Source organism: Pongo abelii, chromosome 5 (genome assembly GCF_028885655.2).
Source record: "Pongo abelii isolate AG06213 chromosome 5, NHGRI_mPonAbe1-v2.0_pri, whole genome shotgun sequence".
Classification (NCBI taxonomy): Eukaryota; Metazoa; Chordata; class Mammalia; order Primates; family Hominidae; genus Pongo; species Pongo abelii.
This window is the reverse complement of record NC_071990.2, coordinates 156,217,947-156,794,662: the sequence shown is the minus strand read 5'-3', so window position 1 is coordinate 156,794,662 and position 576,716 is coordinate 156,217,947. Positions and strand designations below refer to the sequence as shown.

The 576,716-nt window shown below is 41.8% G+C and overlaps 1 protein-coding gene, 1 long non-coding RNA gene, 1 other non-coding gene and 5 pseudogenes across 20 annotated transcripts; 3 read left to right on the top strand and 5 right to left on the bottom strand.

The window, feature by feature from the left end:
- Nucleotides 1–86,936: 86,936 nt before the first annotated feature.
- On the bottom strand, nucleotides 86,937–94,074 carry LOC103891027 (ribosomal RNA small subunit methyltransferase NEP1-like; annotated as a pseudogene).
- A 39,230-nt stretch (nucleotides 94,075–133,304) lies between these two features.
- On the bottom strand, nucleotides 133,305–363,227 carry SCAF8 (SR-related CTD associated factor 8). 18 transcript variants are annotated; one of them, XR_010140383.1, is made up of 24 exons: nucleotides 362,649–363,161; nucleotides 354,575–354,637; nucleotides 322,641–322,724; nucleotides 318,691–318,735; nucleotides 308,730–308,891; nucleotides 303,775–303,928; nucleotides 301,736–301,866; nucleotides 294,662–294,838; nucleotides 293,186–293,265; nucleotides 291,314–291,431; nucleotides 288,590–288,721; nucleotides 287,978–288,090; nucleotides 286,558–286,751; nucleotides 280,947–281,047; nucleotides 278,183–278,296; nucleotides 276,390–276,546; nucleotides 274,341–274,474; nucleotides 272,371–272,515; nucleotides 269,527–269,595; nucleotides 265,645–265,863; nucleotides 263,379–264,849; nucleotides 235,680–235,940; nucleotides 151,810–151,900; nucleotides 133,305–134,890 (listed from the first exon to the last, which is right to left on the bottom strand). XR_010140383.1 is itself a non-coding variant. In XM_024248030.3 (22 exons), the coding sequence occupies exons 1-21, from the start codon at nucleotides 362,676–362,678 to the stop codon at nucleotides 263,393–263,395; spliced, it is 3,879 nt and encodes a 1,292-aa protein (XP_024103798.1). In that variant the 5' UTR covers nucleotides 362,679–363,194; the 3' UTR covers nucleotides 187,575–188,225; nucleotides 263,379–263,392. The 18 variants fall into 18 exon arrangements, 11 of the variants coding, with proteins under 11 accessions (XP_024103798.1, XP_063581136.1, XP_063581139.1 ...); XR_010140385.1 differs by lacking the exons at nucleotides 133,305–134,890; nucleotides 151,810–151,900 and adding exons at nucleotides 187,575–188,225; nucleotides 242,776–243,085; XR_010140384.1 differs by lacking the exon at nucleotides 235,680–235,940.
- On the top strand, nucleotides 190,907–191,049 carry LOC129060243 (U8 small nucleolar RNA; annotated as a pseudogene).
- LOC129060241 (U6 spliceosomal RNA) lies at nucleotides 271,482–271,585 on the top strand. Its single transcript, XR_008526785.1, has one exon. It is a non-coding gene; the product is annotated as a U6 spliceosomal RNA (small nuclear RNA).
- Nucleotides 347,009–362,047, top strand: LOC129060112 (uncharacterized). Its single transcript, XR_008526538.1, has 2 exons — nucleotides 347,009–347,214; nucleotides 361,883–362,047. It is a non-coding gene; the product is annotated as an uncharacterized LOC129060112 (long non-coding RNA).
- Nucleotides 363,228–386,398: 23,171 nt separating the features above from the next.
- Nucleotides 386,399–434,578, bottom strand: LOC100450108 (stathmin-2-like; annotated as a pseudogene).
- A 79,585-nt stretch (nucleotides 434,579–514,163) lies between these two features.
- LOC100449749 (small ribosomal subunit protein eS4, X isoform-like) lies at nucleotides 514,164–514,937 on the bottom strand (annotated as a pseudogene).
- Nucleotides 514,938–542,226: 27,289 nt separating this feature from the next.
- Nucleotides 542,227–542,958, bottom strand: LOC100449401 (mitochondrial transcription rescue factor 1-like; annotated as a pseudogene).
- Between the last annotated feature and the right edge of the window lie 33,758 nt (nucleotides 542,959–576,716).

Below are 576,716 nucleotides of genomic sequence, written 5' to 3'. Positions count from 1 at the left end.
GAGGGCCACTGACATACAAGCATTGAAAAGGGCCGCAGAGGCCATGTCATCTGCCTTCCTGGTGCGTGGAGGAATCCTCTCTACAGAGCTCTTGATCTGCAGCCAACCAGTCTTCAGACACTACATCCAGCCCTGAGACGCTCATTATTGCAAAGAGGCACCATTTCATCTTTCCACAGCTCTATAGGAAAGTCTTCCTCACGTGAAACCCAAAGTGGCCTTTCACTACTGATACCTGCAGGTCCTAGTGCTTCCTGCAGAGGCAGATCAGACACAGCATCCCTGCTTCCCCTTACACATGACATCTGCTCAGACACTTCAAGGTCGGAATTGGGTTCCCTGCTAAGCTTACCACTTGCTAAGCTAAGCCCACTCCCTTCATCGTTACATACGGGACCATTTCCACACTTTCCCCAATGGCAGTCACCTTCCTCTGGCTATCAACGTGCATCTTACATCTACGGTCTGGAGAAAGGGAAAGAAGGACACTCAGGATTACTAAGCACCTACACTGTGAGGTAGGCACCATGCCAGGAGTGTGACATACATTTTCATATTTAATTCTCACAACAATCCTCTTTGAACTGTATTATTATCATTATTCTACAGATGAGGAAACTGAGGCCAAGCAAAGTTTAGTAATTTACTGAAGGCCACAAAACAAGCACAACTGGAAAACTCAAACCAGGTCTGCCTGATACCAAAAAGACAATTATATTGTTATACACACAGAAAATGGCATGTTTGCAAACAGTTTTATTGTTACTGTTACTTATTAAAAGTATAACTTATTATAGGCAAGTCTATTCTTTCTGGTGATCTCATGAATGGACTGTTGTTTTCAATGCAAAACAAATTCTCCATGCAAACAAAACAAATTTCAAACTTCTGTTACCATTTAATGAGCAGTACCCAAATATACATATATATAATTTTTTTTTTGAGACAGAGTTTCGTTCTTGTTGCCCAGGCTGGAGTGCAATGGCGCGATCTCGGCTCACCACAACCTCTGCCTCCCAGGTTCAAGTGATTCTCCTGCCTCAGCCTCCCAAGTAGCTGGGATTACAGACATGCACCAACACACCCGGCTAATTTTGTATTTTTAGTAGAGACGGAGTTTCTCCATGTTGGTCAGACTGGTCTTGAACTCCCGACCTCAGGTGATCCGCCCACCTCGACCTCCCAAAGTGCTGGGATTATAGGCATGAGCAAATATATTACTTTTAAACCTAATTTGTATATTGAATATAAAAAAATCTGAGTATATACTAAATAAAACAGCAGAAATTTATATAACCCCTATACTCACATACTTAATCATAATCATTCTGCAAGGAAAATTTTATTACCCCCATTTTATATAAGAAGAAAGTGAAGCATCAAGAGGTTAAATAACCTACCCAGCTTGCATGGTGGCTCACGCCTGTCTGTAATCCCAGCACTTTGGGAGGCTGAGGTGGGCGGATCACTTGAGCCCAGGAGATTGAGACCAGCCTGAGCAACATAGCAAGACCTCGTCTCTACAAATTATTAAAAAATTAGCCGGGCCCAGTGGCGCGGGCCCGTGGTCCCAGCTACTCAGGAGGCTGAGGTGGGAGGATTGCTTGATCCCGGGTGGTCGAGGTTGCAGTGAGCCAAGGTCACGTCACTGCACTCCAGCCTGGGCAACAGAGCGAGACCCTGTCTCAAAAAAAAAAAAAATAGCATTAATAACCTACTCCAGGTCACTAGCGAGAAAATGTCAGAGACGGGATTCAAAGAACTCAGGCAGTCTGACTCCAAATAACTGTAGACCTTAGACTTTCCAAATAGTGTATTTCAGCTGCAGTTTTGAACATCGTTAAAGCATAAACACCTCTCCAAGGCTAATTAGATACTACTTTTGGATATTTCAATGTAGATGATAAAAAAAAAAAAGGTCAACACAAACAAAGCTTACCAATTAGGATCAAAATTTCTAGCTTTAATATGTATTTATAAATAAACCCAGAGATATTAGACAACTTCCTGTTTGCATGTAATCTAATGTTAAATTTGATCATAAAGTGAGGGAGGAATTCACATTTCAAAAAAATGTTTAAACAAACCTTTTAAATATCCTCCAGTGTGAATAAATATCTCACCATGTGACACTGAACAATTTATACAATGAGCCTCATTTAACTGTTCAACTCATACATTCAGACGAAACATATCTGCTGTGCAACAGACCCTGTTGTGGGCTCTGGAGACAGGTGAGGAACCGGGCAGAGAAGGTTCCTGCCCTTGTGGAGCTTCTGCTCTAAGGAAGGCAGAGACAGACAACAAGCTGATAGATAAATATGCAAAGGAGAAAACGATCAGTGAGGGACAAGGACTTTGCAGGGAACTAAGAGCGTGGCGTGGTAGCAGTGGCTGGGTGTCCTTTAGATTGGGTGGTTAGAGGTCCTTCAGAGGGAGTACTTTGAGCTGAAACCCAAAAAGCATGAAGCAATAAGCCAAGGAAAGCTGGGGCAATCTAAATCAAACAGCAGAAGGTTATGCCTGGGAAGGTTATGTTTATCTGAGTGTGCTTCAGCTAAGCACGCATGAACTCCAGACACAGCAAACAGTCCGGGGAACTACCTGCCACCATTTCAAACGTCCCTGGGGAACTGTTCAGCTTTCCTGCTTTAGTACTTAACCTGCGACGCCAACACATCCAATTAGTAAAACACCTCAGTCGGAATGAAACAGCCTTAAGGTCACAGTTGGAATCTGACCTTTCCTCAGTGGCTTCCTAAAATCCACATCCCCTGAGCTTACCTGATCTTACAACTGCAATTAGAAATTATATGCTCTCTGTGTTCTCAAGCAGGAGGTCCTATTTGGTCTGGAGTTTAAGTGTGTGCTCTATCAGTATGTGGCACATAAAAGGACGGAAACTAAAGCTTCCCAGGCTGCATCCTCTCCACCTAAGGTCCCAGAGAGGCCTGGCATACCCGTTTTCCACATTGAGTGGATCATCCAGCATATCCAATTCAAGTGCTTTTGTAATAATCTACTGAGCTCTGGAGCCCTGTCGCTTGCAGGAACCTCAATTATCAGCATTCAGCAAACCTGTGTTGGCTTTCCCCACTCAACTCATACAAAGTGCAATTAACAGAGCTATGTGAGAATGTGGTGATTAAGCAAAGAAATACAGACTGACATATGCTTTTAAAGCCTCTGAGATATATAAGTGCCTCAAACTTACCCACAGAGGAATGTGGAGGACGCTTAGTGTAATCATTCATTCATCCAGAATGAGCTGGCTGAAGGTATCCTTGTCATTCATACATATAGCCCTGGCAAAATAAAACAAAAACACAGAGGCAGTGAGAAATAATTTTTCAAAATCAGATTTTTATCATTGAAGCTCAGTTTCTCAGCGTTCTGTTGTATCTTGGGCTTGATACAAGAAGGAAGAATCTGAAAGAGAAATCAAGAGTTAAGTGATTAACTGTAAAGGAAAAAAGGTCTTCCCACATCCTAACTGGAGAAGCAGATTTACTGTAGATTTACTGTAGATTTACTGCTTCATTCCATAGTGTCATGACTGAACCATCTTAAGATAGAAGGGATGGAGGGAGGGGAGAAAGAAAGAAATACAGATGATAAGTAGACAGATAGGAAATGGATAGATGGATGGATGGACAGAGGGACTGATGGACGGACAGATGGATGGATGGATGATTGATTGATAGACAGAGCAAGCCTACTATGACCAAGCCGCTACTCCAGATGCTAGAAATAAAGCAGTGAATAAGAGAGAAAATCTCGCTCTCACTGAGCTCCATTCAAATAGAAATACACAGTTCAATAAATAAATAAGAAAAATATCCTAGAGTGATACAGGCAATGCAGAGTCAATAGGGCAATGAGATAGTGAGTGACAAGTGGCTAAATTAAATTGGAAGATCAGGAATTGGCTCTCTGAAATGACAACTAGCCTGAAATCTGAATGGTATTTGAACTTAGGGAAATGATCCCCCAGGCAGAGGGATCAGCTAAGAAACACCATGTCTTGAGCCATTATTATGGATTCTGGAGCAGAACTCAAGTGGGTAGTGCCAAAGGATCAGCATTTCATAACTTATTAAACAGATGAGGCCAGGCACGGTGGCTCACGTCTATAATCCCAGCACTTTGGGAGGCCAAGGTGGGTGGATCACTTGAGGTCAGGAGTTTGAGACCACTCTGGCCAATACGGTGAAACCCCGTCTCTACTAAAAACACAAAAATTAGCTGGGTGTGGTGGCTCACACCTGTAGTCCCCACTACTTGGGAGGCTGAGGCAGGAGAATTGCTTGAACCCAGGAGGCGGAGGTTGCAATGAGCTGAGATGGCGCCACTGCACTCCAGCCTGGGTGACAGAGAGACTCCATCCCCCAATAAACACCACCAAAAAAAACAAAAAAACAAAAACAAAAACAGGTGGTTTCTGGATCCTCTCCTATTATGGAGAATAATACTTTCTTCCTGTATTTGATATGCTACCTGGTTATATATTAAAATTCATGGTCCATTAGTCAACACATCAGAAAGTACCTTTTTGGTTTTTTTTTTACATTGTTTAAAATGTGAAAGAGACTGCTTTCAGAGTGAGACTTACCTTTTTAGAAGGCATGATATTAACTCTGTGATACACAATATACTGTATTATGGCAATAACCATGTGTCCTTAACTCAGAACGCAGTCCTTGATAAAGAATGCAGACTTTAGGGCAGGGATGTCCAATCTTTTGGCTTCCCTGAGTCACACTGGAAGAGAAACTGTCCTGGGTACTACCTAAAATATATCAACACTAATGATAGCTGATGAGCTTTTAAAAAAAATCGCAAAAAATGTCTAATAATGTTTAAAGAAATTTTACGAATTTGTGTTGGGCTGCATTCAAAGCCATCCTGGGCCACAGGTGGCCTACAGGCCATGGGTTGGACAAGCTTGCCTTACAGCAAGGGGATTGAGATTGGAGTTCAAACCCCAGCCACTCCATTACCACCTCAGTGAGCTCAGCCCAGTTATTTAGATTGTCTGAGCCTCTGGTTTCTTCAACTATGAAATGGAAATATGATCTACACTACAGGGTTATTCTAACTAAGTGTTTAATGAAATAATGCACATAAAATACTTAAATTGCTTGAAACATGTGACATACTCAAAGTAGCAAAAAACCACAACTAGACTTTCACTGTAAATGGTCACTATTGAGAAAGGTTTGACTATCACAATGACTCATGCTATAGAAATACACCTACACGGGGGCCGGGTGCGGTGGCTCACGCCTGTAATCCCAGCACGTTGGGAGGCTGAGGTGGGCGGATCACCTGAGGTCGTGAGTTCGAGACCAGCTTTATCAACATGGAGAAACCCCGTCTCTACTAAAAATACAAAACATTAGCCGGGCGTGGTGGCACATGCCTGTAATCCCAGCTGCTCAGGAGGCTGAGGCAGGAGAATCACTTGAACCTGGGAGGCAGAGGTTGCAGTGAACGAGATCATGCCATTGCACTCCAGCCTGGGCAACAAGAGCAAAACTACATCTCAAAAAAAAAAAGAAAAGAAAAGAAAAGAAAAAGAAATACACCTATATAACCTGGCATACTAAAAAGAACAGTTTTCATTTATAGGATATCAGGATTAGGATATCAGGATTGGGATGGACCCATTTCCCTCATTCTACAGGTGAGAATTTAAAACTCAAAGAGGTAGTGTGATTTGCCCAAGGTGACATAATTAGTTCAGAGAACATTTTCAGAAATTTGTTATATCTGGTCAAGAATGCCTACATTATAGAATACATTCCATATTTATTTAAAACTTTTTAATTCACTTTGTCATTAACCCAGTATGGACAAATTTTTTATTTATTTTATTTTATTTTTTGAGATGGAGTCTCACTCTGTCACCCAGGCTGGAGTGTAATGGCATGATCTCGTCTCACTGCAACCTCCGCCTCCCGAGTTCAAGCAATTCTCCTGCCTCAGCCTCCCAAGAAGCTGGGATTACAGGCACCCACCACCATGCCTGACCAATTTTTGTATTTGTAGTAGAGACAGGGTTTCACCATGTTGGCCCAGGCTGGTCTCGAACTCCTGAGCTCAAGTGATCCACCTGCCTCAGCCTCCCAAAGTGCTGGAATTACAGGCGTGAGCCACTGCACCCAGCTGAAAAAAATATTTTCAAATGATAAGAATAGAAAACTGAATGAAGCTTCACTGGACTCTGTCTAAATACATCATACTAACAATCTTTAAAAACTAAGAATTGTAATATTTTACTGATGGCCTCATAAATGATTATTTACTCACTGAAAACTATAAAATATAAGATCTGCCATATTTTAGTGTTTCCAATGATAATAATGTTGGATCTCAAGCATCTGTTACATGACAGAACTTTCCACATATTCATTCCAAATACCATGTTATTTCATGTTTTTTGGTTTCTATGCCTTTGCATATACTGTTCTCTACAGGGAACACCTCCCTGGAGAACTCCTAATTACCCCTCAAGACCCAGCTTAAGTGTCTCTTCCTCTGATCACCTACCTTCATACCCCAAAACTCACAGGGTTATCGCTCCCTCCTTCACCTCACCACTCTTTCTGATAGAGGCAATTGCCTCGCAATTATTTCTTTTTCACTCATCTGTCTCCTTTACTAGAATTCACTTATCTTTCCCCTTTACTAGAACTGCTTTGAAAGTTAAGTACTTTGTTTCCCTGGTGTCTGACACAATTCCTTACTCATGGGTGCTTAATAAATGTGTTCATGAAGTAACTGATTCATCAAATTGCTAATACAACGTGATTAAGATGTGGCTTGGCTTGCTTTTCCATCATATCGCCATAATTTGAGTTAAAGAGGAAGCTGCAGCTTAACTACAGGTCATTTTGGTGGTTTTTGTTGGTTTTTTTTTTTTTTTCAAGATGGAGCCTCACTCTGTTGCCCAGGCTGGAGTGCAGCAGCACGATCTCAGCTCACTGCAACCTCTGCCTCTCGGGTTCAAGCAATTCTCCTGCCTCAGCCTCCCGAGTAGCTGGGATTACAGGTGCCCACCACCACACTTGTCTAATTTTCGTATTTTTAGTAGAGACGGGGTTTCACCATGTTGGTCAGGCTGGTCTCGAACTCCTGACCTCAGGTGATCCACCCGCCTCAGCCTTCCAAAGTGCTGGGATTACAGGCGTGAGTCGCCGCACCTGGCCAACTACAGGTCATTTTGGATGGAAATGATTTTAAGCAGGATTATAGAATATTTAAGCTTAGAGCACATTGACTTCATCCCTGTTCACTTTGCAGATGAAGAAAGTGAAGTCCAGTAGAGATCAAGTAGACCTCTCACGTAGACAGCGGGAAAGAGCTAAGACTAGAACTCAGATCTCCAAACAGCTACAACAGCTCTGTTTCCAGCATGACAAGTTACTGGTTCCAAGAATGCTCTTCCTTGGATCTCAGCACCTTCCTCAGGACCCTCTCTACTTTCCTCATATGTTCCACTGCCACGTGAACAATGAACCTTCATTGAGCCGGACTGCAATCCAGCAAGTGGCTATTCTTTCAACAGTGGAGACTGGGCTTCGCTGCCAGGGAAGGTCCCATTTTAAGGGAGAATTCGCAGTGGGCCAGGACTGCAATATCTTGTGACCACAGAAAGATCAAACAGGGCACCTTGAGTATGTGAGTCTATGAGATCCAAGGTGGTGCTAGGTAAACTATATCTATAATAAAACTCAAGCAATGCTATGCTTTTGCTTATACAAAGAGTGCTTGTATCTCTCACAGCACATAGGTACCATGTGTGGACAGAGTCATCAATCAACAGATTGATGGCTCATGCTTTTATCAGCATGAAAACCAGCCAGTCCCGCAGCCTTGGAGCTGCCTGCTTGCACCATGACATCAGTGTAATTTTAATTTAACATGAACACACCTTACATTCTTTTCCCTTGAGCTTTGTGATGAAAAGTGGTTATATTTTTACAGTGCTAGGGATTCTGCCCCATGTCCTACTCGAAAGCTGAATATAATCCAGACCTTCAACTACATCACAAAGTTTTTTTTTTTTTAATGGCCACATCTAAGAAATACTACATGATTAGTCAATCTAGAAGCCTACTGCCAGGGACTGGGTGAAGTTCAGAGTACCCAGAATTTATAAAACTTTCATTGTCACGTGAACCAGTGTGCAAGCCCACAGTACTCAGCACAACTGTCAATGCAGGTCAGTGAGAAATGGTGGAAAAGGAGAGAGAAAGTTACTACTTAACCTGTGCCCTTCAAACATGTCTCCCACCTCTACGTAAGTAGAATGCATTTGTTACTAAAAACTTTCTCTCAAATTCATGCCTTCTTCAAATTATATCTTCTTTGTAGCCACCATCTCCCTGAATTTAAAACATGTTTTAAAGTTGCTGGGTTTACTTTAGCCTCGTTATCAGCTAGGCAGCTTATCAATTCAGAGATTCAACTCAATGTTTGTAAGAAAACAATACAGAAAGTGGGATGTTTTCCAGGACTGGGAGTGAGAAATGTAACTCCCATCTCCCTTAACCCCTCTTGTGACCCAGGTTTGTAGGATCTAACTGGGCCCTCCAGAGTCTCCATTTACAGGTGGATTACTTATTATCTCATCACTCAGGGCCCGTAGAGATTTCAGACATAATGAACAAACCAGTCTGTGACTCTTATTCCAAGGCATTAGGTAAGACTACATCATAATGTGGTATGCCTTAAATAACAATTTTCACCAGCCTCCCACATCCACACTAATGCACTGTTCCTGCACAAAGAACTAATGGAATCAGATGCTGCACTCAACAAAGGAAAATTGTAGAGTTACCCAGCAGACTATAGAATGGGAGAGAAGCTGCCATTCATGACAAAGGGATGACTAATTACAATGAAAACGGCAAGTTTCAGTCTATCCTCCCCAAAGGACAGACTTCTATACACATGGAGCACAGTATTTACTGTGTACTGTAAGCCAAGTTACAAAAAGACCGTTGTTATTTATAAAACAGCCCATGTGAAACACCAAAAAAAAAAAAAAAAAAAATCAATGACCAGCTAGAAGGAAAACAAGGTATATCCATTTTGTTCACTGCTCTCCCAAGGCTGGTGGTCATATCAGCCAGTCTGGCTTCTGTTTAGAGTAAGTCTTTCCTGGGAGTCCCACAAGGGTTCACATATCCAGTGACAAAACTCAAGGAAACAAAAGTTAGCACTACTTTTTAGTTAATGACATTCAATTCAAGAAGTATTTGTTGAATATCTATTCTGTTCAAGTCACTATGCTAAGTGCTGGAAATACGATGGTGACACAGCTTGCTTTTATCTTGCCTGTACACAAGCAAGCCATTAGTCCCAACACGTGTGTTGGGGAACATGGTTGGGGGTGGGGGTAAGAGGCTGTGAAGTGGCCCCTACCCCACCGGAGTGGCCCCTATCCCTGTCTTCGAGTAAGACTCAAATACAAGAATAGTAACACTCACACCACAAAAATTACCTACATGCAGTGCCCCAAGTAGATCAGAATGGATCTTTCTCCACTAGGATCCTATTCATGTTTTAAAACAGGTCAGTAAGTTCTCTGACACTCCTCTTAGGAAGGGGAGGTGGGCAGCCCTATGCCCCCTTCACCTTGATTCTGCTTCAACCTATATAGTACAGCTGATGTGACACTAGGATTTCCACGGCTGGGCCAGAAAATGCCAGGAGGTTTATGCCTGGTTCTCTTGGTGCATTTGCCCTGAAGCCCTAAGGCTACATATATCTGGTTTCGTATGTCATCTGTTGCCACACTGTCCAGCATCTAAGACTTTACTTCTGGAAATACTATGCCATCCCTTGCCAAGACAAAAGAAATTGACTTAGCATTGGTATCTAAAAGCTGCCACTGAATTCTGGCTTCCAGACAGAGGGATGATCCTCATCCAGTTGACAGACAAAACTCACTGGGCAAAGTGACTTTCTTCATTAGGGAACAGCAATATAACAATTCCTCATCACTTCCAAATGAACCACACCATCCATGCCCCAAGAATTACGCATATTTAGTATCTGGGGAGGCTTGTGCAATATTTACAACATGCACCATGTTTATGGCAGCAGGCTAGTCCTGTGGACAACAGGGGCAGACAATCACGTTGCACATTAGAAATAAAGCTGCACGGGGCCAGGAGACCAGCTGTGCGGCCGCAGCAGTAAATGCCTGCTTCCCTCTTCCTCCTTCCTATGATCCTATGAAATAAGTGTCTTGCCCATCTCTCTCTCTCTCTTTTTTTTTTTTGAGACAGTCTCACTCTGTTGCCCAGACTGGAGTTCACTGGCACAATCTTGGCTCACTGCAACCTCTGCCTCCAGGGTTCAAGTGATTCTCCTGCCTCGGCCTCCTGAGTAGCTGGCATTACAGGTGCCCGCCACCATCCCCGGCTAATTTTTGTACTTTTAGTAGAGACAGGGGTTTCGCCATGTTTACCGAGCTGGTCTTGAACTCCTGACCTCAGGTGATCCACCTGACTCAGCCTCCCAAAGTGCTGGGATTACAGGCGTGAGCCACCCTGCCCGGCCTCATCTCTACTTCTTTTCCAGCCCTGTCAATCAATACTCAGAACCATCTCATCATCACTCCTGGCAAAGAGAGATGAGGCGAGAGAAGAAGGAAGGAATAAGATTCATAAACAAATAGAAGAGAATGATTTTGGGGAGAGAGTGTTAAAAAGTAGCAGGGACTCTGGATTATCACTTCCATATCCCTCACCATCTGTGAGAACCTCCCACCTAGTTAGCTTCACCAATACAAGCTCCAAGTATAGTAAGGCTCTCTCTCTACAATAGACAAAATACCCTACTTTATAACAGCTAAAGGAACTACCAAAAGACATGATATCTATCCATTCACTAAAGGAACAGCTTGCACTTCTACGATATTTTATTTATTTATTTATTTATTTATTTATTTATTTATTTATTTATTGGGGTTTTTTGGGGTTTTTTTGAGATGGAGTTTTACTCTTGCTGCCCAGGCTGGAGTGCAATGGTGCAATCTTGGCTCACTGCAACCTCCGCCTTCTGGGTTCAAGTGATTCTCCCGCCTTAGCCTCCCGAGTAGCTGAGATTACAGGCATGCGCCACCACGCCCAGCTAATTTTGTATTTTTAGTAGAGACAGGATTTCTCCATGTTGGTCAAGCTGGTCTCAAACTCCCGACCTCAGGTAATCCGCCCACCTCAGCCTCCCAAAGTATTGGGATTACAGGCGTGAGCCACCGTGCCTGGCCTATTTTATTTAGTTAGTTAGTTTTTAGAGACAGGGTCTTGCTCTGCTGCCCAGGCTGGAGTGCAGTGGCATGATCATGGCTCGCTGCAGCCTCTCCCTCCCAGACTTAAGCAATCCTCCCACTTCAGCCTCCTGAGTAGCTGAGACTATAGGTATGCACCACCATGCCTGGGTATTTTTTGATTTTGTGTAGGGACAAGGTCTCAGTATGTCACCCAGGCTGGTCTTGAATTCTTGGTCTCAAGTGATCCTCCCACCTCAGCCTCCCAAAGTGCTGGGATTACAGGTGTGAGGAACTGCGCCTGGCCTATTAGTACAATAGTATCCTTTTCTTTACCCCATCCTTAGATTGAGCAAAGTGTTTCTTTTCAGTACTGAGGCAGCATAGGGATGAAAGAGGTGAATAAATAAAACCAAATGGAGGACCACTGAATAACTACTGAGGCAGAAGATTGGCACAACAGTTGATGAAAAAGGTGGCTTGAGCGAGAACAAAAATGCAAGCAGCAGCTACCCTACAAGAGGGATTCAAGTGCTCCTTAAGGGAAAGTCAGGGGGAAAAAAACGAGAGATTTACTGACCTGACAACAAGAAAGAAACATTCACATATCACTTGAAAGGGCAAGCACCAAACAAATTCCTCAGTCACTTTTGTATCAAGCAATGTGTTCAAACCTTTCACGGAGGCTGAGCCATCTCTATGGAACTGTGGGTTAAATAGCCCTCAACAAGTACCTGTGGAATAAGTGGCTTTCAGGGAGCCTCTGCCTGCCTGGGCTCTGTGTGAATGGTTCTCAGAAGTTAACCATGGCTGGACAGGGACTCCTAGCTTTATCTCAGGGCTCAGTTGACTGAGCCAGGTGCATTTTCCAAAGGGTAACTTTACCTCATTCCAAGACTAGACATAATTTCTGAAAAGTGGCATGTTATGGGAAAAATACATTGCGGCTTTTTTTTTTTCAGAAGACTCATTTATAATAAAGACAGTGTGACCAATGATCCCTTTCCCAATGCCTTGAAAGTAGATAATTGTTGAATGACTGTAAGTACATGGGCGGGGGGAATAAGTGAATCAATGAAGGAAGAAACAAACAAATGCATGAGCAGATGGAGATGCCAGTCATTTCTGTGATCACAGAATCCCTGGACTTAAGCAGAATCTGGAAAGATCTGTTCTCAAAGGCTCTAATGCTACAGGCTGCCACAAATGACACCAAGGGTGGTTAAAATATTTTACCCTCCTGATTTTTCAAAGCTGTCACACTTTTCCTTCCTGTAGACAAAGCAAAAGCTAACGATTCACTAAACAAAGAAATGTTTCCTGACTGGCCCCCTCACTGTGGACCTCCAGGAAACAATGATTTCAGAGGAATGAGCTTAGCTGAGAAAGTGAGTGCTACAGACCTCGCCAGAGAAGAATCGAGCTCATCCCAGGCAAGGTACATTTCAAGATCTACTTCAACTGTCACCCTGCCCTCTGGGGACATCTCAGAGGTTCATCCCAAGACTGGGGATATTGGTCAGGATGGGAAGCATTATTTCCAAAGCTACTTTATAGCAACATACTAACTGTACTTTCTGGGTAACTTAAAAGGTGCCATCCTTGACCTGGCACTTGAAGATGCCATGTTGCGGCTGGGCACAGTGGCTCACGTCTATAATCCCAGCACTCTGGAAGGCTGAGGTGGGCGGATCACGAGGTCAGGAGTTCCAGACCAGCCAACATGGTGAAACCCCATCTCCACTATAAATACAAAAATTAGCTGGGCATGGTGGCGCACACCTGTAATCCTAGCTACTACTCAGGAGGCTGAGGCAGGGGAATCGCTTGAACCCGGGAGGCAGAGGTTGCAGTGAGCAGAGATTGTGCCACTGTACTCCAGCCTGGGGGACAGAGCAAGACTCTGTCTCTCAGAAGGAAAAAAAAAAAGGATGCCATGTTGCTTTACCTAAACTTCTGTCCAAAGCCAAATATCTCAGAAAAAGAAAACCTGTGGTTACACACCTTGCCCACAAAACGTAGTTTTGTAATAAATTCTCTCTTAAGCACTCTCCATAAGTGTTTTCATTTCCTCCCACTGACAACCAGTTCAAGGGACATAAAGAGGCACCAGCCCACCGAGAAGGCCCTTGTGATACCTGTGTCATTGGTATGGACATCAGAGATAAGGTTTTGAACAATGCTAACGAGGATAAAGCTGACAGCCACAAAGCGGATAACGTGCCTCTCTGGCAAGTGAGAAAAACACTTGACAGAGGGCTACTTTGGGTTTCGATTCATCAATGAATTTTACTGAAAGGAACACATGAGAGTTTCCAGGGGTCAGAGAGCTGTTCCTGTTTCATTCTACCATCATCAGAACGATCCAAGCAGCAAATCCACATCAGAAACTTTTGGGGTTTTTTAAAGATTTTTGTTTTTTGTTTCTGAGACAAGGTCTCACTCTATTAACCAGGCTGGAGTGCAGTGGCGCAATCTCAGCTCACTGCAACCTCTGCCTCCCAGTTTCAAGCCATTCTCCTGCCTTAGCCTCCTGAGAAGCTGGGATTACAGACGTGCGCCATCACGCCCAGCTGATTTTTTGTATTTTTAATAGAAATGGGATTTCACCATGTTAGCTAGGCTAGTCTCGAACTCCTGACCTCAAGTGATCCACCCGCCTAGGCCTCCCAAAGTGCTGGGATTACAGGCGTGAGCCACTGCGCCTGGCCTCTATCAGAAATTTTTTGAACAAAGCAAATGCTAGGACCCATAAAGAGTCAGCTCCAAGTTTCACAAGATGAACATCTGAACCCCCAGCTGTACTGACTATAGCTGACAAGTCACTCATTTCACATGCAGTAACATTTGTCCCAATTTCTAGCAAGGTTGGTGTGCTAGGCACTGTGCATTAATTACACAAGGAGGAATCAGGCACAGCACCAGTTATCAAAGGACCTAGAGCCAAAGGGGGAAAAAAAGACAGCAAAGACATCTGACAAATTCCAGAAAGAGGCAAGATAAACTGGCCATCTGGGTCCAGGCGAGGTGGCTCACGCCTGTAATCCCAGCACTTTGGGAGGCCAAGGCAGGAGGATCACCTGAGGTCAGGAGTTTGAGATCAGCCTGGCCAACATGGTGAAACCCAGTCTCTACTAAAAATACAAAAATTAGCTGGGCATGGTAGCGGGTGTCTGTAATCCCTGCTACTCGGGAGGCTGAGGCAGGAGAATCACTTGAACCCAGGAGGCAGAGGTTGTAGTGAGCCGAGATCGCACCACTGCACTCCAGCCTGGGCAACAGAGCAAGACTCTGTCTCAAAAAAACAAAAACAAAGAAACAAAGATAAACTGGTCATCCGGAATGAGGGAAAGAAACTATCCTTGGTTTACAAAAAAAAGAAAAACACCAAAAAACACAAGAAAATCCATTAAATGTATCTGAAACAGGATTTCAGGCAGCAATAACCACTAAGATCATCAACTCTAACTAGAGGAAGATATATTTGGGATCCAGCTTAAAGGGAGAAGCAAACAAAACACACCTAATGGAAAACATCAACTTCTGTAATGAAACAAACTTCAGAACTTTAAAAAGGATTTGGAGAGTGTGTGAAATCTACTTCCAGAGAGATAAAGGCAGATGCTGCACCCATTAAATGAGAGCAGGCTGGGAGCAGGAAAGATTGCCTGCCAGAGGCTGTTAGGATCACCGAGCATGAGAGCACCTCTCCTGGGTAGGGGTTCAGACAGAGGCGGGATGATGTCAGGGCAGAGCTGGAAAGCCTTGCTGGCTGGCCTGGCCTTGAAGAATGTGTCCGAGTTGGACATGAGGAACCAGGGAGGCCCAGCATCCCCATAAGGAGGACAGCATGGGTAAAATGACAGAGAAACCAGGAAGCCTGAAACCACAAAAGACACAGAGAAGCACCAAGTCTGATGGTCCCATGCGTGACGTGAGTACAAGCAGAAAAGCCGATCAGGATGCCTAATGCTGGCAGCTACTAAAGTCCAAGCTGTCACTTGTGCTTTTTTCATTAAAGTGAACTCAAGGCTAGGCACAGTGGCTCACATCTGTAATCCCAGCACTTTCGGAGGCCTAGGCGGACAGATCGCTTGAGTCCAAGAGTTCATGACCAGCCTGAGCAACATGACAAAAGCCCATTTCCACAAAAAAATTAAAAAAATTAGCCAAACATGGTGGCATATGCCTGTAGTCCTAGCTACTTGGGAGGCTGAAGTAGGAAGATCACTTGAGCCCAGGAAGAGCCGTGACTGCACCACTGCACTCCAGCCTGAGTGACACAGTGAGACCCTGTCTCAAAAAAAAAAAAAAAAAAAAAAAAGTCAAGGTGGAAAGCAAAGCAGAAGTCAGAGGTCAGCAATCAGTGAGCCCCTCCCACAGGACTAGACTGTCACCATTAATCAATATTGAGCAAGGATTAATTGCAAAGCAGTTACATGTTACACCATTACTTGTTAAATCCTAAAGTGTGTTTTCAAAGTAGAAACAGCTCATTCATAAGAATGCCAGCCCCATGAATCAACAGGCCAGTGAGGCGCTACAGGCAAACCCCAGGTCTGCCACTTGGTAGGGTTTGGGTCACTTACCTGTCTCTCTACAACTAATTTCCCCCCTGCAAAATGAAAACAATTACGACCACCCTCCAGGACTTCTGTGAAAACAAAATGAGAAAATATCTTTCAACTACCTGAGACAGTGCCCTATGACAAGTTAAGAAAGTTAAATAATAAATGTTAGTTCTCTCCTCCCGTCCTGGTTTCTCTAATCGTTGCCATGAAATGCAGGCTTTCTTCCATGGTAAGCAGCACTAATAAAACCTTCAAAATATTTTTAACAAGCACAAGGCTAACAAGATGACTCAGTAATACCAAGGCCAGGCCTAAATGTCCGTTACTAAGAAATACTGAGACCCTTTTTAAAAAATATTTCTCTAGGAACTGAGTAAGTGAGTAAATTGTACGTCAAAGGGAAAATTGAGAAGGCAGCACAATCAGACTTGGAGATTGCTGTGCTTCAATATCTATAGTAATATTCTAAAAATATTTTTGCAATATTCTAAAATCAATAGCAATTACCTTATTTAGGGCATTGAGGCTTCCTCCAACCCCAGGCTAGCATGGAAGCCTTCTGAATGGTAAGTTTTTATAGATCCTTTTCTGAGCTGAGCCTAAGGCTAAGCCTATAGGGTTCCTGTTCTTTAAAAAAAAAAAAATTACCTATCACTAAAAAAAGTAGTGAACATGCTTTAGGAGTTTATAGAAAAACAGCTTCCTGTTTTTCAAGCCCAATGTACAATAAACGATGGGAATTATTGATAAATTAGCATGAGTTATGACAAATATATTCATAAACTTTACATATGTGAAATAAAAGGAATTTGTAGAAAAGGATACGAATTTCGACCAGGCGCTATGGCTCATGCCTGTAATCCCAGCACTTTGGGAGGCCGAGGCGGGTGGATCACCTGAGGTCAGGAGTTCGAGACCAGCCTAGACAACATGGTAGAACTCCGTCTCTACTAAAAATACAAAAATAAGCCAGGCATGGTGGTGCACGCATGTAATCCCAGCTACTCAGGAGGCTAAGGCAGGAGAATCGCTTGAACCTGGGAGGTGGAGGTTGCAGTGAGCCACAATCACATGCCACTGCACTGGTCAGCCTAGGCGACACAGCAAGACTCTGTCTAAAAAAAAAAAAAAAAGAAAGAAAAGAAAAGGATGTGAATTTCAAACACTGAGTAGCAGGGATGTGACTAAGGGTTTGACCTACGTTATATTTTCCGGATTTTGCTCTTCTTGTAGTTGTCCACCCAGCAACCAATCCCCACCTCTCTCAGTAAACAAATTAGAAAGTCCATACCAATTAGCATCAAATTACAATTACTAAGCCTAAATTCTTTGTACTTCCCCCTAAGCCATAATTGCAGAATTTCCTTCTACTGAAAGCATTTCAGACCTTTAATTTTAATTACTTCGGCATGGAATTAGCAACATATTTCCCATAGGCATTTTATTACCTATTATTTCATGAGGATGAATAACTAAAACCTCACTGAGAAAATGACTATAGATGGTGCAGGGTGGGAAGAGGATGACACCCACATTTATTGATTTTTGGAATGCCACAGAGGAATATAATTTGAGCCGAGACGTCAGGTCCCTGAGCGAATGCTCCACCCACTCCCACCTCTCAAGCCACCCCAGGAAGCTCCATCCCCCATGCTTCATGCCCCAACCCAATTATTATGAAGGATCTGAAACTATCTGAGCACCGACATGATGCCACAAGTGGAATATTCTGCACCTGACCTCGTGAGACAGGTCACAGTCAAAACGCAGACGCTTCTAGTCAAAACACAGCGTCGCAGGTGGAGACTGAAAACCTGCCCTGTCTGCTGTTGGCGCAGTTTAACAGCTGATGTGGGTATTCGGGGGATGCTACGCTGTTGCTTCGCTACACGTTATTTTTTCAGTGTATTGATAGTATGTCATATGAAAATGATCACTTATCGGTAATGATACAAATTAAGGAATAATGGTGATAGTAAACAACCACAGATTGTTCACATGGGTGGCTGAAACAGTGACACCTTTGCTTATTGGCAGCAGTTCAATGTACATTAACTTTGTTTCATGCACAAAATTCTTTCAAATATAAAATTACCCTCAGGCTATGCACATAAGGTATCTATGAAACAGAAACAAATTTCATGTCTAGATTTGGGTAACATCCCCAAGCTATCTAATTATGTATATGCAAATATTCAAAAATCTGAATAATTCAAAATCCAAAACACTTCTGGTCCCAAGCATTTCAGATAAGGAATCTTCAACCTTTATTCTCTCCTTCTGTGTTATTACACACTAATTCTTCTGTCAAATTTTGTTCTCACCTCATTCAAAATCCTAGGGACTCCCCAGCGGGATCAGGGGAGGAGAGCTACGGTAGAGTCACTGTGGCCCAATCCTTAAGAAAAGTAAAATAAAAACACAAGGATGACAGCTGTCTTGAAGAATTGGTTGTTGGTTTTTCTTTTTTTTTTTCATTCCCAAGTAACAGCACAAAAGGCCAATATTCCATTTAGCTTATCGTCATCTAGCTATAACAGACCATAGCTACATTAAAAATGTTCGTATGATCATTAGCATGGTTTTGAAAACATTCTGTACTATTAATAATTATGCAGAGAATTTTTCTTTTTACTTTGTCCAACTTGAACATTTAATCCAACCGAGCCTCCCCGAGCCTCCTACATTTAGTCCCTTCCCACTGTGAGAGAGTAACCTGGAGTCGCCAGGATTGCATTCCCAGCCCACTGCCCTCTGGCCCTGTACCACACCCTGCCACCCTGGTCCAGAGCCGCGGGTGCACCCACTGTCCTTATCCAGAATTGCATCAAGACCCATTCACCACTCACCACTTGACCAGCTGCCCCTCCACCCTCTGACTCCCCAACGCTGTGGTCGTGAAGGCCTCATCTCCACCCTCTGCTGACAATCCTCAGAGGTTCTTTTTTTTTTTTTTTTTTTTGAGACGGAGTCTCCACCCAGGCTGAATCCTCAGAGGTTCTAACGCTATTTCAAAGACCACTGGGATCAGCTCTGAAGACTAAAGTGCATCAATGACTTTGGGAACTAACAGCCTCTTAGTCCCTTAGAAAGAACATAATAAACATACAAGAAAAAGCCTTCTTGATAATAATTTGGAAGAACATTTTAAATAAGCTTATCATTACAGGCTAAGTGTGGTGGCTCACGCCTGTAATCCCAGCACTTTGGGAGGCCAAGACGGGCAGATCACCTGAGGTCAGGAGGTTTGAGACCCACCTGGCCAACATGGCGAAACCCCAACTCTACTAAAAATACAAAAATTAGCCAGGTGCGGTGATGGGTATCTGTAGTCCCAGTCACTCGGGAGGCTGAGGCAGGAGAATTGCTTAAACCTGGGAGGCAGAGGTTGCAGTGAGCCAAGATCACGCCATTGCACTCCAGCCTGGGCGACAGAGCAAGACTCCATCTCAAAAAAAAAAGCTTATCATTACTTAAAATTAATATTCTTAAACCTTATACAGATATTTTAAAGTCATGGTGCACTATTTTACAAAGGACAACTTTAGAACTTAACTCTGATATGGAGAGGAAGTCGAAATTAAGCTTGTCATTAGGAATTTTCTTTTCATTAGATCCCTTGTATCCATATCAACAAATCAATAATAATATCAGGAATTGCTGAGGCATGACAGTGCATGATTGAAGTAGGACCTGGTATCATAATGGTGTCATCAATACCGGATAGCAACTGTGGTGCATCTGGGTTGAGATCACAAATCAGTATCTTGGCTCAAGTGTTGAGCTCCCAACAACTTGCTCTGGGGCAGGCACCCTTACATCTCTCTCCCCATCCAGAACATTGCATTTTCCACCTACCAACCTCAAAGGGATTTTGTGGGGATTACCAATGGCTGAAAGATCTTTCATCTTTGAGATGAAAGGTCCTAATGAGTATTTTGTTGAGAAGCACTCCCACTCTGCCCTATGGGAAGGTTCCAAACTCCTCTTCTAAGGGTATCTACTGCAGGTAGGAAAATGTTACATTTGAAGTAGAAATCATAATAGACTTTTAATTATAAGCAAGTGGGGTAGCTCACCGTTGAGCAGAGACCAGAGACTCTTCGATTCTTTTTTTTTTTTTCTCAGCTGCTCTGGTGGGTGTGGCCTGGAGCCTTACTTTCTTGCTCCGTAAGTCCAGCTTAGGCACCCAAAGCCACTATGAGAAGCAGGGTTTATAATGACAGGAAATGGAACCGAAGTGGAAACATCTGTATAATATCACAATTATATAAAGTACGACTTGGCTATGGACGCAGGCTCTTCTATAAAAGTACTCAGTGAATCTGGCCGGGCATGGTGGCTCACGCCTGTAATCCCAGCACTTTGGGAGGCTGAGGCGGGTGGATCACTTGAGGTCAGGAGTTAGAGACCAGCCTGGCCAACATGGTGAAACCCCATCTCTACTAAAAATACAAAAATTAGCCAGGTGTGGTGGCACACGCCTGTAATCCCAGCTACTTGGGAGGCTGAGGCACAAGAATCGCTTGAACCCGGGAGGCAGAGGTTGCAGTGAGCCAAGATCGTGCCACTGCACTCCAGCCTGGGCAGCAGAGAGAGACTTAGTCTCAAAAAAAAAAAAAAAAAAAAAAAAAGTACTTAATCTGAATCAAGAAAAGCACCAGGCACAGCAAATAATGGATAATTCTTTATAAAGTCCTTTAACCTCTAACCTTTAATAACAAATCCTAGGCATGAAAAACACCAATTTATAAATGGTCTCTAAAAGTAAACTAACTTCGTTCTTAATAGCAAATGTGGATTTTAATTGTGCTAACTACAGACTACAGTTCTTCTTTAGTAACACTTTTCATTCATCACACAATCCAAAACAAAGACAAACCCTCGATGCAACTTCTTGAGGCTCCGTCCTCTGTTGGCTTCCGTGGCTCCCTGACGACGGGTGATTCCCTGCCCCACAACTGACCCAGCCTCCCTCCTGAACTCCTCCCTCTGCGCCCACCTCCTGGGATGGCCAGCATTTCTCAGTGCTCCAGGCTTGGTCCTCATCTCTGTGTCTTCAATATTCTCTTCCAGGGTGAGTTCACGGCTTTCACTATCATTGACAACAACCAAGACCCTATTTCTTCTGAGTTCCAGACCCACTTACCCACCTACCAGATGTGCCACCTCAAAAAATCAACATGATCCAAACTCGTTATTCTTTTTCAACCCTACCCTAACCTCTTATCACCTGGCCCCTCTTTCTGTGCACCCAAACCAGGATAATGGTGCCTCTGTCCAGCCGCTCTGGAAAGACAGGAACCCATCAATTACCCTAGGCTTGCTTCTCCTTTCCCTCATCATGCACACCAAAATGGCCATCAAATCCTCTGGCAGGTACTTCCTAAGTAACTCTTTAATGTATGCCTCCCTCTCCTTTGCTGCACTGAGTTCATTCAGCCCTCATAGGCTGATCCTAGCCTGATGCCTCGGTCGTTTCCTACTGGAGGATTTCCAGTCCTTTCTCTCTCCACAAATCTCTCTTCCACACAGCAGCCAGAGGAAAATTCTAAAACACCAATTTGATCCTGTTATGCTCGAGTTTGAAACCTTTCAATGTCATCCATCCCTCACAATTAATACTTCTTCGCATGACATACAAATCTCTACTGACCTTTCAGCTCCTGTCCTCCCAGCCACCAATGTAAATTCCTTGTAGCCCACATCATACCATGTGTTCTAAATGCCTCCATGCCTTTGATCCTGGCTGACACGCTCTCCTCTGCTTTAGAAGCTTGACAAATTTCTCCTCATTCTTAAGAGCCACTTCAGCGGTTCATTCTAAAACGTCTTCCCTAATAACACATAACAGAGATAATAATACTTTTATTTTATTACTTTTTTTTTTGTTTTTGACACAGAGTTTCCCTCTGTTGCCCAGCATGGAGTGCAGTGACGCGATCTCAGTTCACTGTAACCTCCGCCTCCCAGGTTCAAGTGATTCTCCTGCCTCAGCCTCCCAAGTAGCTGGGATTACAGGCATCCACCACCACACCCAGCTAATTTTTGTAGTTTTTAGTAGAGACGGGGTTTCATCATGTTGGCCAGGCTAGTCTTGAACTCCTGACCTCAGGTGATCAGCCTCCGAAAGTGCTGGGATTACAGGCGTGAGCCACCGCGCCCAGCCAATAATTCTTTACTCTCAGGTGTATCACTGCACCTTGCACAAATCTCTGTTCAAGCACTTACCATGCTATGCAAGAAGTATTCACTTGCACGCCCATCCGTTTCACTAGGGCCTGAGCTCTGTTCAATGAGTCTTTGCTCAGCCCTGCCTGATGCAGGGCACAGTAAACAATATATGAGCACTGAGTGTTGAATAACAACTTAATAAACAAATACAAGTCCTGGCATATGGTCGTCTTAACGTTTAATAAATCCAGTCTAAAATGCTGCTTCCACTTTCTTCCCATTATCCAGAAATCCCAAGCTATGTCAAGTTCAGGTGTTCTCTGGATCTTGATGAAGATCCATGGAGACATGCTCCAAAGCTGTCTGGAAAGCCAACACATAACCATTCATTTCTATAACACATAAACATACCTGTCTATAAATATGTGTCATTTTTTTCTTTTTTTGACACTAAGTCTCATTTCTGTTGCCTAAGCTGGAGTGCAGTGGTGTGATCATGGCTCACTGCAACCTCTGCCTCTCGGGCACGAGCCATCCTCCCCCCTCAGCCTCCCAAGCTGCTGGGACTACAGGCATGCACAACCATGCCCCACGAATTTTTTTCATTAGTAGTAGAGACAGGGTTTTGCCATGTTGCCCAGGCTGGTCTCAACCTCTTGGGCTCAAGTGAACAACCCACCTTGATTTCCCAAAGAGCTGGGATTACAGGTGTGAGCTACCATGCCTGCCCTAAAAAAATATTTCTTACAGTACATTCAAAACCCAAGCTGAGCCACTGGGCTCAGTTATGGAGACACACACAAATAAAGGAGCTTTTTGGGAACTAAGTCTCTACCACCACCTCAGGGTATCATACCCTACCATAAATTTCCACTTAAAGAACTAAGATGATCAGTTTACAGCAATGTTTTTAAGGCCTTTTGCCCTGAGTTATTAATCATTACTATGTTTAATTCATCATAAGGAAAATTCCTGAGGAACTGCCTTAAATTCAGGAAAGATGCTTACTAGAAAAATTTTTAAATGAATTCTGACTACATGGTATAGGATTAAAAGCAAACAGCCAAAGTAAATCAAATTTCAGCTCCAAAAAGAAATGTCTGGGCCAGGCACGGTGGCTCATGCCTGTAATCCCAGCCCTTTGGGAGGCCAAGGTGGATGGATCACCTGAGGTGAGAAGTTTGAGACCAGCCTGGCCAACACGGTGAAACCCCATCTCTACTAAAAATACAAAAATTAGCCAGTAATCCAGCTACTGTAATCCCAGCTACTCAGGAGGCTGAGGCAGGAGAATCGTTTGAACCCAGGAGGCAGAGGCTGCAGTGAGCCGAGATCGCCCCACTGCACTCCAGCCTGGGTGATAGAGTGAGACTCCATCTCAAAAAAAAAAAAAAAAAAAAAAAAAAAAGTCTGGCCAGGCGCAATGGCTCACACCTGTAATCTCAGCACTTTGGGAGGTGGGGCAGGCCAATCACCTGAGATCAGGAGTTCAAGACCAGCCTGGCCAACATAGTGAAACCATGTCTCTACTAGAAATACAAAAATTAGCTGGGCGTGGTGGTAGACGCCTATAATCCCAGCTACTTGGGAGGCTGAGGCACAGGAATTGCTTGACTGCCAGACATTGCAGTGAGCCGAGATCGGGCCACTGTATTCCAGCTTGGGTCACACAAAAAGACCCTGTCTCAGAAAATAAATAAAAAGAAATGTCTGTCCAGATAGCACATTCCAAAGCTACACAACACCCAGGGAGGCAGAACTCGTGGCACAGTTAGAGAACAGCATGACAATTTATTTCTTCAATATCTCCACTGTTTCCATTTTCTTTACTTAAAGAGTAGGAAGCTACATACTGACTCAAATCTGATGACAAAGCAAATCATCTGAATTTGTTGTCATTTTTCTAACATATTTTAGCTGCTATGCAAAATATTAGTGTAATGTTAGATACTATACTAAAATTACTATATACAAGGATCAACCTTTTCCTATTATTTTACAATATAATTCCTTATGTCTACTTCTTATTTTGGTGCCCACCTTCAAACAGATACAGATGATTATATTTCATCAAGATGACATGCAAATGTATGCTGCTTTATAGAATCTTTACAGAAAAACAGTTTCTCCAAAGGCATGCCATGAATGAAACCCTGGTCGTTCTTTCATTCAGCTTGAATCAAACAATGGAAAATCAACTATAAAGTTTACTAACAGGCTGGGCGTAGTGGCTTACCCCTGCCATCTCAGCACTTTGGGAAGCTGAGGTGGGAGGATCGCTCGAGCCCTGGAGTTCAAGACCAGCCCGGGAAACATGGCAAAACCTCATCTCTACTAAAATACAAAAATTAGCCAGGTGTGGTGGCACATACCTGTAATCCCAGCTACTTGGGTGGCTGAAGCAGAAGAATCACTAGAACCTGGGAGGCGGAGGTTGTAGTGAGTCGAGACTGCGTCACTGCACTCCAGCCTGGGTGACAGAGCAAGACTTTGTCTTAAATAAATAAATAAAATAAAAAATAAAAAAGCCAGGTGTGGTGGTGCATACCTGTGGTCCTAGCTATTTGAGAGGCTGAGGTGGGAGAATCACTTGAGCCCAGGAGGTCAAGGCTGTAGTGAGCTGTGATTTACATCACTGTACTCCAGCCTGGGCAATGAAGCAAGACCCTGTCTCAACAACAACAAAATTTACTAACAGCTACCAGGGGCTATAAAGGGTTATAAGATACTAAGCAGCTTCTCCTCACTCAGAATTTCCTGAAGAAGGAAATGGATCTAAAATAGAATACCTAGCCTGGGCAACATGGTGAGATCCCATCTCAAAAAAATAAAAAATAAACAATGGCAGAATGAAAGGTAAAATGTTATTTAAAACCAAAACTACCAGCATTTTGGGAGGCCGAGGCGGGCAGATCACCTGAGGTCAGGAGTTCCAGACCAGCCTGGCCAACACGGTGAAACCCCATCTCTACAAACATACAAAAATTAGCCAGGCATGATGTGGGCGGTGGGGGGAGGGCGGTGCTGTAATTCCAGCTACTCGGGAGGCTGAGATGGAAGAATTGCGTGAACCCAGGAGGCAGAGGTTGCAGTGAGTCGGAGGTTGCAGTGGTGCAGTGGAACGAGATCGTGCCATCGCACTCTAGCCTGGGCAACAGAGGAGACTCTATCTCAAAAAAAAAAAAAAAAAAAAAAATTAACTGTAACCACTTCTGTCTCCTGAAGAGGAAGCACAATTTACAGTGTGGAGAGAGAATCTGTATATTTCTCCTTTTCATCTATAGAGATTGATAAAAGACGGAGAAAGGAAAAGGCAGAAATTTCAAAACCACTCCCAGATATTCCAGGCACATAAAGGGTGGGTAGAGAGTTTTTTGTCTTTAGCATTCATTGATGTAGAGGGGCTCCAGAAAGGCAGAAAGCCAGGAGACACACACGCCAAATGTGAAGGGAGAGGGGCCCAGCAATAGGGCAAGAGGCTGGAAACTCCGGTGCCTGTGGCAGGGACATTCCCAGCACTGCAACAGCCACAGGTCTTTAACAACTGACGGGTGTAACTGTCTATACTAAGATGTTATAACTAACTGTTATACTAAGATGCATATCACCCCTTCTCCCAGTTCTTAGCCTGAAACTTGACTGAGTGTAATAAAAATAGCAACACTTGTATGTGTGGTTGGGTGGAAAAGAAAAATGTAAATTAAAAAAACAAGGAAAAGGCCGCGCTTGGTCACCCATGCATGTAGCCCCAGCACTTTGGGAGACCGAGACGGGTGGATCACTTGACCCCAAGAGTTTGAGACCAGCCTGGGCAACATGGGAAAAGCCTGTCACTACAAAAAATACAAAAATCAGCCAGGCATGGTGGTGCATGCCTGTAGGCCCCATACTTGGGAGGCTAAGAGGTGGGAGGACCACCTCAGCCAGGGAGGTAGAGGCTGCAGTGAGCCATGATGATGCCACTGCATTCCAGCATGGGCGACAAAGTGAGACCCTGTCTCAAAATCATCATCATCATCATCATCATCATCATCCCTAACCCTCATCTAACTAGGTTAGCACACAGCAGACAACAGGGGCAACAGAAGCTTAGGAGGGAGTGGAAATGAGAGTCAGGAGGGGCAAGAACTCAGAGCCAGAGCCGAATATAAGAACATGCATCTCCCTGTGGGAACTTTCCAGATTTCTTGGAGACATGGACCTCTTCCAGAGACAGGGACAGAGAGCTCAAGTCAATTTTATTTAAATATCAAAGGAGAAGAAGCCCTCAGCAGACATGTGAGTTCTGACTCTAATAAAAGGCTGAATGTGGTAACTTAAGTATAACCAACATATTATGGGAGTTGGGTGGAGAGAGAGGCCGCTTGGGGTGAGAAAGGTTCTAGGTAGGAGGGACAGTCACAAAAGCTTCCCCTCCAGAGCCCACCAATGAATAGAAAACTAATACGCTCTGTGCCATCCCAGAATGAGCTCCCCCACAGCCAGGCTGGGTCTTCAGGATCCTGCTGTGTCTGGGGTCCTATGATCCTGCAGCTGTACCATAAAGACCCTCTTCAAGGTCTTTACTGTAACCCTGCAAATCCAGCAGGCTGGGAAGACTGCAAATAGAAACATTTGTAAAGAACTTGTCATCGTCTCAGCTCTCTGGAAGATCGAAGCAGGCAGATCACTAGAGGTCAGGAGTTTGAGACCAGTCTGGCTAATATGGCAAAACCCTGTCTCTACTAAAAATACAAAAAATTAGCCAGGCGTGATGGTAGATGCCTGTAATCCCAGCTACTCAAGAGGCTGAGGCAGGAGAATCACTTGAACCTGGGAGGCAGAGGTTGCAGTGAGCCAAGATCACACCACTGCATTCCAGCCTGGGCGACAGAGCGAGACTCAGTCTCCAAAAAAAAAAAAAAAAAAAAAAAAAACTTGTAATCAACAAATCTTTCCTTCAACATAGCAGTTAGATATCAGGAAGGTATGCCAAAAAAATTACATATATACACACGCCAAAAGAATTTTAAGTTTGTTGTTAAAATCTGGGCTTGCTTCCCAGTTCTAAGGATGAAAACTAAAGGAAAGTCAGAGCCAAACAGGAAAGACACACCAGAAATACGATGCAGAAAGACCATAAAATTGTTGAAGTCCATCCACCAAAAGCGGCTTCCAGCTGGTCCCTCTGAAAGTCTGCACGAACACACATAACCTCCACATGCTAGAAGCAACTCCTCCCAGCGGTGACACGGTACAGGCAGAACCACACAGATGTGTGTCTGTCCACGCTCCAGGACTTCACAGACTCACATGTAATGTGATGTAAACAATGAACAAGGAAACAAAATGTAAATACACAAGAGCCTGACAGAGATGAGCAAAATTAGAAATGGTGAAGAGTCTTCATTGTGAGGCTAAAAATGGAGATGGAAGTGGAGGCTTCCACAGGGAACAGGAAAATTGAGAAGGGGACAAGAGTGGCCATCTCAGTGGAGAAGGCCCGGGACCATTTTAGCTGGCGGAGAAACAGCCCATTTTTCCAGGAAGACTTCAGAGTGGAGTTAGAGTTTCAAAAGTTAAATGCTACTCATTCTAACAAACAAAAGCAGGCCCTTCAGGTATGCATCAGATACGTTTATACCTCCAAATACCTCCAAATACTCATACTGGATCAGCGTACAACTCGGGAGTTATTAACAGAAATCAGCAGCACAACCGGCTGCCCAGCAGGCTTGAACAGTGCTCCTGCCCAGATTTCCAACCAGGGACACCATGCCGAAAAGGAGCGCTTTCTCCTGTGCACTGTCATTATTTTTATTCACACGGAAAATCACTTTTTTGGTGGGGAGAGACAGTCTTATTCTGTTGCCCAAGCTGGAGTGCAGTGGCGCGCTCTGGGCTCACTGCAACCGCCACTTCCCAGGTTCAGGCTCATGCCTCAGCCTCCCACGGAGCTGGCAATACAGTCACCACCACACCTGGCTAATTTTCGTATTTTTAGTAGAGATAGGGTTTTGCCATGTTGGCCAGGCTGGTCTCAAACTCCTGAGCTCAGGCAATCCACCCACCTCGGCCTCCCAAAGTGCTAGGATTACAGGCATCAGCCACTGCGCTGGGCCTAAAATCATATTTTTTAAAACTTGAAATCCCTGTATCTAAAAAAATCACACTTGAAATTACAAAAAGGAAGTTATCCTTTTGTATTAAGAAAAAGTTATTTTTCATTTAGAAATAAACTGATCACATGGGACAAGAAGAAAGGAAATGCACAATGACTTCCATAGACTTATCTTTAGTCGAATTTGCATTACTTAAATATAAGCACAACTAGAAATCAATGGTTTCACACTGTATATATGTCCAGGTGCGGTGGCTCACGCCTGTAATCCCAGCACTCTAGGAGGCTGAGGTGGGCGGATCACCCGAGGTTAGCAATTTGAGACCAGCCTGGCCAACATGGTGAAACCCCATCTCTACTAAGAGTACAAAAATTAGCCAGGCGTGGTGTCGGGTGCCTGTAGTCCCAGCTACTCAGGGAACTGAGGCAGAAGAACCTTGAACCCAGGAGGTGGAGGTTGCAGTGAGCCGAGATCGCACCACTGCACTCCAGCCTGGGCGACAAAAGCCAGACTCTATCTCAACAATGATGACAAAAATACTGTATATATAGGAACAAACTTAATTTTGCCAATATCCTCCTCTGGGGAAGAGAGGAGGGGAGAGGAGAGAGGAGGGGAGAACAGGGGAGGAGAAAGGAAGGGAAAAGGGTGGAAAAAAGGAGTGGGGAGAAAACCACAGGGGATGAGGAGGGAAGGGAAAGGGAGGGAGATGAGATGTTTGTCCTCAATGCAGCAGTAACTAGAGCTGGGAATAAATATGAGGCCTGAAAGAAGGATGCCTTGTTCTTTTCAATATGCATGCACACAAGTTATTAGTCAAACAAGCCATGGAGCATAATTATGTAACCCAGCTTTAAAGTTCCAGCCTTGTCAACCCTCCACCTGGAATTACTCAAAAGCATTTTGTCCTCATTGAGAAACCAAGTCTATGCCACAGCCATAAAATCCCAGAGCAAGACACCTCCTGTGGTGCCGGGTGGCTCTCACACTTCACATGCTTTTGGGCCAAACCAAAAAGTTCCGGGAAGGCTAAATTCCAGCTCAAACTATATTCACAATTCACAATTAAGGCATAGGCAAGCTGGATACATAAACCCAGATACATCAGCGTTTTGATTTTTTAGCCACATTTATGAGATTGCGTGCTTTTGAGTGATGTCATTTTTCATGTTCTAGAGCTGTAAAAGCTAGGCTCCAAGTTTCACGTTTAGTTCTTAAATATAAGATACTGTATTATTTTATTCTAATGCTCACCAACAACATCCAAATTCCTAAACTGGCATAGGAAATCTGGTAGGTTATCAACAAATCAGCAAAGGGTAAAAAGAAGCCAAATAGGAATTTACAGGGACATGTGTGTAGACTGTCAATAAAACTCTATAATCAACTTAATCATTCAAAATTATCGAGAGAAAACGATCAGCTTTCAAAGCTATAAGACATCTAGCCTTTACATGTGATGCATATGCTGGTCTATCCTCTGTCCTAAGCTTCCCCATGGTCTTCCATGGGATAGTCATACGGGATTCCATATAAATATTTGGCTACATTTATCCATCCTTTCATGCTACATAATTTCTGCTATCTTCTATTTTTTTAATCCAAGGCTATTATTGAGCTTCACTATCCTACATCCACATGCACATTGTTTATTTTTTAATTCAGTTATAATATACATGGGATAAAGTGCACAAGTATTAACAGTCCCATAACTTTTTTTTTTTTTTTTTTGAGACAGAGTCTCACTCTGTTGCCCAGACTAGAGTACAGCGACGCAATCTCGGCTCACTTAAACCTCCACCTCCTGGGTTCAAGAGATTCTCCTGCCTCAGCCTCCCGAATTGCTGGGACAGCAGGCGTGTACCACCACGCCCAGCTAATTTTTGTATTTTTAGTAGAGATGGGGTTTCACCATGTTGGCCAGGATGGTCTTGATCTCTTGACCTTGTGATCCGCCCACCTCGGCCTTCCAAAGTGCTGGGATTACAGACATGAGCCACCATGCCCAGCCAACTTTTTACAAATGTGTATATACTCATGTAAGTATCACCCAGATAAAGCTATATTGCAGGAAATATACACACATAATTGTACGTGTTCATATTTACATGGACACACATACCCACACACGCACAACATGTACTCTCCATCCCTGGGATTGCATTAAAGCTGTGGTGTACAAACACACAGGGAAGAGGTCTACCACAATATGATCAACTGCTAAAACATTGCTTTTTAGTTGATTGTGGAAAAAAATAAAGTATTTAAAGTATCATTTAAAATTTGTTGCAGAGATCTTGTTACTGCATTTCTAAGTCTTGAATCACTACCCTGTTTGTGAAATCATGTTGCCTTGCCACTAAATCTGAACCAGTTATTTTCTTAAAAAAAAATTACAAGTCACATACTAGGAGAAAATATCTGCAAATCGCATATCCAATAAACAACTTATTCCCAAAACATATGTAAAGAATAGTTGTTAAACCTCAATAAGAAAACCAACGACCTAGTTTTTTAATTGGCAAAAGATCTGAACAGACACTTCACCAAAGAAGACATACTGTTGGCAAATAAGCACATGAAAAGGTGCTCAACATCATTAGTCATTAAGGAAATACAAATTAAAACCACAAGGAGAGGCCAGGCATGGTGGCTCACGCCTGTAATCGCAGCACTTTGGGAGGCTGAGGTGGGTGGATCACATGAAGTCAGGAGTTCAAGACCAGCCTGACCAACATGGTGAAACCCCGTCTCAACTAAAAACACAAAATTAGCCAGGAATGGTGGGCGCCTGTAATCCCAGCTACTGGGGAGGCTGAGCAGGAGAATCACATGAACTCAGGTGGAGGAGGTTGCAGTGGGCCAAGATCACGCCATTGCACTCTAGCCTGGGCAACAAGAGCAAGACTCCGTCTCAAAAAAAAAAAAAAAAAAAAAAGAAAAAAAAGAAACCACAAAAAAGGAGATTTTACTATACACTTACTAGAATGATAAAACAAAAATAACAAAATAAAATAAACTGGTAACTCCAAAAGCTGGTGAGGATATGGAGCAACAGATGGGAATACAAAATAACACCGTCACTTTGGAAAACAGTTTAGCAGTGTCTTATTAAGCTAAAACATACTCCTACCATACAACCTAACAATTCTACTCCTAGGTATTTACCCAAGTTAATTAAAAACAGATTATACTTGTGCAAAAACCTGCACACAATTGTTTATAGCAGCTTTATTCATAGTTGCCAAAAATTGGAAGCAACCGAAATGATCTTCAGCAATCAAATGGTTAACAAAGAGTGACTGCATACATACAATGGAATACTATTCAGCAATGAAAAAGAGCAATCTACTGATTCACCCAATAACCCAGATAAATCTTCAATCCCTTTTCCTAAGGCAGGGGCAGTGCACGGGGGCAGTGGGGGAGGGGGGGGGGGCGCAGGGGCAGGGAGGGGGTGGTAAGCCAGACCAGAAAAAGGCTACACAATTTATAACTCCATTTAAGAGACATTCCAGAAAAGACACAATTCTAGGGACAAAAATCAGTGAGGGAACTACACAAAGGAATTTTTTGAAGGATAGAACTGTTCAGTACAGCACTGTGGTGGTGGCTATATGACTCCATGCATTTGTGAAAAACCCATAAAACTGTACACCACAAAAAGTGAATTAAACTGTCATGCAAATTTTTTTTAAAAATCAATCATAGACTCTCTGGGATGTCAGGGACCCTCAGGATAGAACGCAAACTGTCAGCACGGCAAGTAACTTCACTGGAAATATATGACACAACTTCACTACAGTAGGTAGGGAAAAGGAGCTGATCTAAATAACTCTGGAATCCACTATTCAGACTGGACACTGTAAGCCAAAAATGAAAAAACACAAACTACACAAACACTGCCCTGTAGATGGTAAATTTATTGCATCAGAGGTACAAGCTGGAAATTCCAAAGTTGCTTTACATGTATAGTAGGGATGAACACATTTATAATAAATCGTAGACAATGCAATTCAAGATTTTCACTGTCAGAAAAAGAAGTTATAAATATGAAAAGGGGGAAGGCTAAACTAACTCTGGTGCTGGATTCAAGTTGCAGACATAAGTAGAAGCTCATGTTGGTTTTAATATATATATAGGTAAACGAATACAAAAAATACAAATACATGTGTGGATTTAGAGATAGCAGTATGAACTCATGTTTAACATATTTATATGTACAGATAGATACAGAAATATAAAGTCTAGTCAGGGATATCATTATGAACATGTTTGATTGAGAGACAGACACACAGATACAAATGTGTGTACACATGGATTAGTAGGCATATAAATACTTCCTAGCTCTATTCATTGAGAGGGCCTAGAAGAAGTAGTAACACTCCAATAACAATGAGCACACCTAGCACCCAGAACTTGGTTTCTAAATATCATTCTCCAGTGAAAGGAACCAAGGCTCCTTGGAGAAATGGCTGATTCTGGAACTGGAATAGAGAAAACTGAAGAATGAACCAGGTACCTGTAGTACCAGGACACTAAAAGAACATAAGAGCTAGCCCAAAAGGGCTTTTGTGGGATTCTGTTTTGTTTTGGTTTGGTTTTTGAGACAGAGTTTTGCTCGTCGCCCATGCTGGAGTGCAATGGCACGATCTCAGCTCACTGCAACCTCCTCCTCCTAGGCTCAAGTGATTCTCCTGCCTCAGCCTCCCAAGTAGCTGGGGTTACATGCGCCACCACGCCCAGCTAATTTTGTACTTTTAGTAGAGACAGGGTTTCACCATGTTGGTCAGGCTGGTCTCGAACTCCTGACCTCATGTGATCCACCTGCCTTGACCTCCCATAGTACTGGGATTACAGGCATGAGCCACTGCACCTAGCTCCCCAAAAGGGCTTTCAATCACCAAAGCTAGAGTAAATGGAGCACCATAATAATGATAGTATTGAGTTCTAACTCAAAGAATAAAATAATGGCTATGACTCCATACTTACATAAGTAAATAGCTGAATAAAAAAGTAATTGAGGGAGAAGAAACAATCTTCGTGGCAAAAGAATTCCAATTATTAAATGGTTTTTTGTTTGTTTGTTTTTTTGAGATGGAGTTTCGCTCTTGTTGCCCAGACTGGAGTGCAATGGCGTGATCTTGGCTCACCGCAACCTCCGCCTCCCAGATTCAGGCGATTCTCCTGCCTCAGCCTCCTGAGTAGCTGGAATTACAGGCATGTGCCACCACGCCGGCTAATTTTGTATTTTTAGTAGAGACGGGGTTTCTCCACATTGGTCAGGCTGGTCTCAAACTCCCAACCTCAGGTGATTTGCCCGCTTCAGCCTCCCAAAGTGCTGGGATTACAGGCGTAAGCACCGCACCCAGCCTATTAAATGTATTAATAGAAGGAATGGAAGAAAGAGAAAGTCATCATTAAAACAACACAGCCATAATTGCCGCATCCTAATGAATAATAAAGGTAGTAGGCAGCAGGTGAAACTTTAAGGAGAAACAAGATATTTACAATGCAGTATATCTGTATATCTCCCAAAATCTGCTAGACACTATGTTAGTTTTCAGATATGACCACAAATTATTTCACACTGCTCCCTCCAGAATTTGGAGCTAAATATTCTCCACTTGAGTGTGAGCTGGACTTGGCAACTTGATTCTAATGAATAGAGAAAAAAAATAGTGACTTGACTATGGCTGACACCAAGCAGGCTGCCACCACACTAACCAACTGATCAAGGTTAATGTCACCAGTAGTAAGTCGTGTTAATATCATGTGCCCCTACCATGTGCAAGGAGAGGGGCTTATCACCTTTATGATATGCTGTCCAAAATCCATAACCTTAATTTAATCTGATAAAACATCAAACACAAATAGAGGCTGGGTGTGGTGGCTCTCGTCTGTAGTCCCAACACTTTGGGAGGCTGGGCTGGGTGGATCACCTGAGGTCAGGAGTTCAAGACTACCCTGGCCAACATGGCGAAACCTGATCTCGGCTAAAAATAAAAAATTTGCTGGCTGTGGTGGCACCTGTAATCCCAGCAACTTGGGAGGCTGAGGCAGGAGAATCACTTGAACCTGGGAGGCGGAGGTCCCAGTGAGCTGAGATCGTGCCACTGCACTCCAGCCTGGGCGACAGAGTGAGACTGTCTCAAAAACATACACACACACACTCACACACAGAAAGGGACATTCCACTAAATTCCCAATCATTACTCATCAAAAGTGTCAAGGTCATGAAAGACAAAGAAGAAACAAGAAATGGTCACAGGAGGATACTAAGGAAACACAACTAACTGCAATGTAGAATCAGACTGAATCTTAGAACAGAAAACCTACATTAGTGGAAAAACTGGGGAAAGTCCAAATAGTGTGCGGCTTAGTTAATATTATCGTATCAATGTTAATTTCCTAGTGTTGATGCCTGAAACATCTTCTCCCTTTCCATGTTGCACAGTTAATTCCTAATAATCTTTCAAATTAGAGGGCAGATGCCTTCTCCTAAGGGAAGCCGTCCATGATCACCCTCTCCTCTCCAGTTTACGTTAGATACCATTCCTCTGTGCTTCTATCATAGCATTTATCACTCAGTAGCATATTGTATATTCCTAACTATCAGCCTACAGGTGCCTCTAGAACAAAATGTATTTCATCCTAACATAATTATCTATTGAGACCCCTGAGAAACACAGTATAGTGGGTAGTGATCATCATGAGCTTTGGAGACTCAGATGTGAGTTCAAATCCCAGCTCCAAGACTTAGTGATCACAGGTAAGTTACTTAAGTCTTTCAGAGTCTCAATTTTGCTCACTGGCGAAACAGACTTAAGGTAAAGAGTTGTTTGAGGATTTAATGGAATACTGTTACATAAAGTAATTAGCTCAGTGCTTACATACAGTATGTTGTCAAAAACGATAATGACTGTTACTCTTCATTTTTATTAAGGTCAAGGGCTCTTTTATTTCAGTGCTTTGTGTAGCACCTGGCAAGTGACAGGGACTCAAAAAATGTTTGCCAAATTAATTAATTATTAAGATGAACACTGACAAACATTTATCCAATATTTGCTTCCCTTTACCCTCAAGAGTTTTACAGGCTGGAATTGCTTCTCTGGATGCATGTTAAAATCATCTGGGGAACTAACCATATACTAATGCCCAACCCCATTCTCTGAAATTCTGATTTAATTGGCCTGAGATGGAGCCACTTGACACTCACACATCTAATTAGAAGAACAGGAATTACACATTAAAATACATGTATACAGAAATACCAACATCCCATTAGCAATGATTACACCCAGATCTTGGTTTCTAATAGCATTGGGTGTAGCATTGGGGGTAGCAATGATTACACCCAGATCTTGGTTTCTAATAGCATTGGGTGTACCCAGATATTGGTTTCTAATAGCATTCTAACACCAAGGAACCAGGGCTCCTTGGAGAAATGGCTTATTTTGGCACTGGGACAGGAAAAATCACAATGATAGGGGTATGTCAAAGAGATTCAAGAGCCACCTGAAAGAGCTCCAATGGTCAAAACAGGAACAATCGGAGCAAAAGTAGTATTAGATTATAACCTAAAGTATAAAATAAATAGCCATGAATCCATCTTGATATTAAAGATTGAACAGATAAGTAAATGGAGAACAGACACTCTCCATGTAGAATTATAGTTAACCTATGTGGACTGTGCGGAGTGACTTTCTTCCGAAGAGTACATTATGGGGCCGGGCGCGGTGGCTCATGCCTGTAATCCCAGCATTTTGGGAGTCCGAGGTGGGTGGATCTCTTGAGGCCAGGGGTTCCAGACCAGCCTGGTGAACACAGTGGAACCCCATCTCTACTAAAAATACAAGTTAGCCAGGCATGGTGGCATGCATCTGTAATCCCAGCTACTCAGGAGGCTGAGGCAGAAGAATCACTTGAACCTGGGAAGCAGAGGTTGCAGTGAGCAAGATCACGTCACTGCACTCCAGCCTGGGCAACAGCGCGAGCTTCTGTCTCAAAAAAAAAAAAAAAAAAAAAAAAAAAAGTATGTTATGGAAAGAAAAACAGTAACTTTACAGTAGAAAAAAAGGTGACAAATACTACCTTAAATCAAATGATCAAGATTAACATCAACAGTGACAAATCATATGAATAGTATGCACCTCTGATATCATGTGATAACAATGGCACTTTGCCACTGTGGTCTTCTCAAAAACATATTAGCCCAGTTTAATCAGAAAATTGAGGTGGCCAGCTGCAGTGGCTCATGCCTGTAATCCCAGCACTTTGGGAGGCCGAGGCAGGCAGATCACTTGAGACCAGGAGTTCATGACCATCCTGGCCAACATGGTGAAACCCCGTCTCTACTAAAATACAAAAATTAGCCGGGCATGGTGGTGATAGTCCCAGCTACTTGGGAGGCTGAGGCAGGAGAATCGCTTGAACCCAGCACACAGAGGTTGCAGTGAGCCAAGATCATGCCACTGCACTCCAGCCTGGATGACAGAACGAGACTCTATCTCAAAAAAAAAAAAAAAAGAAGAACAATACAGAGATCCATTAGAACCAATTAGACAGCATCATAGAGCATACAGGAAAAAATTTAAAAATTAAAAAAATTAGAAGGTAGTTTTAATAAACTATTTGTAAAGTAGAAACACTCTGGAAGAACATGGTTAATTCTGAATAGATTTTTCTGGCCATAGAGGCTCAACTCTTTTGTTGTTGTTGTTTTTTGAGTCAGGGTTTCTCTTTCTGTCACCCAGGCTGGAATGCAGTGGCGTGATCACATCTCAATATAGCCTCAAACTCCTGGGCTCAAGGGATCCTCGCACTTCAGACTCCCAAGTAGCTAGGATACAGGCATGCACCACTATGCCTGAAAATGTGTTTTATTTTTAGGAGAGACCAAGCTCTTGCTATGTTGTCCAGGCTGGTCTTAAACTCCTGACCTCAAGCAATCCTCCCGCCTTGGCCTCCCAAAGCACTGGGATTATAGACGTGACCCACCACACCTGGCCTGATGCTCAACTTGTTATCAAACACTTCTTTCTCTCTCTCTAATACCTTCATTCATTAACACTCACCAATTTTTGTCCCCTTATAGAAAAGATCTTTACAGTTTAAATATGTGCATTAAGGGAGCACAGGCACAAAAATCTCATGTATGAAACCAAAAGTCATTTCCTATTTCCAAAGACAAACCCTCAAACTTATACCAAGAAGTCAATATTTTAATGATTTTGCTTTAGTGACTGAAGACATAACATGAAATAAAATATATTTATTCAATCTTCTATAACCTTGCTTTCTAAAACGGATTCCTCAGGAACTTCACAAGTAATCGGTATGTCCTTATTCGTTTTCTTTGGAGAACTTTTGTACAGCAACACGATAATATTTGTGAGATGTGAGAGGATGCTGGAATGTTTAAACTGCTGTTATAGTGTGGTACTTTGATTTCAGCAAGTGCCACAAAACGAGTAAGACAAAAGCTTAGAAAATATACATGGCCCAGAAAGACACCCACGCTTCTTGTTTTAATGAATTACGTTCTGCAATGAACAGTGATCCAGACAAATCTCTTATAACACAAAACACACCCAAACAGTGACTCCCCAACTGAAGGAAATGGCTCCAGATCACAGTTCCACAGTCAAAAATCATGTCCCAGGGCTTCCTGCAGCCACAGCATGTTCCCATCCATCACACACACAAACTAGAAAAAATAACATTCCAGATCATTTCCTCAATATGTACGTCAACCACAGAAAGTAACCCAGTATCCATAATTCAATCACAGACCTTAAGCTGTGCATCCCTGCCTTCTCTTTCACCAATGTCATAAAAACTCAAACAAATATTCTGTCCTCTCCTGGAACATTCCAAAATGACACTTTACAACAAACCAACACAACCTTAAGTACTTTATTGACCAATATCACAGCAGATCCTTGAGGTCACGAGTCTATTATTGTAGTTTTTAAAACTCTGTACTTCCAGGAGGCTGAGGCAGGAGAATCACTTGAACCCAGGGGGCGGAGGTTGCAGTGAGCCAAGATCGCGCCACTGCACTCCAGCCTGGCGACAGTGAGACTCCATCTCAAAAAAAAAAAAAAAAAAAAAAAAAAACTCTGTAGTTCTACAGAATAGAAATCCCCTTTCATTGTAAATATTCATGGCATGCCTCTACCAAATAATTTCCCAATTCCCTTTCTTCTTTCTCACATACTAATTTCCTTCTTCCCCCTCACCTAACTTCTATGTCTGAGATTGTCACTGAGTATTACTTAGTGCCAAGAGACAGTAATTGCTTTAAAAAGCAGCTTTCACCAAAGAGGCTTCATTGGACGCCATCATCCTAGTGAATTCCCCACCAACCAGAGCATGGCTGTCACCTGTAAGGTGAGAAGGATTAGAGGACAAATGACATCAGTGCACAGAGTACGAGTGCCTCTCAGGGGGGATGCACATAACCAAGCTCACAGAGACCAACAGTGGTTTTTGTTTTGTTTCGTTTGTGAGATGCAGTCTTGCTCTGTCACCCAAGGCTGTAGTGCAGTGGTGCTATCTCAGCTTACTGCCACTTCCGCCTCCCAGGTTCAAACGAGTCTCCAGCCTCAGCCTCCCAAGCAGCTGGGACTACAGGTGCCTGCCACCATGCCTGGCTAGATTTTGTATTTTTAGTAGAGACGGGGATTCACCATGTTGGCTGGTCTCAAACTCCTGATCTCATGTGATCCGCCTGCCTCGGCCTCCCAAAGTGCTGGGATTACAGGCAAGAGTCACCACACCTGACCCCCACAGTGTTTTAATGCTGACTATAAAAAGTGTAACCCTCCAGCAGGCAAGGTTATTTGCCCCAGTGTGAGTTGCACAGCAGATAAACATGGATGACAAATCATAATCAAGAGGGTGTTTGCTAGGCCGGGCGTAGTGGCTCATTCCTGTAATCCCAGCACTTTGGGAGGCTGAGGCAGGCAGATCAGTTGAGGTCAGGAGTTCAAGACCAGCCTGGCCAACATGGCAAAACTCTGTCTCTAGTAAAAATACAAAAATTAGCTGGGCGTGGTGGCACATGCCTGTAATCCCAGCTACTCGGGAGGCTGAGGCAGGAGAATCTCTTGAACCCGGAAGAGGGAGGTTGAGTGAGCTGAGATTGTGCCACTGCACTCCAGCCTGGACGACAGGGCAAGACTCCATCTAAATTTAAAAAAAAAAAAAAAAAAAAGTCTGCAAGAATAGGCCGGGAGCGTATATCGCGCCTATAATCCCAAGTCTTTGGGAGGCCAAAGCAGGAGGATCGCATGAGATCAAGAGTTCAAGAGCAGCCTAGGCAACCTGATGAGACAAAAACAGAAAACAGGTGGCAAGAACAGTTTAAAGAGCTCCCACACACCCCCTTATCCAGAAATCCAATTCCTCCAAATGCCACCATCTTACCTATCTGTTGCCTTCCTCCTTTGCTCTTTCTGCAAATATATACTTTACTGTAATGTCTTGAGAAATACTTGTATTCTTATCATCTAAACTTTCTAAATATTAGTATTTCCTTGATGTTTCAGTACTTTGGATGCTCAAAGTCATAATAATCCATTTTTATCCTATTATATCATAAAAAGTACAAAATATTGGAATGAACCCGCAATAACACTAGGATATACCCTGCACGTTGCTTTAAGAAACAAATTTGATTTATTCATACACTTTCATTCAACAAATACTCATTAATAATGCAGTTCTCCTAGATTCTAAATTAATAGCAGTCAACAAAACAAACATGGTCCTAGCATTTATGGAACTTATGGAATATTTTCCTAAGATTTACTTCTACCATAAAACATATGGCTAATCACATCGCAGAGAAGAGATATTTTCCTATGTTGCATATCAGGCTATCAATTGCTTTTTTTTTTTTTTTTTTTTTGAGATGGAGTTTTTCTCTTGTCTCCCAGGCTAGAGTGCACTGGTGCAATCTTGGCTCACTGCAACCTCTACCTCCTGCGTTCAAGTGATTCTCCTGCCTCAGCCTCCCGAGTCGCTAGGATTATAGGCACACACCACCACGCCCAACTAATTTTTGTACTTTTAGTAGAGACAGGGTTTCATCATGTTGGCCAGGCTGGTCTTGAGCTCCTGACCGCAAATGATCAGCCTGCCTTGGCCTCCCGAAGTGCTAGGATTACAAGCGTGAGCCACTATGACAGCCCAGGCTATCAATTTCTTAATCCTTTGGTTATTCAGAGTTTATTAAGCATAATCAGGAGATAATCAGGATATCAAAGAGTTCTGCCTATAACTAATATATCAAGTAACTTGTATATAATTTCAAATTGTGTGTTAATATGAAATATTATTTTGCCACCTAAAATATAAATAAATCATTGATATTATGCTAATGGTACAAGTAAAAGTAAAATCACAATAGATAACTCCTTGGTGGTTTTATTAGATTCTGCATTTTTATTTTGCATCTTCACGAAGTATGTATAGCAGTACTAAATAGTTAACACATTCTTCTCCAACTGCCCCTCTCTTCTCTTCCCACCTACCTCTTCTTCCTTCTCACAGAGACCACAGGTAACAAGTGCTAAAGGAGATCAACTTTCCATAGTGGTAACTGCTAAGTGAGTTTTGGGAGCTACCTCTAATTGAACAGGCTTGGGGAAACTGCTACCTCATTTTAAACGTTTGCTAAGGTCTTTAAAAGAGGGGAGATTTCAGAAATCATTTGTTAGAAAAAAGCCACAGCCGACCAGGCGCGGTGGCTCACGCCTGTAATCCCAGCACTTTGGGAGGCCTAGACGGGCAGATAACCTGAAGTCAGGAGTTCTAGACCATCCTGGCCAACATGGTGAAACCCTGTCTAATAAAAAAAATCAGCTGGGCGTGGTGGCGTGCACCTGTAATCCCAACTACTTAGGAGGGTGAGGCAGGAGAATTGCTTGAACCTGGGAGGCGGAAGTTGCAGTGAGCCGAGGTTGCGCCATTGCACTCCAGCCTGGGTGACAAGAGCGAAACTCCATCTCAAAAAAAACAATAAGAGCCACAGCCAAACAACAGGGCATTTTAGGCCAAAAATATCTTGCAAGTAGACTTACATGAAACACAATGGCTTAGAAGAAAGAATAAAGGTTTTGGAACCAGGTGGATTTGGGTCTCCGTCCTGGCCTACTCATTATTCAGTGCATTTTTACCCTTGGGCAACTTACTAAGATTCTTTCCTTCTCTAAGGAAAATAAATGTGGAGAATAAAACCTACCTTGAAATGTTGAAAAGATTCAAAGTAACAAATGTATTGGTCCTGCTACTGCACCCAGCACGTGTGACGCGCTCAAATCACAGGCACCCACGGATGGGAGTAAGTGGGCTCTGCTCCCAGGGCACAAGCTCTGCACAAAACTCTCCCTTTCCGTTACACTCTGTGCCTTCCGGACTTGGCCTCTGAGACCCACCATCTCCGTTCTTCTTATTCTCCACTGGAGACCAAGTGCTTCCGTTTCCATGTTTGCTTTCCACCTACTCTCTTAGACTTGCCATGTCAAACCTTCCCCTACTTCCCAGCTTGTCCTCAATCGGAACCAAATAACCAGCTTTTCTTTGCTCCAGGCCCACTAGGTACAAGTCAGGGCCACCTTCTTTCCAATCCCTTTGCTCTGTGTCAAACACTTTAATTATTTAACTCAGGATGCAGAAAAAGAAATGAAGAGAACAGAAGTTGATAAAATTCTGTTACATCTTGAGAACAACTATGGTGATTAGATAGGCCAATGAATAAAACAATGCCCAAAAGAGATGGGGGACTCTAAGGAATAGGTCCAGGCAGCAAGACTGACTAGAATGGGACGTCTGGGTAAGGAACAAAACAGACACCTACACTAATTCAAATAACAACCAAGTTGTACATTTAGAAAAAGACACCACTGTAAAAGCAGAAAGGCTTACCACGGACACTCACTCACTGAAGACCTAATCACAGACTGGGTGGAACAGTGTTTGAGGATCTCTGGCCAATGGGGCTGACCACGAAGCTTCTTAAGTCACTGCAAGGAAATCAGACACTAGGAAAGCACACAGCCTCCCAGCCTCTCGCTCAGCTGCAGGTGTGCCCCTTCCAGTAAGCAGACAGGAACTCAGGCTCCTGATGGCGTGTTTATTTCTTTTCAAAAGGATTATCTCAGTCTATATCCAGACCAGGACTAATTTTTTGAGATGGTGACATGATCCATAAATGAAAGAAGTCAGCAGCAGGACGTGGTTTGACACCTACAGCTTAGAATACTGTTCTTCACAAGACCTTCCCTCAAAAAGTTAGGCCAGCACCAGCTCCAAAGTCATTGTTTTGATTTGAAATATATTGAGGCCAGGTGCGGTGGCTCACACCTGTAATCCCAGCACTTTGGGAGGCTGAGGCAGGTGGATCACTTGAGGTTACGAGACCAGCCTGGCCAACATGGTGAAACCCAGTCTCTACTAAAAACACAAAAATTAGTCAGGCATGGTGGCGGGCACCAGTAATCCCAGCTACTCAGGAGGTTAAGGCACGAGAATCACTTGAACCTGCAAGGCAGAGGGTTCAGTGAGATGAGATTGTGTCACTGCACTCCAGCCTGGGTAACACAGTGAGACTCTGTCTCAAAAATAAATACAACAAAATAAATATCTTGAAACCTCAAATATTAAAATCAGCAAAGGTCATCTTTCCAACACTCTCTAAATTCTAATGTCAAAATCAATTATTGAAAAAACAAAAATAGATATTGTTAAGATAAATTATTACCAGGAGGATCCATTTTATGTGATGAGAAAAAAATGAAATTTCTTACCTTCTGAGAATTTTAGTTTCAGCCTCACTTACTCTGAACCTAAAGCAATAATATTTGTACTCTCTTAACTTTCAGAGAGAAGGTAAGCGGTGAGCTGCAAAAGTCCTATTTCTAAGACTATCAATAACTACTCAGCTTTTATCCAACTCAAACTTTCATCATGGTGCTATTTCTCTTATCATGACATGTATTTCAGACACATTTTTGCCTATAACTACCACATTCTTTTTCTGGAAAAAAAAAAAGATATTTTTGTAATTTAAAAGGAAAGTTTTAAATGAAAGTATCTTGCTTGCCCTGAAGTCAACTACCCTATTTTCCTTTCTAACTAACCATTTACACCAGGTTTTTCTTAATTAAGGACTGCTATTATTTCAAATTAGAACCATTTTAACAATTATGAAACATGGGGTTAGAACAGACTGGTAAAATGTACCCTCAGAATAAGACTAGCCGCTGTTAATGCAACAGGCATGCCAGGACTTAGCTGCAAGTAAAGTCAGACAAACTTTCCAGAACCAGCCAAGTCACACAGTTACTACAGCACTAATGACCCATTGCTAATGAGCAAGCTTGGCAACTCAGTGGGCAAAAATTAGGAAAACAGAAACTAAACAGAGCCAATTTCCATTATCTAATTTTATTTTAAGACTGCAATAAAGTCCAGGTATGAATGACCTGCAGAACCAGCCTTCTGTGAAAACACACTCCCTCCTGATCACCACGGAAGCCATCGACCATCGAATCCTCTCACCCAGGAAGGTGACAAGCAGCAATGGCTCTCACTGTGCTCCGCATCCGTGGCAAGAGTTCCTGGAGGTCATATGATAAAACGCCCCAGCCCACTTCCGCATGTGCATTTGGTAGCTAGGTTCGAATCAAAGCACAGCCTCTGCTTTTGTGTTTAAACAGGGGCTGTGCTCCCTTTCAAAGAGTGGATTAAGGCTGGGCATGGTGGCTCACGTCTGTAATCTCAGCACTTTGGGAGTCCAAGATGGGCGGATCACTTGAGGTCAGGAGTTCGAGACCAGCCTGACCAATATGGTGAAACCCCGTCTCTACTAAAAATACAAAAATTATCCGGGCACGGTGGCGTGCACCTGTAGTCCCAGCTACTCAGGAGGCTGAGGCAGGAGAATTGCTTGAACCCGGGAGGCAAAGGTTGCAGTGAGCCGAGATTGCACCACTGCACTCCAGCCAGGGAAACAGAGTGAGACTCCATCTCAAAACAAAAAAAAAAAAACAAAGAGTGAATTGAGGATTTCAAGATCTCCTTCTGTTCAAACATGCACTGAGTTTCTTTGTTGCACCATTGACCACACTATGAAAATATTATTCTGGAATATTTCAAACCAAGTTCTTCCACAGTCCTAATGCTGCCTCCCGAGTCTCCTTCACTCCACCTTCCTCATCCTTGAGCCACCAGGCCTGCCACTCTGGGCCGAATCCTGACTTCTTTATCCCAGGACACCCCGACCCCCATTCTCCCTGCTCTTGCTTTCTCCTCTTCCTTGCATGGCCACACTTGTCCTTGCAGCCTTGTTTATTCATTTGCTGTTTTCTTCTCTGTGTATTTTCTGCTCCAAATAATATCTTCTTACAAAGGACAGTGGTAAAACATACAATCCAAATTTTAAAATGACCCTTGGCCAGGCGTGGTGGCTCACGCCTGTAATTTCAACATTTTGGGAGGCCAAGGTGGGAAGATTGCTGAAGACCAGCCTGGGCAACATAGTGAGATCTCATTCCTACAAAATAAAAATAAATTTTTAAAATTAAAAAAAATAGGGCAGGAACAGTGGCTCACACCTGTAATCCCACCACTTCAGGAGTCCAAGTCAGGAGGATCACTTGAGGTCAGGCGTTCGAAACCAGCCTGGCCGATACAGTGAAACCCTGTGTCTACAAAAAATATAAATATTAGGCGGCTATGGTGGCACATGCCTGTAGTCCCAGCTACTTGGGAGGCTGAGGCAGGAGAATCACTTGAACCCAGGAAGTAGAGGTTGCAGTGAGTGGAGATCGCACCTCTACACTCCAGCCTGGGCGACAGCAAGACTCTGTCTCAAAAAAACAAATAAATAAAATAAAATAACCCTTGCTGAGGCCCACTGACATCAGTGCTTGCCATTCAGCCCTACAGGACCCAGTGGTCAGCACTGGTGAGAGGTGACAGCGTGCTGGCAGTCCTCACAGCCCTCGCTCGCTCTTGGCGCCTCCTCTGCCTGGGCTTCCATTTTGGCGGCACTTGAGGAGGTCTTCAGCCCACCGCTGCACTGTGGGAGCCCCTTTCTGGGCTGGCCAAGGCCGGAGCCCACTCCCTCAGCTTGCAGGGAGGTGTGGAGGGAGAGGCGCGAGCAGGAACTGGGGTTGTGTGCGGCGCTTGCGGGCCAGCTGGAGTTCCGGCTGGGCGTGAGCTTGGCGGGCCCCACACTTGGAGCAGCCGGCCGACCCTGCAGGCCCCGGGGAATGAGGGACTTAGCACCCGGGCCAGCGGCTGTGGAGGGTATACTGGGTCCCCCAGCAGTGCCAGCCCACCGGCGCTGTGCTCGATTTCTCGCCTTAGCTGCCTTCCCGCGGGGCAGGCCTCGGGGCTGCAGCCTGCCATGCCTGAGCCTTCCCCCGCCTCCGTGGGTTCCTGTGCAGCCCGAGCCTCCCCGAGGAGCGCCGCCCCCTGCTCCATGGCGCCCAGTCCCATCGACCACCCAAGGGCTGAGGAGTGCCAGCACATGGCGCGGGACTGGCAGGCAGCTCCACCTGCAGCCCCGGTGCGGGATCCACTAGGTGAAGCCAGCTGGGCTCCTGAGTCTGGTGAGGAAGTGGAGAGTCTTTATATCTAGCGCAGGGATTGTAAACACACCAATCGGCACTCTGTATTTAGCTCAACGTCTGTGAGTGCACCAATCGACGCTCTGTAGCTAGCTGCCCTGGTGGGGCCTTGGAGAACCTTTATGTCTAGCTCAGGGATTGTAAACACACCAATCGGCACTCTGTATTTAGCTCAAGGTCTGTGAGTGCACCAATCGACACTCTGTATCTAGCTGCTCTGGTGGGGCCTTGGAGAACCTTTATGTCTAGCTCAGGGATTGTAAACACACCAATCGGCACTCTGTATTTAGCTCAAGGTCTGTGAGTGCACCAATCGACACTCTGTAGCTAGCTGCCCTGGTGGGGCCTTGGAGAACCTTTATGTCTAGCTCAGGGATTGTAAACACACCAATCGGCACTCTGTATTTAGCTCAAGGTTTGTAAACACACCAATCAGCACCCTGTGTTTAGCTCAGGGTTTGTGAGCGCACCAATCAATACTCTGTATCTGGCTGCTCTGGTGGGGACTTGGAGAACCTGTGTGTGGAAACTCTGTATCTAGCTAATCTGATGGGGACGTGGAGAACCTTTGTATCTAGCTCAGGGATTGTAAACGTACCAATCAGCACCCTGTCAAATCAGGCCACTCAGCTCTACCAATCAGCAAGATGTGGGTGGGGCCAAATAAGAGAATAAAAGCAGGCTGCCCGAGCCAGCATTGGCAACCCACTCGGGTCCCCTTCCGCACTGCGGAAGCTTTGTTCTTTCACTCTTCGTGATAAATCTTGCTACTGCTCACTCTTTGGGTCCACGCTGCTTTTATGAGCTGTAACACTCACCGCAAAAATCTGTAGCTTCACTCCTGAAGCCAGCGAGACCAGGAGCCCACCAGGAGGAACGAACAACTCCAGACGCGCTGACTTAAGAGCTGTAACACTCACCGCGAAGGTCTGCAGCTTCATTCCTGAACCAGCGAGACCACGAACCCACCAGAAGGAAGAAACTCTGAACATCAGAAGGAACAAACTGCAGATGCACCACCTTAAGAGCTGTAACACTCACTCCCCGCAAGGGTCCACGGCTTCATTCTTGAAGTCAGTGAGACCAAGAACCCACCAATTCTGGACACACTGGCAGAGCCTATATGCTTTTGCATTCACTTGCAAGGTCCTCCTCTTTGTTCCTTTTGTTTCCCTCCCCAAAGTGAAGGGAGAAAAAGTAGTGGGAGCACCTGGGGGTCCTCACTCAAGTCTTCTCTGTGCGTGCTCTCTCTCTCTCTCTCCTCTCTGCCTTAGAAGGGAAAGTGCTTTCTGTCCTCTTTAAACAGGGTGTTTCAAGACATCAATGGGCTTTTCTAAAGGTATGTGAGAAGAAAGAAGAGGTGGTGTGGCGATAGGATTTCTCCTCCTAAGTCATGTTTAAGGCTTAAAGAACTTCAGGTGATGGCCAAGCACAGTGGCTGACACACGTAATCCCAGCTCTTTGGGAGGCCAAGGCGGGTGGATCACTTGAGGTCAGGAGTTCGAGACCAGCCTGGCCAACATGGTAAAACCCCATCTCTACTAAAAACATAAAAATTAGCCGGGTGTGGTGGCGCGCAGCCTGTAATCCCAGCTACTTGGGAGGTTGAGGCAGGAGAAGCACTTGAGCCAGGGGGGTGGAGGTTGCTGTGAGCTAAGATCGTGCCACTGCACTACATACAGCCTGGGGAACAGAGTGAGACCCCATCTCAAAAAAATAAAAAAAAGGAACTTCAGGTGCTGGACAATCAGGGACTGCTGCCTTCTGGATGAATATGGGACAAGGAAATGCTGAGGGGAACAAACACTGCATAGAGGGGATTTAAAAAGCACAAGTGAAGACGTTTTCTGTCTTGGCCCCAGACCAAACCTGAAACTTGGGAATCCTCAACTCTTTCCCTCTCGCTTCCTTACCCCAAACATATATCTTCACAAATCTGAATAAAAGGCATCTCCATAGATGTATCTGCAAACTTCTCCAATTCCGACCTGCATCTCTCATCTCACACTGAGCTTCCAACAAGAATAAACAATAGCAGCAAATCAAAACCCAAGAGGCAGTGGCAAGTCCGGGAGGGGTGGCTGCCACACAGACAGGTGGCCTCTCCTGCAGGTAGTAAGGTCTCTCTGTCTCCCTGAGAGAGGCACAGAGGGATCAGAAGGGAGTTCCCAGAGAAGTACAGAAGCTCCTGGAAGTCAAACCCCATAACAGTATGTGAGCAGGTTCCTTGCGCTCCAATTCTCCCTGTCTGTTAAGATAGAGCAAAAAGCCAGGCGCAGTAGCTCACGCCTGTAATCCCAGCACTTTGGGAGGCCGAGGTGGATGGATCACCTGAGGTCAGGAGTTCGAGACCAGCCTGGCCAACATGGCAAAACCCGTCTCTACTAAAAGTACAAAAATCAGCCCAGCGTGGTGGCACACGCCTATAGTCCCAGCTACTCGGGAGGCTGAGACAGGAGAATCATTTGAACCTGGGAGGCGGAGGCTGCAGTGAGCCGACATCACACCACTGCACTCCACCTGAGTGGTACAGTGCAACTCCATCTCAAAAAAAAAGAGAGAGCCAACAGTGCCCTTCCTCTAAGGCTAGCCATAAAATTACAAGGAAAAATGATTACCTTAAAGAAAGGAAATAAAACAAACAGCAATGCTGGAAACAGGAAGAGAAGCCAGCAGTGAACCAGAAAGTTTGAGGAAATCCTAGAAAAGAGGGGGAGATAAAATCATACCATCAGCAAAGACACATGGAAAACCACAGCCCAAACCTCGGGAGGTGGGAAGCCTCCTTCCACGGGAGTGTGGGTGTCAAACTCGGAGTCTAAGGCAAGGGTGTGGGAGCAGGCAGTGGGGCAGTCACAGGGTGATAGACAATAACTACAAGCAGGAGGACTGAGCCCTGCCCTGCAATGCTCTCCCCGCTACCTCCCGCCCGCCCCTCCTCTTCGTCTTTAAAACAGAACCCTTAAAGCTGGGCACCACAGCAGTAGGATGTACCCACTGGCTATGGCTAAAACAAACAAACACAAACAAAAACCAAAAAAAAAAAAAAAAAAAAGAGGGCACTGTGTCCAAGAAAAAAATATAAGCGAGAAAGTCGGAGAAGAGTTAAGGGTAGTTCTGAACCTCCACGCAAAGGGCAGCTCCCCACAGGGGTAAAAGCACTGTGGCACCACCCACTGTCTTCAACCACTGCAGAGGCAAGGAGGGCCTGCCTGCTACTCACACAGCCCTATTTTGGAAACTCTACAACTACAGAGACGATCAAATGGAACCCTCCCAATTTATCTATGGAGTTCTTAATTCACTAAAACAAACCAACCACCTAAAATCACAACTTATTTGAGGAAAACTCATTTCTTTCATATTCGAAAGAAAATGGCCATAATGAACAAACAGAACAAAGGAAACAATTTATGGGACAGAAGACAACTTAAAAAAAATTCTAATAAGTATTTTAAGAAAGACTCGAGAAAAATATGCCCATAAAGTAAGACCAAGCTGTTTTGAAGAAAATAGCATAGAAAAAGGGCTTTCTGCCGGGCGCAGTGGCTCACACCTGTAATCCCAGCACTTTGGGAGGCCAAGACGGGTGCCTCACAAGGTCAGGAGTTTGAGACCAATCTGGCCAACATAATTAAACCCCATCTCTACTAAAACTACAAAAAGTTAGCCAGGTGTGGTGGTGTGAGCCTGCAATCCCAGCTACTACGGAGGCTGAGGCAGGAGAATAGTGTGAACGCGGAAGGCAGAGGTTGCAGTGGGCAGAGGTTGCAGTGAGCCGAGATTGCGCCACTACACTCCAGCCCAGGCAACAGTGCAAGACTTCGTCTCAAAAAAAAAAGAAAGAAAAAAGAAAAAGGGCTTTCAATAAGAGAAAAAGAAAAAAAGAAATTTAAAACAATTGCTGAAAAGAAACACCAATGGATTGGAGAAATAAAAGGCACCGTGCTAAATACCAAAGCTGTGATCTGAAAGATAACACTGAAAAACAGAGGCAAAACACAAAGTTAATAGAGAGGGATAATATATTCGGAGATACAAGATGAGCTTCTTTTTTTTTCCCCCCCAGACAGAGTCTTGCTCTGTCGCCCAGGCTGGAGTGCACCATGGCTGGAGTGCGGTGGTGCAATCTTGGCTCACAGCAGCCTCTGCCTCCCGGGTTCAAACAATTCTGCCTTAGCCTCCCAAGTAGCTGGAATTACAGGCACCTGCCACCACGCTCAGCTAATTTTTGTATTTTTAGTAGAGACAGGGTTTCACCATGTTGGCCAGGCTGGTCTCGAACTCCTGACCTTGTGATCCACCCACCTCTGCCTCCCAAAGTGCTGAGATTACAGGCGTAAGCCACTGCACCTGGCCACAAGATGAGTTTCAAAAGCAGCTAACTAAGACAATAATAGGAAGAGAAGAAAAGTTATACATGAAGAAAGTTTCCCCAGCTGACCAAAGATGTTCAGACGGGGTTCAGCTAAACGAATAAAAAACAGTCCAGTTGTATGAATGCAGCATCCTCAATGGTTGTCTCTACACCCAAAAGGACTCTGCAGTATGGTCCTATCACGTGCCTTAGAAATCAAAGATAGCTGTGTGGTCCCATGGCAAGAGAACCAAATCATGAATAAGAACACCTGGCTTCTAGTCTGCTCCAGGAACAACCTGTGTGACTGGGTAGGACGAGTAACCTCTTGTATTTATCTTCTGTGAAAAACACTGAAACTTTCCCCAGCTATGTTGATGATGACAGATATGTGAACAAACTAGCAGGCAGGAAGAGTCATACAAACTACTATTATATTTGTAAACATATATAGGGATATAATCTAAGGCATGCTTCACATTTACTGTAACATATTCATGTTTTGGCCAATATCCACAAGATCGTATTACAACCATCTGATTTTCTGCAATCCTTCAAAACTATGCCAGGGCCCTCAGGTACCCAGTGGCATGTGTACACTATGGGGTAAGAAGCCTCTCGGATGAAGTTTCCTGTATCTAGACTTGATTGTCAGGAATAAGAAGAGACCAAGGGAGCTGCCAGAAGATTTAGGGTAAAGTCCCTGCTTGTAATTAAGTAGCTGATTAACCTGGAAGAAATTAATAGACTTCAGATTTTTCTGAAAACTGAAAGATTGGGACCAGACCACACTGGGTGCATGGCAGAATCACTGGGGGTGGGGGTGCAGCGGGGCTCCTAAAACATTGCAGGGCCTGGATCCTTACCTTAGAGATTCTTTTTTTTTTTTGAGACAGGGTCTCACTCTGTTACCCAGGCTGGAGTGCAGTAGCACAATAGCTGCTTACTGCAGCCTCAAACTCCCAGGCTCAAGCAATCCTCCTGCCTCAGCCTCTTGAGTAGACAGCCCTACAGGTACGCACCACCATGCCTGACTAAGTTTGTTTTGTTTCTGGTAGAGACATGGACTCACTAGGTTGCCCAGGCTAGTCTCGAACTCCTGGACTCAAGTGATCCCTCCCACCTTGGCCTCCTAAAAATGCTGGCATTACAGACATAAGCCACCGCGCCTGGCCCCTCTAGAGATTGATTAACTGGCCTGGAATTGGCCTCCCAAAAGTGCTGGCATTACAGACATGAGCCACCGCGCCTGGCCCCTCTAGAGACTGATTAACTGGCCTGGAAGGAGACCAAAGGCATCTTTGTTTTAAACTCCACAGATGATTCTCATGTGTAGCCAGTGCTGAGAGCCACTGGGTGAGATGATCTCTAAAAGCCCCCCGGCTCTGTGGAAGGCACAGAGGGCAGCAGGTGAGTGCACAGTCAGCAGAACCTGATTTAAATCCACTTCCAGCCTCTTCCCATCTATGTAACTCTGAGTAAGTTTCTTATCCTTTTGGAATCTCATCCTCTTCACCTGCATCAGGGAGGTCACAATGCATCCCCCCAGTGTCATAACACAATTATGCAAACGAAGAACTTGAAAACAGTAACCGGCACTCAGCAGGTGCTCACACAAAGTAATTATCATGACGATTACTACTACTATTCTATAAGTAAAGTAACTGAGGGAGGCTGGAGGGAGGGAAGATTGAGGAGATGTTGCTCAAAGAATAGAAAAGTCCAATTAGATGGGAGGAGTAAGTTCAAGAGCTCTATTGTACAACATGGAAACTATAGTTACTAACAACGTGTTGTATACTTGAAAAACACTGAGAGTAGATTTTAAGCGTTCTCACCGCAAAAAATAAGTATTTGAGGTAATGCATATATTATTTAGCCACTCCACAATGTGTGTGTATATATGTATATATATAAACAGTACGTTGTACACCATAAAATATATACAATTTTCATCTCCTTAAGTTCCTTGACAGAATGGATTGACCAATGGATCCTGCTTGCTATTATTTATTTGAGACAGAGTCTCGCTCTGTCACCCAGGCTGGACTGCAGCGGCGCGATCGCAGCTCACTGCAACCTCCGCCTCCGGGGTTCAAGTGATTCTCTGGCCTCAGCCTCCTGAGTAAGCTGGGACTACAGGTCCCACCATGCCTGGCTAATTTTTGTATTTTTAGTAGAGATGGGGTTTCGCCATGTTGCCCAGGCTGGTCTCAAACTCCGGACCTCAGGTGATCTGCCTGCCTCAGCCTTACAGGCAAGAGCCACCGTGCCCAGCCCCTGCTTGCAATTTAAATTAAGGGATGGGCTTTGGAAGTTGCATAGGCCAAACGCACCAAGCCCTGGAAGACAGGTTTCTAGTCTTGGCTCCAAGAACAACCTGTGTTGTTCCTGGGGGCGGGGGCGGGTCTGCGGTGGTGTAACGGAATGAGGATTATGACACCTGAGGCAGCCGCCTGAAAGGGACCGGGTGCAACAGTCCACAACCCCTACAACAGGACCAGAGCACACCAGCCAGGAGGCCACAGGAAAAGGCTTTCCTCTCCCATAAAGAACAAACACTCAAAGATTAAAAAAAAAGAAAAAAAGTCTGGTTGGAGGATGGGAAGTAGAGTAAAACTGTAACGCTTTGAGCCAGCCTGCCAGAGTGAGGGAACAGATTCCAATACAAAACTGTTTCAACTAAGGCTATTTGTTAATTTATCTGAAAGCAAGTAGGTGCCAGCAGACCACTTATTTTCCTCTCATGCTAAAAATAAAAATTTCCAAACTGACCTAATTGGGTCTACATTGCACTAGAACGTGAACACCTCAGATGAAGAGGGAAAACCTACGGAGAAGCTCATTGTAAAACAAATCTTATTTTTCATATTTTAACTAAAGTGTTTTAAGAACTTAGGGCTAAAGAGTGTTTACCAAGTATTCACGGGTAATAAAGTTCATGAATTTTAGGCATCTGTCTATAAACAACTGTGATCAAATCAAAGCTGTGACATGAACGTGACAACTATTTTTTGTAAGGCTTTCTTCTTTTAATTCCTTTTTCTTTTGCTGATCACACTCAGAAATTCAGAACAATACAGAATTCTTCCTTGTTTTACTCGTTCTCAATATTGCTTTTTCCACCACACCCTTTTTCTTTGGAGTGAGTATGAAGCCAGCCAAAAATAATTTGGCAAAACTCAAACCCATGGAAATGACTGTCACACTTAGAAAAACACAGTTTGAACCCCCATTTAATCTCATTTCTCCAAGGACTAAAATAAGTAGAGGAACTTTCAATTCACCACAAACATGAACAAGTTTTATGAAGTTCTCCCCCAGCCCTGGGGGAAAAAAACAAAAATCTTTCAATCATTTTCTATAACTCAAGTGGTCAGGAACTGTATAAAAGCCCTACTTGAATGGTAACAGAGCTTAATGAGTTTAGAGACTTGTTTTTCACCTTTAATTTAGGACCCAAATTCTGGCTTTGTCCAAGAAGCCAATGAGTTTGGCAAGCATATCCAAGAGCCCCTGGCACTTAGAACAATGGACAGTGTGGACACTGAAATCTACATCCAAAAAAAAATAGGGAACTTGCCTGAGCTGAAAACCTGAATGGTGGCTGCCCTCCTCCATCAGGCGTTACAAGTACCCGGCTCCCTCATTATAATAAATTCTGCTATGACAAAGAATGACACTCATTCTTTGACTTTTGCCATCATTTTCATGATATGAAGACCTGTTATTTTACTTCTAAAAGCTCTACCTACCAAATTTTTTTGTTTCCTACCAAAACAAATTCTTTGTTTCCTACCAAAACAAAGAACTGTGCTCTTGGCCAGGCAGCGTGGCTCACACCTGTAATCCCAGCACTTTTGAGAGGCCAAGGCGGGTGGATCACCTGAGGCCAGGAGTTTGAGACCAGCCTGGCCAACACGGTGAAACCCCATCTCTACTAAAAATACAAAAATTAGCCGGGTGTGGTGGCGCATACCTGTAGTCCCAGCTACCCGGGAGGCTGAGGCACGAGAATCACATGAACCTGGGAGGCAGAGGTTGCAGTGAGCCGAGATGGTGCCACTGCACTCCAGCCTAGGAGACAGAGCAAGACTCCGTCTCAACAAAAAAAAAAAAAAAAAAAAAAAAAAGAATTGTGCTCTTGCTGAAGATAAAACAAAGCACCACCATCACCAAAACCAGGATTCCACTCTTGCCTACTCAGCTTGTGTTAGGCTGTTAGGCTTCATTAAATGTCTTCTTCCCTGACATTTGGCAAGTTGCTTCCAATGGGGCCATCTGGTCACTAAGTGGTGCTTTCAATGATAATAGCTCCCCTAACAGCTCCATTACAGCCCTGAGCCACACAGAAGAATTCCCATAAGTAATGAGATTATTCTAAACCCTGATTGATGAAGTATTTATCTGAATAGGGAAACAGCTACGAAGACTAATCAGAAAGGGGGAAAGATGAGAAAGTAATTGCCAAGGAAGAGAAGATTATGCATCTTCTTTGACACAAGGATACCTCAAGGTCCTAATTAACATGGAAATTTAATATAATTTCTCAGAAAATGCCTCTAAAACTTTATAATGTAACAGTCTAGGCAAGAAATTCAAAGTTAATTATTTTTGGTCAAGGGTCACTTTGTAATAACAAATTACAGTACAAATTATTGCCACATTGAAGTTTGGAAAAAATGGTTACATTAAACAGGAACTACAGTTGAGTTTCAACTGCATAAACCATTTTCTATGCCTAGGCCCTTCCTAGCTATTTGTCAAGTCTTCTGAATGTAACACACGTTTCCAACTCTTTTTCCTTCTGAGCATAAAGCTTAGAGGAAGTAAGCAGTCTGCCACAGGCACACCCTGCTTTATTCTGCCTCTTATTTAGGAAGAGACAAGCTACATTAAACTCATGAAGCTTAAGCTTCAGGGCCCCTCCTATGGTTCTGGGAAGAGCCCCAACAATGCAGTCAGAAGAAAGATCTTTTTGTATTCTTTTAAGAGCCCCCCCACCAACCACCCCCCAGCCCCCAACGCCCATTCCCATTCAAATTGTATGAGCATGAGGTCCAACAAAACCTAATCCCCCCAGACCTATACCCCACTTCTGGCAACTTTTACCTAGCTATCCAAACTTCTGGGAAATTTCAGTGCAGACAAAGAACCTTCTCGTACTCCTCAGGAGGCCACCTCCTCCCCACCATGGTCATCAGCATTTTGTCTTCCAGACAAGACCCATGCAAGATCTCAGGAAATTTCTTACATCTTAGACTCAGGGGAAGACAGAGAAAGGGGTGGAGTGGGCTTGATTACTGCTAAAGGGGGATGAAAGCACAATTCTGGTTATCAAAACTTTCTCACGGGACCAAAACATATTTTTTCTTTTTAAGAGACAGGTTCAGGCATAGTGGCTCACGTCTGTAATCCCAGCATTTTGAGAGGCCAAGTGGGGAGGATCACTTGACCCCAGGAGTTCAAGACCAGCCTTGACAACATGGCAAACCCCATCTTCAAACAAAAAAATGAAAGTTAGCCAGGTGTGGTGGCACACACCTGTAGTCCCAGCTACTCAGGAGACTGAGGTAGGAGGATCACCTGAGTCTGGTAGGTTGAGGCTGCAGTGAGCCAAAAATCACGCCACTACACTCCAGCCTGGGTGACAGAGTAAGACCCTATCGCCAAAAAAAAAAAAAGCTCACAGGCTCTTGCTCTGTCACCCAGGCTGGAGTGCAGTGGTGTGGAGTGTGGTGGCACAATCACAGCTCACTGCAGCCTCAAACTCCTGGGCTCAAGGGACCCTCTCACCTCAGCCTCCTGAGTTGCTGGGACTATAGGTGTGCACCACAATACCTGGCTAATATTTTTATTTTGGTAGAGATGGGGTCTCACTATGTTGCCCAGGCTGGTCTCGAATTTCTGGCCTCAAGCAATTCTCCTGCCTTGGCCTCCCAAAATACTGCAATTACAGGCATGAGCCACTGCACCTGGCCAGGCCTACTCTTCATTTTTAAACGTCAAACTCTAGTATTTTCATCTTAATCAAAAACACAGTGCTTTTTCATACCAGCTTCTGATATCAGCATTGTCTTAGTAGTTTCAATACTTTGTTGAACAGAGACCGAAAGCAAAGGGAGCATGCACATAGTGTTTTGCGCAGCACCTTCTCTGCATCATGTATCCCACCTCCAACTAGCCCCAAGGGAAGACCGTTGAAGGGAGAGTGGAAATACAGCATCCCGTGTCTCTCTTCTTACCATCTACTGAAATGCAGGCGGCACTGGGAACAAAGAGCCAGTCTCTCTAACCCCAGGCATCCCATCTGGGGGAAGGGGTGGGAGGGCAGGGCAGGCCGACCTAGACCCTACAGAACTAGCTGGCAGATGGTGGGTCAGAAGGCACTAGGGGCTGAATGCTTCTCACAACAGGTGGGTCATCTGAAGGATGACAGGGGTGAGAAGGCTTAGGAAAGCTCAGGCCATCAGAGACTTTTCTTAAACTTATTACCACCCTCATTACATGGTGTGTTCACTTTGGGAAAATTCATCAAGTTCCACACCATGATTTGTGCCCTTCAATAAAAGGTTTGTTTTAATGCTCCTTATTTAACAACTCAGCAAGAAGGAAAATCTTAAACTCTGTTTTCTCCCACAACTGGAGAAAGAAACTGCCTCTTTTGATCCTAAAAGTGAAAACAGAGAAACAAAAGAATTCTTTAGGGTCGACCAGGTACTCCAAAAACAGAATGAAGAGCAAAGGCCCGGCCAACAGCAACTTCAGATAAAGATGCAGAACAGCAATGGACACAGAAGAAGGATGGACTCAGAAACAAGCTCCGAGGGCTGGACACGGTGGCTCACACCTGCAATCCCAGCACTTTGGGAGGTGGAGGCGGGCAGATCACTTGAGGTCAGGAGTTCAAGACCAGACTGGCCTACATGTCAAAACCCCATCTCTACTAAAAATACAAAAATTAGGCAGGCGTGGTGGTGCGTGCCTGTAATCCCAGCTACTCAGGAGGCTGAGGCAGGAGAACTGCCTGAACCCGGGAGGCAGAGGTTGCAGTGAGCAGAGATTGCGCCACTGCACTCCAGCTTGGGCGACAGAGCGAGTCTCTATTTCAAAAAAATAAAAAAAGAAAAGAAACAAGCCCGGAGGAGCACATTGAAAACTATTCATGCTGACCTGCAACTTTAAGGGAAAAGTGCATTTAGTTCCAGGTGATGAGAGGGAGTGAGGATTTTTTTTCAGAACAGAAATACAGAAAAACTTTAAAGCCTTAATCATTCAAAACAGAAAACTGCAGAGCTATTGAACTCAAGGGAAAGGAAAGATGATCACCTTCAGAGTTTATTTAGGACCTTCTATACACTAGTTATGCTGCCAACTTCTTTATGTCATTGAAGCCTCACAACTCTATTCGAGGTCGGTATTTTACTGCCCCCATTTTACAGATGAGAAAATTGAAGCTCAGAAAATTTACCTACACTGAACATTTACAAGCAATAGTTCAAGAAGAAAAGAATGGAATCAGAGCTAACGCCAAAGATGTTCCTCCTGGGACACTGCAAGTTGCCAAGGCAGCTTGGAAGAATGTTCTTGAACTACAGGACAGGAAACCATGAAGTAACAATTAGGTGAAGGGAAACTGAAAAAGTTATAGAGAGCCATGCGTAAGGACAAAGGCAAATTCCCTGGGCCCTGACTCTAACAATAATTTTAAATGTCTGAACTTTAAGAATCTCTCCAGGCCAGGCGCGGTGGCTTATGCCTGTAATCCCAGCACTTTGGGAGGCCAAGGCAGGCGGATCACCTGAGATCAGGAGTTCGAGACCAGCCTAACCAACATGGAGAAACCCCATCTCTACTAAAAATAAAAAAATTAGCCAGGCGTGGTGGTGTATGCCTGGAATCCCAGCTGCTCAGGAGGCTGAGGCAGGAGAATCGCTTGAACCTGGGAGGCGGAGGTTGCAGTGAGCCAAGATCATGCCATTGCACTTCAGCCTGGGCAACAAGAGTAAAACTCCATCTCAAAAAAATAAAAAATAAATAAATAAATAAATAAATAATAATTTCTCCAAACTTTAGAGCCAACAAGTACCTTTGAGGTCAACACACTCTTTTTTTTTTTTTTTCTTTTTTGAGACTGGAGTGCAGTGGTACAATCTTGGCTCACTGCAACCTCCACCTCCTGGGTTCAAGTGATTCTCCTGCCTCAGCCTCCCAAGTAGCTGGGACTACAGGCGTGTGCCTCTACGCCTGGCTAATTTTTTTGTATTTTTGGTAGAAACAGGGTTTTACCATATTGCCCAGGCTGGTCTCAAATTCCTGACATCCAGTGATCTTCCCGCCTTGGCCTCCCAAAGTGCTGGAATTACAGGCATGAGCCACCACACCTGGCCTCAACACACTTTTTAAAGAAAGAAACCAGGAACAAATGACACATTTCAGCACAGGACATTACTGCCCTCCTCCCTTCCTTTATTCATGCGACGTTCTTTTAACACACAATTGCTGGATGGCCACTCTGTTTGGGGTATCTTTTAGAGTCTAATTAATATCTCCCTTAACTTTCCACCTCAAAAGCCTAAATGATACATACTCTGTACACAGGGTTTTTCTTTCTTTGCTTAATCCGTCCAGAAAGATTTACCCAAAAAAGGGATCAACAATTGTTAATGAAGCATTAAACACAAGCTCCAAGTCCAGGGAAAATTAAAAATTATACGTATAGAGACGTTCATGTTTCAAAAAATAAAGAGATACAAGTTACAGTCTTTGTACCATCGCAGCCTTCCAAGGGCCATTTACATCAACCCAGCAAGGGCTGTGTGCATGACCCTGTCCCAGAATTAATTACCATCTACCGAGTAATCGTTTGTATTAATGAGAATCAAATGTTTTCATTAACACACAAGTCTGAAAAGTACGAGAACTTACAGCCTTTTCCAGAAGCCTCTACTGGATCTCAATCAGGTTTAATTTTCCTAATTATGGAAAAAAAGAGGCTAAGTTACATTCCAAATTGCTTAGACCTTACAGTTTCAATGATGATGATCAGTACACATACACACAGGAATAAGATGGTGTTTGCAAAACTCCAACATTAGTCTGAGTCTCCTGAACTAACAGGAAAAGGCTGGGTACAGTCTCACACCTGTTAATCCCAACTTTGGGAGGCTAAAATGGGTGAATCCTCTGAGGTCAAGAGTTTGAGACCAGCCTGATCAACATAGCAAAACCCCATTTCTACTAAAAATACAAAAATTAGCCGGGTATGGTGGCACACACCTGTAGTTCCAGCTACTCGGGAAGCTGAGGCAGGAGGATCGCTTGAACCCGGGAGGTGGAAATGCAGTGAGCCGAGATCATGCCACTGCACTCCAGCCTGGGTGACAGAGCAAGACTCTGCCTCAAAAAAAAAATAGGAAGATACATTTAAGGTGAAGAATAAAAAAACAGCAAAACAAAACTTACATCACTTGCACATCCATTCAGCAAATAAAGAATCAGTGCATACATGGATCAAACGAACTATAATAATCAATTCATTCCCTCCAAACCATATTTCTACCTTTTCCTCCTTAACTGTGAAAGCTTCGTGGACCCATATAGGTATTACTGAAATACAATTTTAAATTTCCTTAGATTTATTATGGTGGGTTTTGGTTTCTGTTTTTTAATAGGGATCCTGTAAACATTAAAAAATATTAATTCATAATCAGCTAATGAAAAATATTTTTCAACTCTATTTTTAAAAACTTCCTAATAAACAGGATCTTTGAAAACATCTGCGGCTAGTATCATACTTAATGGTGAAAATTGAATGCATTCTATTAAGACCAGGAATAAGCCAATATATATTGTGTTGGAGGTCCCAGCCAATGTGATAAGGCAGGAAAAAGAGGTTAACTAGCCTAGCCAGGAACCAAACATGGGCTCTCAGACTCCAAAGCACATGCTCTGAGGCAGGAGCTCCACAGAGAGATGCAACTCTGAGGTGAAAAGGCTTCATTCACTTCTGAAGCACTCAGTTGCAGGAGGGCAGCAAACATCTAGATGAAGACATCCAGTTGAAGGTTAAAACACTGGACCTAGCCAGGCGCGTTGGCTCATGCCTGTAATCCTAGCACTTTGGGAGGCCAAGGTGGGCAGATCACCTAAGGTCAGAACTTCAAGACCAGCCTGGCCAACATGGTGAAACTCCATCCCTACTCAAAATACAAAAATTAGCCGGGCATGGTGGTGGGTGCCTATAATCAAACCGAGCTACTTGGGAGGCTGAGGCAGGAGAATTGCTTGAACCTGGTAGGCAGAGGTTGCAGTGAGCCGAGACCGTGCCATTGCACTCCAGCCTGGGCAATGGAGCAAGACTATCTCAAACAAAACAAAACAAACAAACAAACAAACAAAATGGCCCCCAGAAGAAAGGTCTCAACTAGTTATACTGACTGGGCAGAAACTGGCATGTATAATGGTAGGTGAAGGCAGGGGCAAAGCAAAAAATTATCCACTGAAGAGAACCCAGGTTGGCACCCTAGGGAGAACCTCACTGTTTGACAGTGGGACAAGGAAGGAGACTCCAAAAGGAGGCAGGAAAAAAAAAAAAGGTAAGCAACAGAGAAGAAAGCCAAGAGAGGCCAAGTGCAGTGGCTCACGCCTGTAATCCCAACACTTTGGGAGGCTGAGGTAGGCAGATAACCTGAGGTCAGGAGTTCAAGACCAGCCTAGCTAACATAGTGAAACCCCGTCTCTACTAAAAATGCAAAAATTAGCCGGGTGTGGTGGCACGCACCTGTAATCCTGGCTACTCAGAAGGCTGAGGCAGGAGAATCGCTTGAACCCGGGAGCGGGAGGTTGCAGTGAGCCGAGATGGCATCACTGCACTCCAGCCTGGGCAACAGAGCAAGACTCTGTCTCAAAAAAAAAAAAAAAAAAAAGAAAGAAAAGAAAGCCAAGAGAAAGGACCTGGCCCAGGACCAGAAGTTACTTCAAGGAGGAGACAAGCGTCTTCTAGGAAACAGACAGGGCGGCTCTGAAGAAGACACTGCGTGTGAAATATTTCTGGGGCGAACTTTTTTTTCTGAGCATAACTCATACTTGGCACGGTTTCCTTTCTGAGCTAAGAAACTAAACCTTTCTATTCTTGAGTTTTATCTTTAAACCTGAGAAACCTGCTGTGCTTCTACTCTAAATTTCAGAGCCAAAGTGCTATATCCACTACAAGATTAGGGAATTTCATAAAATAAAACAAATATTGGAGACCACAGATAAAGTTGCTCAAAAGCAAAAAAGGACTATGTCTTATTTTTTTAACAGTTGTTTTGGGGAGACAAGCCAGCTCCCTTAGGGAATTAATGTAACCTAAAACGTAACCATGCTCCTGAGAGACCACAGAAGTAGCCCAGTGGTCACATCACCAAAGTAGTATCTTTGGGCCTCATTTAAGTAGCGCACAGGCAGGGCTGCAGAGGGCCTGGGGCCATCATGGCTGCAGTGAATACATATGTACTCAAAATGAGATCCAGGTGTACTAGCCTTCTCCAAATGTTCAGGAAGGCAACGAGAAGACCCGGGAACAAGGAAAACCTAGACCAGTTTGACCACATGTGTTTAAATACAATCTAACAGGCACATAGGCAAGAGCACCAACGTGGACAATAGAAAGGAAACTTCAATGAGCTGTGGTCGTAGAATTAACACACAGCTGTTTTCAACTAAAGACAGAAAATATCAGGGGGAAATGATTCTTTTATATACCCCAAATTCCTTGGAGTATTCTTTCGCTCTATATACAACACAAATGTACAAAAGAAGAAAAAAACAGGCCAGGCGTGGTGGCCCAGGCCTGTAATCCCAGCACTTTGGGAGGCCGAGGTGGGTGGATCACCTGAGGTCAGGAGTTCGAGACCAGCCTGGCCAACATGGCGAAACCCGTCTCTACTAAAAATACAAAAAATTAGCTGCACGTGGTGGCGGGCGCCCGTAATCTCAGCTACTTGGGAGACTGAAGCAGGAGAATTGCTTGAACCCGGGAGGTAGAGGTTGCAGTGAGCTGAGATCGCGCCACTGCACTCCAGCCTGGGCGACAGAGCAAGACTGTCTCAAAAAAGAAAAAACAAAAATTCCTATAACCTAAAGAGGGTTCGAGTGTAGCGGAGATGAAGAACACAAACCCTGCTCATCCTCAAACTATTCCTACTGCATTCTTTTGACAGATGCCTCAATTCCCCGTTTGATGATGCTTGTGTGGACAGGGATTTATAGTGATTAATGCCACGCATGACATAGATTGCTATCAGCATCTTCACGTTCCAAATGTAGGTCCACCGAGCGTTGTGTTCCGTGAACTACACTGTGAGTGACAAGTGGGGAAAGGATCACAATGGAAGCTTTCCAAACTTTAATTCCTGTTCACAGACAAGCAGGCAGGTTCGCACAGGCTTAAGACATGAGTATGCACCAGGAGAAAACACACAGGAACATTGAGGAGAACATTTTGGCAAGTGGCTTAGCTTGTTCAACGTAAACATAATTTCCTTTCTCACAGTAGCATAACCTCTCCCACTGAGTCAAAACCTTTTTTCCCTCACAGATCTTCCAATGTATAAAGTACACGCTATACTTTGAGAGGTTCTGCCATGCCAAAGCAGTACTTACAGGAACTGTAAATTTCTTACCTTTTGAAGCCCCTAGCCTCACTTGATATACATCTTCAAAATATGAATTAAAATAGCTTTCATAGATACCTTGAATTAAATAGACAATGAGCTTTTTGTTCCCAAGAATTTTCCCTACTTTTGATTCTACCCAAAAGTAAGAAAAGCAAGTAAGATAATTCAAATTAATATGTTATGTTTTCATCTTTAAGCCCACCATATGGAAGTATCCCCTAATACATTTAGTTCTTTTTATTTAAATATAAGTTCTGCAATTTGTTTAGTCTTAAAAGGCCAGAGACACACACTCTGTGCCCAGGCTGGAGTGCAATGGTGCCATCTCAGCTCACTGCAGCACCCTCCTCCCGGACTCAGGTGATCCTCCCACCTCAGCCTCCCGAGTAGCTGGGACTATAGGTGTGTGCCACCACACCCAGCTAATTTTTTGTGTTTTTTGTAGAGATGGGGTTTAGCCATGTTACCCAGGCTGCTCTCAGACTCCTGGGTTCAAGTAATCTGCCCATCTTGGCCTCCCACAGCGCCGGGATTACAGGCGTGAGCCACCACTCCCAGCCTCATCTCTTCATTTTAAAACAAAAACTCTTTTGCAATTTGAGACAGTTACTAAAAAATATTACAGATAAATTATAAAATAATAGCAAAAATTATTTGAAGTATCAGCAACAGTGTCTGAGTCATTTAGAAAGACTCACCTGGATTTATATTGACTCACTCTAAAATATGCATAACATATACAGAGAGGCACATATGTATTTAGTGCTTTAAAAACAAAGAAATTGACAAGAAGTGAATAGGTGTTAACGCCTTTAAGGAGCTAATTTAACACTGAGAAGTATTTATGACCATGCATGTTCACACTGGAATCTTCAGAATACTGTCAGAGGGTTAAATAAGTCACAAACTGTCTTGTGAATACCAATTCCATAGAATTTCATAAAAACTCTTAGCCACACACAACAAAGAGAACAGCAGTCAGGGAGGGCAAAGAGCCTCACAGGAACTTATTTCACCAAAACTATGAACGCATTCTCAAATTATTAAATCTTTTGGCACCATTACTATGCCAGAGGAATCCTTACCTTTTATTTCCCCAAGTCTTCTAACGAGAGACAGTTGAGACCCTGATTTAAACACAGGAGGATCACTAAAATGAAAGATTTAATCTCATTGTCTGGAAGGCTATGGAACCTCCCTGGTTGAGCTCAGGGCCACACTTACCAAAAAATTTCTATAGTGAAAAGCAGAATCCAAAATATAATTTCCATCATGATAGAACAACAGCTTTCCTCCAAAATTTACCAGTTAGTATTATTCCACAGGAGCAAGATGGAGAAAGTAGCTAACATTCTTCCACAATCACATGAGGAAACCAATCAAATCATGGATTGGCAAGCATTCCCCACAGAATGGAATTTCTGAACAGACACCCCTTGAGCAGTGGGGTGAACAATACCAGGAGGCTTGCGGTTTGGATGCAGGTTAAAAGCAGAGATCAACAGCTTGTTCCTCCTAACAACCAGACAAGGTCAAATCCCTGGCTATTGCTCCTTCTCGACCTTAATGTCTTCAGGAGATCATAGTAACAAAATGTGAGCAGCTATCACAGGACTGTTAAAATCAACTTCTCACCAACAGAAGGCAGTTCAATTTTAACAACCTACGTCATTTCCTTGTTTTCTAGGAAAAAGGCACTAAGATTGATCACAATTTGGTTGTGAAGTTCTTTCCAAGATGTTCAACTCTCCATCTGCATCTGGCCTGCCTCATTCCATGCTCTCTCTTGCCTCCCTCTCCTCCCTCCCCAAACTCCATAATTTCAGAAACTTATCATAAGGTAATATAAAAATCATTTCAAGCCCATTTGCTTTACAAGTGATAACTATGAAACTTTCAAAGAACAACAAAGGCACAGTGGCTCACACCTGTAATCCCAGCACTCTGGGAGGCCAAGGCAGGAGGATGGCTTGAGCCCAGGGTTCAAGACCAGCCTGGGCAACATGGTGAGACCCCCCCCGCCATCTCTACAAAACATACAAAAATTAGCCAGGTATAGTAGCGCATGCCTGTGGTCCCAGCTACTTGGGAGGCTGAGACGGGAGGATGGCTTGTGTCTGGGAGGCGGAGGTTGCAGTAAGCCACGATCACACCACTGCACTCTGCCTGGGCAACAGACTGAGACCATGTCTCAGAAAAAAAAAAAAACAAAAACACAAAAAGTCTTTAGGATATATATATACATAGTTCCTGAGTATAATAAAAGATGGAAAGTTTACCAATTCATTTTATGAACCCTCATGCAGTAAGACAAGAAATGAGGAACAAATATTGTTCTACTTTTACGGATGATATGACATCTGCTTACAAAGTCAAAGATAGCTGAAAATTCACTAGAATTATTAACTTCAGTAAGGAAACTGATAATGAATATACAAAATCAGTAAGCTTCTTTACATTAGTAATAACCAATTAAAAATTAATTGAGGGAAAAAATCCTGGGCTGGGCGCAGTGGCTCACATTCGTAATCCCAAAACTTTGGGAGGCCAAGATGGAAGGACTCCTTGAGCTTAGGATTTTGAGACCAGCCTGAGCAACAAAGTGAGATCCCATCTTTACAAAAAAAAAAAAAAAAATCAAAAATTAGCCAGGTGTGCTGGCACACACCTGTAGTTCCAGCTCCTGATGAGGCAGGAGAATCAGTTGAGCCCAGGAAGTTGAGGCTACAGTGAGCCATGTTTGCACCACTGCATACCAGATTGGGTGACAGAGCAAGACCTTGTCTGAAAAAAGAAAAATGAATCCTCTATCACCAGCAAATATTACTAAGTAAGAAGAAATTAATAATAATGTGTAATATCAATGTTTTTAGAGGTATAAAAAATTTACTGAAGGGCGCAAGGACCTAGGAAATTCTGAGACAGTCTACGTTGCTTGACAGGAAGATTCAAATCAATGAGAACAATTTTCCTTAAATTACTATACATTTGGTGCAATCCCAGACAGATTTTTTTTTTTTTTTTTTTTTTGAGACAGGCTGTCACTCTGTTTCCCAGGCTGGAGTGCAGTGGTGCGATCTCAGCTCACTGCAGCCTCCGTTTCCCGGGTTCAAGTGATTCTCATGCCTCACACTCCCGAGTAGCTGGGATTACAGGCACACACCACCACGCCTGGCTAATTTCTGTATTTTTAGCAGAGATGGGATTTCACCATGTTGGCCAAGCTGGTCTCAAACTCCTCACCTCAGGTGATCCACCTGCCTCGGCCTCCCAAAGTGCTGGGATTACGGGCATGAGCCACTGCACCCTGCCCCAAATAGATGTTAAACATGAGGTCAGGAGATCGAGACCATCCTGGCTAACATGGTGAAACCCTGTCGCTACTAAAAATACAAAAAAATTAGCCGGGCGTGGTGGCGGGTGCCTGTAGTCCCAGCTACTCAGGAGGCTGAGGCAGGAGAATGGCGTGAACCTGGGAGGCGGAGCTTGCAGTGAGCCCAGATCACGCCACAGAGCGAGACTCTGTCTCAAAAAAAAACAAAAAACAAAAAAAAACATGACAGGCAAATTCTAAAGTTCATCTGGAAGAATGACCTTGTGGACAATAGTCAAGAAAGAATATATTGAGGAAAAAGAGAAGAAGAAGGAGGTATTTGCCTTATCAGATAGCAAAATCGTTTATACGATCAGTCGTTTTAATATTTAATAGTTTGGGTCAGGCGCGATGGCCCACGCCTGTAATCCCAACACTTTGGGGGGCCCAGGCAAGTGGATCACCTGAGGTCAGGAGTAAGAGACCATCCTGGCCAACATGGTGAAACCCCGTCTCTATTAAAACAGAAAAATTAGCTGGGCATGGTGGCATGTCCCAGCTACTCAGGAGGTTGAGGCAGGAGAATCATTTGAACCCAGGAGGCAGAGGTTGTAGTGAGCCAAGATCGCTCCACTGCACTCCAGCCTGGGCGACAGAGCAAGACTCCATCTCAAAAAAAAAAAAAAAAAAGTAAAACAAAAATATTTAATAGTTTGCTAATGAACAGAAATATTCAAAGTCCAGAAATAGACACAAATTATATGGACATGCAGAATTTCATAAAGGTGGCATTTCAAGTAGGTAAAGATGTGCACTATAACAAATGAACAGTTTTTCTCCTCCCAACCAGTTGCTCCGTTACACGATCTCACCATGTGTAAAACCAGCAATAGCCCAGTTTCCCCTAACTACATACAAAAGCCAAAAGGTATGTGCATTTATTCTAGCTTCTCCCCAAGTCCCTAACCAAAGGTGAGCCCCACTCCAATAAAACCAGAAGCCTCACCGTATATTTTAACTCTTTAAGTTCTCGTGGGAGAGGTGAGCACCAGCTCCAAACTTCCAGAGGCTTGCACCAGGGCCAAGGGGCCACCCAGGCTGCCATGTGAGTCATGGATGAGTCAGACCCTCAACGCCTGCCAGCCCCCACTGGGATGCATCTACCTCCAGCATGCAGCCTCTTTGTTACAAAAACATTTCCAGCCCTCCCCCAGTGTTCTGTAGTTGTCTATGCCCTTCGAAACATGATGATAAACCACAGTGAGTTTTGCAAAGAAAATTAACTGCTTAGCATTGAAACAGTCTACCCCCACCAGGAGGGAAAAAAAAAAAGTGAGAAACTCAATTCTCATCGCAAAAAGATGATTCTTAATGGAAACCTTGGGAAGAACCTGGGGGAAGCATTCAGAAAGAACGCCAAGATCATCTGTATTTGCTGAGGAATCAACAGAGATTTTGAACATTTGAAATTCTGAACAGATCCCTAAGGGGAATACTGTTTAGCATTTTATGGTGTGACAGCTTACCCAGGTCTTAAATATTCCTCTCATTAGAAGTCGTTTTTTTATCTAGTACCTAGCCAGAACTAGGCGGCAATTTAAGAAAACAAAGCTGAATGCCTGGATTTGAGCTGTTTTATGTTTCCATATAGAAATCCAGCCTATCATTATCAGAGCTCTGGCTGGGCTGCAAAGTACCTCTGAGCAAGAAACAACCATTAAAGAAGCCCATTCTATTTGTGAGATGTATAGACTAGTGGACGTTCCATGTTCTGAGACCCCACAACTGCTCAAGGAGGCTTTTGTCCCACTGCTCAACAGTACCCTTCCAAAGCATCCAAATGTTTCCTTCCCTTCTTTCTTTTCTTTGTGTGTGTGTGTGTGTGTGTGTGTGTGTGTGTGTGTTTGGGGGTGCTCACATGTGTTTTTATGTATGGGTATTAAAAAATCTATTTTTTTAATGTGATTGGTAAAATTGGCAGCTACTACCCAAACCTCAGCAGTCAAAGACACATGAATTTTCAAGGAAATTAATTTCAACTTTGATGAAAAAATATTACAATGTATATGAGCACACACTAAATAAAAATAACCTCCTCTTTGCTGGGGTGCAGTGCCTCACACCTGTAATCCCAGCACTTTAGGAGGCTGAGGTGGGCGGATCACTTGAGGTCAGGGGTTCAAGACCAGGCTGGCCAACATGGTGAAACCCCAACTCTACTAAAAAAATACAAAAATTAGGCCGGGCGCAGTGGCTCATGCCTGTAATCTCAGTACTTTGGGAGGCCGAGGAGGGCAAATCACAAGGTCAGGAGATCAAGACCACGGTGAAACCCCGTCTCTACTAAAAATACAAAAAATTAGCCGGGCGCGGTGGCAGGCGCCTGTAGTCCCAGCTACTCAGGAGGCTGAGGCAGGAGAATGGCGTGAACCCGGGAGGCGGAGCATGCAGCGAGCTGAGATCATGCCACTGCACTCCAGCCTGGGTAACACAGCGAGACTCCATCTCAAGAAAAAAAAAATACAAAAGTTAGCCAGACGTGGTGCCTATAATCCCAGCTACTCAGGAGACTGAAGCAGAAGAATCGCTTGAAACCGGGAGGCAGAGGTTGCAGTGAGCCGAGATCATGCCACTGTACGCCAGCCTGGGTGACAGAGCCAGACTCCATCTCTAAAAGTAAAATAAAAATAAAAAATAACCTCCTCTTTAAATAAAATCAAATAAAACCAGGTTCTATGGAATGCTAAATAACTAAAATGACATTTAACAAATTACAAGCTGAGTGTCTGTTTTCTGGATTTCTCCCTTCTGGATCTGTCACTTCATCTATAGCAGGAGTGCTGACAGGGACAAATGCCAACACTCAACCACCTGTAAATAAAAGCTGTGATCCTAATTTCGAAACATTTGCATTCCCCACTCTGTCACTGCAGGACACAAAAGGGAAAAGAAAGTCAGGGACATTTGCTCACTAAAATGAAATCCTTTCTTGGCTCTCCTATGATTTCATTTACTTTTTATAGCTTGGCTTTCAAACATAGTAATTGCTTTCTTTTTTTTTTTTTTAAAGACATGGATTTATACCACATTTGAGTATCCCTATATATAGATTTCAGTCTACAATAATAGCAAATTCACAAGATCCCACCCCTAAAGACCTAAATATAACAGCGATTTAGGAATAGGATCTTCTTCTCCTACAAAGAAAAACTAATAAAGAAGGCAAAGATAACTTACCCCATCTGCCACCAAATGGCAATTCCTAAACCCAGCTTTTATGACACTCTCAGGGAAAAAAAAATGCACAATTTCTTCCAGGAAATTTGTTGTCTGAAAATCTTCTGAATTTTTAAAAATTGTGTTGTTTTATTTCTGTTAATACTTATAATCTCTGGTTCATCCATTAATAATTAAATCTTACAGTAAGAAAGGCAGTTATTCCAGCCTCTTTCAGTTCTCCTAAAGCAGACAGAGAATTCATTTTTGTTCTTCAATTACCTGTTTCTTACCAAAGAAACGTGGCCGTAAGTACTTTTCCCAGGATCATAAAGCTGTAGAGGCCAGCAAGACGCAGTCTGAAGAACAAGTGCTTTGGAGTCAGACAAGGTCAAAACCCAGCTCAGCTGCTTAATTCCTCACCCACCCTCTCTAAGCCTGTGTCCTCTGCAGATTGGGAGGGAATCTGTCCTGGAGAGCCGCATGCAGAGTATTAACTGAGATGTTGATAAAGTGTCTGGTACAGCCCCTGATCAACAGGTTCCTATGATGTCAAGGAGATGATGATGTTGCTGATGATAAAACAGACTCTTGGAAATACTCTCTCCAATCCCTTCGTCTTGCAGGCAAAGATGAGTAAGGACCCAAGAAATTATGTACAAACCAACCATCTGCGGCTCAACAAGTGGTTTACAGAGCGCACAATTTCAGGTTTCAATTAGGACTTCTATATATGATGAACAAAAGCACAAAAATACTCAAGTTCAGTATTTCCTTGGAGGCTCCGCCTGCAAGGAAAGCTGGCTAAATCTCATTATTGCTGACCTTTCCCTGCAAGAGAAGACCTACAGAGGATAATGGGTAAAATCTGCCTTTATCCAACTGCAAATAACTCATCATTGCTTGGTTACTTGCAGCTGGTTCCAGGCCAGGATGCTACCCAATCTGTCAGGGCTGCAAAATCAAGAGCAAACACACAGACATGGTACAATTCGGTCGGGCACCAGATCCCGTTCCCATTCACAGAAGACACAAATTTAGACGCAGCCGAAAAGGACCAGGGTTCAATATGCAAAGACAAACTCTGTTATTAAACTGCAAAGTTTAATAAGAACCCTTTTTGCCCCAATCACAAAGGTCTCTCACATTGACCCAACAACAACCGCCCTCATGGCAGAGTTTTGTCTGTCTAGACTTAACTTCATCCTGAGACTAGGCCTAAAGGGAGCCAGGTGCCAGGTACCTGCAGCTTCTAGAGCAGAGATTCCCATCTGGCTCAGATTTCCCTTCAAAGTCAATTTCCTGAAGTGGCTGTAAGTAAATCCAAGTCAAACGCAGATATCTTGAACAAAGAGGAAAGGATTGCAGATTTCAAAATGAAATAAATTCATTTGCCAAGAAAAAAGATGAAATAAATTCATTTGCCAAGAAAAAAAAAAAAAAAAAAACAGAAAAATGAGTCCCTCCTTCTCTCTCAGTGCCCTAGTTTAAAAAACCTCTCTATAAAAACAGAAGCCGGAAAGGAGAAACCTAAGATGGTTACAAAAAGGATTTCACTTTATCCACATCCATGGCTGCCAAGCCCAGCGCTGTGACACAAGCAAGCCCTCAAAATGCTTTACTAAGAAACCATCGTTAGCCCTCTTCCCTACTAACTCGAACCTATATTTAAGTAGCAACCATATCGTAACTTCAGTAAGCTTTAACTTCTCATAACTCAAGGGACTTGTCAACAATAAGCATTGCATTGCTTCTGAAAGGTGGCCACAGACAATGTTCCCTACAAGGTGACAGTTGAACACAACTCAGGCCCCCTGTTGCTTGTGAGTTTCTCCTTAGCATTAAATACCCGTATCAGAGATGAGCTCTTCAAGAATCAGACAGGCAGGCCACGCGCCGTGGCTCACGCCTGTAATCCCAGTACCTTATGAGGCCGAGGCAGGTGGATTACCTGGGGTCAGGAGTTCGAGACCAGCTGGCCAACATGGTGAAACCCTGTCTCTACTAAAAATACAAAAAATTAGCCAGGCATGGTGGTGCACGCCTGTAGTCCCAGCTACTCGGAAGGCTGAGGCAGGAGAATCACTTGAACCCAGGAGGAGGAGGTTGCAGTGGGCCAAGACTATGCCATTGCACTCCAGCCTGGGCAACAGAGTGAGAGAAAAAAAGAAAAAAGAATCAGGCACACATGGACACAAGCAGGCCCTGCAGTGGTTAATCACTTTTAAATATGGCTCCACTTTCTACAGCTGTTGGTACAAAGCTCGGTGTCTCTGTACCCTTCCCCTCTTATCTCATTTTTATTAATATTTTCTTCTCAAATGATTTTATAGAAAATTATCAAGTTGTGAGAGCTATATCAGGACGAGTGAGTTCATTTTCCTAAGCTCCTTTGGACTGAAAACAGAGGAGGGAAGTAAAAAGCAAATTACTTAATACCAAGTACGATGCTGCAGATGCTACTAGTTGGCAATTAAACTGAGAGGTAAACTGCAAGGTAAACAGCACAAAGCAGCTTTGGGAAAGCCGCAGAAAGAGGTAGGAGGTCAGGACAGGGGCTTTATCTGAACCATCTTTGTAAACTCCTGCACCTCAAACAGCATTGATGTGTGCACTGTGTGTTGAGTAAAGAAATAAATGCTTGACCAGACTGCATCTCACATGCAACAGGGAAAGCAGGGAGACTTGAGTTTTAGTCCTACCTTTGACAGTAACAAGCTAGGCTGTCAAGTCACTTAACCTATCTGGAATGAAGTTTCCTTATCTGTTTAAATGAGGTAACTGAGGGGATGGTCTCAAAAAACCCTAGCACTTTGCAGAGGTAAAGAAACCAGAACCCTTGTACACTGTTGATTGGAATGTAAAATGGTGCAGGGGCTGTGAAAAACAACATAGTGGTTTTTCAAAGAATTAAAAATAGAATTCTGGCCGGGCGCAGTGGCTCGTGCCTGTAATCCCAGCACTTTAGGAGGCCACAGCGGGTGGATCACATGAGGTTAGGAGTTTGAGACCAGCCTGACCAACATGGCGAAACCCCGTCTCTACTAAAGATATAAAAACTAGCTGGGCACGGTGGCAGGTGTCTGAAATCCCAGCTACTTGGGAGGCTGAGGCAGCAGAATCAATTTAACCCGGGAGGCAGAGGTTGTGGTGAGCCGAGATCGTACCATTGCACTCCAACCTGGGGGACAAGAGCGAAACTCCGTCTCAAAAAAAGAAAAAAGACATAGAATTCCACTTCTCAGTTTATATCCCCAAAGACTTGAAAGCAGGGTCTTGAAGAGATATTCGTACAGCCATGTTCATAGCTACCATATTGACAGTAGCCAAAAAGCAGAAAAACCCAAATGTCTGTGGACCAATGGGCAGACAAACAAAAGATGACATACAGAGACAAGGGAATATTATTTCGCTTTAAAAAGGAAAGACATTCTGATACATGCTACAACATAGATAAACCTTGAGGACATCACGCTAAGCAAAATAAGCCAGTCACAAAAGAACAAATACTGTATGATTCCACTTATATGAGGTGCCTAGAACAGTCAAATTCATAGAGACAGGAAGTAGAAAGGTGGTTGCAGGGGTGGAAGAAGAAATGGGGAGGTATTGTTTAATGGGGTACAGAATTTCAGTTTTGCAAGATGAAACAAGTTCTGGAGATGGATAGTGGTGAGGGTTGCACAACAATGTGAATGTACTAAACTATATACTTAAAATTGGCTAATATGGCCAGGCACAGTGGCTCATGCCTGTAATCCCAGCACTTTGGGAGGCTGAGGTGGGCATATCACTTGAGGTCAGGAGTTCAAGACCAACCTGGCCAACATGACGAAACCCCGTCTCTACTACAAATACAAAAAATTAGCCTGGTGTGGTGATGCACCCCTGTAATCCCAGTTACTCAAGAGACTGAGGCAGGAGAATCATGTGAACCCAGGGGGCGGAGGTTTCAGTGAGCTGAGATTGCGCCACTGCACTCCAGCCTGGGAGACAGAGCAAGACTCCATCACAACAACAACAACAACAAAAGGCTAATACAGTAATTTTACCACAATAATTTTACCATATTTTTTAAAGTAGGTGAAAAAAGGGGGACAATGTTTATAGCATATAAATTATACCTCAACGTGTCTAGTTTTGGGGAAAAAAAATCTTTCAGAAGTTCCTCCTGACAGTTATCCTTTCATTCTTCAAGTCAACAGATATTTATCAATCACTCTGTGACGTGGATCTAATTTCCACGGGTTTCTTTAGAGGGTCCTCTGGCAGGAACAGGAAACTCCTTTTTCACTCCCACTCTGGAAAGTGTGGGAGAACTTCAGGACTTAGGCAAGGCTGCACAGCCGGGAAGTGATGATAGCCGGGTGGAGAACCTGAAGAACCCAGTCTGACTCCCAGGGACATGTCTACCACCTACCTCGCTGCCTTTTTTTTTTTCAGACGGAGTCTCACTCTGTTGCCAGGCTGGAACGCAGTGGTGCAATCTCAGCTCACTGCAACCTCTGCCTTCCAGGTTCATGTGATTCTCCTGCCTCAGCCTCCCAAGTAGCTGGGACTACAGGCACCCAGCACCAAGCCTGGCTAATTTTTGTATTTTTAGTAGAGATGGGGTTTCACCATGTTGGCCAGGATGGTCTCAATCTCTTGACCTCATGATCCGCCCGCCTCGGCCTCCCAAAGTGCTGGGATTACAGGCATGAGCCACCATGCCCGGCCCCTAGCTGCCTTTTCTAATCTGCTCCACTAATTCTGCAAACGAGGAAGCAAAAGCTCAGAAAGGTTAAGAAAATTCTCCAAGATTAGCCAGCTGACTGGTAGGCCCATGAGCAAGAAGTCAGGCCAACCAACTATCAGTCCAGTGTTCCTTCCATTCCACAACAAAAAGCCATATTTGGGGAGAAAAGGAATCACAGGGGTCCCACTGGAATTTCCAAAGCAGCCCACCCCCACCATTTGCAACCTTCTCCCCAAAACTAAGAGTTTCATTTAATCATTCGTTTAACAAATCATTTACAATAGCTTAATTTTTCTTTTTAAAATAATCCTCTGGACACAAGTCTCCCCTTACAGTTACCCATTCACTATTCGATCAACTGATATCTACTAATCACCTACTAATTTGGATCCTTTTTTATTTTTTTTCTTTTCTTTTTTTTAGATGGACTCTAGCTCTGTTGCCCAGGCTGGAGTGCAGTGGCCCAATCTCGGCTCACTGCAGCCTCCACCTCCTGGGTTCAAATGATTCTCCTGTCTCAGCCTCCCGAGTAGCTGGGATTACAGGCATCCACCACCACGCCTAATTTTTTTGTATTTTTAGTAGAGATGGGGTTTCACCGCATTGGCCAGGCTGGTCTTGAATTCCTGACCTCAAGTGATCTGCCTGCCTCAGCCTCCCAAAGTGCTGGGATTATAGGCATGAGCCACTGTGCCCAGCCTTTTTTTTTTTTTTTTAGACAGAGTCTCACTCTGTCACCAGGCTGCAGTGCACTAGCACGATCTCAGCTCACTGTAACCTCTGCCTCCCAGGTTCAAGCGATTTTCCTGCCTCAGCCTCCCAAGTAGCTGGGATTACAGGTGCCTGCACCAGACCCAGCTAATTTTTTGTATTTTTAGTAGAGACGGGGTTTCACCATGCTGGCCAGGCTGATGTCGAACTCGTGACCTCAGGTGATCTGCCTGCCTTGGCCTCCCCCTCAAAAAAAAAAAAAAAAGTGATGGGAAGGGAAGGGGAGGGTAGGGAAGGGGAGGGAAGGGAAGGGAGAAATGTGAGTCATGTATGTAATTTTTTTTTTTTCTTGAGACAGTCTCCCTTTGCCACCCAGGCTGCAGTGCAGTGGCAGAACCTTGGCTCACTAAAAGTTCCACCTCCCTGGTTCAAGCGATTCTCATGCCTCAGCCTCCTGAGTAGCTGGGATTACAGGAGCTCGCCACCATGCCTGGCTAATTTTTGAATTATTAGTAACACGGGGTTTCACTGTGTTGGCCGGGCTGGTCTCAAACTCCTGACCTCAAGTGATGCACCTGGCCACTGTAATCTACAGTAAGCCACTGCACCTGGCCTGTAATTTTCTAGTGACCATATTGAAAAAAATAAGAAGCAAGTGAAATTAATTTATATATACATACATATATATCTATATACACACACATATATACACTTTTTTTTTTTTCGAGACAGTCTCACTCTGTTGCCCAGGCTGGAGTGCAGTGGCAGGAACACAGCTCACTATAGCCTTGAACTCATGGGCTCAAGTGATCCTCCTGCCTCAGCCCTCCAAAGGGCTAGGATTACAGGCGTGAGCCACTGTGCCCAGCCCATAATGTATTTTAATCCAACACATCCAAAATATCATTGTTTTAACATGTAAACAATATAAAAATCGTATTGGGATATTTTACATCTGGTTTTTCATATTAAGTCTGCAAAGCCTCCTGTGTATGTTACACTCACAGCACACCTCAGTGGTGGTGACCACATTTCAAAGTGCTCCACAACCCCGCGGGGCTGGTGGCTACAGATCTGGAGACATGGGTCTTTCAGAGGGGTAAAGACTTAAAACGTCAGCCTAAGTTTGGACTTCATCTACAAAAAGACAAAAGGGTGAGTCAGGCGTGGTGGCTCACACCTGTAATCCCAGCACTTTGGGAGGCCGAGGCGGGTGGATCACGAGGGCAGGAGATCGAGACCGTCCTGGCTAACACGGTGAAACCCCGTTTCTACGAAAAATACAAAAAATTAGCCGGACGTGGTGGCAGGTGCCTGTAGTCCCAGCTACTCGGGAGGCTGAGGCAGGAGAATAGCTTGAACCCAGGAGGCGGAGGTTGCAATGAGCCAAGATCGCACTACTGCACTCCAGCCTGGCGACAGAGTGAGACTCCATCTCAAAAAAAAAAAAAAAAAGACAAAAGGGAGTAGGTGATCTTCTAGAAGCAGTAGTGACAGGAAGCAAGGTCTTATATCAACCACTGAAGCTGCTGCCCCACCCAAGCTCTCAGCTCTCAGGGACCACAGCCTCTCAGGGACCCTAGACCCCATGTCATCTGCCCTGGTCTCTCCAGCCCCTTTCACAGGGGCCCTTCTGAGACAATGTGTCTCCCTCTACCAGCTGCAACCCATTTATCCCCACTCATTTCCACAATCACGTCATTACCAACCTGAAGCCCCTTGCCCCTCAGTTTTCCTGGATAAGCCTTATTAGCCTATAGAAAGTAAACTGCCAAAGTCCCATCATTCCATCCCTGCTCCTGGACCAGCCAGACCCCCAGGGGGAATGCCTTTCAATATCACCGAATGGGGTGGGCAAGGAGGGAAAACTAGGAGTTCTAGTTCTCGAACTTTCCCACAGCCCTGCCTGTGAGTTCCTGCTCTGTTTACTGACATATTAATTCTCTGTCATCTACATCAGATCAACTTTTTGCATGTACTCAAGTATCCGAAGCCACTCCAAGGCCCCTTCATGCTCAGGTGATATCCCTGCCTCCCAAATTATTTCATTTTATTTATTTATTTTTATTTATTTATTTTTATTTTGAGACAGAGTCTCGCTCTATCGCCCAGGCTGGAGTGCAGTGGCATGATCTTGGCTCACAGCAACTTCCGCTTCCCAGGTTCAAGCGATTCTCCTGCCTCAGCTTCTCGAGTAGCTGGGATTACAGGCACGCATCACCACACCTGGCTAATTGTTTTGTATTTTTAGTAGAGACAGGTTTCACCGTGTTGGCCAGGCTGGTCTTGAACTCCTGACCTCAAGTGATCCACCCGCCTCGGCCTCCTAAAGTTCTGGGATTACAGGCGTGAGCCACTGAGCCCAGCCGAGCAGCCTGATTTTTTAAATTTACCATTTAAATGTAAATACCATTTACATTCGAATGTAAATACCATTTACTTTTAAATTTACCATTTAAATGTAAATACCATTTACATTTAAATTTAAATATAGTATTCCCATACTACCAATCTCTCTCCTCCCAAGCACCATTAACATCTACACAATAATTTTTTTATCCTTTTATGTTCTACAAAAATGGGATTATAGTATACAAGGTTCTTGCCTCTTCTTTTCTCATGGGAATCCTTGCAGGTCAAGTGCAGAAATCCAAGGCATGGACGTGTGACATCTTATCCAACCATTCCTCTGTCGAAAGCATCCACTTAGTTTCTAATTCTTTGCCACTACAAACAATGCTGCAATAAATATTCTTGTGCAAACAAATTACATACAGCTGCTTTTATTTCTATGGGAGAGAGTCCCAGGGGAGGAACTGCTGGGTCAAAGGCTATGTGTGTTTGAAATTTTAATAGACTCTGTCAGAACTCTTTCCAGAATGGTTATTCCCACCAGCAATGCTTGAAGATCCCCTGCCAGCAAGTATTATTGCCTTTTAAAATTTTTGCCAGTCTTCACGGTCTGATGTACATTACATAAAGATTTGTTTGGAGGTTTTTTTTTTTTTTTTTTTTGGTTTTTTGAAACAGGGTCTTGCTCTGTGGCCCAGGCAAGAGTGTAGTGGTGCCACCTTGGCTAACTGCAACCCCCGCCTCCTGGGTTCAAGAGATTCTCCTGCCTCAGCCTCCCAAGTATCTGCAACTACAGGTGCCCACCACCATGCCCAGCTAATTCTTGTATTTTTAGTAGAGACAGGATTTCACCATGTTGGCCAGGCTGGTCTCAAACTCCTGACCTCAAGTGATCCATCTGCCTAGGCCTCCCAAAGTGCTGGGATTACAGGCATGAGCCACTGCGCCCAGCCTAAAGTTTAAAAACTCTCCCTCACCTCCCATCCTGCTCAAAAACTTATTTAATAATTCTCTTTTTTGACAATTCTTTCTGAGTCTCCTTCTCTGCCTCCTATTCTTCTTCCACCTCCAAAATTTAAGCAGAAAACAAGGCTCTTGCCTGTCTTTTTTGCCTCTCTTTGCACATCCTTCTTTGACAATTTCATTATTTCTCATGGTTTCAGTCATCCCCTCTAAGAGATGAATCTGAATCTACATACCCAGCCCAGATCTGTCTCTCTCGAGCTCCAGATTTCTAACTGCTCACGAGACACTTCCCATAGAGCCTGCTGACACCTCAGAAATCAGAAGAATCAAACCCAAACTCTCCTTGACTTGACCCAAATTTAATCTTCCCCTAACTCCATTAGTAGAGTAGTATCATCCTTATCACAGGTACGCAGGCTTGAATGCCCAGTGTCATTTTTTACCCCTCCCTATGCTTTGTCCCCATATCCAGCCAGTTGCCTCATCTGGACAGTTCTCTCTCCTCTCTCTTATCCACCCTGTGCGGACTCTCTGCACAGATGACCGGGACTCCTGCAGTATCCCAGCTGGAACCCCCAGCTCCAGGATGGACACCCTACTCTGCCAGTCCAACCCTCCAACACCTCCCCACTTGCAGACCAAGTTAAACCCAGACATCCTAACTACACTTTCAAGCCCTTACCAGCTCTTGCTCCAGTCTGCCTCTCCAGCCTCCTGACGGACGACTCATACTCCAAACTCAACATGAGCCTGCCCCATTGCTTGTAGCCTAAAGGAGATTCTTTTCTCATAGGAGAAGAATTTGCAAAGAAGGAATAAGAAAGGTAAACAGATGCTTACTGCAATTCCCTCTGCTGCTCTGGCCCTATCTCTGCCAAGGAAATGTCTTTCTCTCTCATACTTTTAAAAAGGAAAAATATTTGGCAGGAAAAATTAAATAAGTAAATGAACCACATAATATAAAATGACAAGAACTCACAATTGAGTATATGTAGACACTCACGAAAAGACCAAAAACTAAAGACAAAAGAACAGGAAAACCATCTACCAGAGTCAAAAGCATCCTATATTGATACAAATAGCAAAGAATCATTTTACAATCACATCTGTCTTGTGATTGAGTTTCATGTATCAGATATTCATAAATGACTAGCATTAAAACTCAGCAAGATTTACAGTATAATAGAAAAAAAGCACTACAGTGAACTAAACAAAACTTAAAGAGACAAAACACAAAAACTACTTAACATAATACTGTAGTAATTTGAGAAAGAAACAATAAAAATAACTACTTTATATACATTTATTTGATGCCTATGAATTAAACCCTATCCTGCATAATGAGGGAAGATAAAGACATAATAAGGTCAATGACCTCAAAGAGTATAAACACTAGCTAAACAGATGAAACAGTTCCACCAAATAAGAATAGACAAAGAAAAATATATTTTCAAGGACAAAGAGTTAATTAAAAATGGAATACAAATGAGTAGCATGAGATTAGACAAAATAGATTTACCGGAGTAAGGTACACAGAAAAGGTCCACGTATTTTTTGTGTCGAAGCAAAGAGAATAACAAAATGACTTTAAATTATGGAAGATCTCTACTAAAAATACACATCACCTTAGTTTTTCCTTCCTTTTCTTGCTGATAGACACACAAATACAATGATCTACCCCATCTCAGGGGTGTGTGTGTGTGTGTGTGTGTGTGTGTGTGTGTGTATAGACAGATACATAGAGATATATCTGCCTAACAGTATGTTCAGTGCTTTCTAACCCAGCAATAATAATTAGAATCCAAGTTTCAATTATACTTACTCAGCACTTAGGAAAGACCTTGTGAGTGCTCCTCCACAGACTGGGACTCCAGCCTCTTCTGATGGAGACTGTCAACAATCCATCATCCCTGCTAATGGTGGGATGCAGTGTCACAGATAATTTAAACAGCTGTCAGAGCTGAGCAGCTCTTCAGACTTCCATATGGCTCATAAAACGCACATGTGCTCTGTGCCCTTCCCCCTCCCAAGAAAGAGTTGGGAGGAAGGATATGAAGTCAGACAAACTGGGATTCAATCCCAGCTCTATGCTTCAATATCCTCGTGTACAATATGGCTTTCCAATATCCCTTTTGTGTAGCAGAGGGGAGCAAGCACTTGGAAGTACCTAGCACAGCGCCAGATGCAGAAAAGGTATGTAGTAAATGTTGGTAACCATGCCTTTCTTCTCTTCCCTTGAGTTCCTCCACCTCTCCCAGCAAGCCATCTCCCAAATATCGAGTTCTCCAAAGCAAAAGAGACAAAACTCCACATCAAACTCAGAATACAGAGAATTTACAGATTATCAAACACAGAAATAAACAGACAGGGATTTTTTGACCTGCTTTCTGGATCGTCTATGGCACACACACCTGCAGGAGCACAGACTAAGCCAGCTGTAGACCCCAAACCTCAGCTGTATTACCGGAGCCGCAGGGACTGGTAAGCATCTATGTGCAAAGAAAGCCTGAGTCCTCCAGCCCCAGTTAGGAGCAGCAACAACGTGCCACAGATAGGGGACAGGTGAGGAGCAGGAGAAGTGAGGGGACACTCAGAAGCCCGAGCATAATGGCCAGACTTACAAGATGGGAGAAACTGGGCAGGTTACTTAAACTCTCTCACCTCCATCTTCTGAAGTGAGTCCGAACTCACTCTAAGGTCTCTCCCAGTATTTTATGATTTTAATATGATTCTAATGCTACATTGTAAGATTTTAAGATATGTGTTTTTAGTATTTCTAAAATAGCATCAGAGGATGGGGCATAGTGGCTCACGCCTGTAATCCCAGCACTTTGGGAGCCCAAGCGGGGCAGATCACTTGAGGTCAGGAGTTCGAGACCAGCCTGGCCAATATGGTGAAACCCCATCTCTACTAAAACTACAAAAATTAGCCAGGCATGGTGGCGGGAGCCTGTAGTCCCAGCTACTCGGGAGGCTGAAGCCGGAGAATCACTTGAACCCGGAAGGTAGAGGTTGCAGTGAGCCAAGATCACGCCACTGCCCTCCAGCCTGGGCTACAGAGTGAGACTCCGTCTCAAAAAAATAAAATAAAATAAATTTTAAAAAATAAAATAGCATCAGAAATTGCCCTGTGATTAATTCTGTAAGATATCTTATATCTTACCAACTTACCAAACCCCATTAATTCCTAATTCTGTAAGATATCTTACATCTTATATCTTACAGAATTAGGAATTAATGGGGTTTGGTAAGTTGGTTGGTTGATTTTTGTTTTTAAACCTCACTCCACCCAACACAAAAGTAGCAAATGTGCTTTCTGTAAGACTACATTGAGTCAAAAGCTCAAAAGTGAGAAAAATCAAAATACTGTTAAGGATTATCATTCCCTTCCTGCTCTATGGACTTACTTTTGCTCAGTGAACTCTCATAGTAAAGAACAGGATAAGAAATGTGGGCTGTACAGTACAAAGTGAAATATGACAATGCAAGGGGCGGAGAAAACAGGGCTTGAACATAAAATGTTTGTAATAAACTGGCCATAAGGAAAGATGAACTCTTTGAAATTGTGGGCTCTATTCAAACACTGTATGTTATTTATTAACCACTCCTTTTTTTCATTCTATAAAGAAATTCAGTACAGTATCAGCTTTGATATATTTACAATACTTCTCTTGGAGGAAATCCAGAGTCTACATTTGGTCTTAAAAGAAAGTTCTTCCTACATGGAAGCTATCTCAAAAAGCCAAAACACACACTCAGAAAAGCTGAGCCTCTCGTTAACATTTTCCAAGCATACAGTAGCTACGCACCATTTGGCACTCACCAAAACCCCTCCAAAAGTATCAAAAGGCTGCCAACGTCTCTTTGCATTTACAAGAATAATTCCTGAAAAAGTGTCTGTTTGCAGAAGAATTTCACTTCTAGTGATATGCTGATCAAAAGTTTACTGTCTCCCCATAGAGAGTTGACTGGTTTTAGTGACTTGGCCAAATATCAAAATAGCTGTAATTAAATGGAATTGTGAGAGCCAGATGAGGTATAAAAACTGAGGGCGATCTCAAAGGAACTAAAATTATGCTTAGCACATGTTTAAATTATATACCAGTCACAGGGCAAACCACTGTCAGACACTCCTCTCAGGAGAAAAATAGATCAATATGACCAAAGGAAGTGTGCATTGAGACAAGCTGTTTCATTGTTCAGAACTAAGACTGACTGAAGTGATTCTCTAAGTTTTTCAAAATAAATATCTCACACTCAGTTATTTTGCTATGATATGAAAAATTGAGAAGCCACAGGATCTCAATGCTGTTCATTAGGATTATAAATGGAAACAAACTCATGGAAGGCAGCAGCTATGTAGGTCAGGTCCAAAGGAGAAATTTTCTAATTCAAAAGATAAGCACAGATTAAATGATCGCCTGTCCAAAAGGTCTCCTAACCAGTGTCAATTCCATAACTACCCCTCCACTCCTGAAAGTGAGGAGTTGTAAAGACCCCTAGAGTCTTATAAATTGCATAACCACCTGAAATATCCTAAGAATCCTTTTGGTTTGGTTTGGTTTTGGTTTTGGCCATTCCATGTTAAAGAGGACTCACTCAACATTACCAAGGACTGAAAAGAACAGCTCCTAAATTTAATTTTTTTTTTTTTTTTTTTTTTTTTTGAGACAGAGTTTCACTCTTGTCACCAAGGCTGGAGTGCAATGGCTCGATCTCAGCTCACTGCAACCTCCGCCTCCCAGGTTCAAGCGATTCTCCTGCCTCAGCCTCCCGAGTAGCTAGGATTACAGGGGCATGACACCACATTTGGCTAATTTTTGTATTTTTAGTAGAGACAGATTTCACCATGTTGGCTAGGCCCAGCACTTTGGGAGGCCGAGGCAGGCAGATCACTTGAGGTCAGGAGTTCGAGACTGGCCTGGCCAACATGAGCCACCGCGCCTGGCCTAAATTTAATTTTTGTAAGCTGGGCGTGGTGGCTCATGCCTGTAATCCCAGCACTTTGGGAGGCTGAGGCGGGCGGATCACCTGAGGTCGGGAGGTACCAGCCTGACCAACATGGAGAAACCCCGTCTCTACTAAAAATACAAAATTAGCCGGGCGTGGTGGCACATGCCTGTAATCCCAGCTACTGGGGAGGCTGAGGCAGGAGAATGGCTTGAACCCAGGAGGCACAGGTTGCAGTGAGCCGAGATCGTGCCATTGCACTCCAGCCTGGGCAACAAGAGCGAAACTCCACCTCAAAAAAATAAATAAATGAAAATTAAAATGGGTTAAATTATTTCAATTCAATTACACATACCAGCTGCACACGAAGATCGCAGGCACATCAGTGTTACCGAAATCCTTTACCCCATTTCTTTTCTTACTGCAATTTCCCCAGTTCTACTAGAAATGAGCTGTGGATCTTTTATGAGCTGTTGCTACCATGAAAATCTCAAGCTAATTTATTGCGTACCTATTTATATATCCCAAACATAGCTTCTTATATCAAAAGGCACAACCTCAAAGTCATAAGTCTTCCACTTAGATTCTTTCCACTCTCTAACAGTTTACAGTTTCAAGAGTACACAGAATCTGGCTGGCCCCGGTGGCTCACGCCTGTAGTCCTAGGACTTCGGGAGGCTGAGGCACGCAAATCAATTGAGGCCAGGAGTTCAAGACCAAAACCCCATCTCTACTAAAAATACAAAAATTAGCCGGGTGTGGTGGCAGGCGCCTATAGTCCCAGCTACTCAGGAGGCTGAGACACGAGAATCACTTGAACTCAAGAGGTGGAGGTTGCAGTGAGCCGAGATCACACCACTGCATTCCAGCCTGGGTGACGGAGTGAGACTCAGCCTGGAAAAAAAAAAAAAAAAGAGCATACAGAATCAGAGAAAGCTACGGGTGCGAGGGACCTTAGAAATCCTCTCTTCCACTGGATTCACAATTGTATTAGGTCCTTCAGAGGGGCCCAAGGGGCCTTCTGTCCCTTACAACTGTGTAATTAATATAATTTCCATTTCATCCCTTTTGTATATTATATATTTGGGTCTTGATTTCACATAAGTTGTAGTTTGGAACAAAGGATTCCTCTGATTTTCAAGAAAATCACTAATACTGCCTGGACCAAGAGGTATATACAAACCCAGACCCTGAGAAGCTGAATGACGTCCACGGATCCACATCTCCACTCAGTACAGACCAACACTGAGCCCCCAGGACACAGTCTCTCCAAATGCGGCCCCAGATCAGCCACAGTGGCAGCATCACCTAGAAACATCACAGAGATGCAAATTATCAGGCCGAACTCAGATCTTCTGAGTCAGGGCCGGGCATGGTGGCTCACACCTGTAATCCTAGAACTTTGGGAGGCCAAGCCAGGCAGACCACCTGAGTTCAGGAGTCAAGACCAGACTGGGCAACATGGTGAAACTCTATCTCTACTAAAAATACAAATCCTAGCCGGGCATGGTGGCTCACGCCTGTAGTCTCAGCTACTCAGAAGGCTGAGGTACAAGAATCGCCCGAACCCTGGAGGTGGAGGCTGCAGTGAGCCGAGATTGTACCACTACACTCCAGCCTCGGCGACAGAGTGAGACCCTGCCTCAAAAAAAAAAAAAAAAAAAAAAGATCTTCTGAGTCAGAAACAGAGGACAGGACCCAGCGATTTATGCATTAGCAAGCCCTCCAGGTGATTCTGACGCCCTGAAGTTTGAGAACCTCTGTTCTGGAACAATACCCAATGTGCTTTCCATTATTCTCTTCCTCTTCCTATTTCACTCCTACAACTCCAAGGCAGTACACACTAAGCAACTGCCCCCAAAACACTGAACCTAACTACAGATTCACCCACTGGAAACATAAAAACATCACAATAAGGTTTCCAAACACTGCTACAGTACAGTCAGTGCATTTTTCTTTTCTCACAATACAAACATCCACATCCAAAAGGGTCAAATAAAAGTCTGAGTTTCAAGGAATAATTCAAGAGAGTGGAATTTATGTACATTTCAGACACTGAGCCTCAGAAGAACTGAGTGATGCTAAGAAATTTACTTCCAGCTTCTCTGGGCACACTGCCTGTGGTGTAGCCCTGCTCTGCAAGGGGCAGGTTAAAAAAAATAATAATAAAAAAATATTATTTCCAGAAAAGGAAGGTACCTTAGACTGTCAGTGACCAACAGTGAGTACCAAAGAGACAAAACTTGGGAATATTACTAAATGGAGACAGCTCCTTCCAGGAAAACCTGGTTCAGAGACCTGGAAATAAGTAGGAAAGTGACTGTGTTTCACCCCTAGCCTGAGGCAATTGATTTCTCTGTGCCTTATATTTCGTGAGGTTTGAGGTATATGTTCGTCATCTGCACAGGTGATTTTGCTGACTTTCTGCGTAATATACACATAAGAGGCACTATCCAGACTAACCACTAATTGTAAGCCACATCTCAGTGTCATGCTATTTTAACAAATTTTAAGGATGCCAAATGAGAAATTACAACAAACATAGTTTTCAAAAGTTTGTTATATTATCATCCACCACACACAGAAATATAAATGTACTTTTATATCTTGAAATTATTCAAGAATTTTCAATGCACTCTATAAATGTTTAGAGATTTTCCTTTAGACAATGGAAAAAGCCATATGATGTATTATTTAAGGTTGACAATTACATATGTATGTGTCCATGTATTTCGGAACAACCCATTTGTTGGTTTGCTGAAAATTCCAACTGCTGGCTGCCAACTCTGTACACTCCATGCCTTAGTGAATTTTCTAATGTGATTTATCAAGCTATCAAAATTTAGCTTCAGTGACAGACAGCTTTTCAGAAAATGCCACGCTGCAGTGACATTCTCTTCTCAACACACACCAAGACTCCTGCAATGGCAACCATCCGACGGGCTCAATTTCCTCACACATTTAGACTAATGGCCGGGGTGAAACTTATGACAGTCTGACTTTGTGACATCCCTAGATTTTTAAAGACAGGTCATTTTAAAATTCCAATTACATGGTAAACTGAAATAGAACTAAGCAAAGTTCTGCCTGTTGGTATCCCTCAGGAAATGGCCTTTATTGAAGAGACAGAAGTGCTTTCTTACTAATATTCATTACAAAATGATGTTTTTAAGTAACCTGACATTTTACCTAATCGTTTTCACTGTCAATATGCTTATAACTAATATATTCAACAAACCTTTTCTTTAGAAACCAGACATTTTCCTTAAAAATGGTTCCTGTCGAGAATGGCGTGAACCCGGGAGGCGGAGCTTGCCGTGAGCCGAGATTGTGCCACTGTACTCCAGCCTGGGCGACAGAGTGAGACTCCCTCTCAAAAAAAAGAAAAAAGAAAGAAAGAAAAAGAAAAATGGTTCCTGTCAAACCATACACCATGGATCACCCTGAAATAAGAAAACCTGGCTGCATTTATATGCAAATGGCCTACAAATCTCTTGCCCATCTCTGGCAAAATAACTAACATGGTTAGATCCTCACAATCCTACGCAAGCCTGTGCAAAGGGGCATCGTGCAGGGAAAAGAGATGGGAAGAGAGACGTTGATTCCACTCCCCCACACCCTCCACACACTGAATGCCCTACAAGCGCAAGTCTTACTTTATTTAGGGCAGTTTCTCCAAGTACGATCAAAAAGCCAGTAGCAGACCAGGCGCAGTGGCTTACACCTGTAATCCTAGTAGACCAGCCTGAGCAACACGGCAAGACCCTTTCTCCACAAAAAACACAAAAATTGGCCGGGCACAGTGGCTCACGCCTGTAATCCCAACACTTTGAGAGGCCAAGGCAGGTGGATCACTTGAGGTCAAGAATTTGAGGCCAGCCTGGCCAACATGGTGAAACCTCATCTCTACTAAAAATATAAAAAAATTAGCTGGGTGTGGTGGTGGGCACCTGTAATCCCAGCTACTCAGGAGGCTGAGGCAGGAGAATCATTTGAACCCGGGAGGTGGAGGTTGTGGTGAGCCAAGATCACGCCACTGCACTCCAGCCTGGGTAACAGAGTAAGATTCTGTCTTTTTTTTTGTCTTTTTTTTTTTTTTTTTGGTGGGGGGAGGTGGGGGGAGGTGGGGAGGACAGTCTCTAAAAATGTCGCCCAGGCTGATGTGCAATGGCACGATCTCAGCTCACTGCAACCGCCGCCTCCGGGGTTCAAGTGATTCTCCCACCTCAGCCTCCTGTGTAGTTGGGATTACAGGCACGCACCACCACACCCGGTAATTTCTGTATTTTTAGTAGAGACAGGGTTTCACCATGTTGGCTAGGCTGGTCTCGAACTCCTGACCTTGTGATCCACCCACCTCGGCCTCCCAAAGTGCTAGGATTACAGGCATGAGCCACTGTGCCCGGTCAAGACTCCGATTTGAAAAAAAAGTGCCTTGAGCCCTGAGTGTTACTGCAGCTCTGCCACTGGACTTATGTCCTCTGCTGCCCTGATTATAAACATCTTCGTTTACTTGTTTGTCCTTACCACTAGAGTGTGGGCAGCATTAGAGTGTGTCTGGTTCCCCACTGACCTCAACATCAGGCACTTGGTAGGCACTCGGTCACTGATCACCAGCTCTGCCCTGGGTCAGCCTCCCATCTGTAAAACTAATCAGGCAGCACTGCCTCCAGGACCCCCAGGGGCTACACGTGGGAGCCTCCCTGCACTCCACTCCTCGAGGCTCGAGGACCCAGAGGCAGGTGGCGCGATCCAAGAACTAGTCAGTTGGTGGCTCCTCCTCACCCACCCTTTTCTCCAGTGACTTTTTCAAAGGATTCAAATTCCTTGAAAGTAAAGAATTTGGCCAGGTGCAGTGGCTCATGCCTGTGACGCCAGCACTTTGGGATGCCGAGGCAGGCAGATCACCTGAGGTCGGGAGTTCGAGACCAGCCTGACCAACATGGTGAAACCCCATTTCTACTAAAAATAGAAAAATTAGCCGGGCGTAGTGGCAGGCGCCTGCAATCCCTCAGGAGGCTGAGGCAAGAGAATCACTTGAACTCAGGAGGCAGAGGTTGCGGTGAGCCGAGATCACACCACTGCACTCCAGCCTAGGCAACAAGAGCAAAACTCCATCTCAAATAAAAAAAAAAAAAAGTAAAGAATTCTCACAGTGCCAGGTGGGGTGGCTTATGCCTGTAATCCCAGCACTTTGAGAGGCCAAGGTGGGCGGATCGCTTGAGGTCAGAAGTTCAAGACCAGCCTGGCCAACATGGTGAAACCCTGTCTCTAGTAAAAATACAAAAATTAGCCAGGCATGGTGGTGCACACCTGTAGTCCTAGCTACTCAGGAGGCTGAGGCAAGAGGATTGCTTTAACCTGGGAGGCGGAGGTTGCAGTGAGCCGAGATCGCGCCACTGTACTCCAGCCTGGGCAATAGAGCTAGACTCCGTCTTAAAAATAAAAAACAAAAACAAAAACAAAAAACTCTCTCAGGGTCTCTCCAAGATTCCTGGCCCTCTGGCATAGCCTGTACTCAGGATGCCTGGCCTGCTTCCAGATGGAATTCCTCATTTTTATTGTGGAAAGACAGGCAGGCCTCCAGGTTGTAGGTGAAAGGGAAAATAAGGGACAAGCTGCTGATGAGCTACTCCTCCCTCCTCAGGCTGCCAGGCTAATTGGAGAGAGCCTTGCCCTGGGCAACCTGACCTCCGTTACCATCCTCCAAGCCTTCTACTCTGGTGCAACAGACCATCCACTGGCTCATCATGGGTTACTCCACGACTGCCTTCTGCCTCTTCACGTGGGGCAAATGGCTTAAGGTAAGTGAAGGCCTGCTTGGGAAGCTGAGAGGGACTCACTGCAACCTCTGGCAGTGAGGGATGCTCCAGGCTGTGGGCCCACCTCAGCAACCTCTCCCCACTCTATAAATCCATCTATTTTCTCAGCCACATCTTCTTTTGGAGCCTACTATATTCACAAAGCAATGGTACCAAAGAAAGAGGAGTTAAAGGTGATGCAATAATCTATTTCCCTGGTAAGTAAATGTCCTACAGCTAAGCTCAAAATACGAGGTTACATAATAGAGTAACAGACTTGGAAAAAAAGATGGTATTGGAGGCCGGGCGCAGTGGCTCATGCCTATAATCCCAGCACTTTGGGAGACCGAGGCGGGCAGATCACAAGGTCAGGAGGATTGAGGCCATCCTCGCTAACATGGTGAAACCCCATCTCTACTAAAAATACAAAAAATTAGCTGGGCGTGGTGGCAGGCGCCTGTAACAAGTTCCAGCTACTCAGGAGGCTGAGGCAGGAGAATCGCGTGAACCCAGGAGGTGGGGGTTGCAGTGAGCCAAGATCGTGCCACTGCACTCCAGCCTGGGTGACAGAGCAAGACTCCGTCCAAAAAAAAACAAAAACAGAAAGATGGTATTGGAAATTTGGGGTGAACTCCAAGGATTAGCCTGGTTATTACACACAGAATATGGGCCCTGACTACTCTGACTTACTGAGGCACACTAGGAAGACTCTGGAAGGACTACAGACCAGCAGCTAGAAGTGACTCTGACCAGCCTTCCAATCAAACATCTAGTCTTGCAGGTAGCCTACAGCAGGACTGGTGCAGAAATTACTTATCACAGCCAGGCACGGTGGCTCACGCCTGTAATCCCAGTACTTTCGGAGGCCGAGGCAGGCAGATCACCTGAGGTCAGGAGTTCAAGATAGCCTGGCCAACAGGGCGAAACCCCATCTCTACTAAAAATACAAAAATTAGCCAGGTGTAGTGGTGCGCACCTGTAATCCAAGCTACTCAAGAGGCTGAGGCACAAGAATTACTTGAACCCGGGAGGCAGAGGTTGCAGTGAGCCGAGATCGCACCACTGCACTTCAGCCTAGGCAACAGAGTGAGACTCTGTCTCAAAAAAAAAAAAAAGAAAAAGAAATTACTTGTCCCCGTTTTCACAGCCTCCCTGGTCCCAGAGAACAGAAAAGTCAGAGAAGTGGAAGACTCGACACGCCCAGCTGTGCCTCTGCTGCAGGCCAAGTCTCCACTGGGGCCAAAGGGGAAACTCTTGTGGGAGGAGCAGAGGGGCCCACATCTCCCCTCTCGGCTCCCCCATGCACACTGCCTTGTCTCTCCCCCTCTAGCCAGGAATCGGTTGTGTATTTCCTCTGCCAATTTACTATGATTGTGTATGTGCTGCTACCACCGCAGCTGCCACGGTGGGGCAGGGAGGAGGGCAAGGCCCTGCCTGCTCCACTTTTTCTACCCTGGAACTGTAGCAGATAAAATCACTTGTTTGTTCAGTTTTTCACCACTAGCATTCATGACTGCTTTCTTTCCCAGTTCTTCTCCAGACTTTCCGTGGCTGAAATAATCAAGTTTCTCTCCTTCAGAGCACAGGAAGCTGGAAATACGACGCTAAAGCCTGCCTTAAAGCCTGGAACCAAACTGCTAACTCTGTAACCTCACATCTGACCCTGAGTTCCAAGTGGAAAAAACAGTTTACACCAGTACATACTGCTAAGTTTAGGGAACCACAAAACAACCAGATATAAAAGAAGAGTATTCATAGAATAAACAAAGAGCAAATGTGTAGCCCTGGCTTCCCCAGACTCCACAGTCTCAGGGCAGGAAGGTCATCTTCCGGCAGTCAGCTCAGAACCATCGAGGGATGCGTTCCTGTTTCAGAACAGGTTCTACTACTGTCAAATGACTCCCCCATACTTCTTCAAAGGCTGTGGTAAGTTCTGCACAGCAGAGGGCAGCAGAAAGGGGATACCAGCTGATGGACACCATCTTCTCTGTATATTCTACACTGGCATTGTTGTGGGCAAAGGCCCCTACCTCAAAAATAATAGTATCACTACTGGGCACCTCTCACATATCGCTGGCGACTGGGATAGATAAAAAAGTGTCAATTTTCGGCCAGGCACAGTGGCTCATGCCTATAATCCCAGAACTTTGGGAGGCTGAGGCTAGCGGATCATCTGAGGTCAGGAGTTCAAGACCAGCCTAACCAACGTGGTGAAACCCTGTCTCTACTAAAAATACAAAAATTAGTCAGGCATGGTGGCGGGCACCTGTAGTCCCAGCTACTCGGGAGGCTGAGGCTGGAGAATGCTTGAGCCCGGGAGGCAGAGGTTGCAGTGAGCCAAGACTGTGCCACTGTACTCCAGCCTAGGCAACAGAGCAAGACTCCATCTCAAAAAAAGAAAAAAAAAAGTACCAATTTTCATATATCCAACTGGATATATGAAAGAGAAGGTAAATAAGAATCCAGGCCAGGCGCAGTGGCTCATATCTGTAATCCCAGCACTTTGGGAGGCCAAGGCAGGTGGATCACCTGAGGTCAGGAGTTCAAGACCAGCCTGGCCAACATGGTGAAACCCTGTCTCTACTAAAAATACAAAAATTAGGCATGGTGGTGTGTGCCTGTAATCCCAGCTACTCAGGAGGCTGAGGCGGGAGAATGGCTTGAACCTGGGAAGGGGAGGTTGCAATGAGCCGAGATTGTGCCACTGCACTCCAGCCTGGGCAACAGAACAAGACTCCATCAAAACAATAAAATGAGATAAAATAGTAAAAATAAAAATAAAATATTTTATTTCTAACAATAATAATTCACTTTCCAACTAAAGTGATCTGACACTGATTCTTATTTACCTTCAAGAGCTTCTGGGGGCCATCAGCTGCTCCAACACTGAGCTTGTGTAAAAGCTGAACCATGAGGCCACAAAAGTGGTCAAAGGTTCTGGGAATTCAGGTCTGCGGGCTCACTTCAATCAGAACCTTCTTCTGCGTGTGGGTAGAAACCTGCAGCACGCCAGCTTGGCTCAGGAGACTCTCCAGCAGTGTCAGGGCACTCTGCTGGGCTGTGTCTGAGCGCTCCTCCCCAGGGTCACGTCCATTCTTCAACAACATAGACTTGCGCTTGTCACAGCTGAGCAGCTCTTATGTATTCCCTACCTGGACTGTCTCCAGACTGGCCTCCTCCAGCACCACAAGGAGCCTATGGCCTCCAAACCTGTTTCCTGCCCCAGGTCAGGGCCTCTTGGGTGCCATAGCATCCAAGTTCTGTTCCTGCTCCCCATCATTCCGGTCACAAGGTTGGACTCCAACACTGAGTGTGGCCATCTTGCAACCCTACTTTTTTTTTTTAAGATGGAGTCTCGCTCTGTCGCCCAGGCTGGGGTGCAGTGGCGCAATTTCTGCTCACTGCAAGCTCCGCCTCCCAGGTTCACACCATTCTCCTGCGTCAGCCTCCCAAGTAGCTGGGACTACAGGTATGTGCCACCACGCCTGGCTAATTTTTTTTTTTTTTTTTTTTTGTATTTTTAGTGGAGACAGGTTTCACCATGTTGGCTAGGATGGTCTTGATCTCCTGACCTCGTGATCTGCCCGCCTTGGCCTCCCAAAGTGCTGGGATTACAAACGTGAGCCACCATGCCTGGCCCTTGCAACCCTACTTTTAAATTTTTATAAAATGTTTTCTTTTCCTTTCTCATACTGTGTAGCTACATAGAAACATTGAGTTTTACAGTTGAAAGGACCCCAAAAATTCATTTAGTCCAATGCAACTCCCAAAGTTACAAATAAAGAAATGGTAACCCAGAGAGAATATACTATTTTGTTCAAGATCATGCAGCTATTTTTGGCAAAACTACCCAAAACCCAGGGATCCAGTCTTCTTTTCAGTAATATATGCTGACTGCCTGGATTACCTCTGACTGGACAAACACCAAGAACAATTCAATGAAACACATACAAGTTCTTTCAAATAGCTCATCTTCTGTCACCCATCAAAATGGAGAAAAGCAAAGGCACTGATAAAAGTAACATAAGTCCCAAAACATCTCACACAACAGACTCAACAGAATGCACTTTTTTGGGGGGAGTGGGGAGAGATGGAGTCTCGCTCCGTCACCCAGGCTGGAGTGCAGTGGTGCAATCTTGGCTCACTGCAACCTCCACCTCCCAGGTTCAGGTGATTCTCCTGCCTCAGCCTCCTGAGTAGCTGGGATTACAGGTGGCTGCCACTACACCCAGCTAATTTTTGTATTTTTAGTATAGACAGAGTTTCACCATGTTGGCCAGGCTGGTCTCAAACTCCTGATCTCAAGTGATCTGCCCATCTCGGCCTCCCAAAATGCTGAGATTACAGGTGTGAGCCACCGCACCCAGCCAGAATGATCACTTGTATATTATTAATAAGGAACCCAACAGCGAGAGAAAGTAGGACACAGAGACACATACAACCATCGTACACACAAGGTTATAACCACCATACGGGGAAGTTGGCCATGTGGAGGATGGACCCTGAGGGTGGTGAGGACGGAGTGATTACTTCTCAAGAGGAATGAAGGGTCAGAAAATGAGAAAAGCTTTAGAAGCAATGCTTGAGATGAGCCTGGAAGGCTGGGGAAGCCAGTGCTCTCGAGTTATTAAGTTGATGCAAAAGTGATTGTGGTTTTTGCCATTACTTTCAATGGCAAAAACCACAGTCACTTTTGCACCAACCTAATACAACAACAAAATTCCAATACAGAAGAAGATGCAAGCAAGTGGGACCTGCTAGGAGGGGGTGAGTGTATCCACAACAAATGGATCCAATCAGTGAGGTTTCTGATTTTCTTTTAAATCTTGTGTAACCTCAAGGTATTTGCCCATATGACACAGTGGCTTCCCATCAAGCAGTTCAGTAGATGGTTGTCAAGGGAGGGTTACTACGGCTAACTCCAGTTTCACAGAATAACTAAGATTTTCCAGAGGGGAAGTTCAAAATGGACACGTGAAATCGGAAAATATGTTGGTTTCTGATTCGGCAAACGTTCATCGAGGCTTCATGTATTCATGCAGTAGGTATTGATCCCAGAAGTTTCAAATGCCACCAACACAAAAGATAACTTAATTCGTTTTGATGGATTCCAGATGTGTTCTTCCTTCATTTCTGCTCATATGCACCAATGCGCTTTTGAGAGCCCTCATTTTTATCCAGCTTCATGGTTATACAGAGTGATAAGAAGTATGACTATTATTCTGCCAATCATAACCTTAGTACAAGGCCTGAAGAAGAAGGTTAATGAGAAGGATTTAGGGCTCCATTGCCAGGAGACACTGGGAATCATTAGAAAACAATTTTATGGCGCACAGTGGCTCACACCTGTAATCCCAGCACTTTGGGAGGGCGAGGCGGGTGGATTACCTGGGGTCAGGAGTTTGTGACCAGCCTGGCCAACATGGTGAAACTCCGTCTCTACTAAAAATACAAAAATTAGCTGGGCATGGTGGTGCGTGCCTGTAATTCCAGCTACTCAGGAGGCTGAAACAGTAGAACTGCTTGAACCTGGGATGCGGAGGTTGCAGTGAGCCGAGATCACACCACTGCACTCCAGCTTAGGCAGCAGAGCGAGACTCCATCTCAAAAAATATATATATATATTTTTTATTCTCTCCCTGAGGAAGCTAAGTCCCTCAAATGTTTAGGTGACTTGCCAAATGGGTAAAAGGTGTATTCCACACCAGAATCTAGAGCTGTTAATATCCAATACAATAACCTTGCCACAATTCCACACTTGGGAAAAAAAACGGATCAACTTTATGTATTTTAACTTTCAGCACTTTATTATTGATAAAGTCCATTTAGAGAGTCAAATATTTGGCAAAGGGTCTCTCAATCTCATAATCATATTATAATACTTTTAAAAACAATTTCAATGAACACTTCACACATTCTGTCAACCACCATTTAAGAGTGTTCACTAAAGCACCAGGCTGGATCTAAAAGCGGTACAAAAATAACACAAGCATGGCTGGGCTCAGTGGCTCACACCTACAATCCCAACACTTTGGGAGGCCAAGGAGGGCAGATCACCTGAGGTCAAGAGTTCGAGACCAGCCTAGTCAACATGGTGAAACCCTGTCTCTACTAAAAAAAAAACACACACAAAACTTAGCTGGGTGTGGTGGCGGGTGCCTGTAATCCCAACTACTTGGGAGACTAAGCCAGGAGAATTGCTCGAACCCAGGAGGCAGAGTTTGCAGTGAGCTGAGATCACACCACTGCACTCCAGCCTGGGCAACAGAACGAAACTCCGTCTCAAAAATAAATAAATAAATAAATAAAACAAGCAAAGCACCCCCTGTGTGATGGAGAAGTCATCAAGAATTAAATATTATATGATGAATGCAACGACTGATATAGACCACACAAGTGCCTAAGAAGCAACTCAGAGGGAAGGCTTCTCTGGGTCTCCATGGATGACTGGGGGTTAACCAGACAGGGAAAAATGCAAGGAAAAAAATGACAGAAAGAAATACAAAACACTTAGTGAACTTTCTCATTGCGTCAGGCCAGGTTCTAAGCATATTATGCTAATTTTATTTTATTTTGAGATGAGGTCTTGCTCTGTCACCCAGGCTGGCGTGCAGTGGCGTGATCATGGTTCACTGTTGCCTCGACCTCCTGGGTTCAAACAATCCTCCCATCTCAGCCTCCTTAGTAGCTGGGACTACAGGCATATGCCACCATGCCCAGCTAATTTTTGTATTTTTTTGCAGAGACAGGGTCTTACTATGTTGCCTAGGCTGGTCTCAAATACCTGGCCTCAAGTGATCATCCCGCCTCAGCCTACCAAAGTGCTGGGATTATGGGCGTGAGCCACTACACCCAGCTATATTATGTTAATTCATTAATTTCTCAATTCTCAAAACAATATTCTAAGAAGGCACTGCTGTCATCCTTCTTTTAGAGATGAAAATCTTAAGTTACAGAATGCTCTTTACTAGACAACAACAATATAATTTTTTGAATTTTAAAATAACGCAAAATATTGCACTAAAATTCATCACTATATTTTAAAAGCAATGAGAATCCTTCACTTTCACCAGCATAAGGAAAGATTTGCAAGCTTATTTATTAAGCCATTTCCCAAACTACTGACAAAAGAAGCTTCAAAATTCGAGTTTTACATACTGTTCCCAATGCAAAGAAATCACTTAGTAATGGGAACACATGAAGAACTATGTCCAAAATGCACATTCAGAAACCTAACCATTAATTTAAAAGAAAGCTTGTAATCCGACACCATGAAAACACAATGAACACTGCAGTCCAGATTCTGTTACTCAATCTACAAACCTCATAAATGAAAATAAAGCAGACCAATTTCAGCTAGATGGAATGCCTGGAGAGGAGTGGGCCAGAGCCCAGGCCATATAACATCCAGGAGAGGAAATACAGTACACACTTCTGGCAGGGAACCTTCTCAGGGCACCAGCCTATGTCTGCTGGCAGTAACCATCTGTGGGCATTTTTTTTTCCTTAATGTTATGAAAAAACATTTCATAAAAATAAAAGCTTTCAAATGCTAGATGATTTTTATTAAGATCCTTTATTTGTTTACAATTAAGGGCATGCTAACCATTGGGTCAGGATAGAAGAGTGGAGGGATCATGTGGTCAGACAGACCTGGATTCAAATCTCAGCTGTGCAATTTCAAACTACGTGAACTTGGGTAAAGGATCCCACAGGTCTCCAACCTTCTCCTTCTGGGTTGTCATATGGGTGAGCAGCCTGGGTGTCATCCTTTACTGGATGTGATTCTCCCTGCCCTCCATTTTCTCAGTCACCGAGTCCATCGAACTTCCTTTATATTTCTGGAATCTTCCTCCATGTCTGTCCCCACTATACTACTGCCACCGCCTTTGACGATCTACACTGTTAACACTGACTTTCTTCCTTCCAGGCTTGCTTCCCTAAATCTACTCACAACAATCTAAAAAGAAACTGCTTTCTTTTTTTGTTTGTTTGTTTGAGACGGGGTCTCGCTCTGTCGCCCAGGCTGGAGTGCAGTGGCACAATCCTGGTTTACTGCAACCTCCACCTCTCGGATTCAACCAATTCTCATGCCCCGCCTCCCGAGTAGCTGGGACTACAAATGTGCACCACCACACCCAGGTAATTTTTGTATTTTTAGTAGAGACAGGGTTTCACCATGTTGGCCAGGCTGGTCTTGAACTCCCAACCTCAAGTGATCCCCAGCCTCGGCCTCCCAGAGTACTGGGATTACAGGCATAAGCCAAGGTGCCTGAACGGAACTGGTTTCAAATGCAAATCTGACCTATCACTCTTCCACCTAAAACTTAAGGAATTTGCTTTTGTGTCACTTAATGTCACTTACTGTTCTCTAAAGTAAGTTCTCTTACTGACCATCATGTTCAGATCATAACAGTTTTTTGGATGCTTTTCTTTTTTTTTTTTTTTGCTACAGAGTTTCCCTCTTGTTGCCCAGGCTGGAGTGCAATGGCGCAATCTCAGCTCACCACAACCTCTGCCTCCCGGGTTCAAGTGATTCTCCTGCCTCAGTTTCCCAAGTAGCTGGGATTACAGGCATGTGCCACCATGCCCGCTAATTTTTGTATTTTTAGTAGAGACGGGGTTTCTCCATGTTGGTCAGCTGGTCCTGAACTCCTGACCTCAGGTGATCCGCCCCTTGGCCTTCCAAAGTGCTGGGATTATAGGCATGAGCCACCGCACCCAGCCCAGTTTAACAGTTCTTAACACATCATAGGGGGCTCACTCAATACATGTTTAACATTGAGGGAGTTGTTAAAGCATGAATTTCTTCCTTATTCCACAAAAGTCTACTTTTTTTAAATTCAGAGGAATAAATGAGATGGTGTATGCACAGGCCAAGTAGTTACTGCCACAGCTTCTAACTCCTCTTACTATTCATTGTTCCAAAGTTTGCAAAGTGCTTTCATGCACTTCAGCTCATTTGATCTTTGTAACAACTCTAAGATTTAAGGAGTTACAAGAAGTTGGGTGCAGTGGCTCACACCTGTAATCCCAGCACTTTGGGAGGCCGAGGCGGGCGGATCACAAGGTCAGGAGTTCAAGACCAACCTGGCCAACATGGAGAAACCCCGTCTGTACTAAAAATGCAAAAATTAGCTGGGCATGGTGGTGCACACCTGTAATCCCAGCTACTCGGGAGGCTGAGGCAGGAGAATTGCTTGAACCAGGACCCGGGAGGCAGAGGTTGCAGTGAGCCGAGATGGCACCACAGCACTCCAGCCTGGGCTACAGAGTGAGACTGTCTCAAAAAAAATAAAAAAAGAAGTTACAAGAAACTGAGGCCGGTGACATTTATGGTCTGCAGAAGCAAAGCTAGTTTTCAGACAAACTTAGTAATTCCAAATCCTGAACTTTTTCATTATGCTTTTCTGTCAGGAGTTCTAACTTCTCCTATAGAAAATAATAAAGAAATAAAAATTATTTTTCCTGGCCAGGCACCGTGGCTCATGCCTGTAATCCCAGCACTTTGGGAGTCCGAGGCAGGTGGATCACCTGAGGTCAGGAGTTCGAGACCAGCCTGGCCAACATGGCAAAACCCCATCTCTACTAAAAATACAAAAATTAGCCAGGTGTGGTGGTGGGTGCAATCCCAGCTACTCGGGAGGCTGAGGCAGGAGAATCGCTTGAACCCAGGAGATGGAGGTTGCAGTGAGCTGAGATCGCCACTGCACTGCAGCCTGGGTGACAGGGTGAGACTGTCTCGAAAATAAATAAATAAATAAATAAATAAAAATTTAAAAAATTTATTTTTTCCTATAGCATATCAAATGTCTTTGAATATATAATAGAGATGCCCATCTTTTCCATAAAGTTTAACCAATACTTTTTATGGCATTTAAGAAATACAAACACATGGGCCAAATTCTACTCCAAATGGACTTTGCATCACTTCTTATCAATTACTTTAAATAAGAAAGCTGTCATCTGGTTTGTTCATTCATTCCTCCATTCAGCAAATATTTATCACATGCCTACTTTACCCAGGGCATTGTGTTTGGCAATGAAAATCTTTTCTTTCCCTGAGATCTTAAAATTAAGCCTATACCTTCAAGATTTCCCAAGTGAGGCCAATGATGGAACATACAGAAGGCTGTTCTTATAGGTACTTAAATACGAAGTCGAAGCCAGGAAATCTGAAAGCTCGTCCTGGCTATGCCTCTACACAAGCTCAGTGACCCTGGATAAGTTCCTGGGACTCAGTTTCCTTACTCATAAAATGGGAAAATTGATCGATATTATCCTTAAAGTTATTCCAATGCTATGAATTCTAGAGATTCCAAGATTCCACATAACTAGCAAACACTTTTGATATCTACAAGTATATAATTTTATATCACAATCTTATAAATGCTTGCATGATAATTCACATATTTATTGTAGCTTGAAAAATACCACCAGGTCACCCCACAAATTGTTAATTTTTAACTACATACAAAATTTGGAGGATTTTTACAACTCTTGCAGCCAATTCAGCTTGCAAATGGCCCCTTCCCAATGAAAACTGCATTTTTCATGCGTACAACTGTGATATTAAATACTGATCTCATTGGAGATCCTAAATAAATCAGACTCAAACCCTTCTTACTTTCTTAGTTTAATTCTGTGACATCTCACTTTAGGGTGACTTAAATTCTTATATACAAAACGGCACTTTAATGCAATTTATTAGCACATGTTTACGTGAGCCAAGCTCTTTAGGGCCTTACTTGCAAGTTTCTTGCCCCCTTATCTCTCTTAGCAAATCACAATTAGACACGTAAACCTGAGTGGCTTGAAAAGTCATCAGCTGACAAAGCACCACATGTTGACACAAATCCCTGATGCCCACCCATGAATTCACACTCGCAGATTCCTCCCTGTAATCAAGGAGAAGACATCTGTCTAAGCATCATTTGAACAGCCCAGACATAAGATAGAGCAAACTGAAGCATATTTCTGTATACTGACTTATACAAAAAAATCTGCCCCCAAACTCTTACTTCTTTCTAGAGTTCATGAGAAGTAATCTTTTCTGGCCGGACACGGTGGCTCATGCCTACAATCCCAGCGCTTTGGGAGGCCGAGGAGGGTGGATTACTTGAGCTCAGGTATTCGAGACCAGCCTGGGCAACATGGCGAAACCCCGTTTCTACAAAATTTTTTTAATTAGCCAGGTGTGGTGGCACGCATCTGTAGTCCAGCTACTTGGAAGGCTGAGAAAGGAAGATCAATTGAGCTGGGAAGGCTGAGGCTGCGGTGAGCTGAGATCGAATCACTGCACTCCAGCCTGGGCGACAAAGGGAGATCCTGTCTCAAAAAAAAAAAAAAATCCCTTCTTCCTTCATTCATTCACAGAAGCTAGGAACCTTAACTGAGCTCCTATTACGTCAGTTGAAGTGATGGATGCTAAGTACAGTAGTGGGGATAGGCTTAGGGTCACTACTAACCCATACTGTATTTTTGGTTAAATTGCCAAATGTATCCTCTCCAATGGAGAGGAGTGCACTAGAGGCTTGGCAAGTGGAGTGTGAATCGGATTTCAGCCTCCAATTGCCTGTTGGACAAGATGACCTTGTGTAGTGAACAGCCTGAACAACTGTGCAAGGTGGCACTGCCAGAGGTATATACAAAAATGTGTTCTAGTAGAAGCACTGACTACTGGAGGAGGAGGAGCTTAACTCCGCCTAGGATAAGGAAGAAAAGCTTCCTAGAGAAGGTATTTGACTGACACGTTAAGAATGTGTGGGTAATTGACAGATGGGCAAGAGGAGTAAGAACAGTGTAAGCAGAATTTCATTCATTCCAAACAATGGTCTGGAAATAACAACTTCTGAGTAGCTTGATGTGTCTAGAGCAGGCAGTGTGCAAGCGGGGGAGAGCCAGGAGGCCTGGGGAAAGTCAGTAGATGGAACTGGAAAGGCAGGCAGGTGCCACATTATGAAGCATCTTAGTATGGTATGTGAAGGTGTTGAAAGCTGATTCTGAGGTCATTAGGGGCGTGTTTTGACACTGTAAATAATAAACTCTTCTTCAGTTATATCTTGCCATGTTCTTTTACATTTACCCAATACAAAAACCTCTGACACCCTAAAGCAACAAGTTTTATTTTCCTATAAAGTGAGCAGGTAAAATCCGGTGGAACAAAAGTTTGCTTACAAAACTGCACCAATCATGATACTACATTTTTAAAACATAACAATCTTAAGAACATCAGGAAATACTTCTACAAGTGTATACACACAAGTTCTACTGGTTAAGCCCAAATTATAAAACCATGGACACTTTTTTCTCCAGAGCCTGGGACTGAAACATTTATAGCATATGATCTGCACCTGTGCGAAACTTGGTGCGATTTTAGAGACACTCTGGCTTAAATCTATTGGAAAGAGAACTGGAGATAGCCGGTGTTGTCTGTTAAAATAAGGTCGTCAGTATCATTTGGGGAGCAAAAGGCAGAATTTGTGAATAACCATGAGAAGAGAATCCCAGGCCCTTCATCGCATAGTCAATAAAGGTCTCACCATTACCCAAGGAGGCTGAGGAGTGTCACCAAGTGGCCTCTTGCCTGAATTCTGCAGAGAAAAGCAGGAAAACCTCCCCCTGAATGAAATTATCTTTGGAATCAAGCAGCCTTCTCCCTCTTTAAATAAAGTTAACCTATTTGTCTATTTAAAAAAAAGGCATGCAAGCTCATCAATATTAAATTTCACCGCTCCTTAAAGATAGAAATACCTCGTGCAATGTTATTCCCGGACCTTTCCAGCGGCTGTCAGCAACGAATGGCTGGAAGAATGGACTCTTTTCTTTCTGAACTGTTTTTGGTAAATAGGATCCATTAGGGGCACAACGTGTCGGCTTTCACAGAAACTTGGCACCTCAGCCCCCACTAGGAGCCGCGCCCGTCCGGGATGGCTCCCGCGCTCGGAAAGGCCAGAGGGGCTGAGCAGGGACCGCACGGTCTACACTCGCCGAGCCGACCGCCTGGGGTCCTGCTTCGCCGCAGCGCCTTTCCGAGGCTCCGAGGTCGCCGGGCGGGCGTGGGCGCAGCGGGCGCTCCCCTCCGGGCACCCACGGCTCGGCTTTGGGCGAGAACCTCGGTATCTGGAGGCCGGGGCGCCGCCTCCTCCCATCCGGGATGGGACCGGGGCTGAAAGTGGGTCCTGGCGTGTCGCGCAGCGCCAGGGGACCAGCGGACCTGGTTTCAGAGCCTTCTGGAAAGTGCTTCGTCCCCCGTGCCAGGCTGTGCCCGGACGCTGCCGCCCTCCGGGAGAGGGTGCCAGGCCGCGCCCCGCAGCCGCGACCTTCCGCGGGACTCCCAGGAAAGCGGGGGCAGAATGGGGCGGCCAACAAAGGGGAAGGGAGGGGACCGCCGGCCGCGCGCCGCCCCGCCCGCAGGGGACCCGGAGCCGCCGCCGACCAGCGCCCTCCTCGCCCTCCTGCGCCCTCACCCGGGCGCCCCTTACCTCGGGTCGCGCGCCGGGCTCCGTGGGGCCGGTCGCGCGCCGCCCTCCGCTACCCTCGGCGCGTGGCCCTCGCGGGAACGCCGGGAGGAGTTGGAGAAGTTTTGGGGGTCACTTTGTTCTCCACTTGGACGCGCGCTGTGCGCCTGCGGCGGCCGCGGCCACGGTTACGGTTACTGCAGCCCCAGCCCCGCGCGCAGCGCCTGCGAGGACCGAGCCGCGACCGCACCTCCCGCCCCGCCCCGGACACGCCCCAGCCCCGCCCAGCGTCAGGCCCAGGACCCCCGCCCCAGCTCCCGACTGGTCCCGGACCGTGTCCCTCGCGCCTTCTTTGGAACAACACAAATAATGAAAACAACAATTCAAGAAACATCGAGCACGCGCTCACTGTGAGCTGGGGGCTCTGCCCGCTACCGGGGATGCGATGCGCCAATGTGACCCCGTCCCTTCCCCAAAGAGACCCCAAAGACGGCTCTTCCCGGGTCCCACCGAGGAAGGGCAGGCAAAGCTGAGGTCAGCGGCCGCAGAGACTTCCCATCTCCTTCCCCTTCTCAGAGGAGATGGCTTCGCAGCGGAGATGGCAATCGAGTCGGCACTCCAAGACCCAGTAGAATTGGGACTTTCCAGGTGGAGAAGCTGCGATTTTTTTTATTATTATTATTTTTTCAGACTGAGTTTCGCTCTTGTTGCCCAGGCTGGAGTGCAATGGCATGATCTCGGCTCACCGCAACCTCCGCCTCCCGGGTTGAAGCGATTCTCCTGCCTCAGCCTCCCGAGTAGCTGGGACTACAGGCACGCGCCACCACGCCCGGCTAATTTTGTATTTTTAGTAGAGATGGGGGTTTCATCATGTTGGTCAGGCTGGTCTCGAACTCCCGACCTCAGGTGATCCACCCGCCTCGGCCTCCCAAAGTCCTGGGATTACAGGCTTGAGCCACGGCACCGGGCCAAAGCTGCGATTTTTATTAGAAAAGCCTGAGTGGCCCAGTGGGCCCGGATGCTGGGAAGGGCGAGGGAGCTAAGGAGACCCAGGAATGAAAGCTGCCTGGAATCTCTCTCCTCGCCTTGAAAAAGGCTCCACCCTGGAGAGGAGAGGGAAGGGAAGGTAGATGCAGGCCATGTGTTGGGGGGGGTCCTCCGAGAAGCAGCGCCCACTCAGGACTAGATGCGGAGGGTTTTCTTGGGGGAAATGGCCGTGGAACTAAATGAGGAGGGAGCTGTGAGAGCTGGAGAGGGCCGGGCATTCTGCAAATCAGAGCCCAAGTGAAGGAGGGAGGGAAGCACCCATCCCGGCCTCCCTGCAGTCTAAGAAAAGCTCAGCAAGATCATCCGTGAGGCCTTCTGCCAAAATTACGCATCATGGGGATCCCGATTCTCCCCGGAACCTGCCTGCCTTCGTGTCCATGCCGCCACCAGTGGTTGGCTGGGAGCCGCCAGATGGGAAGGGTGGCGTTGGGCACAATCCCAGTGCTGGAGTTCAGGGCACAGCAGCCAGGGCCCTGGTCAGTTAGGTGCAGTGCGTGAATACGACCCAGTCTCCATAACGGGAGATTAGTGGAGAACTGTGAGTCAAAAAGACAAATGGAATCAGCTTTCCCACAACACACTCACAGTTTTAAAATGAAGCCTCCAGGCTTTGCGGGGATTGGACAGACCTGCTCTCCACCCTCAACCACCACAGGCTCTGTACACACTGAACTAGTCATGACTGGCCCCTCCCACTCCGTAGGCTCTCCCCTGGTCTTGTCTGCATCTTTGCGCACTTGGCTCTGCCTAGGAAAATATCTTCCCACTCCACTCACCCTTCCATGCTCAATTCAAGCATCATCTCCAAAGACCTTTTCTTCCTTGACACTTATTTACTGTTTTGTGGGCGGCGGGGGAGGGGGGCGCGGTGCTTGTTTTGTTTTGAGATGGAGTCTGTCTCTGTCGCCCAGGCTGGAGTGCAGCGGCACGATCTCAGCTCACTCAACCTCCACCTCCCAGGTTCAAGTGATTCTCCTGCCTCAGCCTCCCAAGTAGCTGGGACTACAGGCATGCATCACCACACCCAGATAATTTCTGTACTGTTAGCAGACATGGAGTTTCACCTTGTTGGCCAGGCTAGTCTCGAACCCCTGACCTCTAGTGATCTGCCCACCTTAGCCTCCCAGAGTGTTGGGATTACGGGTGTGAGCCATGGCGCCCAGCCAACACTTATTTACTTCTTACTTCTGACTCACACCTACCACACTGAGACGGGGGGTGAGGGGGGTGCTGGTATGCATTTATTTATTTTTCTTGCTTCTTTTATTGCATTTTTCACACTATTTTAAAATATTTTTCTGATTATAAAAGTAACATGTTTGTTGTACAAACTTGAAAAAATATATAGAACCCAGATGGCTGTAATTCCTCTCCTCTTGTAAGACACCATCTCTTGACAGCCAAGTAACCAGAGTCTGAGCTCCCATCCCACCCACGTGTGTACATATGGGTCCAACCAAGAGAGAGGCCACACAATGATTTCAACAGCGAAAGTTTAATACAAAGAATTATTAACTATAACGGGACTTGGAGTAGTGGGGGATTGACTAGGTTAGTAAGAAAGACAAAAGAAAATGGGAAGAGCAGGCCAGGCGCGGTGGCTCATGCCTGTAATCCCAGCATTCTGGGAGGCCGAGGCGGGCAGATCACCTGAGGTCAGGAGTTAGACACCAGCCTAACCAACATGGAGAAACTCTGTCTCTGCCAAAAATACAAAATTAGCTGGGGATAGTGGCATATGCCTGTAATCCCAGCTACTTGGGAGGCTGAGGCAGGAGAATCGCTTGAACCTGGGAGGTGGAGGTTGCGGTGAGCCAAGGTCATGCCATTGCACTCCAACAGCGAAACTCCATCGCAAAAAAAAAAAAAAAAAAAAAAAAAAAAAAAAGAAAAGAAAACAGAAACAGCAGATGGAAGGACTGAAGGAGCAGTCATTGCCCCAGGACTGAGAGAGTGCACCCAAGGGAAGCTTCTCCTTCCCCTGGGGTTGAGACCCAGACCCTGTTGGGGAGGGCACAGCTATGGTCCACTAAATGGCAGAGAGGTCACTGAGGTGTCATCCAGTGGAACTTGCTGGTAATCCAACCTTTAGAACTTGCTGGATATCTAACCTTTAGAGTATGAAGAAAGCTGTTCACAGGGAGGCGTCTCATGAAGGCTTTTCACTACAAACGCGCCTACAAAAGCAGGGTTCTGGAAGAAACACGTGGCTGCTGGATGCTCCCAGAGAAGCCTCCTGAGCTGCAGGAGCCTGCAGAGCAGAAGCTTGGCAACCCGGAGGCAAAGCTCTGTCCTCCTGCAGTGTCCCTCCCATGTCCCATGTCCACTATGCTTAACAACAAGCCAGCTGGCAAAGGCAGTTGTTTAAAAGGCCTAGATCTGGCTGGGTGCAGTGGCTCACGCCTGTAATCCCAGCAGTTCAGGAGGCCGAGGCGGGTGGATCACCTGAGGTCAGGAGTTCGAGACCAGCCTGGCCAACATGGCAAAACCCCATCTGTACTAAAAAAACAAAAATTAGCCAGGCATGGTGGTGCGTGTCTGTAATCCCAGCTACTCAGGATGCTGAGGCAGGAGAATCCCTTGAACCTGGGGGTAGACGTTGCAGTGAGCTGGGATCATACCACTGCACTCCAGCCTGGGCGACAGAGTGAGACTCTGTCACAAAAAATAATAATAATAATACCAGCCTGGCCAACATGGTGAGACCTCATCTCTACTAAAAATACAAAAATTAGCCAGGTGTGCTGACGTGCACCTGTAATCCCAGCTACTCGGGGGGCTGAGGCAAGAGAATTGCTTGAACCCAGGAGACAGAGGCTGCACTGAGCCGACATCATGCCACTGCACTCCACTCTGGGCAACAGAATGAGACTCTATCTCGAATAATAATAATAATAATAAATAAAGCCGAGATTCATTTTTACAGAGAAGGTAAAAAGGATGAACCTGGGGCTAAGAGGCCATGATCCACTAACCAGCATATTCTACAGGCTCAGAAAGTCCAGGCATTGTCCAGTTTCCCCTCCCAAACTCTTCCAGCACATTCCAGATGAATACTAACATTGCTACACGTCTCTCCCTGCTGGCACGTGTCCCTCAGCCGGCAGTTTTGTTCCTGTCCATGACTCCCTTGGCTGCTTGTCTCTGCATTCCTCCCCCAAGGGCTTCGCCTCACCTGGAGGCACAGGGTGCCTCCTCTCCTAGTTTTCACAGATACGACCAAGAGGTGAGAGTCAACAAAACTTGACAGAAGGCTAAGGAACCAGAAGGGAATTACAGAAGAATCTACCCCCAAAGACAAATTCAAATTTCTTCCCCTTGCAAAGACAAAAAGAGCAGCATGTTTAAAAAGGCAGCCCCACTTTCCTCAACATCCACTCACTTGATAACCACCAAGCCTTCAAAACTACTCAGCTACAGTATCCTATTATGTCCTAAAAATTTAATAATAATAGGCCGGGTGCGGTGGCTCATGCCTGTAATCCCAGCACTTTGGGAGGCCAAGGCGGGTGGGATCACGAAGTCAGGAGTTGGAGACCAGCCTGGCCAAGATGGTGAAACCCTGTTTCTACTAAAAATACCAAAAATTAGCCAGGTGTGGTGGCGCGTGCCTGTAATCCCAGCTACTTTGGAGGCTGAGGCAGGAGAATCACTTGAACCCAGGAGATGGAGGTTGCAGTGAGCCGAGATCATGCCACTGCACTTCAGCCTGGGCAACAGAGTAAGACTCTGTCTTAAAAAAAAATTTTTATTAATAATAATATTAGCTGTAATCTCACTATCAAGAGTTAAACATTTTGTCATATTCTCTTGCAGAGTCTTCAGACTCGGATTACCCAGATCTAAACTCTGTAAGCGAAGGGATCATGCCCAACTCATCTTTCTATCCCTGGTCACTTAGTATATTTCCTGACATATATGGAAGGTGCCTATCAGTGTTTGGGGCACTGAATTGGTTTCCAAAAGCTTCCCAGGACCAGGAGGTATTCAAGTACTTGTCTCTTAGTTTCAACAGACAAGTTATCCTTCCTCTGAGTTCTGCCTCAAAGAGAGGTTCCTTAACACACCACTGTCACTTTTGGACAATTCTTTGAAGCAATATTAACTCTTGTTCACAACACCTGAAGGAAGAGTCTTGCTGCCATGTAAACTCTCTGCCTCAGCCTGGGCACCACCGGCTACAGAAAGGACCTTCACCACATCCACACAATGGCAATACCAGCAAAAAATTATGGCATTCAATGCCTGTCTCTAAGGAGCTCAAATACTGTCTTGTTTCTGTTTTTTTGAGACGGAGTTTCACTCTTGTTGCTCAGGCTGGAGTGCAACAGTGCGATCTCCACTCACTGTGAACTTCGTCTCACGAGTTCAAGCGATTCTCCTGCTTCAGCCTCCCCAGTAGCTGGGATTACAGGTGTGCACCGCCACAACCGGCTAATTTTTTTGTATTTTTAGTAGAGACGGGGTTTCACCATGTTGACCAAGCTGGTCTCAAACTCCTGACCTCAGGTGATCTACCTGACTCGGCCTCCCAAAGTGCTGGGATTACGTGTGTGAGCCACCGTGCCTGGCCCCTGTCAAATACAGTCTTACGGCCTGTTTATAGAAGAGAACTAGGATCCAGCAATGGTTACTTCTACTAACTGCATTTCTACTGCTTAATACCCCATCATGGTAACAGGCTAATACACAGTCTGCCTCTCCCACGCCTCGAGATCTAGCCAAGGGGCGAAGACTGCACAGGCTCAAGTCCAGCTGTCTCTCCAGCAGAGGCAGGCAGTTCTGCCAGTGGGTCAGGCTACTTTTGTAGTTGAAATTCCTAGAGGACAGCCTCTTCGAGGAAGGCTGCAGTTCTCCCTCCTGAAGATCACTTGGCCCGATACAAATGAGCCTCTCAGCTGGCACTCAGGAGCCCCCTTGATTCACTTCACCGCATTTTTCAAATCCCTGAAAGAAAGAGGTAGGTGTGACTGGAATTCCAAAAAGCTGCTTTTAGCCCAAAATTCAATCCACCCTCCATTGCCTTCAAACCATTTGCATGTGCATATGGTGTGTAGTTGAAGGAACAGGCATGTGGATGCACACAAGTGTTTTCTTTCTTTCTCTTGGATTTATTTTACCAGCTGTCCTTCCCACTAACAAATTACTAGAGTCTAATGTATGTATCTTTGAAGGAAGACTAAAAAATGCAAGGCTACCTGGTAGGATTACTATACCATGATAAAAGATCTATATTTTGTTTAGACGATTGCTCAAGATTCCTGATCTAAAAACCTTGGATGGGACTACAGAGACTCCTGGCCAGGACCAGTATTGTCACTATCCCATTCCTGAGCTGGAAAGCAACTCCAGGCATCTCTGAAGAAGAGACAGTGGTCCTCAGTGCTTCCTAGGAAGCGTGCCATTCTTAAACTTGCGAGGGAGTTTTGGGTGCAGCAGCCCAAGCTGCTCATGCACTAGCCTGGCTCTTGTGTACCCCATATGCAGATATCCTACAGGACATAGCAAAAGACTTTTCACCTTGGCCTTTACCCTCAAAACATAAATCCTTTTAAAAAGTTACCTGTGATAGAAAGGGAACATCACACACCAGGGCCTGTCGTGGGGTGGGGGGAGTTGGGAGGGATAGCATTAGGAGATATACGTAATGTAAATGACGAGTTAATGGGTGCAGCGCACCAACATGGCACATATATACATATGTAACAAACCTGAATGTTGTGCACATGTACCCTAGAACTTAAAGTATAATAAAAAATATATAAATAAATAAATAATCTCCCTCCAAAAAAAAAAAAAGTTACCTGTGATATTGGTTGTTTTAAGTTGATAAAAACTGATGTTAAGTTTGCTTTGTTTTTCATAATTTATAAAGTTAGTAATATAGTTAGGATCTGTGTCCCCACCCAAATCTCATGTTAAATTGTGATCCCCAATGTTGGAGGTAGAGCCTGGTGAGAGATGATTGGATCATGGGGCAGAGTTCTCATGAATGGTTTAGTACCATCCCCCATTAGTACCGTATAGTGAGTGAGTTCTCACAAGATCTGGTTGTTTAAAAGCATGTGGCACCTTTCCCCCGTATCCCTCTTTCTCCTGCTCCGACCACTTAAGACTTGCCTGCTTCCCGTTCGCCTTCTGCCATGATTGTAAGTTCCCTGAGGCCTCCCCAGAAGCCAAGCAGAAGCCGCCAGAACCACGTACAGCCTGCAGAACCATGAGCCAATTAAACCTCTTTTCTTTATAAAGTACCCAGTCTCAGGTATTTCTGTATAGCAGTGTGAGGACTAAGCCAGTTAACTTGATAAACATATCTGAAAACACAAAAGTCAATACTTTCTAAATCAAAATGAAGTACCTATTATGCTATATACCTTAAAGATATTACCTCTAGGCCAGGTGCGGTGGCTCACTCCTATAATCCGAGCACTTTGGGAGGCCGAGGAGGGCGGATCACCTGAGGTCGGGAGTTTGAGACCAGCCTGACCAACATGGAGGAACTCCGTCTCTACTAAAAATACAAAATTAGCCGGGCATGGTGGCAGGCACCTGTAATCCCACCTACTCGGGAGGCTGAGGCAGGAGAATCGCTTGAACCTGAGAGGCAGAGGTTGCAGTGAGCCTAGATCGCGCCATTGCACTCCAGCCTGGGTGACAGGAGAAAAACTCTGTCTCAAAAAAAAAAAAAAAAAGATATTACCTCTGTTCACCAAGTTATATCGTTGGTATTTATTTTCACGGGAGCCCTCTGTATAGGAAATGTGTTTGCTGAACCCATAAACTTACTGTGAAATGCAAAACTTACACCATATGAGCACACCTTTTCTCTCAAATTTCCCTTTATGATGCTAAGTTCTGGTTTTCCAATTCCTTCACCCATTAAACTTGTTCTTGGACTTCGTGGAAGCTTTCTCCCATTGGACTTGTCCTGAATTCCTTTGACTTCCTTCCAAGCCTCCACACTTCTACTCAGTTATTTCTTTTTCTTTTTTCTTTTTTTTCTGACATGGAGTCTCGCTCTGTTGCCCAGGCTGGAGTTCAGTGGCATGATCTCGGCTCACTGCAACCTCTGCCTCCTGGGTTCAAGCAATTCTCCTGCCTCAGTCTCCTGAGTAGCTGGGATTACAGGCATGCGCCACCACACCCAGCTAATTTTTCGTATTTTTAGTAGAGAAGGGGTTTCACCATGTTGGGCAGGCTGGTCTCAAACTTGACCTCATGATCCACCAACCTCGGCCTCCCAAAGTGCTGGGATTACAGGCATGAGCCACCGCGCCCAGCCAACTCAGTCATTTCCACTCTGCCCTCAGCAGCACAGTCTTCCTAACTTTCTGTTCTATAAATGCTTCTTATTATCATGGAAAGTATTGGAGTCTGGAGTTTGGACCCCAATACTTTCGGTGGTCACATTTCTAAGTGTGTAGGAAGGGAAGAAAAACAGTCAATACTTCTGCTTGCAGACAAAGATAACTTTGGCCACATTTGAAGTTAAGGGTTGGCAAACAGCCACCTGGATTACAGACAGGATCTTTTGAAGGGAAGTAATTTTTGAAATTAAACTACCTAGACAATGGACTTCAGCCAGCTTTTACCTACTTGTAAAAGAGCTATGAGGTCTGTTTAGGTGTAGTGTTGTGTGGTTGAATTGGGACACACGAACCACCATGTACTTCCTCAAAAAGTGTTATGATTTGGCAATGATATAGAATTTGGGGGTTTTCATTTCAAAGCTGGGGTATTAAATGAGCTAAACCTGAACTTGAGCTCGTATTTATATAAAGTCCAATTTCTTCTGGGTTTAATATATCTTGGAAGAAAAATAAAGTCTCAGGATATCATGTAGCAATTATAGTAAATATTCATCAAATGTATCATATATAGCTATTATGTGAAATCATATTTGCATGTCAATACATATAGACTTACGTGGTTCTCTTAATAGCCTTATACTATTTCTTTTTTTTTTTTTTTCTTTGAGACTGAATCACATTCTATTGCCCAGGCTGGAGTGCAGTGGCATGATCTCGACTCACTGCAACCTCTGACTCCCGGGTTCAAGTGATTCTTGTGCCTCAGCCTCCCAAATAGATGGGACTACAGGCAAGAGCCACCACACGTGGCTAACTTTTGTATTTTCAGTAGAGACGGGGTTTCACCATGTTGGCCAGGATGGTCTTGAACTCTTGACCTCAGGTGATCCACCCACCTCAGCCTCCCAAAGTGCTGGGATTACAGGTGTGAGCCACCACGCCCGGCCTCATTTTTTTCTTAAAGTAATTTTACAAACTTTAGTGAAAAAATGGAAAAATGGCATCATGCAGAAAACAAAAATCTGCTTTTTAAATTTTGTCTTGCCAGATAGTATAAATACTTTTGAATTAATGGATATATGAATTAATGAATCGTTATTGTCTTCAGTTTGAGTAGCAATACCTTAAACTTGCAGCTGTTGTTTGCTTTTTACCAAACTTTCTAATTATAAGCTTTAAAGAGGTCACACATTCTAAAATCCAAATTCAAGCTTTTAAATTAGATATAGTTTTCTATAGGACTGGCTCAAAGGTTAGATTTGTATCATAACACTGTAAAGCACAGTGTTCCATAATAAATAATTTAAAATCGCTCGACATTAAAACGTACTCCTCAGTGGGGCATGGTGGCTCACTCTTGTAATCCCAGCACTTTCGGAGGCCGAGGCGGGCGGATCACCTGAGGTAGGGAGTTCAAAGCCAACCTGACCAACATGGAGAAACCCTGTCTCTACTAAAAATACAAAATTAGCTGAGTGTGGTGGTGCAAGCTTGTAATCCCAGCTACTCGGGAGGCTGAGGCAGGAGAATGGCTTGAACCCGGGAGGCGGAGGTTGCGGTGAGCCGAGATCACACCATTGCACTCCAGCCTGGGCAACAAAAGTGAAACTCTGTCTCAAACAAAAATAAAAAACAAAATAAATAAAATGTACTCCTCTAGATTATTATAAAACTCCCATTAACACCTGCAGTGGCTTCCCTACTCTTTCCATATTTTGTAAGTCTTTCATGTCATTTAGGATGAGACTCTCAGCAAACACCTTTCATTTATGGAATTCCCCAGCAAAAACAGACAGCCTGTTTTAAAGCAGCAGCCCTGAGAAGGAGAGGCTAAACAGACACTCAGTGCAGAGAGCTCCTTTCCTCCCTTCCTCTCACCTCAGGCTGTCTTTTTCCATCATCTGCAAATGCACACTCCTAGCAATGCCATAATAGGATGCAAAAAGCAATTTAGGATTTGGTTAAAGAGCTTAACCCAGTCTATTGTACATTTTAGAAAATTTATTTGTTAAACTACAATTTTCTTTTTTCTTTTCTTCTTTTTTTTTTTTTTTTTTGAGATGGAGTCTCGCTCTGTCACCCAGGCTGAGTGCAGTGGCACGATCTCAGCTCACTCCCACCTCCGCCTCTCGGGTTCAAGTGGATTCTCCTGCCTCAGCCTCCTGAGCAGCTGGGACTACAGGTGCCTGCCACCATGCCTGGCTAATTTCTGTATTTTTTAGTAGAGATGGGGTTTCACCATATTGGCCAGGCTAGTCTTGAACTCCTGACCTCATGATCCATCCGCCTCGGCCTCCCAAAGTGATGGGATTACAGGCATGAGCCACCACACCTGGCCTAAACTACAATTTTCTATGACAAGAAAGGATATTATTGGCCGGGCGCGGTGGCTCACATCTGTAATCCCAGCACTTTGGGAGGCCGAGGCAGGTGGATCACTTGAAGTCAGGAGTTCGAGACCAGCCTGACCAACATAGTGAAATCCTGTCTCTACTAAAAATACAAAAATTAGCCAGGCGTGGTGGCACACGCCTGTGATCCCAGCTACTCCAGAGGCTGAGGCACGAGAATCCGCTTGAACCCTGGAGGTGGAGGTTGTGGTGAGCCGAAATCACACCACTGCACTCCAGCCTGGGTGACAGACGGAGACCCTGTCTCAATAAATAAATAAATAAAAATAAATCCATCCCGGCTGGGCATGATGACTCACACCTGTAATCCCAACACTGTGAGAAGCCAAGGCAGGAGGATCCCTTGAGCCCAGGAGGTTGCGGCTGCAGTGAGCTATGATGGCACCGCTGCACTTCAGCCTGTGTGACAGAGCAAGACCCCATCTCAATAAAAACAAAAAATTAATCCCCTTTTTTGCTGGCCAGATGGCTATCATCCCATATGTGATCACACTAAGAAATGTTTACAAAGCTCTGACCACCACACATTTGCAAGAACAGTGAAAGTCAGCATAATGAAAGGCGAAGCCTCCATGTGCACACATGAGCACACAGAGCACAGCACAGTTAGCCCCAACTGGAGTCACAAGGTCTGGTTTAAATGTTGCTTTTACTTTTTTCCTTAATTTTTAAAACTTGATATGTAATAGATGCACATGTGATAATTTAATACATTCATATAATTTGTAAAGATCAAATCAGTGTACTTGGGAATATCCATCACCCTTTTTTTTTTTTTTTTTTTGAGACGGTGTCTTGCTCTGTCACCCAGGCTGGAGTGCAGTGGTGCAATCTCGGCTCACTGCAAGCTCCGCCTCCTGAGTTCACGCCATTCTCCTGCCTCAGCCTCCCGAGTAGCTGGGACTACGGGCACCTGCCACCACGCCTGGCTAATTTTTTGTATTTTTAGTAGAGATGGGGTTTCACCGTGTTAGCCAGGATGGTCTCGATATCCTGACCTCGTGATCCGCCCGCCTCGGCCTCCTAAAGTGCTGGGATTGCAGGCGTGAACCACCGGGCCTGGCCCCCGACATCTTTTCTTTATGCTAGAAACAGTCAAATTATTTTCTTCCAGTAATTCTGAAATATGCAGTAGATTATTGTAAACTATAGCCACCCGAATGATCTATCAAATACTAGGTCTCATTTCGTCCATCAAACTGTGTATTTACTCCCGTTCATCATCTTCTCTTCTCTGGCTTCACTTCTTATACTAGCTTCGTGACCTCAGGAAATGGCTTAACTCTCAGTGCCTCAGTTTCCCCATGTGTGAAATGGGGATAAAACATATGGGAATGAAATGAGCTAATATTTGTAAAGCACACAATAAGTACGATCTGTTATGTAAGATAAAAACAATTTGCTAGGCATGGTGGCTCCAGTCAGGTGCGGTGGCTCATGCCTGTAATCCCAGCACTTTGGGAGGCCAAGGCAGGTGAATCACCTGAGGTCAGGAGTTCAAGACCATCTTGGCCAACATGGTGAAACCCCGTCTCTACTAAAATTACAAAAATTAGCAAGACATTGTGGCAGGTGCCTGTAATCCCGGCTACTCGGGAGGCTGAGACAAGAGAATGGCTTTAACCCTGGAGGTGGAGGTCGCAGTGAGCCAAAATCCCACCACTGCACTCCAGCCTGGATGACGAGAGCGAAACTCCATCTCAATAAAAATAAAAATAAAAACAGTTAAAGAGTTTCTGTCATCCTGATTCTTTATTTCACTTTGGCATTTTTTTTATAGAGATGGGGTCATGCTATATCACTTCTGGTCTCAAGTGATCCTTCCACCTCAGCCTCCCAACATGCTGGGATTCTAGGTGTGAACCACTGCACCCAGCCTACTTTAGCATAGTTTCTTTTTTTCTTTTCTTTTCTTTTTTTTTTTTTAAAGACAGAGTCTCACTCTGTCACCAGGCTGGAGTGCAGTGGTGTGATCTCAGCTCACTGCAACCGCCGCTTCCCAGGTTCAAGCAATTCTCCTGCCTCAGCCTCCTGAGTAGCTGGGACTACAGGCATGCACCACCACGCCCCACTAATTTTTTTTTTGTAATTTTAGTAGAGATGGGTTTCACCATGTTGGCCAGGATGGTCTCAATCTCTTGACCTCGTGATCCACCCGCCTCGGCCTCCCAAAGTGCTGGGATTACAGGTGTGAGCCACCGTGCCCGGCCTTTATTTTACTTTATTTTATTTTTGAGAAGGAGTCTTGCTCTGTTGTCCAGGCTGGAGTGCAGTGGCGCGATCTCCGCTCACTGCAAGCTCTGCCTCCCGGGTTCACGCCATTCTCCTGCCTCAGCCTCCCGAGTAGCTGGGACTATAGTTTCAAATGTGAAGAACATACACTATGTGGGAACTTGAATGCTTTTTTTTTTTTTTTTTTTTTTTTCCAGAGACAGGGTCTCACTCTGTCACCCAGGCCGGAGGGTGACACATTGGCACAATCACAGCTGACTGCAACCTCGAACTCCTGGGCTCAAGCCATCCTCTCCTTTTGGCATCCCAAAGTGTTGGGATTACAGGTGTGAGCCATCATGCCTGAACTGAATGCGTTTTGATGAACTGATCCCTTACTTCATACTAACAACACAGCTCTGAATACTGTGGAAAAACACAATCAGCATGAAACTGCCACTACACGGAGAAGCTCACTACGTATTAACAAAAGGAGAGAACATTCACTAACATTTATTAAGTGTTTGTTCCATGCCAAGCACTGGGCTCAATTCTTAGATAATTTATCTCGTTTGCATCTCATAACCTCCTAATGAGATAGGTAATATTATTATCCCATTTCACAGTGAGAAGTACTCCGAGGCTTGAAAAAGAGAAGCACATATACAGAGACCGCAGCTCATCACAGAGTAGATGGGCCTGACCTCCAGTCCTATGGGAAAGACAAGACCCTCATTGTATTAATGAACTCCTTTCTATTTTGAAATTAAAGCTGAAGATTTCCAAGTTAATTATCACTGTTGCTACATGGATGTTTATTAAATCTTGGCTGTCGATGATTACGATGGCCTAGTCCTGGGCCACGTTGGGAAGTTGGTGCGGTCTCCCTTTACATCTTCAGCATCTCTGCCAGGTCCCAGGATAGAATCCCCACAGTAAACAACAGTTGGCTGTTGCTAAGAACTTAAGCTGTGAACTTTCTCGGGGGATATTTGTGCTTTAATTGAAAAACTGACAATGCCTTTGAGAACCAAAGGAATGATGATGCATGCTGTAATCTCAGACACTCTTAGAAGCAGAGAAGGCAAGTTAATCGAGGAGGAGGTCCCAGAGCCCTTCCATCACGCAGAAGATGAGCACTGATGATACACATTTATAGGAGAAAATATTGTAATTGCATAAAGTACTTTCAGCAACTCCCTTCCTGGTGAGACCTTGGCCTGAGTTATTTTTCACTGCAAAGTACACATGGCTGTGAGCTGTATCTAATTCCTTGGTCCCTGTAAATTCTGACTCCAGCCAGCTTCAGCTTGCTTAATGAAATAGAACCAGAAGAGCAAACGCCTCCTACCACTTCCTGTATTAATGTACACAAGGCAGCTGATACCTGTGCATATTGAAACTTGGGGAATTCCCAGGTGGAGAGAGGCAAGTCAGCACACTTCGGACAAGGTCATATGAATCCAAAGGTGATACGAAAAGAAAATATAGGTTCAAAGCCAGAGTTTAATAGGTGGGGACAGGCCCAGAAGTGTGATTGTCTTGCTTTTTCCATAACTGAAAATTGAGTTCACCAGCCTCCATTTCCTGTTAGGAGTTGTATGAGTTTGCTAGGGGTGCTGCAATACATTAGAGCAAACTGGGTGGCACAGAACAACAGCAATGTACTGTCGCACAGTTCTGCAGGCCAGAAGTCTGAAATCAAAGTGTCGGTAGGGCCATGCGTTCTCCAAAGGCTCTTGAGGAGAACCTGTTCCAGACCTTTCTCCTGGCTTCCAGTGGTTGCTAACTGTCAGTGTTCCTTGGTTTGTGATGCGCCACTGTAACCCCTGTCTCTGTAGTCACATGGCATTCTGTTCTCCATGTGTCTGTAATTCTGTGTCTTTTTGTTTGTTTGTTTGTTTGTTTGAGACAGGGTCTTGCTCTGTCATCCAGGCTGGAGTGCAATGGTATAGTCATAGCTCACTGCAGATTCCAAAGCCTGGGCTCAAGTGATCCTCCTGCCTCAGCCTCCTGAGTAGCTGGAACTGCAGGTGGGCACCACTGCACCCAGCTAGTTTCTGTATTTGTTGTAGAGAGGGGGTCTCGCTATGTTGCCCAGGCTGGTCTCAAATTCTTGGCCTCCAGTGATCCTCCTACCTCAGCCTCCCAAAGTTCTGAGATTACAGGCATTACAAGGAGATTGCGATTACAGAGAAGGTCACATGAATCCAAAGGTGATATGAAAAGAAAATATAGGTTCAAAGCCAGAGTTTAATATGTGGGGACAGGCACAGAAGTGTGATTGTCTTGCTTTTTCCATAACTGAACTCAATTGAGTTCACCAGCCTCCATTTTCTGTTAGGAGTTGTATGAGTTTGCTAGGGGTGCTGCAATAAATTATAGCAAACTGGGTGGCATAGAACAACAGCAATGTACTGTCGCACAGTTCTGCAGGCCAGAAGTCTGAAATCAAAGTGTTGGTAGGGCCTCTTCTCTTCTTATAAGGACACTGGTTATTTTGGATCGGGGCTCACCCTAATGACCTCATCCTAACTTGATTACATCTTCAGAGACCCTATTTCCACATAAGGACATATTCACAGGGGGTTAGGGCTTCTGTTTATGTTTTGGGGTGACACAGTTCAACCTATCACCAGTGGTAGAATACTAAATCTCACTCCCAAAGAAATGCAGTCCCTTTCCCTTGAAAACTCTAGTGTTTTTTTTTTTTTTTTTTTTGAGATGTAGTCTCACTCTGTGGCCCAGGCTGAAGTGCAGTGGGGTGCTCTTGACTCACTGCAACCTCTGCCTCCCAGGTTCAAGCAACCCTCCTGCCTCGGCCTCCCAAGTAGCTGGGATTACAAGCATGTGCCACCACACCTGGCTAATTTTTATATTTTTAGTAGAGACAGGGTTTCACCATGTTGGCCAGGCTTCTGGTCTCTTTTAGATACTCATCCTGTCAATTCGGGATTCTCCCCAGTTCCTTGATCGTTCTCCTCTTCTCTCTAGGAGGAGGTTGTGTATGGAGTGGGTGAAAGTGTTCTTAAGAACCAGGGTGGCTGGGCACGGTGGCTCAAGCCTGTAATACCAGCACTTTGGGAGGCTGAGGTGGGTGGATCACCTAAGGTCAGGAGTTCAAGACCAGCCTGACCAATATAATGAAACACTCTCTCTACTAAAAAATACAAAAATTAGCTGCGCATGGTGGTGTGCACCTGTAGTCCCAGCTACTTGGGAGGCTGAGACAAGAGAATCGCTTGAACACGGGAGGCAGAGGTTGCAGTGAGCTGAGATTGCACCACCACTGCACTCCAGCCTGGGGCGACAGAGCAAGACTCTGTCTCAAAAAAAAAAAAAAAAAAAAAAAAAAAAAAAAAAAGGCCAGACGCAGTGGCTTAAGCCTGTAATCCCAGCACTTTGGGAGGCTGAGGCAGGTGGATCACGAGGTCAGGAGATCGAGACCATCCTGGCTAACATGGTGAAACCCAGTCTCTACTAAAAATACAAAAAATTAGCTGGGCGTGGTGGCGGGTGCCTGTAGTCCCAGCTACTTGGGAGGCTGAGGCAGGAGAATGGCATGAACCCGGGAGGCAGAGCTTGCAGCGAGCCGAGATTGCGCCACTGCACTCCAGCCTGGGCGACAGAGTGAGACTCCGTCTCAAAAAAAAAAAAAAAAAAAAAAAAACAACCAGGGCAAAGCTGGGCGCAGTGGCTCACACCTGTAATCCCAGCAGTTTGGGAGGCCAAGGCAGGCAGATCACTTGAGGTCAGGAGTTCAAGACCAGCCTGGGCAACATGGCAAAACCCTGTCTCTACTAAAAATACAAAAAATAGCCAGGCATGGTGGCACACGCCTGTGGTTCCAGCTACTCAGGAGGCTGAGGCAAAAGAATTGCTTGAACCTGGGAGGCGGAGGTTGCAGTGAGCCGAGATCACGCCACCACACTCATACCTGGGTAACAGAGTAAGACTCCATGTTTAAAAAAAAAAAAAAGCTAGCTGGGCGTGGTGTCACATGCCTATAATCCCAGCTACTCAGGAGGCTGAGACATGAGAATTGCTTGAACCCAGGAGGTGGAGGTTGCAGTGAACGGAGATTGTGCCACTGCACTCCAGCCTGGGTGACAGAGCGAGACTCCGTCTCAAAAACAAACAAAGAACCAGGGCAAGGCCAGCCTGATGTGAGGGATATCTGATTGGCATACTTGCCTCACTCCTCCCTGTGGTCCGGACTGCCTGGACTTGGCATCTACTACCGCCCACCATGGGCTCCCATCAATAGTCCCCTAAAGGCTCAGTCCTCCTATCTCAACCTGGAGGCTTCTACCAGGCTCCCAGGCCATTTTCAGCCTAGCTCTGTGGCTTGCTTTAGGGGGCAGACTGGTTCTGGAAGCTCCCCTTCCACAGGAACAAGACTTGACAGGTAGCCTCTGGCTCTTAGTCTAGCACTGGCTTTTTTTGTTTTCTTTTTTTACTTCACCATTCTACTAGATGGGGCTTCCCAAAGAGGCCCACAGTCTCACAGGACTAACCTTGCGATATTGCTTTGGGATCTTCAAACTTTTCTCTAGTTATATTATCTCCATCCCCTTGGACAAGGCCCAAGGTCATAGGACAGAACCCCACATAGCGATTGTCTAAACTCTTCTTGTCCTCTCCTATTCCAGCTCTCATCCTTCAGACCAGCCCAGAAAAAGAGTTTACCTCTGTGTGTGCCCAGCATACCCTTAGGATATCACACATGCTTCTCTATTCTATGACTTTCCTTTGAAATGTCCCATCCATGAAATTATGCTTCATGAATTATGCTATTATGGAGATGGAGGAAACGCTTATATTAGACCAACCCTTATGATGCAGAAAACAAAGAGGAAATCTCGATAAAATATTAAGCATACACAATTCGGGCCGAGCACGGTGACTCATGCCTGTAATCTCAGCACTTTAGGGGGCCAAGGTGGATGGATTACTTGAGGTCAGGAGCTTGGGACTAGCCTGGCCAACATGGTGAAACTCCATCTCTACTAAAAATACAAAAATTAGCCGGGCGTGGTGATGGGCATCTGTAGTCCTAGCTACTCGGGAGGCTGAGGCAGGAGAATCACTTGAATCTGGGTGGTGGAGGTTGCAGTGAGCCGATATCACACCACTGCACTCCAGCCTGGGTGACAGCGCAAGACCCTGTCTCAAAAAAAAAAAAAAAATACACAATTCATACGTTTGGGAGTCATTAAAGAGCTTACTCAGACACTGTGATCTTGGACTAAAATCCCTGGGAAAAGGGGAGTCTGGCGAGGGGACCCCAATGCTCAGCTTCTGTTTCCTCTGGAGGCTTTTCCCAGCCACTAAGCTGCCAAGACAGCCAGAGAGAAGATATCTCAATAATTATACCCAGTAAAGGTCTGGCATCTAGAATATGTATAGAACTGAGACAAATCAATTAATTTAAAAATCCGTCATTGCAATTTTAAAAGATTGGAACAGTTACTATTGAAAAGAAGATGCCACGAAACATGTGAAAAGATGCTCAACCACAATAGCCACCAAGGAAATCAAAACTAAGACCACAGGCCAGACACAGTAGCTCACACCAGTAATCCCAGCAGTTTGGGAGCCAAGGTAAGAGGACTGCTTGGAGCTAGGAGTTTAAGTCAGGCTGAGCGATATCGTGAGACCCTGTCTCTACAACAAATATTAAAAAATTAAAAAACTAAGGCCACAAAGAGACCCCACAGCATGCCCTCCAAATGGCTAAAACTAAAAAAGGACAACATAAAGTGTTGACAAGGGGCCAGGCATGGTGGCTCATGCCTGTAATCCAAATACTTTGGGAGGCCAAGGTGGGCAGATCACCTGAGGTCAGGAGTTCAAAACCAGCCTGGTCAACATGGTGAAACCCCGTCTCTACTAAAAATACAAAAATTAGGATGCACCTAGTACATCCTATTTTATCTCTAGCTTCATTCTCTCACCATATGTTTGTAAGATTCATACAGGAGTTTGTCCATTTTCTATGCTGTATACTGATCCACGATATGAATATACCACAGTTTATACATTTATTCTACTGTCGAGGGCCATTTGGGTTGTTCCTTGTTTGGGCTATTGCAAATAATGATGTTGTCCAACATCCTTCTACATTCTCAGTGTGCATTTACCTCTGCTTCTGCTGGGCATGTAACTGGAGTAGAATTGCTGGGTGATGGAGAGTGCATTTGTTCAATTTTAGTAGTTACTGTTTTTCCAAATTGCTTGTACAAATTTATACTCTCACCAGCAATTTATGAGTCTTACACACATCCTTGACAACACTTTATTTATGTATCTATTTATTGAAACGGAGCCTCGCTTTGTTACCCAGGCTGGAGTGCAGTGGCACGATCTCGGCTCACTGCAAGCTCCACCTCCCGGGTTGGAACAATTCTCCTGCCTCAGCCTCCCGAGTAGCTGGGATTACAGGTGTGCGCCACCACACCCAGCTAATTTTTTGTATTTTCAGTAGAGACGGGGTTTCACCATGTTAGCCAGGATGGTCTCGATCTCTTGACCTCGTGATCCACCTGCCTCGGCTTCCCAAAGTGCTGGGATTACAGGATTGAGCCACCGTGCCCAGCCATGCTCTTTTTCTTGAACTAGAAAGTGGTCATGTAGGTGTATCCATCTGTGTCAATCCACAGAGCTGTATCTGACCAGGGCACTTTTCTGTATTTGTAAGTGTAATAAAAATATTAAAACAAACATCTATCATACAGATTTTTTTTCTTGGGACAGTGTCTTGCTCTGTTGCCCAGGCTGGAGTGCAGTGATGCTACCGTGGCTCACTGGAGTCTCAACCTCCTGGGCTCAAGCAATCCTCCTGCCTTAGCCTCCTAAGTAGCTGGGACTACAGGTGCACACCAACATGCCTGGCTAATTTTTGTATGTTTTTATTTTTGCAGAGACAGGGTCTCACTGTGTTGACCAGGCTGGTCTTGAACTCCTGGGCTCAAGTGATCCTCCCACCTCAGCCTCTCAAAGTGCTGGGATTACAGGTGTGAGCCACTCTGCTCAGCTTAACACAGACTCTTGACACGGAAAGCTACAACTATGCTTTTACTGCATCTATTCTTTGTATAAAACAGGATATAAAAATCAGAAGAAGGAAATTGCTTTTTAGGTCTAATAATGAGATCAGATAATAGTTGCCTCCGGATCACCTTTAGATTGAAGGTCTGTGAGATACAATTTGTAAATCATTGCACCTTCCTGAGTCAACCTCCCTCCAGGTGTTTCTCCTTTTACTTAGATATGAATCTTCTATAATTCCTACTGTAGTCAATCAACAAAGGAATTAACACACACACACACACACACACACACACATTAGAATTCAGTGTCCATACAAAACACAAAGCGGGCCAATTTGTCTTCAGGGTCGTGCTCAAGGCCAAGGGTCATCACTCCCAGACCCTGACCCTTCCAGCCACCTTCATCTCTCCCTTCTCTTAATACCGTTTTCCTCTGTACCACTCAGCTGCACTTAGAAACCTCCTGGTGCTGTCAGCTCCCTTTTATTCACCACGACCCATCTTAACAACCATGCAGAGTCCTTACAGGCAGGGATCATGCTTGGCTTTTTTTTTTTTAAACACTTCTTTTTATTTTATTTTTATTTTATTATTTATTTATTTATTATTATTGTCACCCAGGCTGGAGTGCAGTGGCGTGATCTTGGCTCACTGCAACCTTCACCTCCAGGGTTCAAGCGATTCTTGTTCCTCAGCCTCCCAAGTAGCCAGGGCTACAAGCACACCACTATGCCCGGCTAATTTTTGTATTTTCAGTAGAGACGGGTTTCACTATGTTGGCCAGGATGGTCTCGAACTCCTGACCGCAGGTGATCTGCCCGCCTCAGCCCCCTCAATTATCAAGTGCTGGGATTACAGGCGTGAGCCACCGTGCCCAGCCAACACTTCTCTTTAAATGCTGCATCGTTGGCATAGTATCTTGAGCAAAGTAATAGCTCATAAATATTTGCTGTTGGATGGTTGACAGATTTTTCCTTCCTGGCTTCCTGAGGGGGTGAGGGTGGGGAAGGAATGAAAGGAGCAGCCTGAAGTTATGGTTTAATCTTTTTAATGTAAGAATTTGTCATATTCAAATTACTCAATGGTTCTTTACACAAACCTATCAGCAAGTCACACTGGCTCCACAACATGGAAAAGCGACAAGGCAGCATTGCAGAATTTCTCCCTAAGAGGAAAAACGTAGGATCAAATCTCCGTCCCGCTCAAGAGCATCATTCCTGATAATGTTAGACTTTATTTATCCGCTGTCACGGTGGGCCAGGCCTCATACTCAGGATTTGACACGCGCTATCTCACTTGATCCTCAAACCAACCCAAGGAGGTAGAAACTGTTATTCTTATTTTGCAACTAATGCTAAGGGACATAAAATAACTTGTCAAAGTTTTCATGGCTACCAGAAGTAGTAAGGCCAAGATTCAGATCCAAGTCTCCTGACCTCTAAAGCAAGGGCTCCAAGAAACACACACATAAAGAATGAGCAAATATCAAACACGGTCTTAGATGATGAGTTGTGTACGCGAATGATTATTTTACCAGAGAGTCTGTGCTAAGCTCCATGGAAGAGAACAGGCAGAGTGGCGTGATCCCCACTGGCAGCAGGAGATTCTGCCAACAGTAATCAGGTAAAAAGTTCATCTCTACATTATAATGTTATGAAAGTCACTCAGAAATTTCAAATTGGAGACCTCCTCTATAACGACACGTTAGAGCTGGGCTGAGAGCAAACACTTTCAGAATTCCTCCTTCAAGAGGAAAGATCTTGGATGTGGATGTCAATGGAACATAGACCAAAAGTTGGAGCCGGCCCTAGGAAGTCCCCTCCTGACTCTGCCCTCATGGCGTGATCATTAAGTGCCTCATGGACCATGATGGGTTCTTTTTCTTGTCTCTTCTCTTCTCTTCTCTTCTCTTTTTTAGATGGAGTCTGACTCTGTTGCCCAGGCTGGAGTGCAGTGGCATGATCTTGGCTCACTGCAACCTCTGCCTCCTGAGTTCAAGCAATTCTCCTGCCTCAGCCTCCTGAGTAGCTGGGATTACAGGCACGCGCCACCATGCCTGGCTAATTTTTGTAGTTTTAGTAGAGACAGGGTTTCACCATGTTGGCCAGGATGGTCTTGAACTCCTGACCTCAGGTGATCCACCTCCCTCGGCCTCCCAAAGTTCTGGGATTACAATGATGATTTCTTTCATTTTAAAGATGAGGTTTTGCTGTGGTTTTGCTGTGGTGCCCAGGCTGGTCTCAAACTCCTTGGCTCAAGCGATCCACCTGCCTCAACCTCCTGAGTAGCTGGGACTGTAAGTGTGTGCCACTGCACCCTGCCTTTATAAATTTTCATTGCCAAAAAAAAAAACCCACAAATAAATTTTCATTGCAGCATAGACAATATCCATCATGCAAAGATCCATCACACCACTTACCCACTTGCCATGTTTGAAGGAAAAGCAAAATGACAAGGACCACTTTGACAAATGATTATGACATATGTTATTACTCACAGTAAAACAGTAATTTTCTTCTTCAACAAAAAAATGGCTTCAACGTTATTACCAACTGTCATACACCATTTGTTGAAGTTGCTACACCTTGTCCCAGTATATTTTGATATTGATTTCAGACATATTTATGTACAGCTACTATGGTTTACTTAATTTGGCCCACACCTCCGCGTGGCTCTTGGGGTTGGAAATTCTACAGACTAGAGTCCACTTAAAGTACCAGGAATTTGGTACTTGGGGGAACACAAGAAAGACTACTGTTCAAGCAATGTTTTCAATTTATTTGTGCAGAGAAATCTTTCTTGGAAACCTCCTTAAGTTTCACATTCTTTTATTGAGGCTCTGTTTCAAAGTTTGGCTCATGAGTTCCAAACCTATGAGCTGAAACATTCTTCTACTGCAACATTTTCACGAAAATAGTGTGAGATTGAGAATTATGGCATCTGCCACGTGCTTCGACAGCACACATCCCTTAATTCCTTCATGCACTGACTCCTAAGTGTGTACTCTGTGCTGGGCACAGTGCATGTCCCTGAATGTACAAAGACACAGTTCCTGCCTTAGAGAAAGTTCCAATCTAAAGCATGATCCCTATGAGGCTGATCCCACCCCAGACATTTCGGGGGCCAGGCTGAGGAGTGGCTAAACCTGATACTTAGCATCCTATCATCCAAGAGGAAAGCAAACAAGCCCAGCCTAGGGGTTTGGAGTCATCCAGTCCCTTTTCCGTCAGCCTGGTGGCTCTCAGACAGCTACAGCCATTAGGAAGGACTTGCGGATACTTTGTAAAATATCACCTTGCATCAGGGCCTCCATCAAAAGGAAAATAGAAAATTATGTTGAATTTGAAAGCTTAACTCTGCAATGCAATTTCCATCATAATACCTTCTTTAGCCGGGCAAGGTGCCTCATGCCTGTAATCCCAGCCTTTGGGAGGCTGAGGCGGGCAGATCACCTGAGGTCAGGAGTTCAAGACCAGCCTGACCAACGTGGTGAAACTCTATCTCTGCTAAAAATACAAAAATTAGCCAGGCATGGTGGTGCATGCCTGTAATCCCAGCTACTCAGGAGGCTGAGGCAGGAGAATCGCATGAACCTGGGAGGCAGAGGTTGCAGTGAGCCAAGATTGTACCATTGCACTCCAGCTTAGGTAACAAGAGTGAAACTCTGTCTCAAAATAATAATAATAATAATACCTTCTTTATGTTCTCTTACTTCATGCAGCTTTGTTTTCTGATTACTCCAAAAATGTATAGCCATTATTTAAATGAAAGGGATAAATACGGCTGTTGATTCAATGATGGTGGAAAGGCAGTCACAAGGAAGTTAGATGCTAGGGACCAACATGAGGAGCAGAGAATTCCAGGGAATAACAGGACTAGCAAACAGCCTTCCTTTAGCTTCTCTGCACATGTCCTGCTAAGGAAACTCCACAGTGTTTGGATAAGGTTCCATATAAGCGCTAATCAAAATAAATACATGGACCCTATTATATGAAACCTGTCCTCAGGTGCATAGTCCATCATTAATTAAGGTAGCTGTTTTTATAATTTATGGTGAGGCCACACAGCACAAGCTCAGTGAGATTATGAGCTCTGGAATCACAATGAAAGGGTGGGAATCCTGCTTCCATTACTCTCTAGCTATTTGATTTTGGCCAACTATTAGCATTCTGGTGGCCACAGCTTCCTCATGTGTAAAGTGGGTAGTACCTACCTCATGGGGTTGTTGTAAAGAGGTATTGGTCTGACACAGAGGCTCATGCTGTAATCCCAGCACTTGAGAGGCCAAGGTGGGTGGATTGCTTTAGCCCAGGAGTTCAAGACCAGCCTGGGCAACATAGTGGGACCCAGTCTGTATACAAAAATTTATTTATTTATTTATTTTATTTTATTTATTTTCATTTATTTTGAGATGGAGTCTCACTCTGTCGCCCAGGCTGGAGTGCAGTGGCATGATCTCAGCTCAGTGCAACCTCCGCCTACCAGGTTCAAGTGCTTCTCCTGCCTTAGCCTCCCAAGTAGCTGGGATTACAGGTGTGTGCCACCACACCCGGCTAATTTTTTATACTTTTAGTAGAGATGGGGTTTTACCATGTTGGCCAGGCTGGTCTCGAACTCCTGACCTCAAGTGATTTGCCCGCCTCGGCCTCCCAAAGTGCTGGGATTACAGGTGTGAGCTGCCATGCCTGGATGTATAAAAATTAAAAAAATAATTATCCAGGCATGGTGGCACATGCCTGTAGTCACAGCTACTCGGGAGGCTGAGGTGGGAGGATCACCAGAGCCCAGGGAGGTTAAGGCTGCAGTAAGCTGTGATCACACCACTGCACTCCCTGCTGGGTGACAGATGGGTGACAGAGCGAGACCTGTCTCAAAAAAAAAAACAAAAAAAAACAAAAACAGAGTTACTAAGATAACACACGTGAGGCATTTACTAGATTCCCCAGGCCTATAGCAAGCACACCTTTAAAAAGCGTTAACGTCATTAATGTTTAAGTATCAAATTTTTCAAATTTTCCAAAATTATAAGTAGGCTTTATATGTAATTTACTATATATATAAAACTGAGAATTCACGAGGGTTTTGAAGGAGGTGATTTTTCAATTTTAAAATAAACTGGCCTGTATGGGCTTTCAAAAATTGCACTGCATATTAAAAATAAATAAAGTCCTTAAAATGGCCTATTAAAAAATTGCACTGTATTATGCTGTGTCCTGGAATTCCCGAATTTCTCTGTGGAAATTGGAACCATTTATAAAAATTAAATGCAACTGTGCCCTAAATACCAATATATCTCCCACACATAGGTTTTTATACTTTCTCAGCCATCTAGTTAGTCTCTTTGTGAAAAGCTTTCTTAATTACATGAAACTAGCCATTTACCACGTGAAGAATGCACCAGAAAAAAAGCAGTCAGGATTTCCATTTCACAGGAAATTTTCTGAAAGGCCTGAGATCAGAACCAGGAAATAAGTGCAATAAAGAAAGCCAAGACATACCATAAGGAGGCTCTTGTGTTGCTCGTACAGTCTCTCCACAGCCAGAGAGGCTGCACGCTGCAGCGCGTTCTAGCACTGGTATTTCCTCCTCACAGACACAACAGTTTGTCTTATGAAGTAATTATTAGTTCACATTTCTGCCAACCGTCTGAGAAAAATGTTTCAAGCTGCCCTTTTGGACAGGAGACATTCCCTCCTTCTCCTAGCGTCACACGTGTGGTTTAGCTCACTGTTAAACTTGCCCTCCAAATTCTTTGGGTGGTACTCTATGCAAATAATGAAATAAAAAACAGTTTTGTTGTGTGTTGTTCTAACTTAGTGATGACCACATGGAAGGTTCTAGTGATGGAGAAATGCATGTAGAAGACCAGACGGATCCTTTTAGACATAAGGAAGAGAAACAGCCGGGTGTGGTGGCTCACGCCTGTAATCCCTGCTACTGGGGAGGCTGAGGCAGGAGAATTGCTTGAACCTGGGAGGTGGAGGTTGCAGTGAGCTGAGATTGCGCCACTGCACTCCAGCCTGGGTGACAAGAGTGAGACTTTGCTTAAAAAAACAAAAAACAAGCATTCCCCACTGTCATTATTGTACAAAATAAAGTTTAAGAACATTATTTTCAGAGCGTTCTTGTCAAAATCAGCGCAAAGACAATCCATCAGTTGGTCAAACCAACCAAACCCGATCCAATGTTTGGGGCTGGGAAGCTGATATCAGGCAGGTCTATGATTAATTTTACTTAGCAACGCATAGTCTCTACCCCTAAAAGGCAATAAACAATGATATGATATACCTGTTCAATGTTCAGCTGGCTGTGCCAAGGACCTTCCTCAGGTCATTGGACTGTTCTAATTTCTGCTTTCCTCACCTGCAAAATGAAGGGTTGGACTCAATGATCTGTAAGCAGCTTCTCAGCTTAAAAAAAATCATGCAACTTGGCTGGGCGCAGTGGCTCACACCTGTAATCCCAGCACTTTGGGAGGCCGAGGTGGGTGGATCACCTGAGGTCAGGAGTTCGAGACCAGCCTGGCCAACATGGTGAAAACCTGTCTATACTAAAAATACAAAAATTAGCTGGGCATGGTGGCGGGCGCCTGTAATCCCAGCTACTCAGGAGGCTGAGGCAGGGGAATCACTTGAACCCAGGAGGTGGAGGTTGCAGTGAGCCGAGATCACACCATTGCACTCCAGCCTGGGCGATGAGAGTGAAACTCTGTCTCGAAAAAAAAAATCATGCAACTCGTACCACCTAATTTTGTTGACGTAGACATGTTAAGCAGGTACCTGCAATGCTGGCCAGTACTTTTATTCTTTCTTGTCTGTGCCACCCTCCCAAACATTACACAAACATTGTCCACCAGTTTAGAGGCAGAAGGAAAGAAGAAATAAGAGTAGTAAAACAGAAACACGTCTTAGGTAAATTATGTCTTTAAACTCTAGTTTTAATTATTTTTTTCTTGTCTTTTTCCTTCTGTTGAATAAAGTTCTGCTTTCTTCTGCTACATAGTGATTGAGTCCATCATCTTTAAGGCATTTGTTTATTTATTTATTTTTATGTATTTATTTATTTTGAGACAGACTTCTCACTCTGTCACCCAGGGGGAGTGCACTGGCGTGATCTCGGCTCACTGCAACCTCCGTCTCCTGGGTTCAAGTGATTCTCTTGCCTCAGCCTCCCAAGTACTGGGACTACAGGTGCACACCACCATGCCCGTCTAATTTTTGTATTTTTGGTAGAGACGGGGTTTCACCGTGTTGGCCAGGCTGGTCTCGAACTACTGACCTCAGGTGATCTGCCTGCCTCAGCCTCCCAAAGTGCTGGGATTATAGGCATGAGCCACCACACTCCGCCATTTGTTTATTTATTAATTCATTTATTCAACACTTAGGAGTGTGCAGTATATTTTGGGAAAGGGCTGAGTGTTGAGACTGTGGAAATGTGCAAACACCCTGACCTCATGTGGTTTTCCCTCTACTAAAGTCTACATTTTATCTGAAATAGTTCATTCACAGCGTCTTCTAGGCTCCTCCTCCTGAAAGGATAATGTAGAAAACATTTTAAAAACATAAAAGCCAAAAGAAAGCCATATCTGATTGCTAAATCTCAAACCTAAATTTTTGAAAGGCAAATTTTACCCAAAGAATATTTCAGGCTGTGCTCAGTGGCTCACGCTTGTAATGCCAACACTTTGGGAAGACTAGGCAGAAGGACCACTTGAGCCCAAGAGTTTGAGACCAGCCTAGGCAACACAGCAAGACCTTGTTTCTACAATTTTTTTTTTCGAGATGGAGTCTCACCCTGTCGTCCAGGCTGGAGTACAGTAGTGTGATCTCAGCTCACTGCAACCTCTGCCTCCTGGACTCAAGCGGTTCTCCTGCCTCAGCCTCCCCTGTAGCTAGACTTACAGGCACGCATCACCACGCCCAGCTAATTTTTGTACTCTTTTTAGTAGAGACGGGGTTTCACCATGTTGTCCAGGCTGGTTTTGAACTCCTGACCTCAAGAGATCAGGCTGCCTTGGCCTCCCAAAGTGCTGGGATTACAGGCATGAACCACTGCACCCAGCCTTCGTTTCTACAAAATATTTTTTTAAATAAAAAATAAAATTTTTAAAAAGAACATTTCAAACTAATTTTTCCCCTAATCATACTGGAGGGTTTTTAATAACAAAATTAATGAAAGGGTTATTATATTTTCAAAAATTCTTCTTGTTCCATTGATATGGCTTAAATATTTTAAAGCGATTACCTGGATGTGTCAGCTTCTACCTATATCTTGGATTTTAGCATTTGGATTTATCTTCGGGATCAAATTTGTATTCAGGAAAGAGCTCTAACATAAGGTTGCTTTGCCAAACAATTGTTCATCTCACATGATTTGAGTGGATTTTTAGTTAAGAGTTGAAGATGAATCTCCATAAAAATGATGCAGACATTTTTTCCCCAAAGTAGAGCTCATCAGACTCTGCGCTTGTTTTATATGGCGAGAACTTTAGTTAGTATTGGAAGGCCTCCCTTCGCTACACTTAGGTGTGAGACAGGCTTTCTATGCTGTTTCTCTTCCTTATGTCTTTTTTTTTTTTTTTTTTTTTTTGACAGAGTCTTACTCTGTCGGCCAGGCTGGAGTACAGTGGCATGATCTCGGCTCACTGCAACCTCTGCCTCTTGGGTTCAAGCGATTCTCCTGATTCTCCTGCCTCACCCTTCCAAGTAGCTGGGATTACAGGCATCCGCCACCATGCCCAGCTAATTTTTGTATTTTTAGTAGAGACAGGGTTTCACCATATTAGCCAGGCTGGTCTCGAACTCCTGACCTCAAGTGATCCGCCTGCCTTGGCCTCCCAAAGTGCTGGGATTACAGGTGTGAGCCACCGTGCCCAGCCAGAATGCTTATTAAAAATGCATAATTCTGGCTGGGTGTGGTGGCGGGCGTGTGTAATCCCAGCTACTCAGGATGCTGAGGCATAAAAATCGCTTAAACCCGGGAGGCAGAGGTTGCAGTGAGCCCAGATTGCGCCACCGCACTCTAGCCTGGGCGACAGAGCGAGACTTTGTCTCAAACAAACAGAAAATGCATATTTCTGGCCCCACCTCCTGAGATTCTAATTCTGTGGATCTGAAGCAAGGGTAAAGAATCTGAATTTTGACAAACACATCCAGGTGATTTGGATGTGAAACCGAACATTGAGAAACAGGGTCTTAAAGCGTCTCTCCTCCACCCAGACCCACCTCCCAGGAACAGGATGGAGAGCACCACCGACAGATAGGCGGAGCTGCTGAAATGAAGTCTGACACATGTCAGTATCATGTGTGTATCATGCTTTGAAGAGTACTTCTGCATCGTCGCTATTAGAATAACATATACATGATTATAAATAATGGCATGCAGGTGACGAGTGCTGTATTCAAATCATTTATTTTTCTTAACTATTTCATGCTTTGTTAAAGTCAAGTTCATTTCTCAAGACCAAGCTAAATGCCATACTCTAAACATGACACTAGAGGCCGGGTGCGGTGGCTCACGCCTGTAATCCCAGCACTTTGGGAGGCTGAGGCAGGTGGATCACTTGAGGTCAGGAGTTGGAGAACAACATGTCAAAACCCCATTTCCACTAAAAATCAAAAGTTAGTGGGGTGTAGTAGTGCGCGCCTGTAATCCCAGCTATTCAGAAGGCTGAGGCAGGTGAATCGCTTGAATTCGGGCAGCGGAGGTTGCAGTGAGTGGAGATTGGGCCACTGCACTCCAGCCTGGGTGACAGAGTGAAACTTGTCTCAATAAATAAATAAATAAATAAATAAATAAATAAATAAAATAAGGGCCGGGCGCGGTGGCTCACACCTGTAATCCCAGCACTTTGGGAGGCTGAGGCGGGCAGATCACGAGGTCAGGAGATCGAGACCATACTGGTTAACACGGTGAAACTCTCTCTCTACTAAAAATACAAAAAATTATCTGGGCATGGTGGCATGTGCCTGTAGTCCCAGCTACTTGGGAGGCTGAGGCAGGGGAATCACTTGAACCCAGGAGGCAAAGGTTGCAGTTGGTCTAGTTTTGCCACAACTGTATCTCTGGCACCCACATTTGCTTTGTGCATAATCAGTCTAGGATAAATGTGTTTATAAATGAATTCAATACAAAGAAATATGAAATAGTGTGAACATTTGGATAATGCTTCTGTGGAGGTAAATGTCAAATTCTTGCCATTATAACATTGATCAATCCTTTATTGGAAAAGTGATCATTTGTATGTTTAAGAATGAGTCAACTACAAGTCTACACAGAAATGGAAGGCATGAAGTCCAATGCTTTAGAGGAAATTTCTGCCTAGGATCAGTCTATACTTCTGAATTTCCAATTTTCCATTACTCGAAACCACAAGTTTCTGCAAGGCTTAGTGTATTTTAATTAAACTCCAATGACAAGCACAGGCTTTCCAAACTTCTTACTGGTTTACACCATTATGCTTCAAAGCAGGGTTTAAAGAAAACAGGGAGGAGGGAATAATATTAACCAACTCATCAGAAGTTCACATTACACTTCTGCAAAACAGAACCACAGAAGAGCGAGGTTGAGAGTTATCCTGAGTTCATTCAATGGCACTTAGCAATGATCATGTCATTGCCCTTCAGGATTGGTGTTTTGTTCCTTTATTTCCCTGTTTTGTATTCACAAAGTAAAGCTCTGTCTATGTGACTCAGCCTATGAAAATGCTTAGCTTGGCAACCAACACGGGTATTCCCCACACAGGCCTTATCAAAAGTCCAGGAGAAACAAGAAGGCCAGCACTTGCACCCCCTTCCCCATGTGCCCTCTGTAGTGATCCCAACAGCCCCTGCCAATGGCCACAGTGGGAGGTGGGGCTGGAAGGGAAGGTTGTGCTGGGCTAAGCCTTGCTTAGAGAAGCTGCTAGAAAACCAGATGGGATTTTCTGGGAGACTGACTTTTCTTCCCTTCCTTTCTTCCTTTCCTTCCTTCCTTCTTTTGTTTTGTGTGGTTTTTTGTTTGTTTGTTTTGTTTTGTTTTGTTTGGGTCACAGTCTTGCTCTGTCGCCCAGGCTGGAGTGCAATGGCTTCATCTTGGCTCACTGCAACCTCCGCCTCCCGGGTTCAAGCGATTCTCCTGCCTCGGCCTTTCAAGTAACTGGAATTACAGGCGTGAGCCACCACGCCTGGCTAAGTTTTGTATTTTTAGTAGAGACGGGGTTTCACCATGTTGGCCAGGCTGGTCTCGAACTCCTGACCTTGTGATCCACCCGCCTCGGCCTCCCAAACTGCTGGGATTACAGGCGTGAGCTACCGCGCCCGGCCTTCTTTCTTTCTTCCTCCCTCTCTCCTTCTACCCTGCCCTCCCTCCTTTCTTTCTTTATTTTCTTTCCTTCTTTCTTCCTTTTTCTGTGGGCCTCTTGTAAGAATAACAGGATCGACAATCTCAAAGAAATATTTAGCTAGCAAAGCTTTCTGTGGATAGCTTTGGTCTTCTCTCAAGTCTGTCACTATCTCAAACTTGGCCCTTTGCAATCAATGTAAGAGATGCAGATAAGTTATTTTAAAAAGCATAAAGAAACAAAGAGAAACTTCAATAATGAACCCTTGCTGAGATAGCTGCACTTAACCGTTAATCTGAAAAGCATCACCCGACCCGATGGGAACCTGCACAGAGAGTGACCTGCCACCCACAGTATCAGGTATTAGCCTCAGCCACCAAGATAATCTTGGTTCAGGACATTGAGCCATCATTATACTTGAAATATATGCTATGGAATGACTTTTGGACTCTGAACACAATTATAACATTCACCAAGTCTGCCAAGTTTACCACAAGAAAAACATGTAGTTTAAATCTTAAACAACTCAGGCCAGGCACAGTGGCTCATGCCTATAATCCCAGCACTTTGGGAGGCCAAGGCAGGTGGATCACCTGAGGTCAGGAGTTCAAGACCAGCCTGACAAACATGGTGAAGCCCCGTCTCTACTAAAAATACAAAACTTGGCCAGGAGTGGTGGCTAACACCTGTAATCCCAGCTACTCAGGAGGCTGAGGCAGGAGAATCACTTCAACCTGGGAGGCAGAGGTTGCAGTGAGCCGAGGTGGTGCCATTGCACTCCAGCCTGGGTGAAAAGAGTGAAAGTCTGTCTCAAAAAAAAAAAGAAAAAAAAAATTAAACAACTCAATTTCTTGGACAATCCCCTCCTAAAGTATACCAAGAAATTCACTTGCAATCTGCAACCATTCATTTCACAAACAAGAGTGTGTTTCTGTTAAGGGGTCTCAAAGGTTATTCACCCCAGTAACAATATGGTCCCGTGGAAGCACCTTGAAGAACTGGATGGCTGCACTCCAGCCACAGAGCCACAAAGTTTAAAGTTCAGGAAGTGAGTTGATATCTCCATTTTAGTGTGCTGTTTTCAAATTCCCAGGTCAGCATTTGCTGGTGAGTTTCAAAGGAGAATTCAAGAAGATTTGGAAGAAGCTCCAGGCTTGCTGCCTCTTGACTGTTTCAGAGTCATTCTGCTCCTGAGTGTCCAACATCTCCAATCATCCTCAGTGTCCCCATGCTGCCATCTGTGAATAAGCGCATTGATTTGTGGTAGGTAAATGCCAAGCACTCAATCCAGGAAATTGTCATCTGAATGATTTACACACATGCCCTGAGCCCCATCGGGCACTAAAGAGATGGATGCTTTGCGAGTAAATCTTGCATGCATTAACATTAATTTAAAATAATCCGAGTTGGCAGTCAAAAGCATACTTTTCAATAAGCAGCCAACTTTTCTTCTATTAAATCTTCAGGAGAATATATTACCAACTTCTGGGAAATAGTATTTGCAAGAAGCTGAGCTTGAGTAGGTTTAAGAATTTAGCAGTGTTAAGCTGCCTGCCACAAACGTGTGAAGTCCACGTGTATGTGTGATCAGCACATCAGACTGTGTCAGAGCTTCTGTGGCCCCCACAGCTGTCTCTGTCCAAACACAACCACCAAGAGGGCTCAGGCCGCTCTGATGATGGTGCCGTCCTGAGAGGGGGACTGAGGAGCACTGCAGGGACAGAAGACAGGTTCAAAGTCTATGCAGAAGAAACCTGGACTGTGTGCTCTTGGAGATCAGAATCCAGTAAGGTGATTAGATGGCATGAGTGAGAGTGTAACAGCGGGTGGCCAGGTGCCAAAAGATTGGACAGAGCTGTGAGGAAGGAGAGAGCAACGTGCTGGCGTGAACAGGAAAGGTGGGACGGAGGTGACCTAGGCTCACCCTGAGCCAGGCAGAGGCCCAGGGCCTGGAGAGGACAGGCGGGGCATTGAAGGGAGCAAAGGCTGGAACAGAAGTTGTGATGGAATGTGGAGCTCCCTGAAGGTCAGCTTGGACTGCCTGTTCTCTACTGGAAAGCCCGGAGACCAGAGGTCTCAGAAGAAGGGAGGAGAAGAAGCCGATGTTATTATAGGGATGAGCACAGAGGCTGGGCTCTGTAGGAAGGAGGAGCGCCAGCCTGGCAGTGGACAAAGCCTTCGGGATGCTGCAGACCTCTGGGTCCCTGGGCTCGCTGATGGGTGGGTCCTCCCAGCTCTGCTCAAGGTCACCCACTGGGATATGAGAAGAAGATATCAGAATTTTGATTTGGGCCAGGTGTGATGGCTCATGCCTCTAATCCCAGCACTTTGGGAGGCCGAGGTGGGCAGATCACTTGAGGTCAGGAGTTTGAGACCAGCCTGGCCAACATGGTAAAACCCTGTCTCTACTAAAAATACAAAAATTAGCCAGGTGTGGTGGCATGAGCCTGTAGCCCCAGCTACTCGGGAGGCTGAGGCAGGAGAATCACTTGAGCCTCGGAGGTGGAGGTTGCAGTGAGCTGAGATTGCACCACTGTACTCTAGCCTGGGTGACAGAGAGAGGCTCCATCTCAAAAAAAAAAAAAAAAAAAAAAAAAAAAAAGAATTTTGATTTGTTTTTACTTTTAAAAATCTCAACTTTTTGAGTTTCTATTTTACATATTTATTAGGTGGATGTAAAAGTGATTGCCATTTTTGCCATTACTTTCAATGGTAAAAACTGCAATTACTCTTGGAGCAACCTAATAAATGAACACATTAGTTTAACAGAAAGAGTATGTGAGGCTGGGTATGGTGGCTCATGCCTGTAATCCCAGCACTTTTGGGGGCCGAGGTGGGCAGATCACTTGAGGTCAGGAGTTCGAGACCAGCCTGGCCAACATGGTGAAACCCTGTCTCTACTAAAAATACAAACAAACAAACAAACAAATTAGCTGGGCGTGGTAGTGTGTGCTTGTAGTCCCAGCTACTCAGGAGGCTGAGGCCAGAGAATTGCTTGAACCCAGGAGGCGGAGGTTGCAGTGAGCTGAGATCATGCCACTGCACTCCAGCCTGGGCAATAGAACTAGACTCTGTCTCAGAAAAAAAAAAAATAGAGAGTATATAATATATAAACAATCAAAAATTGGGAGAGTGGAATATCTCTCAAATAAACAAACTTTAAAAACTGGGGGAGCACATGCAAACATATTTAGTTAATGTGCATGAACAGAAGACTCTGGGGGAAAATACTCTGCACGTACGGGCCTGAACTAACAATGCTGGCTGGTGAAGGGGTGAGAGCTACGAGAGGAAAAAGAACCTCCATGGGCCTGGGGGTGCAGGAAATGGAAGGAAGCGTGGTATGAACCCCATCTCTCGGGCGTTTCATCTGGGAAATCAGGAGGGATATCTCTACCCCTGTCAGAGATGAGGATGGTGGGAGTTGACCCCACAAGACGGGTCAGAGACCCCAGGACCAATGACCCCTGTGGAGGGCCCTCCAAACCAGAAGGGAAAATGTCAGGGAGGTGAAAGAAAAAATGGGAAATGCAGCGTCCCAGAGGTCGAGAGAAGAGAGACCTTCAAGGCGACAGGGTGGGCAGCAGGATGAAGGAGCTCAGAGGGAATGATCCTGAGAAAGGCCTCTTGGAATTCCACGAGAAAGTCACTGAAGACTTTTCATAAACGGCTTCAGCAGAGGGAAGAGTGTGGAGGCCGGACTGCAGGGGTTAAGAAGGGAACGAGTGGAGAGGAAATGAAGGTACAAGGTCCTGTTTAGTTTTCAACTATTAAAATGTCAGTGTCAAAGTCAGAACTGTAGGGGTGGGAGGGTGTAATGTAGAGCTTTTTCTTTCATCTGGGACCCCGGAGGAATTCCCCGTTACTATTTTAACAGTGGTAAGTGGTAGCTGTGGCTAGGGCAGTGGGACACAGTGTGGGAAATGGTGAGGCCATAAAGTGCCCCGTCCTGTCCCAGAACCCTCCAGACGGCTCAGGTTTGGTCTATGAGTTTGTGTAGTAGAGAATATACGAGAGCTCGGGCCAGGCGCGGTGGCTCATACCCATAATCCCAGAATTTTGGGAAGCTGAGGCAGGTGGATCATGAGGTCAGGAGTTAAAGACCAGCCTGGCCAACATGATGAAACCCTGTCTCTACCAAAAATATAAAAAATTAGCCGGGTGTGGTAGCATGCACCTGTAATCCTACTCACTCAGGAGGCTGAGGCAGAAGAATTGCTTGAACTCAGGAGGCAGAGGTTGCAGTGAGCCAAGATCGCGCCACTGCCCTCCAGCCTGGACGACAGAGTGAGACTTAATCTAATAATAATAATAATAATAATAATACTATAAGAAGAGCTCTAATTTTATAAAGGCAGAAGGGATACTTAATTCTCAAATCCATATGTGATTAGAAGTCTGAAAACTTTTCCCAAATATCACATCCTATTTGATACTTTAATGTCAGAAGATCTGAATAGAAATAAGTGGAAGGAAGAAGTGTTAATTATTTGACATCAGTATCAGACTCTCAATCCACAAGCAGTTGGACATCTGGTCCCTCTCAGGTGAGATGTCTGCAGAAGTGACCAAGGTTTTTGACTCTTCTGATGGTTCTCTGGAAACCTGGGAGACACCACTCCAGTATTTTGGCTTTACCCAGGTACAAAATTGTTTACTATCCATTTGACAAGTGTGAAAATAGGTTCAAAGCCACATGTAAGAACTAATTAATGCTTATAAAATTATTTGAGAGCTACAGATGAAAGGAGTGATTTAAGTGCAGAATATTATTGTCTGCTAACGATGGAGTGCATTGAACTAACCAGATTCTCCCAGAGAATAACCTATATCCTAGGAATAAAATCAGGAATTTGTTTGTTTGGTTGGGTGTTTTTTTTTGTTGTTTCTTTTTTTTTTTTTTCAGATAGGGTCTCTGTCACCTAGGCTGGAATGCAGTGGCACGATCATGGCTCACTGTAGTCTCTGCCTCTTGGGTTTACAAGATCCTCCTGCCTCAGCTTTCCAAGCAGCTGGGACTACAGGTATATGCCACCATGCTTGGCTAATTTTTGTATTTTTTGTAGAGACAAGTTCCCACTACGATGCTCAGGCTGGTCTCAAACTCCTAAGCTCAAGTGACCTGCCCATCTCAGCCTCCTAAAGTGCTGGGATTACACATTCGAGCCACTGTGCTCAGCCAAAAGTCAGTAATTTTGGAAGCTGCATTACACATTTTAGGTGAAAAGCAATAATTACTGATAATTATTCCGTAGCTGTTCTTTTCATTTCTAGAACTATCTTAATAGTTCACATCCTTAGACACCCATGGGCCTCATAGACTCACAGACTCTCAGGGCTGGAAGGGTTCTGGTGCTTTGCTCCTTAAACTCCCTTCATGAGTCTTCCTCTGCGGCTGCCCAAGCATGTGTGATACCTCCAGCAGGGGTCTCATTACCACCCATTCCCCTTTTCCTCTGTCTAAATCAGCTTTAAAAGTCTCATTTACCCTCTTCTGCATCTCTGCAAGCAGAGGCACATTTTAAGCTACTGCTGTCCTAAATCTCCTCTCATATCCATCCCTGGTCATTCACACCTCTTTTCCTAGATTTTTTGCACATCCTTTAGAAATCTTATTCCACTGGCAAGGCTCCAGATTTTCTGCAACAATAACTTAAACATTTTTTTTGCCACTGAGTGCTAGACTGACGAGGTCCTTTTTTGATCAATGGAATCTGATGTTATAATATCATTATTGACTCAGGCAAATCATGAACTGCTAGTACCAGTGAGTGCAGCTGGTAAGAATAAAGTAATGATGGGGCCCTCAGGCCTGTAATCCCAGTACTTTGGGAGGCCAAGGCCGGTGGATCACCTGAGGTCAGGAGTTCGAGACCAGACTGGCCAACATGGCGAAACCCCATCTCTACTAAAAATACAAAAATTAGCCAGGCATGGTAGCAAGAGCTTATAGTCCCAGCTACTCGGGAGGCTGAGGCAGGAGAATCACTTGTACCCGGGAGGGAGAGGTTGCAGTGAGCCAAGATTGTGACACTGCCTGGGCGACAGAGTGAGACTGTATCAAAAAAAAAAAAAAAAAAAAAAAAAAGGAATGATGGGGCCCACGGTTGGCTGCTTGTCCAGGCCTTGGCTCTCTCCTGCCAGATGGTCCTACAGACTTGCCTGTGCCTTGGGTTATGACGAGAGGGGCACAGTGTGGTTGGCTCAGCATAATCACAACATGTACCCCTGGAAAAACAGGAGCATCCACAAGAGGGATACCTGAGGCTGGAGCTCTGCCAGGGAGAAAAGGTGATGACAAAGAAAGATGGGAGAGCTGGGCATGGTGGCCCATGCCTATAATCCCAATACTTTGGGAGGCCGAGGCAGGAGGATCGCTTCAGCCCAAGAGTTCAAGACCAGCCTGGGCAACATAGCAAGACCCCATCTCTAAAAAAAAAAATAAAAAATTATCCAGGCATGGTGGCTCATGCCTGTAGTCTCAGCCACTTGGGAAGCTGAGGCTGCAGTGAGCCAAGATCTCACGACTGCACTCCAGCTTGGGTGACAGAGCGAGACCCTGTCTCAACAACAACAAAAGAAGAAAGGAGCCATAAGAAATAGGGCTTCATGGAAATATGTCTTGCCAAAGGGATAAGAGAGAGAGTAAAGTGCAAAGATGAAGGAGAGAGGCCAGGCACGGCGGCTCACGCGTGTAATCCCAGCACTTTGGGAGGCCAATGTGGGCAGATCACCTGAGGTCGGGAGTTTGAAACCAGCCTGACCAACATGGAGAAACCCCTTCTCCACTAAAAATACAAAATTAGCTGGGCATGGTGGTGCGTGCCTGTAATCCCAGCTACCCGGGAGGCTCAGGCAGGAGAATCACTTGAACCTGGGAGGCGGAGGTTGCAGTGAGCCAAGATCACACCATTGCACACCAGCCTGGGCGACAAGAGCGAAACTCCATATGAAACCAAACAAAACGAAACATAAAAAAAAGAAGGAGAGAATGTCGTTTGGGAATTACTCAAGGCAGCTCTTTCCACCCCACCCCCTTTTTTTTTTTGAGACCAGTTCTTGCTCTGTCACCCACCCAGGCTGGAGTGCAGTGGTGTAACCATGGCTCACTGCTGCCTCAACCTCCCCAGGCTCAAGTGATCCTTCCATCTCAACCTCACAAGTAGCTAGGACTACAGGCATGCACTGCCACACCCGACTAATTTTTGTATTTTTTGTATAGACGGGTTTTGTCATGCTGCCCAGGCTGGTCTTTAATTCCTGGACTCAAGTGATCCTCCCACCTCGACCTCCCAAAGTGCTGGGATAACAGGCGTGAACGACTGCTCCCAGCACTCTTCCCATTCTTGATCTTTCCATGCGGATGCTCAATGCGCTTTGAGGGGGAGCCTCAATGTGCTCTGCAAACCCTTAAGTCTGTGAGTGCATGTGTGGCTATGGAGTAGGGGTTGCAGGCGAGTGTGCACGCCTCAGGGCAGGAAGGGGCTGGCTCTTACCTGCTTATTCTCCCTGGGCTCAGATGCTCAGGTGAGGGAGAAAACCCAGACGGGCTGCTGTGGGGTTTGTGCCTAATACTAAGGGGTCTACCCCAGGTGCACACTGACAAAATCTCATTCAGAGTTCAAAGAGGTAACAAAAGGAATGTGTGTGTGTACTGCATACGTGCCCACAGTATGAGTTTGGCACACATGAAGACATATGCCCATATGTTTACCCTCTCGAATTTTACAGTGCGAATTAGGAGGCTGGTTCTAATAACATGGCAATAAAACATCAAGCGTTTGTACTACAGTCTCTCACCAGGCATGGGAAAATGGTTTATCTTGGATCCTGGGGCAGCCACTCATATAATGAGAAAGTAATAGATAGAGGAACCATCCAGAAAGAGTTTCAAGGCCACAGAATTTTTCTTCTTATCCACAACAAAGTCTCAAGAATGCAAGACCACGAGCACAGGCTGGAAAACTGCACAGAAGTGGAGTTCTCCTGATGGGAGAGATTCACACGGCAGCCTCGGTTCACAGAGGTTTCATCTGGAATTTCTCTGTGGAGGGTTGTACAGGAAGCAGCTGAGTGGAGCTCTTGAAATGAGAGCACATCCCAGAAAGACTCTAAAACTATGACTCTCATCTCACCTGAAGACAACCGCTCCTTTTTCATGCATTTGACAAGACCATTTTCATATTAGTCAGGCATTTAACTTTTATGTTCATATAAAAATTCAGTACTTTCACCAATAACAAGAAGTTTTGGTCTTGGGGTTGTTTTTTGTTTTTGGTATAGTTGGGGGTTTTGCTGTGTTGTCAAGACTGGTCTCAAACTCTTGACTTCACACGATCCTCTAACCTTGGCCTCCCAAAGTGCTGTGATTATAGGCAGGAGCCACCACATCTATCCTAACAAGAAGTGCTTTTGTGGGGTTTTTTGGTTTGTTTTTTAAGACAGAATCTTGCTCTGTTGCCCACTGCAGAGAGGGCTCACTCCAACCTCGATCTCCTGGGCTCAAGCGATCCTCCCACCCTCAGCCTCCAAGTAGCTGGGACCACAGGCATGCACCGTCACGCCCAGCTAATTTTTCTTATTTTTAGCAGAGACAAGGTTTTGCTTTGTTGCCCAGGCTGATCTTGAACTCCTGAGCTCAAGCAGCCCTCCTGCGTTGGCCTCCCAAAATGTTGCGATTACAAGCATGAGTCATGGTGCCCCGTCTAACAAGATGTTTTAAAAGAGCTTTTTCAAAAATATAGAAATTCAGGCAAATTGTTACCCCCCCCCCCCTTGCAAATTAATGAAAAGGAGGCACCCTTTTCAACTTACCTCAAAAATCAAACTGTTTTGAGGCCAGGTGCGGTGGCTCATGCCTGTAATCCCAGCACTTTGGTGGATCACCTGAGGCCAGGAGTTTGAGACCAGCCTGGCCAGCATGGTGGAACCCCATCTGTATTAAAAATACAAAAATTAGCCAGGCATGGTGGTGTGTGCCTGTAATCCTAGCTACTCGGGTGGCTGAGGCAAGAGAATCGCTTGAACCTGGGACGCAGAGATTGCAGTGAGCTGAGATCACACCACTGCACTCCAGCCTGGGCGACAAGGCCAGACTCCATCTCAAAAAAAAAAAAACAAAAAAAAAAAAACAAAAAAAACTCAAACTGTTTTGAGAAAAGTAATTTTATTTTTTTACTAAAAAATTGTTTTGAATAATTTGGTACATTGTCACAAGAATTCATTGGCAACAAAATGGCTTACGAAACACAGTTACGTTTCATGTTGATAGGATGTCACAAGCCACACGTATGATATGTCTGAACTAATGCTACTCTTCTCTGTGCTCCCGTGTCACGTGACCTGGTGTGACAATGCCACTTACATCGTCATTAGAGTTCCTGTGCCCAGCTACATGCCCCACCTCCAGCCTCCACCTCACTGAAAAGGTCTTGAAAGAGAAGACCAGGCTTCCTCCTCCTTGATTCCCCTAGAACCTGGGCCAGTGCCTTGAAGAGCTGTTCCATGAACGTCTGGGGAGGGTGTGGGAAATATGGTTGGACATGGGTAGGTTGGTGCCAGGTTACATGGGGATTTAGAACCTGGACTTGACCCATCCTGGGCCAGAAGGAGCCACTTAAGGTTTTTGAGCAGAGGGTGATATGAAAACAAATTGTGGGGTGGGTGTGGTGGCTCATGCCTGTAATCCCAGCACTTTGGGAGGCTGAGGTGGGTGGATCACGAGGTCAGGAGTTCGAGACCAGCCTGGCCAATATGGTGAAACCCCATCTCTACTAAAAATACAAAAATTAGCCGGGTGTGGTGGCACAAGCCTGTAGTCCCAGACTGAGGCAGGAGAATCGCTTAAACCTAGGAGGTGGAGGTTGCAGTGAGCCGAGATCGCACCACTGCACTCCAGCCTGGGTGACAGAGTGAGACTTGGTCTCAAAAAAAAAAAGGAAAAGAAAAGAAAACAAATTGTGTTGAAGTGCAGAAATGGGGCACTGGAGTGGGAGCCCAGAGCAGAAGCTACTGCCAGAGGTCACAAGGACAGAAACTAGAGGCAAACCTAAAGGATTTTCAAACAAAAGCAGATCTTGGTGTCCCTTTCCAAAAGAAGGATATGGAAGGGTCAAAGTTGGCTCTAGAGGTTGGAGGGCTGAAAGAGGTGCCCTCCTAACAGATACTAGGGCGAGGATTTGGGGTAGGACAGAAGGTGGGGGAGATAAGTTCACTGTTGGTCATGTTTAGTTTGAATAGATCCCCCAGGGTGCAATGTCCAGGCAGTAATTATAACTCAGAAGAGGAGTGAGGGCTGAAGATTCAAATCAGCAAGTCACCCTTGCTTGCAGTGACTTCTCTGAAAAGAGAAAATGCTTCACCAGAAGAACAGGGGAGAGCTCTTAGGTATGTCCCTAAAATCTGCTTGCTAGGGTGGGATAAGTCACCTGGAAGGACCTGCCCAGGTGCTAAGGAAACTGGAAAGGGCTAGGTCAGGTGAGCCTAAGGGAACAGTTTCCTGAAGGGGGGTGGAAGAGGAGGCAGTAGGATGTCCACAGTGACAACTTTGGAAGGAAGGAAAAGTAGAAGGACCAAGGAAAGACAAGGCGGTGTTTTTAAAGGAAGTCATTCATACATGGATGGCAGACAAGACTGCAGCAGAGCAGCTGGGGCAGATGCCAAACCACAGAGCACAGACGGAGAAGAAAGAAAATATGAAAGAGCAGGAAGAGTGGCTGGAGGTGACACTTCTGAGGAGGCCGTTTGGAAGCTACAGGAAGCAGTGGCTGGAGGTGACACTTCTGAGGAGGCTGTTTGGAAGCTACAGGAAGCAGTGGCTGGAGATGACACTTCTGAGGAGGCTATTTGGAAGCTACAGGAGGCGGTGGCTAGAAGTGATACTTCTGAGGAGGCGGTTTGGAAGCTACAGGAAGCAGTGGGATAAAGGAGGGAGTGATCTTCATCCTGAGCATGCTCGCCAAACACACTCATGCCCATTGCACATGCTGAGATGTGCACCCAGCTCTCTTCTCCAGAGAGGTCCACATGGCACACATCTGAATGGCCCAGACTTCTGGACATGTGGTCCTCTGTGCCCAAAGCCTCCGGGGTACCTGGGGAAACATACTGGCTGCCTTATGAGCATGTGAAAGAAGCCCGGGTGCCAGACCTGAGCACTGAGCATTTCTTGGCACTCGTGCTGCTCATGGGGATTGTGTACAGAGAGCAGATTGGGCTGGAGGACCAGCAGGGGCACACAGAGGCTACCTCAAAGGGACATGGCAGCAGTACTGTGAGTCCCTCGCTCTCCCTATGAGTGAATGCAGTTTTGGGCAGCATGACTGAGTCCACCCAAATCTAAGCACATCTGTTGAGATTGCTGGGGAGCCAGTCATGGAACACAGACTCTGACCTCTCCTGAGTTGGAAGAGATTCGGGCTCAGAAGCTCCATCCTCAGCACCTCCTTCACACTCTGGAGGAAGCTGGAGGAATCTTCTCCCACTGCTATCTTTATGTGGCATGGATACTGTAGAAGAGTAGGAATGGGGGTCCCTGAAGGAAACTATTCTATAGCCAGAGCTTTGGAAGCCTTCAAATGGCCTACAAGCTTAGAGGCATCTGGAATCAAAGCAGTAGTGACACCTTCCTGCCCTGGTAATTCTATTTAATGAAGAATAACTATAAAGAGAGCAAGATGGCCAAATAGAACCCTCCAGCTATCATCCCACCCTGTCCCCTCCAACCTCACCCCTCAAGAACACCAAATTGAACAATTATCCACACAAGACAGCACCTTCGAAAGAACCAGAAAATAAGGTGAGCAATCACAGTACCTGGTTTTAACATCATATCAAGGAAGAGGCACTGAAGAGGGTGGGAAAGGCAGCCTTGAATTGCTTACACTACCCTTCCCCCTTCCCCTAGGAGCACAGCATGATGCAGAGAATCTGTGTCCTTGGAAGAGGGAGAGGGAAGTCATTATGGAGCTTTGCATTGCAACTCAGTGCTGCCCTGATACAGTGGAAAGCAACACAGGGCAGAATTAGGCTGGTGCCCATGGAGGGAGCATTTAGACCAGTCCTAGCTGGAGGAGAAGTGTTCGTCTCGGTAGTCAGAAGCGGAGTTCCAGCAAGCCCTGCCACTGCAGGCTCAAGTGCTCTAGGGTACTAAATAAACTTGAAAGACAGTTTAGGCCACAAGGACCGCAATTCCTGGGCAAGTCCTGGTACTGGGCCGACCTTGGAGCCAGTAGGCTTGGTGTGCATGCAACCCAGTGAAACACTAGCTGACGTAGCCAAGGCCTGTCCCCCAACCCCAGGCAGCACAGCTCACAATTCCAAGAGGAGAGGAAAGAGTAAAGAGGACTTAAGGAGGACTTTATCTTGCAACTTGAATACCAGCTTAGCCATAGTAAAATAAAGCACTAAAGTCCTGAAGCCCCCATTCGAGGCCATAGCTCCTGGGTGACATTTCTAGACCCACCCTGGGCCAGAAGGGAACCCACTGTCCTGAAGCAAAAGACAGTCCAAGAATAATTCACCACCAGCCAACTAAAAAGCTCTTGGGCCTTGAATAAATATCAGGTCACCACAGGCCTTGGGTGAGACCCAATATTATGCTGGCTTCAGGTGTGACCCAACACACTCTCAGCAGTGATGGCCATGTAAGTGCTTGCGTCACCCATCCCCCAAATCTAGACAGCTCAGCATGGAGAGAGTGATTCCATTTGTTTGGTGGAAAGTAAGAGAAGGGTATGAGAGACTCTGCCTGGTAATCCAGGGAATTCTCTTGGATCTTATCCAAGATCACCAAGGCAGTACCTCTACAGGTCTGCACAAGTTACACTGTTACTGGGCTTGGGTTGCCTTGTAATGCACATATGACTGCAATGATCAAAGACTTAGATCACAACACTCAATTCCCTTTGAATATTTGGAAAGCCTTCTCAAGAAGGACGGGTACAAGGAAGTCCAAATTGTGAAGATTAGAATAAATACCTAAATCTTTAATATCTAGACATCAACAAACAACCACAAGTATCAGGACCATCCAGAAAAACATGACCTCACCAAATAACTAAATAAGACACCAGTGACCAATTCCAGAATGATAGAGATGTATGGCCTTTCAGACAGAGGATTCAAAATAGCTGTTTTGAGGAAACAGCAAAATCCAAGATAACACAGAGAAGGAATTCAGAATCCTATCAGATAAATTTAACAAAGAGATTGAAATAATTACAAAGAATCAGGCAGGAATTCTGGAGCTAAAATAAAAATTCAATGGACAAACTGAAGAATGCATCAGTCTCTCAACAGCAGAACTGATCAACCAGAAGAAAGAATTAGTGAGCTTGAAAACAGACTATTTGAAAATACACAGAGGAGTCAAAAGAAAAAAGAATAAAAAATAATGAAGCACACCTACAGGATCTAGAAAATAGCCTCAAATGGGCAAATCAAAGACTTATTGGCCTTAAAGAGGAGGTAGAAGAGATAGAGAGATTGGGGTAGAAAGTTTACTTAGCAGGGTGTGGTGGCTCATGCCTGTAATCCCAGCACTTTGAGAGGACGAGGTGGGTAGATCACCTGAGGTTAGGAGTCCAAGACCAGTCTGATCAACATGGTGAAACCTCATCTCTACAAAAATACAAAAATTAGCCAGGCAAGATGGCATGTGCCTGTAATCCCAGCTACTCAGGAGGCTGAGATGGGAGAATGACTTGAACCCAGGAGGTGGAGGTTGCAGTGAGCCAAGATGGCGCCATTGCACTCCAGCCTGGGTGACAGAGTGAGACTCAGTCTCAAAAAAAAAAAAGAAAGTGGGGCTAGGTGCGGTGGCTCATGCCTGTAATCCCAGCACTTTGGGAGGCTGAGGCGGGAGGATCGCCTGAGGTCAGAAGTTGGAGCCAGCTTGACCAACATGGAGAAACCCCGTCTCTACTAAAAACACAAAATTAGCCAGGCGTGGTGGCATATGCCTGTAATCTCAGCTACTCGGGAGGCTGAGGCAGGAGAATCACTTGAACCCAGAAGGCAGAGGTCACAGTGAGCCGAGATTGCACCATTGCCCTCCAGCCTGGGCAACAAGAGCAAAACTCTGTCTCGATTAAAAAAAAAAAAGAAAGAAAGAAAGTTTATTCAAAGAGATAATAACAGAGAACTTTCCAAACATGGAGAAAGATATCAATATTCAAGTACCAGATTACAGAACACCAAGCAGATTTAACCCAAAAAAGACGACCTCAAGACACTTAATAATCAAACTCTTAAAGGTCAAAGATAAAACAAAGTTCCTAAAAACAGCAAAAACAAACAAACAAAAAAACAAAACAAAAAAGAACTCTAAGGGAGCTCCAACATGTCTGGCAGCAGTTTTCTTGGTGGAAACCTTACAAGCCAGGAGAGAGTGGCACGACACATTTAAAGTATTGAAGGAGAAAACTTTTATCCTAGCATATTATATCCAGTGAAAATATCTTTCTTTTCTTTTGTTTGTTTTGAGAAAGGTTCTCACTCTATTGCCCAGACTGGAGTGCAGTGGCACGATCTCAGCTCACTGCAACTTCCACCTCCCAGGCTCAAGTGATTCTCCTGTCTCAGCCTCCCGAGTAGCTGTGATTACAGGTGCGCGCCACTACCACCCGGCTAATTTTTGTATTTTTAGTAGCGACAGGGTTTCACCATGTTGGCCAGGCTGGTCTTGAACCCCTGACCTCAAATGATCCACCTGCCTTGGCCTCCCAAAGTGCTGGGATTACAGGTGTGAGCCACAGTGCCCTGCCAAAACTATCTTTCAAACATGAAGGAGAAATAAAGACTTTGCCAAGCAAAAGCAGAGAGATTTCGTCAATGCCAGATCTGTCCTGCAAAACATGCTAAGGTGAGTTCTCCAATCTAAAGGGGGTGTTAATAAGCAGTAAGAAATCATCTGAAGGAATAAAACTCACTGGTAACAGTGAGTACACAGACAAATACAGAATATTATAACATAATTATAATGTAATTGTGGTATGTAAACTACTCATATCTTGAAAAGGAAGACTAAAAGATGAACCTATCAAAAATAACAACTACAACAACTTTTTAAGACATAGAAAGTATAATAAGATATAAACAGAAACAACAAAAAGTTGACTGGGCATGGTGGTTCACGCCTGTAATCCTAGCACTTTGGGAGGCCAAGGCAGGTGGATCACTTGAGGTTAGGAGTTTGAGACCAGCCTGGCCAACATGATGAAACCCCATCTCTACTAAAAAAATACAAAAATTAGTGGGGTGTGGTGGCATGAGCCTGTAATCCCAGCTACTCGGGAGGTGCAGGCACAAGAATCGCTTGAACCCAGGAGGCGAAAGTTGCAGCCAGCCCAGATCACGCCACTGCACTCCAGCCTGGGTGACAGAGCAAGACTCAGTCTCTAAATAAATAAATAAGAAACAACAAAAAATTTAAAAGTTGGGGAAGTAAAGTGTAGAGTTTTTATTACTTTTCTCTTTGCTTGCCTGTTTTTGCGATCAGAGTTAAGTTGTCATCAGTCTAAAATAATGGGTTAAAAGATGTTATTTGCAATCCTCATGGTAACCTCAAATCAAAAAAACCTACAATAGGTAGGCAAAACAAGAAATTAACATATGCTTCCAGAGAAAAACACTTTCAAAAAAAGAAAAAAAAAAAGAGACAGGTTTGGGTGGCCGAGGTAGGCAGATCAACTTAAGGTCAGGAGTTCAAGACCAGCCTAGCTAACATGGTGAAATCCTGTCTCTACTAAAAATACAAAAAATTAGCCAAGTGTGGTGGCACACGCCTGCAATCCCAGCTACTCGGGAGGCTGACACTCAAGAATTGCTTGAGCCTGAGCAGTGGAGGTTGCAGTGAGCCGAGATTGCACCACTGCACTCCAGCCTGGGCGACAGAGCAAGATGGTCTCAAGAAAAAAAAAAGAAGAAGAAGAAGACAGGAAGGAAGGAAGAAAGAGAAGATCCCAACACAACCAGAAAACAAATGACAAAATGACAAAATGGTAGTAGTAAGTCCGTATTTATCAGCAATATTCAGTGTAAATGGATGGAACTCTCCAATCAAAAAAAAAAAGAAAAGAAAAGAAAAAAGAAAAACAAAAGAAAGAACAAGAAATCAAAAGAAAAATAAAAACAAAAAAGAGAGTAGAATGTTGCTTACCAGAGGCTGGGAGTGGGGAAGGGGAGAGTGGAAGGATTTGGGGATGGTTAATGGGTACAAAAATAGAGTTAGATACAATGAATAAGATCTAGTATTTGATAGCACAATAGGGTGACTACAGTCAGCAACAACTTGTACATTTTAGAATAACTGAGGAGTACAATTGGAATATTCATAACACAAAGAAATGATGAATGCTTGAGGTGATACTCCATTTACCCTGATGTAATCATTATTGTATGCCTCTACCAAAATATCTCATGTGCCTTGTAAACATATACACCTACTATGTACCCATTTAAATTTAAAATATTTTAAATTAAAACAATAAGCATAGAAACCCTTAAGATGTCACAAAATAATACAGTTGCATTCAACTTCCTTCAGCAAAACTGTCTAAAAGTTCGAGATGTCCATGAGAACAATCATTGTTGCAATTTGCATGGCTCTGATCTTCAAGGAAAAAATGCAGTTTCATTCAACTTAATCTTCGGTATGATGAGCACTAATGAGGCAATAGTTATATAGCCTTTTCCTAGCACTGGCCCTAGGGCTCCATACACATCACTCAACAGGCATGGAACCCAACATGAGAGGTATTTTCCTTACCTCCATTTTATAGATGAGGAAAGCAAGCTAGGAAGAGATAGAGTCCAAGAGCTGACAGTCAGTAAGTTGTAGAGCCAGGGTTTGAAACCTGCCCCAAGGATGAGGAAGTCCCTGACCTAGAAGGGTGCCCAGTGCAGCGAAAGGGAGGAGAAAGCAAAAATGTCATGTCGCCATGGTGAGTGTGGGGAGCAGGTGTGTTCAGGCACTCTGGGTACAGGGAGGCATGCAGCCCGGGGCAATGAGTCCCAGAAAGGCTGCCTGGAGGGGATGACACATGAGCTGGGTCCTGCGTGGTAGACCAGGGCTGGAGGGGCTGGTGGTTGTGCCAGACAGAAAGGACAGCAAGAGCGAAGACATAGAGGGACCCAATAGAGGATGAGTTCAAGGATGACGAAGGGGCATCAAGCAATGGGCTGAGGGGACTGTGGGGTTGGAGCCCGGGCTAGGACACCAAATTTTTTCCCCGAGGGAGATAGAGACCCATTCAGAGTATTCCCAGGGGAGTGACATGGTTGGACATGAGTTTTATTTTAGGTGGAAGATGGTGAAACTGGAGAAGGGAAAGGAAACCTAAAACAAGGTTAACGCAATGGGCAAAGATGAGCAATGGAGAGTAAGTGAGTTAGAAGGCAGTTTCTTTGTTTTTTTATTTTTTATTTTGAGACGGAGTCTCACTTTGTCACCCACGCTGGAGTGCAGTGGCGCTATCTCGGTTCACTGCAACCTCCACCTCCCGGGGTCAAGCAATTCTCCTACCCTAGCCTCCCGAGTAGCTGGAATTACAGGTGCCCACCACCACACCCAGCTAATTTTTGTATTTTTAGTAAAGATGGGATTTCACCATGTTGACCAGACTGGTCTTGAAAACCCTGACCTCAGGTGATCCGCCCGCCTCGGCCTCCCAAAGTGCTGGGATTACAAGCATGAGCCACCACACCCAGCCTAGAAGGCAGTTTCTTATAGCGAAGTTATTTTCTCTATATACAAGCAATGATGTGAGAGCTCCTGCATTGTTCAGAAGCTGTGAACATTTTGAAAGCAACAGAGGGAAGGAAGTCGCTTTTGAAATCTTTTCGAGGGAGCTTAGCCTTTCAAGTTAAACCACTTATTATCTAATTTTCTTTTTCACAGAATCTCTGAGGGGGCAATGCCGAGAAGGAGCAGATGAGCAGCTTCCACATCGTGAAGCTGGTGGTGGAGAGCTGCACTGTGAACCTCACCACACCAAGCATCTCACTTCTCACATCTGAGAAAACCTTGGCTTTAAGGCCAAGGTAGCTAGAGGAGTCCAATGCAGGTGAGATGTTCCCGATCTCCCTGCTAACCTCAGGACAGCCTGCTCATTAGGAACTTCCAAAGACATGGGTACAAATGGAATTCACCACTGACCTGCTTAAACTTAACCCAGGTAGCTGAAGATGAAAGACTTCATATTCTGCTAGAAGCTTCGAAGCTCCATTATCTTCCAAGTCATTCTGTCCTAGAAGAAAACAACAAATAGGCTCGTTAAATTACCCACAGGTAAGCGATCAATCGACACAACATTAAATGAAATATTAAATGAAAAGCTCCCATTACATGGACAAGACGAGGTGCAATTCAGAGCGAACTACTATGATACTTCACGCAAAACGTTGGTTTTTGAGATTTTATTTACACAAGTAACAGCTAACTTGACTCTTCACTGGCTCTAAGGCCGGCTGAAGCATCATTTAATCTTTCTATGTGATAGGAGCAAGAAATGATTATAGAGAAAATGTTGTAGGCATTGCATTTGATTAGACTCTGCAATTGAGATGTGTTCATTGAAATATTATCTCCTCATTGGTTAATACCTTACAGTGAATGTAAAACAAAGGACTCTAAGGTTCATATTTGGGGTCACAGAACTTTGGAGATGAATGGGATACACCTCCTCAAAGATGAAGAAATGAGATCCAGGGAGGCTGTCCCACCCACAATCTAGCAGCCAGTTAATGACCAAGTCAGAAGTTCATCAGCCAGGGCTCTGTCTGCTACATCAGACTTAACTTAGGGTCACAATTTTGAAATAACGGCTCTTATGAAGGCTTTTTTTTCAGAAAACATTCCAAATTTCACGCTGACTTTAAACTTTTTTTTATATTTTATTTTTATTTTTTTGAGACGGAGTCTCACCTTATTGCCCAGGCTACAGTGCAATGGCGCAATCTCGGCTCACTGCAACCTCTGCCTCCCGGGTTCAAGCGATTCTCCTGCCTCAGCCTCCCGAGTAGCTGGGATTACAGGTGCCCTCCACCATGCCCAGCTAATTCTTTTTGTATTTTTAGTAGAGATGGGGTTTCACCATGTTGGCTAGGCTGGTCTCAAACTCCTGACTTCAAGTGATCTGCCCGCCTTGGCCTCCCAAAGTGCTCAGATTACAGGCATGAGCCACTGCGCCTGGCCTAAACTTATTTTATAATCCTTCTAGATGTGGAAGTAATTTACATTTTTGCAATAAAATGCTAATAATCAGCTCAAGTCACACTTTTTCATGGACAAATGAAAGGACTCTGCCCCATGACCTCTCACATTTTTGTCCAGAGCCTGACCTGTGTGTGCTGAGTTTCAAGAAGAAATTGCCGTCCCTGAAGGGCAATTTGCCTCCAGGCTCCATAGCATCCTGGAAAACCTTAGCGCGCCTAAGCGGGTTGGGATCTGAGGCTAATAGAGTTCAAACCTCTCATTACACTTAAAAAAAACTGCAGTGGAGTCAAGCAGTCAATCCAAGAAAGAGCTAGGTGTAGAAATCCAGAAAGAAATGTAGGTTCATCAAGCAGCTATTAGCGCTGGGCTCTGTGCCTGCTGCTGTAGGTGCATGATCTCATTCTTCTCACAACTGCCCCCCGAGTGCACATGGCCACTTCCTTTTACAAATGGGGGCACGAAGACCCAGAGAGGCTGAGTTCTTTGGTTCAGTTAATATTTATCTGTGCATCTCCTACGTGCCAGGCACCAAGGTAGGTGCTGAGTGTATAAAGGAGAAATAGACACACTGTCTGCCCTCAGTGAGCTTACAATCTAGCAGGGAGGAGAGAAGGAGATTCAGGCATTTTAATCCAAACTCAGTTTTCTTTTTTTTTTTTTTTTTGGGCAAATTCTTCTAGATCCTGAATCAGAGCTAGAACTATAGATCCTGAATCAGAGCTAGAACTATGTTGTTCAAAGTGCAGCTTTCAACGTATTAAAAGGTCTTGAGATTCATTTAGTGGGTCTTGATTACCATTAAAAATACATGTATATATATATATATATATACACACACACATATATATACACACACATATATATATAAATATATATATATACACACACATATATATACAAATATATATATATATATTTTTTTTTTTTGAGACAGAGTCTTGCTCTGTTGGCCAGGCCACACCATGCCTGGCTAATTTTTGTGTGTTTAGTAGAAACAGGGTTTCACCATGTTGGCCAGGCTGGTCTCAAACTCCTGACCTCAGGTGATTCGCCCACCTCGGCCTCCCAAAGTCCTGGGATTACAGGCATGAGCCACCATGCCTGGCCTGATTAGCATTAAAAATATATAAATGAACAAACAAAGCAGAACAGAATAGCATAGGCTAGAAAATAGTGTGTATGTAGTAAAGGTAAGGAAGCTCACAAGGGCATATGTCTATGTATCTGTATCAATCACATAAACCTCTGTGTGTACTGGTTTGCTATGTAAACTATATTTCCTTTTGTAGGCCATGGTGGAAAAAAGTGTGAAAGCTCTTGAGTTAGAGGCTCATACAAAATGGTGAGGGCCAAGAGGAGCGAGTGTCTGCCTAGGGACTAACAAGTATCTAGCTGCAGTGAACTGGTACAATTTTGGTTTGTCACCAAGAGAAGCCTTTTAAAGGTGAGATGCCCAAATCGAATACCCAGAGATAGGAAGAGCTGGAGAAGGACTGTTAGGCAGTTCTAGGGATAAGAGAGGAAAACAGAGTCAGGGCTCCTTTCTCTTGTAGCCTGGGACAGGGGGTGGGCACCTATCAGGCCATGAGGAGGCACCATGACACCAGTTCTGCGTTTGCATGAGAGCCCCAGACTCAACAAGATGGGCCCCCAATTCTAGCCCTAATTGCTAGAACTGTGGGAGCTGATGGAAGTCTACAAAACTGGCTACATCCCACTGCCAAAAGAGTACAGGAGAGCATCAGAGTCTGGAAGGCCAGGAGGTTAAGGAGTCAGACTCAGGAACCTTCAAACTATCTTTTTTTTTTTTTTTTTTTGAGACAGAGTCTCTGTCGCCAGGCTGGAGTGCAGTGGCATGATCTCAGCTCATGATCTCAGCAACCTCTGCTGAGCAGTGGCATGATCTCAGCAACCTCTGCCACCCAGGTTCAAGTAATTCTCCTGCCCCAGCCTCCCGAGTAGCTGGGATTACAGGTGTCTGCCACCGTACCTGGCTAATTTTTGTAGTTTTTTAGTAGAGACGGGGTTTCACCATCCTGGCCAGCCTGGTCTTCAACTCCTGACCTCGTGATCCACCTACCTCGGCCTCCCAAAGTGCTGGGATTACAGGCATGAGCCACCACGCCTGGCCCCTTCAAACTATCTTAATCCCCAGAACAGAGCCTCCTTTGGGATAGCAGGTTATTGTGATCTCCTTTATCAGGATATACTTATTAAATTTTCTGTTACTTTAATAGAACTTCCTTCAGACATCTTCTGGGTACCATGTTAGTAAGTTGAGGATCCAGGGCAACCCACCAGACTGTCACGTGGACACATTTTCTCAGGTTTCTGAGTACGGATTCGAGGCAAGAGAAAAAAGGTCCACCCACAGAGTAACCTGTGTCACTCATTCGTACTGTAAGGCTCTCTGACGTGCAGTATGCAATGACGCAGCCATATCAGGGCAGTCATATTTTGGTGCCTTGATTATTGAATATTTATCTGTTAACAAGCAGTAATATGAAATGACATCAAGAAAAATTATCTTATCTATGATTTCATCCATATTTTCCCCATATAGGATTATGATGATGATGACAAGAATTGGATGTTATACAAAATAATCAGCCCCAGAAACATATAGAAAAATAACAACCAGATATTTATGTTTTATGTTTCTTCGCCCATCATGTGTGTCAGACTGTAAAAATAACAGGGTCTTTAACAAGTTCTCCTTCACTGTAGGTTACGGCCAAGGATAAAACACTAGTGTATGTTGAAATAGACAGAATAATTAGGCTGGGCGCGGTGGCTCACCCCTGTAATCTCAGCACTGTGGGAGGCCAAGGAGGGGCGATCATGAGGTCAGGAGATCAAGATCATCCTGGCTAACATGGTGAAACCCCATCTCTACTAAAATACAAAAAATTAGCCGGGCATGGTGGTGCACACCTGTAGCCCCAGCTACTCAAGAGGCTGAGGCAGGGGAATCGCTTGAACCCGGGAGGCGGAGGTTGCAGTGAGCCAAGATCGCACCACTACACTCCAGCCTGGGCGACAGAGCGAGACTGGAGTGCAGTGGTTCAATCATGGCTCACTGCAGCCTCTATCTCCTGGGTTCCAGTGATCCTCCCACCTCAGTCTCCGGAGTAGTTGGGACTACAGGCATGTGCCACCATGCCTGGCTAATTTGTGTAATTTTTTTGTAGAGATGGGGTTTTGCCATGTTGCTCAGGCTGGCCTCAAACTCCTGGGCTCAAGCAATCCACCTGCCTTGGCCTCCCAAAGTGTTAGGATTACAGGTGTGAGCCACAGCACCTGGCCAGGGCATGATTTTTTATCTTATTTAGAAACAAATGTAATAGTTCAGGAGAAACTGCTTCATGAATCAAAAGGTATCCTGTAAGTATTCACCATTTTCATTATTATCAATGCTAATACATTATTTTCAAGTAAAATACTAAAAGTAACACACCCGTAACCCAACCACTTTGGGAGGCCAAGGTGAGAAGATTGCTTGAGTCCAGGAGTTTGAGACCAGCCTGGGCAACATAGCAAGACCCCATCTCTATTATTTTTACAAAAAAAAATTAAAATAAATAAATTAAAAGTAAATGAAAGTGTATTCAATGTTTCCTGATTATGTGGTTTTGCACACATCTTAATTCCAAACCAAGGACTCAGGTTTAATTAACATGTTCAAGGATCAACATTCATAATAAGGCAGAGAGTTTAATCACAATTGTTCTTCATAACAGAAGTGCAGGTGGACTCTGGTTACTAAGTAGGTCCTATTGTCTTCATCTGATGGATGAAGTAAGAGGAGCAGAGAAGCTAAATGACTTGCCCAGGTTCACACAGTAGCAGAACCAGAGCAGAAAATCAGACCCTCCTGCCACTAGAGCCCTCACTTTTTATTCTAAGCTTGCTCATAGTTTGAGTTGTTGGTTTGCTCTTTCTTACAAAGTCATAAGCTGGGCCTGGTGCAGGGGCTCACACCTGTAACCCTAGCACTTTGGGAGGCTGAGGAGGGTGGATCACCTGAGGCCAGGAGTTCAAGACCAGCCTGGTCAATATGGTGAAACCCCATCTCTACTAAAAACACAAAAATGTAGGCGTTGTGGCGGGCACCTGTAATCCCACCTACTCAGGAGGCTGAGGCAGGAGAATCGCTTGAACACGGGAGGCGGAGGTTGTACTGAGCCAAGATCGCGCCACTGCACTCCAGCCTGGGAGACAGAGCCGGGCTCCATCTCAAATAAATAAATAATAAAAAATAAAATAGGCCGGGTGCGGTGGCTCATGCCTGTAATCCCAGCACTTTGGGAGGCCGAGGCAGGCGGATCACCTGAGGTCAGTAGTTCAAGACCAGCCTGACCAACATAGAGAAACCCCATCTCTACTACAAATACAAAATTAGACAGACATGGTGGCACATGCCTCTAATCACAGCTACTCAGGAGGCTGAGGCAGGAGAATTGCTTGAACCCGGGAGGCGGAGGTTGCAGTGAACCAAGATCGCTCCATTGCACTCCAGCCTGGCCAACAAGAGCGGAACTCCGTCTCAAAAATAAATAAATAAATAAAAATAAAATAAAATGTTTCATATCCAAAATGCACAAGTTTTTCAGCTTTGTTTCTTACTTTTAGGTTTTAATGAAGTTCAGAGCAACTCAAAATGTCCTTTCCCAGCAGGAGTAGTCAAGATAAACCCCAGGTAAATTCTACCAAACGGTGAAGCAGAGCCAGCAGTGCCATTCACTGCAGAATACCTGAGTCTGGGCTCCTGGCCAGCACTGGCGAAGGCCCCTACTGTACCTTCTGGCTTCACTCCAGAGACAAGAAAAGAAAGCACGCCGCCGAGCACACAAGCCAGGGTTATGCAATTCCAGCTCTCCAGAGTCTAACTTCACTCCTTCTTCTGTAGCTGAATAAAAAACGTTGCCCTTTTCTGTTTATTTGCACAGAGGGCCATTTAACATAGGAGCACAAAGAGTGGGGGAACACCACAGCCATGTGGACTAGAATGATTTCCAATCACAATAAACACTCCCAAAGAGGGAGGAAGATGGTAAGCAATATATTTCCTCTCTAACATTCTTTAAAATAAATGCACAGCCTTGGAGGAGAAGGCCTGACACGTTTCCATCAGACGAATGTGTGGGGAGAAAAACAGATCTTTGTACACTACCTGCGCTGTGCCCAGGCCCCATTCCAGACCACAGTTTGGCAACTGGATCTCAAGGGGCTGAGTATCTGGAGACTGTCTACAATGCAGTTCGTCTGGGCTGCTCTGAAATCAACAAGGCTTCATTCCTTTCCATTAGCTCTCAGCAGAGTAACATCCAGGAGGGCGCTGTGCTCTGACACACTGTGCAGAGCCTTCTGCATCCTCCAGGCTGAGTCTCGGGCCGCTGAGAACTGCTGTGATGGTTCAGAAACCCCAGTCACAGCGGGCCACAGCCAGGAGCCAGCCAAACCTAAATTCTGGGCTGTCACATTTTGGAGCTGTTCCCCCTGAAGCATGTGAGCAAAATCCACAAAAATTTTAAAGCAACATATGACTGTTGTGAAAGAGTATCAGGGATCCTATTTTCTTCATCCACTTCTGTGAATCCATTCCTTCTAATGGCTGAGTCCACGTGTCATTCTGCATTACTCACTTTGAACAAGACACAGAAACACCGAGCATCATGGCATGGGGCACGCTACACACTAGGAAGCCTTAAAACATCACCACCAACAAAAACGCTTGATTCGGCCACTGTCATCAGAAGGGGGTAGAAGAGGCCAGGCGCAGTGGCTCACGCCTGTAATCCCAGCACTTTGAGGCCAAGGCAGGCACATCACCTGAGGTCAGGAGTTCAAGACCAGCCTGGTCAACATGGCAAAACCCCATTTCTACTAAAATATTAGCCAGGCGCCATGGCGCATGCCTGTAGTCCCATGTATTCAGGAGGTTGAGACACCAGAATCGCTTGAACCCAGAAGGCAGAGGCTGCAGTGAGCTAGGGTCGCACCACTTTACTCCAACCCGGGCAACAGAGCGAGAGTCTGTCCTTTATGGCCGGGCACGGTGGCTCAAGCCTGTAATCCCAGCACTCTGGGAGGCTGAGACGGGCGGATCACCTGAGGTCAGGAGTTCGAGACCAGCCTGGCCAACATGGTAAAAACCCATCTCTACTAAAAATGCAAAAATTAGCCAGGAATGGTGGTGGGTTCCTGTAATCCCAGCTACTTGGGAGGCTGAGGCAGAAGAATTGCTAGAACCTGGGAGATGGAGGTTACAGTGAGCCAAAATCACGCCACTGCACTCTAGCCTGGAAGACAGAGTAAGATTCCGCCTTTTTTTTTAAAGTCTTTTAGAAGGAGAAAAACTTCTCTCATTTTTTAAAGACATCCTCTACTCCTACTCAACACACACCTAACACTAATGACCTGACCATAGAAGGTTTCTATCAGATGATTAATCTTCACAAGGTTATCAAATTCCCATCCTAAACATCTTTATTTATTACTCAAAGCAGCAGTCCATGAACTTGTTCAGCTGAAGGATAAAAGGGACATATGGGGTGCAGGTGACATATTGCTATTATTAGTGCTGTGCCCTAGAGTTGTGCAGTGCACAACCTGTGAGACCACATACAGTAGCCCTGATAATACTTATTACACCAGTATATACTTTTCACTCATGTATTTATAAAGTGTGTATATTATAAAAGCAATATGCATATTCTGTTTCCTATAAAGATCAGTTCTTTTGCATGTCCATGTAAATCTTATTGGTCACCCAATGCTTATTTACTAAGTGTCATTATTCTAAATGAACATCAATCAGTTATGTTTAGTGTCCAATTGCTAGGACCTCTTTTCCTTTTCCTCTTTGAATATAAATACACTTGAAAATCATACTTAATTTCACTTGAGGCATCAGTGATCTTTTTTTTTTTTTTTTCTGAGACAGGTCTCACTGTCGCCCAGGCTGGAGTACAGTGGCATGATCATGGCTCATTGAAGCCTCAACTTCTGGGTCTCAGATGATCCTCCCACCTCAACCTCCTGAGTAGCTAGAACTACAGGTGCACATCACCACACCCAGGTAAATTTTTTTTTTTTTTGTATTTTCTCTAGAGACAGGGTTTCGCCATGTTGCCCAGAGTGGTCTCAAACTCCTTGGCTTAAGCAGTCCTCCCACCTTGGCCTCCCAAAGTGTTGGGATTACAAGCATGAGCCACCACACCTGGCCAACAATGATCTTTGATTTCACCAAAAGTTGGGGCTGGACTCTAATACTGCCTTATAAATTTTTGTTTTATTTTATTTTATTTTATTTTTGAGACAGAGTCTCACTCTGTTGTCCACGCTGGAGTGCAGTGGCCCCATCTGGGCTCACTGCAACCTCCACCTCCTGGGTTCAAGCGATTCTCGTGCCTCAACCTCCCGAGTGGCTGGGACTACAGGTGCTTGCCACCATGCCCGGCTAATTTTTGTATTTTTAGTAGACATGGGGTTTTGCCATGATGGCCAGGCTGGTCTCAAACTCCTGACCTCAAGTTATCCGCCTGCCTCAGCCTCCCAAAGTGCTGGGCTGACAGGCCTGAGCCACTGTGCCTGGCCAAATTCTGCCTTATAAATGTCTCTCTCAAGTCTCTATTCTCTCGGGCCTTCTCTTATCTCCTCTGAGCCATTATATTAGTTTCTTAACCGTTGTTACAACTTCTAGTCTCTCACAAACCAATCTGTCACATTATAGCCGGAATTACTTCCTAAAACACCGACAGGTTTAGGTCACTCCTCTGTTTTAGAAACTTTAATGAATATGTATTGCCTAGGAGATAAAGTCCAAACAAATCACCATGGTATATGACCAATTTATAGTCCACTCAGCTTGTCAGTCTGAGCTAACTTGACTTCCAATACTAATCGATATCCACTCAGGCATCTATTCAAGAAAAATCTGTTGGGCCCTTGTAAAAACACAATGGAATTGTGGAATTACTGGAAAAAGTCAGTAAGACTCATTCCTAGATATCAGGGTGCAAACAAGCGGGAGATACAGACACGTAAATATATCATGATAATTGACCATGGTGAGTGCAAGTTGGTCCCAATCTGGCGCACCAGCCTTATATCCAGTAAATTCCCACTCATCCCTTTTTCCTACATTCCAACAATGGTAAATCTTTTGTTATCCAAAAATGTGCCATGTTTTTAGACACCCGCACATGTTTACTTCCTCTCCAGTGCTTAGAATGCCCTTCCCTATGTTACTGTCTGGCATTCTCTTGGCACATGAGTGGGTTAGGAACCCAATGGCAAAGCGGTAAAGGTCAGCAAGAGGGAAGTCAGTCCCTGGAGCAAGAGGCCCAAGCCACACCGCATATAAAGCAGCCAGCCTCTTCATGGCTGATCAAGCCCGTCTCACCCCCATGCACCTGTCCCCTTTCCCAATGTGAGGGAAGATGGTCTTTGTGTGGCTGAGCTTAGCCCAGACCCCAGAAAACTGTGGTCTCAACAAGGGAGGTAGCAGACAGCAAAGTGGGCACAGGACGGTGGCACTCTATAACATGACTTCTTTGGGGTGCCTTGCACAGCAAAAGATCCCCTGCAGCTAAATCCAGTATCTCCTGCTTCTTTAGGGCTTGATAACTGAGTATTGGGGCTCCGTAAAAGTGGCTTCTAGAAGCATTTAATTTTGCTTGGGATCAATATGTTAAGGCCACTGGTATAAATACCAAAGAAGAAATGAGGAATTCCTATTTGAAATGAAGTACAAATGACTTTCCTCCTTCTCTTCCTTTTATTCTTCCATCCTTCCTTTCTTTTGAAACAGGGAGAAACTTACATGTATGACTGGTAGATGTCATTATTGTATATACCTGAACACATTAAGCAATCCATTAAAAAATCCATTTCAACAAAGTGAAATTAACTTTAGAGTTATTCATTTAGTCTTTACTTACCCAGCAAAAGAGGGTAAGATGTGGAAGCTGCCCTCAAGAAATTCATAACTAGAGGCTACATTTTAGCTAGTTAGTCCTGCCATCTCCCTCAAAGTAAGATATTCCAACCTATAGATATTTATTAGGGAGAAATGTAAATAAATAATTTAATTATTTAATCAAATAGATCATAAGTCCACAACTCCCTCTAGGCTAAAAGTGGTGACTTTCTCAAGAAAAAAATGACTTAGCCAAAGCCCAAACGACAGAGAAGTAGACTAGAGTGTGTATGCCTGCAGATTCATTTCTGTACGTGAATATTCACCAAGAGAGGTGGATGAGCATGGATATAGATGCTTGTCACTGCTGTGGCCACAGCCAGGTGAGCCAAGAGGCTGCAGAGCAGGTGGAAACTGCTAATGAAGTTTTCTGGCCAAAGATGATGTTGGGGTGGGTCTGTTGTCTTCCCCTACACCTGGGATCCACTGGCTCACCCACTCTGTGACTGGGACTCCCAGGAGGCCCAGTCCCCTTCTCCCTGGAGCCCCTGCTGGCCCCTACACTAAGCTTCCCGGCACACCCATCCCCGTCCTGGAGATGGCCTGCTCTGATGACAGGACCGGCTCTAGAAAGCAGGGCTCGTTCCACGTCCTTCTTACGCTAACTCCATCTTTTCCCTGGGAGATGCTCGCAGGCTCTGCAGTTCGGTCAGGTTTTGTGTCTTGAAGTCTTCAAACTTCTTCAGGCAAAAACCTCATGAAGTAAGTGCTGGGGGATGTTATCTTCATTTCACAAAAGAGAAAGCTGAGATGCAGGGTGGCTCACCAAAAAGATATTTAGTCAGTAAAAGCCATTCCAGTAAGTTATGAGAAAAACCAAAGATATGCCGTGAAAGTTTGAGGAAAGCACATTCCAGAGTGGCGGTTTCCCCCTCTGCAAAAGGCAAAGGCCCATCCACGCTCCCACAACGGCCATCGCCATTTCAGAATCTGAAACAAAATGTGCTTCCCAACTCTTTTCTTGCATAAAATAAACAGCACCACGTTTGAAATCATTATGTAAAATTAACTTCAAAGAAACAAGAAACACAGCCTAATAAAGGGAGGGGGGAGTTTCAGAAGTACCATTTTCAGAAGTACCATTCTCCCATATCCAACCCCCACCACTTTTCCAACTGAATGCAATTTTTGCCCAGAGAGCAACTTTGTCTGCAGAGACTACCCTATACTTGGGAAGGAAGAATGTAAGTAACAAGGTGCAAGCATCAGCGTAAGTTTCAACTTCAAAAGGAACATAATCACCGTTTCTGTAAACTCTCCCCTTCCAGATAAACAACTGTGTTCCCAGGTTGAAGATAAGTCATGTCCCATCCCCAGAGTCCTCCAAACCACACATTCCTCTTCCTGTTCCTGGCAGTCATTTGCATACATCTTAACTTAAACCAGGGTCGCTTATAAAAGGGCTTGTGTTGAACTTTATTCTATTTAATTCCAGTGCTTTCTTCCAGCTACCCAATCTGTATGTAATTAAAATCATATTGCAGCAAATGTTGAATGGTATGAAAAGATTTACCATATGTATACAATTGACTAGTTGTAGAATTTGGCATGTCTGCAATGATCCCATTAACGAGGAGCGAGCCTGGCTTATTTTGGAGTGTACGTTATATGCTTTGGATAGGTTCTGTTTTTAACTTGTACTAACGCTGTCCATGATGTTTAACCCTTTGTTAGCGGTCACCAAGAAGTGTTCCTGCATTTCAACAATGAGGACCACTGTACCCTAATCAAAACCTCAGGTCAAAAACGATTTGTCTAGTGGAGGAAGTTTCCTTTGAAAAATTTCCATTTTCTAAACCAAAATTAGCCTGCTCAGTCTTGACAAACGCTGAGCAGATACCATCAGAGCCTCTGGGATCAAGTTGAACCAAATGGAGAAAATACAGATGTAATCATCGCTTCCAAATACTGAGACCCAGGGTGCTCCTTGAAGTTTGAAAGAAATGATTTTTGGACAAAAAGAGGAAGTACTGTACTACTGCAGATAATAAACATTTGAAACTTATGTCCCAAGAGGTAGCAGATAAAATATAAATACATTCAAGAAGGAGTTAGCAAAGGTCATGCTGACAGATCTACCTTTGAGGAACATTCCTGACATTCTGTGACTGACACAGGGAGGGAAAACATCTTTCCGCCTCATCACCCTCCCCACCCCACCCACCTTTCCCACACAACAATTGAAAAAACTGGGGCCTTTGTCAGAGGAAGAACACAAGGTCAGATAAGCCTTTGGTCTGACTCTCTGGGTCAAGACTTGATATAATTTGTAGATAATAGAGCTGACCAGTTGCAATTTTGCTTTAAAGACATTCTTCAGTAAAGACTGCAGAATGAGTTGAAGTCTTTCTCAACATGTGCCATGAAGAAACATATGTTCTTAATCTGTGGGTTTAAAATTGTTTTAGAATTACATCAATGAGACATATCCTCAAAAGAAAAATCAGGCCACCAACCCCAAACACAAGAGTATAAGAGCAGTGTAGGATAATACTTCTTTCTAGCTTAATGTCTTACAACAAATCTGTTGTAAAAGTTCTTTAAAAAGGAACGTTCATCTGGAGCTTAAAAATATGCATATAGGAGATTTGACAGAGGGTATTAGTTTCTCGCTACAGGCAGGAGCCCCACTAAGCTGATCTGAGGATATAGTAAAGGCAAAGGTACCCAGCACCTCCAGGAAAGGGAGGTGGAGAAAGAAATGCCTTCATTTCATTCATCAGATCAAGTTCTCAAATCAGAATTCAAATCCTCAGTTCTCAGTGCTGAATGTTAAGCGACAGAATGTTAAGATTAGAAAACCGCCAAATGAACCTAAACAATTCATCCCTTAAAAAGGAGACGGTATTGTGATGAAAATTTCTTCTTTAAAGTTGGGTACCTGGGTCAGGTATGGTGGCCCATGCCTGTAATCCCAGCACTGTGGGAGGTCGAGGCGGGCGGATCACTTGAGGTCAGGAGTTTGAGACCAGCCTGGCCAACATGGTGAAACCCCAACCCTACTAAAAATACCAAAATTAAAAGAGGGAAAAAAATTAGCCTGGCGTGGCAGCGCATGTCTGTAATCCTAGCTACTTGGGAGGCTGAGGCAGGAGAATGGCTTGTATCCAGAAAGTGGAGGTTGCAGTGAGCCGAGATCATCCCACTGTACTTCAGCCTGGGCGACAGAGCGAGACCCTGTCTCAAAAAAAAAAAAAGGAATTGCTCTGAGACCAGTCCAGACAGTGCTGCCTCCATCACCACGCATGGCTTAACTGACACAGAAACACAAGATGCTTTCACCTAAACAAGGCCTCTGTGTTACCCGGACAGAGCGTTCACAATGTGGGAAGCCCCCTTTTTGTCAGCCCTGGAGATCTGTTAAATCCTATCAGTGCAGGAAATTGAAAAATTCTCTTCTCAGGAGATAGTTAGGCTGAGAACTGATAAGTGGTGGGGTGAGGGGAATCTGCCTGGAGCTAGGAGGATGAGGCTGGTCCTTGTGTTTCCATAATCCTATTAAGCAGCTTCTAGCCAAACTTAATCTGGTCCTGAAGTGGATGGCTGGAAGATAATAGGTCTTGGGCTTTAAGTGTCACTTAACTATATAGGTAAAACTCTAATCTCTGGGCTCCAGGGCCCATCAGTGTAATCAAACTGAGGACTCTCAGAGGAACCTGCTTCCCCGGCAGCCTGGGGTTGTAGCAAACGGTAGTTACAAAGTGCTCCTTGGAGATAGGTGCCTTATTTGTGTGGAAGCAATTTACTCTGTTCACTAGAAACTCATCCTGTCTAGACGACAGGGTTGATCTCAAGTGTTGGAGTAAAGAGGAAATCCTCCATAACTTGCTTGCCAAGGTAAAGACTCAGGTTCACCCTTGGAGTAACTGTAATCAATCTCAAGACGTCCTCTGGGTAACAAAGGATGCTGAGACAGCTGCTTCTTCATTAGCCAGGAACACGAAGTATAAACCATCATGAGCAGAGCACCCATTAGCTGACTGCAGCTCAGCCCCCACCATGGATGGCCAATTTAGATGAATAAATGTGCTTTTGTTTAGTTGTTCTATCAATTACTAACAGAGGGATGTTAAAATCGCCAACTGTGATGGTGGATTTGTCTATTACTCCTGTAAATTCTGTCAATCTTTTGTTTTCTTTTCCTTTTTTTTTTTTTTTTTTGAGATAGGCTCTCACTCTGGTGCCCAGGCTGGAGTGCAGTGGCACAGTCATAGCCAACCTACTACAGCCTCAACCTCCTGGGCTCAAGAGATCCTCCTGCCCCAGCCTTCTGAATAGGTGGGACTACCGGAGCGTGTTGCCACGCCCAGCTAGTTTTTAGTTTTTTGTAGCAACAGGGTCTCACTACGTTGCCCAGGCTGATCTTAAACTCCTAGCCTTAAGCGATCCTCCCGCCTTGGCTTCTCAAAGTGCCGGGATTATAGATGTGAGCCATGGTGCCTGGCCTGTCAATATTTCTTCATGTATTTTAAGCTCTATTACTGGACATACACAGTTTTATGCCTTATATGTTCCTGGAGAATTGTCCCTTTTACCTCTGGTAATATCATCCTGAAGTCTATTTTATTGTATATTAATATGGCCATTCGAGCTTTCTAAAGCATCCCTACTGTTTGTGTCACATACTCCATCTTTTTTCTTTCAACTTATCTGTGTTTATATTTAAAGGCAGCATATAGTTCGGTTTTTACTTCTGCATCCTTTAATTTCTGTCTTTAAATTGGACCGTTTGGTCAATTTTTATTTAATGTTAACTACTGATGTGATTGCATTTAAGTCTGCTGCTCGAATTTATTTTTAGTTTGTCCCATCTGTTTTTTAAATTCTGCTGCTCCTTTCTTACCTTCTTCTGGATTAATTAAACATTATTTAGAATTCCATTCTTACTTCCCTATTGCCTTTTAGCCGTGCCTGTTTGTATTATTTTTTTAGAAGAGTTAATATGATATTTACTTATTTATTTTTTGGAGACAGAGTTTCACTCTCTTGTTGCCCAGGCTGGAGTGCAATGGCGTGATCTCAGCTCACTGCAACCTCCGCATCCCAGGTTCAAGTGATTCTCCTACCTTCAGCCTCCCAAGTAGCTGGGATTACAGGCATGCACCACCACACCCAGCTAATTTTTGTATTATTAGTAGACACGGGGTTTCACCATGTTGGCCAAGCTGGTCTTGAACTCCTGACCACAGGTGATCCACCCACCTCGGCCTCTCAAAGTGCTGGGATTACAGGCATGAGCCACCTCACCTGGCCCTAATATGATTTTTAAAAGAACAAAAACAAATACCCTAATACCATCTGCCTCAGGATATCAAATCAATATATTAAATGATGTAATTGGTTATCTAGAAGAGCTGAGAATTCTCCCACCGTCACTCCTACCAAGTCCTTAAAAATAGAGAAAAGCAATTCTTCTAGCCGTTCTATGATTCTATACAGCAAAAGAATTGAGAGGTTTTTCTTTAAGTAATCTTTATAAAAATTGAAATCCCTGAACCTTCACAACTCCCATCCTAAAAACTCAGATTTCTGCACTTCTGTTATGTTTCCGCATGGCTCTTCCATGAATTTCCTCTGTACTCATGCAGGATTGCAATGCATTCTCTGAAAATACTCTCCAAAATCAAGTGTCAAGAGAGAACTAAACAAGTCTACAGCTTGCAAGGAGCGCCCTCTTGAGGTAGCCTTTATACAAATGTTGAAATCTGTATGCTTTGTCTGAATTCACGCTTCCAGCATCGCGGGGTAATAAAATCAATCAATCCAGAAGATACACCGGCTAAATTACGGATATAAATATCTTCTTATTAGAAGTGAGTTCTAACTCCTGAAAGTCAAGATACTCTCCAGCAGAAAAAAAGCAAAAGCAAAAACAAAAAACAAAACAGTGCTTCACTAAATGTATTCCTTAAATATAAAGTAATACAAAGCTAGAAATACACTAACAATCAGAAAGATAACATGATTCCAGCATTCTGGTGCTCCTGTTCATTTTTGATATTGTTCCTTATCTTGAACACAAAAAGGTAAGCTTTCTCCAGAGACACAGCTGGTGGGTGTGGATGTGTCACACAGTGGTCAAGAGAAAGACTCCTGATCAGAGGCACCAGAGCTTAGAAACTGATTCTGACACTTCCCAGTTTGCGTGAACCTGGGGAAGGTTTTTGTTTGTTTTGAGAGTGCAGTGGCACAATCAGAGCTCAATGCAGCCTTGACCTCCTGGGCTCAAGCGATCCTCCCACCTCAGCCTCCCAAGTAGCTGGGACCACAGGCACACACCACCACACCAGGCTAATTTTTCAATTTTTTTGTGTGTGGAGATGGAGGTTTCTGCCATATTGCCCAGGCTGGTCTTGAACTCCTGGGCTCAAGTGATTCACCTGCCTAGGCCTCCCAAAGTGCTGGGATTACAGGTATAAGCCACCACGCCTGGCCTTGGGGAAGTTTTTTAATCCCCTTAAGCTTAAGCTATGTACAAAATTAGGGTGATAAGAGAATCTACTTCAGAGGGCTGTGAAGAGAATTAAGTAATAAAATGCACATAGAGCCTTGAGCACAGGACCCAGTGCAGAGGGAGCCTTTGTGGGTGCTGGTGCTACTGATACTATCTATGCTTATAAGACTCTAATGGGGCCAGGCGCAGTGGCTCACACCTGTAATCTCAGCTCTTTGGGAGGCCGAGCCGGCAGATCATGAGATCAAGAGTTCGAGATCAACCTGGCCAACATGGTGAACCATTTTCTCTATCAAGAACACAAAAATTAGCTGGGCATGGGGTCGCGTACCTGTAATCCCAGCTACTCGGGAGGCTGAGGCAGGAGAATCACTTGAACCCGGGAGGCGGAGGTTGCAGTGAGCTGCGATTGCATCACTGTACTCCAGCCTGGGCAACAGAGCAAGACTCCGTCTCAAAAAAAAAAAAAAAAAAAAAAAGACTCTAAGGAAGAGCAGGACACCAATAAAAAAAAAAAAACACTAAATCTGCTTCTCGTGTCCCTGATTATTACACCCTTTTAACTTTAGAAAAAAAAAATCATTTTTTTCTGTTTTTTTTTTTTTAAACCATCATTCAGGACATTGTCTGCTAACTTTAAACAACAGCAAATTTAAGGTGTTATGCATATGATACTTGAACAAGCACAGTCAGTTCAGGGGATGAGTTGATTAAGTCACTTGCCCGATTTTCACGGTTCAGCCAAAGCTACCGGCACAGTTCATATGCCTACCCTCTGCCCTAAGCTATGGTGAGGCTGCCTCTCTGACTTGATGCTGGAAATGTGGAAGGACCATGTTCTGTTGAGATGGGTGATCTTGTCCCAAACTTCCCCTAACTACCAGCCTGGCATCAGAACAGAGGTCATGCTTACACCTTTGAACCTGCAGCCCCCAAGGTAATGCTGTTGCAAACCTCTCTGATCAGCTCTGAGTCTTCTATTTGTTTTTGTTTGTTTGTTTACTTGTTGGGCTTAGGTCTCCACCTCTGCCCGGAACACTGAAACGGCAAACAAAGCTGGGAAACTGGCAGGAAAGTCTGCAGGACTTGAACGATATTGGAGAAACACAAAGGAACGGGAGGCAGAGAGCTAATGACCTCGTTTTCCAACAGATGCAATGGTGCTGTTAGGAAAACACCCAAAAGGAAGCACCCACGTGGGAGGATGGAGATAATGACAAGACCGGAGAAAGTCGTGGGAGGTCAAACACCATCGGGCAGTCAGGAGTTGTCTGGAAGTTCCAGCAGGGCACGGCAGAAACAACTTTGCCCAGCACCCTGTGCACTTGGGCAGGGCAGGCCCAGGGGAGAGCTCAGGGCCACCACTGAAGCTTCTTCCCCAAGTGTGAGCTGGGGAACATCAGGTCACACAGAGCCGTAGGACAAACCCCAAGCATCCTCCCATAGCCTTGATTTTATTCAAAAATTCCTAGGAGGTGCAGTCGGAGAGTTAAGTAGTTTGATATAGTACAAATCATGACTTGTATATTAAAACAAACCTATATGTAGGAATAAAGGGTAAAGTTCACACATAGTTTTGTGGCCACACAGGAGTTTGTGATAAAACAAGCTATTTCATGCTTTTGGCAAATCTCTGCTGTGCCCTTGGCCCAGAGGACAGGGGATTTATTTTTCTCCTTTGCCAGTAAGAGTAACTGGGTGGGGGCCGGGTGCAGCAGCTCACGCCCGTAATCCCAACACTGAGAAGTCAAGGTGGGAAGATCACTTGAAGCCAGGAGTTCGAGAGTAGCTGGGCAACATAGGGAGACCCTGTACGTACAAATAGTTTAAAACTTAGCCAGGCATGGTGGCACGCACCTGTGGTCCTAGCTGAGATGGAAGGATCGCCCGAGCTCAGGAGTTTGAAGCTGCAGTGCGCTATGACCCAGCCACTGCACTCCAGCCTGGGTAACAGAGCAAGACCCTGTCTCAAAAAAGAAAGAAAAGAAAAGAATACCTGGGTGGGGAAAAAGTCAGAACTGCTGCTCTAAAACATCAGAAAGCCCTCCATCGTAGATGTGTGGTTTTGTGAAACCTCTTTGAGGCTTACCTACTGACCATTCCAAGTGCTTCTGTAACCCGAACCCAATTCAACTGATTAACCATTACAGGTGTAACATTAACCATGTTACAGTGATGCAGAGCCAGAATTGCCCGGGCATGGGCAAAGGGAAAAGCTTTAACCTCCTGACTGTTCCCACCACAAGCCTGAAGTTGTATCTTTTCTTATCATCCGGTACCATCGCATTGGCTTCCGTGCGAGAAGCAAGCTCCATGCTGGGTAACGCTTCTGACATGCAAGTCTTCACCTAGGTAGCAGGGATGCTTGGGGGACATGTAGAAGCTCCCAGAGAGTACCAGATGTTGTCCCATGTGGGGAATCCAGACTCCCCCCATGTCCTTGCTACAGAGCAGGCCACCAGCCCCTCTACTGAGAGTGGCTCAGCCGGCTTTAAAGGCGAGCCAACTTGGAGGCGCGGTGGGCTTACAGGATAGAGAGGAGCGGTGTGCTGGGGACCAGCTGGACTTCTCTCTCCTGCTGAGGATGAACTACAGCAGGAGACTGCGTTATCCCACCTTCCTCTTAGGACCTAGGAAGGCCTGGGAAGGTCCCAGAGGTGAAAACAGAAGCTATGCATAGCATTTCCCAACAGCCTCACCACGACATCTTTTCAGATCTTGATCTGCCCTGGATAGGAAACTTAAAATGGAAGTTGATAAGCCAGAAGCTTTTAAAATTAGGAACGTGTTACTCAAAGCCCCCCTTGGCTTTTGTCTTGGCAGATATCACAGCCACCTTGAGGCGTTTTCATTAGGATTGCTAGTGAGGCTTGTGGAAATGCTGTCTGTGGCCTCCTGAGGAAAGGAGGGGTGTGTGTGTGTGTGTGTGTGTGTGTGTGTGTGTGTGTGTGTATGAGAGAGAGAGAGAGAAGAGGTAGTCTGAAGTTCAAAAGCACTGGCAGGAAATACCAAGTTCTATTTTTAAAAAATTAACTTTCAATAATTACAGCTGACATCCTATGAAATAGGTAAATATAATTATCCCTTTTCTGATCAGAAAACCGGCACTGCAGAGTTCTTTTTCTTTTCTTTTTTTGAGACAGAGTCCCACTGTGTTGCCCAGGCTGGAGTGCAGTAGCATGATCTCAGCTCACTGCAACCTCCACCTCCTGGGTTCAAGCGATTCTCCTGCCTCAGCCTCCTGAGTAGCTGGAATTACAGGCATGCGCCACTACCCTTGGCTAATTTTTGTATTTTTAGTAGAGATGGGGTTTCACCATGTTGGCCTGGCTGGTCTCGAACTCCTGACCTCAGGTGATCCATCTGCCTCGGCCTCCCAAAGTGCTGGGATTACAGGCATGAGCCACCGCGCCTGGCCTCAGATTTCTAATATTAGTGCTCTTCCCTATGATAAAGTGTCTGACTCCATAGAGCTCATCTGGGTCCAACTCCTATTTAAAGTCAATAGAAATCTATTTTGAGAGCAAAGATTTTAGATCAAGGTCCTCTTTCAATTTATAAGTTTTAAAAAGCAAATGTTTTTAAATTGCATGTGTATTTTGATACAGGAATAATTGGAATGATGGAAACCCTTTTGGCCTCAGCAGGTCACATTGTGTGCTGTGTTGTCACTATCCTGAGTCTGAGAGGTTGGGGTAGCTGAACAAAGGGAAGGGGAGGGGTGATCAAACAGGAGGGGAAACGGCAGATGCCCCCGGGGAAGGAATCTTCTGGAGAAAATCTCCTCCATGGAAAGGAGCTTAACACAGTATGAGGGGAACTGCTCCCTGGCTTGCTAGTGCTGAGGACAGCAAGACCCAGCCCCCAACTGTGCTCAAATGCTGCTGGAGCAGCTGCAGGCGAGAGTCAGATCCAGAAGCTTCCAGCCCGTGCCTCCAGCCTGGAGAACACATGTGCCTCCTAACGCAGAGGGACGCCTAGGTCCCACTGCAGGTGTTCAGGGATGGAAACCCCACTCCATCCTGACCCTGCTTTCTAGTTTTCCCTTGGTGATCCTCAGAGGACACACAGCACTTGCAGGGGAGACCCAGGTTGCCTGGCATGCCTCACCCTGTCCTTTCCTATTCTGTCTATTCCGTCCTGGCTCTTATCAGGAGTCTGGCCCGTTCCTAACAGGAGAGCAGCTATCATGTACTGAGTCATCACCATGCTCCTAGCACTGTGCTGAGGGCTTTATCTAACAAACTCATTGGCTTAACTCTTGGCAGAGCTTCCATCTCTGCATTTCCCTACATCACCCCTGACCAGTGCATCCAAGGGATACCATGCGCTCATCCCCCTGGCTCTTCAAGACCCCCCAGATGACCACCACAGGGCCCCTTTGCTTTGATGACTACTTCCTTGTCTCAGAAAACGGCACCATGCCCAGCCCGTAGGAAACCGGGGAGTCATCTTTGACTCTTCCCTCCCTGTAACCTCCATACCTGGCCCTCCAGGAAGTCCTACTGAGGCTCTCTCCAAAAATATGCACCCTCCTTGCTCATTTCTACCTCCGTCTTCTTCCTCTTTGGGCAGCTCCCTTGGCCTATGGGAAGAACCTCCTAGCTGATCTCCTTGGCTGCCTTCCACCTTTCACCCACGGCAGCAGAAGTGACGCAATCAGAAAGACATCATTCTCTCACTTAAAATTCCTCAGGCCTTCAGCCTCTTGTTTGTTTTCATCATTGCACTTACTAAAACTTGAAATTATTTTATCATTCTTTTTTTTTTTTTTTTTGAGACAGAGTTTCACGTCTGTCGTCCAGCCAGGAGTGCAATGGCACCATCTCGGCTCACTGCAACCTCCACCTCCCAGGTTCAAGTGATTCTCCTGCCTCAGCCCCCACAGTAGCTAGGGTTACAGGCACCTGCCACCAAGCTGAGCAAATTTTTTGTATTTTTGTAGAGACAGGGTTTCACCATGTTGGCCAGGCTGGTCTCGACCTCCTGACCTCAGGTGATCCACCTGCCTCAGCCTCCCAAAGTGCTGGGATTACAGGCAAGAGCCACTGCACCCAGCCAATCATTCTTTTTTTTTTTTGAGACAGGGTCTTGCTCTGTGGCCCAGGCTGGAGTGCAGTGGTACAATCTAGGTTCACTGCAGTGTCCACTTCCCAGGCTCTGATGATCCTCCTGCCTCAGCCTCCTGAGTAGCTGGGATTACAGACATGCACCACCACATTCAGCTAATTTTTTAAAACAAAATTTTCATAGAGACAAGGTTTTGCTACGTTGCTCATGCTAGTCTTGAACTCCTGGACTCAAGCAATCTACCTGCCACGGCCTCCCAAAGTGCCGAGATTACAGGCATAAGCCACTGTGCCTGGCCCTATTTTATCCATTTCTCGGTCACTTTTCCTATTAGAATATACAAAACATGCATGTTGCTCACGCATTAGAACATATGTCCCGTGAGTAACAGTCTGTGCTTGTTCATGATCTATATTCCAGTGCCTCAGTCAATATTTGTTGAAGGTTGAATAAATGACCCATATGGTACTCGGATGTTTGTCCTGCCCGCTCTTCCCACCCCACCTCATTCAACTCTCAACTCTTCAGCTCTCTTGGTTTTAGTGGAAACACTCCCACCAATGGCCTTCCTGCCAGAAGAGATTAGACATCCTACAGAGACCTTTGGTCTGGTCCCCAGTTCCCCGACACCTCCCTGAGAACTGCAGCACCTAGAGCCCGAGGTGGAATTCCTGGGCTGCATTTTTGTCTAGTCGATGCAGCCCAAGAATGAGAAAGGGCATCTGAGATTCCCTGGGTTTGACCATTTTTTATCAACAACTCATTCATCATTTCCTCTTCCAGACTGCCCAGATACCTGGCGTCTCAGAAGAGGAAGTGAGTTAGTCTCGGCTGGGAACTTCCTCCAGCATGTGAAGGCCTTCCCCCTTCACCCAACTCCTGGCCTATTCGGGCTCTGAGCCTCGGATGCTCACACCTCCAGCTGTTGACCTGTCCTTCCTTCAAGTTCTGCCTGGGTGATCCCAGGCTGGAAGGTCTGCAGGTGCACAGACATGGGGCTCAGCTCCAGTCCCCCCAGCTTCCACTAGCCGAGACACGGGACAAGTTACCCTCCCTTTCTAAATCCCACCAGCCTATGAGAGAGAACCCTTCACAGATCTGTTTTAAGGAGTAAGTGAGGAAACATATCTAAAATGCTATTAATATCTAAAAGGAATAAGAGCTATTCTTTCTGTGTGTTTGTGCCACTAGCTGGGTATGTGTGAGGGGGAGGGGAGACATGGTGCCTTCTTGCACAGAAAAAGCCCCAGTCCTGGTGCCGTCTATCCTGAGCCTACTTTTGTAGAAGGCTGGTCTCTGTTGAGGTCAGTTACCCCCAAGTGGCCCCACATCCGCCACTCGCCAGTTACTTTCCCCATTCTCTTCCCCAGTGGGGAGGGGAGGAGGAATTGTTTCAGGGACCAATCATCTGGCATTTAACCCAAGAACTTCCATTCTGTTTTTGTAGGCACATTTTATAAGGCCATTTGCATTTTTATTAAGGTCTTCTGAGGGATCGGCCAGTGCCCTGAGCCAGGGACCCTGTGAATTTCATGGGTAAGTCATGCTTTCCATACCCAGACTGTTGATAAGGACAGAGAGGAGGGCTGGTCCTGGGTTTTGGGTGAGTGACATTGTGAGCAGATGACTTCCATAAAAATAAACATTTAATTGAATTCCATTAAATGAGCACGCATCTTTTTTCAAGTCTGACGTGGTAACTGCACCATCTTTCCTACATAAAAATGTGGATTCTCGAAAGATGGTGGAAATCCCAAACCTAAAGTCATCAGGAAGCAAGTGCAGGCAGCCCAGCCGACGTGAAGGAGAAGCTGAGGACACAGCTGATCTGATTACTCCCAGGTGTGTGGCCCAGGGCCATCTATTTTCCCTTCTCTCGTCCCACTTTCCACTTTCCAAACATTTCTCTGCACTAGGATGAGCAGGTACAAGAGGAAAACGTGACATGTAAATCAGTTAAAAAAAAATTATATTGACTCTAGGCAAGCTTTTTAGCATCCTCTAAGGATTCAAAATCCCTGTGTTCTCCCTGGGTCCCTAATATACAAGGAGGCTTTGTTCTATGAAAGGAGAGGAAAAACCACGGTTTCTTGAGGGTAAGAAGAGCTCCCCAGATGCAAACTGCTGCCGGGTGCCTCCTGACAGCCATGCTGAGAAATGGAAGCCCGCTGCAGAAACAGCAAGAAAGTGCAGAACGCTGCCTTTGCTCCACGATTGGTGCAAACATGCCAATGGCTGGGTCTAAAATGAGCATTAGTTCTCTAACCATCAGTCTGAGACTTGTCACAGTCCTGGTAACAAATGCCTGAAATGGATCTGGCTTGAATGACACCTTTTCACTGGCATGATCCTGAGACAGTCAAGCAGTGTCTTGCAGTCCTTCAGGTTCCCTGCAGCCTGTCCTCGACAGGCACGCTGGGCCTCATGTCTGGGAAATCAGGGTCCCCTCCCCACCATGCTTCAAGCCAGGGGTCCTTGTAATGCTAGGCAGCTTCTGTCTCCTTAAGGCCAATATCCTCTGGGGCTTTAAAAAATCATAACAAGGTACTTGGAGCTCCCACACCACTTTTCATCTCAGCATCTCAAAGTTGCTTGTATGCGGCTCACGCCTGTAATCCCAGCATTTTGGGAGGCTGAGGCAGGAGGATGGCTTGAGCTCAGTAGTTTAAGGCCAGTCTGGGCAACAAAGTGAGACTCTGTCTCTACAAAAAATAAAAAAATTAGCGGGCCATGGTGGTGCACACCTATAGTTCCTGTTGCTTGGGAGGCTGAGGTAGGAGGATTGCTTGAGACCAGGAAGTCAAGGCTATAGTGAGCTGTGTTTGTGCCACTGCACTCCAGTCTGGGCAACAGAGTGAGAACGTGTCTCAAAAAAAAAAAAAAAAAAAAATTAAAAAATTTTTTTCGAAAGTTCCTTGTATGTAAGTGGAAATTATTAAAACCAAGCCTCAGTAACTTAACTAACCCTGGTTGTCATTTAGGAGGAGGCAGTTTGTCACTTGCCTCTGTGATTCTGCCACAAGGTGTCTTTTGGTTAAACATACCAGCTAATTATTTTCTATTTTTTGTAGAGATGAGGTCTCGCTTTTCACCCAGGTTGGTCTCAAACTCCTGGCTTGAAGCAATCCTCCTGACTCGGGAGACTGAAACAAGAGGATTGCTTGAGCCCAGGAGGTCAAGGCTACAGTGAGCTGTGATTGCACCACTGCACTCAGGCCCATGCAACAGAGTGAGACCCTGTCTCAAAATATAGACATATATTAGAGACCACATACTAGGCACATTTTACCCCTGAAATTCAAAGCTACTATAAAAAAAAATGGGCTACTGCTGATCCTTACTTTAAAAAAATTTTTACTTTATTTTTATTTTCTTGTTTTTTAAATTTTTTATTTGAGACAGCGTTTCACTCTGTCACCCAGGCTGGAGTGTAGTGGCACAATCACGCTCACCGCAGCCTTGACCTCCTGGGCTCAGGATTCTCCTGCTTCAGCCTCCTGAGTAGCTAGAACTACAGGTATCTACCACCATGCCTGACTAATTTCTGCATTTTTTGTACTGATGGGGTTTTGACATGTTGCCCAGGCTGGTCTTGAATTCCTGGGCTCAAGTGATCCGCTCGCGTCGGCCTCCCAAACTGCTAGGATTACAGGCATGAGCCACTGTGCCCAGCCCTTACTTCTTTTTAATGCAACTCTCATTATTGTAAAAATGGAATTTGAAAACAATGGTTAAAAAACGTTAGGGCGGCCAGGCACGGTGGCGCACACCTGTAATCCCAGCACTTTGGAAGGCCAAGGCAGGTGGATCACTTGAGGTCAGGAGTTCGAGACCAGCCTGGCCAACATTGTGAAACCCGTCTCTACTAAAAAACTTCAAATTCAAAATTAGCCAGGCGTTGTGGCCCATGCCAGCAGCCCCAGCTACTCAGGAGACTAAGGCACAAGAATCGCTTGAACCCAGGAAGCAGAGGTTGCAGTGAGCTGAGATCACGCTACCACACTCCAGCTTGGGTGACAAGAGCGAAACTCTGTCTCAAAAAAAAAAAAAAAACTTTAGGGAAACATTAAATAAAAAGCAATTCATTTCCTGAGACTTTAATAAGACGTTTTCCTCTATTGGAAAACTTTCTCTACTTTGGCTCTTTCCCAGATGAATTTTAGTCAATAATTCACTTCTCCATCAAATGCTTCTCTATCCCTTACCACATGTAAAGAGCACTGCACGGAACACAAAGATCAAACCCACCTTTTGCCCTTATGAGTACAACAGTCGTGGACTCTCCAGTGGCCATAGATGGACTGCAGGAGGTGAGTGAGTGCTGAACAAAACCCGAGAGCTGGACACACCTTTGGGCCACACCCTCACTGCACCGTTCCTGCTGCCACTGCAATGACTGTTGACATTTATTGAAGATGCCTTTTGTCACAGGCAATGAGCTGAGACTTCAAATGTATCCATCTGATATAATTCTCTCAACAACCCTGTGAGGGAGGCATTATCATTCTCCTCATTTTAGAGATGTGTAAAGAATTAAAATAACATGCTGGCCAGGCACGCTGGCTCACGCCTGTAATCTCATCATCTGGGGAGGCCGAGGCGGGCAGATCATCTGAACTCAGCAGTTTGAGACCAGCCTGGGTAACATGGTGAGACCCCATCTCAACTAAAAATACAAAAATTAGCTAGGCATGGTGGTGGGTGCCTGTAGTCCCAGCTACTTGGGAGGCTGAGGCACAGAATCGTTTGAACCTGGGAGGCGGGGGTTGCAGTGAGCCGAGATGGCGCCACTGCACTCTGGCCTGGGCGACAGAGCCAGACTTCATCTGAAAAAAATAAAATAAAATAAAATAAAATAACATGCCATGGTCACAGAACTTGTGATGGGAGAGGTGGATGTGAGACTCACTTTCATGTGATGACTCCACAGCCAGTCCTCTTCCTGCTTACAGACACCCACATAGCACCAGCCCTCCCAGCAATGCATGGGACTCACAGCAGTGCTGCTCCCACCAACTCAGCACAGCCTCCTTGCAAAGCTGAACTCTAAGTGGTCTTGAAAATGTTCCTGGGGCCAGGTGCAGTGGCTCACGCATGTAACCGCACCACTTTGGGAGGTCAGGGTGCGGGGGGCGGGGGGGCGGATCACCTGAGGTCAGGAGTTCAAGACCAGCCTGACCAACATGGTGAAACCCCATCTCTATTAAAAATACAAAAAAATTAGCTGGGCATGGTGGTGGGGGCGTGGTGGTGGGTGCCTGTAATTCCAACTACTCAGGAGGCTGAAGCAGGAGAATCGCTTGAACATGGGAGGCGGAGGTTGCAGTGAGCTGAGATCATGCCATTGCACCACAGCCTGGGCAACAAGAGTGAAACTCCATCTCAAAAAAAAAAAAAAAAAAAAAAAAACCCACACAAATGTTCTTGGGACAATGAGAAAGAAAACCAGTATACCATAAACCACTGAAACTGACCCAGTCGTGCCAAACAGCTGATTGAACTCATACTGCCTTTCATTTTTTCAATGATCAGCCATGGCTTCCTTCCTATATCCTTCTGATCTCTGTGCACACAGACCTGCCCAGTGAGGTCTTCCCTGACCATCACATATAAAATATTAGCCATGACTTCCCCACTGCTGTCCATCTCATCCTCCCTGCCCTGCTCTGTTCTTTATGGCACTCACGTTCAACCAAAATATTACATGAATGCCACTGTCCTTCTCTTTCCCACGAGAGGAAAACCCCTATGAAAGCAGAGGCTACAGCTCCTTCATGGGCTGAGAAGGGGAAACCAGGATCTCCCCTAACCAAGGGCCTATACTTTTATTTTTCAACTCTATTAACTGAACTATGCTTGGAGACAGCCCTCAATCCTTTAACTTTAATGCCATCTTAGGCCTGGAAGTTAAAGATAGAGTGAGGGAAATGAGCTTGGCTTCTGGGACTTAGTGTCAAGTTGAATTTTCTGTCATTTAATTTCAGATCCTAGCTCATCATCAGTGAAGTCCAGCCTACTTATTTGTAACTATTAACCTTTCTAAAAGTTTTCATTGCTTTGGTAAAGCTCTAGAAATGGACGATGCTAGTGACTGCACAATATTGTGACTGTACTTAATGCCACTGAACTGTACACTTTAAAATGGAAAATTTGTATGTATTTTTACCACAATAAACAAAAAACCCTAAAAAAAAAAAAAAAAAGAAAGAGGCTTTGTTTTGTACATTGGTGCATTTCTGGTGCTAGACAGTGTCTGCCACAAATTAGATGTGATCTATTAAATAAATGGATACATTTTAAATGAACGTAATTAAAATACCACGGATCCCAAAAATGTTGTAGGGCTCAGGGTTTAAATAGAGTCCTGCGGATGGTTGTAAAGTTCCTTCATTCTGCCAAAACTTTACCTACCTCTTGAGCCTACATAAAAATTACAGTAAACAAAGAAAAAGGAAATACAAACTATCCTTGTTCTTTTTTAGGCCTTTGCCTACTTTGCACTTATGGGTTTTTGTTGTTGTTCTTGTTTGTTTGTTTGTTTTGAGATGGAGTCTCGCTCTGTTGCCCAGGCTGGAGTGCAGTGTGGCATGATCTTGGCTCACTGCAAGCTCTGCCTCCTGGGTTCATGCCATTCTCCTGCCTCAGCCTCCCAAGTAGCTGGGACTACAGGCGCCCGCCACCATGCCTGGCGAATTTTTTTTTTTTTTGTATTTTTAGTAGAGATGGGGTTTCTCCGTGTTAGCCAGGATGGTCTTGATCTCCTGACCTCATGATCCGCCTGCCTCCGCTTCCCAAAGTGTTGGGATTACAGGCATGAGCCACCGCGCCCGGCCTGTTTGTTTGTTATGAGATGGAGTTTCCCTCTTGTTGCCCAGGCTGGAGTGCAATGACAGGATCTCGGCTCACTGCAACCTCCGCCTCTGGGGTTCAAGCGATTCTCCTGCCTCAGCCTCCCGAGTAGCTGGGATTACAGGTATGCGCCACCCACGCCCGGCTAATTTTGTATTTTTAGTAGAGACTGGGTTTCTCCATCTTGGTCAGGTTGGTCTCGAACTCCTGACCTCAGGTGATCTGCCTGCCCTGGCCTTCCAAAGTGCTGGGATTACAGGTATGAGCCACTGAACCTGGACTGCACTTTTGGTTTAAGTTCCTTTATGTCTGTCCAGATTCCTGTTAGCCCCCAAAATTCTGACTGATGTTTCACTGTAGGTTAAAATAATGAGAATTTCCAAACAGCGACAGAAGTTCTACCTTCTTCCTAGGACCTTCAGCAGACATAATGTCCTTAGCTAAAGAAAAATGGAAACCTCATTTGGTAGCAGGCCAGCACTGTCTGCTTGGGGCTGTGATTATCCGGTGAATTAGTTGAACCTGTGGCGTAAACAGTCCCTTGTCACAGTTAATGCTTAAGACTTGCTATAAAACTGGGGGAGTGGAGGTTGGGGAAAAGTGTGGTCACCTGAGTTCTAGTCCTGTTTTGCTTCTAACTGTCCATGTGGCTTTGAACAGTTCTTTTGACTCTGTTTCCTTATTCATAAACTCGAGTCTTTGGTACTGGAGGGCTAGCAAGCTCTTCTTGAATCAGACAAGAAGCCATGGCCCTCATAAAAGAAAATGTTAAATATGTCAAAGGTGTTTCCTATAATCTCAGGGTGTTCACCGTTAAGAACTCCTGGGGCTCAGGTGATGGTCTGAGTTCCTTTCAGCTCTGACATCCTATCTCTCTATGATTCTAACACACCACCAACTTCCCCTTATTATGCCACCGTAAGAGACCGCTCACCAAGGACAAAATGAGATAGACTTTCTATCCTTCCCCAAGTCTGAGTATTGGAGTCACATTCACCCCAGTGAAGTGCGATCAGCCATGTGCCCACCAAACTCATGAAGTCAATCAGCCCTTGTCAAAGAGTCCATTTCCCAATACTTCTCGGATTTATCTACCAGGCAGACCCTGTTCACAAAGCCCTGGGCAGACCCACCCCACCCTGGAAAAACAGATGAACACAATAGCCTTATCTCTGAATATTAGGTGGTATCATTCTTTCCAACAAGCTAGAAATAGATGAACAATTCAATTGTCTCAGGGAAAGAAACCACATCCCATGTGACAGTGAGCCTGGTTGTCACCTACTTGTTTTCTTTTCCATTAAACTGACCTCACTTAATCATCCACAGTGTTTCCTTGCCTTTAGTTTACCTTAGGGATACAGGATGGCTATCATTTCCCGAGTGCCCAGCCTGTGCCAAACCCATTACATGTGCTATTACTAACCACCTAATGTAAACATGATTTTCATTATGCAGATGGGAAAACTGCCGGCACAACTATCTTCATCGTACAGAGAAACCAAGGCTGGGCGGGGTTAAATGACTTGCTCCAAATCACACAACTCACAGGAGGCCCAGGCCTTCGAAAACTTTCCTTTCTTCCCTGTAGCCCAGGGATTCCCAAACTCGTCTGCATATTAGAATCCACCTGGAGAGCCTCTAAAACTCCCAATACCCAGGGCACGCTCTAGCAATCATAATCTTTGCAGAAGGGACACAGGATTCAGGATTGTTGAAGCTCCCCAGGTGATTCTAATATGCAGACACGTTTGATACCAACCATGGAAGCGACAGCAAGCATCTTCAGCTGCACACATTTACCAAATAATCCAAGTGGAAACCAAGGGCAAGGAATAAAAAAGCAGCAAACCGAAGACTGAGCTAAGAGGAGCTGAGGAGACAAACCTGAGTGAAAAAAAATGTGCTTTCTTTACGGGTGATGTAAGAAATTTGGTAAGAGAAGAAACTTCCTTGATGTAAGCCTAGACAAATCCAATGGGATGCCGGTGTTTAGTGACTGTTTAAGAGATGAGCTAAAATACACTAAGCACATCTGTTTCATTAAATGGGTTTCCTTTTTGCTCTGTCCTTGGGAGGACAGTGACTGTTGTTAATGTCAATTTATGTTAGAAGCTGGTGCTTTATGAACTGAGCTCTGTGCCCAGAGCTGCTGCGGTCCCCAGTCCAGCATGGTGAACCCCATGGGCATTAACCCAGACCCGGAGCACCTCAAGGTCCTGATGGCCTTTGCAACAGCAAATACTGTTAGGATTATATCCAGTAGAGCATTTATGTCAGTTCATTTAAAACATGTATTCAAATTCCTGAAAAACTGGAGATCCATTGGAAAAACCTCAAGCCCTAACTATGCTAGAAAATAGTCTGTTGCTGTATTATCTCGGGGATCCTCAGCTTGAAGATTTTGATGGTCTGGTTGAGCATAATGAGGAATTACTACTTTTATTTGGAATGTAAGTAGGATTTTAGTTGAATGGAAGGAACATCATTACTTATGTCTTGGCTGAAGTCCAAGAAACAATGATTAGTAAATGCTTTGGGGGTGGTCATGCTTGTACTTATTCAAGTTAATAATCTGCTTTAAGCAACAAGTATTCTCTATAGTCTTCACCTCTGGACAGAGATGTTTGGATTTCCAAAGGAAACCTACATATCATAAGTCTTATATTCCATTTAGTTAAATTCCTGTACTTAGATCTCATGTATCCTTCTGCCTGAGAAAAAGATAGGAGCTAATGCTGAATTAAATCCACAATTCTCTGATTACCTATCGGCTTTAGTTTTCCCCCTTTGTATTTAATGTTAACATCTTTCTAAGTCAGATACAACTAGACTGAAAACATTCAATCAACTCTACTTCTATGCAACCATTCATTGTGATGGGGATCTGGGAAAACCAACCTTGCTTCTGTGTACTGCTAAGATGGCCCCAGGAAAATCAAACCAACTTCAGAGAAGAACAACTTTCTATCTTTCTATCCCACTCTCTTGCCATAGTCTATCCTTATTCCATGAAATACACCTTTTTTTTTTTTTTTTTTTTTTTTTTTTTAAGTAAGAGAGACCTCTTGAGAAACTCTGAATTCTTTTGGTTTGATAGAAATAGTTTCTTGTGTTCTGTAATTTTCCAAACGTTGTAAAGCCAAAGTCCTTGTGTTTGAAAGTATTTTGAGTTCCCCCACCCCGTTTACAGGTGAAACGGGTCACTTCTCATGTTGAATTAAACGGCAGCATTCATGGATGGTGGGACCTGCATCCTTGCTAGAGTTTCAGGGTTTAGAAAAGAGGTGTTCACTAGTATAAGTCAATATAATCTCCAGGTTCTCAAATCCAAATAAAACTATAAAAGTGTTACTGGCTAGGAAACAGCAAAAGACTAAACAGTAAGAACTATTTTCTTTTTTACGATAGTGGAAAATTGAGCTAATAAAGAAGAAGTCATTTTTAGGGAAACTACTGATTTGCATCTGCCTCTGTGAGCTTCCTTTGCATTCATCTTGTGCTTAAGATGCAATACACACCCGTATTCCTATTGAACGTGCACGTTCTACTGATGTGCTCAAGCATAATTTTAATGCACTGTTCTATCTCTATCTCAAGCACAGCACCGTGTATTTAGTAAGCACTAGATACATACATGTTGGATGAATGAAGGAATATTGGTATTTGGAGACAAATTTGCAAGATTCTAATTAAAAAAGCCAAGCACAGGACCTGGAGTCAGTATGAAGAAGGTGGGGCTTCGGTTGTGGCCACACCTGCTGTACATGAGGTGAGAACCTGGGAATCACTTTCTGGGGCACTGGAGCCCCAGCTCTTGTTGCAGAACCCAGAGCTCGCCTCTTGGTCCCTGTGCTCTCCTGGCAGTCCCCAGCCAGGCCTCACCTTTGAGAGTTTTGCTTTGAGAGTGGCCTAAGAGGATTCTGGTCACTCTGCTTATGGCCTCCAGTCCCATGATGTGTGCGCTTGTGAGTGCACTCACATTACACAGGCTAAAGAAAGCCCTTAGGCTGAGCGTGGTGGCTCATGCCTGTAATCCCAGCACTTTGGGAGGTTGAGGCGGGTGGATCACCTGAGGTCAGGATTCAAGACCAGCCTGGCCAACATGGTGAAACTCCATCTCTACTAAAAATACAAAAATTAGACAGGCGTGGTGGCGGTTGCCTATAATCCCAGCTACTTTGGAGGCTGAGGCAGGAGAATTGCTTGAACCTGGGAGGTGGAGGTTGTAGTGAGCCAAGATCGCACCATTGCACTCTAGCCTGGGCGACAGAGTGAGACTCTATCTTAAGAAAGAAAAAAAAAAGAAAGCCCTCTAGTGCATGGACATTTCTGTACTCACATTACACAGGGAAAAGAAAGCCCTCGATTGCATGGACATTTCTGGCAAAAGTTACTTCCTTTTCCTCATTAGCTTTTTTCTTTTCTGTTGTAATGAAAGGATGGGAATGATGCAGTAAGAAGCAGTGAGGTCCCCCTTCCATTTCTGACTGCTGTGGCTCTTGGCCTGTGTGACACCGTGTGTGGAAACTTAAATATCAGTGCAACTCTCCATACAGGGTCCTTTAAGATACAAAATAATATTTGCCAGTCTCCATAAAGCTTTGCAAAAAACCTTTGGAGTAGCAATTCCTTCCACTCAATAATATTGTTCCCATCCCATGATCAAGTGGACAAAATTAAAAAGAGGCATAGTCAGGCTCTTTCCCAGTTGTGCAAGCTGAGAGTCACAGCCATCTGAAAGCCACATTTATTTCTAGCACTATGGATCCTTTAGTGGATTTTAAAATTTACGTCAATTTTATGAATGATATCTTTTTAGAAAATATATCTGAATACAGTACTTGAACTTGTATTTTTAAAAGTTTGGACTAAAAATGCATGTATTTTTTTCTAGTTTACAATCTTCTTTCCTAAGTCATCTACAATAATAGGCAATTGATTTGTATCTTACAGGATTGAGAAATGATTTAGTTTTGTAATAATATAAGAATGGATGAAAATGAGCATCATTTTATTTCCTTATAGCTCACAGGTAGAATATGTTTCTAAGATATTTAAAAAAGTTTTGAAAGAGATGTGTGCCTCAGAAGAAATAAAAGGAATAAATATAATATTTTTCACAGATACTAAAAGGTAAACATCTATAAAACAATAAATATGAACCAATCTACACACTGTGCCAAGCTGCCTCTCTCTGTAACCTTTAAAGAGTCCTCCAAGAGAAAGCCCTGCTATAAAAATGATTGGATTTGATGCCACCGCCATAGTCTGGAATGTTCTTCAATTTTCATAACACAGATGCAGAAATAGTGGATTTGGGGAAATCACTAATAATGAATGAAAGGAGGCTTTCTTCTGAAGCATCAAACTTCATAACTTTCTTAACTGCTTATACTTTTAAATCATTTAAAACACAAATTACTCTGGATAAAAGTAATCATCTATGTTTAATTCCTTTGTGGAGGCCATTCTGAAATAGTTTTTCCCCCTCTATGAGGAATTTATTAACCACAAAGAAATTGCATAAGACCACCCATCTCATTTGAATGAGATCTCTGTATTGGAATTCAAGTGAGAGGCCAGCATTTACTCACAAAGCCAAACAACCCCATGGGGGATTCTTTCTAATTGTGCAAATACCAAATAGCTTCAGTTTGTCAAAGTCACTTAATACTGTTTTAAAAACCAGCTCAAAACGCTTAAAGTCCCTGGAGAACGGTGACTTTTGAAAGCTTTCCTTTGCCATGGATGAAGCAGGGATGGAGTGTGGACTGTTCACTATTCATGCCGATTCACACAGAGAGCCTGTCCAGATGCTCAGGTCGAGGGGAGCAGGAGCTTCTGAAGAGGGAATTCATCCAGGGAACAAAAGCATCAACCTCTGCCCCTGTTATGCTGCCTTGGGATTTTAAAAAGATTACTCTTCCAACAGATGGGCCTTCGTGTGCACCTGGTCATTGGAAAAGCACCTCCAGCTAAGTGGTGACTGCATATGCACCCAGTGCTGAAGGAATGATCCTCTTTTACCTTCATTTGCTATTCTGTTTCTCCTCTCACCCTATCCACCGAAAAGAACCTCAGAAACTTCTATTTGGTTTTTTTTTTCCAATTTAATTTCCTAAATCATTTGCTCATATGTGCACAAGAATGGTGAGGTTAGTCACAAATCCACACTGTTCCTTTGTGGGGGGTGGGGGCTTGAGGGTGTGGGAAGTGGGAGCTAGATGGATGTTTGCCAATTGCAGGTTTAGTTACAAAAGAATAGAAGGAAAGGGATCTTTTCTCATTGCCATATCAAATTTGGTAGAGGTGCCAAGCAAGATCTAAGTTTTCTACATAGGCTCACATGTCTGTGTTTCTTTGGAGCTGTTTTATTTCTTACTGCAATATGATGGAATACATAAAATAATACTCCAACACTACGGGGCAGAGAGTCAAACAAAAAAGATCCTATCGAAAAGCCTATAATTGCCACTATATTACCTATAGCCTTCTCTAGTTTTCTACTTACTACTTAATAGAAAATATAATCAATTTAATAGAAAATATAATCAATTTAATAGAAAATCTGCTGTAAGGAGAAGCTCAAGAAAGCTTAGGTATAATCCTCAGGAATTAATTTTAATCCGTGTTATAGAATGCATATTCAAAAAGGCCTTGGCATTCAAAAATCTCTTGGCCTTTCAATAAATAAAAAGAGTGGTTGTTCAAATATAGAAAACAACAGTGAAACGCTTAAACTATGAATGTATCTCTACATCTCTATACATAAAAACTGCTCAGTTACTAGGCACAGACAGACCACAAAAGATGCACTAAGCTACACAGCAAAATAAATGACTAACACCCAAAATTAGTTTCAATTTTTATTATGAATGTCCAAAGTGACAGCATACTGTGAAAATGCTAGGTTCTCATTGATTAAATTTCAAGAGACCACAGACTACAGCATTCCAAGCACTTTAATTTTTGACAGAGCCAAAAACAAATAAAAGAAGGATAAAAATATTCTTTTGGGTGTAAAGAGTATTCATATTTGAGTTTTTGTATTTTTTTTTTTCCCTGCAGGTATTGTGAACACTGATAATTTCCAAAACACAAATTCTGGTCTGGATACCTGCAGCAAACTTTTATAATCTCTGCCTGAATAAGAAGCTAATAAGAAATGTACTTATAAAGTATGTTTACGATACAATGTGATATGTCTGTTCATCTTCATTTCCTTATCTATCCTGCAAGGCTCCTTGTCTACCACCCGGGTACCTGCCGTCGGTAATAACAGGACAGGGAGGCTGAAGTGAAACACTCAGAAGAGTGTACTGAATCCTGGATTTTCTGAAAGCTGCATTTACTTTTTTTTTTTTTTTTTAATGAAAGCTTAAGACTTTCAGTGTTTGAGAATGTTCAAGGAGATACCTAATGATAATGGATTAAAGCCACCAATCAAGAACTACACAGTCTACACAGATTGGGTTCAAGAAAAAAAGCCTTGGTTTACTAAAGCTATGTTTCTAGTAATCTGTAGGTCCAACACAATATGACTTTCTTTTTCCCCTCGAAGGGTTTCCTTGCCATCTGTCCTTTCCATCACTGGTACTGGATGAGCTACAGATGGAGTCTGTTGCCACTGATATTCCAATCAAATCTGGTCCTGTGGAGTGGGTATCTCTTACAGATGCAATACTGTTCATCTGAGTGGATCCCCAAAAAGAACAATTATGAACTAGAAACTCATAGAGTTTGTGTTTAAAATTTATAAAATTAAACCTGCTCCAACAGGTAATACAGGAAGGCATGCTTGCAACCTCTGGATTCAATCAGAAACAACGCCTGAGAGCACAGAGCCTTCTCAATAGGTAACGGCGGGTTCCTTTTAACGCTTCCTTAAACAAGATCCGATGTGATGCACATTAGAACTTTGAAGCACGTCTGTCTCATTTATTTCTACAAGGCCTGGGACACAGGAAGCTGCCAGGACTTCATTCATCATCATCTTGCCTGTTGACAAAAGGAACAATAACTGGTCATCACTGGTCAATGGAATAACTTTTCCTAGTTTTTTCCAAGATCATTCCTAAAGAAAAGATGGTGTCAATACAACAGCAAATGTTTCAATGTTTGATGAATTTCTGTGCTCTAAAATGCCATGCCTTCTTCCAACAGAGCAGGAAGAACCATGTCATGCAGTGTTCATTGCTCTCCAAATGCTGGAATGGTTCAGGAGACAGCCTTGTCCTGGAAGTCAGCTGACCCAGGCTCCACACATGATTCTGCCAATGACTAACACACCTAAACTTGTTGGGCCTTGGTTCCTTCACATGTAGACTAAAAGGCTTCAGTGGACCATGTCTAAAAAGAAGGCCATCCAGTGCTATCTTTTAATAGGATCATGTGGTCCTGCCTTCTTAGCTCCTTACAGAGCATAACCAAGTATGACCATCTCAAGCTGTGGCTTACAAAATACCTACACCTGGGTGTCTGTGGCCCTCGTTCAGCTTGGAGTTGAGAACCAGGTGAACTTCCAGAGAATTTTCAAAATATCTATTAGCATCTTGACCTCAGGTGATCCGCCCACCTTGGCCTTCCAAACTGCTGGGATTACAGGCGTAAGCCATTGAGCCCAGCATCATATATTTTTAAGGCATCCCGTCATGTGTGACAAGAAAGGTGGCTGAAATATTTTTCATCTTTCTCCTGTGCTTTTGGCATAGAGGGAGACGTGTGAATGATCCACACAAAATCATTAAAATCTTAAATGATAGAGTGATGGGTACAGAATTCTGAAAATACACATCTCCACGTTTTCACATCTTTTGCTCTATTAAGGTCAAAGAAGTGTCTTTTTTTGTCCCTGCTTTCTTAAGAAATAATCGCATAAAAGCTAAAAAATACATTCATAAGTATAACAACATGGAAGCATTCTGTAAGAGCCTACTATCTAGTTATATAATTCTACTAGTTGGACTAGTTTAAGTAACTCCGCCAAGTAACTTTACCAAGACACGTCTGGTAGCAGAGATGGGACCTAAACATAGTAAGTCTCACCCTAAAATGAATACTTTTTTTTTTTCCTTTGAGATGGAGTCTTGCTCTGTCGCCCAGGCTGGAGTGCAGTGGCACAATCTCAGCTCACTGCAACCTCCGCCTCCCGGGTTCAAGCGATTCTCTTGCCTCAGCCCCGAGTAGCCGGGACTACAGGCAGGCGCCACCACGCCCGGCTAATTGTTTTATATTTTTTAATAGAAACAGGGTTTCACCATTTTGGCCAGGCTGATCTCGAACTCCTGACCTCAGGTGATCCGCCCACCTTGGCCTTCCAAACTGCTGGGATTACAGGCGTAAGCCATTGAGCCCAGCATCATATATTTTTAAGGCATCCCGTCATGTGTGACAAGAAAGGTGGCTGAAATATTTTTCATCTTTCTCCTGTGCTTTTGGCATAGAGGGAGACGTGTGAATGATCCACACAAAACAAAACTGGTGCCCAAATATCATCTATTACTTTGGATTATTCTAAGTGTTTTGCTAATGAGTTTATTCTTCATACTTAAAAGCTACTTAAACAAAAAAAGTTGACTTAAAAGCTACCCAAGAAAGAAAAAGGCAATGAAGATAAGCTCAGTCATTTGACTCTCAATAGCAACAAGACTAAAGTTACAGAGTTATTTTCTTAGATCTGGATAAGATTTGCCAGGTTGTAACCGGATCGGGCAGTTGTCCATAGCAAATGGATATTTATGTGGTAAAGGCACAGAGATCACAATGGTGAACAAAAAGAAAATGATACAAATTCACTCAAATTATGGAGTGGGGACCTGTAAAATGATCTGTAAACACAGGCACATATACTAACACAGACTAAATGTGTGTTTCTTTGTTGCCAAATAAGAGAAATAAATGTTTCTGTCTTGACAAATGAACTTAAAATGTAAGTAAAATTTGTTATGGGATTCTGGCAAGTATTTTTATGACCATGGCTTTCTGGGATGATTTTTTGTTGTTGTTGTTTTTGAGACAGGGTCTCACTCTGATGCCCAGGCTGGAGTGCAGTGGTGCGATCTCGGCTCACTGCAACTTCTGCCCTCTGGGTTCAAGTGATTCTTGTGCCTCAGCCTCCCGAGTAGCTGGGATTACAGGCACGCACCACCATGCCTGGCTAATTTTTGTATTTTTAGTAGAGAAATGTTGGCCAGGCTAGTCTTGGACTCCTGACCTCAAGTGATCTGCCCGTCTCGGCCTCCCAAAGTGCTGGGATTACAGGTGTGAGCCACCACGCCTGGCCTCTGGGATGATTTAGTATATATTGTTAAGTGCCTGATGGCATCGCTACAAATACGCGTGAAATGATTCCTCGCTGAAGAAGGTGGGTATTGAAAAGTAGAAATGCAAGGAACAGTGCAGAGGCATGGAGATGATGGGCTTGACAATGTCTCTTGGAGAGTGCTTTAGTTTGCAAAGGCTTCTCATGTTTGTGCTCTGGTCCTTACAACAAGGGAGCCAGCTTCCACTTGGGGAGGCAGCTGAGATGAGCGAGCTCAGGCAACCTGCCCAAGGCTGGTGCTCACTTTGAAAACAACAACACTGAATACTTGCTCCCAACACTGAATACTGATGAATTTATTATTTCCTATGTTCTTCATCTCTTCTGCATAGTGTTATTACTACTGTTGGCACTCACATATTAAGTGCTTTATAACTAATTCTTGCAAAATGGATATAACAGAACATGATGACTGGAGCTTGCATGATATGTGATTAATGTCTCTGCATAATCAGGACTTGCAAAATAGATATAACTGTCTCCACAAAGAAAGAAACTGAGGGTCAGAGATGTGCTTTGCCCAGTGTCTCACGGCAAATAGCAGAGCTAGAATTCTGAGCCTATTAGCTTTCAATCCCCCAGTTCCTGCTTTCTCCATTGTGCATGGTGTTTTCGCGTATGCTGAGCCACTAAGCAGACACCCACTATATATGCTATGCAACTCCATTTTTAGATGTCAAATCCAACATGAGCTGCTGCATTCAAAGCCTACTCAAGTGGCTCATGCCTATAATCCCAGCACTTTGGGAAGCCAAGGCAGAAGGACTGTTTGAGGCCAGGAGTTCAAGACCAACCTGGCAACATAGAGGGAACCTATGTCTACAAAAAAACAAATAAATAAAGCCTAGTCTCTCATACACACTCAGCTACTCCAGAGATCTGTGAAGTATCTGGATCAGAGATCCATGCTGAGGGGACATGACAAAATAGGTGAGCTTATTTCAAACTCCATAAATAGCTATAGTTCTTGTGAAGAAGTGCATTCTCACTGAGTCAAGGATCACCCTTTATAAGCAGTTACCAGTGTGCACTGAGCTCCCATAATACTAGCTCTAATTTCATAGTAAATAAACAGTAGGAGGTCCAAATCCCTACTTTTCAATGGGAATATGGTGCAAAGGATAAGACCTCTTTGAAATAAATTTGAGAAGTGGTAGTGTCTGGAGGTAGAAGTAATACCTGGAGGAAAATGAAAAATTTTAGAACCAGTTTTCTGCAGCACAAATTGCCATAAACAATGTATTTGCTATAACTGTCCTTGGTTTCTAAATGCATAGTACAGTGATTCTTTCATAAAATGGACGACAATGAAGGCAAATGGAAATGAAGGTGCTGCTCAAACAGACGTCACTGGCTGGGAGTCCACTGGTGTCTGGTAACTTACATCGCTTATTTAATCCAGCCAAACAGCCCTGAAAAGTACTAGGTTGGTGCAAACGTAATTGCGGTTTTTGCCATTGAAAGTAATGGCAGCTGGGCATGGTGGCTGACGCCTGTATCTCAGCACTTTGGGAGGCCGAAGTGGGCAGATCACAATGTCAGGAGTTCGAGACCAGCCTGGCCAACATGGTGAAACCCTGTCTCTACTAAAAATACAAAAATTAGCTGGGCATGGTGGTGCATGCCTGTAATCCCAGCTACTCAGAAGGCTGAGGCAGAAGAATCGCTTGAACCCAGGAGGCAGAGGTTGCAGTGAGCCAAAATGGCACCACTGCACTCCAGCCTGGGTGACAGAGCAAGACTCCGTCTCGGGAAAAAAAAAAAAAAAAAAAGTGGGGAGTAATGGCAAAACCGATTACTTTTGCACCAACCTAGATGTATTCATTAATCTCACACTGCAAATGAAAAAACTGAGGTTCAAAGGGGTTAAATAACTTAGCCAAGATGACACACCTAGAAAGTGGCAGAGACTGGATTTCAAGCTAAGTATGCCTGACCCCAAAATTATATGCCTTTTCTTTCAAAGGCTGCTTCCCCTACATACCTCAACAACTAGATATCTGGGCAGTCACCCTACACTGCAGCCCACGAGGCTATTTCTTTTTTTTTGAGATGGAGTCTCACTCTGTGACCCAGGCAGGAGTGCAGTGGCGTGATCTCGGCTCACTGCAGCCTCCACCCCCCGGGTTCAAGTGATTCTTGTGCCTCAGCCTCCCAAGTAGCTGGGATTACAGATGTGCCACCACCACACCCGGCTAATTTTTGTAGAGATGGAGTTTCACCATGTTGGCCAGGCTGGTCTTGAACTCCTGACCTCAGGTGATCCGCCCACCTCGGCCTCCCAGAGTGCTGGGATTACAGGCATGAGCCACCATGCCCAGTTGAGACTGTTTCTTGATGAGAGCCCAGCAGTGCTCAGGATTGCAGGGAGGCGCAACTGCTTCCAAAACAGCGACATCTCCTCTCACTTACAGAAATCCAACTAAGGGACAGTGGCCAGGCTTCCAGGTCAATTTCATGAGGTCATAGAAGAGGGACAGAGGGAAAGGACCTGGCAGAGTGGCTCCTCAGAGAAACAACCACAAGGGGCCAACTGCATGAAGAAACATTGAGTTACCTTCAGTTTTTGTTTTTTAGAGTCAGGGTCTTGCTCTGTCACTCAGGATGCAGCAGAGTGGTGCAATCACAGCTCACTGCACCCTGGAACTCCTGGGCTCAAGCGATCGTCCCACCTCAGCCTCTTGAGTAGCTGGGACTACAATACTGCACCACCACACACTGCTAATTTTTTTTTTTTTTTTGGAGACAGAGTCTCTGTCACCCAGGCTGGAGTGCAGTGGCGCAATCTCGGCTCACTGCAACCTCTGCCTCCCAGGTTCAAGTGATTCTCCTGCCTCAGCCTCCCTAGTAGCTGCAATTACAGGTGCGTGCCACCATGCCTGGGTAATTTTTGTATCGTTAGTAGAGATAGGGTTTCACCATGTTGGCCAGGCAGGTGTCGAACTCCTGACCTCAGGTGATCCGCTGGGCCCAGCCAACTTCAGTTATAATGTAAAGGTTCCTGTGATCTAGTTATCATCTGCCCCTCTTAGCTGATTTCCAAATGACCTATTAGCAGGCTGTAAACTGTGTACAGCCTGAAGAATCATCTATAAATTACAGCTGAGAAAGAGAAGGCTAGGAGGACAATATAGAGATACCATCTACAGAGAGGCTCTGACCCTTTTAAAATTAATCTCCATTTTCCCCCGGTGAAGGTCTTATCAGAGCTGCCCTGCCAATAATCAGCAAAGCTGGCAACTGGCATCCGACGTCCTCCTCTTCCTTTGCACTCCACAAAAGATGAAGGCGTGTGATTAAGAAGCCAGGAGACAGAAAATCCAGGAGTGATTTGTCCCAGCACTAATGACAATGGATTAATAACCAGTGGGCTAAAAACATGATGGAGCAGTACCAAGGAAACTCGGTTTGAATGAGGGCCTCTCCCAACCACATTCAGCTCCAAGCCTCAGCCAGCCTGCCCTGCCATGTGGAAGGGAAGGTGCCAGAGTTGCTCATGGATGCCAGAACCCAAGATGCCTCCTCCAGCTGATCCGTTTGGTCAGCCCATATGGGAGCAGAATGGCTGGCACCGAGCTGAAAGTATCAGTGTGTGCAGACACGTTTGAACATAATTTGCTAAATGTTTTATTGTTCTGTAGTTAAAAACCTACTTAAAATGTGTGGAGCTATGTCCCATTAGATTAGAACAATATGAAGTCATGTCTTTTCAAGTACCCACTGTTAAGAACAATTACAATAACATCAAGGCAATCATTTCCTATTAGGGAAGTTTATTCCTGTGATGGGGGATACCCAGAACCCCTCTGTTAACTGAGATCGTGTTTCCTGCCTCCTATCCATACGTGCATCACTCACACGATCCTTGAGAGTCCCCAAAGAAGCAACCTAAGTCTACCACCATGGAAAGAGGGATCCTATGAGAACTAAATCAGACCTTAGGAATTGCAAGGCACAAGGCTCTCATTTTAATACCAGAAAACAAGCTCAGAGGTTCTACACTTGCCCACGAACATACGATTGAGAATGCAAGTGATGCTCTGACTCTTGGTCCTACAATGCCCCTTGTTCATTTTGTTCAAATATCTCAGATATTATATCCTGAAAAATTATGTCATTTGGCGTGAATAATCCAAATATTACGTGAACTTTGGAACTATGATTCTGTTTTTGTTTTTAGTCACTTATGGCGGCAAGTTTCCATAGGTATTGGGAGTCCGGTGTCGTGAGCTGGTGAGAGGGAGGCATGGGGTCCCAGAGCATAGGGTCTCAGGGCATGGCAGAACCCCTCCAGCAGGCCCATGCATGGGCAGGCAGGTGAGCACAGAAGGGAGAAGCATGCACTGGGGATCTGGAATCAGATGCACTGGGTTTGCATCTTTGGTTTTGTTCTTTATTAGGCGTGCACTCCTTGGGCAAGCTCCTTAGCTACTCCCACTTTCCTCAGTTGTCAAATGGAGATTAACACCGCCCCTGAGGCTAACTGTGGGGTTGAGCGAGAAGCTGGAAGGGTACCGATTCTTCCTTCTGCCAGTCACGTTCTCAGACAGCCCTGGGGACCAAGGGGACAGCAGAGATGACACCTTTAATGACACCTGCAGTTACAGGAGCAAGGCCAGGGTTTCCCATTTCCTCTGCCTGGGTTGCTCTGCCCTCTCTGCTCTACCTTGAGGTGGCTCAACCAGCTACGCGTCTCTACCTAATGCTGCCTCCTCTGCCAGGCCTTCCCAGTAGGTAAGGCTGCCCAGTCACGAGCCTCCCTTGGTCATGTCTCCGGGAAGAGCCCTGTTCAGATCCCCATCTTCCCCCTCCTTTCCTTGACTGGGAGCTCCTCTGTTATTGATTTAAAAGGTGATGAAAAAGGCCACCTCCTTCTCATAGGTCCGGTGGCAGTGAGCGTGCTGACCACACACTCTCCACCTCCCTGGCTACTAGGGAACCAGGTATGCCCTTTCTCCACCCCAGCCCCAGAAACTAAATGGGCTGCCTCTTTCCCCCTCCACCTCCCAACACTCTCCCTCTATCTCTGGGCCATTCCTACTTGGATGAGAGAATCACCACAAGTAACTAGGAATCAAGGCACCTGTGTTCAAAAAGAAAGTCAATGCCCATGCTCCTGTCGAGGTACAAGAAAAAAATCCAAGGAATTTCTGCTAACAGCGCATAGAGAACCACACCTGATTGTTTTTGACTACGTATGACCTGACAATTCTGCACTTTGACACCCTGACACTTTGACACTGGCCTTTAGGGCGGGGGTTGGGAGATAGGACAAGAAGCTGCAAGAGAAAGAGGACAAAAACAAGTTGTTCAAGGCACCCACCACTCTGTCACCTGACAGCAGACTGCCACGTTGACAGGCTAGGAAAGCAAGAATGTAGACTCCCCATAGCCAGGGCCAACGTCTGAATTCATCTTGGTAAGATTAGACTTCCGGGCGTGGGGCTTAACGGCCATTCAACATTCAATGAAATGGAATAACACTAAATAGCTATCCTGGAAGAGGAAAGTCTACCTGCTCAGCATGTAATCATTTTAGGCCATTTGTACAAGGCAGCTTCATGACACTCATTCCACTGGCAGTACAATCACCTCGACTGCTTGGAGGCCTTCAGACTGCAGGCTGATGCTGAGAGCTGATGCATTTTACATGAGAGCTGACTTCAGATCCTTCTCCTTCTAGCTTAAAGGTAAAAAGGTTTGACTTTAAGTTTCCAAGAACAAATACTGTAAGATTAATGCATGGCAGGTCACATGATGTGCTGCTCTCACTTTAAAATCTGGCATGTTCAAAATATTTTTTTATTTAATTCAATTTAATTTATTTTATTTTAAGATACAGTCTCATTCTGTCACCCAGGCTAGAATGCAGTGGCGTGATTTCAGCTCACTACAACCTCTGCCTCCCGGGTTCAAGTGATTCTCCTGCCTCAGCCTCCTGAGTAGCCAGGACTACAGGCACATACCACCACGCCCGGCTAATTTTTGTATTTTAGTAGAGATAGGGTTTCACCATGTTGACCAGGCTGGTCTCGAACTCCTGACCTCAGGTAATCCTCCTGCCTTGGCCTCCCAAAGGGCTGGGAATGAGTCAAAGTGGTGGCATGAGCCACCGCACCCAGCCTCAAACTATCATTTAGTAGGATGTCTTCTTCCCCCTTGAAGACTAGAGTGAAAACTATCAACCTTTTTTTAGTAGAATTGAACCCATCAGATGAAAATTTTTAATAATTTTAAATGTTAACTTTAAAAAACTTTCAATATTTCTTACAGGCATGCCACATTTATGCATGAAGTATGCTCTAGAAACTCAAGGCATTAATTAAATCTTATTTTTAGTGTGCTGGAAGAAGTCAATGTTCGAAGAAATCCTATTGTTAATCTTTTTGTAGGCAAAGAAACCTTCCAAAAAGTGAACAATCACCCATTTAAAAAATTCTTCGATTTTCATGTATCCAGTTTGCCGAAACAAACTCAATCTGGTGTCCTCAGCTGTCTCCACAACTGAATTGGAGAGACTATATGGCCGCCCATTTGAGCAGATGCTATTTTTTTTTTTTTTTAAATAGCTGAAGAAACTCATTTGCAAACTGAATTAGTGGCAGAGAATTGACGCGACTTAGTCAAGGAAATGACAAGCCACTCACTTTTCTGGGATGCCAGAAAATGCAGCCCAAGGGACAAGTGACCCCTGGAATATCTAGGACAGGAACACTTACCCACAGCCCTGGGTGGTGCAAGGTTAGGAGGGGACAAACGGCCAGAAAAAGTTCTTGCAGGGACCATGCTCAGCTGCCCTCGAAGGGAGGACTCAGCTATGCCTTCACTAGATCTTTACTTGTATGCATATACTTACAGAAACCAGGGCTTCATGTCTGAAAAGTGGGCACAAGGTAGCAAATACAATAATTAGGGTTATTTTTACGCTTAAAACCACAGAGCAAGGACGACTCAGCTAAGGTTCCTACTATCTCTAACATACCTAACAATCATGTTAGTGAAAGACTATACTTGAATTGCATGTCTCTCTCTATTTTTTCTTTAGTGGAATAATAGTTTTTAGAAAGGCACAGTGTTGGCCGGGCGCAGTAGCTCATGCCTGTAATTCCAGCACTTTGGGAGGCCAAGGTGGGTGGATCACCTGAGGTCAGGAGTTCAAGACCAGCCTGACCAAATGGCGAAACCCCGTCTCTACTAAAAATACAAAATTAGCCAGGTGTGGTGACGCATGCCTGTAATCCCAGCGACTCAGGAGGCTGAGGCAGGACAATCGCCTGAATGGAGGGAGGTGGAGGTTGCGGTGAGCCGAGATCACGCCATTGCACTCCAGCCTGAGTGCAAACAAGAGTGAAACTCTGGGAAAAAAAAAAAGAACAGTGTCTTATTTTAACAAGCTCACTGAGAACTCCAAACATGATCCAAATTAATGAACCACTAATAGATACTCTTTTTCTACAAATGCAGCAGATTCACGAACAGTTGTCTTGGGCAGATCCAAAAGGAAAGAATATAGAACAAGACAAGATTTTTTTAAAAAAATGGGTGGCTTTCCATAATCATATTCCTCAGAGGCCTCGGCCAGGATTTGGGGCAAGAAAATTGAGGCCCGGGCGCAGTGGTTCGTGGCTGTCATCCCAACACTTTGGGAAGCCAAGGTGGGCGGATCACCTGATGTCAGGAGTTTGAGACCAGCCTGGCCAACATGGTGAAACCCAGTCTCTACTAAAAATACAAAAAAATTAGCTGGGCGTGGTGGCAGGCGCCTATAATTCCAGCTACTCGGAAGGCTGAGGAAGGAGAATCGCTTGAACCCAGGAGGTGGAGGTTGCAGTGAGCCAAGACTGCACCATTACACTCCAGCCTAGGCAACAAGAGCAAAAATCCGTCTCAAAAAGAAAATAAAAGAAAAGGAAATATCTCCCTTTGAAGTGTTTGAGAGCTGAGGTATGCTGAATCTGCAACCCACAGAGAATTCCCTCGCATGCTCAGAGGTGAAGAGCATGCAACATCCGCAAACACACCTCATACACAACACCCCTGGCAGGGCGCGTGCACTCCATCACTGTCCAGGCCTGTACCTCTTCACAGAAGCCCTTGACATTTGTGAGAGACACATCTCAGATATTAGCAAATCCCCAAATTACAAATCCCATAATAGTATGTAATACCCCCCTCTTAAAATAGGTATGCAATGATGATTTAAAAAGACTGTGGTGGCCAGGCGTGGTGGATCACGCCTGTAATCCCAGCACTTTGGGAGGCTGAGGCGGGCGGATCACTTGAGGTCAGGAGTTCGAGACCAGCCCGGACAACAAGGTGAAACCCCATCTCTACTAAAAATACAAAAGTTAGTTGGGCATGGTGGTGGCACACCTGTAATCCCAGCTACTCAGAAGGCTGAGTCAGGAGAGTCACTTGAGCCCGGGAGGCAGAGGTTGCAGTGAGCTGAGATCACGCCACTGCACTCCAGCCTGGCGACAGAGTGAGACTTCATCTCAAAAAAAAAAAAAAAAAAAAAAAAAAAAGGCTGCGTGGGGTGCGGATGGCAGCAATCAACCAATCAACGAGGCTGATTCACCCACCTGAGTGACACATGGCCACCCACCCACCTTGCATCAATGCTATTCACATGTGTGCCTTAGCAAAATTAGAGTATTACCTTATGCATTGGTTTGTAATAGCTGAAGCCATAAATGTTAGCACCAGGAATGCCAAGGTGCTCCTATTTTTCAAGCTAAGAGTCCAACGTGTAAAACCATGAGTAGCCAGCAGCTTGGGTGGAAGCTGAGTTGGCCCAGTCCCTTAGAGGGCCCATATAGTTCCCTTAGAGGAACATATAGTTCCTGCATCACAGCCTCTGTGATACGGGTTAAAAGCCACTCATCTAATATATAACGTATAATTGTTTGGAAAGCCTCGTTCCAAAATGATTTTAAGGACTACTGATGAATCTGTTCAAATCAGGGAGCAATACAGATGCAACATGCCCCTGGATCCACACAAGAAATCCCAGAGATTCCCTAGGATGACACTCTCTTCTTGTGAACTATGGGACATTTTCTTGATTGAAGTGTAATGCCCTTCAGGACTGCTTGTTGCTTTTTGGAGCTAGATCCCTGTCAACATCAGGCACCACATTCCAGGAGACTGAAATGTTTCCCTGGGCATGAAATTGTAATGTGTATTGTAGGAGAGCTCGATCCACTTTACAAACAATAAGTCAAGATGAAATGACCGCCTCCATTCAGTGTCAAGTGTTGTAAAAATGTCAGAAACACAAGTTGGCTCTTTCTCTCCCTTCATCACATATACACTGAGAAATGGCCCACAAAAAAATTTTAAGTTGTAAGTACAGTTATCATTTGTATGCAAGTGCTAAACAAACTGTACAGTAAATGGACTCCTTTGTGTGCCAGTGGAAAGGCCGACCCTTTACCCGGCATTCCATCCACCACAAGGGACTGCAAAACTGGGTGACACTGGATTGCAAGGAAGGACAGGGTTTGGCCGGGCATGGTGGCTCATGCTTGTAATCCGAGCACTTTGGGAGGCTGAGGTGGGCAGATCACCTGAGGTCAGGAGTTCAAGACCAGCCTGGTCAACCTGACAAAACCCCATCTCTACTAAAAATACAAAAAAATTAGCTGGGCATGGTAGTGCACATATGTAATCCCAGCTACTCGGGAGGCTGAGGCAGGAGAATCGCTTGAATCCGGGAGGCGGAGGTTGCAGTGAGCTGAGATCGTGCCATTGCACTCCAGTCTGGGCAACAAAGTAAGACTCCATCTCAAGGGGGAAAAAAAAAGGGACAGGGTTAGGTGTTCTTCCCTTAAGTGGCTCGGCTGGGAGACAGAGGACTAAGAAAATATTCCAACAAGTCCCAGGACAACTTCAGCACAGCCCTGACTGCGAACTGTTTATAAGAAGTGTTACACAACCAGAAAATTATGGCCATTTTCTTTTTTGTGATGTTTCCTTAACAGAGAACTATTTATCCCCCAACAAGGGGCTCCATCCTAGTGTGGCTATAGCTGTTTGTGGTCTTCTCATTGCAGGTCAAATGGGAGGAACTGTCTGCAAGGGCGTCAAATGAACTCAACCCGGCAAAGGGCTCCTTTGCATCCATGACCCACAGCTGGGTTTGAGCTGTCAGCAAAGCTCATGTGGGGAAATCATCTCGAAAGGGCCTGATGGCCAAAACCTTTGTCAAAACTTTTGGCTGTCTTTCTCTTCAGAATAATGACAAGCTAGAATTTTTTCCCCTTCTGTAGCTCACTCTTTGGAACACCTCCCAGGATGCTCAGTAGGTATTGCTTTGGAGAAGGTGGACATAGCAGGAGCTGGACTTTGGCAGACACAACACAGGGCAACAAGGGTACACAAAGCGATGAGACAGGAAAGAGGAAGCCCACTGCTAGAAGTCACAGAATAAAACGAGGAAGGCCCAGGGAACAGGAAGTGGGCATTCGTGTGCCACAATTTCATCTGCATTATTGATTTATTTATTTATTGAGACAGAATCTCACTCTGTCACCCAGCCTGGAGTGCAGTGGCGCAGTCTCGGCTCATTGCAACCTCCACCTCCCGGGTTCAAGGGATTCTCCCGCCTCAGCCTCTCAAGTAGGTGGGACTACGGGAGCACATCACCACACCCGGCTAATTTTTGTATTTTTAGTAGAGACAGGGTTTCACTATGTTGGCCAGGCTGGTCTCGAACTGCTGACCTCGGGTGATCCGCCTGCCTTGGCCTCTCGAAGTGCTGGGATTACAGGCATGAGCCACCATGCCCGGCGTTATTTATTTATTTTTTGAGACAGAGTCTCACTCTGTCACTGAGGCTGGAGTGCAGTGGCATGATCTCAGCTCATTGCAGCCTCCACCTCCCGGGTTCAAGGATTCTCCTGCCTCAGCTTCCCAAGTAGCTGGGATTACAGGCACGCACCACCACATCTGGCTAATTTTTGTATTTTTCTGTAGAGATGGGGTTTCACCATGTTGGCCAGGCTGGTCTCAAACTCCTGGCCTCAGGTGATCCACCTGCCTCGGCCTCCCAAAATGCTGGGATTACAGGCATGAGTGACCGCGCCCAGCCTCGTCTGCATTATTCTTAACATCATGCTTCAGGAGTCTTGAAGTGGAACTAAGTTCTTGAGTGGAACCAAGGGATTCATATAAATATTATGTCTATTCATTTATTTCTTACTTAAGAAAAGGAAATTAAACTCGGGGGTATAATTTAGATGGGGCAGTATGTTAGCGTTTGTCTTTAAAAAATTTATATAAAATCCTCAATTACATTTCAAAGTAATCATTTAAAGATTATCTCAGTGGATTTGTTTTTGGTTTATTCTGTGACTCAGGCCTCTAATGTTTCTGGTATTTCTCAAACTGCCTAGGCAATTTTTATAGCAAAGTAACAATAAAAACGTGGTGGTGAATATTAACTCTGAAAAGATAGACTCATTTCTCATTTTGTACTTTCAAAAAGATTTTCACTACAACTATTTTTTTTTCACTACAACTATTTTTTTTTCACTACAACTTTTTTTTTTTTTTTTTTTTTTTTTAACCCAGGGCATGTTCTCATCTGGTCACTACAACCACTTAAATGGCTCTCTCAGTGGAGTTAAATTTTACCTTTGCTTTGTTACACATCAAAATGACACTGTTAACCCACTCTTGATAATATACATGTTTTGGGTTGTTTTTCTAGTAATGAGATGGGCTTTTACTGAGCCATCTCTATCTCTTTAGAAAAGTCCTCTTTGGGTTCAAGGTATTTTTTCTCTTGCAAAGAAAGCAACACATTTCTTATGTAAAATAAAATCCACACTCCTCATTTTCTAGCACTAAATTCTAAGCCACCCCACCCCCCCCAACCTTCCACATGCATCTGCAGGGTAATGCCAGACCATCTGAGAGGGGTGTCTCGAGTCATTCGCTAAGCTTGGTTGCAATGATAAAGTCTGAATCTGCAAATGATTTGTTTCAAATAATAAATCAGAAGGGCTCAAGGTTATTCCTGTAATAGTCATTCTTATTTATATTTAATGTTTTCTTGGGAGGGAGAAAAAGAGGTGGAGTTTAGGGGAGAGTTGTGTATACAAATGCAACTCTCCTCTAAAGAGTTCATGATATGAATTTCATGATATGTATTTCAGTCCAAAAAAAGTTCTGAATGAACCTCGGCTCTAATCAGCGGTACTGTATTACCAGGGGCAAGACTGACATTAGAGCTCAGATTTCTTTTAGGAAAACTGTAGAGAACGTTGAAAGGTCCTTGCATAGGGCCAACGATTATCAGGAAACTAGGGGGTATGGTTGCCAAATGTAGCAAATTAAAAACACAAGAAGTAATTTTCAGCATACATGTATTCCAAATATTGCAAGGACATACTTATACTAAAAATTACCTGTTGCATGTCTGCAATTTAAACTTAACTGGGTATCCTGCATATTATCTAGCACCCTACTAGGGAGTCGAGGACTGGATACCTCAAGGACACTGAACTAGCATAATAGGTTGTGTTCATTTCTACAGCAAGATGAGGGTGCTCCAGAACTGAAGACGGTTTTCAGAAGTTTATCCTTTACTATTTACCCCTGACTGTAAAAATACGCCCTTTACATGTTCTCTCCTTTTTTCCACCAGATAATAATCGTGAGCTTACGATACACACGCCTGGGACTGTCCTAGAAGCTGGAAACAAAAGGTGAATAAAGCCCCACCTCTGACCTCTGGAGTGGACACACTGGTGGACAGACAGAGTGACACCAAGTGAGCAGAACCACACTGTAAGAAAAAACTGATTAGGGGAAAAGAAGGGATGCGGGCATGGGATGGGCCTGATTTGAGGTAGGATGCTCTTTAGGGCTTTCTCTGAGACAGAAAACATGCAAGCACTTGAGGAGTGTGAAAAAGTGAGAGGAGAGGAGAGAGAAGGGAGGAGAAGAAGAGGAAGAAGGAGAAGTGGTGGCTGACCTGTGCAAAGTGAAACACTCTGGAGCCATGTAGTATCGAAAACCAAGGGCTTTCAGGCCAATGCCATAATGCATAAAATGAGCATCCTAGGCAGTGGAGATGGGTGTCTCCATTTAGGAAAGAAAGCCTGGCCTTCTAGAGTGTAGTTTTGGAAAGTCAGTAGTTAACATGCTTTCAAATTGTGTTAAGAAGGTAAACCTGTGACCTGGAAAAATATTTCCTGATTTCCTACAAGCATTCCCATTTTGGGTGGGAAGGAATGTGTGTACAATGACTAGTCCAACATGTCCCCATCAGAGTAATCAGCGTATCCCTGTCTCTTCCTGAGAATATGTCAGAAACAAAGTTCCCATGGCTCTTGAATCCCTTCCCCTGTTCAAAAGGACAAGGACAAATACCTGACTGTAGGTTGTGGTCACAGCAGCACTGACGAGAACCAGGAAGGCTGCCGTCATTTATCAGTTATAGTTAATGACACTGCACCTCTGGCTTGTACAAAGTTCTAAGGAAGGACTTTGATAGTTACAGTAATTGGCTGGGCACAGTGGCTCATGCTTATAATCCCAGCACTCTGGGAGGCTGAGGCGGGCAGATCACTTGAGGCCAGGAGCTCCAGACCAGCCTGGCCAATATGGTGGAACCCAGTCTCTACTAAAAATACAAAAAAAAAAATAGCTGGGCATGGTGGCGGGCGCCTGTAGTCCCAGCTACTCGGGAGGTTGAGGCACGAGAACTGCTTGAACCCGGGAGGCAGAGGTTGCTGTGAGCCAAGATCAAGCCACTGTACTCCAGCCTGGGTAACAGAGCAAGACTATGTCACAAACAAACAATCAATCAATATTTAAAACAATAAACAAATCCTTAAAAACTTAAAAAATATTAAAATGTCTATCCTTATCACCTTATCTGAAAAGAAAAAAATTTTAAAAGCTTTAAGGAAAAAATACAGCTCACTTTAACCTATAAAAACGTGCTCTGGGCTGGGTGTGGTGGCTCACGCCTGTAATCCCGGTACTTTGGGAGGCGGAGGCAGGCAGATCACAAGGTCAGGAGATCAAGACCATTCTTAACATGGTAAAACCCCATCTCTACTAAAATACAAAAAATTAGCCAGGCATGGTGGTGCACGCCTGTAGTCCCAGCTACTCAGGAGGTTGAGGCAGGAGAATCTCTTGAGCCCGGGAGGAGGAGGTTGTAGTGAGCCAAGATCGCACCACTGCACTCTAGCTTGGTGACAGGGCAAGACTTTGTCTCAAAACAAACAAAAACCGTGCTCTGCTCTCTGGCACCCAGGAGTGTGGGCATGCAAATTAGGCCTATGGTCTCCTTGTGGTCTCCTAGTGCTGCCTCTCTTCCTGGGGCCTCTCATTTCAATCGAGTTCCTCCCTGAAGGACTGGAATGGGTCTCATGGAAGAAACTAGGTTGAAATTGATACCTTTGTCATACAAGATAACCCAAACTTTCCAGTTCGAATCATACCCCTAACAAGGAGACAATCTCAAATAGCACAGCTTTTACACCACCAATGTGGACGGAGCATGTGATGATTTGAGTACCCACACTACACGAACATATAAATGATAGAATGAGGACCACATAACCTCAGGTCCAAAGGGGCCCAGGTGTCTTCAGATCGATGTTTCCTCAGATCCCTGAGTTGTCTCTCTAACTTCCCTAAAGGTGACCTTTGTCCAGGGGGTCTCTCCAGAGTCAGAGTCTGTCTCCCAAGTCCTCCATTTTCTTTTTCTTTTTTTTTTTTTTTTGAGATGGAGTCTCACTCTGTTGCCCAGGCTGGAATGCAGTGGTGCTATCTCAGCTCACTGCAATCTCTGCCTCCCAGGTTCAAGAGATTCTCTTGCCTCAGCCTCCTGAGTAGCTGGGACTACAGGCATGAGCCACCACACCCGGCTAATTTTTGTATTTTTAGTAGAGATGGGGTTTCACCATGTTGGCCAGGCTGGTCTCGAACTCCTGAGCTCAAGTGATCTGCCTGCCGTGGCTTCCCAAAGTGCTGGAATTATAGGAATGAGACACCACGTCTGGCCCAAGGCCTCCATTTTCTTTTCAGACAGCGCCAAAGGCTAAGAAGCTCAAACCTATGCCCTCTGGTGTTACCAAAGATACATCCAATCCCTCAGGTGCACATCGCTTATTTCAAGCCAGTGGCCTTAAAATCCCTCAAATGCTCTCCAGGATGAGCATATTAATCCATATATATATATATATGGATGAAATCTCAAAGTATCTATGGCATTCTCCAATGGATACACTCAAGATTTGCCCTTCAATGTATGGAAACTGGAGCTGATTTTAAAATTTCAGATGTGGTCTGATTTGTGTGGGACAGAGTAATATTGTTAAGGTAAGGCTTGTCACCCATCTCAGCTTGAACCATATTCTTCTGCTACAGAGGTCTACGCCTTCCTTAGGCTTTTGTAGCCATGTTAAACTGTACTGACTCTCTAACCTCTACCTCTTCCTCATGGGTCACAACTAAATAGCATTTTATCACACACTCAGAACAACTGAGTTTTTTGGACCTAGGTACTGAAGTCATCCAACGTTTTAGTTCTCTCTTCCACCTTCACATCACCTGTAGGCTTAATGAACATGTCTTATATGCATGTCCTCATTCACATTGGTAATAAATAAGTTGAAGAGGGCAGGTCTGAGGTTACAAATCTCTGTCTCCTTTCAGCCCTTTTAAATGGATCTGTGACAATCTCAAGAGTGCAGTGAGAATGACAAATCTGCACAAGCGATGGCGCCCCGCCTTTGAAATCCACCTGCCTGCCTCCCCAGCGCAAACCTGCAGCCCCTGGTTCTCAGCTGTCCTCAGCGTCCCTTGCTCCCCACCCCCCATTTTGTCTCCATGCTCCTTTTCTTCATCCAGCTGGGCTTGTTTCCCTCCCTCTGACCAAGGCTGTGGCTTCTGATGTCTGCTCTACAACTCTTAAGCCATGGCCAGGTAAGGGGGTGTCTCACCTCACTCTCTATCTCATTATGAGATTGGGGTCTGAGGTCCACCCTTGCAGCCCTCCACCCCAGGTTGACATAGGTCCATTAATTGGTAGTTTAAGTAGCATGGTGGGTATGAGCCTGTGGGGCTGCACTGCCGTCCAAGCCATTTCTCCTGCCTTTTCACAAATAAATTTAGTGCCTTTCTCAAATACCTTACCAAAATCCTGAGACAGCATCTACAACACTTTCTCATTCATCATTGAAGTAACCCTCTTTTTCAAAGCTGCAATCATTTTTTTTTTGGCAGGAAGTGTTATTAGGGATCCTCTGCCAGTTCCGCTGGGGCAGAGGATCCCTTTTTAACGCTGAAAAATCATTTAATTAATTCTTTTCAGCACTCTGTTGGGAATGATGACAAGTTCACTGGCCTGTAATTCTAGGAAGCTAGCTTTTTCTTTGCTTGAAAATCAAAACATTCACCCACTTCCAAGCATCAGAATCCTCTCCGGCTTGCCACAGCGGCTTGCCACAGCGGCTTGCCACAGTTCCTGTTTGGCAGCAAGTTTGAGGCCAACCTGGATGTTCTGGTTCCCAGGGAAGTCATTTTTTAAGGCAACAGCAACTTTGAAAACAACTAGGGACAATCTCATCATCTTCCCACCTATTTTAGGCTTTAGCTCCTTCTGACATGGAGTTCTGGCTTTGTCATTTATTAACATAATGCCACAGACACTTGTTTTTACATAAGCTTCATCCTCAAACCAACTTCCAGCCTCCTGATTTGCCTTTACAGTTCTGTACGTCTCTTCCACATTCTTCTTGAATTAGGTAGGAGTCTGCCTCTCCTGTGCTGGTCCTTTCAGATTTGGCCTGTCAGAGAGTAGACTGTGGGCACAAGAACCTCCTTTCTTTTTCATTAGGATTATATGTCACCTTACACATATTAGCAAGATTATACTGTGAGTTTATCATCCCTCTTGTGTCAGCTTTTGCAATGATTGGAATGTCCACCCATCTGAAACTCATGCTGAAACTTAATCCCCAACGTGGCACCATTGAGAGGTTGGGCCTTGAAGAGGTGATTTGGTCATGAAGACTCTGCCCTCATGAATGGGCTAATCCATTCATGGATGACTAGATTAATAGGTAATCATGGGAATGGGACTGGTAGTTTTATAAAAGGAGGAAGAGAGACCTGCGCTAGCACACTCAGCCCCCTTGCCCTGTGATGCCCAGGACCACCTCAGGACTCTGCAGAGTCCCCATCAGCAAGAAGGCCCTCACCAGATGCAGCCCCTTGACCCTGGACTTCTCAGCCTCCGTAACTGTAGGAAATAAATTCCTTTTATTTATAAATTACTGTTTTAGGTATTCTATTAAAAGCAACAGTAAGCAAACTAAAACAGCTTTCCTCTTCAAAACTCTGTCCACTGAATTCATTTCAGAACCCTTTGAAATCTGTCTTCCAAAAAATGTTCTAGTAAGAGCAGCACTTTAGGTATATGTGATCAATGACATGTATTATGCATAGCCGTATACTTGATAACACCCACCCATTTGCTTTACACTCTGCCTCTGCGATGGATTCCCATCAGCACCCTGGACAGATGGGCATCATTATCCCCATTTTCAAAGAGAGCAGGCCTGTGGCTCAAGGCAACGTATTGTGTAAGCGGCAAAACCAGGCTGAAAGTCCAGCTCTGGGGACTTCAGAATGAATGATGCCTCCTCTACTCTACACTGTCTGGTACTCTTTAAAACAATTTTCTTTTTGCAGTGTTTTATTCTATATGGCAAACAGAATTCTCCTATATTTTTAAGAATAAAAAATGCTCAGATTTAGAATCATGTGATTTATTTTTTCCATACTTACCCCTATCTTATACTATTTTCTACAGTATGCATTATTTGTATGATTTAAAAAATAGGATCATAATGAAAAAAATAAATAGGAATATTCTGAGACCCAATTTTATCTATATAAAGGGATAGATAAAGACTCTTAAAATTTAACAAAAGTTCAAAAAATTACAAAAGGAAAATTTTGCAAAATTGAGAAGCTTCATAGTGGAATTTTATTATAAAAATGGGAGAGAGATATACTTGCTTTTTTTCAAAGAGGCATCTAGTTGGGTGGATTGGGTGGGTGTGTGGACAGGACTGGCTAAACTTAGGTCTCCGTCTCATACCACGCGGCCACAGGTCCAGGGAGCCTGGGCTGACAACTCTCTTGTATGCACCCATTTTAAACAAACCCCTAAATAGATGGGGTTTAGAGTTGACAGGCAGATATGTCCAGGACTGGAGTCTAGCTTTTAAAGTGAACAGGAGCGATGTTCTGTTTACCACTCCTCTGCTAGTCAACTCCTTCATGGGAGCAAGTATGACTAATATATGTGGGTGCACAGTGGACCTGGGCCCATGTGCTTTAGTAAATTCATTACCTAATTAATGTGAACATGTGGGGAGTTTTTCTAAATATATTCTAACAACTTATACTGATTATATGTGCATTGTATAAATCTCATATGTACAAACTGGAAACATGGTTTTAAAGGAATGTGGAAAATTCTCAGGCATGCTGAGACCTGTCCAATGTTAGTTAGTTAAAGGAGAGAATCAGGACTAAGACCTAAACCCTACTCTAAAAAACTTAATCTAAATTGTTTTTAGAATACTGAGTTAATTTAAGTAGCTCAGTTCTAGTCAAGGCAAGTCTCAGTTTGGAAATCAAGTGTTCAGGATATACACTACAAACAGGAACAATTTGTCAATTGAACAGTTATGTAGATTCATATGTATATTTCATATTTTAAAAAGTTATATAGATCAATGATTTGGCAGCTGGCTGAAATAATTCCATATTTAAAAATCTGTTGGGGGCATCTGTTAGCAGTTTTGAGTTTCTAATGCAGACTAACAATTCGGTGATAGCAAGCTGTCTTCTTATTAATGTTCCAAAAAACACAGTATTTCAAGATTTTTAGAAGGGGAGCCAAGATTTTCTGGGATTTAGTTAAGTGAAGCATCATCATATCTTTTGCCTTTCATAAGTCTCTCATGTCTAGGATTAATAAGCAGTATGTCTTGAAAAGTGTTATCTGACTTTCTAAAAAAGATGAACTGGGACTCATAAATAGGTGGCTGACCTGCATTTACTCTTTCCCAGCCTAAAAGATAAAGTCATTTAAAAGATGTAAAACTACCATCACATTATATTTACATCATTCCCTTTCTCAAAATTATGGGATTTCCCTTGTCCTTTGCCCTTAGCCAAGTTTGAATCAAAGACTTAGGAAACATTCACCCTCCCAAAGAGGTCTATTTAGTTTCCTTGGCTTGCTTCCCCACCCCTCACAGCCATCTTTTTGTAAAATCACATCCCCCACCATCTTCAAAAGCCTTGAGACTAACCTTCCTGATGAAGCTTTTTAGCTGGATCCCTCTTAGCCACCAGATGGGGCCCAGGGAGTCGCAGACAGTATACCACGCGCATGCAGTTTCCATGCCTTCCCGCCTCCCAGACCACTGCACCCGAGCTTTCAACTGGAGGAGGGCAAGGTCTTTTCCTTAACTTCCCAAGCATCCAATACAATGCCTGGCCACTCAATTATTTGCTGGGTTAACAAATAAATGAACAAAGCCTACAGCCCAACTGATGACCAACATGTGCTCATTTTTTAGTTTCAACATTTCCTTTTTCTACACTATATCAAATAATAATGTAGAACATCTGAAATTCTACACGAATGCATTTTTAATTTGAAAATAAAGAGTAGAAAAAGTCTCTTACAGTCTGACACATTTTCTACTTCATCTTACAGTTTTTAGTTTATAAATTGTTATGTCTGTGAGCGTACAAGCTTTATGAATGTAGAACTAATGTCGTATCCAAACTTTATCGACTATAAAACCGGTGTAGTGTCATGCACAGGCACCCGAAAATTATTGAAGGAATGCCTAGAAGGCTGGGCAGGATGTTCTTTACCTTCCTTTGGTGAGAAAGAAAGAAGAGGCAGAAAATTAAAGAGAATATGTATATATGCAAAAGGCTATCCTTGGGTGAGAAAGAAGATGCAGATAGTTAAAGAGATTATGTGTATGTACAAAAGGCTATTACTAGAATTACTATCAGAACAAGCAGTGAAAAAGAGGAAATGAGGAGCATAAAGTGGGCATTAACCTCTTGGGAAGAAAACACGGGAAGTGAAGTATCTTTTTTACATGCTGATCTAAGTAGGTCCCCACGCAGGCCACCGTATGACAGCATAGTGGCTTTAGGGAGGACTGGGTGAAGGAACAGTAGTAGGTCAGGGATCATTCGGTCTCTGGGACAGTCAATGGACAGATGTTTACAGCTCCGAGTGCTAAACTGCTACTGTGTGAAGCCAAATATAGGCAGTTAAAAAAACTAATCATTTTTGCCAGTTTTGCTAATGTTAAAATTGTTGTCTAATACCAACCATGCCAGTACAAAAAGAGCATTAGGTGAATTTTACTTTTTTCTGTATGTTTTTGTCACTTCAGTAGAACTAGAATCTCTACTGAAATACTTTATTTTTTGAGACGGAGTCTCTCTCCGTGACCAAGGCTGGAGTGCAGTGGCACGATCTCGGCTCACTGCAACCTCCGCCTCCCAGGTTCAAGTCATCCTCCTGCCTCAGCCTCCCAAGTAGATGGGATTACAAGTGTGAGCCACCATGCCTGGCTCATTTTCCTGTTTTCAGTAGAGACAGGGTTTCACCATATTGGCCAGGCTGGTCTCAAGCCCCTGACCTCAAGTGATCCACCCTCCTCGGTCTTCCAAAGTGCTGGGATTACAGGCATGAGCCACTGTGCCCGGCCTCATCTACTAAAATACTTTAAGTATATGGAGGCTACCCAAGATCTATTTGCTGAATGAATGAATGGTTTCTCACCAAGTCCTTAATATTTAGAATATTCTAGAACTACGTCAGGTTGCCACAGTGGAAGTATTCTTGCATTCTGCTGCCAAAGATGTTCTGCCCTTGTACACGGATTATAAAAAGCAGGATTTAGTGCTGACACGCTGGCTATAATTCAAAACCTTGTGAGAGTGGTCTCATCACAGGTGATACTATTGATCAAGCATTTATAGAGCATATGCTAGAACTGTCTCCAGAACAAGGTACCCTTTTATCTTCCCATTTTTGCAAGACAGTTATTAAGGCTGCCTTGAGTATAAGAAACTGATTCAGGGGTGACAATAGTCTAAGGCAATTATGGCACAGCCAAAATCTGATCCCCAATTTTCCAATTCCTGCTTCCTTTGAAACCCAGCTGTGACATCTGTATGGAAGAATGCTACTTCCTCATCTTTAACTGTTAAGTAACGATTCAATCAAAATTATACACTAACGCTTTGCTCCAAACTAGAGAAATCATGGCTAAAATGCTTTTATTTTTTTTTTTGAGACTGAGTTTCACTCTTGTTCTCCTGGCTGGAGTGCAATGGAGCAATTTCGGCTCATTGCAACCTCTGCCTCCTGGGTTCGAGCAATTCTCCTGCCTCAGCCTTCCAAGTAGCTGGGCTTACAGGCATGTGCCATGATGCCCAGCTAATTCTTGTATTTTTAGTAGAGACGGGGTTTCTCCATGTCAGTCAGGCTGGTCTCCAACTCCAGACCTGAGGTGATCCACCCGCCTTGGCCTCCCAAAGTGCTGGGATTACAGGTGTGAGCCACCGCGCCTGGCCTGAAATGCTATTATTGAGAAAGCAGACAGAGTACCGAGAATCCCACAGTCAGTTCATTACCTTAACTCCCTCGTCCTGGAGTGGCTCTTTCCCTCTAGAAGATTATAAAGGTAATACTGCCACCAACATTAAACGAACCCATAACCTGTGTCCCAGTCATTCTTCAAGCCCTCACTCTCAAGGCTTTACTTACTGTGTGCTCACACTCAATCCACACATCTACACCTTGGTCAGTCCTCACCCCACTGGGTCCTCACCTTCCCCTGAGGGTGCACTAGGAGTGGCTGAGCCAAGTCTTCTCTCCCGGCCCCACCTACCACCACCTGCCCTTTGCTTAATCCACTCATTATTATCCCCAGCTGAGTCTTGCTCCCAGCCACACTGAGCTCTGGTTTCTGGATTCTACAAAGACATGCGATATCCTTTAAAAAAAAAAAAAAAAAAAGAAACAAAAAAAGACAAAATTTCCCACCCCAAACACAAACACAATCCTTCTAGCATTTTCCTTGTGCTATCGAGTGGTTTTCCTCATAAAGACAGGAGTACGATTACTAAGTGCTCCCTTACACTTAACGCAAATGTGTCTGTGCCTAAGTTTTACTGTATACAAATATTCAACCTAATTGAGTACTTATGATTATATGTGATGAATATTTTCAGCTTACTATAATAAAGAGTGGTAATTACAGACAGGATTTCCTTGCGGAACATCGGGAATGTTCCAGACTTTCCCCAAAAGTAGGTTTTATAACCTGCTTGCTGCCACGTGTTTTTGCTATGAAAGGAATGCTGCAGCAGCTGCATGGAAGGGTGCTGGTGGTCACTAGCAGCCTGCTTAGCAGAGCACAGGTATCTGGACTTTGGAAACAAGTCACAACACAACCACATGCATTCCTGATTCAGATTCTTGCAGAACCTTCAAGTCTAATATACAGAAGATGCTTTCAGTTTGTTCCTCAGATAGGAATATCAACACTATATACATACACACTATAAGGCTGATATAAAATGAAAAATGAAATATCCACCCAAATAATTGTAGTCCAGAGTTGTGTGAGACCTACTGTAGGAAAACAGACTATTTCCAGACAGGGCTATTAGAGGTCAGCAGTGATCTTTTATTATTTTTTATTTTTTTGAGACAGGGTCTTGCTCTGTGACGCAGGCTGGAGTGCAGTGGTCTGATCACAGCACTGCAGCATCAAACTCCTGGGCTCAAGTGATTCTCCCACCTCAGCCTCCCAAAGTGCTGGGATTACAGGCATAAGGCACGGTACCTGGCCAGCTGTGATCTTTTAAGGAAAATTAAAGCTTGCTATGGTGTATGTCATTATTCAAAGTAAAATCCAAGCCCTTTTCCTGTAATAGCTACTGTTGCGTGTACATTTTCCCTATCACCCATTCATCTCTCCTGAATAATCTGTGGCACTTCCCTGTAGGCCGAGATCCCTACGTCCTTGGGCAGCACAGTGATCCTCCTCCTTTCCTCCCTCAAGTCTGGGCTAGCTTGTGGATTGGCAACAGCTGTGGACTGGTAGGAGCACAGGGTCAGGGAGCGCAGAGTGGCTCATAAGACAATCTTAAAAGAGATGACTAAGCCTACAGTATACCTGGTCCTTTGAAACAAATACAATAATGACAGTCATGACTACTCAATACATAGCAGATGCTGTGCTGGGAACTGATGTGAATTACCTTATGCAATCCCCAAACAGCCCTATGAGGGATGCACTGGTACTAGCATTCCTGTTTTACAACAGGGAGTTTAAGTTTAGACAATTTAAGTAACTCCCCTGAAGTTCCATGCTGTTGTATGGCAGAAAGTGGATTTTAATCAGATCAACTTCAAAGGCTCATACTTTCACCTGACATCAGACTGCCTCTTTCTTATCTTTTTTATTTTTATTTATTTATTTTTTTGAGACAGAGTCTCACTCTGTCACCCAAGCTGGAGTGCAGTGGCGCAATCTTGGCTCACTGCAACCTCCACCTCCTCCAGGGTTCAAGCGATTCTCCTGCCTCAGCCTCCCATGTAGCTGGGACTACAGGCATGCACCACCATGCCCAGCTAATTTTTTTGTATTTTGAATAGAGATGGGGTTTCACCATGTTGACCAGGCTGGTCTCGAACTCCTGACCTTACGTGATCCTCCCACCTTGGCCTCCCAAAGTGCTGGGATTACAGGTGTGAGCCACCGCGACTGGCCTGCCTCTTTCTTTTTTTATTTGAGATAGAGTCTCACTCTGTTCAGCCCAGGCTGGTATGCAGTGGTGCAATCTCAGCTCACTGCAACCTCCAACTCCTGGGTTCAAGTGATTCTCGTGCCTCAGCTTCCCAAGTAGCTGGGACCACAGGTGCGTGCCACCACGCCCGGCTAATTTTTGTATTTTTAGTAGAGACAGGGTTTCACCATGTTGGCCAGGCTAGTCTTGAACTCCTAGACCTCAAGTGATCCACCAACCTTGGCCTCCAAAAGTGCTGGGATTACAGGCATGAGCCACCGCGCCCAGCCCATACTGCCTCTTTTACATGAAAGAATCTTTGCACTTAATTTCAATTAAAACAGACTTGCCACTATTTTTATTCAACAAAAATAAACTTTCTTAATTACACTGAAAAAACTCCAAAGTATTTTTAAATGAAAAGATAATTAAGTGGTGAACATTCAGAAAGCCATTTGGTGTTGAAAGGAAAAAAAATGGTACTCAATGTTCTATTAGGCTGTTGCAAAAGTAATTGTGGTTTTCTTTCTTTTTTTTTTTTTTTTTTGTTTTGAGACGCAGTTTCACTCTGTTGCCCAGGCTGGAGTGCAATGGCGCAATCTCAGCTCACCGCAACCTCCACCTCCCAGGTTCAAGCGACTTCTCTGCCTCTGCCTCTGCCTCAGCCTACCGAGCAGCTGGGACCACAGGCACGAGCCACCACGCCTGGCTAATTTTTGTATTTTTAGTAGAGACAGGGTTTCACCACATTGGCCAGGCTGATCTCAAACTCCTGACCTTGTGATCCGCCTGCCTTGGCCTCCCGAAGTGCTGGAATTACAGGTGTTGAGCCACCGCGTCCAGCCATAATTGTGGTTTTTGTCATTAAATGGCAAAAGCCGCAATTACTTTTGCACCAACTTGTTTGCAACAAAAAAGTCAAGGCCATAGCCATATCCCTCATATTCCTAAAACATAAAGAAGATAAGCTGGTTCCTTGAAAATCAACCAGAAAAAAAAAAAGTCAGGCTTCAGCATTTAAAGTGAATTTCTGGTTGTGTTTACACATAAAAACTAACTTGGAAATTAGATAATTTGTCTACAATAAGCATTAAATTTCAGTTTTTGGCAATGTTGAGTAATGAGATATTCCACATAAGATAATTTTTCAGAACTTCACTTACAACTGCAATACAAATCCAACTCAGTCTACAGTGGCAAATTTGGACCTAGTAAGACACCAGGCCTTGGCTTGTCTTTGGTCTTTATTTGTTAAGAGTTTTCTGTCTTATTTCACAACGTAAAGCTGTTACTGCTTGCTGCTGTCAGCTCTGCACTAGATGCTGGTATAGTCACTGTACTAGATGGTGGAGTTTCTTGCTCTATGGGACACACTGTCAGCCTCATCTCTGTAATTACTGTGAACTAGAAAATCAAATGGGCTGGGTGTGGTGGCTCACACCTGTAATCCCACCACTTTGGGAGGCTGAGGTGGGAGGATCACCTGAGCCCAGGAATCGAGACCAGCCTGGGCAACACAGTGAGACCTTGTCTCTATTAAAAATAATAAATATCAGGAGGCTGAGGCAGAAGAATTGCTTGAACCCAGGAGGCGGAGGTTGCAGTGAGCCAAGATCTCACCACTGCACTCCAGCCTGGTGACAGAATGAGACTCTGTCTCAAAAAAATTAAAATAAAATAATAAAATATAAAATGATAAATAAATAGGCAGGGCACGGTGGCTCACGCCTGTAATCACAGCACTTTGGGAAGCCAAGGCAGGTGGATCACCTGAGGTTAGGAGTTCAAGACCAGCCTGGCCAACATGGTGAAACCCTGTCTCTACTAAAAATACAAAAATTAGCCAGGCATGGTGGTACATGGCTGTAATCCCAGCTACTCGGGAGGCTGAGGCAGGAGAATCGCTTGAACCAGGAAGGTGGAGGTTGCAGTGAGCTGAGATCGTGCCACTGCACTCCAGCCTGGGTGACAGAGTGAGACTCTGTCCCCCCTGCCCAAAAATAAGTAAAAAATAAATAGAAATAAAATAAAATGACTAAGATTTCTAAAAAGGTGTCTGAGAGATAAAGCTGAGTTCATTCTCGAGTGCATACATTGCACTGGACTTCACACGTGGGCTTCAGAAGAAACCTGTCTGCAATCGTGCTGACCAGGAGAAAGCCGGCCCTGCTGACCCTGTCTGTCTATCTGCCTGTCAACACCCGGGAGCTCTTGCCCACTCATACACACAGCCCACCAACACTCAGAAGGCCTGGCACACCCTAACAAGCCCCTGGACCTGGTTGCTCACACCCTCCTTGACCAATTCCCCAGGCAATGATCATCTGACTTCCCCAAAAGGCGTGCCTCTTTTAGTCCTCTATTTGCCCCTCCAAAACCCATCCTGTCACAACATCTTGGCTGTACAGAAGCCTCTGGTACTCACTTTCTGGTTTTTACCAGCCATGTTTAGGAATAAAGGAAAGTCCTGGGCAAGTGACTTTAAATAAGTACCTGACTGTTTGAATGGTTCTGGAACCAAACCATCGGTTTGTTTTGTTCTCAAGTGCTCATCACAATGAACATTCTGATGGTCTCTTTGAAGGCTACGATACTAGCAGAGTAGGCATCAGCCATTTCAAATGCATAACTGACTCAGTGGATCACAACTCCCAAGCTGTTTCCTCACACAGAAGCACCACACTGAATTTAATGGTCCAATAAAGAGGTGTGTTAAGAATATGAGGTTGGAGAGAATATAACTTAGTTTGCACACTGTACACGTGCAGCCTATGCCTCTGGTTTAAAAGTAAAATTAAAGTTTTACAGTGACCTGTTTATGTAGTTTGGACAAGGCCGATCAACTCCATGAGGGCTGGGCCACATCTCCTCTGTCCACTGTTGTTATCTACTGCTCCCCATGGCACCAGGTACCTACAGGCACTCAACAAATGTTTGTTGAAATAGATGTCTAACTCAAAGTTAAGAGCCATTCTGGGGCATCAGCTACCTATCAATCCTCCTCAAAGAAACCAGAAAGTTGCTACATCTGACTTCCACTTCAGAGTTGGTTGATACCCACGCCATACCTGTGTATATAGGGACACACGTCTGCCAAATTCTCACAACTCCTGTCTCCTTTCTAAACGGCTCAAATTTCATGTGTTGTTGTATGACTCGTGACTACTGTATTGTATTCATCTGATTTCACTAGTTAAAAATGTGATGACCACACAATGTATTGTATATGGAAGAGTGACAGGCATGCTAGAGTGACAGGCATGCTAGAGTGAGGCAACCTGGGACATTCAGTCATGCTAATTTCAAGTAATGTGATAAAGAATCTCTGCTTGACCAAAGTGAATTTCACCTACGTATCTTGGGCCTAAAATAAGAACAGATAAATTTTGAGTAAAAGTTCAATGTAACAAAGGCACAGCAGTGACCCTGTTCTATTTCAGGATATACCATCAGAGGCACAAATGCTAATGGGAGGAAGCCTGGCAGATTCCAAAGGCACCAAGAGATTGCTTAAAGATAAAACAATTTACCTTCATTGGAAGCAGAAAATGTGGGTTGGAGAATTACAAGATTTTTTCCATATAACTTTAAACTTTTCTCAGTAACCAGGCAAGATTTCCGAGCCAGAATCTTTTAGCCAAAAATGTCCCTGTACAGTACCCTCACAGAAGTCAAATTAACAGGAAGATAAAAAGCCAGGACAACCGGACTCAACACTGTTAGTTACTGTAAAAAAACTTCTATACCCATGTAACAAACCTGCGCATGTACCCCATGAACCTAAAAGTTGAAATTTTAAATGGTAATAACAGACACTCAATAAATACTTATTAAACAAACTACTGAATATAAACACATTTTCCAAAATGCTTTGCTGTTTATATTCAGTGGGTCTATTCTTTGAGACACTTTGCTCTGTAGATATAACTCTTACTGTAGGCGAACATATTCTAGTAAAATTCCCTATACCTCAAATTTTATTTTATTTTCTTCTCACTGATTTCAATTATAAAAGTGGGATTTCCCCTATTGGAAAAATACAGTGGAAGAAGATGACTGTGCCAAAATATCTCTCTAATATTGAGTTGGATGTAAAGTTTTATTATGTCATTTTATAGAAACAGGATCTCACTATGTTGCCCACGCTGCCCTCAAAACTCCTGGCCTCAATCTATCTTCTTACCTAGGCCTCCTAAAGGGCTGAGATTACAAACGTGAGACACTGTGCCTGGCCCCACTGAAATATTTCAGAATCTCAAATTTTCTATTCCTACATTTCTTAAGGAGGACATGTAAAGTGAAAAGAAATACCTTTTTATTTCCCTTTTAAATTATAAGGAATATGAACACTCCCACCAGGCCATTTAATTTCAACTCAACAATATTCACTGAGAGCTAGGCATGGTCAGGCATTTTGCTAAGCACTGGGGATATCAAGTTGCTACCAGTAATATCTAAAAATTAGCTCATGGATATACACAGCCAAACTGGCAAAACTGGCTTCATAGGTTCCCAAATTGATAAAGGACTCTACAATAATCAGTGCATAAAAATGATCTAGCAAAGCAACAGCAAATACCTCTGACCATGACAACAGTTTCAAACATTAAGACAAAATTATTTATATATGCATGGAATTCCTTCACTTGCTCTGCTGTCATTAATTTGCAAACTTTCTCTCCTGATCATTCTCCAATGAATGATTTATTATTATTACTACTATTACTTAACGTAATTCTACTTAAGAACCTACATAAATGGGTTCTGCAAAAATGGTACCAAACATGTATCTTTAATTTCCTAGATTTCACAATTTAGCTAATTCAAATTTACAGCTGTCACTGTTTATATTTTGAGTTTATATTGGAGAATTGTATTGAACTGCATTGGAATATTTCTCAGGCCCCTTACCAAAATGTTATCAAAAGATATTAAACAAAATTGGATCCTTTTGTCCTTGCTCATTCATTTTATTCCTTGTTTAAAAGATACTGAATGCAAATGCTTTCAACTGAAAAAATTTTAAAAGATATGGTTTTCTTATATATTTAAATTGGCTACTAAACCCCAAATGCCAGATTTTGAAAGCAATTTCCCAAATGTCACATGCAGCTGTCAAGCGTAGATTTAAAAATGAACAAGATGACAAAGACAAAGCCTTGTAGGACACAGAGCACACAGGAGCTCTCAGGAGCTTTGAACTTGGTCCAAGAGACACAATTATTTGGGGAGAAGAGGGCTCACATGGTGAAAGCTGGTCAAGGTACACATGAGTTTTAACACGAGTTTTAGTTACACTAAAAATCTCTCTAGAAATTCAATCCAGCTGAAATCTAAGCTATAATCACTAGGAAAACTAAAAATGTTCCAGACTGAAAGAACTTACTGGGTAGACATTGGCCATACAAATGAGTAGAACATTACATTCTTTTAGTTTGTCAAACTTAAATTGATGGTCTTGAATACAAATAGATTCTGTGTTTTATAGTCAACCAACTGTCCCCTTTTTAAAAATCTTCAAGAATACGGCAGAAGTGAAATCAGATGGAGAAGTTGGTTACATGTCAGTGAGCCGAAAGAACACAAAAATAGCTTTAAACATAATTTGGTTGATAAAATATTTTTCAACAAGGATTTCCATTCTTTAATTTGATATAACTCATTACAAAATCTGCGTATAGCCAATAGATAAATGCTGGATCCAGATCCACATAGGATTTTGTAGGTCCCTACATACTTTTCCGGGTTATTAAGAATGCATCTCATGCTGAAATCTACAGGCTTCATTAGCAAGATGAAGTATTATTTTAGGCAAACAAAGTGAAATAACTCAAAATCTGAAAAGACAAATGGCAGAGCATGGGATCTGAACACACAGTCTGCGGTTATGAAGAGAAATTCACATCACAGATCATGAAGAAAAAGGACACAAGCCCTCAATAAATTTCCATCATAGGGTCAGCTACAAACTGTCTTAATCCAAACCACGTAGAACGGATGTTAAGAACACAGGAGTTGCCATCAGACACTCCTCAGTTAGAACTCACCTTTTGCCCAAATTAGCTGTGTAACTTGGGCTGAACTGTTTGTTTCCTCATCTGTGAAGTGAAGTAATAGTGCCTATTCTCATGTGGTTGTTATAAGGATAAATTAATTTACGTAAAGCATCCAGTATAGTAAGTACTCAATATGTAGAAATTATTACAATTATTATACAATATCACTGACACCACCACAATGATCAGTAACGCCTTCAAACCTTTTGTAGCCACACTCCACAGTACTGGGATGAGGAGAAAGAGAGCAAGCCGCCACTTGTAGATATCTAGAAAAGTCCAGCGAGGCCCAGGGCACAGGTGAAATCCATACACATTCTAGGACATCGAGCCATCAGTCCGTGTCCTGGCTCTGCTGTGATTTTAGGTTTCTAATTGGGATGCAAGATAAAATACAGGATGCCCGGTTAAGATGAAATTTCAGACATATTTATATTTAAAAAATTATTCATTATTTATCTGAAATTCAAAAGTAACTGGGTGTCCTGTATTTTCATTTGTGAAACCTGGCAACTCAATCTCTAACGCCCCTTTTCTCTCGCTCATTCACTGAAAAAGAACCCGAGGGAATTCTGTTTTATCTTCAACTCCCTGACACTGAGAATGTGATTTCTAGCAACAAAACAAACAACACTATTCATTTGCAAAAGCTGTATTAAGTTTCCCCAAATTTCCAAGGAATTTTTGCCCTATCATGTCATTTGATGCTTACTGTAAACAGCTATCTTCACTCCTGCTTTATAGATGATGAAACCATGCAGACAGGTGAGCTGTCATCATTTCACAACTGCTGCTAAGTCCCCTCCAGTCATTTGCCACATTATCAGATTCCACATATCTTCCCTCAACCATGAGGATTTTAAAAAGCTTTATTTTGCATTATGAAAGCACGTTAAACATGCTTTTCAAATTCCCTCCTCTTCTCCCCAATTTGACATACTGAGTTCTTATTCATGGGCTGGAAGATCTTTCAACTGCCTTCTGGCTCTAATTTTCTTTGATCTATGACCCACAAAGTTGCTAAATCCCAAGGCCAATTCATTCAAGAATCTCCGACAGACTTTGTGCCTCCAGACTCAGCCTCATAGCCTGCTATTATTTGCCCTTCCTCTTGCAAGACAAACTCTACTATAATAAAAGAATGTGAAGGTTCCACGGAGCTTGGAGACTCTCACTACAACCATGTTGCTCATCACCTGCAGCACACGACTGCATTCAGCATCACGCTCAAGGGTATCCACAGCTGCATTCAGCATCACACTCAAGGGTATCCACGGCTGCATTCAGCATCATGCTCAAGGGTATCCACGGCTGCATTCAGCATCACACTCAAGGGTATCCACGGCTGCATTCAGCATCACACTCAAGGGTATCCACGGCTGCATTCAGCATCACGCTCAAGGGTATCCACGGCTGCATTCAGCATCATGCTCAAGGGTATCCAGGGCTGCATTCAGCATCATGCTTAAGGGTATCCACGGCTGCATTCAGCATCATGCTCAAGGGTATCCAGGGCTGCGGGGAGCTGCTTCAGTTCATTTACCTCCAAGTCACCTCCCTCCCTAGCACGAGCCACTTCTTCGAGGGCAATCTTGGCTTCTCTCAGCACAAGGCGCCCTCCTTTTCCTCCACAGAGACTTGTCTCTACCTCTGCCTCTTCCAGCACAGTAAAAAGAGCACATGAACTCTTGAGTAGTAACACCCTCAAATAATATCCCTACACAAATATGTTCATCCAGTCCTTGCTACTGGTTTACTTCTTGAATGGCTACTTTTTTTCCCTCCTTACTTTTCTACATGTTTATGCACAACAATGCTATCTGGCTTTCTTCCTTTCTTTCTTTCTTTTTTGAGACAGAGTCTCACTTTGTCACCCAGGCTGGAATGCAGTGATGCAACCTCCGCTTACTGCAACCTCCACCTCCCGGGTTCAAGCGATTCTTGTGCCTCAGCCTCCCAAGTAGCTGGGATCACAGGCACGTGCCACCATGCCCCACTGATTTTTTGTATTTTTAGTAGACAGGGTTTTGCTATGTTGGCCAGGCTGGTCTCAAACTCCTGGTCTCAGGTGATCTGCCCGCCTCAGCCTCCCAAAGTGCTGGGATTACAGGCATGAGCCATGGTGCCTGGACAGAAAATTAGAACCATGTCTCTACCTGGTTTTGGACCAGTTATTTTGCTTATTTTTCTTAGAGATGGGGTCTTGCTCTGTCACTGGGCTGGAGTGCAGTGGGGCAATCATAGCTCACTGCAGCCTCAAACTCCTGAGCTCCAGAGATCCTCCTATCTCAGCCAGCTGAGTAGCTGGAACTACAGGTGTGCACCACCACGCCCAGTTAATTTTTATATATATTTTTAAAAGATGGGGTCCTGCTATGTTATCCACATTGGTCTTGGACTCCTGGCTTCAAGTGATCTTCCTGCCTCGGCCTCCCAAAATGCTGGAATAACATGCATGAGCTACTGCACCCAGCTGCTGTCTGGTATTGAATAAATAATGCAAGACGGCAAAGGTGTGGCTTTCATTAGTTTTATCCCATATCCAGCCCATTAGCAATACACATATACTGTGAAATGTATGCTTTCCTGAAATTCAAGTACTGCTAAAAAGACAGGGAGACTTTAAATCTAAAGCTGCCCTCCCCAAATTCCATTTCCATATATCTTCTAGGATACTCAAATCTTAAGAATGAATATTAACAACAAGAAGGGTCTGATACTCCTAAAGTCTGTAGTCTTAATTTTTCTCTAGAATCTAGATCATGAAAAAAAAAATAGTTACCATGTATTCAAATGCTTACCATGTGCCAGTTCTATTCTAAGTATCATCACACTATTCTGTGATGTTAGAACCTTCTGAAACAGATGTGAAACTGAGGCACAGGGCAACTGAGTAACTTGCCTGATGCTGTAAGACCAGGGAGAGACAGAAGTTAGGCTCCAAAGACACGCTCTTTACCCATACAGCATCCGAATGCCCTAAATTAAAATGCTGTAGCTAAAATTTTACACGTGAAACAGGTCTGGGCAGAAGGAAGGGGATGTTCGTGTAAAATAAAAAAGGTAAGGTAAAATCATTCTTTCTCCCTTTGACCTTGCATATGATCCTTTCTGATCAAGGCTGGGGAGGTGATAAAGGCTCTGGTGGTTAAGGAAATGATGTTCCAAAATGCAGAAAGGGGTGCTGGGACCCAAAATAGAGGGGGAATTGAAAGACAATTTCTGGCTTTCTCAGCCTTTTTCCTGAGACCACTCCTGTTTCACATGACTCTACTAGTTAAGGAGGTTAGAATGTAACTGTAATCTGAACCAGGGCACCTGCTGCTGACAGACTCCTACTGCCTACAAGAGAAACTGCAAGCTCTTAGTGAGGGCCCCTCACAACTGGAGGGGCCAACCAGAGCTACTCCCTGCCCTCCATTCACTCCATACCCTTTCATGCCTTCGAGTAACCCCTGCAAATGCACTTCACTTCCAGCAAGCTGCAGGACGCCGGTCAAGTGCCAATTTCTCTAATCGCCTTCCCTACTCCACCCCTTTCCACGGTTCATGGATGCATTTCCACAGCACGCTGCCACATCTCTGCCATGGCGCCAATCACTCTGTCCAGTAATTACCTTCCTGACTGCATTGTGGATTCCTCAAGGGCAGAGACCTTGCTTTCTTTTAGCGTGTGCCTGGTGCCTATGTGTTTGCTGAATAAATGAATGCATTCAATGTAGGGATGATACATTCATTCAAGTCTTAATCAGGTTAAAAGTTTAGAATTTTAAAATTATACAGAGTATTTTCCAAGCTTAGAGCTTCCATATGCCCAGAAGAAATGCCAGTCATCCATAAGCATAAATTTAGGAAATTCATTTTTCCTTCAAATACTTCTATTAATATGCAATAAAATTACTGTATTATTTAAGCATTTTAAAGAAGGAAAATATTGAGTAAAAATATTCCAGCCGGGCACAGTGGCTCAAACTTGTAATCCCACCATTTTGGGAGGATGAAGCAGGTGGATCACTTGAGGTCAGGAGTTCGAGACCAGCCTGGCCAACATGGCAAAACCCCAACTCTACTAAAAATACAAAAATTAGCCAGGCGTGGTGGTGCATGCCTGTAATCCCAGCTACTCAGGAGGCAGAGGCAGGAGAATCACTTGAACCTGGGAGGCGGAGGTTGCAGTGAGCCGAGATCACGCCACTGCACTCCTCTCTGGGCGACAGGGAAAGACCCTGTCTAAAACAACAACAACCAAAAAAAACCTTAATATTCCAAAAGTTACAAGAGTTTATCATAGTGGAAAAAAAGTTACTGAAAAGTGACCTAAATAGTGTTCTATTTCCTGAGCCTCCATAAACAAATTATTTGCAAAATATATCTCAATACAATGTCACTCTGTTAACTAAAATAAGTTCTCTCCAATAGTCTTATTTATTAAACGTATAAAATACCTGGAAAGCAGTGAAAAGTAATTATTCTTTTTTTTGCGGGGGACGGAGTCTCACTCTGTAGCCCAGGCTGGAGTGCAGTGGCATGATCTCGGCTCACTGCAACCTCCGCTTCCCGGGTTCAAGAGATTTTCTTGCCTCAGCCTCCAGAGTACCTGGGATTACAGGCACGTGCCACCACGCCTGGCTAATTTTTTGTATTTTTAGTAGAGACGGGGTTTCGCCATGTTGCCCAGGCTGGTTTCGAACTCCGGAGCTCAGGCAATCTACCCACCTCAGCCTCCCAAAGTGCTGGGATTACAGGCTTGAGCCACCTGCCCAGCCGATTTTTTTTATCTTGTAAAAAAACCAACCTGTAACTTAGATTTATAAAATAGGTGGTGATGCCATATATTCCAGGAGAAGTTCTCTCTGTCTCCTAGCCATCAGACCACCTGGATTATTGGACATAATTCAGCATTCTGGACTCACTACACATAACAGACCCTAATATAGCTGGGGGAAACACACAAAAAAGAGGCCTACTTCTGTCTTTGATAGCTGATTTATAGAAGTTAAAATACAATCACATTTAAGAAATAGCTGGTATCATATTGTACTATGGAATGTTCTATTCCAGGCTGTTTAACCTTTGTGTGTGTGTGTTTTGGGGTGGGGGGGGTGAGAGGGAGTATTCACACATGTGACTCGTTTAAAAATCTGAGCACAGGCCAGGCGTGGTGGCTCACGCCTGTAATCCCAGTACTTTGGGAGGACGAGGCAGGTGGATGACCTGAGGTTAGGAGTTTGAGACCAGCCTGGCCAACATGGCAAAACCCCATCTCTACTAAAAATACAAAAACTAGCTGGGCATGGTGGCACACGCCTGAATCCCAGCTACTCAGGAGGCTGAGACAGAATTGTTTGAACCCAGGAGGCGGAAGTTGCAGTAAGCCAAGATTGAGCCAATGCACTCCAGCTGGGCGACAGAGCAAGACTCCATCTTTAAAAAAATAAAAAAAATCTGAGCACGGATTTTTGGGTATTATGGTAATATGGCATATAATTCCAAGGAATATCATGGTCAACCTTATTCTTAACACCCTTTGCCTAAGAAATATATGGCTCTTAAGTTAATCACAAAGATGATGTAGTTCATGGCCTTCTATCTAGTCTAGGGAAACCCTACCATCCCTGAAGAAAGGCCAGATGTTTATGAGACATCACATTTGGGTAATTTTTCTGCCAGTTCACCTACCTATAATAGACGATAGCAAGTTGGAACCAAAATGTCTCACTACAGTTGGTTTATCCCACCTACATAGAGGCAGTGACTATGTAGATAATTGCTTAGGGATACGAGGTTTAAAAGTATACAGTGAACATAAAAACTTTAACTAATATCAGTCTCACCTTTCAAGACCAAATTTATACCTATAAAAATGTGTCTATATATTTCTGTGCCAGATATTGGTTTCCCTCACTCCAAATTGGTATGTGGGTAATAAACTTTGATTACACAGAATTTGAAAGTTAAGCCAGGCATGGTGGCTCACGACTGTAATCCTAGCACTTTGGGAGGCAGGGGCGGGCGGATTGTCTGAGCTCAGGAGTTCGAGACTAGCCTGGGCAACATGGTGAAACATGGTGAAAATTTTTCTCTACTAAAAAATTACAAAAAATTAGCCAGGCATGGTGGTGCACGGCTGTAGTCCCAGCTACTCAGGAGGCTGAGGCACAATAATTGCTTGAACCTGGGAGGCGGAGGTTGTAAGCCGGAGCGCACTGCACTCCAGCTTGGGTGACAGAGCAAGACTCTGTCCCCCCACCACCCCCACCAAAAAAAAAAAGAAAGTTAATAAAGTTAATAGAGAGTCCAAATACAAATAATCAAATTTTTTAAAATTTTTAATTGGGTCTGTTGAAGACAAATGCACAAATGCCTTATAAATGACCTAACAGATTTCTAATGTGAAAAAATACTATAAAAATTGGAATGCTACAGAGAAATACTGAAAAAAAAAAAACTGTATTTTGTGACTCACTGAAACTAGGACATTTAATTGCAAAAAAAGCATCAATATCAGTCACTAAAAACAGCAACTAAAAATGTGATTATGTACTCTGTACAAAAAATTCCAGATTTAAAAAAAAAAACTCATTGTACAGGAATGAACACAGGAAGAGCTTTAAATTAAAAAAAGTAGAGAAAACTTAAATCACTAAAGACTCTATACACATCTGGTTCCTTGACATAGATGTTATTCATTGAGAGTTAGTGAAAACACAGAATATACTCTGTTTTGATCCTCAGAGAGCAGTCAATAGAGTGAGGTTTAAGAATTCAGCTACCATATGCCAGCATGAGTTCTATTTAGGAAAAAAATGGGTATGTAATTACAGCAGATTGAGTATTTACTACATTCTATGTACTATTCTAAGTACTTTACCTATATAACTCAATGACTGCATACCACAATGCTGTGAGGCAGGTACTAGTATCAAGCCCATTTTACAGATGTCGAAACAGGTGCAGAAAGGATAACTATAAGATAACCTCATGACTACTAAGTGGCAGAGTCATAACTCAAATCCAGGCACTATCTCCAGGACCCACGTTGCTAACCACTGCAATGTGCCCTCTGCACTGAAAATTAGAGTGTTAGAGCTAAAGGGACCCATGAAAACACCTGCATTGTAGTCTCCTTCTGTAAACTGAGGCCCAATCACATTGGTCTATGATTCCTCGCTGCTTGCTCCATTCACGACATTCCTTTATCACCTTTTACAGCCACCTTCACAGGAACTTGGGTCATTGCACAAGGCTGACTGGAGATTTACACATTTGCTTTGACTATCTGGTAAGGACACCATTGCAGTTTTATAACAAAACAGCATTTTGTTCAGTTCTCACATACTCCTCTGTTATCAGAAGCCTCTGTGGCGATAATCATATAAAACAATACCCTATGAATATTTTGTTGGACACTCAGAGAATCAAACACTATGTAGCATGGACACTATAATAGTTTAAATGTCTAAACAGTTTTAATAAGTAAAATCTCATTCTTAAATAGATGACAGTACTGAAAAGAATACCTTCGAAACGATTTTGGATTTGCAAATTAAATGTTAAGAATAGATGAAAAAGTCTCCAACCCCACCTCAGATGCTGAATCTGATGAATGTTAAAGTTCTTTCAAACCCTGAAACTGAGAGTCTGAATGGCTGTTTCTGTGAAATCATAGTTTCTGGTGCTTCGGCTGATTCACCTAAGTATACTATGAGACAGTGTGCCAGGGCTCTACTCAACCTCATCAGAATATGCTCCCATTATGTGGACAGACAGTAACAGGTGACTCTCAGGTGATGACAGGCAAGTGATTTTGTTAAGAGGTGAGGTGGGAGTGGGGTGGGAATTTGGTTAAGTTCCCAGAAATATCAATGATTGTTATTAGTTATAACATTCTAGGATAACTAGCTCATCCCTAGAAGCAAACACTGGGTTTCCTTTTATAGGTGCACAGTGACCTCTACTGGTACAAGTATAGAATCCCAAAGTGCAATTTTCTCCATAAGTGATTTTCAGAGGCACAACTAAGAATATTTATTCTTTTAAAATGACACCAAAAAGAAAAGATATAATTTAAAAAATACTTATTTTTTGAAACCTTTTATAATTTTCAATTAATGAGATCTCCTCTTCTACCAGAATTAGACATTTCAATTAAAGTTGTCCAAACACATAATGTCACAGAATGCAAAGAACTAAACAGTATTTTAATTTAAAAATCCTGCTGCTAAGTGTTATGGTGTCAAAACTGCTATAAAATATAATTATTTTGGAATAACTCTAATTTACCCAAAAAGTACCAAAGACACCAATTATAGAAGAATTATAGCGCATATTTAAAATTTGCAAAATGCTTTGAAACTTTGCATTGTCGAATGCTAAGTAACTCACCTTCCCGTGGATATTTTGCTTCCCTGATTTTAAAACAATTAAAGCATTGGTTTTCTCTCTTAAATCCCAAAGGCTATCAGAAATAAACTGTAGGGAGGTTTATTACATTTCTAGAAACTTCCAATAGGCAAGTTTTATCTGCATGTGAAACAATGCCAAGTGAGATGCTGACGTCAAAGACAGCCTCCATATGTGTCATTATTTGTCATGCACATCAAAATACTGTACGTGAGTTCGAAGGAAAATGAGTTTTTAAAAACCCATGGCAATATTTTTAATTATTGTAGGCTGAAATTATTTCCTTCAAACTGTATTTCCGTAACTTTCCACTGCAGAAAATGAAGTAGAAAAGAATTTAAAATGATACTTTTCAGTGAGGAACACTCAAACCAAATTTCATTCCAACAGCGGGAGAATACAGCTTCCTTAATCTTGCCCATTTTGTTTGTTTTAACAAAGTATAATAAAAATAGCTGTGAACTAGTGAGTTAGCCAGTTTTTGCCCAGAATAAATATAACAGAGTTCCTTTTCAAGAAATTATTCATTGCTTAGATAAGAGTAATGAATTAGGAAAAATGAAGACTTTTTATTTAACTTTGATAACTAGGACTCGCATATCTGTATGGCACATTTCCTTTACACGATTTCTGTTTATTAATTAATAGCCCATATTTGCTGTACTACATGCAAGGCACTGCTGGGGATACAAGGGTTACAAGGCATAGTCCTTGCTCCTGAGGAACCAGCACTTAGGGAAAATATGACTGCTATACAAGTAACTATAAGAACATATTTTATTTTATTATTTTATTTTGAGATGGAGTCTTGCTCTGGCACCCAGGCAGGAGTGCAGTGGCGTGATCTTGGCTCACCACAACCTCCACCTCCCAGGTTCAAGCAATTCTTGTACCTCAGCCTCCCAAGTAGCTGGGATTACAGGCGTGCACCATCATGCTCGGCTAATTTTTGTATTTTTAGTAGAGACAGGGTTTCGCCATGTTGGCCAGGCTGGTCTTGAACTCCTGACCTCAGGTGATCTGCCCACCTTGGCCTCCCAAAGTGCTGGGATTACAGGCATAAGCCACTGCGCCCAGCCTATAAGGACATATTTTAAATAATTAACCCTTAAAAGACAGAGTTTTTACTAAAAAATGATCTAAACTTTTCATACAACTCCCTACCGCCTCCCTCCCCTACCCCTGCCCCACATAACAATATCTGTAGCCACCTCGTGGGGCCCTGCTTCTGCAGACCTGTAAATGTCTTCTCTTTCCTTGCATATTTGGGGCATCAGATGGGGAAAATTATGCTTCTGGCTCAAGGAATATCCATATTAACCACTGTTAAAGCAATTGCTGGGCCAGGCATAGTGGCTCATACCTGTAATCTCAGCAGTTTGGGAGGCCAAGGTGGGAGGATCGCCCGGGCCCAGGAGTTTGAGACCAGCCCGGGCAATATAGCAGGACCTCCCCTCTACAAATAATTTTTAAAATTAGCTGGGCATGGTGGTTCCTTTCTGTGGTCCCAGCTACTCAGGAGGCTGAGGCAAGAGAATTGCGTGAGCTCAGGCAGTCAAAGCTGCAGTGAGCTGAGATCATGCCACTGCACTCCAGACCCTGTCTCAACCCCCCACCCCGGCCCCGCCAAAAAAAAACAACCCACAATTGCCACCACACAACTCCTACTCAAATAATCGTATCAGTAAAATATGTCCTAGGATCACATAGTGAATAGACACATACTAACAGCTTTCAGTAGTGAAAGGTGAAGAGAAAGAGTGAAGCCCCAGGGTGAATCCATCAGGGCCTGGCCTCTGTTTTGTACTCTCTACTCTCAGCCTACAGGATAATGCTTTACTCACATAAGGATAACACGGGACACTACAAAAGCAATTTTCTAAAAGTTAACTCTAATTCCCTGAAAACATTCATGGGTTTTAAAATAATAAACATTAAATCACAGCCGGGCATGGTGGCTCATGCCTGTAATCCCAGCACTTTGGGAGGCCAAGGTGGGTGGATCACTTGAGGTCAGGAGTTCAAGACCAGCCTAGCCAACATGGCAAAACCCCCTCTCTACTAAAAATACAAAATTAGCCAGGTGTGGTGGTTGGCACCTGTAATCCTAGCTACCTGAGAAGCTGAGGCAGGAGAATTGCTTGAACCCAGGAGGCAGAGGTTGCAGTGAGCCGAGATTATGCCACTACAATCCAGCCTGGGTGACAAGAGTAAAACTCTATCTCAAAACAAAACAAAACATTACATCAAGAAATTCCATGTAACTACTGAATCCCTGAGAGTGCTCTAAAATAACATGTCTAAGAAAAGAAAAACACCCTTCCAAACTCTGTCAAGACTGGGTAGAACAGAGAGGAGAACAGGAAACAGCTGAAATGCTCCTCAGTAGAGGACTGGAGCACCATGGGAAACTGCAGATACTGGGTACAATAGGAAAACAGGAAACGTGTTTCTCAGGAGAAAATTGGTTAACTAGGGCCAGGCGTGGTGGCTCACGCCTGTAATCTCAGTACTTTGGGAGGCCGAGGTGGGTGGATGACCTGAGGTCAGGAGTTCGAGACCAGCATGGCCAACATGGTGAAACCCTATCTCTACTAAAAAAAAAAAATACAAAAATTAGCCAGGCATGGTGTCAGGGGCCTGTAATCCCAGGTACTCGGGAGGTTGACGCATTAGAATCGCATGAACCTGGGAGGCAGAGGTTGCAGTGAGCTGAGATTGTGCCATTGCACTCCAGCCTGGGAGACAAGAGCAAGGCTTCATCTCAAAAAAAAAAAAAAAGAAAAAAAAGAAAATTGGTTAACTAAATTATGGTTAAGCAAATAGCAGAATATTATGCAGGCATTACAAATGATGTGCAGCTTATATGCTCGGGAAGCATCTAGAAGAACACATGAGGAACTAACAATGGTTGCCTCTGCAGAAGAAGAATTAGGCTGGCTGGCTAATTATGAATTTTTTACTTCATCTCCTTTGTTATTGGTTGAATAAGTTATGATAAACACATATTATTTTAAAATAAAACAGACAAAAATGTGAAATAAGCACCATTTTGAATGACAAGAAGAAAAAGGAAAAACGACTGTGCTGTGGATGGCAGAAAGAAAACAGGTATAATGAGATCAGCGTGAGAGATGTTCACGACAAAAGAATAGGACAGAGTACCAAACTTTTAAAATTTTTGGTCAGATGAACAATCTGATGAACTCATTTGTCAAAACAAACTATATTAATTTGAAAAAATAAAAAATCACTGAATTGAGTAAAGTGACAGCATTTCTGAAAGGAAATAAACCTCTACATGAAAAGTCACTCAGTGTGAGAATGTTAAAATTTTTATATTTTCTATTTCCACAGCTATCCTCACATATTTTCTTGTCTGCTTTAATCAAGGTATCACCCCAGACAATGTTAACCACTCCAGGAATTAGCAGTGAACAAAACCATATTGTCCTTCACTCGTGGAAGCTTTTGTTGCACAAATTTCAAAAGCCTTGTCAAAGGCAGAAACCAGTTAGCACAAAGAATTGATGTCACAGGATAAACAATTTGTACAAATCCTCAAGATACTCGAATGACAAGTTCTGTGCTTAGGACAACATTCTCTATGAGGACAAAGAAGGCAGTAAAACAGTTTCAAGAACCACCACACTTCAAACATGTAACACTGTTTTTAAATGCTGATCAAATGTTAAGGCTCCAAAATGCTATCATTAAGAGATTCATTTTTTTCCTTTATTTTTTGAAAGCATTGTTCAAAAAACAAGTAACTATGTTATCCAATATGAAATTGCACAATATGAATTTTCAGCTTAGCAACTAGTCTAGGTAATGATTAACTGGAATAAGGCAATGACAGGAAGAAAACCCAAACCAGGTGAAGCTGTGGCTACAAACTACAGAATGCTCACCTGCCTAAGGGGGACACAGAAGGGAGAGTCTGGGACCGAAGAGCAAGAATTCCATGTAGACTTGGAGTTCCTGATCATTCAGCAGTCATTCATTTCAGTTAAGGGTAGACTTCGCTCTCGTGAAAATGTGCGTGTGAGTGAGACTATATGAGGAACCTCAAGAAAGAGAGAAGGATAACTTTTTAAAAATTCCCTGGAAGATATTGGGGTAGGCTAATTAAAAAATCAATAAAAAGAAGCAGAAAAGAAAGCCAGGACAATGAAAACTCCACTTATTTTACAGTATCATCTGAGACTGGCAACATATTTTACAGATTACATTCCCAAAGTGTGTCTGTGTGTGTGTGTGTGTGCACGCATTCATGCATGTATGCAACTATGCATTTAAAGACTCAATTTTATCAGCAATGAGAACAATTTTACAATTCTGCTGTCTTCGTGGCTGTAACCTTTACTGAGTCAATTCTCTTGTCCACTTTCAAAGACTTATCATCTTGGGAAACTAAAATAGTAATATTCCTAATCTTCTGGCAAAGCTAACCATCAAATGATCAGTAAAGAATTTGCCCCTCATGAGTATATAACAAAGTCAAATTCCTGCACTAGTTAAATTATCTGGCAATGGCAAAATTCTGTTGGGGATTACAAAACGAAAGGAATGTTAATAACATTCCAAATAAGTCCTTTAAAATTAAAACTACAAGGAACTTTAAATTAACAATTAAGAGTATGCTCCAAGGGAGATGCATCTAATACCACACAACTAATAAAATGAATTGACAGTCCTGAAGGTATGAGCGTTTATCCTTTAAAGGTGTCAAAATGTTTTATATTCAGCTAAAAGATTTCATGCTATGACCAAATTTAATGGAGACATCTTCATTTCTGAAGCAGAGCATCTATAGCAGAGTCTCCAGATGCTCTATTTCAATAAAAGCACAATGCAATCTAACAGCAGATTTGAAAATCAAATATTTCCAGAAAACTGGTAACCGGAAAAACTGAAAACTGATTTTTGCTATAGCTAATGAATTTTTTAACTTTTTCATTTGGTAGTAAAGCTGTCTCAGGAACATTTTGTCTTTTGGCAGCTAGTAGGAATTTCAAAATCCCACTTTCTCCTTGGAAACGTTATTGATTAGGTCTTTTTTTTTTAAGAGGGAGTTTTGCTCTTGTTTCCCAGGCTGGAGTGCAATGGCGTGATCTCGGATCACCGCAACCTCGCCTCCTGGTTCAAGCGATTCTCCCGCCTCAGCAGGGATTACAGGCATGCACCATCACGCCCGGCTAATTTTGTATTTTTAGTAGAGACGGGGTTTCTCCATGTTGGTCAGGCTGGTCTTGAACTCCTGACCTCAGGTGATCCACCTGCCTCGGCCTCCCAAAGTGCTGGGATTATAGGCATGAGCCACTGCACCCGGCCTGATTAAGTCTTTTATGGCTGAGGCTGTACTTAACACCCACCTTGATGGGATCCAGTTAGTCACTTGTTTCTCATTTAAATATACAACCAAGTTGCAAACTACAAAGCTACACAGTCTACATCAAGCTAACTACACTATATATAGTTTGATGTATAATCAATGTACAACATGATGGAATCTTGTAATACTACTAGCTACAAAATGCTTTCTCCTTTCTTTGAAAAAGACTTGCATTTTTAAAGCCAGTGGAAAACAATCCAAATTAAAAATCAACACAACAGATATACAGAAAAAAAGAAGAGCTAGGAACAAATTTGCCTTGTTAAAATGCTTCTCTTAGAAAGATGATAGCTTGCACATTTGCAACTAATCCACCTGATGCACAGAGCATTACTGCTGCTGTCTCTTCTTGAACAAACACAGGCCTTGGGCTTTACAGACTAATTCAAATGTGTATAAATCAATCGCTTCCTTCCGGCTGTTGCTCTTTTTAGATAGCAGACAAGAGGCTCTAGTTTAACGATGGCAGTCAGGATGGACACATTAGAAAGAAACATTTTAGTTTCAATGTTACCATAAAACCAGAACGAAAAGCAGCATGCTGTATTATACATTACAATTTAGGTTCCATTTCTAGCTCCACCTAAAATGAATATGAACAAACTCATTTTTAAGTGTTTGTCAGTCAAATACAATAATAGTCTAAATTTATTCACATATGTACCAACCAAAGCCCAATAAAGCTAAAAGGAAGCCAAGTGTAATAAAAAGGCAGCTATAAGGTCTTGTGTTTGAATTTTTACCCAGCAAGAAATAAATGATACTTAGTAATCCATCTTTCCCCCCCACTGCCACCCCTGCACACATCTAAAATAGGCTAACTTCACCTATTCTAACTTCTGAGATTGTTTTGGAATTCCTGTTTTAATTTTTTTTTTTAAGACTGGATGGTTAAGTTACTATAATTTTTAGATACAGGTTCAATGGTCATTATAATATACTCTAAGGAGGGGTCTAATTATTATAGGGGATTTCAAATTTGCAGTCCAACAGGCAGAGTAGAAATCATTCAATTCTAGAAATTGTTATCATTAGCATTCTTATAGAAGAAAAATTTAATGAGATCTGACAGATTAAACACATACACCACAGGCTGGGCTGCTATGTGAATAATATTCAACCCTTCAAAGGGGGAACCGTTTTACTAGGTAACAAGAATTGCTTGCACTGTGAGAAATAGTGCAAAACTAACCCAAAAACACCAGCAGATTATTTAATGTTCTTTTGGCTTCCACCTAATAAGATACTATAAATAATATGGTCTGCTGGGAAATGTCCCATGTAGAAATAACCTAATATATAAGAAATGAGAAGGTTCCTTGCTAGAGTAACTCTATAGAAAATTAGAATTCTTTCATCAGTGGGTCTCAAAACATAGTATGCATATAAATTACCTGGATTGCTGGGTAAAGATGCAGGCTTCCTCCACCTACTCCCAAAGCTTTTAGCTCTATTAGGTCTTGGGAAGGGCTCAGCCTGAATTTTAAACAAATCCTTTGGGTATTCTAATACAGGTATCCATGGTCCACACATTGAGAAACACTGATCTTAAAGGTGTGAGACATCCTTTATAGCTGGCCTCTTCTGTAGGGTGATTCCACGGGGGCGGTGTGCTCTGTCCAAAAGTGTGAATTACCTGCCATTTCATCATTAACCTATAATGAAAATTTGACAAGGAAAGCTCTTGGTTTACAAAAGTCACTTATTAAAGTGAGAATTTGTGTTTTTTAAAAAAGAGATTATCCCCCAAATCACAAACTCACTAAATAACAGCTGATTGTCTAGAATCTATTATGTTAGCTAGACAATCTATTATAACATTAGGGTCTATGGGGACAATGAAGAGAGACACGGGGGAAAACAGTGGGAAAAAAAGGCAAAAGGCAATAATCTACTTATAACTCTGCCTAGACTCAGCCTTATGTGTCATACAAAAGTGTACACCTGGCCAGGCACAGAGGCTCACACCTGTAATCCCAGCACTTTGGGAGGCCGAGGTGGGCGGATCAACTGAGGTCAAGAGTTTGAGACCAGCCTGGCCAACATGGTGAAACCCCATCTCTACTAAAACTACAAAAAATTAGCGGAGTGTGGTGGCAGGCACCCATAGTCCCAGCTACTCGGGAGGCTGAGGCAGGAGAATCGCTTGAGCCCGGGAGGCGGAGGTTGCAGTGAGCTGGGATTGCGTCACCGCACTGCGCCTCAAAGAAAAAAAAAGTGTATACCCCACACAAGGGCACTATGGAACAAACCCATTAATGAGTCTCTCCAACCTCACTTTCACACCATACACAAAACTACCACATTAATCTCTCCTTAAACATCAATTCATTTTTCAGTTAGAGAACCTATACTAAGTACCCTGACTTCTCCTCTCGAAGTCTCTGTGAACTATGAACTACTCCGCTTCTGACGCTGAAGATTCTGTATAACCCCATCTCACTTAATCAATCCAACCATAAGTCTGTCACTTTCTCCTAAAGTGGATTTCCCAGCTCCAATCAGATGGAGCTCACATTTCATTAACTTTCGAGGGGTTGACTCTCAGGCTTTATACCTTTGCTCTAGTTGGTCTCATAACTGATCAGTATCTCTACATGGAAATACCTTTCACCCTGTCTCAGCCTTTAAGATAGTCCTTCGAGGCCAACCCCAAATCCCATTTCCGCCATAAATCTAGTCACTACTGCATTCTTTTCTCTTCATATGGAGCATTTCACACCTTCACCAAGTACTGAAGCACTTGGCTATATTCAACCTTGCATTTTTTACACCATTCTTTAGTATCTTCCCCATCGCCCACCACCTTTCTAAGTTCCTTGAAGGCGGTAACACTTACAGAATTTCCTGGTATCTCCATCCCCACCCAATCTCTCAAACAAAATGCTAGCGTATAAAATTGGCTTGATAAATAGCTATCACAATTCATGCATTTAATTATCATCAAATTGCATCCCAATGAATATCTGTAAATTAATTAAACAAATATCTGAGCAACCATCATACATCAAGAGCCATTCATAGGCACTGGGGCTATCCTTTGTGAATTCTTTGTCCTCAACTGTCTTATGTAAGCCCTTAAAACAATTTGTCCTCAACTACCTTATGTAAGCCCTTAAAACAAAAACTATCTTTTTTCTGCTACTAGCGTCACACGAAGATCTATAGCAGCTCTTTATTACAGATTCTGAGAGTTAACCAGAGCATTTTCTACTCTATAAGTTACTGGCACCACTATGACAGCTGAGAAGAGAAGCTAAAACATCACTTTCCCCCAGACCAACAACACTGAGTGTTCTATTTTATCACACTAACAACATGAGATTAATTTAAGGTATGGAATTTACTTCCCATGGGTGCCCTATTCAGTACCTGGTAGATACGTATATTAGATATCAGCTGTAATAATTTTTATTTTAAAAGCCACAAAATAAAGATACATATAAACTGCCATCATTAAAGATTTCTATCACTATGATTACCTTTTCCTGAAATAATAAAAAGGACAGGACAATACACATAGGAAGAAGGCTTCTCAAGGATTAAAAGCTCTTACGAGACTTAGTATTTATTATTTTAAAAAATCATGGTAAAATGTATACAACATAAAATCTGCCATTTTAATGGCTTATATATTTATATTAAGAAAAATATTGAAATAGTACTGTAATACTGACTAAAACATGGGATTCTTTCTTGCAAAAAACTCACTATGATTAATACCTGAATTTGGAAACTAGTGTTAGTAAATATCTTTTTTACATTCTACTGCTGAAAAAGTAATTAAAATATGCCATTAGTGGTTAAATTATTTGTATTTCAGGTAGTAAAATAAAACACAATACTAAATATTATACTTTCCAGTTTTTCTTTTTTTTTTGAGACTGAGTCTTACTCCTGTTTCCCAGGCTGGAGCGCAATGGTGCGATCTCAGGTCACCACAACCTCCGACTCCCGGGTTCAAGCGATTCTTCTGCCTCACTCTCCCGAGTAGCTGGGATTATAAGGCGCCCGCCACCATGCCCAGCTAATTTTTGTATCTGTAGTAGAGATGGGGTTTCACCATGATGGCCAGGCTGGTCTCGAACTCCTGACCTTAGGTGATCCACCCGCCTCGGCCTCCCAAACTGCTGGGATTACAGGCATGAGCCACCCCGCCCAGCCTATACTTCCTAGTTTTTCTGCATTCTTTTCTTAAAATTCACAAATGGTTCCTAATAACTGTAGCCAAAAATCTTTATAAAGACAGCTTATTGAGACAGCCTGGCCAACATGGTGAAAGCCTGTCTCTACTAAAAATACAAAAATTAGCCGGGCACGGTGGCACATGCCTAGTCCCAACTACTTGGGAGGCTGAGGCAGGAGGATTGTTTGAACCTGGGAGGCGGAGATTGCAGTGAGCTGAGATTGTGCCACCACATTCCAGCCTGGGTGACAGAACGAGACTCCATCCCCCCCCCCCCAAAAAAAAAGCTTATTATGTAACAGGTACCTGCTAAGTACTTTACATGCATTACTGCGTTTTTTCTTAGTGAGGTATCAATTCGCATATGATAAATTTCACCTTTATCAAGTGTACAACTCAGTAGTTCTAAGTATATTGACAAAGATGTATAACCACCACCACCACCACCACCACGAATTTCAGAACATTTTCATCATGCTGAAAGGGAACTGTACCCATCAGCAGTCACTCTCCACTCTTTCCCACCCCCTCACCCCTAAGCCGCTGGTAACCACTTATCTATTTTCTGTCTCTACTGACTTGGCTTTTCTGGACATTTCATATAAATAAATCATAATATGTGATCTTTTGTGTCTGGATTTTGTGTGTGTGTGTGCGTGTGTGTGTGATGGAGTTTCGCTCTTGTCGCCCAGGCTGCAGTGCAATGGCACGATCTCAGCTCACTGCAACCTCTGCCTCCTGAGTTCAAGCGATTCTCCTGTTTCAGCCTCCCAAATAGCCGGGATTACAGGAGCACACCACCACGCCCAGCTAATTTTTTTGTAGTTTTAGTAGAGACAGGGTTCCACCATGTTGGTCAGGCTGGTCCCAAACTCCTGACCTCAAGTGATCCACCCACCTCGGCCTCCCAAAGTGCTGGGATTACAGGCGTGAGCCACCGCGTCTGGCCTGTGTCTGGCTTCTTTTACTTAGCACAGTATCGTCAAGATTCAACCATGCTATGGCATGTGTTAGTACCATGCATTATTACTCTTTAGGTCTTCAAAACAAACACTTAAGCTCAACACAATAATTGGCCCATTTTACATTAAAAAAAAAAAAACTGAGACAATGAGACATGAAGTAACTGGCCCTCTTTGAGTCTCTCTGAATTCAAATTTGTTCACTGCATTTCTATACAGATGTGTAAACTGTAAACATTTAATTATATACCAACTTATATGGAATAAAGTATACATTAAAAAAGAAAACTGCTACGTAGGCCCATGACTATAAGTCACAATTTCTTTTAAATTTTTTCTTTTCTAAAAAATACAGCCAGTGATCTCTATGGTGTTTTCAAACTCCAAGATATTGTTAAAACATTAAAGGCTTATTCACTTTCTCTTCAACTCTGATCTGGTGCCCAATCTTTCAGAATAAAAGACTAATTACTAAAGATCACTGATATCTGATATATTGTTGAGAATATGGCTTCATAAAGTATACAGTGAACTCAACAGGTCAACATGGCAATAACATAGTTCATAGTAAGAAAAGGAACTCAGTATTTACTTATATTATCTGTAAATAGTAAGTGTTTATATTGCAACAAATAAAAAAGTAGCAAACATCATTTTTAGGGTTACAGAATTTTTTAAAAAGTCTCTCTGGAAAGATCCTGACAGCTACACATGAGGACACTTCCAGGAAGAATTATGGATGAGTTCTTGACGAACTGATCCAGAATGTTATATATAACTGAACACTTCAAACTCAGTGTAAAATCTGCCCAGCAGCAGTCAGTAGATAATCTTTCTGGTCTTCTGGTAATCTTAAGGATGGACTGACTGACTTAAAATTGTCTGTCAGCATGTGTAGGTGTCTGCCATAGGTAATAACATAGATGTAAATGGCAGCTGGTGTATGAAACACCCTAACTGAATACTGTCTGTATTTGGAAAAAGCAAGCTGAGTTGCTCAGAAAAGGCAAATATAATACATAAAAGACTGAAGAAGAAAGAAGGGAGTAAACCAGTCTATATATTTATTGTAGAGCAGAATACATATTTATCGCAACATTATGTTACGTTATCTTTAATCAGAAATAGCATTTTAAAGATGTGACTTAAAAGAGTCTGAAAACTTCACTGAATTATATTTGAAAAAAACACCCCAAGACATTTTAATAAGTCTTAAAACACAAATTGAAATACCAATGTAGATTTTATATTTATAAAAATAAGAATCAGCATTGTCAAGCATGGTAACTCCTTAATGGAAACTAACCAGAAGTGAGAATTACAAAAAAAAAATTTTAAATATAGTTTGGGACAGAGAATTCTGAATCATATAATTTTAATTAAGGTAAACAGCCTATATTATCAGCAATTGCCCTTCTAGAGTAACGCTATAAAACAGGACTTCCTGGAAATGTTCTGTATTTGTGCTGCTCAATTTGGTAGGCACTAGCTAATGTGGCTGTTGAGCATTTAAGTGTGACTGGTGTGACTGAGGAACTGAATTTTTAATTTTTTATAAATTTAAATAGCAATATGTGACTAAAGGCTACCATACTGGACAGTACAAGTCTTGAATAACACGTGACATCATGCTGTAAAAGGACCCTACCATTACTGTTCAGGAAACTTTCAAAAGTTAAAGAGGAGACTAGGGTTATTCATGTTGGGTGGGCAGGGAAGAGACAACAGGAGAAAAGAAATGTCCAAAGAAACCTAAATTTGACCTCCATGATTTTAGCAATGTTTCCTTCAAATCCATGGACTAGGGCAACGAATATTAAAAATAAAATAAAATAAAGAAAGAAGGAAGGAAGAGAGAAAGGGAAGCAGAAATCACAAAGACAGAAGGAAAGATTCCCTAAGTAATGGCCACTAAGTATTAGCAGCAGTCAACATTTATTATGCAGTCTGTTTTATGTATTGTACTAAGCACTGCACATGTATTTTCATTTGACCCTCAAAATGAGTCTTCCAGGTACTTTTTATTTCTAGTTTTATAGATGAGGATATTGAGACTTAGGAAGTTAATTTGCTGAAACAAAAATGCATCTTCTAATGAAAATCTAGCAACTAGCATCCTTTCTCTATGTTCTAGCTGTATCTTACGTACCCATCTGTTACAGCAATTCATACCTTATATTGAAATAGTTTACTGGCTGTTTCTCACTAAAAGGTAAACTCCTTGAAGGCAGGAACTGTGTTCTGTCAATACCATAATATCTTTCTCAATTACCTACTGTCACCAATTTTTATCTATCAAGGCATCTGAAATATATATATTCTTCAATAAGTATTTGCTGAATTGAGTATTAATTTGTTTCTACATTCCAATGATAAACATGTGGTAACACACTCTCTTTCTCTCTCAACCCTCAGGCATCTATATTTGAGTTTTGAAATGGGTTGAAAGTCTGTTTAAAATAGCATTTTGTAAACTATTTCAAATAATCTAGAAAGAAACTTGGAACTCTTATAATCCAATAAAAACATTTAACTTTAAGCTATTTTTTTTCAGGCCCATTAATTTAAAATATCACATTTCCCATATTTTTAGAAATATTTTAATAGAAACTTTAATACTGTGACTGAAATATTTACTACACAAAAGTTGTGCCATATAACAACATTAACCTCTGTATGTTGATGTGTAAGCACGGAAGACACACCTCTTAAGGTACTTGAGCTGAACATAGTGCCTATGTTAACTTTTAAGTAATAAAGCTTTGATGGTTTCCAATCTTTTCATCTTATTTATCAATGACACTTTTTAAAAACCTTTCACATTTTACTAAATTCTATTCTCTCCTAATGGGCACATTGCCAGTTTCTGCTAAGGTAGAGTGAGGCCTAGGACAAACTTAGGGAAGCCTGTCAAAAAATCAGAAAGAATCAAAGAAGGTATTCCCTCAGTCCTAATCCACAGACTTCCACCTCAACATTTCATGAAATTCAATCTATAAGCAAAACAAAAATATTCATATGAGACATGCTGTCAAGGCTCTAATATTACCAGAGATGGTATCAAATAAAACTCTTAAATACACCATGGAGCAGCTCTAGTTAAAAAATGATCTCGCCTTCAGAAACAACTGTACGTATGGCTTCTGCTAACTGTTGTCTTACGAGGAAACAAAATCATTATTCAGTTTAACTGCTATTTTTAAATTTGTTTTACTTTTGTCACTAAGCTTATTTACAAAATTCTTTTAATCTATAGTAACATCAAAAATAAGACTTCAAATATATGAAAACCCGTGTTTGTTGGGGAAAAGATAAATGAACTACAACTAAATTTTAACACACCTATGAATCACTTGAGCATCTTTCAAAAATGCAGATCCTGATTCGGTTGACTCTGGGATGGAACCTAAGATTCTGAGCATCATAAGCTTCCAAGTGATGCTGAAGTTGCTGGTGCAAGGCTTTGTGTAGCAAATAACTAATTTTTCCAGATTTCAGTGGTTTGATTCTTCTAGGTTTTGTTTTGAAGACAGGGTCTTGGCTGGGTGCAGTGGCTCACGCCTGTAATCCCGGCACTTCGGGAGGCCAAGACAGGTGGATCATCTGGGGTCAGGAGTTCAAGACCAGTCTGGCCAACATGGTGAAACCCCGTCTTCAAAGAAAAAAAGAAAAAAAAAATTAGCCAGGCATGGTGGCAAGCACCTGTGGTCCCAGCTACTTGGTACTGAGGCGGAGGTTGCAGTCAGGTGAGATCATACCACTGCACTCCAGCTTGGGCAACAGAACGAGACTCTGTCTCAAAAAAAAAAAAAAAAAACAAAACAAAACAGGGTCTCGTTTTGTCGCCTAGGCTGGAGTGCAGAGGCGTGAACACAGCTCGCTGAAGCCTTGACCTCCTGGGCTCAACTCATCTTCAAGCGATCTGCCTACCTCACCTTCCCAAGTAGCTGGAACCACTGGCGCACACCACCATACCTGGCTAATATTTTTAGGTTTTTTGTAGAGATGGAGTCTTACGTTGTTGCTCAGGCTGGTCTCGACCTCCTGGGCTCAAGCAATCTTCCTACCTCAGCCTCCCAAAGTGCTGGGAGTGTACTGTGCCCAGTCTCTTCTCGTTTTTTAAATGTTCATTTATGCTTTCAACAAATTTTTACTAAATGTGTTCTATGAGTCAGACATTATAAGCATTAATAAGATCTCTGTCCTCAAAGACTTCATTTGTTTAAAATAAAAAAAGCAAACAGGTCAACAAGTAGGAGTCTCCACGGTGGAGATGAGGACAGCATTTCAGAGAGAAGAAACAGTCAAGCAGTAAAAGCACTCTGGAGGAACTGCTAAGAGTATCAAATTGCTGAAACACATGGTATTTACAGCAGAGATCAGAGAAGAAACTGGAAAAGTAAACGGAGTTAGCTCATGATGAGGCCAGCAAGTCAGAATAAGCAGTTTAAATTTTATTTGGTAGGTTATCACAGAAATGAAGAACTTTTGGTACATGTGTTCAGATGTGTATTACAACATTAATGATCGTATAAACTAATAGCAGCTAACATTATTTACCCAGAAACTGTTCCAAGAGCTTTACATGTACTCAGTCACTTAACTCTACATCAACCTTATAACATTGGTACTAACATGTTCATTCCCACTGAGAATTCTGAAGCACCGAAAAGAAAAATGATTTGCCCTCAATTGAAACTCTGGCAACGTAGCTCCAGATGCTATGCTCTCTCTTTACCTAGGAAAATTCTGGAAAAATTACTCTGGTAAGCATTGCAGAAGTTGTGTTTGTCAGTGTTGAGCCTGGAAGGTAGTTTTGAAGCCACTGGAACTGTCAACGAAGGACTGAATCAAGGCCGAGCGTGGTGGCTCAGGCCTGTAATCCAACACTTTGGGAGGCCAAGGTGGGCAGATCACGAGGTCAGGAGTTCAAGACCAGCCTGGCCAACATGGTGAAACCCCATCTCTACTAAAAATACAAAAATTAGCTGGGCATGGTGGCATGCACCTGTAATCCCAGCTACTTGGGAGGCTAAGGCAGGAGAATCGTTTTAAACTGGAAGGTGAAGGTTGCAGTGAGCCAAGATCATGCCACTGCACTCTAGCCTGGGCAACAAGAGCAAAATTCCGTCCCCCCCCCCCAAAAAAAGGACTGAACTAAGGCAAAGGCAATGGAAATGCAAATTTCAGTTATGTTTAGTGAGTAAAAAATCCTAACCACTTTGTTACTAAGGGATGTTATGAGAGCAAAAGAGAATAGTTTCCTAGTCTCTAACTTGGGAGATGGAAAGAATGGGAATATCAACCATTGGGAAAAGAGAAAACATTTTTGGTGGGAATTAGGAAGAGAAAATATAGAGATTAAGCTTGAGATACTTATAAGGTATCTAGATAGAAAGTCAGGCAGACCTGAGTATCAGTGGTGTACTCACTGGTGTGCTGGTCCTAAGTGAGCTCATGTGGGCATGAACACGTGTGAATAGATGGAACCACATGGGAAGTTGTAGAATTCAAAGAAGAAACACTGATGATGGGCACAGGAGAGTGGTCTGCAAAGTCAAGGGAGTAGTTTCAAGAAAGTAGTCACTAACATTAAATCTGTGGTGCTATCAAGTAAGATAAGCAATGAAAATGGCTGCTAGATTTGGTCAACAGACCACTGGTGACTTTGGAAAGAAATTTCAATGGATTGGTGGGGTCAAAAGTCAACGACAGTGCACTAAGGAATAAAAGATGAAGAGACTGAGATAAATGAACTCTTCCCAAAGGTCATTCTACAAAAGAACAGACCAGTAACTAGAAAAGAGAGAGGTTTTATTCCTTTTTTACAAGTGAGAGATTTGACCACATTAATAGGAACACCTGGTGTCAGTGAAGAGGGAGAGGTTAAAAAAAAAAATACAGGAAGGCTGGGCGCGGTGGCTCACGCCTGTAATCCCAGCACTTTGGAAGGCGGAGGCAGGTGGATCACCTGAGGTTGGGAGTTCCAGACCAGCCTGACCAACATGCAGAAACCCCGTCTCTACTAAAAATACAAAATTAGCCAGGCGTGGTGGCGCATGCCTGTAATCTCAGCTACTTAGGAGGCTGAGGCAGGAGAATCACTTGAACCTGGGAGGCGGAGGTTGCGGTGAACTGAGATGCACCATTGCACTCCAACCTGGGCAACAAGAGTGAAACTCCATCTAAAAAAAAATAAAAAATAAAAAAATACAGGAAAGAGAAGATATTTGATGAAGCAGTGTTCTGAGTGAACCAGGATAATGAAAAATTTGCTTAGGACCTACAGCGTGATACGTCTAAAACTAGAGCAAGGTTTCCCAGCCTGGGCACTCTGGACATTTGGGGACAGTTCTTTGTTATGGGGTGGTGCCGCCCTATGCGCTGTAGAATATTTAGCAGCACCCTAATCTCTAATATTCACTGGATGCTAGCAGTAACCCACACCAAGTTGTGATAACCAGAAAGTGTCTCCAAAAACTGCTAACTGTCCCCTGGGCAGAGAAAAAGCAAAATCAACTCTAGTTGAGAACCACTGGTCTTGAGGCAGAGACCAGATTATTTAAATGAGCTGAGAGGTTACTGAAACAAATTACTATAGTCCCATCTACTAGTTACCTAAGGAAAAGAGGCAAGTTTCTCTGCTGGGAGGGGAGTAAGATGGTAAAGGTGGCATGTGTTGTGGCGAGTAGAAAAGTTTTGAAATAACTTGGTGAAATTCACCTACGGGAAGGTAAAACTGGGTATCAGAAATACTTTTCCTCCTCCTAGACTTAAAGGGCAAGTGTATGTCTCATCTCTTTATGGGCTCTCCAGAAAACAGTACACAAAAGGAACCTGAGGCATGAAGAAGGAACTGAAGGACCTTATCAAAATATTATTTCCAACAACTTAAGAAATGGGGTCATCCTGAAAAGTGTTCTGACCCTAAGAGGACCCACCTTTTTGTTTGCCCAAACAAGAGTTTTAAGGTCAGAAATTGAATTTATCTTTTTTTAACCAGAGTATACAATTTGATCATAATTTTGTAAAGTCTTCAATAGGAAGGCTTCTATATTTTATTTATCCCAAACCCTATCCATTACAATCAACACTTTGATTTTTAAGACACAAAAATAATCTGGTGTTTAAAATTAGGCATTATCTTTGAAAAACTGTCACATGAACTTTCCTATACTGCTGGAGATGAGTCCATATTATTATCTGTGCTCGGTATAGGAAATACTAGTATTTGTACCTTGTGTCCTGAAAGCTTAATTACTGCACACTGTAAGAAACAACTGATCCAAAGATGTTGTAACTAATTGAATCTCCCTTCAACTTTATCTTCTAAATACAGTCTTTACTTCTTAAAAATCTGTTTTAACAATCTTAAACTTCCTGAGAAGGTTGAAAATACACTTGCTCACAATACAGCTTATGAGTTCCATGGCACTCATAAAAGTGAAGAGACCAGATGTAAGATAACAACTCCTAGCATCTGTCAGCATTATTAACAAGGAAAGTGATCTGCAGAGAAACTTATGTCTTTAAATATCTCCCAGCCGGCACAGTGGCCACCATCTGTAATCCCAGCTACTTGAGAGGCTGAGGTGGGAGGATCACTTGAGCCCAGGAGTTCAAGGCTGAAGCAAGCTATGATTGTACCACTGCACTCCAGCCTGGGTGACAGAGCGGAATCATTAAAAACAGTAACAACAAAACAAAAACCTCCAAAGATATAAAACTATAAAACCGTGCCCTAGAAAGTTCTCTTTTTCCTACAATCACAAAGTGACTGAAGCACCTTTATGTGCAGCTCACAGAACTGAATTTGCACTTAGCAATTTTCTTTAAGAGATCTAATGCATTTCAACATGAGTATCACTCTAAAATATGCTGAAACAACAATCTCAGATATGACAGATTCTCACCTGTGATAAACCTCAAAATCTGCACATTTTCAAAAATATAACATTTTTTATTAGAAGCCAACTGTTGGTCATAATCAGTTTCACTATGGCTAAATAAAATCCCTGTAGGCTCTACAACCATTTGAAGTTAACTTGAGTATGAAAAGAGAAGTGCTTTGGATACATTACCAATTCTCTTCCAAACAGAGAAAATTCAAGCTGAATTCTCTTTCAGATCTACTACATGTACTAATGAAAGGACAAAAAAAAAAAGGATTTCATATTCCAAAGACCAATGTGGGCAACATCATTCAAATGTATCTCTAACTGCAACTTGACCTGCATACTTGACGCCTCATTTGATGGTCTAAGATAGGGAGCATTTTAGAAAAAGTCCATGAGCTTTACCCAAAATCTGACTGCAAAAATAATATGCAGGCCTATATCCAAGTAGGCAAACACATTTACTGAAGGCAAACATGTTCACACAGCAATCATGGTCATCTCTACAGCTGTTATGTCTCTATTCTCCCAAAGGAAACAAAAATGATTTGGAAACATGCCAAAGAGCAGTCTAGACACAAATAATTCAATTATAGTTAGCAAATCTAAGACTTTCAATACCCAGCTCACTTCTTAAGCTATAGACAGAAAAACAACTCTGTATTTATTGTTACAAGTTATTAAGTCAAATTACTTCAGAGCCAACATTAAGCAAATCAGATTTTATTATACTAGACACTTCAATTAATTGAAAATACTAGGTTTGAACTCACTGACTGGGTCAAGTTCCAAAGTGAAAATATTTATGAGACTGTTCTTATGTTTTATTTTGTTGTGTTTTGAGACAGGGTCTCACTCTGTCACCCAGGCTGGAGCCCAGTGGTGCCATCACAGCTCACTGCAGCCTTGAACTCCTGTGCTTAAGCAATCCTCCCACCTCAGCCTCCCAAACAGCTGGTACTATAGGTGCACACTACCACTCCTGACTAATTCTAATTTTAAAGTTGCTTTTAGTAGAGACAGGGTCTCACTATGTTGCCTAACCTAGTCTTGAACTCCTGGCCTCAAGTGATCTGCCTGCCTTGGCCTCTCAAAGTGTTAGGATTACAGGTGTTAGCCGCTGTGCCCAGGCTGTTTTTACATTTCTTAACAATATGGATCCAATCTTTGAAAGTGCTCAATATTAAACAGTCAGAAAGGCCATATGCATTGATTTCCATGTTCACAGGATACTTTAGTCTAATATATTTGGATTACATTGGATATTCATCTCTGGGCCCATTATTTCATAAACACGAAAACTTGATTTCAAAAAGAATCTGGATATATTAAGGTGGTAAACAATGCTTGTGCTTTTCTAAAACAGTCTTTTTACTGGGTTCTCATTAGTTTTGTTTTCTTTTGGAAATAACACAAATGTATGAGTTCTTTTCTTTTTCTGACTTCAATTCTGTTCCCTTATAAAATTTCTTCCTTCAAAGCAGTTCAATAAAAATAAATTGCCCCTTTAACATTTTTTTATAAATAAAGTTTTAACATCTGAAAAAAATTAACTGGGTTCAAAGGCCATGTATTAGTATGTTTTTAACAATGATTTAAAACAATTTTGACAACGTCAAACCTAAAACAATTGGCAAAAGTTGTAGTTATTCCATTTAACAACTCCATTAAGGATTCCTTTCCCTATACAGAGGTAAAAAGAAGGCTAAAATATCATTAGGGCATTATGACATCTATAAAATGTAGAGCTAATAAATGTTACCTGTATTCCTCTCTGATTAAAAATACTAACTCAGGAACATAAACATGTGAATGATTAAATTGTGCAAGATGTGATTTTGCATCTCAAGGCAAGTGAAGACAAAGAATGGTATTGGTATGGTGTTAATCAAGGGGCAGTAACATGTAACAATTCACAAATCATCCTAAGTACTAAATTGTGTAGTACAAACTAAGAAGACACTGCAAACTAACATTAACAACTGTTAATAAAGGCATACAATTTTATGTGGTAAACTGCTCCATGACCAGGGATGAAGAATAGGTTTCAGATCTAATGCTAAAACTGTGACTTACAGTGGCTGCCTGGAGAAATGTGAAAAATATTGGGTAAGCAGTAGAGTCCTGGGATAGATTAATGGTATATGCCACAGCTGTGAGACAGAGCATGTGTCTCTTGAGAGAGGGAGAGAAATGTTGATGCACCTTTTACTTTTTTTTTTTTTTTTTCAAGGATCTAGACAAAAACTAGAGTGTGGTAGCACAAGAAGGCAAGTTCCAATACTGACATTACAATGTTAACTTTCCCCAGGCTCAAGGTTTTTTCTATCGTTCAAGTTGTGGGAAAGGAAGTATGTGAGTCTGTCCTTTGGGGCTTGAAAGATTCTTAATTACAAACGAAAACTAAGAACAGAAGGATTTGGGAAACCCAGAAACAAAGGTGTTAGGGTCTCAATAGTCCTGTTACAGAGGTAAATTACAGATTGTACTGTCTTTTGAAAGCAGAAGGGTAGAGCAATCATTAGGGTGGCACGAGGGTATTGAGAGTGCTACGCATTGTCATTTACTCAATAAGGTGTAGTATTAAAGAGGGCCCAAGGGTGTGCATCAGGCTGTATGGGTAGGAATAACCTAGCGGTTTTTCTTTCCTGGGCTTAATTCCCTAACGAGATAAAATACTTGATGTTTAAAATTTTGGGTTTTTAAAAAAATCACCCCAAGAAACCTTCTGTTTAACATGTCCCTCTATGTACTCGTAATATACAATTAGCCGAACGTTATTTTTATTCCAATGAATCAATCCTGAACATGCACACTGACTCACTGAAAAAAAGCACCTCACTTTGCATTCATCAGTATGATATAAAGGAGTTTAGAATAGTGGTTAACAAACCAAAAGTCACAAAAAAGCACAACAGAAGAAAGGTTTCTCCTTGCTTAAAAAGGTCAAAGACCAATAGCGGACACATGCCTGTCCACTGCTGTACCACTCTCAGCCATGAGTACATCTGCTCTCGGAAGCCTTGTACAGTCTCAATTAACTTTTGGCAGCTGGTCTAAACAAAGTAGCTAAAGCAAATCCACAAAATGAACCACAGTACCCAAGCGACTAAGAGCACTGGGTACTAATTTGAAAGAGCACTATTAGGCTATAATAAATCAGAATACGAATCCTCAAAAATGACTGAAGGTTAGTATATTCTTCAGCCAGCTCTCAGTAATATTACTGCTTTGAAAATTATAGGTGGTTCTCTTGCTTACTCTCCTCTACCCTGAGTATACATTTAGTATTAATCTCTGGTTACTGGAGAATTTACAGATATCATTATTCTGTATTTTATTTATTGAGACAGGGTCTCCCTCTGTTGCCTAGGCTAGAGTGTAGTGGCACAAACATGGCTCAATGCAGGCTCAACTTCCTGGGCTCAAGTGATCCTCCCACCTCAGCCTCCCGAGTAGTTGGCACTACAGGTGCACACTACCATGACTGGCTAATTTTTATATTTTTTGTAGAGATGGGGTTTCGTCATGTTGCCCAGGCTGGCCTCAAACTCTTAAGCTCAACTGATCTGCCCACTTCAGCCTCCCAAAGTCCTGGGATTACAGGCATGAGCCACCACCCTGCCCAGATGTCATTATACTAATGAAGACTGAGTTGTTCCTGATGAGAAAACGTATCAGTCTTCAACGATCCAGTTCTTGCTCTCCCTGTAAGTGGACTGAGGTGAAAATGGTTTGATAGTCTCTTGATCCGGAAAATGCCACAAAACCATGCAAATCAAGAGGTTCAAGTTGTCATGTTCACTCAAGAACACTTGTGAGAATGCCCAGGCCATTAAAGGTAGGCATATACAAAAAGATCCCCAAGTTATCCGAAAGATGTCACTTTATAGAAACAATGTGTACCATTTTGACATTACAGGGTGGAGTTGGTAGGTGTGCCCAGGCCAAACAGTGGGCTAGACACACGGTTGGTAGCCCAAAAAGAATGCTGAATTCTCCCTGAACATGTTTAAATACACAGGGAGTAATGCTGAACTCAAGGTTTAGATGTAAATTCTCTGGTCACTGAGCACATCCAGGTGAATCAAACACCCAAGATGTGCTAGCCACTGTCCTTTCAGAGCTCATGGTCAGATTCATTTGTATGTGAGCTCCCTCGGCTACATGGAGATGATCCTCGCTGGAAAGAAATTATTCCTAAACCACAATTGTTCTGTGGCTGCACAGAAAAAAAAAATATCCCAGAAGAAACTGAAGAAACAAAACTTACGACACAGGCATAAATTCAGAATAAAATATATGCATACATAAGTTAAAAAAAAAAAAAAAAAACCTAAATGCTAAGAATTTGGTAAACAGATGTGAGACTTATGCAGAGAAAGATGATACTGGTTTTAAGTTGTCTAATTCCTGAGAGAATACTCAAGGTACCATAATAAAAAAAAAAAAAGATCAAAAGAAAATCTACAAGGCTTACTTGAAGGTTCTTTTAAGGATAAAGTATAGAATACGCATATGCACGCATGCATATACGTGTATGTGTCTACACACACATGTATTTCCAACTATGAGCTATATTAGAATATTAGAAAATTATAATAGAAATATTAGATTAGAAAATTATAATATTAGAAATATTATAAATTCAAAATGTTAACCTAAAAATGTAAATAGCCAAGAGAGAAACAAAAGTAAAGTCAGATTACTCACTGAGCAATTAAAAGTCCTTATCATGAAAAATTAACCTGGCTCAGGCCAGGCATGGTGGCTCACATCTGTAATCCCAGCACTTTGGGAGACCGAGGTAGGCAGATCACTTGAGGTCAGGAGTTCGAGATCAGCCTGGCCAACATGCTGAAACTCCGTCTCTACTAAAAATACAAAAATTAGCTGGGCATGGTGGTGCACGCTTGTAATCCCAGCTACTCAACAGGCTGAGGCAAAAGAATCTCTTGAACCTGGGAGGCGGAGGTCACAGTGAGCCAAGATTGCACCACTGCACTCCAGCCTGGGCGACAGTATGAGACTCCACCTCAAAAAAAAAAAAAAAAATTAACCCTGCTCACCCATTCCCAGCTGGAATAGATGCTCTTGTTCAGTGTGCCTAGGCAGGTATTTTACAACCAACTAGACAAAAGGCAGTGTTGCATAATTACTTTCTTTTTCCACCAGGTCACCAACCACTTGAAGCCACAAAAAGGAATGAAGAGCTATCGTAACTGCTTAGAACAAAGGGAAAAGTAGCAAAGTATTCCTCTGGAAAAGCAAAAAAAACCCACAAAATACCTGAAAGGACTTAATGACTAACCACAAAGTGTTAGCCTCATTCAATTATCTGAATGCAGATATCATGACTGTGCAAGATATAGCTACACTATTCCTATATATCCTCTTAAAAAATCACTTCCATCTGATGTTTGGTGGCTTAGAAAAAAACTAAGGTCATACTCGTGTTTACAGTCACAGGATAACTACAATACTAACACAGCTAAAGAGGTTGGTTGGGACAAAATTATTTCTATAACTTGTAATGAACCCTCCCCCGCATCAGAATTTCTCCTTCATCCATTAACACACACACTCTACTATTAAGAGAAATGTGAGGGCAACAATATTATCCCCTAAAAAGTCCACCTGTTACATTTTTAAGCTCTGATAAGAAATTAAATGACTGCTTTACATTTAAAAGTTCAGATAAGTATCACTGTTGTGCTGCTCGTGGTTCCCACTGGGGCCAAGATCCCTACTGTTTTCCTAAACCGGCTATTATGAATGACTAGATTCCAGAATTAGAATATACATATCTAGAATCCCTACATTCCATAACCGCACAGATTTTGCTATCAGTGCTAGTTAAGTAAGTTCATTTCTCTCCCCAAATAGATATTTCTTTTAAGGTCTCAAATTTTATTCGACAGACTTTGGGATAAAATGGCTTTAAATATGCTTTTCAAATTCTCTGTATCATATGGGGAACAACAACAATCTAAAAATTGTCTAAATATGGTGTTTCATACAATGGACTGAGTCAGACACAATTTAAGGAAATGGTTAATTTATTTCAGTGATAACTTTTTTTATCATGAACATATTCATGGGAAAAAGATATCTAACTCTTTTTTCCATTTCAAAACAATCGGCCTCTTTCAAGTCCCATGGAAAAAATCTACTCTTAAAACTTTCCTACTTAATTGAATAAGAAAATCAGCTACACTGTCTTTAACCAGTAAATTATTACTATCTCGACATATTTAGACAATTAATGAAAGGAAGAAAACTTTCTAATCATTTTTCCTGAAATTAGATCACAGTCATCTCTCCATGACAGACCCACCATCTGGGACAACAGGAAGCATGCCAATAGCCTAGTGAATTAAACAGCTGTGTTTAAAGGTTGGTACTAAGGACCAGAAACACAAACAGAGCTCAAAAAGTTGAGGCTTTGGAGACAGAGCTATACAACTCTTTTTCCCCAAACTTTGGGTTGTATACTCAAATTTGCAAAAATAATTCCTTAATTGATCGCAATTAATCTACAACACTGACTTAGATGTCCCAGTCTCCATTAGCCATTACTGACAAAGCAACAGTGAATACCTATACAGTTCCACGTGCCAAGCAGTGTTTTAATTGCTTTGGTGCACTTCAAAAACAAAACAAAAACCAGAATTCTCCATTCAGATTTCTATATAGGTTATAGGGGGCCGGGCGCGGTAGCTCACACCTATAATCCCAGTACTTTGGGAGGCTGAGGTGGGCGGATCACAAGGTCAGGAGTTCGAGACCAGCCTGGCCAATATGGTGAAACTTCATCCCTACTAAAAATACAAAAATTAGTGGGACATGGTGGCACGCACCTGTAGTCCCAGCTACTTGGGAAGCTGAGGCAGAAGAACTGCTTGAACCCAGGAGGCGGAGGTTGCAGTGAACCGAGATCACGCCATTGCACTCCAGCCTGGGAGACAGAGCGAGACCATCTCAAAAAAAAAAAAAACAAAAAACAAAAAAAACACAAACTTTTGGGGTCCTTGTTAAAAGTCACCTACTTAGTAAGGACCTATATACTTATATAAGTTGGATTTCAGTCAGACCCAAAGCTGTTTTTTACTTAATCAAATAGATTTTGCTAGTTAATACTATGAGAAAATTTTAAAAAGTATTAAACTTCTAATAATATACAAAATATTGAACCAATTGGTTATTTGGTAAATAAAACAACCATTTCTAATATGACACTGAAATGGCAAAATGATAGTCACATTACACTAGGGAGAAAATTTTAATAAGCAGACAAAACAAAATGATAACATTGTCCATTCTTTCAAAGCACTGACATACAGAAGCGAAAAGATACAACAGTGCACATTTTCAGGGTAGCTATGTTTACTGAAGTCTAAAAATTTCTCCACCTTTAAAAGTCAGCATTATTTCTTGATGGAAGAAAAATACACAGTAACTGTTTTTTATGTAATACTAATATTATTGGGTTTTCTTTGCAAATTCCTTTAGTTCAAGTATTACTAAAGAAACATAAACATACGGACATTACAAATTCAGCTAAAAAACTAGGTAGTGCTGACTATCCTGTTTAATGGTAATATATGTATTAGGTATTTAAATTTGATTATTATAACACAAAATAATTTTAACATGGAATTTCTATAAAGATGTATTTTGTCACTCTACAGTGTGCCTGCCTCTTCCACTGTGTTTTTTTTAAGATGTTCGTCAATTTACCCAATTTTGTCATAGCTGTTATCAACTGAATTGTGTCCTCTCAACCCCAAAAATATACGTTAGAAGTCTTAACTACCATGTCTGAAAATGTAACCTTATTTGGAAATAAGGTCATGGTAGATGTAATTAAGATGAGATCACACTGGAATAGGGTAGGCTCCTAAATGAATATAACTGATGTCCTCATAAGCAGAAGAAAACTTGAACACAGACATGCGCAGAGGTAAGATGATGCAAAAACATATGAGGAAAGACAGCTGGGGGGTGATGGAGGCAGATATTGGAGTGATGCATCTACAAGCCAAGAACACCAAGGATTGCTGAGAACTGCCACAAGTTTGGAAGAGGTAAGGAAGGATTCTCCTCTAGAGCCTTCAGAGAGCATCGCCCTGCTGACACCTTGATTTTGGACTTCTGGCCTCTGGAATTGTGAGAGAATAAATGTTACGTTACCCATTTTCTTCTATGTTGTTACAGGAGGCCCAGGAAACTAATTACAAAGACCATCTATTAAAATCTACCATTCTAAAAAAGCATCTTTTAAGGTAAAGCATTGAAGTCAGCAAAACCTGGGTTCAAATACCTATGCAAATCAAGAGCTGTGTAACCAACCATAGGCATCTTTTGAGTTCGCCTCTTGTAAAGAAAAGATAACAAAGCCTACCACATAGGGTATTTCTGAAAATATATTTTGTAGAATGCCTGCCACACTACAGGTTCAAGTCTCTCCACCCTCAAAACCCTTCTCTCCTTGTAGTTAGAGTGCATTAAACCTATGGTCAAAGACTATTTTGCTAGCAAAAATATATGAAAACAGAAGGCTGTAATTAAAATATTCAATACTTTATTAAAAATACCCTTCTAAATGGAGTCCTTGATGGTTTTGCCAACTAAAAACCTATATCCTGACCCTTGGTATGACCGCAACGATATAAATGCAACCCTAAAGCAATTTTTATCACCACAGAATACCACCTCTTAAATAGCAGTTATCCTTTACACTTCTGAAGATTATTTAACACAAATTTTATTTTACTGAAACCCTCGCTAACGTATAAACTTAGTTCAGTAATAAACAGACTCATTATTAAAAAATGCTTGTTCACGTGCAAGAACATTTCATGTAATAATAAGCAAGATAATTACTTTTACGAAGATTAGTGGAAATATAACTCATAAACTTGATAAACACGTTCTCCAATGTGTGGATTAGGTAAGAATATGGCCACAATGGTCAGAGTCATCTGTCCAAGGACTCTTGAAAAAAGTTATCAAAGGCCAGCATCATGACATGCTGTGGATTAAACCTTATATGAATATAAAGTTTAGTGACCTGAATAGAAGACTTGAAAAAAAAAAAAAACGAAATCAGGTTATATATTCTAATAAGGTAAAAGAACTGTAAATTATCCACTGCCACTAAGGACAAAGACTAGTTTCTAAACTCTTCATATGAATGGAAGTGGTGAGTAAACACTAGCACTAAATGCTTACTACGTGTAAAAATAACTTTACACATTTTGTTTAATTCAAGCCATGGAATATTCCTAAAATAGGAGTTTTATGCACAAGAAAATGGTACTAAGTTTTAGTTATACATGCAGTGTATAAATGTTAAATTTTGGAAAGAAGCTGCCAAAACCAAATCCTAAAATATAAATTTGTAAGCAATCACTGGCTCTGCTTTACAAAGCATTTTAAAAGATATAAGCAGTTTTAAATTTTATTTAATTTGCAGGAAAAAGTGTATTCAAAAAGAAATCTTAACATAAATGCCTGCCTCCAAAATAGCCAGTTATTAAGAAATTTAAAAATATGCCATGGTATAACCTTAAGAAAAAAAAAATCATGCAAATAGGGGCCAGGTGCCTATAGGGGCTCACACCTATAATCCCAGCATGTTGGGAGGTGGAGGCGGAAGCAGAGGCAGAAGGGATCACTTGAGCCCAGGAAGAGTTCAAGGCTGCAGTGAGCTATGATCGCACCACTGCACTCCAGCCTGGATGACACAGCGAGATCCCATCTCAAGAAAGAAAACAAAAAAGAAAAAGAAAAAGAGAAAAGAAAAAGAAGGAAGGGAGATCTAAGAAAATCAAACAATTATTTAGCTATAGGAAAGGGAGATAGCCCGCTACATGTTTCTAACAATGAAAACAATTTAGTGGTTAACTGTGGCTGTAAACATGTGGCTGGTTGGGTTACGTTTTTCTGCATATACATTGCCTAATATCTGGTAAGTCTCTATCATGTCAGGTACTTTCTCTGATGGTACAAACTAATTTTTGAATCTGGTACACAGTGTTTAAATCTTCACTACAGTGAGTCTGCAAAGTAACTTAAATCTGTGTCTTGGGTCTCTCTTCAGAAAAATAGTGAAGTAATAACTACCTTATAGGACTGTCGTAAGGATTATATTGTGCAGGTAATACAATTATTCCAGTTCCTGTCACAGAGCATGTGTCCATTTAGTATTAGCTAATATTATCTTTAATAATAAAAATTTAGCCCTTCAGATTAGCTAATAACAAACGATGTTTAAAGGCTCAGTAACTTGTCCAAAGCCACACATCCAGCTACTGTTAAAGGCAGTTTTAAAAACCCAAGGGCAATAAAATTTGTGCTATTTTTAAAAGTGTTCCAATAATGTTAAGTCTTTCCATTCCTCTTAGTTTTCTTCCTCAACTGGTCATTTACAGAACAGAAAGCTTATTTCATAGACTTGAGGTAATTAAATGCTAGAAATGATGTCAGAAATAATCACTTAGTGAAGGGGCAGCAAATGACTTTCAATGCAAACAACAAATCCAATTGATGGTCCTTGCCTGGAATGATGGGGTCAAAAAGGAGCCTGGAGTGCTCTATGAGAAGGATTTGGAGGCTAATTCTGAGAAAGGCAGAAAAATAAAACAAAACAATGATGGCTGCCCACAGGGGTGGGGATGGAAGTCGGGGGAGAGGGTAGGGAACGAACACAGGACAACCAGGTGCTATATTTCCACCATTGCTATTCAAATACAATATACTTAAACTATCTATTGAGCTCCACGCAAAAACACCCTCAATAACTGAGGCATCTAATGTCTCCCATACAATATGAAATTAGCCCGTTAGCACAATTCTATCCCTTGATATACAATATATATTTTACAAATTACTTAGAATATTGTTCTGTGTCTTGAATAAACTTTAGAACAAGAAGCCCGAGTCATTCTAAGTGTACATATGGGAGTAACAGAGCCTGATGAAAAAGGAGGAACTTAAGTGGAGGGGATGAAAAATGCCTAAGCAAAGCTCATGCCCAAATAATTCACTGATTTGCATTAGTTTTGACATGCATATCTAAGTAGTCTTACTAATAACATTGCTTCTAGACCCTGAACACCTACAATATTGTTCCAAAGAGATTCTTTCTATAATCAAAACATTTAATTACATGTATCAAGTAAATTTTCCTTGAGGTATTCCATTAAAAAATGGAATACCTTTTTTTTTCCACTTGCGTAAAAAAAAATACTTCCCTACAAAACCATCTCATATGCTTCCTGCCATCCCTTTCTTCCTATAACTCATCTTTAGATTAATGCTTAAATTTAGGCTGTGATAACTGACTTCTCTACTTTTGAATCATCCTTCAACACCAACTGCCACAGTTAACTGTATGCTTTGTTGAAACACTAAACATAATTTCATGTAACTAAAATATTTGGATTTTTAAAAATGTTAAGAATCTCAAGTGTATGGTATAATAAAGATGTACATATTTTAATATATCTAAAATGGTGGTATGTGGGAATTTAAAAAACCATATATACACAGGAAGGTGCATGTATGCATATATTTTATATATATATTTATCACCCTCAGGAGATTCTGTATTAGTAAGTTTGTGGTGACCACCCTCTACTCCCCATACCCCCACCAAAACATTTTCAGAGAGCTCCACAGGTGCTTCTGTTACACATTTCCTGCCTGAGGACCAGAGAGAGAGGACATCTCAAATTGCTTTCAATATTTATGTGCCCATATTTAAAGTATGCCTTTCCACCAAAAAAAAAAACAATCTGGGCCCTTAATTTTAAGTTCTAGTTTTAGAAAGTTTTGCTGGATATCAAGATACCTTGTTTATAAATCTTCCATTAAAAATTATAATAATCAATATTTCTCCTCAGAAGTAATAAATTTTCAGTATCTACAATTTGTTAAGTTTGAAAGATATCATATATAAAACCACAGCATGAACAATATTAAGATTTATAATTCTGTCACGCCATGACTACTTAAAATAATTTAGACCTTTATTTTGCTTTATTTAAAAATGAATATAAAGATACTTGCCTTTCTATATATTATGTAAGTAAAATATTTTTAAAGAGAAATATGTTAAAGTTTTCTTTGTAAGTTAAAAGCCAAGTATTTTATTAATATAGCTCCCAATAAAGTAATGATGATGAAGGCACATAAGGTATAACAAAGTTTTAATATTAGAATCTTCTTGTTCATTAAAGGTTGTGCCCATCTCATATATAAATATATATTATATATATAATCTGTTAGATATATATTTGTTAGATATCTAATATATATACACAGAACAGAAAGCTTACTAGATATCTAAAGCTTATTAGATATCATATATATTAGACATAATAATGAGGAAAAACAAAAAATATTCTCTAAATCACTTGAGGTGATATGTGTGTGTGTGTATGAAAGTTTAGACTGGGATGGGTGGCGGTGGTTCACACCTGTAATCCCAGCACTTTGGGAGGCTGCGGTGGGCAGATCACGAGGTCAGGAGATCGAGACCATCCTGACCTACACGGTGAAACCCTGTCTCTACTAAAAATACAAAAAAAATTAGCCGGGGCGTGGTGGCAGGTGCCTGTAGTCCCAGCTACTTGGGAGGCTGAGGCAAGAGAATGGCCTGAACCTGGGAGGCGGAGCTTGCAGTGAGCGGAGATCACGCCACTGCACTCCAGCCTGGGCGACAGAGCGAGACTCCATCTCAAAAAAAAAAAAAAAAAAAAATGTTTAGACTGGTAGAAAATTTATTCAAATTAACTGAGTAACAGTAATGTTCATATATTCTCACTAAACTGAAAGTCCATTTCAATAATAAATACTGTATTTATTTGACACTAAGAAACTTTACATTTATCTCTGAATTAGGAATGTATCTATAATCACTAGCATGCCATATTAGCAGCATTTTCTATTTCTGAATGGTGTTTCTTACAATCCATGGCACCTTATATCCCACGAAATACAGTGTTTATTTAAAAAGCACTTTTTCAAATTAAAAAGATGACTTCTCCTTTTTAAATTTACAAAACGTCCCCTAATCCCCAAACAACCCTAAATGTGTGGTTCCTTAAACTATAATCTTTTATATGAGTGAAAAATGGCAAATAAATTTAATGAAGAAACTAAACTCTCAGGACAAAAGGAACTGGTCTGGTAAGAATGCAATAGCTTAAATAATGAATGCACTTTTATCTATTAAATATTATATGGAGTTACTTCCAGAGTTTTAAGTAATTTCACACTTCTAGTATTTTCATCTTCCAATACTTTCAAATTATTTGTCTACCCTTTATTGAAATAAAATTAAAATAAAGGAACATATGATGCAGATTACTCTGCTGTAAAGTAAGTTTCTATCAGTGTATGCATTTACGCTAAGAACACAAGCTAATGTTTAATGAAATGTTTAAATACAGATAAAAATTTAAGAATCAGTGGTTCTGTTCGCTAATACTGCAGAAAGGCATATCATTCTAACATGTCACAAATTAAAACACTACGTGATTTAGTGTCTAGATATCACTGCAACACTTCAAACCAGTGTATTAAAGTGGTTAGGTTACTCCTTGCACATTTCTAATTGCTAGTATTCTAGTGACAGAATTGTGATCAAAAGCATAAAAAATGTGATAGGTCCTATGCCAAATTTATCAAAGTAAGATAATTAACTTTTCTCTCCATCATTTAAAAAATGGCAAATGCAATTATGAGTTTTGAAAATTCCGAATGAGGATAATCTCCTTTCACTTAAATTCTATACAACAAAAAACAAGGACAAAGAACAAGCACATGATAATTTCTTTTAACTATTTTAAAAGAGTGTCATCACACATTTCCAAGATTGGTTTCTAGATACGGTACTGATAACTGGTTAGGTAACTTTCACCACTAGAATCTTCAAACCAGTGCAATGCTTGTACATTTTTTTTTTTCAAGTATACACATGAAGGCCCAACAGTGATAAGCAGCTTGGCATCAAAAATCACTAGAAAGTCTCATGCTTTTTATCGCTACTTAATCCAAGTGACTGTCACTTAATTTTAATAATGGTAAACACAACTAAACTAGTTTGAGAGAAATCTCAGCCAATATAATTTCCTTAAGGGCAAGGCCAATATTTCCTGAACATTAAAACTTTGTACCCATGTAATAGTTTTTCCTCATTACCCTAAGGAAAAAAGAGCTGAAACCAACTCAAATTATTGATTGAATTGAATTACCTTGGAAGTAAATACCATTGAAATATTTTTACTCTTTACTTTTCTAAATAACAAAATAAATACTGTACTATCTCTGTTCAGAACTTGTAAGAAGTCTTTCATTTTTGACCAGGAACCTTAAAGTTCTTATAGCTCTCTAGGTCATCAGAGGGAGGCAAGACCAATCCAATTTTAAATGTCTGGTGTGTTCTATCATTTTTTGGAGCTATCTTTGCTTAGAAATTTTAGATAAACAGAGCAAATGATGAATTGCTGGTAAGGCACTGGAAACAAAATGACTACTCATAGAACCAAATAAAAGCCTTCCATTAGAAACTAAAAAACACCAATGGTTTTATATCTGTGTATATAAGTAAAACCTAAAAGAGAACAAACAGCAAATAAAAATTAAAAGCAAAAGCAAAAACAAACAGGAAGCCAACCCCCACTTTTTTTCCTACTCAGTTTACCTTGGTGGCTACAGTGTTACCCAGAGCCCTACAAAACACATGATGGGTATTATGTTCCTGGTATACATATTAATGTCTTTAAGTCCACCGGCACCACTACACATTTTGTGCAATTAAGAAATTAACTTCAGGCACGTGACCAGTGAGTACTTTAGTGTCAGTACTATCTATGCAGAATAGCAAATATAGTGTGAAACAAAGCAATGCAAGTAGTTATGTGAAATTTGGCTCCATGCTAACTCTGGCTTCATGCTTACCTATATTAAAAATAGAACTGCGAAACTACCAATGTATCTCTTTATAATATCTCTTATTTTACCTTCATCAAGACTAAGAGCTTTAACTATAACCCATGTTAATTAGCCAGATTTCTCCAATATTCTACCAGATTTAAAAGAATATTTTATTATCTAAACTTTTTCAACTTTCTATTTTCTCTGTATGTGCATGAAGATGGACATACAGAGAAACAGAAAAAAACTACATGACTTCCACAATAAACATACACAGATATTATACACATACTGAGGAGGCTGCATGATTTTTATATCAAAGTACATGCTTTTTCCACCACATAGTTCATTGTTGTTATGATAGAAAGCTTTTGCAAAAAATAAGCACATGCTAATAATAATTCAAGGTTTTAAGAATTTATAGGTTAAAAAAATACAATTCCTAGAACACTGTTATCAAACAAATAAGTTTTATTGGCATCTAAAAACAAAATTCACCCAACATTGAAACGTACTTTAATATTTATGTTGTTGTTTTCTTGTTTCTTTTTTACTCACTGCAGTATGAGGAACAAATCACAAACACTTACTTTGGAGAAACAGAGACCATAGTGTAGATTTTACAAAATCACTTTTTAAAATCTCTGTATTGTGCTCCTCAAATACCTAGAGCCAGTCTTTGCATAAAATATCACAGCTTTATCTATAACCTTAAAATTCTGCAGCAGCCTAAAGATATGGATAAGATATACCACCACTTGCTATTCTGAAATATATCTATTACCATATCCAACCTAATGATAGTTATCTAAAAAATTCTTTCTTCCATAGGAAGTCTCTGACAAGCTGTTATTCATTTCCTTGACGTTAAAAGAATCTGGGGCCAACATTTATATTTTATCAGAAAAAATAAAAAAAAAGTTTACCTACCATGTTCATATTAAGAACAATGTCTATACAAGTCAGTTGTACAATTATTTTAAGAGAAAGGTGAACATGAACATCAGATTAACTTAATTCTGGCAGACAAAAGTGAACAACTATGGTCCAGTCAGCCATTATCTATTACAGAGAGATGACAACTTTACAAAAGGTATCTTTTACCTACTGAGTGATGATTATGTCCCCTCAGTTTCTGTGCTTTCTACCACTGGTTCACTTTCTACATCAGCAACTGTGTCACTCTTCTCCTTGTTTATGTCATTTGAAGATGTCAGTTTTTCATAAAGTTCAGGATCATTCTGTACTGGTATAGGTGGTGGCTGAGCATGTCTCTCTGTATTTTCACCATTAACCTGAGGCACATTATCACCTTTTCGTTGAGAAGTGGCCCCTTCAAAATAATCAAAAACTCGAGCATGAGGAGGGGGAACCCAAGTGTTTTGAATTCTGTCTCGTCCAAGACGATTTCCATTCATTTCTCTGCAGAAATCAAAATCTCTGTCATCCCTATCCCTTTGCCTCTCCCAGGGTCTTCTGCGGTCATCAAAATCTCTGTGAACTTCTTGTCCAAATCCTCGGTTCCAAGGACCACTTCTAGGATCAAATCGATAGTTTCCAGACCGAAATCTACCTCTTTCTTCATGTAAGCCTTTTGGACCACTATAGACTGGTAGAACCCGATGCTCTCTCTCATCAAAATCTCCTCTATGCCCCCAGGGCTTCTCTGGATTAAAGCCAAAGTGGTCTCTTCGACCAAGATGATCTATACCTGGCCTCACAAGATTCTCTCTTATATCTACAGGAGGTCTTCCAAAATGATCCCTACCATCTAGTGGAGGCCGTCCAGGACCTTCTCTTGGATCTATAGGCCGCCCAACCACATCTCTAACATCCACAGGGGGAGGTCTACTAATGCTTTCCCTGGTTTCTATAGGAGGAAACCGGTAATCTCTATCTCCTTCCTGTTGAATGTTATCATTCCCAAGTGGTATCCTTTTTTCTGGGTTAGTAACATTGTCTACGCTTTGTCTTCCAGGAGGTAAAAAAGGTCTTTCTGGTTGACTAAAAATATCTCCTGGAGGAAAAGGTCCACGGGGTGGTGGATGAAGAGCTGAATCAAGTACCGATGGGGGTGGGATTCCCCGTTGGGGTGGAATTCCAGGCTGTATTAAAGGGAATCTTGGCCCAGGTGCCTGTGGTATTAGTCCTGGACGAATGTCTAACATTGGTATTGTGGGCATCCTTTGATTAGGGATACTCAAGGGGGGTAAGTTTTGAGGTCCAGCTGGTGGCTGTGTTCCCAGAAGTCCAGAAGTATTTGGAACATTTGGTGGCTGTACTCCTACAAGTCCAGAATTGTTAGGTATATTTGGGGGTAGCACTCCCAAAAGTCCAGAACTATTTGACACACTGGGTGGCTGTATTCCCAATATTCCAGAGTTATTTAGAATATTTGGTGGTTGGGCTGCAATAATCCCAGAACTACTGGAAACATTAGATGGCCGGACCCCAAGAATTTCAGAATTACTTGATACATTTGGTCTTTGGACTCCCAGAATTCCAGAATTGCTTGTCACATTTGGCGGCTGTCCTCCTAAAATTGCAGCATTACTTGAAATATCATTTGGAATCACTAAAAAAAAAGAGAGAAAAAACTCAAAATAACTGTCAAAAGTTTCCAATAATTTTAGACTAATCAGCTGCTTGTATCCCCCAATAATCAAGGTACATTAGTTACTACATGAAATCTTTTTAAGTTAAACAGAAATGTCAGGTATTATACTGATTTTCCACCTTTAATGAAAGCCTTTCTAAACCATAATTCTTTTTTTTTTTTTTTTTTTTTTTTAAAGAACAGGAGTGGTGGTTTAAAAGGCTTTAGGACAGGAAAGAAAGGAAAGGAAAGTACGCTTGGAAGAGACCCAAACAGGCATCAACCAAACAGGTATCAAGGTCAAGTGCCTCTAAACCATAATTCTTAATGTACCAACAGTGAGACCATAGAAAAAGGACTTACTGCTTTCAAACACCATATTTATCTTCTAGAGCTAGATGGGTAATACCTATTAGAAGTAAGTTCCCGATAGAAGTTACTCACACCCAATACTTGTTCATTTTTATCTTCCTATAAGTATACAGATTTTGTGCAATATTATTTTGACAACACACTGAAGTAATCCCAATAGGACAAAAAAAAAGGGGTGGTGGTGTGAGGGTCTTAATGGAAATGTATTGAAATCTAGATTATCCTGAACAGAAGGCCACTTTTTCAAATAGAAATTTTAGGACATAGTGATCTCTTTTAAAAAAAAGTGCAACATTTCAGCATCTGTAGATTGAAGTGGTTACAAACGCATGCCACCCCAGAATTAAACACCAAATACAGAGAAGGCAACCTCTTTTTTTAAATTTTATTATGATTATTTACCTGATCTGGTGTTTTCACCAGAAGAAATCTGGTGGTCTATAAGATGAGGTACTTTTTCTTCAGGCTCTGCCTGTTTAGTTGGAGCATTAAAAACATTTCCAGCTGGCAGAGCGGAAGTAGCAAGATTGCTGGCAACAGAACCGCCTGGTATAACAAGGCTACCAAATCCAACATCTTTCACAGTTTCCGGTGTCATGGATAATGACGGCTGCACTAAAGCTGTTTAAAGAGGAGAAAAATATATTTCAGATTTAATGAGTCAATTCATGTGCTAAGTTTTCTGGCAATTTGAGTATTTAATTTAATGGCATCTCTGTATTACTAAGCACATTATATAATAACCAATGCTCAAATGACAAAAGGAGTCATCACGAATAGGCTAAATTACATTTAGAAAGCTTTATCCAAAAATAGGGAAAACTAACAATTTTCAGAAATATTTCACCAAAAATGTTAAGACCAGCACTCAAAAAAAGTAAATTCTAGTAACAAAAAAATTGATAATTTTCTAGGAATGCCAGATTAAGTGAATGTCTAAACATACAGAAATGACTAGTGCAGACTGAAATGTATGAGCATGAAAATCTGCCCAATCCCCCTGCAATTACAATGTACTAGGGTCCTAACATTCATTTAACATTACCTTTTGTCAGATGAAGTTAGAAACTCATCAGATGAGAATACATACGGTGGACTACAAATATGAAGCTATAAACTTTCCATCTTAAAGAATGGGTAGAAATATCCCTAAGTGCATTTGTCACACATATTAAAAAACACAACCAGAGGAATACAAAATAATTACACAATTAAAACTTTTAGTCCAATATGTCACTTACAATACCGTAAAATCATACTTGGAGAACTTAGGAAATGTTTTATCTTCATATGTAACTCTAGATTACCTGAACAAACTGTTAGCATACAACAGAGCTACAAAAATAAAAACACCTGTGGTCATGCACAAGAATTAAGAGAATTAAATGAGACAGCAAAGGCAATTTGGATAGCATCTGGCACACAACTATTTCTCTTTTTCCATTAACTGACTGCAAATTTTCCAAAATTATTGAACTAGGAAAAAACTGGGAAGTTGGCTCTAGGGTAAGCCTCTGTGAATAGTGAATTCAGAAATGACTTCTGAACACTTTGTCTAATTTTCAGAAAGAATAAACAATTCTTCCTAATGAACCAACAACAACAAAAAGAACTTTTAAACCTATCTTCTTCTTGAGACAGAGTCTCGCTCGGTTGCCAGGCTAGAGTGCAGTAGTGTGATCTCGGCTCACTGCAACCTCCACCTCCTGGGTTCAAGTGATTCTCCTGCCTCAGCCTCCCGAGTAGCTGGGATTACAGGTGTGTGCCACCACACCTGGCTAAGTTTTGTATTTTTAGTGGAAACGGGGTTTCACCATGTTGGCCAGGCTGGTCTGAAACTCCTGACCTCGACTGATCCACCCACCTCAGCCTCCCAAAGTACTGAGATTACAGGCATCAGCCACCATGCCTGGCCAAATTTTAAAGCTATGTACACACTGAAAGGGAGAAAAAGTTTAAGAATACAAGGAAAATGAATTAGATATCAAAAGTTAAAATCTTTATATCTCACATACACTCTTCAGGTCTAATTTCTGAGGTAGGCTTGCCTGAATTACTAAAGGTTTTTTCAGAAGTTTGGAGAATTACTGTAGATAAAGAGTAACTAGAATGAAAAAATTATTAAAAGGGTATATTTAGCATTTCTGTAATGTCCAATGATAGGAAAAAGGAAATGAATAAATGTCCATTTCATTACTTTTGAAATGTCTATTCTAGTAAAGAAAATACAGATAACAAAACCAAGTAAGCTAGAGTGTATATCCCATAAAAATGTAAAAAAAAAAAAAAAAATCACTTATGAAACTGGCACCACAACTACAAAGAAAAGATTTATTTCAGGTAACCCTGATAAACAGTAATTTGATTATACATTTTTTATTAAACTTTTAGGTTCAGGGGTACATGTGCAGGTTCGTTATATAGGTAAACTTGTGTTTGTTATATAGGTTACTCATGTTAACAAACAAATATTTATAGATACCTGCACATGTACCCCTAGTTATGATTATACACCTTTGGGATAAAAAAAGTGGCAGAAAAATCTTAGTGTCTCATCTGGTAGCCTTGTTGGCAGTAACACTACTTTCAAACTACTATGTGTATGTTTATATTGTACGAAAATGAAAGGCAATCATGTTACTGTTTTCAGTATATGAGAACACAAGCAAATATAAAAATCAAAGTAGCTAATTTAATAATAGTTCATATTCATTTTTTTCTGTTCAAAATGCACATTTTCTAGTTTTGTCCACTAAAAATTCCTAGACTCGATGAAAACCCAAGAGCAAAATGAGAATCTAGTACCCAGACTGAATTCTCTAGATACCGTACCCCAACTGGAAAAATGGCTGATTCTCAGATTGGAGGGAGGAAAACACAAGATTTGTCTGGGATATACTGGGCCAAAAAGCTAAGTAGCTCTCAAAACTAATGTGACAAGGAGGCAACACAGGTCTCCCACCGTCCAAAGATGAAACACTTTGCGCTTCAAAAAAAAAAAAAAAAAAAAAAAAATGCAACTGACTAGAAGTAAAAATCCATTAATCCATAAATACTAAAGAAACTGAAGGAGAAAAAAAAACGGAGAGAGGGACAAGGGAGGAGAAGATGAGGAGAAATAAGAGAAATCTCTCTTCGGTCACTGGGTATCACTGGAAATACCTATAGATCTCATGACTCTGAGAAATGGCAATTAAAGAAAAAAATAGCATCTACCCTGACTTTCCTGTACAAACCACACTTCAAGGTAACTAAGTACCATTACCTGATTAAGGAAAACTTTTTCTTCATTTAAGTTAAGAAATATGGAAGGAATTATACATTTAGAAAGATCACCACTCTGCAACTAATAAACAGTAGATCTAAGAAACAATGATCAACGGATGAAAGGAAATGTTTTTAATGACCAGGTTCCACTGTTCCACTGAATGTTCTGATCAATCTTAACATCATTAAAAGGGGAACAAAACACCAAGAGTGAATCAAAATGCAAACTAAGGACTTTGGGTGATAATGATTTGTCAATATAGGCTGGCTAAGTGTAATATACGTACCACTCTGGTGGAGGACGTTTATAATGAGAGCCTGTGCATGTGTAGTGGGTGGGGGTTTATAGGAATCCTCTGTACTTTTGGCTCCATTTTGCTGTGAAGCTAAAAAACTGCTCTAAACAATTAAGTTTTACACCGCCTCCCCTGCTCCAAAAAAGGTGTAGGGCAGGAGGACAAAAAGGCACTGCCTTTTTGTGATAGATAATACCAATCCTACAGCATTTTGCTTCTCAAGTATTCTTGCTAAAACAGGTGAACCGGAATCTAAGCAAGCCTTTGGTGCTAACTTCCATTTTACAGGAAATGCAAAGACAGTAATTTCAGTACCACAAAGAAGCAAAAAACCAAATCCATTATTTAAGCTCTTATATACAGAATGAGCTGTTTCTTCAACAAGTCACGAAGCATTAAGAAAAGGAAGGGAGGACTGGGGCAGGACTGCGCTAACATTAAGACATTTAATACACATAGCAAAACAAAAAACACACAAATAGGATGAGAGGACCTTCTCTGAATTTTGACTAAAATAAAACCAATCATAAGAGTTTAAGACAACCAAGCAAATTTAAGTAAGAACTGTCATTTACCGTTAGTATTTTAGAAATTATCTAACATGCATTTGTCTTAAAGTTTTCATAATAAAAATATTAACGGTAATTCACAAGAATGAGAAATCACACACTAAAATTAACACTACCATGAATAAAGAAAACTCTAAAAGTAGAAAACTTACATGTTGGTACTACTGGTGGAATCGTAGGGGGTGGTACAACAGGTGGGGGAACTGGAGGCGGCATGAAACCTACATGGAAAAAAAAACCCAAAAAAATAGCACAAGAAAAATTACTTATTTTAAATCAAAGATTCCAATAGCTACAAATGAAACTTCATATTCTTAAAATGGACTACAACCTCATATTTATATATATATTTTCTATTTTAAAAATGGCTTTTATATACGCTGCCTTATTTGATACCTAATAAGCTAGGTAAAGCAAAGAGATCCTGATTTATGAGAACATCCTATTTATTTACTCATTCAAGTCCCATAGCATGCTCTATGGTGCTGTAAAATCAAAGATTAATAGGAGCCAGGTAAACTGTTTATATATATGCCATTTTATTTATTTGATACGTGTGTTTACTCACTAGATCAAAATATTTCCGTTAACTTTGGATAACACTATATTATGTTTTAAGCACTGAAGTAAATCTTCAATTTAATATTGGCTTTTTAATGATTTCAATTAAATTATTAATTTTAGATACCAAGTCTATGTTTCCCAAGCTGGTCTCAAACTCCTGCGCTCAAACAATCCTGCTACTTCAGCCTCCCGAGTAGCTGGGACCAGAAGCACACACCATGGCGCTCAGCTTCTTAATCATTTTAAATATCACACTATAAATTTGCTTCTTTGCATTTTTTGAAATATAAAGCTACCATTACATTCAACTAGAAAATAGTGACTAAAATAATTTTAAACTATAAAATCTACTTTGGTATTCAAGGTTTGTTCCTCCTCTCACAATCCTGATTGTAACTAAATTTTGTGGTAAATTATATGATACACATATTTAATTTTATTTTTAATAAAATTTACCTTTTGTACATTTTAAAAAATGGCTAAAAATAAGGAAAGAATAAAAATACATGATTTTTCAACAAATTAATAACAATGACTTTATAAAGCCTATATGGTTATGATTTTTGAAATAATCACTTAAAAATATCTTCTGAAATATTTAATTTTGAAATCACAAATACAGAAAATTAACAAACGTTTCAATATTTAAAATAGTTATTAAAATCTGTATCAATTTCCAATTACACATTAAACTGTAATTTAGAACATTTACATGACCTATAAATTCCAACCATTCTCAAATTTATTTTTTAGTCTTGCTAAAAACTCTACCCAACATCTAAGAACTTAAGTTACAGAAGTCAACATACTGTATTTCTTCTAATATGCAAATAATTCATGAATTCAAATACATTTTGTTTAATTTGGAAAAACTATATATATATTGTTTTGACCTAATAAACTTTGATAACAAAATTCTTGAATTAGAGTTTCTAGGTAAAAACTATAACTTAAATGCATATCTCATCAATATGTGTATATAATTGCTTATATAGTTTAAGATGGAGCTTTTAGGCCGGGCACGGTGGCTCATACCTGTAATTCCAGCACTTTGGGAGGTTGAAGTGGGAAGATCACTTGCTTCCAGGAGTTCACAAGTATCTCCCCATCATTCTAACCTAACCTCCCATGGTCTAATAATAAAAGCTTTTTTTTTTTTTTTTTTGAGACAGGGTCTCACTCTGTCACCCATGCTGGAGTGTAGTGGTGCGAACACAGTTCACTGTAGCCTCCACCTCCTGGGCTCAAGCCTCCTGAGTAGCTGGGACTACAGGTGTGTACCACCTCGCCTGGCTACTTTCTTATTTTTTGTACAGACAGGGTGTCACTCTGTTCCTGGGCTGGGCTTGCGCTCCTGCACCCAAGCGATCCTCCCACCTCAACCTCCCAAAGTGCTGGGATTACAGGTGTGAGCTACCACGCCCGGCCTAAAAGCTCTATCTTAAACTATATACTTAAGTTGTGTTTAAGTAATCTATAGTTTTTACCTGGAAAACCTAATTCAAGAAACTTTTTTTTTGTTTATCAGTAATTTATTAGGTCAGTACTTGCTTTGGCAGCACATACACTAAAACTGGAATGATACAGAGATTAGCATGGCTCTTGTGCAAGGATGACACATAAATTTGTGAAGTGTTCCATATTTAAAGAATAAAAATAATATATTAGGTCAAAACAAAGTATTACAAATTCAATTAGCCTTTTAAATATAATTTCTAATGTCAAAATGGAGCCTACTGATTCTTAAGAGAGACAATGCAAATTTTCTGATGAAATGCTGATAATTATTAGAGAACTTTCATATAAAAACTGCAACAGAAATTTTACATTAAGAGTAATAATTCTTTTTTTTTCCACCTTTTTTCTTTTTGAGACTAAGTAATTGCTCTGTTACCCAGGCTGGAGCGCAGTGGTGCGATCTTGGCTCACTGCAACCTCTGCCTACCAGGTTCAAACCATTCTCCTGCCTCAGCCTCCCGAGTAGCTGGAATTACAGACCTGCACCACGCCGTCTAGCTAATTTTTGTATTTTTAGTACAGATGGGATTTCACCATGTTGGCCAGGCTGGTCTCAAACTCCCGACCTCAAGTGATCTGCCCGCCTTGGCCTCCCTAAGTGCTGGGATTACAGACGTGAGCCACCATGCCTGGCCATGGTTTTCAATTATTCTAAAGAAACTCCATTTTTCTCTGTCAGTGCTGCTTCTCCCACCAATCTGCATCCTGAGAAAAAGTTAGAAAATAAAATTCTCTGGCGCCTACCACAGACCGAGTAAAGCAAAAACAGTGGAGGCTGGGCCCAGCAATCTGTGCTTTAACAAGCCTATGCATGCCAAGGTCTCAGAACCACTGCTCTATGGTATTTAAATCTGGAAGAAGAACTTAAATGATAATCTAAATAGAGTTCAAATATTAAAACAAAAATTCCTTACCAGGTGGTGGTTGTGAAGGGTTAAAACTTGCTCTTAAAAAAGGAGGTGGAGGGATTGGACTGAATCCAGGAGGAGGAACCGGCATCGACACAGGAAATGCTGGTGGGACTAAACTAACTGTAGGCACGGCTGGCGCCACTGGAATCTTTTGTGGATAGACAAAAAAGTTCACTCATCAGTTTATTCACCTGCATCTTGGAACAACTAAAGGCAAATTATTCTATTTCTCTTTCAGGATGGTAACAAATACTATTAAAAAGGGTTTTATGCCCCCCTTTTTGTATACTTGCAAGTGAACCTACTTAGGGTAAAAACAAGGCAATGTTATTCAACAGATAGTTTTTACCTGGAGATTATGAATTTGATCTTACATTCAAGTGATGTAAACTAATGGTCACCTAGTTCAACACTGAATATTATGCTCCATTTTAAACTGCCATCTCCCACTCAGTAATACCTGTTATGCAACCTAACCACCATTAGGAAGCATGTCAATAACAGCTTTAGAATGGCTCAAATTTCTCATATATTTCCTAATCCTAGCATAAGTACCTTTTACTCACTCTAGGTAAAAGTCACAAGTATTCATCTGCACCACAGCTTTACCTCTCTTGTAAATTTCACATTACATCAAGTGTCTATTCAACATCCCAATTGTGCTGACAGAAAGATACTTCTACCTAACAACACGTATGAAACAACTGATTTTCCAGTCGTCCTTCCCAAAAGAACTCTTCTCACAGTCTTTCCCCGTCTCAGATAATGGTAACTCTATCTTTCCAACTTATTGGACCAGAAACCTTGCCTCTGCTTTTGCTCATAATAACCCCAAATCCAATCGTACTAGGAAAAGTCCTGTTGGCTACAACACCTTCAAAATATACCTAGTATCTGACCATTTCTCATTACCTCCACTATTTTCTCATTACCTCCAGTGCAATAGACACTCCAGAAGTCTATTCTGAGCCACCACCAGCTCTCATCTGGATTGCTACAACTGTCTTTTAACTGGTCTCCCTGCTCAAAGCTCACTACAGCCTATTCTCAAAATAGTAAACTCCTCTGCTCAAAATAGTCAAAATAGTCACTCCTCTGCTCAAAATCCTCCAACGACTCCTCATCTTTCTCTATCTCTTTTTGTCACATGTAAAGACCCACCATCCATCTTATTCCAAGTGAAAGCCCAAGTCCTTAGAGAGGACTGGCTTTATTCTAGCCCACTTAACACTCCTGGACCACACCAACCATATTCCTGGTGTGGGACCTTTGCACTGGTTGTTGCCTCTGAACAGAATGTTCTTTATCAGATATCCACATGGTTAATTCCCTTAGAGCTTTTAAGTCATTGCTCAAATTTCTCATTCTCAATTAGGTCTATCCTCACCATTCTATTTAAAACAGATCAGCCTTACGCTACCTTTTTCCTTCCATAGGATCTCATAATCATATTTATTTTACATTTTCTGTCACCACTATTGAGAATAAAAGCTCCAAAAGGGCAGAGATTTGTGGGGGTTTTTCACTGATACCTAGAAGAGTGAGTGTCACAGAGCCAGTACTCAATAAATATTTGTTCAATAAACAAACATATTTAAATATGAATGACATCATTTCTAAAAATAATTTTTCAAAAAATCTTAATCAAACTCATTAAAATAACTTACTGTTCTATCAATTTGACTCCTCAGAAAAACATGAACCTAAAAAAATCCTCGGAGTTTTCAGAAACAATATTTCCATATTTACCTTTATTTTAAACCTAAGGTGTTTAGCACAATGATACCACGGCATTAGCAGACTTTTTTTTTTTCTTAAAGAGATTTAAAAGAAATATTCTTTTCCCTAACACTACTGACAAACATTTATTCTGATATGGAGATTTTAATTCCGGTTTTATAAAGTAAATACATGATTAAAAACAGAAATGTAAAACACCACAAGAAAAAAAAAAAACCCACTTCAACACTAACCTGCAACATAGCAACAGGAGGAGGGAAAACCTCTGCCTGGGTTGTGACTACTGTCTCCTTTTCAACTGGAGTTGGGCTCTGAGTTGTCTGGACCGTCTCTTTAACAGGTTCTGAGCTTTTCACAGTTTCCCACTCTAAACAAAATATTTGAAATTGATTTCCTTTGGATAGCTGCAACTTTTCATTTTCTTCTTTGTATTCATTTATTTCACATCTAAATCCTTCATCTACCTTGGCACATCTTTAAGATATATCCACAACTGTAGGTGCCACTCTAGATTTCTGCCCAGATTAATGATTAGGATACTACGGAGTTCAAAAAAACCATGACACATGAGACACAAAGGAAAGACACTAAAATATTTCATCTAAAGAAAACACTTAGAGGGGATACAATAGATATGTATCTCAATGGCTGGCTGATATAAGAGGAACTAACCGTACTCAATTTTTTATCACAAAATACAACAAAGGAAGACCAACTAGGAGAGTATTAATCCAATACAATAAAATCCTTCTGAAAACACAGCTATGCAAAAAGAGAACAAAGAAGCTCTAATGGTTCCTCTCTCATGCTTCTCCATCTCATTCAAAGTAAAGATCAAGTAAGACAAATAAGATTTACATTACTTTGCCCCTCTGTACCCATCTGCCTTGATCTCCTACTACTCATTCCTCACTCACTCTGCGCAAGCTATAATGGTCTTCTTATTTTTGAATACAAACATGGTACTTGCTGTTCCCTTCATATAGAATGCTCTGGCTGCATGCCTTACCCTTTCGACTATCACATTCTCCATTAGATCTTCTACAACCACATAAAAACTGCAATACCTCCCACACCCACACTGCCCATCTCCCTTCCCTGATTTTTTTCTTAGAACTTATTGACACTAAAGTACTATATAGTTTATCTATTTTATTATCTGTTTTTTTCACAGATAATAATTGTGTGAAACATGGGCTAGTAAACTTTATAGCATTTGAGGCTTTATGGGCCATGTGTTCTCTGCTGCAAGTGTTCAACTGTTATTGCAAAAAAAAAAGTAATATAAAATAGGTAAACAAGTGAGCATGGCTATGTTTCAATAAAACTCTATTTACAGAACAGGCTACCAACAGGATTTGGACCATGGGTATTAGGCTGCTGACCTCTGCGCTACACTCCACAAGAGGAAGAATTTTTGTCTATTTGTCTCACTGCTATAATTCCAGTTCCTAAAATTAGGCCTAACACACAGTAGAAACTAAAATATTTATTAAGTGAATACACTGGAATAAGCAGCCATTGGCGGGGGTGGGGTGAGGAGTAGGCCTGACAGGAAGAAAACAATAGAAAAAAATGGTTCAAAATTTTACATTGGTCTGAGAAACAAATATTCTGAAAATGAGCTAATTCTGATAAAAGAGCTACGGTGTGAAGAAAAAAGGTGTGTATATATATTTCAGTTCTTTTTCAAATGTTTAGATTTCCTATTGGTTATAACTGCAGATCATTTTGTCAATTTTTAACTGAAATCTTTTAAAATAAAAAGACAATTTTGGGGAAAAAAAAAAAGCAGGCTGATGATTATTTGGTATTGTAAAAGGCATCCCAGAAAGTATATAACATTGTATGAATCTGAACTCCCTAAACTACGATTCTATTGCTGCTATTTTCAACATGGATACTACTCAAAATAATCTGCAAAGTGTTTCAAAAAAACTTCTCAAGTTCCCACTTAAACTGAAGCAATTAGAAATATTTAGTTTTAAAAATCCCTCCCACACATAACTCTCAAGTATCAAAATGAAAAAAAAAAACAAAAACATATATTTAAAAATGCTACATTTATATAGACTTCTATACTTTCTAATCTATACTTTGACATCTATAAAATAGGTCCCATTAAGCATGTACCCTAGGGCATAGTAATGTATCTTTTCTCTTTTTTGGGAGATGAATCCAGGATACACAGTTAACGCTGTCATCCCAAATTCATTTCAGCTACAACCTTCTAAGCATACTTTTTTTTTTTTTTAACAATAAAAAGACCTTAGAATTCTTACCAGTATTTACAGTCTCCTGATCAATCATGCCTCCTTCTGCAAAACCTTCCAAGTCATCCACTTTAACTTTTTCCCATGGTATATACGTAACTCCAAGATCCACATCCCAGAATTGTTTGTATTCTGTTTTTACACCTTTGTTTAAAGCCCAAGCAATCTATTGTAAATGGGAAGAGGAAAAAAGAAAAGTTATATACACGTACTATAAAAACAAGGTAAAAAGTTCAAAATTTTATTTAAACAATGTAAACACAGTAAAATTGGATTTAGAAAACAGCTGGAAAAGCAAAGCTGAAAAACTAATAGTAGCCAAAAAAATTTTTTTCCAGTTGTTTCTCTTTGTCTGAGACAGGGTCTCACTCAGTCGCCCAGGCTGGAGTGCAGTGGCATGATCATGGTTCACTGCCTTGACCTTCTGGGCTCAAGCGATATTCCTGCCTTAGCCCTGCAGCGGCTGGAACTGCAGGCAGGCAACACCATGCCCAACTAATTTCTGTATTTTTTAGTAGAGATAGGGGTTTCATCATGTTGCCTAGGCTGTCGCAAACTCCTGGGTTCAAGCGATCCGCCCACCTCGGCCTCCTTAAGTGCTGGACAGGTGTGAGCCACTGTGCCTCGCCAGTTTTGTTTTTTAAAATAAAACTTACATTAGACATAGTATTTACAATAAAGGATTTCCACTTCTTATTGTAACTCTAATAGTGCAATGCATTTCCAAAGAAAATCCAAATCCACTTTTCACCATAAAAATGTCAACCTACATGAGGGGTGATTAGAATAGCATTTTCTTCACTTTTTGAGACAGGGTCTCACTCTGTCGCCCAGGCTGGAGTGCAGTAGCATAATCATGGGTCACTACAGCCTTGACTTCATGGGCTCAAAAGATCCTCCCACCTCAGCCTCCCAAGCAGCTGAGACAATAGATGCATACCATCACACTCAGCTAATTTTTAAGTTGTTTTGTAGAGATGAGGTCTCGCCATGTTGCCCAGCCTGCTCATAGACTCCTGGGCTCAAGTGATCCTCCCACCTCAGCCTCCCAAAATGCTGGGACTGCAGGTGTGAGCTGCCACACCTGGCCTGTTATTTTAGAAAAAATCTTTTATTCCAGAGGAGACTAGGGACACTTTAGTTTACACAAGAAACTTAGTCATGAATGAAAAAAGATGAGCATATATTAACTTTAATGAAAGTAGTTAAGTTTTTAATTCAGTTTCAGAAACTGATGAGATAAATAAACTTCAAATAACAGAAATCAAACTGAGTTAATCATAGAAAGTAATGGAAAGATATTCAAAAAATTCTCAGTATAAAGATTAGGAAGAAAATAAAAATATTCTGATAAATAATCTCTTCACAAGGGCCTGGTTTATATTTAAAAAAGATGTCAAGAAAAAAGAAGAAATCAATAATATAATTAGAAGGTATAGTTAAGGAGTACTCGGAGGAAAAGTGAATGAAAGACAATACTATAAAATGAACACATTCTGCTCACAGAATGGTGCCCTAGTTGACTCAGAAAGCTGTGCAAGTGTAATTTCAAGGAAGTAATTGACTAAAGTTCTCGTTATTGGACTTATTTTTACCTACATCTAATTCTGTAACTCAACGAACTGAAACGATAAGTTTCTGATGAGATTTGTCCATAACATTTAAAAAGAATATAATAGAGACATTCTAATAATCCAATAAAAGAAGAGCTTGTGACCCTTTTGTGAAAAACTCAGACTTTAACATAACAGACATTAAAAATACTGCCCCTCTACCCCAAGTTCCAATCCACCAAATCTCACCTTAATGACCTTGGACCCAATTTTATATGATCCAGAACTGAGTTTCTGAAGAGCTCGAAATGCATCTTGTCGATGAACCATGCAGACATAAGCACAGCCCCGGGGAGGAATCATCTAATAAAAAAAAAAAAATTGTTTCAAGAAAAGGTATAAGAACAGAAACTCATTCTGGTATTTTATGGTTTAAATGACACAAAACATTGACTACTTACTAATACTTCAACTCAATTTTGATAGATTACTGACTTATTTTCCCCTTTCTTCCTCCAGCTGTTTATTAGTAGGTACAATTCATGTACAATTAATAACTCAATTTTTAAAATCCCAAAATTCAAAACTCAATTAGGTATCATAAGCCACGATAAATGTGAAATCTTAAATATCACATGGCAATATTTTCTGAATACAGAAAAAGAACTATTAAAAACAAAACAAAATGTATAACTTCATATATATAATACCACCAGATAAAAGGGAAGTAGTATTATATAGCCAAAATATTTGAAGGCAACAATTTATTCCTAATATTACTTCAATTTTTCCAAATGTTATACTGAGTAATGCAAAGAGGATTTTTCTTTTGGGGAATTATCTTAATATAAAATCCATAATCTGAAACAATTGATGATAAAAATTTTCAGTCTTATAAAACTTTATTTTGTTCAAGTGCTTCTGGCAAAAGTTTTAACATAAAGAGAATAGCCTCAGTGTTCAGATCTGAGACTGATTTATAAAGCCTTTAACTATTCTACACCAGACCATAAAATTATACTTAATATATTAACTCAGAAAACTATTCACAGCATTTGTTTCTTTCTGAGAAACTCAAAAGGCATTCTATCATTTTATTTTCACTCAATACCTAATAAGCCATTATCTGTTATTAAAGCTTACATAGAAACTTTTTCCTCAGCCTTGCTAACACTTCAAGCTACTGCCTCTTTAATATTAATATCAAACTTCTTAAAAGAGAAATCTATCTAAACCTTGACATTCTTCTTTATCTACTGCAATCTAGCTCTAATTCCTCACTAACCCATTGGAAAATATTCTACTCTCTTCAAGCTCACCAATGACCTACTAAATGCCAAACTGAATGGACTTTGTCTTTGAAGTCCCCAAAATTAAATGAGTGGATTATGAATCTTCATTTCACAAAATAACTTAGTGCTCATTAATTTATAAGTACTATGCTCTCAAAACGTAATACAATAGAGAAGAGGGATAAGGCAAACAGATGCTCAAGGGACCATGATACAAGAAAGATTACAAATACGATCATCAAACATGAAAATCCAAAATGCTACTTGGACACAAGGTCTGTTCAGAGCAATGATTCCTGCTGTGCGTCAGAATCACCTATGCAGCTGTGAAACTTTGCTAAAAATTTGAAGACACTGAGCATGGGCATCCCTAATTTTTCAAATGTCAAGACATATTACTGATATGCAGCTAGAACTGAGATTCACTAGTTTAAAGGTAGGGGTAAATCAGAAAGAAACTTCAGAGAAAGTATATGGTTATAGACTCTGAAAGACAGTGATGCTTTTGACAGGTAAAATCTAAAGACAAAAGAATAAGAGAGGAAGACAGCACTCTTGTGGTATAGAAAGAGAAATCTGAAGTACCCAAGTTGAAATCCGTAACCAATCATCTTTTTATCACCTGTGTAACTCAAGCAAATCACTTAGTTTCCTCATTAGAAAATAACAGTATTTGAATTACTTAACCAGCTTCTTATGAGGCTCCAAAAAGATCATACACAGTCAAAAGTAAGATGCAAAATGGTTCAACTCAACTCAAATAAAGAATTCTGTTACTATTACAGAAAAGTCAAGTTTGGCCATTTAAGGAAGACTGGGAATTAAGACTAGAAAGGAAAACTGGGCAATTTTCTGATAAATAATGATAAAAAGATCCCACAGACATAAAACTGTAACCACAGGGAATGAAATCAGACGCCTGATGAATTAAGTCTCCTCATACTTCCTGTTTACTAGGATGGATGGATGGATAACTGTCTCCCCAAACAAATGACAACAAAACATTTCATCACACAGCAGGAGGAAGAAAGACAGAGAACACATAATTTTTAAATAAAAGAACAATTAAAATAGCTAACCAAAGATGTCTGACCTTCAGGGAAAAGCATCAGGCCTCATGAAGAATAAAGGAGGAGACTGAGTGGTGCAAAACTAGTGCAAGAATCAAGAGTGAAAGAGTTATGCTCAACTTACTAGCAATTCGCTGGCCATACTGATTTTCTTACCTAACATTTGCTCTGTTTGATAAAAAAGAGAGTAAAAGAGCACGAGAGGGCTAGAGAGTGAGAAGAAAAAGGCAAAAGAAACTGGGATCCTAAGTCCAGCTGTGTCTCCATGACTGCTTCTGTGGTCATGTGCAAGTGACTACAATTCTGTGGAACTCTCCATTTCCTCAGACGCAGTTTTTAAAAAAAGGAATTAAACCAGACCACACATAGGGTTCCTGCTAACTCAAACATTCGATGATGGTAGGAATCAAGCATGCTACACTGCTATAAAACTCAAGAATATTTTGTTAGAATTCCACTAAAAAATAAAAATAATTAAGGAGAGAAACAGCACCAAAATAAACACAGACATTATCAAAGTAAAGCAATCCTTTTAAAGATGTGTATTATTTAAGGCAGACATTATTGGGCTAATTAGGAACAGAAGTGATTCTTTGTATTAATAAAAACCTCCTTTTTTAAAACCTTAAATTATTAAGAACTGATACTTGCATTAATGGATTCAATCTGTCCAAACTCTTCAAACAGGTTGGTTAAGTCTTGCTGTGTTGCCTTCTTGTCCACTTGCCCAACCCAGAGAGTTGTACTACATACTGTCAAGACATAAGAGACAAATGACCTAAATCATATAGACAGTTACTTCTTTCAAAAGTAGTTGAGGAAAAAGCAGTAATAAACATAATAATTAAATTTAAGATAATACATTTAAAAATAATTGTCAATGAACACTTGCATCTGTTATGTTTAAAATCAACTAAAATCACAAGTATTAATTCACATCTCTGCCAAGTCAACCACTTACTTGTCACCTGTTTTCAAGCTTGGCTGCATGCTTGAACCATCTGTGGATGCCAGGGTCCCACTCTAAGAGGATGAGTGGCATGCAGTGTCAAAGACAGGGAACTGAGAGTTGTAAAATTCCCTAGGTGACTCTAATGTGCAACGAAGTTTCAAACCCACTTCTCACCGTAATCCCATTTGTGAACCTTTTTTTTTTTTTTGAGACAGAGTCTCACTCTGTCGCCCAGGCTGGAGTGCAGTGGCACAATCTCGGCTCACTGCAAGCTCCGCCTCCCAGGTTCATGCCATTCTCCTGCCTCAGCCTCCCGAGTAGCTAGGACTACAGGCGCCCGCCACCACACTCGGCTAATTTTTTGTATTTTTAGTAGAGACGGGGTTTCACCATGTTAGCCAGGATGGTCTCGATCTCCTGACCTCATGATCTGCCCACCTTGGCCTCCCACAGCGCTGGGATTACAGGCGTGAGCCACCGTGCCCGGCCTGTGAACCTTTTAAGTGTCTTTCTGTGCTGGAAGGATTAAGTGAATGTGTCTCCCTAATCAAGAGATAAATCTAAAAATAGCATCTTATCCTTAAGGAAACAATCCTTTCTGGGAAGATACAAAGGGAAAATGGCCAAATCAGAACCCCCTAACCCCTTGAAAGACTTGAAGATACTTAACCATTGAAGGCCATATCCCCTTAACAAATATTAAACATGAGACACCTTGCCTACTTTCAGCTGTACTGTTCATGCCTCCACGAATGCCTCCTTTTACAGAAGACATTTATTTAAAAAATATTTATAGCTGACACCTTTGCAGAATTTTCATACATTGTATTTGGATTTATGTCAATGTCCACATTTCTGGCTACCTTTGATCTATAATTAAAGACAGGTTTAAGGCAGGTTTTACTCTATGGCTAATTTAGCCCCATATGAAGGTACCCTTGGCAAGATCACTACTGAGTGCCCTAGGCTTTTCAACCAGGTCTCTCCACACTGGCTAGTCAGAACTCTTCTAGACCTGTGTAAGCTTTAGGAATCACTTAGCTAACACAGAGTCCCTGGTCATTGTTCTTTCCCTACAAGCTGTTTATCTCCTGTAAGTCTTACCCTATGCATATTCAATGTAATCTTCAACCAAAGTCTCAAGGAGCTCTGCATTAGGTTTTTTTTCATTTGTTTGTTTGTTTGTTTCTGAGACAGGTCTCACTCTGTTGCCCAGGCTGGAGTGCAGTGATGCGATCTCGGCTCTCTGCAACTTTCACCTCCCGGGCTCAAGTGATCCTCAGCCTTGTGAGTAACTGGGACTACAGGTGTGCGTCATCATGCTCAGCTAATTTTTCTTGTATCTTTAGCAGAGATGTGGTTTCACCACATTGCCTAGGCTGGTCTCAAGTAATTCCAAAGTGCTGGAATTACAGAGGCAAGCCACCATGCCTAGCCTTGTAACAGTTTTTTATTGCTGCTATAACAAAATAACATGAAGTTAGAATAAAACAAATACATTCCCTTATAGTTCTGAAGATCTACAATGGGTCAGCAGGTATGCATTCCCCTAGAGGGCTCTAGGAGAGAATCCGTTTCCTTACCTTTGCTAGGTTCTACAAGCTGCCTGCATTCCTTGGCTCATGGTCCCATCCTCCGTCTTCAAAACCACCTCCACAACATTTCCCAAATTCTCTCCCCTTTCATTATCACATCACCTTTTCTCTTCAACGTACTTGCTTCCCTCTTATGTACCCGTGTAATTAAACTGGGCCTTCTGGATAATCCAGGTTATCTCCCCACCTCATGATCCCTAATTTAAAAGGGCCTGAAAAGTCCCTTTTGCCATACAATGTAACATATTTAAAAATCCCAATGATTTAAATGTAGATACCTTTTAGGGGGCCATTATTCAATCTACCACAAACCCTTAACAGAAGTCTGGGCCTCTGTCATGGAAAAGATCCCCCCACCCCTTTATTTTTGGAGACGAGGTCTTGCTCTGTCACCCAGGCTGAGGCTGGAGTGCAATGTCCTAATTATAGCTCACTGCAGCCTCCTACTCCTGGGTTTAAGGCATCCTCCTGTCTCAGCCTCCACAGAAGCTGAAACTATAGGCACACCATCACCATGCTTGGCTAAGTTTTTATTTTTAGTACAGACATGGTCTTGCTCTTTCCCAAGCTGGTCTCAAATTCCTGGCCTCAAGCAATCCTCCCGCCTTGGCCTTCCAAAGTACTGGGATTATAGGTTTGAGCCAGTATACTCAGCCTTAAGGATTCTTTTGTGTTTTTTTGTTGTTTTGTTTTGATACAGGGTCTTGCTCTGTTCCTCAGGCTGGAGTGCAGTGGCACAATCATATCCCACTGCAGCTTCTCAACCTCCTAGGCACAAGTGATTCTCCCACCTCTTGCTTGAGTAGCTGGGACTTACAGAGGTGTGAACCACCTTGCCCTACTAATTTCTTTTTTTTTTGGGGGTACAGATGGCATCTCACTTTGTTGCTCAGGCTGGTCTTAAACTCCTGGCCTCAAGCAGTCTGCTGGCCTGTGCCTCCCAAAGTAGCTTGGATTACAGGTGTGAGCTGCTGCACCTGGCATTCACTTTTTCCTCTTTATTACTGGTTCTGCATATTCCAGCTGCCTTAATCTCCCTGAACTCTGTTCTATATTTCCCATCTCTTTCAATATTATCTCTCTACACATTTTTCCCATAGGAAACTCCATTTTTTCTCCCCAGAAAGCATTAAAGATTCTTGCCATCCCATGCAGAAGGGACACTTGATTCCTGGAATGTTATTATTCACTGGTGCTTTATATCCCCTAGACTATTCATGAAAACCTTGTGTTCTAAAATCCATGCTAAAGACCAACAAATCGTATGAAAACACTACCATATGTTTAAAATGTGTTAAGAAAGAATACAAACCACAGGAAATTGATACCGCTTTTGAATAAGGAGAGTTGTGAGGTAAACAATCAGAGATTATTTTTCACTGTACAGGCATACCTTGGAGCTACTGCAACTTTTGTTCCAGACCACCACAATAAAGCAGATATCGCAATAAGGTGAGTCACATAAATTGTTCTTCCCAGTGCATACAAAAGATATGTTTACACTACACTGTAACCTATTAAGTGTGCAATAGCATTATGTCTAAAAAAAAAAAAAAGTACATACCCTAATTTTAAAATATTTTATTGCAAAAAAAAAAGAAAAAAAAGAAAAAAAAACAATGCTGACATAGAGACAAAGTAGGCACCTGCTATTGGAAAAATAGTGCCAATAGATGTACTTAATATAGGGTGGTCACAACCCTTCAATCTATTAAAAAAAAAAAAAAAGGTATCTTCAAAGCACAATGGAGTGAAGTGCAATAAAACAAGGTATGCCTGTATTTGGTTATGCGTTTTTTATTCACGTGTTTTTTATTTTCTTTTTTGCTGTTTGTTGTACCCATGAAAATAAAACAGAAATAAAAAATAAATTCCACGGTTGAAAACTATGTAAACAGCACACATATGTTTACTGCGGCACTATTCACAGTAGCAAAGACTTGGAACCAATCCAAATGTTCATCAATGATAGACTGGATTAAGAAAATGTGGCACATATACACTATGGAATACTATGCAGCCATAAAAAGGATGAGTTCATGTCCTTTGCAGGGACATGGATGAAGCTGGAAACCACCATTCTCAGCAAACTATCACAAGGACAGAAAACCAGACACTACATGTTCTCACTCATAGGTGGGAATTGAACAATGAGAACACTTAGACACAGGCGGGGAACATCACACACTGGGGTCTGTCGGGGGGTGGGGGGGGGTGGGGGGGGTGGGGTGCTGGGGGAAGGATAGCATTAGGAGATATACCTAATGTAAATGACAAGTTGATGTGTGCAGCAAACCAACATGGTACATGCATACCTATGTAACAAACCTGCACATTCTACACAGGTACCCTAGAACTTAAAGTATAATTTAAAAAAAAAGAAAAAACTTAGATGACAGGTTGATGGGTGCAGCAAACCACCATAGCACCTGTGTACCTATGTAACAAACCTGCACATTCAGCACATGTATCCCAGAACTTAAAGGAAAATAAAATAGAAAATTAAATAAATGGTTTAAAAAAAAAAAAACTATGTAAACAGTGACATCAACAACATGACAAATTAAGTGAGAAATTAAACGAGAGCGACTCCATATAAAATCCTTACTCTAATATTGGCAAATAGATAATTCTGAACATCTTAATGGTAATCATGCGAGAAAGCACAGTAGAGATTTTTGTGGTCAAACGTTTGACATTATTTCTTTTATCAGCCAGCACTAAAATGTTTAGACGTATACCCTAACCCTAAGGGACAAACAAACTTCTAGAGCAAGGATAATCAATATTATCAGGTTGACACTAGCTCTCACAACCGGATAAAATTCATGCAAGATAGCCAAGGCCTACAAAAACTCCCAAAACTTAGTAAGAAGATGGCTATTGCCTTTTATTATAGGCCTGGGTTTCCAAGACGCTCTAGTAGCATAAATTATACCAATCATTTTTCTAACTCCCTGGCAGAGGGAATTTATGTGGAAGTCTTCAGAAATTAGATAACACAATCAATGTTTAGCTCTTTGGAAAGAATGACAATTTGCTCGATTTTATGTACTTCTTTGCCCATATGTAAACTCTTAGTTCATCTTAAAAGTCATAACCCACCAAGAACACCCTAGGCAGAATTTGGCACTAATTAAAACTTATTTTGCTGTGCTTAACATTCCTACCAAGTGAACTCTCCCCACGCCTGCTCCAAAACCAAACCCCACCACTACCAAATCTGTTCTAATCATACGTAACTGACTAACATGTAACCGTGCAAAGTTTGTACAGTAGGAATTATCCTGTAGTGCTAACCCATAACGTTATAGTTACTTTAAAAATTAGATATAGCTAAGTATATGCTTCCTTTAATAATTATTCCCACAGATCTGGTGGCCATAATTGCTAAGAATACTATAGACAGAAGTCACTGTGTCCATGCTACAGATACCAGCCTAGTCTGCTTTTTCAGTCAATATGTATTTTCTAACTTGCGTTTGAAAAACAAACAAAAAATCAACCCTCAATGACCTTGGTATTTGAATGGAATCTGTTCTTCCTTTTTCTTCTCTTCGCTATCATGTTACAAAAACCAGAGACAACATTACTCATTTACCAAACCACTTTTAAACTTAATCTGAAAATAAAATTTGGCTGAGAGACTTTGTAGCAGGTAACTATTTTTTAAATATTAATTGAAACCAAAGCACTGCAGATATATGTTACTTACCACTTAGTGTTTTAGATCTAATTGGAGGTAATCCCTTTTTCTGTCGTTCTTTCTCCCTTTCTCTGGCTCTCCTTTCACTTGAATACGACCGTGATGATTTCCTCTTTCTTTCTCTTGAGCGGGAGCGTGATCGCTTTCTGTGTTTACGCTTTCTAGAGCCAGACCGTGACCTAGACCTTCGTTTTCTTGGTGATCTACAAAAAATTTTCATTTTACTTCTAATGACAATGTTTTCTTTCTATCAAATCTGTCACTTCTAAGTGAGGGAAAAAAACTAACAAAAAAAGTTGTCTTATATTTAGTGACAATATGTTAAAATATTCTGAAGTACAATCAAGTCTCAAAAATGCGTTTTACTTAAATCCGTGTGCTGCTTAGGTCCATATTAGTTGGCAATGATTCTGAGTATTGGTGACTATTCACAATGAAGAGGAAAAAGATTCTAGAAAGGGTCTCACTTTCTCTTAGTGTATTCCAACTCATTTTTCAAACAGAAGAACAGGAATGAAAGACCAAAGAAAATTAAAAGACCATTTAAGTGTCAGAGCATTAGGCATTAGGCCACTACATAATTCTGCTTAGTAGTTTCCAACTTATAAAATTTTATGGTGCTTGTAGAAGGTGACACTGAAACACTTTCTTTTTTGCCTGTCAACCACTTGCCATTGAGCTCTCTTCAAAATGCTTAGTAAGATGCTGCTAATGACAAATGAAGATATCTTCAGCATTAAGATTGTTACTGCTTCAGGAAAATAACTCAGTGATACGCGGTGGGTCTAGAGAAAGTTGAACTGACAGGCTCTCATTTGCAATAGATAAATATAAAGAACTTTGTGACAAGAAAAAGAAATGACTGAAAAACTCATCAAACGTACTGCCCCTCTTCCAGCATTTACTGTTCAGATTTTCAGGGGCATTCATATGCAAAAAATAGGATACAAAAATGTTAAAGACTGATGCCTTTAAGTTAAGCTCATGAAGAAAACTATGTTTCCTAACGGTTTGGTATTACAGTTAATGTTTATAAAAATAAATTTTGTAGTTCCATTTTTATAACCATTTTTGGTATCACTGTGAGATGAATGGAATCCAGGAAATATGGCCTGACTTAACTGTTGTTTAGGGGCAACAATATTCTAAATTGGGTGTCATCATAATATTAACTAAAATAAAATATAATTCAAAATCCCTGTCTCATGATATGGCTGCCAATCTTATGTAAATTACTGAAATAAATGGCCACAGATATACCAATTAAAACAGAACAAAGGTTATCTTGTTTTTGGAATAACTTTTTTTCCGAGAGACTGTGAAAAAATATGTCATCCCAAGGAAAACATTTCCTTTCATCCTGATGCAAAGAAATAAAGCCAACATTTTAAAGTTCACACACAGCTATTATTAAATATCATTGTAGAACCTTGAACGAGATCGTGAATGTGTTCTTGATCTTGAGCGAACCGCCACTTTCTTAGCTTCTTGTTCAAAGACCTCCTCTTCCACTCCATCTTGCCCTTCATCTATATCCATATCCTTGAAAGTCAAAAGAACAGCAAACAAACAGAAAGGCTGGTTGAGACAGAGTTATACATTGACAATTCTGTTTTTAAAAATACTGACAATAGGAGCATTCATGCCTAATACAGGGGTGTCCAATCTTTTGGTTTCCCTGGGCCCCATTAGAAGTAATGTCTTTGGCCACACGTAAAATATACTAACACTAATGACAGCTGACGAGCTTTAAAAAAAAAAAAAAAAAAAAAAAAAAAAATCGCAAAAAACAAATCTCATATTGTTTTAAGAAAGTTTACAAATTTGTGTTGGGCTGCATTCAAAGCAGTTCTGGGCCATGTGCTTAGCCTAGGGGCCATGCTTAGGCCTTGGACAAGCTTGGCCTAATAGGTTAAACAATTACAAAGTGGAGCTTAAGTGTGGGAAAAATATATTCAGGGCACTGCTAGTATAAAATATTTTATATGATTTCTTCAGCCACTTTTAGAAATTTATGACCCAGAAAAACATTTACTTTTACCTGTTGCTGAATATCTATGGAATCATCCAAATTGACTTCAGGTTCAAGAAAATGCTGCTGACTACTCCCTTGTGATGGTGACGCTGAATGCTCTGACCCAAATGTTCCTTCCTGACTATCCTGAGGCGTGGCCTATTGAGAACATATACAAACACACAAAGATTGGGAGATACTTTTTGTTATGAATGAAAATGTAAACACAGCAAACATCACAATTACATGTTTAAAAACAAAAGCCATACATAAAAGAAATTCCATGTTAAATCATTTATAAAGTAATCAATCCAAAATTAAACATTTGTATAAACTCAAGTTTATATGAAAGCAGAGAACAGCTCCATAAAAGGAAGGGACTAAAATATTAAAATGGTAAAATCAAGTAAATTTTCAATTGTGAAAATATAAACTACAGAGGATTAATAAAGAAATTACAGCATGAAAAATATATAATGGCAGTCAGTTAAATGAATCTAGATTTTTCCCTGATGATTGGCATTAATAAAAAATGCTATAAAGAAAAAACAGGCCAGGCACAGTGGCTCACGCCAGTAATCCCAGTACTTTGGGAGGCTGAGGCGGGTGGATCACGAGGTCAGAAGTTCAAGACCAGCCTGGCCAAGATGGTGAAACCCGTCTCTACTAAAAATACAGAAAAATTAGCAGGGCACGGTGGCAGATGCCTGTAATCCCAGCTACTCAGGAGGCTGAGGCAGAGAACTGCTTGAACCTGAGAGGCGGAGGCAGCAGTGAGCTGAGATCTGCATTCTCAATCTCTCATAGGTTTTATACTATCTACCTTATAAAAACAGTTCTAGTTTTCTTTACCACTTTCTTTTCTTCATTAGATTCGTTTTTGAACAATGAGGTTTTTCAGAACTTCTATTCCATTCAAAGGGATCTTATTATTCTAAGCTGTGAAATTTTGGAACTAATATATAGAGTAATTAACTAAGCCCAGAGTTCTCTCTTTTGGGTAGGTGAGATTCTTACAACAGACTCGCTCTCTCTCAAGTTTATTTTTACTTCCATAACATGGTGTTAATTACAAGCTGGTCAAGACTACTTGATTCTGCTAAGAGAGAGACCATTAAAAAAATAAAGTACTACCAGGATTACAGTGCTTCTGCTAAACCTTCTAAAATGAAACTATGACTAAAGCAATTCACAAAGTGTTACATTTATAGCTCAACAAATCTGTTGTTTGGATAAATTCTTCCATCACGACTACTTCCTGCCTCTCTTAACAGTTCTGTGATTTTTGTATTATTATATCACTGATGACCTGTTTTGTTTTCTTTGAGTTACAACTTTGTTTTTTCTTTAAACAACATCTAAATGTTCTTAATTGTGTTCTATCTTTAACTTCTGGGTTCTCAGGCAGATATATTTGCTTGACATAAAATACTGCCCCTACTCTGGCCACTTATATCAGAATTGTTTCCTCAAAAAAAGGTATGAAACTCCATTCTCATAATTCTAGGCATGAGTTCCAATGCAGCAAATATCATTAACATCCATTTTATATTATTGTTTGCATTAAAAAGTCAAGTTCAGACCCCAATGTCTCAAGTTTGCTATCTCTTCCATCTAAAATAACCGTTCCCTCCTCCATGCTCCTAGAATCCTTCGGTTGTACCTCTGTGACAAAAATAAAGAATTCTGCCAGGTGTTCATACAGATGTATGTGCTCCATTAGAGAAGAGGTTACCTGATGCCACAACCTCATTTCTGTTCATCTTTGTATGTATCACTTGCCTAACAAGTGACACATACTTAAAAATATTTTGTGATATTTTTGTTAAACTCATTAATGCCAAAACTTTTTTAATATTAGGAAGTATGCTGGGGAGGGAGGGGGGGTTTCCTAATACTTTTATTCGGAACAGTTTACATGCGTAAGCATTTCTCACATACAGCAGAAAAAGGCTTTGTAATAAATTTAATCCTAGCTCTACAACTTAACATATTTTATCAATTCTAAGGTGCAATATTTTGTCAAAGCTTATCAAATTCATAAGATGAATTTAAAGGAGCCTTACAACTCAAAAGGATGTTACATTTAGTTATCGGTGTTTTAAAATTCTTGGCTATGCATAAAATAACCGCACATCTTAAGTCAGATAATATATAACACTAGCTGTACACTGCTGCATGAGATGTTTAATCTCACCAAGCTTCAACTTCCTCTGGGATAAAATGGGAGTCATAATGCCCATCTCCTGAGGGTTAAATGTATCCAAGCCTACAACATACCTAACAAAGCTCCTGCTACATGCTAACAGCAAATACGTTTTAAAAATTAAAGATAGCAATCTACATGGCCGTCATCATTGTCAACAATAACATAATCATCAACTTGCTTGATAGGGAACACAAAGAAAAACACGTTTAGTTTTAAGTGGTAATTCTGAAACCCCCTCCATCCTGTTCTCTACTTCCAGTATACTGAAATTAATTTCTACAATGTGGATTCATAAGTTACCAGAACACAATTTGATTACAGAAAAAACCATAAAGGTCCTGAAAAAAATGGATCTTACTAATAAGCGTTGAAAAAATATCACCATAACAAACTTTAGAAAGAAATAAAGTAGCTGGTAAAAGCTAAATAGTTGAGAAAATATTCTATTAAGACCAATTAAAAAAAAAGCCAACCCACAAAAATGCCAATTTATAGAATATAAATAGTAATAACTCTAAAGACCACAAGATGGGGTTATAAACCTTTTGAGGCTGTTGCTGCTCCAAGAGCTGCTGTCTGAGATGTTCTAGGTTTTGCTGTTGTAGTTGTTCTGCTATCTGATGAAAAATGGAATTGTTCACAGATTCTGAAACGTGAGAACTAAAAGGAAAAACAGGTGGAAACATATTTTAAAACCCACTAAAGATACTATGAAAATAACTGAGTATTCAAAGAAAACAAAAAAGTCAATTCAATAAAACATATTCTACTGCATGTTTTCTTTTGCAATTTTAATACTAAAAGTAGAATACTTGAGAACATTAATATATTAAAAGAAAAATACATTCTTCAATTGTACATCAATAGATGGATAACGTGTCAGAGATGCTCTGCTGAAGATCTGATATTACCGTCTCATGCTATTAAATACATATAAAGTACTGCTTTTTCATTAGAGCATATTAAGAAAATCTCCATATTTTTAAAAAGTTTAAATATTTAAACATTGTTACTTTAACTCCTCCTCTTACTATGAGACAGAAAAATAGTCTATCAATCAGTATGTATGAAATCTACCATTGTAATTGACCATAAAATTTATAAAACTAATATTCTTCCTTTAGAAAATCATATACATCATTAGGTATGTTAACAGAGGCAGATACTGTTTAAATAAGAAAAAATAATCGTTTAACTATATTCTTGGAAATTCACACCTGGAATACACCTGGGATTCTGGGTGCCACAAGGTAAGACATTAAACAATAAAAAGGGCATCCCAAAAGAGCCAAACAGGATGGTGAGAAGTCTTGAAACAGTTGGAAAAAAGTGTACTTCATCTGAAGCAAATAAACCTAAGAGGAAGAATGATACCTATCTTCAAATAATGAAAAGCTACATCTCTAAAGATAGCAGAGTAAATTTGATTCCTTGCTTCAGAAAGCAAAACGTGGGTCAGTGTATATTAACAGAAAATAAAGGAAACAGGATTCAGCTCAACAAAAGAACACACAATAATAACAATTAGTTAACTTCTCATCACAGAAAGCATTAAAATACTGGATAAATAAACTGTATCATCAGGACTGTTAAAGGAGATTCTTACATTGTTTAGGACACTGATCAACATGATTTCAAATGCTGCTTGCAAGTTTGCAATTCATAATCTAAAATACTAGTTTTTAAATTCTGTCAAGGGGAATCATTTTACTAAAATGATACATTTGTATTTAACATATTCTAAAATTATGTTTTTGTTTATTACCCCAATATATACAACTAATAACTTCTGTTTGAAACAAGAGACCCACGGACTTTCACCATTCATCCTTCTTCCATTCTCCCAACTTCTGCCCCTGCCTCCTCCAACATCTTCCCCCTACTAGTCCATTCACATACCCTCACAGAACCTTGGGCACTGCAGAATTGTTCAGGAAAAAAAAAGTAACTGATTTAATAAAAACATACAACACATTTCTTTACCAAAAAAAAAAAAAAAAAAATCCTCATAACTCCAATCCTTAATTCTGATTAGGTTGATGTGTTTCCACAATTTCATATGCTTTCTAGAAGTGGCCTCTAGCACTAGAAGCAAGCTTCATTCCTAGTATTCCAACCACTCTTACAATTAAGCTAAATAACTTAAAGCCTAATATGGAAAATATTACAACCAGTTTTACCAATATGTATCAATGTTCTTATAGGTAACTTTGATATAGTCTATTTGCAAAGATCTGAGAAAAGACTCAAAATAATACAAAAAGACAACAAGACATATCTCTATCACCTTTGTATAATGTTAGAGGTTCAACAGCTTGAAATAATAACCCCAACTTACTAAGTATACTTAGTAATTAAGATGGCAACATCCCACCCAATATAAAAAACTATGGCTATAAAGAAAAAATTCTTACAGTTGTGAAGCTGGAATTTCCTTTTTGGGTTCTTCACTATGCTCAGAATCTTCCCCAAAATCAAACCTATCCATCAACTTCTGGGGGAAAGAAGGAGAAACAGACATATTAAAAAGTGCTTCACACAAATACAAGTTACAAATGCTATTTTAAATGTCAATGGCATTCCGTTATCTCTATCATTTAATGTGTAAATAAACGTTTTGTATCACTTTATACTATTATAAAGTGTTTTGAGTAGATCTTTAAAGCATTTTGATATGTATTATCTTACATAACAAAACAAATTATGATAGAGGCAGGATAAACACTAATACTCAAATTTTACAGAAGACTAAGAATTAAAATAATTAGTTGGTTTTTCCATGGTAATAAGCTTGATAAAACATCTAGGGCCATAATCAATGGGTCTATTCCTAGTATGGGTCTCATCTTAGAATGCTGTTATTCTTCTGAATGCTCAATTTAAAGGCTTTTTATGTGGTCTAGCTATTTAGTGTTAGACTATATTAGACTTAGAAGCTGCTGGCCAAAACAGTCTAAGTAATAATCCAATAAATCAGTATCTACTTTCCTATAAAAAGTACAAATTTTAAAAATATGAACACCACTTCCAAGTAGTATGATACTCCCATAATTAATAAGCATATACTAAGAATATCACACACTGAATTGTACATGAAAGATTTTAAGTTTTAGAAAACACTTTAATTATTAATAATTTAGGCATCAACTTATTATAGTTACAGTATAGTGACTAGTTGTAGAGAAGTTTTCCTTTAAACATTTTACATATTGATTAAAGAATTTTAATTTTTGCAGGTCCAAATTACAGAACCCAGAGCATCACAGTAAAATGCGGCACCCATGAAAGTAATCAGACAAGCTCAGAAAATAATCACTTGCCTCAGTGGTGAATACAAGATTTTACTGACTAGTTATTTTTAGTCAAATGAAAATATTTTAAATGTTTCAAGAAAAAAAAAAAATTTTTTTTTTTTTTGAGTCAAGAGTCTTGCTCTGTCACCCAGGCTGGAGTACAGTGGCTCAATCTTGGCTCACTGTGACCTCTACCTCCCAGGTACAAGCAATTCTCCTGTCTCAGCCTCCCCAGTAGCTGGGATTACAGGCACGCATCATCTGGCTAATTTTTGTATTTTTAATAGAGATGGGGTTTCACCAGGTTTGCCAGGCTGGTCTCAAACTCCTGGCCTTAAGTGATCCTGCCTGCCTTGCCCTCCCCCAAAGTGCTGGGGATTATAGGTGTGAGCCACTGTGCCTGGCCTAAGAAAAATTTTTTTAATTACTTATTTTTTTTCAGAAGTTTGAACCTTTTGTAAAATTCAGACTGTCTTATACAGTGTACAGGAGATATTAAAAGTCTACAATAAAATTTATTTATAGAATTAAAATCCATATGATAGTGTATAATATTTAATAATTCATATAGACTCGATCTGATATTTTAATTTCTACCTTGTTAAAGGAGACTCCCTGTTCTAAGGGAGTAAGAGTGTTGGCAGCTGCAGCTGCAGCTGTAAGTTGTGCCGTAAGAGCTTGCAACTGAACAACAAGACCAGCATCTAGGGCCTGCAGAATGGAAGGCTGGGGCTTCTGTTGTTGTATCTGTAAGGTTTGTATTAATTGTTGAAGCTGGAGAGAAAAAAAATATATTACAAAACAGGTGTTGGGTTTTTTCTGTAAGAGTGGCCACCTAAAACTTTTAGTCAGTAAAATTAATCATTCCACACTCTCTTTGAAAAAAATACACACTATTAATAAGTTAATTTTTTTGAAGTTTTTCTGTGTACCTTATATAACACAGTACTTAATAAGTTTGTCTTACTTCTGGAAAGTCAGCGAACTTTAAACAAAATAAAGTGATCTGTGACAACCAGATAAAGCACCCATCACAAGCTGACACATTTTTCACTACATTTCTCAACCTTGTTCAATTAACTCTTTAAACTCAGTAAAAGGACGAGTACTGAAAATAGCAGCAGCTTTTGCTATTATTCAGAATTACTACCATCTGAGCACGTGCTTCCTGAAAGTTGGAGAGTCATTAAGAAATCTGTTTCTCAGAGTAGAGTCTGGCAACTAGTTATTAATAATAGTGTCATCTAGAGTTGAAGGCAACTCTTGTTCCCACTATGTACCCACCCCTGTTAAAAAACAGACACAACAGTGAGATCTTTAAGAGATTCTATAAATAAGAAAACCCTATATACATCCCAGAAGTAAATGATAATCAATCTGGTTATAAGCCTGAGTTAAATCCAAAAATTATTAGTTTAAAAGAGAAAAATAAAGACAGCAAAGCTACTGATAACCAAGACAACTGTACTCTTGAAGTTCAACTTCTAGGATGAGAGGACACAAAAACTATGTAAGATGACAGTAAAGTAATTTCATGTCTACTTAAAACAGTTAACACTAGGAAACAAACTAGAGTCACTTCACTATCAACTAAACATTTTCTATAAAACTATTAAAATGATAGAAACACCGTATTTCCCCTTTACACTTTTTAACTGCTCCTTTTGACATCTCCATTTTTCCCAATTGCACTGTTATTCTTTTGGTCACCCAGGTAAAAAACCACTGGAGCATCCAATTTTCTTTCTCTACTCTGACTCTGCAGTCTATCAATTACTGTCTTACTGACTCTGTTTGTACTATTCCTTTCAAAGTTTCTTCTCCTGTCAAAAATATTTATTTTAATAGGCATCTTTTAAAATAAGAACACTTGCTTTATGAATTGTTTCCAAAATATTACAAAATAAAATTACTAATTCTATAATTTCATCTAATATACAGTTAATACTCAGTTTCCCAACTGTCTCAAAAATGTAGAAAATAGATTCAACCTAAGAGTACACATCGGTTTTTCAAAATATTTTTAAGTCTAGAATGGCCCCATGTTTTGTATTGTATTTTCAGAAAGTATACAACCTTACTATTTTTCATAAACATTACCCTCCTTACCAAAACCAATACTACCAAAAGAAAGATATTCTGTCTCTAGACTTCTCCTCTCTCTAATCCATGTAAAGTACTGTTAAGATCATGTGACTTCAACATAAAAAGTCCTTGGTGACTCCCCATTGCTTACCAAATGAATCCCTTATTTCTGAGCCCACCATTTATAGTTTTCACAGCCCAGGTCACACTTAAGTCTGCCATTTAACTTTGTCATTAATAGCTTACACAGACTATCTTTTCCTTCAAACAACTCAACTCTACAATATCCTTTGTATATCCAACACTGTAATGCTTCTGTACATCATTCATTCATTCCACAAAAACATATTGAACACCATCTACAACCTAGACATTGGACAGGCAGCAGTCAACAACCATAAAAAATTCTTGCCCTAGTTTAGCATACATTCCAGTGGGAAGAGGTAGAAAAAAAACCAAGTAATTATATAACATAACAGAAGGTAGTAAGTGCTAAGGAAGGAAGTAAGCAGAGGCGAGAGAGAACGGAGTGTAAAGAATGACAGGTAGAGTTTACAGTTTTAAATAGCAGTCACGGCCGGGTACGGTGGCTCATGTCTATAATCCCAGTACTTTGGAAGGCCAAGGCGGGCAGATCACTTAAAGTCAGGAGTTTGAGACCAGCCTGGCCAACAAGGTGAAACCTTGTCTCTACTAAAAATACAAAAATTAGCTGGGTGTGGTAGCAGAAGCCTGTAATCCCAGCTACTCAGGAGGCTGAGGCAAGAGAATTGCCTGAACCCGGGAGGTCAAGGTTGCAATGAGCCGAGATTGCGCCATTACACTCCAGCATGGGTGACAGGGCAAGACCTGTCTCTAAATAAATAAATAAATAAATAAATAAATAGCAGTCACTGAAGGCCTTATTAAAGTGACATTTAAACAAAGACAAGAGATGAAACCGTATGAATATATGAGGAAAGTGGGTTTTCAGTATAAAAAACTTCAAATGCAGAGATCTCGGGGCAGGATTATAGGTAGTTTATTTAAGAAACAACAAAAAGGATGGAACGAGTCACAGGAGAAAGAGGTGAGAAAGCAAAGCAAAGGATAATATAAAACCAGGGTGGGGGGCTGGGCAACATAATCAAGTCTTATCATTAGTTAGAGAAGTCTATGAACTGGTGATAGAAAATGTTGGGAAGGGAACAATAGATCAAACTGAGAACATACAAGGACCAATGAAGTGATTGTTGAAACCTGGGCTTTTAGTGCAGGCGCGATGGCTCGTGCCTGTAATTCCACTGACTTGGGAGGTGCAGGTGAAAGGACTGCTTGAGGCCAGGAGTCTGAGACCAGCCTGGGCAACATAGTGACATCCTGTCTCTATATAAAAACAAAAAAATTGGCTGGGCACAGTGGCTCATGCCTGTAATTCCAGCACTTTGGGAGGCTGAGGTGGGGGGATCGCCTGAGGTCAGGAGTTTGACACCAGCCTGGCAAACATGGTGAAACCCCGTATCTACTAAAAATACAAAAATTAGCTCGGCGTGGTGGCAGGTGCCTGTAATCTCAGCTACTCGGGAGGCTGAGGCAGGAGAATCACTCCAGGAGGCGGAGGTTGCAGTGAGCCGAGATAGCGCCATTTCACTCCAGCCTGGGTGACAGGGTAAGACTTCATCTCAAAAAATAATAATAAAATAAAATAAAAATAAAAAATTAACCAGGCATGCTGGCTACAGGTGTAGTCCCAGCTACTTGGGAGGCTGAGGTGGGAGGATCGCTTCAGCCCAGGAGTTCAAAGACGCAGTGAAATACAACTGCACCACTGCACTCCAGTCTGAGTGACAAAGCAAAACCCTGTCTCAAAAACAAACAAACAAACAAAACATCTTGGACTTTTACTCTGAGTGAGACAGGGAGCCACTGGAGGATTCTGAGCAGAGGAGTTGCATGAACTCTCAGGTATGAAAAGGGTCATGCTACCTGCAGTATTGAGAACAGACTGTTGTGGGGTAAGGGTAGAAGCCCCATTAAGTGGTTTCTGCAATAAACTAGCTAAGAAATGATGGTGGCTTAATTCTAGGAACTAGTGATAGAGGTGGTGAGTTAGTGATTCAGAATATATTCTGAAGGCAGAGGATTTCTTAACAGATTGGATCTGAAGAACAAAGGGAAGAAAAGAATCAAGGATGACTCTTAAGCTTTTGGGTATGAGCAAATGGAAAAATCGCATATCCATTAACTGAGATGAAGATGCAGGTGGAGCAGGTTTTGTTTGAAAGACTCAGAATTCACCATTTACTCTTAATTGTCTCTGTCTATGTAGCTCATCCTTAGCATCCATTTCTTACTCATCCTTTAAAAAACAAATTTAATTGTCATCTGTATAACAGAACTTTCCTGAACCAATTGTTCAAGCCAAAGTATTATCTCTAGTTCTGAATTTCCAAAGCCCTTCTTTTCTAAACTTCTCCCATGATTCTTATTAATTTTAAATTTAATTACATTTATGTATTGCAATTAATCTTGATTATTAAACTTTAGGCTTCCAGAGGCCAGAGAATGTTTCTTGCTCGTCTTGTATACTCCAGAACAAGGTACAGTGCCTCAAACACTGCAGGTCAAAGTAAATGTTTGCTGAAGGTTGAGCGAATGAAAAACAACCAACGAAGTGATATAGTATCACTGGACTTCAGACACCAAACTCTAAAAAACTTTAGCTTGATTTGAATAGTGAAGGAAGGGTGAGACGTATGAAAATTGGAGAAGCACATGATAAAGTAAAACGGAGTGCAACACAAGCAAAGAGAATACTTACATTAATTTAGAGAAATCTATGAAACTTTGTCATCTAAGTAATGAAAAATGTTAGAAAAATATAACAGGTTACCTTGAGAATAACTCTAAATACCACAAAGTTGGATTTTATTCTATGTATAATATGTAATTATTGCATGTTCCTGAGCTTAAGTTTAAAACATACAAGATCATTGATAGGCTGGGCACGGTGGCTCACGCCTGTAATCCCAGCACTTTGGGAGGCAGAGGCGGGCAGATCACGAGGTCAGGAGATCGAGACCATCCTGGCTAACACGGTGAAACCCTGTCTCTACTGAAAATACAAAAATCAGCTGGGCGTGGTGGCAGGCACCTATAGTCTCAGCTACTCGGGAGGCTGAGGCAGGAGAATCACTTGAACCTGGGAGGCAGAGGTTGCAGTGAGCCAAGATCGTGCCACTGTACTACAGCCTGGGCGACACAGCGAGACTCCGTCTCAAAAGAAAAAAAAAACATCACTGATAAAGATTAATCTTGCAAAGAATTAAAATGATGGATCAAAAAGGGAACAGAAGCAGCAAAGGGATCAAAAGCTATTCAGAGGAGTACATCAACAGTCCAAAAATGAAGAACTAGGGTAGTAACAGAAAGAAATAAAAAGCAAGCATAAATTGCAATAAACCTAAATTTAGAGCAAAAACACAACACAAAGTCAGATGTGCATGCCAAAGTTAGTTTTTAAAAAAATTACATACAACTATGAAAAACAAAACAGATTGTTTCTAATCATAAACATTAATAAAGTTTATTCAGGAAAGGTAGCGTAAGTGAATACAAATAACCAAAAAAGAATTGAAAAATGTTATCAAAAATTAATCTCCCAGAACACACTAAACCCTAGAGGAGCTTGTGGTTCCTTTTTTGTTGTTTTTGTTGTTTTTTTTTTTTTTTGAGTCTCACTCTGTCACCCAGGCTAGAGTGCAATGGCGTCGTGATCTCGGCTCTCTGTAACCTCCACTTCTCAGGTTCAAGTGATTCTCCTGCCTCAGCCTCCTAAGTAGCTGGGATTACAGGCATGTGCCAACTTGCCCAGCTAAATTTTGTGTTTTTAGTAGAGACAGGTTTCACCATGTTGGCCCGGCTAGTCTTGAACTCCTGGCCTCAAGTGATCCACCTATATGGGCCTCCCAAAGTACTGGGATTACAAATGTGAGCCAGCATGCCTGGCCCCTAGAGGTTTTTTGATTAAGTTCATCCAAACCTTCCAGAGGCAGGAAGCACTCAGGTTGTACTGTACAGAATACAGAAAAACGTAACCATTTCTAAATTGATCTCACAAAGCAAGCAATAATCCTGATTTAAAAATAGAGTAGGGTGATAAAAACTAGGAACCCATCTCAGTAGAGTTGCAAATAGAAACTAGTTGTGAAATAGTTTACACTTCAAAGCAAAACAAAAATTACAGAATATTTAAATGTACTGCCTCAAAGGATAGCATGAATTTGAGAGTCAGAAAAAGAGAGAGAGAGAGAGAGAGAGAGAGAGAGAGAGAGAGAGAGAGAGAGAGAGAGTGTGTGTGTGTGTGTGTGTGTGTGTGTGTGTGTACAGGACTGCAATGCTGAATCATTATAATAAAGTCTAGTAATCAAAAAACCATACTATTATCTTCACTAACAAAATTTTAAATCAAAACCCCATAAAACACTATCATCTAGAAAAAGGAGAATATGCCCCTCATAAAGAATACATATCTCGAAACAAAACCAACATCACAGTGGGACAAAAATGAGGTATTTCTATTTGAGTCTGAAAAAAGCTAACAATGAGTATACTATCATTATTTCTATTATGATCTCTTCCATAACTTAGTGCAATACATTAAGAAAACTATATATAAGTACTTAAACTGAGGACACAGAATTATCATTAGTTACAAATAATATAACTGGAAAATGAAAGAAAATCAGCTGAAAACTAAGAGAAACTGGTATTGACTACAAAAATCCAATCTATTCAAATATATTCATGGAAATCAATCTAAGAAATTTGAAGAATCTACATTTAAAGAGCTACAAAGCTTAATTAAGAGACATAAAAGATTTGAACAATAAAAGTATATGTATAGATACAATGGAAAAACTTGATATTATAAAGACAGCAATCTTTCCCATTCCTCGATTCAATTCATACATGTTGTGTGATTCCCCTCTATTCGTGAAGTTCTAGCCACAGAAGCCTTCGTCTATTCCTACAATATACCACATTGCTTCCCACCTGAGGACCTCTATACTTGCAATTCTATTTCTTATCCTCCTGTCCTGCCATGACTAGTCCATTTCATGTCTCGATTCAAAAGTCACTTCCTCAAATACACCTCCTGTTGGCTATCCTCTCTACTTCTGACCCCTTCCCCCAAATCTAGTCACTATAGATTTACCCTTTCTTAATGTCATTAGTCACTACCTACGATAATTTTGTCATACTTTTTTTTACCATCTGTCCCCCTTAAGATAGGAGGAGGTCTTCTCTAAGATAGGACTCCTGTCTTGTTACTGGAGTGTGATAGCACCTAATAATATTTGGCAAAACTATGTGCTAATTCCGTATTTTGGTACAGAATAAATTTTTATAGAATAATTTTTAATGACATGAAAGCATTCATGATGCGCTATTAAATGACTTAAGCAAGTAACAAAGTATACATAAAGGTCCCATTTTTATAAAACTAAAAAAAGCACATATTCTCTAAGTGGTATGTTACAAAGTAATACATTAGGAAAATATTAAACTCTAAATTATTCTTGACATAACGGAAAAACCGCTCACCTGCTGGCCTTGAGGACTTTGCAAGATCTGAGCTACAGCCGCAAGTGTATCTGTATTTGTTATCTGAGATACCCACGGATCAGGTAAGCCTTGGACCACATTGGCTGGAGTCACAGGTGTCACAGGAGTTCCTTTTAAAAAGAACAACACACCCCCCAAATAAATATGTAAGTAAATAACTAAGACTAGAAAAAGCAGAATAATTTATTACTTTTATAAAAAACATGCACACATATTGTTTTTATTTTATTGTGTCCACTTTGAAAAAATCACTTAAAATCCTTTACAGAATTAGGTACATTACACACACACACACACACACACACGCCCCCCGCTCAAAAGGATCTGTCCAAATTTGTCCTCCTCAATTAACTAAGTTACTGTAGTGTCCCCACTTATGCTTGGGAGATGTGTTCCAAGAACTCCAGTGGATGCTTGAAACCAGAGCTAGCACCAAACCCTATATATGATATGTTTTTTTCTGTATGTACACATATACCTATGATAAAGGTTAACTTATAAATTAGGTACAGTAAGAGATTAACAACACTAACTAATAATAAACTATACTGTGAAAAAAGTTATGTGAATATGGTCTCTCCCTCTTTTTCTCTATCTGTCAAAATATCTTATTGTACTATACTCATCTATTTTCAGACTGTGGTTGACTGCAAGCAATTGGAATCACGGAAAGCAAAACCGTGGATGTGGGGAGACTATTGTACTTTTAAAGCCTACAATACTTAACAGCCATTAAAAATCTTACTTTAGAGACAAAAATTCAGTAACATAAGGAAATATTCAAAATACAATCTTCAATAAAAAAATTTTATAGTAAGTACACATAATATAAAACCATGTTTGGGCCAGGTACAGTGGTTCATGCCTGTAATCCCAACACTTTCAGAGCCCAAGGCAGGAGAACTGCTTGAGCCCTGGAGTTCGAGACCAGCCTGGGCAACACAGAAAGACTCCGTCTCCAACAACAACAACAACAACAACAAAATTAGCCAGGCATGGTAGTGCATGCCTGTTGTCCCACCTACTTAGGAGGCTGAGATGGGAGGATCACTAGAACCCAGGAGGTCGAGGCTGCAGTGAGCTATGATCACATCACTGCACACCAGCCTGGGTGACAGAGCAAGGTCTCAAAAAACAATACATCAATTTTTGTTCATACACACACATACACACACACACACACACACACACACACACACACACACACACACACAATACATACGAAATGCTAACCAATTTAATTCTTGGAGCTATGATTTAAAAAAAAATTTTTTTTTTTTTTTTTTTTGAGACAGTTTTGCTCTTATTGCCCAGGCTGGAGTGCAACGGCGCGATCTCGCCTCGCTGCAACCTCCGCCTCCTGGGTTCAAGCGATTCTCCTGCCTCAGCCTCTCCAGTAATTGGGATTACAGGCACCCACTACCACACCCAGCTAATTTTTTTATTTTTAATATAGACAGGGTTTCACTATATTGGCCAGGCTGGTCTCCAACTCCTGACCTCAGGCGATCTGCCTGCCTCGGCCTCCCAAAGTGCTAGGATTACAGGTGTTAGTCACTGCGCAGGGCTGGAACTATGATAAAAAATTTTTTATCATAGTCATTTAAATGCCTCAAGAGAACATGATTTTGAAATTTTGGTTTTGTTAAATAATTGTTTCAGGGTTTCTTAAAAAATATTAAGTCCCCCTAGTATCCTATAAATACCAAGTTGATACAAATGCAAGTATAAGAAGTTACAGACAACCTAAATCAGGAAAAACCTAACTGACACACCAAATTTCTAAGGTTCATTATATTTATGTTTCTGTGGATTAAAAGAAAATCAGTGTTCTACATTTTAGAAATAAGTACATACAAACATAATATCTAATCTTATTTTTCTCTACAAATATTTTCTTTCAATTATCTAATGCTGGACAAATTTTCCTGCACTGTCGAATTATTTTTTATATGAACAGTCATCCAAAAAGTATGAATAGAATATTTAGACAACAGATCTATATTAAAGCAACATACCTGGAGTATTGCTCATAGCAGTGGTAGTGCTGGCCAAAACAGGTGTGACAACTGGAGGCGGAATCCCAGCTGCCATATCCAAAAGAGGCTGAATAATCTCACTCTTAAATACATTATTCTTCTGCCATAAGTTTAGTACTCTCACTATTTTACTCTAGAGAAAAAAAGAAACATGACATTCTGGTTTTTACTCTCAAAACCTTAGTACAGTCATTTCATAGAGGCTATCTGGGCCCTGGATAGAAAGGAGAAATTAAAATACTTCAATGGTACTTTCTAGCCCTAAAATTCTATGTTTCTATCATTTTTGCATTTGCTACCCTTAACGTGCTTGAAAACATGTTAATTTGGATAGACGTACAAAGTAAATGAAAGCTCCACTTAGCTGAAGGCAGAGATGATATCTAGGCTTCCTCTCTTATGTCACTTCTAATGATATGGATGGTAACGCTGGCTGGAGATCTGTCTTAAGGATTCTGAGGATGAGCCAGGATTCATCTCAGTACTAACGTTATATTTATAGTTGATTTTAACTTTGTCTCATACAATGTCCATATTTTGAACAAATACGTAACTTGTAGGACAAAGTCCTTATCTAATGTGACTTTTTAAAACTTTCATTTTACAATCTACTTGAGGAGAGGGCATTTCCTCATGTAAGAATTTAATCAAACTACTTCCTTTTTTGAGCATCCTGACATGAATGCTAATTCCCTACTGACACTTTGAACCAGAGATGGACAAACTTCTGTACAGACAGAATCTGAAGCGTAACCATTTCTTCTCTCTTCATTCCCTCTTTTTTTCTTTCCTCTTCCCTTTCCCCTTGTAGAATGTCAATGTCATACTGGCATTACTTAATCTGGCCCTCAGAACGATGAATCATCTTCTGTATGAATAATGTTCTACATTATTTCATTTCCTAAAATTTGAGTCCTTTACCATTTTGTAAATTTAAAAAAATAATAAAAATAAAAAACCTGCTTGCTACTGGCAAGTAGACTTTGACATCTGTGAACCATCTCATTTTCTCTTCTTGATATGCCCCTGAACTGCAGTACTGCATCCAATTTTATATTCCTCATAGTCTCAACATTGCCCATCCCAACCCACACTCTAATCATTTTACCACCAAATAAATCACATTTTTGTTTTAGTCTCAACCTCTTTCTGGATTACTCAAATAGTCAGAGTTCTTTGTATTTTTTGTAAGGTTCCAGTCAGTCATATGGCAGCTGCTATAAAATTCATGAAATATTTACAATCTATATAACGTTGCTGCTGATCTTGGTCTCAGGCCAACTATGTCAACACATTTTTTAAAAAAACAAAAAAACTTTAGTATCCTCATTTATAAAATAAGACAGTATACCAGAAGGATTCTCAGGTCCCTTTTCTCAATCTCCAAACTGTATCAGACTGTTTAAGCCAGCTAGTATTTTAAATGTCTAGCCACTCTCAAATTTTGAGCATCTTGGGAGGGAGATATATGCCTTGTTAGTTACAGCTCTTCTTATAGCGATACTATAACGTACTTCTATTTAATTACTTATACTCTAATCTCAGTCATTTCATATGAAAATCTATTTAGTTGGGAAATTCTATTTAACTATTGCCTGTCTCTTGTTATATTCTGTGTATTATAAACTTGAAAAGACTAGTTATTAGTGACTTCAATTTCTTGGGTAATTTTGAAATCTAGTAACATAATTAGCAGTATTTAGAGAAAACTTGGTAACTAGAAAAATTCCTACTTATACGTCTCCCTTGGTTGTATTAAAGTTTTACAGATCCTGAAAGCTTCAAACTTATAGGCAGAAAAATATGCCCAATGAAGAATAATGTCTCAAGATGTCCTACAGTATTTTGTAAGAAGTATCAGCAGTTCCATCTATTATACCTTGCTTCTTGAAATAAACATTTCACCCAGAGAACACTTATGTCAGAGTAACAATATCCTGAATTCATATTATCACTAATAAAAGCAGAGTGATTATGTAATAACTATTTTCTTGATACTATCACCAAACAATCTGATTCACAACTGTTTAGCACATAACTATTCTGCAAACAAGTACTAAGTCCTAGTTACTACTATTGTGATGCCACTTATTCCATTAGGAAAAAAAAAAAAGACAGAGGCTAAAATCAAGTACAAAAAAAGAGGCTGGGTGCGGTGGCTCACGCCTATAATTCCAGCACTTTGGGAGGTCGAGGCAGATGGATCACAGGGTCAGGAGATCGCGACCATCTTGGCTAACACAGTGAAACCCAGTCTCTACTAAAAATACAAAACATTAGCCGGGCGTGGTGGTGGTCGCCTATAGTCCCAGCTACTTGGGAGGCTGAAGCAAGTGAATGGCATGAACCCAGGAGGCGGAGCTTACAGTGAGCCGAGATCGCGCCTCTGCACTCCAGCCTGGGCAACAGAGCGAGACACTGTCTCAAAAAAAAAAAACAAAAAACAAACAAAAACAAAAAACATTCTGTTAAATGTATATGTTTTACAAAGTAAAATAGCAATTTTCAGAATAAAGATCTGGTTCATCTTTAAATCCCTCATAACATTACAGTGACATATTTTTAAACTATGTCCAAACTACATTAATGTGCAAATTTGTGTATTTCAAATGAAGCACAAGAAAATTAGAGACTGCTTCATACTTTGATTTGACTATTTCTCCACTCTAAAACATGAGCACTCGGAAAATGCCTTATATTCTGCTTTATATAAAAATCTTTCAGTTTCCAAGCCACCCATCATATACTTTAAAATTGGCCAGCACCTAACAACTATCATTCCATATATCTACATACGATGTCCCTCATTTATGATTGAGATTACAATGTTAATCTACTCTCTCCTCCTATGGTTAAAAGAAAGCCCTATTCCATAAACCCTAATATGAGATATTATATTATGAAATCTACACATTCAAGAAAGATTTAATCATCAGAACTGACAGAAATCCAAGTCCAAACTAGTGAAATTTCTAAATCAAAGTAAAGTGACTTCTAAAAAATGCATGTATAAAATTTCAGATTAGTACATTACTTCAAGTGGGAGTCTAAAGTACCTATTTTAAAAATCAATTATGACAGGTCATTTAAAAGAATCATTCTAGGCCAGGCGCGGTGGCTCACGCCTGTAATCTCAGCACTTTGGGAGGCCGAGGCAGGCGGATCACGAGGTCAGGAGATCGAGACCATCCTGGCTAACACGGTGAAACCCGGTCTCCAATAAAAATACAAAAAATTAGCTGGGCAGAGTGGCGTACGCCTGTAGTCCCAGCTACTCAGGAGGCTGAGGCAGGAGAATGGTGTGAACCCGGGAGGCAGAGTTTGCAGTGAGCCAAGATTGCGCCACCGCACTCCAGCCTGGGTAACAGAGCAAGACTCCATCTCAAAAAAAAAAAAAAAAAAAAAAAAAAATTAGAAGCATTCTTTTGCCTGCACAGAATTATTAAAGTACTAAGTAATTAAAAACAAAAATCAAAAACTTTCTGTCTCAAGTAGTATATCCAAGAATAGTTCACAAAGAATATAGCGCAATAAATTTATCTCCGGCCGGGCGCAGTGGCTCACACTTGTAATTCCAACATTTTGGGAGGCCATGGTGGGCGGATCACAAGGTCCAGGAATTTGAAACCAGCCTGCCCAACATGGCAAAACTCCATCTCTACTAAAAATACAAAAAAAAATTAGCCGAGTGTGGTGGCGGGCGCCTGTAATCCCAGCTACTCAGGAGGCTGAGGCAGGAGAATCACTTGAACCCAGGAGGCAGAGGTAGCAGTGAGCCAAGATCATGCCATTGCACTCCAGCCTGGGCGACAAGAGCAAGACTCCATCTCAAAAAAATAAAAAAATTTATCTCCATAGCTATCCATTATAACAAGATTTTTTTCTGATTCAAGACTATATAATAGTTATGAAAAATAACTACTTAATCTTGTTATACTCAATATAAAGGTGAACAATTTGTGGTGAGCTTTGAAGTTTTGTGGTTCTTCCATAAAACAAACATGAATCGTCATCTATTCTCATCTTTTCATACTTAATCAACACTGCAATCAACCCTGTCAGAAAAAGCACACCTAAATTTCCAACATCCAAAATAAATAAGCTAAACTCTCAGAGCAAACAAAAGGATAAGCAACTCCTTTTTATGCTCGCTCATGATCCAAAGCTTTCTTTTTACTTGCTATTTATAGAATATTTACACATTTGGATCTTACACATACCAGACTTAGTAGTGTGATTAATAAAATTCTACCATAATAGAAGAATTTTAATATGCAGTTAAATATCAACTCATGTCAAATAATCACAATTCTGAATTGACTGTGTGTGTGAATAAGTTTCATGTAATTCCAAAAGCTTATTTTAGCCATTTTATTTAACACCAATTGCTTCAACAAATTAAAAAGTGGCAAATCTGCTACATCTTTCTATACTCTGTTTAAGAAATTCAAAGAACAAAATGGAACATGGATACCGTAATAATTAAATATTCAAATCTGAAATAACTAAGAGCAAATGAGAATATACAGTCCTGTGCCACTTAATGACAAGGATATGTTCTGAGAAATGGCGTCATTAGGAGATTTCATCATTGTGTGATGTGTACTTACACAAATCTAGACGGTATAGCCTACTACACACCTAGACTATATGTCATATTCTATTGCTCCTAGACTACAAACATGTACAGCATGTCACTGTACTGCATACTGTAGGCAATTTTAACACAATGGTATTTCTGTACATAAATGAGAAATGGTAAAATTAAAATACGGTATTATAATCTTAGGAGACCACCACTGTATATGCGGTCTGTCACTGAAACATCATTAAGTGGCACATGACTGTACTAAGATAATCTGAAGACTAATTAGGACCAAGAGGCTACTGTATCTACTTTAAAAACAAACAAACAAACAAAAACAGCAGCATACCTTGTCATCCCCAGGGCAACGATATAAATTCTGGAAAGTGCTAATGATGTTATTACTAAATCTGGGTGCAAACACATCCTTTTCTTGACCAAACTGATGTCGGGATTGTCGCACAATGGAGTCAATAACATAAAGTCCAGGTACTTTGTATTCTGGTTTACACTGATGAAAAAAAGAAGAATGAAAGGGGAAGGAAACAGAAAGGTAAAATTCTTGATAGACAAAAATCATCAAAAGTCCTGTGTAAATACAAAGACACTGCCTATGCTGAGGTAATGAATATTCATACATTGACTACTCCAATATCATCAGTTTCTGGAATGGCATTTTAAAGAATCTACTTTGGCTACTCTATACAATCAGAAGTTCTAAAATAGTACTACGTAACTGGCTTCAATGACATAAAACAAAGTGATAAATAAGGTACCATTATAATCTTTAAAATTTGTTTAGTCATTGTGAAAAGCTACATGGAAGAAAGAAGCAAATTCAGGAAAGAAGGGCTCTAGCAAACACACTGCCAACATGCCTCAGACTTCATCTGGAACACACAACAAAAGGGTTCCTATACAAATGAAAAGAACAATGCCAAATGGCAAATTATAACATTGTTAAATACAGAGGCCAGAGTTTCCATTTTTTTCTCAAATATAACATCTATAATTCTGGGGATCTATCCTATGTCATCCAGCCTGGAGTGCAGTGGTGACATCATGGCTCACTGCAACTCCGACCTCCCAGGCTCAAATGATCTTCCATCTCAGCCTTCCAAACAGCTGGGACCACAGGTGCACAGCACCATGCCCAGCTAATTCCTATATGTTTTTTTGGAAGAGACTTGGTTTCACCATGTTGCCCAGGCTAGTCTCAAACTCCTGGGCTCAAGCAATCCTCCTGCCTAGATCTCCCAAAGTACTGGAAATACAGGCACGAGCCACCGTGCCCTGCCTCCCCTACTTTCTGAACACAAGCTTTTTTAGCCTTAGTTAGGCAAGCACAATGAAGAATCCTTTTACTTGCAAGCTTACTGCACAGCATCTTCAGATACACATACATTAACATTTTGTGGGACAGAATTTCCTTCACTGGTAGATTAGCATTTTTGCTACATAAAATGGCAAAAAAGTTCTTTAGTATGATTTAATGTTTTAAATAATTTTAATACTTGGAAAACTTGGCTAAGTCATCAACTAGAAACCTGAGAGATGAATCAAGACAAAGAAATCTGAAATACTTTAAAATTTTTCTCTTTAAGTACCATTAGACTCAAAACAAGAATTCCTAAGACTCTCTAATTGAAACCGCCTTTGCAAAAATTGTAATTGAGGAAGTTATGACAGTGAAAGCGAGTAGACCTAACCAACTCCATCTGGCTTCTAACCTTTAAGCTGTCCTTGTCATTCCTGGGCCTGGGCCGAACTAACCTTGAGAGGGAATTTAGTTTATGGTTTGACTCAGAAACAAAATATTTAATAACAGCCCTTTCCCAAAAAGACCCTCTTCTTGCCTGGGTACCAGTCTGCCTTTGTAAGACTAACAAATTAGTTGCAAGATTAGAAATTACAGTTTAGGGTCACAGAGCCTCTAGCTGCAAGAGTCTGAACCTCCCCAAATTGCTCCTGAGTATAACATCACTATCGTAAAAGATCAGTGCTTGAGATATTTTGCAGACCTTTCACTGGACGGATCAGCTGCTGTCACCCAGGCTGGTAATCTGGCTCAACCAGTTCTGCGATCCCACCCAGGAAGAGAAGACAGCAAGAAAACCTCACTTCGACCTCCCTATCATTCCATCTCCAACCTGACCAACAGCACTCCCCACTTCCCGAGCCCCTACCCACCAAATTATCTTTAAAAACTCCGATCCCCCATTCCCGAATGCTCTTGGAGACTGATTTGAGTAATAATAAAACTCCAGTCTCTTGCACAGCCGGCTGTGCGTGAATTACTCATTCTCCACTGCAATTCTCCTGTCTTGATAAATTGGCTCTGTCTAGGCAGCAGGCAAGGTGAACCCACTGGGCAGTTACACAATGGCATACGGTATTTTTACTCTAAATAATTTCCTAAAGCATATCACATTAAGTTTTTATAGATATACCATTTTTCAACTATATTCTAGTAATTTCCAATTTCTTATTTTATAGAGAAATAGCCTTTTTAGGGGGAGAAAGGTAAGAACGAATAGGGAGAATGCACCTTTAAGTATATTTGCATGATTTTTCATTTTGTCATCCAAGTTGTCATCTGCAGGTTATCATCAGTTATGGTTATTTGTCAAAGAACCTTCTAGGTAAGTTGGACCATATATTTTGCAATATACAAATACACCTTAAATAATTATCCTATTTTTAGAATTTGTGCTCCCACCTGCAGCTACTAAAAAGTGGTATTAATTTAAAGACAACAAAGCTAGAGTGGTAGAAACAGAATCATGTGGCTGTACCTGCAAAGCACTGAATAATACTAATGGTGGCATGTAAGAAAGATGGCTCGACAGATTAGAAAAATTTAAATCTAACAATACCAAGTGCTGACAAAAATGGGGAGCAACACAAACCCATGCATTGCGAGGAGGAGGGTAAATCAGTATAATCATTATAAAACTAATTTAGTATTATCTAGCCATGGTGAAGAAATGCATATCCTGTAACCAGCAATTCCAGTCCTACAGAAATGCAAGCTGTATGAGGATACTTATTATCTTACATATGTAAATATTACACTGTTCACAGCAATACTGTTCAGAATTGCAAAAACTAGAAAACACACACAATGCCAACAGAAGTGGGCAAGCTGCTGTCTATTCACATAATGGAAAATATACAGCAACAGATAGTAATAAATACTGCTACACACCACAAGAATGAATCCTAGACACATGATGTTGAGTAGGAGAACCGTATAAAAAGAATACATACCATAGGATTACATTTAAAAATTTAAAATACATTAAACCACTTTAAGAATTCATTTTATACAAAGTAAAACTATAATGTCAAGCAAGGACGTGACACAAAAGTCAAACTGGTTACTTGGGTAGGGGGTGTGCAAGACATGATTAGGAAGAGGCACTTGGGGCTTGTTGGCTTCAAAGTTCTACTTCTTGAAATGAGTGGGAGCTACACAGGTCTTCTCTTTATAAAAATTTGGCTGTATATATTGTTTTCTGTACTTTTCTACAGACGTACATAGAAATTTCACAATAAAAAGAAATACAGTTGTCCTTCAGTAGCCTTGGGGGATTCGTTCCAAGACCCCTGCAGATACCAAAATCCAAGGATGCTCACGTCCCTTATATAAAATGGGCAGTATTTGCATATAACCTATGGACATCATCCCATCTACTTTAAATCAGCTCTAGATTACTGTGAATACCTAATACAATGCCTACACATCACTTCATTCACATTGTACTCAGTGTATAGGAAATTCAAGTTTTGCTTTCTGGAATTTCGTGGAATATTTTTTCCCCAAATTTTGATCCCAATAGGCTGAACCCATGGGTTGGAACCCACAGAAACGGAAGAGTGACTGTAATTATATAAACATCCCTGGTTTCTTAAATAAAGCAAGAGGCAAAAGTTTCTCTAATCATAATGATTAGGAATGACTGATAAGCTTAACATATATTTGAAATGTAAATTTAAAAAGTGTGGAACTTGTGTTGATCTAAAATATCCTAGGGAAGAGGAACTTCAATAAAAATACATATGAAAAGTGAGAATCTGGAAATATACTCCTTTCAAACTATTTGTGCCCATGTACAAAAAAAACTCTTTGTATCCTACCTCCAAGTGTAAAGGTATACTTATGATAAAAGTCCAGTTACAGAACACTGCACCCTACATGAAAAATAAATAAATAAATAAATATATATATATATATATATCTCTCTCTCTCTCTCAAGACACCAGAGGTAAGTAAATATAACAGCCATCTTTCTTTTTATTGTTTTGAGACGGAGTCTCGCTCTGTCACCCAGGCTGGAGTGCAGTGGCATGATCTCGGCTCACTGCAACCTCTGCTTTGTGGGTTCAAGCAATTCTCCTGCCTCAGCCTCCTGAGTAGCTGGGATTACAGGCATGTGCTACCATGCCTGCCTAATTTTTGTATTAGTAGAGATGGGATTTCACCATTTTGGCGAGGCTGGTCTCAAACTCCTGACCTCTCCAGTCATCTTCCCACCTCGGCCTCCCAAAGTGCTGGGATTATAGGCGTAAGCCACCGCGCCTAGCTAACAGCCATCTTTCAATGTGTACTCAATCCTTCCTCTGGAAAAATATCAAAGAGCAGAAGAATAAATGCTTTGCTTCACTGAAAAATATATACATATCCACTGCAAAATATCAACCACCATTAACAACCATGTACATATAGCTACCAGATCAACTTTCTAGAAAACAAAAAACTTTAATGATGATAATCTCTAGACGGTTTAGCACCATCTTTTCATTTATTATTTAAAAAGTAAATGTAACTTGAAAATCACCACCAACAAGCCACATTTCCTGCTCTTACTAAATATGCAGCAGGAAATTTGAAAAAGGTAATCATAGCCAAAAACTTACAGATTAAGGCAATAGTAACTCATCTACAGATCATTTTCAGACCCATAAAGATGAAATTTATTCTTGACCTCACTGTATCTAAGAGTAGCCACAGTACCACAGAATGTATTTCACTATAACAAAGCATCTAGATTTTATCAAAATAAATAGTTCTGAATGATAATATTCAACCTTATTCAGAATCTAGTGGACAGATTTGCTTGTAGTACTCATGCAAAAAAAGGCAAGGGATTTCATACAGACAAAAAGAGTTGGGTAAACTCTACATATTTTTGGGACAGAGCTGAGGATTTCATCTCCGCATTTCAAACCAGCAAATGAGAACACAATCATTAGCTATGGATGGTAGAAAAGTCACCAAATCATGAGGTCTCTGGCTCAAAATAAAATTTATTGCCTTTAGGATTCAGGATAACTAAGGTAAGTTAGTTATTTATAATGCAGATATAGGGATCTATGATGGTTAATACTGAGTGTCAACTTGACTGGATTGAAGGATATAAAGTATTGATCTTGGATGTGTCTGTGAGGGTGCTGCCAAAGGAGATTAACATTTGAGTCAGTGAGCTGGGGAAGGCAGACCCACTTTTAATCTGGGTGGGCACCATCTAATCAGCTGCCAGCAAGTATAGAGCACGTAGAAAAATATGAAAACGGGAGATTGGCCTAGCCTCCGAGCCTACATCTTTCTCTCATGCTGGACGCTTCCTGCCCTCAAACACTGGACTCCAAGTTCTTCAGTTTTGAGATTCAGACAGGCCGTCCTTGCTCCTCAAGCTTGTAGACAGCCTGCTGTGGGACCTTGTGATCATGTAAGTTAATACTTATGTTAATACTTAATAAATTCCCCTGTATATATGTATACCCTATATATGTGTGTATATATACACATATCCTATTAGTTCTGTCCCTCTAGAGAACCCTGACACAGGATCAAAACAGAAGTTCTAAAACCTGTCTTCTGAAGTTTCCTTATCTGTTTCTAACTCTAGCCTCTGCTGCTGCTGCCGCCCCCATTTTTTCTGTTTGTTTGTTTTGTTTTGTTTTTTGAGACAAGCTCTTGCTTTGTTGCCCAAGCTAGAGTGCAGTGGCACAATGATGGTTCACTACAGCCTCAACCTCCTCCTGAACTCAAGCCTCAAGCAATCCCTCCACCTCACCCACATAAGCAGCTGGGAACACGGGCACTTGCCACTTTGCCCAGTTAATTTTTGTAGTTTTTAGGCTGGGACAGGGTTTTGCCATGTTTGCCCAGGCTGGTCTCAAACGCCTGAGCCCAGCCTTGGCCCCTCCCAAACTGCTAGACTGTAGGCATGAGCCAGAGTGCCCAGGTGCTTCTGTCTTATAAAGCTAAGACACAATCAGCATATGAACTGATTTTTGGCAAAATCAATTAGGACAAGGCCAGAGGCCAGAGTATTCTTTAGAGTAGTTTTCTTGGCCTAAAGGAAATCATATTTACTGTTAATTTTTCATTTACTATCATTTATTACTCCATAAATCTTTCATGACTAAAACATGGGTTCACGGATAATATATGACCAAACTGCAGCCACACTTCTCCCTCACACAATTTATGGTATATGAAGAGAATATAAAATGGTACGGCCATCTTGGAAAACCGTTTGGTAGTTTCTTATAAAATGGAAACATGTACTTACTATCCCAAAGAAATGAAAACTTACATTCACACAAAAACACTCTGGGTATACAAGTGTTCCTAGCAGCTTTATTCATAATAACCAAAAACTAGAAACAACCCAGATGAACCCCAATGAGTGAATGATTAAACTGTGGTAAATTAATACCCTGAAATACTACTCAGAAATAAAAAGGAAGGGAACTATATGTCTCTTCTGGTTACTGTAGCCTTGTAGTATAGTTTGAGGGCAGGTAGTGCGATGCCTCCAGCTTTGTTCTTTTTGCTTAAGATTGTCTTCGCTATATGGGCCCTTTTCCTATTCCATGTGAAATTTAAAGTAGTTTTTTCTAATTCTGTGAAAAATGTCAGTGGTAGTTTATGGGAATAGCATTTAATCTATAAATTACTTAGGGCAGTATGGCCATGTTCACGATATTGATTCTTCCTATCCATGAGGATAGAATGTTTTTCCATTTGTTTGTGTCCTCTCTGATTTCCTTGAGCAGCAGTTTGCAGATCTCCTTGAAGAGGTCCTTCACACTCCTTGTTAGCTATATTCCTAGGTATTTTATTCTCTTTGTAGCAACTGCGAAGGGGAGTTCATTCATAATGTGGCTCTCTGCTTGGTGTATATTGTTGGTGTATAGGAATGTTTGTGATTTTTGCACATTGATTTTGTATCCTGAGACTTTGCTGAGGTTGCTTATCAGTTTAAGGAGTTTTTGGGGCAAAACAACGAGATAAAGTCTCACGCCAGTCAGAATGGTGATTACTTAAAAGTCAAGAAACAACCGATGCTGGTGAGGGTGTGGAGAAATAGGAACACTTTTATACTCTTGGTGGGAACGTAAATTAGTTAAACCATTGTGGAAGACAGTGTGGCAATTCCTCAAGGATCTAGAACCAGAAATACCATCTCACCCAGCAATCCCATTACTGGGTATATACCCAAAGGAATATAAATCATTCTACCATAAAGACGCATGCACACGTATGTTTACTGCAGCACTATTCACAATAACAAAGACATGGAATCAACCCAAATGCCCATCAATGATAGACTGGATGAAGAAAATGTGGTACATATACACCATGGAATACTATGCAGACATAAAAAGGAATGAGATCATGTACTCTGCAGTAACATGGATGAAGCTGGAAGCCATCATCCTCAGCAAACTAACACAGGAACAGAAAACCAAAGATCCCATGTTCTCACTCATAAGTGGGAGTTGAACAATGAGAACACATGGACATAGGGAGGGGAACAAAACACATCAGGCCCAGTTGGGGGTGGGGGGCGAGGGGAGGGAGAGCATTAGGACAAATAGCTAATGTATGTGGGGCTTAAAACCTAGATGACAAGTTGATAGGTACAGCAAACCACCATGGCACAGGTATACCTATGTAACAAACCTATATGTTTTGCACTTGAATACCAGAACTTAAAGTAAAATTTAAAAAAAAAAAAAAAAAAAAGGAAGGAACTATTTGATACATGCAATAACTTGGTTAGATTGTCAAAAGAATTATGCTGGGCAAAGTAAGTCAATCTCAAAAGGCTACATTCTGTATGATTCCATTTATATAACATTTTGAAATGCAAAATAGAGAAAGAGAACAGGTTAATGACTGCCAGGCATTAGGGATTAGGGATGGGGAGGAGGAGGAGGTGAGTCGAGTATGACTACAGAGTATATAAAAGGGAAACACAAGGCATCCTAGTGGTGAAGGAACTGTTCTGTATCTTGACTATGGTGATGTTTATATGAATCTATATGATTCAACGGCATGGAACTAAATGCATACATATACAAATGAGTGCATGTAAGACAATTAAAATCTGAATAAGGTTAGTGTGTCAATAGGTGACTATATCAATGTCCTGATTGTAATATTTTACTACAATTCTACAGAACATTACCACATGGGGAAACTGAGTGAGGGGCACATGGGATCTCTACATGATTTATTCCTACTGATTTAATGACATATGAATCTACAATTAGCTCAAAAGTATAAAAAAAGTGTATACACACACACACACAGAGCTTATTTTAACCATTACACAAATCTGTTGCTGGATCTCTGATTTAAACAGGGTAATAGCAAAGCATTTAAGTTTTTCCCCATACACTGATTGGCTTCTTCAGATTGACTGTAATTATCTCACGATAGAGTAACTTTGCTCATTCCAGGTCTTCCTAAGATTCTGACACATTTTATTCAAAGTACCCTACCCCAAATCAAATCAGTCAACAAGTATTTATCCATAAATTCACTTTTACCTTTTAAACCTTTACTACTCAAATTGCAGTTTGTGAAGAAACATCATCTAGGAGCTGTTACAAATGCAGAATCTCAGGTTCCTCTCCACACTCAGTGAATTAGAATCCACATTTTTAACAAGAATCCTAGGTAAATTCCTATTCATCAAGTTTATGAGGCACAGTGTAAGACATTAAAACTTATTGCTGGGCGCAGTGGCTCAAGCCTGTTAATCCCAGCACTTTTGAGAGGCCGAGACGGATGGATCATTTGAGGTCAGGAGTTCAAGACCAGCCTGGCCAACATGGTGAAATCCCGTCTCTACTAAAAATACAAAAAAATTAGCTGGGCGTGGTGGCGCATGTCTGTAATCCCAGCTACAGGGGAGGCTAAGGCAAGAGAATAGCTTGAACTCGGGAGACAGAGGTTGCAGTGAGCCGAAATCGTGCTACTGCACTCCAGCCTGGGCGACAGAGTGAGACTCCATCTCAAAAACAAAACAAAACAAAACCAGACATTAAAACTTTTAAAGAAAGATCTTTAATCAGAACAACAATCTCTGAGAAATGCTTTTAAAAGCATTAGACCAAATAAAATTTTCTAATCACTAACATTTTTAAACTTTAAGTGAAACAGACAGCATACTCGTTATTCAACCCTTTATCTTAGCTTCAAGTTACCTAAACCACTTAATCCCCAAATATGTTTTATCGATACTACACACACACACACACACACACACACACACACACACACATTTTTTGAGACAGGGTCTCACTCTGTTCCCCATGCTAGAGTGCAGTGGTGTGATCTCAGCTCACTACAACCTCTGCCTCCTGGGTTCAAGCAATTCTTGTGCCTCAGCCTCCCAAGTAGCCGGGATTACAGGCATGCACCACCACGTCAGCTAATTTTTGTACTTTTAGTAAAGACACAGTTTTGTCATCTTGGTCAGGCTAGTCTTGAACTCCTGGCCTCAAGTGATCCACCCACCTTGGCCTCCCAAAGTGCTGGGATTACAGGTGTGGGCCATTGTGCACAGCCTATCAATACTATATTTTAAATATTGAGAAAACAAGAATTTTAAAAAAGAAAAAAAAACTCAATCACGTAAAGGCTAACTAACTTATTCAAAGTTACCTAGCCAGTTGAATGACTGAAATCTCACTTCAAAGCCCGCACCCTTCTCCCAGGTGAAGAACATAAACACACTGCAACTTTGCTGAATCCTTAATGCCACATGACACCGATTCTCAAACTGGCTCTGCTTACATTTAGGCACATGAACATAGGCAGAATACAAACCTAAGTAAAATTATCTGAAAGGCACTTTCATTTTATTTCTTAATTAGAAAATAAAATAACTGGAATCACTTTTTAACAGTCCACTAAAACAACTTAAACTTGGGTATTTGATCTAAAGAAGAGTACAGGCATTAATCTACAATTATAGCACATGTATGGAAAATTATATACTTACTTTCTGAATAAACTTCTCAACACTCTGTACCACATGTTTATAGAACTAAAAGAGGAAAAAAATGAAGTATGGTTTTAAAATCAGTTTGAGGAGACTGAAATTTCCCGCTAACCATAGGTTTTACATGCTCCAAAGGTCTATCAAAACAATTATCTTAACCAAGAATTTTGAGACAAACATTCTTGTCACTCACCTGCATATGCAACTAGCTGTGCTATATAATTAGTAAAGGGCTTCTCTAAAGTAGATGTATGATCAGTATGTCCAAAGTGCATTACCTTACCATAGATATAAAATAATGCTATTGAAGACTTTCTGAAAGCATACTTTAACAAACAGTTGTGTTGACTGCAAAATACTTGTAATAAGTACTGGTGGGTGTATATTCTTGTATTCATGAAAGGAAAAGTACAGATTTCATATAGTATAATTTTAGCAGTTAAATCAAGGGAAATTTGAAAAATCAAATAACTACAAATAACATAATAAATGTATGTAAGGTAGTTGTTTTCAACTTCATTTATCTCCTTCTGCTTCTCCTGGAGAATGAACTGCAAGAATACAAAATAAAACATAGAAATGTATAATATCCTAATGGATCAGACAAAATGAATCAGCGGAAGTGAACATGTACATTAAAAATTAGTAATGGGCCACTATCAATTTTAAGAAAACTTAGAAGATTTAAGTTTCATAAAATATAGCACTATGAATAAACTTGAAATAAATTATAAATTTAGCATATAGTATATAAATTTGTGCCTAATAAATTTTAATGCCACAATAACGATACCATATTGGCGTATTATTTCTGTTTAAAGAACTTGAATTGTGCTTCTTTATACTTTTTTTTTTTTTCCTTGGAGACATAGTCTCACTCTGTCACCCAGGCTGGTGTGCAGTGGCACAATCTCAGTTCACTGCAACCCTCGCCTCCCGGGTTCAAGCGATTCTCCTGCCTCAGCCTCCCAAGTAGCTGGGACTACAGACGCATGCCAGCCACCACGCCTGACTAATTTTTGTATTTTTAGTAGAGACAGGGTTTCGCCATGTTGGCCAGGCTGGTCTCCAACTCTTGACCTCAAGTGATCCACCCACCTCGGCCTCCCAAAGTACTGGAAGTACAGGCGTGAGCCACTGCGCCCAGCCCTCTTTATACTTTTCTTCTCATGAATTATGCTTTTTAAGGACATTCCCTTAGACTGAAGAAATATGAACATTCAACTAAACCTCAGCACTAAATCCAGTATTTATAATAACAAAAATAAAAGAAAACATGATGAACTCATATTCACCAAATCAAAACCTACAAATTTAAGTCTGGCTAAAGTTACTTACAATAAAGTAAGTTTACTCAATGGTTTAAGTTACTTAAGTAAAAAAGCCAAAACAACTACTTAAAGTTATTAGGCACTTTATAGGCCCCTAAACATTTAAAAATCAATATGCAAAATATTAAATAACTACACATTGAAGGAACAATTCTGGAAGACACCTTGACAGTGTTCTTTGCTTCTAGTTACTATACATAATTAAAATAAAACTACTTCCTAAATCTTAACTGAAAGTCTATTAATTGTCATAGGCCTTCTTCCACAATAGGTTTTCTGGGAGGTTTTGTTGACAGTGCAATGTTAACCATCACTCATTAATCATTTCTATATAAAAAACAATGACTTACCTCAATATGAAACACAGTATCATTTAAATCTGATTAATAAAATGTAGTTTTTATATATATATATACACACACACATACTAAATGCAGTTTAAAGTAATAAAGTGGTGAAAAACAACTGGTCTAGAGTCTTCAAAAATGTCAATGTCAAAAAAACAAACTGCTGGGTGACAGGACAAATAAGTATGTGTGATCTTGACTGGATTATGAAAAAGCAGGGTTGACAGCAACAGCTACTAGTCAACAATGCAACAACGTTAAAATGTAAGGATGAACTGTATATTAGATAATTATATCAAAGTGAAATTTTTTGCATGTGATTGGTATATTATGGTTCCCTAGGAAAATGTCTGTATTCTCAGGAGTTTCAAATTCAGGTATGTATCAAGGATTAAGTGTTATTATGAATGAAGTCTCTAACTTCCACATGTAGCAAAATGTTAATCAGCAAATCTAAGGGAAGAATATGTCCTGCTCACCATAATAATTTGCAACTTAGGTTTAAATTTTTTCAAAATTCAAAACGTTAAAAACAATAAGTCAAAATAGTAAAATATATCATAATAATAAAGATTAGACTCTTTTTAAAAAACATTACTTCTTTTTTAGAAAAACTTTAAGACCCAAGATCTCACTATGTTGCCCAGGCTGGCCTCAAATTCCTGGGTTCAGGCGATCCTCCTGCCTCAGCCTACCCAGTAGCTAGGACTAACGATGTGTGCCACTGGGTCCAAAGAGTTAGACTCTTGACTGACAGAATTCTAGATTAAAATTCTAGCTATATTTACTCCTACTACTTCAAATTACTTAATTTCTCTCAGACCCATCTGACATCTGAAAATAGAAAATACTGTTTGCACCTATACCTCATTAACTCTATTAAGAAAGTACTCTGGCTCAACAAGTTATGAAAAGTGCATCAATTACTAATTTTCACAAAAAAAAACACGTTTCCACACTTTCAAATGATCATGATCATAAAAATCAGATAATGCAGAATAAAGTACAAGAGAATAAAATTATTCCACAGTAAGCCTATCAAATCCTCTAAAAAATCATGTCTTTGAAACATTTTCTGGCTTCAATGTGCTTATAGTTACTGTCGTTCTCCTCTCTGATTTTCTGCCATGTAAGTACATGGATTTTAACTATTGATGTAAGATACTAACAAGTCTGAAAACTAAGCTGTAGCCACTAGAAAACTGCAAAATCAACGAATCATCTGAATTTTCACCCAGTAGTAATTACTAGTAAATAGGAATCTGTTAAATCTAATACAGTGCTGTTATTTAAAAGATAATTTAAATAGTTGGTGCTTTTGGTTACGGTTAATATCTTAATTCAGGGCAGGAAAACATATCACTGAATATTCATAGGTTAGTACCTATTTAATTAGAAATAAGTACTCATTCATTCTCAATTTTAAGAGGCCTACTAATTCAGGAAATCTTAGCCTAGGGGACAAGAACTTCTTGGGGAAAAATCTACGGCTGAGCTTGAAAAGATCCTTTTGCCAAAAAGTTTCTATAAAATTTTGTGCATATGTGTATTTCTCCAGAGGATCCAACCTTTTCCTGAGATTTTCAGAAGTATTCGTGAGTTACCACACGGTCAAAACCTACTTTATGAGAGCAAAGGTTAAATGTCTATGGCCTTTTCCCACAGTTCAAATACCTGATACAATGAGTCACAACTGTTTTCCTTAATGGCCTATTTTCAAATCTAAAATATTAATAGAATCAATAAGAAAAAATGAATATATCAATATATAGAAACCTTTTACCAACTCAAATTTCAAGGTTCTGCCAAGTCAGTGTGGCAAAAGACAGTGTTAAACACATTCTCCATAATGTGGATATATGCAAAATATTATCTAAGAAAGGTGAGGAAAAATGACTGCTTCAAAAAATTTATGGAAGAATGTTTAAGGAAGAACATTTATCAAAATGTTAAATGTTCAGGAGGCTGAGGCAAGAGGATCACTTGAGCCCAGGAGGTCGAGGCCACAGTGAGCTATGATCGTGGCACTGCAGTCCAGCCTGGGTGACAGAACAAGACATTGTCTCTAAAAAAGAGTAATAATAAACATTAAATGTTTATCTCTAGGTGGGAGAGTCTACAGGTGACAGATTTTCTTTTTTGTGTTTTTCCACAATATGTGTTAACACTGTAAAGTGAAAAAGAACATATAATCCATAAAAAATTATCCCCCATCCAAACTATTAATATAGTTTTTTCTTTTGAAAATAGAAGAGTAAAATTTATTACTCACCTTAATAGCTTTGATGGCTGCCTTAGTAATTTGGGTCATTTTCGCTTTCGAAATGGGTGGTTTATAGTCATTCAGGGAATACAACTGATGAAAAAAGAACAAATTTACATACAGCAAAACTCTCCAAGCAATTACATGAAACTACCAAACATGTTCATTTTTATATTCTCAATGAAACCAACATACTGCTTTTCTTTTACAAACCAAGCTCAACATCATTGCCCATAAGGCAAATGCAAATCAAAACTATAATGAGCTACCTCTTCACACTTACTTGCTTATAATCAAAAAGACAGTAACAAGTGTAAGCAAGGATGTGGAGAAACTGGAACCCTCATACAATACTGGTGGGAATGTAAAATGCTGCAGCAGCTTTGGAAAACAGCTTGACAGTTCCTCAAAAGATTAAACACAGTTAACATAAGACCCAGCCAATTCCACTTCTAGGTATGTACCCAAGAGAACTGAGAACATGTATTCACAAAGATACTTTTTGCCACCTGAGGGTTGAAAAAGAAAGAAAAAGAAAGAAAAAATAATAATAACCTGTACACATGTGGTCATTGTAGCCTTATTCATATAAAATTCATTTAAAATTCATAAAAAAGCAGACACCCAAATATCTGTCAGCTAATGAGTAAACAAATGTATCTATTCAATGAAATATGAGCCATAAAAAGAAAAAAAGTACTGATACATGTTACAACCTGAATGAACCCTGAAAACATTATGCTAAACTAGAGAAGCCAGGTGAAAGAGGCGGCACATTATATAATTCCATTTATATGTAATATCCAGAAAGGGCAAATCTATTGGTGGTTGTCTAGGGCTGAAAGAGTTGGAGATAAATGAGGAATCATTGCTGATGAGTAGAGTGTTTCTTGCTGGGATGATGAAGATAGTTTAAAATGGAATGTGATGATGGTTGCACAGAACCACTGAATTGTATACTTTAAGTTGACTGATTTTATAGTATGTATCTCAATAAAACTTTTTAAAAATGAAGGGCTCTGGCCGGGCAAGGTGGCTCATGCCTGTAATTCCAGCACTTTGGGAGGCCTAGACAGGTCGATCACCTGAGATCAGGAGTTCAAGACCAGCCTGGCCAACATGGTGAAACCTTGTCGCTACTAAAAATACAAAAATTAGCTTGGTGTGGTGGCAGGCGCCTGTAATCCCAGCTACTCGGGAGGCTGAGGCAGGAGAACTGCTTGAACCCAGGAGGCGGAAGTTGCAGTGAGCAGAGATTGCACGACTACACTCCAGCCTGGGAGCCTCCAGAGGGAGACTCTGTCTCAAAAAGAAAAAACAAAAAAAGGGCTCTAATGTTTAACAATAATCCCACCCCATCCCCCTATTTATTTATTTATTTATTTATTTATTTATTGAGACAGGGTCTCACTGTGCCACCCAGGCTGGAGTTCACGGGCATGATCACGGCTCACTGCAGCCTCTACCTCCTGGGTTCAAACGATACTCCCACCTCAACCTCCCAACTAGCTGGGAGTACAGGCACACGCCACCACATGGGCTAATTTTTATATGTTTTGTAGAGGTGGTGTTTCACCATGTTGCCGGGGCTGGTCTTGAACTCCTGGGCTCAAGCAATCTGCCTACTTCAGCCTCTCAAAGTGGTGAGGTTACAAGCATGAGCCACAGTGCCTGGCTCACCTCCAAATCTTTGTTTTGAAATTTCTCATATAAGCAAAGGGAAAGAATCCTACTTCAGTGTGAGGCAATGAGGCAACAGACAATTACTGATTAAAACTTCTATTATATGCACAGATGCTGATTTTTAAGTATAACACTGTAAGATATTAATTAGAAGTCGAAACTAAACTTTGGCCATCAGAACACTGCAAAAACAACTTCAACAGATTTTAAACGCAATTCAAACAGAATATCTTGGTTAATTAACTACAAACTTAGGGAATCCTGCATAGCTTTTACTTCAGCACCACTTACAGCATTCAATTCTACTCATTTTTGCCCTTTATATCGCAGAAATCTGCCCAGTGTTCCCCCATATTTGTCTCCTCTCCCTCTACCAACTCGTATTTCAAAATTCTAACCTCCATACCATGACCACAGTGCAATTTACCTTAATCTCTCGCCTGAAGAACAGCATCTAAATACATGCGGTGTGTTCTCCCTACCATGTTTACAGCTATCTTTCCTTCCCCCCCCAACTTCTATTTTAGAATTCGGGGGTACATGTGCAGCTTTGTTACTGGGTGTATTTTGTGATGCTGAGGTTTGCGGTACAAAAAATTCCCATCACACAGGTACTGAGCTTAGTGCCCAACAGTTTTTCAACCCCTTCCTCCCCCCCTCTTCTAGCAGACCCCAGTACCTACTGTTGCCATCTTTATGTCCATGAGTACCCAATGCCTGACTCTCACTTGTGAGAACACGCATTTGGTTTTCTGTTCCTGCATTAATTCACTTAAAATACAGCTATCTTTTCAAAAACTAATCTGATCAGGTAACTGACACCCACTCCTACTACCCACCCCCCTTAAAATGGCCGATGCCTTCCCACTCTTTGGATAAAAACAAAAAAACTGTGTATTTAAGGCCCTGTCCATTCTAACTCCTGTCTACCTTTCCAGCCTCATCTTACACTATTGTCCCAGCGTTCTATTCTAGACACACAGTGGTCTTTTTTCAGTTCCCTGCCACAGGGCCTTTAAAATAGGCTTGTTTCCTCCATTTGGAATCCTCTCTACCAGGGTCTCTCCAATAGTTAATGCATACCCATCCATCTTAAAGCATCACCTAATGAGGAAAGGCTTCCCGACCTCACCTCCTCAACCAGATCAATACTCCCTCTTTTATGCTTTCTTTGTGCTATCATTTATAATACCTGTGAAGCATTCATTGCTGTAATCTGACGTTTACTTGTATAATTATTTAACTAATACTTGATTTTTTAAAAGATATGTCACAGGGTGATGTTGACTGACAGTAAGAGACAAAGGATGCAAGTTCCTTTAATGAAATTTAACTTAATAAGAGTTTAACCAAGGTCAGGCACAGTGGCTCACACCTGTAATCCCAGCACTTTGGGAGGCCAAGGCAGGTGGATCACTTGAGGCCAGGAGTTTGAGACCAGCCTGACCAACAAGGCGAAACCCCATCTCTACTAAAAGTGCAAAAATTACCCAGGTGTAGTGGTAAATGCCTGTAATCCCAGTTACTCGGGAGGCAGAAGCATGAGAATTGCTTGAACCTGGAAGATGGAGGTTGCAGTGGGCCTAGATTACGCCACCACACTCCAGCATGGGTGACAGAGCGAGGCTTTGTGTCAAAACAACAACAACAAAAACCAGTTTAACCAAAGACCAACTGCTGCCCAAATGGAAATGAATCCTGGTAGAAGTGCAAACATGCTTCCCCTTTAAGTTCTCATAAAGGCACCCATCTGTTCACGACAATGGTCGACAAGAATTAGGATCCCATCACATACTTTCTAAGAACTTTTTATTTTCTTCTTCTTCAGACAGGGTCTTGCTTTGTCACCCAGGCTGGAGTGGTACAGTGGCATAAGCATCGATCACTGCAGCCTTGACCTCCCAGGCTCAACTGGTCCTCCTACCTCAACCTCTCAAGTAGCTGGGACTACAGGCACGGACCACCACACTCAACGAGTGTGTGTGTGTGTGTGTGTGTGTGCCTCAACCTCTCAAGTAGCTGGGACTACCACACTCAGCTAGTGTGTGTGTACCTCAACCTCTCAAGTAGCTGGGACTACAGGCACGGATCACCACACTCAACGTGTGTGTGTGTGTTTTCTTTTTTTGTAAAGACGGGGTTTTGTTATGTTGCCCAGGCTAGTCTTACACTCCTGGGCTCAAGTCATCTGCTCACCTCGGCCTCCCAAATCTCCCTGCTGAGATTACAGGTGTAAGCCACCACACCCAGCCTACTTTCTAAGAATTCTTAAGCTAAGATCCTTAAACTATTAAACTCTTAAAGTTAAGATCTGTGTCAAACTCACAGGGAATTTTAATATATTCATGCCCTTTATTCCTACCTGCTTTAGAAAATCTACCGGTATACCAGTCTTCTCACCAAGTTCAAAATAATGTTAACACATTACTACAGTGCTTACAGCAAATTATGTAAAGTAAAGGTCAATTTCCCAAAATTTCCCAGCAGGCCCATTTGAAATCCATTCCTGTCCTCTCGTACTGGAGAATAAGGTTTAAGAACAGAAAGCCTACATTTTTTGTTTAGTTTTTTAAATTTGCATTGTATCCTCAGTGTCTGGCAGAGAATAGATATTTGTTAAGAATGAACAAAAATAAACAAATACAGGACACAACACCAAACAAGCTTTGTACAGAAAGATCTAAATTTTAATTCCAACTATGTCCCCTTATTAAAAGTTGTTAAACCAATTAACCTTAGTTTTCTATTTACAAAACAGAAATAATACTGTTTTCACAGAAACATCATATAGAAAACTTTTAGAGCACACTAGAACAGCTCAATAAGGGTTAGCTATTATCAAAATTAAAAGCTTTCTCTTTGATAGGCATTCTCCATTACAGTGAATAATAGTAAAGGACCAATCAAATCATATTCACTCAGCCATGTGAAAGTACATCCTACTGCTGTTTATATTACTAGGGTAATGAAGAGGCATCAGCTTACCCCGTGCTTGACAACACATTACTTCTTTCATTTTCTGTGGTAAAGTATGGAAGTTTCAATCAAGCACTAGTCCATATTGTAGCAGACCAAAGCTTTGTTTTCTTTTGGGAGGTGGGGAAGGTGGGACGGAGCAAAAAATATAATTTAGACTTCTAAAGCATTTTCAACAGTCTTAAAAGCAACTCTTATCTAAGACTCTTCCTTAAAAATGCACCCACTGCAGACACTCAAGTTACTATTCAGGGAAATACTGGGTAATACATTACATTTCAAATGCTCACTTAATACAGTCAATTCTTGAACAAGATGGGTTTGAACTGTGCAGGTCTACTTTTATGCGATTTTTTTTTTTTTTTTTGAGACAGTGTCTCACTCTGTCGCCCAGGCTGGAGTGCAGTGGCGTGTTCTCAGCTCACTGCAACCTCTGTCTCCTGGGTTCAACTGATTCTTGTGCCTCAGCCTCCTGAGTAGCTAGGACTTTAGGTGCACACCACCACACTGGGCTAATTTTTATATTTTTAGTAGAGACAGGGTTTCGCCATGTTGGCTAGGCTGGTCTCAAACACCTGGGCCCAAGCAATCCACCCGCCTTGGCTTCCCAAAGTGCTGGGATTACAGGCGTGAGCCACTGCGCCTGGCTTACTTTTATGTGAATTCTTCCAATAAATATTAGAAAATTTTTGAGAGATTTTTGACAATTTAAAAATACATGCAGAGGAACCACATAGCCTAGCAATATTGAAAAAACAAAAAAGGCATGTCACGAATGCATACAATATATGTAGATACTAGTTTATTTTAGTTTATCATTTACAAACATAACATACATAGCGCCATTCACAGGAGAGAGAAACATAAACAATGTTAAAGATGAAGTATTAATCATGACCACAAAAACCTCTAGTATAATAATTTCATAGCCACCTTCTCTTGCTATTGCAGTGAGCTCGAGTGTGAGTATCCACTTAAAATGCCACGTGATGTTAACCATTTCTGCATAAGCAGTTCATCTCTCTAATAAATTGCATATCGTAGTAAAAAATGGTATCTTGCAGTTCTTGAAGGTTTTTCATTGTGTTTAGTGTAGTAACATGAACCTTGAATACCACCACAGACCCATGGGAAGTGGCAATAGTGATGCTGAAGGTGCTCTCAAGAAGCAAAGTCATGACATTAAAAGAAAAGCACTGACTTGCTTGATATGTATAGTAGGTTGAGGTCTTCAGCCGCAGTTGCCCACCTTTTCAAGACAAACGAATCTGGCCTATAAAGACCATTGTCAAAAAAGAAAAGGAAATTCATGAAGCTGTCACTGCAGCTATCTCAAAAGGCCAAAAGCCTCGAACTTTTTATGAAATACCTTTTTATCTTGTATTGAAAATGCAGCCTCTGTGTGGGTACAGAATTGTTATAAGAAAGGCATACCTACAGACTCTAATATGATTAGAGAAAAAGCTAAGTCATTATGTGATCCTTAAAGCAAAAGAGAGGTGACAGATCTAAAGCTGGACAATTTAATGCCAGCAAAGGATCACTTGATCATCTTAGAAAGAGGTATGGCTTAAAAAATGTCAAGATACCAGGGGAAGGTCAGGCATGGTGGCTCATGCCTATAATCCCAGCACTTTGGGAGGTCAAGGCAGGCAGCTCACTTGATTCCAGGAGTTCAGGACCAGCCTGTGCAACATGGCAAGACCCCATTTCTCTAAAACATACAAAAAAAATATTAGCCAGGCGTGTGGCCTGCGCCTGTAGTCCCAACTACAGGCTGAGGTGTGAGGATCACTTGAGCCCAGGAGACAGAGGTTGCTGTGAGCTACGACTGTGCCGCTGCACTCCAGCCTGGGTGACACAGTGAGACTGCCAACTCAAAAAAAAAAAAAAAAAGATAACAGAAGAAGCAGCTTCTGCCAAACAAGAGGCAACATGTGATTTCCCAGATATCATTAAGAATTTAAGAATATCGTTGAGGAGAATGAGTATCTCCCTGAACAGGTTTTTGCAGATGAAAGTACCTTATTCTGCAGGGAAAAAAAAAAAAAAAATACCACAAAGAACAATTATTGGTAAGGAAGAGAGGCAAACACCAGGATTTAAAGCAGGAAGGTACAGACTAACTTTACTGTTTTGTGCAAATGCAGTCAGGCTTATAATCAGGACTGCCCTTTCTATAAAGCTGTTAACCTGAGCCTTGATAGGAAAAGATAGAAGACACTGGCTGGCTACCAGTCTTTTGGTTGCACAGAAGGAAGTCCTGTGCAAGAAAAACGCTTTTTTTTTGGACTGGTTCCATCAATGCTTTGTCCCTGAAGTCAGGAAGTACCCTTGCCAGTAAGGGACTGCCTTTTAAAATTCTTTTCATACTGGACAATGCCCCTGGCCACCCATAACTCCATGCAACAATGAAGGCATCAAAGTAGTCTACGTGTCCCCAAACGAGACATCTCTTAATTCAGCCTCTAGATCGGGGGTCATAAGGACCTTTAAGGTTCATTATACACTGTAGTCTATAAAAAGGATTGTCAATGCTGCGGAAGAGAACCCCAATAGAACATCATAGAAGTCTGGAAGTACTGTACTCCTAAAGATGCCACCACTGCCACAAAAAAAGCTTTGAAACCTGTGAAGCACAAAACAATAAATTCCTGCTGGGCAAAACTGTGTCCAGATGTTGCACATGACTTCATAGGATTTATAACAGAACGAATGAAGGAAATCATAAAATTGTGGATATAGCAAAAAAAAAAAAAAAGGGGGGGGGGCTGGAGGGAGGTGAGGGGTTTCAGGATATGAATCTTGGAGAAATTCAAGAGCTAATGGACACCATGTCAGAGAAATTAACAGAAGACAACTTGATGAAGAAGAGTGCTTCCAAACCAGTGCCAGACGGTCAGGAAGAAGCAGAAGAAGCAATGCCAGAAAACAAATCTACTTTAGACAATCTGGCAGAAGGGTTACAATTATCCAAGACTGCTTTTATTTTTAGGACACAAACCCTCCCATGACACAGGCACTAAAATTAAAGCCAACAGTGGAAGAAGAATTGGTGCCATGGTATAGAAACATTTTTAGAGAAATGAAAAAGCAAAAAAGTTGGACAGAAATTATGATTTCTGTAAAGTTACACTGAGTGTGTCTGCCTCTCCTGCCTCCCCTTCCCTCTCCTCCACATCTTCTGCCTCTGCCATCCCTGAGACAGCAAGACCAATCACTCCACTTTCCCTTCCTCAGCCTACTCAACACAAAGACAAGGGTAAAGATTTTTATGATGACCTACTTCTACTTAATGAACAGTAAATATACTTTCTCTTTCTGATAATTTTCTTAATAACATTTTCTTTTCTCTTACTTTAAGGATACAGTATATAATATATATGACATATAAAATATGTGTTAATCAACTGTTTATTTATTGGTAAGGTTTCTGGTCAACAGTAGTCTACTATTAGTTGGGGAAGAGTCAAAAGTCATATGATTTTCAGCTACACAGGGGGTTGGCGCCCCTAAACCTCCCATTGTTCAAGGGTCAGCTGTACATATGCCTCCAACTATTTCTACAGAGTCTCTAAAATCTAATTTGTTAAATCTGATCATCAGAAAACATCATTTCATCTAATTCTTCACTGAATGCCTTTACTATTAAGTTCTCAACTTTAAAGGTTGATAAAAATTTCCCCTAGAACAGTGTCATTTACTGATCCTATTAAACAAATAATCTACTTAAATCCAGAAATTAGAGAGTGATTCAGTTAGCTTGGTGCTTACTTTTTATCAAAGATATGTGATTTAACAAGTTTCCTGCTTCTTTCCTTGGCTTCTAGGGATCTTGCTGATATGTTTATTCTACTAATCTGAACACACATTTCAAATGTCTACTGGCATCTATTTCTCTGCTATATTTAACTAGTTTCATTGGATACAAAAATAAACTGTTTTCTATTGTGTTTAATTTTGTTAACTAAGCTGTTTTATGGTTCTTTATAAATCGGTTGGAGTATAAGTTTATTCAACATTTACTGAACTAATGTGAACCCAGCACATGACTTCAGAAGCACTCTGTCATCATGTAGTTTCCAAATAAATTTGTCCAAAATCTAGGTGTTCTATACAGTTCACTACCACTCAATCCCAAGCATCAAACTTAATCCTCCAAAGACCTCCATCTGACGGTGCTGGTGGTATAGTGGTGAGCATAACTGCCTTCCAAGGACCTCCATCAAAGACCATTTGTTGAGAATTTTATGAATGACACTATAACTAACAATCAGTACTTTAGAAAAAGAATATGATGATGATGATGGCCCATTAGAAGCTTTTAATAAACTTCCTTAAATAATGTACATAAAGCGACTATATTTAATTTACTTACATCTACAAGACATGACAATGCCTGGTACACAGCAAGCATTCAATAATAAACCTTCATTATCCAACGGATAATTTATTAATACTGCTGTAACCCACGGCTATTAGAACTACCAAGCTTCATTCCAATTCTCATTCTAATCAGATAATGTTAACCTGCCTCCAAGAATTGGGAATGTTATTCTCTTCATATTCTCAAAATCTGATCCAGGATAGAAAACCATGGTTTTACACTGAAAAACGCTGAAAAAGAATGAAAGCTGATTCTGGGACCTTACTTTTCCTTTGCCTGCTGATTCCATCTGTACGCTTGGGTGAGAAGACCATGGCTACATGCTCCGTAGGCTTGGGCTCTCCAGCTACCCAGTGTTCTCTATAGGTTTCCATCTTATCAGTCTACTTCTTGGGATCTGGCTCCCTGCTGCCATGTTTTCCAAAGTCTTAAGTGGCTGCTGATCCCAGTTAGTTTGTTCCATCAAATTCTACCTTTTCTGGGGCTACTGGTGCCTGCTGTGCTATCACTCTCTCTCTCTCAACTTCCTAAATGCTTCCTAAATGAAAAGTTTATTCCCCACATATGCCACGTTCTAATATTATCTAATGTCAAATGACCAAACCCTTTACTTGTGCAAATTCTCTATGCTCATCTGACCTCAGGGATTGAAATAATCTACCAGTCTTCACCTGTCCTTTTCTTTGGCTACTCAAGACTTATCATTTCAATGAAAATATACTAAACAACAGATGAGACTCCATCTCAAAAGAAAAAAAAGGAAAGAAAATATACTAAACAAGAGCCTTGGTTTTCAGTCTAATTAATTCATTCTTTATGTTTCAACTCCCATCATGTACATTAAAGAATGTTCCTTAAACTTGTAAAATTTTAAGTTTCTATACTATCACTTGTAGGCACCACAGCAAATGCATATTTTTAATCTGAAGACTTCTGTAAGTCAAATCAATTTCTAATTCCTCAAGGTTTGAGGAATCTTTTACCTAAACTGAGATGGCTACTCCATCACAAAACTTATTTCTAATCAAGATCTTAAAAGCACTCATCAATTAGATCCAGCATCAGCCAACTTTTCTTCAAAGGGCCAGATAGTAACCATTTTAGCCTTTGCAGGTCATACTGTCTCTATCACAACTCCTCAGCTCTGCCCTTTGTAGCAGGAAAACAGCCATAAACAATTTGTATATGAATCAGCACAGTGTGTTCCAATACAACTTACTTACAAAACCAGGCCAGCCCCTGGATTCCGTCAACATTCTCCATCCTACAGATGTGGGGTTTTTTTAAGTTGTTTTTTTTTTTGTTTGTTTGCTTTATTGATAAACAATGCAATCTCACACCCCTGGAGAACATATTTATGTCCTCTCCTCCTCTATGCATTAAATGAAACACATTACCCAAAACCCAAAATTTAACAAAACGTTGTACCTTCATGCTTGTTATTTCAAGTAAGTGTCTTCACTTCAAACATTTTTGTGCCTTTCCCAATTTCAGCAATATGAAATGAATTCTACTATGACCTCAAAGGGCCCAACAAACAGCTTATTATCAGTTACATCCCAGAGAACCATCAACATTTTGCTCATGTACAAGGTTGCTGGTTCTGTGATCAAAGGAATTAACCTTAAGAGTGAACCTAAAATAACTAAATGTAATCAACCCAGTCCATCTTTCTTAACAATGGTCCTTTAAGCCCTTGAGAGTACTTATTAGAATCCCCCAAATCTCCAAAGAAATCAGAAACTTCATAAAAGTTTCTGCAGCCAACACAATCTTGATACTTTGAATTCAAGACAGCATGCTAACCAGATATTTTTCTTTTCTTCCTCTTACTGGGAGGACAATAAAGAACTCAAGAAAGAAAAATGTATAAAAATTCACAATGAAAAGCAGAATGAAGAGGGGAGAAGAATCAGCAGAGATGTCACAAACTTCCAGAAAATGGAAATGTGATAAAAAGATTGGTAAATGATGAAATGAGAAGAAAACCATAAGCTATAATACACACAAGAAAATACAACCAAGGAGGAAAACACTTTGTCGTGGAGAATTCCAAAGTCTCACCACCACAAATAAAGGTATTAGAGGGCAAGAATGACACAAGTGAACTAGTGCATCACCTCCTGCTGCAAAAAATCAATAAATAATGTCTAAAACTGACCATTCCAGAAACAGCAATATAAAATTATTATTTTGGGATATGACGGTAACTACCACAACTAAAATGTTAAGAATTAAAACTACACTACAGATACTTGAACTCTCAAATAAAATCCCTTATTTTATAATCAGAAATAATATGGCTATATTTATAAGTGATAGTAATGCAACTTTCAAAGCCTCAAGGTAAAATATTTGTATTATAAATAAAAATGATAGCTCACAAAAAAAACATTAAAAGGAAACACTACAAAATGATCATTGGTTTCGTTAGAATAGCTTCGGTAGGCAGAATTCTAAGATGGCCCCCAAGACTTCTACCCTGTACACGCCCTATATAATCCCCTCTATCTAACGACCCATCCTTCAGTATGGGTGGGACTTATGACTATGGCGGGACAGTCACTCCGAGGATAACTATTGTAGTAGACCAGAAATGGGACCAATGGCTACTAGGACATGAGGGTAGCCACTAGAAACTGAGAGTAGCCCCTAGCCCATAGCCAGTAAACAAAAAAAGAGACCTCAGTCCTACAACCATAAGGACCTGAATTCAGCCAACAGCCTGAATGAATTTGCAAGACGGCCCGAAGTTTCAAATGGGAGCCCAGCCCTGGATAACACCTCCATCACCCAAGTGAAACCATTAGCAAAAGACCCAGCTAACCAATGCCTAGATCCTGACCTATGGAAATTGTGAAACAAATATATGCTGTTTTTAGCCACAAGCTAAGTTTGTGACAATTTGTTACACAGCAATAGAAAACTAATACAGTAGAAAAAATAAGTGAATGCTTTTATTTTCTAGTGTGTATAAACTTGAAAGTTTTCATATTTTTGTGAAACTTTTTATTAATAACTCAAAGTAGAAATTAAATTTAAAAACAATATCTGCTTTTTCCTAAGTTTACAAGTGAAAATAAAAATTCAGTATTTTGCATACAGGAGTAAAAGGTAAATAACAGATTTGTTTCACTAATAAACTGATTTCGCTGATAAAATAGGACCAAAGAACAGAAACTTTAGAAATAACAGCAGCAAATTCCATACTAAGAAAAGCATGTTCTAAAATAATATGACAAACAGTGACTTTTATAGTCCCTTAAAATAAAAACTCCTTTCAAAACTTTTTCTTCCTAAGGTTTTCAAATTTATTTATAAAAAATATTTAAAATAAAACTTTAAATATAAGCTTTGGTTAACTTCTAATGACACAGCAATATTCCTGAGTGATCAGAATTTTTAAAGATAAACAGCACAAAGCTCCTCCCTTTTATACTAAAAAAAGACCAGTCTGAAAACTTCCAAAGTGATTTTTTGTTTTTGTTTTGTTTTGTTTGGAGAAGTCTCTCTATTGCCCAGGCTGGAGTATGGAGTGCACTGGTGCAATCTCAGCTCACGGTAACCTCCACTTCCAGGGTTCAAGCAATTCTCCTGCCTCAGCCACCCGAGCAGCAGGGATTACGGGCACCCGCAACTATGCACAGCAAATTTTTGTATTTTTAGTAGAGATGGGGTTTCACCATGTTGCCCAGGCAGTCTCGACCTCCCAACCTCAGGTGATCTGCCTGGCTCAGCCTCCCAACAAACAAAGTGTTTCAAAAGCATCTTTGAAAAAAACAGACCACATGTAACTGCAAACAAAGCACATAAAATCTGAAATGTTATACCTAATAACTCACTATCAAATGTAACAAATAATCTTTTAAGAAAAATGCTTAGAGCCAAGTACAATGGCTCACACCTATAAATCCCAACACCACTCTGGGAGGCCAAGGTTGAGAGGATCGCTTGAGGCCAGGAGTTCAAGACCAGCCTGCACAGCACAGCAAGACCCTGCCTCTACAAAAATTTAAAAAAAAAAAAAAAAAAAAAAAAATCAATGGGACATGCGGGTGCATGCCTGTAGTCCCAGCTACCTGGGAGGCTGAGGCAGGAGGATCATTTGAGCCCAAGAGTCCAAGGATGCAGTGAGCCTTTACCACGCCACTGCACTCCAGCCTGGGTGACAGAGCAAGACGGTCTCTAAAAAAATTTTTAATAAAAAATTCTTAGAATTTTTTGTGGCATAAAATATTTTAATATGAAAAAATTGGAAAATACAAAAAAACACAAAGAAAAAAATGTAAACTATCTATAATCCCACAATTCATCACCCATTCAAAATATATTCATTAGCACTAGGCCTCTGTCATGAAACTTAATCTGCTTTTAGAGACAGACAATATTCTAATAAACTAATAGACACAGCAGAGTGTAGTTAAGTATGCAATAATGTGGTGAAGAGTATGCGATACTGTATGTATTTCTCAGAATTTCAAATCTAGAACACTTCTTTAAAAAAAAGTATAAGACATTACAAAGGGAAGTGATGTTTATTTTCCTAAAATTGTAAGTCTGAAATATGCAAACATCTGTCTAGCAAGATTAAATCTATCTAATCTTCGTAAAGGAGAAAAAAGAAATCCTCTTTAATTTAAAAAAAAAAAAAAAGAAGAAAAGAAAATGAGCCAGAATTTTATTTTATCTATTTAGAGGCAGAGTCTTGCTCTGTTGCCCAGGCTGGAGTGCAATGGCACCACCTTGGCTCACTGCAGCCTCCACCACCCGGGTTAAAGTGATTCTCTCACCTCAGCCTCCCAAGTAGCTGGGATTACAGGCATGCACCAACACACCTGGCTGATTTTTTACATTTTTTGGTAAAGACAGGGTTTTCACCATGTTGGCCAGGCTGGTCTTGAACTCCTGACTTCAAGTGATCTGCCCACCTCAGCCTCCAAAGTACTGGGATTACAGGCGTGAGCTACTATGCCCAGCCCAGAATTTGATTTTTTTAAAGTGCTTATAAAATTATTATGATGGCCAGGCACAGTGGCTCATGCCTGTAATCCCAACACTTTGGGAGGCCGAGGCGGGAGGATCACAAGATCAGGAGATCAAGACCATTCTGGCTTGATCACGGTGAAACCCCGTCTCTACTAAAAAATACAAAAAAATTAGCCAGGCGTGGTGGCGGGGCGCCTGTAGTCCCAGCTACTCAGGAGGCTGAGGCAGGAGAATGGCGTGAACCTGGGAGGCGGAGCCTGCAGTGAGCCAAGATCTCACCACTTCACTCCAGCCCTGGTGACAAGAGCGAGACTCCGTCTCAAAAAAAAAAAAAAAAAAAAAATTATTATGACATCTGGAGATTCTAATATCCAGATGTCATTATTAGTATGAATAAAAATAAATAATTTTTTAAAGATTATTATGACAAATCCAAATGCTCATATGCTAATTATCTTTGCCTATGGGCTACAACTGTTTTCACATAAATAATTAACATTTGTATTATTAAGCAGGATATGCCATTTTTCAAGCATGGCAACTGTCTAGGATTAATATTACAGTTTTGAATACTGTTAAAAAAGAGATCTATTTTTGAAACTTAGTTTAAAACTGCTTTGAAACAAAAATTGTAATCAACTCTCCCTTAAAACCAAAAACTCATCTGCATAAGTCCTTTAATTCAACACACAAATTTGCACATCCTTTCTAAACCCTTGGAATAGAGGGAATTAAAAAATACTCTAAAAAAGGTACATAGGCTTTACAGTGCCAGCCAAGATAGAGTAAACCAAACTACGAGGCCTTGCTTTCGCACTGATGACAACTCAAAATCCCCAACTCAAGACAAAAAGCAACTACCTGAGTAATCCGGAAGCAAAACAGCAGGCAAACTGTAAACCAGAGTCAAACCTGAAAAATGACCAGTGAAAGCTAAGGGGACGGGGTGGGTGGCTGTGTGTGGGAGCTGAGGTAATTTCGTAGTGTTTGGTATGATCTATGATCTCTTAGCTTTGATCTCAGTGCTAGGAGAATACAGAAAGGTGTAGCCAATACTAGTGGGAAAAACACTAGGAGAAACCCCATTCAGACAGAATACTAGGAAAAAGGACTCCTCCATGCTGTAGAGGAAGAGGGAAGGAAAAAAGAAAAAATTTTCCCCTTCTCCCTTCTGGCCTTGCCAAGGGTTTGAAGGCAGACCCTGTTACCACACTGGTACCTAAATCTCAAGAAGATCTATCTGTGGCTAATGGAAGAGGAAACAGGGGTCTCTATTATCCAAAGAAGAGGGGTGGGAGTTCCTATTTTTCTTTTTCACTACTTCACTCTAAGGCTGAGCTTGGAAAGAAACATGACTTTTTGGCCAGAAAAACAGGAAAAAAAGAACACTGGCATCTGGAAAATGAATGGGAATCCTAGAAAGAGAAAGAGAAGAGGATCCCCTAGTTTTGTGTATGAACTACGTCCTGGGCTCATACTAGAATTACGCCTGCATGAAACAGACCCAAAGAAGGACAGCAAAGGCTCTAAGAACTACAATCCATGTAAACCACTGCCCAATTTCTAGACTAAATGGAGTGGAAAGTATGCTGCGCGCACCTCAAAAGAAATGCTTTGAGAACTGAACTGACACTGGAACCACCACAAAAAGGCAAGACAGAACTCGCATCCTGAAGTTAACCAAACTGACTGCCTGATAAACAAAAATCAACATCCTTCAGAGGATTTTGATGAAGTCTTACAACATAATACTAAAAATGTCGCCAGCATATAAATGAAACTTGGCCGGGCACGGTGGCTCAAACCTGTATTCCCAGCACTTTGGGAGGTCAAGGCAGGTGACTGCTTGAGACCAGGATTACAAGACCAGCCTGGGTAACATGGAAACCCTGTCTTTACCAAAAATACAAAAAATTAGCTGGGAGTGGTGGCACACACCTGTGGTCTTAGCTGCTGAGGAGGCTGAGGTGGGATCACTTGAGCCTGGGAGGCAGAGCTTGCAGTGAGCCAAGATTGCGCCACTGTACTCCAGCCTGGATGACAGAGTGAGACTCCATCTCAAACTTACTTCACATACCCCAGAGAATCTGTCCACTGCTCAAGGGAAAAAACAATCAATAAATGCCAATCCCAAAATGACACAGATGATGGAGTTCTCAAACATTTTAAAGCAGTTATAATCATCCAGAGACATATGTACATGTATATGTCTGTGTGTGCACACATATGCAGATACACAGATCTATCCATCCTTCCATCTATCCCATCCTATCTTTCCATCAATCCACCCATTTTGGAAAACTTTAACTGATAATCTTCAATAAGTAGCAGCCAATAAAAGTATTTTTTTTCATGTCTTCCACCATGTGTTACATATTAGGTATCCAAGCATGTGATGATTTGACTTTCATACAGTAGTTTAATATAAGGTTTCAAAGGTAATCAGGCAACCAAATACGAGCTAGCAAAAGCAGTTTATCCAGCTTTCTCACACCTAAATTCACTTGAACAGAGCAGATTAATTTTACTCAAAAAAGGAGAATGCCAAAGCCATGGCTGATGATATAAATTTCTCTTAATTTTTCCCTCAGAACTTTACTTTTGACAAGTTTTGCAATCATGTACCTATAATCCTATGCCAATATTCATAGGTATAAAAAATATATTTATTGGCTGGGCACGGTGGCTCATGCCTATAATCCCAGCACTTTGGGAGGCCAAGGCAGGCAGATCACTTGAGGCCAGGAGTTTGAGACCAGACTGGCAAACATGGCAAAACTCCATCTCTAGTAAAAATAAAAATTAGCTGGGCGTAGTGGCGTGCACCTGTAGTCCTAGCTGCTCAGGAGGATTGCTTGAACCCAGAAGACAGAGTTTGCACCACTGCACTCCAGCCTGGGCAACAGAGTCAGACTCAAAAAAAGAGAACTTATTTATTTATTGAGACAGGGCCTTACTCTGTCACCCAGGCTGGAGTGCAGTGGTGCAACCTCAGCTCACTGCAACCTCCATCTCCCAGGCTCAAGCGATCCACCTCAGCCTCCCGAGTAGCTGGGACGACAGGAATGCACCAACATGTCCAGCTAATTTTTGTATTTCTTGCAGAGACGGGTTTCGCTATGTTGCCCAAGTTGGTCTTAAACTCCTGAGGCTCAAGCGATCCGCCCTCCTCCGCTTCCCAAAACGCTGGGATTACAGGCGTGAGCCACCGCGCCCAGCCTAAAGAACACATTTCAATGCAACAGAAAGTTTCACTCTGAAATAATCCCCAACATCATTTGTTATAGTATAAAATAATCATCCTTGTATACAATGTATACATTTGAGAGTTAATCATCATGTTCTAACTCAAACCGTTTTATTATCAAGGTAATAATCAACTAAAAACAACTAGACAATTGAGGAATACAAAACCAAATTCAACTGATTAACAGTTCAAAGCTAAATGGTAAACAGGCCAAGCCAACATTCGTCTAACTACTGAACACCAGCACTATATTCCGCCCTTTAGAAAACAAAAAATAACATTTAGGCCCTCACCTCCATTTATCTAACAATCTACTGAGGTAGAGGGGGAGAGTGATATACATATCATTATTAAAAAATAGTGGGTTTCTCAGCCTTCTGAGATTTTTGACAATTCAATAATGATCTCAAAGATCTCTAAAATGTAATCACAGGTTATTCCGCAGAGACACTAATTCAAAATATATGTATTAAACTTAACTATTAGTGATGAAGCATCTTTGTTACTCTCTCCTCACACTCCCATATGCATTTAACAGAGAAATAATACTGTATACAAAAGTGGTATTTAGGACCTCAAACTTTTCCTCATTAACACAAGATCTAATGACACAATTTGGTGTCAAAATAAAAATACTGGGGGAGGGATGTATAAGTGAAATAAACATCCAGTTAGAAACCACAAGCACAAAGTTTAATAAGAAAATGTAAGTGAAATAGACTGGGAAAAGAGCATTCCAGTTACAGCTATGATTCCGCTTCCACGCTATTTACATTTATAACATACTCATCAATAAATCTCTCTTTACAGTGATTTACAAAAAGGTAAGAGGTGGCTATTTCCCAATGGAAATGCATTAGAATCTCAACAGAACTCTGTGCTTTCCTACTACAAAATTACTGAGTTCCTAAACCAACAAGACACACAAATGGGAATATATAGTGCATAGCTTTGCATACAGTAAATCTTCCTGTTTCACAGCATCTTTATATGCAATGTATATAATAAGCATATTCCTATTTATAGTCTTATAAAATAATCTTATGTAAAGTCTCAAATCCATAGCTCAGGAACCTGTACAGCTGAAGGCAAGGGGAAACTGAAAGGTTTTTAGAAATACAAAATGATTCAAGCAAAATCACTATTAAAACTAATAATAATAAAAATTAATCTAATAATCTGGGCCAGGCATCCCAGCACTTTGGGAGGCCAAGGCGGGAGGGTCACTTGAGGTCAGGAGTTCGAGACCAGACTGGACATGACAAAACCCCATCTCTACTAAAAATAAAAAAATTAGCCGGGCATGGTGGTGTACATCTGTAATCCCAGCTACTCGGGAGGCTGAGGCACGAGAATCCCTTGAACCCAGGAGGTGGAGGTTGCAGTGAGCCAAGATTACACCACTGCATTCCAGCGTGGGCGACAGAGCAAGACTCTGTCTAAAAAAAAAAACAGTAATAATAATCTAATAATCTAAAATATCTAGTTCTACTATATGAACTAGAGAAAAAGAGCATAGTAAATTAGGAGCCAATTAAAAACTGACTGCAACAAACCAAAGGAGAAGTGATGAGGATAAGAGCCAAAGTGTTAACACTGAGAATAAAAAGAATGAGAAGGATGCAAAATATACATTTTTTAAAAAATAATTCCTTAGATTTCATGACTGACAAAGGTATGGATGAAAGAGTGGCATCTAAAATAATTCCAACTTTTCAACTCTGAGTATTTATGAACATGATTTTACTACTGATATAAACAGAAGTCTAAAAGTAAGTTTGTGGAGGAAAGGCAAGTTTAGACATGAGGTGACAACAATGATTTCAAATGCACATGTACACAAAATACCTTGAAGATATCAGACTGAATTCCAAAAGAGAGAATTAAAAAATACAAGTAATTTCTGAAGAGATAATAGTTGAAAAGATAAGGAATAAATACTGAAAACTAAATAACAAAGGGAGAGTAAGTAGAAGAGCCTATAAGGCCTAAGGATAAAACCATTTCAGAAATGAGACTAACCAAAACAAAAATTTGAAAGAGACAGGGAGCTGCATGAGAAAAACGATAAAGACAGTAATATACTTTTCATCTGTGAGGTCCACTGTCCTCACAGTGGACTAAACACTAGCACAACTGTTTTTGCTTTCAGAATGGCCTGATAAGATTGATATTTACTATTCTCGTTTTATAAACATATAAAATTAGGTTAAGTGACTTAACTAAAATCAAACTGTTTGTAAGTTATGGAACTGTGTCTCAAACCCAGTTCTTCTCACTACCTAGGCACTCAGATGTAGTCCAGTTTCCAAAAACAAAACAAAAAGTTCACTAGCTAGCAACGTCACTGAATCAGATGATGGATGACTGTGGTGACACACCATTTAATAGCACCAACTGAATAACCAAGAAGACTTTAAAAACAAAAGATTATAAAGCTTTTGAGTCTACTGATCAAATAACAGCTAAATAAACTGCATTTAAACATGAATTTTAAGCATGAATTAAATAAGCATGATCAAGTAACAGCTAAATAAACTGCATTTAAACATGAATTTTAAGTCTTCAATAGGGCTTAAGGATCTTCAAACTCTTAAGCTCCCTTTCTCTAAGTGATTTAATTCAAGCAGTATTAAAATAGACTAACTCCACCTTTCTCCTAATGGCTAAGACACATACTGTTTGGGTTTGGAGAAAATATTACACAGGCACAGTGGCTCACGCCTATAATTCCAACACTTTGGGAGGCCGAGGAGGGAGGATCGCTTGAGCCCAGGAGTTCAAGGCTACGGTGAGCTATAATCATGCCACTGCACTCCAGCCTGTGTGACAGAGTAAGAGTTCCACTCAAATTAATAATAGTAATAAGGTAATAAATGCTCACTGTGAAAAAAATCAAACTATTAAAAGGTCTCATTCCTGCACCCTATCCACCTACTGCTTTCTTCAGAAATAACCACTGTTAAACAGCTGGTAGGCCACCTTCCAGAGTATTCTATATGCATCTTTCTTCATAAATATTATAAATATGTACATTGTATACATGTATATATATAAAATAGACACTTTATACATTTATTTATTTACTTTTGAGGCAGAGTCGCGATCTTGGCTCACTGCAACCTCTGCCCCCTGGGTTTAAGTGATTCCCCTGCCTCAGCCTCCCAAGTAGCTGGAATTACAGGCGCCCGCCACTATGCCCAGCTAATTTTTTTTTTAATTTTTTTTTTTGAGACAAAGTTTTGCTCTGTCGCCCAGGCTGGAGTGCAATGGCACGATCTTGGCTCACTGCAACCTCCGCCTCCCAGGTTCAAGCGATTCTCCTGCCTCAGCCTCCCGAGTAACTGGGATTACAGGCGTGCGCCACCACACTTGGCTAATTTTTGTATTTTTTAGTAAAGATGGGGTTTCACTGTATTGACCAGGCTGGTCCCAAACTCTCAATCTCAGGTGATTCACCTACTTTGGCCTCCCAAAAATGCTGGGATTATAAGCGTGAGCCACCACACCGGGCCTTAATTTTTGTATTTTTAGTAGAGACAGGATTTCATCATGTTGGCCAGGCTGGTCTCGAACTCCTGACCTCAGGTGATCTGCCTGCCTTGGCCTCCCAAAGTGCTGGGATTACAGGAGTGAGCCATCGTGCCTGGCCCACTTTATACCTTCCAGTAAATTAAAAACAAAAAACAAAAAAAAACTGTACTCCTTTTTACTGCTTAAAACTGATGTTCTTAAAAGCCTTGCTGGATTTAATGAAACAATGAAATTCTTTTAAATGATGACCAGTAATAATATTAGTCTAAAATACTGGCCGGGCATGGTGGCAAGTGCCTATAATCCCAGCTACTCTGGAGGCTGAGGCAGGAGAATCGCTTGAACCTAGGAGGCGGAGGATGCAGCAAGACATGATTGCACCACTGCATGCTAGCCTGGGCGACAGAGTGAGACTCCATCTCAAAAAAACAAACAAGCAAAATACATTATAGTCTGTATTTTGTAACTGTCTGCTGTTTGTTCAACTATTTCCCCAACTTGAAATATATGCTGAACATAGTCTAGCACATTCTTTACAACTCATAGTCTCTATAACTTTTACCCACTATTAAATTATGTTATAATATGAAGATACTTTCCAGGGCAACAGAGATATCCACAATGACACTACATGTTCTCCAGTTGCAGCCTCTTAAAAAAAAAAAAAAATTAAAATTCCCAGTATCCCCTAGTAGTAGAATAAAAGTTGTTTAGCTTTCCAAATACTTTATAAAATTATTAGATTTTTTAAATATTCAAACCAACGGAGAGGTAGTCAGGAAATATACCATTATCTCTATTTTTAAAATGAGGCTAAGAAAAGATTAATTAGAAAACTTGTTCATCAGGATTAGTACGTAAGGGATCTTAAAGGTCATCTTATCTAATCACATTTTGTAAATGATAAAACCACCATCTCCTTCCTGGCGGCCAACTGTCATCTGTCACATGTTACTTTACAGCAATCAGATTAATTTTGAAGCCTTTTCAGGCTTTAAAAGGCCTCTAGAGACTAGGAACCTTCTAAACAGTAGTTTGCAAAAATCTAAATGTAGTAGTCACAAAGTAGCCATCATTGTTAAAATGTGAAAATTAGAAATATACTACAGATACATTAAGGATATAGACTTAAAGAATAACCACACTCCTCTCTTTAAAAGAGGGTACAAAATACATGAGCTTTGGACTCAAAGACTTTTTAGTTTTCTGCAGAGTGAGTTGCTGGAGAACTGTTGGCCAAGTGGGTGTTACTGTGCAATACTTCCTTGCCAAGGAAAGCGTATTTTCTGTGGCATCCTATTCTACAAGCAGGAGAGGAGCAGCACAGTAGTATGCTCCTTATTCTGTCCCAGAGTTAACATGAAATATTAATAATCTATTAAGAATCACCAATTCCCACTCCTCTCCTCCCTCCACCAAACATAAATATTACGACGATCACACTCAAAAAATCCATAGTAAAAATAATGAAAACAGCAGTAAACAAAGAGGATATAAATGTGGTCTAATTAGGCCACTAACTATGTGCACCTAGTAAAGGTATGACTAAACAAGTTTAATCATTTCTGAATCTTGATTCCTCATCTGTAAAACGAGTCTTTCAGATGTGTCTTTCAGGTCTAAAATTTGTAGTTTTGGCCGGGCGCGATGGCTCATGCCTATAATCTCAGCACTTTGCCAGGCCAAGGTGGGTGGATCACCTGAGGTCGGGAGTTCGAGACCAGCCTGACCAACGTGGAGAAACCCATCTCAACAAAAAAATACAAAATTAGCCAGGCAGGGTGGCGCATGCCTGTAATCCCTGCTACTCGGGAGTTTGAGGCAGATCAATCACTTGAACTCGGGAGGCGGAGGTTGCGGTGAGCGGAGATCACACCATTGCATTCCAGCCTGGGCAACAAGAGCGAAACTCCGTCTCAAGAAAAAAAAAAATGTGGTTTTTAGATATCAGGTTTAAGCAAGACAGTTAACAGGGAACCCAGTTATAGAACCACAACTAGCTATTCCTATAGCTACAAATGCATAGTATGTTTGTGATGGCCTTTAGCCACCCTATTCTAAAATCAAAGAAAACAGAAACAATTCTCCATGGGAGAAAATAAAACACAAAAATACACTGGTGTATATATGAAAATAACTTCATTTTAATTTTCCTGGGATCCACACAGTCCACCTTTCTTTAATTTCAATTCATTCCCATGTCTTTTGTAAACATCAAAATGAAAACATAAGTTACCTTTTAATATAGTACTATTAACAATGAAAAGGACAAAATGAGAACAAGAAAAAGAATAATTCATTTATAAAGCTTTTTCGCAAAAAAAAACCAGAATTGTATTAGTTGGAATTTCCCAAATAAATATGGGTTCTATATCTAATGACATAGTCTTTAAATGCACAATTCCATGTACACAATAAATTGCTTACAGTAGACTTAAGGCAAAGAATTATGTAACTAAGAGTAAATAAAATGCTGAATAATATGAGTGAGCTTAATGTTAAGAAATTCTAATAAAATCTCATTAAACAAAATTTGAATCCTTAATTTTATTCACAGGCCATTCAATTTACTACTTAAGTTTTAATTACACACAAGAACATCTGGTTGTATAGGCAGAATTTAAAATCAAGCATACTTCACGCAGACTTGCTTTTGAATGTCTTATACTCACAAACCCAACATGATAGGGATGGGGGAAAGGGAGGGAGGGAGGATAAACCTGAGGATGAAAAGATTCTACAAGATTTTCCTCTAGGCTGGCTTCTCTTCTTTCCCTACATTATCACCCTAAACAACTATACTGTCCCCTCAATCTTCATTTCTAGCCTATTTTCTCCAGATGCCCAACCCATATATTTAGCTAGGTATCTCCACCTTGATGTTCCACAGACAACGAATATTCAAGATGTACAAACTACTGTACTTAACAAAACAGTAACCATAATAGTCTTCGCGTGGTTGAGATTAAAGGTGATTTTAAGCCTCCTTCCACAGTCAGGATCTTTCTTTTATTCTTGGTGAGAAAAAAAAATCCCCCATCCACCCTATCCCCCCCAAATTATTGTTCTCCTCAATCTTCTTTCTCTCCCTGATTTGCCCATCTAAGTGACTGGTACCATACCCTTAAATCAACCTAGTTACTTAAACCAAAGCCCTGGCAACACCCATCTTCCTCATATCCAGCTCCCTATTATTACTAAACTTCTACTGCAGTCATCCCTTCCTCTTCTCCCTATTAGTATTACTTTAATTGAGCCCCTCATCTTCTCTAGACTAATTTAACCTTCCTATCCCAAACTCATCCCGCCATTGCCATTCCCTGCTCCACAAAGATGCTAGTCATTTTTCCAAAACAAATTTAAAACTTGTGCTTTAATTTAAAGCCCTTCAGACTCTCAATTCCCTTTTGATTTAGAAGGAGGTCCTATGCATGCTATGTAAAGGCCCTTCATCAGAAAACCCAAGCTTAATTCTCTAATCACTCCTGCCTACCCTATCCCCTACCCAAAGCTGCAATTTCCTTGACAATGAGCTTTTACGTTTTGCACACAATGCCTCCACCCTTTCTACTATATACATCACAGTGTACACAGCAGAAAGTACACAAAGTATACACAGGCGACATCACTACTCTTCATATCATAATGCTCATCACATTACTTTTTATCATATTCCCAGCCCCACCCCATCAGAAAGAGCTTTCTGAGGAAAAGGCTGTGTAGGTATCTAATGTTGCAGACTACCCTGCAGAATGGCTGACAGATGGCAAGTAAGTAACAAAGCTCAAACAACCAGCAACTTTCCGTGCACTCTTTCCAACCACCAGATGCTATTACTATTAAAACCTTCATAGGCTATTATTGTATTACAGCAATCTGAAAACTGTTTTGTAATTAAAATGAAAAAATCGATAATTGTGTAGGACTAGCAAAATAAGAGATTTTAGGCCGGGTGCGGTGGCTCATGCCTGTAATCCCACCACTTTGGGAGGCTAAGGCAGGCAGATCACCACGGTCGGGAGTTCGAGACCAGACTAATCAACCAGGAGAAACCCCATCTCTACTAAAAATACAAAATTAGCCAAGCATGGTGGTGCCATGCCTGTAATCCCAGCTACTCCGGAGGATGAGGCAGGAGAATCGCTTGAACCCGGGAGGCAGAGGTTGCAGTGAGCCAAGATGGCGCCACTGCACTCCAGCCTGGGCGACAGAGCAAAACTCCATCTCAAAAAAAAGACTTTATTCATAGGCCTTCACCCATAGGATTATTTGGAATTAATAAACTGTTACAGCTCTAAGAGGACTCAGACATCTAATTCTTTGCTTTTGCAAATAAATCAAAGTACTGATTAGGAAATTTTGCACAAGAATGATGCTGCAGCCTCTAAGCAACTCCTTTAGGATTTTACTACTCTTCAGCTAAGTTGCTCACAACTTTCATTCTTGAAATTACCACCAAAACAGAGACAGGCTTCTAAAAACTTCTGAGTTATCTCATAAAATGAGAATAAGGATTTGGAATTTCTTGTTCAACAGAAATTGCTATAAAAATTAAAACCTTATTTCTTGATGTTAAAAAAAAAGCCAAAGATATTAATAATCTTCACAAAGGCAAATTTAAAAACCACTCATAGAAGTCATTTCAGCAAAAAAAAAAAAAAAAAAAAAGTAACATGGTAAAAATTCATCTTGACAATTTTTATTCGAAGGTGCTGATATTCAGCCAGAGACAAGATGGATAATCTGCAAACAGTTCTTAAGCTTTTATTAACATTTAGTAAATAAATACGAGTCCTATTAGTAAACTTTGTCCCTATTTTAAGAAAACCACGTAAGCAACTATATCCACAGTGGCTCTCAACTTTGGATAGTAATCATTCTCGTTCTCATTTATTCATTAAAGCCTTTTTATGTATGTGAATAACATTTTTTAAAAGTTCTATAATGCACATGTACTTATCAGTAAATTAGGTCTGGGTTGTTTGTGCCAATTAGTGCAGTTTTATTTTATTGTCTTCCTTTAGCGAGTGCAGTAACGCACTGAAATCATAATGACTAAGAATCACTTTCAAATAAATATTACACTTCACAAAAAAGGAAGAGATAGAAAGCAATGAGCTAACCTTTTAAAATTTTGCCCCCTTTGCTTAATTTTTTAAATCAACTTTCCCAACAACAATCCTCTCTGCAATTAAAATGTAAACAACTTTCAGTAAATAAAATGGTACTAAATGAGGAAAAACAAACATGCATTGCTAGTACACACACACAGAGAAATGAATGTAAACTCCATGAAGGCAGAGGCTTGTTTTGGTTTTTCATTTGGTCTGTTTTGTACACTGTTGAATCCTAGTGCCTAAAACAGTATCTGCACGTAGTCAATGCAAAAAAAAATGTGTTAAATTTTCCACCAGGCAGCTTTTCAAGTTGTTTTGCTCTGTTTTTGATGTTAAAATAAGCACTATAAGGCCTTTATGAGCTATACTATACTGCTCAATTATAATTCTTGTTTACAAGTAGCAAGTTATTAATCAAGTTCTCGCGTTTCTAAGTTTATTGCTGGGCCCAGCAAAGTATATAGCCTTTGGCCTGTTTTGATAGGCCCTCAAACTAAGGATGGTATATGTATACATATATGGGGTTTTTTTTTGTTTTGAGATAGGGTCTTGCTCTGTCACCCAGGCTGGAGTAAAGTGGCACGATCTCAACTCACTGCAACCTCCACCTCCCTGGATTAAGCAATCCTCCCAAGTAGCTGGGACTATAGACATGCATCACCATGCCCAGCTAATTTTTTTGTATTAATATTTTTTGTACAGACATATTGTTTCACAGTATTGCCCAGGCTGGTCTGGAACTCCTGATCTCAAGCAATCAGCCCGCCTCAGCTTCCCAAAGTACTGGGATTACAGGCCTAACCACCACACTCAGCCGAACGGTTCTATATTTTAAGGTTTGTAAAAGACGAAGAATATACAAAGAGGCCCACAACACCTAAAATATTTACTAATACTCTACAGACAAAGTTTGCTGCCCCCTGGACTGGAGATTCCACTCATAAGAGAATACATTTTCTCTAAATATATACTTTCTTTCACCAATCAGTAGAATCTGCACTACTGGATCTCTTACCTGAATCCTTCTCCATATCTAAGCCCCTGAATTTTAGAATGTTATCTGAAGAATGTTAAATAAATGCTTTGCTGTTTTGGTTTTTTATCAGAGCATAAGTAGTTATGATGTTGAAGCTAGGAAAAAGTAAATGATTAAAGTTAATTTATCTTTAATGTTTCACATACTAAAAAAAAGCAAACAAGGATGAAAGGAAAAAAGTCAAAATGGAATATAAACAGAAAAACTTGAACCTAACTGTATTTCAAATTAATAGCAAAACCACTTTAAGTAGGGGAGAAAACTAACCAAGTAATGTTTGAACATAGTATTTTAACTACATGCCCTTAGGCAAAAACAAAAAATGAATTATAAACAAACTCTAATTAATAGGTTTGTTTACAGATATATGCTTTAGCAATTCTGAAACTACTTTCTATGTATTTCAGGAATGAACAAATAATAATATATTGTAGATAACAAAAGCTAGGGTTCTTGCTGTCAAAGACAGACTTGGAAAGAGGGAAAGCTAGAATGAACCCTACTGTGTTTGACTGGAATTGAAGATACTATGATGAATTCACGGCTTTTTAGATAAACAGATACAAAACAGATGAGAAAGAGAATGTATGTATATATATAATTTACAGTTCTATCTATTGATAGATATACACACACTAAAAGAAACTGTAGAAATGGCTGATTCCTAGGCTGGGGTGGGAGTATTTTATTACACTAGAGAATAAGACAACTCAAAAAATAATGAGGACTTGTCAAAAGGACAAAGGAGCAAGCTTGCCTAGTCAAAACTGAGACAATCAGAGTATAAAGATAACTCAGTGAATTAAAAAAAAATCCATGAGTTTAGCTGGGTGCTGTGGCTTAAGCCTGTAATCCCAGCACTTTGGGAGGCCAAGGCAGATGGATCACCTGAGGCCAGGAGTTCAAGACCAGCCTGGCCAACATGGCAAAACCTCGACTCTACTAAAAATACAAAAATTATCCAGGCATGGTGTTGCGTGCCTGTAACCCCAGCTAGTCAGGAGGCTGAGGCACGAGAATCTCTTGAACCTGGGAGGTGGAGGCTGCAGTGAGCTGAGATCAAGCCACTGCACTCTAGCATGGGTGACAGTGACAGAGTGAGACTCTGTCGCCAAAAAAAAAAAAAAAAAAAACCACCATGAGTTCATACTAACACACATATACACCTATATATATAAATGGGAAAGCTTGTAGAGAATGCGAACTAATAAATACAAAAATGATAGACTCGGAAAATCACCATTTGGCAATCACCATTAGTTCTGATTCAGATAAGAAGACACTAAAATAAACGGTGAAAATTTGACGAGTAGCAAGGTATTCGCATCAGAGTATCTCCCCAGAAGATACTACTAATAGTTACAAAGGAAACACAGTAACTATACAGTAGGGAAACCCTGCAGATAAAAATTAACACCCCAGCCTGAGCAACATAGCCCAACCTCCTCTCTACCAAAAATCTAAAAAATCAGGCAGGCATGGTGGCATGCACCTATAGTCCCAGCTACTCAGAAGGCTGATGTCAAAGGACTGCTTAAACCCAGAAGTTCGAGGCTGCAGTGAGCCATGATCACACCACTGCACTCAAACCTGGGCAACAGAGCAAGATCCCTGTCTCTTTAAAAAATAAATAAACAAAAGCTCTACATCCCTATTAATGGAATATATGGACAACATGATTCTTGATATGGTGCGCTGAGAGGAATACAATATTACTCCTGGAGTGTTCCTGCCAAAAATATAGAGCCCAAACCTAATCATGAAGGAGCAGCAAATCAATATTAAAGCAATTCTAAAAATACGGGCCTGTTTTAATCATCATCTTAAAGGTCATACAAGAAAAGAGTAACCAATTGATTCACATTAAGGGAGACTAAGACAAGTGAATGTAAGGTGTGATGTAGAATTTAGTCTAGTAAGGACATTATTGGTATGGTTAGTGAAATCTGAATACGATCTACAGACAACAGTACTGTATGAAAGTTAGTTTCTTGATTTTGATAATTGTACTATAGTTAAATAAAATGCGCTTGTTTTTAAAATATACACAGAGTTATTCAGAGGTAAAGGGTACCATGAATTGCAATTTATTCTCAAAATGTTCAGAAAAGAAATTATGTGTTCATTTGTATGTGAAGAGACAGTAAGAAAGCAAACATGGTTACAGGAGGCAGAGAAATCTGGATGAAGTATACACAAAAATTCTTCATCATTCTTACTATTTTTCTATGAATGGGAAGTTATAAAAAGAATGAGAAAAAATAAATTTGTATTTGGACATAATACCAGTAAAAACGAAACAACCAACCAAAAAAACCTATGAAGAATTGAATGATGGTTCCCCTTTACACCTAGCACCAGGGGTTGAGAACTAGGTCCTTCTAATTCCTGCTCTAATGCTTACAGAACTGCATTTCCTTGGAAAAATCACAACTGTTGGGCCTCAGTTTCCTTGTCTGTAAAATGGGATGACACCTATCCAACCATTCTCACAAAGTTAAAACTAAAGATCCACGGAAACATGGTAATGGCTGCAGAAAAAGAGGGCAGAGTATAAAATACTACATATTATAAAGGGGTTCACTTTTTTCTAATACCTACTTTTTTTTCTTTTTAATTTTTGTGAGTACACAGTAGGTACATAGACTTGTGTACATAAGATGTTTTAATAAAGTGGTTAACTTCCCCCCGCCAACCCCCACCCACACCCGGCCAGAGTCTTGCTCTGTCCCCCAGGCTGCAGTGCAGTGGCACAATCTCAGCTCACTGCCACCTCTCCCTCCCTGGTTCAAGCGATTCTCCTGCCTCAGCCTCCTGAGTAGCTGGGATTAAAGGTGCACGCCACCACACCTGGCTAATTTTTATATTTAGTAGAGACAGGGTTTCAACATGTTGGCCAGGCTGGTCTCAAACTCCTGACCTCGTGATCCACCCACCTCGGCCTCCCAAAGTGCTGGGATTACAGGCGTGAGCCACTGTGCCCAGCAAAGTGGTTAACTTCTAATAAATGTTTGGTAAATTAAAAGTACTTCAAAAATATGTAAGACAGATTTTTTTCATCATAGTGAGCAGCTGTTACAGAAACTAGACATTTGCTATATCATGTTTTGATTTGTAAAAAACAAAATTACTTATTCAAAACTCACTTGAAGGGCAAAAAAGATTTTAAAAATGTTTTTTACTCCAGAGGATTTTACTCATATATTTAAAATATTTCAACAAACTCAAACACTTATGTCTATTTTTTCTTAACCATAAAACTTCATGGTATCAAAAACATTGCTAGATCAAAGAAAGTCATTAACTAGGATTTGGTCAACCTTTGAGACATTGATCACTGTACAGAAATCTTTATTTCCCAAGTTCTACACACTAAAGTACATGGCAAACTATTTCATCTTTCATTGATAAGCTACTCAAATGAACCCTGAGGAATCACATCAAATTCAGAAAATATTTATAAAAAGGACATCAAATTTCTCAGGTACTTAAAAGTTTGCTTTAAAAATGAAAATACTTATCAGTTTATTCTTCTAAATTCATAAGGTTTGGTCTCCACTTAATAGTTGCTTTTTAAAATCATATGCATGTGGAGACTAATGATTCTCACTGACAAAAGAAAACATTCTTAAAGCTGTATTTTATAAGAAATAGTTAAGATTCCAAAATATCAAATGGAGATTTTAAAACATATGTAACAGACAATTTTGTATAAAACAATGTAGCTAGTCATATTTTCCCACTGTTTGAAAAATCATTTAACTAAGTCTACCTGTTCAGTCTCTATTTTGAACAGTGGACAGGCAATCTGTACTCTAAGAGGCAAAATGCTAAGAACGGATCAGGCTGCAACCAACATAGTTCCTAGCAAAGAAGCAATGCTGGAGTCAGTAATGCCTGCACAGCCTCCCCAGCTCTGCAGCAAGTTCAATACACAAACTGCTAATGAGACAAAAGGAAAAGAACCACAACAACATAGGCTCCAAGAGGGCATGGCTTTTGCTTGTCTGGTTTACCACTATATCCCAGGAGATGGAAAAAAAATCCCTAGGCTGCGATACATGTTCATTAAATATTAGTTACATGCATGAACAAATTAATGAAAGAATGAAATCCTACATCTTTCAAGTCAATCTATATAAATTACATTAAGTTGCAGAATTATTTTAAAAACAAATCTGGCATACATCAACTTAATAGTCAAAATTGTCTTTAGAGAACATAAGCAACCTAGTCCCCATTCTGACTAAATAAAGAAATGTCAAAGTTACTGAGATTTTTCCTGACCTATAGTAGGTATTTTAATACATTTACATAGCCTTCTTTAAGTTTAAAGGACGGCTGTATCAGAAACTCTTATAAAACAAAATTAGAAAGACAAAACAAATGCATAAAATCAAAATCAGAAAAAGCAAATGCATCATGTTTACCATCAAATATGAGATAGAATCCATTTAGGTAAGAAATCACAAACTATAGAAACATTTCTCATCAGCATTTATTTCTCATAACCAATAGTACCTCTACCACAATCTGCTGCCTCTATAATTAGAATATCAAAAATTCAATTGTCTTTATTCCTATAGCATATATGTCAATAATTTGTCATCTTATAATGACAAAGAAATTCTTCAAACGGTGTATTTTATTATTAAATTAAGAGGTCTGCAATTCACTCAAATAGTTCTCTTTTGTAAAATCACATGGAGCAGAATACAAGTAAACACAACAAAAGTTTATATATGACTTATGCTCACTATTGAGCGTAAAACTTTTTTCTCCAATTAACCTATTTTTTGTGAAGCAATTCAACTTATTCCCTAGATGCTCTCTTTTAAGACTACCAATCTTTTCTAAGTGACAAACTTCATTCTGCTTCCCAAGTACTAACCATATAATCAAATACACTATTCCACTACCAATTGAAACCTAACATATTCCAAAGGGCCTGCCTTATGTGGGTTATCATCATCTTACTATGCTTCTTGTGTCCATGCTGCTGGAAAAGCAGTCTGTACAAGCAGGAGTAGAGGCACAATCCTGAGAGAGAGGAGTAGAGAAAGATGTTGAGAACACAAAACCACACAAAATGAGCTCACTTAAAAGTTCAGGAGCTCAGCCAGTGTTCAAGGTCAAGGTTGATTACATTCTTTCACACCATTATGAGTTAGAAGTTGTCCAAAACAGCATAACTGGCCTTAGAAAGAGATACCTGAAATTGTACGTACAACTAGTAATATTATCACTAATTCTAAGCCACCGATACCCCTTCTGAAAAAGCAGCAAATGGGCTGGGCGCAGTGGCTCACACCTGTAATCCCAGCACTTTGGGAGGCCGAGGCGGGCGGATCACTTGAGGTCAGGAGTTCGAGATCAGCCTGGCCAACATGGTGAAATCCCGTCTCTACTAAAATTACAAAAATTAGCCGGGTGTGGTGGTACATGCCTGTAATTCCAGCTACTGGGGAGGCTGAGGCAGGAGAATTGCTTGAACCCGGGAGGCGGAGGTTGCAGTGAGCCGAGATCACGCCTCTGCACTCCAGCCTGGGCGAAGAAGCAAGACTCCATCTCAAAAAAAAAAAGAAGCAAATGATCATAGAATATGACTCTTTAGGACACTGGGGCTATAAAGTCCCCTAAATGTTAATCAAAATTACTATAACAAATTCAGTGCTAGTCTAGAATGAAATAATTGAACTCCACGAAACATGCATTTCAATCATGCCTAAAATTTTTTTATATTTAATGATGCGTGATTAACACTCTCAAATCATGCAGTCTCTCAAAACCATTATCAGTTTCAATTATCCTTGTATTCTATTTTTAAGGTAGGAAAAAAACTTTTATATGTCATTTCAAACAGAAAAACAGCAAAATCAGACTTCAAAATAACATAATTACTAGACAACATAAAACTCACGATGGATTTAACCTAACTGAAATCTTCAATGGACTAGTCCCCTCTCCAACTCTCCTCCCCAAAGTAATAACCAGATGTTCAGAAATGTTAACTACCTTGGCCAAGGTCATTTAGCTACCTAGGATTGCATCCATTCATTCAAGAAATCTTACTTAGTGGCCAGGCACGGTAGCACACGCCTATAACTCCAGCACTTTGAGAGGTCAAGGTGGGCAGATCTCGAGACCAGGAGTTCTACACCAGCCTGGGCAATATGGCAAGACCCCGTCTCTATTCAAAACACAAAAATGACCCAGGCATGGAGGTGCATGCCTGTGGTCCCAGCTACTCAGGAGGCTGAGGTGGGAGAATTGCTTGAGGCAGAGAGGCAGAGGTTGCAGTGAGCCCTGATGGCACCACTGCCCTTGAGCCTGGACGAACAGAGCAAGACCCAGTCTCAAAAAAGAAAGAAAGAAAAAGAAAAAGAAGAAAAAAATCTTTACTTCACATACATACTGTGTATTGAGATACTGTGCTATGAACCAAGGACATGAAACAAAGGAAATATAGTCACTGTCCTCATACAGCTTATTATCTAGTGGTAAAGACTATTTAAATTACTTAAAATTGTTATGATCACTGGAAGAAAAAGCACAGTGTTTTAAGACAGTTTAACAGGAGACCTAAATCAGTGATTCTGAACCAGGGTCACTGTGCCCCCAAAGAAACATTTAATAATGTCTGGAAACATTTTTGGCTGTCATAATTGTGGAGGGTGCTAGTGGCATCTAATGCATAGAGGCTAGGGATGCTGTAAACATCCTGGAACGCATAGGACTGCTCCCCAAGCAAACAAGTATCCAGCCCAAAATATCAATAGTTTCGAAGATACTTAGATCTTGGGTTCTCATATGAGCAGAAAGGGGTTAGTGAAAGACTTCCTTCCTTTATAACACTAATATGCTACATCTTTAAAGGACTTTCACAAGGTAAAAAGAAAAAAAATATAGCCTGACTGACAGAATTAACCAGAACTCCCTCTAGAAAATGATAATAGGAAAGGAAAAGCAGAGACAGATTCCCTGGTAGATGAAAATAAAAGACAAATGCAGTGTTTTATAGCTGCTTCCCATAAATTCCCTATCCTGAACCATCAACAAAGGAAAAATAGACAAACTAAAAACAAATTTCACATGTTTATATTATTCCCTCTACCTTTTCCACTTTTCTCTACCAACCCATGTCTACTACTAGATGTTGGTGAGATTATAAAAAGTCTTGTAGTTAGACAAAATACCCACCCTGGATACAAATTTGGAAGTAAAATAAAATGGAGATGGGAGTTCACTTTATAGAACAGAAAAATGTAGTAGATATTAAATTGATTCTGGAAAGCCCACACCCTGGAACAGTTTAAAGATTAATCTATCCGAAAGGATCCCAAAGACAAAAAATACTAAGAATTTAGGTATCCTAAATATAATTGAAGGTAACAGAATCCTCTCAATTTATGAACTAAGGTAAATCCAGAAATTAAACTGAAATTATTCTTCTGACATATCTCAAACCTACATATCTGGTCCTACATCTTCCCACTCAGCCTATTCAGAGCAGCAAGAGAAATAGATCATGGCGGAAAGGCTACATTGTAATACACTAGCTATACAAAGGACCTGAAAAAAATAGATCACTGATTGCTATTTCATTATATTAAAGATTTACTGTTAACTTTTTTGAAGTGTGATTAATGGTAAAGGGACTACTTTTGTTTTTTGTTTTTTTTTTTAAGTACTTGAAATTTAAAAGAATCTGGCCAGGGGCAGTGGCCCACACCTGTAATCCCAGTACTTTGGGAGGTCAACACAGCAGGATCATTAAAGGCTGGGAGTTCAAGAAAAGCCTGGACAACATATTGACACCTCCCACCCATCCCTACAAAAAATTTAAAAATTAGGTGTGCATAGTGGCACATGCCTGTATTCCTAGTTACTCAGGAAGCTGAAGCAGGAAGATCCCTTGAGCCCAGGAGATTGAGGTTACAGTAAGCTATGATCCTGTCCTTGCACTCTAGCCTGGGCAAGAGAGACTCAGTCTTAAACAATAACAACAACAATCTGCTGTATTTTAAAATGCCCTCTCAAACTAAAGAACAGGTCATGCACTGCCACTGTCTCACGACCCCTTTTCAAAGAAACAAAAAAGGAAACAAAAAAACAATAGAACAAGATCCTATCAGAATGACCTCCAAATAGTGATCATTCTTAAGTAGAGAGTGTAGATATGCAGCTCACATAAAACTGCTGCATTCCAGCAATCAATGCAGTCCCAAAGTAATCCACAGATTTAGGCAGTTCAATCTGCGACCCTTTACACTAGGAAGAAATGCTAAATCATTACAAGTGCCACCATCTCAGAGCAGCAGCAACTGCAATAGCTTGCACTCATAATTCTCTTATGGTTAACTGCTCACCCATTGACTCTGAGGAAATCTTGTATTCTAATCTGAACTTATGTCTTTCATCATTTCAGAATTGAAAGTAGTGATCATGGGATTAAACTTTCATCACAGTGATGATGTTTAAATAGAAATTATTTTTCTCCCACATAATTAGCACGGGGCACTTAAAAAATAAATTATTGAGCCTAAATCTCATTTAACTCATGAGAAGAGAAATTTAGCACATAATTCCTGCACAATTAAAGGATCTTCTGACATAGTAATTTTTAACACAGAAGTGAAAGGTCAACTCCTTTGAGAAATTATGGTAGGGAGGGTAGACATGACAAAAACAACTCATACATATCTTGCATAAAGTCTGGGATTTTCATAGCTGAAACTCATCCACAGTTTGCATATTAAAAATCTATAGTATTGGGGTTTTTTGTTTTTTTTGTTTTTTTTTAAGCAGTCTCACACTGTTGCCCAGGCTAGAGTGCAGTGGCTATTCACAGGTGCAGTAATCACTCTATAGCCTCGAACTCCTGGGCTCAACAGATCCTCCCGCCTCAGCCTCCCAAGTAGCTAGGACTACACACACCCACAATTCACAAAAATCTATACTCCTAAAGTCTCTGGCATCTTCCTGGTTTTCAAACCAATGATCTCCACAAAATTAAAAGATGGGGGTGATAAAATTCAGTCTGGAAAAACCTGAGCCTTAGCAAGCCATAAAAGGTGAGTATTTTTTGTATTTTAAACATTTAATTTGGGGCAGGCACCATGGCTTAGGCCTGTAATCCCAGCACTTTGGGAGGGAAGGTAGGCAGATCCCCTGAGCTCAGGAGTTCAAGACCAGCCAGGGCAACATGGCAAACTCCATCTCTACAAAACAAAAACAATTAGCCTGAAACAATTAGCCTGGCGTGGTGACCTGTCAACAGCAAGTACCTGTCTCAATTTTTCTGATTCAGGGTTGCACTGTTGCCCGGACCAGAGTGCAGTGGTGCAGCTCACTGCAGCCTCCACCTTCCTGGGTCATGAGATCCTCCCACCTCAGCACCTGCCCCCTCCTTTACAGCCCTTCACCCAAGTTGGGACTACAGGCACGCGCCACCGTGACCAGCTAATTTGTGTTGTTGTTGTTTTGTAGAGATGGGGGTTTCGCCATGCTGGCCAGGCTAGCGTGGAACTCCTGAGCTCAAGTCATCTGCCCACCTCGGCCTCCCAAAGGGATGGGATTACAGGCATGACCCATCGAGCCCAGCCTATTTTAAATATTTTAAGGTGAAGTATCAAAATATCTTGTTGACAAACATTCCTGATTATTCTTAGAGCTAAATTTTGATTCCTTACAAAGCAAATGGAATTGACAATTCAATGTTTCAAAGATACTTTTAAATTTAGCAGAGAAAGTTGTGATGGATTAAGCCCAAAGATAAACACCTTTAAAAGCCAAACTGACTATGAGCGTCGAAAACATCCTTTTCTCCTAATCCTGCAACTAGAATTCCTTTTTAATTTTTGTAATTTGTAATACATAATTTAATGGGAAACAATCATTACTGAACTACTTCTCAGCATATACTTATTTGCAATAACGTTTACTACACATCAGCAAATATTACAACATTCACAGAAACTGCATTCAAAATAAAAAACAGTATTATGTATTGTTTTATGTTTAAAAAAAAGTATTTTTCTGAATCTTCTTCAAATATATTTCCCTTCCTCAACTCTCTGACTCTGTACTGCTATTTTTAAGCTAACCCCACTTTGAAACACGGTGAAGTTAGAGCATATAAATAAATAAGGAAGTTACAAGACTTAAGTTCTTTGAAATCCATAAGGGGAAATGGGAGAGTGCTACATACACTAAAATGGGACTACCACAAACCTCAAGTTCCTGTAAAATGAGAAAACAGGTGAAACACCTACCTAAACATGTAAATGTTAGGCCCCCTTATCCTTAATTAATATTAAAACAAAAAACTGGAATTAACATTTCTTCCCTACTGTGACAAACCACAGCACACTAACCACTTGTTTACATCTAATATTTGGGAGCTACTGTTTAAAACGTCATGGATGGGCCAGGCGCAGTGGCTCATGCCTGTAATCCCAGCACTTCGGGAGGCCGAGGCGGGTGGATCACCTGAGGTCAGGAGTTTGAGACCAGCCTGGCCAACATGAGGAAACCCCATCTCTACTAAAAATACAAAAAATTAGCTGGGCATGGCAGTGGGCGCCTGTAATCCCAGCTACTCCGGAGGCTGAAGCAGGAGACTCACTTGAACCCAGGAGGTGGAGGTTGAATTGAGCCAAGATCTCACCATTGCACTCCAGCCTGGGCAACAAGAGCAAAACTCCGTCTCAAAAAAAAAAAAATGTCTTGGATGGCCCTTTGAGGGGGGGTACCACATTATTAGGAACCCCCCCAAAGACAGACACCCATCAAAGTGTGTGTGGGGAGGGGGGTGGCGGGGGGAATTAAAGCCAATGAGGGCAAAAAAAAGAAAAAAAAAAAAAAACCCCAGGCGTGGTGGCTCACATTTGTCATCCCAGCACTTGGGATGCCAAGGTGAAAGGATCGCTCGGGCCCAGGAGTTCAAGACCAGCCTGGGCAACATAACAAGACCTCCTCTCTATAAAAAATAAAAGTGACGGGCGTGGTGACACTGGCCTGTAATCTCACCTACTTGGGGGGCTGAGGTGAGAGTACGACCCCTTGGGCCCGGGAGGCAAAGGATGCAGTGAGCCAAGATCACACCACTGCACTCCAGCCTGGGTGACAGAATGACACTCCTCAAAAAAAGAAAGATAGCTATGAAAAAAAATGAAACACCAGGCGCAGTGGCTCACGCCCATAATCTCAGCACTTTGGGAGGCCAAGGCGGGCGGATCAGTTGAGGTCAGGAGTTTGAGAACAGCCTGGCCAACATGGTGAAACCCCGTCTTTATTAAAAATACAAAAATTAGCCGGGCGTGGTGATGCGCGCCTGTAATCCCAGCTACTCGGGACGCTGAGGCAGGAGAACCGCTTGAAACCGGGAGGTGGAGGCTACAGTGAGCTGCGATGGTGCCACTCCAGGCTGGGTAACAAGAGCGAAACTCTGTCTCAAAAAAAAGAAGATTCCCAAGTCTATTGCTCTAATTTATCAATGTTAAAAATAAAAAATGTAGTATTAAAAAAGAAAATGCTTTCCAAAAAAAGTTATGTATCACCGCTATTGAAAATAGCCCAAATATTATCTACCGTTTAGCCTCTTGGCTAAGATTCCCAAATACTGTTTTTCTTTTTAGAGAAATTAAAACAATATAAAACTATTCAACGGCATTTAAAAGTACTGTCCTATTTGGGCCGTCAAGCAAAAAGCCTCGTATTTTAAGAAGTAAATATTAAAGATACTCTTTAACAATCATAGTATTGAATAAAGTATTGGCACTTTAAGAGTTCATAAAATTTATGCTAATTTAGTTACCAGCATAATTACACTTTTTCTTTTTTTTTTTTTTTTTTTTTGGGTAGAGTCTCACTCTGTCACTGGGCTGGATTGCAGTGGCGCCGATCTCGGCTCACTGCAACCTCTGCCTCCCAGGTTCAAGCGATTCTCCTGCCTCAGCCTCCTGAGTAGCTGGGATTACAGGTGCCTGCCACTACGCCCAGCTAATTTTTTGTATTTTTAGTAGAGACAGGGTTTCACCATGTTGGCCAGGCTGGTCTTGAACTCCTGACCTCGTGATTGGCCTGCCTCGGCCTCCCAAAGTGCTGGGAATACAGGCCTGAGCCACTGTTCTCGGCCATAATTACACTTTCTAAGGCGTACGGGTAGGGATACCAATGCTGACTGTGCAGATGTGTACTTGCTATGTTTGATGTTTACATTAAGGCCTATTGAAGTCGGAGTTTAAAAAGAAATTGAATACATCAAAACCTGTCTTCTTCCAGACTAGTAAATTCAACCACACAGTGAAAATGGAATCTGCTTTTTAAAATCTCGTTTGACACGTGAATGAGCCACCGAGAAATGTTTCCCCCAGAATCTTCCATCTCTCGATGCACAGATCTCTCCCTACCATTTGTCTTTATGTCGTGATGGATTAGAAGAGGAGCGAGTAAAAATAGAAGATATTGCAGAATAACCTTTGCCTGCCTACCAACCATCCAATTAGCTCAAGTCCCTAGCTGGCAAATTACCTAGTCAACAATGCCTCAATTATAAACACTACGTGTAACGTGACCACAGATCAACACCCCGTAAGTTCATTTCCCCCACCGCCCCCAATCGGTGTTAGCCTCAAAGAGGACCCGGGAAGGTCTGGAGAGTGATGTCCAACGTCCACTTAAACCCTCAAAGGCCCAGGAAGGAGGTGGGCGGGCCAGGCCTCGGCGGAACTGACCTCGAGGGACCTGTCGGGAGTCTCCGGGGGAGGGCCCAACCGGGTCTCTCCCTCCAAGCCCGCAGCCATTCCATAGGGCGCCGGAGACGCCAGAACCTCCCTCCGCCCCAGGGCGGCCCTCCCCCAACCCTCCTCCCGGACCCGGGGGAGGGGCACCCAGAGGAGAACCACCCCTCCCCCACAGGCACTGCTAGGCCACCGCTCACCCCACCCTTAAAAAACCCGCAGGCCCGCGCCCACCCTCCGGGCCCCGGCCTCGACCAGGGGTGGGGGCGGTGCGGGCAGAAGCAGGGGAACCCGGCTGCCATACCAACCTCGCTATTGAAGGTCTTCACGGCCTCCATGTTGTCGCTGCGGAGGCCCCGAGCCCGGCGGCGGAAGAGGCGGCGGCCACTGCACTGGGTGGGGAGAGCGAGACGCGGGCTGCTGCGTGGCCGCGAGGAGGGGGCGCTGGCGGGAGAGCAGGCCGCTGCGACCTCGGGACGGAGTGGAAGGGCACGCGCTGGCGGGGAAGGGCTCCCTCAGCGGCAGCGCGGCCCCGGCATGGCCGCTAGGGCGGGGGGAGCGCCGTTCTAGGGAACAGAGGCGCTGCCGGGGCGGGTCGGCGGCGGGCGGGGGAGGGGCCGGACCGCGGCGCCTTCTCTTCTCCGCCCCGCTTCGTTTCGGTCCCCCTCCCTCTAGCCCCGTCCCCTACACTCTCCACCCCCTTCTTCCCCTTCCTCCGACGGGCTCCTGTTTCACCTCCCCGCCGCTCGGGCCGCAGGAACCAGCCCCGCTCGGCGAAGACAGAGGAGGAAGCGCTGGCAGCAGCGGCTGCGGCATCCAATATGGCGGACTCGAGTCGGGCCGCGCAGCTCGGGGATCCGCGGCGCCAGCCAGCGCGCCCCCTGGCGACTGGACCGTGCGGGCCCCGGCGGCCGCGCGGAAACCATCGAGCGCGCTGGGGCCAGAGCGTCGCCGCCCGGAGGCCCGGCGGGGCTCCTCTGCGCTCGCCTTGGCCCCGGGGCCGCCCGCGCCTCGCCCCTTCTCCGCGCCCCGCGGACGCAGGAGCCAGCGCTGTGGCATCCCGGGGAACGCCGCGGCGGGTTTGTACTGCAGGAGGAGGCAGCTCCAAAGCGCGGCTCTAAGAAGAGCCTAAACATGCCCAAGAAGCGGCAAGTTTAGGAAATGTGCGCGTTTCCCTTGTTTCCCAGTGTATTGGTCCTTTTGCACAAGCGCTAGGGTTTAGTTGTTTTTCAGAACTTTACTGGACAGTGCCGTAAACATCCGCAGCCTCCGCCAAGAAAAAGTTCCTGGTCATCTATTTAGTAACTGAACTCAATTGTTTTAATTGCACAGGGAGGGAACATTAGAAACCGAAGCCTTGGATCCGGGTTGGGGCAGGCGGCGAGGGAAGCAGGCATGCAGCAGCTCCTTGCAGGAAGTGCCCGCTGCATAGGATCTAGGGACTGGAGTGGCACAATGAGTGCATTTGTCTGCAAGGCGGGAAGGGGACCCTAGAATGCACAACACTTGAATAGATGGGAAGGGAACCCGTTTGTTTTGGAAGATGAATTGTTCTAAAGGAATTTTGCCCTAGGATACTTGGAGTAACGGTAAATACAGTATTTCTTAGATGGATTAGGAGATGCTGCTAGTAAAAATCCTTCTCGTGCAGCGCAAAATAAGGTACCAGTTTAAAAATATTTATTGATGTTAAAAGATAGGGATGTATCGTGGAACCCCGAACACTGCTGTCCTCTTGTTGAAAGTCATTTTTCAACATCACTCCCAAATTCACTCCAAGGAAGAGAGGAACATGAGGGCAGGATCGTACTTTTGGAGAGTTTTGGAATCAAGGTAGCTCCTAAGAGCTGTGCGCAGAGCCCTGTGAAACTGGGAAAGTAAGGCCCTTCTTGAGGTTTCAAGAGCCTTCATTCTACTTCTTTGGCAGCTTTCGTATAGGGACTGGCTACTGACAAGTTAACAGGGATAACTCACTAAGTGCTTTTATATTTACTTTCAAAATCTCAAATTCTGTCACAGATTTCTCCACCGTCTCCCATCTTCAGGCCTAGCCATGATGATGTTTTACCGACACTTGCAGTAGCCTCCTAACTGGTCCCTTGCTTGTCTTCCTACAGTTCATTTCCAGACAGTAGCCGAGGGATGTTTTTCTTAGGTAAATCAGATCAGGTCACTCCCTTACTTAAATCCCTTAAATACTTTCTCATTGCCCATCTGATACCATCATAACCTCTCACCATGGCCTGAAGGCCCAGCCCAGCCTGCCGCAGCTCACACCACCTTCCCTTGCTCCCTGGCTGTCCTCCTGCCACACTGGCCTTTCTGTTACTTGACAAGAAGCAGTGTTTTCATAGGTAGGACAATTGTGTCTCTTCACACAGGGTGCTGTTGCTCTTGTCCTTTCTCCATAGCTGACTCCTCCTCCTTCAATCTTCCTGAAAGAGGTCTCCTAATCCCTCCATCTAAAGGAGCATTTACTGTGGCTTGAGAAAGTACTGCACTCAGTTCTGTGCGTGCCAGATTCTCACAATCAGAAGTCACTGCTTTGAGGCCGGATGTGGTGGCTCTCGCCTGTAATCCCAGCACTTTGGGAGACCGAGGCGGGTGGATCACCTGAGGTTAGGAGTTCGAGACCAGCCTGGCCAACATGGTGAAACCCCGTCTGTACTAAAAATACAAAAAAAAGTAGCCAGGCGTGGTGGCACGCCCCTGTAGTCCCAGCTACTCGGGAGGCTGAGGCAGGAGATTCGCTTGAACCCGGGAGGCGGAGGTTGCAGCGTGCCGAGATCACGCGACTGCACTCCAGCCTGGGCAACAAGAGTGAAGCTCTCTGTCTCAAAAAGAGAAACAAAAAGAAAAGAACGGAAAAAAAGGCGCTGCTTTGGCCTGTGAGGGATTATTTAATCGGTCATACATGAAATGAGTGTTGATGGAATTACTTAGGCCTGAGAAATTAAAATGCAATACAAGCTAAAGGATAAAATCAGTGGTTAACATGCTTCACAATTTGATTTAATAAAGCTTCCGCATTCAGAATGGTAACAGAGAGCATAGTTTGATCAGGGGAAGCAGCAGGGGAAGATACAGAGAGCAGCCTAAACACAATCTTTTTTTGGGCGGGGAGGCGGGACGGAGTCTCGCTCTGTCAACAGGCTGGAGTGCAGTGGCGTGATCTCGGCTCACTGCAACCTCCACCTTCTGGGTTTAAGCGATTCTCGTGCCTCAGCCTCCTGAGTAGCTGGGATTACAGGCACGTGCAACCACACCCAGCTAATTTTTGTATTTTTAGTAGAGACGGGGTTTCACCATGTTGACCAGGATGGTCTTGATCTCCTGACCTTGTGATCCGCTTGCCTTGGCCTCCCACAGTGCTGGGATTATAGCCGCGCCCGGCTTTTATTTTTTATTTTTTATTTTTTTGAGACTGAGTTTTGCTCTTGTCGCTCAGGCTGGAGTGCAATGACGCGATCTCGGCTCACCACAGCCTCCACCTTCCAGGTTCCAGCAGTTCTCCTGCTTCAACCTCCCAAGTAGCTAGGACTACAGGCATCCGACACCACGTCCAGCTAATTTTTGTATTTTTAGTAGAGACGGGGTTTCACCATGTTGGCCAGGCTGATCTCAAACTCCTGACCTCCGGTGATTCACCCTCCTCGGCCTCCCAAAGTGCTGGGATTACAGGCATGAGCCACCTCGCCCAGCCTTAACACAATCTTAATATGAGAAGGCGATAAAGCAAGAGAAGGGTTAGAGGAGAGCCTGGGGATCCAGTGCAATGACTATATACAAAATTTATACACAACTACATACAGAGTGTGAAAACAGTACCCGTGTGTGTGTGTCTGTGTGTGTGTGTGTATGTATGTATGTATGTATCTATGCTAGGATTCTGATTGCCAGTATAACCAGCCAATTTGAGCTAGTTTAAGCATATAAGAATAATTCATTATTACAATACAGGTTTTTCTCATGTAACCAAAAGTCAGAAATATAGCTGAGTCCAAGGAAGGGACTTGAACCAAAATAGAAAACCTAAGAGACAATGTAATCTCTGCTTATCTGCTTAATTTTTCTATTGCTTTACCCAATTCTCTGTTTTATCTAGTGGAATCTATTACTTTTGGTTTTATAGTTCTAGACAACTTGAGGACCTGAATGAAGACCTCTTCCTTCCCAAATCCAAATTCCCAAGAGAAGAAATAAGGAATTTCATTGACCCAGCTTGGATTAGGTGACCATCACCAAGAAACTGACCACTAATTTGGTTCTGTAAAGACTGATATGAAATAGTGGTCAGGAGTACTTCAGTCATTGGAAGAGATATTTCATAATCTAAAGTTTCTGGTGTTCTCCTGTAAATGTTGTTATCATCAGATTGTCCCTGAGGACTAAATAGTTTCTGGGAGTAACTTACAGAGACTAATTCAGCCATGGCCAAGAGGTCAGAGTCAAAAACAATCTAGAGCAGTAGTCACCACAGAACTTTCTGGGGTCATGGAAATGTTCTGAATCTGTGCGGCCCAATTCAGTAGCACTAGCCCTGTGTGGCTACTGTGCACTTGAAATATGGCTAGGGCAGCTGAGGAAGATAATTTCCAATTTTATTTTACTTTAATTGACTCATGTTTAAGTATATGGCTAGTGGCTACCATATTGGAAAGCATAGGTCTAGCTAGAGGGTACTCGCTCCCGTGGATAGGGCACTTCTTAGATAAGGGATAATTGTGAGGTAGCACTAAGCAAAAAAAAAAAAAAAAAAAAAAAAAAAGCTTGTGAATTATCAGCTATTAGAAGGAATAATATATGTTTATGAGGTGCTTTTAAAATGGGGCAAAAACCTGGAGCATTGTCTAAATTAAAACTAATTCCCATCCAATTGGAAAAAAGAAAACTTAGGAAGCAAACATTTCAGAATGCTTAGTAAATTAGGGTATAGAGACAAATGAATAATTATACTACCAATAAAATGATTTTTAAAAGATTGTGGGAAACTATTTGGCAGTTCCTCAAAAAACTAAGCATAGAATTGCCATATGATCTAGCAAGTTCACGTATGTGTATGTAGCCAAAAGAACTGAAAGCAGAGACTTGAACACGCATGTTCAGAACACTGTTACTCACAATCGTTAAAAGGTGGCAGCAACCCAAGTGTCCATTGATGGATGAATGGATAAACAAAATGTGGTACAATGGAATATTCAGCCTTAAAAATGAAGGAAATTCAAGGCCCAACACGGTGGCTCACGCCTGTAATCTCAACACTTTGGGAGGCCAAGACAGGCAGATCATCCGAGGTCAGGAGTTCGAGACCAGCCGGGCCAACATGGTGAAACCCCATCGCTACTAAAAATACAAAAATTAGCTAGGCGTGGTGGTGCGCTCCTGTAATCCCAGCTACTCGGGAGGCTGAGGCAGGAGAATTGCTTGAACCTGGGAGGTGGAGGTTGCAGTGAGTCGAGATCATGCCATTGCACTCCAGCCTGGGTGACAAGAGCAAAACTCTGTCTCAAAAAAAAAAAAGAAGGAAATTCTGATACATGCTCTAACACAGTTTTACCTTGAAGACACTGTGCTAAGAGAAAAAAAGCCAGTTACAAAAGGACAAGTACTGTATGATTCCACTTATGTAAGGTACCTAGAATAGTCAAACTCAGAGAGACAGAAAGCAGAATGGTAGTTTCCAGGGGATGGGGGAGAGAGAAACCAGGAGTTGTTATTTAATAGGTACAGAACTTCAGATTGGGAAAATGAAAATTTCTGGAGGTAGCTGGTGGTAATGGTTGCATGACGGTGTGAATGTACTTAATGCCATAGGGCTGTACACTTAAAAATGGTTAAAAATAAGTTTTATATGTATTTAATCACAATTTTTCAAATTTAAAGAAATGGTTAGAATAGGACTAGAAATATAAAAGAAATGTATATGACAGACTTAAGTACAAAGGCATAGAAAACAAAATGTATTTTAGCTCTAAAAGTATGTATGTAAGGCCTGAAAATGATATGAAAAATAAAAATTTTATTAGTATACTAGGATTATGAGATTTTTAAAAATATTTTGTCCCTTTCTAATAATTCAGTAATTTTCTATCTCATTTTTTTAATGGGCACCATATAATTCACAAAGTCCCCAAACTTGATACCCAAACCAGGCATCCTGAGAGAAGCATAAGATATTAAAAGTAAACATTTTACTTTTACCAACTTCATTTAAAATAAGTAGGAATTTTGGGTTTGATAAGTATTTTGTTGCCTGATAAAGAAGGAGTTCTTCCTGGGTGCGGTGGCTCATGCCTGTAATCCCAGCACTTTGGGAGGCTGAGGCAGGGGGATCATCTGAGGTCAGGAGTTTGAGACCAGCCTGGCCAACATGGTGAAACCCCATCTCTACTGAAAATACAAAAATTAGCCGGGTGGTAGTGGTGCACACCTGTAATCCCAGCTACTCAGGAGGCTGGGACAGGAGAATCGCTTGAGCCTGGTAGGTGGAGGTTGCGGTGAGCCGAGATTGCACTACTGCACTCCAGTCTGGGTGACAGAGCAAGACTCTGACTCAAAAAAAAAAAAAAAAAAGAGGTAGTTCTTCAAATGGCTAGAGGTAAAACAGCACACATCACTAGTAGTAGTAGTCAGAGATCAAGAAAATTTAAATTTATACGCTTTATAGTTTAAGTACTGATTTAATGTTAAATTTGAATAGTGGTTTAATATTAAACTTAAATACTGATTTAGGTTTAACATTTGTTCCCCAATGAGTACACTAGCAGATTCATGACTTTCTCTTTATGATGAATCTTTTTTTTTTTTTTTGAGACAGGGTCTCGCTGTCACCCAGGCTGGAGTGTGGTGATGTGATCTCAGCTCACTACAACCTCCGCCTCCCAGGTTCAAGCGATCCTCTCACCTCATGCTCCCATGTAGTAGGGACCACAGGCATGTGCCACCATGCCCAGCTACTTGGTGTATTTTTCTTTTTTTGGTAGAGACGGGATTTTGCCATGTTGGCCAGGCTGGTCTTGAACTCTTGAGTTCAAGCGACCTCCCCGCCTCAGCCTCCCAAAGTGCTAGGATTACAGGCCTCAGCCACTGCACCCACCTGATGAATCTTTTCTTTCTTCTAACACGTGCACTCCTGACCCACTCTACAAACACGATTTCTTCCCAGGCTTTCCAAATCAACACTACTACAAGTTGCTTGTGAAAAGGTGATATTTTGCATGCATTAAAGTCTCATGCTGTTTTTGTGAGGTAATAGATTATGCTTAGTATAAAAATTTGGGGCTGGGCACACACAGTGGCTCACACCTGTAATTGCATTGTTTTGGGAGGTCCAGGCGGATCACTTGAGGCCAGGAGTTCAAGACCAGCCTTGGCAACACAGTGAGACTCCCATCTCTATATAAAAATTTAAAATTAGCTGGTCGTGGTGGTGCACACCTCTAGTACTAGCTACTTAGGAGGCTGAGGCAGGAAGATCACTTGAGCCCAGGAATTTGAGGCTACAGTGAGCCATGATAGTTGATATGATTTGGATGTTTGTCCCCCTCCAAATCTCATATGAAAATATGATTCCCAATGTTGGAGGTGGGACCTGGTGGGAGGTGATTGAATCATGGGGGCAGATCCCCCATGAATGGTTTAGCACCATCCCCTTAGGGGCCAGTGAGTTCTTGCTGAGTTCACTAGAGATCTGGTTGGTTCAAAATCTGAGACCTTACCCTTCTCTCTCTCTTGCTCCCTCTCTTGCTATGTGACACCCTGGCTCCTCCTTTGCCTTCTGCCATGATTGTAAGCTTCCTGAGGTCCTCACCAGAAGTAGATGCCGGCACTATGCTTCATGTACAGCCTGCAGAACTGTGGACCAATTAAACAGCTTTTCTTTATCATAGCGATGCAAAAGTTGACTAACACAATCGTGCCACTGCACTGCAGCCTGGGTGACAGCAAGACTGTGTCTCAAAAAAAAAAAAATTCATTTTTGGTTCATTTCAGATTATCATTGAAAAAGAGAACAAATTATTGTGTTACAATAGAATGAAATAAGTCTCCAGTGTGATAAAAGAGGGCCTGCCACCCAAAAGCCATTTCCTTATTTCCCTAGACTCAGTCTAACTTGCTGCTACAAACACATTATAAATCGAGGGCACAATTATAGGAAGCATTGAGATGCTCAGCAAATAAGGCCTCACAAGGTTACAATATTTTAAGACCACATGATCTTCGTATCTTTGCATATTAGCAACTCAATTTGACACATTCGAAGTAGATCAGAGCCTTGTGAGCAAACTAATGATAAACACTCAAAAGACTGATATTTATCCCTCCAAATGCAAGTGTATTACTTTACTATATGATTTATCTCTTTGAAGTGACTGGAATTCCCCCGTCTCCTCTTCAAGATAAGTCTTCAACATCAAAGTACCTGGGAAACAAATAATCTAAAGTAGCTTTGATTATTATTATTATTATTATTTGAGACAGAGTCTTTTTCTGTGGCCCAGGCTGGAGTGCAGTGGCCTGATCTTAGTTCACTATAACCTCTGCCTCCTGGGCTCAAGCGATTCTTGTGCCTCAGCCTCCCAGCTGTAAGTAGCTGGGATTACAGGTGTGGGCCACCACACCTGGCTAATTTTTTAAAATTTTTGTAGAGACAGGAGTCTCGCCATGTTGCACAGGCTTATCTCAAACTCTGGGAGTTTGATCCTACCTTAGCCTCCCGGAGTGCTGTGATTATGGTCATAAGTGACCACATCTGGCCTGGATTTCTTTTTGAGAGTAAATTACTCTTCCCTTTGTGTGTGTGTGTGTGTGTGTGTGTGTGTGTAGGGGAGCTATTTTTGTTTATAAGGGTAAACTTACAATTTTATTCTGAAATAAAGATCAATAATATGAAGCATTGTTCCACCACACTGTAAAAATTTAAACTGTGTCTGCATTTTAGACAAAATTCAGTCAACTTGGAGTTGGGATAAAATTTTGGCATGAGGATAAAATAGATTTTCACCTGTTTCTGGGCCTAGAGAGGATTGTAGTGTCTTGACTTGACAAAGGGAGGACATAGTCAAAGGCTCTCCCATTGTTCAGAGGTAACCTGAACCCTGTAGTCTAGTATTTGGCTGGGGAACTACTAGAATTCTTGCCATTCTGTTAGTCTGGCACAGTGAAAGACAAAGCTTTGCAGGCAAGTAAAATGGAGGCTAAGAATAATGGTATTTGTACCTTAAAGGAAATAAAGTTATCTTGGTTACATGGTATCAGTTCATGGCAGTCAAATTATCAACTGTTGCCCTAAACTACCTATGGTTTAAGGTTTAGGAGTTTGCATTAGATTTAGTAAAGGGGCTTCATTGGTGACTTTAGTGATAACAGCATCAGCGTAATGATAGGGGAAATCAAATTGCTTTGGGATGAGAGTAATTTAAACTTTTTTCTTTTTCTTTTTTTCTTTTTTTTTTTTTAGATGGAGTCTCGCTGTGTCGCCCAGGCTGGAGTGCAGTAGCACGATCTCTGCTCACTGCAAGCTCTGCCTCCCGGGTTCACACCATTCTCCTGCCTCAGCCTCCCGAGTAGCTGGGACTACAGGCGCCCGCCACCACGCCTGGCTAATTTTTTGTATTTTTAGTACAGATGGGGTTTCATCGTGTTAGCCAGGATGGTCTCGATCTCCTGACCTAGTGATCCGCCTGCCTCGGCCTGTGAGCCACCACGCCTGGCCTTAAACTTTTTTCAAGAGTTACAGAGAGGAGATTAAAATAAAAAAGTTGTAGAGAGGAGAAAGAGAAAATAGTAGTTAAAAGGGCTAAAGGGTTAAGAGCATGGTTGCTAAACTATGCTCCAGTGTGTCCTGAGGCACAGCAACAAATTCAAAGGAATGAACCATAGAAGGAACAGAGAAGATGTCCAGGGAAACATACCAATGCTTCAGACACCACAGGAACTACTAGCTCAAGGGAATTCACAATTTCAGCATCAGATTGTATTATGTTCCCTCCTTTGTGAAGTTAGGTTTCTGACAGTTGTTGGGATAAAAGGGAAATACTGAGTGAAAATTGATGTGTGCAGAAAAAAGAGTGGAATTGTTCAATCTGATTTCAAGGCTTTGAGAGTTGTGAAGTGCTGGACAGGCATACACACTCCATTGTTATGTCATTGTGCTTATTTAAAAATGAAAAAAATAGGCCAGATGCAGTGGCTCATGCCTGTAATCCCAGCACTTTGGGAGGCTGAGGCAGGAGGATCACGAGGTCAGGAGTTCAAGACCAGGCTGGCCAATATGGTGAAACCCTGTCTCTACAAAAAACAAAAAACAAAAAAACACACACACACACAAATTAGCCGGGCATGGTGGCACGTGCCTGTAGTCCCAGCTTCTGGGGAGGCTGAGGCAGGAGAATCGCTGGAACCCGGGAGGTGGAGGTTGCAATGAGCTGAGATGGCACCACTCCACTCCAGCCTGGGCCACACAGCAAGACTCTGTCTCCAAAAAAAAAAAAAAGAAAGAAAGAAAAAAAATTATTTTCTTCTATTTACGTGTATTACTTTTTTTAAGTGGTTACTAAGTTGTTAGGACATAAGTACTTGTTAAATTGTTTGGACCTTGGCAGGCATCATTTAAAAAATGGTTTGAGGCCAGGTGCGGTGGCTCACGCCTGTAATCCCAGCTCTTTGGGAGGCCAAGGTGGGCAGATCACAAGGTCAGGAGTTCAAGACCAGCCTGGCCAACATGGTGAAACCCCATCTCCACTAAAAATACAAAAAATAAGCCAGGTGTGGTGGCAAGCACCTGGAATCTCAGCTATTTGGGAGGCTGAGGCAGGAGAACTGCTTGAACCTGAGAGGTGGAGGTTGCAGTGAGAAGAGATGGCACCACTGCACTGCACTCCATTCCAGCCTGGGCAACAAGACTGAGACTCCATCTCAAGAAAAAAAAAAAAACATACATCTTACCACCTTGCCATTTTTGTTTTGATTTATTTTAAGAGATTTGTAGAGAAGAATGGATTAGTAATCACGAAGAGTTATAAAAGAGAATTGAGTGTGGACATTGAAAGAATTAGCATTTGAAGCACAAAATGATGCTGAAATGGAACCTAATCTTGTCTGCAGGGTCAGGACAACCTGCATAGTCTTTAGGATCTACAATCATGGCCCTCTTAACTCCCGGGGACAGTTGACACCTTAAAATGATAGATTTCTCGAAGAATGGCAGACAAGAGTTCCTAAATACTCGTGTTGTATACTATCAATACTAATTAAAATACTTACTTTTTTTTGTACTTTTTCTGTTTTGTTTGTTTGGCTGTTTTTTTTTTTTTTCTTTCATGTCCATCCTAGCGGATAAGAAGGGGCATCTCATTGAGTTTTGTTTTGCTTTGAGACAGGGTCTTGCCCTGTCACCCAGTTGGAGTGCAGTGGTGTGATCATGGCTTACTGCAGCCTCGACCTCCTGGGATCAAGCAATCCTCCTGCCTCAGCCTCGTGAGTAGCTGGGACTGCAGGTTTGTGCCACTACACCTGGCTAATTTTTTTTTTTTTTTTTTTTTTTTTTTTTGGTGGAGACAAGGTCTCACTATGTTGCTCAAACTGGTCCCAAACTCCTGGGCTCAAGCAATTCTCCCTCCTTGGCCTCCCAAAGTACTGACATTACACGTGTGAGCCACTGCGCTTGGCCAAATTTTCTCTTTTGTTAGAGACGTGGTCTGACTCTATCAAACAGGCTAGAATGTAGTGGCATGATCATACCTTACTGCAGCCTCAAACTCCTAGACTCAAGCAGTCCTCCCACCTTGACTTCTGGAAGTGCTGGGATTACAGATGTTCACCACCATGCCTGGCCAAATTTTCTTTTTAAATTCACCTTTCATTTGATAGAAATGAAAAAGAATCCTCAAAGGCCAAGCAAGTGGAAGCAGGAATCCAGAGAAATAAGGAAGACCCGAAATGGCAGAATACTGTGAACATCTACCAGTCCTTAATGTCACCAAGCTTTGATTCTGACAGCCAACGAAGACAAGTATACAGGACATGAGATGACCAACTTATGGAGGACAATACACAAAGCTTGTCTATAGGTGTGGCGGGGGAGCAGCAAAGAAATGTGCCTGTCTCAACATTGGAACTAATGAAGAGAGAGGGGAAAAAAATTCCTCTGAACCACAAGTCATACCTCATGCAAGTTTGTGGTCCAATTCATAATTCTTGGGTGACGTGAAAAACCTCAAGCAAAGAAAGTCATTTGGTACTGGGTTGGCATGCCTCCAGGCAATTGACAGAGGATCTGCAAATTCTCTCAAGGAAAGCACCTTTAGATGGGGCACAGTAGCTCACACCTGTAATCCCAGCACTTTGGGAGGCAAAGGTGGGCAGATCACCTGAGGTCAGGAGTTCGAGACGAGCCTGACCATCATGGCGAAACCCCATCCCTACTAAAAATACAAAAATTAACTGGGCATGGTGACGCATGCCTGTAATCCCAGCTACTTGGGAGGCTGAGGCAAGAGAATCACTTGAACCTGGGAGGTGGAAGTTCCACTGAGCTGGGATCGTGCCACTGCACTTCAGCCTGGGCGACAGAGTGAGACTCCGTCTCAAAAAAAAAAAAAAAAAAGGGAAGGAAAGCAAATAAGATTACAATTAACCATTTAACAGGAAAACAAAGCATCATGAGTAAAAGCCAACAGAAGCAAAAGACAGCAGAATCAGAGCAGCAAAAAGTTCAGCTGGTGAAACTGACAGATTTGGAATATAAAATTTTCAATAGATTTCCTGGAATATGGTGGACTAGGTTATTGAGACCAACCCCATTACTGAAAAAAACAACAAATGCTGGCTAAAAGGAAAAAAATCTGGCCAGGCAAGGTGGCTCCCACCTATAATCCCAGTGCTCTGGGAGTCCCAGGCAGGAGGATCACTGAAGCCCAGGAGTTCGAGGTGCTGTGAGCTCTGATCACATCAGTGTACTCCCGCATGGGTGACAGAGAAAGACTTCATCTCTAAAACAAAAACAAAGAATAAAGGCCAGGTGATTGGCTCATGCCTGTAATCCCAGTACTTTGGGAGGCTGAGGTGGATGGATCACCTGAGGTCAGCGGTTCATGACCAGCTTGAGCAACATGGTGAAAACCCATCTCTACTAAAAATATATAAACTAGCCAGGAGTGGTGGTTCACACCTGTAGTCCCAGCTACCTGGGAGGCTGAGGCAGGAGAATCGCTTGAACCCAGGAGGCAGAGGTTGCAGTGAGCGGAGATCACGCCACTGCACTCCAGCCTGGGCAAGAAGAACGAAACTCCAAAAAAAAAAAAAAAGAGAGGAAAGAAGCAAGGAAGAAAGGAAGGGAGGGAGGGAGAGGGAGGGAGGGAGGGAGGGAGGAATAAAGGAAGGAAAGAAATCTTAAAAACTTTGAAATCACTAAAAGCAGGACAAATCCTAAAAGTAAGAACTCAGACAGGCAAGTAGAACCTGAAACTGATTGTTCCTCGAGAGCAGTTTCCATTTTAGACAAACTTGAACTTTGGGTTTTGATAGTCTCCTGGGGTAAAGGGGGCAAGAGTCAAAGCCTAGGGGGAATGCATGTTGGGAAGGCTGATTTGGAAGTCTCCTCATATCAAGCTGGCCCCCTCAAAGGGCTACAGCCCAGGATTAGGGCAAAACAGAAGTAAATTCATTCCTTTCTCTACCCTAGGGGACTCTGAGAAAAATTCATTTGTCTAAAGAGCAAAGACGGGACAGTGCTGAGAAGTGTAACACAACCTAGCCTCTGCATGGATTTGCAGCTCAAAAGTATATTACCTGGCCAGGTGTGGTGGCTCACGCATATAATCCCAGTACTTTGGGAGGCCAAACAGGAGAATCACTTGAGCCCCAGAGTTCAAGATTAGTCTGGGCAACACAGGGGGACCTCATCTCCATAAAAAATACAAAAAATAGCCGGGCTTGGTGGCCCGCATCTGTGGTCCCAGCTGCTGGGGAGGCTGAGGTGGAAGAACAGCTTGAGACCAGCAGGTGGATGTGGCAGTAAACTGAGATTGCACCCCCACACTCAGCTTGGGTGCAGAGCGAGACCCTCTCTCAAAAAAAAAAAAAAAAAAAAAAAAGAAAGTACATTACCTTAAGCCCTAAATGTAGTTTAAAGTGTTCTCAGAATAGTGCCCATAGGCACCTAGGATAAGTCAATGCAAGACCTCTCTGCAGGACTGCTCCTTCATCTAAGGCTATAAGGAAATCATGCAAATAAATTCTCAAGGATAATGAGTGTATTAATTTTCCATTGTTGCTGTAACAACTTACCATAAACTTGGTGACTTAAAATAATACACATTTATTATCTTACAACTCTTTTTTTTTTTTTTTTTGAAACAGAGTTTCACTCTTGTCACCCATGCTGAAGGGCTGCAAAGGCGTGATCTTGGCTCACTGCAACCTCTGCTTCCTAGGTTCAAGTGATTCTCCTGCCTCAGCCTCCCAATTAACTGGGATTACAGGCACCCGTCACCACGCCCAGCTAATTTTTTAAATATTTTTAGTGGAGACAGGGTTTCACCATGTTGGCCAGGCTGGTCTCGAACTCCTGACCTAAGGTGATCCACCTGCCTCGGCCTCCCAAAGTACTGGAATTACAGGCATGAGCTGCTGCGGCTGGCCTGTTATCTTACAGCTCTTGAAGTCAGGAGTCCATACTTGTCTCATTGGACTAAAATCCAGATGTCATCAGGGATGCTTTTCTTCTGACAGGAGCTTCTAGGGCAGAATCCACTACCTTGCCCTTTTCCAGTTTCTAAGAGCTTCTTGCACTCCTTGGCTAGTGGTCCCTTAATGAATCTTTAAAGCCAGTAAGGATGGCTCAAGTCCTTCTCATATCAAGTCTCTCTGCCATAACTTCCCTAGTCACACTTCTTTCTCTCACATCTCCTGCCTCCCTCTTTCATTCATAAGGACTTATTTATGTGATTACATTGGGTTCACAGAGGTAATCCAGGATAATCTCTGCAACTCAAGACCCTGAGTTTAATTACATCTGAAAATTCTCTTCTGCAATTCATACAGATTAGGATGTGGACATCTTGTGGGGAGGGCATTATTCTGCCTACCAAAATGAGTATTATATATTACATAGTAAAAAATAATTAAGCTGATGAGGAAGCCATATACCATGAATGAGAATCAGCAGAAAAGACAGATGAAACATACATACACACACATATAGATCATGAGCCAGTTGGACTTCATGTAGGAATGTAGAACTGCTTTGACATTAGAAAAATCCATTGATATAATTCACATTAAGAAATTAAAAGAGAAAAATTATATCAGTAGATGCAAAATATGCATCTGATGTTGTATTAGTCTGTTCTCACACTGCTAATAAAGACCTACCCAAGACTGGGTAATTTATAGAAGAAGAGGTTTAATTGACTTACAGTTCTGCAGGGCTGGGGAGGCCTCAGGAAACTTACAATCATGGTGGAAGAGGAAACAAACATGTCCTTCTTCACATGGCGGCAGGAAGGAGAAGTGCTGAGCAAAAGAGGGAAAAGCCCCTGATAAAACTGTCAGATCTTGGCAGAACTCACTCACTATGAAGAGAACAGCATGAGGGTAACCACCCCCGTGATTAAATTACCTCCTGCTGTGTCCCTCCCATGACACATGGAGATTACAGGAACTACAATTTAAGGTGACATTTGGGTGGAGATACAGAGCCAAACCATATCAGATGTGATTAAGCATCATTTATTAAATCAAAATATTAGTTGTCAGTGGCTGCTATAACAAATTACTATAAATTTGGCAATTAAACAGAATTTATTTTCTCAAAGGTCTGAAGGCTAGAAGTACAAAATCAAGGTGTTGGCAGGGTCAGCCTCCCTTCAGAAGCTCTATGGGAGAATCTGTTCCTTGCCTTTCTCAGCTTCTGGAGCATTCCTTGGCTTGTGGCCACATCACCCCAATCTCTGACTCTGTCTTCACGTGGCCTTCTCCTCTGTGTCTGTCTGTGTAAAATCTTGCTCTGCCTCTCTTTTAAAAGCATTTGTGGCTGGGCTCACATCTGTCATTTCAGCACTTTGGGAGGCCGAGGCAGGTGCATCACTTGAGGCCAGGAGTTTGAGACCAGCCTGGCCAACACGGTGAAACCCTGCCTCTACTAAAAATACAAAAATGAACTGGGCTTGGTGGTGCATACCTGGAATTCTAGCTACTCGGGAGGCTAAGGCACAAGACCTGCTTGAAACCAGGAAACTGAGGTTTTGGTGAGCCAAGATCACGCCACTGCACTCCAGCCTGGGCAATAGAGTGAGACTCCATCTCAAAAAAAAAAAAAAAAAAACAAACAAAAGAAAGAAAAGAAAAGAAAAGAATTTGTGTGACCATATTTAGGGCCCACCCAAATAATCCAGGATAAACTCTTCCTCTGAAAACCCTTAACTTAGTCATATCTTTTACTATATAAAGCAATATTATAGGGTTTTGTTTTGTTTTGTTTTAGAGACAGACTCTTGCTCTGTCACCCAGGCTACAGTGCAGTGGCACAATCTCAGCTCACTGCAACCTCTGCCTCCTGGGTTCAGGTGATTCTCCTGCCTCAGCCTCCCCAGTAGCTGGGATTACAGGCACATGGCACCACACCTGGCTAATTTTTGTATTTTTAGTAGAGACAGGGTTTCACCATGTTGGCCGGGCTAGTCTTGAACTCCTGACCTCAGATGATCTGCCCACCTCAGCCTCCCAAAATGGTAGGATTACAGGCTTGAGCCACTGCATCTGGCCATCAATGCTGTAGTTTGAACATGTGACTTTCCAAACCTCATGTTGAAATTTGATTCTTAATGTTGGAGGTGGGGCCTAGTGGGAGGTGTTTGGTCATGGGGACAGATCCTTCATGAATAGTTTAATGTCCTCCCTGAAGGGGAGGGGAGGAAGTGAGTGAGTTCTTGCTCTACTAGTTCCCATAGGAGCTGGTTGTTAAAAAAAGCCTGGCACCTCCCGCCTTGCTCTGTTTTTTTTTTTTTTTTTTTTTTTTTTTTAATTGAGACAGAGTCTCACCCTGTGGCCCAGGCTGGAGTGCAGTGGCACAATCTTGGCTCACTGCAACCTCTGACTCCCGCGTCCAAGCGATTCTCTTGCCTCAGCCTTCCCAGCAGCTGGGATTACAGGCGCCCGTCACCACACCTGGCTAATTTTTTTGTATTTTTAGTAGAGACAGGGTTTCACCACGTTGGCCAGGCTGGTCTCAAACTCCTGACCTCAGGTGATCCACCCACCTCGTCCTCCCAAAGTGCTGGGATTACAGGCGTGAACCACCACACCCGGCTCCAACTTGCTCTCTTGCTTCCTCTCTCACCATGTGATCTCTGCACATGAGGGTCCCCTGTGCCTTCTGCCATGAATGGAAGCAGCCGAAGGCCACACCAGAAGCCAGGGAGCAGATGCCAGCACCACTCTTCTTGTATAGCCTGCAGAACAGCAAGCCAAATAAACCTATTTTCTTTATAAATTTCCCAGCCTCACGTATTTTTTTAAATATTATTTTTATTTTTTTCATACCAGGAACCTCAGGTATTTTTTATAGCAACACAAAATAACTAAGACAAGTAATTTTGCTCTATTTGCCATATAAGATAATATTCACAGGTTCTAGAGATTAGAAAGTAAACATTGGGCTGGGCGTGGTGGCTCATGCCTGTAGTCCCAGCACTTGGGAGGCGGAGGCAGGAATATCATTTGAGCCCAGGAGTTTGAGACCATCCTAGGCACCATGGTGAAACCCCATCTCTACACGAAATGCAAAAAAAGCCAGATGTGGTGGCTCACACCTGTAATTTCAACACTTTGGGAGGCCAAGGCAGGTGGATCACTTGAGGTCAGGAGTTCGAGATCAGCCTGGCCAACATGATGAAACCCCGTCTCTATAAAAATACAAAAATTAGCTGAGTGTGCTGTCATTTGCCCGTAATCCCAGCTACTCGGGAGGCTGAGGCAGGAGAATTGCTTGAACCCGGGAGGCAGAAGTTGCAGTGAGCCAAGATTGCATCACTACACTCCAGCCTAGGTGACAGAGCAAGACCCTGTCTCAAAAAAAAAAAAAAAAAAAAGCAAAAAAAATTATCTGGATGTGGTGGTGCATGCTTATGGTCCCAGCTACTTGGGAGGCTGAAGTGAGAGAATCGCTTGACCCTAGGGATCAAGGCTGCTATAAGCTGTGATACCATCACTGTACTCCAGCCTGGGTGACAGAGAAAAAGAAAAAAAAATTAGAAAAAAGAAAAAAGAAAGTAAACATAACTGGAAGGAGGGGGATTTTTTTTCAGTTTACCACCAAAATAACCCAAGAACTAATTTTAAAACACAACTTATTTAATCGATTTCATTGGGATCTAAAAAAGAGCTATAGCAAACATCATGCTTGATATTAATGCTTAAAACATTCCTTTAAAAAGCAGGAATAAGAAAGAATATCCACTATTACCACTTCTATTCTACATTATTGTGTAAACCCAAGCCAATACAGCAAGAAAAAAAATTAAAATTCCAAAGCCAAAAAGAAAAAATATTATTTTAGACACAAATGTCTATATACAAAACTTATAAAATGCCTACAGATAAATTACAGAATTAATAAGAGTTCAAGACAATTACATTTCCATATGCCCACATATGAAAGTTATATTTGAAAATGTAATTAATGAAAATACCATGTGAAATAGCAACCAAAACAGTAGAGGGTGTTATATTTCCTGCCATGACAGAATACCTGGAACTATATTTGCTCTCTGTCTTAATCCGTTTTCTGTTGCTACAACAGACCATAGACTAGGTAATTTATAAAGAAAAGAAGTTTATTTGGCTCATGGTTCTAGAGGCTGGGAAGTCCAAGAACATAGCACTGGCATTTGGTGAGGGCCTACTTGCTGTGTCAGAACATGGCAGAGAGTATCATATGGGGAGAGAGCAAGAGTGTGTATATAAGCTCAAGTCTTGCTTCCTCTTTTTTTATTTTTATTTTATTTTATATATTTTTTGAGATGGAGTCTCACTCTCTCACCCAGGCTGGAGTGCAATGGTGCAGTCTTAGCTCACTGCAACATCCACCTCCCAGGTTCAAGCGATTCTCCTGTCTCAGCCTCCTGAGTAGCTGGGACTACAGGCATATACCACCACACCCAGCTAACATTTGTATTTTTAGTAGAGATGGGGTTTCACCATGTTGACTGGGCTGGTCTTGAACTCCTGACCTCTGGTGATCCAACTGCCTTGGCCTCCCAAAGTGCTGGGATTATAGGCGTGAGCCACCATGGCTGGCCATTGCTTCCTCTTCTTATAAAGCCATCAGTTGCATCATGGGGCCCTCACCCTGATGACCTTATCTAATCCTCATTACTTTCTGAAGATACCACCTTCAATCAAAGTATGGATTTGAGGATTAAGTTTCCAACGCATGAAATTTGGGGGACACATTCAAACCATAGCACTCTCTTGTATAAATAACCAGAAAATGTACACACTATATGGAACAACTAGACATTGGACAGTTGGACATTGAAGAACAGCAGGAAAACAAAGATGTTATCACAACAATACCTCTGCTTTCTGCCTAGTAGCTCTTTCTGAATCACATTATAGGAAGGGAGAACCCAAACAAAGCATAGAAGTCTTGCTGAATTAAGGAGACAGATCAGATTTTGGAAAGGTTGAGGTGGCCGGAATTTGCAGAGCAGAGTAGTAGAGAGGAGTTAGTTATGCAGAGAAAGGGCTCTGGAAATCTGCACAGAGGCCACCTTGAGTTTCTGGCTGAATATAAAGCAGCGCATGCATAGCATGAAACACCACAAGATCAGGCAAAGAAAACTAGTTAACAGCTGCTGAAAGCTGAACAATTCCCAGAGCCAAAAGATGTTTGAGAGTTGTGATTAGCCACAACAGAGAAACCTTGTTGAATACTTGAGGTCACGTTTAGCCCTTGAACAACTAGACCTACCCTAACAAAGCAAGTAACTCAACTGCCTGCCAAAACATAATTCAACATTCTTTTTTAAAAAAATACAAAAATCCAGACACTTATCAAAGTAACTTTCAAAATAACTAGCATTCAATAAATAATCACCAAATATAAAAAATTAAGAGTAGGTGAATGTCAGAGGTCCCCTCAAACCACTCTTGGGTTTAATTATTAGCCAGAAAGACTCACAGAATTCAGAAAACCCACCATGCTCACAGTTAGTATTTGCTATGGGAAAAACAGACGTAAAATCAGCAAAGGCAAAAGGTACATAGAGGAAAGTTCGGGAATGAGCTTCCAGTTGTCCATTCCCACTGGGGCCTTGTGAACAACACTAAATTCTCCCAGCAACAATATATCACAACAAGCACAAAATATTGCTAGCCATGCAAGCTTACTTGAGCCTTAATATCTGAGGTTTTTTGAGGGAGGAAGGGGTGGTCATTTGGGCATGGAGTGTCCAATAGCTGACCTTAGTTATTCTTGCTCTAGCCCCTCCAAAGGTCAGACTTTAAAAGCCTGGCCTAAGGCACCCACTATAAATTATATTGTTAACAATGCTAACAATGTTAACAATGCCTGGGTTGCCCCAAAGCCCTAGGTAAAGGGCTTTGCATATTTCAAGGGCTTAGAAGTCATCCTCCAGGATCCCATCAAGGGCCAGAACTTTCTTTGGAATGTGCAAGGTTTTTTGTTTGTTTGTTTGTTTTTGAGTTGGAGTCTTGCTCTGTTGCCCAGGCTGGAGTGCAGTGGTGTAATCTCAGCTCACTGCAACCTTCACTTCCTGGGTTCAAGCAAATCTCCTGCTTCAGCATCCCGAGTAGCTAGGATTACAGGCACCCGCCAACATGCCCAGATAATTTTTGTACTTTTAATGGAGATGGGGTTTCACCATGTTAGCCAGGCTGGTCTCGAACTGCTGACCTCAAGTGATCTGCCCACCTCGGCCTCCCGAAGTGCTGGGGTTACAGGCGTGAGACATCATGCCGGGCCAGAATGTGTAAGGTTTGAACACCCAAAACTTAAGTAAGTCAGCCCTTCGCTTCACAGTGACACGAAGTGGGAGAAATATAAATTAATAGAAACAAGCCCAAGCCTGGGCAACATAACAAGATCCTGTCTCAAAAAAAAAGAAAGAAAGAAAGAAACAAGCCCAGAAATGACAGGCATAATTATAACAGCTATTCTAAATACATACATGGATTTAAAGAAAAACCTGAGAATAATGAAGAGGAATGAATGGAAACTATAAAAAAAAGCAAGAGCTGAGTGCAGTAGCTCATGCCTGTAATCCCAACACTTTGGGAGGCCAAGGTGGGAGGATCACTTGAGCCCAGGAGTTTGAGACCAGCCTGAGCAACACAATGAGAACCCATTTCCACAAAAAGTAAAAATATTTGCTGGGCGTGTGAGAACCCATTTCCACAAAAAGTAAAAATATTTGCTGGGCATGGTGGCACACACCTGTAGTCCCAGCTACCTAGGAGGCTGAGAAGGGAAGATCACTTGAGCCCAGAAGGTCAAGGCTACAGTGAGCTATGATTGCACTACTGCACTCCAGCCTGGGTGACAGTGAGACTCTTGACACACACACACACACACACACACACACACACACAAAAGAATAAAATGAAACTTCTAGACCTAAGGAATAAAATATCCAGATTACTTCAAAAACTCAATTACTTTGGAAAATTAGGTAAATGGAGGATGGGGGTAGCCAGGTTTCTCACTGGCGGAGTGGGAGTTTACACATAAGCAAGTGGAAGGAATACAGTAATATGTATATTTCCTTCCAAGGGTCTATTTCCTTAAGACGACCTAGAAGCAAAGATACCCCAGTATACTCAATAAGCACACCTAATGCCCAGATCTTGGTTTCTAAAACTACCGTCCAGTGAAAGAAACCAGGTTTCCTTGGAGAAATGACTGATTCTAGGACTGGGACACAGAATATATAAGATGAACCTGAAACATCTTGTAGTGCCAGAAAAACAACGAGGTGCTAAACACACATATAAGCACGCCATGAAGGCATGTTCTGTTGTAGCAACAACATATAGGAAAATTGCACTAAGAGTAAATACGCAGGTGGCTACCTTCAGGAGTTGGGAGCTGGGTACTTTTAGTGGGTAACTGGTAATTCCCTTAGTTGGCATGATGTCCTGCCCAGCCCCTTAACTGCTCAGCCCTCACAGATAATTTTTTTTCAACACTTTTCCTGTTTGCTCTGAGAATACTTGCTGGAGTGCTTGTTGCTTCAGCATTTATCCTGAGATAACTTTGCCAGGAAATACCTCATTTTTATTATTTTTACATCATTCTTTGGAAACAAAAGATATCATTCTATTTATAGCATTCTGTTTTTAGTAGTGGTATTTCCATTTACAAAATATAATAATTCGCCATCACTGAAAATGTCAAATCCTAGAAAACACAGCATACCTAGGAGTGAGGTTCATATCTCTGGAACAGTTGTCGGACAAAGATTCATTTAGTGAATCCGATTTTTCTGAAATAGATGATTCTGATGATTCAGACAATTCTAATGTTAGTTCTGCTTAGAAATAACTCCAAGAACAGTTTTTATATTTTATTTTTACATTGAACATCATTTAGATTTGCTCCAGCCTCAAAGAGCATGTTTATGTAAAATTAAATGAGGACTGGCAGCGAGCTGCACTTTTTTCTCTAAATGGGAAAAGGGTTAAAAGGCAGGACTGCTTCACACTGGGGAAGAAAGACCAGCTTGAGTAAAAGTCTGCAGTGTTTTTTATCTTTGTGTGTGTATTTAATGCAACAACCAGCTCACAAAGTGGGAAAATATTCAGTTGCATCATGTACTTGTACTATTGGTAAGAACTTAAAATGAACTTCATCAATCATGGAATCCACAAATAAGCTACCTGACACCATAACTAATTCATTCCATCAGAAGAATGTAAACAAGAGAATTCAGCCCAGTTGATAAAGAGCAATTTTACAGATGCTTGCAACATTGAGATCTGGATTTGTGTTCAGCACTTTTAAGGTTCACCTCTTTGCTTCTACCCAGACTGATCTTAGATCAGTCTTTTTGTCCATCCCCTTCTAAAGCCAAAGCACACTGGTTGCACATAATCCAGTAGAAGCAGAAGTGCTATGGTTGGTGGTTTTATTATTATTATTATTATTATTATTTTTTTTTTTTGAGATGGAGTCTCGCTCTGTCGCCCATGCTGGAGTGCAGTGGCACAATCTCGGCTCACTGCGAGCTCCACCTCCCGGGTTCACGCCATTCTCCTGCCTCAGCCTCCCGAGTAGCTGGGACTACAGGCACCCGCCACCATGCCCAGCTAATATTTTTTGTATTTTTAGTAGAGACGGGGTTTCACTGTGTTAGCCAGGATGGTCTTGATCTCCTGACCTCGTGATCACCCGCCTCAGCCTCCCAAAGTGCTGGGATTACAGGCGTGAGCCACCACGCCCGGCCTTTATTATTATTTTTTTTGAAACAGAGTTTTGTTCTTATCACCCGGGCTGTAATGCAGTGGCGTGATCTCCGCTCACTGCAACCTCTGCCTCTCGAGTTCAGGCGATTCTCCTGCCTCAATCTCCCAAGTAGCTGGGACTACAGGTGCGTGCCACCACGCCCAGCTAATTTCTGTATTTTTAGGAGAGACGGGGTTTCACATTTTGGCCAGGATGGCCTCGATCTCTTGACCTCGTGATTCACCTGCCTCAGCCTCCCAAAGTGCTGCGATTACAGGTGTGAGCCACCGCTCCCGGCCTTGTTTTTTTTTTTTTTTTTTTTTGAGATAGTCTTGCTCTGTTGCTGAGGTTGGAGTGCAGTGGCATGATCTCTGCTCACTGATACTCTGCCTTCTGGGTTCAAGTGATTCTCATGCCTCAGCCTCCTGGGTAGCTAGGATTACAGGTGTGCACCACTATGACTGGCTAATTTTTGTATTTATAGTAGATATGGGTTTTCACCATGTTGTCCAGGCTGGTCTCAAACTCCTGACCTCAAATGATCTGCCTACCTTGGCCTCACAAAGTGCTGGGATTACAGGTGTGAGTCGCTGCATCCGGCTCCACATTATTATTATTTTTTTTAATTTTAATTCTACTTTTTTAATGAGTCCTTTTTAAACTATTTCATACATTTCCCATACCAATATTGCATGACTCATTATAATATAGGCAGTGGGGTTTACTGATGGTGCAGCATGCCGTACCCTCCTCCACTTCAGCCAGACTGTTGAGCCTGCATGTCCTTGTTCCTGCGCACCTCCGCGGCATGCCTCCTTTTCCTTCAGACATAGTAGCAGCGAGATTAACCTCCTCATTTTCCTTAATTTTTTCCACTTTCAGGATCAGCTTTTCCTCCACCATCCTGCTGAAGGTGTCCTTTTCCAAAGCCTTCTCAAAGACTTCTTGCTTGTGTTCCCTCCTCTCGGCCAATGGTTTCAGCACCTGGACCTCCTCAGACTTCCTTCTTTCCTCTGCAGCCTCCAGTTTCTTCTGGATCTTCTTCAGGGACAGGTCTTTCTCCTTAGTACAAGCTAAAGTTCAAGGGGCTTCCCAGAATGGAGGTGGTGGCCTTAAAATCAGCTTAAAAGCCTGGCCAAAGGCATGTTTGTTGATTTGCTTCACTTTCTTTCTTTTTTTTTTTTAGATGGAGTCTCGCTCTGTCACCCAGGCTGGAGTGCAGTGGCCTGATCTCGGCTCACTGCAACCTCTGCCTCCCGGGTTCAAGCGATGCTCCTGCCTGTGCCTTCTGAGTAGCTGGAATTACAGGTGTGTGCCAACACGCTTGGCTAATTTTTGTGTTTTTAGTAGAGATGGGGGTTTCACCATGTTAGCCAGGCTAGTCTTGAACTCCTGACCTCAAGTGATCTACCCACCTCGGCCTCCCAAAGTGCTGGGATTACAGGCATGAGCCACTGTGCCCAGCCTGATTTGCTTCACTTTCATTTCATCTTAAGTATAGATGTTTATGTTGCAAGATTCCAGGTAAAAACAAGAGCAGGGCCAGACCTGGTGGCTCACACCTATAATTCTAGCGCATTGAGAGGCTGAGGTGGGAGGATCACTTCAGGCCAAGAGTTTGCAACCAGCCTGGACCACATAGTGAGACCCCGTCTCTACAAAACATTAAAAAAAATTAGCTAGACATGGTGGCAAACATCTGTCATCCTAGCTACTCAAGAGGCTGAAGCAGAAGGATTATTTGAGCCCAGGAGTTAGACGCTGCAGTGAGCTATGATCATGCCACTGCATTCCAGCTTGGGCAACAGAGCAAGACCCTGTCTCTTAAAAAAGTAGAAATAAAAGCAGATCACTGATAAGATGGACAGCTTCTTTAGTTTGCTTTGTAGGCTAGACTTCATCTTACTCTTAATTCCAGTTAAAGCCCCTGCTGTGTTTAATGAGAATTCCACTATATCATACAGGTCATGTCCTTATTTTCTTTCCCCCATTGCTGTTTTAGCCATTGTAGGAATGTGCAGATGCTGGTGGTGCAGATGGTGGTGAAGGCAACAGATCTGCCTTTAGCAGCCGTTGCTATGTCCACATTCTACTGGACTACATTTCTATACAACTATATCCTGTCTTTATTTGGGTACCTCCCATTCATTTTTCCCTTTGTCTTCCTTTTGGTTAACTGGTAAATACATATAATAAAGAATTTACCAGATATAATAGGTTTTTTTTTTTTTTTTTTTGAGATGGGGTCTCATTCTGTCACCCAAGCTGGAGTGCAGTGGTGCGATCTCGGCTCACTGCAACCTCTGCCTCCCGGGTTCAAGCAATTCTTCTGCCTCAGCCTCCCAAGTAGCTGGGATTACAGGAGCCCACCATCACGCCCGACTAATTTTTGTATTTTTAGTGGAGATGGGGTTTCACTATGTTGGCCAGGCTGGTCTCGAACTCCTGACCTCAGGTGATGCACCTGCCTTGGCCTCCCAAAGTGCTAGGATTACAGGCATGAGCCACTGCGCCCAGCAAAAATGTTTAAAAGAACACCTATATAACCCACTTGAAGGGGATCCCTAAGATCCACCCCTTACGTTCAATACAGTCTTCACTAGGAGGACTCGCAGGGCTCAGCAACTGAGCACTTGGCTGTATTCACAGCTAAGATTGATAACAATGAAAGGATACAGAGCAAAATCAGCAAGGGAAAAGGCACACGGACAAAGTTTGGAGGAATCCAGGCACACACTTCCAAAATTCCTCTCCCAGCGGAGTTACAGGGAATGCACCTAATTCCCCCAATACCGAGTTTTGAAAACGTGTGAAATGTTGCCTATCAGGGAAGCTCATTAGAAATTCAGTGCCCATGGTTTTTAGACAGGGCTGGTCACATAGCACCCCCTGCCTTGTACATAAAAATTCAAGACTCTCAGGACAGATGTTCAGCATCCACCACAGTACCTGTACAAATAGTTCAGGCACAGTGAGACACTCTTATTAGGCAATGGTGGAAATCCTCCCAAAATTCAATTTCCCAGACACCGGCCAAGATCCAACCTTGAGAGCAAGGCTTTCTAAGGATAGCAGTCTCAGGCCTTCTGTTAATTTGTTCTGCTACCCACTTAACATTTATGTCCCTCCCAAATCCTATCACCCTCCATCCCAAACACCTCCCTTATATCTCCCAAGGAACCGCACTATTAAATGCATACTTATTATTTTCTTGCTTTTTTCTACAGGCTTATTACACACATATACATATTTTCACACATGCATACTGTATATATGCCTGTGTTTGGTTTTGCAATGCTTTTAATCACATAACTGAAATAATGTTTAATTTTTATTTTTTATTATTATTTTATTAATTTTTAATTAATATAATGCTTACAGATTAAGCCAGTGTGATACCTTTGTATTCAGGTATGTGTGTATACATATTATGTGTATTTATGTATTGAAAATAGGATATAATCTTTTTTTTTTTTTGAGACAGAGTCTCGCTCTGTGGCTCAGGCTGGAGTGCAGTGGCGCAATTTCGGCTCACTGCAACCTCTGCCTCTGGGGTTCACGCCATTCTCCTGCCTCAGCCTCCCGAGTAGCTGGGACTACAGGCACCCACCACCGTGCTCGGCTAATTTTTTTGTGTGTTTTTAGTAGAGACAAGGTTTCACCGTGTTAGCCAGGGTGGTCTCGATCTCCTGACCTCGTGATCCGCCTGCCTCGGCCTCCCAAAGTGCTGGGATTACAGGCGTGAGCTGTGGCGCCTGGCCAGGATATAATCTTTAACTCAGAAAAGTTTTATCTTAAAATTTACTCAATGATATATTTTTTACGTAAGTGAAAAGGATCTGAATTCCATCAGTAAAATACTGAAAAATTAAATTCTAAGTCAGAATATAAATATTATGCTTTATCGAATTGAAGATAATATTCTATCTTCAACAAACATGTATAGAGAACCCATTATGTTCTAGGGAGGGATGAACATGAATGTAGGTAAATTTGCCTGTTCACATGTTAAGTCCATAGTTTTTGACTACCATAGATTTACATTAAGTTTTAATATCTGATAGTATTAGTTTCTTCCATTAGTAGTATACTTTTCCAAATTTCTTGGCAATTCTAACTCATCTAATTTTCTATTTGGAATTTAGAAGCATATTGGATAGTTCAAATCCAACAAAATTGTCCTTTGGGATTTTCACTGGAATTGTCGCAAATTTACATATTGCCTTGGAATTGACTCTACTTTTTTTCCAGATGGCTACTGAATTGTCTCTGAATCATTTATTGAAAAGTTTACACTTTTTTCCCCAAAGATTTGAGATATAACTTTCTCACATTCAAAATTCCCATATGTTGTTCTAGTCTGATCCACTGATTTGTCTACTAATATTCCCATACAATAATACTATTTTAATGATTATTTTTATTATTTTTTTGAGACAGGGTCTTGCTCTGTTGCCCAGGCTGGAGTGCAGTGGTGTGATCATGGCTCACTGCAGCCTCGAACCCCTGGGCTCAAGAGCTCTTTCCACCTCAGTCAGCCTCCCGAGTGGCTGGGACCACAGGTATCCACCACTATGCCCACCTAATTTAAAATAATTTTTTGTAGAGACAGGGTCTCACCATGTTGCCCAGGCTGATCTCAAACTCCTGGGCTCAAGCAATCATCCCACTTTGGCCTCCCAAGTACTGAGATTACAGGTATGAGCCACCACACCCAGCCATGACTGAGGATTTTAAAATATTTTCTTATATGGTATGGTTGGTTCCACCGTATTGCTCTTCTATTTCAGAGATTTCCTGGCTATTATTTTCTTGATTATTTTTTCATATGAAACTTCAGAATCCACTTGCCTACCACCAGAAATATCTGTAGACATAGATGGAGTTATGTCCAGGTAAGCCTATTGTAGCTTGAGGAGCGACTGAATGTGGGTCCTCAAGGAGGACACAATGAGGGTGTGGGTCCACCCTCAAGGGTGGACCTTTGCTAGGAGCACAAAGAGTTCATCCACGTAACAGGAGAATAGGCAGAGTGGACGGCAGATATGCAGGTCGATGGGGAGATATGAAGATAATCTAGTGTAAATGGCCGCTTGCTTTCTCAGTGCCACAGGAAGCCGAGCAAGGATCTGGGAGGGCGTGTTCAGAAGAAAAGCCATGCATTGGTTTCAATGAGAATATGAGAATGAATGTGCTAGGGGACCGTGGTATTTAAAGTAGGCAGCATTTAAGGGTCTATTCAAGATCAGTGCCTGGGAATTCAAAGTGAGAACAGTCAGCATGCTGTGTGCTTTTCTCTCATCCCATTCAGTCACGTGGGGAGAGGCACAGAGAAGACAGGGAGTTGGATGAACTTGGTATTAAAAGCTGAATTGTGTCCCCTGCAAATTCATACTTAACCCCTGGGACCTCAGACTGGGACTGTATTTTGAGAAAGGGTCTCTAAAGAGGTAATTAAGGTTAAGTGAGGTAATTGGGGTAGATCCCAACCGAATACATTGATGTCATTTAAGAAAAGGAAATTAAGAGGCCAGGCGCAGTGGCTCACGCCTGTAATTCCAGCACTTTGGGAGACTGAGGCAGGTGGATCACCTGAGGTCAGGCGTTCGAGACCACCCTGACCAATATGGTGAAACCCCATCTCTACTGAAAATACAAAAATTAGCTAGGCATGGTGGTGGACACCTGTAATCCTAACTACTCAGGAGGCTAATGCAGGAGAATCGCTTGAACCCAGGAGGTAGAGGTTGCAGTGAACCGAGGTCGCGCCATTGCATTCCAGCCTGGGCGGCGAGTGAGACTCTCTCAAAAAAAAGAAGAAAAAAGAAAAGGAGATTAGGACATAGACATACACAGAGGGAAGACCACTAGCCGGTAAGAAAAAAACAAACAAACAAACTAGAAGACAAAGTAGGACAGAAGTGTGTTGATGGCTGAGGTGGAGCTCAAACTGCAATGATAGGATGGGGTAGCAGCATGGTCAGGAGACCAGCAGAGTTTACAAATCAAAGAGAGTGGGAGTGCAAAGTGGCTGAGAATGCAGGACAGTTGTGCTAGTCTGCTCCCAACTTTCCTACCTACCTCACTGCATCACAAAAAAGCACAAATAAAAAAGCCTGATTTTGAAAGAAATTAAACAGTTTGAAGACATGTTCTCCAAGGTGAGTACTGGGTATGACTCCTCGCTTCTAACGACAAAGCTCACCAAGCCGATTACTGTCCCTCCCACATGTAAAGACTTCCCATCTAGGAAAGAGGCTCCTCTGCAGGCAAGTGTACTTATGTAGTAGAAGGAGAAACCCATCCCAGCTACATGAAATAACCCATCAGTTCTGTTATTTTCAAAAATGAAGGTGCACAGTAGAGAAATTAGTTAATAATAATTTCTTGTATATTTCAAAATAGCTAGAAGAAAATAATTGTAATGTTACCAACACAAAGATAAATGTTTGAGGTGATGGATATCCTAATTACCCTGACTTGATCATTACACATTGTATACATGTATCAAAATATCACATGTACCCCCTACATATGTACAACTATGATACATACATTTTTTAAAATGAAGATACTATCAAGGACCAGCAGATGTATAAGAAAAAAAGAAGGAACATGAGAGAGCTAGACCAAGATACAAACACACAAAAATAATCCCAGAGAGGGAAAAGAAGAATTCAAGAAACAGAAGAGAGCTTAAAATAAAACTAATTAGTCTAAAAATATATAGTACATGAAGAAATAAAATTTTCTGAAAAAGACACAGTACCAGAATGGGCTACTAGAAAATAAAAATACGAATGCCACAACAAAATTTCAATAGAACTGGAAAGTGAAGTTGAAAAAAATCCAATAGTACCTCTTAGACTTTAATGTGTATAAGGATCCTGGGGGTCTTGATCTCGTTAAACTGAGGAATCTAATCCAGTAGAGGTTTGAGGTGAGGGCTAAAGTTGTACATTTCTAACAACAAGCTGTCAGGTGATGCCAATGCTGACAGTCCACAGATACTTTATGTAGAAAGGCTATGGAGACAGGAGAAATAAAAGAGAATCCAGGAGTATAAAACATAAAATAGGAGAGAAAGACAATCCAGGAAAACCAACATGTGCAACTAACTGGATTCTCAAGAGAAAACAAAAAACTTGGAGACAATATTGCCAAAGAAACAACAGGAAAAAATGTCCTAGAATTGGAAAGGGATTCAAGTCTTCAGATTCAAAGGGCTCATTGAGTGCTGAGTAAGATGAATGTTAAAAAGACCCATTCCTAGACACATTCACGTGCAGCTTCACAGCGTAAAAACAAATGGAAGATCTTAAAAGTTTACAAGAGTAAACATTAGGACAACTACAAGGTAACTTGGAAGAGGCTAGCATAAAACCTCTCTTAGAGGCAAGGAAGGCAATGCCTTCCAAATTTCAAGTGTAAAAAATTGGAGCTTGAACTGTTAGATCCAGTTCTTGGCTGTTCAAGTAAGGGCACAACAAAGACATATCCATGATGTGGCAGACACTGGAGATTGGCTAACCCAAAATCAATCCCAGCATCCTTTTCCCTTGTCTCTGAAATAGGGGCTGGTAAATTAAAATATTTACAAGCTTTTTGCAGCTGCTAGTGGCAGTTAGATACACTTCTGGTCCGTGAGATGAAGGCAAAAGCCAGCCGAAGGTGTTTCTAGGAAGTTTTTGTGCAAGTTCCATGAATACTTCCTAAGAATATATTGTTTGGGGACCAGGCGCGGTAGCTCACGCCTGTAATCCCAGACTTGAGCCTGGGAGGCTGAGAGGAGTGGGTCACGAGGTCAGGCATTCTAGGCCAGCCTGGCCAATATAGTGAAACCCCGTCTCTACTAAAAATACAAAAAATTAGCCAGGCGTGGTGGCGGGCACCTGTAATCCCAGCTACTCGGGAGGCTGAAGCAGGAGAATTACCTGAACCTGAACTTGGGAGGAGGCGGTTGCAGTGAGCCGAGATTGCACCACTGCACTCCAGCCTGGGCAAAAGTGTGAGACTCCGTCTCAAAAAAAAAAAAAGAAGAAGAATATGTAGTTTGTTGGTTATGTAGCTATATATTTGAGTTTATTAATCATGTTACTTAAAGCATCCATATCTTTGCTTATTTTTAGTAGGTTTTATCAATACATTTCTGAGAGGGTCTGTAACAATCTCCAGCTGGACTTGTCAGTTAATTTCTCCTTGCAATTTTACTAGTTATTGCTTTATATTGCTTAAGTCATTAGGTTGCATCTTGATTATATTGTTACTCCTAGTGCTCTGCTTTCCTTTAGAATTCAAGGTGAAAAATATTATATTTTGTCATATTAAAATTACTCTCAGCCAGGCACGGTGGCTCACACTTGTAATCCCAACACTTTGGGAGGCTGAGGCGGGTTCATCACCTGAGGTCAGGAGTTTGAGACCAGCCTGGCCTACATGGTGAAACCCCGTCTCTACTAAAAATACAAAAATTAGCCGGGCGTGGTGGTGGGCACCTATAATCCTAGCTACTCAGGAGGCTGAGGCAAGAGATTTGCTTGAATCTGGGAGGTAGAGGTTGCAGTGAACTGAGATCATGACAATGCACTCCAGCGTGGGTGACAGGAGGAGACTCCGTCTCAAAAAAAAAAAAAAAAAAATTACTCTCTTGGCTTTGTTTCTTTATTGTCCAATGTGTATCTACTTCCATATCCTTATTTTCAAACTTTCTGCACACGTCTTTTTTGTGGGCAGTTTACTTTTTTATCCAATTTTAGGAATGTTTTAATTTGAGGCTTTAAACTCATTTACATTTAATTCAATATAATAACATTTTAGGACTTTATAACATTTTATAGGTAGTATTTATTTCCCTTTTCTGCTTTTATTAAATAGATCCAGAATTTTTTGCCAGATTGAGAGATATTTATGTAATTTAATTTTTTAGGTAGTTGCCACTAAATTAGTAAGACCAATACTTATATTATTTTATCTATTAATTTCTTAACCTTATCAACATGTAACATACTGTCATCTTGCACTGACTCAATTCCTCCTGCCTCACCCCACCCTGCCCTTACTATTTTAAGAATTTATGTTTTGGATTATTATGGATACACTTTTGATTTCTTTCTATTTATTTATTTATTTATTTATTTTTTTGAGAGGGAATCTCACTCTGTTGCCCAGGCTGGAGCGCAGTGGTGTGATCTCAACTCACTGCAACCTCTGCCTTCTGGGTTCAAGCAATTCTCCTGCCTCAGCCTCCCAAGTAGCTGGAACTACAGGCACGTGCTACCACTCCTGGCTAATTTTTGTATTTTTAGTAGAGAAGGCCAGGCTGGTCTCGAACTCCTGACCTCAGGTGATCTGCCTGCCTCGGCCTCCCAAAGTGCTGGGATTCTTTCTCTTTTAGAATATGGAATATATTACTAAGTTAATTGTTCACCTGTACTTCCATATACATTCTGGCATTGTCCTGTATTTATTTTTCTCCTTGCTGAAACACTTCCTTCAAGAGTGTGTTGAAAGAGGTGGTTTTTTTTTTTCTAACAAAGTTCCCGAGACTTTCTATACCTGAGTGTATCTTTATTGTACATTTACACATCCATGACAGTTTAGCAAAATACAAAATTACAGGTTTAAAGTTTGTTTCTTTGTAATACTTTGACAATATTTGTCCACTGTGTTTTCTGTATCCAATGTTGCTTTTGAGAAACCTGACAGTAATCTGATGCCTGTTCCTTTGTAGGCCTTTACTCCCTGACTGGATGCTTTTATAATTTTCCCTCTGTCTTGGATGATTAAAATAAACATGTAATCCTCTATGGCAGTTTAGGAGCTTTTCAATCTTATATCTTCCAATTTTAATTCTGGAAAAATTATACAGTTATATTTTAATATATATTATATGTATATATATACATAATATATATATATTGTATATATATATATATTTAGAAACAGGGTCTTGCTCTGTCACCCATGCTGGAGTGCCATGGTGCAATCTTAGTTCACCATAGCCTCCAATTCCTGAGCTCAAGTGATCCTCCTGCCTTAGCCTCCTGAGTAGCTGGGACTACAAGTTCACACCATCATACGTGGCTACCTTTTTTTTTTTTTAAGAGACATTTTCTTGCTAGGCTAGTCTTGAACTCCTGGCTTCAAGTGATTCTCCTGCCTCAGCCTCCTAAAACGTTGAGATTACAGGCGTGAGTCACCATGTCCAGCACCTGGCTTCGGTTATTATTTCCTAACATATTTCCTCCTCCTGGGTCTATTATATGAGTATTGACAGTTTTACTTCTAGCTTTTGTAACTTCAAAATATTTCTTTTTTTTTTGGAATTTTATTTTTTTTAAATTTTATTTTATTATTTTTTTTTCACTGACCATTAATAAAATTTTATTAAATTGAAATTAATTAACAATTTGCTCTTTTTAGCAAGTACTAGTGAAAAGAAGTAACTTCAAAATATTTCTAACTTATTTCTTCCTGATGCCTTCTGAGAGATTTCTTATCTTCTTGATAGGGTGACCAAGTCTGAGTTTGCCAGGCCTTCCTGGTTTTAGCATAGAAAGTCTTGCATTCCAGGAAACTCAGCCCAAGGCAGACCAAGATTGTCGCTCATCTTCCTTCCAGATAAGATGGGCTGAACCCATTCTGTGTCTTTGCCACATATTGAGTTCCTGAATTCAATTATTATTATGTTTCATATCCTATGTTTCTATGACTGTTTTTGCATCATGTTGCTAAAATTTCTTCATTTTCTATTTGATAGACGCTTATTTGGAAACAGTGATGGCTGTATTCCATTCATTCTACTTTAAGGGGTTATGCCTTTAATGGCTGTTGTGCCTCTGTCCTCATGTGTTTAGTAACAGTTCTGAGGACATCAGCTACTTTGATGGGGAATGTGATCTAGAGAAACCCACACTCTACTTCCCGCCCCCAGGGTGACTTTAAGATGTGTGTGTGGCCGGGCATGGTGGCTCACGCCTGTAGTGCCAGCACTTTGGGAGGCCAAGGCGGGCAGATCACGAGGCCAGGAGTTCGAGACCAGCCTGGCCAACATGGTGAAACCCCGTCTCTACTAAAAATACAAAAATTAGCCGGGTGTGGTGGTGCATGCCTGTAATTCCAGCTACTCGGGAGGCTGAGGCACGAGAATTGCTTGAACCTGGGAGGTGGAGGTTGCAGTGAGCTGAAATTGTGCCATTGCACACCAGCCTGGGTGACAGAGCAAGACTCCGTCTCAAAAAAAAAAAAAAAAAAAAGATGTATGTGTGCACAGATACATCTCAGGCCTCTGGTGCCATAGTTTATGCTTGACCGCTGCCTTGGGCCCCCTTTCCCCACTCCTTACCTTAGGCAGTCATGTTCAAAGGAACTCTCCTGATTTCTGCCCAGGCTCTGCTCCTTTTCCTTCTTTTTTCTTTCTTTTTTTTTCAAGATAGGGTCTCACTCTGTCACCCAAGTTGGAATGCAGTGGCACAATCTCAGCTCACTACAGCTGTGACCTCCTGGGCTCAAGTGATCCTCCCATCTCAGTTTCCCGAGTAGCTGGGACCCCAGACACCTGGCTAAGTATTTTTTGTAGAGATAGGGGTCTTGCCATGTTGGCCAGGCTGGTCTTGAACTCCTGAGCTCAAGTGATCCGCCTGCCTTGGCCTCCTGAAGTGCTGGAATTACAGGTGTGAGCCACCACGCCCAGCCTTCTCCTTTTGAGAGTATTTCTCTCAGATCATATCCCTGTACACCACATGTGAGGGCAAGCTCACCATGGAGAGGAAAGAGGGGACTTCAAGGGCCACAGGTTGGCCACCCAGGGCTTTTGAACTTTTCTCCTCAGAGGCCCCTACTGTAATGTCACCCTACCAAGCTGGCCAGCACAGGCATCTTCCACTCCTTCCTTGCTTTGTAGAGAGGTGCCATGATCAGGAGCATTCTAGGGCAACACAAAGAGAATAGAGTTGAAGTCAAACCATCCCCTACTCCTCCCTGACCCCGTGCTCAGCCTGCCTCTGTCAAGAGCTGCTACTTTCTCTCAGAGGGAATCACAGCTGACTTCTACCTCCCTAAGGGTCTCTTACAATTTTACTTCATTTTCTCAGACCCAGCAATTCTTTCTTCCTTCCAAATTATGTTTTGGGTCGAGTTTGAGAAGATAAATTAGCAGCCCACACTAGGCTGCCATCTTTCTGGAACTGGAATTTTGGTTTACACAGTGAGAGTCTTTTTTTTTTTTTTTTTAACATCAGCACATCGATCATGTGAGAGTTTCTTTATGTATAATATAGAACTTTTTTTTTCTTTAAGAGACAGGGTCTCACTCTGTTACCCAGGCTGTAATGCAATAGTGCGACCTTGGCTCACTGCAATCTCAAACGTCTCAGGCCCAAGCCGTCCTCCCACCTCAGTCTCTTGAGTAGCTGAGACCACAGGCTTGTGCCCCTATACCCGGCTAATCTTTAAAATTTTTTTGTAGAGAGAGGGTCTCACTATGTTAGTCAGGCTGGTCTCAAACTCCTGGGCTCAAGGGAACCTCCTGCCTCAGCCTCCCAAAGTGCTGGGATTATAGGCAAGAGCAACCAGGCCAGAACATTTTAGATTAATAAATATTACAAAGATTTTCAAATTTGCTGTTGGAGGGTCATTGCTCTTTTAAATTCATCTATATGCTTCTTTCCAGACGTCCTTTATCCTTGTTTATTTTTTGCCCATCAGTTACTGGAGAGGGCAGTTTGCATGTGCCAGTCTTTACAGCTTTTGTAACCATTATTGTGATAAGTATTTTGGTTCAATGCTACTTAGTAAAGGTTCATGGAAATTATAATTTATTATGAAGTATACCTTTACTGGTCTAACATTTCTTGTTTGTTTTTTTTTTTTTTTTGCCTGAAGTCTATATTTCATGACATAATTTATTAAAATAATATCATTTAATAATATATCCATTTAGAAAATAATTGTTATTTATGTTGTCTCATATTAATGTAATGGTAACAACTTTTCTTTTGTTTTTGTTTTTTTCCTTATTAAATGAGACGGAGCCTCGCTCTGTCGCCCAGGCTGGAGTGCAATGGTGCAATCTGAGCTCACTGCAGCCTCTGCCTCCCAGGTTTAAGCGATTCTCTTGCCTCAGGCACTCAAGTAGCTGGGATTACAGGCACAGACCACCACGCAGAACTAATTTTTGTATTTTTTGTAGAAACGGGGTTTCACCATGTTGGCCAGGCTGGTTTTGAACTCCTGACCTCAGGTGATCTGCCCGCCTCAGCCTCCTGAAGTGCTGGGATTATAGGCATGAGCCACCACGCCCAGCCATATAATGGTTACAACTTTATCTTTGTATTTGACTAATATTTTTTCTTTATCCTTCAACTTTAATCATTTTGTGTCATTTCATTCTTTGTGTTTTTTTCTTCTTTAATCCCATAACAGATTTTTTTTTTGTTTTTTTTTTGAGACAGAGTCTCCTTCTGTCCCCCAAGCTGGAGTGCAGTGGCACGATCTCAGCTCACCGCAATCTCCACCTCCCAGGTTCAAGTGGTTCTCGTGTCTCAGCCTCCCAAGTCACTAATTTTTGTATTTTTAGTAGAGACGGGGTTTTGCCATGCTCTTCAGGCTGGTCTTGAACTCCTAGACTCAAGCGATCTGCCTGCCTTGGCCTCCCAACGTGCTGGGATTATAGGCATGAGCCACCATGCCCAGCCCACATTATCATTTTTTGTGTTTATTAAAAAATAGCATTTAGACTGTTTTAGAACCCAATATGACATTTTCTTAACATGGAAATTCCACTCAACTATATTAATTGAAATAAATTATATATCTCTTCCTTTTGTAATTTTGTTCTGTTTTCTATTATTTTGTACATGAATTATATTTTCATTTATTGAGATGGAGTCTCACTCTGTCACCCAGGCTGGAGTGCAGTGGTGCGATCTCAGCACACTGCAACCTCCACCTCCTGGGTTCAAGAGATTCTCCTGTCTCAGCCTCCCCAGTAGCTGGGATTACAGGCGCCCACCACCACGCCTGGCTAATTTCTGTATTTTTAGTAGAGATGGAGTTTTGCCATGTTGGCCAGACTGGTCTCAAACTCCTGACCTCAGGTGATCCCCCTGCCTTGGCCTCCCAAAGTGCTGGGATTAGAGGCAGGAGCCACCATGCCCAGCCATGAATTATATTTTCTTTGCAGTATCCTCACGAATGTTTTGATAGGGAGTAAGATATAACCATTAAGAGTTCATGGTCTGGAATCAGACAGGCCTGCCTTTTAATTTCTGTTCCCCACATAATTTGCTGTATCAATTTGTATATGTGCCACACACTCTTTAAGTTGAAGTTTCATCATCTGTGAAAATGGGAAAATAGGCCAGGCGTGGTGAGGCTCACCCTTGTAATCCCAACACTTTAGGAGACTAAGGAAGGAGGATATGCTTGGGGCCCGGAGTTCCCGACCAGCCTGTGCAACATAGTAAGACCCAGTCAGCTACTCGGGAGGCTGAGGCAGGAGAATGGCGTGAACTTGGGAGGCGGAGCTTGCAGTGAGCCGAATTCGCGCCACTGCCCTCCAGCCTGGGCGACAGAGTGAGACTCCATCTCAAAAAAAAAGACAAAAAATTAGTGAGGCATAGTGATATATGTCTGTAGTCCCAATTACTCGGGAGGCTGAGGTGGGATGATCTCTTGAGCCCAGGAGTTTGAGGCTGTAGTGAGCTATGATACCATTACTGCACTCCAGTCTGGGTGACAGAGTGAGGTCCTTTGAACAATGATTGGCAAATAGTTCATGATCAATTTTTTTTAGCAGTTATTGTAATATATTACTCTATCGTTTTGAAATTTACTAGTACTGACTATTAATTTTTTCAAAAGCAAAATTTAACCTATACTTCTGTAATGGTTGGCATCAACAATGTGACAAAGTCTTTTTAATCCCTCTAGTTTTTGACCACACATTGTTCAATCTTCTCTCCCCTCCCTCCTTGCCCCTTGTTTTCTTGTTCTAATATAATCTGAAATTAATTCAGATAATTCTTAAATTACTCTTAATATTATTTAATCTCATTTTGAGAATAATCTTTAGTATTTTCTTTGTTTTATAAAAAACTTGAAGTTTATATTTTTGTGTATGTCAGCTTGTTGCAGTGCTTACAACTTATTATTGAGCCCTTAAGTCTATCTTGTCTGAGCATGTAGCAGAAAACAACTTTACGACTTACTAAAGTATGAGGAAGGTAAGAACTACAGGCTGACATTAAAGGAATTTGGTGTGGATTTGTGTGTTTCTTATGTATTCCATTTTATTTTATTTATTTTTAATTTTTTTTTTTGAGATGGAGTCTCACTTTGTGGCCCAGGCTGGAGTATTATGTATGTAATAATATTATGCATTATTCCACTTTGACCTTAGTCAATTAAGAGCAAAATTAGGAGTGTTCTCTTATTTACCCTTGGGTATTTTTATATCCTTACCATACAAGATGGGAGTTCATTGGCTACCCACTACTTTTTATTTTTTTTAAAGACAGAGTCTTACTGTCACCTAGGCCAGAGTGCAATGGTGTGATCTCGGCTCACTGCCACCTCCGCCTCCCGGGTTCAAGCAATTCTCCTTCCTTAGCTTCCAAAGTAGCTGGGATTACAGGCTTGGGCCACCATGCCTGGCTAATTTTTTTTTTATTTTTAGTAGAGATGGGGTTTCACCACGTTGGCCAGGCTGGCCTCGAACTCCTGACCTCAGGTGATCCACCTGCCTCGGCATCCCAAAGTGTTGGGATTACAGGCGTGAGCCACTGTGCCTGGCCATTATTTGTGACTTCTGACAAATGGTTCCAAATAATCTTAACTACAGATCCTATAATTTTTGACTCTTGACATAGCTGAAAAGTTGGGGGTGAAAAACCTCCTTGGGTTTCAATTTAGGGTCCAGATAATGATCTTCCTAGTCTTTAGCACTGAAAAACCATGTGCCCCCTCCCCATTTAATTAAAAACATAAAAACCTCCACACTGTAAAATAGATGTTAGACAATCTAGTACAATGCTGGCATTTCTCCTGGTTACTTCAATGTTTTAACAACATATAGATTTCAAAAACAATCTCCGTGGTTTGATGGCCCTGTTTTCAGGGCCCCTTAGACACATGCCTAGTTGGCCTGTTGGGTTACTGAGCTCTGGTCACGTTTCTCCCTCAAAACCCTTGGGTTGGAGTGGCAAAAATCAAATGCCTACAGGGACAAGGACCAAATCACTGGCTGAAACACTTAGGTTTAAGATTATAAATAAGGTTGGGGACTGTGGCAAGCTATAAGAAGATACCCCTTCATAAGGGACAGAGGCTATTCAGCTCAAGCCAGTTGCTGCTAAGAATCAGTGTGGGCCTGGTTGGGCATGGTGGCTCATGCCTGTAATCCCAGCACTTTGGGAGGCCAAGGTGAGCAGATGGATCACTTGAGGTCAGGAGTTTGAGACCAGCCTGGCTAACATGGTAAAACCCTGTCTCTACTAAAAATACAAAAATTAGCGCCAGGTGTGGTGGCTCATGCCTGTAATTCCAGCACTTTGGGAGGCCGAGGCGGGCGGATCACTTGAGGTCAGGAGTTTGAGACCAGCCTGGCCAACATGGTAAAACCCTATCTCTACTAAAAATACAAAAATTAGGGCCAGATGTGGTGGCTCACGCCTGTAATTCCAGCACTTTGGGAGGCCGAGGCGGGCGGATCACGAGGTCAGGAGTTTGAGACCAGCCTGGCCAATGTGGTGAAACCCCATCTCTACTAAAAATACAAAAAAATTAGCTGGGTGTGGTGGTGCACCCCTGTAGTCCCAGCTACTCAGGAGGCTGAGGCAGGAGAATTGCTTGAACCTTGGAGGAGGAGGTTGCAGTGAGCTGAGATTGTGCCACTGCACTCTAGCCTGGGCAACAGAGCGAGACTTCATTAAAAAAAAAAAAAATTAGCTGGGTGTGGTGGTGGGCGCCTGTAATCCCAGTTACTTGGGAGGCTGAAGCATGAGAATCACATGAACCCCAGAGGTGGAGGTTGCAGTGAGCCGAGATCATGCCACTGCACTCCAGCCTGGGCAACAGAGTGAAATTGTCTCAATAACAACAACAACAACAAATCAGCACAGGCCAAATAGTGCCAGATCTTCTGATTTTCTAATAGAAGCTTCAAATAAGTTTTATGTGAAAGCTTCCCATAGTAATTCTAGCAACTACTTACAAACTTTTTAGTAGTTAATAAATTCTGTTTATTTGCAATATGTACTTTGTGGGCCAATAAAACACACCCAGGAATTAAATCTAAGCTGATGGGCCCTAATTTGTGACCCCTGTTACATATATGGGTCTAATGTTTTTTGATATTTAGCATGATGACAATTCAGATTAAATTTCTTTCTTTTTTTTTGAGACCGAGTTTTGCTCTTGTTGCCCAGGCTGGAGTGCAATGGCATGATTCTGGCTCACCACAACCTCTGCCTCTCAGGTTCAAGCGATTCTCCTAACTCAGGCTCCCGAGTAGCTGGGATTACAGGCATGAGCCACCACACCCGGCTAATTCTGTATTTTTAGTAGAGACAGGTTTCTCCATGTTGGTCAGGCTGGTCTCAAACTCCCATCCTCAGGTGATCCGCCCGCCTCAGCTTCCCAAAGTGCTGGGATTACAGGCATGAGTCACTGCGCCCAGCCGACAATTCAGATTAAATTTCTTATCATCTGGTGAGATGAGGTTCTCAGAAAGAGATTTAAGGAAAGTGGGGAAATGTACTAGTTTTTACAAGCTGGAATGTGTTCTACTTGCAATAACTCCTACACAGATAATAGTTTAGTATCTGGCTGTGCGTCCTTTTATTAAGAGTTCAAAGTTCTGCAGTGAAATATATGATGCATACCAAGCACCACCCCAGGGATCAAGCCTCCAATCAGGATATGATTAACCATACTACTAAACTTAAATATTTTTCAGTATTTATTATTAAGTATACCGATTGATTCCTCTCAGTACTGACATAGGCATTAATATGAAGCCAATTTCCTTAACTATTTTATTTCAAGATCTAGTTATCTATTCATATGGCCTTAGTCTTTTTAGTTTTTTCTCTAGAGTCTTGTTAGTGTGTGTGTGTGTGTGTGTGTGTGTGTATTGTTTGTTTGTTTGTTAGTTTTTGAGATGAAGTCTTGTTCTGTTGCCCAGGCTGGAGTGCAGTGGCAATGATCTCGGCTCATTGCAACTTCTGCCTCCTGGGTTCAAGCGATTCTCCTGCCTCAGCCTCCCGAGTAGCTGAGATTACAGGCTCCCACCACCATGCCCAGCTAATTTTTGTATTTTTAGTAGAGATGGGATTTCACCACGTTGGTCAGGCTGGCCTCGAACTTTTGACCTCGGGCGATCCACCCTCCTCGGCCTCCCAAAGTGCTGAGATTACAGGCGTAAGCCACTGCTCTTGGCCTTGTTAGCATAGTTTGGAGAGAACAAAATTGTTTTTCATCTCACTTACAGAATAGTTTTCTAACAATTACATAGAACATTTTAATTGCAAATGCAGTGACTCCAAATAGCTAGGCAAATTAGCATAAATACAGAACTGAAAGCTGCTAGGATAGTCCTAAATTAAGTCAAGCTACAAGAAGAAATTTTAGGTAACAAAAAAGATTAAACATAGATAACTCACAAAATTGGCGTTACAGTTCTTCTGGCCGTTGGTGCTTACAACTGTGCATTCTTCTTACTTAGCACAAGGCATTTCCGAGAATTTGAGTGCTCAATATATACTTGCTAAGTGAATGAATGAATGCATGCATGGATGCATGAATAAATGAATGAGTAGCCTTGGCCTCCTGGTTTTCATGATACATGTATCCTAAATGCCTCTGCTTGATTAATGTTGCTAAAAAGCTGATCTCATCCCTTCATTCCTCGACTCAAATACCTTTGCCCTGTCTACAAAATAAAAATGTTCTTGGCCTGAATAAATGCTTGATTAAATTTTGTTTCACTTTTAACTCTTGCTATGTCTAAGATGAATCCTACAGCTCCAGCCAAACACATCATCTAGCTTTCCTCTTTTTAAAATGCACACACACCACTTCCTTTTGCCTCTCAAACCTAATTAAATCCTTTTCATGGTATTAGGTTCAGCTGGTCGGTCATTTCTTTAATGAAACACACCTTGGGCAAACCAGCTCATTTTGCTTTTGCTTTTATCTTAATAATAGCACCTGGCTCTTATAAATTCAGATTCCTGGCTCCTTCCCAGATCTCATCCATAAACTCTCTAGAGGAGTCTAGGAATCTCCTCCAGGGCCTACTTTTGATAGGAAAGTGTAGCAAACAGACTTAATGAACTCTCCTTTGTCATGTATCATTGATAGCCTTATATTATTACTTGCCTGTTTCCCCTATATTCCTCCTCATTAAGATAATATGTTCCTCAGGTATGGGGACTATATTTATATTTATTCTGTTTGCTACTTCATGCCTAACATTATGCTGATAGTAGATGCTTTACAAATTCCTACTACATATATGGATCACCTGGTAAAAATTTTGCTTAGACAAATCTTTTCAAAAAATGCTATTTGCAATGTTGGTCCCTAATAGAAATATTTATGAAGAACAAAAGCTTTTTAGTTTAAGATGCTCTTGTTTATTTGGTTAGGAAAGTAATAGAAAAGTAAATTAACAACTTCAGTGTTACAAGTGAAAATGGGGATGAAGGATTGTTTAGGAGTAAATTCTGGTTAAATGCTTACTCCTCCAAGAGCTTCTATATTTAAACACTGGTATTGGAACCAATTCAAGAAAAAAAAATCCTTCATGAATATTTAAGTAAGGCAATAATAGGAAATGAAAAAGTGAGGTCTATGAAACAGGAGCCCAATATCTTAAATTCCATTATCAATTTTGATTTTTTAAGAAGTTCAGTGGATGAGACCTTGATTTAATGCTAAAATGTCTTCTTCAATTTCAGTTCTACCAGCAACTCATTTGATCTTGAAAGTTTTTACTCTTGAGTGTCTTTTAGCGAATCTGTTAATCTCCAGAATGCATAGAAGATAATGAGAAAACCGAGGCTACCTCTGGTTTCTTAAAATGGGAAAGGAGTGAATAACTCTTATATTTCCACTTGAAATCGAATGGAATGATCTGTTTTACTACCCTACAATCTATTAATCTGATCAAAGTAATAAATGGCCATTTAGAGTTTTATAAAAACATAGCCATGACTGTCTGACAAAGGATGGAGTGTGTGAGAAGTTAGTTTGACCTTCCACCTATTTCCTAAGGGAAGGAGAAAACACCATTTCTAAAGGGAGAAAACACCATTTCTAAAGGAAGAAAACCCAACCAAGGTAATTTATTAAAAGAAACTGAGAGACAATCTAACCAGAGTTCAAAGAGGCTGAAATATGAATTTGGCTTAGAAGAAAACACTAAGTTTTCTGTACCATTTTTAAAGTGTTTTTGCAGGTTGGTAACAACCTTCTTTATAAAATAACTTCTGTCACAGCAACTGTCCATGTCACACTAATTTGCATTTGCTGCATGTGGTGCCAACTTATAATTATTTTCTTGTGACACTTCATGCTCCAGAAATATCAAGCCACTTGTAAGTTCTCAATGGTACCATGCTCTCTGAACACCGTGTTTTTTACATGCTGTTTACCCAACTTGTATAGGTTCCAAACTCCTACTCTTCTAATTTGAGGTGAAAACATCACTGCTTCTATAATTATTTCCCTGTCTCAAGATAAACTTGAGTTCCCTCTTTCCATGGTGTCATGGTATCTCATGTAGTACCTGTATCTGTTTATCTCTCCCCTTCACCATTAGACTGTAAACAATTTCAGGTCAAGAATATGAGAATTGGCTGGGCGTGGTGGCTCACGCCTATAATCCCAGCACTTTGGGAGGCTGAGGCAGGTGAATCACCTGAGGTCAAGAGTTTGAGACCAGCCTGGCCAACATGGCAAAACCCTGTCTCTACTGAAAATACAAAAATTAGCTGGGCATGGTGGTGCGCACCTGTAATCCCAGCTACTACGGAGGCTGAGGCAGGAGAATTGCTTGAACATGGGAGACAGAGGTTGCAGTGAGCTGAGATCGTGTCACTGTGCTCCAGCCTGGTCGACAGAGCGAGACTGTCTCAAAAAAAAAAAAAAAAAAGAAAAAAGAATATGAGAACTTTTGGAGGGGTCTCACTTTTTTTTTTTTTAAGTCAGAGTCTCTGTCACCCAGGCTAGAGTGCAGTGGCATGACCATAGGTCACTGCAGCATCAACCTCCTGGATTCAAGAGATCTTCCATCTCAGCCTCCTAAGTAGCTGGGACTACCAGTGTGACCAGCTAATTTTTAAAATTTTTTGTATTAATTCCAGCATCCCACCATGCCCAGCTAATTTTTTAGATTTTTTTGTATTAACAGGAGTCTCACTATGTTGCCCAGGCTTGTCTCAAACTCCTGGCCTCAGGCAATCTGCCCTTGTGACCTCCCAAAGTGCTGGGATTACAGGTGTGAGCCATTGCGCCCCTCCAGTCTCATGCTTTTCAGTGCTTTGAGCAGTTGTCCTTGCTATATGGTAAGGAGTCGGTGGTAAATATATAGTGAATGAGTGCAAATCAGACAATCAACAGTGATCAATAAATCTTCTACTAATTCAGAGCCTCTGTCATATCTTCCATATTAAAAAAAGAGATGAGGCATGGTGGCTCATGCCTATAATCCCAGCACTTTGGGAGACCGAGGTGGGAGGATCACTTGAGGCCAGGAATTTGAGACCAGCCTGGACAACATAATGAGATACTGTATCTAGAAAAAATAAAAAATAACCAGCTAGGTTTGGTAGCGTAGGCCTGTAGTCCCAGCTACTTGGGAGGCTGAGGTGGGAGGATTGCTTGAGCCCAGGAGGTGGAGGCTGCAGTGAGCTGAGATGACACCACTGTACTCCAGCCTGGGCAATAGGGGTACTGTAAGAGAGAGCCAATCCACTCTGCAGTACTTTGAAGAGACTCAAAATTTGCAGATATCAGGTACAGTGGATGATGCTTAAGTTAATGTAAGGAATAATAGATGTTTTTTTTCATCTTAAAGGGGATGTTTCCCCCTCATCTTAAAGCTCTATATATGACCACCAACTGGTCTTAGTGAGTAAATTGAGTAAATCAGGTGTCTAAAAATGACCTAAAGAATTATTCCTGACCAGGCATGGTGGCTCACGCCTGTAATTTCAGCCCTTTGGGAGGCTGAGGCAGGCGGATCACCTGAGGTCAGGAGTTCGAGACCAGCCTAGTCAACATGGCAAAAACCCTTCGCTACTAAAAATATAAAAATTAGCTGGCTGTGGTGGTGCACACCTGTAATCCCAGCTACTTGGGAGGCTGAGGCAGGAGAATTGCTTGAACCCAGGAGACGGAGGTTGCAGTGAGCCAAGACAGTGCCACTGCACTCCAGCCTGGGTGACAGTACAAGACTCCGTCTCAAAAAAAAAAAAAAAAAGAAAAAAGAACTATTGCTAATAAACTGAAGTAGACTAGTATATGATGCTTGTGGCTGTTATCGGCTATGAAATAAAGTCCCTCCCTTTCCCATCCCCATGTGTGCCTTGTTATAAGGTTTTTCATTCTCTTTCCGCAATCGCCAGCCAGAGACAGAAACTGACACTTCCTTTTTTGAAAGTGAAAAAGATGTATCAAGTGAAACTCTTTCTACTTTCACTCTTCAATGCCTTTTTGCCTTCCACTTAAGTACGAGCTACCAGAATCTAAATTGATGACTATGATTTCCCTGTAGTTAATACGGGGAGGAATTTTAGAGTAGGGGGTAGAGGGCACGTTGATACATTTACACAGTAATCAATCTGTTTGTTTTTTTTTTAATATATCCTCATTGAATGTCACTGTCCTCACTTGCTTTAGTAATTTACTGCTTGGGGAGGCCCCTGTCCTGTCTCTACTAGTAATGTATGGGCTCTTCATTCAGTCTCAGGTTTAAATTGTACTTAAATAACAACCACACACCTCGCCACTCTTGAGATCTGGGTGTGTTCAAACTTCTCAACTCCTTCCTGTGGCCATGAGCTAGGTTTAATTATACTATATTTTCTCTTTTTTATTTTTTCTGTGAGCAAATCTCGGAGGCTCTGACTCATTTCCTTGTCTCTGAGATCCCTTTTATATGTGGTTCAACCTTCTTTTTCCATTTCTAATTGTCTTAACCTTATCTGCCCTTCTTTTTTCTTTGCTTTTCTTACGGGCTATAACTCAATTGTAACTGAGCAAATAAAAATTCAAATGTATTTGAATCTATTTGTGACCACTTATAATAATCAACTCACGAAGTATTGATATGAAGTATTGATATTTTCATTTACACTAGTAGTCTTCAAACACATGCTTACATACACACACACAGCAGTAAGGAAAGCTCAGTCCTTTCAATAAGTGATGCGAGGTCAGTTGTAAAGCCATATGGAAAAATAAAACTTTTCCTATACCTCCCATACTTCCCACCATTAAAAAAAACCAATTCCAGATGAGTTATAATTTATGAAAGAGAAAGCAGTAAAGCTCCTGGAAGATAAAATAGAAAAGTATTCATAACTTTGGAATGTGGAAATATCTCTTAAACAGGACGTAGAAGGCACTCTCAAAGAAAGTAATTGAGATATTGTTAAATAAAAAATAAATAAAAACAAATATTGGAGAGGAGACTGAGGGCAAAAATAAGGACAAACTGAAAGCAAAATTGAGAAACTGTACTTCATTAACTTTCTGTTTTTCAACAAAACACAATTAAAGTTATGAAAAGGCAAACCAAGCAGTAGGAGAGGGTGTTTGCAATTGGTGTAATCGAGTAAATACTTGTATTTATAATATACAAAGAACCTCTACAAACTAGACAACCTCATAGAAAGTGACCAAGAGACTTGAATGATAACGACCAATAAACATTTGAAAGGGGGTCCAAATTCATTAGTCAAATTATAATGCAAATTATAATGGCAATGAGATACCACAACATGCCCAAGGGACAAAGTTTAAAGAGTAAACAATACCATTCTGGGTAAGGACAAGAAGAAATGAGAAATCTTATACACTGTGAGCATAAACTGGTAGAACTATATCGGGAAACTTAGGCATTATCTGCGGAAGTTGATAATGCCACGACCCAACAGCTTAACTCCCTCTACGTATGTATCTAACGGAAACGCATGCTCACATATACAAAAGACATATACGACAGCGGTCCCCAACCTTTTTAGCACCAGGGACCAGTTTAGTGGAAGACAATTTTTCCATGGACCTGGGAGGCAGTGTGGCAGGGGATGGGTTCGGGATAAAACTGTTCCACCTCAGGTCATCATTCTTATAAGGAGCATGCAACCTAGATCCCTCGCAGTTCACAATAGGGTTCATGCTCCTGTAAGAGAGAATCGAATGCCTCCGCTGATCTGACAGGAGGCCAAGCTCAGGCAGTAATGCTCATGTGCCTGCCACTCAACTCCTCCTGTGAAGCCTGGTTTCTTTTCTTTTCTTTTCTTTTTTTCTTTTAAGATGGAGTCTCGCCCTGTTGCCCAGGCTGGAGTGCAGTGTCACTATCTCAGCTCACCACAACTTCTGCCTCCCAGGTTCAAGTGATTCTTTTGCCTTAGCCTCCCGAGTAGCTGGGATTACAGGCATGTGCCACTACGCCTGGCTGATTTTTTAATTTTTAGTAGAGACGGGTTTTCACTATGTTGGCCAGGCTGGTCTCGAACTCCTGATCTCGTGATCCACCTGCCTCGGCCTCCCAAAGTGTTGGGATTACAGGCGTGAGCCACCGTGCCTGGCTGTGAAACCCAGTTTCTAACAGGACACAGACGGGTACCAGTCTGCAGCCTGGGTGCTGGGGACCCCTGAGAATGTTCAGAACAGCATTACTCACAAGAACCAAAATCTAGGGACAAATACACATCACCAGTAGAATCAGTAAACAAATTGCAATATATTTGTACCTTGGATCTCTATACAATGAAAAGAGTCAACTACTGCTATATGCAAAACTAGGTTGGATCGCCCAAACACGATGCATAGCATAAATGCCAGGCATGAGATAACACGTACCATATGATTCTCTGTAAATAAAACTCAGAAACAGATAATAGAAAACGGAATAGTAGAACGTTTGGAGGAAGGGAGCATAGCATGATTGGTGGGGAGCACAGAGAAGGCTTCTGGGGTGCTGTCTGTGTTCTATGTCTTAAGCAGGTGATGGTGATTGAGGCTGTTCACTTTGAGACAATAGACTGAGCATTTACGATTTGTGCACTTTTCTCTATGTATGTCATACCATGTATGTTGTAGGAAAAAAACTGTCTCAGAAAAAAGGTAAATGTATAAATATTGAAATGGGCATAAGGTGAGAGCGGTAGCAAGTTAAGGAAGACTCCATTGAGTTCTATACTGTTAAGACTACCTAACATGCTTTAATAGATCCTACTGAAGGACAGGATTGGTCCTAAGGGTAGTGATATGATCTTGGGATAAGGTTCAAATAGTCATAGCTGGCTGGGTGCAGTGGCTTACACCTGTAATCCCAGAACTTTGGGAGGCTGAGGTGGGAGGATTGCTTGAGCCCAGGAGTTTGAGACCAGCCTGGGCAACATAGCAAGACCTTGTCTGTACAAAAATTTTTTTAAATAGCCAGGCATGGTGGCACATGCCTGTAGTTCCGGCACTTTGGGAGGCCGACGCAGATCACCTGAGGTCAGGAGTTCTAGACCAGCCTGGCCAATACGGCGAAACCCCATCTCTACTAAAAATACAAAAATTAGCCGGGCATGGTGGTGTGTGCCTGTAATCCCAGCTACTCGGAGACTGAGGCAGAGGTTGCAATGAGCCGAGATCGTCCTGCTGCACTCCAGCCTGGACAACAGAGTGAGATTCTGTCTCAAAAGAAACAAAAAACAAAAAACTGAGCTCTATTGAATTGGGATGGCAAGGTGAAAGAACACTCAAGAATAACGAAGTGTTGGCTGAGTGTGGTGGCTCACGCCTGTAATCCCAGCACTTTGGGAGGCTGAGGCGGGTGGATCACTTGAAGTCAGGAGTTCAAGACCAGCTTGGCCAACATGGTGAAACCTGTCTCTACCAAAAAAATACACAAAAAAATTAGCCAACCGTGGTGGTGCACAACGGTAGTCCCAGCTACTTGGGAGGCTGAGGTGGGAGAATTACTTGAACCCGGGAGGCGGAGGCTGCAGTGGGCCGAGATCGCACCATTGCACTCCAGCCTGGGCGACAGAGTGAGACTATGTCTTAATAAAACAAAATGAAACAAAGTGCTTCAAAATGTTGTCCCCTTCACAGTTTGTGCTTTACATTGCAAAAGAGACACACACAAAAAGAATAGCTTCTAATTTCAGGAATCCAAACCTTTCTATTTTCTTTTTGCACACTTCACAACAACCAGCCTTTCTAAAGTAATATAAAAATTCTCCTATGCTCTCTCATAGTTCTAACAGCCTCTAGACCCTTGTGGGAAAATTCCTGGTTACTTTGTTTCCAACTTCTAAAATCCGTGTCCTTTATCCTTCAGAGGTCTTTGATGGTTCAACATTTTTCCGTCAAGCTAGTTAGGTTTTATTAGGCACCGTGTGCCTTGGCGTAGCAAATTTCGCATCTTCAGAGAAATGCCAATGCTGACAGGACTCAGGAGATTTCTGGTGAACAGTGTTTGAGACTGGACAGTGCTATCAAACAGGAATTGAAGGTATTTTCTCAATCCCCCCAATGAGGTTTTAGCTTCACTTTATAATTTTTGCTGTTCTGTTGTTACAGGAAAGGGGTCCTGATCCAGACCCCAAGAGAGGGTTCTTGGATCTAACACAATAAAAGATTCAGGGTGAGTCTGCAGAGTAAAGAGAAAGCAAGTTTATTAGGAAAGTGAAGGAATCAAGAATGGCTACTCCATAGACAGAGCAGCCCCAAAGGCTGCTGGTTGCCCATTTTTATAGTTATTTCTTTTTTTTTCTTTCTTTCTTTCTTTTTTTTTTTTTTTTTTTGTTGAGACAGAGTCTTGCTCTGTTGCTCAGGCTGGAGTCAGTGGTGCAATCTCAGCTCACGGCAACCTCTGCCTCCCGGGTTCAAGCTGTCTCAGGCTCCTGAGTAGCTGGGACTACAGGCACGTGCCACCACGCCTGGCTAATTTTTGTATTTGTAGTAGAGATGGGGTTTCACCATGTTGGCCAGGCTGGTCTTGAACTCCTGACCTCATGATCTGCCCACCTTGGCCTCCCAAAGTGCTGGCATTACAGGCGTGAGCCACTGCGCCCGGCACTTATTTCTTGATGATATGCTAAACAAGGGGTGGATTTTTCATGCCTCTTCTTTATGGACCATATAGGGTAACTTCCTGACGTTGCCATGCCATTTGTAAACTGTCATGGCGCTGGTGGGAGTATAGCAATGAGGACGACCAGAAGTCACTCTCATCGCCATCTTGGTTTTAGTGGTATTTGGCCGGTTTCTTTACTGCAATCTGTTTTACCAGCAAGGTCTTTATGACCTGTATTCTGTGCTGACTTCCTATCTCATCCTGTGACTTAGGATGCCTAACCATCTGGGAATGCAGCCCAGTAGGTCTCAGCCTCATTTTACCCAGCCCCTATTCAAGATGGATTTGCTCTGGTTCAAATACTTCTGACACTATCAGTATGAATTCTGCATTTCCGTGAAAAATTTTGCAGTTGACCAATGTTCTTCTCCCACCCTTTAGTCCCCAAGTGTCCTTAACGGTACTCAGGTAAGCCTCCTCTCTGAGGCACAGAGGTATAATGATGGGAAATAGTTACGTCTAAAGCCATAGCTGGGTCTTAGGACGCACTTTGAGGATACACTTGGATTTTACATCCTTCTAGATCTTCTCAGATCCTCTGTTCCATGCATCAGATGTTACTAAATTCACACATGTCTGAGACAGTAACTCACGTGCCGAGGATGCAGAGACGATTAGTTCCTGTTGTCAAAGGTGTCACAATCCAACACAGTGGTCCCCAACCCTGGAGCCTGCTACTTACCATGGGAGATTTGAAACACGAATACCTGAAGCCACCTCAACAGCCTTTTTTTTTTTTTTTTTAATTTGAGACGGAGTCTCGCTCTGTCACCCACGCTGGAGTGCAGTGGCACGATCTCAGCTCACTGCAACCTCCGCCTCCTGGGTTCAAGCAATTCTCCTGTCTCAGCCTCCCAAATAGCTGGGACTACAGGCATATGCCACCACACCCGGCTAATTTTTGTAGTTTTGGTAGAGATGGGGTTTCACCATATTGGTCAGGCTGGTCTTGTACTTCCGACTGCAGGTGATCCACCTGCTTTGGCTTCCCAAAGTGCTGGGATAACAGGTGTGAGCCACTGCACCCAGCCTCAACAATCTTTTAAAATAGGTCTTGGGTGGGGCCTAGACATCAGTTTTTGTTTGTTTGTTTGTTTTTAAATCTCCCCAGTGATTCTGATACACAGTGAGGAACAACCTATCTAGTAGGTAAACTAATACAAAGTTAACATTTTATGGAGGACTGTTTTATGCCAGGCACTGTTCTGTTGTCATATTTTATATCATTTAATCATCCCAACAATCCAATAAGATAATATTGTTACTTCCTTTTCTTTTCTTTTTTTGTGAGACAGGGTCACTCTGTCACCCAGGCTGGAGTGCAGTGGTACGATCACAGCTTGCTGCAGCCTCGACCTCCCAGGCTCAAGCAATCCTCCGGCCTCAGCCTCTCGGGTAGCTGGGACCACAGTCATACACCACCATGCCTGGAGACATGGTCTCACTATGTTGCCCAGGCTGGTCTTGAACTCCTGGGCTCAAGTGGTCCTCCAGCCTCAGCCTCCCAAGGTGCTGGGATTACAGGCCTGAGCCACCACGCCTGGACCTGTTGCCTCCATTTTATGGATGAGTACACGAGGCAGGGTCAAGTTTAATGACATACCCGAGACCACACAGCTAGTGTGTGAGAAAACCAAGAATTAACGCCATGGTCTGCTGCTGGAGCCTGTATTCTTAACCCCTGTGCCCACAGCCTCAAGTCACCTGCCTGATAATGACTTAATTGATAAACTCTTTAATAATGGCAGTTTGTTTGCTTTTATTACTATGGAATAGATTTTTACAAACTATGGCAATTTGTAAAACATGCTGAGGGGTGAGACGTTGGAGCTGTTGATTCTGACCATGGTTGAGGAGGTTGGAGAATATTTTACAGGGGAGGAACTATTTAAATTTAACTTTAGGCCAGGCGTGGTGGCTCATGCCTATAATCCCAGCACTTTGGGAGGCCGAGGGAGGTGGATCACTTGAGACCAGGAGTTCAAGACCAGCCTGGCCAACATGGCAAGAGCCTACCTCTACTAAAAATAGAAAAACTAGCTGGGCATGGTGGTGTGTGCCTGTGATCCCAGCTACTCAGGAGGCTGAGGCAGGAGAATTGCTTGAACCCGGGAGGCGGAGGTTTCAGTGAGCTGAGATCGCCCGGCTGCACTCCAGCCTGGACGTCCAAGCAAGACCCTGTCTCAAAACAAACAACAACAACAACAAACAAAAAAGCTTTAAATGATGAGTAGGATTTATAGACAGAACAAGGCGTTAGAGAGAACAGCTCAAGAAGGGAAGTCCTCTACAAAGGCACTCAGAAGATGTGCACGAACAATTCCAGAAATGTGTTCTGTCTTTTGGGTTGAGCTCTCTGGTTCCTTTAAATCTTTCATCTATGAATGGTCTATTCTAAGTATCCCAGCCCGCCTAAAAAGTAGTTTTCCTTAGTGCTTTCACCTTTCTCGGTTTACATCTCAAGATATAAAAGTATATGTTAAAAAAGATATACTTTAAATATATATATATCTTTAAAAAGACATACTTTTAAAACTAAAATGAGTAAAAATTTTTAAACTGAAGTCAGTAAAAATACAAGTAGAAGTACTTGTTGCTGGTCTCGGTCATCATTCAAGATGTGACTGTTGTTCTCAGTACTTGGCTCTTATAGGGAAGTGTCACTTATTAACAGTCTCTACAGTGCTGATAAAGTGGGGTAGGTTTTACTTGGGGTAAAACAGAATCTTCAGGTAGAGCACGGTGGCTCACACCTGTAATCTTACCACCGAGGCAGAAGGATTGCCTGATCCCAGAAATTCGAGACCAGCCTGGGCAACATGGTGAGACTCCATCTCTATTAAAAAAACAAAAAGCAGAGTCTTCATAAGTGGAAATATAAGTTTTAATTATTCCAGCCAAATCATCACAGTAAAAAGATGTTAATATTTATCTCCATACTCATCCTTACCAGATAGCCTTGTGCTCTTGGAATGTCGTACTTATGAAGTGAGCAAGCAGTATTTAGAATAGCATGAGATAGACCAGTCACCAAAGGTTGTTGATTTCTAGGAATGTCTCATGCTGGTTGCATCTGTGTGTGAACTGGGAAGTTGAGATCGCTTTCCACAGAAATTAAGCAAAATCCTGGAGGTAAGTTGTGGATAGGGCTGCTGTAGACTCCCTGACAGCGTAGGAACTAGAACTCTGAAGCAAGCCACTGGTGCCTAACAAATTCTTTCTAAAGTTGTAGAGTGGATCTGTGGGGGCTGACGTGGCCTCCAACGCCTAACGTGGTTGAAAAGGCCATGGACTTGTGTTCTGGGTTCCTCTAGAATAACCAAGTCCTCACGTAACCTGGTCTATATTGACCACCTGTCTTGACTGTTGATCTTGGGGAGCACCTTGCTGAGGGCCAATGGAAAATGCTGGAAGCCATGAGCCCTCCTTGTATCCCTGATCTTAGATGGGTCTATGGTTTTTGGTGGAAGCCATCCAGAAACAGCCTCAAAATCCAGTCTGAGTTGTCATTCCTGTCAATCAATCCTCTTGTTTTTTTCCTTCATTACCTTATTTCTAGCAACATATCTTACTTATTTTGTTTTCCCAGAAGATGAGTTGTGTATGAGTTTTGGGTGGACTATCCTGACAACCAAATAGCGTTATATTTAAACATTTATGAAAATAATAAGCTTAGCATAACCTGCCTTGACAGATGTGGTATGCCTAGTGAAGTTGTTTAGCTAAGGCTCAATCTCAGGATCTGTGGGACTCTAATGCCATCTGCTGGTCACATTGATGGCTGCTGCCATCACTTTCTTGGCCTACTAGGCCGTCTTACTCTATAAGACTAACAGGACCCCATAGTTAGGAGAGCGACCTCTAGCGAGCAGGCCTTGGAATTTTTCTTTTTAATTGAATTCATAAAGGCTTAGAATGCCATTTAGACAATTTGTAATGGTGGGGGGAGGTAAGAGTATAAATATTGAATGTATTCAAACCTGTCAATGATGTTCAACTCTTTTCACTGTGGATAAAGATCTTCTAGATGCAATAGAATTAGATTTTGGCGATTACATCCTATTTTATGGGTGTATCGTTTTGCATTCATGGGCTGTTTGATATTGAAATACTATGTAATTTTAGTAGTAAGAGCACAGGATCTGGAGTCGAAGCAGGGTTAAAACAAAGGCTTTGTGGCCAGGCATGATGGCTCATGCTTGTAATCTCAACACTTTGGGAAGCTAAGGCAAGAGGATTGCTTGAACTCAGGAGTTGGAGGCCAGCCTGGCAAAGTGGCGAAACCCCAACTCTACAAAAAGTACAAAAAAAAAAAAAAATTAGCCAGGCATGGTGGTGCACACTTGTCATCCCAGCTACTTAGGAGGCTGAGGTAGGAGAATTGCTTGAGCTCGGGAAGGCTGGGGCTGCAATGAGCCGTGATCACACCATTGTACTCCAGCCTGGGTGACAGAGTGAGACCCTGTCTCAAACAACAACAACAATAGCAACAACAAAAACAACACAAATGCTTTGCCAATTACTAAGTCTTTGCTTTGAGCAGGTTACTTAACTTTTCTATGCCTCAGTTTCCTTGGCTTAAAATGGAGATAAATGTACCTAAATCACAGAGATTAGAACAATGCCCAGTGTGAAGTAAAACACTCAACAACTGTTAGCTATTTGATTTTATTTCTTTGAGATGGAGTCTCGCTCTGTCACCCAGGCTGGAGTGCAGTGATGCGATCTCGGCTCACTGCAGCCTCTGTCTCCCAGGTTCAAGCAATTCTCCCTGTCTCAGCCTCCCAAGTAGCTGGGATTACAGGTGCCCACCACCATGCCTGGCTAATTTTTGTATTTTCAGTAGAGACGAGGTTTCACTGTGTTGGCCAGGCTGGTCTTGAACTCCTGACGTCAACTCCTGATCCACCCACCTTGGCCTCCCAAAGTGTGGGGATTACAGGCGTGAGCCGCGGTGCCCAACCCAGCTATTTTTATTAAAACAAAAGTCTTGTAGTTTATATCATTCTGGGATAGGAGTAATCTCTGGACCATATTTCTAGGCCATCTTTTTGTTGGAAGAAAGCTGAGGACAAATGACTCTTGTTCCAAGCATCGGGGAGAGGTTCTGCAAGAGGGAGGATACAAACTTGTGCTCGTGTAATCTGGATGGAGAACCCACGGAGACAAAGGTGTTCTAGGGGTGTGAATGGGGGTGGTTGTGGCTGTCTCAGAGGGTTTTGTGAGTAGAGATGTAGAGTAGATTAATAAGGCGGGGGCAGTGGGAGGCGATAGAAAGCTCAGTGATAAAATCCCATGAGGTCACTGGATATTGGCTGGGGCTGGACGAGGCCTCCAGGCTGCTCCATGTGGTTCTTGAGTTGGGGACATGCTCTGCAAGCCCTCAGATATGGTCAACGCCCTCTCTGAGGAGCCAGAAAGAATTAGGTATGTGTAAAGAACAAGATATTGAGCAACCCAGTGTGGGACAGGGGGATACAGACGCAGAAGCTGGGCACAGAACTTGATGAACCCTTGCACAGTTATCATTTCTGCAAAGCTGGTGGAGTTGCTGTTATGGCCTCGGTGCAGCAGGAATGCAGTGGTTTCTGTTGTCTGGTGATAGAAATACATGTTCCAGCTAAGGAAGTCAAATCGGAGTTGGGTTTTTGTGGAGAGATTTTTGATTCCTTTTTATTTTTAATTTTTTTTCTTAAGGTAATAAGAACAAAATTTAAACAACAAAAAATAGTATAAATAATAAAAACTGTAGTCTTTCTTATGCTGTTCTTAAAGATAACCACTTTTAACTCATTCAGCTTTTTGTTCTTTCAGTTTTCTTCACAGGTCTAACTACTGTCCTAAAATCACTACTTGTAAAGGCATCAATTTAAAGAAATATTTACTGACTTTCTGCTCTGATACATGAGTTTTCAGCTCACTATTTTAGTGTCTGTCTTGTAGAGGGTATAGATGGGTAGTGTTGTTTGGCCTGCATGCTGTTGAAAAAACGTTTGAGCCAACATTTAAAGGATCAAGTTAAATATAAAAATATAGATTTTTCTACTTCTCTTGAAAAATCATCAAATATTTAAATGAGGTTTGCATTCTTTTATGGCAGCTGTTGACCTGAGCTGAATAACGACTGTCGGTCACTCAGATTTCCAGTTTCCCCAGATGTCCCCACTCCTTACTGCTCTTTAGTGCTGAGGCTGAGTGTAAATTGACATTTCTCATCATTGGTCTCTTTCTCTTCTTTTTTTTTTTGAGACGGAGTCTTGGTCTGTTGCCAAAGCTGGAGTGCAGTGGTGCGATCTTGGCTCACTGCAACCTGCACCTCCCAGATTCAAGCAATTCTCTGCCTCAGCCTCCCGAGTGCCCGCCACCATGCCCGGCTAATTTTTTGTATTTTTAGTAGAGATGGGGTTTCACCATCTTGGCCAGGCTGGTCTTGAACTCCTGACCTCGTGATCCACCCGCCTCGGCCTCCCAAAGTGCTGGGATTACAGGTGTGAGCCACCGTGCCTGGCCGCTTTCTTTTCTTACAGCAAACAAAATATTTCCCCATACCCCTGTGGGAAAATTAAAAATTGACAAAGCAAGTCCAATAGTCTTTCTCACATCAGAGTGTGTTTCATGCATGGGTTTAGCTGCCTGCCATGGTTTGCATTTGCATTTGAGACCCTTGGTTGTTCTATCTGCTGTAATCATAACCTGAAGCAATGTACTCATAACAGTAGGGAAAGTAGGATGCTTCCTCTCTTCATTTTGACTGAGGTACCAATAAGATATATGCCAAAATGGATGTGAAGCCAGGTCCTGTATGCAGATTATAAAGGAAACAGTCAACATCCGGTTTAATGACTCTCAAGCTCCTCTTTACCCACTACTTCACGGAGAATATAGAAGCGCTGGAGTGGAGAGGATGAGAGCATTGCTCGAGGAAGGTTTCTTTGGAGAAGGTTGACTGTGAGCCCCATCCACATACCCCACCAAGGGGCTGAGACAGAGATCGCCTGCCTCATTTCCTCAAAATAAGCATGGACTTTCCCTGGACCAAATGGGGAGGCTCCCAAAGTATCCCCGGGGATTTGAGGGACAGAGTGGACTAGTATCTAATTCCTATTCCAGCAAGTCTGAAGGTCAACAGAGGTTAGATGGTGAGCCAGGAAGCAGCTTGGATGATGGAATCTGAGAGGGTGGCTGTTGCGCTCAGGAATAACTGCATTCTCCTCCAGAGCCCGCTCAATAGGAGCATGAGTGTTTGTGGACCACATGGCAGAGTGAACCCTGGAGCCACTTAAAGTCCTGCCTAAGAGGACAGACTGGGAATGTGATGGATGCAAATAATCAGCTTCCTTGTTAAGTGAGTTGCTAGAGGACCAAGGGTTGAGTGGAGAGAGGTCAGCGGAAGGTGACGCACCACTCACATCCCAGGTACTTCACCCAGAGAGACCCTCCTGGGTCAGCCTCTGCAAGTGCCATGAAAGAAAGAGACAGTTTTAGGCATCTACCACAACCTGTTGGGCAGTTATAACAGTGGTATGTCTATTACCTGGCAGTGAGCAGAAATGTCATGAGATTAGTCCAAGATGTCATCTGGAGCAGGAGAAGTGGAACATCACTGAAGATATTTGCAAGGAGCAATGGAAAAATAAAACAAAGCAAATTTTGATCACATCCCATGAATTGTGCTAATTTAGCATATTAGTAACTTGCTTTTACTTTTCTTTCTAGAATAATCACAGGCCACTTTATAAAATGAGGCTATTAGCGCTTCCTCTCTTCCTCAGAATTGCTGCCATCTGCATTTAACTTCTGAAATGCCAATGTTAAAAACATAACATAACTTCTGTAAGCATTACTATGTCTTTAATGTCTTTTTGTTGTTGTTGAGACAGGGTCTCACTGTGTCACCCAGACTGGAGGGCAGTGGTGTGATCACGGCTCACTGCAGCCTTTACCTCCTGAGCTCAAGGAATCCTCCCACCTCAGCCTCCTGAGTAGCTGGTGTGCCCAGCTAATTTTTCCATTTTTTTGTAGAGACAGGGTTTCATTATGTTGCCCAGGCTAGTTTCTAATTCCTAGGCTCAAGTGATTCACCCGTCTCGGCCTCCCAAAGTGCTGGGATTACAGGCGTGAGCCACCGCGCCTGGCCAATTTTTGTATTTTTTTTATAGAGACAGGGTTTCATTATCTTGCCCAGGCTGGTCTCTAACTCCTAGGCTCAAGTGATTCACCCGCCTCAGCCTCCCAAAGTGGTGAGATTACAGATGTGAGCCACTGTGCCCAACCTAATGTTTATACTTTAATGAAAATATTTCTGATTTTGGCTAGAAGGGTATAGTTTGTAGCGGACCATGATCCCATCAAGGAAATCTAGAAAAACCAGATATAATACCAAAAACATCTGCTGGAAGGCACTGAGGCAGTAAGGATTCAAGGGAAGAATATTGGAGATAAGGGTGGGTCACTGAGATGAGCTTCACCCTCTGCTTGCAATTTGATCCCTGAGGCAATGCCAGTTCTTGGCAAAGAACAGAGGTTTCGAAGTTGGTTAGAAGGTGAATGCTAAGAGGCATCAAAGTGGTAGAACTTCCATCAATCTCACAAGGCACAGGAGGTGAACATTGGAGTTTTGGAGCTGCCAGAACAGCTGAGACTTGAGGGTACAAACTCCAGGAAGTGCAGAGAAGTAAGCCCAGTAAAGGCTACATACCCATTTCCTCCTTGGGGCCTTTACTGATTCTTAAGCTGAACAAGGTTAGAGTTGGAGAAATCGAACAGAAAAGGTTGAAAAGCAGAGTGGAAGCCTCATGGCACTGAGGTAAGGAGTCAAAATTTGGAGCCAAGGAGGAAGTGTTCTAGTAAACACACTAGGCTTCATTTGCAGGGCTAACTCCTAGGAGTGTGTTCAATTTAGAGGAAGGCTAAATCTTAAAAAGATTGCAAGACAGCTTCAAAGCTCTATGCACTGAATGTACTGAGGTGATTGATCTACACCCACTCCTGCTGCCTGCCAGAGAATAAGGAGAAGCCTCTTGATAGAAGATAACATCATGCAGAGCCTCCGTAGTTTTTCTGTAGAATGTCTGACATTCAATAAAATGTTGCTGATGGGGCGTGGTGGCTCACACCTGTAATCCCAGCATTTTGGGAGGCCCAGGTGGGAGGATCACTTACGCCCAGAAGTTCAAGACCAGCCTGCGCAAGATGGTGAGACCCAGTCTCTACAAAAAAAGAAAAAAGTTAGCCAGGCATGGTGGTGTGTGCCTGCGGTCTCAGCTACATAGGATTCTGAGGTGGGGGGAGGATAGCTTGAGCCTAGGAGTTTGAGGCTGCAGTGAGCCGTGTTCATGACACTGCATTTCGCCCTAGGCGACAGAGCAAGACCCTGTCTCAAAAAAAAAAAAAAAAAAGTTTGTGATTAATACATAGAAAATAGGGAATTGAGTGGTTGCTTTTAAATTGGAAGTATAACTTACATAGAGAAAGGGGCACAAATCTTAAGTGTGAATTTTACATATAATAAAATTTCGTAAATGCATATACCTTTCTAACCAGTGTGAATATCAAAATCTGGAACATGTCCCGGACCTCAGAGGGCTCCTTCCCTGCCTGTCTCATTTAGTATTCCACCGATGGAGCCATTAGTCTCACGCTTATCACCTTGCGTTAGTTTTGCCTGTTCCTAAGCTTTAAATAAAGCCTCCCGAGTAGCTGGGATTACAGGTGCCCACCACTATGCCTGGCTAATTTTTGTATTTTTAGTAGAGACGGGGTGTCACCATGTTGGTCAAGCTGGTCTTGAACTCTTGACCTCAAGTGAACTCCTGAATGCCTGCCCCGGCCTCCCATAGTACTGGGATTACAGGCGTGAGCCACCACGCCTGGCCTTGTGATTATGCTTAATGCCACTGCACTGTACATTTAAAATAGAAAGTTTTGTATTATGTATATTTTACCACAATAAAAAAAAAGCATGAAGAACCAAATAATAATCAGGAGTGGAAAATGAATGAACAAATTAGTAGCAAGTCTTCTAATAGAGACTAAATGAATATAATTAGATTTTACATTATTATAACAATATTTTCAACATGATCTTGTTTTTTTCACATCCAACAATCTAAATCACATCCAACAATCTAAATTTGAGGAAGGCATCCTGAAATCACATCGCGAAGTGGGAGAGGAAGGCTAGCCTTTAAGGGAAACCTACCATCTTCCCCAGGAACTTTATCTTTGAGATGAGGTTCTTAACAATCCTTATTTTATATATGATGCCAGCAGACGTTTGGTATTGCCCAAGGCTGGGTGCAGTGGCTCCAGCTTAGCTCACTGCAACCTCCATCTCCTGGGTTTAAGCGATTCTCCTGCCTCATCCTCCTGAGTAGCTGGGACTACAGGTGTGCGCCACCGTGCCCAGCTAATTTTTATGTTTTTAGTAGAGATGAGGTTTCACCATGTTGGCCAGGATGGTCTCGATCTCTTGACTTTGTGATCCCCCTGCCTCGGCCTCCCAAAGTGCTGGACTTACAGGTGTGAGCCACCGAGCCCAGCCTAGTTTTTATTTATTTATTTAATAAATTTTTTTAATTTATAAAACTTTTTTTTTTTTTTTTTTTTCGAGACTGGGTCTCACTTCATCACCCAGGCTGGAGTGCATTGGCATAATCACAGCTCATTGTAACCTCTGCCTCCCAGGTTCAAGTGATCCTTCCACTTCAGCCTCCCAAGTAGTTGGGAACACAGGCACATGAGCCACTGCAGCACACGGCCTATTTTTATTACTTTATTTATTTTTTACTATTTTTTGAGACAGAGTCTCACTCAATCTCCCAGGCTGGAGTGCAGTGGCTTGATCGTGGCTCACTGTAGCCTCCAACTCCTGGGATCAAGCAATCCTCCTGCCTCCGCTTTCCAAATTGCTGGGATAACAGGCATGAGCTACCCTGCTGGCTGAGTTTTGATTTTTAGTGTCTGGTGTATAGAAGGTGTTTAATGACTCTCCTTTCAGAGCTTATACTTACTATTAGCTCCATATAACTGAATTTGGGGCTGGACACCCTCGATATAGAGTCCTGGTTCTTTCTGCCGAGTCCTGGGTAAAGCCTCACAAGGAGACTCGTAGGTTACCGTGGGGTTTATTCTGCAAGAAAACCAGAAATAGCATCAGACTCCGGGGCTTCTAATTTGCGGTATCTCCCACTCCATCTCCTCTTCCTCTTTTACCTATACCTTTCTTTTATGAGAATTTTGTTTTAATCCTAAACTTTTGGGACCATAAACCATTTAATCTGTGAAATATCAAATATTTTGGGAAATAGTGGGTAAATTTATGACCTCCCCACCCTGTCCTTGGGGGCAGAAAATCACTGAAGGTGTAGGTTGTAGGAGGTCTGGCCATGGATGTGCTGTTTTAGAAACGCAGGCGTGGGCCAGGTGCGGTGGCTCATGCCTGTAATCCCAGCACTTTGAGGGGCCGAGGTGGGCGGATCAGGGTCAGGAGTTCAAGACTAGCCTGACCAACATGGTGAAACCCCGTCTCTATTATAAATACGAAAATTAGCCCGGTATGGTGGCAGGTGCCTGTAATCCCAGCTACTCAGGAGGCTGAGGCAGGAGAATCACTTGAACCCGGGAGGTAGAGGTTGCAGTGAGCCGAGATCGCGCCACTACACTCCAGCCTGGGTGACAGAGCGAGACTCAGTCTCAAAAAAAAAAAAAAAAAAGCAGGTGTGGCATGTTTCTCCTTTTGGACTTTTTATAGCTGAAATGGAAGGCACACTGTTTCTTTAGGTCTTAAATACTTTTGAAGTATAATAAAACGATCACTTTAATACTCCTGTGAGCAATGTCCTCTTTTAAAAAAATCCTGGATTTTATACCACATGCAGCATATTTCTGAAATCTCATTTCCTTTCTTGGCAGGTTTATTTATAGCAAGTTATCTCTCTCTCTTATTTACTTTTTTGCCTTTTCCCAAATCTCCACTTCCACCTTGTCTCTTATAAAAGTTCATTTAACTCTAGTTTCAATAAGCTAAAATATGTACCTACAAAGGAAAACAATTAACCATAAGAAAAGTTTGTACCATAAAACAATTTTATTTTATTGAATAATCCAATCCATATATATCAGAACCTGGCTCCCAATGTTCTGATAGTCATTGTGAAAAAGAATTTACACATATATAGATTTATTATGTATATGCATAAATGTACAAATATATGTGTATGTGTCATAAATAATTATTAACAGTCATCTTAGGTCAGTGGCCTGAGTGATAGAAACTAAGCCATCCATATTTTATATTCTCTCTGGGAAGGGTCATCCTTTTCTTTTAAACAAGAACCCCAGCTTCTTTCCTTTAAATACTGCCAACTCTGGGCACGGCGGCTCATGTCTATAATCCCAGCACTTTGTAAGGCTGAGGGGTGTGTATCACCTGAGGCTAGGAGTTCGAGACCAGCCTCGCCAACATGATGAAACCCTGTCTCTAATAAAAATACAAAAAAAAAAAAAAAAATAGCCAGGCGTGGTGGTGCATGCCTGTAATCCCAGTTACTCGGGAGGCTGAGGCAGGAGAATCACTTGAACCCGGGAGGAAGAGGCTGCAGTGAGCCGAGATCTCACCATTGCACTCCAGCCTAGGTGACAGGAGCTAAATTCTGTCTTTAAATAAATAAATAAGTAAATACTGCTGACAATACCTCACTTGAGCGTTTGCAATATTGCTCCCAGGACCACCTCATTCCGCTGTATAGGTTGTGCACTGAATAACCCTAGGAAACCCCTTTTACACTGGAGTAGGGCCCCGCAATCCAGTAGGACCTCATTTTAACTTGATTATATCTGCAATCTAAATAAGTCCATGTTTGCATGTGCTGGAAGTTAGAGTTTCAACATATCTTTTTGGGGAGACACAATTTAACCCTTAACAGCAGCCTTGATACTGAGTCCACACAGGGGAATCCAAACAAAGAGGGCAAAATTCTCTCCAAAATGCAGAGCAACTCCCACAGCAACGCCCACTTTTATGTGTATGGCCCTGTGATTTAAAGTTCACCCTCAATCTCTCAGTTTAGACTAACAATAGTCAAAATATTCTTGTTTAACCTTTTCTCCATTAACATTTTGGATCTCTTCTGTCTCCCTTCTACATAAATGCCAGTCAGGGCCTACTTATCTCTCTCCAAATCATCTTTCAATTTTCTCACAGTAATCCCTTTCTTCATCATCTTTATTAATTTGGTTATTCACATGACTCATAGAAATCTATCAATAGAGCAATAAATTGGCTGGGCGCGGTGGTGCATGCCTGTAATCCCAGCACTTTGGAGGCAGAGGCAGGAGGATCACTTGAGCCTAGGAGTTGGAGACAAGCCTGGGCAACATAGTGAGACCCCATCTGTACAAAAAATAAAAAATATTAGACAGGCACGGTGATGTGCCCCTATAGTCTCAGCTACTCGGGAGGCTGAGGTGGGAAAATCACTTGAGCCTGGGAGTTTGGAGCCGCAGAGAACTATGATGATGCCACTGCACTCCACTCCAGCCTAGGTGACACAGCAAGACCCCATCACTAAAAATTTTTTTAACAAGTTTAAAAGAAGTAAATTAAAATTGTTGTTGAAACCATCCAACTTTCCTTTAAAATGTCCCAAGCAGAAATAATCCTAGATGAGTGGTATAATTTTTGCAGTATTGGGAAGACTGTTGTCTGCGATTACTTCCTCTACTTTTGCCTGCTTCGTTGATATCTGAAATTGTTTTAAGAAGTAGTACATCTTATTTTGCTATTAGAGAAAAGGCAAATATCTCTTGGAATAGTAACACATTGATTTAATTTTATTCTGAGTGTAAAAGATGGATTTGAGACTAGGGTTGATGAGGTGAGCAGAGAAGAGGACAGCACTGGGATTCTGCAGGGAGAGAAAAAGGTCCTGGAAAGGATAGAACATTCCCTTATTGAAAAATCTATCCTGTCTCATTATTTACTCACTGACTTACTCTCCACATTGTAAAAAAGAATTCAAGGCTGCTTCTAAAGATGCACCCAATTTAGCAAGATAAACTGAAAATAAGTAAGAAAATAGGCAAATGGAAAATATGGGAAGGAAAGTAAGGCGAGCCAGGAGTGATGTTAGCATACAAGCCATGCGCTGGGCCACTGCTCGTACACACCTGACTTGGGGAGGGGGAGCAAACCTAGCCCCGAGTGTTCTGACAGCCAGTGTGAAAAAGAAGCACGTGACCACCAATAACATTTGTAGGGAATTAGAATCTTGGGGGATAAGCCCCAGACCTATTGTGGAAGCCAAAGTAACTTCATCTTGGAAGCTAATCCGCCATGTTTGCTTCTGATGAACTCCTGTTCTAGGAATGCTTCTGATATTTCCAGCTTATCTATTGTTTGTTGTTGAAGAACACATACTTTGCATAAATCCTACCCTTAGGTAGGAACTCATATTTACTGTAAATCCTGCTCTTAAGCAAATTCCTGCACATTCCCTCTGAAACATTATTTCTTTTCCCAATTGTACGGAGCCCTTGGGTTGGAGGGTAACTGCAGAGATCTACCTATCTTGAGGCCACCCAAGACCATGCATCTGTCTGTAAATTCCCCAATAAAATCACCCTATAATGACAAACTGAATTTGTCTGACGACAAACTGAATTTGTTGCCTCATTCTTCAGTTTCTCAGCTCCTTCTGCATGGGGAATTGCTTTGCATATGTGGCTCTTTCATGGAACACCTATATTTTGAAATGGCTTTTCATGTTATTCTGATGTGTTTTTCTCATTAAGGCCCAAGGTCCTAAAACATTCATTCTCTTCCTTTTTTCTAGAAAAGAGGCCTTGCCCGCCAGCAATTCCCACATGGGTATTGGGGCAACACCATGATACATATTCAAGATAAAGTACAGGAAAAGCTTTTTGCGGTGGAATAAAATGTTAAAGGAAATTGCTTTCCTTGATAGCAATCAGGTCACCAAAGTGAGATGAAGAAAAATTCTTTTTGAGAATGCAGCACAGAATAATATTATTTCCCTTATTTCTAGAGTTAAACAATTTAGGATTAAAAATTTCAAATATACTAGAGGGGTCCATGAATTTTAATAGTAATAAAATGGTTATTTAATATTGCAAAATCCTCAGCTTTTAAGGAAAAACGTGTTTGACTTATTAATTATTTAGGACAAATTTTGGTGAAGTTATTCCAACTTGCATGGCTTAGGAATGCCAATTTGGGGATTTACATTTCCTAACTGCCTAATGAAGTCTGCTCTTTCCTTCCCTAGACTATATGTATTTGCTGGTGCTCTTAATATAACATTTTATAAAACAAATGAGATCACAAGGGCATATGTATTTTTTTCTCTGTGTGTGTCTGTGTGTAGCATTTCTGAGTGTGTATGAATATGAAGTATGCTTTGATTTTTATGCATTGATTTACATGGATAGGAAAACGTTTGAATTTATAGTAAATGGTTTTGGCCACCTTCTCTGATGTTACTGTAACTGAAATAGCTCAAAAGCACAAAAGGTCATGGGAGGCATTCATGTAAAACTTACTAGTGCTGTTTATAAGGGTACCTTGTGTTTTATTACTTTGTTAATGTATCTTTCAGGAAATTCAGTCACGCCATCATTTCCTTCCATATTTCATCTGTTGCTCATTATAAATAAAAGTGTTTATTGCTAATGCTTTCTCTGAGCCCTGTGGGGGCGATAGGAGCAGCATAGACTTCTGTTGCATGTCCTTTATTCTTTGGCGTGATAGGCTCACCCAATCTTGAGTGTATTATGTGTGGTAAGAGTGGGCTGAATTTTACATTCGTTGTTTTTTTTTGTTGTTTTTTTTTGAGACAGAGTCTCACGTTGTCGCCCAGGGTGGAGTGCAGTGGCGCGATCTCAGCTCACTGCAAGCTCTGCCTCCCAGGTTCACGCCATTCTCCTGCCTCAGCCTCCCGAGTAGCTGGGACTACAGGCATCTGCCACTACACCTGGCTAATTTTTTGTAATTTTTAGTAGAGACGGGGTTTCACTGTGTTAGCCAGGATGGTCTGGATCTCCCGACCTCGTGATCCGCCCACCTCAGCCTCCCAGAGTTCTGGGATTACAGGCGTGAGCCACCACACCTGGCCACACTCATTGTTTTGCCATGCTCTGAGCATGGCATCTGAGGTGTCATCAACAGACAGCCTCCCAAAGAAAAGATTTTATATACTGAGTCACAACTGTATCCACTCACCTATTGTTAGTCTGCGTCTCCATAGGTACCACATCTAAACTCTACTCTTGGTTGGGCGTGGTGGCTCATGCCTGTAATCCTGGCACTTTGGGAGGCCAAGGCGGGCAGATCGCTTGAGCTCAGGAGTTCAAGACAAACCTGGGCGAAACATGGTGAAACTCTGTCTCTGCAAAATATACAAAAAATTAGCTAAGTATAGTGGCATGTGCCTGTAGTCCCAGCTACTTGGGAGGCTGAGGCAGGAGGATTGCTTGAACCTGGGAGGTCATGCCACTGCACTCCAGCCTGGGTGACAAAGCGAGACCCTGTCTCAAAAAAACAAAAACAAACCATCTACTCTTTATGTGAGAATGGGCATTTATCTAGAAATTTGTTACACACACCTTTAATAGAGGCCTCAGTTATTAAAAAAATCTTCCCACTTCTCATAGAACTCTCTTTATCTCCATTCCACATCAACAGCTTGTAGATGTGGTCATACTTGACAAGATCTTGAACTCTGTAATTCCTTTCTCTGACCACCACTTCACTTATAAGCCTCAAGTAGGAGGCAGGACTGGATAGACTATGTTGTGGAAATCAATTAAACACTGAAATCTATTTCTCACTCATGTCGCACTCTGGTGCTGGCCAGGCAGCTCTTCCCCAAGTGGGGAGTCAAGAACATATATAGTTTATATAAATGAGTGGTTTCAAGGTGTTTCATACTCATGTTTCTATACACAATTTTGCATTTTGCAAGGTAGGGAAGGAGGCAATAAGGGAGGAAGAAGAGGATGGAAGCCAATATTTCTGGGTAATTACTTGAAACCACAGCTGGTGGTTGGTTAAGAAGTTGGGAATGGTTTGCTCCAGAGAAAGTCTATTCCTTGAGGTTCCTTAAGAAATAAATAAAGCTGAGGAATAAGTTTATTTTTATTTTTTTAAGTGGACAGGAAGTAGGATTTATTGGTGGGTATTAGGAGGGGGTGGCACAGTGGAAGCCCTCATGATTAATAATATCCAATTAAACACGAAGTAAACATGGGTTGCTTTTGTTTGTATAATAAACTGTAATAATAATAAATATAATAAATAGTTTTAAAGTTCCAAAGAACCTTCACATTTCAATTTTTATCCTCGCTACAGCCCTGTGAAGTAAGCAGCAGGCATTTTTAACCTTTGTTTTACAGATAAGGAAACTGAGGCTCAGAGAAAAAGTCAACTCAACAATTTCTAAGTGAGATATTGGGATTAGAATTTATCTCCTTTGCTTCCACGACTCCATCTTTCCTCCCTACATTCCTTTCACTTTACTGGATTTGCCGGTGGTGCAGAGATTGACCCTGGGACTGTTGTACATTCTTTTTTTATCATACAAAGTCAGCCAGACTGATGTCGAGGCCTGTGCTTTGCAATTCTTCCATCAGGCTGAGGGCCTGCAGCCATAGGATGGAGGGGGCATGTCTTTCACTCTATTACTATTATTATTATTATCATCATCATTTTTCTTTGAGACGGAGTTTTACTCTTGTTGCCCAGGCTGGAGTGCAATGGTGCCATCCGGGCTCACCAGAACCTCCGCCTCCTGGGTCCAAGCAATTCTCCTGCCTCAGCCTCCCAAGTAGCTGAGATTACAGGCATGCGTCACCACACCCAGCTAATTTTGTATTTTTAGTAAAGACGGGGTTTCTCCATGTTGGTCAGGCTGGTCTCGAACTCCCAACCTCAGGTGATCTGCCCGCCTCAGCCTCCCAAAGTGTTAGGATTATGGGAGTGAGCCACCGTGCCCGGCCCATTTACTCTATTATTGCCATTCATGTCCAGCTAGGTTGGTATGGACTTTAAAGTCTCAGTGTCTCCAACACTGGCAGAATCATGTCAATTTCTCTTGAACCTCTTTAGTAGAGAATTATGATTGTGTGTGTGTGTTCTCTAATCTTCCTTCCCACGAACATAGTCTGCCTTTCTATCTGTAATCTGTTTTCAAATATCTTAGTGAGTTAAGATTTTCTTCATATAGGTGTTACACATTTCATCTTTAATTCCTAAGTGTTTTATTTTTGTTTATTTTAAGTAAAACAACTTTTTTATTGCATCTTCTAAATGATTATTGCCTATATAAATAAAGACTTGATTTCTGCATGTTAATTTTTATATCTAGTCAACCCTATTGCCTTCTCTTATTTGAAATAACTTTTTAGTTAATTTACTTGGGTTTTATGGGCCAAGAATCATTTAATCTTCAAATAGTGATACTTTGATATCTGCCATTCAAATTTTTATAACCATTTTGTTTTTCTCTTGTCTAGTTGCACTATCTAGTACCTCTAATACTGTGCTAAATAAAAATGGTGGTACGGCCAGGTGCAGTGGCTCATGTCTGTAATCCCAGCACTTTGGGAGGCCGAGGCAGGTGGATCACAAGGTCAGGAGTTTGAGACCAGCTTGACCAACCTGGTAAAACCCCACCTCTACTAAAAATCCAAAAATTAGCCGGGCATGGTGGCGCGTGCCGGTAATCCCAGTTACTCATGAGGCTGAAGAAATAGAATCACTTGAACCCGGGAGGCGGAAGGTTGCAGTGAGCTGAGATCGGGCCACTGGACTCCGACCTGGGCGATAGAGCGAGACTCCATCTCAAAAAAAAAAAAAAAAAAAAAAAAAAAGATGGTAAAGGACAACCTTGTCTTTTTTCCTGTTTTCAACAGAAATCCTTTTAGTGTTTTCCTATGAAGGTTGATCTTGGCTTGTTGGTAGAGCCAGACAGTGTCTTGTTGAGGAAGCTTCCACCTAGCCATGTTTATTTTCTATTTTATTAGACTTATGTGTTTTGTGTGGGCAACAAAAGTAAAAATAGACAAGTGGGACTACAAACTGAAAAGCTTCTTCTGCACAGCAAAGGAAACAAGCAGCAGAGTGAAAAGGCAACCTACAGAATGAGAGATAATATTTTCAAGGTATATATCTGATATGAGGTTAATATATAAAATATGTAAAGGACTCCTACAACTCAATAGGGAAAATAACAACAACAACAAACAAATAACCTGACTGAAAAATGAGCAAAGGACCTGAATAGACATTTCTCAAAAGAAGACATACAAATGGCAAACGGGTGTATAAAATAATGCTCAGCGTTACTAGTCATCAGGAAAAGGCAAATAAAAACCACGAGATACCACTTCACATTTGTTAGGGAGACTATTATTGAAAAAGAAAAAAAGGATCACACCTGTTGGTGAGGATGTGGAGAAACAGGAACCCTTGCACACTGTCCGCAGGAATGTAAAATAGTGCATCTGCTATGAAAACCTTATAGAGGTTCTTCAAAAAATTGAAAATAGAACTATTATATGATCTAGCAACCCCACTACTGGGTTTTTATCCAAAAGAATTAAAATCAAGATCTTGAAGAGAATATTAGCCCTCCCATGTTTATTGCAGCACTATTTACAATAACGAAGAGGTACAAACAACCTAAATGTCTGTTGATGTATGAGTGGATTAGGAAAATGTGGTATGTACATACAGCAGAGTATTATTCAGCCTTAAAAAAGAAAATCCTGCCATACGTGACAACATGGATGAACTTTGAGGACACTGTGCCGAGGAAAAGAAGCCAGTCACAGAGGGACAAACACTGCATGATTCCACTTACCTGAGGTATCTACAGTAGTCGAATTCATGGAAGCAGAGAGGAGAATGGTCATTGCCAGCTGCCAGGGGGTAGGGGAAAGGGAAAATGGGACTTGCTGTTCAATAGGTATAACTTTCAGTTATGCCAGATGAATGCGTTCTAGAGATCTGTACAACATTGAGCCCCTGCTTAACAATATTGTGCACATAAAGTTTTGTTAGAAGGGTAGATGCCATGTTAAGTTTTCTTACTAATGTAAAAAAAAGTAGTAGAACAAAGTGTATGCACTGAGTGTAGGGTACCACTCAGGCTGGATAGTTGTATGGACCAGCACAGCACTCCAGGGGCATTTGGTAAGTTCATAGAGACAGAGAAGTGCCCTGCACACCCCCTTCAGGACCTCATCCCAGTTTTTCATGAGATAATATTTGTGTGAAAGTCATATCTGTTACATACTTAATGTAGTCAAGAGACTGAAAAAAATTGTAGCTGCCTTCCTAAAAGTAGTAGAAAGATAGTTGCAAAAAGGGCTGTGGCCACTTTAAGAAAAGGTGGTTTTTTAATCCTTTTCCACAGAATTATCACCATCACCATCATCATCATCATCATCATCATCATCATCATCATCATCATCACTGTGCCTGTGCCTGTGGGGAATGAGGAATATTTATCTAGTTTTTAAATTTTTTTTTGGAGACAGGGTCTCGCTCTGGTGCCCAAGCTGGAGTGAATCATAGCTCACTGCAGCTTCAACCTCCTGGGCTCAAGAGAGCTCCCGCCTCAGCCTCCTGAGTAGCTGGGACTACAGGCACACACCACCATGCCTGGCTAATTTTTCAGTTTTTTGATGGGATCTCACTGTGCTGCTCAAGCTGGTCTCGGACTCCTGGGCTCAAGTGATTCTCCCACCTCAGCCTCCCAAAGTGTTGGGATTATAGGTGTGTATTAGTCAGGGTTCTCTAAGGTGATGCAACTAATAGGATCTATCTCTCTTTATATAAAGGGGAGTCTGTTAAGTATTAACTTACAGGATCACATGATCCCACAATAGGCCGTCTGCAAGCTTGAGGAGCAAGGGGAGCCAGTTCAAGTGCCAAAACTGGAGTACTTGGAGTCCGATGTTCAAGGGCAGGAAGCGTCCAGCACGGGAGAAAGATGTAGGCTGGGAGGCTAGGCCAGTCTCTCCTTTTCATGTTTTTCTGCCTGCTTTATATTTGCTGGCAGCTGATTCGATGGTGCCCACCAGATTAAGGGTGGGTCTGCCTTCCTCAGCCCACTGACTCAAATGTTAATCTCCTTTGGCAACACTCCCACAGACACAGCCAGGATCAATATTTTGCATCCTTCAGTCCAATCAAGTTGACAATCAGTGTTAACCATCGCAAGGTGTGAGCCACCAGGCCTAGACAATTTATCTACTTTCTAAAGCAGCAGCAGTTCTGATTCTGGAGAAAGTTACAAATCAGGCAAAAACATTGTTTCGTTTTGCTTTAGGGCCCTCTCACCTTCCCTCTTCTTAGTCCTGGGGTACTTTCTCCTTCTACCCATCATCGCCTCTCTTGTTCTGCTCTCCCTGGAGAATTTGTTCATTTATTTGTTCATTCATGTAACAGACATTTATTGATTACTTTCTATGCCAGGCATAAGAAATACAAAAATAAATAAGATGTAGTCCTTACTCTCCAGGATGGTCTAAATAAGTGAGATTGTGAGAGCAAGCAAAAAATCTTAAGAGAGAAACCTTTGCCAAAAGCATTCCATCCTTGAGTGGTTAAAGACCACCAATATTCTGGATAAAAGCTGAAAGTTAATTAATTTCACCACAGAGGCATCCAATTTCCCAGATGGTAAGAGCTGAGGCTGTTACTCAGCTCTGGAGTATTCACACTATTACACTCTGCAAAGTAAGGAGGGAAAATAATACGTAATGAATTCCTATTGTCTCACTGATTTCACATATATCCACTCCTGTCCCCCACACTTTTTCTTTTCTTTTCTTTTTTTTTTTTTGAGACCGAGTCTCGCTCTGTTACCCAAGCTGGAGTGCAGTGGCGCGATCTCGGCTCACTGCAAGCTCCGCCTCCCGGGTTCAAGCGATTCTCCTGTCTCGCCCTCCCGAGTAGCTGGGACTACAGGCGCGTGCCACCACACCTGGCTGATTTTTTTTTTTTATTTTCAGTAGAGACGGGGTTTCACCATGTTAGCCAGGATGTTCTCGATCTCCTGATCCCGTGATCTGCCTGCCTCGGCCTCCCAAAGTGCTGGGATTACAGGTGTGAGCCACCGCCCCCGGCCCTTTTTCTTTAGACAGAGTCTCACTCTGTCACCCAGGCTGGAGTGCAGTGGTTCCATCTCGGCTCACTGCAACCTCCATCTCCTGGGTTCAAGTGATTCTCATGCCTTAGTCTCCTGAGTATCTGGGATTATGGTACTTGCCACCACGCCCAGCTAACTTTTGTATTTTTAGCAGAGATGGGGTTTTGCCATGTTGGCCAGGCTGGTCTCGAACTCCTGAGCTCAAGAGATCCATCTGTCTCAGCCTCTGAATGTGCTAGGATTACAGGTGTGAGCCACTGCGCCCAGCCATATGTCCCCTTTTAACTGATATGGAGGCAGAGGTTTGCAAATGAAGTGACATGGTCAGCGGAAGAGCTGAGATTTGAACTCAAGTCTGCTGACATCTGAGTCCAAGCTTTTTCTGCTTCATCACGCTGCATATGCAGGAAGAATTCTCTAATTGTAGTGCCTCAAACCCGGAACAGGTCAAGGGCCAACATTTTTGGACAAAGAAGACCTCCCAGCATCATTTTGTCATCAAGGCAGGCAAATGCATGTAAGGCTGGCTGTGTGTGGTGATGGCTGAACTATCACGTCCTACTCTGTTAAGGAAGCAAACTGGAGGACCAGCAAGTTGAGTGGACAGGCTGAGGGGCATAGCTTTTCACAGACCCTCATTCAGTGGGGACTGCAGAGAGGAAGTTAGATGCAGTGAGTTTCAATGGTGTCTGCTCAAGTCATCAAACCTCAGTTCTCCATCAGCTCCCACACAACCCATGAAAAGGTCTAAATTCTTTCAGGGCAGCAGAGATGCTTTGTATTTGGTTTGCACCTGCTTTTGCACTTAGCATACTGGCATTTGTGTAATATAGCTCTACAAGAGATTAATAAGTAGGCTTTGTTTTTACAAAAAGCAGGAATTATTTGAATATCAAATTTTAAAACTTCTTCAAAGGTCTTTTGGCCAACTCTGGACATGCTATATTCTATTTTCTTCCAGAATGTTCTTTGCTGTACTAAACAGTTGGAACTGTTCTTTCATGACTAAGCTGGGTTCTCTCATGTACGGGACGTGGCTCTTCAACTCCACCCTGAATGTACTGTTGATGCTGACAGGAAGGGTTGTTGTGATAACAAGGAAATGCGTGATTCACAGGAAAATCTCCCTTCATTCCTCACCTACCAACCCTCCGTGGTCATGTGCTTTGAGATCCTTGAACATTAGGGGAGTTTTCAGGATTGTTTTGATTTCTTTTCCCTGAATCTCCCTCCTACCCAGGCTCTCCTCCACTTTTAAATCAAAACCAATTAAAAATCTATTAAAAATCATTACCAATTAAAAATCAAAACCTATTAAAAATCAAAATCAAACAAAAATGACAATAGGACCACACATCACAAAACCAGAAAGTCTTAACGAGCCCACAGTTATCATCTTAAAATCAAACACGCACATGCACTCAATCCATGTAACATTCCCGTCACATCCTTTGAGACTTCAAAACTCGAGACTAGCAACATAAATTCCAAAAGCTTCTTTTGGCAAGCAGACACCAAACATGCATTTTCTAGCTCCGAGAGAAAGAAATGAGAAACAGTGTTTTTCTTTTCTGCATTCAGAGTTGCTGGGGCTATTCTTCTGCCCCCTGCTCTGGTTCCCAGGGCTGGGCCATGCTTCCAGCTCCTGTGTTGCGCTGGCCTGGCCAGGGCTTTTGGCTATTGCTACAGTCACTTGCTTCCGGACTGTGAAGGTGGCAGTTTGCAGAATGTGATTCAGGCTCCCCTTTCCCAAAATACTGTTCTTCCTTCTTATCTGTCCCAAACCAGAACCATTTGATTCTTGATTAGTGATGTAGATGGAGGCAGAAGGCCCCACAGGTGACAGGTCAGGCCTTCATTAGCATACATGATTTTATCAGGCCAGTTGACTGGCAAGTTGATAAATACAGAAAGCCACATCCTGAGGTGTAAAGATATAAGGGACCGTAGAGAAAATAACAGATGTCAGTTGACTTCAGGCACCTCAATTAGAATCAAAGAAAAGGAAGGGGCTGGACATGGTGGCTCACTCACGCTTGTAATACCAGAAGTTCAGGAGGCCAAGGCAAGGGGATTGCTTGAGCCCAGGAGAAGTTTGAGGTCAGCCTGGACAACATAGTGAGACTCAATCTCTTTAAAAAAAAAACCAAAAAAACCAGGTGCAGGGGCACCTGCTTGTAGTCTCAGCTACTCTGGAGGCTGAGGCGGGAGGATTGCTTGGCCATGTGGGATCAAGGCTGCAGTGATTTATGACTGTGCCTGTTGCACTCCAGCCTGCACGACAGAGACCCTGTCTCAGAAAAAAAAAAAAAAAAAAAAAAAAAAAGGCACCCAGAGGAAGAGAGAGATGTCTGGAGGAGAGAGAATGAAGCTTACAATTTTCCCTTGACCTGACATCTCCTATAAGTTGTATCGACTAGTTTCTGATTCTCTAAATAGAGATGAGGAAAATTAAAAAGAGGAAATAAAAAAGCAGAAACTGTAGACCAGTGTCAAAAACAATTTGACTCAAAAACACTGTAAGATACTATAATCTGTGTTGCCTCACAACAAATATCCATAAACAAGTGATCCCTCTAATAAAGTCACTCAACTGTTTAACTGTTTTCTTTTTTAAAGATGTAACATCACTTTAGAAACTGACAAGCCTCAGAGCAAGGCAAAGCAACTGTTATTAACACTTCCTAATCCACACATTTATGGTCAATTGATTTTTGACAAAGGTGACAAGAACACACAATGGGGAAAGGATAGTCTCTTCAACAAATGGTGTTGGAACAACTGGATATCCAGAGGCAGAAAAACTAAATTAGCCCTTTGTCTCACACCGTATACAAAAATTAACTCAAAATGGATTAAAGGCCTAACTGTAAGACCTGAAACTGTAAAACTAGTAGAAGAAAACACAGGAGAAAAACTCCATGACATTGGTCTGGCCAATAATTTTTTTTGGGTATGACTCCCCAGAAGCACAGGTAACAAAACCAAATGTAGACCACTGGGATTGTAATTTAGCTTGCAATCAAACTAAAAAGCTTCTGCACTGCCAAGGAAACTATCAAGAGTGAAGAGACAACCTACAGAATGGTTGAAAACATTTGAAAAGCATACATGTGATGAGGGGCCAATATCCAAACTATATAAGGAACTCAAACAACTCAATGGCAAGAAAACAAATAACCCAATTAAAAGATGGGCAAAGCATCTGAATAGACATTTCTTAAAAGAAGATATACGAATGACCAATACGTATACAGAAAAATGCTCAACATCACTAATCGTCAGAGCAATGTGAATTGAAACCACAATGAGATATCATCTCTTACCTGTTAGAACAGGTATAATCAAAAAGACAAAAGATAACAAGTGATAGAGAGGATGTGGAGAAAAGGTAACCCTTGTACACTGTTAATGGGGAGGTAAATTAGTATAGCCATTATGGAAAACAGTATGGAGATTCCTCAAAATTATAACTACCTTAAAAATAGAATGATGATCTAGCAATCCCCCTACTGAGTATGTATGCAAAATAAATGAAATCAGTGTGTTGAAGTGATGGCTGTATTCCCATGCTCATTGCAGCACTATTCACAATAGCCAAGATATGGGATCAATCTAAGTGTTCACCAAGGAATAAATCAATTTTTAAAATGCGGTATATAGAGTTGATATGGTTTGGCTGTGTCCCCACCCAAATCTCATCTTGAATTGTACCTCCCACAATTCCCACGTCATGGGAAGGACCCGGTGGGAGGTAATTGAATCCTGGGGGTGGGTCTTTCTCATGGTGTTCTCATGATAGTGAATAAGTCTCATGAGGTCTGATGGTTTTATAAAGGTGAGTTCTCCTGCACCAGTTCTCTTTTGCCTGCCACCATGGAAGACAGGCCTTTCGCCTTCTGCCATAATTGTGAGGCCTCCCCAGCCATGTGGAACTGTGAGTCCATTAAATGTCTTTTTCTTTATAAATTACCCAGTCTCAGGTATGTCTTTATCAGCAGTGTGAAAATGGACTAGTACAATACTACACAATGGGATACTATTTAGCCTTAAAAAAGAAGGAAATTCTGTTTTTTGCAACAACATGGACGAAACTGGAAGGCATTAAGTGAAATAAGCCAAGCACAGAAAGGCAAATACCACACAACCTCGCATATACAACACACCTGTTTTCATTGTGTTTTGCTGTATTGTGCTTCACAAATACTGTGGTTTTTATAAATTGATGGTTTGTGGCAACCCTGTGTCAAGCCAGTCTGTCAGTGCCATTGTTCCAACAGCATGTGCTTACTTTGCGTCTCTGTGTCACATTTTGGTGATTCTTGCAATATTTCCAATGTTTTCATTATTATTACATCTGTTCTATGGATCTGTGATCAGTGATCTTTAATGTTTTTACTATTGTAATTATTTTGGGGCTCCATGAACTGCATCCATATAAGACAGTGGATTTAGCTGATAAATGTGTGTGTTCTGACAGCTCCACCAACTGGCGTTTCCTCATCTCTCTCTCTCTCCTCAGACCTCCCTGTTCCCCTAGATAACAATATTGAAATCAGGCCAATTAATAACCCTCCAGTGGCCTCTAAGTGTTCAAGTGAAAGGAAGGGTCACATGCCTCTCACTTTAAATCAAAAGCTAAAAATGATTAAGCTTAGTGAGGAAGGCAGATCCAAAGCCGAGATGGGCTGAAAGCTAGGTCTCTTGTGCCAAACAGTGAGCCAAGTTGTGAATGCAAAGGAAAAGCTCTTGAAGGAAATGAAAAGTGCTACTCCAGTGAACACACAAATGATAAGAAAGCAAAACAGCCTTATTGCTGTTATGAAGAAAGTTTGAGTGGTCTGGATGGAAGATCAAACCAGCCACGACATTCCCTTATGCCAAATAACTTTTCCATTGATTCTTTCAAACGCATTCTTCCTGAGTTGGACAGGCTGAGTGAACAATAGGACAGAAGAATCAATACTGAATCTGAAAGTTTATAACTGCAGGCAATTAGATGATGGTTAACGAGTTGGAGTCAGAAATTATAAAGGGAATTTTGGGAGGATTTCTTACGGTATGTTTGTTTAATATGAAAGACACCTGAACTTTTTTGTAGTGTATGTACATTGACTCTTTCAGAGCATTTTCTTTCAAAACTAAGTATAAATTTAGGGGTCATACATTTGAAGGACAGGAATTTCCACCTTTAGAAAGACTACGTGTTACACAGAGTTTTAAAAATACCGGTTTTGCGTAATAGCTGATACTTTCCAGGAAAGAACTGGAGAACTTTCTGTGCTCACGGTTGGAACTACCCATTTTATCTATTTTTAGCACAGAAAATGATTTAAAGAACATTGTTTTTAGGAACTTGAAATGTTGGGGAAGAAAATTTGGAGTTAAAGGCCTGACTTCTAGATAATTGTGAGTAGTGGTAATGCCATTTTTTTTTGAGACGGAGTCTCGCTCTGTCGCCCAGGCTGGAGTGCAGTGGGGAGATCTCGGCTCACTGCAAGCTCCGCCTCCCAGGTTCACACCGTTCTCCTGCCTCAGCCTCCCGAGTAGCTGGGACTACAGGCGCCCGCCCCCACGCCCTGCTAATTTTTTGTGTTTTTAGTAGAGACGGGGTTTCATTTTGTTAGCCAGGATGGTCTCCATCTCCTGACCTCGTGATCTGCCCGCCTCGGCCTCCCAGAGTGCTGGGATTATGAGAGTGAGCCACCACGCACGGCCGGTAATGCCATTTTTCACCTCTTGTACTTCTTGAGCTCAGGTAGGAAGTTGAGGCATTTTGGCCTTTAGATGCTTACACATTGTAACAGCCTAGGAATTTTGTTCAAAATACAAAACAAACATATCATCTTTTCCAAGTGTTGACATTGCCATAGGAATGTCTATTTATTTATGTTTTTGAAAAAGGGTTTTAATATCCTGTACACTTACTGACAGTCCTATCAGACTTGGTAGCAGTTTCCAGGAGTAGAATAACTATCAAGATTAGAAATTTGCAGGAAGACAGAGGAACGCATTCTGCATGGCTATGAGTAGCTGTTTCAGACTTTAAAATAGTGAAAGGAAGTAAAGGCGGTGATATTTCATAGCCATTTCAGACATTAAATGACTTGTAGATTTTTTCGTGTATGTGCGTGCGCGCACGCGCGTGTGTGTGTGTGTGCAACAATCCAGGCTACACAAATAGATTGTTTCCTGGGGCAATGTGATGTATAAACACAGTTTGGTACTTGTTCCACTGAACTCGTGGCTTCTAATTCTAACAAGATTCTTTATCGGGCCCTTTAGAAAGACTTAAGATTTTTCTCGTAGATCAAAAATACTTGACTGCTGATTGACATTTCTTCTAACAGATGGTGCTATCTTGCTGCCAACGATTCCACGGCAAACCCTCCAGATAAGTCCCTTCCTCTAGTTATCAACTTTGCCTGTTCAGTACATCTGGCCCACAAGCCAATTTGATATCATGATGTCTTCAACAAAGTCTCTTTAAAAACTCTCTAATAATGCATGTATTTAATTCCTCTATAATTTTATTTCATTAGTTTTTTCTCTTTATTAAAAGCCAGACATATCATAGATATCACTTGCTTCTGGCTTCTGAATGTATTTTGTTTGACTTGGCTGTTTTTATGTTAAAGGAAGATATTCATTAACACAGCCAAATTATGTTGATCTAAAATACCAAAAAGATTTTGAATAACTGCTATGTACAGCTCTAAATATTTAAAATGGAAAAGTTAGCTTTATTGTGTGAGACACTTTCAGGAGCTGAGACCATCTGGTGACCACTCCAGGTCTCTTTTAGCTTTGTGATTTCTTGACCCCATGATTTTTGAGTGTATTAGGCGTATTAAAGTTGTCGGACACAACATACAAATATAGATCTAGCTAACAGCAGTCATTTGCATCTCCTTGGCCAATTTTCTGTTGAATACTGCCACCTTTAATGGAATGGCTTAAAAATTAAATGTACATAAAATAATTATATTGGATTATATTAAATAGTTAACCAAGTGTGTCTTTATAAAGCAATTTTAATTTCATAACTCATTATCTTTTAACTTTTTACTATGAAAAATTTCAAACATATATAAAAATAGAAGGAATAGTATAATAGTATATATGCACCTTGGGTAGGTACCTAGTTGTCAGATTACTCCACAATTCCATTGCACATCCTCTGGCTTCAATCATTATGAATCTATGCTATCTCGTTTTATCTATGCCTCCCTACCTCTGACCCCACATAGGTTGTTTTTTATAGCTTTATTGAAGTATAATTTTATTTTATTATTATTATTTTTAATAGAGATGAAGGTTTCACTATGTTGCCCAGGCTGGTCTTGAACTCTTGAGTTCAAGTGATCTGCCTGCCTCGGCCTCGCAAAGTTCTGGGACTACAGACGTGAGCCACTACACCCAGCCTATAATTTTACCTTCCATATAATTAATCCGTTGTGAGTGTGTAACTCAGTTATTTTAGGTTAATTTCTAGAGTTGTGAAATGATCACCACAATCTAGCTTTGGAATATTTCCATTACTCCCACAAGTTCCCCTGTGTCTGTTTACAGTCAATCCCTACTCCCATACCCAGCTCCAAGTAACCACTAATCTACAAATGTATAGATTGCCCCTTTCTGGGCATTTCATGTAAATATAATCATACAGTATACAGCCTTTTGCATCTGGCTTCTTTTACTTAGTGTAATGTTTTTGGTATAATGTTCACCCATGCTACAGCATGCAGTATTAATTCATTCCTTTTTATTGTTGAATTGTATTTCATTATATGGATATATTACATATTCATTATCCATTCATCAGTTGATGGAATTAGCATCGTTTCTAGTCTGGGGCTATTATGTTATGTATAATGCTGCTGTAACCATTCATGTGAAAGTTCTTTTGTGAACATGTATTTTCATTTCTCTTGGGCAGGCACCTAGTTGTGGAATTGCTGAATTGCTTGGTAAGATTTTATTTATCCTTTTAAGAAGCTGCCAAACTGTTCCCCAAATGGCTGTACCATTTGTATTCCCAGCAGTAAACACATTCTCACCACCATTTGGTATTATCTGTCTTTTTTAGATAACTGTGCTAATCAGTACATAGTATTATCTTGTAGTTTCAAATCATCTTTTTAAAATATCTATTAAATTTGTTGAATGAGGCTAGTTTTTTTTTTATGTCCCAGATGACTTTTCTAATTTCTAGGTATTACAAAAAATCCTGATTTAGTAATTAATGTGTTCACCCTCATGCATTAATCAAAACTTTCAAACTGATTTAAATTTGAGGCACCTCTGCCTTCCCCCTCCACTCCCTTCCCCCACACACAGCTAAGGTGGGAGCCTGGGGGAAGGCCGGCAGGTGACTAGCAGGTGTGGCTGGCTTTCCTTCTTTTCCTCCTTCCTCTTTTTTTGAGATGGAATCTCGCTCTGTCACCCAGGCTGGAGTGCAGTGGTGCGATCTTGGCTTCCTGCAACCTCCACTTCTTGGGGTCAAGCAATTCTCCTGCCTCAACCTCCCAAGTAGCTGGGATTATAGGCGCCTGCCACCACGCCCGACTAATTTTTGTATTTTTAGTAGAAACAGGGTTTCACCATGTTGGCCAGACTGGTCTCGAATTCCTGACCTCAGGTGATCCACCCCCCCCCGCCACTCAAAGTGCTGGGATAACAGGCATAAGCCACCACACTCAGCCCCCTCCTTACTCTTAACTTCTCCCCTTAATTTGCTACTGTGAAGGTGAGATAGGGAAGAGGCAGGGAGCAAACAAGTCCTTTCTCATCAGGGACTGTGATGAGGGCACAGCATTTCCTGGGCTGTCGGGTTTTAAGGCTGACTCCGTGTTACCCTCACTCCATTCTCTCACACGTGGAGAATACGTTTCCAGGCTAGCTGCTTGCTTATTCCCTTGGGGGCTAGAAATCTGATAATTACTTCTTTTCTTTGTGGAGCTACTTTTGCCCCTGTAGTTTACCCTTCTGGGTAGGACCTAAAATAACTCCCTCATATGAGGCCCACATCTATGCCTTAGAAAACATGAACTCATCTTTGCCCCCTAAGTTCTGTAACCACTGGTGACCCAACCCCACCATCACTTCTTTAGCTCTTCCATCTTAGCCAGCCATCTCTTCTCTCTCACTTGAGATTTCTCAGCAGAGATCAGGAGACAGTCAGCTGACAGCCTAAAGTGGGAGATCCCGAGGGGCTTGGGGAGAAGGGTGGGCATCTCCAGTGCTGCCACTTGGCAGCTTGGCAGGGGGTGGGAGTGGGTAGAGGGAACACCCACATCTGAAATATTCCAATCTCCTCTCTTTTGAATCCTTAGTGAGGTGAGGGATTCAAAGTTATACGCCTGTTTTTGTGTGAAATCCTTTAGAAATTTGCATCTTGTTTGATACTTCACTCTGGCTCATCTATTATATCTTGAGATAAGTTTGGGTGATAAGATAAGTCACTCTGGCATATCTATTATATCTTGAGATAGGTCTGGCTGACCTAGCCAAAGATAGGTCGTGTGTGTGTGTGTGTAAATATATATATATAGTACTATATATATATATACACAATACTATATATATACACACAATACTATATATATATACTACTCTTCCTATTCTATCTTCCTAGAGCTGTAAAACACAATTATTCTGACTGTAGTCATTTGCCCTTTATTTAATTGAAAAATTTATTTTTTCTATGTTGATGAATATATATCTGCATGTACGTGTATATATACATGTATATATGTTACATATATTAATATATATGATATATATGCATATACATATATAAATTCCCCAACAGAGAAATATTTTTTTTTCAGTCAAATAAAGGGCAGTGATTGAAGTCAGAATAACTGTGTTGGACACTTCTAGGAAGATAGAATAGGAAAGCAGCGGGTCATGAGCTTTGAGTTTGCTGTCTAGTTCTATGTGACTTAGACACACTTCTTAACCTCTCAGGGTCTAGCTTTTTGTTTGTAAAATTGACAAAATCATACATTTCTTTTTGGATATTGTGAGGAATTTTGTAAAAAGCACATGAGGCTCATGCCTGTAATCCCAGCACTTTGAGAGGCTGGGGCAGGTGGATCACCTGAGGTCAGGAGTTTGAGACCAGCCTGGCCAACATGGCAAAACCCAAACCCGTCCCTACTAAAAATATAAAAATTAGCTGGGTGTGGTGGTGCACACCTGTAATCCCAGCTACTTGGGAGGCTGAGGCAGGAGAATCACTTGAACCCAGGAGGCAGAGGTTGCCGTGAGTCAAGATTGTGCCACTGCACTCCAGCACGACTCCGTCTCAGAAAAAAAAAGCACATGAAAACTACTCAGTCCAGTGCCTGGCATGTAGTATGTGCTTCAATTACTGTGAGTTATGAAGTCTGATGACTGTATTAGTCAGCCAGGGCTGCCATATGAAGGACTAAAGACTGGATGGCTGAAACAATCAAAATTTATTTCCTCAGAGTCCTGGAGGCTAGAAGCCCCCACCTCACTAAGGATATAAAAGGGTAAGAAGAAAGAGGGCTCAACGATCTTAGATGTGGGTATTCCACGTGCCTTCTCACGCCCTGCTGAGTGGAAGCCTCAGAGATGCCTGTCCCTCTCACCAAGCCTCCTAAGCGGGGGCCTCAGTGGGGTCTCTCAGTTTGGGCTGTCAGCCAACTGCTTGTTCTGTGATTCTCAGTTGAGAAATCTAAAGTCTAAAGAGAGAGAAGGGATGCCTGGCTTCTGGATGGAAGAGCCAAAACCGATGAATTTTGGGGGAATACAATTCAGCCCATAACAATGATTAAAAAGGAAGAAACAATCTGTCGTTGTTCATGGACTACATGGTTGTTTAATAACAGAGCAAAAGGCTCTGTGGTTAAACTATTAGGATTAATAAATTTATTAAGTTGCTGGATATAAAGTCAGTATACAAAAATCATTTATATTTCTACAAAACAGCAAAAAACACAAGTGGAAAATAGAAATAAAAAATATGATTTACTCTAGCATAGAAACTACCAAATGCCTTGTAATAAATTTAATAAATGAAATACAAGACTTTCTCACCAAAAGAAAAAAAATACAAAATATTATTCATAGAATTGAGAGAAATGAAAGAAGATCTAATATATCCTATTAGTGGATTAGAGGACTCAAAATTGCTGAAATATCAATTCTTCCAAATAGACTTAGAGAGCAAATAACATTCTAATACAAATCCCTGCAGGTTTAATTTGGTGGAAATTGAGTTGATCTTAAAATTGATACGAAAATTCAAGGGGAAAAAATAGCCAGGGCCGGCTTAAAGAAGAACAAAGTTGCAAACTTCCATGGCCAGATATCATGACTGTAAAGCTATAGTAACTAAGGCAGGATGGTATCAATAATGTGTTAAGATTTCCTAAGGCCAAGACCAGGGTTCTCAGGTTGGGTAATTCACTAGGAAGACTCAGCGTTTAGTTGTACTCATGGTTATGATTTACTACAGCAAAAGGATACAAAGCAAAATTTTGTATTCCAGTGAAAGGATACAAAATCAAAGGACACCAAGAACAAAGCGAAAATGTGCATGGGGTGACATTTGGGGGGAACTACGAACAAGCTTCCAAGAATTCTCTTCAGTGGATGCGCCGGGGTCACACTGCATGTGTTTAACTCTCCCGGTGAGTTATGACAACGAGTGTGAAATATTGCCATCAGGGAGGCTCATTAGGGACTCAGTGCCTAGGGTTGCTGTTATTGTTGTTGTTCTTTTTTTTTTTTTTTTTGAGACAGTCTCCTTCTGTCACCCAGGCCGGAATGCAGTGGCACGGTCTCAGCTCACTGCAATCTCTGTCTCCTGGGTACAAGTGAGTCTCCTGCCTCAGCCTCCTGAGTAGCTGGAATTACAGGCGCCCACCACTACATCTGGCTAATTTTTGTATTTTTAGTAGAGACAGGGTTTCACCATGTTGGCCAGGTTGGTCTTGAACTGTTGGCCTCAAGTGATCCTCCCACCTCGGCTTCCCAAAGTGCTGGGATTACAGGCGTGAGCCACCACGCCCGGCCCCAGGGTTCTTCCTAAGGGCTTTTCATGCACCCAAGTTCCAGACTCTCAGAAGGAAAGCAAGTGTTCAGCAAAAACTGTATTGTTTGTAGAAACACTTCAGGCAGAGTGAGCCAAACTTATCTGTTCTGAGAATGGTGGGAACCCTCCCCAAATCTAAGTTCCCAGATACCAGCCAAAGGCCAACCTTCCACGCAGGCCTGTCAAAGGGTAGCATTCTCAGGCCAGCTTTGTTAACTCTTTTATGAGGAGGTGCGAAGTTGGAAAAGTAGATCAATAAAACAAAGAGTCCAGAAACAGATCTATACATATATGGTCACCTGATGTATGACAAAGGTCATTGTGATAGAGTGAGGAAAAGATGCTATTTTAAATAAATGAAGCTAGATCAATTGAGTATCTATATGGAAAAAAGGAAATCTTGCCACTTACTTTGCATAAGACCCAAATATCGATTTCAGGTGTGTTAAGAAAATAAAGTTTGAAGAAAACAGCATGCAAATGTCTTTACGACCTTGTAGGATGGTGTTCTTAAAAGTGCAGAAAAAGCTCTAACCGTAAAGGAAAAGATAGATACATTGGACACGATTAGAGTTGAGAACTTATCAAAACATACTACTATGAGAATAAAAGAAATCAGTAGCGGAATGGGAGAATATAAGTATCATCTATAAAGGACTGAATGAAGAATATGTAAAGAATTTCCATAAAGCAAAAGAAAAAGAAAGACAACGTAATTTTTTAAAGTGGACAAAAGACTTAACCAGGCAAGCCTCTAACAAAACAGGATATCCATGTGGCCAATAAACATACGGAAAGGTGATTCTGTTGTGTTTCCTATGCCGTTGTAACAAGTTACCACAAACTTAGTGATCTATGGCTGACTCCTTAGAATATGCCGAATAGCAAGGTGCACCAGTGTTCACCAAAGGGCATGTTCTAGAGTATACACCATGGCCCTATGTATAACAACTCCAAACTAGAAACTGTCCAAATGAATACATCGTCAGTAGAGCAAATAAATAAATAAATAAATAAATAAATAAATAAATAAATAAATAAATTGTGCCATGTTCATACAATGGAATACTAAGCAGTAATAAGAATTAAGGAATTGCCACTATTACATGGATGAATCTCCCAAATACAGTCATGTGTCAATAAATGATGAGACTGTATTCTTTTGAGATGGACTCTCACTCTGTTGCCCAGGCTGGAGTGAGGTGGTATGATCTCGGCTCACTGTAACCTCCGCCTTCCGAGTTCAAGTGATTCTCCTGCCTCAGCCTCCTGAGTGGCTGGGATTACAGGTGCCTGCCACTACATCTGGTTAATTTTTGTATTTTTAGTAGAGACGGGGTTTCACCATGTTGGTCAGGCTGGTCTCGAACTCCTGACCTCATGATCCACCTGCGATGAGGCTATATTCTGAAAAATGCATTGTTAGGCAATTTCATCATATGAAAATCATGGAGTATAATTAAACCTAGATCGGATAGCCTACTATACATCTAGGCTATATGGTAGAGCCTATTGCTCCTAGGCTACAAATCTGTACACCAGGTTACTGTAGTGAATACTATAGGTAACTGTAACACAATGGTAAGTATTTGAGTTTCTTATTTTTTTTTTTAGAGATGGAGTCTCACTCTGTCGCCCAGGCTGGAGTGCAGTGGCATGATCTTGGCTCACTGCAAGCTCCGCCCTTCAGGTTCACGCCATTCTCCTGCCTCAGCCTCCCGAGTAGCTGGGACTACAGGTGCCCGCCACCATGCCTGGCTAATTTTTTGTAATTTTTAGTAGAGACGGGATTTCACCGTGTTAGCCAGGATGGTCTCGATCTCCTGACCTTGTGATCTGCCCGCCTCAGCCTCCCAAAGTGCTGGGATTACAGGCGTGAGCCACCGCATCCAGCCAAGTATTTGTGTTTCTAAACATATCTAAACATAGAAAAATACAACAAAAATATGGTATAAAAGATTAAAAAACGGTACATTTGTATAGGGGACTTACCATGAATGGAGCTTGCAGGGTTGGGTGTTGCCCTGGGTGAGTCAGGGAGTAAGCAGTGAGTGAATGTGAAGGCCCACAATGTGGCTGTAGGTTTGGACTGTAGACTTTATGAACACTATACACTTAGGCTACACTAAATTTATACAATTTTTCTCCCTTCATTAATAAATTAATTCTAACTGTAACTTTTTTACTTTATAAATATTTAAGTAAAAAAATTTTTGACTCTTTTTGTTTGTTTGTTTTGAGATGGAGTCTCTCTCTGTCGCCCATGCTGGAGTGCAGTAGCGTGATCTTGGCTCACTGCAACCTCCACCTCCCCAGTCCAAGCGATTCTCGTGCCTCAGTCTCCCGAATAGCTGGGGCTATAAGCGTGCACCACCACCCTTGGCTAATTTTTGTATTTTAGTAGAGACAGGGATTCGCCATGTTGGCCAGGCTGGTCTCAAACTCCTGGCCTCAAGTGAACCGCCCACCTCGGCCTCCCAAAGTGCTGGGATTACAGGTGCAAGACAGTGCACCTGGCCAACTCTTTTGTAACAACACTTAGCTTAAAACACAAACACATTCTACAGCTGTACAAAATATTTTCTTTCTTTATATTTGTACTTTACAAGCTTTTTCTATTTAATTTTTTTTAATTTTTGGTTTTTTACTTTTTAAACTTTTCTGTTTTAAAAACTGAGACACAAACACACACATTAGATTAGACCTACATAGGGTCAGGATCATCCACATCGTTGTCTTCCACTTCCACATCTCGTCCCACTGGAAGGTCTTCAGGGGAGCTGTCATCTCCTGTGATCACAATGCCTTCTTCTGGATGCCTCCTGAAGGACTTGGCTGTACAGTCACCTTCTCTTTTCTTTTTTTTCTAAATAAGTAGAAGGAGTGCAGTCTAAAACAACAATAAAAAGTATAGTCTAGGCCGGGCGCAGTGGCTTACGCCTGCAGTCCCAGCACTTTGGGAAGCTGATGGGGGCGGATCATGATATCAGGAGATCGAGACCATCCTGACTAACATGGTGAAACCCCATCTCTACTAAAGATACAAAAAACTAGCCAGACATAGTGGCATGCACCTGTATTTCCAGCTACTTGGGAGGCTGAGGCAGGAGAATTGCTTGAACCCGGGATGTGGAGGTTGCAGTGAGCTGAGATCACACCACTGTACTCCAGCCTGGGCGACAGAGTGAGACTCCATCTCAAAAAAAATAAAAAAAAATTTAAAAAAGTATACTAACTACATAAACTAGTCACATAGGCATTTATTATCATTTAGGGTATTCTGTACTGTACATAATTGTATGTGCTATCCTTTATACAACTGGCAGCAGAGTAAGTTTGTTTATACCAGCATCATCACAAACATGTGAGTAACTTTTTGCCTGTGACATTATGATGTCACAAGGTGATAGAACATTTTCAGCTCAGTTATAATCTTACGGGACCGTGGTCATACATGTCATCTGTTGCTGACCAAAATGTTGTTATATGGTGCATGACTATAGCATGAAGCAAAAGCATTCTGACATGCAAAAGAACATACTGCATTATATAATGTTCAAAAGCAGGCAAATTTAGTATATGGTATCAGAGGTCAGAATAGTGGACCCTTGGGAGGCAGTGATGAAAAGGAGGGAGCAAAGAAAATGTGGCACATATACACCATGGAATACTATGCAGCCATAAAAAAGGATGAGTTCATGTTCTTTGCAGGGACATGGATGATGCTGGAAACCATCATTCTCAGCAAACTAACACAGGAACAGAAGACCAAACACCACATGTTCTCACTCATAAGTGGGAGTTGATCAATGAGAACACATGGACACAGGGAGGGGAACATTACACACTGGGGCCTGTCAGGGGATGGGTGGCTGGGGGAGGGATAGCATTAGGAGAAATACCTAATGTAGATGATGGGTTGATGGGTGCAGCAAACCACCATGGCACGTGTATACCTATGTAACAAACCTGCACGTTGTGCACTTGTACCCCAGAACTTAAAGTATAATTAAAAAAAAAAAAGAAAAAAAAAGGAGGGAGCAATGGGGAGTTTTGGCAATGCTGGTGATGTTCTACATCTTGATTTGGGTCTGGTTACACAAATGTGTTCATTCTAAAAAATTCCTCAAGTTCACTCAGGAATTGTGTGTACTTTTCTACATGGATGCAATACTTCAGTAAAAAGATGTTTACTTACAAAACACATCATAAGTAAATAAATATGCATAAAGTCTTTTTGAGAAATCTTTGAAAGGGAAGCAAGTCGTTATCAAGTAAACTTTTCCCCTTCCCACCCCGCCCTGAAGTTTTTTACTTGAAGAAAAAAATTATTTCCTTTTCGGAATCCTCATAGTCTCCAGTTGAAGGCTGAGTCCAATTTTAAGTTTGCAGAGTAGCTGGAAAGTTGAGAATATCCTTTCAGGAAATGGGTCCTGAATTGTTTGAATGTGTCTCACAGGTTATAAAAACAGTCTTGGTGGGAATTTTAGCTTCAGCATTTAGTCTACTGCCAACTGCACTTGACTTAGAAATTCCAGTGACTAATCATCTAAGGTCCTGACAATGAGATTAAGATGAGTTTGGAAGTTCAGACAGAAAAGGGATTAGTTACTAGTAAGCCAGTTTCTCTTTGTTGCAGATTTCAATAATGCAGACATGCCCAGTGGGTTCCCCCCATGTATGAATGAAGATGTTCTCTAATTACAAGGTTCCACACAACACTTTAAAGTTCCTTTTAATCTCACTGCACTTAATTGTTTTCTTATTTATTTATAAATATACCTTAAGAAATCCCGTGGTGAAAGAGAAAAAAAAAAGGCCATGTTTCTTTGTTTTTTTTTTTCTTTTTTCTTTTTGAAATGGAATCTGGCTCTGTCGCCCAGGCTGGAGTGCAGTGGTGCGATCTTGGCTCACTGCAAGCTCTGCCTCCCGGGTTCACGCCATTCTCCTGCCTCAGCCTCCCGAGTAGCTGGGACTACAGGCACCTGCCACCACGCCCGGCTAATTTTTTGTATTTTTAGTAGAGATGGGGTTTCACCATGTTGGCCAGGATGGTCTCGATCTCCTGACCTTGTGATCCGCCGGCCTTGGCCTCCCAAAGTGCTGGGACTACAGGTGTGAGCCACCACGCCCGGCCAAGGCCAAGTTTCTTTCTTCTGGAATCACGCAATCTAAATTTGTGGAAACATTAAGAATCATTTCGTCAGCCATGCCCATGCCTCCAGAGTGTTGGGAGAACCATATTTCTTTCTTTTCTTTTCTTTTTCTTTTCTTTTTTTTGGGGGGGTGGTGGGGGGATAGGGTCTTGCCCTGTTGCCCAGGCTAGAGTGCAGTGGTGCAATCACAGCTTACTGCAGCCTTGGCCTCTGGAGCCCAAGTAATCCTCCCACCTCAGCTTCTCGAGTAGCTGGGACTACAGGTGTGCACCACTATGCCTGGCTAACTACTTTAGTTTTTGTAGGTGTGGGGTCTCACTATGTTGCCCAGGCTGGTCTTGAACTCCTGGGCTGAAGCAATCCTACCTCCTCAGCTTCCCGAAGTACTGGGATTACTGCCGTGAGCCACGCATTTGGCCTGGAACCATATTTCTAAATCTTCGTGTTTGCGTATAAGAAAACTTGCATTTCAGTTCCTTTAAAGGGAAGATTAGAAACATTAGGAGGATAACTTCTGCCCTTCTCTCATCTACCTTCACCTGGTGCCTTCTCTGTTTGGTGAGACTGGGAGAAGCACTGAGTGCTCAACAGCGTGGTTCCCTGTCTCTGGAAGCAGTGTGTCCTGAAGCCGCATGCCTTTGTCGCTGATGTGGTGAAGTGCTTCCTGACAAGGGTGCTGTCTCTGCAGGGAGGTGGGTTTACAAGTGTGTGAACTGAACTCATGGCCATAGGTACTTGGAGGTGGATTGGGGCTACAGATCCAAGCTGCCTTCTCCAATCTGCTGTTGTCCATAATAAAAGCATCCATTTTAATCTCTTTCCTCCTGACTTTGTGTCTCGTTCTTGACTGGGCTCATTCCACTTCGACTTCAGATGGCCATACAATGCCCAGCCACTGGAATATGCTGCTCCTTCTATGAGGCTCAGGAAGCATGTATGTATTGCCCTGCACAGTGAACAGATTACACTGCTAGAAAGAAAAGATTTGCTAAGTATTAGGGAGGAGAAAAAGGAGAGCGAAAAATATACAAAGAAAAACAAGAAAAATAAAGGAGTTTGTCTTAGCTCCAGCTGCTATAACAAACTACCATAGCCTGGGTGGCTTTTCAACAATGAACTTTATTCTCTCACAGTTCTGGAGGCTGGGAAGTCTGAGATCAGGGTGTCAGCACGGATGAGTTCTGGTGAGGGCTCTATTCTGGTTTATAGACTGCCAACTGCTCGCTAGATCATCTTTCATAAGGGAACTAATTCCATTTATGAGGGCTCCACCCTTATGACCTCCTTTTTTTTTTTTTGAGATGGAGTCTCACTCTGTCACCCAGGCTGGAGTGCAGTGGTGCAATCTCGGCTCACTGCAACCTCTGCCTCCTGGGTTCAAGTGATTCTCCTGCCTCAGCCTCCTTAGTAGCTGGGACTTCAGGTGCCCACCTCTAGGACCAGCTAATTTTTGTATTTTTAGTAGAGACGGGGTTTTGCCATGTTGGCCAGGCTGGTCTCGAACTCCTGACCTCAGGTGATCTGCCTGCCTCGGCCTCCCAATGTGCTGGGATTACAGGCGCGAGCCACCTCACCCGGCCTGACTTAATCACTTCCTAAAGGCCCCACTCCTAATGCCATCACACTGGGGGTTGTGATTTCAACATATGAATTTCAAGGGGTGGACACAACATTCAGACCAGAATAGAGTTAAACATTGAAATGCTGGATTCAGGCATTCAGCCGCCTGAAGTTCTCATTAGTAGTACTACTGTCCAAAAAGTCTACAAAAAGGTAGTTTTATTATTTTTTCTGATGATACAAGTAATACTCATAAAGAAAACCTGAGCAACAGAATAGTATAAAGAAAAAACTGAAAATGCACCTAAAATCTCCTCAATAGGGTGCCCACTAAATATTTTGTGAAGGATTCTTCAGAGAAGGGACTTGAGATCAAGTCTTCCAGAGTCCTGGAAATGTACCATATGTTTATCTTGTTGGCAATCACATGTGCATATACAAAGTAAAAATGTATCAAGCTGAACACTTCAGATTGGTGCATTTTACTGCATTTATTTTATGTGTTAATTTAAAAATACCCCAGATATTTCACTCTGTATGTACAGGAATAGAATTAAATTATCCATACTGTTTTGTTAAGTGTTTCCCAAGGAATCATGTATTATGGGACATTTACTCATACATCTTTGTCTTAGATAGGGATATTTGGTGGCAAGTTTCAGAATCTTACTACAGCTATGCTATACGATCTGAAATTTTGTGTCTACCCACCCCCAAAAAATTCATGTTGAAGTCCCAAGCCCCGAGGTGATGATATTAAGAGGATAATTACCTTTAGAGAGGTAATTAGATCAAGGGGCCAGAGACCTCACAAAAGGGAATTTTTAGGGCCCTTAAAAAAGAAGCTCAGGAGGCTGGGCACGGTGGCTCATGCCTGTAATCCCAGCACTTTGGGAGGCTGAGGCTGGTGGATCATCTGAGGTCAGGAGTTTGAGACCATCCTGGTCAACATGGTGAAACCCCGTCTCTACTAAAAATACAAAAAATTAGCCGGGCGTGGTGGCGGGCGCCTGTAATCCCAGCTACTTGGGAGGCTGAGGCAGGAGAATTGCTTGAATCTGGGGGGCGGAGGTTGCAATGAGCCGAGGTCGCGCCATTGCACTCCAGCCTGGGCAACAAGAGCAAAACTCCGTCTCAAAAAACAAACAAAAAAGGAAGCTGAGGGAACCTGTGTGCCCCTTCTACCACGTGAGGACACAGTGAGAAGACACCATTTTATTTATTTATTTATTTGAGAAAGAGTCTGACTCTGTCACCCAGCCTGGAGTGCAATGGTGCCAGCTTGGCTCACTGCAACCTCCACCTCCCCGGTTCAAGCAATTCTCCTGCCTCTGCCTCCCGAGTAGCTGAGATTACAGGCGCCCGCCACCACGCCTGGCTAATTTTTTTTGCATTTTTTTTTTTTTTTTTTTTGAGACAGAGTCTCGCTCTATCGCCTGGGCTGGAGTGCAGCGGCGCGGTCTCGGCTCACTGCAAGCTCCGCCTCCCGGGTTCACGCCATTCTCCTGCCTCAGCCTCCCGAGTAGCTGGGACTACAGGCGCCCGCCACCACACCCGGCTAATTTTTTGTATTTTTAGTAGAGACAGGGTTTCACCCTGTTGGCCAGACTGGTCTTGAACTCCTGACCTCAACTCATCTGCCCGGCTCAGCCTCCCAAATTGGTAGGATTACAGGCGTGACTCAGTGTGCCTGACCGAGAAGGCACCATTTATGAGAAAGTGGGCCCTCACCGGACACCAAGTCTGCTGGTGCCTTGATCTTTGACTTACCAGCGTCACGAACTGTAAGAAATACATTTTTGTTGTTTTTTTGCATATACCTACTCTGTAGTATTTTGTTGTAACGGCCCCAACAAACTAATACAAGCTAGTTTAAGAATATAGAGGTTTTAGGAAATTAATCTAATAGGCGTTCTCACAGCATTTTGGCCTGATTTTATTTCTTATTTTTTCAATTTCTTAATTATCTTTTAACAAATCTTCTGAGCCTTCTCCAATTTATCTTTGAGGAAACTTAGGATTTGATGATGATCTCAGGGTAGCTTCATGGTTTCCATCAGGCTGTTTTCTCACTGAAAAGGTCATTTAATGAAGTTTCGATAAACCCATGGGGTTCACTGTGTGTGCGTTCTGTACTGCACAATATGGCTGTGCCTGTGAAGGGCAAAGCAGGAGGATAAATATCAGAGAGGGTGACTGTGTCTTACCAACACATCAAAATTGTTCGTCTAATTACGTGGGCAAATGGCAAAAGTACCTTTTGTTACTGTCATTGAAATTCATCCAGTGAATATTGGATTGAAAATCTAATATGTGTGACATTGTGTTGGATTCTGGGGGTACAACAATGAACATGACGTTTACACTGATCCTCAGTGAGCAGAGTCCAGTATAAAGTGGAATGCAGGGTCTAGTGTAAAGTGAAATGCCCCTGTTGAAATAAGTTCCCAGGTTGGCTATTTCTTGAGTTTCTGCTTGGCCACGGGTGAGGGCTGCACCAGGATAATCTCACTGACCATAGTGGTAGATGCAAAAAGGAGGGAGATGAGTGGAGGTAGAAAGAGTGCAGGAAGGTAGAGGACTGGAAACCAAGGGAGACATTTGGAGGTTGGCATAAGGTGACATGGACCAGTAGCAGATCATGAAGCCAGGCATTGATGCTAGAAATTTGAGACTTGAGTAAGAAAAAGAAGTGAATCTGGGGTATAAGGTGATATGGAATTAAAGTCCTAAAAGAGAGTATGAAGAGTACAAAGGAGTAGGGATGAAGCCAAGGTAACTGCTGGCATCTGAGATAAGAGTGTCAGCATGGCTGGGATCTGGTGAGGGCCCTCTTCTGGTTTACAGACTGCCAACTGCTCATTAAATGATCTTTTATAAGGGCACTAATCCCATTCATGAGGGTTCCACCCTTATCACCTCATCACTTCCCAAAGGCTCCACCTCCTAATGCCATTACATTGGGGGTTAGGATTTCAACATATGATATTGAGGCCGAATACATTAGGCTTAATGGCCAGGGGGAATAAAAGAGAGAATAGACACTAAAGATGAAAAAAATATGCATAGTAAATGTGGTGGTACTTCTGGAACCAGCAAGAACCTGGTTAGGTCTAGCTGTGTCATAACAGCAGACCAAGATAAACTGTGTTTGATTGTTTTAAGTACCACATCTATTGGGATAAAAAAAGATAGAAGGTTTAGTTGCTGGGTACTGGATACATAAACAAGGTTAGTCATCCCTTCCAAACAAAATATTGTATCTTCTGGTATTTTCCTAGGCACCCACTCCTGTCCACTTAGGTTACATCTTGAATAGAAATGACAAGAAACTTGAGTTTTTCACAATCAGGGTATAATTGCTACTGAAGATGGATTAAATATACAACATAAGGCCGGGCATAGTGGCTCACACCTATAATCCTAGCACTTTGGGAGGCTGAGGTGGGCGGATGACTTGAGGTCAGGAGTTCGAGACCAGCCTGGCCAAGATGGTGAAACCCCATCTCTACAAAAAATACAAAAATTAGCTGGGTACGGTAGAAGGTGCCTATAATCCCAGCTACTTGGGAGGCTGAGGTTTGAGAATCATTGAATCCAGGAGGTGGAGGTTGCAGTGAGCCAAGATTGTGCCACTGCACTGCACTCCAACCTGGGCTACAGAGTGAGACTCTGACTCAAAACAAACAAACAAACAAACAAAAAACATAAAATACATCAAAGTATAACTCAGAGTTAATGGCAGTTGGTGGGTGGTCTGGTTTGTTAATTGTTGTAGAATAAGTCTGTTACTGTCAACATGAAAAATGTGAAAACCAAACCAAAATCGTGGTCCAAAATAGAATACTTAATGCTGATCATTAAGAATGAGAAAGAGAATTGGAAGAAGTAAAACACAAGTTGATGACTCTCTGGTGAACGTTCATGTTTAGTATAATGGTCATGGACTCTCTTCTCCTAACCCCTAACCTGACATCTAAGCCAAATACCTAGCATGAAAGAGATGCTAATAAGCTGTGTTGAGCTTGATCCCAGTGGAAATTTCATTTCTATTGTTTCTTAGCATAAGTAGATTTATCTTGGCTTCCATCGTTCAAGGAAATGCTTTGATTCCTGCATTCTTTCCAGCCAAAGGCACAGGGAAGAATTCCAGAGTAGGAAGCAAGCTGTGTGTGTGTCTCTGTTGCAGACTTGGACATGTGTTAGGAATTTTCAATTCAGAACTGATGTGGGAAAATGGAAGACATCTTACGATGAAAGAAGCAAGTAAAACCCAGAAGCCCGCTTCCCTAGCCGGCTCAGTCAGGGCCAGTGATGCTGAAGTTTTAACTCTGTTGCTTTCAGTGTTCCATAGATGAAACACATGCATTTTAATTAAATTTCTCATTCACAGCATCTTATCAGAGAGAGATACAGAGAAAGAGATAAAGAATGATTGATAGATAATTGGATAGACAGAAATAGAAAGACTTCTATTGTATTTCTATTACTGATGAAGTAATTTTGATATTATTAAACATGGATACTTCCTGATATTCGCTTTGTAGTCACTTTGTTATCACCATATATATAGCAGGCGGCTGTATCCAGTCCTTTAGGTACATAAGAACAATATCATGCTCACTGGAAAAATACTTGACCAAAACACAGGAAAAATAAAGACTTCATTCTATACTTGGGAACATGTTGGAAGATCACTGGTGGTTGGAGTGTCCTTGCCTGCCACTAAAGTGCTTGAAAGATCCATGGTCATGAAATATGCATGTTAAGAACCCCCGTTGTGAAGAAGTAGAAAAAGAAGAAACAAAGTGAGCTGCACGTGGTGACTTGCTCCTGTAATCCCAGCACTTTGGGAGGCTGAGGCAAGAGGACCGCTTGAGGCTAGCAGTTTGAGACTAGCCTGGGCAACATAGTGAGATCCCGTTTCTACAAACAAATATAAAAAATTAGCTAAGCATGGTGGTGTGTGCCTGTGGTCCTTCCTAGCTACCAGGGAAGCTGAGGCAGGAGGATCACAGGAGCCCAGGAGTTTGAGATTTCAGTGAGCTGTGATCATGCCACTGCACTCCAGCCTGGGCAACAGACCCTGTCTCAAAAAAGAAAAAAAAAATAAAGAAAAGGAAGAGGCCGGGCGGGGTGGCTCACGCCTGTAATCCCAGCACTTTGGGAGACCGAGGTGGGCAGATCACCTGAGGTCAGGAGTTCGAGACCAGCCTGGCTAACATGGTGAAACCCCATTTCTACTAAAAATACAAAAAATTAGCTGGGCGTGGTGGTGCGCTCCTGTAATCTCAGTTATTTGGGAGGCTGAGGCACGATAATCACTTAACCCAGGACGCAGAGGTTGCAGTGAGCTGAGATTGCACCATTGCACTCCAGCTTGTGCAACAAGAGCAAAACACCATCTCAAAAAAAAAAAAAAAAAAGGAAGAAAGAGAAATAAATAATTAACAATTAACTCCCATTAGTGGAATTCCTGACACAGACACCTCTGGGCTTTTCAATGCCAGCTCAGATGTCGCCCTCCCCCCAGGCTTTCTATTCTGTCTCTAGCTCCTTTGTGTGTCTGCTGCATTTACAGTTATGGCCAAGAAAATTAATAGGTTGGGTGTAGTGGCTCATGCCTGTAATCCCAGCACTTTGGGAGGCCGAGACAGGTAGATTACTTGAGCCCAGCAGTTCGAGACTAGCCTGGGCAACATGGCAAGACCCCATTTCTACAAAAAATACCAAAAAGTTAGCTGGGTGTGGTAGAGCACGCCTGTGGTCCCAGCTTCCTGGGAGGCTGAGGTGGGAGGATTGCTTGAGCTCAGGAGGCTGAGGCTGCAGTGAACCGTGATCCCACCATTGCACTCCAGCCTGGGTAATAGAGTGAGACGCTGTCTCCAGAAAAAAGAAAAGAAAAGAAAATTAATACCTGATGGGTTTCTAATGTATAATATCTGGTAGCCTTCTATGTCTCATAGACTGTCGCTTCATAAGGGCAAAAAATTCTTCCTGTTTATCACAGTGCCTGGTAATAATATGTCAGCAATAAGTACTTAAATGATCTACAACTTTTGAAAAGTGACACTTTATTTTTCTTGTTCCCCAGCCATGCAGTTCCCCTGTTCAGAGGCAACCATGACCAGTTTCTTGTGTATCCTTCCAGAGATATGGTTGGCATTTTCAAATAATCACATATGTACTTCTCCTCCCTTATTTCAATTTAAATAATGGTATTCTACATCTTACTTTTTTTCTTTCTGAAAATATACCTTTTTTCTTTTTTTTTGAGACAGGGTCTAGCTCTGTCATCCATGCTGGAGGGTAGTGGTGTGATCACAGCTCCCTGTAGCCTCAACTTCCTGGGGTCAAGTGATCCTCCCACCTCAGCCTCCGGAGTAGCTTCGACTACAGGTACATGCCACCATGACTGGCTAATTTTTAATTTTTTTGTAGAGACAGGCTGTCACTGTGTTGCCCAGGCTGGTCTCAAACTAGGCTCAGGGGATCCTCCCACCTCAGCCTCCCAAAGTGCTGGGATTACAGGCATGAGCCACTGTGCCTGGCCTATGTTAATTGCTGCTGCACGTTAGAACATAAGGAGCCTCCTTAATTTTGATTTCGTTTGTTTAAACAGCTCTTTTGCATTCCATTCCATTATATGGAGTGCCATAATTTATTCAACCTGCCTACTCGTGATTGACTTTTAAGGTACTCCTGCCATTTTGCTACTTTATATTATAATGTAATTAATGAATAGTCTTAACTTTATCACTTTATAAATGTGTGGATATAAATGTGGGCTCTGTGTGTATGTGTGTGTATAGTTGGTTAGGTTCAAAGGTATGCACATTTTAAATGTAGTAGTTATTATTAAGTTGCTTCTATATGGGCATTGATTACATTTCAATCAGTGATATTCAAGAATGTACCGATATACTACATTATTACACTTTTTAGTTTTACAAATTTGACCTTTGGGAAAAAGTAGCTCAGTAAAGTTTGAATGAGTGTTTCCTTCACCTCAAGTGAGTCTGAACATCTTTTCATGTGTTAGAAAGCTACCTGTATTTCCCTTTCTGTGAACTGTCTGGTAACACCTTTTACCCATTTTTCTGCTGACTTGTTCTTTTTCATATTCATTTCTAGGATATTCTTATATATGAAAAAAATTAGCCTTTTGTCAATGATAGGAATTACAAATATTTTCCAATTAATCATTGTTTTTATGCAGTCAAGTTTTTTTTCCTTTTTTCCAGCTTGATGGAGATGTCATTGACAAATAGAAAAATGTAATATTTAAGGTGTGCAATGTGGTGATTTGACATAAGTATGCCTGTGTAATGACTCCCACAGTCAAGCTAATTAACATATTTATCATCTCACATAGTTACTTTTTGTGTGCGTGTGATGAGAGCACTCTCCTTGTGCGAAGATCTACTCTCTCAGCAAATTTGACGTATACAATACAGTATTAACTATAGTCGCCGTGCTGTACATTAGATGTCTGGAACGTAGTCACTCTATAAGCAAACGTTTGTACCCTTTGACCAACATCTCCCAATTTTCAGTCAAGTTTAGCAGTTCTTTATTGCATGATTTCTAGATTTTGAGTCACATTTGAAAAAGCTTTCTTCTTTTCCCCAGAAACCCATTGCTTGCTAAAAAAAAAAAAAAAAGCCTTCTTATCTAGAGATCTTCTTATCTAGAGATCCAATGAGCAACAGGAGAACTATAATTATAATATTGTATTGTATACAGGAAACTTGCTAAGAAACTAGATTTTAAGTGCTCTTACACACACACACAAACATACACACAGAATATGTGATATAATGGCTATGCTAATTTGCTTGACTATAGTAACTATTTCACTATGTATATCAAAACATCATGTACATCTTAAGTATATATGATAAAAATTAAAAAAGAAAAAGGCCTTCTCCACTATGAATTTTATTTTTGAATTCTTTCACATTTAAAATCTCTCCCTCTTACAGTATTAATTACCTTGCCATTGTGTCTATTGTCATAAAGCTAGTTGCTATGTAAGTGATATTGTGGACCCACTACGGCTCTTCGAAGGAACAGAAAATTAAATCTCGTAACAGAAATAAATCAGTGTGCCCAAGAAGGTCACGAAACATTTAAAGTACTACCTAGCAGATTGTTAACTGTGTAAATGTTGTTTTATGTAGTACAAGGTCTCCATTAGTTACTTTAAAAGAAGTCTTTATATTACTACTTGAAAAATCTGTTCTGCATAATTTAAAGCTGAATTTAATTACACCTTTCAAAAGTAAACACGTTTGCAAAATCTCAGTGTTTAACATATTAGGTAAAGTGATTTCTTTTTTTTTTTTTTTTTGAGACAGAGTCTCACTCTGTTGCCCAGGCTGGAGTGCAGTGGCGCAATCTCAGCTCACTGCAACTGCTGCCTCCCAGGTTCAAGTGATTTTCATGCCTCAGCCACCCAAGTAGCTGGGATTACAGGCGTGCACTACCACATCTGGCTAACTTTTTGTATTTTTAGTAGAGACAGGGTTTCACCATGTTGGCCAGGCTGGTCTTGAACTCTTGGCTTCAAGTGATCCGCCCGCCTTGGCCTCCCAAAGTGCTGGGATTACAGGTGTGAGCCACTGCGCCTGGCCAAAATAATTCTTATTCATGTATTTTAGGGTGCTTTTCCAAGTGAAGGAGGCCATTTTATAAGTTCAGATAATACAGAAACTTTTTGGAACTTTTAACTCCACCAGCATGGGAACGTGGAAAGGATTCCACAGAGGAGAGACAGAAAAGCTCAAAGATTTTGGGGCCAAATTCAGAATGAAAATTTTTAATTTTCTCTGGCATTTTGATTACTTTTACAGAAACAAATTAAGGACTTTGAAGTAATAGCAGATAATTCAACTGAGCAAAACATTTTGGTGTGTGTCCACTGAAGAGTAACCTTGATATCTACTGTGTCTTTCATTAAAGTGTAGTGTAGGACAGACATGGAGTACGTATGGTAAGGACTTAAATAGGATTTCCATTGGAAGTTCAGTTTAACTACAGAAGTTAACTTAGAGATCATCTTTAGTCAATCTTCTCGTTTTGTTGATTAAAACTCGAGAATCAAAAGATCAGATAACATGTAGACAATATTACTAGTGAATATCTTCTAAATGAAATATTTGTGGATTCATAGAAGTGCATAAAAATACATAAAATAAAAAGAAAAAATAAAAATGATTTAATCCATCATTATTCCTAAGGGAAGGTAAAATGGGTTACCTTATAAAGAAAACATTTGATTACAGGCGGTGGCTCACGCCTGTAATCCCAGCACTTTGGGAGGCAGAGGTGGGTGGATCACTTGAGATCAAGATTTCGAGACCAGCCTGGCCAACATGATGAAACCCCATCTCTACCAAAAAATACTGGGTATGGTGGTGTGCACTTGTAGTTCCAGCTGCTTGGAAAGCAGAGATGGGAGAATTGCTTGAACCTAGGAGGCAGAGGCTGCAGTGAGCTGAGATCGTGCCACTGCACTCCAGCCTGGGCGACAGAGTGAGACTCTGTTTCAAAAAAATAAAAATAAATAAAACATTTGAAATAAAATTTCAATACAAAAAAAAGTAAAGTCATCTTTGAAAGCTCAACTGAGTTATTTTAGAACAAACAAGAATGATTTTACTAGGTGAAGAGTAAGTACATGGAACATATTTTTTTCAGAAAGTGCTCTCTGTTAAGTTTCAAAGAGATTAAGTTTACGAAGGATTATAATTTTCAAGAAAACCTAGGGCTTTCTGAGTACATTTTTGAGTTTTGAGTTTGACTTCATAGAAGTCAACCACGGCTTTCCAGATAACATTCTTGTCAGGAGAGCATAAGAGGCTGGTTTAATACAGTATGAGGTTTCCTAATGAAAGTCAGTTTCCTTTCCAGTCATCAAAAACTGCCTTCCAGAATATTTACCCTTAGAAAGTCAGATGTCCTTTCCAGTCATCAAAAACTGCCTTCCAGAATATTTACCCTTAGAAATGAAAAACAAGTATCAGGAACAGCCAGAGATGAATGGAATTCTTTTGGCCCAGTGTCCAGATTATTAGAAAACCAATAAAGTCAATTGCCCATTTTGACTACTGGAATGCTGGCAAGAAGCAAATTCAGGGAAATTCATCTTTGTGGGATTATTAAAAAAATAAAGTTTTGAGAGCCAGGGTGCTGTGGTAAGAACTAAAACTGATGAAAATATTTAAACACAAAAAAGACTGTTTACAATTTGTCACTAAGTTTCATTATTTATATTTGTTGCTTTTCTTCTTTAAAAGAAAAAAACAAAAAAGAAACTTCTCCAAAAGTCATTGGCCCTAGGCTTTAAATTAAAGTGGCCCTTGGAGCTTAGGGGTTTTTAAAAACTCAAGTGAAGATTATTGAGCCACTGATTTCATGACTTGGGTTTTCTCTTTATCATTTGTTTATTAAATGGAAAGCAATGACAATTCAGGAAATTGAGGATAGATTGTGTGCTAAATACGAGAAAGGAAATAAGAGAGCAGAATTCTTCCGGGATGCATTCCTAGTTTTTTTTTTTTTTTTTTTTTTCCTCTCTCTCTCTTTTTTCTAACAGAGTTGAACCAGCTCCTGTGGCATGAGTCCCTTTAAATTCAAATTCTGGATGTTACTAAGCCAGACTTCCTTCTGTGAGAAAGATACTGTATATTTAAATAGACTTTTATATACCTATTTATATACTTAATCAAAGAAAACATTACATTTTCTTTCAAAATTTTGTTCTAATGAATTGAAGTCTGCAGTAAATGAAATGAGTCTTCATTTAAAAAATAACTTAAAATTACCTTTTCCCCCTACTTGCATTCCTGTCCCTGCTACCAAAATACATTAATATTGTATATATTGTATTGTACATTGTATATTGGATACGTACATTCAAAAAGTAATTTGGGAATAATACAATTTCTCTTTCTCCATGTTTGGGAACAAAATAAGAAATTCTAGTCACTATTTCTTAGGGTTGAGCAATGTGAGCTTTGGTAATTGGGTCTTCTCTGTTTACTGGCTAGTGCTACTATTGGAATATAAACTCAAATAGCCTATAGAGTCAGGAAAATGCTAAGGGAAGAGACAAAGACAGGGGTTCTCTGTTTGCAATTGTATCTCTCTATCCCTTAGAAAGAAAAGATAAACTCAATTTGGCTGGCTTAACAATGCATCCATAATATACTCATTCTTTCCTTCTCCTCCAAGCTAGAGATATAGAGAAGAATAAAAATATAAGTTTGTTTCATTTTGTTTTTTCTTCTTGTATGTTTAATAAAACCATCTCTGAGTTAATGCTTGCGTATAATATCTCTTGAAAATCATTGAAATATTTGAGAAATAGAATGGAGTAAGGACGTTGTATTAGTCTGTTTTCACATAGCTGATAAAGACATACCTGAGACTGGGTAATTTATAAAGGAAAGAGGTTTAATGGGATCGTAGTTCCACATGGCTGGGGAGGCCTCACAATTATGGCAGAAGGTGAGGGAGGAGCAAAGGCACGTCTTACATGGCAGCAGGCAAGAAGAGAATGAGAACCAAGCAAAAGGGGCTTCCCCTTACAAAACCATCAGCTCTCGTGAAACTTATTCACTACCACAAGAACAGTATGAGGGAAACTGCCCCCATGATTCAATGATCTCCCACCAGGTCCCTCCCACAACTCACGGGAATTATGGGAGCTATAATTCAAGATGAGATTTGGGTGGGGACACAGCCAAATCATATCAGACCTTTTTATTTTCGTTGATTGAGGACTGAAACCAGACAGCTATCTTTCACCAGCATTACCTTGGTACAATTTAAAAAGAGAGAAAAGGAAAAATATAATCCTTGATTTTAATTTGTCTTCCCACAAACTAGAGCAAAATAGTGAGATATTTCTAGGCTGAAACAAATATTCAGAATATAGCTGAATATAGGAAATCATAATATACCTTGAGAATAATTAGACTATTTCTTCTCAAGTTTGGATCTTTCACTTATTTTACTTACTCCCTGTCTCTCTCTGTAGTCTTTGGAGTGATATTTGTAAATTGTTCCTTGTCAGCATTTCAAGTCCCTTGGCATGTCAGAGAGTCAGGCACATGTGAGTTTTGAACACTGCAAAGGTCACGTTTGTGCTTTTTTTTTTTTTTGACTCTGGCAGTTAGAGAACAGGCCATCAGCTCAGGAATTCAGAGGCTCCTGGACTTGGAGAGGCAGATGATGGGGTGGAGTCTGAATGCCTGGGCTTGTGTACCAGCTTCCCCACTTACCAGCTCTATAGCCTCAGGCAAGTACCCATTCTCCGAGAGCCTCAGTATCCTAACCTGTCAAATGGGATAATTACTTTCTTTTCTTTTTTTTTTTTTTTAGCTAGAGTCTTGCTCTGTCACCCAGGTTGGAGTGTAGTGGTTCAATCTCTGCTCACTGCAACCTCCGCCTTCCAGGTTCAAGTGATTGTCTCACCTTAGTCTCCTGAGTAGCTGGGATTACAGGAACCTGCCACCACGCCCAGCCAATTTTTGTGTTTTTAGTAGAGACAGGGTTTCACCATGTTGGCCAGGCTGGTCTTGAACTCTTGACCTCAAGTGATCTGCCCACCTTGGCCTCCCAAAATGCTGGGATTACAGGTGTGAGCCACTGTGCCTGGTCAAGGGACAATTAGCTTCTTCAGAGGGTTATCATGTGATAGAGTTTGGGTGTCCCCTCCAACTCTCATGTTGAGATGTAATTCCTAGTGTTGGAGGTGGGGCCTGGTGGGAGATGTTTGGGTCATAGGGGTGGATCTCTCATGGCTTGGTGCTGCCCTCACGATACTGAGTGAGTTCTCGCGAGATATGGTTGTTTAGAAGTGTGTAGCAGCCCCAACCCCCACCACTCTCTCTCTTGCTTCTGCCCTGGCCATATGATGTGCCTCCTCCCACTTCACCTTCCACCCTGAGTAGAAGCTCCCTGAGGCCCCTCTGCAAGTGGAGCAGATGCAGATGCCATGCTTGTACAGCCTGCAGAACGCTGAGCCAACTGAACCTTTTTTCTTTATAAATTACCCAGTCTCAGGTATTCCTTTATAGCAATGCAAGAACAGCCTAACGCATCATAAGTATGAACTGAGATAAAGGTAGCTTGCTTAGAATTGGGCTTCATAGGCAGTATGCTCACAGCAGGTGTGAACTCTTAGTGCTGAGGCAGGCAACGCCACAAAAGAAGGACACTTTAAAATTCATCCAGGTCTTGGCAATGTCTTGTACCTGATATCTGGTGGTGACTTTGCACCCAAGCAGTTCCTTGTATGTGACCCTGGTTGTGAAAACCTTGGGTTTTGTGTTGTTTTCCAAATGTAGTCCTTCAGCCTTCCAGTTAGTTTTGTGAGCTACTCAGTAACTTTCCAGAACATTCCCTTTCTGCTTTACGCTTGCTACTATCCATCCAGATGTGTACAATGTGTGACAATCAAATAAATGCTTGACTATTGTGTCAGACTGTTTTATTTCATGTATATATCGTCCTTTTCCTGATAAAAAGCGAGTTAGCTTCTCAACAACAAAGACTCTATCTTACCTTTTGTTTGTATCAGCCATAGAGCCTTGGGCTGTACTAGGCCCCAAGCCAGTACTGTGCCATGGTCTCCTAGCACCTGGGCTGGCACAGAGGAAGCCCAAGGGCATATCTAAAGACATGTTGAATGAAGAATGAATAAAGTATTCACTGGATATTACCTGACTCAGAGCTGAGACTGCTGAGCTATGGTATCAGCCCTATACCATCCTACCTTGTAACAGACTTCTGGTTAGGTGAGATAGAAATTCCTATATTACTTGTTATTTTTGATTGGGTATTCTGTAATTGTAGCCAACACATCCCGACATTAAGGTGAAACATTGTTTCCCTAGACTCTAACCTTTCTTTCTTGTTATCCATCTATTGCCAAAGAAGTACTTCTTTCCAATTTTTTTTTTTTTTTGAGAAGGGATATATTCACTGAGTGTGCTCTGTGATGTTATCTTGGAAACAAATATTAACTTGCAAAGATTTTGTGTCATTCATCAAAATGAACTCTATCTCCTTTAATTCAGGAGAATCTCTTTTCTGTGTGATGGGCAAACATCACAACACATGGAATAAACGTAGATGAAAAACAAGATGGAGGCAAATGCTTTTATTTTGGAATAGAACATTTTATAATGTTTTTGCATTAGGTTTTGCACTAGTTCATTATCCCATTCATTAAGGGTTAGTAAAGTGATTTGAATTATACATTGTCAGAAAGTGAAAATAAATGAAAAAAATTTTTTCTATTTAATTCTGCACTACCTCAATGGCCTGTTTTTACAGAGGTACTTTAGCTTGAAATAACAGCTTGAATCAACAGAGAAGAAGAAATTTGAGCGTGCACAGAAAATCCCTGGAAAGAGTTCTCTCAGAGCTTTTATCTGACCACCAACCTGAAATACTGATCACAAGCCAGATCATCTCTCCATGTTGTCTCTCTTCAAGGGGTGTTAAACCGCAGCGCAGCCAGGATGGAAAAAATTCAGATTTTAATAATATCCAGCTTTAGATGCCATCAGCAAGATGACATTTCCTGGAAAGAACTATATTATTAAAGTATTATTATTTGGAGTGATTTGCTTGATATGATCAACAAAGAAAAAGTAAATTATCCAAATGGGACTTCTGGCAAGGAACTGCATTCTCATTAAAGGGGAAGTATTAGTGGGCCAGACACATTCAGACACATTTGAATAAACACTAAAGACGAACTTTTTTTTTTTTTTTGAGACGAAGTCTTGCTCTGTTGCCCAGGCTGGAGTACAGTGGTGCGATCTTGGCTCACTGCAACTTCTGCCTCCTGGGTTTAAGCGATTCTTCTTCCTTAGCCTCCCTGGTAGCTGGGATTACAGGCAAGTGTCATCACGCCCAGCTAATTTTTGTATTTTTATTAGAGACAGGGTTCCACCATGTTGGCCAGGCTTGTCTTGAACTCTTGACCTCAAGTGATCCACCTGCCTCGGCCTTCCGAAGTGCTGGAATTACAGGTGTGAGCCACTGTGCCTGGCCAGAAGATGAACTTAATGTTAGAGAGGAGGAACTGTTCATGGAGACCAAAATAATTTGTAAGGCCAGTAATTCTGGTTTCGCCCACTTAGAAAGAATCAAACCAGGCTGACCTTTGTCAAACTTCTTGGCAGCCTTAGCCAGGGTTTATATTTAAGGAGAATTTAAAAGTCAAAATAACAAAGTGTATATGATGTCATGTGCTTTATCATCGCCATCTTTTAGGTACTCAGACATAATGGCATAAACTCTGGAGCTCTGGCATTTCAGAAAAATACCAGAAAGTGTGTGTGTATGTGGTGGAAGGGAAGGCAGACAATTTCAAATTCATTACCAGGATGTCATCGAGCTTCGAATATACTAAGTTAGAGCTGATAGGCTTTGAATATATTACCAAGTCTCATTTTGCCAATGAGAAGAATACAGTACAAAAACTTTAACAATGACATTGTTGGGTTAGTTATAAAAGAGGCTATAGATAATTTAACAAAATGTATTCATTTTCATTTTTATAGTTTGGACAATTACTTTTGAAAAATATATAGATGAAAAAACAAGGAAAATTTAAGTTAGGTAAATGAAGTTCTGATACAGTTTCTTGACAAATTCCTGCCAATTGCTGCTGTATTAAATGACAATATTATTTCCTTAATTATTGTATAAACACAAGATTTCTAAGTCTTAGATGTTCAATGATCTAACTCCAGTAGTATTTGATCCAAATTATAAGTGAAAGACATTAAACCATTTAGAATTACTTGAAGTAGGGTATGAACAGTATTATTGAATAACTATGAAAGTACTGAGATATAACTATTATTTTTTCTAAAAAATTATTTTTAGTGGATAAAATAAAATACATTTTATAATCTAATTTAAAAAATACTGATAAATTATATGGCTGCTCATCTTCCAGGTTTTTTTATTTTTTTTTTATCTTTTTTTTTTTTTTTTTTTTTGAGATGGAGTCTCGCTCTGTTGCCCAGGGTGGAGTGCAGTGGCATGATCTCGGCTCACTGCAAGCTCCGCCTCCTGGGTTCAAGCAATTATTCTCCTGTTTCAGCCTCCTGAGTAGCTGGCACTATGGGCGCACACCACCACGCCCAGCTAAATTTTTGTATTTTTAGTAGAGATGGGGTTTTACCATGTTGGTCAGGCTGGTCTTGAACTCCTGACCTCAGGTGATCCACCTGCCTCAGCCTCCCAAAGTGCTGGGATTAGAGGCATGAGCCATTGCGCCTGGCCTATCTTCTAGGTTTTATACTAAAAAAAGAATGTCTTGAATTATATTCTTCATCTGCAAAAAAGTAGTCATTTCACTCAGGAACTTGCTCAAAAAATTAAACTTTATGCCAAAATGCCCCCAAATCTAGCCGAGGAGATGGATCCAAAAGTCACATTTTAACAGAAGGGGTGTGTTATGAATTTACCAATTGGCCATAGGCTGCAGGTGGTGATGGTTGAGTACATATGAGGTGCAAAGAACCTTTGGCCAATCTTCAAAGTTTCTTTCAAATTTGTGGTGAATAGATTCCAGTGGATTATCAGAAGACAGCCTTTCCTACACTTCTGTGTAAAATTCTTTTTAGAGCAGTCCAAGACACTAAGAAAATTGAATTATGTTTACAGATGTCAACCTCCCTCTCTCTCTCTCTCTCTTTTTTCTCTCTCCCTGACTCCCTGCCCTGCCCTCCTCTGTCATATTCCCTTCATCCCCCTACACAGGATGGAGTGCCAGGTGATCCTAATTCTGAGTCTCTTTTTTAGCCCTTGGCGCAAAACTCTCTGCACCTGGGTTCATTTTTCTTTTAAACAATAACCTACACATAGTCCAGAGTCTTTGACTAATATTTGTTGAGTTGAAATATAAAAACAAATTGTTAAAAATGGGATCTGAGCCTTTAGGGCTGATTCGTTTGCATTTGTTAATGCTGTTTGCAGCGAGTCTTGGCTCCGCTGTCGTTAGGTGAAGAGCAGCCTGTCCAGGTTTCAGTAACTGTGGTTGTAGTCCAAGACTGGAGCTCCCAGAAAATCAAAGGGCAGCCTGGAAAAGAGAGGTCTGGGAGTTCTTTTTTGCCTGGTTGTTTCGCTTTTGACTGGAACAATGTGTTCTTTCCATAGATGGAAAAAGATTCTGAATTTCAGAATTCACTTGGGGAGTTTTTTAACACCTGCATTAGGAAACATTTATGCACACTCAAGAATTTCCACATTCTTCTGCATTTTCTTCACCTCCTATATAAAATATGGTCTCGCATTGGGGCTTTCCCCTGTTCGCTGTGCTGAACTCAAAGCTCAGTTGTTACCTTTATAATGGAATCTTCGGAAAGTTTCCCTTTTCAGGAGTGAGGCTCCACCTAGAAGGCAAAAGAATTCACCAAAGCTAGAAGCTGGATGTCCCCTTGTAAACTTCTTTTTTTTTTTTTTTTTTTGAGATGGAGTCTTGCTCTGTCACCCAGGCTGGAGTGCAGTGGCACGATCTCTGCTCACTGCAAGCTCTGCCACCCGGGTTCAGGCCATTCTCCTGCCTCAGCCTCCCAAATAGCTGGGACTACAGGTGACTGCAACCACATCCGGCTAATTTTTTGTATTTTTAGTAGAGACGGGGTTTCACCGTGTTAGCCAGGATGGTCTCGATCTCCTGACTTCGTGATCCACCCGCCTCGGCCTCCCAAAGTGCTGGGATTACAGGCTTGAGCCGCCGCGCCCGGCCCATCCCCTCGTAAACTTCTGTGACCATATTTCATTGATTCTGAGGCACACACTTTTTCAAATTATTTCCAAAGCCGGGATGTTTGTTTCAATCGGTGGCATCTTACGTTCTATAAAATACAGTATAACAGCCAAAAATTTATGTTAACAGCAATAATTTCATCTGTTTGGAGGTTTCCAAAATCACACTGAGATCCACAGTTATGGAACTCTAAAACGCCTCTCAGTAGCTGTCTTTGTCCTATACACTTAGAGCCCCGTGAATCACTATATGGCTTCCAATCCTCTTAAGATCCTGCGACTTGGCTGGGCGCGGTGGCTCACTCTTGTAATTCCAGCGCTTTGGGAGGCTGAGGTGAGCAGATCACAAGGTCAGGAGTTCGAGACCAGCCTGACCAACATGGTGAAACCCCGTCTCTACTAAAAATACAAAAATTTAGCTGGGCATGGTGGTGTGTGCCTGTAATTCCAGCTACTCGGGAGGCTGAGGCAGGAGAATCGCTTGAACCTAGGAGGCAGAGGTTGCAGTGAGCCAAGATTGCACCACTGCACTCCATGCACTCCATGCACTCCAGCCTGGGTGACAGAGAGAGACTCCATTTCAAAAAAAAAAAAAAAAAAAAAAAAAAAAATTCCTGCAACTTGGGTTAGGATGATGGTGTATCCTTTGAATCAATGAAGGCTGGTTTTTATTTTGTTGTTGTTTGTTTATTTTTGAAGACTAGCTCCTCATTCTTTGCCTGTTACACACAAAACCCACACAAAGTAATTATGGTTAATACTTACTTAGTGTGGACTATATAGCAGGCAGTATTCTAAATATTTGAAATGTATTGTTACTGACTCTGTGCAACAACATGAGAAAGGTCCAATTATTATCTCTGTTTAACAGATGCTGAAATGGAAACCTGGAGAGATTAAGTAATCATGTTTAATAATAAGTATTGGAGCAGGGGTTTCAGGCCAAGCAGCCTGGCTCAAGGGCCCATGCTCTTGTCACGCATTTATGATAATGTAATTGATAAGCACGTAGGCTACAAGGAGACAAACCTCAAGCTAATACCGCCAAGAGAGACTACTGTTGTATTATTATCGTGTTATGTGATTTAGTTCTGAGCTCTGAACTTCAGGGATACAATGAAAACTCAATGGAGTTTACTGTCCAGCTGAAAAAAAACCAACATAGAGATGCTCAGAGATAGATAACTGGGCCAGGATGTAGAAGGCAGGATATAGCGGCCATCTTTGTTTTAACTTCTCTATGCTTGAGTATTTTTGTAAATTACCTCACATGTGTCATTGCCTTAACTATCCAACCCTATCATTCCGTTTTCCTCAGGCTTGTCTGAAAATAGGTGTTGGCTGTTTTTGAAGGTTGAGGCCAACCTCAAAGAGTAAAGAATATTTCACCACTGAAAAATTTCAAAAGAATATGCTGTGGTCTGTGAAGGTAATTCTAAAATAAGCTCTCCTACATTTTTAAACAATGGAAAGCTCACTGGAAAAAGCAGATGTTCCCTGGGACTGACCCCTTTAAATGGAGACATGCTCTTTAGATGCTCTAGTCATGGATATTTATTTTTAAATATGGTGTGTTTTATGGTTAGAGTTCGTAGATTACTTAAAACAGGATTAACCTCTTAATACATTGCAGAGATGATTAAACTACATGCCTATCCTTTGCTTGCATTATTCAAGAAAAGTGATGCAATATATTTTCCTTTTGGTTTTGAATCCGCAGTTGGTAAGGATATCATTTCGTTTTCTATCCTAAAAGTCTATTTGTATGTCATTATTCTAGATCAAGATTGTGCTATAGAATAGATTCTCCTGACAAAAGGAAAATTCCAACTTATCCCATGAATAAAAAATAGATTCTATTTGAATAATTGAACAACATGCCAATATTTTCCCTTTATTTCTCATTTTACTTTATTAATCTATTAATCTATCAACTAGACTTCGAAAAGCTCAATTAAAATGTCAATATATTTTTGTGTATTATTGTCATTATTATTTCTTTCTTTTTTTTTTCTTGAGACAAGTCTCACTCTGTCCCCCAAGCTGGAGTGCGGTGGCATGATCTCAGCTCACTGCAACCTCTGCCTCTTGGGTTCAAGTGATTCTCCTGCCTCAGCTTCCTGAGTAGCTGAGAATACAGACATGCACCACCACGCCTGGCTGATTTTTGTATTTTTAGTAGAGATGGGGTTTTGCCATGTTGGCCAGGCTGGTCTCGAACTCCTGACCTCAGGTGATCTGCCCGCTTTGGCCTCCCAAAGTGCTGGGATTACAGGTGTGAGCCACCACACCCGGCTGTCATTATTATTTTATACAACTGTTAAACTTGCCCTTCAGGTGCATTCAGAGAGGCAAAGTCTTCTTTTGGTACCCAGTGAGGCTCCACTCTTTCCTGAGGGTCACAGGACAGGATTATGGAGATGGAGCCGTGTTGGAATTTACAGTGGCTGGTTGAAGACTGGAGTGTGGCCCAAGCTCCTTTCTTCCTATTCCGTGAACCTCTATGTTACTCCTACATGTTAAATGGGTATTCTGGGTTCCAAAAAAATCACATAAAAGTCACAAAAACATTTTTAAACATTCAATGATCCGCCACCTTGATTCTTGAATTGGGCATTATTTCCAATCAAGTAAATTTTGGCAAAAGATGTTTTAGTTGTGAAATGTTTATTAAATACCCACCATGTAGGCCAGGCATAATAATTGTATTTTATCCTTATTTCTCTGCCTTTGGGGCTTGGATATTGCTGTGACTCTGAACAACATTTTAGATTTCCTCACACCTGAACTGGAGGCTAGGGTGGGATGGGTAGTGAGCTGTTTTTTTTTTTTTTTTATATTAATTTTTAAGTTTTAAAGAATTTAAGTTTTAATGAACTATAAATTTATATGAAAATGCTCCTCATTAGGGTAACCAAAGGCCCAGCTGTTTTAGGCCTGAAGAGAGTGATTTACTTATCTCATGCAAGGATTTATTGAGAGAGAAGCCTGTACGGAAGTGAGGAAACAGCAAGAGAATAAGCAAAGACGCCACTTTTGCGGAAGCCCAAGGGTGGCTCTGCAATGTGCAGGGCGCCCCATACATGGCCCCCATCCAGCAGGGGGGTTGTGCTCTGCAGCTCCACCAGGGCCTTGCTGGAGGCACATCACCTCCCGGAGGCAGCAACCTCCCAGGAGCTGAGCACGGTTCTTCCGAGAAGGAGGCAGCTGTGAGCCACCAGCAGCCACCACTCACCACAGCAGTGGGGTGGAGGCACTGCCTGGTGAAGGAACTGGGCAAGGCACCAACAGTGTCCACAACAGGCTCCAAGGAAGCGGGAGAGGGAGCGATCAGCAGTGATCTCAAAGAAATGAGAAACTGCCATTTGGCTGCCTGTTGACTTCTGGAATTATCCAGTTTAGGTAATAAAGAGACATTGTTTCTTGATTGGGAAAACTGAATCTGCACATAACTGTGTTTAAAAATCAAGAAGCAAAGGGGGCTTGAATAGTCTTACCATAGACTTTTGAGAAGTTGAAGTTTATTGCTAATTTAGTAAACCTGAGATCAAGTTGTCCATCTTCTCCTAAACTGCTTTTGGTAGCTTTTCGGGGGAAGTGGAGGCTAGTCGAAGATTAAAAAAAAAAAAATTACCAGCAACCAATATCTGTTTTATTAGCAACTAAAAAGAAAGCTTTTTTTTTCTTTTTAAAAAGTAATGATTTGATTTATTTGATAAAATACCAGAACAACTGCATGCTCATTGGTATCATTCAGAGTTCTAAGAGGTAAAGAAAGACAATCATTTCATCTCTACACACCCTCCTGAGGTTACCACCATTAGGGGTTTAGTATTATTTTACCCATTTCACAACGTGAATATAAACACAGAAAATATGCAACATTCTTAGGGCTTCCTTTTCTATTTTTTAATAAAAGAGAGTACTTTTTTTTTTTTTAAGTAGATATATGACATGGTCTGACCCAGGGTTCAGTGAGCAGGCTTCGTGCTTACTCTGCTTTCAAATGATTAAAAATAAAATTCCATGCGTAGGGACACAGAGGTAAGGGTCATAGGATATCACATCTGGTCAGGAGGAAATGTGGCCCTTGGTCAGGGGAAGAGGACTGAAACAGCGGCACTGTGAGGTTGATGGCCTTGACCACAAGGTCAGTCTTTAGGGTTTTGAACTACTTAAGATCCTGACTATTTTGAAGTCACTTTGGCAGAGAGCTGACATGTTTTATTTTTATGTTTTGGACCATATCTTTGGAAGGCTATCTGTTGTTCTCCCTTATGACTCTATGCAGAGGCAGCATCAACATTTCCCTTCTTGAAAACAAGCTGGTGTTTTACTTTAGTAGACATTACCCTGAATCCCTGAGTCAAGGAACTGTTTAGAACTGAAAGGGGACCTCGCAGATATGGCCACCCCACTCTAGGCCAGTGAGTGTGAGACACGTGCCCTTGTCCACACAGCATGTCGTTTTGAGGTTCTGATGGCTTGTCCAACCTCCTGGCACTTCATTGACTCCACTTACTTTTTACTATTTTACCAATGAGGAAATAGAGGCTCAGAAGTTTACATAACTCTCTGGAGGTCACACAGTTAGACCGTGGGATGCTCTTGAGTCTGGGTTTGTTTAACTCCAGATGCCATGTGTCTTTCACTGCATCACATCCACCCATAATCCTGTGCCCGGATGTTTTACCAACTGGTGGAAATGACACATCTATCCACATGAAACAACTCTATCCAGATATTGAGTTGAGAGAAACAAAGCGAGTCAAGATTGAAGTGGATATGATTAAAAGAAGGTAGGATTGCAAGCCAAGAGATTTGAATTCCAGGGCAGCTATGTGGTCTTAGACAAGTCGCCTAACTTCACTGGCCTCAGTCCCTCATTTGGTAATTAAGAGTGTGAGCAATAGAGTAGAAGTTTCAGTGCTAACATTTCTGATTCTGGTTGAGGAAGCTGGAAGGAAAGCCATATGAAGTTGGTCTTAAAGGGAGAAGTGAAGGAATGGCTGAAAGACAGTCCAGATTGAGGGAGTAAAGTAAGCAAAGGCTCAGAGATGAGTTCAGACACACTATATTCCTGGGACTGTGATAGATCTCATAGCATTTGTTCACAAAGTAAGTTAGTGTGCTTGGACAAGGGGCTAGACCTATGCCAAGTAGGAAGTATTTGGAGACACGTACTTACCCCTATCACTGCTGTGGATCTCATATCTATTCCCCACCCCGCCACCCCACCATAAAGCTTTCTTATTATCCCCTCTGAGAAGGTGAATTAGAAGTTTAATAATTCTTAAGAGAAGCTTTTTCTTATTGACAAGGAAAAAGATCTAATGTGGACTAGGGATTTGGGAAACTTGTGCACATGGGCTGAGTCAGGAGGTTTGAGTTTATCTCTCCTACTATCTGGTTGGGTGTCAATTCCATTGAAGCAATAATTATGAAGGGCTGATTATACATATGACATTATGGCTAAAAGCAGCCCACAGCCTAATGAGTCATGGGCTAAAGGACTGTGAAACTCCTAAGAGTTGTGAGCAGGAGCTATGGGAAGTGAGTGGCCAAACCGGGCCAGAGGCACCGGAGAAGACTTCCCATAGCAAGCGTCATTTGAACTGTACCTTGAAAGAAGGAAAGAGGAAGAAGGGAAAAACAAACCAGATGAAAAGAAGGGCATGAGGAAAAGCATAAAATCATGACGTGCACAAGGCGATCAGGAAATGACAAGCCCTCTCTGACACTGCAGGATCCGCCACATGGAGGGTTGGAGAAGGGACGTCATTGAACATGGGCTAAGGTCTCATCCTGGCTCTTCATGTTCTGAGCAAATGTTTCTGAACTGTTAAGGCACGTGAATGGCCACACCATGTCCTGTGGCATAGCGTGGGATTCTGGGATTGTACCTAGATTGTCATCACATTATGGTTGCAGGACAGAAAAAGTGGAATAAGGCATCTGACTGAAATCAAATGGCAAACTGAGCAGGTTTATCGAGGTAATGGGCTAAAACACGGAAGGGTGTGGAACCAAGTAGGGAAAGAACTAAAATGTGGTTTTTGTAAACACTTTGGAATAAAATTGTATTGTACAAATAAATTCAGATCCAGTCAGAATCATCAAAGATGATTCAGTAGTTCAGGAAATTAAAAAATCGATTTTTATTATGTTGTTCTATGTTGAAACCTTGTTAATTGGTCTTTAAATTAAAACTAATTAAATGGACACACCCTACTTCAAAAAAGGCACAGTTAAGTGATGGGTGTTTCTTAAAGTGGGTTTAGTACTATTGTTCTTGGACTAGAGGGTGAGGGGTGCCCCCTTATGAAAATAATTTCAATAAATACTTAAAAGTTGATTCATTGTTTAAGAGTAGAAGTTTGCACATTTATATTTTTCACCTGAGGGCTCGGAAAATTATGTATTATACGTATCTAGGTTAGTGCTCATTCATTCATCAACCATTTATACCAAGTCCTTACTATCCTTGGTACTTTGCTGGTAGGAGGACGAAAATTTCTGGGTAGAATGCCATGGGGTTACTTAAGAATCTCAATAAGAAGACCAAACAACAAAGCCGCAGTTTAAAAGTATTATGTGAGCATATGCAAATTTTAATTTTATTAAATATTTACATATGTAAATATTGGAGAAGCTGGGGCAAAAAATCGCACAGTTCCCCGAAATAAAACTCTGAGAGCTATTTTTAGCTCTTCTTTCTTCCTTCATCTGCTCCCAAACCACCCCACCCAACCCCACACTAATTCAATCTGTCACCAATTCCTACCAAGGCTACCTCTGAAGTGTAATTGATGGGTTATTTTTTCTTCTCTTCTATCTCTGCTTTGGGCCTATTGTCTAACGGGAATTTGGTTACCTGAAGAGACATATAAAGCCATTAATCTCCTTATTTGTAGACATTTCTGGGTTTGTATAAAACAGCATTGCTCAGCACAATTTTACCCACTTTGTTCATCAAAGTACGTACTAAATGGCTTTTGATCTTTTTCAGTCACATATCCAGATCAATGGTTCTCAAAGTGTTCCCAAGATCCCTGACATCCTTGAAACCTTTTCAGGGGGTCTGTGATGTGAAAATATTTTCATAGTAATAGTAAAACGTTATTTTTCTCATTTACTTCCACTCTTTAAGAAGTAGAAAGTGGAGTGTTTTAGAAGCTACAGGACATGGGATGTCCTATCTCTGATGGCTAATGGAAAGTGTCCTTAGGCATTCTTGTGTTTTAAATTTGTCTCAAGTTTTACTTATAATATATTGAAAATAGATATAACCCACATCAGTGAAAACTCTCCGGGTTCCCAGTAGTTTTTAAGAGTGTAAAGGGGTCGTGAGAGAAACTGTGAGGATTGTGGGCCTATGTGAATGCCTTCCATAACTGGGCTTCCTTCTTCTCATGCTTCTCTGATCTCACCTTTATTCTGATCATCCTCTACGTGTCGCCCACACTGACAACAGGGTCATCTTCTTGAATCCCAGGTCTGGTAGTTGCTATGAGTTCAGAAACTTCCAACAGCTTCATGTTTTTTTGTTTGTTTGTTTGTTTGTTTGTTTTTTTCCCTACAGAATGATGCCTTAGACCAGCACTGAGACGCAGTCACACTCTGGCCTAAACCTTCTTTTTTTCCAGTTTCAAATTTCACTACACATCATCTACACTATCCCCTAGACATATACAGCTGAGGTTGGCCAAAGACAGCAACTCAATGAGTATCCTTTCTTATACCTTCCCAGTTAAGATGAACAATTCCAGAATCTGTAGTCCCAAAGTATAGTGTTTACAGCTTTATTTGTCACTTACTATAGTTTGACTAGGGTGATTACTGTGTAGCTCTTCCTCCACCCCTTGAATGTGAGTTCCTTAGGGACAGGACCTTGTCTTTTTATTCTTGCAATACCTCAGACCTAGACAGTACTAGGCTTATTACATTTAATAAAAACAACTTTATTGAATACATCGTTGAACAAATTATTGCAATAACCAGATTCTATTGTCTACATATGTAAGCATTTTGTAATAGGTATGAATTTAGTTATACAATATTAAAACTGATTTTTGAACCTGTTTCCCTGATGAGACATATAAGGCCATTCATCTCCTTAGTGGTAGACATTTCTGGACTTGCATAAAATAGCAGTGCTCAGTGCATTTTTACCCACTTTGTTCATCAAAGTAGGTACTAAATGACTTTGATCTTTTTCAGTCACATATCCAGCCTCAAAGCATTGAGATTTGCCAGCACTAAGATTATGAAAAGGAATATGTCTTATGACTTTGGACTTAAATACAGTTCTGTTCTATCCCATTCAATTCAACAGGCACTTATTGAGCTAGCAGCTCTGTAGGCAGCTGTGGATATGGAGACGAACAATACAAGACTCCTGCCTTTGAGAAGCTCACAGGCTAATCTAGAGAACAACGAGATAAACACGTAGACACAGCTCATCATGATAAGGGTAAAAATAGGGAACAAATGTAGGACCAAAAAATGATGAATTCTCTCTCAGAGAGGTGGTGATATGACAGTAAGAAAAGGGTTTTCAGGGAACGTGTCTCTGAAGATAGGATTTTACGGAGGAATTGGAATTTCTTAGATTGATGAGGAGTGGGAGTAGAAGGGGGAAGGTTTCCAGCAAGAAGACATTTGTCTCGAGGAAAGTGGTTTAGAGGAAACAGTTGGAGGCCTCGATCATAAAGGTCTCATTTTACATGTCTGGATCCAATCCTGTAAGTGCTAAAAAATTTTAAGTGAACAATTCTAAAATTATCTGGAGTAGTAATATCAGGGTTGAATGAAGTGTATGCCTGCCAGGAGTACTAATTTGGAGGGCTTACACTGATTTGAGTATACGAGCTTTGATATATTTATTTTGAAAATCAGGTTGTTTTTTATTTTCTATATTTTAATGGACCATTGATAATTGTGCAGTTACAGCATTTTAGACCACATTTCATACAACAGGTGTCTTTTTAAAAGCTAATTTCTTACTTAAGGCTTTCACTTATTTTACAGATATTTATTGATCATCTACTACGTGTCAGACACTTTTTCTGTGAACTTGGGAAACACCAGTGAACAAAACAGACAAAGATCCCTGCCCCCATGCATCACACATTCTAGTTTTCTTACTCTATCGTCTCTTCTTGAGGTTTTGTGTGAACAAACTGCCCAGATATTAGGATGGGAAAGATGCTAGTGAAGTTAAAGCATAGTGACTTCTCTTCCCTTTCTTATTAAGAAAACCTTGAGAGGTGCATTTGCAGGTGGATAGGTGGGGAAAAGGACATATTGTGGCAATGGGTTACAATGGGTTACAACAGAAAACCCTTGCTTTTTCTCTTGACCCCTTTACCAGTGATTTAAAAAAAGAAAGTCTTTAGGCCGGGCCCATTAGCTCACACCTGTAATCCCAGTACTTTGGGAGGTTGAGGTGGGCAGATCACTTGAGGTCAGGAGTCCGAGACCAGCCTGGCCAACATGGTGAAACCCCATCTCTACTAGAAAAAAAAAAATTTGGCCGAGTGTGGTGGCACATGCCTGTAGTCCTAGCTACTTGGGAGGCTGAGATGAAAGGATTGCTTGAACCCAGGAGGCAGAGGTTGCAGTGAGTTGAGATCATGCCATTGCACTCCACCCTGGGTGACAGAAGAGAGTCCATACCTCCCGCCCCACCTAAAAAAAAAAGTCTATATTTTTTAGAACAATTTGAGATTCACAGGAAAATTGAGAAGAAAGTACAGAGAATTCCCATTTACCCTCAACTGGTTTTCGCTATTATTAACATCTTACATGATTATGCATATTTGTCACAATTAATAAATCAATATCCATTATATTAGCTGAAGTCCATACTTTATTTAGATTTCATAAGTTTTCCCCTGATGTCCTTTTTCTCTCCCAGAACCCCACATTACACTTAATCGTGCCTCTTACGCTCCTTTTGGCTGTGACAGTTTCTCAGGCTTTCCTTATTTGGGGGAGTTTTGAGTAGTACTGGTGAAGTATATTGTAGAATGTCCTTCAGTTGAGATTTTCCTCATATTTTTCTTATGATTGGTCTGGGGTTATGGGTTTTTTGGGAGGAAGGCCACAGACGTGGAGTACCATTCTCATCAAATCATATCCAGTGTACAGACTACCAAATGACTTAACACTGTTGATGTTGACCTTGATCACCTGGCAGAGGGGCCGTTGGTCAGGTTTCTCCACTGTGGAGTTACCCCACACCTGCTTTCCATACTCTGCTCTTTGGAAAGAAGTCACTATGGGCAGCCCACATTTAGGTAAGGAGTTTGCTTCACCTCCTCGATAGTAGAGTATCTATATAAATTACTTTGAATTCATTTGCATGGGAGATTTGTCTCTTCTCCTTCATTTATTTATTTATCACTGGTGATTTTTTACTGTTTCCATGAATCATGTACTCAAAAGACATAGTCATTGAGGGCTTACTATAAGAAGGCAGTAGTAGTGTACATTGTTACTGAGCAATTTTTTTAAAATTTTTTTCAGAGACAATTCACTTAAAAATGAAGAACTTGGATTTCTTGTCCCCCCTCTGACACTACTCTACTACAAGGCTTCAGACAATTAATTTCACACCCAAGCCTCAGTTTCCTCTTCTGGAAAATTAGATGATGAAAGGAATGAATTCTGACATTTTTTCCAGCATTGAAATTGTAGGGTTATATAATATATTCATAGAATAGGCTTCAAATTGTCCACAAAAGGAAATTATTAATATCTGTAGTGGGCAGGCCCAACTCAGTGAAATCTGTGTTTCAAATCTTCCTTCTCATTGCCTCAGGAAATGTATATTCTGTCTGCCATATTATTTTCTTATGACTCAGAGTTAAAATATATATACCCAATGAAAATATCAAGTGGATGAAGTTAACCTTGTTAGTAGCATATAATATTTTATGACAAAGAAAAAAATGCCAGACCATCTGCAAATGACTGTTTTATGGATTTAATAGAAACCACTACTTATGGAAAAAGCACCGTGGAATAGAAACAAAACAAAGGAATTTGAAATCTGTTCTAACACCAAATGGAGGTGGTATGGCCATGGCAAGGCTCATGTGAACTCTTCCTCACTGCCATCTCTGTTGGGAAAAATAAATACGAAAAAAGTGAAAAAAGCAGAGCAACCTGGGGGATGAAGAGCATTGTTTAGACTCGAGAGAAAAACATATAAACATTCGTTCCTTGCTTCTTCTGATGCTCCTCTTTGGCCTAAAGGAAGGAGGCCCCGAGGAGGAGGTCTCAATGTCGAGTGCCAGTTGGCACTTGGCTTTACTTTACGGAAAAGACAAAGTAACTTTTTTTCTGCTCTTGCCCTTTGCAAACTTCATCAGCCTTTTCTGGGCAGCTGGAGTCTCTCTTTTCGCTGATGAATGTCTTTTAATGCATTTCTTGCAAATAGCATTTAGCGGATGTTCTTGCCAGTGGTTTCTGGGAAGATTTATTCTAGTCAACTCAATAGTTGTCAAGGCAAATTATAGTTCAATATAATTCAAAGAACAGAGCGCCATGACAGTCCCTGCCTCTACGCCCCCTTTCCATTGCCAGCTGTCCCACCTTGGGCAGGTCAGTTACCCTCCCTTGGCTGCGGTTGCCTCTGAGGTAACATTTTTCCTGCCTGTTCTGAAAAGAACAACACAGATGACCTCTTGAGGTCCCTTCCATGCCTGTGTTTCCTGGGGAACAGTTCCAAAGTAGCAAAAGTCGGGGCTGAGGTGGTGCAGCCAGTGTCAAATTGTCGCAAAGTGCCTGTGACATGCAGAGTGCTTTACTATGCATTATTGAGAAGAGGTAAGTAAAATAGAGTCTCCAGGAACTTACACCTTGGTAAAAAATAAACAATAACTCAAAGCAGCCTAGAAGAGGGCTGTGGCAGGAGGACAAGCACTCAGGGAGCTCAGAAAGCCCTTCTGTCCCCACTCCTGAAGGCCCAGCCTCTCTGCTCTGTCTGGAAGGGGGTTGGAAGGCGAGGAAGGATGGGGGAGAAGGCAAGGAAGGAGACGGAGCTGGGAGGAGCACTGAAGGGTGCATATTTTCCATCTAGCAACGATTGTGGGGGCCCAGAAAAGTGACTCCAACCCCTACACCAGGGTAGAAACTGGAGGTCAGGCTTTTCTCAGCCTTGTTTTTGGCTCAGAACTGAAGTTGCAGGAGGAAGGCTGAAGACAAGGGGCTGCCGCCATCAGACGAGGGAAAGTCCCTGCACGTCAGGCTTTGTCACGATCACTAGCCTCTCCCAGACACAGCCAGCAAATGGGTGGTTCCCCAACATGTGGGCATGAGAAGAAAAGCCCTTCTGTGCTGACGTGGACCAAATTCCCCAGGAGTCTGCGTGGGAGGTGGGCGGATGTAAATGACAGAGAGAAAAGAGGATGTCACCGCTGGGGCTGTGAGGCAGGGCGCACGTCCTTTCTAGGTGGAGTAGGAGGTGAGGGAAAGGAGGAGGACCCCAACACTAAGGCATCCACTCAGGGCTGAGTGATTCCCATGACAACGAATACGTGTAATTCTCATGAGATAACAATAAATACAAGTAATTCTCATGAGATAACATTCCCATTGGATTGATGAAGAAACATGAGGTTCTGGGGCCCTAAATAATTTAGTTCCCAGAGTTAATGGCAAAATCAAGAATTAAAACGAGATAAGTCCAAATCCACAGCCCAAGCCTTTTCTACTGCTCTCCACTGCCTTGTATGATGACCGCCTCCACGTTGTTTGAGGGATGTGTCAGCCATCTCACGCATGAGGGAAGGAGTGGTGCGTTTCTCCCATCTATCCACCTGATGTGCAGTCGGAAATCCCATTACGTGACATTCATTTTTTAGGGGTGGTAGAAATAATCTCTCTTTAACTAGCCCCCTTTTCAACATGCAAAGGCTGCCCCCGCCCCCAGCTTTTCTTGCCTCCAGCCAATGCAGAAGTTGTACTTGCGATCTCTGCTTTCCCTCTCACCCAGTCCCCTGCAATCTTCCTTTCTATCTGGACCTGGCAAAAATGGTTTCTGAATAGTAGGGTGGCAAGAAGGGCCACCTGCCCTCAATGAGGTGGTGACCAGAGACTAAACCATCAACATTCACAAGCTCATTCGCAGAGTGGGCTTCAAGAAACAGACCCCTTGGGGCACTCAAAGAGCGCCAGAAATTTGTCCTGAAGGAGAGGGGAACTCCCATTACACACATTCATACTAAGCTCAGCAAAGCTTTCCGGGCCAAAGGAATGAGGAATGTCCCATGCCATGTGTGGTTCAGAAATGAGCCAGACAATGTCTGTACATTGGTTACCTATGCACCCGTTGCCACTTTCAGAAATCTACAGTCAATGTGAATAAGAACTAAGTGCTGATTGCCAAATAAGTTATACAACTTCAAAAAAAAAAAAAAAAAAAGAAAGAAAGAAAGAAAAGAAAAGAAAAAGAAACGATCCTAATTGAATGACTCGTCAACATGATCACTCACTTTGCTGAATGTCAGCTGTTTCCTCCCACCCCTTCTTGGACCCAGTATCAAGAACTGTGATTGTTCCGAGGTTTTGCCTTTCCTACAAGTTAATGAGTTAGAGTGTTATAGTTGTGTGGCTAATGGCAGAAAACATGAAATTTCAGGGTGAGGACAAAAGACTGTATTACTCATTGCACACTAAATAGTGTAAGCATCATTATGCTTGTGTGAGTTCCTTTGTCCCCAAGTCCCAGGGTAATGTGCAGGGTCCAGATAGATGCTACACAGAAAATGTGTTTGTGTTCAACTGAGCAATAGGGAGGACCCCATGATTTTGTAGCAAGCAGTAAGTAAAAAAAACGCTTTCATTTAGATTGAGACTTTACTTCACCCCTCAAAGTTGCCCACTGAAATACACCCCTCAGAAAGGATTTGGGTAGGCTAAGTGTGGTGGCTCATGCCTGTTACCCCAGCACTTTGGGAGGCTGAGGCAGGCAGATCGCCTGAGGTCAGGAGTTCGAGACCAGCCTGACCAACATGGTAAAACCCCGCCTCTACTAAAAATACAAAAATTAGCTGGGCTTGATGGCACACGCCCGTAATTTCAGCTACTCAGGAGGCTGAGGCAGGAGAATCGCATGAACCGGGAAGTCGGAGGTTGCAGTGAGCTGAGATCGTGCTACTACACTGCAGCCAGGGCGATAGAGCAAGCGAGACTCCGTCTCAAACAAAACAAAACAGGAAAGATCTGGGTAAAGACAGTTTAGGACCTTTCTGTGTTCTTGACTAGATCCTTTTCACTTAGGAAGTGAGGCTTGTTGGGCCCTTCCCATCTTGTTAGTTACTGAGTCTGAGTTGACCCAGTGCCAAATGGGAATTATCACAAGACCTCCAGCTTCAACAAGTGCTCAGTAGGAGGTTAATAGCTACTTTTTTGTTTTTAAAAAGCCATGTTCTTAGTGACTTCCCTTTTCCCATCTACTGACCATCTGGGAGGGGACAGGGAGGCAGGCGTCCAGGTGGCGGTGGAGTGATGTCCTATTGGCACCTTTCTATATGCTGCCGACTCCGAAAGGGAGAACCCCTTTGACACTGGAGGGACGGAGAACTGCAAGCAGGTAACACATCCATTCCCTATACATTCAGATGTGGAAGCCAGAACAATACATTGAATTGACCCAAGGGACATCATACACAGTCCCTTTAATTTCACTTCCCCGCTGCAAGCCCTCTCCAAACTCTATGAGTTGAAACTGGCACTGTTTCTCCCTGCAGGAGTATGGACAAAGGAGCATGTGAGTTAGTGGCTACAGCCACAGTTGCTGGGAGACAAGTGCTATCCTATCTGGGAGTATAAGGAGTGCAGGGTGGAGGGGAGGCTGGGTGGTCTTCCTAATGGGGTGTCTGTTTTCTCCCATGACTCCTTGCTCCAAGGTTAGTGCCCGAGGACTGGCTTTGCTTCCTCCCTCAAGCACCTCTGGGCATTTGATGGGTGCTTGGGGTCACAGGTCCCAGTTTTTCTGTGCCCCTGCATGTTGCCACAGTCCTTAGTACCTTTGGCCTCCACTGTACCCCATACCCCATCCCTGTCCCTGGCCAAGTTGGGCTGTGGCAGGGGCCAGGCACATGAGCATGGCTAGCTTTGCTCTATCTGGCAAGGCCACGCATCCACTTTTCTTCTTGATCAGCTGCTTGCCTGTGGCTCAGAAAACAAACTTCTACTGTTTTTTATTTACCCAGAGCTCTATAATGAGTGGCAAGGTCCTCACTGCCATTTTTTTTTTTTTCACATTGAGAACTCCTTGACACAGCTGTCCTAGCCACACTGCCTTTCACGGGGCTGTGAGGCTTACTGTCTCATTGTCATGATACCATCTCTTCCTCTATCTGCCTGGAAGAGAGTGAGTGAGCCATGGGGTCATGTGGGGGGTTTGTTTCAAACTCACTTCTCACCCCATCTTCAGTTACATGGTGATCACTGGAGACTCTTACTCCCTCACCTGCCTACTGCTTGGATGGAAGCATCCACACTACCAGCCCCATGGAGTCCTCTCATATCCCTGAATCCAGCCCGTGGGGGCCTTGTCCTCTTCTAGAAAGTCATGACTCTGTCAGCATCTCATCCTCATTGCCATCCAGCCGCGATTAGGGCCCTGTGTGGATGCAGATTATCGATGGGGAAAATAAAGAGAAGAAGCTAAGTCAGGAAGGCCAGGCACTTTGCTGGGGGTGTAACTGCTGGCCCTACTTTGAGTTGTGCAAAGATATTAATATATGGGAATAGAATCGAAACATTGAAGATGGGGGTGAGAATCAGGAGTGGTCATTTGTCTAAACGCAATTCTCTTTCATCTTCCCTTGATCAAAACTTACCTTACTCCTGTAAGAGGATGCCCTAAATTAACTGTCTTATTAGGTTCTTTCATTGACAAACACAGTAGATGACATCCTCATTTGGAGATCATTTATTGAATTATTAACTTAAAAATAAACCACAGTCTCACTATGTACTAGACACTATGGTAGACACTAATGATATAAGGAGCTTAGAGTCCATGAGGTGAGAGAGCCAAGAAAAGATGCAGAGATGAGTCAGGCTACTGTAGGCCTCATCCCCACCCAATCTGTACTCCTGGAAAGTAGCCAGAGTCAGACCAACCTCTGGGATGGGGATGGGGTTGGAATTGGAGTGTCGGGCAAATGATTATTCTCCTAATCACATCTTATTCCTCTTGGGATGTATTACACAGTGCTTACAATGAACTTAAAAACACAGTTCCTTATAATGAAATTTGTAAGAGTCATTCTTATTTATCTTCCTATTCAGGAAGTCCAGGGAGTCAAAGGCAGCATTTACTGTTTGACAGAAAAATAGGGAGGTATCTTCAACCACAGGCAAAATAAAAAGCAATTATAGAAATTCCGTGGCTCATGAAGTAAAAACATTCCACAACATTGCTTCTCCTCCACACCAAGAAATCAAGTTTGAAAACTGACGTAAATGTTGGGAATGCTGCTTTGATGGGCCCGAGTTCTTCGCAGTGAGGTTAATTAATGAGTGACAGGCAGTGATGACAAATAAACATATCTAAGCTGACAGTAAAGAGGGTGACAGAATCCCTCTGGCTGGCAACAGACACATTTGCAAACTCAGATTGGTCATGGAGAAGAAGATGGCAGATTTCGTCCAGAATAATAACTTCCAAAAGAAATCAGGAAACCTAGGGAAGCTCTCTCGGTGAAGTGCGTTCTTCTCTCACCATTTTCCTTTGTTCAGCTACACAGGCCTGCTTGCAACTGTACCTCCTCTATGGAGCCACCAGATACTCTGGTCTGATTGCCCAGAGAGCCCTCTCCCCCAAACACTCATTCTGTTTGGTAAAGGACTTTCAATCTTTCAATACTTACATTTTCATCTCCTTAATGAAGCCACGCCCCTAATGCTCCAGCTAGCAGACTTGCCAGACAAAGACAACTAGATTTCAATCCTGATTCTGCTCCTTGCTAGCTGTATGACTTGGAACAAAACTTAAACTCCTCAGGTTTCCTTTTTTAAATCTAGAAAATGGCTATAATAATACCTATTTCCCAGGGCTGTTATAAGAATGAGTGAGATACCCACTAAGAAGCATCCCGCACAAAGCAGTCCTCGGATAAAAGTGAGTTCCTGCCCTCAGGGTGACCAGAACTTTCTCAACATCTCTATTTTACATGGATCCCACTCCACAGTGATTTTTGATTGTTTCTTTTCATCAGTGGATTGTAGGCTCCATAAAGGTAACAAATACGTTTTTATTTATTAATTTACTTACTTGAGGCAGGGTCTCCCTCTGTTGCCTAGGCTGCAGTGCAGTGGTACAATCTCTGTTCACTGCAGCCTTGACCTCTTGGGCTCAAGTGATCCTCCCACCTCAGCCCCCCCAAGTAGCTGGGACCACAGTCCTGTGTCACTAAGCCTGGCTAATTTTTTAAAATTTTTAATTATTTTTGTAGAGACGGGGTCCCCGTCTCTTTAAGACCCCAGGCTGGTCTTAAACTCTTGGCTTCAAGCAATCCTCCTGCCTTGGCCTCCCAAAGTGCTGGGATTACAGGCGTGAGCCACCGTGCCTGGCCTATTATTAATCTTTGAATTGCCTGCACTACCTAAACAAGCACTTGGCAGGAGTAGGGACTCAATAAATGTTTAATTAATAAAGAATAAATAAGTCAATAAAGGAATAAAATAAATGAGTAATTAACTGAGATACCCTAATTCAGTAGGTTTTTTTTTTTTTTTGAGACGGAGTCTTGCTCTGTCGCCCAGGCTGGAGTGCAGTGGCGCCATCTTGAGCACTGTAACCTCTGCCTCCTGGGTTCAAGCGATTCTTATGCCTCAGCCTCCTAGGTAGCTGGGACTACAGGCGCATGCCACCACGCCTGGCTAATTTTTGTATTTCTAGTAGAGACAGGGTTTCACCATGTTGGCCCTGCTGGTCTTGAACTCCTGACCTCAAGTGATCCACCAACCTCGGCCTCCCAAAGTGCTAGGATTACAGGCATGAGCCACTGAACGCAGCCTAATTCAGTAGTCTTTAAGGTGTGATTTTTCAAGGGACTGTTTGTTGAACGATTGCCTTCAGGAAGCCACATTGGTGTGTGTGTGTATGTGTGTGCACGCTTGTGCATGCATGTGCACATGTGTATGTATATGTGTGCGTGAATACACATGCACATACGTGTGTGCTGAAGACTCAGCCTTTAGAAGATGAGGTCAAAGGCTTGTCTATGTCAAGGTATAAACTGGGTTGGAGAATTAACTTCCACTTGTGACACATATGTAAAGAAAGGTGTATATGTTTTTATGGTTGGGCAGGAGACATCTAAGGGTGGTGATGATGAGATTTTTATGGTATCTGTTTGCTATTAAGAGATGTATTTTGTTCTCACAAATACTGGGGAATGACAATGACAATGACAATGACAATGACACGTGAGCTATGACAATAAACCCAGGCTGTCTATGACTAAAATTTGAATGCTCTATATACTAAGCAAGAATGCCTTAGACTGTTAATGTCTGCTATGGGTTTTTGACTTTATAATCTTTTATTTAATGGTTTATAGCACTAGATCTAGATCATCTGGGGGCATTTGGTCTCGGATGGCCCTATGGTTATCCCTTCCACACTCACTGCGTGTGGAGCCTGACGATGAATAAAATATACAATAATTTAATCCCCTTAACGTACTAGAGGGAAAGCTCATGTTTCCCAATACAAAGGGTGGGTCTGGCACATTGTGGCACATTGGCCTTGCATTGGCCTTCATGCATTCATTCCTGTTCTTTAAGCAAATATTTCTTGAGTCTATAATGTGTCAGGCGCTGTTTTGGGTGCTGAGCATATATCTGTGAACCAGGCAGCTAAGTTTAGAGGTTAGAGTTAAATATATTATTACTGAGCACCTACTAGGTTCCAGGCAGCATACTGCACTCTGCAGATATACCAAAAAACAAAAAAACAGAGAGAGAGAGAGAGAGAGAGAGAGAGAGTTCCTGTTCTCCAGAAGTTTACAGTCTAGTGAGACGAGACAAAAATAGGAATAGAAAGTTATTTTTAGGGCTGGGAATGGTGGCTCATGTCTGTAATCCCAGCACTTTGGGAGGCCGAGGTGGGCGGATCACTTGAGATCAGGAGTTCGAGACCAGCCTGGCCAACATGGTGAAACCCTGCTTCTACTAAAAATACAACAATTAGCTGGGTGTGGTGGCACATGCCTTTAATCCCAGCTACTCAGGAGGCTGAGGCAGGAGAATCGCTTGAACCTGGGAGGCAGAGGTTGCAGTGAGCTGAGATGGGACCATTGCACTCCAGCCTGGGTGACAGAATGAGACTCCGTCTCAAAAAAAAAATAAAATAAAAATTATTTTAAAAATAGTTAATACAATGATTAAAGACGTGCAGGGAGTAAGTGAAGGATGGAACATATTGACAGGTGGAGGGAAGGTGGGTATCTTTAGAAGAGAATGTTCTGGTTGTTAATACTTAACAATCACTGTATTGTCTTGTGTGGTTACTTTAAGCCTCCGCTTTTACCCCTAGGTCCCCAGGCATCACATAAAAGTTTCTCCTGGATTTTCCAACTGTTCACAACTTTAATTTTGAAACACTTGCCTTGACTTGTTCTACACATTGCATTCTTTCCCCTTTTTGGTTTTTCAGTTTCTAGATTAGCTTTAAATCTTAAACTTGATGTTCAGATCCTGGGTTCTTCTGGACCACAGTCAGAGTTTTCCCTCCATCTGCATTTAGATTTCTTTAGTTTAACTCCTGCCCCAGTTCAGCCAGGCCCAGGAATGGCGATGGTCCAGCCCACAGCCATTTTCTAAGGCCACCCCAAATCCACAAGTAGGATTTGAACAAACCCAACTGATGTCAAATTTTGTTTCTCAAAATCTCTCCAAAACATATGTTTCCATTTTAGACTTATGAATACGGCTATACAATATACTGAATTGCATCTTTAATAATTAAGGCTCTCATATTGTCTTTGGGCTTCATCAGTTTAAACACTTGTTCTTATATATTACAGTAAATCTATATAAAATGTTTATTATATTTAGAAACCAGCCTATACTCCATCAAAATATTTATTAATACTCTAATTTAATTAATCAAAATGAATTTATTAAATGCCACTGTCAACGAACTAAGGGGGTGGCTGTAAATGACATCAGAGTTCCAAGTAGGTTAAAAAGAGTAAGAAAGTTGATATCACAAGAAAATCAGCAAACGAAAACAGCACACGATAGATACCAAATGAATGACACAAACGAACAGCAAGTGCTCTCAGAATTCAGAGCTGTGAGAAAGATCCCCGCCAGATGGGGTGGAATTTGAGCTGGGCCTCGAAGAAGAGCTGGGATTTCAATAGGAAGAGAGGAGGGGCGAAGCCACTGGGCAGACTGGATGGTATGAACAAAGACGGAGGGGTCAGGAGGTACCTGTGGCTGGAAAACATCAAAGAGCTCCAGTTCTATTGATGGGGCAAGAACCTGTATTGCTTTCAGGTGGTCATTGTGTTACAGTAAAATTTGAGTTTCCAGATAAGAATGACTGGCACTTTCTGAAGACCTATGTTGAAAAGCAGAAAGAAATATAATGGCACTGGGAGGTAGTTTGTTTAACTACGCAAAGCTTTAATCACTTTTTCACCGTGAAGGAGAGGTATGGCCATTGTTAGGGATTGGACTTTTTATGTTTAGCTTCTCTACCAGGAAAAAAAAAATCTCTTTGGTCGCCTTACTCAGGTCATTAGAGAGAGGCCTTCTCTGGAGAATTACTTTGTGGATAATTTCACTCACTGCCTAGTCAGATTAAGACTTAAACTGAAGATAATGACATTTTCCCTGGCTTGTTGCTTCTGTGAACTCCATTATGACAGCTTGTATTTAAAAGGTGAATTTTATAAACTATGTGTCTGATGGGATTTTTAAGTTTGGTGTGAAATGTGTTCTGTACAGCTGTGACTCAGAGGGTTGTGATTCTCTACAATTTAGCAGCCAGATGATTTCCAGTTTTGTATCGAAGGAGCTCTGGAAGGCCACATGACATAGATAATCTGGCTTTGAGGGCAGGTGATAGCCTGGAAGTCCAGACTTTTGGGTGGGTGCTATAGATACAAGGGCAGGGCCAAGAACACAGGTAGTCCTCCTCCACCGCAACCCCTCCCTTATCTTCCCCTGCTCTGTCCTTCACACGGGAGTGTAGACCCTCCAGCCACATGCTCTCCCTGAAAAACAGTCACCCACTGACCATTGCTCAGTTTTCAGAGTGTGCCCCCCAATAATACCATTTTTGCTCCCTTAGGAAAAGGCCTGTATTGACCCTGGAAGTAGGCTCAGGATCATTTGGGCAGGCAATTCTGGGTCCTGGATGCCGGGTGCATAGGCTAGAAAGAGTGTAAGGTGTGGGCTTAGAGTGGGGCCATCCCGTTTGTCCCCTGGTGTCCTCACCTGGTGAGGATGGGTGTGGTCAGAGAAGGGCCCTGTCTTAGTCTGTTTGTGTTGATATACAGGAGACTGGGTAATGTATAAAGAGAAAAGGTTGATTTGACTCATGATTCTGCTGCCTGGAAGATTGGGCATCTGATGAAAGCCTCAAGGGCTTCATGGAAGGTGGAGGGGAGCCAGTGCATGCTGAGATCACATGGCGGGGATAGGGGAGGCCAGGCTGTTTTTAACAACCAGCTCTCAGGGGAACTAACTGAGCGAGAGCTCACTCATGACCGCAAGGCCGGCACCAAGGCATTCATAAGGGCTTTGCTCCCACGACCCAAACACCTCCCATTAGGTACCATCTCCAACACTGGAGGTCAAATTTCACTATGAGATTTGGAGGAGACAAACTTGAAAACTGTAGCAGGCCCAAATAGGACCCTCTAAAGCAAGGGCCTCAGAGGCTGGTTCTGTGGAAATACATGAAATTATAACCTTGAAAGAAAGGGATCACTGAATCTAGCATTGCTGCTTCGAGTGGCTGCAGGGAGGTAGGCAGATCTTATGCTCAAGAGGTATCAGGCCCTCTTGAAATCATGTCTTATCCAAAATAGAGTTCCTGCTGTCACATGGCAGAAGTGGTTTTGGCAAGGTCCACGGTAACAGCTATGCATACAGGAATATGCTCTTAGAGACTCTTCCCTCCCCACCACCGCTGCCCTGCATCTGTTTGGGAAATTCCCCAATTTATAGAAATCTGTACCCCCCCCTTTATTACAGAAGTAGAAAGTAAAAATTGGTATGTGTTTTCCCTGCTCCCATTGCAAACAGGGCACCAAGTAACGCAACTGTTCAGGGCAGAGCTTCTTAACCAGTGTGCTGTGGCCATGAATGGGTGAGGGGAATATTGAGATATGGAATTCTGCAGCACTTGGAGAGGCCTGGTTAGGGCTTGGGGTGGCCAGTGCTCCTGGACATGTCAAAATATAATTCTCTATAGTGCCATGGCATCAAAAAGGCTAGAAGTGTTTGACTAGGGCCCTGAACTCGGAGCTGCTGGCACATAAAAATAGAGACCTGGGAAGATTCTCTCTCTGGCATGCTAGTGGTTGCTGCAAATGATGCATCACAAGCTACTCCAGGCTAAATTGTGGCATCTAGGACCAGCAGTATTTTCTCACAAGAGCAGTTCTGTGGCATGGTTCTCCATACTTTCTGGCAACGTTTTTAAATTTCAATAGATTCGTTTTCTGTTTACATCATATGGAATTGTATAATAGCTATACAACAATAGCTATTGTAATACATAGCCTTCAACAGGGAAAGGCTATGGGAGGGGAAGCTGTTCTTAGGGTGAATGCTTTTCTTCTTTGCACTCCTGGGTAAATCTCAACCAGCTGAGCCTCTTTGTTGGACAAAGATATCCCTGACAAGGTCCCACACTATAAAATGTAGAGCCTGAAGGACTGTGAGGTTTCTTCTAGTTCAATCTTCTCATTATACCAAGATGAAGCTGAAATGAAATGACTTGTATGTGGGCCCACGCAGTTAGTTCATTTAAGAATCTCTGGACACTCAGAAACGTGCTTTTCCAAAAGTTTCCCATCATTTGCAAATATGGATTCCCTCCCCACCCCCCGCCCTAGAGCAGATGCAATCCAAACCAAGAATAAACTTTGAGCATTGTTTTCTAAGCTGAAGTTTCCAGTTAGTTAAAGTACTGCTGGAGAAGCTGCTCTATAATTGATAGCTTTGTGGAAACAGAAGGCATTCCACTCAGGTGAAATAGGTTTTATTTCTATTATCTGAGAAGGCATTTCCTTTAGCAATGCCATCTCTCACTTTTTAATAAAAACTTGGACCATTTCAATGTCTAGCTGTTCCTGGCATTCCCTTTTCCATAGGAAAGAATGCTCTCAATGTCTTTAGGCTAAAGCAAATACTTCTTTTCCTTATGCTTGTTATGTAAGCCAAATACACTCTTTGCTCCCTTGGAATTTTCTTGTATTTTATTTATTCTTTTTTTAATGTGAAAAGTGTGCCAGACAACTAAGCAGATTGCTGGGTATGTTTCATATGCATTAGCAAGAAACCTTAGAGCTTCAGAAGGTTTCAATTAGGCAATTAAAAAAGAATTTGAAAAGAACTTTTTAAAAAGTTTCTTGTTTGTTTTGTTTTGTTTCAAGCCAAAAGAAAGATGGCCGGGGATGGGAGCTGGGGAGCATGAATGGGGAAAGGGAGGAATTACCAGGGGGCAGGAGAAGACTTTGGGGTGATGGATATGTTCATTATCTTGATTGTGTTAAGACTTCACAGAAATAAACATGCCTCAAAACCAATTAAACTGTAATTTAAAAAATATGTGCCATTTGTTCTATGTCCATTATACTTCAGTAAGGTTGTTCTTAAAAAATAAAACCAGGCTGGGTGCGGTGGCTCATGCCTGTAATCCTAGAACACTGGGAGGCCAAGATGGGAGGACTGCTTGAGGACAGGTGTTGGAAACCAGTCTGGGCAACATAGCAAGATCCCATCTCTCAAAAAAAAAAAAAAATTATCCAGGTGTGGTGGTGCATGCCTGCAGTCCCAGTTACTCCAGAGGCTGAGGAGGATCGCTTGAGCCCAGGAGTTGAAGGCTATAGTGAGCTATGATCATGCCACTGCATTCCAGCCTGGGCGACAGAGTGAGACCCCCATCTCCAATACATACGTACATACATAAAAAATAAAAGCAGTGAAACATCCGTTCAGAGTCTTCTGTAAAAGACTCAGGGAAGGAGAAAGGGCCAAAGGACCAGAAACTGCTGAATATGCTTTTCAGAATGGCCAGAGAGGATGGGGAAGTCATTATGAGTAACGTGCTGTCCACTCAGCTTATAGGTAGCAGCCAGATCAGATGACCGATACCATGGCCAAACGCCATTTTTTTTTTCTTTTTTGACGAAGTCTTGCTCTGTCACTCAGGCTGGAGTGCAGTGGCACAGTCTCTGCTCACTGCAACCTCTGCTTCCTGGGTTCAAGCAATTCTCCTGCCTCAACTTCCCAAGTAGCTGGGACTATAGACGTGCAGCATCATGCCTGGCTAATTTTTTTTTTTTTTTTTTTTTTTTGAGACGGAGTCTCGCTCTGTTGCCAGGCTGGATTTCAGTGGTGCAATCTGGACTCACTTCAACCTCCACCTCCAAGGTTCAAGCGATTCTCCTGCCTCAGCATCCTGAGTAGCTGGGACTACAGGTGCATGTCACCATGCCCAGCTCATTTATTGAGCTGGTTTCACCCTGTTGGCCCGGTTGGTCTTGAACTCCTGACATCAGGTGGTCCATCCACCTGCCTCAGCCTCCCAAAGTGCTGGGATTACAGGAGCCACTGCGAATGGCCGGAACTGGTTTCAAATGCAAATCTGATCTATCACTCAGCCTCTGCCTCCCGGGTTCCAGCGATTCTCTTGCCTCAGCCTCCTGAGTAGCTGGGATTACAGGAACACGCCATCACACCCAGCTAATTTTTGTATTTTTAGTACAGACAGGGTTTCACCACGTTGTCCGGGCTGGTCTTGAACTCCTGACCTCAGGTGATCCCCCTACCCCCGCCTCAGCCTCCCAAAGTGTTGGGATTACAGGCATGAGCCCCCGCGCCAGGCCCCACACACCATTTTCTCATGAATTGTGCTTCACATGGCTTCTTCCCAGATCTACTTTCACTCAACTCTTTGTCCTAGGTTTTCCGAGTGCCTTGATTACCTTTGCTTGGGGTGGGAGATGGGCCTTCCTTATGCTTTAAAAAATTACCTATTTATTTTTCAGAGGAGTGCAACAAGGATTTATTAAATGTAATTATATAATTTATCTGAAGGTTCCTGGAACACATAAATTGTAGGCTAAACTCTCAACCATAATCTCTAGGGTGTTTCTCAAATTCTTAAGTTTTACTGGTATTCACGGGAGTTCCATCGTATAAGCTGCTCTGTGGAATAAATGGGAGAAAGGCTTGCCAGCAGAGGTAGAACTCCTGCTGAAGGTGGTTAGAAATTGGGATTTATATTGACAGCACAGACACCGCCTGGGACTGCGCCTGGTGAGGCAGATCTGGTCACTCTAGCAGTGAGAGTCTGTGACCTTCATAAAAGTAGAAAGCAATATGCCCAGTTCACCGTCTGTGTGTGTGTTAGAGGCATAAGCAAGGTTCTCAGGGGTAAAGAGAGCCAGATCTGAGTTTGCTGGCTGAACTTACCTTACATGGTGCTGGGGAGAGAGCTGGGGGAGGGAAGGCAGGCGGGGATTACTCACAAGGATTCAGAGTCCACCCAGTGACACAGATTGATAGCTCTCTATGGGGCTTTGGTGAGCCCTACACCTTTTAAAATTTCACATAAAGCTTCGACTGGAGAAGCATCTGAACCACATACCAGCAAATCTCTGGACACAGCAACACATTCAAACTCTTCTATTTGAGGAAAACATTGGCCAAAAGAAGTAGAGCTTTTCTTCAATTCAGCTTCCTAATGGTCATGATCTTTGCAGCCCAGAAAGCAAAATTTAAGCAGACTTCTTTTGGTGACTTGTTTTGTTTTGTTTTAAAAATGGTATAATTATTTTTTATAGCTTGTATTTTCTTTTTGGCTCTCTTACAGAATTGCCACCAGGCCTAAGAGCTAGAATGGGAAAAGGAAAGAGTAGATGACAGTGTCACAGAGATGCGAATTAGGGAAAGGTTTTCAATACGGAAATATCTTTACTATCCTGCCTGGGTACGAAACTGACAGGACCTTTCTTGGATAAGCTCTCATGAACCTACAATAATTAGGTTTTATTACATTATATTGAACAGCCTTTCCTAATATGGCAGCCTTTTCCTAATGCGGTGGTGGTCAAGGCTCTCCCTGATTTTATTCCTGCTTATCTCTCTAGCCCTGTCTCTCAAACTCGCTTCAGTCATAGTGTATGTTCTAGATATATTCAACCTCTTCTAGTGCTCTTCCCCCAACGCCCCACATAGAAGTCAGTGAAGACATTAAGAAGAGTTATTTTAGATCTCCAGTTCCTTTTTATTGCTACATTCTCTGTAGAGAATGTTCTTCCTTTGACCTCGCTCCTTCTCTGGTTTTAACTCTCAGTGGTCACTGCTTCCAGGAAGCCCTCCCAAACTCCCTCTCTTACTCCTCCCCAGGCTGAGTTAGGATTTCTTCTCTTTGCCTTCTTAATATCTATGTAGCTAGAACTTTGTGCTGTATTATTTTATAACTACCATACACATTCATGAGTGGATGAATCAATGTTTGTTACCATTGGACTAAAAGCAAATTAATTTTTTTTTTGAGACACGGTCTGGCTCTATCACCCTGGGTGGAGTGCAGTGGTGTGATCTCAGCTCACTGCAAGCTCCACCTCCCAGTCTCAAGCCATCCTCCCACCTCAGCCTCCCAAGTAGCTGGGACTACAGGCATGTGCCACCACTCCTGGCTAGCTTTTTGTATTTTTAGTAGAGATAGGGTTTTGCCGTGTTGTCCAGGCTGATCTTGAACTGGTAAGCTCAAGCGATCTCCCTGCCTCAACCTCCCAAACTGCTGGGATTACAGGTGTGAGCTACAGTGCCTGGCCTAGCAAATTAATTTTCTTAATGTATGCATTTCATCCAAATTTGATGGTTTTTTTTTTAATTTAAAAAAATGTATCCCTACCATGGCTCACTGCAACCTCTGTCTCCCTGGCTCAAGCGATCCTCCCACCTCAGCCTCCCAAGTAGTTGGGACTGCAGGCGTGAGCCACGACGCCTGGCTAATTTTCGTATTGTTTGTAGAGATGGGGTTTCACCATGTTGGCTGGGCTGGTCTCGAACTCCTAAGCTCAAGTGATCTTCCTGCCTCGGCCTCCCAAAGTGCTGAGATTACAGGTGTGAGCAGCCATGCCCGGCCTAAACTTCATTTTTACGTTAGATTACAAAATAAGAACTGTATGACATTTAAAAATTTAGAAAATTATGTTATTTGAAGAGTCACCCACTAAACAAAAGCATTCCTTCTCTAATGTTCCAGATTCTCCATTTTATGACCACACTCTTTAGAGACTTTGCTCCAAGTCTGCAGTAAACTTAAGTAAATTTATTGCTTAGAAGTCAAAGTAGAAAGTTGTTTACTGCTGTATCTCTAAAGACTAACACAGGCCTGACATACTGTGGGTGTTGAATAAATGAAGCTTTATCCCAGTTTTTCTGTATGTGGTCCCATTTCTCTATTTCCTTTTTTTCATCTTCATTTTTTAAAATCAAAATGCCAATCTGTAAGGATGAGGGAGGGGCCTTCAGAGAGTACTGTCTCAAAGGTGATAAAAATCAACCTTTGGGAGACCACTGGTGCATTTGAAACAGTCACAGACTTGGTTTCCAAACCAGCCCTTTCCCACCTCCTCACTCAGAAACAAACTGGACTTTAATGGTTGGCACAGCGAATGTGGAGTAGGTGTTTCCAGGGCCCGATAAAATTGTACATGAACCTGAGAAAACAACTGGTTGACACATTTCCAAGAAAGACAGGTGTGCAAACGATTCCTGCTGAGCGTAGGTGCGATGCTGTTTACATTACTACTCTTGAGCCTAGCTTTGCTTTCCCATTTCCTCAGAGTAAATATGTGCACATATTAGATATAAGCAGATGCGTGGAATTTACATGCAACTGTGTTATCAGATCTGAGTAACACAGGTTTTGTTGGCCCCACAATAATGGATCTGTATTTAACTCTCAGTTTATTACATGTCAGCTTTAGTTTTCTTGGAACTGAGAAATCCATGTATTTGAATGATTATTTTAAAGGAAAATGGTGATAACATAATGAATAGGAAGTGTCGCTTCCAAACTGCTATTTGTGGCATACAAGGTCATTTTTTCCAATGTCCTTTTTAATTAAGCAAACACAGAAAGTATTTGAACAGCATCTTTATTTTTGAAGAAGTGCGTCATCCCAATTAGTGGAGGTCTGTAAATACTGAAGGAGAAAGTGGTTAGCAAAGTTCAAATATATTTTATTTTTCAATCTTCTGAAATATTGATGATTATTATATGTTCAAATGGTAAACTTAAAAAAATCATAATTCTAAAAGCTGGACATTAGGACTTAAAGTTTCTAGAATCTGTTCCCCAAATTAATATCACTAGAAATTTAGCAAAAAGCAGGGTAACCTACCTTTTGAATTTCTGAATGCAGGCAAGAATGTGAAGCAGTCTGATCTATTCATTAAGGGCATATGAGTGTAATTATTTTTAGCTGTACAGATAAACCAATGGAATTTGAGATGGCTAGAATATTCGGCTAGATTTCCTGCTTAATTATTCAAAACACAAATGAATACCCGAACAAAGGAAGATGGTTGTCATTATATCATTCAAAATATAATAGGATTGAGTTTTGTCAAAGTTTTCTTCTGTAGAAGTCCAAAACTTGGGAATTACCACTTCAATGTACAATAAGGAGGTATCATTGGATAAAACCCTTTCGTAGCTATCCAAGGCTGAGGCACCTCTGACTTCTGATTATACATATATTGGACATGTTAATTGCAGTGCCTCCTGTCATTTTTTTTTAAAAAACAGTAGAAAACACACTGGCCATAGCCCCCTGCTTAGTGAGGCAGTCTCTGACTTAGCTGTGCAGGCATGGCTTCTGATGGGGCCAACACTGAGCATCAAACAGGTCAGATGTGAAGGTTTTGCCCTATAGCAAGTTAGTAATTAGCTAAGCCAATCTGATTAATTTCCTTCAAAACTGTTTCTTCTTCTTCTTCTTCTTCTTCTTCTTCTTCTTCTTCTTCTTCTTCTTCTTCTTCTTCTTCTTCTTCTTCTTCTTCTTCTTCTTCTTCTTCTTCTTCTTCTTCTTCTTCTTCTTCTTCTTCTTCTTCTTCTTCTTCTTCTTCTTCTTCTTCTTCTTCTTCTTCTTCTTCTTCTTCTTCTTCTTCTTCTTCTTCTTCTTCTTCTTCTTCTTCTTCTTCTTCTTCTCCTCTCTTCCTCTTCCTCTTCTTCTTCTTCTTCTTCTTCTTCTTCTTCTTCTTTTTTGAGACAGAGTCTCACTCTATCGTCCAGGCTGGAGTGCAGTGGCATGACCTCGGCTCACTGCAACATCTGCTACCTGAGTTCAAGCAATTCTCCTGCCTCAGCCTCCTGAGTAGCTGTGATTACAGGCACCTGCCACCATGCCCAGCTATTTTTTGTATTTTTAGGTGAGACGGGGTTTCACCATCTTGGCCAGGCTGGTCTTGAACTCCTGACCTCTTGATCCGCCTGCCTTGGCTTCCCAAAGTGCTGGGATTACAGGCATAAGCCACCGCACCCGGCCCCAAAACTGTTTCTTGGGGTGTAAGTCCCCAAATTCCTGGGGAATACAGAGTAGATTCACAGAAAGATGGGGCAGGCGTAGAGAGAAAAGCAGTGGCGCTTTGAAAGAGAGACCACATAGGCTGTAAGAGAGGTGGAGACGAGAGTTGTCTCAAGAACTACTTAATAGTCTCATAGCTTTTAAGCTCTGGTACCCACCTGTATTTATAATATATCCCCATTTTTATTAAGGTGGTCTGAGTAAATCTCTGCCCTTGGTAATCAAGGGTCTAATGACTGTACTCAACGGATAAAAATTAGCTGCATAAAACCCTACAGCCACTGAAGAGAGAGCAGTTGCTAACTAGAGTCTCTTAATAGAAGGATAAATGGAGAAAAGAGACAGGCTGGAAGTGCTAACTCCTTAAAAGCTCCAAACAAATGCCAGAGACTCTCCCCAGCCAATTCATGAGGGCCTCATGAGACAACAACCATATTGAGATCAACAATCATTGAAGAGGAGGTTCCTAAGATAATGAAATAAAAGTTCTAGCAATTATTTGTTTCTGTAGAAATTCTCTTCCCCATAATAACACATTTGGTCAAGAAGCTTTTGATTTTTTGGAACTGCTATTTAAAATTTCAAGTACCTAGGTATAAATTAGAGGTACTAAAGATTTAGCTCACATTGACAGTTTCAAACAGATGATTCACATATACTCCTTTAAAATTATTATTTTCTGGAAGGCAGTAAATATGCACTTGTAAAATCTTTCTTTGTGAAATGTACAAAGAAATATTTAATCAATGCTTTGCATGGTAACAGTGGTGGTAGATGAGGATTACATTGAGAGTGTAGATAATTATAAAGAAGAGCATAACTTCTGTCTTTTAAGTGGAGAACCAATTTGGCTCTCTCAACTAGAGCTATTGCCTAAACTGTCAAATCAAAAGCCAGAATGACAAGGGGATGGATATTTTATTAATGGTGTCATAGATGTGTGCTAATCTAAAAATGCTCTTAGTAATGCTGGATTCTACAGAACTTAGAGAAGTAATGCATAGTAAAAAGAGATCAAAAAGATCACACAAAATTAATTGTGTACAGATTTATAAATTATATAGTAAGGCCATGTGCTTCAATTACATTGGTAACGTTAATTACACATAATCGCATTTCTAGTTCATGTGCTTATGTAATTTTACTAAAGCTTTACTACAATGGAACAAGTTTCAGCACATGGAAATAATTTTAAAGTAAATATCTGATAATATTATATAATAAAAAATTTAAAAATGCTCTTGCAGTTTGACACCACTCCATCCACTTCCGAACAGTAAACACATTCAACCAATTTTATAATCTACAAATCTGGTGAGTTTTTCCTAAGACCAACCAGAAATGGTATTTTTAATCGTACATAAGTCATGCATCAGGATGAAAACTATATTGGTTTTTCTGAGTTAGTTCCTAAAATCATCTCTGCACAAAAAATTATTAGCTCTTCTCACATGTATGAATATGACAAAATACACACATGAATACAAGTATCCAGACATGACATATAACCTCATTATCTTGTGTTCTCAATTAAAACAATTTGTATCCCTCCCCCCCCTTTTTTTTTTGAGATGGAGTCTCGCTCTGTCACCCAGACTGGAGTGCAGTGGCACGATCTTGGCTCACTGCAAGCTCCACCTCCCGGGTTCACGCCATTCACCTGCCTCAGCCTCCCGAGTAGCTGGGACTACAGGTGCCCACCACCACGCCCGGCTAACTTTTTGTATTTTTAGTAGAGATGGGGTTTCACCATGTTAGCTAGGATGGTCTCGATCTCCTGACCTCGTGATCCGCCCACCTTGGCCTCCCAAAGTGCTGGGATTACAGCTGTGAGCCACTGTGCCCGGCCTGTATCCCCTTTTATATAACTTGGGTTCCTTCTGGCCAGGTTTGAATTTGAATCCCTTCAGACTTGGGACCTGCAAAAATCCGTGACCCCATGAACTTTGATCATCACAGTCTCCGTTGTAGGTGGACTCACTACTCATCAGCTGTGTGGCCTTGGGCAGCTCTCTATGTCTCAGTTTCTTATCTATGATATAAAATGATGGGTTAAGTAGATCAGGTGTTCTCAAATAATGCTCCATAAGGCCTTGGTGTGTCTGTGAATACTCCCTGAGGACCACTGGGTCGAGTGGGGGCAGCGGGCACTAGCTGCTTGGGCTCTGGACTTTCTGAGGTACCTGCTCAAATGGAGTAGTTTTACTCATGCCTACTGGATTTATTGGACTTCTATATGAACTTTCATTTGATGAAAGAGTTAGAAGGCCAAAAAGAGGTTTGTAAACCACTAGACTAGACAAAAGTTAAGACTCCTGCTTTGTCCTAGAATTAAATTATTCAACTTTGCATTGAAGTAATATAAAACACCTGAATGAGTCTAGCATGAAATAATGCTCAAAAAATACCTATTGGATGAATGAAGTTCCTGCCCTTAAGGGATTTCTAGTCAAATGGAAAACCTTCCTTATCCTAGGAAATACTATAGTTAAAATACTACTTCTTTTATCCGATTGCCATTATACTTTTAATTGTTTCTTAATATTTTAATTTTATAAGTAGCAAAAGAGAATGTCTAGGGATTCTAGGAAGATGGCAGAGTAGAAGGCACCAGGCATTTCTCTCCCCATCTAGACAAGGATTGTAATGGCAGAATCTGTCTGATGTAACTATTTTGGAACTCAGGAATCTGTAGAAGGTTGCAAATTTCAGGAGAAGGCTTAGGCAGTAAATTGCATTTAATGTTGGTCAATTTCAGCTCTTAGCAGGTAGCAGTAGTACTCATCCTCCACCCCAGCTACACGACAGGCACCTGTGCATGAGTTCCTGGAGTTCCTGGAGTGACTTGTAGGCAGCTTATAGGAGCTGGGGTGGGTAAAAAGGATCCTGTCCTCCAAACATCAGGGATCTGTATTTGGATCACTGATTGCTTCTTCTGATCACAGAGATACAGACAAAAAGGCTAATGGCCATTGTGTTTACAACCCCCCCAATTTTTGCAAGCCCTTCCCCTCTAGCAGAAGTGATTTCCAGGAGGTTTAAAAGGCTGGTGCCGTTTTCTGTCTCCCTTCATTTTTCTTTTTTCTCCCTTTTGGGTGCCAGACATTGAAAACTATAACATTTGAAAACAACTGCATATATGGGGAGCATTAGAAAGTGACTGCACATACCCAGGAAAAGACCCAGGTTCAGAAAAGACCCACAAAGACCTAAGTTTACAACTGACACTAATCTTTGGTACAGAGACAGTCTACAACATCAGAAACACAAACAATAAAACATAAACACAAAAAACAGAAAATCCTGGGAAAGGGGGAGAACCTGAGTTCCAGAGTTAGCAGATTATTAGATTCAAATACCTGGTTTTCAACAAAAAATTGCAAAGCATGCAAAGAAGCAGGAAAATATGGCTTATTCAAAGGAAAGAAGAATAAACAGAAACTGTCTCTGAAAAAGACCTGATGGCACAGCTACTTGACAAAGACTTTAAAATAACCATCTTAAAGATATTCAACAAACTAAAAGATGTGGAGAATGTCAAGAATAAGATGTATGAACAAAATGGCAATACCAACAAATAGAAAACATAAAAAGAAACAAAAAAGAAATTCTGGAGCTGAAAATACAATGACCAAAATGAAAAACTCAGTAGAGGAATTCAAATGTAGATTTGAGCAGGCAGAAGAAAGAACCAGCAAACTTGAGGATAGGATAATAGAAATCAAATCTGAGGAACAGCAAAAAAAAAAAAAAAAAAAAAAAAAGAGTGAAGAAAATTGCACAGAGCTTAAAGGATCTGTGGGACCATCAAACGGACCAATATACACATTGTGGAAGTCTCAGAAGAAAAGAGAGACAGAAAGCCGGCAAGAGAATGTCTGTAGAAATAATGGCTAAAAACATCCCAAATTTGATGAAAGACATAAACGTAAACTTTCAAGAAGCTCAAAGAACTCTAAGTAAGATAAACTCAGAGACCCACAGTCAGAGACATTATAATCAAACTTTCAAAAGCCAAACACAAAGAGAGAAAGCAGTATGGGAGAAGCAACTCATCACATATAAGGGATCTGTGATAAGATTATCCACAGATAATCATTGGGAACTTTAGAGGCAGATGGCGGTGGGCCAATATATTCAAGGTGCTAGAAAAAAACCAAACAAATTGTCAGTCAAGAATCCTATATCTGGCAAAGCTGCCTTTCAAAAGTGAGGAAGAAATTAAGACATTCCCGGATAAATGCGGAGGAAGTTTGTTATCTCTAGACTTGCCCTACAAGATCAAGGGAGTCCTGGAGGTTGAAATGGAAAGACACCAGATAATCACTTGAAGCTGTATGAAGAAATAAAGCTATAAATACAGGTAAATATATTGGTAATTATAAAAGCTAGCATTATTGTAATAATGATTTGTAACTGCACTTTTTGTTTTCTACATGATTTAAGAGACTAAAACATTAAAAGAAACAATTACTAGTCTAAAAGCTATTATTATTGTAAACTGATTTGTAAATTCACATTTTGTTTTTCATATGATTTAAGAGGTTAATGCATTCTGAAGAATTATTAGTTTATGTTTTGGACACACGATATATAAAGATGTAATTTTGTGACACCAAAAACCAAAAGGAGTGGGAATGGAGCTGTTAAAGGAGGAAAGCTTTTGTATGTTATTGAACTTAAGCTGGTATAAATTCAAGTTAGAGTGTTACAACTTTAGGATGTTAAATATAATCCCCATGTTAACCACAAAGAAAATAGCTATAGAATACATATAATGAGAAGGGAATTTAAATAATTCACTATAAAAAATCAACTAAACACATAAGAAGACAGCAATGCAGGAAGTGAGGGACCACAAAAAGGTATAAGACATATAGAAAACAAATAGCAAGATGACAGAAATAAGTCACTCCTTATCAGTCATTACTTTAAATGTAAACAAGTTCAATTCTCCATCAAAAGTCAGAGATCAGCAGAATGTATTAACAAACAAAATTCAACTGTGTACTGTCTATAAGAGACTTACTTTACATCTAAAGACACAAATAGATTGAAAGTGGAAGGATGAAAAAGATATTCCATGCAAATAGTGTCCAAAAAGGAGCAGAAGTAGCTGTACTAATATCAGGCAAAATAAACTTTAAATAAAAAATGTTTGCAAGAAACAAGGACATTATATATTAATAAAAGGTTCACTCCAGCAAGAAGACATAATAATTATAAATATTAATATTTACACACCTAATGAGCGACCATCATACATGAGGCAAAACTTCACAGAAACAAAGAGAGAAATAGTTCTATGATACTAGTTGGAGACTTTAATACCCCACTCTGAAAAACGGACAGACCAACAAGACAGAAGATAAATACGGAAACCAAGCGCTTAAACAACACAATAAATCAACTAGATCTAACAGACTAACAGAACATTGTACCCAACAGTAGTATACACATTCTTCTCAAGTGCACATATGACATTTTCCAGGATAGACCATATGTTAGGCCACAAATTAAGTCTCAATAGATTTAAGAAGATAGTTATATAAAATATCTTCACTGACCACAATGACAAGAGTTTGGAGAATGCAGTTTGCAGAATTCCAGTTTCAGTGGTACGGAGGGCTGGGTGTGAAGCTGAGAGACAAAGGTTACTAAGGGACTTTTAGTGTGCTGCTCCTGTAAACTCCCAGTTTTGGAATCTATAGTGCTAAATATATTAGAGGGTTTTTTTTTTTTCACAAAACAATAATGATTGACTAAAAGGCATAAATGTATCAAAGACTTTTTTTTGAAATATCAAAGATATTTCACATCCTGCTAAAGGCACGCTAATCAAATTTATCCCTGACCCAAAACCAGAGGATAGGAGGCAACTATATAAAGTTCATCAGAATTGATATTCAAAATTATCTCAGTGGAAGAACTACGATTCACAAATCACCATGATAAAACCTAACAGGAATAGATAAATGCAGAGTTTTCATTTGGGTTAAAAGAATCTTGTCTATTCACTTGATTTACATATAGAAAACGTATGAACCATAAATGTGATATGAACCATATGACGAGGCTCCTAGAAAAATTAACTACAACTGTCAGCTGTATTAATAAGAACATACTTTCTATATCTAGGATGGTCGTGACACTACTGTACTCAATTTTATTTGTAATACTATTAATTCCTTTGCAACTGCGAGATCTCTGCATACAAAGTTCAAATTTATAGAGGTCTATCTTAGTATATCATTTTGACAAGTGGAGGAATTTGTAGTACGTAGATATGTGAAAAATCCTACTTCATTCGTAGGTTTTCCATCAGAGTATTGGTAAAGATAACAGGAACATCAAAACATTCCTTTGTGTTCCAGACAAGTGATTTCATACTCCATCAGATCCAAAGCCCCTTTTTATAACTAGCTTGTAATAATCTTTTCTCTGTCATGAAAAAAAATTTATTGATAAGGTAACTTAAACACAAAATGTTATATAATTAAAAATGATGTCATATATAATATGAAAGAAAAATAAGAGGTATTTCAGTGTTGAAATTCTCAGTTGCTATATAAGAAAATGAAGTATTAATTATTAAGTATTAATAGTTAGATGCTTGCTCCTTGTTACAATGAATAATTTCAGATTTACAATAAGTAAGAACAATATTCTACTAAAAGTTTTTCACACTCTGTCCTTATATTTGAAATTTAAAAAGTAGGGTTAAATAAGTATATTTCTGTTATGACCCAGAATATAATTTATCTTCATGAATGTTCTATAGTTGAGTGGAGTGTTCCATAAATGGCGGTCAAGTTTGCTTATAGTGTTGTTCAAATCTGTTTTCTTATTGACTTTCTACTTGTATCAATTATTGATAGAGGAGTGTTGAAATTGCAAAATATTTTACTTCTTCTTTTGGTTCTGTCAACTTTTTATGTCCCTGGTACCTAAACACTTAAGATTATTATGTCTTTTAGTAGGTGCATAGACATCTAAGATTTTTATGTCTTCTTGATGAATTGACATCTTTACCATTAAGAAATGCCTGATTTTGGCTAGGCGTGGTGGCTCACGCCTGTAATCCCAGCACTTTGGGAGGCTGAGGCGGGCGGATCACCTGAGGTTGGGAGTTCGAGACCAGCCTGACCAACAGGGAGAAACCCCATCTCTACTAAAAAAATACAAAAATTAGCTGGGCTTGGTGCCATGTGCCTGTAATCCCAGCTGCTCAGGAGGCTGAGGCAGGAGAATCACTTGAACCCGGGAGGCAGAGCTTCAGTGAGCCGAGATCATGCCACTGCACTCCAGCCTGGCTGACAGAGTGAAACTCTGTCTCAAAAAAAAAAAAAAAAAAAGAAATGCCTGATTTTTACTTCTAGGAATATTTCTTGTTCTGAAATTTACTTTATATGATATTAACGTAGCTCATTCAACTTTGTTTTGTTTTGTGTATTCATTGTATGTCTTTTTCCATCATTTTACTTTTAATCTTTCTGTTTCTTTATATTTAAAATGTTTTTCTCACAGACAGCACAGTAGTTAGGCCTTGCTTTTTTATCTGACAATCTCCATCCTTTAATTGGAGTGGCTTTGTTTTATTTTTTAGTTGTTGCTCTAAGGTTTATAATACACACCTAACTCATAGTTTACCTTCAAATTATATACATATAGTATAAGCACCTTACAATAGTGTGTCTTCACTTTCTTCCTTCTGTCCTTGTGCTACTGTTTCTTACATGTTATTGTCATACATTATGCTGTTTTGTCATACATGCCTCCACAATACTTGCTATTATTGTTGCTTTAAATAATCTATATCTTTTAAAGAGATTAAAATTGGAAGAAAAAGTATTTTATATGTTCCTACACACTCATCATTTCCACACTCTTTACTCACTTGTGTAGAAGCAAATTTCCATTTAGTATTATTTTCCTTCTGTCTGAAAGACTTTTTTTCATGTAGCTTGTAGTGCATTCTTCTGGTGATGAATTCTTTCAGCTTTTGTATATCTAAATAAGACTTTTTTATTTTTACTTTCTTAAGCTATTTTATCTGGGTATAGAATTCTAGATCAAAGCTTTTTTTTTTTTTTTTTTTTTTTTTTTTTAAGTAGTTTAAAGATGTTGCTCCATTGCCTTCTGGCTTGCAAAATTTCTGATGAGAAGTCTGCTGTCATTTTTATCTTTGTTCCTCTATATGTAACGTGTCCCATCATCCCTCTCCTGGAACTTTTAAGATTTTTTTCTTTATGACTGATTTTATGATCTTTCTTAGTTTGAATTTTTTTGTTTTTTTTTTCTTGAAGTTCCTTGAGCATCCCAAATCTGAGAGTTCAGAGCTTTCATCAAATTTTGACGATTTCAGCCATGATTTCTTTAAAGGTTTTTTTCTGTCCTTCTCACTCACTCTATTTGCTACTCCAGTTATACATGGTTTAGACCACTTACCTTCTGATATTCCTTCATACATCACTGATGCTCTGTTAATTTTTTCTATTCTTTTTCTCTTTGTGCTTTATTATTGCTATATCATCAAGAACACTGATCTCTTCTACAGTGTGTAAATTGCTATCAGACCTATCTAGTGTTTTTTTCTTCCCTATGAGATATCATATTTATTATTAGTATTTAGTCAAAGATTTGAGAGAACCCTTTGCAAATCTTGAGAGTGTGCTCTCTTTCTCTCTCTCTGTGCAGCTTTCTCCTTTCTAGTACTTTGTCCCACAAATCTAGCCACCTTGCCTTCCTTAACTTTGATCTCTGTTTCCTTAACTCAGTGAGACTGTTGGCTGCATGCTGTGGCTTGAAAACTGCCTCCAGGCAGGAAGCTGGGGCAATCACAGCATTCAGCTTAATTGATTCTCTTCTTTCAGGGTTCACAGTCCAGCATTACCAGTTGTTTAATGTCTGAAAACTGTTGTTTCACGTCTTTTGCCTAATTTTCAATTTGTGCATGGAAGAAGGATAATTCCTGTAGCTGTTAATTTTTCATAAATGGAAGTGAAAGTCTAAATAAGTAAATTTGAAAGTTAATATGTTATCATCGTAAATGCAATAGTTACAAAAACTGAGATAGCTGTTCTTTTATTGGTGCCTCCAATACCACAAGCATTTGTTGATGGTGATTTTCTTCAATAGTCAATTGCTTTTGGTAAATTTCCAAACAAAACAAGTCTCAATCTTTCCTCAGTTTACATGATATTTGCATTCCTGGAAATTCCTTATATATTAACATAGAGCAAAAATGCTTTGTGTTCATATGTAAAATGGAGTTAAGTTCTGGGCTTAGATAATATAAACAGGTTTTTCCTTATAGAAAAGTCACATAAGATGTGGAACCATAACCCCTTGGGTAAGACTGTGATATGGGATCCTTGACCCTTATTGAAAACCACCACCTACATAATTAGTACCTTTCACACGTAACGTATTTTGTCTGTTGTATGCATAACCATGGAGTAATCTTGAGGCCTACATGCTCTTGGAAAAGCAATAAATAAGTTATGTCTTCATTACAACTTTCATCATCAGGGAAAGGGGGGAGATACATGATGTTTTGTCAAGATAATTAATGTATTTTATAATAAGGGAATCTATTTTTAGTTAAGATTTAAAAGAAGTACCTCTTTCTGCCAAAAGACAATGTAAAATGTACCCACTATTCATACAACAGATAAAAAATATTTATTGAGTTCTATTATGTGCCAAGTATTGAGGATTCACGAGAGACTCAGACAAGAATCCCTGTCCTCATGGAGCCTACAGTTACTATGGTTTGTGGAGAAAAACTGGCAATCAAAGGAAATGCCCACACGTCCCTCACATTGTGAGAGTTGTGACATCACACATTTCCATTAACTAGTAAAACAAGTTATGACAATTTTAGAGAGTATAATACAAAAGCAAAAGCCTCTATCAAAATCTTTCGGTCAGGGTTCCATACTTAAGAACTTTGAGGAAATGCATAAATAAAGTTGCAGATGATTTATTTCAACTCTATTAATAGGTTCAAAGACATTTCCAACTAATCCTGTTCAAACCACACTTTGTACTTTACTGAAACTGAGGAAAAAAGCCTCTCTCTTACTTTTGCCTAGTGAGAGAACACAGTTACCCAGGATCACCTTGACTTTTGAGACTTTATTGGTTTGGCTCAGATCCCACTTTCAGACCTCATTTCCTTAGATTTGGCAACTTGAGTTCTGGACTGATGACCACTTGGTCTATTTGGACTGATTCTCTGAGCTACCTACTCTCCTATGTGGTGACGTGGCCTCAGCCCAGAGCCTCAGGTAGAATGCACCAGGCAGCTGCAATGCCAATGTGGGACCACGTTTGTCAATTAAAGATCCGCAACAATATGAAATGTGTAGCCACAAAAATAAAACTTGGTGTCAGGAGCCCAGGGTCCAAATCTCTGCTCCCAGATCTATTTCATGTGCATCCTGGTGTAAATCAATTAATTTTTTTCTTCTGAGTCTCGATGGCCTCACCCTTAAAATGAGGACAATAATAACCTTGTTCATCAGATTGCTATGAGGATTGTAACAAAACCGTGTGCTCCAGAATGCCTTGCAAGCCACACAGCACTGTAATAACCTACACTGCTGCTGTGGTAAGTGATGATGATGAGGATAAGTGGCCTGTTGAAAGGACCCAAAGCCTGCAAAGGCTATAGATCACTGGCCTGCACATCTGAATGCAATGTACGTTTTGCTGCTTTTCCTGATTAGACAACAACAAGTTTTTGCTCTTAATACTATTTCCAATTTTTACTTTTCTTTTGGATTTGTTGTCATTGCTTCCAGTCTAGTCTAAACATAATTTAGTTTGGTGCCCAGGAGATAGTGAAAAAGCTGGTGCCCAGCTTTTTCTTCCTTGGCGTGGGAGCTTCTGCCTGGGGCTGACCTCCTTCTCTGGGTTAAGATCCTGTGGAGCTGTCTTAAACTGACCGACCTGAAGTAGACCCAGACACACCTGTAAACTACTTACCTTGCATGGGTGGTGCCAGGCCTAGGGCTAAGAGGGCATGCCTGCTCCTGTGATCTGTGAGGCCTAGTAAAACATGATTAAGGCTCTGCTTGCTGTGTGGGAGTCAACAATGCCATTATAGCCTCCCTTGGCAGATGGTGGGCAAGAGTTCCCGCACTAATAAGAATTTCTTGCTGGATCATCAAAATGCATTTCCCTTTTTGGGTTGGACCTCGTAGAACTTTATTCCTATGTTTGAGGCTTCAGCATCTGTGTCTCATGGTCAGTCTGACCTCTCTCTAAACAAGAGATCTGGAAAGAAACACTTTTCAGGAAATCATCCACAGGCAGTTGACTTTGACCTTCCGCCGTACCCCTTTCATTCCACCCCCAGCAGTTTCTCATGGATACTAAATATGTGTCTTGGGATAATTGGACTAAACAGGTTTGTCTGATTATTTACAAGCTCCTTTCAGTTTATTTGTTTACTTGTTTCAATTTTGCATGGGCCATTTTAATATTTTTTTGTGGTTCAGACAAAACCCACATATATCACAGTGTTTTAGATTAGTTAGGATTCTCTATGATGTGATTAATATAATAATCCATTTTCGGCCTCTGTTGTGAATCAGATGCTTTATATACATGATCTGATTTCATCTTCATAATGCTCCAGAGTAGGCGTTATTATCCCCCTTTTAAAGATGAGGCTTAGAGGGGTAAAATCATCTGTTTAAAGCTATGTAGTTAATCATTATCAGAGCTGGAATTGGAGCCTAGGTGGATTTAAGTCCAAGTCTATGCTGTTTCCTCTATACCATGCTGACTCTTGACTCTTTACTTACTCTTTGGCATGGCAGTGGAAATCAGTACTATTAACATATGAGTTTCAGGTTAAGTTCCCTTCAACTTTTCTGTGCAGGGATAGAGGATAGGGTACAAATAGTTCCAGTTTTTTTTTTTTAGATGGAGTTTCACTCTTATTGCCCAGGCTGGAGTGCAATGATGCGATCTCGGCTCACTGCAACCTCTGCCCCCTGGGTTCAAGCAATTCTTCTGCCTCAGCCTCCTGAGTAGCTGGGATTACAGGCATATGCAACCACGCCCAGTTAATTTTGTATTTTTAGTAGAGACGGGGTTTCTCCATGTTGGTGAGGCTGGTCTCAAACTCCCAACCTCAGGTGATTCGCCCGCCTTGGCCTCCCAAAGTGCTGGGATTACAGGTGTGAGCCACCATGCTCAGACTTTTTTTTTTTTTTTTTTAATCATGCCACATTGTTTTTAATTACATGCAAAGATCTAACATGTCACCCAGGGACCATTTCACCTACTGCTCGGTTTGGCCGCCAGTCTTTGTCTCTCTCTTCAGCAATGGTGAGGCGGATATCCTTTCCTCGGGAAAGAGAAATCCATGGTTCATTGCTCTTGCTAATAACAAAAATGTTGGAAAGTCGAGTGGCAAAGCTGTTGCCATTGGCATCTTTCTCATGAACCACGTCAAAAGATCCAGGGTGCCTCTCTCAGTTGATGATCACACCAATTCTTCCCAGGTTAGCACCTCCAGTCACCATACACAGGTAACCAGTGTCAAACTTGATGAAATCAATACTCTTGCCAGTCTCCAAATCAATCTGAATGGTATCATTCACCTCGATGAGGGGTCAGGGTAGCGGACGGTGCGAGCATCATGAGTCACCAGATGAGAGATTCTTTTTGTACCCACAAAGATTTTTCTCACTTTGCACAACTTGTACTTGGCCTCCTCAGGTATAATACGATGTACAGCAAAGCGATCCTTGGTGTCATAGATCAGAGAGAAATTCTCTCTTGTCAATGCTGATGACATCCATGAATCCAGCAGGGTAGGTTATATCAGTTCAAACCTTGCCATCGATCTTAATGAACTGCTGCATGCAAATCTTCTTTACTTCATCTCCTGTCAGGGCATATTTAAGTCTGATCCTTAGGAAAATGATGAGGGGGAGAGACTCCCTCAACTTGTGGGGACCAGTGAATGGATGAGGAGCAAACACACCAGTCAATTTATCCAGCATCCAGTGCTTTGGAGCTGCTACCAGCTGCAGATGCTTCTTGGGACCACGAGCCATGGCTGCGTTAGGCAAGGAAAGAGGACCTCCGTCTTCTGGTGCGCATAGAAATTCAGTAGTTCCAGTTTTTACAAATCAATATGTTTCTTGAAGACATGCCAGGAAGCAGATTGTCATGAAGCATACTGAGCATCCAGGGCTATGTCCAGTTATTGATAGTGAGAAGTAAAGGAGAAAGCAATGAATAGTGTTGAATGATAGACAGACACCAAGCATCGACCCTCTTCAGTCCCTCTGCTCATAGTAGACATGTAATCATTAAGAAACACAAATTCGATTATGCCTTTACCACACTCTATACATTTGCTTTAATCTGTGTGATTGTTTATGAAGTTAATGGCAGTTGCCCCAGTAGACTCTACGCTCTACAGGGCAGGGAGCATATCTCTTTCACTTGCCACTGGATCTCTGTGCTTAACTGTGTCTGGCCCTGATCCTTTAACACAGCAGGGTTGTTCCTGACTCCAGATCTTTGTACGGAATTTTCCCTGGGTCTGGAAAGCAGTACTGCTGACTCCGCCACTGTCCGCCTACATGCTCCTCTTGCTCACTTCATTGAAGATTGTGCTCAAATGGCCCCTCATCCAAGCAGCCCTCACTGACTACTCTTTCTAAAATAACACTCTCTGTCCCTACTCCACATTCATCACCTCCTAATCGTTTGCCTTTCTTATTTAAATATTTTTTCTACCACAAATCACCTACCAACTTATATTATTATTAATTTTAAGAATCTGTCTTCTACTAGAATATGAGTTCATTGAAGGCAGAGACTTTACTGCTGTGTCCTTAGTACCTACAATAGTGTCTGGAAATAACACGTTTAGTCGATGTTTCATCTAATTGGTTAATACATAAATACTTAGTGGAGTTAATGAACATCTCCTAAAATTCATCCCTCAGTTCTGTCTATAGCAGATGTTACGATGCCCTGAGCCACCCCCTCTCAGCCCGCCTCTGCTTCAGCTGTGGCTGTGGTGGACAATTTCAGTGCACGTCAATGTTCGTTCACCTCAAGTGCAGGCAGAGTTCCTGGCTTTTCTCCACCAGCTTTCTCAGATGATGCCTGGGAAGTTGCCTCACTGCCTGGAAATACAAGGGAGTTACTGTCTTCAGGGGCAACACTCACCAGTAGGGGAAAGGAGTCAGTGGGTAAATGGTGCAGTATCTCCACTTCAGAGGGGCAGGTGTGCACCATCTACAGAGGTGCTCAGAGTCCCCATCAGGACTGACCCGCAGGGATAAGGACAATAAGCTCTACTAGGTACCCTTCATGACTTTTCCCTTATTCCCCCACCAACCACTCCACCTGTGCTGTTGCTCTGGTTTCCTTGGATCATTTTTTAAATTAACCATCTGCCTCCAAGTCTGCATGGAAAAAACCCAATCCAAGAGACTGTCCTTTCCAACACTATGATCAATAACATAAGTGTGAATAATCATGGCATATTTGTCTAATTTGTTTTTAAAAATATTAGCAATAGTTTATGTTTTTTCTTTTTTCTTTTCTTTTCTTTCTTTTTCTTTTCTTTTTTTTTTTTTTGAGACAGAATCTTGCTCTGTCACCTGGGCTAGAGTGCAGTGGCATGATCTTGGCTCACTGCAACCTCCGCCTCCCGGGTTCCAGCAATTCTCATGCCTCAGCCTCCCGAGTAGCTGGGATTACAGGCATGTGTCACCTTCCCCAGCTAATTTTTTTTTTTTGTATTTGTAGTAGAGATGGGGTTTTGCCAGGTTGGCCAGGATAGTCTCAATCTCCTGGCCTCAAGTGATCCACTTACCTCAGCCTCCCAGAGTACTGGGATTACAGGTGTGAGCCACCGTGGCCAGCGAGTTTATGTTTTAAAAATTTTTTTTTTTTTTTTTAACTTTTGTAGAGATGACAAAGTCTCACTATATTGACCAGGCTAGTCTCGAACTCCTGGCCTGAAACAATCCTTCTGCCTTGAGTTCCCAAAGTGCTGGGATTACAGGCATGAGCCGCCGTACCTGGCAAATAGTTTATGTTGCTGATGGAGTTTATGGTTTACCAAGTACAGAATCATGATTCAAACAAGATATTGAAAATATCTGGAAAAATGAGTTGAATTCAAGAAATAAAATCTAACACGAAAAAGTATAAAAGCCAAGTCTTAGGTTAAAAAAAAACAAAAAACCAAAAACCCACATACATAGAGGAAAGAAAGAACCCAAACCTCACCCTGGTAGTTTTTCTTCATTAGGCAGCCTTGATGTTTTAACTCTTAAGACTTGGCGGTTTCTACATCCCAAGAGGCTCTTGAATCTTTTCACAGAACTTGTTGAAGCAGGAAAGTCCAGCCTGGGTCCAGGCTGTCCAGAAAGCCTCACTGTGGCAAACATGCACCAAATGACATCAGCTTTCCAAGCGGGGTGCCTGTGAATGCTCCACATCCAGCTGCCTGGGAAAATTAATCCCTGATTTGTAGCAAATGCCTATTCCCACAGTGTAAACTTCCACTGTAGCTAATTTTAAGCTACCGACATGACAACACTAAATGTGGAGTTGGGAAGCGATACATACAATTGGCTCTCATGAACCTGTAGGGGCCAGCTCCAGCATTTTAAAAATAGAAAGCATCATTTACTTCCTTATCAAGTACCACCCCAGTTTATTAGGGAGTTGGAAAATAATACTGTAAAGTTTTGATCAACTAATTCAATGAATGGCCAACAACATGCATATGTGTAGAAATAGCTAATGAGGCCGGGCACGATGGCACATGCCTGTAATCTCAGCTACTTGAGAGGCCGAGGCAGGCGGATCACAAGCTCAGGAGTTCAAGACCAGTCTGGCCAACACAGTGAAACACTGTCTCTACTAAAAATACAAAAAATTAGCCGAGCATGGTGGCACACACCTGTAATCCTAACTTCTCGGGAGGCTGAGGCAGGAGAATCACTTGAACCCAGGAGGCAGAGGTTGTAGTGAGCCGAGATCATGCCACAGCACCCTAGCCTGGGTGACAGAGCAAGACCCCATCTCAAAAAAAAAAAAGAAATAGCTAATGAGTATGAGTTTGGGCAAAATTTGGTGAGTGAGTATGAGTTTCCCAAAGTTTGCCTGGTTTTAGGGACAGCCGTCTGTGAGATACCCTAGATCTTTAAAAGTAGATAAAGATCTAGGGTATCTCACCCATAGCCTCTGTGAGATACCCTAGATCTTTAAAAGTAGATAGTTCATTTACTAATTCGATATGTGAAGCCTGGGGTTGTGCAAACAAAACAGAGAATTCTCACATAGGAATTCCAGGAAAATGAGACACGTTAATGGAAAGTTAATATTCCAGTTCATTGGAACTTTCCATAGTACATATTCCTCAAAGGACCTGAGCTCGCTTTTCATAAGAGCACCCAGCGCTACAATGTCACTTAAGTATTGAAGGCTCTGTCCTAGCAACAGCTGTGCCTTTTGTCACTAATAGACACATTCTTTGGAATCTCTGGACACATTTTCACATGGACCACACCTCTGTGTGTTTTCTGCAAATGAGCACATGAGCATGTACTTGGGGATATGGCTGTGGCTGTCACTGTGAACACGTGTTCCTGGGCCTGCCCATGTTGGAGAGTTATCTCTGGGCACCCAGACATGCCATGCCCTGTAGTAAACTGCCTCACGGTGATGAAAACCCCAAAGACAGATGTTTCCTCCTGAACACAGCATATCACACAAAGTTCCACGAGAAACATAAATAAGCAGATTTAAAAACAATACTCAGTTTATGAAAGATTTCTCCAGAATATTAGTGCCTCATTATTAAAACCAGAATGTGAAAGAAGGACAACTGTTGGAGCAAATGTTTTAATTTAGAAGTTTTCCTCATTTATCCCAGATTGAGAATGCAAGAGATATATAAAACAACAAAAGCAGCTCATTGTAAGACCACCCAGATATAAAAATCAATGATTAAAAGGAGCCTTCAGAAGAAGCCTGTGAATTCTTAATTATTATCAGGTCTCTAGGACTTTGTGCACTTTTTATTGAACTTGATGATGAACAAGAAGCTGATTGTTTAAGATACAGAACTCTCTTGACAAAGGTAACATTGATTTCTTCCCCTCTTTTAATAAAACACTTCTCTTGAAACTTTGAAAACCATGACTCTTTCACAACATCCTATTTAAATTTTTTTTCCTGAAAAAAAAAAAAATCCCCAGAACAAAGCCTGTTAGTAAATGCAAGAGCAATACAATAATAATTCTTGGCAGGGTGCAGTGGCTCACACCTGTAATCCCAGCACTTTGGGAGGCTGAGGCGGGTGGATTATTTGAAATCAGGAGTTCCAGACCAGCCTGGCCAGCATAATGAAACACTGTCTCTACTAAAAATACAAAATTAGCCAGGCGTGGTGGTGCATGCCTGTAAGCCCAGCTACTCAAGACATTGAGGCAGGAGAATTGCTTGAACCCGGGAGGCAGATGTTGCAGTGAGCCGAAATCGTGCCACTGCACTCCAGCCTGGGCAACAGAGTGAAACTCCGTCTCAAAATAAAATAAAATAAAATAAAATAAATAAAATATCCTTAACATGTTTGAGGTACTTGCCTTGTGCATTACTCATTATTTCATTTAAAGTTCACATACAATTTCTAAGATGAATACTGTTGTTTGTAGACTCCTATTTGTTGCTGAGGAAGGTAAAGCTAAGGAGGTTAAATGACTTGCTCAAGATCATCCAGGTAGTAAGTGGAAATGAGGAAGGTCAGATTTGAAAGCGTGCAGTTCTTTCCTCAACTAATACACAAAGTCTCCCTAAAAGGTTTAAGGAGCCCCCCGAAATAACATCATGTGGGAGATCCCTTGTCCCTGTTTGTGACATTTTGTCCTGCTGAAATCTTGTTCAAATCAAGGGTAGCAATAGTGGGGGAAAGTAGCAGGGAGAAGGCAATGGAGTTTGAGCTGTCAGTGAGATTGAAAGAGTTAGAATTCAGACACCTCTAGTTGCTGTTAGGTTGGTGTAAAAGTAATTGCGATTTTTGTCACTAAAAGTAACGGCAAAACATCGTGTTTGAATAAGATATTGAAAATGTCTTAGGTATCTCATATTTGAATAAGTATATCATTGAAATAAGGATATTTTGCCATTAAAAGTAATGGCAAAAACTGCAATTACTTCTGCACCAACCTAATATTAATATTTTATTCCATTAATTTTGTCTTTTTTTTTTTTTTTTTTGAGATGGAGTCTCGCTGTTTCGCTCTGGCGGGCATGCAGTGGCGCCATCTCAGCTCACTGCAACCTCAGCCTCCCGGGTTCAAGCAATTCTCCTGCCTCAGCCTCCTGAGTAGCTGGGATTATAGGTGCGCACCACCATACCTAGCTAATTTTTGTGTTCTTAGTAGAGATGGGGTTTCACCATGTTGGCCAGGCTGGTCTTGAACTCCTGACCTCAAGTGATCTGCCTGGCTCAACCTCCCACAGTGCTAGGATGACAGGTGTGAGCCACTGCACCTGGCCAATTTTGTCATCTTCTGATCTCCTTCTGCCATCTCATATAGCTGAGCTATATCTTTGGCTACTGGGTTTTCTCAGGACAGCATGGGTCCTTTACATCCAAGGGCCACTGGTATTCTCCCTGGCTGGCCGTACCCTGGGTCCAGCCTTCCCATCTGTAGTGTGACTAACTGACCCTTGGCTCCAGCAGCGGACACAGACTATCACCATGCCATTATTTTCTTCTGTTTCCTGAAGGATGTTATCCAGGGAACAGTTTGGCCAATTAAATAATTCCACCATTGTTGAAGGCATCAAAGTTTCATTACCTAGAGACAAATGAGAAATAAATATAATTCTTGCTTGATAATGACAGTAATTGATAAATCCATTTTTTTCTGTGTCTCTGCAAAATTTGAGATAAGTTCTCTACCACCTAATTTGAAACTGGGTAGCCACGTCTCCAAGGCCTAGGAAACTCCTCACTTGATATCCTGATCACTGTGCCAATTATTGACCAAAATAATGTTTTCTCACACTGTTGAGATGCCCAACTCTTGGCAAACAGGAATCACCTCAGTTTTTTAGCAGGTCCTTGGAAAGGCACCACACAGAACAGTGCAAGGCAGTTCAGAACTGGGTAAGTAGAATTATTTTCTACTGTATTTTCTGTAAATTGACTTAGTTATTGTGGCTGTGATTGAATTATCTCCACAGAGTAGCATTTGAGGGGGGGATTATGAAGCAACATGGATTGTGGGAACTTCGTGCGTGTGTGTGTTTGTGTGTGAAAGTGCGAGAGAGAGAGACAGACAGAAACAGGATGGACGAGGCAATGTCAGTAGATATTTAATACAGAAACCATGCATCAAAAGTTTTCCTAGTATGTACTACTTGAGCATCTCTTTTATCTTAAAATTGTTAGAATTAGAGGTAAGAATTTCTTTCCTTGGGAAGTTCCCACTTACTATTTCTCCTCTTTTTTTTTTCTTTTTCTCTTATGCATCCCTGCCACTTGGAATGCTATTTTACACTTCTAATAATTTGTAGTTGATAAATCACATCCACGCTCATTATCTTATTGCTCTTTGCCCTGACCCTGTGAGTCAGGATAGACTGTCACCCTTGTACCCATTTAATAAATAGGGAAATTGAAGGTCAGAGATCTTGTGACGACATTAAGCTCGCATACATAGCAAATATGCCACCCACTGGAAGTCAGGTCATGTGAGTCTATATCTCAGTCCACTTTCTCTTAGACACAGAGCCAGCTGGTCTATTAATTGCTGGGTTTGGGGGATTTTGTTTTTGTTTCTTGAGGGATGAGGTTTTGGCCTAAAAAGTAAGAGCACAGTATCAGCCAGCCATAAAAACACAAACTGAAAAACAAGTATTACTTTCCAGGATGTTAGGAGAACAAATGTTCCATGCCACACAGAATTATACTGTTTGCAGCTCCATTTGGCACTTAAACTGCAATGTATTTTAAAATGATGGTATCATCAATCCCGTGACATTAAAACTGACCAGATCTGGAGTAATGCATTTGGATAGCTCCAGATGTTATTCATCTAGTGGGTCATTTCCCCTTATTGTATCCACAAAGTGGTTGTTGAACAACACTATCCTTGTGGATTTCTGGTACCTGATTGAAATTTTCCTGGACACTTTTCTACTTCCTGACTGCAATTTAATTGATGCAGAAATATAAACTGAATGCGGCTTCTGGCTTTGACGTGTCCCCAAATTACAAGATGCTTTTCCCTTAAACCTAACAGCTGGCATCCACAGAAATATCTGAAAACATCCTTCAATAAAGTTTATGAAAAAATATCCACCACAAAATGCTATTTTGATAGCTGTTCAAGTCACAAGCATCTAAAGTGAACTTAGTTAAGCCCCCTAAATTTTATATTTTTAAATCGATGGATTGTATGAAATTGCCTCACCTGAGTTGATTTATCTTTTGTGAGTTCACACTTTCAAACCTAAATATTTGTCTTGAATTACAGCACAAAAACCTGTAGAAATGCTTAATTGTTCTTTTCTTAGGAGTTATGATGAATTTTAAAACATGTTTTAAATATTTATTTTCTTACAGATTCATTAATGTGCCTCCCCATTCACGATCCATGTTTGAACTTAGTATATAGAGCTTCGATCCTTGGTACTGTCAAAGACTACAGCTCCATGAAGTCTTTTTAAAAAAATAACAGGTTTATAGATATGTAATTTATATTTCATGCAATTTGCCTATTTAAAGTGCACAATTCAATGGTTTTTGGTATGCACATCCATAACCACAATCAATTTTAGAATATTTCATCATCCCCAAAAGAGACTTTACACCCATAAGTCATCCATGAGATAGTCTTTTTTTTTTTTTTTTTTTTTGAGACGGAGTCTTACTCTGGTGCCCAGGCTGGAGTGCAGTGGCGCAATCTCCGCTCACTATAACCTCAGCCTCCTGGGTTCAAGTGATTCTCCTGCCTCAGCCTCCTGAGTAGCTGCAATTACAGGTGTGCACCACCACGCCCGGCTAATTTTTATATTTTTAGTAGAGATGGGGTTTTACCATGTTGGCCAGGCTTGTCTCAAACTCCTGACCTCAGGTGATCCACCCACCTCGATCTCCCAAAGTGCTGGGATTATAGGCGTGAGCCACTGCGCCTGGCCCCAGCAGATTAATACATATGTTTATCTTATAGAAATACTCAGGATAATGTTTCATCAAATATCTGTGCACCTGTGGCCCAGGCAAGTCAACAAATAAGGTTACCATCACGAGTCCATCCTTTATTAACTTGATTCCCATATGCATCTCATTAAGCCATATTTAACCTCTAAACGAAGACAATAACAAGGTCATAATTCTGTTTAACATAACATAACTATGATGTGTACAACTCAATATGCACCAATCCCTTCCTAGAGAGGAGGTAAAGTCCTTGAGTGATGTTTACTCTTCTCCTTCATATAACTTAAACACGATGATGTAAAATTAACAATACATAAACACTATAACAGAAAGTCAATATGTCTTATGTTACATGATAAGGAAATGAGAGGGAAGAAAACAAAGGTATTTGCTTTACTTTATACTCACACATTCATAACAAAATAAGGAGGAAATACTCATGGCAATTACAGTCCTTGTTTTTGTAGCTGGTCATGTGATCATAGCTGGTATTTCTAACTACCCTCTTTTAGTACTCACATTTTGTATTTCCTTTTACCTTCAGCAAGCACCTTAGCTAGTCATGATACGTTACTTGGTGGGTGGCCAGGATCTTTATTCCTGAGGGATCTGGACCATTAGTAAAACTGCCTGGATTGGGTTGTGGTATCTTCCTGTTGACCTTAATCACAGGATATGTGATTAAGAGGCATCACCTTAAACACTAAGAGATGCCCTAAGGAACCTGCCGTATTCCAGACATACTCTTCCTTCCATCCATTGTGGAGTAGCAGTCCAATTTCCTTGTGGTAGGCAGGATTATTCACTGTAACCAAAACAGTAACTCCCTTGTTTGCTTGTTGATTCAGAGGCATGAGGAGCCCAAAGTGGCTGGGTGGACATCTTAACTTCCAGTTCAGTGGAATTGTTGTGTCTTCTGCTGGAAGCATTCCCTCCTTTGGAATCAAGACCTCTAGACCTTTAGATCATATGGTCTCTGGAACAGGAAACAAAAACTTTGCTGGAAGGTTACTAGGGGTAATTGTGAGTGGTGCCACTCCCATTTCCATCCCTTGATTCCTGGACCCATGAAACTCGGCTATGGAAGAAATAGCAACATATATTGGATGCTGATTCAGAACATATATAACTTTCTGGAGAACCTTGCCCCAGGCCTGCAGAGTATTGCCACCTAACTGGCACAGGAACTGAGTCTTCAAAAGGCCATTCTACTGTTCTGGCAAGGGAGCTGCTTCAGGATGGTGAATTCCATGAGCTTGGGTCCACTGCTGTACTTCATTTGCTGTGAAGTACATTGAGTTCCTCGATAAGAAGTAATGCTGTGTGGAATATCATGATGGTGGATAAGTCATTACATTAGTTCATGGAGTGCAGTTGTGGCAGAAGCATTGCATGCAGGAAGGCAAATCTGTATCCAGAGTAAGCTTCTGTCTAGTAAGAATAAAACCCTCAGCCAGGTATGGTGGCTCATGCCTGTAATCCCAGCACTTTTGGAGGCTGAGGTGGAAGGATCCCTTGACCCTAGGAGTTCAAGATAAGCCTGGGCAACAGAGGAAGACCCTGTCTCTATTTTTTTTTTTAAAAAAGAATAAAACTCTGCCCCTTCCATGATGGAAGGGGTACAATATAACCAATCTGCCACCAACCTGCTGGCTGATTACCTGGGAATTGATGTCGTATTGGGGGGATTGATATCAGTATTGGTCTCTGCTGCTGGAAAATGGGGCACTCAGCAGTAACCTGTAGCCAGGCTGCCCTTGGTAAGTGGAAGTTCGTGTTGCGGATCCATGTGTTACCCCCTCCTCCTTACCATCATGGACACTTTGTTCAAGAGCCCATAGGGCTAGGGAAAGTGGCTGACTGCTATCCACAGAATGGGTCATCCTATCTACCTTATTATTACCTTCTGCTGAGGTCACCCTTTGGTGAACATTCATATGGGACATAAATATCTTTACATTCTTTGCTCATTCAGAGAGATCTGTCCACATATCTCTTCCCCAAATTTCCTTGACACGAATTTTCCAATCATATTCCTACCAATTTCCTGACCATTCAGCCAGACCATTGGCCACAACTCACGAATAGGTATATAATCTCATGTCTGGCTATTTCTCCTTCCAAGCAAAGTGCACAGCCAAGTACACTGCCCAAAGCTATGCTTCCTGGGAGGGCTGTCCTTCACCACTGTCCTTCAGGGATGTCTCACGGAAGGGCTATAGTGTTGCAGCTATCCATTTTCAGGCAATGCCTGGCTATCAGGAGAACCACCTGTAAACAGCAGGTCAAACTCTTCTCTTCCTCTGTCAACTAGTCATTGGATACTCTCTATGAGGCCATAGGTGCAGGCTGAGAGAGAAACACAGTATCTTATAGTAGGAAGGGGGACCACAGGCATCTGGGCCCCTTCTTCATGTAACTTACTTGCGCCTTCAGGACTTGCATGGACTTAGTTACATATATACCACTCCCATTTGATGGCGGTATATATGTGACTTCAGGTGGTCCTTATTGATAGGTATGGAGAAAAAAGCATTTGTTGGAACAATAGCTGCATAGCAGATTCAAAGATATGTGTTAATTTGTTCAAGCAATGAAACCACATCAGCAGCACACCCAACTTTATGGCTTGATGTATTAGATAACACCCAGCTCATGATGGTAGCTCAGGTCACATGGTAACTTGGTGGCCCATGGTTAATAATTCAGCCTCTACTAGGGCCCATGAGCAGGGTGAGAGCTGTTTTTCAAAAGAAGGGTAATTATCAGCAGAGAATGGCAGGGGATTGCTTCAAATCCCAAGGGCCTGCACTGCGATTCACTGGCAGAGGCCTGCCAAAAGCTCCAAACAGCACCCATATCTGCTGCAGACACTCCAGGCACCATCACATCTGCTGGCTCACATGGCCCGATCAAGTGGCAGAACAGCTGGCACCACAGCCTGTTGCAGAACCTCCCCTTGTTCTGGATCCCACTCAGAACCAGCTGCTTTTTGGGTCACTCGGTAAATGGGCTGGAGCAACACACCAAATGAGGAATCTGTTGCCTTCAAAATTTAAAGAAGCCCATTGGGGCACTATGCCTCTTTTTGGGTTGTAGGCTGGGCCTACAACAACTTACCAGGTACAACAACTTAACCTTCACCTTAGAAAGGATATCTAGACATGCCCCACGCCACTGGACCCCTAGAAATTTCACTGACATAGAAGCCTCCTGAATTTTTGTCAAATTTATTTCCCAATCTCTGACACACAGATGTCTTACCAATAAGTCTAGGGTAGTTGCAACTTTTTGGTTGATAGTCCAATCAGCATTACGTCTTCTGTGCCTGAAACAGTGTTGTTGACTGTTTGCGCACTCCACAAATTCATATATTGCACCCTAATCAGCACCCCAATGTGATGATATTTGGAGATGGGGCCTTTGGAAGTTAATTAGGGTCAGGAGAGGTCATGAGGGTTGGGACGTCATGATGGGATTAACACCCTAATAGGAAGAGGAAGATGAGTTCTCTCTCTCTCTTCATGAATGCACCAAGGAAAGGCCATGTGAGGCCATCGTGAGACCCTACTGGGAGTCAAATCAGCCGGTATCTTGATCTTGTACTACCCAGACTCCAGAACAGTGAGAAATAAATTTCCCCCACTTGAGTCACCCAGTCTACTGTATTTTGTTATGGCAGCCTGAGCTGACTAAGGCAAGTGTGTTATCTTGCAGAAGGGAAAGAAGATCATGATCCCTGCAGACAAAATTATGACATAGGGCTGGAGAGTCTTGATATACTCCTGAGCTAGAACAGTGAAGGTATATTTCTGGTCTTGTCAGCAAACTGAAAGTAAACTGCTTCAGGTGGTCCTTATTGACAGGTATGGAGAAAAAAAGCATTTGTTGGATCAATAGCTGCATACCAGGTTCCAAGATACGTGTTAATTTGTTCAAGCAATGAAACCACATCAGGTAAAGCAGCTGCAATAGAAATCATTGCTTGGTTAAGTGTATGATAATTCACTGTCACTCTCTGAGATTCATCTTTCTTTTGCCCAGCCCAGATAGGTGAGTTGAATGGGGATGTGGTGGGAATACCACTTCTGCATCCTTTCAAGTCGTTGATAGTGGCACTAATCTCAGAAATCCCTCCAGGAATGCAGTATTTCTTTTGATTACTATTTTCCTAGGTAGAGTCTGTCCTAATGGCTTCACCTTGGCCTTTCTCACCATCATAGCGCTCTTTCCACAGGTAAACAGAACCAATGTGGGGATTCTGCCAGCTGATGTGTATATCTATTTCAATTACGCATTCTGGAACTGAGGAAATAATTACAGGATAGATTCAGAGACCTAATGGGCTCCATGTGAAATGGACTTGAGCTAAAACTACATTGATTATCTAACTTTCATCTGATCTATTTCGACTGGTGGGCCACAGTGACATTTTGGGTATTGTGGAATTAGCATTCAGTAGTCCCTAAAATGTTTGATTATTTCCTTCTTCTCAGTGCACAACTGCCGTCAAAAAGCTGTATGTCCCTTTGTTAAGACTGGAAAAAAGATTAACATTATAAATTTTTGCAGGCCAGGAGTGATGGCCCATGCCTGTAATCCCAGCACTCTGGGAGGCTGAGGCAGGAGGATCACTTGAGTCCAGAATTTCAAGACTAGCCTGGATAACATAGGGAGAACTTGTCTCTACAAAAACTGAAATAAAAAAATTAACCAGGTGTGATGACATCCGCCTGTGGTCCCAGCTACTCAGTAGGCTGAGGTGGGAGGATCGCTTGAGCCCAGGAGGTCGAGGCTGCAGTGAGCTGTGATCATGTCATTGCACTCTAGCCTGGGTGACAGAGCGAGACCCTGTCTCAAAAACAAACACAAACCTTTTTTTTTTTTTTTTTTCCCCAGTATACTTGGATTCTTCCTCAAGGGGACCTGGCCTCCGCTTCATTCAAGGATTCTGGGTCTGTAAACTGGCTCAAGGCTGGAAATTGTTTGAGGGGCCATACTCTTGTTACGATTCAGGTTGGGCTTTTGTTCACTTGACTTAGAACTTTTCTGTTTATATAGATAAAGTAAGAATTTAATAGGCCTATTATCTATTCAATTCCAGAAGCATCATCTTCAATGAGCCAATGCCATAGGTCTGTGCAAGTCAAACCATTCTGATTGCTGCCTGGACCCTGTAGAGTAACCATTCCCATCTTGCCTCTGGTGGTTGAGTGCTGCCCCTTAGCTCCTGCCACCCTGGAATCTACCCCCATTCCATTTAGGTTTTCCAGTTAGCACTGTGGCTCCCACCATCAAGTCTGGACCACAGAGAAGAGCAATCACAGAGCTCTTCAAGGATGCTGGGCTCCCCTCACAAATTTATTTCTCACAACAGTGGTGAAAGGTATATGTTTTGGTGAGTGAGCAGGTCTTAAATGACAAATCCACTATAACAATCCAATCTCCTTACACCTTTGAATCCCTTTCTCTTTGTGAAACCAAGGCAGATGTGGCACTTCCCACTTGCTCACTACAGGTCACCTTCTGGTCCACATTTCAGCCACTCAACCAAACAAACTATTAGAGCCCTTTCTAATTTCCCAAGATACAACATTAAATTCAGACTCTCTGCTTTGTGAGTCCATATCAATAAATTTGACCTGATCCCACTTTACACTCCTTCTACCATTATCCCACATCTTTAATATCATTCCAACATATGTTCCCAGATTTCTATCTGTATAAATTAGAAAACTAAAGCAGTTCTTTTGGAGTATAGAATACCAACTCATGGATCACATTTTGTGCCTCATCTTTAGGGGTCTGTTGGCACTTTAGTCTAGTAATAGGTCTAGAAGCAAATAGGGGTGGTGGGATGTGTCCTGAAAAGAATCAGCATTGTCTTGCATGACAACTGCCTCAGGGAGGTCATTACAGTTTCCTCAGGCCACTCAGGATTAATTCTCTCAGATGGGGGTATGGAAGCCGCTGCTTCCACTGGGGGTAGAGAGGCTGTTTCCACTCAAAGAAGACTTCAGAGAAGACTCATCAGAATTTAGGGGCTCAATGTCCCCATTCAGTATATTCCCTCATGTCCCCATTCCAAATTGCAGGATTCATGCCTTCTCCATCAGTGTCCTCACTTTAACAGTGGACACCTTGTGATGCTGGGAGTTCAATTTGTGTCATAATCCAGTGAGTTGCAGGTTGAGATTCTGGGTTTGATTTTCAGCAATCTCAGTTCTGCTATAGGAAATAAGGGTCTCTTTCACAGCATACAGAGAAGCTCTTAGGTCATTTAGGTGGTGTATGTGCTGCGAACTTGAATCCCTGGACTCATTCTACCCCACCCCCACCAGTTTGTCCAGCCACATTAAGAGCCATCGGCCAATCTCACAATATTCATTATTTTGACAAAAATGTTCTAAAGTATCGTATATACAGTCACATACAGCCTTGCTTCTTGTGAGTGGTTGATTAGAAGTAGCCAGTGGTGATATTTTGTATATCTCTATTGCCAGAGCATGCCATGGACTATCAGTGCACTCTTTACTGCTAGAAATAGAGTCACGAGCATCTTTAAATCTAATTAGAGAAAATTGCAAATATCCCAGAAATCATTTAGAAAACTCAGCCTTAAAACATTGTTCCTCTAGAAGCACGCTTGGCACCAAAATCTGTATTAGCCTGGGTTCTCCAGAGAAACAAAATGAAAAAAAAATAGGATGTATCTATAAAAAGATATTTGCTATAAGGAATTGGCTCATGAAGTTATGGAGGCTGACAAGTCCTAAGATCTGCATTTAGCAAGCTGGAGATCCAGCAGAGCCGACAATTTAACTCCATTCTGAGTCTGAAGGCTTGAGAACCAGGAGAGCCAACGGTATAGTTCCAGTCCAAAAATGGCAGGCTGGGGACCCAGGAAGAGCCAATATTTCAGTTTGAGTCTGAAGGCAGGAAAAAATTAAAACAATGTCCCTGTTCTGAACCCCTTCTCAGGCAGGAGGTGTTCTCTCTTACTTGCAGGAGGGTCGGTCTTTTTTTCTATTCAGGCCTGACATTGGATAAGACCCATCACATTCCAGAGGGGGCAATTTGCTTTACTCAGTTTATTGATTTAAGCATTAAACTCATCCAAAAACACTAAGAACAATGTTTGATCAAATGTCTGTGTATCCTGTAGTCCAGTCATGTTGACACATAAAATTAACACTCACAGTCACCCTATTTTGAAGCCCACCAGCACTGAGAACTTACAAGAAACATTTAGTGTTTTATGTCTAAATATGAATAGCCAGGGATCACTAAGCATCAGAGGCCAAGCCTCTAAGATGAAACACAGAGCCCAAATAAGAGTAACTTGAAGGAAACAGAAGAAAATGTTGAAAACAAACTACTTGCTATTAGTTAATATCCTCAGAAATGGTGAGAGTCAAGATGCATGTAAGAATGAGGGTGATAAAAAAGTTAACATTCAGAGAACAAGAAAGAGCCTCCTGGATATTAAAACAAAGATGGCACAACCGTAAAACTAAATATGAAGGGTGACGTTGAAAAAAATCTTCCCCAAAGCAGAAGAGGACACTGAGACAGGAGTAGCAGCAAACAAGATAAGCAAATTAGAAGATCCATCAATAATTATATCAGAGTGAGACAACAGAGAAAACAAGAGGAGAGGGAGATTATTCAACGATCAAAAAACCAAGACAGGCGGGGCAGGGTGGCTCACACATGTAATCCCAGTACTTTGGGAGGCCGAAGTCAGGAGTTTGAGACCAGCTTGGCCAACATGGAGAAACCCAATCTCTACTAAAAATACAAAAATTAGCCAGATGCGGTGGCACACGCCTGTAGTCCCAGCTACTTGGGGGCTGAGGCAGGAGGATGGGTGGAACCCGGGAGGTGGAGGTTGCAGTGAGCCAAGATCATGCCATTGCAATCCAGCTTGGGCAACAGAGGGAGACTCCCTCTCAAAACAAAAACAAAAACAAAACAAAACCCCAAAAAACCCAAGACAAACGATATTACTTTTGCTGAATTGAAGGATATGAATTTTCCTCCTGTGTGGCCTACTAAGTGCTCAGCACAATAAATGCAGTGGGGTCTGGGGGGTGAGGGGGCATGTGACCCAAGCCAGAAGAGAACCCTTCTAAAGGACAAAATTAGGATCAAGACAAGATGACTTTTTATGTGAAGTCAGGAAGGCATGAGCTCAGTGTTTCTGTTGGCTGTTTCTCTCCACATTTGGGGAAAGCCCATCTGTCTCATCCAGAGCAGAAATAAGAGATGGAAAGAGAGATGGAGAGGGAGGAAGAGAGAGTGACAGAGAGAGAGAGAGAGAGAGAGAGAGAGAAAGAAAATACATTATGTTGGAGTCTCTTGTTTTCGTCATTTGTGAGACCAGACTCACCCTTCAGCACTTTCTTCTCTAGTGTGATGGGAACCAATACATCTCTCTTTTGGCCAAAACGTTTTGAGACTGTTTTCAACATGAGTGAGATGGGTGGTCTGTAATCCACAGACTGCAGGTGCTTGTCACTGTTCTAGCCAAACCCAAACCCACACACGCACACACACGTGCATGCTCTACTCCTCATCTGTAAACCACTGCTCAGAGGACAGAAATTCATTTAATCATTCATGAAAGCAGATGCTCTTGACCACTTAGCGCATTGCAGACACTGTGCTGGTGAATGAACGAGGGTCAGTCTCTGTCTTTAAAGGGCTTCTTGTCAGAAAGCCTCCTGGTGAAGGCAGAAAAGCAGGCAATTTCTTGTGGCTGAGATGTTGGGCACACCGCACCGAAGGAGGGCGTAGCAGGGGCGTCTAATGTGGCTTGGTGGTTAATGGTTAGGAAAAGCTTTCTGGGGGATGTTTCTTTGGAGCTGAGTCTTACTGAGTAAGTAGGTGTTGCCCATGGGGTCAGGACAGGGAGAGGAGAGGGCGTCTTTGGAAAATTCCAGCAGTTCAGTGTGTCTGGAGTTGGTGGCAAGAGATAAGCCCGGGGAGGGCAGTGAATGGGAGTTAGGTCATGAAGGAAAAAATAAATACAAATGTCAATGCAGTAAAGCTACCATTTAAGGAGATCACAAAAGGACAAAACTGCTCTTCTTAAATGCTTCCCTAGTACTCGGCGGCAGTTTGGCTGTGGTGAATATTGAACTGAGCATGACTTTTGGCTTTATTCATGTCCTGATATTTCAAAATGCCTTTTCTTTATGCCTTTTCTTCCTCAGCAGTTGCTTACCCAGTAGCAGCTAGACCCCAAGGGCAGGAAAACGGACAGAGCTTGGGTGAATTCAGAGACACTCTTGGCCTCCCCAGGTGCCCACTGGAGAATGCTGGATGACGGAGCTTTTTAGGATAGCCCGATTGGCCACACCAGGTGTAGTCAGGGTTCTGTCCTGAGAGAAGCAAGAGAGTGACAAGGAAAAGCTTATGAACCACGGTCAGTCTTGGGACATGCTCCACCAGTGGCGCCAGGGGCCTGTGCGTTGGTAAGCACCCTCCCAACACCCAGACCTCTTTTCTCTCTCTTTCTTTTTTTTTTTGGTAGAATACTTTTTATTTTATTGTATTTTACATATGTAATGTGTACAACATGATTTTGTGGTTGTTTTTGAGATGGAGTCTTGATCTGTCGCCTAGGCTGGAATGCAGTGGCACGATCTCGGCTCACTGCAACCTCTGCCTCCCAGTTCAAGCAATTCTTCTGCCTCAGCCTCCCAAGTAGCTGAGATTACAGGCGCATGCATCACCACACCCAGCTAATTTTTGTATTTTTAGTAGAGATGGAGTTTTATCATGTTGACCAGGCTGGTCTCGAACTCCTGACCCCAGGTGATCTGCCCGCCTCAGCCTCCCAGAGTGCTGGGATTACAGGTGTGAGCTACTGTGCCCGGCCTTGATGTTTTGATATTCATGAATACAGTGAAGTTATTACTACAGCCAAGTAAACCCCTCACCCCGCAGAGCTACCTGCCTTTCTTTTCTCCGTTTCCTTCCTCCTTCCTTTTTCTCTCTCTTTCTTGTGATAAGAGTGCCTAAAATCTATTCTCTTAGCAGGTTTCCAGTATATTAGCTATAGTACTCATGTTGTACATTAGCTTTCCAGATTTATTCACCCTTTGACCCTTTGTACTTTTTTTTTTAGACAGAGTCTCGATCTGTTGCCCAGGCTGGAGTGCAGTGGCATGATCTTGGCTCATCCCGGGTTCAAGTGATTCCCGAGTAGCTGGGATTACAGGTGTGCACCACTACGCCTGGCTAATTTTTGTATTTTTAGTAGAGATGGGGTTTCATCATGTTGCCCAGGCTGGTCTTGAACTCCTGACCTCAGGTCATCCACCCACCTTGGCTTCCCAAAGTGATGAGATTACAGGCATGAGTCACTGCACTCGGCCTACCGTTTGGCTCTTTGACCTACATTTCCCCATTGCTCACTCCTTCCTAACACCTGGTAACCATCTTTCTACTCTAGGTTCAACCAGATTATTGCAAATGGCAGATCCCTTTTCGTTCTTTCTTTCCTTCTTCTTTTTTTTTTTTGAGAGACAATGTTACTGTCACCCAGGCTGGAGTGCAGTGGTGCCATCATAGCTCATTGCAGCCTCTAACTCCTGGGCCCAAGGGATCCTCCTGCCTCAGCCTCATGAGTAGCTGGGACTACAGACACATGCCACCATGCCTGGCTAATTTTTAAATTCTTTTTTTGTAGAGATGGGGGTCTCACTATACTGTCCAGGCTGGTATTGAACTCCTGGCCTCAAGTGATCTTCCTGCCCTGGCTTCCCAGAGTGCTGGTATTACATACGTGAGCCACTGTACCTAACCTGCCTGTTAGAAACTTTAACAAAAAAGGTGTCTTATTGTATGAAGACTTCTGCAACTTGCTTTTCTCATTCACCTTTAAGCTTCTAAAATGCCTGTTTTCATTAATAATATTTATCATTGAAGAAAACTGCAATGACTAGAGAAATAGTAAACCCATCTCAGCCACAAATTCAGCATGCTGGCCTATGGACATTTTCTTCTAGGGGTCCTAAAAGTTCTTTTTTTTTTTTTTTTTTTTTTGAGACAGAGTCTTGCTCTTTCACCAAGGCTGGAATGCAGTGGCGCAAACTTGGCTCACTGCAAGCTCCACCTGCCGGGTTCACGCCATTCTCCTGCCTCAGCCTCCCGAGTAGCTGGGAGTACAGGTGCACGCCACCATGCCTGGCTGATTTTTTGTATTTTTCGTAGAGATGGGGTTTCACCGTGTTAGCCAGGATGGTCTTGATCTCCTGACCTCGTGATCCGCCCGCCTCAGCCTCCCAAAGTGCTGGGATTACAGGCGTGAGCCACCGCGCCCGGCCTGAAAGTTCTAATGGGGCATAAAGGTGCACATTTTCAGACATTTATTTTGGACGGCTGATCATTGATCTTACACATTGATAACTGTTTTTCTCCCTCACATTAAACTCACCTTTTTTTTTAATTTTTAATTTTATTATTTTAAATTTTAAGTTCTGGATGCATGTGCAGAATGTGCAGGCTTGTCACATAGGTAAACATGTGCCATGGTGGTTTGCTGCACCTATCGACCCATCACTAGGTATTAAGCTCCACATGCACTAGCTGTTTATTCTGATTCTCTCCCTCCCCCCACTCCCCCACAGATCTGGGTGTGTGTTGTTCCCCTCCCTGTGTCCACGTGTTCTCATTGCTCAGCTCCCACTTATGAGTGAGAACATGCAGTGTTTGGTTTTCTGTTCCTGCGTTAGTTTGCTGAGGATAATGGCTTCCAGCTTCATCCATATCCCTGCAAAGTACATGATCTCATTCCTTCTTATGGCTGCATAGTATTCCATGGTGTATATGGACCACATTTTCTTTTCCAATCTATCATTGATGGTCATTTAGGTTGATTCCATGTCTTTGCTATTGTGAATAGTGGTGCAATAAACATACGTGTGCATGTATCTTTATAATAGAATGATTTATATTCCTTTGTAAACCCACTTTTAAATGTGGAGAATGTTTTTTATTTAATGTCCTTCATAGAATCCTTACATAGTAGTAAAAAGTAGAAAACATTTAAATCTGAAGATTAATTATAAATTTTAAAACTCTGATTTGCTGACTATATACGTGGTCAGAATATTTATATAGGCTGGGCACGGTGGTGCACGCCTGTAATCCCAGCACATTTGGAATACCAAGGTGGGTATTGGGTGGATTGCTTGAGCTCAGGAGTTTGAGGCCAGCCTGGGCAATATGGTGAAACCCCCCTCTCAATAAAAACAAAACAAAACAAAACAAAACAAAGAAACTACTTACAGAGCAGTTTCTGCTAGTATGAAAGAAAGACAAGTAACGAAATCTTGTCTCTTTCCCAGAAAATAATGATAATCATAGGAACTGCCAGTTTAAACCCTAGAAGAAATTTTGTAAGGACACCCATCTCCCCTCTCAGGTTCCAGGAGAACACTTTTTGGGTAGTGCCAGGCCTAGGGGTGGGATGGGTTTCCCAGAATGCCCCAGCTGTGCCTGAAGAATTCAGGAATGTTAGGTTACCCTCAGTTACCAAAACAGTCCTGTGTCAGCTAGGCCTGTGCAGAAAGGTGAATGAATGCTTGTGCTTTGGAATTCCCCCCCACCCTCACCCCACCCACCAGCCTTCTCTCTCTCTCAGTAATAAAACAGAGCTCATGCTCGCTATGGGTGTTATTGCTCTTCAGGATTACACATTAATCCATACTGTGTAATTACTTTACAGCAACTTTGTTTTCTTAATTGTGCTGAGGCATCTGAGGAATTTGACACTGCTGTGGTGAGGTTGGCATTTGTTTATACCAACAACACACACCATTAAGAAGCTTAAGCTAGCAAAAGCCTAATGCATTGGAGATGCCATGGCTCAAATATGAAATCATATCACGTAGCATAGCTTAACCCGGGCACCAAGCTGTGATGTTTTATGAGTAAAAGGAGTCACTCCCCTTAGGCTAGGGCATGGTTAAGTTGAACACAGAAATGACTTCATCTTGACTTTGCCTGGGCATTTGGCCAGGCACGTCCTCTACGCTGCATATTTAATAATGGGAAAAGTTATCCTGTGTCTTTCACCATGAGAAAGACAAGAAGTCAGGGTTAAATTGAATTAAATACAAATCATCTTCAAAATCTGAAAACTGTGCCTCATAGAATTGGACTAAAAAAAAATAGCCTTTATCTGAACCGGCGCAGAGAAGATCTGAGGTTGTCCACATTTCCCCCATCCTTTAGCTCTGGATGATACTATAGAGACCACCGAATGTGATGCTTGTGGGACAAAGGGTGGGGCTGAAGCCTAGCTCCCCAAAGCCTCTGCAGGGATAGCATGGGAGTGAGGAGGGCTCTGCAGGTGGACCTGTGGCTGTGAAGTTAAAACATTGAGCCTCCGTGGGCCACAAAAAATGCAGTACTGCTGTTTCCCATATGCACTTTGCTCAGTCAAGTAAGGTCAGGGGCGCAGGGAAGAAACTCGAAGGGGAGGCAGAACCCCAGGGCTAATCCTGACTCACTATTAACTGGCTCTATGGCATTGGGCGTGAAATGGAACCATTTGGGAAGTTTCAAAACATACGATTTGCACCTTTAAAAAATAAATTGTACAGTACTCTCTTTCCAGAGACGTTAAGATAATGGGAAAACAACTGCTTCTGGGAATGGAGAGATGAGGATCTGAATCTTGGCTCTGTGATGGAATTTCTGAATTGCCCAGGCAAGTTACTTACCTCTTAGGGCTTCCATTTCTTCCCTCTTAAATAATGCCAGCGACCTCACAGAGTTAGCTCTGAATTAATGAGATGATATTTGTAGTGCAACTGGATCATTGCCTAACATTTTAGTCCACTTGTGCTGCTATAACAAAATATCATAGGCTGGGCAGCTTGAACAACAGACACTTAGTTCTCACAATTCTGGAGGCTCATAAGTCTAAGATCAAGCTGCTAGCAAATTCGGTTTCTAGTGAGGGCTGGCTTCCTGGCTGGTAGACAGCCACCCTCCTTGCAGTGTCCTTACACGGACTCTTCTCTGTGTGTGCTCATGGAAAGGTGATCTCTGTCTTCCTCTTCGTAGAAGGGCACTAATCCCATCAAAGAGCTCCACTTTGATAATGAAATCTAAACTTAGTTACCTCCCAAAGGCCCCACCTCCAAATACCATCACACGCAGGGTAAGGGCGTCAATACACTGTTTTTTTCTTTTAGATGGAGTCTTGCTCCAATACAGTGTTTTTTTCTTTTAGATGGAGTCTCGCTCTGTTGCTCAGGCTGGAGTGCAGTGGTGCGATCTCAGCTCACTGCAGCCTCCACCCCCCAGGTTTAAGCGATTCTCCTGCCTCAGCCTTGAGAGTAGCTGGGATTATAGGCACGCACCACCACACCTGGCTAATTATTGTATTTTTAGTAGAGACAGGGTTTCGCCATGCTGGCCAGGCTGGTCTCAAACTCCCGACCTCAGAAGATCCACCCGCCTTGGCCTCCCAAAGTGCTGGGATTACAGGTGTAAGCCGCTGCGCCCGGCCCAATAGACCAATTTTGAAGGGGCATATTTAACCCATAACACTTCACAAATAGGAAGTACTCAGTAAACAGTAAGAATTACTATTATCTGTGAAATGAGTAGGTTGGCTAACATGCTCTCTAGAGTATTTTCTAACTTAGAAAAAAATTCCAGGTAATGTTATTAGCAACTCCTTTGTCCCTGCGTAATATCTTCCTCGCTTCGGACTTCGCAAGAACAGCACTCTCTTCCTTTCTGCCTTGGAAACTCCTTCCATGTCTGTGGATAAGTGCCACCTTTTATCCAGCCATTTAATCAAACACAATTGTAATCTAATTGGTATCCTTCAAATCCATTCATTTCTCCCCATATCTACTGCTACGAAGAACTAATGTTTAGACAATTATTATCCCTTGCATGAATTACTAAAACTGCCTTTTAACTAGCTTCCTGCCTTCCAGAACTGTACTTCCTACTTTGTCCATGGGTAACCAAGAATGGATTCCAGGTATGTTCATTCCCTCAGCCCTCATGGTGGCTGGGGGGGTCTGGGGCCACCTCTTCCTGTTCCCCTATTGTGCCATATAATATGACCATTTTCCATGCATGTTGTGGGAGCAAAATCTGGGAGGCACCAGTGTCTAATCCACTCTGTACACTGCAGTCAAAATGATCTTTGAAAGGAAAAGTCAGTGGCTCCTCGTGTTGCCTTTAAGATCAATTAAAATTCCTTAGGCTGATAGATTCAGTTCACTTCATCAGCTTTAATTTATATCAGGCTCAACAGGCTATCTTGAGAAAATATTTTCTGAATTCCTTTAATTCCTTTTTTTTTTTTTTTTTTAGCCTGCCAATAACTTAGCTTGGAGTAGTGAGCTTCTAGAATTTTCCCACGGTGTAGAGGAGACACTCCTGCCCCCAGTTATAGATGGAGTCAGAAAAGGGAACAGGATGTGGGGAAAGTAAAAGAGCCCACTGGGCTGGGCACGGTGGCTCACACCTGTAATCCCAGCACTTTGGGAGGCTGAGGCAGGCAGCTCACGAGGTCAGGAGTTCAAGACCAGCCTGGCCAACATGATGAAACCCCGTCTGTACTAAAAATACAGAAGTTAGCTGGGCATGGTGGTGGGTGCCTGTAGTCCCAGCTACTTGGGAGGCTGAGGCAGAAGAATCGCTTGAATCCGGGAGGCAGAGGTTGCAGTCAGCCGAGATCGGGCCATTGCACTCCAACCTGGGTGACAGAGTGAGACTCAGGCTCAAAAAAAAAAAGAGCCCACTGTGCTTGGGTGGCTGAGGTAGAAGGATCACTTGAGGCCAGGAGTTCGAGGCTGCAGTGAGCTATGATTGCACCTCTGTAGTCCAGCTTGGGAGACAGAGTAAGACCCTGTCTCTAAAAAAAATAAAAAGAAATTAAAAAAAAAAAAAGAAAACCTACTGGTTTTCTGGTCCCGAGGATTCTTGGGAGGAGAAGGGAGAAAGAGTGTTTGTGCAAAATGGAAGAAGAGGGAGGAGAGGGAAGCTGCCAGTCCTTAAGTCTCTGGTGGTGGAATGGGGCAGGGGCAGGGGACAGGGATGTTAATTAAATTAGTGGGTTACACCAACAGGAAGGAGGGGAGCTATTGCCATAGGTTTTCTAGGGCATAGCCTCAGAAATATATGGCAGTGTGAATATTTTTTAAGGCTCAACTTCAATTCCTATGTGGAACACAAGCCAAGTCAGTTGCGGGGCCTCCTGAGGCAGGGGGAGGTGAGCCTGGTGCAGAGGCTACTTGGAGGCTGGACACCAAGCTCAGGGGAAAACAGCCAGCAGAGCCAAAGTGAGGTGGAGTCCTGAGCAAACTGGGAGGCCCAGCTCACAGGCTGCAACAACAGCTCACATGACAAGCAACTCCAGAATCATGCTCTGGGGTCTGAGAACCCCAGTGTCTCCCTGAAACCTCACAGGTACCTCTATTACACACCCTTTCTCCTGTGCACCTGGACAGCCTCTGAAGAAAGAATCAGGGCCGGCACAGTGGCTCACACCTGTAATCCCAACACTTTGGGAGGCCGAGGCAGGGGGGATCACCTGAGGTCAGGTGTTCGGGACCAGCCTGGCCAACATGGCGGAACCCTGTCTCTACTAAAAATTCTAAAAATTAGCCAGGCATGGTGGCAGGTGCCTGTAATCTCAGCTACTCGGGAGGCTGAGGTAGGGAGAATTGCTTGACCCCGGGAGGCGGAGGTTGCAATGAGTTGAGATCGCGCCACTGCACTCCAGCCTGGGAGACAGAGGGAGATTCCGTCTCAAAAAATAAAAAATAAAAATAAAAAATAAAGTATCAGAAGAGAGGAGGCTTCTCAGAGATTGAGCATTTTTTTTCCAAGAGAGACTTGGCATTCCCTAAACAGTCTATTTAAATCATTGGACTGTATTATGCATTTAACAGACTTGAGCATTAACTTAATTTATTTTTCCTTTGACAGTTGAAGACTTAGGAAAAGGACTAAAATAAAGAAGTTACCATTTTCTGCACATCTCAATTCGAGTGTGTGACACACTTTGTGAACCTGTTATATTTGTAAAGCTCAAAGCAAAGCAATGGTTTAAGGTAGCATGCAAAACTGACAGTTCTCTTTTCCCATTTCTCCTCTTTACTTCTGGTTCTCAGGTTTTGCAAAGTCAGCACCGAATGGAAGGCAATGTTCTGAGATTCCACATTTGGGCAATTGTTTGAATGATGCTGCTGTAACACACAAGACTGGAATGGAGTTGAGACTGGGAACCTGATTATGAGCTACATTTTGGACAAGTTTAACTTGATGTAATTATGCATTACCAATATCCAGCTATGTCTTGCAAGGTGTGGGTATCTACTTGGAGCTAAAGAGGTTGGGACAGGAGATATATTGGAGAGTTTTCAACATATGAGTGATAAATGAAGCTGTTGGGATGGATGAGATCCCCTCCAATGAACAGTAAGAACATGTATTTTTGGTAGAGAAAAGGGCTAATGATAAAGACCGAGAAAAAAGAATGTTGTTAGTAAAATGGCCAACTGGGAAAAAGCAAAAGAAGTTTCTTCCTTTTTTTTTTTTGAGATGGAGTCTTGTTCTGTCACCCAGGCTGGAGTGCAGTGATGCTATCTTAGCTCACTGCAACCTCTGCCTCCCCGGTTCAAGCAATTCTCCTGCCTCAGCCTCTCAAGTGGCTGGGATTACAGGCGCACACCACCACGCCCGACTAATTTTTGTATTTTTAGTAGAGATGGGGTTTCACCATGTTGGCCAGGCTGGTTTTGAATTCCTGACCTTAAGTGATCTGCCCGCCTTGGCCTCCCAAAGTGCTAGGATTACAGGTGTGAGCCACCGCGCCCAGCCACCAAAAGAGGAGTTTCAAGAGTTGGTGATAACCTGGGTCAAATCAGTTAATTAACTATTAATTCATTCAACAAATATTAAGCTGGCCGTGTACCTTGTATAGTATTAGACTTGGGGGATACAAAGATGAAAAGACAAAGCCAGCAGAGTGGTTGAGTAGGATGGGAGCTGGGGGAAGCCACTGGATCCTTTCACCAGGAAGGCACCCTGTAGCTTAGTGAAAGTGATGGGATCAGGGGTAAAGTTGTGGGAGCAGAGGAGTGGCTGGAAGGGAGAATCCTTTTGAAGAAAGTCTGTGGTAAAATGCAGGAAAGCAATGGGGCTCCACAGGAAATGACACTGGAAAGAAGACATTTGAGCAAGAGGGAAATGTGTGTGCATGTGTAAGCTGAGAGGAACACATTGATGGTCTCAACGCATTCTTTCAGCAAGGGTTTATTAATAGCTATTTGGGAGCAGACACAATTACTAGGGGAGGGGAGGGCGACTGAACAGTGAACAAAACTCCACCCTCAGGAGGTTTCCACTCTAGTAAAGGGAGACAGACATAAAGCAAACTCAGAACACATAAAGTGCTCATGTGTTGGCAAATGCTATAAACAACACGAGCACCAGGTGGTAGGGGATGGGGGTACTTTATTGGAGGCCAGACCTCTCCATGGTGTACACTTGCACTGAGGCCTAAGTCACGAGGCGAGGAGCACCTGCACCGTCATGCAGATGAACAGCCCTCCAGCAGAGGGAGAAGCAAGTGAGGAGGTGGGAGTGAGCCTAGGATGCTGGAGGGAAGGCAAGGCGGGGAGGAAGGTTGCAGGAAGTGAGGTTTATAGGTAGACAGTGGTCAGCTCCACAGGGCTTTGCAGGTCAAAGGGCTTGGCTTTTGTTTAATCACAGTGCAAAACAACCAAAGGCTTTAGGCAGCGAATTGATCAGACTTCTTTTTTTAATGGTAAGAGAACTTTATTTTAATAAAAATGTCCTCTTTTTCAGTTGACCCCTTCCTCTACCACTAGAAAGTAGCTTTATTGCTAAAAAGCAATCTGTTTATATTATTTATTTATTTATTTATTTATTGAGACGGAGTCTCGCTCTGTTGCCCAGGCTGGAGTGCAATGGCACAATCTCGGCTCACTGCAACCTCCGCCTCCCGGGTTCAAGCGATTCTCCTGCCTCAGCCTCCTGGGTATCTGGGATTACAGGCATGCGTCACCACACCCGGCTAATTTTTATATTTTTAGTAGAGATGGGGTTTCACCATGTTGGCCAGGCTGATCTTGAACTCCTGACCTCAGATGATCCGCCTGCCTCAGCCTCCCAAATTGCTGGGATTACAGAAATGAGCCACCATGCCCGGTGAAGAAATCCGTTTATTTAGACATTCTCTTCTTAGGCATTTTTAAGTTTTTCCACTGCTGTAACACCACTGTGTATTTTTCACTTTCAGTCTTCTCTTCAAACACTTTTTTTCGGGAGAATCTGCATCACTGTCTCTGTTCCTGCCTCCTTATCCTCTCCAATGAGAAGATCCAATGTATCTCCCACTTTGACCATTCTGCTTTTCTTCCATAATTTTTCCCCATTCAGCCTGAATTCACCCTTGCAGAATGCATCTTCCACTTTGTTTCTTCCAATATCCAGGCTTGTCTTCAGGACAACGTCATCCTGAAAAGACCGCACTACTGTTTCCAGGTCTTGATAGTCTTTGCTATAGTAGGGCCATCCTCAAGCTCCTCTTCCTGCTCACTCATCTCGTTCTGATCACCTTCTGCATCAGAGTCCTCCTCATCTCCTATTTTTTGCAGATACTTTTTAGTAGATTTTGTAGAGCTTATATTACTTTTGAGTCTTATGAAAAATGGAAAAATATATTCCAGAGATATTAAAAGCCCTGGGAGTCTCAGTGAGAAAATGTTATTGAAGAGTGTTTTATAATTTGGTGCATGTAACTTGGTACTAGAAAAATACAAGTACTGATTCCAGGAAGTACAGAGTTTGTGTGATGAAGGTGTCCCTCAGAGAACACCCCAGAGTCCAATCCAGGTATCTGGCTTTCTTAAAACACCAGCATGCAATTTGACACTAGTCATAGCCATGGCACTTATAACCTGTATGTCAGGGCCTCCAAACAGACTCCTTTTTTCCTCTGAGGTCCACAGTGCTTACTGTTGGAGAACCATCTATTGGAGATGAGAGGAGACTCAGCGAGAAGAGTCAGGAGGCCCGCGGTGGATGGGGCAGGAGCTGCTGGCGTTTGGACCAATCCTAGGGTTTTGGCAGTGAAGATGCTGGGAAGTGGTAGAGCTGAGGACAGTTTTTGAGCGGAATTCCATCAGGACTTGATGGGTTTGGATGTGGCATTAAAGGGAAGCCTGGCTCAGAATAAAAGGGAAGTTGCAAGAGGATTGAATGATTGATAAAGAAGTCCCCAGAAGGGGTGGGAAAATGGATTCAGCATTGATGTGTGTGTGTGTGTGTGTGTGTGTGTGTGGTGTGTAGGGAGGTTAAGACTTGATCAAAGCCTAGGCAAAAAGCAAGACCCTGTCTCTGCAAAACATTTTTAAAATATTAGCTTGGTGCAGTGGTGTTCTCCTGTAGTCCCAGCTACAGGAGGCTGAGGCAGGAGGATTGCTTGAGCCCAGGAGTTCAAGGTCGCAGTGAGCTGTGATCGTGCCACTGCACTCTAGCCTGGGCAGTAGAGCAAGATCCTGTCCCCCTCCTGAAAAAAAAAAAAAAGAAAAAGACTTGATTGGGATGCTTTTTTTAGGCCCAGACAAGAAGGAATGGAACATGTAAACAGAGAAACAGTCTATGACTGTGACCAATTCCGGGACCTCTCTGAGCCTTTTCTGTAAAACAGAGGCTTGTTGTTGGGATTCACACAACTCATAAGTGCCCAGGGCCTGGCATAATGCCCGGCACCATAGCAGGTAGGGAGAGAAAAAGAGCTTTGCAATGGGGACAGAGGAAGCTTGAGGGAGCCCCTTTCTCTGGATGATGTTCTCTTGGTGAACTAGGAGAGGAAATGATCCGAGGGCAGGGGCCTGGGGCAGGAGTGGCTTTGGGGGCAGGAGAGTGATAATATTTAGAAAGCTGCTGCCGAGGAGGCTAAGGAAGATCAAGGGCTATGACTTCTGAGGGCCTTGCTGTGATTCAGTTACGTTTTTTCCCCCTTGAAGCATTTTTTTAAGCCAACTGTTTCATTGAAAACTGGAAGTCTCTCTGTACAGAATCCAAAAACAACAGAAGTCCTATTACAATGATAAGACTTGACAGGAAAACAGCACTCAAGGGAGCTGTTCCCAGGACGCCCTGGGTAGGAGGCTTCTTTAGTGACACTGTCCCTCCCCATCCACTGCAAAGACCGACGTGAGCCTGGTACAGGCTGGAGCTGAACTGACTGTGCTGTGTGAAAAGGACAGAAGGGTTCTGATGCCAATTTACTTCCAATCCATATGTAGGTTTCCTTTACAGAGAGCCATGGGGTTAGGTCATATCCAATAAGAGGGAGTGAGGAATAGGCTGGCATGCAGTGTTTCGATATACAGTTTATATGGCAGCTGGGCACAGTGGTTCATGTCTATAATCCCGCCAATTTGGGAGGCCAAGGTGGGAGGATCGCTTGAGCCCAGGAATTCAGGACTAGCCTGGGTGATATAGTAAGACCCCATCTCTACAAAAAAATAAAATAAAATAATTAGCTGGGTATGGTAGCATGTGCCTGTATTCCAAGTTACTTGGGAGGCTTAGGTGGGAGGATCGATTGAACCCAGGAAGTCGAGGCTTCAGTGAGCCATGATTGGGTCACTATACTATAACCTGGGTGACAGAGCAAGATCTTGTCTCAAAATAAATGAATGGGCCGGGAGTGGTGGCTCACGCCTGTAATCCCAGCACTTTGGGAGGCCGAGGCAGCCAGATCATGAGGTCGGGAGATTGAGACCATCCTGGCTAACACTGTGAAACCTTGTCTCTACTAAAAATACAAAAAATTAGCCAGGCGTGGTGGCGGGTGCCTGTAGTCCCAGCTACTTGGGAGGCTGAGGCAGGAGAATGGCGTGAACCCGGGAGGCGGAGCTTGCAGTGAGTCGAGATTGTAACACTGCACTCCAGCCTGGGTGACAGAGCAAGACTCTGTCTCAGAATAAATAAATAAATAAATAAACGAATGAATGAATTTATGTGGCACTAGGTCTCAATTAGGATTTATTTTAATAGATTTAGTCACCCAGTTCATTCTTTTTCTACCCATTAAGAAAACATATATTGACAGCATTTAGTATGCATAAAATATTCCTGTCCTAAAGAACTACTTAAAAATCCTAAAGAACTACTTACAAATTTCCCTTCTAGGTAGTTTCCTTTGCACAACTAATATGCATAATAGCACCATTGAAATACTGTGCTTTTATTTTCTCAATGTCCATGATTTTTGGATGACGTAATTAAGTGAATTAAACATATTTCGTACTTCTTAGTTTCTTTCTATAAGAAAATAAAATGGCTAGGAGCAGTGGCTCACGCCTGTAATCCCAACACTTTGGGAGGCTGAGATGGGAGGATTGCTTGAGGCCAGGAGTTCAAGACCAGCCTGGTTAACATAGTGAGACCCCATCTGTATTAAAAAATAATAATAATAAGTAAAAGAAAAAATGTATAGTGTTTTCATGTAGCTATTAACAAAAGACGCCAATTTAATCCATTGTGATACTGATTTCAGTTTTTCTTTTCTATAAATCACTGTAGCTTATTTTAATGAAACAACCTGTGAAATTTCCTGAAGTACTGTTATTTTTCCTTCCCTTTGTTAATTTCACATACTTTCAAATTTAATTTAGAAACTCGAGACTTCATTAACTTATTTCTTTATTTGTTAAAGTTTTTTATCCTTAAAAAGGGTTTGGGCGGGGCGTGGTGGCTCACTCCTGTAATCCCAACACTTTGGAAGGCTGAGGGGGCGGATCACGAGGTCAGGAGATCGAGACCATCCTGGCCAACATGCTGAAACCCTGTCTCTACTAAAAATACAAAAATTAGCTGGGTGTGGTGGTGCGTGCCTGTAATCCCAGCTACTTGGGAGGCTGAGGCAGGAGAATCACTGGAACCAGGGTGGGAAGTTGCAGTGAGCCAAGATGGCGCCACTGCACTCCAGCCTGGCAACAGAGCAAGGCATTGTCTCAAAAAAACAAAACCAAAAAACAAAAAAAAAAGGATTTGTTCCACAGAAATGAGATATCCAGAGTGAATTTATGACTTTAGACTTACGTTTCAGTTAGGAAGTAATGTCTCTGCTGACAGGTAGAAAAATACATCTTCAACAACACAGCTCTTTTTGGCCTATCTTGGAAAGTGTCCTTTTCCTGTTAATAGCAGTTAGTAGAAGACTCATAAGAAGAGCTGGAAAGATATTATGTGAGAGTTTTTTAGTGATGCTATCTCCCCGATTTAAGGTACAAGAAATGCATCCACAATCCAACTGTTCATGTTCTATCCAGATTCTCGGTTTGAAAATATGAGCAGAGAACAACATGATTGCAATCCTTGGAATATATAGTCTTCTCTAACTGTGTTGCTGTGACTCTCTTTGGCAGTCCAGGTGATACAATTTTCCATATTATTCCTGTTCAGTTAAAGTGAAGATATAAGTTATGTAGATGTTAATGACACTTCTGTATTGAGTTCTGTGTCTATCAATAAATGATGCCACACGAGCAAGCTGGAAAGCAGCAGACTTTGCCAATTGCCAATATTTTAATCTATATTAGAACACTATTTGCGTTAAGTAATTAAAGATAATTTCTTTCTGTAATCCCAGCACTTTGGGAGGCTGAGGTGGGCGGATCACCTGAGGTCAGGAGTTCGAGACCAGCCTCAACACGGAGAAACCCCGTCTCTACTAAAAATACAAAATTAGCCAGGCGTGGTGGTGCATGCCTGTAATCCCAGCTACTCGGGAGGCTGAGGTAGGAGAATTGCTTGAACCTGGGAGGCGGAGGTTGCGGTGAGCCGAGATCGTGCCATTGCACTCCAGCCTGGGCAACAAGAGCGAAACTCCATCTCCAAAAAAAAAAAAATAATAATTTCTTGCTGTTTTTTGGACTGTGGTCAAATCCATAAACTCTGAGATTAATTCAGATCGAACCTCCAAGCATGTTCAATTTCCATTCTTGAGGAAGTTAAAATGTTTATTTTTTGGCAATCTTTTTCTCCTGGTTAATTTTGCGATTCCTTCTTTAAATTCTGCCTTCACGATCACAGCCATATTACGGTTCGACATTTGGACAATGGTAGCACATTAGCCATTGTATAGAGCATAGGTTGGGGATGGAGGAAAAGGGGGAAATAAAAGCGTTAGGAATCCAGATGTTCTGGTCACCAGAAAATGAACTTATAGTATCTGACATGGTGACAATGAGAAAACTTGTTTAGCAGTCAGGCTCAGGGAATCATGAAATTTCTGAGCTCTAGAGAATCTTAAATTTGCATACTGTACAATCTAATACATCTCTCTTATGTTCATAGACAATGTAAGAGGAGGGGGGTGGTGTTGTGGTTAGACACAGAACCAGAATGGAACCCTCCAGGGTTCAATTCAATACTCTGTTTACTACACAACAAATCCTGTAAATAAAAAGAATTGGGGCAGGATTTTGCAAACAAGTATCACCAAGTTCTCTTTGCTGATTCCCGTTTTGTTTGGAACTTGGAAACTCTGAACCAGGTATGGCTGCTCAGGTAGGGTCAGAGCGGGGAAGGAGTTGAGATTTTCTTTGATGTGTTTCACGGTGTTAAGAGTCTGCAAACTGGAACTAATTGAAGTTAAGAGACTTGGAATCTAATCTCAATTTTGACATTAACAATTTTAGGCAAATCACTAACCTGACAGTGGTTTAGAGGCTTCCATTGTAAATTAGTGATTTGGCCTAAATCAGTGGTTCTCAAACTTTCTGGCATGCATCAGAATCACCTGGAGGCTTGTTAGAAAGGACTTGGCTGTGCCCAATGTCCCCTAAGTTTCTGGTTCACTAGGTTTAGGTGGGGCCTGAGAATTTGCCTTCCTCGTAAGTTTGCGTATTGTCTGAGCATCCCATGTTGAGAACCGGTGGCCTACAGATCGTCTCAAAGGCCTTTTCCTGTGTGAAAAATTATTAATCTTTTTACCTCAACTGTTTCAGGAAAGGGAACTTTATACTTTCATGGTGCTTGGAGTGGGTAGGGCAGGGAGGTGTTTACTTTTATTTTTTGTCGTGAGACAGAGTCTCACTCCTTCACCCAGGCTGGAGTGCAGTGGCACAATCTCGGCTCACTGCAATCTCGCCTCCCGGGTTCAAGTGATTCTTGTGCCTCAGCCTCCTGAGTAGCTGGGATTACTAGGTGTGTGCCACCACACCCGGCTAATTTTTGTATTTTTAGTAGAAACAAGGTTTCACCATGTTGGCCAGGCTGGTCTCGAACTCCTGACCTCAGATGATCTGCCTGTCTTGGCCTCCCAAAGTGCTGGGACTACAGATGTGAGCCACCGCGCCTGGCCACGAAGGGGTTTATTAATGAAACCAAGTTTTGTGAGCTCTTCCGATGACAGACACAAGTTATTTGAAGTATTATTTTAATATAGTGTTATGTAGAAAGCTACAGAGTTGTAAGGGGAATGTGAGATATTCTACGTATCTGGTGAAAAGAAAATGTGGAGGAACTGTATCATACTGAGTGCATTATCGGCTTTAAAGTGGTGTCTTACCATGGAAACTCATCTCAAAACAAACTTTATTTATTTAAGTTGGAGTCAGTGGGAGTTGCCAACAAGAAAAAAATAGTTGTGAATCAGAACACTAAGTGAAAAAACATAAAACAAGAATTTGATGTTACTGCTATCTAAAGAATTCTTCAAGTAAGAATTTTTCAGTTACGTTTTATTGATTGATGTTCTTTCATAGTTAAAATAGCGTGAAGCCATGGTTTTAATCCCGCCTTACTCCTTTTTTGAGCTTGAATGCAAATATGCTTGTTTTTTTTGTTGTTGTTGCGTTAAAGGCGATACTTTAATCATAACAAAGTAAAATGGGGAGTCCAAATGTATAGTCAGTTCTTTGTTCCTGTTAGATATCACAGTTTGGCTTGTAGCAATCTCTCTTCAGGAATATGTATTGGCTGAGGTTAGCTGTGTATACTGGGAGTTTTAGGGATTACAGTTACTTTATGCACTATATGGTAACTCAGTTGCTAAGTGGACATACCACTTGCTTATTACACACTGCTTATTTGTTTTAGTCCCCGTTTTTAATAATAAATATTCCCAAGAGTTGGAACGCATCTTGTAAAAAGTAAAAATTGTATTTAAGATAGAAAAATATGCCCTGATATAAAATAATGTATTTTGCATTTGTTTAATCTAAAAATGACCACAAATCTTATGTAGGCCACTTAAAAAGGCGTGCCTTTTTTCTGGTCCAAGTTAAATGCACTGGTGATCTACTTTTGTCTTAATGAGCTATGACCCTTGTAAAATGTAAATGTATAGAAAAGAAAGAAAATCAGCATACACCTCCCAGAGGCTTTCTGTTGGCTGAATAACAAAGCTAATATTTTACCTTGTTTTCACTGACACAGCAGGGGGGAAGCCGGGGGAGGAAGGGTCTTGCCATGAAAACGAGCCTGGTTGATCATTTAAAGACCATCTGGGAAACTTGTCTGCAAAGAGCTGGTGGGTGCCCTGGACACTAAGTGCCTGGTAGGGCACGACCATTGTCCTCACAGGAACACAAAGAGGAGCTCTGCAGCCTGTGTCGAGGTTCATCAGAGCTCCTTCTGGAGAACAGGAATCTTTGGGAACTAATTCAGGAAGGTAAAGAAATTGTTTTCTTCAAAAGGATCTGGACCTACCTCAATTGCTTTTGCTGCTTGTTCTTTTGTTTCAAATTCCACAAACGCAAATCCCTCTGGATCTCCAGTAGACTTATAATGTGGTATACTTATATAAACAACATTGCCGCATTTCCCAAAGACTCTTTCAATCCAGCTGTGATTAACGTTTTTGGGAAGTAACTCCTATGATAAATTAAAAGCAATATTAGAGTTTTTCACAATCAGAATGTCAATAAATTTTTAACTTAATTTAAAAAAAGACTTTCTCTTTTGTTTTAAGTCAGCTCGATTTGACATGATTCGATGGTTTTGTTTTAGAAGTAATTATGTCAGAAATTTAGAATGCATCTCATCATGGCTACAATCAAAATGTTAGAGAAGTGTTGGCGAGGATGTAGAGAAATTGCACCCCACACACTTGGTTGGTGAAATACAAAATGGTGCAGCTGCTTTTGGGAAGCAGCCTGGCACTTCCTCAAATGGTTCAATACAGAGTTCCATAGAGTAGGTCAGCAGTTCCACTCCTCTTTCTTCCTCTCTCCCGCTTCCCACATACTTTCAGACCCTTCACACCAGAGTGTAGGCTCTGTGAGAACCAGGTCTGGTCCTTTGCATCACTGTCTCTCTCCAGCATCTGGAATGAGTTCAGCACACAGCAGTGACTCAACATATTTTTAATCCAATAAATCAATAAGAAAGAGGCATACAGTGAGGTCATTAAAAGCATGGGCTCAGCCGGGCGCGGTGGCTCATGCTTGTAATCCCAGCACTTTGGGAGGCCAAGGTGGGCTGATCACCTGAGGTCGGGAGTTCAAGACCAGCCTGGCCAACATGGTGAAACTCCGTCTCTACTAACAATACAAAAATTAGCCAGGTGTGGTGGCACACGCCTGTAATCCCAGCTACTCAGGAGGCTGAGGGAGGAAAATTGCTTGAACCCGGGAGGCAAAGGATGCAGTGAGCTGAGATCCTGCAACTGCACTCCAGCTTGGGCGACACAGTGAGACTCTGTCTCCAAAAAAAAAAAAAAAAAAAAAAAAAGTAAAAAGAGCATGGGCTCTAGAGTTACCCTGCCTCAGTATGAATTCTGGCTCAATTTTTAACTAAAGGACCTTGCATTCGTTTACGAGGCCTCTTTGAGCCTCAGTTTGTTCATCTGTGAAATGGAATGGAAATAACACTTGGATTTTTGAGTGACAAGCGCTCAGAAAAAGCTTATTAAAAGTAAAGAAAATTCATTTCACAAAGGGTTAATAAGAATTGACTGCATAACCCTTTGTACCACGTAATATGGGGCATCATCTCTATAGATGAATAAGATGTGGTCCCTGGCTACAAGATTATAAGAAACTTTCACCCTAGTAGGAAAGAAATCTATAAAAGCCAAGAAAACGGCCTAGGTTTATGAAGAATACACCAAGGCAAATGTACCACATTAGAAATCACATATTAGCAAAACTTACAATGTTCCCAAAAATGAACACAAAGGGAGACATAGTAATTTTGAAATAAATTTCTCTCTCAAAAATATTGTGTCACTGGTGAAAATGTTGATTTCTGTATGTTTCAAGTGGATAGGTTTTGGTTATCATGAGAATTTTGTTTCATGTCTGCCTAATGTATCTCATTGAAAAACAATAAAAATTAATACATTGAACTAAATGTGTCAGAATGAATTAAAAAATACACTGCATTTTTGTCTTCCACTCTTCCTTTACAATGTATTCAGAGGGATTATTTTCCCTCCCATCCCTGGATCGTAACTTGGGCCGGTCCTGTGATTATGGGGCTCACTGTTAGATAATTGCAGTCCTAGTAGATTGCGACCCCAGTATGACTACTAGGTTGTCTTCTTCCTCCTAGACTTAGGCTATAGAAAACACTATAGTAGGCCGGGCAAGATTGGCTCATGCCTGTAATCCCAGCACTTTGGGAGGTTGAGACAGGCAGATCACAAGGTCAGGAGTTCGAGACCAGCCTGGCCAACATGGTGAAACCCCATCTCTACCGAAAAAAATACAAAAAAATTAGCTGGGTGTCATGGACGGTGCCTGTAATCCCAGCTATTTGGGAGGCTGAGACAGGAGAATCACTTGAACTTGGGAGGCAGAGGTTGCAGTGAGCCAAGACCACGCCACGCACCCCAGCCCAGGCAACAGAGTGAGACTCTGTCTCAAAAAAAAAAAAAGAAAGAAAAAAAAGAAAAGAAAACACTACAGTAAAGAATTCACAGTTAAGAAACTTAACACTGTATGGGAAAACAAAATACAGATGGGAGACTGGGGCTATGACTTAATATATTGTATCCTTAGATTTACTAACTGTAGCTAATGACAACCAAATTAGGAAGAGTAGTTGGTGGGAAAACTTCACAAGCTTCTGCAGGAGTTGAAAGATCAGTCATAGTTTGAGAATTGCAAAGTTTCTCAGAAGATTCTGAAACTCTACAGATGTTTTTGAATATGTGGAAAATGGAATCATTGTAAGGTTTGCTAGTTAGGGTGCTCCTGATGTGGCTGTCTAACCACAGAGAAGTGTATCGCCAACATCCTTAAAGGAGAGGAGATTTCCATGAGAGGAAGGGGTGGAGGCGTGGGAGATAGCATATTCTAACTCTCAGAAGATTAATATAGGAACTTTTGTAAGGAAATCATGGCTATATCTTTACAAATAGTTTTTAATTTTTTTATTTCTTGTTTGTTTGTTTTTTTGGGACAGCCTCGCTGTGTCCCCCAGGCTGGAGTGCGGTGGTGCGATCTCAGCTCATTGCAACCTCTGCCTCCCAGATTCAAGCGATTCTTGTGCCTCAGCCTCCTGAGTAGCTGGGATTACAGGCATGCGCCACCACACCTGGTTAATTTTTTGTAATTCTAGTAGAGTCGGGGTTTCACCATGTTGCCTCCTGAGCTCAGGAGGCTGGTCTCAAACTCCTGAGCTCAGGTGACCCTCCTGCCCCGGCCTTCCAAAGTGCTCAGATTACAGGTGTGAGTCACCGTCCCCAGCCACCAACAATTTTTAAAAGATCCATTGAAGGAAATAGCTAAAGCAAAAGTTGACTGTTGTTAAGAAAGTCACTATAACCATAGGCTGTGTAAATAATGGTTTACTATTGTCATGATCAAATATATATATATATATATATATACATATATATATATATATATGGTATGTGTGTGTGTGTGTGTGTGTGTGTGTGCATATCTTTCTATAGTCCTAATATTGGGCAAAGGAGCCAAGTATCAATATTCTGCCCTCAACTTAAATAGTGGAGGTATTTTCACCACCCTTCTGTTAAGACTGGAATTTCAATGCTTGCCTTCTCTATAAAAGAGGCCCATAAGAGGCTTTTCTGTACACAACAAGCCTAATTATGTGCAAATCCAAGAGGGATTCAGTTAAGTGAAAACCTCTGTGTGATAAAAATTTACTTAGCATTTATATAAAAACATCCCTTTATATATTTTTACATTTAATAAAATAAAAGAGTACACCAAATAAAAATGTTTTTGTTAACATCTTATCCATGTTCAACTAATAATGAGTAACGAACCATTTCTTGTCATCAGATGCTCTTTCTCTCCTTTCCTAAGATCTCAAATAAATTCATTCTACTTAATTAAAAAAATAGATCCTATAGTATTTTTCCCCCTTTCTGGTCCTCCATGCATTTGTTCATTGCCTGTCTGGCTTCACGACCCACAGCTGTTACAGTCTCTTAGCTTTCCAGCATGGTCCCCAGAGAGGCAGACCTGAATGCCTGAGTTGGAAAAAGTTCAGAGAAATATTTACTTCAGCTATTTCATACAGTTAGGCATTGCTCAGTTTCCCGATCCTTATGTTTAGCTGCTCCCAGGACACAAGGTTGTGTAGCCTTAGCTCTGCCCATGATAGCTTCATGCCAGCATGAACAAATCTCTGTAATCCATCTCAGCTCCTGCCCTCCTCACATGCAGAAAGACAGTTTTGAGTATCAGGTTTGCTTTCCCGTGTTCTCTAACATTATGTCCATTATCTATACAAGGCTTTATTACAAAAACCTCAGCTTCTGCTTTATCTATGTTTTCTCTTCCTAACTCACAGTATCTATTTTTCTAATTATTCCCCAAAAGATGTTTTATAATTCTTGTGCAGTGCACCCACGTTTTTTGCCACCGTATAAAAGTAAATCCACTGTATCAGAATCTAGCGTAAGGAAACTTGTGGTTGGGGAAAGAATTTAATATTTAAAAGCTAAAAACATACAAAACAAAACAAGGAACTCTTATTTCACTGATGAGCTTCTTAAATACAGGATTTGGTATTTTAAAATTCATAGTGATTATAGCTAAATCTGTTTGGCAGAGTTTAATAACACATGATACAAGCATTCTCTGTCCTCCTTTCCTTTTTTTAACCTAAAATTTTAATGAAAATACAAAACTTTTTGTTCTGCAATTTCGCAGTGCGTTGTTAAATGGGCAAAGGCCCTAACACCTTTTTTTAACCTAAAATTTTAATGAAAATACAAAACATTTGTTCTGCAATTTTGCAGTGTGTTGTTAAATGGGCAAAGGCCCTAACACCTTTTTTTAACCTAAAATTTTAATGAAAATACAAAACATTTGTTCTGCAATTTTGCAGTGTGTTGTTAAATGGGCAAAGACCCTAACATCTCCTTATATCACAGCTACAGTGCTTGGGCTGCCTGACCCTTGGACTATGTTGTAATGCCTTTGAAATCTCGGCTGGATTTTATTTATTTTTGTATTTCTTCCTGGCTTTTAACTTGTCATAAAATTTATTAGGAGACAAAAAACCTTTCTTATTGCTTCTTTAGTTTTCCCCTGCTGGAAGATGATTTATAACAAGTAGTAAGGTCATTGTCTGCATATACTCCAAAAAGAAAGAAAATTTAATTTGTGCCAATTAGTTGTTTATTTCAATAGCATGTAAGATTGGGAAAAATAAGAAATGTAGGATCAAGATGGTCTTTCTAGATCCCTTTGTTACTAAAAATCACACAAAGGCCCTTTTGTTTAAATGTTTTAGTTTGCTGCTGATGTTAAAAGAACTCTTAAATCACTACGTCAGATGCAGCTATTGTGGGCAAGTATTCAACACCCGCCAACCTTTGGTCTTCTTTTAACTGCAGCAGCTCAATAAAAGGGGGAGATAGAAGACACAGAGGAGAAACACATACTCACACACCTCCCAAACACATTAACATGGGCTGTGCGGCCTCTGCGACAGCCTTGCAGGCTCAGCTGGGGTTTTATGGCCTTTGCTGGTCTTGCTGGGGACAGGGAACTGATGAGCGCGGGGTAAGAGGAGCACGCAGATGCAGCTCTTTGCTGTTGTTGTCAAAGAAAACAATACAGTTGAGCTAACGCATCTCTAGTGAGCAGCATAATCATCACAGGGACACACGGTCATTAAGCATCTATGTTTAACATTTCATGTAAATTGCTGTAATTAATATCATTGTAAAAAAATAACACACACACACACATACACACAGGTTCTTGCTTTGGTGTATTTGTAACCAGTCCGGAATGTTCCCTGTGAAACCTACCATTCCTTTCCGTCATTATCATCACTACCAGTACCATCTCCCCCAAGTCACATGATCTAATTGCATTTACTCATGGAGGATTCGGGATCCCCTTGCCTTCTGCGACATGCCCAAGCTTAAGTTCTGCCCATGAACTCCTCCCACAGTCTGCCTCCCCCATCCTCCCGCACTGCCCTGGCCACCGGAGCCCTTACACTGTGCTCTGGTCCCCAGAACTACAGAGTGGAAGGCTGCTGGTTGCAGACATTCAAAGTGTTGGGCTGTGGAGCTCAACACTGTGTAGTTAAGAGGATAACAATTCAATGGTGAAAAAGGGAAGGGAAGTCAAAGTTCAGGGACGGTCCTACAGGAATAAGAGGATCTATGGAGATAAAGGGCTGGCTCCCTGAATCCTTCAGTGGTGATCAGGTATGTTGAAGGAAACGAGTGAGGAAGAAAGGAAAGAGCCTGACAAAGCCCAGAATAACCCTCTGGCCCGGCTTTTCCACCCACCCACACAAAGCCACTGGTCTTCTGAACTGGTTCCCTTTCAGGACATCCAGGATGCCAGGGGCATTTCTGACACCCTCTCCTAGTGTGGGGTCTGCCTCACATAAATATCTACGTGGATATAAATGTTACGGGGTTAATAATTTGACAGTTTTGTCTGGAGCTATATGATTTACAAAAAGTGTTTTCATCTAATCCTAATAACCCGGTGTGGCAGGCAGATTATCATTCCCATCTTATAAATAGTAAATTGAGGCTCAGAAGAGATGTGGCATGGCTTAGGTCCTGCCAACAGCCAGTGGTTAAGTCAGAACCCAACTCAGGTCAAGAAAGCAGAGACTGCTGGGGGTTGGGAAGGCGGTGAACTCAGGGATAGAAACAGGGTGGGTGGGGGAAGGAGGAGCTGCTGAAGGTGAGGAAAAGGGAAAGGGAAGACAGGAAACCCCCAAGACAAACTTGCATCCTTCTCCATTTTGTTGCGTTAGACGGTTTATCTAACTGTCTCTGTGCAGTCGGTGAAAAGCCATGCACCAAGGTAATGTGGGCTCTTTGAGTGACTACTTTTTCATCTTAGCAAGAATTATTAGCTGCGAATTTTAAAACCTGAAAAAAAAAATCTATCCTATTTTTGGAAACCCTTTCCTTTGGTTTTCATTCTAGAAATTTGATGATATGATCATCAATTTCTGTTTATAAATGAATTTGAAGGGACCATGCAAATCCTTCAACTGCACGAACATCTGGCATCCAATGTTGCTTCTCTGGGAAATCTTGGAAGACTCTCTTTCTCTTGGAATAGCTGAGTTCTGTTGTTTTTATATTAACATCATCCATAAAATATTCTGCCATAAATTATTAAATATTGGACTGCTTTTCTGCTAATTTTGCTCTTTTCTAATTTTAAAATAAAAGAAGTTCATTTTAAAATAAGATAAAACAATCTATTGTTTTCAGCTAGTAAAAGATTCTTGCCCTACTCTTAGCAGTTACGGAACAGTTGTTCTTCTTTGGGACTCTTTTCTTGCTTCTTGCTCTTGCCTTGTGACTGCCATGTTCAGATCATTCTTCTACAAGTAGGGCCAAGATTATGCTATTTATAATGTATTAACTAGGCCTCTAAGTCACCAGTCAGTGGTCCTCAAACTTCTTAGTCTTAGAATCTCATTACACTCTTGAAAATTACCAAGAACTCCAAAGAGTGCGTATGTGGGTTTATGTGGGTTATACCTACCAATATTTACCCGTAATAGAAATTAAAACTGAGAGAGTTGTGAAATATTTATTTATAATTCATTTCCAATAGCAGTAATAATGTCAACTGAAATAACATATTTTTAAAAATAAAAGTTACTATACCAAACAAAAAAAATGTATGAAAAGAATGGCATTGTTTTGCACGTTTGCAAATGTCTTTTGTCTGGCTTAATGGAAACAGCTGAATTCTCGTATCTGTTTTGCATTCAGTCTGTTGCAACAGCACACGCCATAAAGCCTCTGGAAAACTCCACTGCAAAAAAGACAAATGCCATCTTAGTATTATTATGAAAATAAATTTTGACCTTGTAGAGCTCCTGAGAAGGTCTTAGGGACCATCATGAGCCTCCAAACTATATACCCTTTGATAATTGCTACACTAAATCATGATAAGGCTCAAAGGAACCTGAAGAGATCACTCTAATAGGCAGGATCACACTTAACCCACTGCAAAATGTTGATTATCTATGATAGATTGTCTTGTACTTATATATAGTCTTTTGGTGACTGTGCCACTGAGCTTTTTTCTGTGATTTTTTTTCCCCCAGAGGGTGCCAGTAGCACTTCCTTAGTTGTGACAATCACAAATGTCTTCAGACCTTGCCAAATGTCTTCTAGGAGGCAAAATCATCCCCTATTGAAAAGCGCTGGTCTGGCCTTTGTAAGTTCAATGATAATATATTATCAGAAGAGCTTAACATTTGGAAGGAAGAGCTATAGTGTAGTGATTAAGAAGAACGAATTTACAAGGTGCAGAATATGGTCTGCTCTGTGCTATCATTTGGATTAAAAATAGAAAGATTGGCTGGGCACGATGACTCTGGCCTGTAACCTCAGTGCTTTGGGAGGCTGAGGCAGGAGGGTGACTTGAGACCAGGAGTTTGAGACAAGCCAGGGCAACATAGTGAGACCCTATCTCTACAAAAAATAGAAAAAATTAGCTGGGTGTGGTGGTGCACGCCTGTAGTCCTATCTACTTGGGAGACTGAGGTGGGAGGATCATTTGAGCTCGGGAGGTTAAGGCTGCAGTGAACCATGGTTGCACCACTGCACTCCAGCCTGGGCTAACAGAGTGAGATCTTGTCTCTTAAAAAAAAATAAAATAAGCAAGAGATGATTTATAGACTTTTTAGAAGAATGTATAAAAAACTGATAATAGTGATTCCTTTTGGAGTAAAGACTGAGGAACAGAAATTCTGGAGTGGTTTGTCAGGTGTGGTGGCTCACATGTGTAATTCCAGCACTTTGGGAGGCCGAGGTGGGCAGATCACTTGAATCCAGGGGTTCGAGACCAGCCTGGGCAACATGGTGAAACCCGTCTCTACTAAAAATACAAAAATTAGCCAGGCATGGTGGCATGTGCCTGTAGTCCCAGCTACTCAGGAGGCTGAGGCGGGAGGATCGGTTGGGCCCAGGAAGTCAAGATTGTGCCACTACACTCCAGCCTGGGTGACAAAGTAAGACCCTGTGTCAAAAAAAAAAAAAAAAATTCTGGGGTGGGGGTGGGGTGGGAAAGAATGGTTATCATTCATTTATAGTTCATTATTTTTTAATGAGGTGCATGTATTTTGTTTCTCAATTAAAATACATAGTAAATTAATAACAAGAAAAAAGAAAAAAGAATAAAGCCATAAGAATCAGAAAGATTTAGGTGAGAACCTTAGCCTGCCACTTACTAGCTACACAATCTTTGTCTAATTACTTGACCTCTTTCATCCCTGGGTTTTTCGCCTATAAGATGAAATTAGTGATAGTACCTACCTCACAAGATTAGTATCAGTATTAAATAGTGTCTGTATTAAATCAGGTTTTGATTTTGTGTGTATTCTTATACTGAGTGCATCACTCACTTCCTCCTTAACCTAATATCCATATGATTATTTGCTGCCTGCTTTCCGTCCCATTGTTCAGGTTTGATCCTTGTGGTCATCTCAGAGGTATTTGTCTCAGCTTCAACTGAGAAAATAGAATAATATATTGTTCCTGGCCCACAAAAGCATATGTTTTACTTATTGTTATTGCTAATTATAATTATCATTACTTTATAAATCAACGGCTTATTTTGAAAGTCAATAATAATTTTTAAATTTTCCTTTTAGTGGGTGATTATGAATGTTCATTAGAGTATTCAATTACAGTCATGATCTGCTTGTTGAAGGTCATTCAAAAAGTCTAGACTACCAGTTTTTGACTGCATTTTCTGTTCACTCTGATGATAGTTTTTGCAATTGCTTTTGATGTTTTTGTCATGAAATCTTTGCCTGTGCCTATGTCCTGAATGGTATTGACTAGATTTTCTTCTAGCGTTTTTACAGTTTTGAGTTTTACATTTAAGTCTTTAATCCATCTTGAGTTAATTTTTCTATAAGGTATAAGGAAATGGTCCAGTTTCAATTTTCTGCATATGGCTAGTTAGTTTCCCAGTACCGTTTATTAAATAGGGGATCCTTTCCCCATTGCTTGTTTTTGTCAGGTTTGTCGAAGATCAGATGGTTGTAGATGTGTGGTCTTATTTCTGAGATCTCTATTCTGTTCCATTGGTCTGTGTGTCTGACTATGTCTTCTTATTTTTCTGCCTAATGTTGTTTGTGCTAGACTTCCATAATCACACTTCTCCACCTTGCACCTTTCCACAGTCAACCTTAACACGGGGTATGGCTCCTAAATCTGTGGTTCCTTTGTCATTGAGACAGGATCCCTAGCTCAAGGTCAGCCAGTTTGAATTGGCCATGTGCCCTATCTTTTTATGCTTGAGCCATCTGCCCTGTCATTCCTACACTAGATTCGGAATCATCTGTTTTTATGAAACTTCTTATCTCTTGATTCTTCTGCTCAGCTGGGATAATGGTGTAAGTTCTGATGCCCCTGGTTTTGATTTTGTATATATTCTTGTACTGAATGTATCACTCACTTCCTCTTTAACCTAATATCCATATGATTATTTGCTGTCTGCTTTCCATCCCATTGTTCAGGTTTGATCCTTGTGGTCATCTCAGAGGCATTCATCTCAGCTTCAACTGTTTATTCTTGGTGCCTAACAAATCTAAAAATTCTTATGCTTGGATCAAGAGGCAATCAATACGTTATTGTTTCTGGAAAACTGGAATAAGAGTCAGGTCTGGATTCAAGTGTTGGCTGTACTGTGAGGACTTTGGCAAACCTTTTTACTTCACTGGCTCTTTTTGTTTGTTTTTGTGTTTGAGACAGGGCCTTGCTATGTCACCCAGGCTGGAGTGCAGTGGTGCAGTCATGGCTCACTGCAGCCTTGATCTCCTGGGCTCAAGTGATCCTCCCACCTCAGCCTCCTGAGTAGCTGGGACTACAGGCTTGCGCCACCACGCTCAGCTAAGTTTTTAGAAATCTTTATAAAGATGGGATCTCACTATATTGCCCAGGTTGGTCTCAAACTACTAGGCTCCAACTGTCCTCCTGCTTTGGCGTCCTAAAGTGCTGGGATTACAGGCATGAGCCACTGGCCAGCTTCACTGGTTCCTGATCCTCTCGTAGGTAAAATGATGACCCATGAAAGGTACCGTCTTAGTTTCTTGGGGCTGCTGTAACAAAGCACCAAAGTACTGGGTGGCTTAAAACAGGGGTGTACTGTCTCACAGTTCTGGAGGCTGGAAGTTTGAAATCAAAGCGTCTCCAGGGTCACGCTCTCTCTGAAGCCTGCGAGGAGAATTGTTCCTGGCCTCTTCCAGCTCCAGGTGTTTGCCAGCAATCCTTGGAGTTCCTTAGTTGCAGATGCATCACTCCAACCTCTCCTTCGAATATCACATGGCCATCTTCCCCATGTGTGTCTGTCTCCTCGTCTAAGGACACCAGTCATATTGGATTAGGATCCACCCTAATGATCTCATTTTAGTTCGATTACATCTGCAAATCTATTCCCAAATAAGGTCACATTCACAGATACTGGGGGTTAGGACTTCGACATATCTTTTGGGGGGACACAATTCAACCCATAACAGTTCTCATTCAGCCTTTTTTTTTTTTTTCTGAGACGGAGTCTCGCTCTGTCACCCAGGCTGGAGGGCAGTGGCGCGATCTCCGCTCACTGCAAGCTCCGCCTCCCGGATTCACACCATTCTCCTGCCTCAGCCTCCTGAGTAGCTGGGACTACAGGTGCCCGCCACCAAGCCCGGTTAATTTTTTTGTATTTTTAGTAGAGATGGGGTTTCACCATGTTAGCCAGGATGGTCTCGATCTCCTGACCTCGTGATTCGCCCACCTTGGCCTTCCAAAGTGCTAGGATTACAGGTGTGAGCCACTGCGCCGGGCCTCATTCAGCCTTTGTTTGAATATTGCTATTATGATTTTCTGTCTTTGCTCATTGTTCTTAAGTTATAGATCACCTTCAATGTGGAGAACAGAATGATAGTTTAAATCCAGTTTAGTATTTAGGTTCCTGTGAAATGAACAGCTCAAATCTAATGGTGCTGGGGGAATGTCTGGAGACTGACTTTATTGAACTGTCACCTACACTTCAACACTGTGTATGCCACATTGCTTTGCGTCTGTATATGGCCAACACCAAACCATGACCATCCATAAAACTTCTTCTGACAGTGATTCTGGCCAGTGGCAAAATCTATGCTCATTGCCTGACTGCACTACAGTCTGCAACAAGTTCACTTAAACATTAATTACAAAAGAATATTGCAATGGTTAATTTTATGTGTCAATTTGACTGAGTAGCGAGGTCCTAGATATCGGTTAAACATTATTTCTGGGTGTGTCTGTGAGAGTAGTTCTGGATAAAATTGACGTTTGAATCTGCAGACTGAGTAAAGCAGATTGCCCTCCAGCCCCCACCCTGCTAGTGTGGATGGGCCTCATCCAGTTGGTTGAAGGCCTGAATAGTACAAAAGGCAGGGTAAGGAAGAATGTGCTCTCGCTGCCTGACTGCCTGGGTTAGAACATTGGTCTTTTCCTCCTGTCAGACTGGAACTTACACCATCAGTGTTCCTGGTTGTCAGGCCTTTGGACTCAGACTGGAACTATACCACTGGCTTTCTTGGGTGTCCAGCTTGCCAGCTGCAGAGATTAGACTATTCAGCTTTGATATGATTTGGATGTGTCCCCACCCAAATATCATCTTGAATTGTGGTTGCCATAATCCCCACGTGTCATAGGAGGGCCCTGGCGGAAGGCAGTTGAGTCATGGGGGCAATTACCTCATTGCTGTTCTTGTGATAGTGCATGAGTTCTCATGAGATCTGATGGTTTTATAAGGGGCTTCTCCCTTTTGGTTGGTACTTCTCCTTGCTGCTGCCATGTGAAGAAGGGCCTGTTTGCTTTCCCTTCTGCCATGATTGTAAGTTTCCTGAGGCCTCCCCAGCCATGCTGAACTGTGAGTCAATTAAACCTCTCTCCTTTATAAATTACTCAGTCTCGGGTAAGTCTTTATTAGCAGAGTGAAAACGGACTAATACAAGCCTTCATCACACAAGTTAATCCTTATAGTAAATGTCTCTCTCTCTCTAGACACATATACACACAGACACACACACACATACAAATTATATACAAATGTAAAAATATTATTTCCTATTCATTCTGTTTCTCTGCAGAACCCAGACCAATACAAGTACATATGTAATATTATCTGACCCAGTTAAGACTTGTAAAGCTAAAGTTGGACATATTCTTGTCAATAGTGAGTTATCATAGTGTTGAAGAGGTCAAGCTTTGTAAAAAGATTGCCTAGAGTTTAATTCCATTTCCATCATTTACTGTGTAGCTGTGGGCAAAGCACTTAACTGCAGTAAACCCACCTATAAAATAGAGATAAAAATACCTACATCAAAAAATTGCTTTGAGGACTAAATGGCATAGACACAATGTCGAAAGGACTCGGCGAGCCAGTCTGAAGCTCTCACTGGCCAAAGATGGGAAAATTTGAACTTCTATAAGAATAAGATTTCAATGGATTGAAACCTATCAAATATGTTTAAAACCATGACTTTGAAAATGGATACAATAAAAATAAAAAGTAAGAAACCTTAAAGACCCAACTTATTATCAAGAAAACTTTGTAAGGGGGAACATCAAGCACTTGTCCTGCTTTTCCCGTGTGAACCACAGCACTGGTAACCAAATAGATGAGAGGAAGAATCATCTTATAAAATTATTCCATTGCATACATAAAAGCAAAGTGGTAGAATTAGAACATTACTAGTATGCAAACCTAATTAATTGATAAATCTAGGCATTGAGCACCAGTAGCTGCTACCATAAAAAAAAAAGAGTGAAAACCAGATATTGCTGCTGATAGGAAACCAATACACACTTACAGATTTCCAAAGAGCTCTTACCTGCCTCTGAGGCTTCCTGGGGCTGCCATGACAAAGTACCACAAGCTGGGACGCTTAAACCATGGAAGTTTACTGTTGCACCGTTCTGGAGGTAGAAGTCCAAACCAAGATACCAGCAGGGTTGGTTCCTTCTGAGTGCTGTGAGGACTTCCTCCTTGGCTTGTAGATGGCCATCTTCTCTCGTGTCTCTTCACACAATCTTCTCACACCTGTCTCCATGTCCAGTTTCTCCTTTTTATGAGGACACTGTGGTCATATTGGATTAGGGCCCACCCTAATGAGCTCATTTTAACTTTTTTTTCTTTTTCTTTTTCTTTTTTTTTTGAGACAGGATCTCACTCTCTCACCCAGGTTGGAGTGCACTGGTTCAATCACAGCTCACTGCAGCCTTGAACTCCTGGGCTCAAGTGAGCCTCCTGCCTCAGCCTCCTGGCGTGCATCACCACGCCTGGCTAAATTTTTGTGTTTTTTTGTAGAGACAGAGTTTTGCCATGTCATCCAGGCTGGTCTCAAACTCCTAGGCTCAAGTGATCCACCTACCTTGGCCTCCCAAAGTGCTGGGATTACAGGCATGAGCCACAGGGCCCCGCCTTAATTTTTTTTTTTTTTTTTTTTTTTTTTTTGAGACAAGGTCTTGCTTTCTCACCCAGACTGGAGTGCAGTGGTATGATCATAGCTCACTGCAGTCTCTAACTCCCTGGGCTCAACTTAGCCTCCCGCCTCAGCCTCCTGAGTAGCTGGAACCACAGGTGAGCGCCACCATGCCCAGCTAATTTTTTATCTTTTGTAGAGATGGAGTCTTGCTATGTTGCCCAAGTTGGTCTTGAACTCCTGGGCTCAAGTGATCCTTCTGCCTTGGCCTCCCAAAGTACTGGGATTGCAGGAATGAGCCACCATGCCCAGTCTCATTTTAACTTGATTATGTCTGTAAAGACTCTATTTCCAAATGAGGTCATATTCTGAGCTACTAGGGGTTGGACTCCAATGTATTTTCTGCTGGGGGACAAAATTCAGCCCTTAACAGGAAGGAATTTTGGGATTCCATCTCCTTGAAGCATGGTCTAGAAGGGGTTGCATGGGATCCAGGTGGTCATGTCCTCTTAGCTCCCCTGTAGGGAGGGCCACAGCAGAGGCAGGCCATGGGCACCCTCACTAGTGTGCCTGTGAATAAGGCATTCTGTAATGTAGCATCTGTAATTATAAACTGTGGCAAACTCTGCCCCATCCTTTCCTCTCAGCCCTCACCATTTCAGAGCAAGCTGGCTCTATGACCTACTGCTAACGGCTACAGCTCTTTGCCTGAGGGCTTTCTCTGGCCAAAACAGTTGCTCTAATTCAAGAAATTAACAATTCCTTGGAAGCAACTCTCAATCAATGACTGCAGGGAATTGATGTATAAATACCCCAGCTTCCTCACTCCTTGAAAAGGATAATTCTGAGGAAAGACAAACATGTGGACCAGTATCAAAGGCTTTCCCCTGTCATTTTAAAATTTCATTAGAAGATATTTGTTTAATGTGAGAAAAATTAATGAGTTGTTATATGTATAAACTCAATATTAATTTTATGTGTGCATATACGCACATATCTATATGTATGTGCGCATATATGCACATACGTACATATACATCTATATGCACATAGATGTACATATACATCTATACGCACATAGATGTACATATACATCTATACGCACACACACATATGTATATATATAAAACAACTCCTGGACCTTGCTTTTTAAGGTGGTAGAGGCAGACAATAAATGCAATACATGAAGAAGGGGGATATCCATGAGGACAGCGATTCTTGCCTGTTTGGTGCACCACTGTGTCCCCCAGCCAACAAGGGGCCTGGCGCATGTGTGCATGAGTGATGTCTATTGAAGATGTTAACAGTAACAGAGCAGGGAACTGCAGCACCCATGGGGTGGGAAGGCGGATGAGGTGGTGCTGTGGTTTGGCTATTTCTCCCCTCCAAATCTCATGTTGAAATGTGATCCCCAATGTTGGAGGTGGAACTTGGTGGGAGGTGTTTTGGTCATGGGGACAGGTCCCTCATGAATGGCTTGGTGCCTTCCCCATGGTCATGAGTGAATTCTCACTCAGTTAGTTCAACTGAGTGCTGGTTGTTTAAAAAAGCCTGGCACCTCCTCCTCCTCTCTCTCCTCTTGCTTCCTCTCTCCCCATGTCACAAGCTGGCTTCCTGTCCATCCTGCCATGACTAAAAGCTTCCTGAGGCTTCACCAGAAGCTGAGCCGATGCTGGTGAAATGCTTGTACAACCTGCAGATCTGTGAGACAAATAAACCTGTTTTCCTTTATAAATTACCCAGTCTTGACTATTCCTTTATAGCAATGCAAAATGAACTAACACAGGTGGAAGAGTCGAGATTACTTATGATGCTCCACTTCATCATCTTATTTTGTTCTTACCATGATTTTCCTTTCTCCCAATATTATGATTCTTTGAAAGCTGTCTATACCTGGCACGTGATGTTTCTCTGCATTTATTTTTTAAAACAACTGGACAAGGGAGAAAAGTGGATGTCACCTGACTAGACCCAGGCCAGTGACAACACATCTCACAAGCTCCAGCCTGCTGTTGCCTCTTAAACAGAAGAGTGTCAGACAATTCTTATTTTTATTGTGCCAGGCATCAGTAATTCATAAAACATTCAATCGTCATTTTTTCTATTAAAGGTGGAATCCCATTATTAAGTCAGTTTTTATGTCCCTGATTAATTCATGCATTATTATTTTCTCTGTTCATTCTCTTTTTCTCTTTTTAATTTCTGGGATTGCTTTCTTTAGGACATGGAAACCAATCAGCTTTTAGCTCAAGCCACCCATACAGACCTGGTATTAACTTTGCTTCTGAAATATTTACCTATTTCTGATTTCACTGAACTTCCGTAGTTTCCATCTCTGGGACACAATTCAGCCAGGAAGCTGAACTCATACATACTTTTACCAATTGCCTAATATAAGACTAGTGTGATAATCTTGTTCACTACAGTGCCATCTTTTTGTGGTGAATTATATTTTCTTTTGGAAAAGATGATCTAATTTTCAAAAATGTTATCTCATTTACATCACCTACAACAGTAGGAGCTGGTGGTAGACACTCCTTGTTGGATTGATCAGGAGATAACTACAGGCTTTTTAAGGCTGTTTTAGACCTGAATGGTAAAATACAGAATAGCCATTTACTAGGCACTTCTTTAACGTCCAGTGAAGGCAAAGAAAGTAAAAGATACAATGACAGCCGTGGAAGAACACAGAGGAAATTTTACAGCTTGAATAAAGAAGCAATTTAGTAGAGAAGGATTCAATTGGACATGGTGGAAAATAATTAGATTGATTAGATGGGTCTTTAGATGCAAATAGGAATGCTGCTGAAAGAAAGAAAACGTACTGACCTGTCTGCTCCGTGGCACACACAGGAAAGCAACAGCTTTGTGAGTGTTGAAAATGAACATTGCACTATTTAATTTTATTTATTTATTTATTTATTTTATTTCTCATAGAAGACTTACCACATTGTACTCATGTTACAGTCCCTTAGCATTTTGAAGTTGTTGATAGAGTTTATCATGTAGAGACCTTTTAGTACACTTCCACACCAGACTCTGGGGTGTTTGTGTGTGTGTGTTATGTGTGTGAGTTTGGTAATTGTTTTTCTGTAGTACTTTCTCTTCTCATACTTGTTAAACACTATGTGTAGAAATTATAGAATTTTATCTACAGTTGAAACTTTTCCTTTTGTCAACAAATAGATTTCACAGGTACTGTATCTAAATAATAAAATTAACAGTAGAAAGGTTATTCTAGCTTTCAATTATAAATATGATGACCTTTTAACCCCTTTGCTGAAGTTTATTTAGCTTACCACTGATAAAACACTAGTCCAAAAAGTTTTTTATTCTCCACTTTGTAATCTGATACAAATTATGATGAACTCATCAAGTGATTCATACATTCAAGAAATATTTATTTATCAACACTGTAAGTCTATGGCAATGAACAAAACAAACTTTCTTCTTTCATGCAGCTTACATTCTAATGGGATGGGATTGACAATGAATATATTAACATATAGTGTTTGATAAATACAGTATTGTATATTTATGTGATAGAAATCTTCATGTAGGGCCAGGCGCGGTGGCTCATGCCTGTAATCCCAGCACTTTGGGAGGCTGAGGCGGGCGCATCACGAGGTCAGGAGATTGAGACCATCCTGGCTAACACAGTGAAACCCTGTCTCTACTAAAAAAATACAAAAAAATTAGCCAGGCATGGTGGTGGGCGCCTGTACTCCCAGCTACTTGGGAGGCTGAGGCAGGAGAATGGCATGAACCCGGGAGGCAGAGGTTACAGTGAGCTGAGATTACGCCACTGTACTCCAGCCTGGGTGACAGAGCGAGACTCTGTCTCAAAACAAAAAAGAAAAGAAATCTTCATGTAGAAATGGGTGACATATTCTATATTAGTTATCTCTTGCTGCATAACATACCCCCAAACTTAACAACTTGGAATGATAAATGTTTATTATCTCCCCCATTCCTGTGAGCCAGGAGTGGCTTAGCTGGACGGTTCTGCTCAGGGTCGTTCATAGGTTGCAGTCAAGATGTTGGCCAGGGCTGCAGTCATCTGAGTGCTTGACTGGGGTTGAAGCATTGCTTCCAAGGTAGCTGACTTCCACGGCTAGCAAGTTAGCATGAGCCATCAGCAGGAGGCCTCAATTCCTCACCACGTGGACCTCCACGAAGGGCTGCTTGAGTGTCCTCACAATATGGAGGTTGGCTTTCTCCACTGGGGTGTGATCCAGAAGAAAGATAGGCAGAAGCCACAATGTCCTTCATGACATGGTCTTCTCAAAGTCACATATCTTTACTTCTGCCACATTCTGTTAGAAGCAAGTAACATCCTCATGGGGAGGGGAATTAGGCTTTACCTCTGAAAAGGGAAATATCAAAGAATTTGTGGACATATTCAAAAGTTACCATAATTACCCTGATGCATTAAAAAACAAATGGTGTGCTTCAGAGACCTTTACATTAGCCATGCCTTGTTTTATTCATATTGTTTGTTAGCATATAATACCTTGTTATGCCTTGTTTTACATCTGTTGCTTATTATCGATTATTATTGTTGGACAAAGAATTATTGACAATTTTGATTTCTTGAGCTTCATTCTTCTTACTACTTTAGTCACGTCTAAGCTGCCACTGTCATTTAAATTTCCTTTAATAAAAACATTTGAGATTTTTCTTTTTCATTTCTGAAATTGTGGATGAATTTAAGATCACTTGTTATTACTTTACATTTGTATCGAAGATTATTTGCCTAAATGACAGCTATACTGGAATTACATGGTCCAGGGTAAAATAAAATCCCCTCTTGGTTTGATTTAGCCATTCCACAATGTGTGTGTATATCAAAACATCATCTTGTACACCATAAATATTTACAACTTTCATTTGTCAATTTGAAAAAAATCCCCTCCAGTTCCCAAATAAGTTAATTTTGTGGTGCATATATTGTCTACAGAAGTCCAGCTCCTATGTAGAGACCACTCAGGATTGTTGGTACATAAATACTGTAAGAAGAAATGAAACTTTCCACTTTTGGTCAGCTACATTTTAGCCCAAAAACCTGGTGGGAGATTGTGCATGGTTGTTCCGAGGATATCAATAACATCTAAAGAAATGTGGGTGAAGGAGTAATTTTTTGGCTACTTGGCTATAATATTTACATACTTGACCAGAACAGATAAGAGGCTCTCCTTTTGTGGCCCATATGTGATGACAGTTACAAGGCTTATCTCTAAGTGACTGAAATGCTGAATTTGGAATTCATCAAGCTCGACTTTTCTCCATGACCGGACTTCTTCTTTGAGCAGTCTTCCATGAGAAGCCTTCAGGGAGTCTTTAAAGTATGGCAGCTCTACTGGAGATTGACAATGATTTAGCCTTTGGATCTTTTAGGATAAAGGACTTTTGTGAACTACATAAGGCTCCCTTTTCCCAGAAGGGAATGCTTTTAAGTTTCTTAGTGGATTAATTAGTAACTGAAGAAAACACCATTCCTTGAATTGTTGCCACTTTTCCAACAAATAAAACAGCAGAAAAAAAATGCTATCAGAAGAAGAAATTTTAAAAACCATCTAAAAGATAATCGGTCAAATTTCAGACCTTGTCAGTTATGTAGAGATTTAATTCGTACTAGATCCCACACTCAACAGAAGAAGCTGCTGATGGAGCCAGATGTTAAAGGGAGAAGGAGGAGTAGGGAAAGCATTGGTGAAGGAATTAGCACCCTAGTTTTATAGTGACATAGATTGAAGAGGATGGAAGCTCTTTGTCTTAGAAACATCTAATATTTTACACAAAGCGCCCTAAATAAACAAAAGCCAAGTGCTGGTTAAAGCAATACTTACATTTGAGAATTCTTTTGGGTGAGAGGATGCATACCTAAGATGTATTTATGTTGATGTTAAGCAGCATTGCAATGGTTAAATTTATGATGACAGGGCTGAGGAAGACCTTGTAGATGATTTAATCATAGATGAAATGATTTGGTGGATCATTACTTGATGAAGAGATGTGGGAGAGCTACTAGAACTTTCCAGTACACTATTCTGGAAAAAATAAAATAAAAAACAAAAAACAAAACAAAACAAAAATTCCACTGGTTTTGGATTTTCAGTCTCTGTAAAATAATAACTTTATTAGAGGTCATTTTATAGTTGTGTTTTTATATGAGGAAAAAAGTAATGAGAACCACAGAACTAAACAGAATACAAACTGTAAAAATCCAGAGAAATTAAAGCTCAAACAACATTTGCCTGTAAGGTTTGTGGGGAAGACAGAGCAAAGGGGGCTGGAAGGCAGATAGTGTTTTGGTCCTAAGTGAAATTGGAGCCCCTCTGTTTACACCAGCTGTATTAGGGTTCTTCAGAGAAAAAAACCCAACATATATGTGTGTGTGTGTATATGTGTTTGTGTGTATATATATGTATGTGTGTGTATATATATGTGTGTGTGTATATATATATATATAAACGCTTTGTAAAATATTAGGTGTTTCTGAGACAAAGAGCTTCCAATATCTTCAGTCTGTGTCACTGTAAAACTAGAGATGTCTCAAATATCCAAGATGCTAACTCCCCCCATATATATATACACACATATACCTACATATACATACATATATATACACATATACATACATATACACACATATACATACACGTACACACACAGACCTATGTAAGTATATATTCGTATACTTCATTTTTTAATTTGTTATGGGAATTGGCTCACGCGATTATGAAGGGTGAGAAGTCCCACCATCTGTTCTCTGCAAGTTGGAAAAGCAGGAAGACCAATGGTATAATTCAGTCCAAAGGCCTGAGAACCTGTGTGTGTGTGTGTGGGGTTGGGGGTAGGGGTGGTGGGGGATGGGGGCGTGGGCTACTAGTATAAGTACTGGAGTCTGAATGCCAGAGAACCAGGAGCACTGATGTCTGAGGACAAGAGATGACAGGTGCTCTGGCTCAAGGAGACAGAGACAAAATCCACACTTTCTCCGCCTTTGGTTTTATTTGGGCCCTCAGTGGTTGGATGATGGTCGCCCACATTAGAACGGGTGATCTTTACTCAGCCTACTGACTCACATGCTAATTTCATCCAGAAACACTCTCACAGACACACCCAGAAATAACAATAACGTGTTACCAGCTCTCTGGGCATCCCTTAGCCCAGTCAAACTGATACATAAAATTAACCATCACACCAGATGATGTCTCTTTCTTGGGAAGCCAGACCCTCAAGGGGACCCTGAGTTGGCATCTGATGACCAATAATGGCAACAAGTATTTCTCTGTGGATGTAATATTTTTAATAGTGACAGAAATGCCTCAGTTTGACATGCAAAGTATGATTTGCTATCATTGCATTATTGATAGCTTCTGATAATTTGCTTATCTTCATTCTATATTAAAATATATAAACAATATACAGAACCCTGAATCTCCTTTCTATCCCATTGTCACCAGGCCCTCCCTCCCTCCCTTCTCTCCTTCCTCTCTCTCTCTCTTTTTTTTTGGAGTCTCACTCTGTCACCAGGCTGTGGCACAATCTCAGCTCACTGCAACCTCCGCCTCCCGGGTTCAAGTGATTCTCTTGTCTCAGTCTCCCAAATAGCTGGGACTACAGGTGCTTGCCAACATGTCCAGCTAATTTTTTTTTTTTTTGGTATTTCTTAGTAGAGACGGGGTTTCACTATGTTGGCCAGGCTGGTCTCGAACTCCTGACCTTGTGATCCGCCCGCCTTGGCCTTCCAAAGTGCTGGGATTACAGGCGTGAGCCACTGTGCCCAGCCTGCCTCTCTCCCTCCCCTCCTCTCCCCTCCCCTCCCCTTCCTTCCTTTCTTTCTGTCTTTTTCCCTCCCTTCCTCCCTCCCTCCCTTCCCTCTTTTCTTTTCTCTTCTTTTTCTTTTTGGAGACAAGGTCTCATTCTGTCACCCAGGCTGGAGTGCAGTGGCACAATCACGGCTCATGACAGCCTTGACCTCCTGGGCTCAAATGAGCCCCCTGCCTCAGCCTCCTGAGTAGCTGGGACCACAGGCACACACCACCACATCTGGCTCATTATATTTATTTATTTATTTATTTTGTAGAGACGGGGTTTCACCCTGTTGCCCCAGCTGGTCTCGAACTCCTGGGTTCAAGTGATCCACCCGCCTCAGCCTCCCAAATTGCTAGGATTACAAGCATGAGCCACACTATGCCTGGCCATTTCCAATTTTCAAAACTAATGTCTCCAAAACCAGTTCAGCAAGTGAGTTTACACAACCACAGTAAGCCATGTGAACTCACGGCAGACAGGAAGGAATTCATTAGTTCTCTCATTCAAAAATGCCTTCTTGGTCAGGCAGGGTGGCTCACACCTCCCAGCACTTTGGGAGGCTGAGACAGGAGTATTGTTTGAGTTTAGGAGTTTGAGACCAGCCTGGGCAACATAGTAAGACTCTGTCTCTACAAAAACAAAACAAAACAAAAAAACTTAGCCAGGCATGGTAGCATGTGCCTAAAGTCCCAGCTACTCAGGAGGCTGAGGTTGGAGGATCGCTCGAGCCCAGGAGTTTGAGGCTGCAGTGAGCCATGATCATTCCACTGCACTCCAGCCTAGGTGACAGAGCCCTCTCAAAATAAATAAACAAACAAATAAATAAATAAATAAATAAAATCCCCTTCCTTAGCTGCCCTCAACAACTGATATCTCAATATTAGAAAAGAGAATGTTACAGCTAGAAGGATCCTCAATGTTCCTTTCCACCCAAAGAAGCTGACTTGCTCAAGGTCACACGGCCAGTTATAAACTGGGTAAGAGATTGGGGTAATAAAGTTAGTTGGGATCACAAAGTGTTCCTCTTAGAAACATGAATTTTCCAAGAAAAGGGAAATCTTAGGCCAGACTTTAGTGGAAATGAAGTTATCTCACAAGAAGACATGGACGCAAAGGCAGAGGAGGTGACTCTGGAAAAGGAGTGACACAGTCGGCACACTTGGCCCTTTCGATGGCACTGCCTGGTCCTCCCAGGTGAGACCAGCATTGCATTTGTATTCCTGTCCTTCTTAAACCTTAAGAAGGTACTTTATGAAGTGGGCCCTATGTCTCTTGTCCTTTCGTGCTAGGAGAAATATTAAATAGATAGAAACCCCATACTCCATCTGGCTGGCCACTGAGTGGCACACCCAGGGGATGTAACTTGGAGCAGGACAGAAGTGAAAGGCTGTGGCCTTAACTTCCCAGTGTTATTCAGGTTCTCCCTTGGGTTCTCTCCACTAGCAGCAGAGATTTCCTGGACTCAGGTAACACTGGTTTAACCACTCAAGGGCTTTCTGTGGCTCCCTAAAGTGAGGCTCCTCCAGCTCCTGAAATCCCTCTTGCCACCTGCCCATTACTCCAGCTGTTTCTCTGGGACTAGGCCCAGGAGAAGGGGAAAAAAAGTGGAAAAGAAACGGATAGAAGCCCATTCCTTTGTAACCAAAAGCAAAAGTCATACGGAACTCAAACGGAAAAAGAGATTTGATCTGGGAGTTTTCTCAGAATGGAATGTGCATGTATTAAAACAATTACTATAAAACAATGACTGTCGCTATCATTTGTGAGCTGGTTGTGGATTTCAACAATCATTTTGCTGACTTTTTGGCAGTAAGTGTGAGTTTTCCTGTTCTATGAGACCTTTGGGAGTGTTCTCAAAATCCTATGGAATCATCTGACTGCCTACAGGAAACCCTGATTGGTATTAATTTTCATCCTTTCCCTTTTGATGTTGAAGTAGACTGAAACACTTCCTGCTTTTCTACGTTCTTTTTCTTTCTACTGCTCTCCTATCCCAAATGGTTATAGTATTTCCAAATGCAAGGAGCTAGTTGTGGAAAATTAAGGAATAGTCTCCTCTTACAGGCTCAAATGTCTAAGGATCCCAAAGGGGAAACATATATGTGCCTTTAGTAAAAATTTTAGTAAAAAAAAGATTTTAGTAAAAATCTGGATGTGTTGATTAGCAATGGCTGCAGAATTTAAATACCTTTGGTAGGTTGAAACTAGAAGAAAGTCTCCTCCTCTGTATGGAATGGTAGCTAAGTAATGGAAGAGCAGACAACTTTTAGACTGAGCTCAAAGTTAATTAAAGCTGGTTAGTTATAGTCTGGGGCATTTGGGTATATATTTCTATTTTATTTGAAATAGGATTATTAAATATTTGTTATGCCAAACTGAAGTTAGAAAAATATAAAACAATACATATTTTAAATTGCTTTATTTATTTTTACTAGAAGTGTCTTGAATACATAAAACAATATATAAACAATTATTTTTATGTTCTTCTTAACATTGTAGAGATTTTAAAAAATTTTAGCTTAGTGCGTTTAGGATACTCAAATCTGCTCTTTCTTTCTTTCTCTCTTTCTTTCTCTCTCTCTCTTTCCCTCTCTCTCTCTTTTCTTTCTTTCTTCCTTTCTCTTTCTTTTTTTTTTTTTTTGAGACAGAGTTTCACTCTTGTCATCCAAGCTGGAGTGCAGTGGCATGACCTTGACTCATTGCGACTTCTGCCTCCCGAGTTCAAGGGATTCTCCTGCCTCAGCTTCCCGGGTAGCTAGGACTACAGGCACACGCCACCACACCCGGCTAATTTTTGTATTTTTAATAGAGATGGGGTTTCACCATGTTGGTCAGGCTGGTCTCGAATACCTGGCCTCAGGTGATCCACCCACCTCAGCTTCCCAAAGTGCTAGGATTACAAGTGTGAGCCACCACCCCCGGCCAAATCTGTGTTTTATTTCCAGATGTTATATTTTTACATTGCCTAACTTAATTATTGTTTTATTTTTAGGTTTAGAGTGATGTTCGTTAATCTTTTTTCACCCTGAGACTTTGTCCTTATCAGCATAGAATTTATGATTAAAGCAAAAATCATCAAGTCTGAAACTCTTGGTATTATATTGACTTGTTCTGAGATTATGAGTCCCATAAAGTTAAATTGGAACTGTGAGAACAGCTGGTGCAAATGGCACTCTGTTCTTTTTGGATACTCTACAACTTGATAGGGGGTACAAAAAGTAACAAAAATCCACAGGAAAAAATGTAGGCTTGATTGTTCCCTCTTTGTCTGTGGCACCTTCCTTCGTTAGTAGCTTCTGCACTTCAGGACAAGGACATCCAGTTCTTTTGTGGGTACCGCCTCATCTATCAACTCTTCCAAGGTACAACGATAAGGCCTTGAAAATAGAATTTAGCAACGTCAATGTTTCTCTTTTTATTAGAAAAGATTAATCAACTTTTCCAAGTATGATTTAAAGTAGGTGAGGTTTTTGAATATTTATCTAACTGACATTGATCTTTGAGTTAGAGACAGGGCTCAGTAAAAGAAAGCCAAATACCAGCTTTCCAACTGTGGAATGACTTAACGTTCCTGAATGATCAGAAGAATTTGAATAAGTAAGGCAGCACTTGAGAAATAAAATATAATAAAGTTTGAAGTCCTTACTACCTGAATTATCTGATAGAGAACCTGGCATGGGAGATAACTACATTACCATGGTGTGAAGAATTCAGACCAAATGGAATTAAATGAAAGACAAGAACATGAGCAGTCTGGATAATTTAGTTAACCAGTGATGACTTTGCAGTGATGTAATGTCATAGATAAGAATGCTTAGCTCTAACTGTAGGATATTTTCCAGGCAGAAAACTGCAGACTTTTTTGGTATCTCTCAAGATAAAAGATAACTTAAGAACATACACGAGACAATTATATGTGAAAACATTAAATAATTTTGAATATTCTGAAAATAGTTAAAAAGAAAGGTGAGGGAAATCAAATCATAAAAGAAGAACCTCAGACTGTGAAATAAAGTTGAATATTTAGAGCAACTTGCTTTATTTTTTCCTTTTTTCTGGAAAACATTGTTTTTAACTGGGGAAGGAGACTGGCTTTTTACAGATTAACAATTTGCTTAAAAGTTTGCTTAATTTGCTCCTCTGTGTTTATCAAATTGTAGGTATAACCACTAACCCCAAATACTCCATCCCCTGTTCTCACATAAAGAAGTAATAAAGTTTGAACAAGCTTAAAATGTTAATATCACATTGGTCCTTGAACTCCCTTGTTTGGGTTTATTTACCAGGTCACTTTCCTTGGATGAAAGACTACAGAAGAAATCCACCTTTAGAAAGTCACATGGTGTTTTTGATCTAAAAGTCTACTCATCATTTCTGAATCCTCCTAGTGCTTAGTTTAGTGCCTAGTAAGTACCTAATATGTATTTCATCAGCTGAATAAATGACTTAAACCTGCAAGAAGGATCAAAGTCAGAAAAACGAAAGAGCTGGAAAGATATCTAGAAGATCTGGGTTCTAGTATCAGTTCTACATATTAATTCAATTTTAAAAAGGCTTATTGAACTCCCTGTATGTGCGAGGAATTGTAGTAAACATTAAGGCACAAATGAAGAGTTCTGATCTGGAAGATGGCATAGCTGCAGTTTGGTAATGTGCGTGAACATACGCTGTAATAGCTACAGATTTTAGCTAGCAGAGAAGAAAAGTTAGCAAATTTACAAATTATCCTTTTATATATACTTAATTTTTAAAGCCATTTACTTAAGATTCTGCCTTTATTAGCTCTGTATGCCATTAATAGCTTTGTATGCCTTCAAGTTTGCATTTCAGCTAGGAAGGCAGGCCTCCCTAAAACTTTCACATGCTAACAGCTGTAATTAAGGTAGAAGGCTTTATTTAAATAGTAATTAGCCTCCAGGAGTTGAAGTGTAAACAGAATGCTAATTCATTTAGATAGTTAATTGGTCTTCCGGGT

Coding starts and splice junctions, on each gene's coding strand:
- SCAF8 (XM_063725070.1), bottom strand. CDS start 363,156: ATGCCGCAGCCGCTGCTGCCAGCGCTTCCTCCTCTGTCTTCGCCGAGC. Junction 362,785..363,028: donor GGAAGAAGGGGGTGGAGAGT/GTAGGGGACGGG, acceptor CTCTCCCGCCAG/CGCCCCCTCCTCGCGGCCAC. Junction 286,752..287,977: donor CATTCACGATCTCGTTCAAG/GTTCTACAATGA, acceptor AATTTTTTGTAG/ATCACCAAGAAAACGAAGGT.